This window comes from Barbatula barbatula (assembly GCF_947034865.1).
Source record: "Barbatula barbatula genome assembly, chromosome: 23".
Classification (NCBI taxonomy): domain Eukaryota; kingdom Metazoa; phylum Chordata; class Actinopteri; order Cypriniformes; family Nemacheilidae; genus Barbatula; species Barbatula barbatula.
In genome coordinates, this window is record NC_136786.1 from 15,943,710 (window position 1) to 16,396,004 (window position 452,295).

Genomic DNA, 452,295 nt, shown 5'->3' on the forward strand with positions numbered 1-452,295 from the left:
ATTGATCCATCACAAGCAAATGCATCCATTATTAACGCATTACAGCACTCGCTTTACACACATGGGCAAACTTTAATTGTGAAAGCGTGTGTGTATATGCAGGTTGCGTGTGTTAAGGTGGACTGCGTGACATAATAAATAAAGAATAATATGTTAGAATCCGTTATATTATAAATCATGAGTGGTAAAAAAACACTCAAACCATAAAACTATATACATTCAAATTCATAGTTCCATCCTGCAGTAAACCGAATCACATCTCTGTGCCTCACGTAGCGCAACAAAGAAAAAAAGCATTACACAGCAGATTAAGACCTTCAATTTTCAGAGGAATGCTCTTGGGAGGTCTTTTACAGTAAGAAAGGGATGGAGTCCAGCCTGTGGTGTTACATCACCCATCCCGGGGGATATTTTAATCAGCGTGGACATGGGCCGCACCAGGGACTGGTTGTAGATTTACCACCTGTCAATCAGTCTGTCGCCGGCTGTCCTGGAGAAGTCTGGCAGATTATAGTCAAGGTCAACACTGACAGAACATATGTACGGAGACGACACACATGAGAGGCAAAGAATTTAGAGAAATGATTGCATGCTGGGATTTTGACTTTCAATCTGTTTCTTTCTGTTTATGTCCACCTTTGCTTGCTCAGATGGACATTTCGAATTACCAGCATTAGAATTCACACAGGCCAGGATATTGTCATGGGGCCGCACAAAATCTTAAAGAGGTAGTTCACCGAAAAAATTAAATTATCTTCATTCACTCAAAATCATGTCATTCCAAATCTGTATGACCTTCATTGCGCAGAACACAAAAGAAGATAGTTTGAAGAATGTTGGTAACCAAACAACATTGGACCCCTATTGATGTCCACGTATGGACGCTAAACCCCATTGGATATTTCTCAATCGTTTTTTTATTTTAGGTGACACAAAATGTTTAACATGATCAAAACCAAACATTTTTACAATTATTCACTTTAAAAAAACAATGTTTACATCTATACAGTAGAATGTACAGTCACTCAAAGGTGAATCCTTATATTAAGGTCAAGGATAAAAATACTTTAGTCATTTACATGACAAAATAGCTAACGTCAGTTAATTTAGGTTTGTAGCAAAAGTAACTTGCAACATAGGGGCAAAATGTAAACAAACAAAAAAAAAATGACAATATAATAACTTGGCCTTGTATATTACAAAAAGGTATTACAATAGTACAACTGATTTGAAATGATGATAAATGCCGTTAACGTTACCTGTGGTGCGGAGTCATTCACAAATCTTACAAGCAGATCTTCTTTGCTGACAAACTGCTTTTAACTAATTTCAGGATAATTAATATTAATCATAATACTATTAATTAATAACTAATGATAATTAATATAATTGCGTGTGGTTTTGCTCTCGGTGTTATAACAGTGAATCGCGAACTTGTTTTGTAGCGAATGTAGCGCCACTCACGTCTATACACTTTTTACGCTACTTTATGCAGCGCTGCGCAGCCCGACCGGCGTATGATACCAAAGTACCGCGAGAGCGCCAACCACTGTATGTTATCCAGTCACTCTCGCGGTATTTTTAAAGTCACGCGCCGTCTGATTTGCGGTATTACTTTTATATGATTCTGCCATGCGTTTACATCTTGAAACGAAATTGGTATATTTTCCAAAAAATAGATTTTTATTTATTTATTGAATGCATAATAATGCATAATATGAAGAATTCATTAGCAAAAACTTTATATTTGAATTTGAGGCACATATTTTGGCTACTTGAAAAGAAATCATATTCTATCGTTATCTTTAAAAAATAAGTGTGTGTATACAGCACAAATGAACAAATCTCATTTTAGATTCTCTGGTAAGAAATCCACCAAGCATTCTAGTAAATTCTGTTGATTGGAGAGGGAGGGTGAGCTTGGCTTTCATAAGAAAAGCCCTCTGCGGAGATCTTTGCCAGTCTGCCGTGAGATTTTATTTGGGGGTTTACTCCTGAAGAGATTAGATATTCTGTGCAGATTAAGGGTGAAAATGTACAGACTTTACAAGCAAGATGCAAAAGCCATCAGCAGATGTGTTCTCTGCCGCAATCCAGCACATACAAATCCATCATATTATCTGTGCATGCATTTGTGTGTCTCTCTGTCGGCCCTCTTTAAGATTTGGAAGGTGGGCAGTGTGCACACGTGCCTACTAATTTAAAAAAGCACGTGGCAGACACACTTGACCTGTCTTTAAATGACAGATTTACAGATAAATCGGATGCATCAGTCGAAGCATACAAAACCTCTAAATCAATTTAATATTCTAATCTAGATTAAATAAAATATTTTAAATACAAATCTGTCTTTTTTCAAACATCTGAATGTTTAAAACCTCACACATAGTAAATAAACTGAGGTCAGATCTAAGGATGAACCAACTCGATCTCACGGCACTTATTGCCGGGTTGGGTGATCTCATCTCCTGATGACATCATCGTGTCATCCACAGACTTCTTCTGTCCGACTGACCTGCGTGTCTCCGCAGTTCTCAAGTGACATAGTGGAAGCACATTGGTCCTCAGGGTTATGAGGACGGCTATATACACAATTGTCCTATTATTTGCAGTTTGACTTTACTATGCATATTACCAATTTAGATCTCTGTGATTCTGAAACTGGAGTACGGCATGCTATTGACACATTTCTCTCTCTCCTGACTTTCTCAGTCCTGTCTCTCATCTGCCCATGAATCAGGCATTTTGCATTCACGCCGAAACTGCATCCTCCAAGGAAACCTCCCATTGGCCGGGCAGCCCGTGTTGCGCATGCAAGCCGAGTCTTCCTTCATTTTCCACCAGTCGTCCGTGACCTGAATGCAACAAGAGTCTTTAGGGGGAGACTCTGGAGCCCCTCTGCCTTCCATTCAACTCTGAATCTCATTCATAAGAAACAGCACCACTGACAGAGGCAGAAATGGAAAGGGTAGGGGGGGAATCGCCCCCACTTTCTGCCGCAAACACCATCAATGTGAGCGCAGGGACCGTATACAGAACAGGGTGGGAAACAGTTATGCACCTGCATACTAAACAGGAGATGAAAGAGATGAGAGATAATATAGTATCTCTTATAAGTGTGGAAGCATATGGATGTTATAGTTCAAATTGAGGATGCTCAGATACTGAGTGCAGTGAATGACAGCTTGTGTGTAAGTGTAAGTGTACTTCATGCTTTGCCATGTTCATGGATATTTTAGAAGGGCGAAGCTTCTCAGGTTTCTCTCTCTCTCTATCTCACTCTCTCGCAGCTGCAGGGTGTGTAATGGGAAGCGTATGCAGTCTGGCTTATTGTGATTGTCTAACAAGCACCATTTTATTATCATGACTATTTGAAATACACCAGTATCATGTAATTTCATAATATATATGAATATGTTTATTATTATTTTTTTAAATAGGCTACAGCGTACTATGTGAACCAAGTGTACATGTACACAAGCTTTAAAAATGACAGGTTTGGCTATTTCATTTAGGGCTACATAAGTAAAGTCAAGCATATTGTAAAATCATGCAAACATTTTTTAAATATGTTTTGTGTTCTAGCCATTAAAAAGCCCAGTGTACAAATAAACCAATAATTTACTTTGACAAGGAAGAAATTGACTGCACGACGAATGAGAAAATCATCTGCAAAAGCTAGTGGTGTCCAATGCCAAAGTACCACAGTTGAATAAAAACTGTAGCCACTCTTGCGTTTAAGCGTCTATACAAACAACAAATGCAAGATGTCCAGATGATGTTAACATTAAATACGTTATGTAAAATAAGCGTGATATGTAGGGCAACGCATTAAACACGCATGTGTGGAGAAGGATACAACACGTGTCTCTTTTTGCTTCCCGCATAGACATCCATTGTCATGGTATTCAAAACCACATTACATGCGTGTCAATGCAGTATGACTGGTGTGATAACGTCACTGTTTTGAGGATGGCTGGCCTGGGCTGCTAAAGACACAATTGCATGGATTGTCATGAGTTCTGCAGTGCTGTGGATCTATAAGTGCGAGACTTCCCGTCATTCCCAAACACAGATTTGAAAGGCCCCAGAGGTGATGCTGTACGTAGCCTACTCAAAGTTCTACATACACCGATCAACCGCAAAACAATCCGGTCTTATACTGACATCTTCTGGTTATATATTTCAATCGCATGCTTCTAAAATGCTTTGTTCATTTGTTATCAGTGGTGAATGCCAATATACACTACAGTTCTATCTCAGATTTGTAACACAATATGCTTTGTATTATTAATACAAAATTATAAATAGAAAACTTCTCATTGATCTAATGAGCCCTTACTTACATTAATCAGGTGTTTGGTGTTTTATTTGTTACTATTATTTGCATAACAATTTTACTTAAAAATGTGAAAGAAAACATATTAAAACTTTGCTCTTGTAGCAAAATGTATTATTCATTTATGGATATTTTGTTTAAACTACAGTTACTATGTAACAATTTAAATTTAACAGAAATAAATTCAATCTTTTTATTTTTTATTTGAACAGTCACCATACTATTCAATGATAAAGGCTTGTCATCACTCCCTTTAAGTGAGTCTCTTCATGCACCACAGCTAAGTACGCATAAACTTGAATGAGATTATAGAGATAAAGATTTCAAGTGGCCTCCTTTGATGTCACTTTTTGGAGAATAACAGCTCCTGGTCACTGTATAATTTGGTTAGTATTTAGGTATGATGAAGAAAGGCAGATTCAACATTCAGTTAAAGGTTTCCTAATGTGCCCCACAGAATGTTTGTTTTAAGATTCTAATCACTAATTCATGTTGTTTCATGAACAATCACCAGGTGCATATCATTTTTTTCTATTGTGTTCACTGTGAGAGACAGGCATGACTGCATAAAATGTAAGAACATAACATTTTGGAAACATTAGATGGCAGGTTAAAAGTCTTCATACCTGGACAAAAGAATCGTCTGTGATGACAATCCAGAAGGTCTGAACAAACCACTTTGTACTTGTTGTTGACTCCAGGTAATGCACGACTAGCACCAATACTACCTTAGGGGAAATACTCTCTCTCTCTCTCTCTCTCGCAAAAGTATAACCTCTGAACTTTTAAACCCAAACTTGTGTTGTTTCTTTATTTATTTAACACAAAATTACTCATAATGTGTTAAAAATCCAAAACACAAAAACTATATTACCTGAAACATTCTTTTTGATATTGAAGCAGAACAGCCATTGCATTTCATAGTCTGTTATATAGTGAAGCCCCTTCAAAAACAAGTACATTTTTTTATGTAAAAAACTTAAATGTTTACTTGTTAAAAGTTTAAAGGATAGATACAAGAATAGATACAATTTCACAAAGATAATCAATGATTAAAACAACAAGTATGTTTAAAAGCTAACTATGACCTTTCCCATAAAGAATACCTTATTGTTCTTCCTCTAAGAGCAAATATTTAGATTGTCAGTCAGAATTACTCAGAAGTTGTTTTCCGAGCAAAACAGACAATCATCACAAGGAAGTGTTAATCTGAAGTAATAAGCGCTTGTGTGATTTGTGAAAAACAGTATGTCTAACTGATAGATCTTTCAGTCTGTTGCGTTTCCAGCGGTGACAGTTTACAGTTTTACCCCTGGCTCTTTTGCCGGGGTTGTGTGTGAAACTGTAGGTAGATCCAGCAGGTGGGCATTTCTCTGCAGGTGCCATGTCATTCATGATCTTTTCATCTTTGCAGGTGAAAAACCTCTTTGTTTGACTACCATGTGGCCTTTTTTCTTTTCCTTTTCAGTTAGCTGACGGTTTTTATTCAAAGCAATATTACACAAATCAATGTCTCAGTTTGCAAGATAAAGCGATTGGGAAATACAGTACATCAAAAGGAACATGATCCAAGACGTTTGTAGTACTTTAACCTCCAACATGTGCTGTCAGGACATGACTATGAGCAAGACAAGGCAATAGAAACCATATTAGATTTGTAAATTTTTCAGCTACAGAAACACTTACATTTTGAATATAAGTGTGAGAAAAAATAGCTTGACGCTCATTTGCAAATCCATACTACAAAATATGCTTTATTGAGGAAAACAGGCACGTACATTGCATTAGGCTATTACTCAGAAGTTTGATATATAAAAAAACTATGACACAATATAAACTCTTACAACATTGTGCAGGAATTAACAGACAGAACCAATCAAACATCTTCGGCTAGCTGTCAACAGTCTATTATTCTGCCACAAGGCACAAAAACTTATTTTCTTAAAATGCACTTGAGTAATATTTAGCACTTCCCTCTGCCCAAACTGTCACCACTTCTAGAGCTAAAGAACATCCTTAACAATAGGCATTGTTTGACGTACAAGTTAAATCGTTTTTTTTGGCATGCACACATAATTTAATACCCTGCAAGGACAGGTTTGCAAATAAAAAGCACTCATTCTATGGCTTTTAGCAACTGAAAATTCTCTTATAAGATTGATCAGACACAATGATCCTTTGGAAAACCTTAAACTCACCAAAAGACACTTCTAACTACTCCAAATATTTCATTACACACAGAGAAAGTACAGTCATAACTACATACTCAAAAAAACGTAAAGAATAAAAGGCATTAGAATAAAAGTTGTTGTAGCGCCTGTGTATGCATGGCTTTGCTTTGGCCCTTCTTTCACGCTGTCATAATTCTCTGAGTATGTGAAGAAACAGTGTGTCCGAATGTGTTCTGCAGCTGACAAATTCTATTAACTAAATGCAGGCAATATTACATCACTGGTTTAGTAAACCCAGGCGTGCATGACCCACACAAACACACACAATCCTTTGCTGTAACGTCATGTTCTGTACCCTGCTCCATGCACACATACCGTAGCTGAAGTTATTGTAAGCCAGAGAAAATACTAGGATTTCTTGAGGAAGGTCCTTGACTGTGAACTGGTTGTTTGGCCTGATGATTCACCATTGCAAAACTTACTGATACAGTAAACCTGAAGACGGCTTTAACTTATATTTACATCCTGGACACAGATATTTATATATAAAGACAAGAAACCTTAAGTGCTCGTTTGGGGCTTTCCGACTTTACCAAGAATAAATAACTTTAAAAAAGCGAATCACAAAAATGATTCCCTTGCAAACATGCAATATTCAATCAATGCAGGATTATAATGAAATCGAAAGAAAAATCCATGAAGATCACTTAAAGAAATATTAAGTAAGATATTCTTTAGGTAAATTTCATAACCACAATGTATAAAAAAACGATATCACCCAAACACGTGCATGCATACGTAACACATAATTTTTTGAAACATTATAGATTAGATTCTTACTGGGCACAACACTTGGGAGCTTAACATAAAATGGTTCCTGCAAAAAGTTTAAATTCTGTAACAACATCATCCTCGATCTCTCTCACGCATCGTGCTGAATGTTCTCACACACATTGTTATATATACACAAGGGTCCAACATCACAACCAAACACTTGTCACAAAAACACACCATTTACCCACTCAATAACAACCCCAGACACCACAAAAAGTTATTAAAAACTAAATAAAAATGCAATAACGAAAAAAGAAATCACAAATGGAGGCAACTGTCAAGGACAGCAGAGGTGAACCAGATGGCAGAATCTATGAGATCAGAAAACGGCCAAATGCCATTTTCCCTCCAGACATCAGTCTGCGTTCAATACGTTTGGATCATAATTTGAGCGTATGCAAATCTGTAGGTTAATTGTGTAATACTTTTAAACCGGTCTCTTATCTTTGTCATTGTGACAATTATGTTAACTGACTTTAATATCCAAATGTGAATGCCTGAACTTGAATATAAAATGGGTTATTGTTATTTAACTGATGGGTCTTCCAACTCAAATCTTGTGAACTAAGAGAATTTGAAACACACAGGTATCTATCATTACACTACCTTATGTATAAGGCTCAGCTTGTTTATGTCCCTGTGTGTGTGTGTCTGTTTTTGTAGTGTCAGGAATGGTAGAACTTCTCATTGTAGCGGTGGACAGTGACGCAGCCGTGGTAAGAAATAGGCCGGGGCATGGCGGCAACACCTGTGATGATGCCGGTGGCCGGATCGTAACACAGGATGGTGTCAGACGCCTCTCCGTTTTCACCACGCCCACCCAGGATAAAGATTTTACCGTTACATACAGACATACCGCAACTTTCCTGAAAGACAAGAGCGAGAACAAGTCACACAAAGACAGAATGCAATTGCAGGCCTAACACATTTTAGTATAAATGTTATCAATTCTATTTAAGTTTATTCCAGATAAAATTTATTCTGATAGAAATGTGGAGACAGATAGTATGATTTAAACTTCAGTTGGTGAACTTCTTGTCAAGTACTACACTACCCATAATCATTTGGGAGCTGTTCAGTTTTCTTACATTCCAATAACGTTACGCTTAAATTAACTACTTTTGGATCCAAACCCGCTGTAAGCAGTAGGCAGCCAACCACTGTCGAGAACTTCAAATCCTTACTAAACATGGTCTTTTACCTGTTTGCTGAACGTGTGCACCACGTGCATCCAGTAATCCTCAATGGGGTCATAACAGTAGATGGATTTGGTCAGACCTCCAGAAACATAGATGAGATTGTTCAGAGATACAGCCGTGATGCACCGCTTAGCGATGGGAATGTTGGCTCTTAGTAACCAGGAATCAGATTCAGGGTCATAACACTGGACCTGGGGAAAACACACAGTAGCATTACAAAAGATTGCGATGAATTAACTACTGAAAAAAACATCTTACATGACAGGTATGAAACCTTCAGGCTAAAAAAACTATTCTAAGAGAACCAAGTTCCAGGAGCAGCAGACATACATACAGTAATACATACAGACCTGTCACCTGAGAAATGAGGGTTGCTCCCTAGTTGACTTTTAAAGGTCGTAACAATTTTAAAACCCACCCTGAGGGGCTTCAAACTCACAAAAACAACTCCGCAATTATGGTTCCTAATAAAGAGGAAATATAATAGCTTAGACAAAAATATATTTTGAGAAAAGTCTGTTCATATCCCCCCTCTCTCTCTCTCTCTCTCTCTCTCTCTTTCTCTGGTGGAGTTTGTGATAAGGGAGGGGTAGTATTATAGGGGCTCAACACATTTTGAAAACAGCACGCACTTGTGCAAAACGCACAACAACACTATCAGGACCACGACTGCAACAACAGGCCTAATGAAACTCCACAAACCACATCTCCCTATCATGTTTTATCCAATCATCATCAAGATGGGCGGACCCATCAGACATTTCTTATCAGGAGCAGGATGTTCTCCATTGTTTTCCAGAACATAATTTCCCTCAGAACAGAGACGTCCCCTTTAATATCCTAACCAAACATCACACCAAACATCCTAAACACACAAAGCCGTTTGCCTAGTAGAATTATGCCTCCAAAGACCTGCTTAAAAAATCATGGAAATAGCAGGAAATGGCTTAAAACAGGTTGCGACCTAGAGTGCAGACCGAATGCCTGTAAATGTCTTAAGGGAACCCAATGAAATACCTGCGGCTTCGTGCTTCTCTCCAAAGAGACACCTGGAGAATGTATCAGAGCAGGGCTGACAGATCCAGGTCAGATGGTCATAACATCACATCTTCAGTAGGGGGCAGCGGTCAGCCCATTTGACGTGGGCAAATTGAGAGCGTGACACAAAGGGAAAACACTTTCTGACCACAGTGTAATGTAAACAAGCTGCCATCATGTAACAATGGCTTGTGCTTTCAGAAGTCACTCATGGGATCTAAGCTATTGATGCGGTTTCTCTCATACACAATCTGCTCTCGCAGTTACCATAGAAATGGTATTGTAAACTGCCCTTTCATGTCATTTGTCAGCTAAACCTATTTGAACAGTTAGGTCTCTGGAGATTTGATATGTTGTTTTGAAGGACCTTTGCATCTATGTTAGGTTCAGCTTGGTTCGAGGAGAGTTACTGAACTTGACTTCAACTTTAATAAAAGATTTACATTTCCTTTGTTAAACTTTAAGAGATTTTACAACAGTAATAAAGTCACCATCTAAAAGTCAATATAATTCAATGTTGACTGTCAATCAAATGAAACCATACAATTATGGATCACTGCAACGTTCAAGAAATCCACAAACAATGGATGTCACACCCTCCATGTGACCTAAAAATAAACAACATGTTTACATTCTGTAACTCCACTATGGCACACAGACAGGCTAAGTGGCCGTTTTTTAAGACGCCGTCTGAACCGTCTGAGACAACGTCAATATCTACAAACCTTATCGGAGCATGTGTTGTCGTCGGGTCCTCCTCCAATCACAAACAGCTTATTGACACAGCTGGCGACGGCCGGCGAGCTGACAGCTTCCTTCATGGATGCCACTTCTGTCCAGCGGTTCGAGAAGGAGTCGTAGCATTCAACGCTGCTCAGTCGAGATTGACCATCGTATCCACCTACAGCATACACCTGCAGAGAAACATGACGTGCTTGCATAAACAAAAGGGCCGGTTTGGGTCCCATGGAAGAGTGGACATAAAACATGTCTAAACCTTTATGAATTTCTTTCTTCTGCAGAGCACATAAGAAGATATTTTGAAGAATGTTGGTAACCAAACAACATTGGACCCCATTGACTTTCATTGCATCGATACAAAAACACTGAGGCATTTCTTTAAATATCTTTTGTTTCTCACAACTTAGTCGTATGCAGTTTCTGAACAACATGATGATGATAAATGATAAATGATGACCGAATTTTTTTATTTGGGTGAACAATCCCTTTCACCCAGTGACAGCCTAATACCATGCATCATTATTATTGAATAGTGTTGCGTGATGTAAATACATTCAAACAGTTCTTAAAGGTTTTAAATGGTAATCATGACGTTTAACGTGTTGATGACACAACTGACAACTTGGTTGTGAAATGGAGCATGCAGATCTGGTTAAACAAGAACTACGGTTTAGTCTTTTGTATGCATTTTCGCAAGTTCATTTAAAAATGTTGCTGCATTGCATGATGCATTACAATGCGCCAAAAGATACATCTGTGATTACATCCGTGTTCCTGCGTAAATCGTTTAAACAAACCAGATCCAACAGACTGATGATGTATCTGCAAGAAAAATATCACATTCCGCCTCTGAATGAATTGTCGCTTTGGAACGATGGAATGGAAATTAAGGGGCATCTAGTGGTGAGGTTGCGATTTACAACCAATGGCTCACACCCCCCTCCCTTTCAAATCACTACAGTGGCTGACTCAGGGCTAAGATGTCATCACTTTTTCGCTTCTTTGTCTAAGGAGATAACATATTTACAAAACACGCTCTGTAAAAAAGTTTGTCCGTTTAGGGCTACTGTAGAAACAACATGGTGAATTCCATGTTAGGTGACCCGCGTTGTGTGTAGAATAGCTCGTTCTAAGCTAACAAAAACATATGCTTCATTATGCAAGGTGTTTATACACACCTGAAGCCATAGTTATGTATATTATATTGCATTTCTGTCAATAGATCCACCAATAAATGAAACACTGGAGCTTTAATGTTATGCTAATATATAGGATACGTATTAATATACAATGAAAATAAATGCATAGTTTAAAAAAATATATATTTAGTTTACATATTATTATTTTTTTTAATTATTATTATTAAAGTTATTACGTACTAGCAAGGCTGTCAGTAGGGACCTAAATTTATTATCATTACCAATAACCTCAAAACAGGCCATCATCAATCAGTTTGTCTATCTCGCTTTGTATCGCAAGAACATGAACTCTATGAAGTTCAACGTGTTGACAGTTGTGTGTTGTAACATCCCTCTATCTTGTTTGCGTAACTTTTAGAGACCTTTACTTCTGTTGATCCCTGTATCTCTCTCTCTCTCTCGCTCTCTCTTTCTTAACACGTGGAACCCAAAGAACCCTGAGAATCTTGTACCCTCTTTCTTCTGCCTCATGTTTCCACATCGTTCAAAAGTAAAGGCGGCAAACATCTTTCCCGTAGCGGAAAAACCGAGAAAACCAGTCGTACAAGTAGTGGTACATGCACATGATGGAGCAGCGAAACAGGAACCAATTTTTTTTACAAAATAAAGCCACGTGCATGCTGAGGAACTCTTTGTTTGGACACAAATATTATTGAGAAAAATTATTAAAGAAACAATGTGCATGCAAAAGTGAAATAATAAGTGCAGTTTAGCTTTCAAACCTTTTTTCAGTAAGTGTCAAAAAAGGAAACGTGTGGTTGAACTTCATTACATCTCTTTTGTCTGAACTTCGATCTATTTTTCTTGCGATCAAAAGAACGTTATATCAACAAATGTAAGCTGACAGGATGCTGAGGATGTGATTGAGTCCTCATTTAAATCATCATAGTTATTTTGTACCACACACACTTATATGCATGTACAATCATCATAAACACACATATACCGTACATCTTAACAGAGCTATGCCTTGATATTCTGATCTGAGCCATCCTGACACTGTGTTAATGTGAATTTTCTCTAATGCGAAGTCGACGCTGTGACTTCAGTTCATTGCATTGTGTTTATCAATTACAAGCCTACAGTTGGATATAACTTACAGCACATGCAAATTAGTTATTGCACAAGGCTCTTTTGTTGGCTCTGTTGTTAGATTCAAAACAAGACACTTCATTTATTCACCTGTTCAGTTTGTTCTAAAAATCGTCCTTGCTGAGCTGAAAACCAAATTTATCGGATCACATCAGGACAGAACAACATGCCCGAGTGATTTAGATGAGAGGTTCAAACCCCTGCCAAAATAAATCACAGGGACTGTGGCTGTTGAGAAATTATGAAACCAGATTGATATGAATTATGAAATAACAGTTGAAGCGATTAGATCTGAACACGTTCCCTGTTGACATCTGGGACCCGTTTCAGAAAGCAGGGTAAGAGCAAACTCAGAGTAAGTTAACCCCAGAAAACGGGATACTCTGGGTTTTCAGTTTCAGAACGCGAGGTATATCAAACCCGTGACCGCGGGGTAAGTCAACCCCGTTTCAGAAATCAAGGTATCTTATACTTAGAGTGAGTAACCATAGTAACCTACTCTGTGAACCTAACCTGGTCGGGAGCAGGTTTTATTCCACTAACCCGAGGTTTGTTACAATCTCCGCCCCTTTTCGAAGCGCGAGCGGTGTTGAAATTGCCTTCGCCGTTCGTTTTTTCATTCGTTTTCCTTAATCGCGCACAAGTTCGTAACACAGACATTAAATGTCCGTTTATTCAGTACCCGTAGATGAGGAAGCTGCATTCATTCAGAGAGAGTTACATTTACGTCGGGAGAGTATATGGTGAAGCCACGTTTGGATGTTTTATCATATCCGGAGGATTCTTTATTTGAGAGGCACAGTTTTTCTTTACAGTCCATTTAATATATCCACACTCTGCTTCATCCTTACATCACAAACCTCACTCGTCGTGGCTGCACTCTTACATCTGAGCAGATTCTCTGTATGGCCTTATGTGTCTTTGCTAATGGAAGCTTTCTATATAACACCGGGGATGCAGAACACGTTAGCAAGGCAACTGTATGAAGAGCAGTAAGAAAAGTGTGCATCACTCTCAAGCACTTTATATACATTTGTGTTAAGTTTCCTGTGAGAGCCATCAAAGAGGAGTTTCATAGGATTACAGGTGAATGGTGAACGTCTTTCTGAATAAGCTGATCAAATAAATGTGCTCTTGCTGACACCTCTAATAATTCAAATACCCTTTAGGATTTCCCAATGTGATTGGGTGCACATTTAAAAGGTCCCACTCACCCCGCTCTGCGCGGGCTTCGAACTGCCGTCGGTCAGAACGAGAGACGGGCGCTCTAACCACGAGCCTAACGACCGCAGTCCCTATTGTGTCTGTCGCTAGAGCATCTCTAGCTGGCCTCCATTACACACAGCTGGAGCAGGGGCAAGCATGGCCAGTTTTTTGTCTTCTATAGCCACAGTGCTCGGTTCTCATATCCTCATAACTTTCAAGGCCAGTTTATTAAATATATCAAACATTTCCCAGTCAGGCATCCTACTACCAAGAGCATTTAAACTCACCGGACTGAATGATGTTTTTATATTTCATTTCCAGCTGCTGCCACGTTCTTTTTATTGCAGAAGGATTGCACCTACATGACAAAAAATCGTAGGTATATATGTTTATACATATACGATACGATATACATAATATATATATATATATATAGTTCCTCCAATTCGACTGGCGAGAAATAAACGGAGCGTTTTTTGTCACGTGGCGTTGCCATGGTGAATCGTGTTATCTTCGCTCAATTGATGATGGCTTTTTAAAGCCGCGGTGAACACGAGTAACCTCGGGTGAAGTTACTCAGAGTGGATTTAACTGATTGAAACCAGCTGTTCTGAAACAGAAAACTCAGAGTAGCGGTTATCTGAGTAAATCAACTCAGAGTTCATATTTTAACTCAGTGTTGCTTGAACCTCCTTATTGAAACGGGTCCCTGATGACTCTGACGTCAGTTACGGAAACAAACGCAGTCAACCAGCTTCAAGGGAGAGATTGAACTATGAATGATGTCATTGTTTAATACTCCACGAAGGAACGAGCAGGAAAAGAAAACATTAGAAAAAGAGAGACGTTTTAAAGTGATTGAGATCCTATAGTTGCTAGCAACACAAGGGTCAGGGGTTTGATTCCCAGAGAATATACATATGAAATGTACAGCTTGAATGCTATGCAAGACGAATGAATGATAAAGAAAATGATAAAACACGAAGAAACTAAATACAAGGCAGAAGAAGAAAAACAGACGATCAATCATAAGGGTGGGATCAAGTCAAATAAATAGAAACCCCACCAACACCCATTTGTGAATGTAAGAAATAACTCTCACGGTCAGAGGAAACCACAGGCCTGAAACAACATAGGAGCTTGAAAGCATCTTCTTCTTGAGGCATTTCAATCACATAAATTCACAGGGTACATGTTTTTGTCATTCCCTCTCTGAGAACTCTATACCCTAGTTGCGCAATGCCTTTTAACTGGTTTGGCTTCAGAACCCACAATTACATCAGATGTCGGGTGTGTACCGACATAAATGACCTTTACATCAAACATTAAAATGTATTAATGAGTTTAAAGTTGCTTTCTAAATATCTTTGAGTAATTGGCTGCGAAGAACATGAAACCATCACTGCACAAAACACATTCATTGAAAGTATAATCATCCTTAAAGTTTTATTTTCATTTTATCTTTATTGACCTTTCAAAGTTTCATTCATGTTCTTCTGGTTTATACATGTTGTATTTGACTAGATGCAATTAAATGATTGACGAATACGAGGCAGAATATTATTCTGGATACAGACCCTTTGACCTTAATAACAAAATGTTTGTGAAGATTTACAAAAATGAGTTTTACTGTCCTTACATTACACACCATATGGTTATAGGAATTTTATCATCTCAGAACATTTTCAGCTATCAGTGACCATCTAAGCATCTGTCCAAGATTAAATGTAATATTTTGACCCATGTGTATAACAATGAATTAATGTAAAAGGACTGACCTTTCCCAACAGGACGGCCATTTTGTGTCTCCAGCGGCCTTTGTTCAACGACGCCACCCTGATCCATATGTTGAGCTGGGAGTTATACATCCACACATCTCTGCTGTTGATTCTCCCCCCTGAAATTGTACCACCAGTTGGTCAGCACCAGCCTTTTACATCCCATAATACACTCATTTTAACGCTCAGTGAACACACGCTATATCTACCATGCATAGTGAGGTCAAAAGGTCAATGACACGTGACACAATTAGGTTAATTTCCCTGGTTGCAGATCTCACACAACAACATTTTTGTTTCTAGTTCTGCAACTACTTCAGTGAATAATACATAGCACAATGAAATACCAGCTCAACCAGAAACATGTTTTCATTCTAACGAATTATGAAAAACCATAAATCATACTTGGCCTGTATCTGTGTGTTAAAACAAAAGTTAATGAATCTTCAAAAATTCTCTTCATCCAGTTCATCTAGAAAGACTAGTAATGCAGAATTTCCTATTATGTACCATTTTAGTTATCTCAATCTGCAGGTAAAGATAAACTTGACTGAATGTATGCTTATGGTGTTAACTTTTTAATCTGAAGGCTTGAAATGATATTTAATGGAAGCTCTTTCAATTCTGTTTATAAAGCATGTAAGGTGGCACCTTATGAACTTGGTTTATAAAATGCCCTGCTGATGATACAATTATAAACAAAACCTAAGCTACTTTAATCTTAAGTAAATCAAAATCATGTGTTTTATTTCATGCTCCCAATGCTGTAATATTTTCCACATTTAGGTAAAGTATAAAACAATTGTGTCTAAACTTTTGAACGCTACGGTATATTCAACATCCTTATGACCTGCTTCCTGACTTAGAAAACTTTGCCTGGTCCCAGCTCGACTTAACAAAGCAAACTTGGAAGAAGAAATCAAATGTGTGGGGAGAAGGAGTGAGAGGGAGTTAAAAAGTATTAACAAGCAGGACTCAGTTCTCATGGAAACACGTGCCGAATGTAAACAGATCACCCCGCCTCCTTCCCATCACACACTCTCTCAGATGGCTGGCAGCCGCCGTCTCTTTTAATCATGTCTTTTTGCTGAACCCGCTCGCAGTTCAAAGCAAGCTGCCCTGTTATACTTGGAGCCCTGCTGTGTCTAACAAGCCCTGCAGATTAAACCACCTGAGAGTCAAACAACAAACTGGGTCATCAACAAAAATTTACAGGGAAATTAAAGATGTGGGATACTTGTCAGACGGGGGAAAGACTCCGATATCATACATGTATTATACCTCTAAATCATCTATAATGAAAAAAATAAAAACAATAAAACCATGCTTACCTGAGACCAGAATGTCATTTCTGAGTGCGCATACGGCATACTCTGATTTGGTGAATTCTGGGAGTTTGGCTAAGGATTTCCATTCACCGGTCACAGGATCATAACATTCGGTGTAGGGCAGGTTGAAACCCCCCATTCTTTCGCATCCCCCAACTACAACGATAACCTCTGAAAATCCAGTAGACCTGCAGGGACACATGATCAGATTTTTTTATTGCAGTATTACTCAAAAGTAATATTAAAACAAAGGGATCATATTTAGTTAACCACACAATAAGCTGAGGGCACCTGTCATATTTGTGTATTTATTTATAATTTATTGCATATTTTGCAGAGGTACACAATAACATGCAAAATCGGTGAAAACTGTCAACTAGAGCCTGAAACACAACACACATTCTCCAGTCCACAGGCAAACACATTTCATCCAGAAGTGACTCCCCCTCCCATCCTTTTTTCTGTGAAATCATTCGCACAGAAGACTTCGCTCTCTGTGTAAATGATCAGGGGGTTAGAGAGTGTACGAGTCATTACGCTAAAGTTAGAGCTGAACTATGAATGCCCTCCCGCTGGGGAAAAGAAATGAACAGCGCTACGGCCAATTCCTCGGCCAGTTCATGCAAACATGAAAACATCCGATGGGTCTTTGATCTGTGTGAAATGATTCTGTGTGCACTGCATTTTGAAATTGCCAGCAGTTCCCATTTTATTTTTTGTTTTAAGTTTCTGATTTGCTTGTATCATGCATGTTTATGTTCAGAATCAGCATAGACCATTTTGCAAGATGTAAACAACATTGGTCCAGAAGCCTCTCCTGATATAGTCTGTCAATATATATATAATTACCAGGATAGTTCACCCAAAAAACATTCAACAAACAAATTCATTTCAAACAAAAATCATTTACTCACTCTTGAGTTGTTCCAAATCTGTATAAACTTCTGATGAACACAGAGAAAGATATTTGGAAGAATGCTTGTAACCAAACAGTTCTTGCCCAGCAATGACTACCATAGTAGGAAACATGACAATGGTAGTCAAAAGTGCCCCAGAACTGTTTGCTTTCCTTCATTCTTCAAAATATAGAAATGTTTTATAGCATTATAGCAATATGGCATTTTTCCTACTATGGTAGTCAATGGTGGCCAAGAACAGTTTGGTTACAAGAATTCTTTAAAATATATTTATCTGTGTTCAAAAACTCAACAACTTGAGGCAGAATTAAAATTTTTCAATAACATTTTTGTGGGAACTGTTCCTGTAAGACTTGAAAGTCACAAAAAAAAGATCAAATCTGGGTGAAAATTCGCTTTTAGATAGAATGCATATTTTGTTCAGACACAAATGTTTTAAATTTTACGTGTCTAATACATGCATGGACTTATTACTTACCAAAGACACAGAAAAACACGTATTCACGCCATAAGACCCTTTTAAATGTTATGTTGGTTGTATTTGTTTGTGTGGTGTTACAAAACTCGCTGCTCACCACATGATCACTGGGGTCCCTCAGGGATCGGTGCTTAGACCACTCCTTTTCTCCATCTACACTACATCCTTGGGACAAATCATATTGGCACACAGCCCTCTCCTATCACTGTAATGCATACTCACGAGACCCACAATGACATCTCATTTCAACCAAACAATACTACAGTAGCAGCTCGCATTACAGCCTGCCTTGAAGACATCTCAGGTTGGATAAACGAGCATCACCTCCAACTGAACCCTGCCAAGACAGAACTAGTTTTTCCGACACACTCAACGGTGCAACACAATCTCACCATCCAACCTCAGAGTCTCTGAGTCATGTTTGATGACCAGCTATCCTTTAATGATCACATTGCAAAGACAAAGCTGTCATGTCGATATGCATTATTTAACTTAAGAAAGGTTAGACCCTATCTCACGGAGCATGCGGCACAACTCCTTTCCAGGCCCTGGAATCTCAAGGTTGGACTACTGCAATGCTCACCTTGCTGGTTTTCCTGCAAAGGCTATCAAACCACTCCAGCTGGTTCAGAATGGAACAGCACGCCTTGTCTTCCAACAGCCCATAAGGCCTCTTGTCACCCTTTTCTTCTCTCTCCACTGGCTACCGGTTGAAGCCCGCATCAGATTCAAGTCATTAATGCTTGCCTACAGGACTATTACTGGATCTGCACCGGCATACTTTCATACCCTCCTACACCCCACCAAGAACCATGCATTCAGCAAGCAAGTGGTGATAAATTTGTTGTCATAGCAACAGTAAAACATTATCGATTAGTTAAGTGCTATAAATGCATAATTAGTGCTAGAGTTAGCTTTGAATTGATGATTTTGATTTATATCATGTGGTTTTTCAATGTTTCACACAAATAGCCGCTTTATTACTGGGTGTCATCAACATCAAATATGCCGCCCTAAAAAGGCAAATGCAAAATACGATTGGTTCTTTCTCACACCTTTTTTCATCTAATTACTCAGTTCTTTATATATATCGTTAATTTAAATTACAAAATGAGACGATCTCTTCATTGAAGCATATCGTTTTTTATATAATATAATTTTTCTCAAAAAAGTTATAGCTATCAATAACAAACTTGCTTCACCCATACTGTGATAATAATCAAGCAAGAGCACTCAATCTATCACATAATTCAAATGAAGAAGAACCATCCCAAATCTGCGTGGAAACAGAGGAAGTAGAACAGCAACTCTCTGCCAACTGTAAACAGACACCCATCTGAAGTTTTAAGTCCAAACACTCTCTTTTGTTACGACGAGTCATGAATGAATGCGTTCAGTTTTTTTCAAGGTTCAGCTGGTTGCGTGAGAACGTGCTACCGTTATTATCATAATGATTGTGTTACACCTCTCTTCAAGCAGACCATAATAAGGATGTTAATAAATAAGCGTTGGCAGATCTTTGATTGAATCCCATTCCGACTGGTTCCAGGCCAACATACGTTCACGTCAGAGCATAACGCAACCGTTCTGTTCCCTCTTTCCCTTCTCACCCGTATTTCTTCAGACAAAACAACAAAGCACACGCGCTGCATTAAGGCAGGGTCAACAGGAGCGTGTTTGGAAACTCAGGTGTTTATGTGTAAGAAGGTTGGAGGAAGAATGTGCACGGGCAAGCCCTGCTGAGATGTTTTTCTGCAGCAGTCACTAACTCAGAAGTCCTGAATAAACGCCTCCAGGTTGTGTCTCTCTGTGCTCGTAATGTTATTTGGATTATTCTGTAGATTTGAGAAACAGGTTTGAAACAGAAGCCAGCAAGTTACTCCAGACTCGCTTGTTTAATCACGCCTTCATTTTTCTGAAGAAAACCTCAAAGTATCTAGATAGTTTTAGCCACACTATAAAACTCATTGTGATGGTTTGACCACAAAAAATGTCATTCAGTTACACAAATTCATGACAGACTCTTCCCATGTCTCAGTGAACTTAACATTTCTCTTTAAACCGATTGGTACATTTGGTGGACGTAAAGATGGACACATAGATAAAGCAGGTGATTGCATTAGTCTACATTTCTAGGTCATAAATTTAAAAGTACACAAAGGTCACACGTTGTCATACCTGCGTGGACGAGTCCTTGGTGACATCATCTCATTCCCCAACACATGGTAACGTCTGGCTTCGTGAAGAAGCTGATAGCACTCTGGGGCATTTTGGATCAGCTGGTCACCTTCCACCGTCTGCACAAAATAATTTGGATGCAGCAGGGGCAGACGGACATGGTTGAGAAGGTCCTTTAGCATGATTCGGCGGTGGTCCAAGTCAAAGTACACCCAACGTATCACTGCCTCAAAAACCATTTCCTCCTTTCCGATCACAAGATCGTCACTGGCGATGTACTCTTCCAATTCTTCCTTATGCAAGTCCAAGAATTCCTCATGCTGAGCGACGTCGGCGAAGCTCTGCAGTGCGTATGAACGGCAACGGCTGGCGAGCTGCTTGAGGGAGTGCGCATCTGCGAAATGCTGGATGCCCAAGCAGTTACAAGGGTCAAGCTGGTCCTCCAAGAACTTGGCGCAGGCATCGCGCAAGGTTCCAATCTGGAAGAGGCTGGAGGTCTCGAAGAGAAACTGTACGTTCTCTGTGGTAATGCGGGCACGTCCGGTGTAGACGTACTGCAGGAAGGTGTCCATGGCTTCGGCACGGATGCCGTTGATCTCTACCAGCATCTCCCGGCTCTCCCGGTGGTCATTGCAGAACATGGAGCGGAAGTAGCTGCTGCAGGACGACAGCACTGCGCGGTGACATGGGAACTCACGACCTTCCACACTGATCACCACATCAGTAAATACACGCCCGTCACGGAACTCATTGAACACCTGCAAGATGCTCTCCGAGTGGCACGGGCCGGAGGAGAAATCGAACACATCGTGACTGCTAAGAATCTTGTTGTCCACCTCCAGAACCTTTCGCTTGACTGCTGGAGACTCACGGACTCCAGAGTCCTCCCGGTTCAGTCGTCTACCCAGAATAAGTACCATAGCTGTCAGGCCAGTGAGGCACGAGCCCCTACAGACAATATGAAAAGATGCAGCTGAAAATGAAAACAAAAAGATTCCTTTCATCAGGAAATTCACGAATGGGTTAAATGCATGTATCATGAGTCATAATTATGAGTCATTACTTCTCCAACCTGTGTGTTGTGATTTGTGACAAAACATGAAGATGCTGTTTTACCTTATAATAAGCTTACAGTCACAACCAGGCCTTGTAGTCCATAATGCATTTCAGGTTAAATGTAAAAAAGTGGAAGGGCATCTAATGGCATATCTTAAATGGACAAAATGTTGCCATGTTGGCCAACTTGACATATTTAGAAATGAAGTTTCCAATAAATGCAGAAAAAGTCAATTTTATTCTGACACTGTAATAACAACCTGGCAACCCTTTATTTGCCTCGTCTTCTTTTGCCTCAGGTAAGTTCACCTTTAGCATGAACATGCTTTTTTTAGTGCTGCCCTCTAGCGGTCACTTCCGTATTCAACGACAGCATCAAAACAAAGAACTTTTGAAGCGTCAACAACATCGACTTTAGAAATTGACCTGCCTCCACGTGTTTACTGACTGGGTTATATCAATTTTGTCATAAAAAAACACACGTTATGTACAATATTATCATACAATAGCGGGTTAATACCACGAGTTTACGTTAAGTACCAAAGGAACAAACAATCGTGTTTTCGTGTCGCAGCTATGTAGAGCCATATTGTGTAGCCACGCCGTCAAAGTCAGATTATCTGTGTGTGAGGAACTAATATACAAGCATAATATACATTAATATTATAGATTATTTACACAGTTCCGCATTGTTGTATAGGACTGGATTTAATATAGGCCTACATAAATATAAAAATATATACTTTTTTAAAAATAGGTAAAAGCAGGACTTTTAAATGATAACACACGCTATACTGAAATGAAACAGAACTTTAAAATGTGCTATAAAAATACAACCTGCTGTGCAAAACACAACAAACTTTTGTAATATTATCACAAGCATAATCTCACCTGTTTTGAAAAAACGTCCTTGAAAGTTTGAGAGTATATCTTAAAGAATAAGGCTAGAAAAGTCTCCACGTCTACCCTTCGGCTGTCATCTCGCTATCCCGGGACAGTGCCAAAAAGATCTGCTGGAAAAAAACGGTCCACAGGGCGCTTTATTGCCATCATCACGTCCTAAAACACGGACGGGATCAGCTTATCGCGCAGTGGATTGTGGGCATTGTAGTGGTGCAGTGGGGATGGTTCCATTGCACTAGACGTGCGGGAGACTACAACTACCAGTTTTCATAGAAACACACATGGCCAGGGTTTGTTTGTAAACGTTTCAAGTCACAGAAGGGGTGGGTATGAATCACACGAACAAAAGATTCTCTCATTTTCTTTTCTAAGGAAGAACAAAACATTGGCCAAACATTTTGTTGTGAAGCTGTCTAAACTCTTTAGATTAAGGTTTCGACTTGTGTGTTTACTGGATCAAATTGTAAAACTGGACGTTTACAGTACGTGTTGAAGATGGAAAACAGTCACGTCTTCATTGTGCAGTTATTATTCTGTGAGGATATTCTGAATATACGATTTTGAATAGTTTAGGAAGCATAACTGTTAAATTACCAATAATGGGGTCAAGGTTCAGCTTTCAACTTGTGTTAGTTGTAAAACAAAGGCCTAACAGGTTTTCTATAATCCTTCCTGTCTCAGTCCTTTCAAGCCCCAGGGCATAATTTAATCCTTGACGTCTGGCTTCTTTGGAAAAAAGGTGAAGCAAATTACTTGATGTACGTCTTTCGAATTCTTGCAGCGTAAACGTTTCAAAAAGGTCTTCTACATATTATTAAAAAGAAGAACAACCACATTTAAAAGGACCCATAAACAATGTCCCGGGTAAAACACCTGAAACATCTCCTGGGTCCTGGTAATATAGACATTGTCAAAGCGTATAATGCCACTTTATATAGTTTCAGCCTTAATAACATAAACAAACATTATGTAGCCCAAACTTAACTTCCGGTAGACCTCCACAAAGAATTAATAACTGGTGAGTAGTTTTAATTTAACTAAAGAAGAGTAATACAAAATATGAATTTAAATTAAATATAAAATACATGTTTATTTTATCCAAGGACAGACTGGAAGTTAACTTCGGGCTAGTGCGTGCATCCGATGAAAACCATCTATAATGGGACCGATGGCCACACTCATGACCATAAAGAATAAACAAAGCATTTAATCTCTTTATTCTTCGAGTCTGACTCTTTGATCCAGAATAACTATGTCCTCATATTCAGTTCAATAAGTTCAGTTCACAAGTTTTGCTAGGGGCCTGGCCTGAAGGGGTCTACAAGATTATAATAAGTACAATTGCTAAATTGATACACATAACCCCTTGTGGCAAAAATATATGCGTTAAACATGTCCACAATGGGCCTTAAGCATTCTGGCAGTAGTTTTTTAACCCTGTCACCAGTATGCCTGTCCTGTTTGTGTTATTAGACTTTTATAAGTTATATTGTGTTATCATATTTTTATAGTCTGTTTTCTCCTGCTTTCCACACCATTGCCTCCCACAAGCTGACTGCACTTTCTGCTGTCCAAAACACATTCTGGCGGTGTATGTGATTTGTAGCCATCCCAACCTAAGCTTTACCGGGCTTAGGGTGGCTCTGTTAAGCCCTGTTAGTCAATAAATAGAGGTGAAAGGGGCGGTTTTCAATTTGTTTATTTATTAAAGAGGAGTGAACAAACATGAATTGAAAGGTGCACTGGTCTTATCCTGAACTGGCCACGGGGTGGCAGCGGTGACTATTGAAACGGTGTGAGAGATCATTTGCAAGCAAAACTAGTTATCAAAATTAGATTTGCATTTACTTTTGTTTAAGCAAATATAATTTAGAGCAATTTTGTAGAGTGCTTTGTACATATATTAAAATTTCTCTCTGGATATGTTATCTCACACATTATCTATAATGACCAGTTTAACATATTTATAGTTCTTTGACGCTCCGTTTACGAATTAAAACATCCTTTAAAACATATTTTCTACATTTCATTGCGAATACTAAAGATTAGTAAAAGTAACACAGACATGTGAAAATAAACCGTTAACATCTATGTTTGATTGTTATAACATGTATTGATTTAACTATAACCTAAAGGCAGTCCATAGATCTAAAAATATGTTTTTTAATATTAAGAAGTTATTTACACTCGGCCCACTTATTGAACAAACGGGCGATAGAAATCTCGTTTGATGAGCTCCAACTACTTCTCGCGAGATCTTTCAGTTCTAGAGCGCCACTGAGCGCAGTGACGGCAGGCTGGAGTTTCGTAAAGCGACGGAGGCAAAACTGCGAGACGGGGCAACATCCACATAACCTATTCCTCATTTGCACTGATGTCTCTGCCCTTGTTACCCTTTTAATGAGGGGCAGACGTATATTCTTTTAGAAATATGCGTAGCAGCCGCGTTCCTCCTTTCTGGATGATTGTTGGCAGTATTTCCGATCAGGACTGAGTCCGCGGGGTCGCATCTCCTGAAAGTAGCGGATTTCTATCTTTCTCTCTTCATTGAAAATATCGCTCTCCTAGACAAACACGTCGCGCAAACAAGTTCATAAATGGGTGAGTACAACCGATTGGTTGAAAGACAATTGATTTTAACCCAGATATAGGATTAACATATCTATCGATGTGACAAAACATTTCTGATAACTATGATAGAATTATTAAAGGTGTTAACGCCCGTCGCGCTCGTGTTTAATGTCAGTTTCGCTAACAGTGTTAGAAAGAAAATGAAGCTGATCATTTCAAGATGTGGACACGTTTACATGTTTTTTTTTCATCCACTTTGCTGCCTCGAGCAAATGAAGAGTTAAGAGTGAATTTAATTTCCCACTGAGGTTTCCTGCTCTCCTCCAGCTGCCCGTTACACAGATGTGGCTACATTGTTTCATCAGGAAGCAGTCGGAAGTTACGTGCTTTTGCGTGTTTCTTTTTTGTTATGACGTAACAGCGCGTTCGCTTTCAGTCTGGTGTGAATGCATCACTGTTTGGATTTAAAAAATAACGTAGCAGTTTTGTTTTAGGTTTGACGTGTAATGTGAGTGTGCATGAAATGTATACAGTAAACAGAAGGACAGGCAACATATCAAATATTTGAAACACGCTTTTGTGAAATTGTATTGAATTTGTGTGATTTCAAGATGAGTATGATTGCATTAGAAGATGAGTACATTTTAATGCATTTGGCACTTTGCAGATGCTTATCCGGAAGCATTCATGATGTCCATTTTATTGTGTGTTCTCCAGGGGTTCGAACCCACGACCAGCGCCGCCGCTCTCGAATCACACGCGAATCACGCACTGTGCGTAGGGCACCAAGTGCTGAGGGGGCACCAAAAATAGCCAGATGAAAAAAAAATACTTTTAATCTAATATTATTTCATTAGGCTATAGAAAAATAATTAGGCAGACATATTTTAGCCATGTATATGCAAAAAAAACGGCCGAACAATCCCATGTCCGCGCGGCAGTGCCGGTTGATCGCGCGTGCATCTGACGCAGTTTGACAGACGGTAGCCTAGGCAACTTATTTGGAAATGGCCCCGAAAAGACAGCAGGAGTTAGGATCAGAGAAAAAAAGAAGAAGAAACTGCGAGATGATGCCCGTGCATCACTTGCAGGTAAGTCCATGTTTAATTAAATTAAATTCGGGAAATGTGCATGATGTGCTGCTACTGATCGTAATGCGCGTCAAACTTGTGTAACGGAGGCCAGCTAGTGAAGAGCTATGCAGTGTGTAAACCTCACTACCCAACTAACAAAGATGCTTTAGCCTTTTGTTAGAGCGCTCGTCTCCCATTCGGACCGACGTCGGTTCGAAGCCCGTGCCGAGCGGGGCGAGTAACTTTAATTTTGGTGCAGCTTGCAATCTGAATTGAGATTTTACTGTTAAACATTGATAGTTTTTTGTTTTTCTATTCTGTTTACTGAAGAAAAGTTTGCACCTTTAAAAGGGGGGAGGCATCATAATGGAATTATGCTTAGGGCACCAAAATGGCTAGCAGCGGCCCTGCCCACGACCTTTGTGCTGCCAGAGTATAGCAATTCTGGGCAAGCTGCAGAAGCCATATGAGCATAATTCAGACTCTGTGGCAAATTATTTTAGACTGGACGAGAATCGTTCATGATTTGCATCCTTACAAGATTTCCGTATTAGAGTAACATCTGGCTTTGCTCTGATAAAACAGATGCTTCAGTTATATGCTCTCACCCGCGATGAGCTTATCAACAAGAGGTTCGGGTTTGACTTTGACAAAACGCTTCAGTGCATGCGTCTCTCAGATCGTGTCGAAAGTCATCAAAGCCTTCAGATCAACAGTGTTACGTGTTAAAAATGTTATCAGCACGGTGAAGCATACCACCATCACATACTATACCAGTGCTTACATTCTTTAGTGAGGCAGGCCATCGGTAGTTAAACATATTGGAAGGTGTTTTGAACAAGTTTACTGATTTTACTGCTGAAACATACAACAGTAACAGATATTCACGGTTTGGAGCCAGCTGTGTGTACAAACACAGATTATATATGCAGATAAAAGGACTAAAACCATCTCAATACTTTCCAGTTATTCGCTTTGATAAACACATGTCTTTGAAGCATTTTGAACAAGCAATTTCTCAAAAGACACTCCTAGCTACACAAACAGCTGTAATATTTTGTAATTTTTTATGTGATTAAATAATGAAATCTTCTTAACAGGCTTAACTTAAATATAAATGCTTCAGATGAGAGGAGTCACATGATTCACCCGTGATTTCTGGTTCAGCGATGAGCTGCTAGACTGACTGCATTCTTTTACTTTCATGCAGCGTTTCATCAGTTTCCTATTGAATTAGCTTTTTTAGTACCGCATGAAAGGTTCTTACCACTAAGTGATGTGTTTTTTAGTTGTGGATTCTGGTAAATTACAGTCTGTTTTGTATCATGGATGTCTCATGCTCATTCATTGCATTTTAGCAGAAAACACGGAAGTAGGTAGGTTTGTCTTAATTTTGAAGAGTTCCCCATATCTTAAGATATTTGCATTTTAGTTTCCGTTTTGTAGTTTTGTGATAGTTGGAAAAAGGAAACAAAAAATCCTATAAAAATCAAAATTTTATCACTGCATGCATATCACAAGAGATTCTGCATAAAGTTAAAAGGTTTGAGTAATGGGAGCACACCTGTGTGTTTTATCCAAAGAGCTGAATAATATATTTGTGTTCTAGAAGGGATAGTTCACCTAAAACCGAAAATGATGCCATCATTTAATCACCCTCTTGTCATATTAAACATGTATGTCTTTGTATGTCAGAACACAAAAGAAGATACTTAAAAAAAATTGGTAACCAACCCGGTACCCACTGACTTGGTTTTGTGTCTACACAATAGAAGGGAATGGGTTGCCTACCACCATTGTTTGGTTACCAATATTCTGCAAAATATCTTCTTTCATACAGGTTTGAAATGACAACAGTGTAAGGAAACTATCATGAATTATCATTGGAAGTGAAATGCACAGTGAAAATATAAAATCCCACAAGACTTCTGAGGTTAAAAAGTATCACAAGGCAGAAGAAGGTTTCCTCATAAAACTTGATTCTTTAAAGAGAAAAGAGATGTGTGTTGTAGAGTAATCGCTGATTTCTTAAGAAGGAGATTGCTTCATTCAAGATGTAAAGGTTTTGACTGACTACAAGTGATAGTCACTTCATGCAGTACTGGAGAGGTTTCAATGAATAATGTGCAATGCATCTATTTTATGAATAGCGAATGGCCATGTTTCAAATAAATGTCACTTCCGAACACAAAGTTAAAAACACTTTTTTAAATAATTAATAATACGTTGGTGAAGCAGCGATTCTGATGCCTTCAGTATAGCATACAAACACACACCATCGTTTATTAAGATGTCTTAGAAACGGGATGAAGGAAGGCATCCTTGGCATTGAGCTAATTTTAAGAACCATATGTTGTATTTGTGTCAATATACAGTTTCTCAATGTCACTGAACTCTAACCCACATGGTGGTTCGGATCAAATGGTTTTGGAACTTAAGAGACATGGTGAGCCGCATGTGGTCATGCATATAAGAGGATCTTCCCTTTTTCTTCTGTGTGGAACTGCAAAGACTCAAGAAGATCATCTAATTCATGATACTGTGCGTGTATTTGTTAATCAACGGACTTTATTTGTATTTTGTGTATTTGCGGGCATTTAAAAATAATATAGGGAAGAATGATGTCATTAAATGGGGTCATTTTCAATTTTATGTTACCATCTTACGATCTTCATTACATTGAAGTACATACTGTAATCGTACAACATTATTTTGGCCAGTTTGAAGGGCTTGGATGTCCAGAAGGGTTCCCATGGTAATGATATCCAGTGATACCGTTACAGTTGGCTGTGTGTTTTATAATTATGTCCCTGGTCAGGTGCGCTGGAAAGTCATCTATTTCGCCCGTCCACATTAAATCAGCTGATTCATGCATAGGCATGTCACTGTTACTTCCTCTGTTGCCGTGACGACAGAGCTGATTTAAGCTCGGATGGAAGGACAGTGTCTCTCTCCTATCCAGGCCACAGCTCAGAATATATAGAGGAACGCATGATCTGAAATGGGGCTCTAGTGATCACAATGTTGTGAATGTAGTAGGCACTTGTTAGATTCTGCTGTATTTCGCAGTGTACTGATTAGGATGCGTGTGCGTAATTGAACAGAAGGGGTTTGCCGGAGTGTTATGCTATCATATTTGTAATATGGTTTATAACTGGATTGTTACTTTCAGGTTCATTTCACAGGTTTGTTATAGGCAGTGCTGCAAATGCCCAAGATTCACTGGTGGGGACATTGTTATATTTTTGAACCATAGATGGAACACTACGTGTGTAAAATGTGCATAGCTTTTGGAGGGTATTTCATGGATAAAAGATGGAAAACCTCTACATTTTGAGGTGGAACTCCGTCCCTCCTTCAAATTCACTCCTTGGACTCTGTCCCCCTGCGTCCCCCATTTCCAACCTTGAATATAGGTGCATGAAATGGTTTGGCTGTAAGGACATTTGCTGTGTTTTTATTTCTCTGAATGTGAAACACGCAATAGAGGAATGCAGTATGGCCCCGGGCTATTTTGAGGAAATAAATTCTACTAAAAACCTTTGCATCCATCGATTGCTTTATAAATATTTGATTTGTATACAGTACTGTTGCAAGAAGACCTTTGTGTTTATAATGGTAGAACATTGACATTAAAGTGATATTTCCCCCAAAATAAAAATTCTGTCATCATTTACTCACTACCTTTTCATTTGAAACTTGCATGACTTCTTCCAAAAAGGACAAATGAAGACATTTTAAAGAATGTTGTTAACCTGCCCATTCACTTGCATTGGGTTTGTGTGCATACAATAGAAAGGAAATGGGTGCCGGTGCTGTTCGCTTACCAATTTTCTTCAAAATATCGTATGTGTTCTGCGGAAGAAAGAAAGTAATACAGGTTTGAAATGACAAGAGGGTAATTCAATGATGACTGAATTTCCTCTCTTTTATTTCCTTAGACATTCAGTATTTATGTATACAAAAAAATTCTACTTTAAAGTTTGTCGCCTGTGCCTATTAATGAGAGGTACGAGGCAAACAGAATGTAGAATATGTGTTTCTTTTTTTTAACCCAGTATCAAAGCAGCACAAATTCAATTCAGGCTCTTTTTAGCTGCAGTACAGAATTTATTGTAACAAATAAAAACAAAGCATAAGTTTAGCACCTCAGCTTTTCTCACCGATAACAGCACAAGTATGTGTTGCATGAGACTAGGACACCAAATGCTTCACACTTCAAACATGAGCCAGAACTTTGTACCAGGTCTCTCATTGCGAATGTAATTATATTTTTAATTCATGTCAGTTTATTTAATGGTGTCTACAGTAATACAGTACATTTGATTAACCTTTTAAAGATTACACGAAAGAGAGTGAGCTAGGGATGATTTAAACGGTACCCATTAAAACAGCTTGGAGTCTAGGCCAAATTTTTTCTGTGATACCGTTTCTTGGGAATGAGCTTTTGTATACACAAAAATAAATTATTAAGTCATGTAATGCAATGTTTGGTGTTTAGGCCATGACAAAAATACATTTTGTTCAAAGAGTGTTATCGTTTTGAGGCTTTATTTGTACCTGAAATATATGTTCTAATCTTGGTTAAAAATTAAATGTATTTGTATCCAGTTGAAAAGTTTTTGTCTGTATACGCAGAGATTTGAAAATAACAAATTTTAGTGTTGCTATTGACACATTTTTCTAAAGGTAATCATACTGTCAAAATCTCATGCCGGCTCATGTCTATTGTAGTCACAAGTTTACCATAGACTACGAAACAAAGAGGGATTTTAGTTCAGGTCCATCACATCTTTTGCTCATACAAAGCTGGAACATTGATTTTGTTCTGAATCAAAGTAAGAAACAATGTTCATGTACATTCAGACCTTACATTTATTCAAATCTGGTATATAAATTAATATAACCGTGTTTTCTAGATTTATAGAGGTTTCTGGTACATGACGGTATTTGTATTACCACATTTTATACTGATTGACAGAGGAAATACTGCAGTTGATTGACTTAAAATGCCCTTTTATAATGTCATGGTAAGTGAATATTGTGAAACAATTCCACACTAGTATTATATAGGTTAGCAAGTCCCACAAAACGACTTTGTTTATAAAGAGGTGACACGCATGATGAAGTGAAGGAATCAGGATGCATGACAGTTCCAGTCAAAATACAGAACCTCTTAACTCTTAACCTCTTCACTTAATCCCCTTCCCCTATAATAACTGCAAAGTTTAGACTACTTTAACAACTAAAAAGCACACAAAGATAACTTGCATACATAATATTTAAGCAAATAAATAGAAAAAAAAAGCTCAAAATTAACTTTGTCCTTGGTAGCACCATATTTATGGATAGCACTGGTGCTCCCAATTTCAAGAGAATGTGCACCCACCCGAAAATGAATATCATCTGTCTGAATAGTTGAATATAAAATAGTTACGCATTCTGTGGGAATGGCCGGTCACAGTGCAACAGTGAAAAAAGGGAACCCATTGAAACCCATGCTACGCCGCGTTACGCAAATTGTTTAAGCTGCATACACCGGTAATGCGGTATATTAGAAATTCATATAATAAAAAAAATACACACCAACATTCGGTGTGAACCGATTCCCATTTTGGAGCAGTGAGAGATAGGCTTGAGAGGTTTGCAAGAACTTGGGAAATCGAATGACATCAAAATCAGATGGTTGGCCAGAACAATAAACACTCTCTTTTTACCATCAAATTCTATTTCAGGAGTCATTCCTGAGGAATATGTGAATGGTGTTTGTCAGTGATAACATTGTCACTTTAACAAAAGATTAAGAATGTTTAAGATGGTTGTCAAGCTGTTGTTCTGGATGGTTTCTAGGTTATCGATCAAAGAATCCAATCTGTAGTATGTGTTATATTCTGGCTGCTGATTCCTCCGTGAGTGTAGTTTAATGCAAGAAATTTTGTCATGTGCATTGTCTTCTTCTTCAAGGTCAAAATCCTAAGTCTGATTGCTTATATAAGTAATACCCCACCTCAACAAATCACATTTATGTAAACTTTTATGCAAAAGTTTAATGCTTTAGATTAGAGGCAAAGGATAACTGAAAGTAGAAAATCAACAACAAACAGGAAGCACAGGCTTGCGTTGTTGTTTTGTGTTTTTGTCTGTCTGATTCTGCAGTTCGTCTCTTTGTTAGTGTTTGTGTCTGGGCCTGTTGAGAAAAGGTCACACTGAAAAGTTAAACAAGATGAAACTGCGTGGCAGAGATTCAAGTACTCTTGGAGTGGGGGTGTATGTACTGTAGGCTATGTGGGGAGGAGGGCTTTTTGGAAGATGTTTTACCATAAACATGGCAGCTACGTTTTATGTCACATTTTTCTCTGTAATCCAGACCTCAAACAGCTGGAAGACGAAAGAGAGAGAGAGAGAGAGAGAGAGAGAGGGGGGGCACAGCCAATCGCAAACAGGAAACTGAGATGGACAGACTTAAAGTTCATCGGTTATGATGTTCTCAAGGCCTAGAATAACATTTCTAGGAGAGTATGAAAGTGCCAAAATGGTCTTCAGGCTTGTGGGAAGGTCTAAATACGTTGTCTTAAATGGATTATTCACCCAAAATTCTGTCATCATTTACTCACTTTCTTGTCATTTCAAACCTGATGACAAGATATTTTGAAGAAACGGCAACTGTACCCATTCAAAAAAGATCTTATTTTGTGTTCTGCAGAAGAAAGAAAGTCATACAGGTTTACAATGACAAGAAGGTGAGTGAATGATGACAGCATTTTCATTTTTGGGCGAACTTTTACTTTAGGATAAGTAGGTGATGAATTGACGGCAGTAGACATTGTGTATCTGTGTGTATTTTGGCTAGTATTCGTTCAGTGCACAAAAGTCTGCAGATTCCTTTTGGTTTCGATCAGCCATTTAATTTGATGAATGACTCTGAATCTCTGTATAACAATAAAGTCTGCAGCGTTTCTGTATTTATAATGTGTGTGTGGGTTTGTGCCTGTAGGTGTTGTGTGTGTAGGTGTGTTGATATGTTCCACCAGATGTTTGGACGTCTTCAGTACCTTTGTATTTGTTATGGCTGTGGGCTGACCTCATGATTCCCTCCCTGCACGACTCCGAACTTTCCAGAGACTGTGGGGTCACCTGAGGAAGCTTACTGTGTCTGTGGAATGTCATTTTATGCATAAACTGCATTATCATCATCAAAGACGTATCTGATAAACTGGCATCTATACCCCTGAGCAGCGAGCGGTACGGTAATGCATCTGTGGGGAGGTATCCACGGAAACGGTTCTGAGCTGAGGTCGGGTTGCACTGAAATGATGAAACGCTTTTCGATCTGATATGATGATTCACACGCTTCGTCGACATGGAGAGTTGCCGTATTGAAAAAGCATGTTTGCTGCGTCCAACTGTATGTGTTTTTGCGGGTGTGCAGGGCGTGGGTGTGATCTCGCCCTGCTTGTGTGGCATGGTTTGATGAATTATAGACACATCAGTGCCATGTTCTAGTTCGCATCCTCATGTTAACCCCCCTTGCCGATTATGACCTCATGCAAACTATCAGATTCAAACCCACAGTGTTTTTCCCTGAACGAAATAGCACGTGAAATGAACTGAGAATCCCTTAAATTTTCTAGTCTCTATATTTAAAACAACATCTGGTAGCTAAGCGCACCGCTTCAATTTCTTAGTTCTTTGTCATAATCTCATTACACGCCTCTGTGTCACCTAGAGGAATTCTCTCTTCTGCAGAGGGGATATCTGATGCCCGCTGATGCCTCCAAGGGCTTTTCTGCTCCAGTCTCTCTGGACTTCAAGGACGCTTTTTCTCTCATTGCTCTATTAAAGTGACGATAGAAAATAAGCGAAACAACAGCAATTCAGATGCATTTTCAATGTATTCTGCAATAAAATTGGCCCGAGCTCTTTTCATTCTGAACCACCCAACTAAACCACTTATAGCATCCTAGTATCACGCTGGTGATTAGTGGATGACCTAGAACCTCTAAGAAAATCACAGAGGAAAACCCCTCAGAAACCGCATAGCATCGCCATGGCAACCACCTTAAGCTTCCTACCGTTATAGTGACATCTTTTTCATGGGCGAGCACCATTAACATTTACATTCAGGCATTGTTACATAGCAAAGGAAGTACAACAATTTAATCTGAAGCTATGACGAAAATTTGCATTTACAGTTGTGGGAAACAATGTATTAAACGCAGCCACAATTTTGAAAAGACAGTTTAAACAAATGTAAATAAAAATGTACTCTGTAAAAACGGTTTCGCAGTTGAGTTGTTTTAGTGTGTTAAGTTGGAGTTGCCAAATGTGTAAAACTTGATTTGACATTTTTGTACTTTAAAAATGACACGAATTCAATGCGCGTGATCTTTACGACAGTAAAGAAACATAAAGCCTGTTACGCGCAGTTGTGCATCACAGAGAGATTGCGTGTCATTTTCAGTCCTTTGGTTCAAACCTGTTCTAGTTATATTGATTAGTTTCAGCCTTTTTTGTGGTGCGCTTACATGATCATCCTTTGACAGCTAGAGTGAGTGAGAGTGAGTGCGTGCAGTGAATGGAGAGACATTTCGGCTTTTCTATTTTTATATTTATTTTATATTTTTTCTGGAGTGTAAAACTTTAAAGCATAAAACTCGGGATAAATACAAATTCAGAGAGCATTCAGAAAAACCTTTCATTCAGCATTTGGACTTTATAAAGAATTTATGAAGAGTTCATAAAGAAAGGTTTGAAGACAGCATCACAACATGGCCTATCCTTTTTAAGAGTGTATCAGTTAATATTGTCACATTAGCATATGTTGAATGGAGAACGTATAGATCTGTTTGAGTTCTGTACAGTAATACTGTAACTTCACTGCATATCCTGCTTCGTGTAGGTAACCATGACGTCTAAAGTCTTGCTCTGTTTGTTTCTCTCTGTCTCTCTCTAACAGTGGAAGCCATTGTGGAGTTTGATTACCAGGCCCAGCGCGATGACGAGTTGACCATCGCTGTCGGTGACATCATCAGTAACATCAGGAAGGATGAAGGGGGTTGGTGGGAGGGGGAACTGGAAGGTCGAAAGGGCCTCTTCCCCGACAATTTCGTCAGGGTAAGTGCCGAGCTCAGCGCTTGCTCTCTTGACCTCGCGCTGCAGGAACTAGTGGACGGGCTCTGAGTATCACAGCTGGCATCCAGACCTTGGTATTCATTTAAGCATGAATTAGTTTCTATCAACACTTACTTTGGAGCATTTGTTTTTGTTGAGCTGAACTCAGCAGGCGATTACAAACGCTGACTGTCAGAGGATGGAGAACTTGTGTGTGTGTGTGTGTGTGACCGGACCGAAAGGTTATTGGTCACATTGAACTGCAGTACTGAATAGAGAGAGCGAGAGAGAGATTGTGTGTATATCTGTCACATATGTGCTGCAATGACAGCTGTACTTCAGGGCTGTATTGCACAAGGGATCCTGTGAACCTCACCAGCAGATTCTCACAAAATTAGGTGCGAGGAATCCATGGAAGCTTGTTAGCGATGTAGCGCTTTTGCTTGTTAGCACCAGTCATGTGTGATATGGGACGTTTCTAACCATTCTGAGAATTTTCTGCACTGTCTCTGTACTATTTTCCCTTCTTTTCTCTTTACTGTAAACTGACTATTTTCTTTCAGAAATACTAACATGGGCTCTATCCCATAAATGCTCGGGCGCAAAAATAGTGGCTGAAAAATGAAAGTTCTTTCGTTAACCAAACAACATTGGGCCCCATTGACTTCCACTGTATGGACACAAAACCACTGAGACATTTTTCAAAATACCTTCTTTTGTGTTCCACCAATGCAGTTATATACAGGTTTTGATAGACATGAGAGTGACGACAGATCTTTTGGCCTTTAATTGCATCTCCCAATCTTATAGGCCCACTAACTGCTAGTCCTTTTTGAGATCTCAATGGCTGCCCCCACTTGCGATCTTGGCCACTTGAGAGCGTGTGCACGCGACAGGAAGTAAGAGCGCAAGTCTGTCCAATGTCTTAAAAACGTCAAAGAGCAGTGCCCTTAACGCATACTACAACCAAACTATCTTGTATACCGCTTCCAACATGCATCACGTTCTGGATATACCATGAGACCTTTTGCTCGGGTCTTGTGCGTTTTTGCGGAAAGCTTTCCAGTGTACGTTATGTATTTTGTAAAACACCACATTAATTAAAGTTACATGTTTGCACTTGCTAAGTGTGTCCCATCGGGTTAGAAATCCTACATGTTCACTCGAGATCTTCACGCCCACTTGGGCCAAAAACAGGAAATACATCATGAAAGTGGTCAAGTGCAGAGACCGCAAGTGGGGGTATTTGGACCCAGCCAATACAACTTTTTAGTTTTTGATGATAATGTGTAATACTGCCTTTAATTTAACCAGTTTGTGTATAGATATAGGGGCTGTTTCCCAGACAGGGCTTAAGCCTAGTCCCAGACTAATTTAAACGTTAGGGGGTGGTTTCCCGGATATTCATTAGCTTAAGCCAAGACTAGGCCTTGGTTAAATTAGGATTTTTAAGTCGTTTTAAAAACATACTTTATAAAAAAACATTGCTGGTGGACATCCTGAGACATAACAATCACATTTATATATTTTAAGATATGTCAGGGCAAGTTGTTTTCGTTTAAGACACCTCTAACATTTAAGTTAGTCTCGGACTAGGCTTAAGTCACGTTTTATTGAAGGTTTATTGATTGAAAACGACTTGCAATGACTTATCTTAAAATATATGGGTGTGATTGATTTGCCTCAAGATAATTATATAATTATATAAAAAAATGAATTAAATATCCTAATTTAGACATCTTTGTCTGGCTTAAGCTAACCCCTGTCTGGGAAACTGCCCCATAATAGTGTGCAGAGTGTTAAGACTCAAGAGTGTTGTGAGGTCACTTCCTTTTTTTTGGTTCACGGTAGAGGGAAGTGTATACTTCCTCTAATGGCACTAGGGAGGGTAAATGCTTAACAGAGAGGTGCTGAGAAACTTAGAGGGTGCGAATTTAAATGTGTTTTTAACATTTTAACAGTTGAGGTGTTCCTGACATAAACATTTACCACTTTTTACAATTTATAATATTGTTTACATTAATGTAAACATAAACCAAGCATTATAGGAATTATTTATAAAGTACATTATACACAATGATGTGAAAAGTTCCTTTGGGGCTCTTTTGTTGGTATCACAGTAAAATAATAACATCAGATCGGTATCATTTAGTTTGGTGTATGTTGGTTTTACTGAAATGTTGTCTTTTTTCAAGATCTAGAATGCCATTATAATCATCTTAATCTGAATTGTCTACTCAGACAAATATAAAAAACTGGCAAACAGATGTTCTAATGAATCCAACCGCCATTAAATTTTTGTTTCTAGAAAAGTGCTTGCATACTTAGGTAGGGCCGGTTTTGTTATGATACGTTCTCTCTGTGGGTTTAGATTCTGCTGAGTTAGGGAATCAGTAGAGCATGTGAGTCATATTCAACCTGAACAGCTCACAATGGTCTCCGAGCGAAGTCGGAACGTTTTAGTCTATTTGTGATTACGCTAACATAAGTCATGATCCATGTTCGGGCTTCAACGGGTAAGAGATAAGGGCCATACGAAAGTGTAAAGCTATACGACAATTTATGCACACAGAATAGCTCTGATGATTTGTTTTTGGATACATTTTATATATGAATGTGGTTCACATCTCGTCTTAACCTCTTATAAACCTTATAACATGTGTATAGCCTACGTATAAACGTTTCATTTGGAAATGTAGGGGCGACGTGAGAAACCATGATGCCATCCACAGGTGTTTCCTACTTGAGGTCTACCACAAAATAAATCTCACTCTTATCCTAGACTTGCTTTTCTGTTGATCTGCGTTCTCCCGAGGCACTTAAATCCCTTTTCGCAAAGCTCAATCAGATCTCAGTTTGAGATCTCATGCTGTTGGAGACTATGATATAAATGATAATGAATTAACATTCGTCTGCGCTCTAGTGGGCCGGTCACTTCTTGTACGGGTGGCTTCCTCTTTGGCAGATTGGTTCAGTCATGCCTGCGTCCCAGCTTCCTGTTTTGCTGATGTGTTAATGGGTAGATAATTTCAACTCTTGTGTGATTCAAATGTGCGATGTCATTTAGAATAGACATGTATCAGTTTTTTACAAACGCGCAATCGTGTCCGGACTGGTGCCATGCTTCTATTCGTAATCTATTCTTGCTTGTTCTCTGATTCAAATCAACACAGTTGGAAAGAATTGTTTCAGTGTCAAGTTTGAATTAACCTGATTTAAACAACTTTGTTTTACATAGAACATATTACAAAATATGTATTAAAGGGATAGACAAAATGTACGTTTTTGGGATATAAAATATATTATACATACAGAAATGTGTTACGATAAAGCTGCAACCTATAACTCTATAATCCTCTGTATCGCCCTCTCTGTTTGAAACATAAAATTACAGGTTTTGATTCGGGATAAAGTTCTAAATAGTTTTTAGAGTTTTTTGTCAAGTTGTCGAACCTGCAAGGAAATGAGATCCACAGACAACTTCTCTTAATTTATTTAGGTAATTTCTGTGTTTTATTTGTAATTTCTGAGGTTTTCCTGTGCATAAACATTTCTCTATATGCGAATTTAAAATGACGTGATGGCGAGAATTTGTATTTTTGGTGAACTATTTTGTTCACCTTTCATTTCCTGTCACTCTCTTTCTTCTTCTCTTCAGTTTTGTTGTATATTGTTTTTCTCTGAGCTGTCTGTCTGAATTCTTCGCTTCAACTTAAACTTAAACTTCACTAAACAGTCTATATACATGCATGCACACGTTTTTGTGTGTGTTAGTGCCATTTTGTACCTATGGGAATGTTTGTGCCCGTGTGGAAAAAGCAACTCTGCTCTCGCTCCATTGCCCTGATATTTCACAAGGTGGCAGCTCGAAAAACAGTGTCGTAACTAATGATGCATTTCACCCTGAAATACAGAGTTCCGTTTTGTGAAGCCAGTTGCAATGTAACTGGTTTGTAGAGCGTGTAACCTCCATATTCGAGTGGGAAGGTGCACTGGATTTTTTGTTTCTTGTCATTTGGAATTCTTTGGAAATATTGACTTCCCCTTCAGTCGGTCTCTCGACGTTGTGAGAGACTGACTGGGGTTTGATCTTGAGAACCTACCTTCTCCGAGATAATTAATTAATAAAACGCCAATGGGCTTGGCGAATGGCACGCGCACGCCAGTCTCCGCCCCGTGCATACGGGTATAAAGGAAGATGGCGGCGGTCATTCACTCATCCTTTGTTCTTCGGAACCTGTGTGTTTGCTGATGCTACACGCGATACTCGACTTCGAGAAAAACCTGCTGGATTTATGACGCGGAGCAGCGGACTTCTCCTTTCGGTGGACTTCCCCTGGGCGTTTCGGCAGAAGGCTACAGACCTTAAGAGGTAAGTCCCTCCGGCTACGAGCATGTTTCGTAGCTGTATCCTTGGGTGCGACAGACTCATCCCGGAGTCTGACGGCCATGATTCCTGTGTCACTTGCTTGGGGCTCAAGCATGCTGAGGCAGGTTTTCACTGATGCAATGTCCCGTGTGTGCGGACATAGCAATCAGGGTGGGGACGCGATAGATGTCGCTCCGTCAGCTTCACGCTCGCGGACAATCTATACCTCTTCACGCTCACCTGGTTCGTCCCCTACGAGCGGCAGACGGCCGTCTCATAGTGGTAAGACTTCGCACACGGATGATGACGCTATCTGTGTCGCTGCGTCGGACAGCTGCCTGCTGGCATCGGATGCGGAAGAGAGCTCCGGAGGAGACTCGGGCTAAGATGTCGGCCATGCTTTCCCGGGCAGCCGCGTGCATCGGGTTGCAGGGTGTAACAACATCCTCGCCGGAACGCTCGCGGCTAGATGCGCGGTTTCGGGGGCGTGGTCAAAAGCCACGCCCCGCTCCGTTACCATTTTTCCCGGAGGTGCATGACGAGCTCGCCAAGTCCTGGAATGCGCTCCTTTTGGCGCGTTTCAGGCCGGAGGGCTCTGTGGCTGTGACTTCCCTGGTTGGTGGGGCGGCTAGAGTCTATGTTGACGTTCCCCGCGTGGAGCGTGCAGTCGCGGGCCACTTGTGCCCGCAGACAGCTGCCACTGGGGGGGGCTCGACCTAGACTCCCGTCCAGAGCACGTAAGCTCTTCGACACTCGTCGAAGACTTGCAGTGCTGCTGGACGAACCGCCTCCGCCCTCCACGCCATGGCGGTCCTCCGGGTTTTTCAGGTAAGTCCTGAAGGATTTGGACGACGGGAAGTTCGACCCAACTCGTATGAGAGCTACGTACTGCCACAGACCTCGCGCTACGAGCGACGAAGGCCACGGCACGTGCACTGGGTCGGTCGATGTCCACAATGGTGGTCCAAGAGAGGCTTCTGTGGCTTAGTCTTGCGCAGGTGAGCGGCGCCCAGAACGTCGGTTCTGGATGCGCCCATCTCGCAAGCAGGGCTGCTTGGTGATACCGTGGAGGACGGCAGTTCTCCGCGGTCTGGCAGACTGAGGCGATAGAACAGATCCTGCCACGCGGCAACGTGCCCGCCAACAGGTCGGCATGGTCTCGGGCACAGTCTGGTTCCCAGCAGCCCTGCCCTCCCGCGGCGGCCCTCCGGTTAAGGAACCTCCCAGAGGACGACCCACCAGAGGTGGACCCCTGCGGAAGAGGGCATCTGTTCCCCGTCAGCAGCCCGCCAAGAGGCTCTTTAAAGCGGCCCTGACGGGACGAACCAGGGGGAGATTTTACTGGGCCCGAATCCCGGCCTTTCCAATGCCGGATCGGAAAAGGACGCTGCCTGCCGCGTTCCATCGAGTCTGGGCCCTTTTCAGGGTCCGGCGCCCACATACTCTCAAAGAGACAAATCTCCCCTGGGTTTTCCTCCACAACACTCTCGTCCAGACGGTGTATGGGATGGATCGGGCCGCCGACCGCAATCTCCTCCGGACATTGCGTTGGGCCGCCTGAAGCAGGTAAACATACAGAGCCGTCAACCTCCCTGGGGGTCCCCCCTGTGCGAGGTGACCGTACTGTCAGCCACCGAACCAGCCTCCCCCGGCACGGTGAGGCAGATTGTCCCTCTGGTCCCGTTGTCACGGTTCTTGGGCGCTTGGTAGCGCACCAGCCCGTCACACTGGATAGAGAGGACGGTCCGTCTCGGTTACTCGATCCAATTCGCCAGGCGCCCCCCCCAAGTTTCGTGGCATTCTGTACACCTCGGGGCGAGGAGAGAATGCTTCCGTACTTCGGCAGGAGGTCGCCGCCCTTCTGGCGAAGGGTGCGGTCGAACCCGTCCCTATAACCGAGATGTCGTCCGAGTTTTACAGCCAGTACTTCATCGTGCCCAAAAAAGGGCGGGGGGCTGCGGCCCATTTTTGGATCTGCGGCACCTGAACAAGCACCTGCACAAGCTGCCGTTCAGAGTGCTGACGCAGAGGCGCATCCTGGGCTCGGTACGTCACCAGGATTGGTTCGTGGCAATCGACCTGAAGGACGCGTACTTTCACGTCTCTATTCTCCCCCGACACCGGCCGTTCCTACGGTTCGCGTTCGAGGGAAGGGCGAATCAGTACAGGGTCCTGCCATTCGGTCTGGCCCTGTCTCCACGGGTTTTTTCCAAGCTAGTGGAGGCTGCCTTAGCTCCTGGCAGGGAGCAAGGCGTGCGAGTGCTAAACTATCTTGACGACTGGCTTGTCTTGGCACACTCGCGAGATGTGTTGTGCACGCACAGGGACCTTGTGCTTCGGCACCTAGACCGTCTAGGCCTCCGGGTCAACCAGGAGAAGAGCAAGCTCTCCCCCGCGCAGAGCACCTCTTACCTCGGTATGGAACTAGACTCTGTCCGTATGTCAGCACGTCTCACCAACGAGCGTGCACAGTCAGTGCTGCGTTGTCTGAGGTTGATCAGTCAGAATCCCTCGACGCCGCTGAAGAATTTTCAGAGGCTCCTGGGGCACATGCCGTCCTCGACGGGGGTAATCCCTCTCGGGTTGATGCACATGCGGCCGCTTCAGCACTGGCTACAGAGTCGGGTTCCCTGGACGGCGTGGCACGCCGGCACCAGGCGGATTACGGTAACGCCTCAGTGCCTTCGCACTCTCTTACCCTGGTCAGACTTGACCTTTTCTCCGAGCGGGGGTCCCGCTCGGACAGGTTTCGAGGCGTGTCGTGGGAACGACAGACGCCTCCCTGCAAGGGTGGGGTGCGGTGTGCAAGTGGGCACGCAGTATCGGGTCGGTGGACAGGTCCCCGACTGCGTGGGCATATCAACTGCCTAGAGTTGTTGGCAGTCCTTCTGGCACTGAGGAGGCTCCAGCCCCTCGTGCAGGACAAACACGTGCTAGTCCGGTTGGACAGCACGACTGCCGTAGCGTACATCAATCGCAAGGCGGCATACGCTCACCGCAGTTATCACAACTCGCCCGACGCCTCCTCCTTGGGAGTCAGCAGGGGAATCCCTGCGGGCCACGTTTCTTCTGGGCAACCTGTACCAGACAGCCGATGCGCTCTCTCGACAGTGTACTCCCCACGGAGAGTGGCGACTCCATCCCCGTGCAGCCGGCTCATGTGGGAAGCGGTTCGGCAGGCACAGGTGGACCTGTTGCCTCCCCGGACTCCACCCATTACCCGCTATGGTATTCCCAGACCGAGGGTCCCCTCGGCACGGATGCCCTAGCACACAGCTGGCCGCGGGACAAGCGGAAGTACGCCTTCCCCCCCAGTGAGCCTCCTTGCACAGGTCCTGTGCAAGGTCAGAGAAAGGGGCATCAGGTTCTGGTGAGTGGTGCCATACTGGCCCAACCAGACCTGGCTCTCGGATCTGGTAGATCTGACGACAGCCCCCCTGGCCCATTCCCCTGACGAAGGACCTTCCGTTGCAGGGGAAGGGCACGTTGTGGCACCCCAACGCAGGCCTCTGGAACCTCCATGCCTGGCCCCTGGACGGGACGAGGGCTTGCCCGTTAGCGGTCCGGGAGACTGTCTTACAGGCTAGAGCCCCGCCTCTAGGCGGTCATACGCTTATAAGTGGCGCCAATTGTCCTGGTGTTCTCCCCGGGAGGAGAACCCGCGGAGTTGCCTGATCGGATCAGTGCTGACCCGCAGGTAAGTATCCCCGTCAGCACAACCTGGTCACCAGGTTCCTCAGGAGCGCGAGAAGGGTGTGTCCACCCTGGCCGCGCTCCGTACCCTCTTGGGACCCTAATGGGGTCCTACAGGGCCTTGGTACGGCCCTGGTGAGCCCCTAAGTATTGCCTATCTTCCTCAGTCGGATGAAAGATGCACTCTTTGTGGCGCTCACCTCCATCAGGAGGGTGGGGGACCTACAGGCATTCTCTGTGTCCCAAAGGTGCCTGGAACTCGGGATCGGTAATTCTCACGTGGTCCTGAGATCCTATCCCGATAACGAGCCCAAGCTTCCCACTACTCCCTTCCGGGACCAGGTGGTGAACCTGCAGGCGCTCCCCTCCGGAGAGGAAGACCCAACCTTTCTATGTGTTGTGTCCAGTACGCGCGCTGCGCCTCGGTCTGGACCGCACACAGAGCCTCAGAAGCTCTGAGCAGCTCTTTGTCTGTTCTGGGAGACGGCACCCGGGGGGGGCTGTCTCCAAACAGAAGTGGCGCACTGGGTACCAATCCCAGGATCGCCGTGCCCGCTGGCAGTGAGAGCCCACTCCACTCGTGGGCACTGGCACAGGGCGCCTCTCTGGCAGACATTGTAGAACTGCGGGTTGGGCTACGCCCAGTACCTTCACGAGATTTTACAATCTCCACGTGGAACCAGTTGCAGCACATCCCTTAAACGCCGCCAACGTTTAGGGTGGGCTCCTGGTTTGGGCGTACGCCTGCGAAAGCGCCTTCTCCCCTCACCAGGTGAGACTAGTGCGCTATTGTAGCCTACCTACTTTCCCCCCTCGGGCGAAGTATAGGCATTCCATCCATCACTAAGCATTGCACTTGGTAACAGACTGGGCGGAGCCGTCTGTTAGAACCAGGTCCGTTACAGGTAGAGTCATCCCTGCTCAGGCAGACCCCTGTATTAGGACTAGTGCCCCATACGTAGTGACTCCCCTTTGGGTCGTCCCGTGTGTTGAATTCCTCACTCAGGATTTCCCGATTGGTGAATCTGTGACCTCCCCGCCGGTGGTAATCCCACCTGGATTGTCCCCCTATTCGGGCTAACACCGTTCCGCATGTTGTTCTCCCCGCCGGGGAGACCATGTCATGTCTCCACATGTACCTCCCCTCCGGGTAGGATGTGGCCTCCGTAGCACACTCTTCTAAGAGGAGAGCAGTGTTTCCCCAGTGTTCGGCTCCGGACAGCTCCTCGCTACTAGAGGCGTACGCCACTGTCCGTGAGGCCGTCAGTAGAGGCTTCTCGGTATGACCAATACTATATGACTGGAAGATTACGTCTCGCGGTAGCACTCTGGGACTCGCTAGCCCAGTCAGGGTCGCTCCGCTAGAGGTCGTGATATCGGTGCAAGCGCTGTGGCGTTTAAGATTGATCCCCAGTCAGTCTCTCACAACGTCGAGAGACCGACTGAAGGGGAACGTCTCGGTTACGTCTGTAACCTCGGTTCCCTGATGGAGGGAACGAGACGTTGTGACTTCATGCCACAACGCTGCACCGAATCACTGCAGTGAACGGGAGTGCCCTCTCAGGTTCCTCAGTACAAAGGGTGAGTGAATGACCGCCGCCATCTTCCTTTATACCCGTATGCACGGGGCGGAGACTGGCGTGCGCGTGCCATTCGCCAAGCCCATTGGCGTTTTATTAATTAATTATCTCGGAGAAGGTAGGTTCTCAAGATCAAACCCCAGTCAGTCTCTCACAACGTCTCGTTCCCTCCATCAGGGAACCGAGGTTACAGACGTAACCGAGACGTTTTAATGCCCCTTCAGGTTAGATTAAACCATAAAAATATGAGGTGTATGGTACAAAATGGACTAAATAATACAATTTAAATTTTTATATTGAACAAAATTCTTTGACAAAAAGCCAAACCACAGTATATCATGGAATATCTATTTTTCTTCAAACTCAAAAATGCATAAAAATCCTTAAATTATATTTTGTCATTCTTTTGGACTATGGTTTTATTACATTTGTCTGGTAATTTTTGCCAAGCCCCCCCTTAAATTCTAGCTTTTTACTTAATTTGGTGTTATTGCGATATGTATTTTTTAATAAAATAACTGTGACCTCAGGTCATGTTTTCTTTGAGATTTGTCGATTTGTGGCACAAACACTCTTCAAGATCAACTTTATTTTATATAAGCAGAAATGCAATGCAGTGACTACAGTTCCAGTTCGAGTACAGACACTGGATCTCACATGATCTATTGTGGAGACTGCAGAAAGAAGGTTGGCTGGTTAGCGTGGCCCAGTTATCTCTTGCTGGTCTATGACGTAACTAAACCTATCTGAGACCCATTGAGGCTTGCACGTTACCTTCTGTTTTAAACATGAAATCTGTTTTACAGATTTTGATCCAATGACCGAGCAGCCTGGCGCTCAGCACGAGCAGGCGTTTGGCATTGATCAGAGAGCCGCGCTAGACGTACCAAGGTTGCAAAACACTGTTGTGTTTTATGTGAGGGTCCGTCATTCCCCGAAGCACATTACGACTTTCTCCCAGTGTAGCGCAAGAGTCAGTGTACCAGCAGAGGAATGATGGAACACTGTGGAAACCAGCAACCATTGACCATCTGGAACAAACCAGTGGGAGGGGGAGAAAAATGCACATCGCATACACTGACACAAACAACGCATTCTTGCAAATGCTTTTGTCTTGTGATAGGGCAAATATGATTCCCAGAGATGTGTGGGCGTGTTTAATAGAATAACTACATTAAAAAGTGGAGTGCACGTGGTTGACCAAATTGGGTTTTAGGTTGATCTGTTGCTTCCTGTGATAAGAGCAAAGATCACATGTCCATTTATTTACCCCGGTTTTATTAAGGATTTTGTGTTTTGATTTGATTTTAAAATAGTAATATATTTTCCAAGAACGGAGAACGCATGAAAGTACCCGGATGTGTTCTTGATATCAAGGATGCATCAAATGCAGCCTTGTGTGCGTACCGAATCCATTTGAAGTCCCAGAAGTCACTGTGGCGTGTCCATCCAAGTTTGTTCTTCCGAGGCTGCCTCACAAGACCGGTCTCCACGAGAGCACAAGGCCGTTCTTGCGTTCTTGGAATTGAGAAACGGCCTCAGTGTGTGTTTGATAGTAACTTTTCTCAAATAAAACGGTACAATCTCGAGAAGTAAACATCCGAGTCCTTTAAAATATAAATTGTTATTGTGTGGAGGAAGGGTATTGTGGTCTGGGTATTTAGCGGAAGCTGGCAAAAGGTTCAGGGGGATTCTTACTAAGATGAACCCCATGGTGCTTCGTGTTCCTTAGGATGTGTTTCCTGTGATGCCTTTTTACTGTCAGGTATGCATCTTAGACTCGTAGACTAATCTTTGAGGATTTTGTGTTTTTGTGATGTTGCTCTCTCGTTTTTTAACACCTTACACCTTTTTAACACTTTACACGTTACTGGTGACCTCTTTAAAATGCATTATTTTTTGCAATCCGTAGCTGGCCACCTTACAGTTTCATGCGTTCTCAGAGCTTTGTAAAGCCTCTGTTTCTGTTAATATGTATATTTTACATTTCAAAAGGAAGATGTCTGGCCGGGTCTTGTCTGTGCATGTGTTGTGTACAGTATAGTATATGTCTACATACACTCTTAAGCTGGGGCGCTCTGCAAAAGTTTGCAGCTACAGACTGTGGTTTGACTTTAGGGCTGTCTAAGACTGACAGGAAGTGTGTGTTTAAAACAGCGAGCATTGCAGCTGCGTGCCATAAAAAGACAAGAGAGTAAAAGCAAGGTGTTGTGATTCTCTTTTCAGAACCACATTTACCTCATATCACATATTCATCTCCAAAATGAAGTAAACAAAATATTACTAATTCTTTAAATCCTTTATATGTGGATCTGAAGATGTGTGTGTGGTGTGGGTACGATCGTCGTTGTCCTTTTTGCTCGAGATTCAGTGCTTGACGTGCTCTCTGTGATCTCCAGCTGTACTTTGGCCCATAGGGGCCGGTCTTTAATAGGTTTCCATGACAGCCACACCAGAAGGTATGCAGGAAGACCATCACACTCATGCGAAACCAAATATTAGTTTGTTTGACACTGATAGTGTTACAATGCCAGGAGTATTCGCCATTCAGAATTGAGTTGAGAGTTTTTAGATGAATGTAACTTGAATACACTTTATTTCTTATATGTAATATAGTTTACATGTTAAAGGGATACAAATTCTCATCTTTTATTCACCCTCATGTCATTTGAAACCTGTATGTGACTCTTTCTTCTGTGGAAGACAAAAGAAGATATTTTGAGAAACACGTCAGTGGTTTTGTGTCCATATAATTGAAGTCAATAGGGCCCAGCGTTCTTCAAAATATCTTATTTTGTGTTAAATCGGGTTTGGAATCGAGTAAGAGCGAATTTTCATTTTCAGGTGAAAAGTATTTATTTTTTATTTGAAAAGCATCTCAAAACTATGATGTACTGCAGTTTGTATCAAAAATGTTAAGGTCTGTATTGCAAATCTGCTTAATGCATGTTGTAGTGATATCAATTAGACTGGATAGGCCAATTATTTGTGTATTTTTCTATCTTTTTTCACAAAACCTGTGTTGCATTAATGGATCCGTAGTCTTATCGAATTTGCAGTCGTGGAGGATTATTCCCCGCCGGCACCCTCCCATAAAGAAAGCTCCGCCCACATGCCATTCCTCATGGCAGGAAGTGTTGAGAAGTCGTTTTGAGGGGGGAGGAGGTCATCAATTTTGATGTTTTTTTTTTTTGCAGAGATAAGTCACTTTTTAAAGACACTACAATATTCTTCAAAAAGATGATTTTTTTCTTTTTTGATTTCATGCCATCTTTAAACTACAATTCAGTAAACTCCCTGTAATTTCCAAACTCAACATCCCTTTGCGGTTAAGAGTTGGTCACTTCAACACTGTCGACTGACACACACTGACCTGCGTCACACAGGAAGTCTTTGTGATATGTGGAGTCTTGAAACGAACTATTGATTTCTCATTGGCCCCAGCCTGTCTGCAACCACACTGACTGAGAGACCTTAGCAAGGCTAATGCTCAATTTCCCATTTGACACTTGACAGAAATAGTCCTTAGGACTGTCTGAAAGACACCCTTCAATGTTTAAAGGAACCATGTGTATAGAGAGATGTATGGCATTGACTTTATAAATGTGAAATTAAAATACAGTGTAACTGTCACAGTATTCATAAACTTTAAAAAATATGCTTTATATATTATGAGAATATACGGATAAACACAATAATAAGATGCTTGCCGTTTGATCATTTATTGTGTATAAGAGCACAAGTGGATATAAGCTCCCGTCTTTATATAAGTATACTAGGCTACTGATTTTAATAAATCAACAACAAAAAGTCATAATCGGGATAAAATGCTTTTTATAATGGCTAAAAACATCATTTATATATAAAATTTGCAATGATTTTGGTTATTAATATGTATATGTGTATTGATTCTGACCAACAATATTAAAATGTATGAAAATACACCAAATAGCATTTTTATTTTCTTTCTTTATTTTTTAATAATTATTGGATGCATATATTTTCTTCACACAGTACCTTATATTTACAGAAGAACTGTGTAGTGTGTATGTGTTCAGTTTGGCCGCCTGTACGTGCAACCATTTTACGTCATCGAAAAAGAACATGGCGGCCTCCTTAGTTGAGTATTACATTTAGTTTTTTTTTAAAGAAGTGAAACAATTTGGTGTGTTTCTAAGGACAAATGCTAGTAGTGCAAGGCTTTTACAACTTATTAAGCCAAACATCCATCTATACTCTCTGCTCCCTTGTTTTAACAGCAAAAACGCATGAACATGGAGGTATCTGTCAATCATTTTGCATGTCTGTGTTTAGAGTGTTAATGAAGGAAGTGGTTAAAGGAGAGGTCAGGGTCTACTTTACTATGAGTCATGTGGACGTTAACAAGATGACTAGAATTGCTTACAGACGCTTTAACCTTTGACAAGCTTTGGTGCAGTTGATCATATCATCAGCAACATAGTCGGTGGCTCGGCACCAAGTAGCCATGCTGCCACATTGCACAGTAGTGCTTTGTGACTTAATCAAATTAAAACTAAAGCTACAAATTGTAAAAGATATGCCTGTCTGAATTGAAAGGTAAATACGATATAATGCTTGTGACTGACATTTGACTGTGCATCATGTAGTAAAGTAAAATACATTTTCATGCAATACTCCGATCACTTGAGCACTTATTACACCAGAGAACTGCGACTGTGGGTAAATATGTCAAGATGAACAGACTTTGTGATTTGTATTTTAAACATTTTACTTAACTCGGCAGCCAATGCAATAAAATGTGCAGTAAAGTATTAAATGTATTAAAGAGATAGTTCACCCAAAATGAAATCTGTCATCATTTACTCACTCTCTTGTCATTGTAAACCTGTACGACTTTCTTTCTTACAGAGAACACAAAAGAAGATATTTTGAAGAATGTTCGTAGCCGAACAATGACCCAATGTACCCATTGACTTGCATTGGTTTTGTATCTAAGTCAATGGGTACCACCATTGTTTGGTTTCCAACATGCCACCATACAGTTCTTTTAAGTTCTGCAGAGGAAAGTAAATCATGCAGATTTAAAATGACAAGATGCTGAGTAAATGATAAAAACATTTTGGGAGAACTATCCCTGTTGAACTCCGTTAAAGGTCCTTGATTAAATGTATTTGTGAAGTTGTGTGTGAATGTTTCTCCCCAAGCTTAAATTTCTCACTTATCTTTCCCCTGGGAAGCCAGAAAAACACACACTCACAGACTTTAATGTGCAATATTGCTGTAAAATCTCTAGAAAGCAAGAGCAACGTCTGTGAGCGCACACACATTGCCAAGACATCTGCAGAAAAGCTCATCATCTGGAAAGTATTGTGCTCTATTTTAAGTATACAAACACCAGAAAGAGCAGGTTTGTGCTCTGAAGCATAAATATCTCGAAAGCGTCTGCCAGTTTATTGGACTAACATCTGACAGATAAAGCGAGTTTTATTTGCAGATGAGCAAATGCTTTAAATTTACTTAATATTTCATTTACATTTTATCGTTTATTTTATTTGCATTTAGGTGTGTGTGCGTTCGTGTGTTACATTTTGTGTGGTCCGCTAAGAGGATGGATGTTAGAATGCATGATGATGAAATCCACATGAGCTTTCTGACTGAATAGCAATACTTTAACATGCACGCTTGATACTGTATATTTGACTCTCTCAAAGTTTAAACACACATACTGTCTGTGCAAGAGTTTGCAAAAAGAAACTCTACTACTCAAATCGTATTTTATTTCCTGGTCTGATAACGTGTAACATCCAGGAAATTGAGAAAGGGTGACAGATCTGTGTGAACCAAGAGAAAAAAAGACTTAAAATTCAACCTCTTGGTTCTTCCATTGGAAATGAAAAATGGTGCATTGCATTGTTGGATACAGGATTCCGTCCAACACGCTTTCTAGTTGTATTCTGCCCATTAGGCAAATGTATTGTATCTCTGCTTTCTATGCTATTAATTTGCATACTATGCAGTGTACTGTAAATTGCAAAAATAGTCAAATTTAATGTCTCTCTCCGTTTTGTTTTATTTCAAGGAGATTAAAAAGGACACAAAGAAGGAGGTAAAAAAAGAGTCAAGTTTGGCCGGATCCAAATCAGACCTGTCCAATGGCAGTGCCAGCCCGAAATCAGAACCCAGCCTCAGACCCGCCAAAAAAGGTAGCGTGCTCGCACCCTTCCTTCTATCTTCAATATTAATTCAGTGCTTATTCCGCAGAACAGACTCATGCACAAACACACCTAGAAACTGATTATTCACATCGTCTCACAGGAGGAGATATGCAGTTTTAGTTCCCCCGGATCAAAGATGTTATTAAATGCAGATCTGGGTAAGGTTTGCTACGAGTAGATGAATAGTGAGAATATAAGTGTAAAGATAGTATTTAAACCCTGTAGGCTGGAACTGGGCCTCATTGTCCTAACAGTGTTGTGAAGGTTTGTACTATGTAGCCCTTAAAGGGACAGTCCACCCAAAAATGAAGCTTCTGTCATCATTTACTCACCCTGGAGTTGTTCTAAATCTGTATAAATGTCTTGAAAGATTTGAAAGAATGCTTGTAACCAATATTGACTTGCCTTGTAGGAAAAATGACAATGGTAGTCAAAAGTGCCCCAGAACTGTTTGCTTTCCTACATTCTTCAAAATATCTTCTTTTTAATATCTTCTAATAACTATGGTAGTCAATGGTGGCCAAAAGCGGTTTGGTTACAAGCACCCTTCCAAATATCTTTCTCTGTGATCATCTGAACAAGGAAATGTATACAGATTTGTAGAACATGAGGGTGAGTAAATGAAGACAGACATTTCATTTTTGGGTGAACTGTCCCTTTGAGGAATCTTTTATTATAACCTACTCTGCATCATTGTAAATCCTCTGATTGTTTAAATTTGGCTTTTGGCGTGAGGTTAGACTCACATGTTCACTTAGGTCTGTTTCCCTGGCACGTCTAGAGCAGTCACAGTCACATGTTTGTTTTGTGTTTGAAATGTTGTGAGTATTTTAAAAGTCAACGTGAAGAGACATTGCATATTTGAGAACTGAAACTTATGGTTTCTACTGTCAGATTTTATGAGAGGGGTGCAGCCCTGTGTGTTTAGTGACCAGTTAGAGCTGAGCTGACAGGGATAGAGAGACACCTAGTGGTGAAAGACCACTTCTCTATTCGAAGATAATATTATAAGACGCAATGCATTTGTTTTTTGCGGTTTTGTTTGCAGGTGAAGCGATCCGAAAAAGACGCTGCAAAGCTTCCTTTAGCTACACGCCACAGAACGAAGATGAGCTGGAGCTGAAGATCGGAGATGTCGTTGAGGTTCTGGGAGAGGTGAGTGTACGTGGATGAGAGCGGACACGGATGTGAAATATCAATTGAAATCTTTGTAATTTCTTAACTGTGTCTCTTGTTGGCAAAGGTGGAGGAGGGCTGGTGGGAAGGCTTTCTCAATGGCAAAACTGGGATGTTCCCCTCTAACTTCACTAAAGAGCTGTTGGCTGAGACGGAGGATGTCACCCCACAGGACGACTCTAGAAGCACGAGGACCAGTCAGTCTGCATCAATCACATTCTCACTTCATCATATCTGAAAACATTCCCTCACATAACCAACCAGGCCGTGTCCCAGGCATTCATGGTTGAATGTCTTGTTGAATTTATTCTTGATGGATGTGTGTGTGCTTTCATTGAAGATATATCGCCTCTCATTGAAGTGAGTTTTTTACCTAAGGAATGGTGTAGCTGTTCCTGCAAACGGCCGATATTAACCTACGAGGAAAAACTAGAGATGACGGACAGACTTTTGAACAGTTTCTTGGAATCGTCCTTTGAAATGCATTTGTGTGTGCAGGTATGAAGGACAGCACCGGTTCAGAGAGCGACGGCGGGGACTCGATCAGTTTACGCTCCGATACTGGCAGCGTATCTTCGTCCTCTGAGATTCAACCCAAAAAGGTCCGGGGGTTTGGCTTCGGGGACATCTTCAAAGACCAGCCCATCAAGCTCCGCCCACGATCCATGGACATGGAGAATGAGGCAGAAAAGGTGAATTTCTTTTGAAATCTGTGTTGTAAGGCAATGCAATATCAGAAAGCGTTGTTTTATGTATGAGGCTGAACTCCAAAAAGACATTTCCATCATCAATATCAGTATCAGCAGTGTCAATATTTGTAGATTTTAAAGTGGCCCTCGAATGAAGACAGAACCTGACTCGTGGCCCCCAGGTAGTTTCAGATCGAGACCCTTGGTCTAGGGTTTAATTTATTTTGACGACTCTTTTCCTCAGTAATTACAGTCAGGTCTGGTCAAAATATATCAGGGTCCTCTCTGTTTAGTTTGCCTCTGGCCGACACAGTCTCCTGTTCATTAAAAGCTTCCGGTCTTTCTATCCCACAGAGAGCAACATATATCCTTCCTGCTTTTTTCCAGTCGTTTTGCTTTAGTGCTCACATTTCGTTTTCCTGCATTTACTTTTTTGTGTATATTCATTGTTAGGATGATGTTTCAGGTGATTTTGTGTAGACTCCATTACATACATGACATACTAAATGATGCTCATTTAAAAATAAAAATGCAAAAACATTTCAGGGGTGTTGTAATAGAATAGAAAGTGCCATTAGGTCAATAGAAGTCTGTGGTTGGTCCCTTTGAAGATACCCCCAAAAGTGTGTGTGTGTGTGTGTGTGTGTGTGTGTGTGTGTGTGTGTGTGTGTGTGTGTGTGTGTGTGTGTGTGTGTGTGTGTGTGTGTGTGTGTGTGTGTGTGTGTGTGTGTGTGTGTGTGTGTGTGTGTGTGTGTGTGTGTGTGTGTGTGTGTGTGTGTGTGTGTGTGTGTGTGTGTGTGTGTGTGTGTGTGTGTGTGTGTGTGTGTGTGTGTGTGTGTGTGTGTGTGTGTGTGTGTGTGTGTGTGTGTGTGTGTGTGTGTGTGTGTGTGTGTGTGTGTGTGTGTGTGTGTGTGTGTGTGTGTGTGTGTGTGTGTGTGTGTGTGTGTGTGTGTGTGTGTGTGGCTATTGAAACAGTGTAAAAGTGCATTTGGTGTATGTGGGTGTCTTTTGTTAAAGAGTCGTTGCCCCGAGGTGTGAGACGGTGTGCAAAAGAGGAAGTTGTTATCTAACTCTTCTCTCTTATAAAGAAATCGTGCATGATGCATGTTTTGGAATTTGGTTTTCAATGAATGTACCCTTAATTACTTTTGTCATCATGAAAATAGCCATAGAAACTTGCATGTTGTTAAATCTTAAAGATGCTTTGTGTCATTTTCTGGAGGATCTATTTATAGAGGATCTATTTATGGAAATGCATGTATGTCTTCAGAGGTGTATAAAAAACCTTACATAATGAAACATTATATTTATTACCTTAGAATGCGCTATTTCTATCTACATACGCCATGGGTCCCCTTACATGGAATTCTCCATGTTGTTTCTACAGTAACCCTAAATGGAGAAACTGCTTTACATAGCGTATTTCGTTAATACGTTAACGTTCTGCTTCAGTAAAGATGCGATAACGTGACAACATCTTAGTTCTGTGTCAGCCACTGTAGTGCTTCGAAAGGGAGGGGTGAGCGGTGGAGCGCCATTGGTTGCAATTCACAACCTCACCACTAGAGGCTGCTAAATTTGTTTTGTGTATAAGTGTATGCGGCTTCTAGTGTTTTCTACAGTAAACCTAATTCAAAGTAACTACTATTAAACCGATTGATAAATGTGTGCTTGTGTTTAGAGGGAAATGACACACACAGAGCAGAGTTTGGTCACAGAGACAGGAAGTCTTTGTCAATGAAGTATTTACATATTCCGCACTTTGTCTCATTGGCCCGTTGATAAATATGGCATTGTCTTAGTGCTAAATGACTCGGTGTTATATAATTCTAAGACGCATTACATTTTCCAAAAGAAGTTAGTAAGAAGATCAAACAATTGACATATTGTTCAAACTTAAGACAAGCATTTTTCAAAGGACCACTTTTTGGGTGTCAAACTTGTGACACTTGTGATTTTCATATTACATGTGATTCGTGGTTGCTCTGTTAGGACACCTATGCAAACTGATTCCTAAAACCCACTAAAATGACTTGAACACCAGTTTAACTCTACATACTAGAAATCTCCAAATACATTTTAGGTCCACAGTATACAGTACTATTATATATTCCAGTCATCAACCATTGCTCCAGTTACAAACATAGGACATTTTTGCCTTTGCAAAGCATTCGCCCATTGGATAATGGGAATGCTCCCTGTCGTTTACAAGCCGTGGGTTTGCACATATACAAATTTACCACACCCCGACACAGCATGCTTTCCATATCCACCCTTTCTGTCTCTCTTCCCCTCTCTCTCTCTCTCTCTCTCTCTCTCTCTCTCTCTCTCTCTCTCTCTCTCTCTCTCTGGTATCCAATCTTCAGTGCACTTTTAAAGCAGAAGTACTGTAGGACTGCTAGACACTGTATGACTCAGGGGGAGAGTGAACCGTGGTTACACCGAAAGCTAGTTGGAAGTTCCTCTTGCAGCCGGGACAGTAGTGGGTATTCATACTGGACGTTTGCTTCTGAACGATTGCTTTGTCATTTCCTTGTGGACATTTGGTCAATTCTACAGAGACAAAGGTAAATAATACCTCTTTCTTAATATTTCTGTTGAGGTTGATGACGCTAAAAATGTAAACACGACAGACGGGGTTTGTGTCGCTCTCGGCTGCAGGATGTTGATGTTTTCCTTTGGGTTTACTGCTAACGTAATGTTCTGGGTTGGAAGTCACTGTAGTATATATTCAAATGTGATGTCTATGAGAATAGACGTCCTCAGGGAATTGGCTGGCCAGATGTTGTAATGATGTTTCTATCATGTTGCCACATGGTGCTTGTAAGTCTGACTCCATCATGCCGGCTCTAAAGGAGGGGAAAACAAGGAAGGAAGAGTAGGGTTGGAGGATTTTCCTGCCTGAACAGTGCGTGTGTCTGTGTGAAGGCCACATGGGGAGCACGGGGTGTTAAAGAGCTTGTTGTATGGTGGGTTGGATTGATTTCCCGCCATGTTTGTGGAAGGACTGTGGCTCCCCGTGGTGAAGGCCGGATATACACAGTCAGAAGTACAGTATGCTATTCACACACATGAGCGGGGCTTTCACTTGAATTAACAGGGCCCAGGACAACATGTTTGTGGGTGGGGCCCAAAACAGACATAATCCCAGAACCACTCATGTGATACTAAAAATAAACAGCTGCAAATTAATGTTTGTCATTGCAGAAGGCTCTTCTGCTAGGACCTAGATCAATGTTTTTGGTTGTCTTCAATGCAGCCTTGTGTATAAAAGCATTAGCATTTCAACAGCAAAATAAACGCTATTTTTATTCTGAATTAATATCCCTCTAACGTCCCCGTGAACTGGAAGTTGCGTTAGTTTGTTTTTTTGCTTAATTTTGACGCATTTCCCAGTGAAATGGAATTTTCAATTAGAAAAATACTGGGCGTGGCTTTCGGCTTTCTCTGCGATTTGATTGGATGTATAAAAACAGCCATTGCATTTTAAAATGGAACTGGCAGCAGACTTGACTGTTGAAGGGGTGGAGTTAAGGATGCTCCGCCCTAGCCGTCATTACAGGACGGAAGTGCATTTTCAGATTTTAACTAAAGAATATGAGGGCACACGATTTTTATAAAGAGAATGACCCACATTGATAAATTATTTAATATAAATGCTGCAGTATATCATGAAAAAATAGGCATCGTCATTTTTTTTCACTGGGACTTTAAATTGTTGTTGTTTTGGAATAGTGGAATATTTGAATAAAATTGCTCTCTGCCCCACAGCCTCAAATGGTAAAGAAAGTGGCCCCGGCTGTTTCCCAGGAAACCATGAAAGCGGAGCCCGAGAACAAGACCAAATGTAAGATGATTGTATCACAACTGCAGAATATACGGCCGTGGAAAAAATGAAGACACCATTTCCAATTTCTAGATGTATTGTGGCCATTCCAGTCCAGTGTCTGTTGAATTTGAACAAAATCAAACCTCATGCGTGACAAAGTCATCCAACAGCAATGTGAAAGACTGACAGCATGACAAGACGCATGATAACTGTGATAAAAATTGTGATTGTCACGTAACAAAAATTACTTTTGAACTTGCACATTTGTACATACATGTGCAAACATAACTGTTGTATTGCTTGATAGTGAATATAAACTTGTATATTCTTTGCAGTATTTGAGGTCTAAAAATACAGAGCATCTTCTCTGTTATTTTGACCGGTTTCTCTAGTTCTCTTTTTCTGCAAGTAAATGCAAATAGAAACAATATTTGCATTTGAAGTTTGAATGGAACAAAACTGATCATTTTACACATACTAAACGACACAAAAACTCGAACTAATTTTGAAATTGTCCCTTGATTTTTCCCACGGCTGTATAAAAGCTTTGTTTATGTACTCCAATTTTATGCAAATATTATATAATTGTTTATATACGTAAAATTGACTAAAATGTTCCAATTACAGCAAAGGAGTTTTGCAAAGTAATTTTCCCATACGAAGGCCTGAACGAAGATGAGCTGTCGATCAAAGAAGGAGAAATTGTTACGATTATCAATAAGGTGTGTTCAAAATTTCTACTTTGACATTAACTGTGTGTTCACATAGAGCGCGAAGGAGGCGTCAAAAACGCGCTATTCGCGAGTAGTTGGACGCTTGAACATTTTGTGTTTACTCGCTTTAATCGCGTCATTCGCTTCATTCGTGTCATTCGCGCTATTCGCGCCATTCGCGCCTGAAATTTGCGTCATTCGCACGTGAAATTCGCGTCATTCGCGCTATTCGCGTCATTCCCGAGTGAAATTCGCTTCATGAAAATGTTTTTACAATTTACCGGATTCTCCGACCTCCTCACTCACTTTCTTCCAAGCAAGATCCTTTTTATTCCTATTTTTATGAACACGTATCATATAGCTCCGGGTGTCCGCACACTGAGATGAGCTTGTCCTCCATTTTTTATTTCTGCCTCTGCTCGCTACGTCGTCTACGTCACTACTAGAGCAGGCGCCTGATTGGTTAACGCGGCGCGAATTTTCGCCAAAGTTCAGATTTTTCAACTCGCGCAATTCGCGTCATTCGCGCCATTCACGCTATTCGCGTCATTCGCGCAATTCGCGTCATTCGCGCCGCCTCATTTGCGCTATTCGCGCCGCAAGCGCGTCTATCGCGTCTTTGCATTGACTTAACATGTAAATCACTCGCGCTTGACGCCTCATTCGCGCTCTATGTGAACACACAGTAACAGTCACACTGACATAGCATAAGTACAAATGATAATAAAAACGGGTAATAAACAAATGAATCTGAACGTTTGGTCACTTGGCTGTTGTTGTGAAAAAGGTTCCTTTAGTGTTTTGTCTGGTTTTGACTTCCATTTTAATCCTACTTCCTGTTAAATGAGAATAATTGGACATCCAGTCACCCTAGTGTAACATGGTCATCTAATTCTATTCAATGACGTTAACGGCTTGAGTTCGCATAAGATGTTTTGGTAATCGTGTGCGCAGGACTGCGCAGATGCTGGTTGGTGGCTCGGAGAGCTGAATGGCAAAAAGGGAGTTTTTCCAGACAACTTTGTGAAGTTATTCATTCCTGAGGTAGAAAAAGAGGTGAGATCTAGTTTACTTCTCATTGTGACACAAACTCCAGCTGTTGTCAGCAGGATGCTTCCTGTCTGTGTGATGGAGGGCTTCAGTCTCTGAACCATCCGGCTGTGGTGAAACGCACACATGCACCCATGCACGCACGCACACACACACACTTACACACACTGCCCTCTATGTCCTGTACCTTTGCTTCCCACCCTTTACCTGATGATTAGACAACAAAATGATGTTTAGGTGTCCTACAGGGATTGTGGTGTTAATAAGAGAAATGTGTGTGGTTGTGAGTGTATGTCTTGGTGTTGGTTTTAATTGCGTGTTCATGAAAATGTGTGTTTCATTAGTTGGACTGTGTGTTTTAACTGTGTGTATACTTGCAGAGACCTAAGAAACCTCCTCCTCCAGCAGCACCGACTACTAAACACATCACAGGTAACTTGTCTCATTTTGTATCTCAAAGAATCTCGCTTTGCTTTACTTTCTCATCTTTTTCATCTCTTCTTGTGGTCTTACAGAACTCAGATCCCATAGAATAAAACATCATTTTATTCGCGTAAACCAATTTCGCTCAGCTACCTGGGTTGAATGATAAGAACAAATCCCTAAATGCTTTGACACATCGCTATGTCAGTTTAACTGAAAGTTTGATACCGAGTCAGCGGCGCTTGACTGAACCTTCTCTGTATATGTTCCCAGACAAAAAGACAGAATTGAAAAAGGTCCCACCAGAACGACCCGAATCTCTCCCACACAGAGCCGATGAGAAAGGTAAAAAAAAACATTTCCTCTGACCTTTCATTTACCTCGGTCAAATCTAATTCAGTTATTTTGACCTTTCGCTGTAAACCTCGCTTTTCTCAAAAAGGTCTAGATTGGCTTTTTACACCTCTAGATTGAGGTGTGAAGTTTCTTGCTTCCACGAAGTAAACAGATGTTGGAATAATGTTTTCTCTCAACTTTCCTGTAAACAACCATGTATGTCAGCCCTTGACATTTTATAACCTTTAACGATGATGATGTCATCCGCAACGATGATGATGGTGATAATTTACACACAGGCGAAGAGACGAAGGTGACGGAGGTTCCGAAGCCTTCTCTTCCAGCTGTCCTCCCAAAGAAGCCCCTCCCACCGAAGAACAACAACTCGCTCAATCGACCGTCATCCCTGCCACCCAAACGCCCTGAGAGACCAGCTGTGCCCAATCTACTGTCAGTCTCACACACAAATACACTTGTACAAGCTCACAAACACCGCAGTACAGTGATTCTCAGCATGCCCTAAACAACTATATACTAAATATAAAAGATGTATAGGTTGTGTTTGATATGAGAGCGATTATACATAATATATTGTCTCATTTATAGGCATGCTTAAAATTTTAAAATGTTGTCTTAAACTGTTTTTTTAAACTGTGATCTGAAGATAGAAAATTAAAAAAATAGACCTAATAAAAATAGTAAATGATTAAAACACACAAACATATTTAATTGATGATTAATACATTTTAATTCATTGTATTTATCTAGTCAGATACATTTCAGTCAGTTAAATTTACTTTTGTAATTTGTATATAATAAAGTATTTTATTTTGTGACGGAATGTTACAACAGTGAGAAGAAAATAATAGATCAGGTAAATAATAATGTACATTTTCGGTATCAAATAATTATAACCTTTATAATTATAATTATATATGCCTTCTTTGGGATAAATAAATATGCCCTTTATGTTTTATGCCTATAAAATATAAGGATAGTCCCCCAACTGAGGATGATCATACTTCATTGCATCTTAAAAATTGAAACCCCCTAAAACGAAAGCTTAGCTAGCACACTAGAATCCTACACCCACAACAAAATACACTACTGACTAGCCATTGGACATATCCAACTAATCAACTCTTCTCTGTGTGTATTATGGATTGTACAGGTGTGAAAGTCCGAAGGCTGAAAGCAGTGTGACCGGGGCTGACCGGGTCTCCACCGACAAATCTTTAGATATCGGTGAGTCCCTTTAATACACAATAACTCTGCCATGTCTAATAATCCATAATCCATTCCTAATAAGATTACAACATGACCCAGAGCTCTCTTTCCATCTCACACATCATTAGCTTCCATTCACTGTAGTTCTGGAAATGTCCGATTACAGTCTGATGTGTTGATGTTTGTGATGTCATATGTATCTGTGTCATATGAATGTGGTCTTGTGTGTTCATGTTTATATTTGTGTTGACGTAGAAGACTTCGACTCCGTCATCTCATCCACAGAGAAGCTGAACCACCCCACAGCATCGCGTCCACGCTTGATGGACCGACGGCCACGGTCGCAGATCTTCGCGTCTGTAAGTCTTCACTCAAAACACACACGCATCATATGGGTGTTTTTAAAACAACAGTTTTATCAAAATTGTATATTGTCATATCCTGACCCTCACGTCGTTCTAAATCTGGACTTGATTCGGATCTTAAATTCATGAAGAAAGTGAAAGAAATCATAACAGTTTGTCACAACATAACCAATCAGAGTGCTAAGCCAATCACATTCGATTTGGTTTTTCACACCTATCAGACGCAATATACTGACGACATATATTTGTGACCTAACAGAATCTACATGTACCCGTCAGATGTGATTGTTGTATTTGCTATGTGTGACCATCACGTGGGCTCCTCCCGCTCTGCCTGTCTGTGGGTAGAGTCGTTTAAATCTCTTTCTTCTTCTTAGTCCTCTCTCTCAAGTCCTGACCTCCTGGACTCCCCATCTCCAGAGGAGGAGAGGAGAGACAAGGGGGAGCAGGACACATTCACTCCCAAAAGTCTTGACAACTCCAAGAAGATGCCCAAGGCAGTGCCTGTGATAACAGTAAGCCCCGCCCCTCCTTGTCACCCCACCCACCTTTCCCCTGCATGCCTATCCTTGTCCTACCACAAGGGAGCACCCTAGTCAAGAATTTCACACACTTGTTGACACACACAGTACACATGGAGACTGAGGCCCTGTGGCGTGGCCGAATGTGGATGGTACAAACTCTTTAATATTGGTGTTATTATTGTCTTTAATACCTTGTGGGGGGTTTTACAGGCATCTGAGAAAACAGCTTTGCCTCCCAAACCCACCATTCCAGCCTCATCCGGTTCCAGCGGTGCTTCTCTCCAGCAGGGCGGCGCTAGTCTACAACCCCGCTCCCCTTCCATCGACGCCCGAGGGAAAAATGAACAGGGTACCGCCACACTGGAGGAACTCCGAGCACAATTACGAGAGCTGAGAGGAACCGTGGAACTGATGAAGAGCCAACACAAGTATGAATCGGGTGGGGGGGGACTGAAAGACAGTGTGTAATGTAGACAGAAAAAAGATAGAAAGGTGTTTGAGACAAGGAAGAGATTGATATCGGCCATTTGTTTTTGATAGACGTGAAATGTGCGTAAATGCTGGTGTGTAATTCTCAAACCTGTTTTTCTCAGACAAGAAATCAAGCAGCTGGTCAGTGAGCTGGATGAGGAGAAGAGGATTCGCATATCATTGCAGGTGAGGCGGCATTTAACAGGTCACAAGTGGATCACAGTGTGTTTCACCGTGAAAGCAGCTGTATTACTTATTCGTGCGTTTTATGTGCATGCTGGGGAAAGGTAAATGCTTCTGAAAACGATTTAATTTATACTGTACTAGTGCTGATATTATTTGTCGGTCTTTAACAGTCAAATGCAGACAGAACATGAGAAAAACTGTATAAAAGATGTATTTAATGTCAATATTTTACTTACCTTGTAGTTAATAGTCAATTTTTTACAAATATTTTGTAAAATGACGCAAATAAACAATTATGTTTACTGTAGTTTTACCTTGGATGTTCAAATTCTTTTTCCGAAAATGCAATAATAAAACAATACTTTTTAAATGATTAAATACTGTATTGTCAAATTTGAGAAACACTTTTTAATACTTTTTGATGAGATTTTTGCAAAACCCAGTGACAAGCATAAAGGGTGACTATTAATAATAATAAAACTACAAAATATTAAGATGTGGCATTTAAGTAGGACAGCACTGTTTCTTTTTCGTGTTATTTTAGGTTACAATTTAATCAATATTTATGTGTTTTGTCATTTGCTTTCTTTTTTATATTGCTTTCCATATTTTAGTTTTTATTTATGTTCAATTCATAATTCTAGTGCCTCGACTTTTTTACTGTTTTAATTATCGTTTAGTTTTTTCAAATAATACTTAGACATCTTAGACTGACATTAAAAAGAAATGTTTAAATGGTTTACTATTTTTTAATTTTATTTAAATCTTGAATTTTAGTAAACGAAAATAACCATGGTTTGTTTTTATGTCATATTCATTTTCATAAATATAGCTATGGATTATATTTTTCTGTTTCAGATGGAAGTGGAGCAGATTAAGAAGTCCCTGTCTAAATAAACTCAAGCATGCTGGATGAATGAAGGACATGAAGGATCGGGCTGACATCTCTGACTGCAGCCAAAGCAGACTGTGCCAAAAAAGAACAAAAACGTATCAGAACAACTGCTTAAAAAAACAAACAACTGTTTACCCAAATTCACTTTTATTTTTGTTTTTTTGTGCTTGTTTTTAAGAAGCTTGTTTTTTGCCTGTTATGCTAAAAGTGGGCACTGTTTCACACATCCATTGCCTGAGTGTGGCCATACTGTGGGTCATGTGACTCCATGATGATGAATGCTCACACCTGGAGACAGGTGATGGTGGTAGCCATGGGGATTAGCTGGTCTTCTGCACAAGATTGCACAACACAGTTACCCCAGCACACTCTCTCTCTCTCTCTCTCTCTCTCTCTCTCTCTCTCTCTCTCTCTCTCGCTCTCTCGCTCTCTCGCTCTCTCGCTCTCTCGCTCTCTCTCTCTCTCTCTCTCTCTCTCTCTCTCTCTCTCTCTCTCTCTCTCTCTCTCTCTCTCTCTCTCTCTGGTACTGCCTTTGAACGTACTGTTAATCGGAGAAAATGTCAAACGAAGGAGAAATTGCTGCGTTTTACTTAAATACTTTTCACCTTACATTTTTTTCTTTAGCCTCTGCGGCCTTCTTTTATTGTCATTACATGCAAAGGTGAGTTTCGCACCTTGCACAGCAAACCCCACACAGAGGCCTTGTTTATTTGGAACGTTCCAAACTTTTTCGTCTTTTCTGTTTCTCTTATGTTGGTGATGACAATGAGAAAACTCACATTTTCTTTTCTTGACTCAGTCATTTCTTCGAAATCTTCTATATATACTTTTATATTTTAATGTACTAAAATGCAATTATGTGTGCAGATTTTATTAAAAAAAGATACTTGAAGAATGTTTCGGTGCTTTTGATTCAGGGGGGTTTCTTAACCACTAGGTGGCGCACCATTGCAAACTTTTCGATGTGTACGTGCTGCTATTAAGCTCATTGGCTGGATTTATTGGTAATATTTCCAAAAAATGAGAATGTTCCAAGATACACCATCACTCAGTATACAGTACACACAGAGAAATACACACTGTCGGCAACTAATGTGATGCTTCTGTCAAACACATTTAGACATGAACTGATGTCAGTTCTTAGATAACCAATTCTCTTTATGGCATCATCTGTTAATTGAGGACTAGGTGCTATCTACTGAGCCCTGCAGATGGCTCGGCCTCCAGGAGGATCAAACCTACCATGATACATTTGCAGAATGTATATCCAGATCGCTGAATGTTTTCCGCACAACCTGGGAGCAAGTTCAACTTTAAGAAGTTTTTAAAAATAATTATTTGAATGAGAAACTTGTGAAAAGTTACTGGAGTAATACCCGTATTACACCGCAGGAGTGTAATGACAAAGCAGTCTAAAGTACTCATTTCTTTTCAAATGGTGTCATTGTCACAAAATGCATCATGTCTATGACCTGTGTGATGTTAAGTTGGGTAATTTGTACTGTGAATAAATGATATTGAATAGGTTCAATGTCACACTTCGTTAGCAGGGATGTAAACAGTTACCTTTTGCTTTGTGATCTGGGCAGACCATCATCCGCATGACGTCAAAGTACCGCGAGAGCGACTACAAAGCACACGGCTCTTTGAATCGTTCTCGCGGTAGTACGATACCAAATCCGGTGATGGGTCTGCGCAGTCGAACACAATCTTTCACACACCTGTGTGAGGTCCACAATAGACAACGACAGGCATATTCCCGGATGTGCGTTGGTTGTTTTGAGGTGTTTTGCGCATGCATGATATAAGTCAACTAGGACACAAAATCAGCCACGTTTGGTGTTATTCTACAGTATCAAATGTCTCAGGGTCTAGTCACGCGACGTACAGCCATTGGGATAAAAATAACAATGGTTTTATAATTATTACAGTATACTAAAAGTGTAGTTGGCTGATATTGATTATCATTTGTATAGTTTAACTACAAATAAAGTTGCCGTGGTTAAACTGCGTGTGACAGTGGTTTAGGCTACAACAAATACTATAGTGAGTGTTCGGTTTAGTGTTTTTGTGTAGTTTTGTCGCGTCTTTCAATGAAGTGGTCCAAAGTTTAACACCTTAAATGTAGCGAACTAAGGGTCGAATCTTGTGGCGCAACTCTGTTTGCCACGCGCAGTTATATATTTAGACACTTACGCCAAATAATTTAATGGTGTCTGCACTGACGCAGAAGGTTTTCACAATTCTCCTCGTTTTTGAAACGCATCCCACAGTTAAACGGAAGGATACGCGTTTGAGGAAATGATCGGATTGTGTCGTTTTCACGGAGGGTAGATGGAATGACTTCCTCAAATAGGAAGATAATGCGGGCAGTCTTTGAGAGACAGACCGCGCAGCGCGTCTTTGGCAAGTTTGTTGACTCTCACCAGAGAACCGCTTTGTGCGTTGGGTACAATTGCTTAACTGCTGGTGCAAACGAGATAAAACTGGACCGAGACTCGATCGTGCATTGCTCTATTATAATATGCAGTGATGTGCGCTTCTTTAATGCATTGCAAGACGCTGGACGTCAGAGGCGCGCGTCTCTCTTCGGCACAGGTGCGCGCTATACTTTCGTTATTCATTATTGATTGACTTTGGAAAGAAAAGGGGGACGCGCACGAGGGACGACGATTACTCGCGCTATGGAGATCATGCCTAACCAACCTACAGCAGAGGCCGGTGGAGATCACACCGCCGCGGTATCCATGTCTGCGGGCACGGACAGAGCCGATGTGACCAGCCCAGGTCCCGTAACCAAACAGCGGTCCCTGCGGGCGGTTTATGTGTTGAATGATGGACTAAAGGCGGTAGCCGCAAACAGTCCGGAGTCCGGCGCGCTGCAGTGTCTCCAGCGCGCCTGTGACGCGGAGAGTGCCATACTAACCACTGTTACGTTTGGACGATTAGACTTTGGAGAGACATCAGTGCTTGATACTTTTTATGACGCGGGTGAGTTAACACTGAGAGACTCCTGTTGGATGCGCAAACGTTTTTGCATTTGTCCTACCCATAGTTTGATTATGTGCATTCCGTGGGAATCCAACACGTTATGTTGGCGTTAATAGCAATGCTCTCCACCATTTGAGCCTTGGGAAAGATCTTATCCACATGCTTATCTGCATTACTCATGTCTCTAAAGTGTAGATGCATGGCACTATGTTTGGTTTAGGGACAGATCATCCAGAACTCTGCATGATTATAGATTTGCATGCTGCAAGAGATCTGATCAAGCCATGGAGCTTTTTGCATATGTAAACTGTTAGAAGGGGTTTGTGAGGGGATTAGATATCAATGGGAGTTCCCATAGGATGGGTGTAACAATCTTTAGATAATTTCAAGAGCGCAGTTGGGATTTTTGCCTCAGGCACATTCCTTTCTTGGAAAATGCTTGCCAGGTCTAGTACGAAGTGTATTGTGTTAAAACCCTCGTTTTGGGGTGGGCTAATAATAAGGGTTCTGCCACGAACTGTTCTGCATTTTTGTGTGTGTATGCAGAATTTGCTTGACTGTGGTTCATTTAGATTTTTTGAGTAGAACGCACACGTTCAAAACAATTGAAGTGTCGTGTGGTAATGTATGGACAAGTTTTCGGTTAATTGTGCAACACCCACTCTTAGTTTTGCATTAGTTTCTGGTCACATCATGTCTGTTCTTGAATTTTGCAACCTTCGCTATTGCATGCTTTTCTTTGAAACCACATTTCAGCAGTAACATCTATAGAGTACTGTAAATTGTGTTTGATTGAAAGCAAATATGTAACTAACCTAAGATTTAAAAAAAGATAAAGGATCTCTAAAGGAAATAAATAGTGTTATGTCACGGAAAGTAATTATAAACAAACAAAGCTCGCGAAGCATGGTTGGTTGACAAGCCTCATGCTTTTCCATTACCTACAGCTCTGTTCTTTGGTAGATTTTATTAGAGACTGACCAATATATACGTCCAGTAGCCTATATGTTATGCCTTCTAAATGCAACACTCTGTACTGCATTGGTGGGATTCTTTTGTATATTTTACTTCAGCGTGCTCACTGTGTCCCTGACCGATTGCAGATATTGCAGTGGTGGACATGAGCGATGTGTTCAGACAGCCCTCCTTGTTTTATCACCTTGGTGTGCGTGAGAGCTTCGACATGGCCAACAATGTCATCCTCTACCACGACACAGACCCTGACACAGCACAGTCCCTAAAGGTGAGACACACAAACTCATTGTTTTTATTTTTGATAACTTTTCATGCACTGAGCCCCTTATTGGCTCATTCACTCTCTGCCTTATTCTAAGCTCCGCCCACTCACAAGCGTTAGCAGAGGTTGGGTGAGGTTAGCCGGGGGCCCATAGACTCTTACATTTTCATTTAGCATCTTTGTTTTCTGAAAAAGGGGATGCTTACTATCAAGGGTCAGCCTGCTATTCTCAGCCTGGGAAGCAGTTATCTGGGCACTAAACAGCTCGGGCATGCGATCCCAAGTCCCAGGGAGACTTTGGAAGGCATGTGTTCTAGTGAATTGAGATGATGACAATCACACGTTGTGGTATTGGGAGGGGTGTCATGAGGTGTTTGTGCAACTGTAAATGTTAATGTGCCTTGTGACAACATTAAATAGTCGATTTTCATTAACTATGTTGCACAGATGTCATTCATGTAACAAATATAATTAGTGGTTTTTGATGTAGTCGTTATGGCAATAAAAAAATGAAGTCGACATCAAGTGGATGTTGCAAATGTGTTTTTTTCAATATTCGAACGCATATCCAAATAAAATGGTTTCCGAAATAAGAAACAATGTATTGCAGGATTTGGTTTCGTCTTTTGGGAATTAAAGCAACCGTACGCACAGCTCCACCCATCACTGTGCATGTTGAAGAGCACGATGTGGTTTCCAAACAATGTTTTCGCATTCGTTGGTCACACCTGCTTAGTAAACAAATTCGTGATTAAATTTACATTTATTATTACATTACATAATTTACCACACTGGTAATAGACAATTGCGCTTATTAACTAGATGGGGGAACCGTGAGCAAAAGTTCTATAGTGTTTCGTTGATTGGATTGTTGGAAGTTGGAAGCATGGCCATTGGACAATCAATATTCAGCAGTTCCACCTCCACATCGAGACGTACGTTGTGAGCAGATGAGATGTTTGGTGGGGGAAGGACGGCAATATTTTTGATGAAAGATTATAAGGGCACATGTCATGAATACAAAAGATCAACCGATAAATACATTTTTAATAAACAAAAAATATTCTGGAAAATGTAAATGGTCAACGTTGATGGGTGACGTTATGTGGTACTGAATGTAAAATATGCTTATACTTAACTATTGCAAAAAACATAATTCCTGCTTTAGGATGATCAGTTATAATATAATACTTTTCTTTTGGCAAAATTACAAAACTGGCATCTCACATATATTTGTGGTAATACCAATTCTCATATTTTCCACCCACAACATGGTGCTGAAAATCACCTGAAAAGAGTTCAACATATAACACACTTCAACTATATTTATCAGTGGCTAATACGTCAACCTGTTGCAGTGGTGTATTCATGTATTTTTGTAAACGGCCTGAAATAGTAATTCTTTCTTTTCTTTTAATGTAGGACATGGTGGCACAGAAAAACACAGTAAGTATCAAATCAGTCTCTCTCTTTGAAGGACTTGTAACGTGATGAGGTTTCAGAACATTGCCTTCAATGCAAATAAGTTTGGTGTCTCCTGTTGGCTGAGAAGGCTTGTGTGTCAGGAGCTTTGTGTATGAGGCTATTTTTGGTTCTCTTATGACACACTGCGCGTGGTTTACATGCTACTCTATGTCAGGGCCTTAAAATAAACATTAAATAGCTGATAGACTGCTTCCTGAACTCTCCTTTATGTACATACTGTACTAATGTGTTGTGAATGGACACAATGTTCTGTTTCATCGCATCCCAACTAAAAGAAATTTTTGATAAACCCAAAAGGGTTGTCATGGCAATTTGTTGAGTCAGTGGGTATTTGTGGTTTGTGATGAAATAGCTAGTTGTTGGTCTCAGTGTTCTGGACACTTGGTCCGGTGCAGGTGTTAAATAGATCGCCTGCTGAGATGGTGTAGATCTTAACTTTGGCAGCATATTAGTAAGAAATGATTCAGTTGAAATAATTCTTAACACGGATTCATCGTCATCTTATTAAATAGTTCTATCGATCTATTTTTCTCTGAAATCTTTGGAGCTTTAAGGCAGAGAAGCTACAATGTGTCATTTTTTGGAGGATCTATTCACAGAAATGCAATATAATATACATAATGATGTCATACATGATGTCTTCAGAGGTGTTTAAAGGCCTTAAACAATGAAGCGTTATGTTTTTATTACCGTAGAATGAGCTGTTTCTATCTTCATAAAGTCCCCTTGCATGGAATTAACCTTTTGCCCTTTACGGGCAAACTGCTCTACCGAACGCATTTTGTAAAAATGTTATTTCCTTCTCCAAAGAAGCGAAAACGTGACGACATCTTACTCCTGTGTCAGTGATTCGATAGGGAGGGGTGGAGTGAGACGTTGGTTGCAGTTCACAACCTCACCGCTAGATGCTGCTAACTTTCATACACTGGACCTTTAATGCCACATGATGTTAAAACGCACACTTTTTGCTTGCTTCATACATTATGTTGGTCTTAATGTCCATGATTTACCAAATAGAAAAATACAAATAACTGGTGGTTTTGAATGTAAAAGCTATTGGATAATCAGAATATAATAGAACTATAGTATAATAAATGTAATTTAATGTAATTAATATACACTGGAAACTTAATCTTACATGAAACTCATTTCTATCATGATCCAGTCATTTATCAGTGGATAAACTCTCACCCTACTTTTTTTACATCCTGGCATATCCGGATTAATTTACAGAACTAAAATTGTTTACAAATTCTGTGCCATGTCGACATGCTACTACAGTCCATTGCCCTCGGTTACCTCTATCTTCCTGTTTTTCTACGTACAATTTAGTGTATTTCTATATCTGTCACCTTTTCCCTCATTTTCTCCTTCCCTTTTTGTTCCCTTTATACATTTGTTTCATTTTCTTTCTCTCTGCCTTTCTCTGTCTCTCGGTTGTGTTATCTGGAGTAGACGTCAAGGCCAGTTAAAATCGGCTTCCCGTGGGTCCAGTTGCCCCCTGAGTACAGAGGCTCTGGCCTTAGAAACAAAGTAGGTGCTGCAAGCATGCTGGTGCATGCTGGGAAAATCTTCTTGTGTTTTCTCAAGTGCACGTATGGGAATTATAGTGACTTCTAACATTACTCTGACTCACATCCTTCCCGACAGACATGACGGTTCATTGTCTCACTAAAGTTACTGTTGAATGGGAAATGTGAGTCTCAGTTTTTTTTACTTTTAAGTCATCATGATTTTGTCTCCTGTAGTAGATTTGAATAGATGTCATTCTTTGGGTGTAGACGGATCATAGAGTACAGGCAAAAATTGTACTTTGCATCAATGTTAAGACCAAAGAGCACAATCCTTTTTATAGAGTAGCAGTGACTTGAAGTAAGGTGCAGGTGACCTCTTACATTTGAAGTGTTGATATGGTGGACTGCTGTCGACCCTTGTCCATTTCACTGTGGGGTTCTGGGAGAGCATAGAATTAAAGGTGTTAACAAGATTTTTTTGGCTCTCAAGAGTAGCAGCAGCCAGCCGTGTACATCACATTTCCGTCAGACAATTTTATGCTGCCATTTCATATCAGAGGGCAAATGATCAAGTTTAAACTCAAATGTTTGTTGTTAAAAAGTTTGTTTCTGCTTCTGTTCCTCAGGCCTCCAGCGGAAACTATTATTTCATTCCGTATTTGATGACACCCAACAACGAGTACTTGTGCTGTGAGAACGTGGCCCAACGTAGAGCATCAGAGTACATGCAGCCCAACTGGGACAACCTTCTGGGTCCTCTCTGCGTCCCGCTGGTGGATCGCTTTGTCAACCTTCTCAAAGACATCCACGTTACCTCATGGTATGACTGTGTTTAGCTATGTACTGTCATTTTGAAGTGTTGTGAAATTCTGCAGCTTGTGTTTATCATAGTATCAGAGATACGACTTGGAGCTCAACTGGGTGTCAAATGATCATCAGGCGTTTAGGGGTCCATCTTATTTCTGTAGGGGGAAACATGACTTTGCCCGGATAAAAAAGTGAAGATCAGATTATATAATCTTGACAAACACACACACAAGTGAATGGAGGATTTATTGAGTGCTCCTTTACCTCCTGTAGTGTCGTTTCACATTGTGCCCAGATGTCATTCCTGAAAAGTCTACAACTCTTGTGGATTATAGCGCCATGTCTTGTGCGTGGAGGTCTAAAATACCTGCATAAAGCATTTGCTTTTGTCCTTTTCCAAAGATTGTACAGAAAAACAATAAAAAAGGTAGAAAGAGACTTTGATTTGAAGCCAGAACTTCCCTTAAATATATGGGAATATACCGGAAAATATAATGCAATATAGTGAATTATACATTTTCATATATTGGAACTGGTGCTTATATTTCTCAATATATGAAAATCAGCAGTTCCTGTACACATATATATAACATATCCTGTAATATATAAAAAAGCCAAGCAATCAGAGACATCTATTTTATTCCAATAAACCCTGTGGTCTTCTGTCCTCCCAGCGCTTCGTACAAAGACACGCTCTTAAACGACATCCGAAAAGCTCGAGAAAAATACCAGGGAGAAGAACTGGCCAAGGAGCTTTCTCGAATCAAACTCCGCATCGACAACACAGAGGTTTTAACTCAGGACATTGTGATGAATTTGCTTTTCTCCTATAGAGATATACAGGTACAACTGAGAATGAGAGATTGTCCCCATCCTGCTAAATTGACAATACAAATGGTCTTAGTTAATGTGTTTATGCCTTATCTTCCAGGACTACGATGCCATGGTTAAACTGGTACAGACCATTGAGATGTTGCCCACCTGTGACTTGGCCAACCAGGCCATGATCCAGTTCCACTATGCTTTTGCTCTCAATAGGTGACCACAATTCTACATTGTGTGGTATATTCTCTTATTTACATGCTTGGCAAACAAACACTCAGCTCGGTCCTATTTATAACACAGCCCTTTGATCTGAACAACAACTGGATTTGTGTGTGTGTGCAGACGGAATAGTCCCGGGGACAGAGAGCAGGCGTTACGTGTGATGTTGCAGGTCCTCCAGTCTTGCGAACATCCCGCACCTGACATGTTCTGCCTCTGCGGTCGTATCTACAAAGACATCTTCCTCGACTCTGACTGCAAGGACACAAAGAATAGAGAAAATGCCATCCAGTGGTAAGCGAGTCAGAGGTGATGCTTAATTCTCACAGTTTCAAGCCTTTATACGCCAAGACAACAGCAATAATGAGCCATTCGGAGGTTACAATTTTCACATGGCAAAAATATTTGGTTTTGGGCAGTATGCAGCCACCTAACAACACCTTAGCCACCATAAAAGTCACATAGCAACACCCTGTCAACCACTTTATCTACCATAAAAGTCACATAGCAACACCCTGTCAACCACTTTATCTACCATAAAAGTCACATAGCAACAACTTGGCAACTACTTAAACTACTATAAAAGTCACATGGCAACACCCTGGCAACCTGCATTTTTATTGAATATTTTAATTTTGTGTTGCAGGTATAGAAAAGGTTTTGAACTGCAGCCCACGCTCTATTCAGGAATTAACTTGGCAGTGCTGCTTATAGTGTCCGGGCAGCAGTTTGAGACTTCTATAGAGCTCAGGAAGATCGGTGAGGGAAAATCCATTTCCGTAACCCTAATCCCTAACCCTAACCATTGTCCATTTACTTCATTATAGGATATTTACAAAAATAATGTTTCTCTTTCTAACCCGCTCTTTTTTACAGGTGTAAGGTTAAATAGTCTGCTTGGCCGTAAAGGCAGTTTGGAGAAGATGAATAACTATTGGGATGTGGGACAGTTCTTCACCGTCGGCATGCTGGCCAATGACATTCCTAAAGCTGTACAAGCGGCAGAAAAACTTTTCAAACTCAAGCCACCAATATGGTAAACATAAAAATGTTAACTGCATGCGGAATGTCTGATGTCATATTAATGTCATATAAACAGATGTAGCTTTACGTCGTATATGTGGCTTAGCAGATCTGGTGCAGTGCCTCCTTTGCAATGCCTTAGTTACAGAACTGATTTGCACTTCCTGTTTTTTTTTATTCAGGTACCTACGATCAGTGGTCCAGAACCTTCAACTGATTCAACATTTTAAGAAACAGAACACTGAGCATTCGCCCCAGAGAGAGAGACTCAACTTCTGGATGGACATCATCGTGGAGGCCACCCAGGGAACGACCAATGGCCTCCGCTTTCCGGTAACACACAACCACATTTAGGGCCACATTTAAATTCCTACAAATGTATGTATAGTTAGATCAGTCGCAAAAACAGCTTTGCCCACACCTTTTCAGCGCTAATTTACACTGCGTTTCTTAAATACCGACAATAGTTTAAACCAAAAGAGGCGTTTGTGCTGCCACAAGCTGTCAGTTCATTTGGCACAATTTGGTCCCCATTGATATAGAACGGCGTTTAATAAATACATCACTTGTGTCGATGTGCAGGTGTTGATCTTGGAGCCCACTAAAGTGTACCAGCCCTCATATGTGTCCATTAACAGTGAAGCTGAAGAGAAGAATGTTTCTATATGGCACGTGTCTCCAGCTGAAACGGTCAGTGCACTCAATAGCTGGTTTTTACAATGTTGTGTACACAATAATTTTTAAAAGAGATTTTCTTGCTTATTGGTTTTTGCACAGAAGGGGATACACGAGTGGAACTTTACGGCATCCTCCATCAAAGGCATCAGGTGGGACTCTCTCTCTTGTTCCCACTTTCTTTTTGACTACATACTGAGATCAAAGATTGCACATTCTCTGTTTGTTCGAAACACACTGATCTTTGACTGAATGTCAATATTGCCCATCACACACTGTGAGATCTCCTTTCCCTGCAGAAAGATAAAACATTCAAACTTAGCCGTTTGTTGTTTGCTGGTCTTTGCTGGTTTATAAGGGTAGTTCACCCAAAAATGAAAGTTCTGTCATCATTTACTCACCCTCGAATTGTTCAAAACCTGTATAGGTGTCTTTGTTCTGTTGAACCCAAAAGATGATATTTTGAAGAATGCTGGAAAAACCAAACTGTGTCGTGGCACCATTGACAACCATAGTAATATTTCTTACTATAGTAGTCAATGGTGCCCCAAAACGGTTCGGTAATAAAACCATTTCCCAATTATATTTCCTTTAAGATGGAAAAAAACTTGAACCGTTTTTATTCCCAATGGGTAGTTTGCTTCTTTCTGTACAAAATCATAAACAAACCTTTCAGGTGAATGTGATTTACACATAATGTAACAAATGCTCTCCATGTCTTTTAATTCTTCATAGCATCTCCAAATTTGATGAGCGCTGCTGCTTTCTGTACGTGCATGACAACTCGGATGATTTCCAGATCTACTTTTCCACAGAGGACCAGTGCGGCAGGTTGGTGTCGCTAAAGTTGAATCAACGTTTGCTATAGTTTTCAGACTGTAGCACTTTTTTCGTAGCATGGCTGCTCTGATTTGTTGTTGGTTGACTCCCACATGGTCTCTACAGGTTCTGCTCAATGGTGAAGGAGTTAATAGCAGACGGATCAGGAAATGCCGTTGAGCTGGAGGGGGAGGGTGATGGCGACACCCTGGAGGTGAGATCTCCTCACGTTTAGTTTCTCTGTGGTATTTGTATGGCTTGTGGTACTTAAATCCTGGATTGTCCTGCAGTACGAATATGACTACAATGAGAATGGCGACAGGGTGGTTCTCGGCAGGGGTACTTATGGAGTTGTGTACGCAGGGCGAGACCTGAGCAACCAGGTGCGCATCGCCATCAAAGAAATCCCAGAAAAGGACAGCAGGTAGGAAATACATTAAGCATAATATTTTTATGTTAAATGTCGATCTTCGATATTAAATAATGTGATGCTTACAGATACTCTCAGCCTCTGCATGAGGAGATAGCCCTACACAAGTATTTGAAACACAGGAACATCGTTCAGTACCTGGGCTCAGTATCAGAGGATGGCTATATCAAGATCTTCATGGAACAAGTCCCAGGAGGTGTGTATATATGTTGTTACACATACCTGAGGGTACATTTGGTATTTTATGTGTTTTGCTGTTCATATTTGTCATAGGAAGTTTGTCAGCGTTGCTTCGTTCGAAGTGGGGTCCACTGAAAGAGGCCACCATCATCTTCTACACCAGACAGATCCTGGAAGGATTACGTTATTTGCATGAGAACCAAATCGTTCATCGGGACATCAAGGTATAAATAACCCCATAACTGTTTCAAATCTCCATTAAGTGAATTTTCATTGACCACCTGTCTGTCCACAGGGGGACAATGTGTTGGTCAACACCTACAGTGGCGTGTTGAAAATCTCTGACTTCGGAACTTCTAAGAGACTCGCTGGAGTCAACCCCTGCACAGAGACATTTACCGGTAATACATTTGTTTCCCTTTCATTGTCTTTCGTTAGCTGTAGAAAGTGGTCTGACCCTTTTCCATTTGACCCTTGATGTATGTCATACATCATACATCCTGGTGGTCTTGCCAGGTCACAGTTTTGGTTAAAGTTCAGTCACTCATTAGCCCCACCAAACAGGGTCTGAGGGAGTATCAGGCACCCCCACATCAAAACAATGTTTAGGGATAGTTCCCCCAAAATCCAAATTATCTCATCATTTATTCACACTCATGTCGTTCAAAACCTGTATTTAACTTCTGTGAAGGGTGAACTAGGTCACCTTTCCAGGGCTTAGATAACTTGTGTTACCTGACACATAACAGCACGGCTTCCACTACGGTACGCGATAATGAGTCCTGTCGCTGGTAACGTGAGAATGTCTCCCGTGAAAGAGTAATTAGATTAGCATAGCGTCTGAGACGGGAGTGTGTTTGTGTTTCATTAGTGGCTGCTGAAGCATCACAACAGGTGCAGACCTCCATTCACCAAGTCGTCCATCATTATCAGCACTTCTGTATGTTTTCTGCGTGATAGCGCTTTCTTATCTAATAAAGTTGTCTCTTGGTGAACCTCTGTTTTAGGTACGTTACAGTACATGGCCCCTGAGATCATCGATAAGGGCCCCAGAGGTTACGGGGCTCCGGCAGATATCTGGTCCCTGGGGTGCACCATCATAGAGATGGCCACAGGCAAACCTCCTTTTCATGAGCTGGGAGAGCCACAGGCCGCCATGTTTAAGGTCAGGATAGTTTTTTATATTACTATCGTAGATATGTATATGCAGATGATGCATTGAACCGCTTAGGACACGTCGACTCCTATGCCAGTATATTTTTGCTGGTGAAAGTCACAGTAAGAATTGAGGTGTTTTCCAAGACATTACTCAGCCTCTCATGGTGTATGATATTGTATTATATTATATTTAAATAATTGATACAATTATTTATAAAACAATATAATCATATATTCATTTTATTAATATTTCATATATTATTTAAAAAATATTAATCACATCCAGAATAAATGTTTGTGTTTACAGAATATATGTTTGTGAACTGTGCAAATTAAGTTTGTATTTATAAAAACATACACATACATGCATATATTTGAAAAAGATCAGATATGAAAATGAATAAACATTTGTATGTATTTATTATTCGATTTATTAAATTATAAAATAAAAAGATGTATATATTTGTATGTGTTTGTTTTACAAACATTTATTCTTATTAATGACAATTAATCGTTTGACAGCAATCTTTTTCCAATGTTCCACAAACTGTATTCTTTTTTTAAGAAAAATAAAACCCAGAAATATGAAAAAAAATTGTATTTAAACATTAATTTATTAACAAATAATTTGTTTTATCATTGCAATACAATAATCTGGATTATTTACCCTAAAAATCATCTTCATTCATGTCTTCTCTCTTTCTACCAGGTGGGTATGTTTAAGATCCACCCCGAGATCCCAGAGTCTCTTTCCTCAGAGGCAAAATCCTTCATCCTCTGCTGCTTTGAGCCGGACCCCAACAAACGTGCGATGGCCGGGGACCTGCTCAAAGATCTGTTTCTGCGTCAGAACATCAAAGGCAAAAAGAACAAGATTGCATTTAAACCTTCAGGTAACATCTGCGACACGCTTTCCACAGCTGTGATAATATTGACCGGGGTTGACCCGTCTGCTCATATCCATGGTGTGCATGGCAGTTTGGGTCCTTCGAGCGCAAACAAAGCGTTTTCTCTCCAGCAACCACGCAGAGCTGTCAAACCCCCCATAACACAACATTCCTGCATCTCGCCGCTGTGTGGATAAGTTGCAACCTGTCCAAACTGCTCTCAGCCGGTCGCTGACATAGGACTTACACAAGCAATTTTAAGAACATCAGGTGGCAGAGGAGGGGTCCGAGAAAAATCTAGCATGAGAAAAATCTCGAAAGCACAGGTTCGCTTTACCTTCATGCATGGAATCCGTCCTGCCGCGCATCCCGCAGTCCACAGACAGCTTCTCACAGTTTTGTGTTTCACAAAACACACTTTGTTTAATCACAAATCTCAGGATTTCTCTCTCGTGATTACGATTCCGATATATAACATAAAACAGGTGTCAAAAGTAGTGGTTGTCAAAGTTTCGAGGCCTAGTGTTTGTACTAGTTTCTAAAATACAGACTAAATACTAACAACTTCGTTTCCTTTTCCCTTCATGCCATCCATTCGGCCGACATTGGCTTGGATTCTGTGTAACAGTGTGGCAAGGTTTGTGTCTTAATGTTTGTGTCCTTGTGTCTCCTCAGAGAAGTGTGAGATCATAATCATTGAGATTGTGGTTGTGTCTTTTTGAAGTGCTCTAGACCATTTGTATCTTTCCTCATTCTTGTCGTTTTTCTTTTGCATTCATTTTTCAGTGGCTTCGGATTCATGTGGCGCACATGTTTTAACTTCTTGTTCGTCAGTTTACTGGTATTATTTTGATATTTGTGTATTAGCTTATGTTTTCAAAAACATATATAAACAAATAAATGTTAAGAAAAGCTGTTTAAAAAATGAATAGTCATTCAAACACTGTATGCAAGTGACATTCTATATTTATTCATATTTGTACCTTTTTCTTCATTTGTGTAGACCATGAAATGTTTTTCATTCTTCTCAGGGAAATCACAAAGGCCTTCTTCAAGCTGGGAGGTTTTCAGTTGGGTCAAACATATACGGTGTGACCACACTTGTGTTTTTTAACTTTTTTCAGACTACATCCGCAGCGTTTCACTGCCGGTGCAGCTGCAGGCAGAGGCCACGGGGAGCAGCAGCAGTGAACCAGGCTCCGTATCTCCAGACTGCGACTCCAAACAAGACGTGTTTTTCGTGAAGAAGAAACACTCCAGCTCCGAGAACCTCATCAAACCACCCAGCTCAAACTTTCTGAGGTGAGCTCAGAACTTTCCGACTGGCATGTAAACATCAAATCTGTAGCTTCAATGTTCCTCCACACAGCAGCTTTCAAACCAGTCTACATGTTAGTCGCGTCTGAACTGATGACCGTAGTTCCTGGCACGTGTGTGCGATTGTAGAACTCGAGTCTGGAATGTTAATGACGTGACCGTGTTTACGAAGCTGAGTGGCCGCGGTCGGTACGGCACTCAGCGGACCTGTAAATCAACTCTCCGGGTATGAAGCGTCGGGGCCCGTTCTAGCCGTCGCTTGACTCCTTGGAAACGCTGTTTAATTAACACAGAGGAATGAAAGGACAGGTGTGCTGTGCAGGTGTATGGATGTGTGCGTAATGAGATAATGTCTTTTACAGCAGGTCCTCACTGACTGCTAATAAAATAATCCCATGAACACTTCACTGACCACTTCTTTACCTCCGTTTTAACACACACACCTGTCACGACTGAGAGATCTGCTACATACGTAAATATCTAGATGCGATTTTGTATAAGTTGTTTGGACGTTGTTTCATTGACATGTTTCAACCTATTACACAAATTAGAAATGCTTTTTTAGCACTTCTGGCATTAAAGCTACTTGTAAAATGTACTCACCCTCATGGCATTTCATACCTGTATAAATGACTTTGTTCTGATGAACACAGAGAAAGATTTTTGGAAGAACGTTAGTCATTTTCAGTTCCAGGACATCATTGACTACCATAGTACGAAAAATGTATTCGTAGTCAAAGGGGCCCCAGAACTGCTTGTTTTCCTATATTCCTCAAAATATCTCATTGTGTGTTCAACAGAATGAAAGAATATGGCAGTGGATGATGTCCCACAACTGAAAATTGCTAAAATTCTTCTAAAAATCTCTTATAATTTAGATGGGTTTGAAACAACCCAGTAAATGAACTTATCCCTTTAAGGGGACAGTACACCCAAAAATAAAAATTCATAATCATTTATTCACCGTCACGTTATTCAAAACCTGCATATGACTATTTCTTCTGCAGAACACAAACGATTTTTTGAGAAATGTCTCATTGGTTTTGTGCCTGTAGTCAAAGGAAGTCGATGGTTACCAATGTTCCTCGAAATTTCTTCTTTTGTGATTTGTAGAAGATCAAAAATCTACAGGTTTGGTATGACGTCGTGTCGTTTAACATGTATCGCCGGTCTGTGATGTCCTTTCAGTGTTCCAGATGAAAGTCCTACAGCAGAAGATCGGAGCTCTCCGGCCTCTTCCGAGAACAGTGACTCTGGGCTCTTTCTCCTCAAGAAAGACAGTGAAAGACGGGCCATTCTTTACAAGGTCCTCAATGAGGACCAAGATAAAGTCACCTCCAACCTGATGGAGAATCATATCCAGGTGTGTGTGTCTGTGGGCTTATGCTTATGCTTGTGTCTTTGCATTTTACACAGGGGATTTATTTTTGTATTTTAGGGTCAAGAAGAGCTGAAGTTGTCAGTAGACCACATCAAACAGATCATCTGCATCCTGCGGGACTTTATACGCTGCCCAGAGCGACGTGTCATGGCGACCACCATCTCAAAACTCAAACTGGACCTGGACTTCGACAGCACCTCCATCAATCAGATCCAACTGGTTTTGTTCGGCTTTCAAGATTCTGTGAGACAACAGTTTTTTTTACTTTATTTCTAGTAACAGCATTGTATCAAAATCATTCATTCTCCCTCATGTCATTCCAAACCTGACTTTTTTTCTAGAACGAAACAATAGATTTTGAGGAACTTTGCTAACCAAACAACATTGGCCCCATTTGGTTTTTTATTGTATAAACCACTAAGACATTCTTCAAAATATGTTCTTCTCTGTTCTACAGAAGTAAGAGTCAAATATATTTGGAGGGTGATGTTTGGGTGAACTTTCCATTGTGTTGCCGCTGTTTTATGAAGCTCTCTATCTCCCCTTTGTGTTTGGTTTGTGAATGACAACATTAATATTCCTGTCTGTCATCCCTGTCACAGGTGAATAAAGTGTTGAGAAACCATCACATTAAACCTCATTGGATGTTTGCCATGGACAACATTATCAGACGGGCTGTGCAGGCAGCTGTCACAATTTTGATTCCAGGTGCGTGTGACAGAAAACCGAAACTAGATTTCCGTGTGCCAGAATTGAATTATATACAAAATAACAGGAGAGCTGAACATATCTCTTTTATCTCTGCATTAGAGCTTCAAATGCATTTTGGTCCGGCATCTGAGAGTGAAGGAGCTGAGAAGGATGCAGATGAAGTTGACGTAGAAGATGACGCCGACTTTGTTTCGGTGGCACGTACGCCGCAGGAAGACCAAGTGCTTACCTCTGGGGTCAGCACCCTCAGCTCGGTCGTATCCCATGAGGCTCAGCGGCCACAGCACCCACTGGGAATCCAACTCGGACGCCTCAAACAGGAAACCAGCAGGTGCACCTGACAGTTCAACAATTTTTGTTAATGTTTTATGCAGTTAACAATGTAACAATGTGCATGATACGTCTTCCTAAACAGACACTTTTATATGAATTTTATATCATTTGCAAAAAATACTAATTATTATTTTTGTATCATTTTAATATAGTCCATATAATCCAATTTTTGCTTTTGAATCTACGAGATGCTTTTGAATAAAACTGTCTACCAAAAATGTCAACACGCATGCTTTTTGTTTTGATGGCGTGTTATGATGCATACTGTATTTGGCGTGCGACGAAGAAAAAAGAGATCTGAATATAACCTCCTAGATTAAATTCCAATGAGACACTTTCCACCTGGGTAAATATGACATTTTCAGGAAGCAATCATCCGTTATCATAGGTTTTTACTGCTCATTTGGTATGTTTTCGTTCAGATCTTACAACTTGATTTGTGATTTTTTTGTGTCCTGTGTGCCCCACATTTCTTGTTGTTATGCAGTAGAGAGGGTAGTGATGTTTGCATGGCGTCCGTTTCAGTGTAATGTCATCCCCTGCAGGCTGCTTGAGGAACTGGTGCAGAAGGAGAGAGAGTATCAGCAGGTTCTGAGACAGACTCTACAACAGCGAGCACACGACATCGAGCTCATCAGGATCCGACAACAACCCGCTGCAGGTCAGCTGTGTTAAACATGAATGGCCTAACGTTCTAAGACAAATGATATATAGAGGGAGAAATGAAAATAGGCGATATATCTTACATAATGGAATCTGCATCTTATTCATCTCATAGTTGTTGGGAGTGTCACTTTTACAAAACACCAAATAGTCCTGCAATTAGTAATACTTCTTAGGAGAGATGACAAATCGCCAATTCCATTCATTTTTTTCACCTAACCGCTGCTGAACACAACGTGTCCTGGCACGACTTGTTTTGGCATGGAACCTAGACAATGAACTGTAAAAAAAAACTAAATTCAAAATAGCTTACAAAATGTACCCTTAACAAATAATAAAACATTATTTTAAGAGTTTCCTTCCAAAATGAGAACTCAATTTTTTTTTTTTTTTAATTGTGTATTCCAATTAAAGGGGAAGTTCACCCAAAAATCTATTTTGTGTGATTTTTTTACCCACCCACATGACATCCAACATGTTTAGAGAACTTTCAGCATTTCGGAGCACAAATAAATATATTTCGGTGACATCCGAGAGATTTCCAAGCCTCCTCGTTGTCTCAGTGTTTGCCAAGGTGCAGAAAAGTACTGAAGACATTGTTAAATTGGTCCATCCGATTTACCGATTGAACAAAATTATAAATGCAACCCCATTTTTCATAAGCTGAATTCAAAGATCTAAGACGATGTACACCAAAGGCTTATTTCTCTCAAATATTGTTCACAAATCTGTCTACATCTGTATTAGTGAGCACTTTTCCTTTGCTGAGATAATCCATCCACCTCACATGTGTGCTGATAGCATGATTATTACACAGGTGTGCCTTGTGTGCACAATGCCAGAGATGTTGCAAGTTTTGAGGGAGCGTGCAATTGGCATGCTGACTGCGGGAACGTCCACCAGCTCTGTTGCCAGTGAATTTAATGCTCCTTTCTTTACCATAAGCCATCTCCAAAGACGTTTCCAAGAATTTTGAAAAGTCGAAATGTCACACAAAGTTGACTTTTGGGTGAACTTCCATTTTAATACCAATCAAACTGCAGTAGGTTGGTTCTGATTTAAGCCATAATAACTACAAAAATACAGCTTACTAACACAATAAACATAATAAAAAACATGATTTTTGACATTTAAAAAATCTAGTCATCTCATTTTGGACCCAAACTCTTAATTTTGTCATTTAGACGAAAGGATATCTTCATGGGACCTATTCCACTTAAAATACAGCATGACTTGAGCATGTATAGTCCAATTTGTAGATATTCGATCTTCTGAGCTTGTTGCAAAGCATTCTGGGATTGCCTTCTGCATGAAAGATACATGTGATGCCTCTTTAAAATTTGGTCAAAACAAGGTACCTTTTGGTAAAGCTTTAGGCACAAAATCTATATATAAACAAATATATGAGGCACAAATCTAACAATGCTTTCTATGTTTTGGAAAGGAGCATTAATCATGTGTTTATCTTGGCATCTGTTATTTCAACATCAATGCAGCCCCCGTACCAGAGGCACCCGGTCCGTCCATATTTCAGATTGATACACAGCCCGAGCCTGACAAGAAGCTCACCGATTGGCTAAAGGAGCAGGGCGCTGACTCTGAGACCATAGACAAGGTGACTCCTAACATCTATACAGAATCCTTTCCACAACATGCATACAGACAGGTTTTTATTTTTATAACCATAAGAAGAATAGAAAATTCATGTCAAGATTTCTGTGGCTTTTGTCTCTGACAGTTTGTTTCTGAAGATTATACACTTAACGACATTCTTTGTGATATTACTAAGGAAGACCTTCGCTGCCTCAGGCTCAGGTGAGGATTTAATTGGGTAGATGTTTATCAGCGTGCGAGTTTGTGTGCCGTTCCATACACCAAAGCACCAAATACACTTTAGCAGCACTGTGAAAACACATATTTCTTCAAGAAAAAGAAATTCTTTTACATTGTGCAAAGGAAAATGGTGCAATGCACACTTTTCATGCAAAATGTTTCACAAAAAGACGTTATTGTAGGTTATAAAGCAGAGGACATGCATGTTCAGAGTGAAAGTGTTTTACACTTTCTAGCTGTCAAACATCATGTTAACAATCACACAAATCTTCACATTCCATTCACTGCATTCACACCCACATAGCCGCAGGACCGCAGCAAGTTTCACTGTGTAAGGATTCTGGTATGGTGCCTTTCCTGCAAACATGAAAGCGAAAGGCTTAATAATAAATTATAAATTATTATCATAAATAATAATAATAATAAAGGATTCAAAATGTACTAAAATAATAATACAAAAAAAGAGGAATTGAAAAAGAATAATAAAAGAGGATCTGAACATAATGCTTTACTTCTTGATCCGACATAAAGAATTATTAATGTTGTTAACAAACTGTTAATAATATATTATCCATATTTATATTTATGACATGAAACCACATTAGAGATTTAGAAATGTATCTCCATTGTTATATTTTGTTGTTGTTATTATTTGGGTATTACTGTGAAAAGCGGGAGTACTTGAGCATAACATCATATTCTGTTTTTGATATTTGCTGCAATGCATAAAATGATTTTACATACATTACACTATTGTGACCACATTTATGAACCATTACCATGTTTAAATTTGTTTACAGATGTGTAACCCTTAGGAAACTTAAAGTGATAGTTCACCCAAAAATTGAAATTCTGTCATCACTTTAAAACACAAAAGAAGATATTGTGAAGAAAGTTGGTATCCTAACAGTAGTGGCACCCACTTCACTTCTATTGTATTGACACAAAACCAATGCAATGTATGCCAATGATTTTCGGTTACCAACTTTCTTCACCTTTATCTTCTTTTTGTATTCTGCAGAAGAAAGTCATGCAGGCTTGAATTGACAAGAGGATGAATAAATGATGACCGCATTTTCATTTTTTGGATGACTTCCTGCCTTTACATAGTTTTAGTTTGAAGAACATCGATTGATGTTATAAAATTCATTGTGTGGCTTTAGTGTCAAAAAGACCAAAAACGTGTCAAATATATAATAATTTTATGTGTACGCCTGCACAACAGGGGCGGTGTGCTGTGTCGGATCTGGCGGGCCATTCAAAGACACCGTAACAAAGGACTTACAAAACTCAAGAATGAGGAGGGACATTCAGAAGGATGAAAGTTTTGTAAATCTATTATTCACAGACACCGGAGCCAGCATAAACATTTACGCGTATCCCTGTAATGAGAGACGGATTCTAAATACGTGTACTGATTTAAACCTCCTAATTCTGACGCACTTTGCCCGATTCTCTCATCTGCTGCTTTTGTGCCATTTTTAGGGTATTATTTCAGTCTCTCCAAAATTTCCATCTCATTTCCATTTAATTTTAATAGGAAAACGCACAGGGATGTCAACAACTCAATCCAGGAAAGATTATGCTTTCCGCTTCTCACACCGGAGTGCTGCGAGGTGTCAGCTGACACGGAATGATTATCTCCAAGTGATGGGCCGCTCTGAACTTGTCCAACTGGTCAGATTTTAGATGATAAAGAGAGCTTTCTGTGGTTTTAGCTTTATAATTGTTTAGGATGATTTTTCAATTGAATTATTAAATGTATGTGTACGAAGTTTTATGTGACACTTTATGGAGGTACTGTCTGGGAAAATGAACACAGACCTCTCGGACCAGAGCTACTATAAGAAGCTTGTTTGGTATGTGTGTGTTGAGAACCAAACCTAAATAGTTGGAAAATGCTAAGAATTTGCTGTTAAACAAAACAAATGCTCAACAGTCGTAACAATCGCATGCCATCCAAAATTATTTGCAAGATCAGTCTTGCAGAATGCCAATAGATGCGTTTCACTTTACGTCACAGTTTATTTTCCTCAGACGTTTCAGTTGTACTTGTAGCCATAACTATTTCAACCCAGTATCATGCCAAAGCGTGAATTTAGGATTTTCAGGCTCATCTAACCTTGATATAAGTGGCTTTAAGGGGATATTTCGACTCCAAATCACAATTTCACCATGTTTTCCTCACCCTCGAGGTTTTCTTCTGGAAGATGAATCCAGTCAGAGTTATTATACCACCTATCCTTTTGGTTCCAAGCGGTAGAATGGGAGTGAACTGGTTCTGGAGCTTCAAAAAACCAACACCCGATGCGCGTTCTCCTGGCAGATGACGCCAGTTTCGGTCACAAACGCTCCATGGATGCACTTTGTAGAGCTTCAAAAAATCAACACCCGTTCACTCTCATTCTACATGGGGAAATTTTGATTTTGTAGTGAAATATCCCTTTAAGAGCATGAATGGAAGATCAAGGGGATAATTCTTCTATTGAATAAAAGGCAAGAAAATCCTACACGCGTGACCCACTTCTGCAGATTCTCTTGATTTTCCTGTGTGATTTGTGATCTTGCATTTCATGTTCTGTATTTCAACATAATGTGTTTGTTGATCTTTTTTTCTGAGAATGGTTGCGCTCAGGGCACCAGTGTTCCGTCTAAGCTATTTAAGTTATTTATCTGTTGTATTGGTATTAAGATGACCCTGATGTTGACAATGAAAGTTTTCGTTTCTCAGATTGGCTTGTGACACTCAATTGATTTGAGAACAGGATATTCAAGCTGTGTCAGAGCTGTGATGCCAACTTGTAAAACCGTATTGCAAAACACTTTCGGGTGAATAAAGGTCATACCTCCACAAATCTCACACCTGAGCTGATCTAAATGCATTGAAAAATGGAACATGGCAAATGGTTTTCACTGCCTTCAAATATTTTAATTGTTTCAACTGTGGACCATTTCCCAAGGGCATAGACAAACTGGATTTTTAAAAGATTTTAAAGACCAAACATTTCCTGTTTACATCCTCATTTATGCAACCCTTCAGAAAGTATTTTCTTCCACTAAACGCGATACAGTGTTGGGTTTTGCTGTAATGTTGCTTGTCACAGTGATATGGAAATGCTTCTGTTAAAGGTCAAACAGCAACACATTTAGCATGATGGTAGATACTATTATATATTTAGCTAACATGTTTTGGAAAACTGAAATAATTTGATCAGTTCTTTCCAAATTCAGACTTTGACATGTTAAAGATAAAGACAAACCTAAAGACCACCTGGAAATTTGTGCATTAGACAAATGACGCAAGAGAAAACTCTTATTCAGGCATTGATGTTATTTACAATCAAAATTAGACCAGGGACCCGTTTCAATAAGGAGGTTAGAGCAACACTTGAGTTAAAATATGAACTCTGAGTTGATTTACTCAGATAATCGCTACTCTGAGTTTTCTGTTTCAGAACAGCTGGTTTCAATGAGTTCAATCCACTCTGAGTAAGTTCGAAGCCCGCGCAGAACGGGGCGAGTGGGACCTTTTAAATGTGCACCCAATCACAATGGGAAATCCTAAAGGGTATTTGAATTATTATCTAATTCCAGAGGTGGCAGCAAGACCACATTTATTTGATCAGCCTAATTCAGATAGACGTTCACCATTCACCTGCAATCCTATGAAACTCCTCTTTGATGGCTCTCAAAGGAAACTTAACACAAATGTATAAAAAGTGCGTGAGAGCGATGCACACGTTTCTTACTGCTCTGCATACAGTTGCCTTGCTAATGTGTTCTGCATCCCCCGTGTTATATAGAAAGCTTCCATTAGCAAAGAAACGTAACAGAGAATCTGCTCAGATGTAAGAGCGCGGCCACGACGAGTGAGGTTTGTGATGTAAGGATGAAGCAGAGTGTGGATATATTTAATGGACTGTAAAGAAAAACGGTATCGCTCAAATAAAGAATCCTCCGGATATGATAAAACATCCAAACGGGGCTTCACCATATATTCTCTCCCGACGTAAATTAGGCCAGGTTAGGTTCACAGAGTAGGTTACTATGGTTACTCACTCTAAGTATAAGATACCTTGATTTCTGAAACAGGCTTGACTTACCCCGCGGGTCACGGGTTTGATATACCTCGCGTTCTGAAACTGAAAATCCAGAGTATCCCGTTTTCTGGGGTTAATTTACACTGAGTTTGCACTTACCCTGCTTTCTGAAACGGGTCCCAGCAGTTGATTACAGTCATATGAGGCTCATGACATTCTTGTTTACTGGTGTATGAGGTCTTTTTAATCTTCACTTATTGCAGTAAAGGGGAATAGTGCTGAAGGCTTTTTGGGGAACTGACTGAGGATTTTAATCCTTTATATGTTTCATTATTGATCGCAAAAGTAAACATTTAAGAAAAAATACCAAATATTATCTTAATCGATGTAAATAATACATGGAGGTTGAAGCTTTAAATTTGCACTGATATTTGAATGTCACAACAACAAGCTTAGCCGATTACCTCAAAAGTCATCAGACATGTTTTCCGATTTAGTCATGTGACGTTCAACATACATTATACCCATTTGTTCTGTAATTACTTCGCAAAGGCAAACTCAAATTACGTACATGAATTTCTTAATAGACGTTTACACAGATGTGCTAAGAGTATCTGTAGGCCAAATAGCTGGCTTTGGTGTTCAAACGATTGTAAAAGTGTCAAAAAGATAATCTCTGGTATTCAGGTTATTTCCACATAGATCTTAACTTTACAAAAGTTTTTTAGTTCATTCTACCTTAAGAAACTGCCATAAAGTTTAGATTTACTTGTTCTTGTGATCGTGCAGTTTAAAATGACATGGCATGTCCTTCTGAAACCCCAAAATCACAAGCACATGTAAATTGCTGTACTTTTGAAATGATTCAATACTGTGTTGTCAAAGTTGACAAGTATACTTTATATTGGTTAGATATTTGAAAATCCCAGTGACAAACACAAAATTGTGACTTAAAACATAATGGAGTATGGAGATACAAGGTTTCAGAACGGCATCAGCAGCAATTGAAGGCTCCAGATTTTGTACAAAGCCTGATCTTATTCAGATGATTGAGGTGATATCAATTATTTTGAGATGGTCGTAGGGGTAACATCACTTGGTGTTTTGTACCCCCTGAATTGAAATACATTAAAATAATTATGAAATAAAAAATGATGATTGTGATTTTGAAGTTTGTGTCATTGATGCAAGATCAATTCACTCGAATCATATGCTTCGGAAATCACATTCTAGATTGCCTAAATCACACAAAAGTAGTAAGAAGTCAAATCATTTTATTGAAATGCATCTTAGGCTGTTATCAGAATGCGTTTTGCCTTACACTTTAAAAGACTTGTTCACACAATGTTTTAAATTTTATTTCTATTTTGGCATTGCATAGCCCTTTGTCTTCTATGTTTGGCATTGCCCTATGTCTGAAAAATGTCTAATACAGCCATGCAAATAGCAGACGCTAGTTAAGCTGTCAAGGTCAGTGTACAGGTAAAGGAAACATTCCAGTGTTATCTAGTGTGCTATTTTTAGTTTCAGTACACCAAGGGGCATCTTATTTTAGCTCACGGCTTATTTTAGACCTCTATTTGAATAAAAGTGTCAACTAAGTCTATTTTAAGCTTGGTCCCACAATTGGAAATGACGCAATTATGAGAGTTGAAACTTATGAAAGAGTACATAGTCCGTATTAATTTTGAACTTTTTCTTTAAAATGCAATAAAATATTAAGGATGACATTAGATATCCTGAAATCCTGTAGGTCACTTCATAGATCATTGCGTTGGCTGGGTTTGATCCCATCACACACTGATGTAATGCAAAACGTAAATTCGTATAAAAGCATTTGCAAAATGCATTAATGTTAATGTTAATTAATGTCAATACATTTCTTCATGTTAGTTCATGGTGTATTAACTAATGTTAACAGTGCCAATGTTTGATTAAAAAAAATTAGTAGTAAATCCTCAAATTAACTTCGGTTAATAAATGCTTTTGAATGATACTTCTATATTAGTTCATGTTTAAGCTAATGTATTAACTAACTGTTCACAAATACAGCCTTATTGTATAGTGTAAACAAGTAAAAACAGAAACTTCTACAATGAGTCAATCAAACATAAAGTGTGGAAAGTTATGATTTACAGCGGGGAAAATAAGTATTTGACACATCAACATTTTTATCAGTAAGGGGATTTCGAAGTGGGCTATTGACACAAAATTTCCACCAGATGTAGCCATCAAGCCAAATATTATACAAATTAAGTATACAAGTTAAATCATAGTAAATGAAGTGAAATTACACAGGGAATAAGTATTGAACACACTTTATTTAATACATTGTAGAAAAGCCTTTGTTTGTGTTTACATCTTCTAGACGCCTCTTGTATGGAGAGACCAGTCGTCTGCATTGGGCCAGAATCACTCCTGAGCATTCTTCCACACAAATGGTCTTTAAATCTTGAAGGTTCCTTGGGCCTATTTTATGAACTTTGATCTTCAGTTCTCTCCATAGATTTTCTATGGGATTTAGGTCAGGTGATTGACTGGGCCATTCAAGCAGCTTGATTTTCTTTCTTTGAATCCACTTCATTTTGTCCTTGGCCTTGTGTTTGGGATCATTGTCTTGCTGAAATGCCCACCCTCTTTTCATTTTCAGCTTTCTGGTAGATGGCAGCAGATTTTTATCCAGAATGTCCCGGTACATTTCTGATAGAGGGCAGGGTTTCTCTCTCAATACTGACAGATTTCAGGTGATCTCCTGGCTTTCTATGCCATTTTGCACCTCGTTATCTTCATGCGTTCGGTACTTTTTCCCTATGTCATTTTTATGACATATTATGACTCAACTTGTATAGTTAAATGTTCTGATTTCTTTGTATGAATTCAATGTTTGGCTTGATGGCTACAATGTAAATGCAAACTTACTGAAAATCTATTTCATTAAAGTACTTTAAGAGACAGTGAGTCAGATGTCCGACAGGAAGCTGAATAATTGAAATGACATCAATAGTTAATGTTTAAGCCAATTGTGTTTCTATTTATAGTCATTAAAGATAAACTGAGGTTGAATTTATAGCAATATTGTTTGCAGCTGTATTTGCTTTATGGTCCAGTCAATGAAATCTAGCAGCAAGGTTGCGAATGGCAACCTACCGCACATTCCACCCCTCCCTTTCGAAACACTACGATGGCTGACAGAACATGGTGAATTACATGCAAGGGGACCCGGGTATGTAGATAGAAACAGCTCATTCTAAGGTCATAAAACATAATGCTTCACTGAGTAAGCTCTTTATACCCCTCTGAAGACATAGCTATGTACATTATATTGCAATTCTATCAATAGTTCATTCCAAAAATGACACACTGGACCGTTAAGCTATATTTTAATGTAAAATGTGAAAATGTGTAGCTGTTGCAGTTAATTCTTATTTAATCTGGATACAGTCGTGTAATCTTGTAATATTTTTGACACACTCGTTATGATACGTATGTGTAGGATATAACATTTATGAACTGTAATAGGGCTCATTGTTTCTCATAGTAGAAAAATGATGCATTAAACTGTACCATTAGTGCAACTGCAAACTTTGATGATACACAAAAAAGGACATCTAGCTTTTTTGACTTATGTTATTTACAATAACTTTCCTCATATACATATATATATATATATATATATATATATTCAGACATTAAAAACAACTGCTGTATGTGTGCGTACTTTGACCTTAATGTCCTGACCATTGGAATGTGATGATGAAAGCAGGAAGTTTGCAACTTGTTCTCTCTCTCTCGCTCTCACACACACACACCTGTACTGCAAATTAGAGCGAGTGAAATGGTCTCAGACCTTGAGAGGTAAAGGGAGGGTAAACATAAATTCTGGGAGGTGGGGGAAACCCATTCCGAAGTGTATAAATTGACAGCTGGTGCATAACTCCACAAGGTCTTTGGATCAGTTCGGATCATCTTCTCCTTAACAGCTCTTTCCAAAGATGGTTAACATTCAAACCTGCACTTTGTGCCTGCTCTTATTTGGCCTTTTCAGCATGGAGACAGAGGCAGGTGAGTGAGCTACTGTGTTTTACAACATTTTTCTGCTGAATGCATTTATTGTATGATAGTACTGTATGTTATATGGAAAAGGGCTGAAAATATCTTCTTAGTATTAAGCATTTGCTTTGAAATCCTTTTATTGTTGTGACATAATGCATTGAACGCCTGACTATTATATGCTTACTTACAATTTTCTTAAGCACAAAATAGTAGCCTTATGCATAGATGGATCTTATTACCTGTTCAAATTTCCAGCTTAATTCAGAGGCACCCTTATTTGGCAGCTAAAGAAGCCTTACAGGAACAGAAAATTCTGTCTGTCTTACTCACTCTTGAGTTGTTCCAAGTAAAAATTTATTTTTTCTGATGAGCACAGAGAAAGATATTTGGAAGATTGTAATCAAACAGTTCTTGGCCGCCATTGACAACCATAGTAGGAAAAAATAATATTTATACATTTCTTTGTTCTGGCGAACACAAAATAAGATATTTCGAAGAATTTTGGAAAGCATACAGTTCTGGGGAACTTTTGACTAACATTGTTCTTTTTACAATGTTGGCCAGCTATAAGCTCAAAATATATTTATCTTTGTTCATCAGAACATCGAAATGTATACTGAGTAAATGATGACTGAATTTTTATTTTTGGGTGAACGGTCCTTTTGACTAAATAATACTCTTACATTTGTAACTGTAGTAATACTATAGTATTGCTAAACTATACTATAATTGTGGCTATTGTAGATATACAATTTAAAGTGTTCATGATTTAAAAGCATGAGCGTTTGACACAAATCTAACAATCCTTTTGCTCCGATGTTCTAGCGAGATGTTGCCTCAACTATCGTAAATCACCGATAGACTGTCGAAATTTGAAAGGCTACTATATCCAGGACATCACTAAAAGATGTGACATCCCTGCAATTGTGTATGTATACTTTGTTTTTCATGTATTCCACGTTTGTCCAATTATGCCTTTCATCTCCGATCGAAATTTGACAACATGAAAACGGCAATAAAGAGTGTTATAGATCAATTGTGATAGAGAATGCACATTGTGAAAAGCGCTATAAATACAATTGAATGAACTTTATGACCTTGTTTCCTGATTTATATACTGTGAAGAGATAGATTAAATTGTAGATAATGTTGTCTGTGGTAGGAAGGTTCAATGTATTTATATCATTGCAGCTTTCAGATGGTGAAAGGAAGATTAATATGTGCAGACCCTGAGGAAAGATGGACTCAAAACAGAGTCGCATGCCTGAAGTATGTGAATCATTAACATTATTAATAAATATTGTGTTTTTTAATGTAATTGACCTATCAAATGTTCTCTTTCCTTTAGAACGAAGGCAGAACAAATGAAGACTAGCAATACTTTTTAAGATGTCGCAAAACGATACTACAGAAATTGTATATTTGTTACTGCAAACCAGTTAAACATCTTTATGGTTTGTGACCCTTTTGTGGATGTTGTCAATCAATTTGGAATGTTTTGTGTTTTCTACAAGACAATATGTTTTTTACAGCTTCTCACAAATATTTTACTGAAAATATTCTCACAAATATTTTATTTTATTGAAAAACTTTAGTTTGAAAGCTGCCTTAATTTGTCACTTGAATTTACATTAGACTGGCTCTAGATGGTTTACATATAACTCATAGTTGAACCAACTTCAATTTATTTTAGTAAGTATTTTATGGTTTATAATGAATATATAAAATGTGCATATGTATTTAAAATACTCACATATAAGAGATTATTGCACATGGTTTCTTTAAATTGAAGGCATGTTCTGTATGTTCTCTTTTGTGGAACGGCCTAGTGCTGCCCTCCTCTTGTCAAAGCAAGCATAGCAGGCGTTTTTCCCTTTGGGTGAAATTAAATATTCTTTGTAATTGCTTTAATAAATAGTAAATTCAATTTTTTATAGTATTTATTTGCTGTTGTATTTCTAAATAAAGGTCCTTCATTTCACTTTTCATTGCTGTTGTGTATCTACTCAGCACGTTTTTTTTATGTTTTCAGAAATTGAACCCAAGGGATTTGTACTGAAATGTACCAAAGACTATAATTTCAGGAAACACAATCTTAAGAGGGTCTAAAGCTCATGAATAAAGCCTTTAAAGAAATGTATAAATGAAACAGACCTCGAAAGTATCCAGATATAATGCATCTACTGTATGTGATCTGAGCCTTTTTGTCAAACATCCCAACTTAGACTGACAGTGTCTTGTTTTGAGAAGTCTAAAAAGGATGAAGCAGTCTGAGCAATACCTGTCATTATGGCTATACTCTACCTGACACACATGCCTACTGTAAACAGCACATGTACAGTAGGTGCATGAGAGTCTAAGAGTCGCCCATTGGTATCTTTTGAAATACAAAATGTGCGTTAGACAATTTGGAAAGCTTCTTTAAAAAAGCTTGCTGCCTACTATATGTAAACTATATGGTAAAGCTGTCTGAATGTCAGCCGAGACGTGTGAAGAGTTTCAGTTTTACACGTATACACTCAACTGAAGATTTCTGCAGGTGTTTGGATAGCATGACAAATATCGGTGAATGGGGATTTTATTCATTCCTCTTTCTCTAGTTTCTAGTCCTTTCAGATTTCACCTTCGACCCAGAAAAGGTGTGAAAAGTATAAATTTACACAGTAAAAACACATAGCTGATGTTTGTATCAGGGACATTAGTAAAAATGCAATAGGATTACATTTACAATAGGATTTTATGGAATATGTCTATAAAACGGTGGTTTGCATAGGTTAAATACAGAAGTGAATGTGTACTCCCATTGTTCGGTTACCAACATTCTTTAAAATATCATATTTTGTGTTCTGCGGAAGAAAGAAAGTCATGCAGGTTTAAAATGCCAAGAGGCTGAGTAAAGGATGACAGATTTATCATTTTTGTGTGAACTGTCACTATAACTGTCACTGTCACTAAATCACCATATTTTAAATCTACCGTTAAGGCAACTGGATTTATGTAAGGTTTACATTCTTGGCATAGGCATTTAGACTCTTTTCTGCTAATCATATTGCTGATGATGTTTATTTTCACTGCCGTGAATATTTAAATAAAAAGGAAGAGGATGTGGATGTGGATGTAATATAAATCAGTTCAGAAATATCGATTGCAGATATATAGAGAAAAACCAACATCGATAATCCCGAATGTAATTTTTGAAATATTAGAAATACAAATACTGATTAAAGAAGGAAACGGGAAAGAACTGTAATTGACCTAGATGCCCAGTAGTCGGCGGTAGGTGGCTATATCCCGTTCAAGATGCAACGCGCCAACAACTGAAGAAGACGTGCGTGCGTGCGTGCATAAAGACACTTGTGCTGTGGCTGAACGCGTGGTGCTGCGCAGAAATATCCACCCTTTCATAATAGATGACAAATTGAAAAAAAGAAGAAACACTTTAAAAGGCCCAGTTCACCTGTAAACAGTAAGTAAATTTCTGTAAATTTCTGTTTTTCTGTACGCCAGCGAATTTAACGATATTGAATGAATGAGTAGAACGGCCTTTAGTTTGACAGTTTAATGTCAAGCACCGTGAATTTGCACAACGCTTCAGTAAATGACCCAGATATTTATTGCATAATAATTTTAGTTTTGTCGTCGTTACGAATCTGTTAATATGATTATTAAACATGCACGCTTCTAGAATAGATACATCTAACCCTCCACAGTCACCTTGGAAATGGCAATGGCTTTACGCAACATGCGGAAGTCAAATCATTCTTTCATTGAAAAACGATCCGCAACAATCATATTTAGGTCTCCTTAAAGAACATAATCGGATATTATTTCTTATTTATTTTCTTAATTAATAGTTCACTCGCCATAAAATAAATAGCATCTTTCTTTCTTCGCGCGCACGTGCACGTGTGCAGGAAGTGCACAATTTGACCTTAACGTGCTGACATTAAATAGTGTTTAAATAAATTAATAAACATTAAATAAATGTTTTGTTTATTCACGCATATGTTAAGATGTTAGAACTGTATTAGAGACCAGCAAGTTTTTTATACATCTGTCATTTTAATAATAAATGTCATGACACATGGCATAACCTGTAACTTGAGATTCCTGAGTCTCCTTGAAGTTGACCTATGGAGTTATTTTACGTTCAAATTATAATAAAACACGAGGTCTTCATAGCTGTTTGTGAGAGGGGAATACTCCAAGATATATAAATTATTACGCAGCATCATTCCTCATGAATGTCTCCTTGTGATTGTGACTCTCACGTGTCTGTCATACTCTCTTCTCTTCAGTAAGATTCTTCATGGTCTTCAGGCTATGCTTTGTGGGGTAACATTTAAATGCATCCAGATCCAATTGAGTAAATCTCTGGAACATGTCTGGGCCCAGTAAAGTAATTACCTAATTTTTTTTAAAAGCACATCTCTAATCTTATTTAAGCAGCATAACATTATGTGAAATAGCCGAGACCTGCATTCTTAACAGGAAAGATGTGAGGTTGGGATTTAAGCAAAGCAACTACATCTTATGCGAATGGGTTGGGCTTATTTTCCACGAAATGAGTTTATTCATAGATGTCCTGACTCATTTAATAACTCTGCCTCTGGTGTGTTCTGTGCAAGTCAAAACTGATAAACCTTTTTCTCTGTTACCGTAAATCCAGACACTGTTTGGCGTTCATGCTAAACCGGTTTTAAAAAGGTGCCAACTGTGGTTATAGAAAAACATGATACAGACACAGCCAGTTCCATTTAGTTTTTTTTTTGAGTTTCATAACTGACATACTGGTATAGTTTTGTCTTATACTATTTTATGTACAAGTGCTTTTGTGGTAAACGGCAAGCGTGTAGCTTAAACCCTTCTGTTGTTGTCACAAGATTGTGACTGATTGAATGTATTTCTGACTGTTTGTGGACTCGTGATCTATGTGAAATCTCAATCGATTTCTGTTTTGCGTTGATCAGCCTTGAACTAGCCGTGGAGCCGCTGCAGAGGGTGGCTCTGCATTTGGGATGGATTTCAACGAATCAAAAGACCGACTCTTTGTCAACAGATCAAAACACCCTTGGACTTTGAATTTGGGGGGCCGTGTTTATCAGAAAACTATAAAAAGGACTCTTTGTCTGTGCAGAATCTTATAAAAACCTTTAATTAAGACCATCTCTTCCATTTCAGGTTCAATGGCTGGAACAATAGATCAAGCAAAGATGAAGTTTTCGAAAATTGTAAGTTTTGTTTGTGACATGTTTCCTAAATGTGTGTGTAAGCCGGATGGATTTTGTACCTGATGAATGTAATGTTTCCTTTTTGACAGGTTAACAGTCGCTCGTACACCAGGTTCAATCAGACCCCCGATGGAGAAAGCAGCCATGTGGAGGTGAAGATGTCTGCGGACACTGAGGAAGAGGAAATGGACGGTGCTGAGCAGGATCATATAGAGCATGAGATGTACACGAGGTCCCCCAGACGTCCGCCGTCCTGGAACAACTGGAAGATTTGTGGTTCAGTCACTGTTGTGCTGCTCCTTGTCTGTATCGGTGTGTTATATTTCATGATATATTTTTGTCAATGTGATGTACAGTTTAGTTACATTTGAATGATTGACCAATCAGAATCAAGTATTCCGAAAAGATAAAGGTTTGTTTAAGATGTTCTCAGTTTCTAATAGCCTCGGTTGAAACAGCACTTATAGTTTTCCTCTTGCTCTGTATCAGGTTTCCTCATTGGCTACTCTGTCCACCATCAGCCTGAGACGCCTCCCTGCCTGTTATCAAGCACTCAGCAACCAAGACAAGATGATCAACCACCGATTTTTTATAATCCTGAACAAAGTATGGACTGGAGTGATATTGTTAAACTTCTGAATGAGAAGCTGACAAAAACAGGCATTCAGGAGAGAATCAGGTATCTGTTCATATTGAATATGATGGTTTGTTGCTGTTATGCTTGTTTTACATAGGGACAAATAAAATACTTTTATTTTTAAATGTACTCATTTAATTGTTTCTTATATTCAATGTTCTTTTTCCTTTAAGTGAGTATTCTGACGTCAGTAAGGCAGGATCATCTAAAGATAACTTTTTGGCTGACAAAATCCATGAATTATTTGCAAATCTGCAAATGAAAAGTTGGGTTGATGAACACTTTGTGAAGCTACAGTATCCTAGCAGGTCAGTGCTTCTCTTAAGATACTGCACACAATATGATGCATGCCTCAACTGAGAAGGGGGATTGATCTGCCAAAAAAAAGCATGATTTGTGCGCACCAGCTTTCATTTAATGACATAAAGATGACATATTTGCATTGCACTGCTTACGTGTTTGTAATTCAGACATTTTTCAACTGAAACAGCTCCAATCCAAACAAAGTGAAGTTTCTTTCAGAAGAGATTGGAAGTCCAAAGGGGTTTTTGGCCTACAGTGCAACGGGAATTAAACAGGTGAGCCTATAAGTTTTAAGTCGATATAAAATTAAACATAAAAGCTGGAATAGCATTTAACAGCATGCCTTTCTCTCACAGGGCAGAGTCGTGTATGCGAACTATGGGGAACCACAGGACCTGGAGTTCTTAGAGGAGAAGAAAGTAAATCTAAATCTATCTGTTGTTTTGATGCGGGCTGGGAAAATCAGTATGGCACAGAAGGTAAACGATACTCAAATAATTTATCATGTTTTTAATTTAAATCAAGCTCTCTCTCTCTAACTTATTATGTTTTGGTAGTGTTGACCAAAATGTGTTCTTTTTGTCGCTATAGGTTGCCAATGTTGCAAAGAAAGGTGCTGTAGCAGCTCTGATCTATCCCGACCCAGCCGACTATGACGACATGCCTCAAAATGCTGAACTCTATGGTCACGTAAGTTATGCCCTCCATGCTTTTGAGTGTCTTCACAACGTGGTTTTATTGAGAGTTTCTTTACTGCTTTGTTTTGATGATTTTGTTTTATTATTGCAGGTCCACTTGGGATCAGGAGATCCTTATACTCCTGGATTCCCGTCCTTTAATCACACCCAGTTTCCTCCTGCAAAGTCTTCTGGTCTTCCTGAAATTCTGGCCCAGACGATCACTGCTGAGATGGCACTCAAAATCTTTAAGTATGTTATAAATTAAGATTGAATGTAATCCTGTGTCATTTGTTTTTAGAACGCGTTCTCCTGTCCCAGTTTAATACGGTAAAGTTTATCATCAGTCATGGGAATAATGGCGTTCTAAATGAATGGGGTAACTAACAGCGTTAGTTTTTTCAGTAACCCAGTTACAGCGCCGTTACTGTTACAGACAATAAAATGCAGCGTTACTATAATTGAGCTTACTGAAGCAGTTTTTATCAGAGTACGTGCTCATCCAAAGGAGAAAAATGACCTGCAAGTTTTTGTCTACTAATAATGATTGGGTTGGGAGATAACCGCATTACTGATGATGATTGGCTTTGGTTGGCAAAAGATGAAAATGTATTTAACCTGAGGCAGATTCGGGCAGGTTTTTTTGCTCAAAAACACAGTTGCACAGAGTTCACCCATGCCTAGGAGTCAGAGAGCGATGGCATATTCAAATGTTGCTTTCGCAAGTTGAATATTTAAGCACTACTTTTCCCAGGTAATGGTGAAACACAAGGAATGTCAATGTAACATGCAACTTTTGCACAGGAAGGAAGAGTCTCCACATCGGTGGCAAGTAATTGTAATCTAATGAAGCACCTCACATCGTCAAATGCTGCCACAAAATTACTAGCGGAGGCCTTGTCCAGAGTTTTAGTTTTAAAACAGTCTTTGACCACACTAGCGTTTTCATGAGATGATAATATTTACAATACAAATATTATTTAATAGGTGTCTCATGTTGTCCCACAGCAACATTAAAATCGTGTAGATTAGTGTACATTGTTCAATACAAATAATTTAAGTTTCCATTTAATTTATTAAACATTTTGGCCCATCCGAGTTATTTGACATGTGTTACTTGACATAACTATGACATTGCTCCATTTGTTATGGCTAAACGGTAGTGTTTTTTTCAACCAGTATCAAAAAAAGTTTGAAATGTTACTTTTGGAGTTGCGATTTGTGATGCCGTTGTGCAGAAATGACATGCTTTGGGGTGGATTTTCTTTGACAATTTTTAACTGTTATTCTCAAATTTCTTGCAGGAGAATGGGAGGAAACGGGATCCCAAAAAGCTTTCAGGGTGGCTTGTCCAATTACAAATTAGGAAATGAAACTGACCCTCTGCTCACCGTAGAAGTCAACAATGAACTTATCGATACCAAGATCCATAACGTGTTTGGAGTCATCAAAGGCTTCATAGATGCCGGTGAGTTCCATTCTTACATTGTGCTCCGCATAAATGCACATCATTATAAACATTCATGGATGATCTCACAAATTCGTTATGAATCCCGCAGATCGTTACGTCGTAATTGGAGCACAAAGAGATTCCATGAGCTCTGGTTTTGCCAAGTCTGCAGTTGGCACTGCTCTTTTGTTAGAGCTTGCGAGAGCTTTCTCAGAGATGGTGAAAGGTACACTCATCTCCCTGTATTTGTTAGTTGTGGTGGTGTGTGTTGTGTACCAACTTTCCGACCTCTTCGCTGTAGGTGGTTTCAGACCCAGGAGGAGCATTGTGTTTGCCAGCTGGAGCGCGGGTGATTTCGGTAACGTTGGTCTTACCGAATGGCTTGAGGTTTGTATGGGGATTGTGATGCATAATGCTTTGGTGGGAGTGGATTATGTTGTTTGGAATGCGGTTGCGACTGTACCGTGATGCATGTTTTGTGTTATTCAGGGCTACGCAACATCACTGGACAAAAAGGCCTTTTCCTACATCAGCCTGGATGGAATTGTTACTGGTGAGTTGACTGGTCACATCCACACTCCAGTGAATTACACATTTGTCCCACTTTATTACTGTATGACTCTGTAATTACTGTAATTTTTGCTGTTTTAATTTGTATGTAGATACAGAATACTGTGGAATCTTCAATGCACTTGTTTTGTCACTGCAGGTGAGGGATCTTTTAAAGCTTCTGCCAGTCCATTGTTGCAGGGTCTTCTGGAGATGACCCTGAAGAAGGTAAAGCAACAGTCACTTTATTTGTTACATTTTGAAATCGTAACAGGATCTGGTGGCTATGCATTAGAAACAAAAAACGAATTTTGTCTCTGAATTAAAATAATTTAATGAAATGGTGCACAGTTTGTTCCACAGTTTTTCAAAAATTCATCTCTCTTTTCTCTTCGAAAGGTAAAAAATCCAGTTGGTTCACAAACGAGTGCTCCGAGCCTATTCAGCAGTTATGGTGGCACTCTTGCATCCATGTGAGGGAATCTGTAAAGATTTTTCTTGATATGTTGTTGGTAAAGTGCTTGCTTAACTCTTATCTGTTGCCATTCTCAGTCTGAAGCCCATGGAGATGGATGATGGGGCGTATCCTTTCCTGACTTTCTCTGGAATCCCTTCGGTGTCGTTTAGTTTTACATCACAAGGTGTAAGTGTTTGTTGTAGTGTCATTGCTGAACATTTAAGGGTCCATTGTATTATATTTAGTTGCATCTTAATGAAACATTGGACGTTTAAAGCAAATTATTGCATTGACACTTTTATCCAAAGCGACTTGCAAAGAGTTCGGGGAGCAATAAGCGATATATTATCACTAATAATAAATCTACGTCATTGTTTTCTTACTTGGATTATTTTTAAATTTGATGCCTACTTTAAAAGATTGTATATAAAAGTGTGCTTGCTTTCTGATTTATGACTTCCATCCAACAGGATAGGTCTGTTGATTACAAGTATTTTGGAACGGCGCTGGATGTTAAAAGTAATATCACTAATAGCAAAGTGGTAGAGTTGTCATTGGGCGCCGGCCAGGTGGCTGGACAGATGGCGCTTCGCCTCATTCACGACCACATTCTCAAACTGGACGTTACCATGTATAACGAAGAGATCGAAAAACACATCAGTGCCATCGTCACTTACACTAACAAACTCAAAAGTGTGAAGGTGACGCCATCCCTTTCAAATGCATGTTGTATCAAAAATAACTGAAAAGGTTATTTTAGAGATGCAAACTTTAACAGTGTTCTTTTTAAATATTACAGGTCAGTAAAAGTGAGTTTGTGTCAACAAAGTGGCTGCTTGAAGCAAAGGGCTCTTTTATACGGGCCTCGGACGCCTTAAAAAATGATATTTTGAACAGTGATTTGGAAGACTTGGAGATGTCACGTATCATCAACAATCGTATAATGAAGGTGAAGTCATTTTTTTGTTTTCTTTGTCCACACAAAGCATTCATAAATCACGGCAACCTTACTTAATTTACATTAATATGCTATGTCATTAGGCTTGATTCATCAGCATTGCATTCTTAAAACACATCTCTTTTTTCATGTTGCATGAAAACGTTGTCACTGTGACAGTATTGTTTTGTGCCAAACAATGATTTGATGTTTCTTGATTTATATCTGCTTTTGACGTTGATAGATAAAGGTCAACATCTAACATTCTTGTGCCTTTACTTCCTCTTTAAAGGTGGAGCATAATTTACTCTCTCCTTATGTCTCTCTGAGAGATGTCCCATTCCGTCATATTTTCTTTGGTAGCGGGTGGCAAACAGCCTCTGACCTGGAAAACAACTTGAAAGACGTGATTGCAGGCAAGGCAACCCTGGACGTTGACCAGCTTTTAAACAGATTTGCACTGCTCACCTGGACCATTCAGGGCTGTGCCAATGACCTGGCTGGAGATATCTGGTCCTTAGATAATGCTATCTAACTATTTATATCCACAAATTGAGTGATCTGGCAGCTGAAAAATTTCGGCGTTTGACTTAGAAATTCACAAAAGAAGTTTGATATGGTCAAGTCCATATTAAGAGTTTTTTCGCAATATTATTTATAATTGATAGATTTCAAATATTGACATTTATATGATATAATCGATAAAAGAATCCAAGCACAATGCCATAATCAGACGCCATTCCCAAAACCTTTTTTAGGGTTCATTTCAGGTTTACGCTATCATCCCCTGTTATATCTAAGATAATGCTTTTCTGATTGACTCCTAATTACATTTAAGTGCATATGGAGATTTTTTTGGTATTTGGCTGCTATGTGAAAACTGAGTCGCACTAATGTAAAACCTGAACTTTCGCAGGGAATGTCTCTGCTTTTGTACCCATTTAGCAGTGACTGAGTTCAGTATTTATTTATTTATTTATCAGTGACAGTGTTCACTATAAAAGTGTTTTTTTTAATTATCGGAAGCAGTGCCTTTCATAATTATGACGGTTATACTGTCAGTTCTTTAAAAGCAGCATCTGCTACAGAAATACATGTTACCAACAGCTGTCACCAGAAATGTCTGTTGTTACAGGTGGAAATACTCATTTTAATATTTTAATACTCTTTTCTAAAAAAAGTTAGGGTATTAAATGAACAAAAATGAAACCAAAGCCATTTATGACAACTTTGTTATTTCAGTTATCCTGTTTTTTGGTTTGAAACCAATATGAATAGGCAAACAATTTCCATTTTGACCAACTCAATGCTGGTTCGAGCATTTCTGTGACATTTATATTTCTATTCTAAAACCATTATCGGGAGCAGTGTCTTCCATAATGTTGTGTTTGAAGGTAGTTTTTGCCTACCAGTGTGTATATATCGAGGGCAGTGACCCTCATATTTCACTGTAGCGTGGATCGAATTATCGGGGACAGTGTTTCCCATAGTTTGTATATATTTGTTCTTTATATTATTGTGTGGTGTTTTTTCTGCTTTGCTATTAGAAACTATACCTGATCTGTGGTCGTAGGTTGTGGTTTTCATCTTATTGTGCTTCTGCCCTTCATTTTCGGTGGTCTGGGCACTTTCATGTCTTTGAGGGTTGTTTGAGTTTGTACTTTTTTACATTTCAAGACAGGTGTTTGAAAAAGGATGTGGGGATAGTGAGAATGTTATTAAAGTTACGAGGGTTTTCATGAATGAAGGCACTTCTGTTTATGTGGGCATATCAGTCACTTTCAATCTCTATCTTTTCTTGTGGCACTTACCAGGTGCTTGTTTGTTCTTTCATTGCATGGTAATATGTGCATAAAACATAACTAAACATTGCATCGGTTTAAAACAAAGCAAACCATCTTTGTGCTTTAGCTGATAGAAATGTCAAGTTACTTGCCAGCTACATGCTTCAATCTTAGTTTTTTCCCAGTCATGCATTTGATGAGCTAAAGTTGATCATGGAGTTTGTCATGATGTATCGGCTGTAGGGTTTGTGATCTTAGAATAGCCTTTGCACACAAAGCTCAATCAACTGTAATAAACCTGCTTTACTCTGATCATATGGTGTATTTGTTTTTTGTGTATGACTTGCACCTTTTTAAAAACACAAAGAACTGCAAATGGTTCGATACCATTCTCCAATTATCTGTGTGTACCTGTTTTGCTCTATTTGTAAGGACTCATTTTTTAACAGCATTCCCCAATGCAGTAAAACATAGGCTTTACCAGCACAGCCATTATAAATGGACAAAGCGAAGTGACAATTACCTATATTGTGCCAATAAGTACAATAAGTCACTTAATTGTTCATAAATAAATGTTTTCAAAAAGCCTGTGGTATTGTGTAGAAGGCTACTTGGATTACTGTACAGTACGACATGTACAGCTTTTGGCTACTGTTTTACAGAATGGTCTTACTTTACAAATATAGTGAAGCTTAAACATCAAATCCGTTATGGGACATTTGTCCTCCTATTAAAATATATTATTTACATTTTTTTGAATAAGCTTAAGAACATAAACACCATGTTTTGAACCGCACTGTTAGTGAGACCCCGCCCCCTCTGTGTGCTGGTGAACGTGCGCTGTCCCTTTAAGAAACGGATCAATCCAGAATGCTGAACAAGCTGAAGGATTACAGCCGCTAAGAAGCTACTTGTCTTTCATTAAAATTACAAGTGATGTCCGAGTAAATGACCTGTCTGCCTGTACAAATCCTTTGCTTAAAACCGCATATGCGAGATATGGGACCGAGGTGATCGGGAAGCACCGCAGGTAACCGCATCCTATTGCTGCATCATTACAACGCACTCGCTCAGTGGTCCTGATCCACATTTTAATGTGCTTGATTGTAACTGCAATATAAAATCACCTTACGTTTGCAATGAATGTCTCAACGTCTCATTTGTATAGTGGTCGTTGGCTTAAATGTAAAACGCGCTGACTAGATAAACGATGTGACGTTACGCGTTTGCTGTGTTAGCGACTGTTTCGTACACGATTGGTTTCCTAGTTATCGACTCGTATTTATGTTCCATGTGTGTTTAATTTTAAAATAATGATTTAAAGCAACATTTCACGAGAGGCCTTGAACGACAGTGATTTTCCTGGTGAAAAATCACGATGGTTTCCATTACAGGTACCGTTATGAAGCTCTGTGACATTAAAACCATTAAATTCCTTTAGGTGGTGTGTTTTGGGCCTTAAACCATTAGCATTTAATGGTGTCGGTTCTCATCCATCAGGTAACATCCCACCAATGTATACCAACCCGTTACCAATAGAGATTAACAAGACCATCATAGTTTAGTGTTTAATACAATATGATCTTGTCTTTTAGCAATGTTTTTGTTACATTTATAAACAAAACTACAAAATCTTCAAATTCAGGGTTTTCTATCTATTTTTAAATGTAAAAGAAGCCTTTCTATCACCCTTCTACACAAAACAATAGACCTGGGAACTGTCTTGCTTTTGGAAACTGATGTGTGCACTGTAATGGCCTCAAAAAACACCTTTTGTTTTCATAGTTAACAAGCAATAGTTTTTATTTGTAAGATCATTGCAAAACCCAGTGACAAGCATAAAGAGAGACTAATAATGATGATTTATGGCTAAAAATAAAAACACGAAATATGGAGATACGAGGTTTCAAAAGGACAGCAGCAAAATGTTTGACACGACAGACATAGGTTATGGATGCTCGCTCACCCTCCGTGACATGAGTCATGTAGGCCTCCATATGTATTTTTTGCAGTTAAATGTTTATTACACTGAGGGAACCCTTGAATTCATGTGCCTATCAAACACAGGATGCAGGAGGATCATCCCTGACACCTGTCTGAATTCAGAAGACATTGTCTGAAGACCCCAGGACTGACCAATAGCTTGGTAAGACCACTTCTGGATATGATTTCATCTGTAGCTAAAAACAGGTTTGTATCTAGAATTTTGAAAAGCATAAATAATGTCCAAATGTTTGTATATGGGGCATGTGGGTGGGTTTGAGATGGCAAAGCCATCTGTTGACTCCTCTTAGTCATGCTCTAGTTACTAAGGGTAGTTGCGTCACTGACATGGTGATGATGTTCCGTCATCAACCTCAGTTTATGATGGTTTGTGTGTTTAGAGACAGAGTGTGAATATATGTTTGAGTCTGTGGGCAAACTACTTTCATTCATGGTGTTTGGAAACTCACACGAGCGCACTTTCTCTCTCATTTATTCTGCCTCTTACTCGCATGGTAGACCGCATTATCATCCGTAATGAATGGGTCAGCATGTCTTTCTCCATGCATGTATATTAATCGCTTCTGATTGGTCAATTTTGTCATTCTATATTTAAATATATTTGTATAATGAGGTCATTGCTGTTTTCCTAGATGCTTCATTTCTTTCATTGCAGTACTAGTTGAGTATGCCGGACTTGTAATTCGTACTGAGATTTCAGCTTCAGACGGTAGTATTTCCAGGTAGATGCTGACAGAGAGCAAGTGTTTTGAGGTCTGCCTCACTCGTACTGCAGCTCTCAGTGACTCAGCAAGAGAAAACACAACGCAGCTTTCGTGACGAGAGACTAAAAGCGGATCAAAAAGACTCAAGACGGGCTATTGACAAGCCTTTTTATTCATCAGACCCAGACAGGAGACTTAAGATGATGAACACGGAGGGCGGATGTTGACATTTTGTTTGGAAAACCGGACGATGCTGCAGTTAGCTGGATTCATGGCACAATCAGTTAGCACACAAAAAACGTGAATCCAGAAGGGTGGGAATAATCTTTGACATTCATTCTCAGAAGGTTTTGCAACAGAAGACTCACACAAGACTGTTGTACGGCCACAGAATCAAATTACACGTTTTATTCTCTCTGTAACTTTAGCTTGCGAAAGAGAGTTTCGAGCTGCTGATGGGAGTGAGAATCAGACCGAAATATCTTGCATATCAGAGGAGAAGCTCGACAGTTTACTGTGAAAACGGGACGCACCCTGAGGGAGTGCGATTTGCTCACACACACTCACTAAAATCTTTGCTTTACACACAGAAATGGCGACTGCCTCAGATTACCAGAGGCACTATAATGTGAAAGACGAGGTAAAATACAACATTTACTGATATTTTGGAATTCTGTTTGCATGAATAATGCTTTGCTGTAATTTGTGTGTGTGTGTGTGTGTGTGTGCAGGTAGACTGTGTGGAGATGCAGTCAGACGAGGGGACAGAATGGCTCACGGAGCTGCTGACCGATGTGCAGCTCCAGCAGTACTTCCTGCGTATCCGTGACGACCTCAATGTCACACGCCTCTCGCACTTTGACTATGTCAAAAACGAGGACCTTGAAAAAATTGGCATGGGCCGCCCAGGTGAATGAAAATGATATAAATGATAATTATGAACAACAAAACTGCTCTTGGAAAGAGTTTTAATGTGCTTTAGTGCAAGCAAGTAGAAAGTTATCTCGCTGTGCATTTCAGCTTTGGGTTCCTATTATTGTTGCTGTGTGTTTGTGGTTCTGTAGGACAGAGGCGTCTCTGGGATGCAGTGAAAAGAAGAAGGGCCATGTGTAAGCGCAAGTCGTGGATGAGCAAGGTATGGTGTGGATTTGAACCAGTGAACTGTTCCTTTAAAAGCTCTTTCGTCAGAATTGTAACTATTCTTAGCTTTGTATACTGTGCTAGGCTTTAATGGACTAGTTTGATGCGCTTATGTATTTTGTTGCCTATGTTGTTATAATTGCTTCCAATGTTTCCTCATCTGTAAGTAGCTTTGGATAAATGACTAAATGTAAATGTACCTTAAAATCTTTGAGAACATCTGCTACAGTGTATCACAATCACCTTAAAGATACTTTGGGAAATAGGTCTGGCATTCACACACCTTGCAGACAGAGGCAGGTAGAATCACCCTCAGCCGTAGTCTCTGTGCTTGGGCCAGCAGGTATTCACCGGGAAGCGACCCGATTCTGATGCAACATCACTCCGAAGTTTATCCCCCTCCCCGGCACAGCCAGAAGGCCAGCCGGCAGATCTCACCTGCCTTATCAGTGACAGAGACCTCACTCTCAATGAGAAACTAGGAGATGGATCCTTTGGAGTGGTGAAACGTGGAGAATGGCAAGCGCCCTCAGGAAGAGTCGTAAGAAACTCCAAATAATTATTTTCCCGGAGCTCATATTGAAAAACATTGCATTGGCAGCGCAAAGGTTGTCGTTTGAACACCCATGCCAAAAAACATTTATATTCAGTATGCACTGTATAAAATGTAAATGTGCACTTCGTCTGTGTTGAAGCTGAATGTGGCCGTGAAGTGCCTGAAGACTGATCTGCTGGAGCAGGGTGATGGTCTAGATGACTTCATTAGGGAAGTGAATGCCATGCACTCCCTTGATCACCATAATCTCATTCGCCTGTATGGCGTCGTCCTTACGCACCCCATGAAGATGGTGAGGACGGAGAATCATCCGCAACACTAATAACGTGATTATTTAGTAACAAATATCTAAAAAATCTTTTCATTTTTGTTTCAGGTGACAGAACTTGCCCCTTTGGGTTCTTTATTGGACCGCCTGAGGAAGCGACAGGGTCATATATTGATATCAGTGCTGTGCCGTTACACCGTTCAGATCGCCTGTGGCATGGCGTACCTAGAGTCCCGGCGGTTTATCCACAGAGACCTGGCAGCACGCAACATCCTTTTAGCCTCCAATGACCTCATCAAGATCGGTGACTTTGGTCTCATGAGAGCCCTGCCTAAAAACGATGATCATTACGTCATGCAGGAACACCACAAAGTCCCTTTTGCCTGGTTAGAACTCAATTTACTTTCACGTTTCTATTTATTGTCTCCAGTCTTTTTTTTGTCAATTTACTTTCACGTTTCTATTTATTTTCTCCATGTCTTTTTGACATCCCCTTTTTCCCAGGTGTGCTCCAGAGAGCTTGAAGACACGTACCTTCTCCCATGCCAGTGACACTTGGATGTTTGGAGTAACATTGTGGGAAATGTTCACTCACGGTCAAGAGCCATGGATTGGGCTCAATGGTAGCCAGGTATACACACATGCAGCACCTGACCCTAAACAATATATGTGGCTGTACAAGTTAGCTATAGATATGTTGTGTGTGTGTCCTCCTGTATAGATTCTTCACAAGATCGATAGGGAGGGAGAGAGGCTTATCAAACCAGAAGACTGTCCGCAGGACATTTATAATGTCATGCTACAATGCTGGTCACCCAAACCAGAGGACAGACCGACATTTGTGTCCCTCAGGGACTTTCTGGTCGAGGTGAGATGTCAGATGATAACTTGAACTGGTTTTATATTATGTTGTTCTCATATTAAAGTTGCAACTTGTTTGTAGACAATGCCCACAGACATGAGGGCACTCCAGGACTTTGACGAGCCCGACAAACTTAAAATCCATGCCAATGACATCATCACCATCATCGAGGGCAGGTCTGCATGTCACCTTTGCCTTTTCTTTCATTTAGATTTGGGTTACCCAGCTGTCAGAGACATGAATGCACATTAAAGGTCTGCCTTTCTGCAAAATGTGAAAGTACATTCTTAGACAAAGTACATAATAATTATACTTACAGGTTAGATGAAAACACTCAGTCCTTCAAATACCTCTAGTGTACATCATGATAGCATGTCACATCATCTAGGTGAATCTAGTTTGTGTAGCTTCTAAACAAGGCATGTTAACAACAGCACATCAGTTATTTCAAAACATAATCGCTGGTAATCATAATAATTGGACTCTTTGTATATTTACATCTGTTTTATATAATAATTTTCTCTTTGGTGCAGGGCGGAGAACTACTGGTGGAGGGGTCAGAACAGACAGACTTTGAAAGTGGGACAGTTCCCCAGAAATGTGGTGACCTCTGTGGCTGGCCTGTCTGCTCAGGACATCAGCCGACCTCTGAAACACAGTTTCATCCACACAGGACACGGAGACACAGACCCGCACCGCAGCTGGGGCGCCCCGGACAAGATCGACGAGTAAGACACTAGCAGTTCTTTCTCATTGACCTCTCAGCTTTACCTGCTTTCACCACTAGATGGCAGCAATGTGTTATTTCAAAGGGATAGTTCACCCAAAAAGGAAAACTCTGCTATTATTTACTCACCCTGAGATTGTTTCAAACCTGTATACATTTCTTTGTTCTGCTAAACATAAAGGAAGATATTTGGAAGAATGCCGGTAACCAAACAGATCTCATTCCCCATTTACTGCCATAGTAAGAAAAATAAAGACTATGGGAGTCAATAGGGGATGAGATTTGTTTGATGAGTGACATTCTTACTAATATCTTTCATTGTGCAGAACAAAGAAATGTATATAGGTTTGGAACAATCCGAGGGTGAGTAAATTGAGACATTTTCGGGTGAACAATCATGTGAAAAACTGATAAACTTTGGAATTGACTGGAGTTTATGTGGAGGTTTGCTTATTTGCTTACCACATTCTTTGTGCTTTTTGTTCAGCCTGTACCTTGGCAATCCCATGGATCCTCCGGATGTTCTTGGGTTTGATTCGACTTCAGCCAAGCCTACCAAACTGCCAAACCGGTCAAAAAGTAAACAACCACTTGATCTTACTGAGCTGGTGCTCAACTGTTCTGTTATCCACAACATTCTGCTCTTCTTTAAATTCATCACATATTCTGTTTTACGCTTTCCATCTGTCTTCTATTTCTTATCTTTGGTTTTTATCTGTGTCAGAACTACCTCCTCCTAGGCCTCCTAAGCCAGCAGTTCTTCTTAAGAGTAAGATCCATTTCTTTTCCTCTTTGAGAATCTCTGGTAGAATTTGTCTTTCTTGCCCCTTTTCCCTTGATTGTAGAGGTTTTATTGATGTTCCCAGAACCGTTTTACGATTCTGTGCTTGATGATGACGACGACGATGACCTGATAGTGACGGGTGTGAAGAAGCTTTCTCTTAAAACCCCCACATACCTGGGTTTGCGTCTCCGTCCTTGGGAAAGCACCAGCCCCAGGGACCACCTCAGCGAAGTCTCCCTTATTGACTTTGGAGACGACAGCTTCAGCTCCACCTCGCCCTCCCCCATTACAGAGACACCCAATCCCAGCACGCCACAACCAATCCTGTCCTCCGCTGCTTCCATCCTGGACATGGCACCACTGCAGAGCCCCAACCGTTCCCTGCCTAACCCCTTGGACCCCACACCGGTGGTGGATTGGGACGTGCGTCCCCTTCCTCCTCTCCCGGCGTACGACGAGGTGGCTGTGGAGTGTGAGGAGCAGGAAGACTTTGAGGTGCGGTTCATAAATGCATCTGCGACGCAGGGAGACGCCGCAGGTAAGGAGATGCGATCAGAAGACGACGTTAAAACCGACCATAAGCACAGCATAGAGGACAACCTCTTTCTACCATCCAAACGGATTGAGGAGAGCCACTCATTTTCACAATCGGCAGACATCTTTAAGGAGCTCCAGAAGGAGGTGATGGTGAAGCTTCGGGTCCCTCCCACGGGACGTTCCCTTCCGTCTTCACCACTTCTCATGCCTTCAACTCTCACACCCCACCGCCAGATCATCCTGCCCTCCTCGTATGAGGACAAGCCTCAGCTCCCCCCTAGAATCCCCATCCCACCCATACGGCCCTCTAGGCGGGCAGGAATATACGGCAGCAGGCTTTCTGTCTCACTTGGTGACCACGACGATGTGAGCCGTTGTCCACCTCAGATACCCCCAAGGGATCACGCCGTATCCCAGCCCAACTCACGGGCTCCAAGTCCTATGGCACAACAGGTCGACTCACCTCAACAAAGATCTAGCCTTTGCTGCGTCGGGTCGCTAGGTTCTTGCCTATCCCCATCGTCATACTCATCAGCGCCCTCCAGCTCCTCTACAACCTCATCCACGTCGACATCCACCACCACCAGTTCCAAATATGGCTCAACTGACATAAGACAGACTCAGGCAAAGAGCCCCATCCTGCCTTCAGTTTATGGCAGTGTGAAGGCCACCACTACTCATTATTATCTTCTACCAGAGAAACCAGCATATATGGAGAGGTTTGGTCGGTTCGTGAAGGACCCAGAGGGAAATGATGAAAAAAGAACTGCAAATATGGCCACCGTGAGGCCCATGGTTCAACATCAAGTCAGTAATTCCCTGCCTTCACCTAACAGCGGAAGCTCACAAAGTCTGGCATGGCCGAGTAGTACATCCGCACAATCCGGTGTCTACAGCCGTGTCCCACTACAACAGGTGAGAAAATGCCATTTATAAAACCAATGAATAATGTTGTGTCGTGGTGATTTATGGGCAGGGTTCTGTGTTTGTAGGTTCAGGAGGCGGTACATGGCGTTACTGTAGAGGAGTGTCAAACGGCCCTTCAGACTCACAGTTGGAACGTTCAGGAGTCTGTGAAATACTTGAAGGTACAGGAGTCTGTTTGTTTTATTTCGGAGGAGAAGGGTACGTGTGGTTTAGTGATGGATCCTTGTAGCAGTTGTATATGATTTTGTTTTTTGATGTAGGTGGAGCAGCTGTTCCGACTCGGTCTGAAGCCTCGAGCTGAATGTGTGGAAGTTCTGGAGCGATGTGGCTGGAATCTGGAGCAGGCCAGCATCCAAATGCTGGATTCCTATAGTCCATCTAGACAAAGGTACAGTAGTTTACTTGCATATACCTGTACATGATTCTAGTTTATATGGTAAGACTTTACTATAAGGTTGTATTTGTTAACATTGGTAACACTTCCGTATAGGGGGCAATTCTCACTACTAACTAGTTGTTAGTAGCATGTTTATTATTGGCATATTGGCTGTTTATTAGTACTTATAAAGCACATATTCTCAATGACCATATTCTACATCCCCAATCCTACCCAATACCTAAACCTAACAACTACCTTACTAACTATTAATAATCAACAAATGTAGAGTTTATTGGGGGAAAAGTCGTAGTTAATGGTTTGTTAATAGCGAGAATTGCCCCCCTATACTGAAGTGTGAGCGTTTACGCAATAAGCGTAAGTAAATTAGTGAACACAAACTAACAGTAAGCAATACTCCTACAGCATTTATGAATCTTTGTTGTTGATTTCAGCCTTCACTAATACATTTTTAAAATTAAACATTGTCATTTTTAAAATGTTAACAAATACAAGCTTTTCGTAAAGTGTTACTGTTTATACGGTATCGGGGCTTATCAAGTGCATTTCATGCTTAAATCTCTTTATTGTGTGTGTCAGGTTCTAACAGTAAGAGGATGGAGCCAATGATAATCAAGCTTCACAGATGCCACATCAGTCAGTAGTGCTTATAAAAAATGCACAGTTCACTTGCTTGACATAAAATATTGTGGAAAAACAAAAAGGGACAGCGTACAAGGTTTGTTGTACCCAACGCCTGCTTAGTACGTTTTCAAATTCATTGCTTGACTGCATATGTCGTGATTTTCCAAGACTTCTTTCTTCAGTCTGAGGTGTGCCTGCAGTTTATTCAGTGTATTAAGTGTAAAGACGTTGCGCTAGCACAAAAAACGTTGGATGTATGGACCTGTATTAGTCCTGTTTAACACAAATCGGCAGTGTGGCACTGCTTAGCCGAAGCGTATACAGTATAGGTATAGTCAGAGCCTTTTGGTTTTATTGTGTGCTGAAATCAGTAGAAAATAAGGAGCGTTTGTATAAAACTCTCATTTGAAGTGTAATGTAAATGCTTATTTAATTTATGCCGTTTTTCAAAATGAATGCTTCATGTGCATACATAGAAATAATTGTATTTTGTATATTGCACTACAGTTCTCTGATGCAGCGTGAAAGTTTAACGTGCTGCTACAGTGACGTATGAAACAGGCCTAACACTCCAGTCCTCCAGTTAACTCTGGTTCATGTAGTTGCATGCTGAACACAGATCTCCTTGATGCTTATGAGCTTTCGCTAGATTTTCAGTATTTTCAGTGGTCCATTTTTCATGTGCCATGACTACAATATTTATTGTATTTATTAATTTAATTTCTTCGCCAGAAGTCTTCAGTCTCTTGTGTTTAATCACCAAACCACCAAAGACATGTTATGTTCTTTCATTTGTTTACACAGTCACTGCTTCAGCTGCCGCTTTGAATGAAGAACAAGCTTTTTAGTTTCGGATAAGTGAACGCAGGTTTCAAAACTTGATTGAAATTTAACTTTCCGCAAAGAGTGGATCGCATGTATTATTATAAAGAAAAGCATTTGTTATACACATGGAATGGTAGCCTATAACAGCCTTAATGTGCTTTGGTCTTCTATTAGAAAGTAGTTAATTTAACTGTGTTGATCATTTACAGTTACGCGTCACACACTTTGAATCAATCACACACAGAGGCTTCGGCTATGCATCTGTGTGCTTTGTAATGTTCATCATCTCTGTTTCCAGATGCTTATAACTGGCGTTTATTGCACTTGTTTTGTGTACATGTCTATGCAATTGTTGGTGCGATACAGTTTTTAAAATATAGCCTGTGTCAGTGCTCACCTCATCATGTAGAGTTCACTCCACTCTTTCTGAAGTGGTAGGCAGAATGATGGGCTTATTGTGAAAGCTTTATACATGTGTATTGTATACTTATTTATCTGTATTTTTGTAATAAATTAAATCGTTAAAACTTGTCATAGGGATTGCATTCTTTTTGGTAAACTGAATAAGTTTGGTGCTTAAATGGACATACACCTTACTGATCACATCCATATACTGGAACTCTTTTACCACTGACGTACGTTAAAAATATAATGAAATCATTTCTGCCCCGAATTCACTATAAGATGTCAGTATGATGATGTGGAATTATATAACTTATACATGTGTTCAAGACTCTCTAATTTATCATTAGTCTGTTGACTAAATAGATGATATTTAAGAGATCTGTATTATTTAGACCCTTTACAAATTTGAGGTCTCTCTGATCTCACCAACAGAATTGCTTTAAATGTTATTTTAGTTTAGAAAATTGTTTTATTGTAGCCCCTAAATTTGACTGGATCCCAACTTGTTAATGTATATTTATCTTGACTAGGAACATTAGTCCCAGATTTAAATGAATGATTGAGCTGTCTCAACTGAAAATGAATTGCCCTTACATATCATAGAATATGTGCCATTGTTTTGGCTAAAGATACACACAGGTAATGTTTCTTTCTAAAGCATTTTTAGAAAAGTGGCTGTAATATCCTATCCAACTAAGGTTTAGTCCTGGTTTAAGATAAGCCTGGGCTTGTCTGTGAAACCAGGCCCATGTGTTACACACATCTACAAGAAATACACATCTGTGCAATTTCAGACTAACAAAATAACAAGTTATACTTGCCCAAGCAAAATTATTCTCAAAATTGTTCTTTTTTAAAAGATATAAAAATACATTATCAGTTTAGTCACCCAAAATTGTAATTCTGTCATCATTTACTCTCGTCATTTCAAACCTGTATGACTTTCCTGTATGATTTTTCAAACGAAGATATTTTGAAGAATGTTGATAACCGAACAGTGGTGACACCCATTTACTTCTATTGTTCTGTTCTGCGGAAGGTAGAAAGTCATACAGGTTTGAAATGACAAGGAGGTGAGTAAATGATGACAGAATTTTCGTCTAACACTTTAAGCTCAGTGGTCGTGCATGTGATAGCGTCGGTGGATTTCCTCCCTGTCCCCTGTTAAATCAATTCAGAGTCAATACTGAGATCCTGAAAGTGTGCTTCATTTAGATTTTCAGAAATACCCAAGAAAAACAAGACGTTTGTCTTAAGTTACTAGGTTTACCGTGCCTGTGGAAAAAAAGTGTGAAAATAAATATATATATATATATATATATGAGGCTTCATTTATAAAAACGTGCCTACGCACAGATTTGATGGTAAAGATGTGGAAAAGTGCTGAGCAGACGTAGGCTGCGCACTTTTGCTTGTCTGAGATCTGATACCGTTTGCTGTGTGCAAGATCACGATCATTTGCGATTTATAGACTTCACATCTGATCATTAAAATTTATTTGATTATTTTGACATACTTGATGTCATGCGCGTGATTTGATGATGCATGATTACATTTACCAATATGAGGACAACAAAAAGCATAAGTGCAATAAAACTGGTCTCATATAGCCTACCACAGTATACAGAGCTTTGTATTTCAGTAAGTTGCTTTGGATAAAAGCGTCTGCCAAATGTATAAATGTAAATGTAAAATGTAGAAAAAAAATTGTTTCCAGTTATGTTTATCTAAATTAACTATGACAAACGGACGTCTGATCAGCTCTGGTATCAAAGATCAAAGTTTATTTCTTAGCGAAAAAGCCCCACCACATTCATATGTGTAATATTAGGATCAGACGCCACAAGTCAAATCTGTTTACTTCAGCCACATGCAGTTCAAGCTTCTGCCGACCACTATCACAGAAACATCTCAGACGGCTGAGATTTTCTGTCCGATCGATAGCACTTGTGTTGTAAACAAAGCTGTGCTTCTCGTGGCCCATGAGTTGCTCTGGCATCTCAAAGCAGCTGGCACTAAGACTTTATATACAGGCGTTTTCATCATCTGCTGGATCTCAGGAGGAAGATGACACAGTTGGATGGCCTTAAATATCTGCAAAGGGTGTGTTGTTTGATATTTCCAAGGGAAAGGAAAGTGCTGTCTGCGATGCTTGTTGTCAATAGAGGACGAGAGGTATTCCCTATCCTTTTGTCTCCTCTTGGCTGGAGACTTTAAAGGTCTGTGACGAATTCCCGAAACTGGCAATATCGATCCCATCACATTTGGATGATGTCTCACTCTCCTCCGGGTTCATTTGAAAGTGTTAAACCCAAGTGACACACTTTGTGTGTATTAGTGACCCGATGCTACAGAATAATCCTGGAAGAAATATAATATTTTCGACATCCGCGATGACGTCAATTGCCAGAAGAAATCATTTAACGTATTTACATCTGTATGTTAATAAAGAAACATTAACAGTTACAGTTGAGGTTGCATGTGACGTGCACATTTTTCTATACGAGTAATGAACTCATCAACAAATTTTCCAAAAATGTATTTTGTACATATTTTCCTTTGTTGTTAAAGGTCTGAAGGGCAGACAGAGAAAGAAGGTTGACATTTTCCTTCAATGCTTCTTGTTGCGTGGGCTGTTTGCGGGGACAGAACGTTGTGTACAGGTGGCTCGTCTTAGATAAGACCAAGGCTGTAGTTCAAACAACTCTCCATCTATCAATTCAAAAACTTTCATTTCACAGCGACTGATAACTGTGGGTCACCAAATATACTTCCCACCATCATAACACCAATGTGCGCTAGTTCCCAGTCTTGATAAAAAGCAGACGGAAAATTATTTACACCTTGATGACTAACAGAGTAAAACACTCCCATTAAAGTTCAGCGTTATCTATTATATATAACAAACATTAGGTGAGCTTCTGAAATATGTGACGTATACACAGTCTCTCTATTTCTCCTCTATGCTCCGTGCCTTTTCATTTTTCCCTTCTCATTAAGCAGACGTCTTTGGGCTGAGTTTGTTTTCGCCGTGCACTCTGAGGTGTGAAATTTTAAGAAACTTTCTTTTACACCTCTGCTCATACTGTGCCATTGCTTACAGCCATGCACTTTTTCTGAATTCTTGTTATAATAATTATGCTCTCTCTGTAGGTGTGATTCAAAAGTGTGAAAAGGTTTTTTGTGCTGCCCTAAACCAAGAACACAGAAAGATCCATGCAAGTGTGCTCCATGGTTTCTTAAGCCACATCTCTCATTGGGCCCTTACACGCAGCAGCTAAATTTTAATGTCGCTCCTCTTTTGTGTGCTAAATAACATTCTGTTTGTACATGTTAATTTTGATATACAGAAGTGTTGGCCTATATCAATTTTATCAAAATAAATGCATAAACAAATAAATGTAGATATAAATACTTAAATTTAACAAATAAAGCCTGATGTATTGTTTTAGTAAATAATTTCATTATGACCTTTTCGTGGTCAAAATGTAACCTAGGTGGGTAAAGAACACCCCTTCAGTCTCATTCTCTGTTTTAAAGTCAGTCAGGTACGGACCGGAAGCGTACACGCACGCAGCTCACTTGTTGACGTCATTTTATAAAAATTACACGATTCATTATTATGTTATTATTAGCTTATAGTATTTTAGTCAATTAAAACAACACAAAACGTTAACTGTTATCATGCTAACCTTTACACCTGACATCCAGGATTTTGTTGTGGTGATAAAGCGTAGGATTATCGTATTTCAATAGTTGTACAGTTTTACATAAGCATTCTCTGATGGAGAACAGCAGCAGTGGTGGTACATGATTTTTATTTCAGTTCTTTTATTGTGAGAGTTATAATATAAATATGTATAGATTTTATATATAAAAAAGGATGAATACACACAGGGATGTAAGGCAGTGCAGAGACAAAGTGTCTGTATAAGTTTTCAGCGTTTGCATACGCGACTTTGTGTATGTGTTTGTTGTTCTCTGTGGGGATTGTCTGTCTTACTGCTCTTTAATGGAGACAGATGCCTGTAATGGTCTGTGTGAATGGACACAGATGCATCACTAACTAAAGTCGCACATCAGCGACCAAGTTTGTGATGGAAAAGCACAGAGGGTCTCTTTTAAACATGAAAAATGACTGCTGAGTGCCTCCCTTTCCTATCTTCTTTTCACACTTTCACTTTCTGACCTCCAGTTTCTCTATTACCACTGAGGACAGTCTTAATACAGTATGTCCACCTTGTTCCCTCACTCCCCAAATACCTCATTATTAGGCATTAGTGTTCTTGAAGGGATGACTGAGCCGGCATGTGGGGCGTGTACTGTATGATCAGCGTAGGGGGCATTTAGCCTTTATACAGTACATTGGCTAGGACAGTTAAAGTGCTTTGTCATTGATTCTCCAACAAGGCCGAAAGGCCCATCAAAGTATCATAATAAACATCAAAGTTACGTCCTAACAGTTAATAGTGTTGAAACGTCTTTTCTACAATATTTTATGAATTTTTGGAAGCCATGCACTCCTCACTGTTACACTGTATCAGTGTCTTATTTAGTGTGTGTCGGATATCTGCTTCTGTAAATCTCTTTGATTCTCCTAATTGGAAAGTTTTTCTGACACAATCTCAGATGGTGGCTGCCAGCATCTCAAAGGTTTCGAGTAAAACAGGACTTGCATATTTTGTGGCTGATACTTTGGTGATACTGTGTCACTTCACCTTGACTGCCTCTTCATCCCTACTCATAATGGTGATTTATGTATGTACTTTTTCTCTTCTACTACAGTAATTGACAACGTGATGAATGGCTTTGGAGAAGGCAAGGTGTTCCAGCAGAACTGTACTTTACTCTTTTTGCCTGGAGTAAACTCAAGCAGACTCAAGTGTCCTTTAAATAGTGAGCTTTGCATTCATTTGAAGATACCTGGGTGAAATGGACAGGCCCTTAGTTGACACCAAGTCAAATTGCTCAAGTCAGTAATGAAAGGCATGCGGTTTTATTATGAATGAAGCTGGTTCTTTTGTTCTTTTGAAGAGTGCAGTCCATAAACGGATTATTTGAAATAATTTTATCATATGGAAAATATATTCTTAAAGTTAAAGTATATGGAAACGGTTTGAGACAATGAGTCATGTGTATTTTCAAATGCTTGAACAATGTACAGTATTGCAAATCCATGGGCTTGTTGTTCATATTAATGTGCATGTGCCGAAGATAAGCATGAATTACGGTATGAATTGTGTTCGACAGATTTGAAATGCAACGCCATATAGAATTGAGCTGCATAGCTAGAAGCATTTGCATTCATTTCAAGTAAAGTACTTTGGTCATCTTGCTGAAAAACTGATGGACTATTTATTTCAACTATCGAGTCGTGGTTTGCACAGTAGACTGTCTCCCAAAGAAATGACAAATTAAGAGGTCTGCATCCAGTTTTTCATAGGGAAAAACCGACGCTCTTGATAGTAGTTTCGGCTTGACTATTGAACCACATATGTGAAGGATAGCTCAGTGCCCATCACATTTGAGCATTATTGAATTTTCTCCAAGGCTACTGTCACATTATTGGAATTTTTTTAGTATATCATGTAATGCCTGGAGAGAAAGAAAAATGTTCCATCCATCACTTTGGATAAAAGCATCCGCTAAATGATAAGTATTAGAAAGAGATATTTCAGTGTCTGATCCTTTCAAGAAACCTTCAGGGCAGATTTTTCTTTGCGTCACATAAAATACACTTTATCGTAAGGTTTGCTTCAAAAAACCAGTGAGGGCATAGACGTCCATCTCATACCAGGCTTGTGTTATTTTCTATCCCCTTCGTTGTGTGAATTTGACTGCACAGTTATTCTTTGAAAGTTGTCATGACAGCATGGTAATGGTATAGTTTTTTCTCTTCTGTCCGGACATCTTGCTTATAGTGATTGTCGTGTGTGGCGCCTTTTGCACAGGAAGTCTTTTAACCTAGGCATATACAGTAGGAGAGATTATTTTTGCCTGGCTGTGCCATTATTTGTCATCCTAACATTTGTCACCATACATTTGTGTATAAAGAATAGAAAGCATACCCTTAGGACAAATTACCCTATTTTACATGCATATGCACCAGATTTGCATATCTATTTATAGTTTTCCATTTCCATTTATTAATCAAAAGTGTGTATTATAATGCTTTTCGTGCTTTAATGTTGTGATGTCATTATGACTGTGTTTTGGTGAGTATGTGTCTCTGGAGGGCTACTAAATTATTTTTGAAATCATAGTGCCGAGTAGACAAGGTAAATATACTGATTTGTTGACTTTTACAGAAACAGTTATTTCATTATTGTTTAGTCACCCTCATATCACACCCAACTCTATGTTTTTTATTACATAAAATTACATAAAAAACAGCTGAACATTTCATTTTTGTGTGTTCTACAGCAAACACGTATTCACAGAAATTCAACCAAACAGAACACACAACACACCCCTGTTTCACGAAGAAAGGCAGGATGTACTGTACACTATAACAGGAGTTATTGTAAAGTGATGCTGTCAATCGTGGTTCTGTGATTGGTTTCCTTTCCTATGGCTTTGGAATGGAGTAGCACCACCAACTTTGATTCTGTAGCTCAGAGGACCATGATTAATGATGGGAAATACATTCTCATGACCTCTCAGGCTCTTCTTTTTCATTGTTCCCTCAATCAAATCTCGTCCGGTCTGGGCCCATTTCCCAGGAGGACACCAGGGAAACATGGAGCTGACAACTCCTCTCATTCCACTCCATGCTGTTTGTAAGGTTTGGGGCTGAAATCTATTCCCTGTGTGGAGGTGATAAGTAATCACTATAACTGTGAAAAGAACACAAGTGGTGACTCTTCATAATGCACACATAGAGTAGGGATGCCATGATTCAAATGAATGATTCATCTTTCCTGAAGCATCAACAGGAGTTATATTAAGTTAAATAATTAAGTTATTCTTCCATGTGAACAGGAACCATGTCTTGCAATTGTAATAGCTGGCAGTGATATCACAAGTTTGGAATGTTTGGGTGGTGAACAATCAAGGTGGGAGGAACTATTTTTAAGAGAGAGAGTGTTACGAATTGCTTGAAGGATTTTCGACATCCCATGTTTTCCTCCCATGATTTTTTGCAGTGCACCTCAGACAAGCTGTCAGTGTTCAGAATATTATGCGGATATAATGAGACACTACCCCAAGTCAAGACACAAGTTCCCCCTCAGATAGACAGTCTGTGTCTGTATGAACATGTCATGTAACGTGGCTGTGACTGTCTGAATTTATCAGATTATTTGATATTGATTGTAAACACTTCATTAAATATGTGAACTCTTGTGTGTACAGAACACGATCGAGTACTCTGAAGTAAAAACTGTATTTAACTGAGTGTCCAAATCCGAAGTACCTTGATATTCTTTATTTTTATTAACCTGATTTGGCTTTTCCATAACATAAAAAACAATTTAGTTTTGCAACCTAAATTGCATACTGTAATAGTTTATCTATATCTAGTCCCATATACACTTATAATCTCTGTTTTAAGATTGTCTGGCAAAGCAAGCAGAAGCAACACCAAGGTCAGGGGTTCGAGTCAGCAGACAACCCAGGAGACGTACAGGATGCCCGTATGTCACATGCGGATTTGTTTGCGTGTGTGGTGGAAGGGAAGTAGCTAAGACTATATATACCAAATCCATTTTTGATCCTGAGGCCACGTCCCTTCACTCATGTCCACCCACGATCTAATCAGACTTCATTATTACGACCTTTGGCATCACACTTCAGTCTCATAAAATTCAATATAATGCAGACTCCCTGTTGATATAACACTTGAGGTTAGACAGAAGAGTCCCTCTGTGATTTTTGCTAAATCAAAGAACGTGAGAAGGAAACATCAGGTGGTACATCAGAATGTTTCTCTGTTTTTATTTGGCCTGAATTAAAACGTTGCTATGGGCTGTCGTGTAATCACGGTTAGGAACATGGTGGTCAAAGTACAATACTGGTTGAATAGTTTTTTCTCTTTATACACATTTTTATAAATAATGTTTTCCTTTTCTTTGCGTCTCACAACAGTGCTAGTGGATCGTGCCTTGCTTTGCGTGAAAACGCAGCCGTTTTGAGGTCTTGTTTTTTTGAGTGCATTTACAACCTTTTTAGTTTTCTTCATAACTCTGTCACTACCACTGTGAGAGAAGTGGACGATACCATGTAAGGCAGAGTTGATGTCAATTTGTGGTGACAGTCACACATACATTGCACTGAAAGAAGGGAAATGTGATTTGTTGCAAATACTCTTGGGATGAGAAGATTTACTTAAGAAAGAGGACCTATGGTCTTCTTAAGATAGATTTGCCAGGTTAACACCTTTCTAAGAGTGATCCTTACATAATAGTAGATGTGGGTTATGTGGCATGAGAATCAAACCCATGACCTTGGCATTTCTAGTCAGTAGTCAGTTGAGATATATACTAATACATTTGAATGTTCATTTTGTTCTCATGCCTGATTATTTGCTTTTATTCCGGCAAGGATTTCTAGAAACGTTACATAGATGTGTGATGCTGAATATAGAAGCTGTGAAGGTTATAGGATGCTTGTGATATGTTTGGTTTGTTTTGTTTGTGTGGCTGATGAATGAGAGGAAGTTAATCAAGAAAAAACACTTCACTCATATCCACCCATATATGAACTGATCAGACATCATAATTTCGACCTTGAGCGGCACACTTGGATGATATCCAGTTTAATGCAAACTGCTAGCATACTGGATTTCTTGTCTATCTAGAATAAGCTAACTATCACACGTTTAATATGATACACAATATTTGCGTTTTCTATGCAGAACTTACCGATCTCATCACTATCTCGATAATGCCATTACATTTATTCTCAACTGCACAACATCTGGATAAACGTATAGCCACAGGTGAGATTTAAGAGCTGCAGACGGAAAAATGATCAACAACTTAATTTTCCCTCATCTGCTTTTTACCTCTGCGTGTCAGTCATCGGTCTGCTTATAGGTAGTGGAATCTTCGTTCAAATCAGATTTGGATCTGTATCTGAGGTACTGCTGTACATATCAAGTTAAGTTTAAAATAGTAAGTTCAGGGATGTTGAAACTGACCTAGTTTCAGTTTTCTTGGTTCGTTTTTTGTTCACACCAGTGACCTTGTCTAGCTAAACCCAGATGTGCCGCTGTGAAGGGTGACATCATTAAAATGAAAAGAAAGGGAAAATGCCTGAAAAAGTATTCAATTTATTTTGTTGAGTGACCTTGACATAAGTGTATATTGATATTGAATAATTATACAGATAATACAATGACATTTCCAGTTAATATAATACAAATGTCAAAAGATACTTCACCAGTTCGGACACACTTAGATGGATTTACTTTTCTCAGTTGTATGCTTGTGTGATTCTGATCAGTTGACAAATATAATATACAATGTGTATTATAACATTGCTCTTTTTATACTCGTGATCAGCTGTCTGAAATTCTGTCTGACACAAATGATCCCTCCATTAGAAAATTCTTAAAAGGAAAAGCGGGAGAAAAAGCGAGAGCAGCACCCCCTCTGTGCAGGGCCATTTATCTCCTAATCACATTATTTTAACTTCCACCAGAGGAGCTAGAGATTTAAAGTTATATGACGCAAGAACCCCATCCTTGCTCAGTCTTATTTGGGATTTGATATTTGGGCTTCAATGGGCCTGAAGAGGCATCAACGTACAGAAGAAGAATGTTCCTTTTTGTGTGACACAGTCCACGTACAGTATATGTTCCTCCTGCCATTACAGGAAAATCCATCATGAATTTGGACCTTATTCAATCCAGGACAAAATGAAATCCCACATCAATAGAATTGATTGCAGAGCAATTCTCTGATGGCCCTTGTGGAAAAAAGATGGACAAATAGAAAGAGAAAATTGCATTCCCTGACCCCTCACCCCTCAAAGACTCCCTGTGCAAGAGATAAGTAGATTTACAGGCAACAAAAAGCAGATGAACAATCTGAAGTCACTTTGTAACGAACTCCCGAATGTGTGTATTACTAAAGGCTACAAGTGAAATGTGCCATTTTTAAAGAGTAAAAACATGAGCGTGTTCAATCTTTGCATATAATAAGATTGACCACAAAATCGATTCCTAATCCTTATTGAGTAAATACTCGCATACTAGTGTGTTTGGGGTCGTTGTCTTGTTGAAACACCCATTTCAAGGGCATTTCCTCTTCTGCATAAGGCAACATGACATCTTTTAACCGATTCATGATCCCCGGAATCCGATAAACATCAGACTTTCTTTGATAACTCTGGAGCTGATCATTGGTGGAGTCTTTGCTATTTTGGCTATTCTTCGATCCATTCTAATGGTAGTTTTCCATTTTCTTCCACGTCTTTCTGGTTTTGGTTGCCATTTTAAAGCATTTGATATCATTATAGCTAAGCAGCCTATGTTTTTCTGCACTTCTTATATGTTTTTTCCTCTCTAATCAATTTTTAAATCAAAGTACGCTGTTCTTCTGAACAATGTCTGCACTGTAAAAACAAACAAGTTAATTCAACTTGAAATAATTTGTAACCTGGCTGCCTTAAAATATTGAGTTCAGTATGCTAAAAAACTTTAGTTGTTGACACATATTAAGAGTTCTTTGAATTAAGAATCAATAGTTGGGGTTAAAATGGTTAAGTGTTATCAACTTCATATTTTTTTGACCAACAATTGTGGCAATTGGACCAACAAGAAAAGAAAGTTGCGGAAACCTAAATTGGAGTAAAAAGAACATAGAATTTGTAAGACCAACAAATGTTTAGTTGTTAAAACTAAGTATCTGGTTGCATACACTTATAATTATTAGTTGTGCAAACTAGATAAAAGAAACAGCTTGTTGAATTAACTTATCTTTTTAAGGCAGCCAGGTTACTTTTTCCAAAATTTGTTTATCTTACTTGGAATGTTAAGTTAATTCAACAGGTTGAACAGTACTGCATAAAAATGACTTCCGGACATGGAATTACAAGCAGAATGTTATTTTATTTCATTTAAATTTCCTTTATAAGGTATATTTTAACATTGACATTTCATATTAGCATGCTACTTATGCAAACTAGTGCATACGTAAAGAAATATAAAAGCTTACTGCCTTTAATTGCTGCTAAATTTGAACAAATACATTAAACAAAAACATGTCTCTCGTTACAGAAGTTAAGTGTTCGAACAATGAAGACAGTATAAATATTACTATAAAGCAGCTATCTAACTAACCAACCAAAGCTAGAAAGTGCAAGAAAAACACTAACTGACATTACACTTCTTGAAGCAGCCTGTTGCGCAGTCCATGAACCTTTGCAGAACAACTGCCACTGCCAATGCCCATGAAAACTTTTTGTATCACCTCAAATGTATACTTAAGTGTCTTGGGATAGTCTATGTCTAGACAGTAAAGAAGACCCATGAGTGTAGCAAAGGCATTTGCAACATCTTCCAGGTCATGTTGGATGATCTGCTCCTCCAGAACCACGGCAACATTCACCATTTCCTTTGCCAGCAACGCTTGGCTGCCTCCCTCAGTAATAATGAGAATGCCAACATCAACTCCTTTTGTTGCATCTTTTTCTGAAATGGCATCCTAAGAACAAATGAACAGAAATATTTGTATTTAAAGACGTATAATACCAAATTGAATCTGCTACCCTATTGGAAGAGAAGGGACAAATGCAAAACTGAGGATTTCCTGTACATTTTAAATTAATCCACAATTTGAAATTCATTGCAAACTGCCCAATCTAAGTAAAAAAAAAGAGGTCTCGGTTTCCCACCGCAGAGTTTTGCTGTGAGCAGCAGGTAAAAATCATTTTCAACTAACTTTTCAGCCCGCACTTGCCAACTGTATTAACCAGTTTTACAAAATGAGCAAATCTCAATCATATCCTGCGTTCTCTTGTGGTTTACGGAGCTATAAATGATTCGCCGATATCTTATATTCGCTAGTGACTGAATTGTTTTACCTGTTCAAATGAGTCATTCGTATCACATATGCGTTTATACTGGCGAACACGTTGTGAACAGTATAACGCTAATTAAATGAAACAACTGCACATTATAAAACGTTACAACGATGTACAGCACGTTTTACAATTTCAAGAAAATGAACGTACTTTGATGAAAAAGAATTAACCTAAACTGCCGTGAAACACAGCTACTTATAGCTCTTGTTCTGCGACTCTTCAGCGCCTCAGTGGTGCTAATAAAGAAACAGCGCCTGGATTGTGGCGTAATGCCGCAACTACAGTTACAAATGACAGTCTGTTGATCGTCCCGATATAATTTTCGCAAGAGTGTGAGACGGAGGCGGCTTCTTATTTTTTATGCAGGAAAACCGTCGATGACATATTTCAATAACAGGATGCCACGTCCGTAAAATGGCAGTGAGCACACACAAAGAAGCAAAACGATGAAGGCACTTCACGGAACTCTGCTCGTTAACTTACTTGGCGAGGACAAGCGTATTTGTCAAACCCTGGAACATGTTCAGCGTCCTGTATACCTTAACAGTGACTTTTACAAATACTATCTGGATATACATTTTTCCTCAAGAACTCATATAGAAGTCAGCCACGGCGCATGGTCACCTGTGTTCTGTGTTGTGAGGCAGGCTCCGCGGGTTTTTTGCAGGGGCCGCTGACTGATTAGAGGCCCTATGGATTTGGCCCTATGTCCTCATAATAATCACAAACAAATTGGCGAAAATGAAATACAAAGTTTAGTTCTCTTCACTGTAACTAAAATATAATAATATATATATATATATATATAATAAACTGGATGTGGTCACAACTGAATAGCCTACAACAATAGGTGAACGAATTAACTAGTAAAATAATAGCTTATTCGTAATACTAAGAACATACATGTGCAGGTTTCTGTAAACACCTTAACGTGGACTTTCACAAATAACAAGATATAAATTTGCACTTACCACAAAAAATGGAAGCTTCTCGTCAGTTATAGCGCATGGTCGCCTCGCCTCTGATCCGTGTAATTTTTGATAGGGTTTCCTGACGCAATTATGCAGGGGTGAAGGGTGAGTGACGCGCGCTGCTGACAGGCTCGGTGGGCGGGGTTTCCATGCCACTCAGACAACTGAGAAATCTTTGTTGAATGAACTAGTCTGATTAAACGGATTAGTTGGACACAGGTAAACTTAATATCCTAAGTACACTCAACATTTTAGTTGCATATACTTAGGAAAAAAAGTTGAATCAACTAAATCCTCAAATCCTTTTTTACAGTGTGGATTGTTTTCAGAGAGAAATGCACAGTACAACATTTGCTGCCGTCCATAAATAAGGGCCACTTGTGTGACACCAGTTTTGTTCACAGAATGATTTACCTCTCAATTTGAATTTACAATTTACAATGTTTTTATTTTGAACACGCCCTTTTCAATTAATGATTAGAATTAGCAGCATGTGTGTCGTGACTGTTGGGTGTTTTCTATTACTCTTCTACAACATTTGCCATATAGAAATATAATTTCTCCCAAAAACACAGTGACTGATCTGGGAAGTGATGTTGGACTGCTATTATTTTGAACATAATTATTTAAAAAATAATTTTACTCCAGAAAATATTGAACCTTTATTAATGATAGCTATTAAAAACACTACAGCTAAATACAACAACATTGTACGGGTGTCTAAAAGTAAACTTTTCCCCTTGGTGTACGAAATTTGAAAATTGAATTTTGGGGAGTTATACCAATTACAAATCCAAATTTAATTTACCCAGAGCAGTTTCAGAGATTAATTAAGAGTAGAATCCCTTTTGACTCCTATAATTATGATACAAGTTATTTGGTTACTTCAATAAGGAATAGTAATATAATATTACACAAAGGAAAAACAGCAGGTGGCTAGTTTGCAAAGTCGTAGGGTTGCGTTTATTGTTATTTGGAGAATTTTTTTAATGATGATAAATAACTTTCATTACTTGAGACTATTGAAATAATGTGAAAACATCTTTGGCTAGAAGAACATTAAATACAGTTCATTAATAGATCATATATCATTAGTATAGGAACAACAGCTAACCATGGGACAGAAATTGTGTTTCTGTGTGGAGATTAAAGGAACACAAACAATCGGACTGCTTATCCAGACAGCTGGAAATGATCTTATTAACATTTATAAATCAGAATTTGTTTAAAAATGAGGTATATCTCTTGAATACATGACTAAAAAGCAAAAAACTATTTGTTTATTTTTTCCTTCTGACCTTACATTATCTGTTCATTGGTTAGCTGTTTTGTTTTAATCACATACACAACATGCTCATGTATTTTCCTTTCGTGTAAAAGACTCTAACCTATTTTTTAAACTTTAACATAGGTGGCATGTATGCTAATACTAGTAAAATATGAAAAATTCACTGTGAGGGTGAGGGGTGCGAACTATTGGTATATGGAGATATTCTCTCCTGGTTAGACGTCAGCTAGGCGGAGGGTAATAAAACTCCCATTCTTCCTGAGGAGGGGCATAATTGGCTTGACCACATCTTGTAATGACTACCTATAAGGTTTATTGGCTAAAATCGTATTTCTGCACGCAGCATTTGGTAAACTTGCAGCGCTGTCCCAAACTCGGATTACAACACCTGCAAAGCACAGACTTTCGTTTTCAAATCACAAAAAGTTATTCAGTTCTTTGTATAAGCCATCTTTAATGGTGCAATGATTGAATCCAACGTGAGTCGGAGTTGCGCGTGGTGCGCTTTGGGAAGGGACGGCACCAGCGAGCGCTTGGACAAGAATCATTCAGAGCACAGTCTCAGCCCGACGGGACACTTGGTGGTCGCCGTGTGTCTCGGATTCATCGGAACTTTCGGGTTTCTCAACAACGCCCTCGTCCTCGTTGTTTTTTGTCGCTACAAAGTGCTCCGCTCACCCATAAACTGTCTTTTGGTGAGCATTTCTGTGAGTGATCTGCTGGTGTGCGTCCTGGGCACTCCGTTCAGCTTCGCAGCGAGCACGCAGGGACGATGGCTCATCGGGCAAGCGGGGTGCGTGTGGTATGGCTTCGCCAATTCATTCCTGGGTGAGTCTGTGCGTAAACGATTTCGGATGCACCTGTCGTAGTTTCAGGCCGATCGGGGATGTATCGCGGTAATGTTTTGGGATGGAAAGCTCCTTTAATCTATAAAATATTCAAAATATGGTGTATTCCTCTAGTAACTTCTATGTTGTATCGTCAGTTTTAAGTGGATATTGTGATGACAAACGCAAAGATGTCCTGCACTGGATGGTTCTGCTGACATATTCACGTCTGAGTGTTCTTGTATGGTGTTGGTTACAGAGATCTCATTAACTAAATAGTACTATTGCGTTGCTTCTGGACATGCACACTTGTAAACTACAGTGTGTGTACATTGCATGGTACAAACAAATCATAAAACATCCCATTTCCGTGGTTAATGCAAAAGCATATTACCGTGTGTCCATGAAATTAATTAATTTGGTGTCCACCACCATAAAAAAATTCAGAAAAGTTATCGAATTTGAACCCCAGAGAGAAAATGGTAGATATCGAGTCTCCGAAGACTTCTTAACCTTGAAGGAATGAATAAACAGACGAGGCAAAGGGTGTTTGGTTCACTGGATGTGCAAGCTGTCCTGTACTTGACCTGCGCATAGCAGATTGTGTAATGGAGCGGAATGCATGTGTTGCATGCGAAACGGTGTTTTGTTTCCAGTGAGTAGAATAGCTGTTGTACTTTAGTCAATTAACAGGTCCAACTTCTCTAATGCCTGCAGCTTTTAAAGGAACAGTTCAGCCAAAATCCGTGTTATGTTCAAACCCCTATAGGACTTTTGCTTTTCTTCAGAACTCTGAAGAAAGAGAGAAAGTCTCGTTTGAAAGATGAAAATTAGCAGATTATTGCAGAATTCTTTTTTTAAATGTGATTTTGTTATTGTAACAAAAAACTCTAAAAGGTTTTTGTTTATCTTTTATAAAAAAACATCAATAAATTAGGGATCAGCCCCAAAATTTCAGAAGTCGATGTGCAAAGGTTCACCATCAAGTGTGGTCTTGACACCAAATATTGACGCGTCTGAGTTTTGTAACTGCTCTACCACTAACATCCACTAGGGGGCCCATCGGCTTCCATTGGTTTTGGTCACCAAATCTGAAATTTGATCAGATATTATTTTTTCATTTTTTTTACTTTTCCGATTGACAGACACAATGAAAATATAAAGCACAGGAACATGTAAACAAAACAAGAAATTTGTATGAAACTATATTTTCGATGCACACATGAATGAATTACTCTTCCTACATAAATTATTCTATAAAACACTGATCATATGTTTTTTTAAGAGTCTAAGACATTTCCAATGATATTATGTTTGTCATGATAAGATAAGAATTCACATGCAAAGTATTGAACTTAATGTAAGCGTTCTGCAGGCCGTACTTGATACACACTCTTGTCATTTATGAATCAATTACACTTCCTGCATACTTTATTTTATAAAACAATGATGAAATATTTATTCTAGAGTCTCAGACCTTTCTAACGATATAAGGTTTGTCACAATAAGATAAAAATTCACATGCCAAATCTTAAAGACCAGGTAACAAGTTTTGTTAGGTGAATGCAGTGCAATTGCAGTACATTATACAGTGTGATTCACATTGACACGTTGGAAAGATTATGCATATGTCTTATGCATTAGCACTGTTGAAATGCAAAGTAATCTTTAAAAGCATACGTTTATTGATTAATCTCGATTGCCAAACCCTTTGTCATGAACCTTTGCTGAACAAAGATGAATTACATCAATGGTTCAATAAAACAACGGCTTAGTTTCAAACTTCCAAACTAAGTGTACTTTTATTGAAAAGGAACTGTAATTATATCTACATGTACATTTAAGCATTTGGCAGACGCTTTTATCCAAAGCGACTTACATTGCATTATCCTTTACATTTGTTGCTAAGTACGTACATCTTGAATGTTTCCTTAGATGACCCCTGCCTATGCGACCCCATATCAAAGATTGAAATCATATTAAAGTTTATGGTTAATAATTAAATCCAACTTCGATGCTTGTTATCTCTATATTCTTTAGCCTGATTTTCACAAGCCGGCTCACTGTATGTACTGTATACATGTGTAGATTCGCTTAATAGGACTAGGTGTTATTACCCCACTATTTTAGCACAGTTGAAATGCCCAATAGGACATTTCCCACGACGTATGCATGACAGAGAGGTAGCAGTCAAGAATATGAATAGAGGAGAGGAGGTCTGATGTTTCACTGGGTTCTTCGGATAGTCATCTTCTGGGGGGATAAATGATTAAAGAATACTGTTCTTACCTTTCCTTTCTATTATCAGAGAGACATCTCATGAGTTGTGTGTCCGATTCCACTTTCATCACATCCATTATCCTGGGTGAAAGATTCCTTTTGGTGAGGTATTGCTGATAATGCCATTTGTATGGTTCCCATCAACCACCTCAGCCGGAGGTGATTGTGTGGACAGGACTCAGGAGAAATTGTTGGCTAATAAAGTTGTTAAAACTGAGGAATAGTTTCATATTGACGCTATGTGTGAACAAATCCATAAGATTAATGGTTCGAGCATGTACAAGGTTAGACTTCTGAAAAGTTTGAAATGGGCTGACGCAATTGCTTTATATAATAGTTGTGAGGCCGGGTGTGACGTGGGCAAATCCTGATTATCTACACTGTGGACAGGAATGTCACCAAATCAGACAGAGGTCGATATGAAATAGCTTCTTTCTATCTGGGGGTAAAAATGAGTTGAAAACAGTTTTGCAAGATACTCTCACAAAAATAAGTAGTCACCTTCGGGACAGGCACGGAGCAGCTGCTTAAAGGTCATTGACGGCAAATGACATTACATAGATTTACTGTCATTTTGCCTGCAGGTGTGTCATTGATAGAAATATGGACAAGCCGCAGAAAGACATTGAATTTGAACAGCAGATGCTGGCAGATTTGCCAAAAGTGTAATCTGACAATTAGACTGCAATTTAAAAAGTGTAACATGGCTTAAGGGTTTTTACTCATCACCAAGATTGTAACGTTTTCTTTCATCTGTTCTGTTTGCAGGTGTTGTATCTCTAATTTCTCTGGCAGTGCTTTCTTACGAGCGCTACTGTACTATGATGGGGGCCACACAGGCTGATTCTACCAATTACAGAAAGGTCGCCATGGGAATTGCTTTCTCTTGGATATATTCCATGGTGTGGACCATTCCTCCGCTGTTTGGATGGAGTGGCTACGGTCCAGAGGGTCCCGGCACCACCTGCAGCGTCAACTGGACCGCCAAGACAGCGAATAATGTGTCTTACATTGTCTGTCTGTTTATCTTCTGCCTTATTCTTCCTTTCGCCGTAATTGTGTACAGCTACGGCCGACTCCTTCAGGCTATCACGCAGGTAGGTGTCAGGACCTTTTACGGTTGGCCAACACTTCGCCTCATATGATTAGTTATTGATTTCATATGGTACAGTTTTACTTGCCGTACAGTCCCGGTAAAACTGATACCTTTTACTGCAAACTAGCTTGAAACGTGAAGAACTGAGACATAAAACTTATAATGAGTATAGCATACCATGTACAGTACAATCTTTGTACATCTTTCTTGGAGTATCATAATATGGCAGACAGAGAAACTTTTGTTTATTTCTTTTGTTTTATTGACTAGTGGCACAGATTAAAAACTGTTTGTGTCATTTTCCTAGCAGCAGTTCCTGTCTGTGTTCCTTCATCATATCCACTTAACCAAAGGAAGCAAGATTAATTATTTTACGTCCGCTCACCAGATGTCCTGTGTTGCCCGACTATCAACATCGGTAGTCAGCAACAATAGAAGATTATTCTTGATGCTTTGCATGAGACGTCTTAAATGCAAATTAAAGTAAGCAATTTTATGCGGGGTACAGAGCAAACCGTGTCAGAATTTTCATGGCGATGGGAAGAAAACAAGATTTCAATTGAGTTTTGATGTCCCCTGAGTGGCCCAATTTCCTAGAATAAACAAGACACAGTCTGAAAGCTCCCATAATTCTCTATCCTCCTCACCCCCAAGTGGGTTAGCGAACAGAGGCCTGACACAACAAAATGCTTTGATTTGCAACTGAATTACTTTGAAAAGCCAGCGTGAATGAAAACATCTCCTCGCAAACTCCCATCTTTTCAACTTCTTTGAGACGTTTCAGCACTTTTAATAGACTGTGCTGTTCAAGAGAGCTCATGAATTAAAGGGTCCGTGTTTATCTGAATTACACCTTTATGTGGAAACAAATTCAACTCTCTGAAAATGGGCCAGTGATGCATTTCAAAAGGTGAGGGAACAAACTGCTGTTTCTTACTTGGCGCTAACCCGAATCGCCCCGCCCTTTCATAGCATTAGCGTGAGCGGTTTATTCATTAATTTTCTGAAATGCTGTTTCCCGGTGTGCGTTTGAAAGCCTGAATCTCATTTTTGTCCGAAGGTCGTCGGTAGATTTGCAAACAATGCGTATGGTGGGTGTCGCGTGGTTGTGATCGACGGCATAAGCTTATTTCAGAGATAAGATTCTGCAGTGTGAGTAGATTGAATGGGTGTTTGTGTGTGGTTGTACTGTAGACCTCATGTACTGTACATGTACCTCTTCATGGCCTTCCCAGCGTATTAAATGGACTAAAGGATTAAAATAAAATGTTTTTTTGAGAATGTAAACATCCATAGGAGAGTGAGGCCGACTGGATTTAAGCTTTGAAAGACCTCTATGTGATTTTGTGATTATTAGGGCTGGGCAATTTTTTTAATTTTTTTATTATTGTTTTTTTAAATGCTTTTTTAAATAATTTTTAAATAGATATCGCCAATACTGCCCTGCGGGGTACAGGTTTAAGGTCTCCTTTTCCTGGGCACAGGGCTCGTCTCTCTCGCAGTGTGACTCCATGCAGTGAGCAGCAGGGAGAAGCAGCACATTCAGTTCACCATACGGCAGCCGATTCGCCAATAAAAGAATACAAAATGTCGTTTCCAAACATCTGTCACTGTTATGTCGACTGATATATAAACATGAGCACAGTCTGTCTGTAAATTAGCGCATAATTACATAGATAGAGGATACGCGCTGTGCTGTAGTAAATGTCATCCTACAGAAACAGAAAATATGTAAATAAGAACGTCTTTTTGGGCAACAAGCTGTATTTAAATACAGAATGTTCTGAGAGTATAAGCGAAACGAGTATGGTATTGCAACTCAAAAACTAGGCATGACAATAACATCACAAATATATAAATTAGCGTGTGACATCACTAAACGCCACACTTCCACGAATTCGTAGTAGAAACACTGCACGCTTGTGATTTTGCATTTTGCATGACCTTTTATTAATTTACCATTGCAATCTGATGTTTACTTTTCTTTTTCTAGAAATATCTATATGGTTCTGCTGATTACCTTGTTTCTGGAGCTCCTTTTGATAGAAAGCAGGAATACAGGAGGTTTGTGAGTTTGTGCAGATTAAATTTTCAGATTCTATATGACCTGACCCTTAAAACAAATTACATTGGTGTAGAAGGTTGACTCTGTCATATGAAATAATAGTGTTTATCATTCATATAATGGTATGATGAGATCAAATAACTAGAAAACTGTCATGAGTGTATGAGATTGATTTGAACTCGATGGTTTTGAGCCACGAGTGTACAGATGAATGCTGATAAGCTTTCAGGCTTTTAGAACAATTGACACCCTGTATTTTCTCTATACAATTCAACACTGTGATTGTTTGATACTCTAAAGTCTACGGGCAATGGATGTCAGATATGATATTCAACCTTTGCTTTGCAAAATCCCAGAAGGAAAAAATACCGTGTGATGTTATAGGAACCGACTCTTGGTTTAGTTTTTAAGCGATCAGTAAAACGCTCATGCTCAGCTTTCTTTGCAAAGGTGCGAGTACACTGTGCAAACCATGAAGACAATCTTAATGTCACCTACAGCGGGTAAAATAAATATTGAACACGTCACCATTTTTCTCAGTTAATATATTTCTCAAGGTGCTGTTGACATAAAATTTTCACCAGATCTTGTTAACATCCCAAATGGAATGAGACAGGGAAAAAGTATTGAACACGCTTACTAAAATGTATTTAAAAAAAACAATTCCGTAATGACAGCTTCACGACGCCTCCTGTATGGAGAAATTAATCGCATGCATTGCTCAGGTGTGATTTTGGCCCATTCTTCAACACAAACATGCCTCTAGTTCTATAGTTATATATCTTTAGTGTATTGGCTTTCCATGCCTTTTTCCATCTTCCGTTCTTCATGTGTTCAATGCTTTTTCCCTGTCTCATTCCATTTTATTATACATAACCTAATTTGTTAACTTATTTGTAATTTCTTCTTTGTATGTATTGATTATTTGGATTGTTACTGACATCTGGTGAAAATTACATTTCAACAGCACCTTGAGAAATATATTAACTGTTAAAAATGGTGACGTGTTCAATATTTATTTTACCCGCTGTATATTGAGCTGCCTGCTTTGTCACTGCATCTCCCCAGGGCTGTCGCACGTTATATAAGTTTTAAACGGAGACGTGACAAACATCCGTATTCACAGCACACAGAGCTAAAGTTACCATTCCATCTCCTGTCGCTTCGCTCAGCCATTTACAAACCCATCCAAAATGTCACTCGGTGGGGGGTTGACTGCCTTCCCAAAGTACAGCCTTATTTCCTTGGACACGGGTTGTCTCTTTCTGTAAACTCACACTGTGGGTGGAACAAAGCACCCTGTGGCAACAGAGTTCCTTTTTCAAAGCTGTCCGTCTGTGCACAAGAAAGCAAAAGCTTTGTCTAACTTGGAGGCGTTTTGCTAGCTCTGAAAAGTTTGGACAATGAGTTATATGTGCACAAGATTTGATTTAGTGTGTTTGGGAATATTTTAAGACCTTGACACAAATGTATTTTAAGAAAAACGAATCTCTCCTGTGTAAATCAGGGGTTTTATTCTCATAATAGACATTTTGTTGTTGTTTTAAAGGCATAGTTCAACCAAAAAATTAAAATTCTGCCATCATTTACTCCTTTTAAACCTGTAAGACTTTCTTTTTTCTGCAGAACACAAATACGATATTTTGAAGAATGTCGGTAACCAAACAACGGCGGTACCAATCGACTTCTATTTTACGGTTAAAAAACTCAATAAACTCAATAGGTGCCACCATTGTTCTGCTACCAACATTCTTCAAAATATCTTCTTTTTTGTTTTGCAGAAGAAAGAAGATCATACAGGTTAGAGATGACGAGAGGGTGCATAAATGACATTTTTGGGTGAACTTTACATTTAAATCGATTCTTTCTGTCTTTATATTTGGGTTAGGCAACCATTAAAATTCCACTGACCTATGATCTCTATGCATTAAAGCTAATATCTTCTAATTGGTTGTGATTGTGTTACGTCACTCAGTTTGTCGCCTGGAATTCGTCACATCATGCCTCTTCCAGCGCTGATTTTCATTTGCGTTTTTTGCAATCTCTCAAGCTGTCTCTGCTGAATTGCGTGAGTGGCTTTATGGGTAATCTATCATGCTACGGTAGCTCCGCTCTATATTTAGTTTGATTTGTTTTGAAGATGAGACTGACTATTTACAACTTCATCACTTTGCGTTTAACAATGCAATCCATTTTAATTTGGACATTGCCAGTGAATTGAAGCCAGTTTGGGGAATTAATTTTCCAGGCTAAGTGAGCAGATGTTGTAAAAGCGACTCTAAATGAGCATACTGTCATATTGCAAGCACCCATTTATTGTCATACAAATTGCCGGTTCAAATACTGCGGATGATTGAACGGCACTGTCAGCATTTTTCATTTTAAGAAGCTTTGAGGACCTCTGATTGTGTTTGCGCATTGCTTGTACCATCTTACTTCCAGCCATTACATCCCAGTTATGTTTCAAACTGCAGCGAAAGCCTGCACAATGTCAGATAATTTAACAAAACTGTGTTGTCAGATGTCCCTTAATGCATCCCTGAAAGGATGTAGTGTGTCTTGAACAGGATATTACAAGGCACCAAAGATATATCATTGTTATTGCGTGAATGTTGCAGCAGTTACTCTTATATTAAATCAATTCAAAAGCCTTTAACTGTGTGTGATTTGCTAATAAATGATTCTTTATAGTCTGTTCTTCATAATCTGTTCAACTCTTTTAGGCATGCATTATCAAATTTGTAAAGCGTGCAAACAAATGTTCAGTCAATAGATGTTAATGAATTTGATTATTGTTATTTTTAGATACAGTAGATAAGTACAAACTACTGATATTATGTCTTTAAAGGGATAGTTCACCCTAAAATTAAAATTCTTTCATCATTTACTCATCCTTATGTCATTCTAAACCGATGACTTTTCTACTTCTGGAGAACACATATGAACTTTTAATCTAAGTCACTGAGTGCAGCTGTGACACGTCAGAGGGGACCTGGCCCTCCCCGCTGAATTGATTTATCATTGGAGTTTGGGTTCCTCGCCACAGGGCCGTGTAGGCTTGCTTACCGGGAGACTGCTTATTTACTAGAATGATCTTGCTTGTTCTATAAACACCATGCACTGTGCTGTGTTTTTCTGTTTTTCTTATTTTCTCCTGTAATGCTGCTTTGGAACAACGCATATTGTGAAAAGCGCTATATAAACAAAATAAGAAGATATTTTGAAGAACGTTTGTAACCAAACAACATTGGCCCCGTCGGCATCCATTGTATGTGACATCCTCAGGTTGAATTAATGATGCTGGAATTTTTATTTTTGTTTATGTTTCCAATCTTTCTATTGGAAGTCCAGGATCTGTATATAAATGCATATACTGCATTTTTGTTTATACGGATCAAGGGCATACGATGAAGCAGCTGTCAAAGTATCTCAACAGTCGCTTATTCCAGTGGGTCGCACAGAACCAGAACACTTTACCCCTCTCCATCAACAAGCGAGACTACTGGCTACTACACACAGGCTGTGTTAATACAATTGTATATGTGATGTTTCTTTCGGCTCAAGTAGCGTAACCAGTCGTGATGAATAAAAGTACGCTTGTGTGATTAATGGCACTCCTCAGGACTGATCATCCAAATGAGTGGAAAAACATCCATGAACATTTTAAAGGACCTTGATCTTAATTACAAAGTGTTTGATGTACGTACTGACAATTAAATCAGCCTGTTCTATATTGAGCTTTTACACTTTACAAATCAGCTAATTTTATCACTTATATTTGGGTAGTTATACCGTAAATGTGTCCTATTGCGTGACAGCAAAAAGTAGAAATTAACGAACAGTGAGGACAAATCTCTCTGATGCCATTTTATATTATAAATATAAATATTATCCGTATAAATTATATCTATATCATGTCACACCATGAGACACATGTACAGTATATTTGTCATCTACCCATTTTTTATAATGGATTCAGCTATCTATATTCCCTATAAAACTACCCAACTGATTGTGATTAATCCTATGGATATCAGAATGGGCCTCGCAACAGCAATATATAATAAGTGGACAATGAATTTCATTAAAAAGAAATGTCAAATAATTTCACTGTATATAATTGAACACAGTAAATGAGATATGTGGTGGAAAGAGCATTTGAATGACTAAAAACCGAGAATAGAAGACAAAATGCGATTAACTCACAATGCTGGACCATTTGCTTAAAGACGTTGATTTATGTCGTACGGGCAGCTGTAGCCGCTGAAGGGACACGGGCAGAGCGAGAATGATAAAGAAAGAGAGTAATAGAGAAACACACTCTCCTGGGAGCTATTTGAGAATCTGTACTCACAACTGTTCGGCCCACCTGTCAGACACAAGATTTAATGATCTAGTCCACTGTATTTGTTTAGTGCGGCTGAAGACGGATCAGATTATGCCCTGAATCAATCAGGAAGAGATCGCAAGGGCTTGTTAGAGGAAAATGGGTCCAGAAGAATGTGTTATACTTTCTTTGCTTTTCTTACCCGTAAAGGTTTCCTTTTCTGTCTTTTCTCCATTCCTCTGAAGAGTCAAGATAGAATCATTGGAACGATAAAAAATAGGCATATACTGCCGGTGCATGGTTATATTAAAGATACATAATTGCATGAAAATAGAGTTTCTTTCTCTTCTGGAGCTTTGTGTTTAATTCACTCGCCATTGCCGGTATGCGAAGCATTTAGTTAATTTTGGAGTATGCCCATAGGCCTTGACACCTTGTCAGCATGTTATTCACAGTCTGTGTCCGCTTTGTGTTCTTCTTTGACATTTAACTCTCTTTAATTTAGGTTTTAAGAGAGACCTGTTTATTAAGTATTGATACCATATTTATCAATATACAGTATATATATATATATATATATATATATATATATCAACTTTTTTGTATTTAACACTATGCCTTGCAAAGTTAAAAGGGTGTCTGAAAAGTTTTTGAACCAGAGTATGTGAGCTTTCTTCATTTTGCTGTTCTTCATTTTTTCCTTCATTTTCCCAGTAAATCATCAGCAGTTGTGGCATTTTGTGTACTATAAATAAACAAATAAAGGTAAATAAACATTTAATCACACGTTAACATGATGTTCACATGCACCGATATGTCGGCCAATAATCGGCTCTAATAAAGTTCCATAGAAGGGAAGGAAGGAGGCGGGAACCGGCGGACATTCAAATAATAAAACTTTAATTAAATAAACAATAAACACGGAAGTAATCGGCAGCCACCTCACGGTAGACTGCCGGCCATAAAACATACACATAAACTAAACATATGTCCGGGCCCGGTCCTCTCTCGTCAACAGTCCTGCCGGTCGTCCTTTTAAGCTCCCAATCTCCTCCGTGATAGATGCGGGACCGGTGCGCGCACAGCTGATTGCTGTCTGATCGTCCCGCCTTCCTCACCACATCGGCTATCGCTGATAGTTTTAAAACAGCAGATGATCAGGGCCAATATACAATTATACAGTTTGATGCTCAATATTAAAAGTCATTATATGAATTAATAACATTCAGAATGTTAAGAAATATCGTCAGAATCCAAATCGGTACGGTATCTGATATTACTCTGAATAATCGGATAAACCGTGGAGAAACTTTGTATCGATGCATCTCTATTTCACATTACACATTTCCAGTGAAAGAGTGGTTTGTGTTCGCATATGTACAGTACAGAGATTCCCTAAAGGCTTCCCTGACCCGCTCTATGACCAAACACTCTCTGACAGCCGCTGTTTCGCCATTCACTTTAGCATCTCCTTCATAGCGATCCATCCCGCTGGGCTTGCCGTCTTTTGACTGGAGGGCGCACAGATTCACCCTGAGGGGTAGTCTCATTACCACGACATTTCCACACATCAGGAGATTGTATGTGTGTAACAAACACCTTGATTTACATGTACTCGTCCTCTGTAATGATGCAACTTTTGTTGACTGTTGCAGTGTGGCCATTTTCTGCATTTTTGGGTCTCCAAGCATGTAAAGATGTCTGGTGTAGATTTACAGCTTTAATCTTTTCACATTAGCTCTGGTTTTGGGAGGAAATGCAAAAATATATTTAATGTATGTTAATAAGGTTTCCAGTCCTGATTGAGCATTTGGTTTCACACAGAATGTGTTTGCAGAATTATTTGCGCATGATTACTGTAATGTTACCAAAGCTTATTTTTCTGCCCTACTTTCACTCATTTTCCCTATTTCACAGTTTATTTGTCTAATCCATTTAGCAACCCTGCACTTTTTAATCACCGCTGTTAATTACAATTCCATCGCGAGCGTATCCGTAATTGCCGAAATTCATCTGAGGATTACGCAAAACAGACGAACACCTACACGAGCCCACTAAACATTTGACAATCTCACCGTCTCCTATTGTGATTCATGGCTGAAGCTATCTTCAGTCTACTCAGCGTGGCATCCTGAGTTTAATATGACCATGGAGTTTCCACCTGTCAATCAAAATTCATTTGGTTGCACTTGTGGGATTCTGTCCACCCACCTATGTGCTGAATCTAAAATAGCTGTCATCGCTTAAATTGATAGGTGTAGCCACAGATGCACCCCTGGCTATGGCCTCAGGGCAGAGGAACAGCCCAGAATTGGGGTTCAGCGTCACAGGCGGGTTTATATAAAGGTGTTTTGAAGCAATGCAGTTGATTGTTAACTCCAAACTTACTTTATTATTTAGTCCAAAATAGTTTGTTTTTCAAGAACTTTGCTATGACACATGAGCTACCAAAAATGAGCTACACGATTTGTCACACAAAACCCATATTAAAATATAAATGATTTAAATAAGTACATTAATTTTTCAATTCACTCGCCATTGCCAGTATGCAAAGCATTTACTTAATTTTGGAGTCTGCCCATAGGCCTTGACACCTTGTCAGCATATGTTATTCACAGTCTGTGTCCGAATGGGGCCTTTTGTGCCAAGTCATTTTTGAATGTGATCAGAAAACACAAAAACTGTGCCGCAGTAACTGTGTTAGCAGCTTGTCATTCAGCTGACATTCTGATAAATTTGAATTAGTCAAATAACAGGACTTTTCAAGGTGAACTGTGGAAATGAAGGTGTGTAGGCGATACTGGAAAACTAAGCTGCATGTGAAATCCACAAAAATGTGATTCTAGACACCAGGCTTCAGGAAACACCGTCCAAAAGTGTTTTCATTATGATTAGAAGTATAATGTTTAATGCAAATTTGTCAATCAGATCATTGAATTATGCAAGAGTGAAGGATTTTGACCTGAAACAGCGATAAAAGCAAAAAGGCACTCAAATGACTGTAATCCATAGATTCAAGTGACTTTTATAAAACATTAGCGACAGTTGTTCTATTTAAATACATCTTTCCAGGTGACATTTTAGCATGTGTTTTTCAGTCAATATTATAAAAATCCTATAAAGTCTGTGAATGTGCTTGTGTTTATGGGTTTTTCCCATAAATGTGTATTGCACTTCAAAGTAATGTGGCTAGTACCAGTGTCACAGTCTTTTTAAAGTTCCTATATGTCTTTCCTCAAGAGCTTTACTTTCCCTTAGAGAGAAGAAGACAGAGAGTAATTTAAGCTGACCCGCGAGTTGTTAGACGGTGTGACAGGAATAAAATATTTTATCTTTAGGTTCATGTGAGCTGTTCAGCCCTTTACCTCACAGCATAGCTGGCCTTTGTTCATGCGCTTGTCTTTCCCCCTAAGGATTGAAACCACTGCTGAGCAATCTTGAGTGTGGATGATTCTGTAAGAATGAATTGTTCTCGCTGATGCACCATTCATTTGCATGCACCGATGATTTAATTCACTAAAGCAATTATGTAAATAAGGTAACGGCACAAATGCACCCATAAAAATATGTATTGAATGCAACGTTCACGCTGTAATTTTTCATATTTATTTCAGCGCTAGGTTGTGACGGATTCAGCAGATAATCATTTTAAAACTGTAGGATGTGTATCTCTGAGGTCACATATTTCTTATAGGCAACAATAATAACCTTTCTGATACATGTGTGTGTGTAATTTTTTAAAGTGTTGCATGGTTTTTATATCATTTTACTATAGCGCTGCTGTCCTGAAACCTCGTATCTCCATATTTTCTGATCTTTTGCCATAAATCATTATTAAAAAGTTCTAAAAAGTGCTTGTCAACTTTGAGGTTTTACAGATTAAACTCTGTGTTGTCAGTGTTTTTTCCATTTCCTGAAAAACTGCAAATTGAACATAGAAGGTTACAGAAGGACAGCAACAACATGCAATATTGTACAACATACAATATTCTGTGAAAACAGACGGATTGTTTGTAGGGATATGCCTTCTCAAAAAACATTTGGAAACTAATGTTCATATAATTCTCTGTCATTAGATGAAGCACTGCTTCTATTCCAATGCATTCTTAAACCGGATTGTTGGTGGCTTGCAAAAAAGATAACTTGTAGAAATGTTTCACTAAAAGTGCCACGAGTCTCGCTTTGTCCGAGTTCACATGACAATGATTGTTTTTAGGAGCGCTTTAGGGCACTGTTACAGCAAACATAAAGCTCGCCAAAACAACTACAGTAACATCTTGTATCAAAAAAGCACTTAGCAGTAGTCTGACAAAGTGCTACAACACTGAGAAAATGGACCATCAAGCTCAGTAGGTGACTCTAAAATGTGTAATGGACCCTTCACGCGTCAATTGTAGCTTTTTTTAAGGGATGGTTTTACACAAGAGTAATCAATTCATGGCTGTATCCATTTCTGTCAATGGTCATAGACGTAGCTTTTACTGTAAAAAGACAGATGACAGGCATTATCACATAAGGTTTACAAAGCATGAAATGGCTGTTTGTCTAATGCAGCGTTTCTCAAACTTTTACTCCATTCCCCACTTTGGAGGTAAGGAAGGGGTGCGAGCCCCACCTGTCCCCAATAGCCAAAAACAAAATGGTACATGCTTTGGATAAAAAAAGCGTCTGCTAAAAAAAATGACTAAATGTAGGTCCACTGTCTATCTTGGTTTTCGCTGCGGGTGCCAAATCTCTAGTTTTCTTTTCTTTGTGATCTGATGTTGTTTTAAGTAATATGAGTGTATGGTCAATAATAAAGTAAATAATAGGGATGACAAAATGTCCACCCATCTGTCGCGCCCCACTTGTCATGTCTCTATTCCCCACCAGTGGGGCCCGCCCCACACTTTGAGAAACACTGGTCTAATGTAATGTCATGCCCCTTACATCTTTCTTGTGTTCTTTACTCCCCTCTTTACATGCTTGTCCTGATCGCAACGTCGAAGGTGAGCCGGATCACTACGGTAGTGAGTCGTAAGCGGGAGCAGCGAGTGCTTTTCATGGTGGTAACCATGGTGGTGTGTTACCTGCTGTGCTGGCTGCCCTATGGGATTATGGCCCTGATGGCCACATTTGGACGGCCTGGTCTGATCACACCTGCAGCCAGCATCATTCCTTCTCTCTTAGCCAAGACCAGCACCGTCATAAACCCCATCATCTATATCTTCATGAACAAACAGGTGGGTGTGTAAAGAGCCAATCTGTCAATGTGCGCAGATGTCTTTTGATGATTTGGTCATGAGTGACGTTAAAAATATGAATATTACATGAGTTTGATGAATGCATTAGCTTTCCTGAATCGAATTTATAGTAGTGTGGACATCAACATTTCAATAGATGATAGCACATAAGAAACTGTTATTTCCGAGTGGATGCACATTTTTCACTTTACATGAATGTAGTGGTTTTACGATGAATGGTTGAGTTCTGATAACCACCTGAGATACAAAGTTTTAAAATATGAATTAAATAAAAATATAATTAAATATTTGTAAGTTAAGTACAGTGCTGTGAATATGACTATGAAATGATATAGATCTCACAGCATAGACAAATTCAAAAATTAATTAATTTCATTAATGTCACACATTTGACATTTTTGTAAATGAAAAACATAAAATTATTACTTTTCAGTCAAAGGATTACACAAAATGTAAAATTTGTCAAAAAATGACCTTTGGTCATTAAGACTTTAGCCATTAAAATTACTTATATAAAATGTGTCATTAATACAAAAGAAATTTGATATTTTGCTATGCAATGCAATTCATTTATCTTAAATATGGCTAAAAAGAAACAGCTCCGCCAAAAATGACATTTTGTCACCGTTTACTCAGCCTCCAGTTCTAATTCTGTGTACATTCATTTGTTCTGATAAACACAGAGACATATATTTGGAAGAATGCTTGTAACCAAACAATTCTTGGCAACCGTTGAATATACCATATAAGGACATTTTAAATGGTAGTCAAAAGTGACCTAAAACTTTAAAATATCTTCTTTTGTGTTTAACAGAACAAAGTTTGATTGTCAGTCATTTGTTGAATTGCTTGTTATTCCGCATGACTTCTTAAATATTATTTTTTACACATTTTATAAACATGTTAAGAGTTTAAAAAAGATGAATACTCACTTTCTCTACATGTTTATTAGTAATTCATTGGTACTTCCTTATAATTAGTCATAGTTCACAAGTAGTTCTCATTGAATGTGCCACGTGCCTAGATTTTAAAAAATGAACTTGAGCGCGCAAATCACGCAAAATGTGAATCGCCTCTTAAGTGTTCATAAATATTTCATGCCAGTATGTTTTACTTATCTCTTTTGTCTGTTGGTGTGTTTTTATCATTTTATAATTCAGCCCGGTTTCTTTTACACTGTATACTATAGTTATTTAAGTGTCAGGGTAATCTCACATTTTATACACTTCACATTCCTTAGAGTTCACTCATTGGCAAAAGCAAAGTATCTACATTTTTCTACAGTATCGACACAGATCACACAAAGAAATTAATTTTTCCTCTGGCATTGACAAGTTAGTCCAAATTAGCTTTGAATGTGAAATAAAGGACATGTGTTACGATTAAATGTAGCCGAGGACTTGGGAAAAATGGGAAGCGAAGTTGAAATAAGGAGGAGCTGAACGGCATAGTGCCGCATAGTAGAAGTCTCTCAGGGCCATGCAGTTTCACCCTTTTTGTTTTGGCTATAATTAGTTTCTTGTGCTCCACCATTCATGCTGCTTAATGGCTGGCCGACATAATCAAAAGTTTTCTCCCAAGATGAAATAGTGACGCATGCAATTATGCTCAAATTTAGTAAGAAAGCACAAACCATTGGAGTGAACGTAAACACACGTTTGATTTATAGTAGGACAACTTTTTTTTAAAGATTTATTTTGGGGCGTTTTTGCCTTTATTTGAACAGCTATTATGTAGAGAGGACAAGAAGTGAAGTGGGCGAGAGAGAGGGAGTGGGATCGGGAAAGGACCTCAAGCCGGGACTCAAACTCGGGTCGCCCGGAGCGCAACAGCGCTGTATGTCGGAGCACTTAACCACAAGGCTATCGGCTCCGACTAGGACTACTTATGTCTGAAAGCACATCTCTTCCGTCCACACCTGACCGATCAGTTCTGACTTCTATCTCTTTTCTAAGCTTAAATTTATTTTACAACTTAGCTCTGTATAGTGTGGTAGGCTATAATGAGACAAGGTTTTTGATTGCACTTATGCTTTTTGTTGTCCTTATGCTGTTCCAATTGCTTCCATTGTTTACCTCATCTGTAAGTCGCATTGGATAAAAGCGTCTGCTAAATGTAATGTAAATGTACTTATAATCCAAAAAAGTAGTAGCAGTAGTAGTAGTAAAAATGTTGCTAGAACTTTTACTTAATTTTCCACTTTTACTTATATGATCTAACCGATACCAGCTGCACAATTTGATTATAATTTCTAAACTTTTGTACATGTGAACAGTCCTAGTTATGTGTTTGTAATATCTGCACACTTTTGTGCGGGTTTAAGCTTCTGCTCCAAACAACATTTTGTGATAACACCAGAGACGAGCACTTGGAGAAACGCTTTCTCGTCGGATGTGACACCGGTTACCTGTATGTCATTTTCAGTCTTCAATTCCTCCCAGCCCGTAACCATGGAAACTGTGAGTTGAGGCGAGTTGAAGACTTAAAGTGCTGTACAGATTCAAGTATCTACTGGAATGTGCAGATATGACCGGCAGATGGAAAGATTTCATTTTCATTCACTTTTGCAGAGAAGTTCCTGAAACTGTGAGTATTTATCATTTCTCTCATACCACCTGGGTTTGAAAGCTGTCATGTGGTTATTACTTTTACTGATTCCTACTTCTCTTTCCTGGGGCTTTAAAAATATTCTGGCACTGTCGCTTTTCCCACTATTATGTGCACAGTGTGTGTTTAAAGGCTTGAAAAGCTCCCTTAATCATTAATTGGTTTATTGAAATGTGACTTTATGTAGACGCAGCACAACCCAGCAGCAGTGACAATGAACTTGAGAATAACAGGGCAGTGCATCCGAGTTATGGAATCAGTTATTCAGGACCACCTGCGAACAGGCGTAGCGTAATGATCAAGAAGTTATTTTCATCTCTCCCAAGTCCTTCAGCACAGTTAGAGAGCTTATTATCTCTGTTCCCGGCCATCTTCTGCTCACCATCAATCTTCTCAGATCCTGGCTTTTCCCACCTGCCATTAACTTTCTCAGCACCTGAATTATTGGGCATTACCTTCCAGGTACCTAAAAGATTTCCTAAACCCCAGTATAGTTTAAGTAAACCTTAGGGGGATTGGGAAGATTTTTGTCCTTCCACTTAAATTTGTTCTCTCCCAAGTTCTCTGAAGTTCTCAGCACGCTCATTTCGTACAGTCAATGTACTGTTGAGGCGTACAGTCTTCTGTGATTGTCCTTTCTTAACCGATTTCTACAGTACATTGCAAAAAATCTTTACAGTATAGATTTATTTAGGATTATTTAATGAAGATAAATGTACCTGAGAAGTTCAATTGTGTAAGATAAAATACGAAGTTTTGTTACACAACCCCGTAGATTTCCGTGTTATAACATGCGCGTGTTTGCGTGTGTGCGCGCGTGTGTGTATACAGTTTTAACAATGTATATTTATAATATAATTATAACTTGAAAAAGAAAGTACAGAGATTGGTCAAGAAAAGTCATGTAATATAGTCCTTATTATTTTAATCAGGTGACCATGAAAGAATTGTGATGACACTTGTGCTACATCTGGAATAGCCAGTCATATCGTCCCACATTAACAATCATGTCCAGATGATCAGCGTCTTCCTGTGCCACCTTTGTCAGCTCCGCAGGGTTCGCCGGACCACCGGCTGCTATCTGTAATGAGCCTGTGGATCTGAATCCATTTATAGACTCATTCCTTACACCTCAGAAAGCATCTCAGTTTTCTCCTGCCCAAAAAAGCACCAATTCACCTCAGAGAGCAGCAGGGTCATTTTCACGTTCATGACATTATCACTAACAGTTGGTCATCCCTTCAGTGTTACATTAAGATGTATGTCACAACCGGCTATGGATTCAGGGATGACTGTCATGCATGATTGCGTCCTATAAACTCTAACAGAACATTGAATGGCCATTAACAGGCTGACTGGAGCCAATTGTCTTGAGAAAAGTGTGTTACAGTCTAGCATTAACCGTGACCTTCCAGCCTCTATCTAAACCATACTACACTCTTTTATCTCTCTCTCTCTTTTCTCTGTTCCACATCATTTTAAGGTTGTCACTTGGATTGTTAATTGAATATTGAATGTCCATTAAACATGCAGGTTGTGCTGTAATGTATACAAAGTAACCGTGAACTGAAAAAATGTGGTGGTTCTTCTGTGCTGTGCATCTTCTGAGAAAATGTAGTAGACTATAAGTATACATTAAAATGGGACGTATACTAAGTACACTACGTTTTCTCAAGAGGTGAAATCTCACACTTTGTTCTGTGGATACTACTCTGAACTTTGTACTGATGTATCATAAAAAAGATTTGTAAATGAATATGGATTTCTTTAATGCAAGTGTTTTTATAACACATAACATTATTGGCACATAATTTGGCATATTAACGTTAGAAGTAATTTTTTCCTTTTAACAATTTTTGATATTGCTGAAAATTTTATCTCTGCATTCATTTACCTTTCTTCAAGGTTTTGGCTAAATCTGGCAACATTTTATGGTGAGTGCAGCTTTGTAAGGATGTGGTCAATCTTTTTAACATTCTCTCCAAAAATGTGATTTATTCTTTGAGGATTTTGTAGACAGTTATTAATTACAATATATTTTAATCTATAGACGGTTTATGTGGCCCAAGATTAACTTCTGGTAGCCCTCCACAAAGAACAACTGTTGAGTATTTTTAATTTAATTCCGTCCAATTGATATGCAAACAAATTCATTGTTATATTATAACCAAACACAGACCGGAAATAATCTTCGGGCCAGATATTTGCGTCCGATAATAAAAATGCAGTTCTAAAACACAAACCAAGCTGTGAATAATAATAAAGTCTTTGATTCCTTTTATCTCCCGAGTATCCCCTGCCCCTTTAAGTCTTTTCTTTTCTTGGCTTAAAGCAAATCAGTCCGCTTTGTCTCCATCTGTGAATGCTAGTGGTCAGTGCCTGTTACTCATTTCCTTTGATTGTGTGATCTATATGCAGAGAAGAATATAATCAGTTTCACAGCAAGGAATTAAAATCTGTTAACAGTCATCTCCATCCCTCTGTGATTATCTCTGTCTACTCTTCTGCTGAGAGCTCCTGCATCACTTAATGAATTTTGTGCACTGAGAGTTTTCAATTTGCGAACATGCCTGTCCACATTAGGGGTGCTTCTCAATATGCCTCCTCGTTTCCTGTCTCCTCCGCCACCATCCAATGCACTGGGACGAGGCAAGGATCGAGGAGAGAGGAGGCTTTCTGAGGTGTCATGAGCGAGGATACAAAGGTGTTTCCTTTGCGCAAGTGTTTTGTCAACTTAACCTGACACGCCTATACTGTAAATTCTCCTCCCCTGCATTGTCACCTCCGTTCTCGTGGGGAATGGAAAAGAGGATGCACAAATAAGAATTGAGAAGCACCCTAGGACTCACAGAGCATCAGCTGTTATTCCTGGTATGGTGATTCCTCCATTTTCCATTACTTTCTATGCAGTTATAAATCCATTATAATAGTAAAGAAATGAGAAAGGAAAAGACCAATATTGAAGACTTTTATGTACTTGAAAGTCCTGTCCTTATTTCCTTAACATCATGTCAATTCAAGAGAAGATTTTAGTGTAATGGCTTTTTTATTACACAGAGCTATTGAAAATGCATGATATAAATGGACTTATCTATTATAAAGACTAGATCTTTTTCTTCCTGTGAGTACTTTATTTCAACAATGAGTTTTTCCAATTTTCTCCGTCTCAGTCTGTATGTTTGTATGTCAGTTTTGCAGATGTGTCCATGCACTTCTCATGTGCACTACCCCAGAGAGAGGTTCCAGCTTCAAAAATTCCTCCAAAGTCACCAGAACTCATAGGACGGCGCGACGTGCCAACGGGAAGAACGTGACCTTCGCTGTAGCATCCACCGTCCACCCTACTATCTGTGCTGCACACAGCAGCGGGCACAAAAGTTCCACAGAGGATGGCCAACCCTTTCCCGCTACAGGCCAAGAGAACACCAGACCGGTCGTGTCTCTCGTGGCATATTACAATGGCTAAAGTCGTACAGCCAAGCAAACATCACCAAACCCCTACTAATACATTGAAAAATGCAAGAAGAAATAAACGGTGTTACATTGAATACATACCGAGGTGAACAACAGATGACGTGCAGTAAAATAATGGGAGGTGGGCATGAGATCTGAAAAACTAAAACTGTATATTGAATGTGAACTGAAAGTGGTCACTATTCAAACCCAGGCTCATGGATCAATTTTATATTGTTGTTGGTTAAGTGTCCAGAATGTTATTTGTGTGGGTCTCTCCCGCTGTGAAATGAAGCATGAGCCTATTTAAATGCCGAAAGCACATGAAGCCTTTATGAAGAGTTCTTTTTTAATGTACATTCAATTGTAGCCATGCAATAGCCTACATAAATACACTTTTTTAATATTTATAAGCTCTGAAATTATATTTTACGGTGACGATATCTATTTTAAAGTAAAATTGCTTGACGTTCAATTGAAAAATCTAGAATATTACATTGTAATTACCAATAAGATTTCCAGGTTTAAATCACAAATTGTTCTTTTGTGATATGCAAGTTATTTGGTTTTTGGTAAAAAAAAGCTTTCATGAACTATAGCACAATGATGTCTGTTGGAAGACAAAACCTGTGAATTAATTCCACGTGTATTTTAGGTCAAAGTGCTTATATATAAAGTGTTTTATGTCTGTTGGTTGAACTGTCGTTATATTTGTTTGTCATTAAAATAACAGAATTCTTAGCTATGAGCAGTTGTTGATTCCTGCATACTTGAATAATGTGGGATTGGTGCTGGGGGTCAACTGATCCCTTTTTACTGATGCAGCTGCAACCACAATCAAAAAGAGAAAAAAAGAGGAAATGAATCACCAGAGACATACTGGAATTTTTATGTGTTATTAGATATAAGAAAGAACATTTTGATAAAGCTTCACTTTATGAATAAAACACTTTTTGTGGTTTTTAAAGTTCATAACATCACTTTTTATTTGTTCATTTTAGTGAAAGGATTTTTTGTGACCCATTTTTATGATTGTAATATAGTTATGTTTTCTGGTAAACTATAGTTTATAGTTTAAACTATTTTTAAACTATAGTTTACTATAGATTACAGCTGACAACTTTCTGTGAATTCTGTAAATGAAACGAGAATGTTGTGGGTTGGCAATGTTGGAGATATCAATTCAGAATATGGAAATGCAAGTTTCAGAGCCTGAGAATGGAAATAGGCCTACATAAAAATGCAAATGTTAGATGCAATTTTTAGACTTAAGAAAAAATTATAAGCTCAGTCCAGCAGCAAGATTAATGTTTTGTAATGTTTTCCAGCTTGTTACATTGTAAATAAGACTGAATTCGATTTCTGATGACTTGTCCTTTTTACCTTATTTTATTATTTTCCCCTAAATTCATATAATATATGATCGTTCAATTGTTATTATGTTATGTTCTGTATTGTGATTGCCCATTTCAAAGGACTGGACCGCGTGACAGATTTTTTTTAGTATGTGTACACATGTATTTGCAAACTATTATCAGTAAATTGTTTTGCCAAAACAGATTTTTTTTCATGTTATAGATGTTGTATAGATGTTGATGCTATAAAATATAGCATCTGGATGTAAAATCGTGTTTTTATAAAAAATATCTGTTTCTGTCCATAAATGCTTTTGTGAGTGTTTGTTTAACCTGGCACTTTTAGGATCCAAAGGTTAAAACTGAAAGATTTGCTCAAATTGTGCTCTAATGTAAAACTTGCCTTAGCACAAAAGTAAAAAGCGTGTGCCATTTCATTTTACAAATGCTTTTTTAAAAGAATTAACAAACTTATTATTTCAGAGTCATTAAGCCAAACAGACTTATCAAAACACAGTGCTGTCCATACACTAAATGAATATTCAGAATAAGGTCTGATTTTAGCATTGAAACAGTTCACGTAAGCAATTAAGTCCAGCTGATCAACATTTTTCAATTAGGTGTCTATAAAAGAGATGTGTTGTTGGTTTTGTGCTAGCACTGATAAAAGTGTTATAAAATGGTTGCTTGCGGTGGGCTGCGTGGGGTTTAATTTACTGGTGGTCCCTTAACTGTGCAAATGTAAAAAAAAAAATTCCCCAGACTAAGATTGAATAGCTTGGTGAGCAGACGAATTATTCTTCCACAAATGTTTGAAATGTCGTTTTGAGGATTTTCAGCTAAACACATTGAAAGCTAAAAGTAACATACAGCGTTTTCCTATAATGCATGTACACAGACGTGTAAAGTGTTGTTCTCAACACGTCCAGACAGCCAAAAGTGTCTGCGGTTGAATAGGCACCTGATGCACCATCGAAACTGTTTTATTAATGTGTCCAGGCTACTTTGGTATAAATAGGCCATCGAAAAACTTTGAGTTGTCAAAATCTGCTCGGATGTTTGTTCTTTCTACAAAATGAGTTATGTTTCCTGTTCTTTCAAACCAACATACTGAGAGTAAAGATCCTGCATCATCAATCTCTGTGACAGATGTCGGCTTTCTCTGGTTTTGGTCGTTGCAGTGTGATGTACAGGGATCTCATCTGAGACTTGAAATAGAAAAAGCAGCGCTGTAGTGTGATAAATCCTTTTCTCTGGTGTCATGAATTGTACAGGCAGAGGATCCAAGCGCAGATAGATGGTGGTAAACAAAAGACTTTAATAAACACAGACAAAGCAAGAAACCCACATGGGGGTAAAACCACAATAAACAGGGAATAAACAGAAGGCAGGAAACAATAAACTGACTGGACTCGACTAACAACACTAGACGTAAACTAAGGCTGACTCGACAAATGCATATTTACAAGAGGCTAGAAAGTTACACAACATCATATCGAGCGGTATAATCCAAAACAAACAAGACAGCAAATACGAGGAGACTGACAAAATCAGGCAAGGGACAGGTGTAGGGCAAGAGGGCGGGGACAAAGATGAGACTGGACAAAGTGCATGGCACGCCAAAACATACAATGCCATGGCTCTCTCCACACTAAGCTGTGGGTGCTGTCACGATCCTGACACTCAGGAACATGAATTAATAGTTGGGGTGATGGAGACAGGAAATGCAGGAAAACAGAAAGAAAGACAGATGTCATATGCTTTGCTGAAATTGGTTGTAAAAAGATGTTCTTGATGATGCATCAGAAGCAGGAGAAAAATGGCATTACTATCTAGAAAAAACTATCACACTCTTAGGTGTCAGCTGTTTTATTTCAGTGTTGATTCTGATTGGCCAGTTGCGACATTTGCAGGTTCGTTATTCCCAGATAACAACCTCTCAAAACTAATAACACACGGTAACCCGGATGCAGCAAATCATTCTTACAGTTTTTTTGATAAATTAACTATAAATATTTATATATTATATTATTAATATATAATTTTTACAAAAGACTAAACCAAATTTCATATTTGTGACATTTGAACTTAATTTCTTACTGTAAAATCGTACTAAACGGCTTTTCCTCGCGGAAGGTCTGTATTGTGTAAAAATGTAATATTTCAAATTCACATTTCATGTCCAGTTTTTTCTCATGTGGCAAGTAGCTATGTGATAAGCGGGATAAGAAGCAGCCGGTTATCATCGCAGAAAGAAACCCCGACAGTGTGATCAGGACGCGGAGCGACAGGATGATCAGGGCTTATTTCTGCGATAACAACTGCGATATTTCTTGCTTCTTGTTATCCTGCTTATTGCACGGCTACTTGACATATTATATTCCTGTACATTATCCCTTACTTAATATTAATACATAATAATTGCAGAAAGGAACATTAAATGCACTCAGCACATAGACTATCTTGACCAAACATCAGTCCATATTCTATTTGCATACACCTGAAAGTAACTTGTACATAACATTCTTGTAAATAATTTGATTCAGAGATAGGCTAAACAGTTTAAAACCAAAGGATATCAATTTATTTGTTGCTATTTTCTTACATGAACAGCTAAGCTACGGTAACACCGTCCAAGATGCTGAAGATGAATTTCAATGCAAAACACAATTACAATATTATTCAAATGACCAAAAATGTCTGCACATTATGCATTCATGACACACGCTGGTGTCACCGCCAGCGTGGTTGGCTCGAGGAGTTTACACAAAATTTGTATTATTGCCTATATAATTTTTTTGGGTTGTTGATCGAATGTCAGTCAGAGACAGCAGATGTCAGAGGCCTGCATAGCATTGTCTACTTGGGATGTCACACTTCACACTGTGTGATTGAGACCTTGACAATTTCCTATTTTTAACTTCACAATTGCATCCTCCTGGACCCCATTGCATTCACCTGATTTCACATTTATCTCTGGGTGTAAAATCATGTTTACAAATAAAACTGCAACATTTATCTACTAAATGGAATGAAACTGTATTATCACCTCGTAGGCCATCATAATAAATCTCATACAGAAAAGTATTAATAGTCAGCTGTCCACATGTATCCTTCTGCAGAGTAAAGGACTTGCCCTAAAGCTTGACTATCATCATTTCACTGTCCTTATGTTGACAGAGCATTACAGTCACAGTGACGTCCGTGATGAATTTGCTTGTTTATCAGAAAGGAAAAGCCTGTCAATTATTCATGTTTTAAATAAATAAAAGGAACTCTATTATAAAGGGGCGCCATGTACTGTCACATTCCGGCAATGCTCTGATCGCAACAAATATGGTCTTAGTTTTTTCATGCAATAAACATTTTACTATCTTAAACCAAATGTTGCAAGTGCCTTTGTGACAATCTCTCTCTCTCTCTCTCTCTCTCTCTCTCTCTCTGTCTCTGTTTCTATTACTGCCGGCTCATAGAGAGAACCATCTGCTTATGTGCTTCTCCACGAAAGGAGCCAGATACTATAGTGACAGATTAGATGCCAGTGAATGGCTCCAGTTAGACAAATGGAGGAAGCAGTGTGGGCATGCTCGGCCATCCGCTGTGGCACACTGGTATCGTACCACCCCACAGCTTAGTTAGCACGTCACTTATCTTAACCATGCCACAGCTTACATATGGCATACAAAGTTACACGTGCGACACAAAAATAGCCTTGAAATGGCTTGAGGATTTCCCATCAAAACAAAAAGATGGGACTTATCAAAGAGCCTGTCTCGTTTTTTTCAGTATCCTATAGCATTTCATTTACTGCACAGCTTTAAACCATTATTTAATTATAGCATTTTCGTTCTACATGGCATTACATTGAACAAGAATCTCCATTCATGCACAATTTGATGTCATCATTATTTTTGATAAACAAATACATATTTAAAAGATGCATGTTATTTAAAAAAAGACGGAGATCCGACTTTCCACTAGGGTTTGAAAATTCATGCCTGTCTCTCCTGAAGCCCTTTGGTGACCTTTTACAGACCATTTGCAAAGTCATCCTTTTGAGTGCAATGCTCTTGTAAAAGTTTTCTGTCATCGTATGCTATTCTGTGCATTAGAGCACAACCTCTTCAGAGGTTCCCAGTGAACATTTAAGACTGGGCTGAAATGGTTCCATTATATCAGACCTCGGGTTCCTCTGTTGTAAAGGTCTGAATCATTTAGAGTCAAACTGGGTCACCGCACCGTTTTTCTGCACCAGCTGCTTTTGATGGTGTGTAAATGTCATGGCTGTGAATGTGGGTTAGGCAGGCCACAGGATATGAAAAAGTTCAATTACATTAATCACATAAACCGCGATTAAAATACAACTGTGAATTTGAAAAATTATTAAAAGATCATTGTGATGCTAATTTGTTTCTTAGAGGGATTTTTCTGGTTAATCTTATTTGTAATGTTAGCTGAAATGTTAAGCGGGAAAGATCAATCAAAGAAGGCTTTATTATTATTTATATTATTTGAATGCAATGCCACAGTAATTTGAATATGATCGTTTTCTATTTAGTTTTATACTTTTGTGACAGGTAGGATTTTTACAAAAAAATATTTTGACAAAATTACCTAGGCAGAATCTACTTGGTTTAGATAAAGATAGACATTTTTCATCAACATCATTTTAAATTTTTTTTTAGCTGTAATTGTGTTTTAAAATATTTATGTATTCCAATTCCAGCCTTAGGTGCATCGTTGTTATTTTTTTCAAGCAGTGTAAATGATAGAATATGTAAAATAACAGACCCTTGCATTTCTTGGCAAATGTCAAAAACGATTTGGTTCTTTAATGTTAAAGCAATGTAGATTAATAAAAGACAACTGTATGCCATATCTGTCATCCCCACAGTAATGCTTCTGTATACTTCAGTCTTAAATATGAATATTCAGTCTCATGTGAAGAACACAACGGCAGTTTTTTTGTCTCCCAGGTTACTCCAGTTGTCATGAATCATGTCGAAGTGTACTTTCAATAGACTGAAGGAATTGAAACAACCGTGAAAAACGCATCTCTTCCGTCCGCAGATTGATTTAACCTAATTATTTTCCCTTTCTTTCTTCTTATTCCAAAAAAACATAAATATATACTAACTTCACTATTCTTAGCTTTGTATACTGTGCTAGGCTTTAATGGACTAGTTTTGATGCACTTTTGTATTTTGTTGCCTATGTTGTTATAATTGCTTCCAATATTTCCTCATCTGTAAGTCGCTTTGGATAAAAGCGTCTGCTAAATGACTAAATGTAAATGTAAACCTAATGTTAACAACATACAGTATATACACTGTTAACAATTTGCTTGTATTTTTACAGTAAGTTACTGGCAGCACGGTTGCCAGTAAGATACTGTATTTTGATTTACAGTGCTGTACTGTAATACATTTACATTTAGGCATTTGGCAGATGCTTTATCCTATACATTTTACATAGGTGTCTGCAATCCCCTGGAATCGAACCCACAACCTTGCGTTGTTAACGCAGTGCTCTTACCACTGAGATACAGGAAAGCTTTTGTAATACATTTTACATTACAAGAAATATTACTGTATAGATACAAAACAGTACTTTACTGTATTTTTACCATATTTTATAGTTTTGTTTATTTTACTGTAATTTACTGTAATACCTATGTACAGTAGTCAACATTTGAAGTGAATCAAAAAGGTTCATCAAAGTTCATCAATACTTCTAAATCAAAAACTGTCAACTGTACAAATAAATTAGATAACAAATGTCAGATTAGCCTTCATGTCGACCTACAAATTGATGTTATCACCAACAGATCTATAGAGTGAATACGAAATCTATATATTAAAAGCGCAGCTCAAAGTGATGCAATTATTTAAACTATTAGAACTAATTCACTTCTGTTAAGAGTGCTAAGCAAGATGCCATCTGACATACAGACAGGATAAGAAACTGAAGTGGGGAAGATGAAGATGTGCGTCAGACCTTGTGCGGCGGTCTGATAATTTAAAATCTGTGAATGCGAACTACCAGGCCTATGATTTATTCACGGGTGGCAAACAGGGAGCAGCAAATAGCAATGACTGTTGAGCACGCGTCTCAAGGGCGCTGTTGTCCGTTGCACATTCAAAGACGGCCGTTTCGCTCGCTGGATCTCTTTCTGTATACGTGATCTTGTTGTTTGCTCCTCATTAATTCACACCAGGCTCTCCTGCCTTCACACTCTACGTTCACATGTCCACAAATGGCAGTCTGGCCCTCAGGGACCCCGGCAGAAACACAGTGGCGTTTGAAGAGTTCTTTTGGCCCACTTTGGGTCCTCAAAGGTGAGGAAAATTAAATCGATTTCGGAATTCAAAAGAGAGAAAAGTGGCCTCTCCAAGGTCCTCTGTCATGTCTCCTATACAGGCAGACTCAATCTATATGAATAACTGTCTGTCAAACAGGGTTTGTTGTCAAGATCTATGCCAGGATACAGTAGATGTCATACTTGCTGCATTGAGTAAACATTGTTTGTTTTGGTAGGTTTCTGAAAACACTGTGAATATGACAACCCCCTGTTTCTTTTTCTCACGACAAAAGGATCTTATTTATTCAAGATTCTTTTTACAGTCATGGTTATTCCTTTGATAGCTGGTCTTTGTGCATGGGAAATCTCCTGACAGAACACTATTATATAAAAATGCTTTAATAGAAATATCAAATGCTTAAATCTGATCATAATGCATACACATTTGTAGAAATAATACGCTTGTATAATAGCTTAATATAGCTTTCCTGTACCTTAGTAATAAGACCGTGGTGCTTAAAATGCCAAGGTTGTGGAATCGATGCCAGGGGATTGCACATACTTTTAATTAAATGTGTAGGATAATGCTAGGTAAGCGTCTCACAAATGCACAAATGTAAATTAAATTAAATGTAAATGCAGTTTTAAGCAATACGACCTAAAGAACAAAAAGGTAGCATAATATTCTCAATAATGTTTCCAAAACATTATACTGTCAAAATGACCAACATTACCAAAATGTTGTGTTTATTATTTATGTTACTTATAGTTTGTTGGAATCTAGTGTGTGGAATGTAGTGTGCGCATGCGCAGTGAACGTACCGTAAAGGAAGCGTTTCCAACGGCGTTGCGCATATACGCGTATGACGGATGATGTTACGTCATCGACGATACCATATCGGACAGGGCGAGACTGGCCTGTGAGTACAAGTAAACAGGTGAGCTGCGTGTTTTTTTATTAAAGCAAAACAACATTTCAACATTTTACATTTCATAAATAGTTTCAATAGTTTTACATCTACGTGGAGTACGTTTGATAGCGTCATACTGTCACTCGACTTTATATATCCACAATATTATGTCACAGAATCATGACAGAAAACAGAAAATAAGCTCATAAGCCTCATTCTCTACTTCAATAACCTTTGCATCATGTAAATGAGAAACCAAAGAAGACCGATGTCGCAAAAAGTTGATTTGCTTCAAAAGAACTGCAGTTTCTGAGTTTCACAATAATTGTTTCGCGTTTACAATTTTCTCTCTGTATGTGTGTGTGTGTGTGTGTGTGTGTGTGTGTGTCTGTGTGTCTGTGTGTCTGTGTGTCTGTGTGTCTGTGTGTCTGTGTGTCTGTGTGTCTGTGTGTCTGTGTGTCTGTGTGTCTGTGTGTCTGTGTGTCTGTGTGTCTGTGTGTGTATTTGTTTGTGCACAGAGGCAAACAGCTCAACTGGGACTAGTTCCATTGCTCCATCAAACATTGTCACCCATAGCATGAGTCTTCCTATACTAAACTCAGCACAATTTCTGCAGATGTCAGGCCCCTTGAGACATTTTCACTGTTAATAGATCCAACTTAATCAATAAAGTAAGAGAGAACATCCAGAAGAGTGACACAAAGAAGCAAAACGTGATGTTAAGAGTAAATTGGAGATGCCGAGTTAAAGCTGCTGTCCTTAACTTTGGCCTCTTTGTTGCCATCTCAGTTTGAAACATAAAGTGTCACTTACATGCAGTGTTATTTTCTTTAAGTGGTTTGTGCTTTGGCACTGCTGCTCTGCGAGGACGAATCCGAGCTCTGTGCTAAATGACTGCCTGCTCACACTGCATCAGAGCACATCTGTGTGAGCTTGTCTATACCAGATACTACACGAAACGTTTAAAAACATCACTGCATCAACATTGTAGCGTTTGACATTGCATCGCGCAAAAACTGGAAATAACATGGAAAATACCTCTACCTTACATCCTCGGGTAATATATCCGAAACATCTACAATATCTGCTGCCTTTGTTCTGACTACATGAAACTATAGTGGCGTTTTACCTGTTAATGCAATCCTTTCAGATGTTGGAGCCAACTCTCAATCCCTGTTGATATTAGTGTCATGATCCTGCCTCTCCTTGTCTTGGTTTTCGAGTCTTGTGGCAGGATCATGTCAGTCCCATGTGTTTTGTGTGGAGAAAGAGCATTGTTTTGGTTTGAGAAGCCATGCTCTCTCTCCGGTGTCACGTCCTTTAGCCCCGCCCCCTTGTTTCCCTGTTAGCAGTCCATTAGTGTTAGTCTTGTCTCCAGCCCTGATCCATCTTTCCCTTAGTGTTTCAGTCCCCTCACCTGCCTCGTGCAATCCTCCTGTTAGCTTTCCCTTAGTGTTTTATCCATGTCACCTGTGGCCACTCTCCCTGTGTCATCTGTCCTTGTTAGTGTTTCCCTTTATCAAGCCCAGTTTCCCTCTGTCCCTGGTCGGTTCATTGTCTTTTTGTCATTATCGTACCTCCTCATGTCACCTTGTTGGACTATTCCTCTCTATGGATTATCGTGTTTGTTCCTGTTCTAAGTTTGTGGATTTCGTTGATTTATTATTCAAAGGACTTTGTTTGTTTTGTTCCCCTTGTGGAAAGTTTTAGTTTACACTTTTTGTCTTGTTTTAGATCGTGTTTTCCTCATCGAGGGTCTTTTGTTTAAATAAAGTTTTTGTTATTTGACTCTGCTGCCTGCGTTTGGGTTCTGTCCACACACCGTGACAATTAGCTTTTGCTTTATAAGCTAAAAGCTAATATTGATATTAGCTTTTGCTTTAGAAGAGTTAGCACGAAGCTATCACTTTAGCTCTCCGGAGCGCCAGGTTACTTTGATTACATCTGGGGAATCATCTGTTAATAATAAAAGTGTCAGAACTAAACAATTTAGGATGTTTACATGACATTCCCATAATTGATCGCTTTATAAGAATGAACACCACTCTGTTACGCCACTGCAGCTCCATCCATAACCACGTGATAAACTATAGCCAGTTCGTCTCCTTTGTGTTTACGGACGTGATGTAATGACACAAAGAGGTACTCTCCCAAATTCAAATTTCCTGCATGGGGCGACCCAAAAGCGCAAATTATAAATCATTATTATAAGCTTACCGTTATGAATATTGGTATATATGTTTGTGATATCCGGACTAGTATAAGGTTTCCTTTTAAAGCCTTTTCTCCTCTTCTGTCCTCCATACTGGGCCATAGCTAAAAGATTTACACCCCCGACTTTTTGAACTTTATTTTGGCTTATGTGCAGGCAATTCAAAAGTAGTCAAGCAAACCTTTCATCTCTGGCTTCTGAGTCACAGCGAAATTCCTCTGCAGGATAAAGCAGCTACGATGACCTTTGGTTTGTGTAGAGCGCATGTAGTGGATCATCTGGGAAAGCAGCCCTCAGGTTGATCTTTAAAAACTTTTTCAGGGCGAGACATCAGCAGCTGCGTCCTAGTGTCCCAAACATCTGGGGTCTGTTTAGGAGTGTGCCAAGATCGAGAAGGATTATTAATTAGAGTCATTAAGCAATTAATCAGAGAAAAATCAGCTTTTCAGAGGTACAAATGAGGCGATGAGGCTATTTCTGGATGTTGAAACCTGTCATGCTCCGTGTTAATTAATGATTGCTTTCAGGGCATCTCTCTGTGTTGGTGGTCTGCTGAGACCATGTCAGTGGAAAGATAAAGACGAAACGAGAGGTGGTGGAGGTGGAATTGAAATTCAGGTCATTTTCATAGAATATATACGCTCATGCAAAAGTTATTACATACGTTGTGTGCAATACGATTTCTACAGATAATATTGTCTGAATGTGTGTGTGTGTGTGTGTGTGTGTGTGTGGTCCTCATTTTATTCATATACTTGGCCTACTTAAAACATGCGAATACAAACTAACATTTCAGAGAACGTTATATGCAGGAATTTCATATCGGCCTCTGAATCAGCTGCTGTTTCTTATTCAATGATCTCATTATTAAGCTATTATTATTTATAGAAAAAAAAAGTTCTCCAATACGCGTTTGCATTTTTCAATAATTCAATTCAACAGAATACCTGCTTGGAAATTTGACCAAGCCCTGAGGTTCTAAACTTATCTCAGGTTTGCACCACTTTGGCTCGACAAAAGGGGGAAAATTAACCAGTTGGCAACAGTGTGAGTGTCATCAAAATTTAGACGATATCGATACGACCGCAACCAGACTGCATCTGTAGCTGAATTCTCATCTTCCCAACACTAAATGTTTATGCGAAGAGTCTGCAGAGTGAAACGTGGGCCGGGCAGCTTGTCAGTCAGCCCCTCACAATAAACAGCATTTCCTCTTAACCCATGTATCAACTTGTGTAATTCATCACAGTAACTATAATTTAAAAATACATTTCGTTCATATTTCATTTTTGAAGAAAAAAGCTTCTTTTTGCAAAGGTGTTTTGCATGAAAAGTTTCTTTTTTGCTATTTCCTGCATGGCACTTGGTGTGATATTTTGTAATGTACTGTTAGACATTAGAGTGGAAAGTATTGATAAAGAAAAGATTTATTCTGCAAACGGTTCTAGCTCAAGTTTTCACTAGCTTCTTGCGATAACAACTTAAGTTCTCATGAGGGACTCGGCTGTGGGAAACGGACCCTGCATAAGTGAAATGGTCCACTTTCCTAAAACAGCCCCAGGCCAGTGAGAGAGAGCACGAGAAAATGAGAGAACTAGAGAAGGGAAAGGACAGATTGCACACGAAATAGACAAACTAACATCACATTATTCAGGCTATATCTGCTGACAAAATGACATAATCAGGTCTCCTTAACGTTCAATACAAAATTGTGAAAAACATCTTTGCACCAATTGTCAAAATGTGCAGCTTTGCAAACTTCATATCTGCATTAAATGTAACATCTCATTTGTGCATCAGTTAAGTTTATTAATTGAAGCAAGTGACACTGTCGTTTCTGTCTCGTCTCCACTCAGACGCTCAATGATGGCTGCAATGACTGTCCTGCACACGATTCTCTAAACGGCCACAAGATGGCGGCGCTTTTTGGTGAATTCGATATTAGAAAACCGATACCCAATGACGGGAAAATGCTTAAATATCGGGAAAATTATCGCGGAAGCGATGGATCGGCCAATCTTGATTTTTTTTAAACGAGTTCATTCCCAATAGTGTCAAAAACACATGCAAAATTTTTCATCTGAAGGCTATTCCTGGAAAATCAAGAAGTAACACCGAAATACTTTTACTCGTTTCTGTACCAACTAAATGATGCTATTTATTTTGGAAATTGTCGAGCACGATTCAAACTCTCAATCTCTCAGCTACAACGTCTCAAAAAGGGGCTGAGACCCCCTACTGTAAGTCTATATGTCAAACTTGTGCCTGTTCTTATCTAGGTGGAATGAAGTGCTATGGGCAGCATCAGTCATGTTCTCTGACCTCCATTAAGAGTTTCGACCTATTTAGATCTGTGAAATCTTAATTTGTTTCAAACCGAGAACTAACTCTCCGGCATAGTTTTATTTCTAAGTGTCAAGATGTTGTCAGACCTCTGTACAGAAAGAAATGCTGCTGCTTTTGCTAGCATGGGCTTTTTTGGAATGGAAATTAATTCGATTTTTTGATAATTCATACATTTGCGTAAAGTCGTTTGTATTGTGTGCTTTGCAGTATGTGTGCACGCTGCACAATGGTTTAGGATGGGAGTCCTCTTTCCACAATAGAGCCACGAATCGGATTAAAGGAAGGAGATGAGGGGCTCATAAAAAAGCAGTGAGGTCTGCTGGGAAGCATGCCTCCTTCTGTTCATAAGCACAACCCGTGGAGTAAGAATGAATTACCTGTCCCGCATGATTCATCTCACATGCCCTTTAATTAGCTCTCATCTCATTTTACTTCCCAAAGGCCCGATATGTCACAGACCCCGTCCCTTGACTATCACCTATTTAATGGTGTAAATGGTATTGTTCCTAAAACTGATGAGACCCTAATTACATCACCAGACCTTAGAGTTGTGCACCTGCTGCTTCAGCCCCGGGCTTTGATATAATAATCAATATGTTATTTGTTTTCAGGTGCTTTCTCTAGATGTTCCAACGTTATGACTTTGTGGTCAGGCCACTGGTGGACTAGTGGATGTTCTTAGTCATGCCTTTTGAGAAATCGGTTTACTAAAAATCAATATTTGGTCTTTATTTTTGCACCCTTGTGTCCTAATAAACAGATCTCATCCCCCATTTATTGCCATAGTGGGAAAAATAAATACTATAGGAGTCAATGGGGCCCACCAATAGAAAAGGTTTTTATATGATTGCTGTAAAACATAAAGCTATAGCACTAAATTATTATGTTATTTTATATAATTTATATATAATTTATTTGTGTATTTATGTATTAATTGTCCACAAAACAACCACACCCGAAGTGTTGAAACCAGATGACTGTATATATGGAAATGACAGAATGTGGTTGTAACCAAACTTATCTTTTAAACACCCTGATTTGTTTATCTCATTGCAGTCTGAGGCTCTTGATTTAGTGTCCAGCGTTAATTGACAGCTGGGAGTAAGCAGTTTATTCTGGGCATATTTATATTTCAGCAGTGACACTTCATCTCCAGCAGCGTCTGCCACGTACACAGTCAGACATGACAGACGGCGCCCGAAGGAAGAACGCTCGCTTTGACCAATGCAGCTGTGTGCCTCTCTGCCCGGACACCATGTATCCAGAATAAATCAGAGAGTACCTTAACGCTGGACACTAAATCAAGAGCCTCAGACTGCAATGAGATAAACAAATCAGGGTGTCTAAAGGATAAGTTTGGTTACAACCACATTCTGTCATTTCCATATATACAGTCATCTGGTTTCAACACTTCGAGTGTGGTTCTGTGAAACACAAATGTTAAAGATTTTTTAGTATAATGGCATAAATGTAGAATAAAACCACAATTAATACATAAATAAACAAATATATTATAAATTAGTTCTATAAAATAATATAATAATTTGGTGCTATAGCTTTACGTTTTTACAGCAAAACAACTAATTGAAAATGTACCACTTTTTTATAAGTCCAAACAATAATCTTTCAATAATAGCTTTTCTGTTGAGCTTACTGTACATCTTTACAACTGAATGTAGCTGTTTGTAATCGGTTTTAAGCACTTTGGTAAGCAGAAAATGTGCTCGACTCCACTATCCTAAATAAAATCTACTGTCCCCTGGCGGTTCAGATAGATCACAGCGTCCGCTGCGAGAAGCTTGACAGCATCGTTTCATCCGTTTATCACAATCAGCCGCTGCCCTTGCTGCAGGCCTGAACATGAAGATGGAGATCATCCATTTCAAGGCGTTTCAGCCTCTCATCATATATTTTTTAAAGCAAAGCTCTACTGAGAGGTTCACCGGTGCAAAAGTCTGCAGCTCCAGGGAAGATCTGTCAGGACCCACAACACAAGCAATTCGGCCTGATAAATAGCCAGATGTGCAATTTTCCCTTCGCTAAGGTTTTTATCGCAGGGCTTAGTGAATCTAAGAACCTCCCAGAGAGGTTTTTCCGCTCTCTGACCAAATGAACACTTCTCAAGACTCAAGATATTTTTCTTTTGGAAGAGATCAGTTAAATCGAGATGAATCAGCATCACAGATAATATTCTCAAAGGAGAATGTCCAATAATAAAGCTTGCAATAACGTGTTATTTTGCACTTTGAGGCCCTGGTCTCTGAGGGTCTCAATAGCACTTGCCTCTGCCACGACCCTGTCTGTTATCCGTTGCCAAAAGATTCATTGAAAGATGAAAGTTTACTTTTTATCAGAGTCAAAATTGATTTACTTTGAGGGACCGGTTGTTCCACACAAGGTAATAAGAACAGCGTATTTAAGCACTTTCATCCCGTGGTGTTTTGCTCTCACACACAGGAGATGATTGAAGTGGCGAAACTCCAGAGATACGGTTGAAACTATGCAGCCTGAAGCAAGCTCTTGAGCTTTAAGGCAGCGATGTTTGGCAGACGTTTATCTCAGGCAGAGAGCATATATGCACGGATACATTACAAGACCTTGGAGAGGGTCAGCAGGCTTCCTGATAATAATAAAGTTAAGGAAAGGTGTACTCTCAGGTGTTCAAAGGAGCGTGGATGTAGAATGATGACTGAGTGTGGACAAAGGTCAAGAGGGTGTGACGGCATCAAGAAAAAAGTGTGCAGCGCCTGAAGAGAAGATGCAGGGACTTTATTCGTCTGTCAGAGAGGAAGTATGTCTCCCGAGACGCTGCTTCTCTCTCTCTCAAACGCACAGACCTCGGGCATCTCAGCTGCCTCTGAAGATTACAGCTGCTCGCTACTAATGCAACTTCGCATGAATCTGAATGATCAGAGGCTGGATCGCCGTCAGGCATTTCATACCTTCACAATGAAATCTCTGTGTGTTCAGGTAGATCTTTGTGGATTTGCTGATTTGAAACCAAACATATGAACATTTAAAAACCATAAACAACAATACAAAGAATTTTAATCAACAAAACAAAGACATTCTTCATTCACATTGTTACAGATTGCTACAGTATGTCCCAGGATTTTTTTAAATAAAGCATCATTTGCACTAGCATTTTTTAAATAAAGTCACTTTCACCCCAGGTGATAAAAGTGCACTATAAGTACACTTAAATGTACTTAATGTGCTTAGTAAAAGAAAGTTTGCACATCACAAATAAGTTCATTAACTTCAACTTGTTTTTGAAAAGATAAATCAACTAAATTTAAGTTATATCAATTGCGACTTTCCACTCCCTTTTAAGGGAGCAAATTATTTTTACAGTGTATTTTCAGACACTCATTTTCAAATTAACATACAAAAATAGTTTTAGTACTGATAAACTTGCCATTTTTTGTTTAACACTTGTTCCACGTTTAAATAATAATATTAACCAATGAAAATGTATTTAAAAAGCAAATGAATTTGATGATTTGTTTATTGCTATTTCTTATTAGGTTTAGTGTTCTGATTTGTATAAAATTTTTTTTTATATTTTTTTGTGTAACAGAATGTATTTGTATCTAATACATATAGCATTAAATTCCTTAAGTTAAGGACTTTCTTACAGTTAATTAAAAATGATGATCTAATCAAGTGATACACATGGCAAAATCTCCTCTAACCTGACTGCATCAGATAAATGACAGTGCATGTGTGGAAGCTAATAAGATAAACACCCAAATAGTTCAAGGCTGACAGCAAAATAAGAGCCATCCATCAAGTGAAGGCAGTTCGGATGACCTGCAGTGGCTTTAGAGGAGTCTGGTTTCCTCTGCAAAAATCCCAGTGTTACACATGCAAGAAGACTTCCACACACACTACTGTCTACTTGAAGACTGACGTGACGCTTAAAATGTGTAAATTTCATAGTATAGGAGATTGCCGAACTTAATTCTGATCTAACTTTTTGATCATTTGTTTCCATTTACAGTACTATCAGTCAGCCAGCATTAAAATGAATTTTGTGAATATTCAACAACCATAAGTGTCACAATAGTTTTTGCCCTTATTTTTAGTTTTGCTTTAAAGGAGGTACATGTAAAAATTGAAAATGCCCATATCTAGAGAAATGCAACTTTTCGTCGGTCGTTCTTAAAAACGGATTATTTGATTTTAAAAAACTACGCAGAGCAGCCCTTCTCTTTACTATGCATGATCATTAAAAAATGAAATCTTTACTTCTTCACAATGACAATGGCAGCTAAACGTGCCCGTGGCCTCTACTTTTCCCAGCAATCAAATCCTAGTAGTAACTTTACTATCATAAAACATCAACACGTGAATTTAGAGAAATAATCTGCCATGCTGCCAATAAATCTGCATTAACAGCCAGCGAAGTAGCGAAGCTCACAGAGATCAAAGATCTCTATTTAGAGAGATTGTGGTTAAGCTAATCATTATAGGCACGGGCAGTGAATTTTCAGAACAGGTTGTGTGATCAAACATGGGTTTCTTTAGGAAGCTTCCCTAAACTTCATTATTTCCTACATTCCCGGTCTGTGATTATAAGGGGATTTCGGGGTCAGTCACTCGCGTTCTCCGTTTGAGCTGACCGAGGGGCTTTGCTGTCTTCAATGAGGGAGAAATGGACTTTGAAAGGTATAAGAACTTTTCCACAAACTACAGTTTGACGACATTCTGCTTCCCAAGTATTTCAATTCAAATTACTGTTTAAAGCGTTTATTTCTGAGGCACAGGAAAATCGTTTTACCGCTCGTTTTGCTTGGCGAATGCAGCTGGTATAATCGTACCAAACGCCTCACTGTATGATTTCTCCTGTATAATCCAATTCCAGACGTATCCATTCGGAGCAGCAGACAAGCATCCATGAAATAAGTCTAACTGAGCGTATTGGAAAGCGATGCAGTGAAACGATAAGCCTACTTTGTTTGCAGTTTACCATTCAAGTTGTTCACAGGGCCGTTTACCTTCAGAAATCACTGAGCTGACATTCAGTTTACGGCTTGTTATAAATTCCTCATTTGTGTCCATAGAAACTGATGCGCAGTTGTTTACTTTTCACCAAAGATTGGTGTGATTGTGGGAGCTTGCCGTGATGTATGTGTTAATTGTGTTGGACGTAGACTTGTTGACTACAAGCAATATCCTCTTTAACACCAAACTAAATGCTTTTGTAATACTTTGTTACCTTACTTTAGTTCATGTTTTCATGCTTCAGTATTGCTTAAACCACAAAACCGTTCTTTGGTCTGTTACCACATTGATACTTAACAGGTCGGCTGCTCTCTTCTGCACGGACAGCAATGAGAAAACTAGTTATAATTATAAAACAAAAAGAGGAATATAACAATACACCCATACAATGCTGGGTTCACAGAAGTTTGAGCTCAACCAGACAATATTAAATCAAAGAATAAATCCTTTATAGATGAATGTCTGACCCAGAAAAAGCAATTATTCATTACATTGAACCTGAAAAAGCAATTATTCATTACATTGAAATTAATGAGAATATATCTTGCACACAAGCGACCCCATATCTGCTCAAACATGTGCAAGACCGAAAGATCAGTGTTGCACATCAAAGGTGAAACAAAAGGGGCCAATTATTCATAGTCGTGACATTTCAGCAAACCATTATTCCAAAATATGTTGGCATTTTATAATCAGTACACGCAATAAAATCAGTCCGGTAAACTGTCAGGTGGGGAGCGGTTTAAAATGTATGCTGACATTTCACAGCAGAACAGAGATGGGATCCTGGAACCACGTAAAGTTTTGGGAAAACCGTGGATTGATTTCCAAGTAATACGTCTTGCTGATGTTGAGATTGCGCTTAAAGTAAAAAAATGAAGCAGCATTATTGTAATGATTTTGGGCAGGTCTGCCTTAATATTGATCTTTCCAGTTACATTTACTGTATATGTAGTCATGGACTGGTCTTTTTCTAAAGGACTGTTTCAATAATAATGTATTTTGGCAATATTGTAAAATAAATCTAAACATTTTGTTTAATGGACTGCTAATTTTAACATGTTGTTTATAGGCCTTTTTACGCTTCCGGGTTTCAGAATGCTGAACCGGATATGCCCCCTAGCATCCGTGGCAAAAGGCCCATGCTTTCTCATTTTTGTCCTTTTTGTCTCATGCTTTTTTAGATTATTTACTAGCAGTGTTTTGTAAACGCCTCATATTATATCAGCCACAAGGCGGCGCCCTACGCTTATATTTGAGAGGTTCTTCCTCTCACACCAGCAACTCAATTCTCTATATTGGTACAGACCAAACCCCCTATATACATTTAAATTGTGGTTGGGATCTTGATTTTTTCCTCTCAGATAAAAAGATGACCTGGTATGCCTGAAGAAGTGGGTTTGATCTCTTGCTTGATATGTTTCACTTCCCACTTTGCTTAGTGTTTTACAACAGTTCACGTATAAGCTACTATAATCACTTCTACTGTATTTATGCATTAAATTGAACAACATCAATGATCTTAAGTATGAATATATATTGCCCAGACAATCCTCAAATGTCTTGCATGTGATATGTGCTGCCATTAGGTTGTTTAATGCCAACAGCTGTTTGCATGTCCAGTTAGATATTTTTAGTAGTGGTAAGCACAGAGTAATAGCTTTCACAAGCTCACAAAAAGGCAACAGGACAAGACCTCAAGCCCCACACAAAGGATTGTCAAACAACTAAATAAACAGGTAAGCCGCCCTGGGGTAAAAGCTTAATATTTAATTTACAAAATAATTAAATCATAAATTAAATAATCTTTTTATCTAAACACTTTTAAGAAGAGTATTCCTTGTATATGTTATCTCAGTCAGGTGTTGTAAACAAGATGTGTTTAAATCCCTTTAATTGAAGTTTATAATCTTATAAAGTCATTATAATTTTATTCATTGTAACAGATTGATGACATGGCTCCTGTGGTGAAAACTACATGGATAGCTGTGCTTTGTCTGGGGATGGCATTCAAGCTGGGTGTCTCTCTGGAAGAGGGCACGGTGCCGTCTGAGCAGGACAGCAGAGAACCCTGCGCCCGCTGGATGAGGGGTGTTGCTGGCACACCTGGGTTCGATGGCATCCCTGGGCGAGACGGACGTGATGGTCGTGAGGGGGAGAATGGAGATATTGGAGATCCAGGTGACTCGTTTGAGAACTCTAATAGCCACAGTATCTTATCGCCACAATATTTAGACACTGAAACGGCATAAAATAAATGCATGTAATTGCATTAAAGGAAAAAAATTGCATTTGTTTGAACGTGTTTCAAAATGAATGCAGTTGGATGATACTGCAAGCATTTCAGAATTGCAGAATCTATTCTCTTATCTGTGTGAAGGCTCGGAGGGGCCTAAAGGAGAGCCTGGTGAGCCAGGGGACGAGGGGTCTGCAGGGAAAAGAGGATTTCCTGGAAACCCGGGTCTGAAAGGAGAGAATGGAGAGAATTACTTTCCTTACCATTCAGCTTTTAGCATGGGACTCACAGGTAAAGTCAGCAACGCCAGTGGAGCACCCATCCGCTTCACCAAGACCTACTACAATGAGCAATATCACTATGATGAGATCTCTGGAAAGTTTCGCTGCACCGTCCCTGGGATCTACTACTTCACTTATCATCTCACCATCCACGGGAAAGAGACCAAAGTAGCCATGTTTCAAAACGGCAGGACTGTGGCTTTTACGCTTGACCAGTTTCACAGCGGAAATCTGGATCAGGCCTCAGGAGGGGTCATTTTAAATCTCGCAGGTGGAGATGAGGTTTGGCTTCAGCTGTATGGTGAAGATGCATCTGATGCAGGAATTTACGCTGATAACAACTATGATTCAACCTTCACTGGCTTCTTATTGACTCCTAAAATTCGAAGCAACCCCTTTGACAACCGCAGGCGCTAAAATCCACCTTTTTCAGTCTGGGGCTAGTTGTCACAAACTATATTTAAGTGACTTTGAAGTTTTAAGTAAACAATCTGGATTTAGAAATGCATATTTTTGTGTTGCAATGGTTTTGTTGTGTATTCTATAGCCATAAGGAAATAATAAAGAGATCACTTAAAATTGTACCTGTATATTTCTTTGTTAGTTGTAACAATACAAACAATACTGGCATACAAACAGTATGACAACCATTTATTGAAGGTAGATTTTGACCAAGAACAGGGATTGTTTTTTTTTCTTAAAAGGCAGGTCAGTTCTTGTTGAATTACCCAGTGAAAGGTAAGGAAACTCACTGAAGTCTGTTTTCAACATGTTTGTGTCTTATATACTGTCATCACTATGTGGTTTAAATTAGAAAATAAATTATTAAATTATTATATAAATTATTGAAGTTTTTGGTTCATTCAGCAGTCTATGTCCTCCAACTAAACATCTAGCCAACTGGCTTTCTCCCAGTAAAGCAGTTGGGCTCACTTCATTCACTGAGATATTTTTAATCAATGTTCAAGGTCGATCTATGATCACATTAACACAGCGTCAGTTCTGTTTCTGTGTGATCACTATTTATTCCAAGTGTTATGAAAGAAACAAAAGCATCTAAATCCCAAGACTCCAAACTTCCAGCACTCCAAAATCTCTGGATTCATGCACATTACTAACATATATACAGTTAATAGTGTTTATTTCTTTGAAAGTTACAAAAAATGTACCCACTGAGAGAACAGCAGTAGGACGATATGTCTTGTTACATTTTATTGTGTTATGGGCGACTTGAAAGGAAAATAAAGATTTTAAAATAATAATGACTGCAATGTGTTATTGGATAGCATTAAATGGGAAACATTAGTTAAAAACATTTGTTTATTTAATGTTTACAGTTATAGTAAATGTGGAAATAAGAACAGCTCTTAGGGTCTTTAAAGCTTTTATTGGAAACATTCCAAGCTAAAATCTTACAAATCATAAGCAAACAAAATACAAAGCAACACTTTTAGTGATTTAAATGAAAGAAACAAGCAGGGGTCCAGTTTTTTAAATATTCCTTTGAAGCGGGAATGCTGGGTAAGTCTGCGTTAAAGCTAAAACGGGTGATCGTGACTTTGGTATGTTCAAATACACAATTCACCTCTTTTTTCCTGCCTTTTTTCACATATACAAAGTACTCAAGTACTCTATAAGTCAGAACTAAATACATCCAACAATAACGCACTCGGGTTACATGGACCATTTGAAAAAAACGAAATTATTTCCCTATACAAGTGCTTTCTAAGTGTAGAGCTTAAAATACTGCAGCTCTCGAAAACATGACACGTGAGCAACTAATATAAAATTCTGCATCTACGTTCTGGCGGTTGGTGTATGCACTTTTTATCTCCAGCCCACATTATGTCCCGTTCTACATTTCTTTTTGGTGTACATTGTCATGAGCCTCTTATTTCTTTCTGTAGTCTCCCGTGTAACCACGGTGGTCATCCTGGCCAGGATATCGCCCACCGTATCCTCTCAAGACATCCTGAAATCTAGGTGCTCCGGCCTCCTGTGGGCCATTTCCAGCATACGGATCCTCTTGTCCACTCATGTAGGGGTCGTACTGCTGCTCATAGCCTGCGGTCTCCGGGTAGGGGTCTTCACGATACTGGGGGACTTCATGGTGACCCTGCTCATTGCTGTGCTCCTGGGTTGGATGGGTGTCCACAGGTGAAGGGCTGGCAGCCTCGGCCGCCTCAGGCTCATAGCGACGCAAACGGCAGTTTCTATCGTATTCCGGGTCGCAGTCGGGATCAGGCTCGACCACTCCGCTTCTGGTTCCATCAGCGTTCAGATAGGGCTCGTAGGCTTCGGAAGGGTGGGGCGCCCGTCTTGGCACATCACTGCGTGGTTCATTCTGTGAACCCAGCGGGTAACACTCTTCGTCATACCCGATGAAGCAATCATAGCCCTCTTTGGTCTGCCCACGAGGCCCAAGATGATGTTGAGGTTCCTCCGGTTGGTGCCTTGGAGGCTGGAAATCGGTGGGCATGCGTCTGCGCAAGTCTGCCCCTGCAGATGCGTCGCGGTACAAGGAGTAGGGGTCGTGACGAGAGCTGGGAGGTACGCGCATGGCGCCGGCTTCAGAGGCAGGCTCGTCCTTTGGCGAATTGTAGGATGAGCTGCCAAACCTTGTGGCTGTCAGAGGGTTGCAGTTGTCATCGTAGAGTGGGTTGCAGGGTCTCTCCAAAGCCGATGGAGATGAAGGAGCCTCCAGGTTCTGGGAGGATGCAAGGGCGTATGCATAAGCGCAGTACGGGTCCACGCGAGGATCACAGTGAGAATAGGGCTTGTACAGACCAGATGGTGCCTTCTGGGACAGGTGGGGGACACAACGAGGATCGGTCTTAGGGTCACAGCCGAGATGGGCGTAGGATGGAGCCAGGGCAGCTGCAGGCTTGTAACCGTAGGCTGCACGAAGGTGGTATTGCAGACACTCGACGTCCTCCGCATCACAGATGCGCAACAGCTCGGACTTCTGCTCAGCTGTCAGGAAGGACTGCACCAATGGAGAATAATAGTAGTGACCAGAGCGTGGGTCTTTCATCACAGGGGTGTGGAGGTAAGCTGGGGCTTTAACTGGAGCAGGTGCAGCAGCTTTGACAGGGGCTGGAGCTGGGGCCAGGTAGGGGTAATAGTTGTATCCCTTAGTGTGCAAGCAGTACGGGTCTCTGTAAGGGTCACAGGACTTGATTGGCGCAGGTGCTGGTGCCTCAACTTTGGGTTTGGGTCTTGCGTAAGAGGCCACGCAGTTTGGGTCGTCAGTCTCGGAACAAGATTTGTAGATGTCGGCGAGGTGCTGCAGGTACATCTTGTTGGAACGACGTGACTCGGCTCTGTTCTTATTCTGCAGGTATGCCAGATAGACGCGATCGAGCTCTGCAACCTGAAAGACACGAGAATGATCTTGAGTGTGTACTTGGATTGTGATTCTCGTTTAGGACATGAATGCTCTACTTACTCCCTCCTGGTTTCCATTGTCAGTGAAGTACTTGTACCAGTTCCAGAAGTCAGAGTGCTGCTTGTACCAGCTGATGTTTCTTCGATTGCGGATTAGTTTTGGTGATCCAGCCTCAACGCTTGCTTTGTCATTGCTTCCATCTGTCATAAACAGCATGGGTCACTGAGAAAGCCTAACTTTCATTCACAACACTACATCAAAACTATAACACAATGCATTTGATATGATGCAAAACATGTATATATTGATGTTGCTGTTGTACTTGTTTGTGCTTCTGGTTTGAAACTCAATATGAGATTCTGATGAGGAGCCAAACCTACCATCTCCTTTTAAACGCTGGATCACAGGCCCGGCCAGCAGGAACTCTGTTTAAAAGGGTTTAAAGAGAGAGAGAGATATGAGGGGGTCCTGGTCTCAACCAGATGTTGCATTTGTGAATGAGTAGAAGAAAATGCTTACAAACAGTAATGAGCCCAAATGAGCTGAGGAAAGCAGGATACAGTTTTACAAGTTTGGGGTGGGGGAGAAGGTGATATAATACAGGTTATTGTGGGAAATTAATCTTCAAACGGTGCACATCAGCACTTTGATGCCTGACAGCAGGAGGCTGCTGTAACCAGGCCTATACAAGCAAAACTATAAAATCTACAAAGGGAAGGAGACTTTTCCTGCAGGTGAACCTAATTATACAAGAGAAATGGCGCTTTTTTGATGTATGCTGCTTTGGATCATCTACGTGGATTCTGAACATTTTGTAGTTTAACATTGTATCTAATATCTGATCGTAAGACCTCAGTGTGAGTAAGGCAAGTTATAGTATGATGATGATCTTTCAGAGGGTTTATTTTTATGAGCTTGTTAAAGTGCTGGCACATCTGAACACCTCTGTGTTTGAGTTTTGCTGACAGACTTTAATTATTTTACCAGCTAAAGAGCAAAAGTGATAATGTGCAACCAGATACCTCCTTTTTTGCTACAGGACATGTACAGTATGATGATAATACAATGCCACTGATCAGTGATGCCTGTGGGGTTCTAACAAATTTGGCCTTTTTTAATAGAACTGCTGTCAGTTTAGATGCATACGGAAAAAACTGAATGAAAAAAGGTTGCACATACAGTCTTATCATCATGAATATATAACTTTAAATGACTTATTCTTACCAGGTAATAACATTGTTGCTAGCAGCATTCCAGTGAATACATGGAAGAGGGGAGATCTTCTTAAACAAGCCATTCTTAACTTTGGCGATTCCTTTGAAAAAGTAGAAATATTTCGTATGTAAAAATGTGTTTTTGTTTTGATAAGACAATGCTTATCTGAACGTTTATATGTGGGGAAAAGACTTGTCCAATAGTGATTTATTTCTAGTTAGAATATCACAAAAACAACTTTATGTTATAAAATATTAAAATAAAACGGAAAATGTTTTAACCCTTATACCAGGTTTGACTTTTACCTGTACATTTTCAATGACTAAATAAGATTATTAGTTATCATAACTTTACAGGTGTAAGCATTATGATCTATTCCATAATTTAATTGTTCTGTCCAACAGTATTTTTCCTGTATTGTTGGTGCAACTTTGGTAATGATGTCCTTAAAAGAACAAAATAGCTCCGAGGTTAGAGCATGGCGGCGGCACTATAAACGTCAATGTCATGGGTTCCATCCCAGGGATTTCACAAACTCAGAAACGAATTTTGTATGGTGCAATGTAAGTCGCTTTGGATAAAAGCTTCTGCCAAATGCGTAATATAAATTATTCAATAATTCAAAAAAATGTTATGCAAAAAATGTTTAATTTTATGCAAGTTTGTGAATTAACACTATTAAACGTAAAAGTATCTGAAAAATGTCTGAAGCACATGAGCATATTGTTAAGTCACTTTGCAAATATAATTAAAGTATCTATAGCAAATGTTGAACATATACTGGTAGAAGCAGAAATGTAATCTGTCTTACCTGTGTTAGATATTACCTCTGATGAGGTGATAGGACCCTGTAGTTCAGCCCTACAGCTGACTGTCTGGAAGAGGATGGTGAGCCAAACCCCTTGTGTACTTCTCAACACACCTCTGTACAAAGACTGTGCCACTGAGAACCTGGTCACAATTTAAACCCAACCTTGATAATTAAAAACAAAAACGGTGCATCCCATGGGGCCGAGTGCATGCTGCTTCCAGTGCTGCCATTGGCCTATGCTGGCCCGGCTAGTCAACCAATAAGATGTAATTATAGACTTAAAGACAGAAGCACAGAAGAGAATATAAAAGGGTTTTTTTTTGAGAAGAGAAAGAAATATGCTGAAGGACAAAAAACACACACATGGATGGAAATTTCCATTTTACCTGTTGCTTTAGTTTAGCTTCGGATTTACTTTCACATGATGGAAAATGCTTGAAAATATCAAGAATATAAAGTTACTACAAAGTGTGCTAAAAATAGATTTCTGTTTTTTTGGGATTCATATAAGTTTTAGTTTTAGTTCAATTTGCCCAATAAAGTTCAAGTACATGTACTGTAAATGGCTCTCATTGGGGGGACAACTCAGAAATTGTCCCTGTGATGAGGAGGGACCACTAAACACATCTTTACTTAGTCAAGGATATGGGGAAAGGCAAAACCAAAAACATAATGTCGCAAGCGTCATGAATTTAAGCAGATTTTTAACAGAATCACTGAGGTCAAACAAATGTAACCTCTTTGGACGGAACGTTGCATCAGAAAAGTACTGAAGCATTGAACCGGGTAATGCATTGAAAAGGGTAAAGGGCCCATGGGATATTTTTATCATAGACACATCTGCCGAGCACCAGATCATTGCATCATTCTGCTATTAAGTGCACAAAATGCATTGTTATAGTTTATACCAAAAAATTTGTTTTCTTAACTGAATAACCTGATTATGTTAGTTTAAGTATATTTGTGAGGAAAAAATGTGCTTTTCTGTCACAGAGGTGCTTTACACATCTGTGTCTTTATGGTAACAGTGAATCGCACATGTAATTATGCACCTTTACAGGTGTGCAGGAATGTGCAAAAACCTACAATCACGGCTAGAAACAGATTTCAGCCTAGGGAAATAATCCTTTACAATAATTTCAACTTTTGACTTGGAATGTCTGGGATTTTTTAAATGTGAAAACATCTGGCGAAGTGAAGACTTCTTATTTCAAAAAACGTTTATTGATGAGCAAAACTAACAAAACTGAAGAGGTGGCAACATAGCGTAACAAAAAAAACGAATTCAGTATACAGCAACAAAACATTTTATACAGCATTTATTCCTATTGGTCATCTTCATCACTGAATATCATCGTCATCAAACAGATCCTCGAAATCTGTGGTGAGAAGAATACATACAGTCAGTCTCAAGTCTTCAACGAAAACCTGTTGAAGTGAGTCAAAAGTCACAAAAGTGCAGTGCACAAATAAAAATGTGTAAGAGATGATATCCCATCGGTGTACTTTAAGCACCCATCTGGGTCTCTGGGTTATTTTCTGTAAATCTTTAAAAAGTGCCCCTGATTAAAAAGGCCTGAGTGACACGTGTTCAGCTACTTCAACTACTACAGATGTATACAGAGGCTCTAAAAGGGGAAAACATGCTGAGCTGGTGCCAAAGGAGCCCAATAAAAGTGCTTTACATGGGCTCAGCTTTATTCTTTAACTGCCTGTTTTTAGGTCATCCTGCTGCAAGCACCTTTACTATAACTGTATGGGGAGGCGGAAAAGCTAAAGGAAATTGTAGACTTTGCCAGCAATATCCGGTTACCCAGCAAACAAACAAAAACAGCAACTCACAGAGGAATGAAGAAAATGAAAAACACGTTTGCACTGCATTCAGACGGAGTAAATAGTTAATGCCAACTAACATTTTTGATAAACACAGAAAATTGGGATACGCTTAAACATCCCGTGCGCAGATATTAAAAGCAAAATAACAAGTAGAAAAACACCAGCTTGTTTAAGTGTTTAGATATCAGGTAAAAGTATTTATTTGATTATTATGTGAACTCACCATTGAAAAAGTCTGAGTGCACTGCCTTCTCATTGGCGGCCAGGTCCATAAGCAGTCCAGTGCTGCCCCCTGCCTGTTAACATACATCACTGCAACGTTAGCAAAATACCACGTCAAGCCCAACAGCTTACATTTATCATAAACCTATATTTATCATAAACGATTCGTTAGATAAATAAATAAATTAGCAGTAATATGTGCATTTGTAGCAATATCCCTCACGCGCTAGATATTCACCACGGTTTTACCCCAGTAACGTCAAGCACAACCACAGATTTACCACAGTCTCAATAAATTAGCCACAGTTAACCCATGTAGTAAAATAATACAAATGGTCATCAATCTATTCCTGCCATATATAAAACCAGTGTTCATTTTCATGAGGGTAACTTAGAAGAGAAACTATCAGCTATAACCTTGCCAAGCAATGCATGGTTTATGCACAGTGAATAAAATAAGATTAACTTTTCCTCTGTGGTAGAGGTAACAGATCGTTAAAGGTTTTAACTTGAAGATAGACGCTATAAAATGTCTTATGACAGATTCTTCAGAACAAGTGGAAACACAAACCTCATCCAGGTCCACGTACGGACCGGCTCCCTCAGGGAACATTTCATCAACTGCTGGCTTCATAACTGTACTTTAACGTTGATTAAAAAAAAGCTAAAATGTAAGAAGTTATTTTTTGTTCAGCTGGGCAGCTCGGTCTCGAACTTATCAAAACAACCCCTTTTCTCGTCTCTCACCTTCCGGTTGTGTTACACGAAAATGTGTCCGGGTAAAAACAGGCGCCACCGGCTCGATTGGAGAACTGGACCTCACATTTTTATTGTCGCACAGCTTTTTACTATTAATAATACAGTATTGTCATTTTTATTACTTAAGACATCATTGGATTTTCTTTTGCTTGCTTATTTACACGTCCGACATGTATCACAATGAATCATTGTAAAATCTGACGTGAACAACTGTAATTTCAACAACCTATAATAAAATGAAAGCTATTTACTAAAAGCTTTTTAATAGTAGCCTACTTGTACATTTTAAGGCTTTAGCAAAAGTTACAATGCATCATTCTATGGCTCTAAATGGTGTTTAGTAACATAACCACATGCAGTGTTGCATAATTTCTCTTGACAAATACTAAATCTCTTGTACATATCACATCAACTCAATGTTCATGCTGCTCTGCCACTTCATAGCCCAGAGTGTCTCCGAGATGCTGATGGGCGAAGAATGTTTTGGCCATTTCATTGATGTGGTTGTAGGCCCCGATGCTGCGGAAGTACTCCACATAGTTCCAGAAATCTGAGGTGGAATATGGCCAGTAGGGCACAGCTGGGGGTTCTTCGTAGGGTTCTACGTGAGAAAGAGAAAGAGAGAGCTAAAGTATTCCTTTACCACATTCCTGAATTCCTGGTGTAACTGCGTGTCTAAATCGCTTCTGTGTGACATCAGCGTATACAATACTGCAGTTGTATGCAGGCAGCACTGCACTAACTTAAAGGTATTGTTCATCCAACATAATAATGTATGGGAAAATTAAAAATGCAATGAAAGTGGAGGCTGATGGGGTCAATATTAATTTTAACCTTCCGTTATTGGTGTTTCCACAGAAATATAGTCTTATACGGGTTTGCAGCAAGTTGTATGAATTACTTTTTTTAGTGATTTGGCAAACCTTTTGATAAATATGCTGTTTTAAGGAAAAGATTTGAACGCCATCCTTAGTATGTAAACAGGCTAAAGTTGTGAAAAAAATGAGTAAATAATCCAGTTACCTCCTTCAGGAATGAATCTGGCATCTGTAAGAGTGGAAGGCAGAGGAAGAGTGAATGATATTTGAATTCCTGCTCACAATGAGCCGATTCACACATAGAGGGGTAAAAACCCCAGAGGGTTAAAGAAATTTGAGAGATTTTCCTCTCCAAATATTATTCTTAACTATGAATGCACTGTTTCTGATACAACATTTAAACCGCTCAACTTTGTACTTAATATTTATAATTACAACATTATTTTAATTTATTGCAATGTATGACTGTAAACAACCTACTTTATGGTATACAATTATATTTACTGTAGTCTAGAAAAATTCTGTCTATGCATTCTAGCATTTCAACGCAGTAGTCAGAAATAATATTATTAGTAACATAAGATGTGTAAAAAATATACTTTTCATATACATACCACTGAAATGATTGGCAAGAAAACATAGAAAGAAAACGACAAAAAGGGCACAGCACTTCATCTTTCCCTGAAAAGAAATAGAGAAATTAGAAATCTGTCATTTGAAAACATTTTATTTGTTTTAAATTTACGTATAGGTTGAGACAAAAAATTTAATAAGCTTGAGAATTCGTCTTTTTATAATACAGTCATATGCCGTTATGACTCTGTTAGGACACTCATCACATATTTAAAAGATTGTTTTGGAAATAAACAATATTACCTCCTTTGCAGCACTGATGAGGTCAGTCCGTTTCTAAGAGCCAAATAAGATTTACTGAAGTAGAATGCAGGTTCTTCAGTCGCTGGACTGGGATAACTATGTCCCCTCCCAAATTAAATTTACATCCTCAAAACCCATGCACCTCAAGACTCTCCATGAGTCCATGATGTTATGTATTTAAAATTATGTTGGCTTTGGCATACATTCAAAACCTGCTTAGAACATTCCAAGAGTCCATTCAATAATATTATTGTTTATGTAACATGTTAATGATTTGTATTAGTATAATATTTAAAACCATGAACACCAGCTTAATACAATGATTATTAAATATATAGACAAAAACTTTATAAGACACATGCTTTTATTGATTTTGCATCTAATTTAAATGATGTTTATTATATTATATCATATATTATTGGTCAGATACATTTATGTGGCATTAAGTTGCATATAACAACAGCGTTCTCCAGTCCACTTAATCTACTCCAGAAATGTTAAGTCTCAAAACCATTGCAAACAATGATGTGGAAACATACAAATACAAATAAACCAAAACATTCAGTCTTCGTTGTTCAAACAGGAACATCACACCCTTGCTGATCTGTAGGTAACATTTTGCTCACATCGATGTTTGCCCGTGAGAAAATCTCTTTGGCGTGGTAGACGGTTTCTGCAGGCAGAGTGCGTGTGCGTGAGAGAATCCAGGCAAAGTCGACGTGAAACAGCCTGAGAACATCAGTGCAAGAATACACAAGAGCCACACTGTTGTAGTCGGTGGATAGGACCCAGTATGGGGCGTAGGGTGTGACTGCATCACAAACAGACACAAAAGAAAGTCATCATATATGTTATAGAGATTTTTAAATGATCAAGTGCTTGAAATATTAACAACACATACTGTCCAAGTAACTTTTGTATGTCATTAATAGACTCACAGTAGGAAAAGCTGACTCCAAGTTTTGCCGGTTCCATCGTGTCCTGGACAACTGCTGTACCTTCTGCAGTCCTAACTTTACCTTTACTGTGAGGTGACAAATGTAAACACTGTGGTTACTATAACACATTTGCGGATGAATGACAGACAAAACGTTTGTATGCGTGGTGGGTTTAATTTGACAGTGAATTATAAATACTCACTATGTCTGAACATTGAGAACCTGGATGGTTTTGTCAGGTCTGAGTATGTAGTTTGCCTCAATACACTTGCCTTTCTCAAAGGATGCTGGGAGTTTTTCGATCTCATACCACTTTCCAAGGTACTGAAGGTGGAAAAGGTTTTTGTTTAGAGTTTTAAAGCTTGCAGTGTGTTAAACAGTGTACAGTATTAGGGCTTTAAGTACACAATGAAAATATAAACATTATTTCTACCTGATTTAAATCAAAATTGGGTTGGACCATTGGTGTTGGGCAGGGTCCCCAGCGAAACGTCTGAGCGGAGACAAAGGGAACCAGTAGCGGTACAAGTAATACAATCATGACCTTCATCTTCCCAGGAGCTGCTGTCTCTGTGCAGGGAGGAGAAAATCATTCTTCATGTTACAGTCTTGATTTGGTGTCTTCAATCTGTTCTCTCTCTTTCCTTGTTTCTGTTGATTAGTCATTCAGTTCACCTGTGTTCAGTTTAGTCTCTCATTAGTCTTGTTATTTATACCCACTGTTCAGTTCCTTGCACTGGTTTTATACTTATGTTACGTGTACGTGTACAATTGCCTTTTTAATGGATTTATTAAAGAACGCTATTGGATTACCGGAATGTGATGCCAATACAAATGCACAATTCATTAGTCATGTTAAATCAGTATTCAATGCTGTGGGAAGGAAGCCATGGTTTTAATTACTCAGAATCTTACAATTTTACTGGGATTTACTACGTTTTTGTGAAACAATTTACAGATCTACTAAATTTTATTTGACATAAAATAATTTAGTTACTCAGATTTACTTGATTCTTTTACTTCCATTTATTTATTTTTTGTGCAAATTATTTCACCAGAAAAATTTAGTAATTTAATTGAAATACAGCAAATTACAACGCCAGACCGTTAACAGGAGAAACCTGCAGTGTACACATGTAGCATGTTATAAAGTGTTATGAAATTTTGCTATAAATACTTAAATTGTAATAAATACTATAATGGAATCAGGAATTTAAACTGGAGTCAATTAAAGATAGAGTAAAATATAGATATAGGAATTCAATAAAATGACTACTTTAAAAGTACTTACAACTTAATGGTATGTTAAGTACACTGTATAATGTAATAATTACAATTAATGTTCCTAATAAAAGTTATTATGAAGAGACAAAAAATACAAAATTTGGGCCATTATATTATTTTCTGCTAAATAAAGCTTTTCAAACATATTTTACAAGGAATTAAGGCGATACATTTTATATCAAACGGCATAAGAATCAATTATGCACTTTACAGTATGCAACAGATCATTCAATAATAGACCATTTTTACCCATAAATGAAATCATAAAACAGAATCAGAATAATTTCACCTAACCGTAACAATACCACAGACATATCTCTAAACAAAGATATAAAAAGAATATAAGGTGAGCTCCTACCTGTCCTTCAACCTGTTCGTAGAGTTGAAAGTGTTAAGGGTGCCGTGCACTGATTCTACAACTGTGTGTTTTTAAAAGGAGGAGTCTTACAAAACAGACTGAGATTGCATTGTCATTGGTTTTGTCTAACAAGAAGCAGCTGATTTGATAATGTCATGGGACCAGTACGGACAGACACAGGGTGAGGTGCATTGTGTCCTTTGTCATCATTCTGGTTCTTGGGTTCTGTTTCGGAAGTAAAAGTAAAAAGTAAAAAAAACTGTTTTAATATTTAAATATTAAAACTAATTTAATATTTAGGTAACAGGTGGATAAATAGATCTTAAAATTACCCTGAAAACATGCTTCACATTTCCTCTGTTAAAAATATATTTTCTTTTTTATTTGAGGTCTATTTGTATTATAATCTTATTAAATATAATATATTATATAAATACACACACACACACACACACATATATATATATATATACAATTATATTAATTCAATTATTTTACCTTCTCTGATTGGTGTACATGCAGTACACACTGGACAATTTTATTGTTTTTATGTCTGGGACAATCTCAATGAAAACAGTGAAAAGGTTTTAGCATACTATGTATGTAATACAGTCATATGATTTTATTCTGTAGATTCCCAGTCTCCTTGCTCATTCATTAAACTGGCCAACAGACTTTCCATGAGCTTTTCCACTAAATTAATTCATTGTAAAGTCATCCGCTGCTCATCAAGAACATATGACAGTGACAAAGATTGTCAAAAAGATTGTGTTGACCATTGCATGAACTTGTATCACTACTCCAAATATATCCCAGTTTGTTCACAGCCATTTTGTTAAGTTATCCTGTTCTTGCTGATGTCAATATCCCTGAATACCAAAATGATAATAAAATATAAACCAGATTTATTAAGTAATCATTTATTTAATAATGATAATAAAATGCATTATTTTGTATTATATAACTATATGCCTGATGTATCTCTCTGGCTCCATCTAACGGATACAATTGTAATCTGTCGATTTGGACGAGCCTTTACGTCATCCACCGAGTCCCCTCGAAGACCCCCACTTGCGGTCTTTGCACTTGACCACTTGACTTCTTTCACGACGTATTTCCGGTTTCTGGCCAAGGTTTCCTCTCCCCGGTGGGACGCACTTAGCAAGTGCAAACATAATCAATGTAGTGTTTTTAATTATGTGAAAAAAATCTGTTTTACAAAATACATAACTCCAGTAAAATGTGAAACACTTAGCGAAATTATATTTAATATCTAATTATATAGTCAAGTCAGATTTATTTGTATAGCGCTTCATTTGTATTGTATCAAAGCAGATGTAGCCAAAAACAAAGAAAAACACATGTCAGCCAAACATAAAATAAAATGAAGATATAACCTTACAAAGTAATGTAACTTACTGGAAGCTTTCCGCAAGATCTCGCGAGACCCGAGTAAAAAGTCTCACAGTGGCTGTCTCCGAAATCGCATACTTAATACGTAGGTACTTAATTTCAGTAAGTACGTACTTATCGGGGCTAAATGGGTACGTACTAGGATTGTTCGACTTGATGAGGGCGCCGCAAGATCCGACATGCGGATGACATCAAAGTTCCGCGAGAGCGATTCGAAAGCAAACCTTTTATCCCTTTTCTCGCGGTACTTTGATGTCATCCGCCTGTCAGCTCTTTCGGCGCCGCATCAAGTTGAACAAGCATACTGTTTTTCATGAACTGCGTAGTATGTAGTATGGATGCAATCCGGCCGTAGTATGCCATATTGACGTGATCATGTGACGTAATTCTTCTTCTGTTTCTTTTCAATGGCGGGTGGCAATTTACGTTTGAGGTGCATATCCGCCACCTACTGTACTGGAATGTGGGCCAGATATTAGCCAACTGACAGGTTGCATTAACACCGTAACATGGGTTTTGTACAAGTAAACAACACATTAAACAAAGCTTTCAATTTTCTTCAAATACAGCACATTCAGAGCTTTTTATTTTCATGTATTTTCATTTTCACCTTGTAAAATATGCTTATGATAAAAGTAAACAATTAAAAGCAATTCAGCATCTTTGTGTTTTTGAGATGTGATTTCTCAGTTTAATTTCGGCAATAACAGGCGCATCCACACTTTCCATTGTGAAGAATGATTATGCCAATGGAATGTTTTATTTGTAACAGAAAAACATTGACCACTGCTGACAATTATTATTTTGTCTGTATTCTGCCTATTGGATTATGTCCCTCGCGTAGATACATGGCTATAATATGCATTCTATAGTAGGCTAGTATTAAAAAGAAACCGAGGAAATCTCTTCTGTGGTGTTTTTTATGTGCTAAGCATGTTTTAACATGTTATCCGGCCACACTCTCATGTAACTTCCACTTCCTCATCTATTCTTTTCTTTCCTTGTCCATCTTTCCTTCATTTTTCGTTTGGATAAATAAGTTATTTGATTTTGGTAATTAATTGGTTTAGGACTTATTTGTGTTGTGTAATTATTTGCTTATAAAATGTGATCAGAATGTTAATTTGCGCCAAAGTGTATAAATTAAACCTGATTAAAATGATATTGTGAATAATAATCATGTACTTTGTTATGTCTGCGAGTTAAGAAAAATGTAAGCAAAAATTAATCTTGTAAATGGAACATATAAAACACAAACATAAACAAAGTGCTGAAAAAAAAGCTCAATAAGAATGCTTCGTATTTAAATTCAATTGATTAAATCTATGCACATAAAGCAGTAGGATGCATTTTACCTGACAGGAAGATGTGCGCAATTAAATACGATTGAAACACTTTTATTGAATGTCTCCGATTCAGACACTATATGGAAAATCACGAGACATAATTGTTAGTCCTTTCTGCTTATGTTAGCGCTACCTTGTTCTTAATATCTGGAAGTGGAGCATCTGGTACAGCCACTTCAATTCGTACCTATGACGTGAGAAACAATTCAAGCAGGATAAAACTGTATCATCAAACCTAAAATCTCACAATGGCCACTATAAGACCAACAGTTTTACAAACAACCCCGTGTCCCTTAAAATAAACAAAATATACCTTTTAATGTATTCATAAAAATATACCTATACAAATTTTGACTTTAGCGAATTTCTATTTTGGGGCTAAAAATATTTTTATAAACATTGTTTTGAAAGAAAAATGATGAAACAGAAAACTAAAGAAACTTCTCCACTTCTCCTTCCTCCGATTCCTCTGTATCTACGTCTACTACCGAGACTTCAGTTTAAAAAGAATAATCCTCCCCAGCATCATCCTCAACCACAACCGTTTCCACTGGTTCCAACATCACCTGATAAATTCCCTGTCATGTGTAACAGAGGGCATAACACAGGTACTAATACACTGTAGGAAACACGGCAATATCATTAGTAGGGCTTATATATTAACAACAATTGGTATAACAGTAGGCCTACTGGTTATCCAGCTTGCCTACCCACCCAAGAGCGTCAACTTTCTCAGGCTCCAGGATGGATTATCTCAGGTGTGTCACGATATCTGTAATGTTGTCCAAGTAATCTGGAATTGAAAAACAACAGGATACTCCTAACATTTTACACACTCCGCCTTTATCCGCTGTCGGGATATCCAGTGCTATTTTGGATAACTGCTTCTCTCATTTTCTTTAGCTGAATAGAGACTCAATTTAGTCCTTGTGGTGTATCATTCTCTGAAGACAAAACTTGCCATGCTAGACCATTTATTTTGTTCAAGGCAGTGGTAGTCCATGCCTGTAAAGTAAGGACCCCACCGTTTCTCATGCAGGAAGTTGTCTATGGACTACTAGCCTAACCATTATAGAAATCAGGTGGGGGTCCAATCTCCCATTTTCATCTATTCGATGGCATTGACCCATCTCTACTCTCTTTCTTTGTTAAGAAAGTTCCTGTAGACTGAAGGGAAGGTAAACGAGGAAACGAGAGGGGCTGGACCGAAGACGAGACCATTGAAAATGCATGTTTTGTCATGGCCAACAATAATATGTTTCTCTCCACACAAAACACGAGGCTCTGTCATGATCCTGCCACTGGACCAAGAAAGACATGACATCTGGGGCAGAATCATGACATTGCTGTTTTAAGGAAAAATTGAGAATGCCATGCAAACAGGCTAAAATTGTGAAGAAAAGAGTCAATAGTCCAGTTACCCCCTCAGGTATAAATCTGTAAGATTAGAAGGCAGAGGAAGAGTGAATGAAATTTGTATTCCTGCTCACAAAGAGCCTGACACATAGAGGGGTAAAAACAGAGGATTCAAGAAATGTGAGAGATTTTCCTCTCCAAATATGAAACTATGAATAAATGCACTGTTCCTGATCGATACCATATTTAACAATGCCTGGGTTCATATTTAAACCGCTTAACTTTGTATTTAATATTTATAGTGTTATATTTTTTTTACAAAACACTAACATTCTTTTTATTTATTGCATTGTTTGACTGTAAACTACTTTGTGGTATACAATTATATTTACGGTATTGTATTCGCATCATCAATGCAATAGTCAGAAATAATATTATTAGTGACATAAGATGTGTTAAACCATATACTGTTCACATATACCACTGAAATAATTGGCAAGAATTCATAGAAAGAAAATGAAAAAAGGGCACAGCACTTCATCACTGAAAAGAAATAGAGAAATTACGAAAAAATTAATTCTAATTTTAATTTCGTTATTAGTTTAGATTTAGATATTATAGGTTGAGACAAAAAATATACGTTTGAGAATGAGAGTCTTTCTGTATACTGTCATATTCATGGTGTTATTACTCTACAGTAAGGGCACTCATCACTTGGAAATAAACAATATTTGCAGCACTGATATTTGAGGTCTGAAGTAGAATGCAGGTTCAGCAGTCGCTAGACTGGAATATATTGGGATTATGATGTTTTATGTATTATAAATTCATGTTTACTGTTGTTTTACTGTTAAATATAATGAGATGAGTATGTCCATGCTGTGCTGGGTTCTTTGTCTTGAAAACTATTTGGCAGAAGTGTGTAACATGAGCTCTGAGGAATGCAGAAGCAGGGTCTCAGATAACAAGTGTGTGAGTGTATGTGTGTGTGCGTCAATCGCATCTCTCGGCAGGACCGGCTATTTTCAAAATGTTTTGCAGGAGCCAATGGTTGGGGGAGAATGGAGTCAGATTTACATGTCCCGAGGTGATTGGTTCCGGAGGATTCAACGCCCGCCCGATGAAGGGGAGGAGCCCGAAGATAGAATCGACGTCACATACTTTATAAATACTTGTAACCCAGAAGTGTGGGGGCTGTTGGTTTTGTCTCATATGTATGTTGAGAGAACAGCCCCAGCTGGAAGAAGCTTTTACATCTGATAATAAATTATACTTAAACTTATTGGGAAAACGATCTCTTTGACTTTTCTTCAAATTTTGAACACGCAGGACTCGAGTTTCAAAAGTCCGATAGTTGGTGACCCCGACGACGTGATTTGAAGGACAAAGAGAAGTTTTGGCGCCACATTTCGGCGGACCCCGTGGGGGAGGAAAAAAAGATATCGAGACGATTCAGATTTAACACAAAAGGCCGGCTAAAATACAAAGGTAAGCAGAAAACCTGTTATTTCGAATTCTGCTATTGGATATACTAAATTTCTGTGTTAAATTTGATGAACATCTCGATGAATAGACGAGTAAAATTGAAATAAGGAAAATCAGATTTAAAAGATTCTTTTAAAACAGTTAAAGTCTGTTTAATAAGGGTTAGAGTCCCTGGAATTAAAACAGATTAAACTCTGTTTACGGGTTGGAGTCCCTTGGCGAGAAAGCCATAAATTAATAACAGATTAAAGTCTGTTTAATTGGGAAAGAAATCCCGTGATCGGCGAATCACAAATTCTGTTAGGTTAAAGTCCTTCGGAGAAAGAAATCCGTAAATTATTTACTTTGTATGAATGGTATTGGGGATGAAAGTATTTAGACGTGGTGTTTAGTTGAATGCATAAGTGAACGGAAAATTCAGCACGTGGTGTGTGTAGGCCTTGTGTATGTGTATAATCTAAGTTGGTGTAAGGAGACGATCGTAAAGGAACTAGTAGGAAAGTTATATTGAATACATATATATATAAGTAAATAAATAAATAGAATGGCAGAGTTTCAAAAGGAGTGTGATGAATACGAATGTCCGACCGTATTAGCGCAATGGCAGAGTATCGCTGAGATGATGATAGCACAGGCTGAACCAAGAGAGAAAAAAGGGAGACAAAGAGAAGCTCAGGAATGTTGGTTAGAATTGTGTGATAATTATGCATGGACGAAAGAGGCAGAGACATTCAAAGTGCCCCTGGCCCCGAAAATAAGAAATATGGAGAAAAAGGCTCATTGTAGGTTAGTCAGACATAAAGGTGATGAAAAAACGATTAAATGGTATAATGCAAGTAGATATAAAAGTAAAGGGTGTGACTTAGAAAAACATTTAAGAAAATGGGGTCGTCTTGCCCTCGTGGCGACAGCTATATCACCTATTGGACATAGGAAAGAAGGGAAAGCTACAGACGATGATGTTAGACTGAAAGTGAAGGATGGAAACAGAGAGACCCAGTCACTAGCACCGCCCCCTGAACAGTACCGCCCATTGTATCCGCCTCTTGCCCCGCCTCTTGCCCCGCCTATTGCTCAGCCCCCCCCCTACATCTCACCAAATACGACTCACAGCAAACAACAGGTCGTGCTTGAGGTACGAGAGGGAGTTTTAGACTGTAATTTAAAAGAATTAGAAGAACTTCGACAGGAAGTACAACATCTGGGCAAGGTAGTGACAGAACAGGTACATGCGGCACGAGCTCAGGTGAATGAGACAATGCGCCACATGGCAGAAAATATGGAACTTCCAGAGGGAAGTGATGGTAGTGAGAACGGAGTAGGAAGTGAAGATGAAAGGGGAAGTTGTAGAGCAGCTGGCCCTATAGAAACAACAGGTCAGGCCCAGGGCACGATGCATACAGTATGTATTAAGGGAACGATGGTGATGGATCAGGAGCCAATAGCAAAACGTACTAGGGGAAGGGAAAAAGAGCAGCAGCTGTCTAATTTTTCAATTGATCATTGCCCCCCTAACGTACCAGAGCAGAGAGAGCAGGCAATGAGTCATCATACTAATCAATTATATCCAGGCGTACAAGCCCCATTGTTAGCAAAGAGCACTGGGGTGCAGTACCAGCCCTGGTCACACAGTGACATGACTGCTATTTCCAGTAAACTTCCTCCAATTACATCAGGGGGCTCTAAGTGGTTAAGTAAATTAACGGCCTTGAGTCATGGGACCGTTTTGGCTTTGGGTGACATAAGGTGTCTGTTGGGTCAGATTTTGACAGCCTCTCAGATGGGGAGTTTTGAACTCGAAGCCCAAACATTACAATATCCAAATGATCTTGATTTTTCAAAAGTAATCACAATGGTGGGCAGGGCACTCGGTCGATTGTACCCATTGCCACCCACCGTATACCAAAACATAAAGTTTCGCATAAAACCAGGTGAGACAGGTGCAGCATATTATTTCAGGTGCGCTGCTGAGTGGGAACAGATGGTGGAAGAAAATAGTTTAACCAACCCAATTACACGAGACATATTCAGAGCAGCGGTTATGGCAGGTGCCCCTAGTGGTGTTAAGCAAATAATGGAAAATAACCCTGACATTCCAATTGCTAGTAACGAAATATGGGAAAGGCATTTAGTCCACCACACAGATAGGGCTGTAGAGAAAACAGGAAAAGAGGAAGAACAATTAGAAAAGATAAAAATAGAGTTGCTAAAACTACAGTTAGAACAAGCAAAAAATGAGGGAGGGACAAAAAAGAGTAAGCAAATGCCACAACAACCCTATCAGCCACCCCCTTACCAATATAACGGCCCACCCTATGGTACAGACGCCCATGCAGCAGGTGGGAGGGGAAATAGACAAAGGAGCAATTGGAGGGGTAGTAATAGAGGGAGGGGGTCTTATGGAGGGAGGCAGCAGGGCGAGGGAAATTGTTACGTGTGTGGTGAGGCAGGCCACTGGATGAGAGAGTGTCCAAAGCTTTCAGGTCAGTTTAACGGACCACCTGCGGAGGGATGGGGTCCTCGAAGAGGTGGTGCCGGTGGTCGCGGCAGGGAACCACAAGCCCCATACAACCCGGGGCAATACCCTCCACCACCCTCCAACCTACAGGTGCCGATGTTCCCGCCATCGGGCCCGGAGGATGGCGCGAGCAGTTATTGAAGGGGCCCCCAGAGAACCGAAATGAGGGCTAGGGCCGAACCTCTCATTTCGTTAATGGTAAACAACAAACCATTAAAAGCTCTGGTGGACACCGGAGCCACCTATTCGACTGTCACAGGCGGCATAAAACAATCTGATCTGAGTGACAAAATTGTGACAGTCACCGGGTTCTCTGGGGGAAGTGAAAGCTTAAAAATGACACAACCATTTAAAGTAGAAGTGGCAAATCAATGCTTATCACACTCGTTCCTTTTCTCCAGCAATGCTCCCATTCCTCTGTTGGGTAGAGACTTATTAATAAAATTAGGGGCTAGCATTCTGTGCTCAGCAGAAGGGGTAATAGTTACATTTCCAGATGGTACAACCATTAACTGTTCCCTATCAGGTAATACAACAGACAGCCAGTGGATGCTGACCTCGTGTGGTGAGGAGGAGGCAGCTGATCTTTACTGGGTAAAATTAGATGATGACACACAGTGGGGCACAGCAATGGAACTGTATAATAAATACCGTTCATGGATTTCAAATTTAGATATCTATTTACCCCCCATAGACCCATTGCATTGTACATTGTTTTATGACAGAAATGACATAACCATTTATGAAGACATGTTTCAGGAAGTGGAGGGAGACAGATGGGTGTTGGAGGGAGCTGGAATTTTTGTGAGTAAAGAAGGAGTGATGGCTCCAGTGAAGCTGACAGAAGAGCAGTTGAAGTGGTATGAGATGGCAGACACAGCAGCACCTCACATATCGTTAGCCTTACACCCAAGCCATGAAGCCAGGGAGCTAGGTAAGATTACAAAAACACTGTTGGCCACCCAGGATTGGGAGCCCACGGAAAAATCAGATGTTAAATATTCACCTAAACACAAAGCCTATTGGATAGAAGGTGCCACACGAGACACTGGAGCTCTAGAGCATGTGCAGGTTTCTAGATTCCATGGCAGGGAGCTGTCAGATAGTGTGGGAGCACCAGACATCATAAAAAATTTACCTGAGGATCTTTGGTCTCAGGGCCCAACAGATGTAGGTTTTTGTAACATGTCTCCAGTTTACTTTCAGTTAAGCACACCTGACCCAATCTGGATTCCACAATACCGCAACAAACCTGAGGCGGACGAGGGTGTGGCCGCAACAGTAAAAGGTCTCCTAGAGAGGGGTGTTATTACACCATACAAATCTAGGTGGAACACACCTATTTTTCCGGTGCCAAAACCAGGCACGAATAAGTACAGGTTGGTACATGATTTGAGAGCAATCAATGCTGTTGTGGCTACACCATCGTTAACAGTGCCTAATCCGTATACTGCACTCTCTGTGATAACACCTGAGCACAATTGGTTTACATGTATTGATCTGGCTAACGCATTTTTCTGTATCCCTTTAGCAGAGGAATGCAAGGCGTGTGTGGCTTTTACATACAAAGGTTGTCAATATTCTTACAACAGATTACCCCAGGGGTTTGTTTTATCACCAGGAATTTTTAACCATGCATTAAAACAACAATTACAGGACTGTAGTTTGCCTGGAGACTGTGTGTTGATCATGTATGTTGATGACCTCCTTTTGGCAGCCAAAACAGAGCAAGGATGCCTGGAGGGGAGCGAAGCTGTGTTAAGACAATTACACAAAAGTGGCTTCAAGGTAAGCAAGGAAAAGCTGCAATTTTGCAGACCTTGTGTTACATTTCTAGGTCGCATGATCACCCCAGAGGGCTCCACGCTAACTGTAGCCCATAGACGAGGAATTTTGAGTCATCCAAAACCAACCACGGTTAAAGAGATGTTGTCATTTCTAGGCCTAACAGGGTATAGTAGACACTATATTCCAATGTATGTTTCATTAACAGCCCCTTTGAGAGATCTTGTAAAACAACAGGGTATGAAGAATTTGAGAGCAGACATTGAGTGGACACAGGAAGCTGAACGGACGTTCATTAACCTGAAACAACAGATGGCACATGCAGCTAATCTCAGTAGTGCCGATTACAGATCACCATTTCACTTAGACGTCTCTGAGACAGGGTCAAGTGCACATGGGGTACTTTATCAAAAAGACCAGGGGGGCAGAAAAGTGTTGATGTATGTTAGCATGTTGTTGGACAGTGTAGAACAAAGACAGCCACCATGCAGCAGGTTTGTCGCAGGCCTGGCAAAGATAGTGAAGAAAACGTCTCACATTGTTATGGGCCACCACCTAATTGTTTTAACCACGCATTCAATCGCATCTTTTGTTAATTCTGAATCATTCACATTTTCCCCTTTACGACAGCGACGCATTGCAGCAATTTTGCTCGCCGACCATATCATATACACGCATGAGGGCATTAACATGGCAGATTTGGTGGAGGAGGGAGAACCACACGACTGTGCACCGATCACAGAGAGGGCATCAGTGGTCAGACCAGGTTTGTTTGCAAAACCATTGACTGGCCCTGAGCCAGTCATGATTTTGTTCACTGACGGGTGCTGTTTCAGGGCGGAGGACGGAAGTTTGAAAGCGGCTTATGCAGTGGTAGAGCAGGTAGGACATGAGATGATTACGAGGGATGCAGCAAGGTTAGAGGGGAAGCAGTCAGCACAGAGGGCAGAAATGATAGCAGTGATCAAAGCCTTGCGACATACTGGTGGACACCGTGTAAACATATATACTGACTCTGCTTATGTTGTTACAGCTGTACACGTAGAAATGCCGTTGTGGAAACGTTGTGGCTTTATCACTTCGTCAGGTCGACCAATAACACATGCATGTGAAGCCAGAGACCTTTTAGAGGCTCTGATGATCCCCTCAGAGGTGGCAGTGATTAAATGCGCTGGTCACTCTAAGGTGGATAGCTCTTTGAGCAGAGGCAATGACGCAGCAGACTTGGCGGCAAAAGCTGCTGCTGGTTATGTGTCCTCGCAGATGATGTGCACATCAGAAAGAACATCTAACGATTTATTGCCGAGATTCACAAGGGAATACCTTTGTAAAGAGCATCAGCGCTGTACCCCTGAAGAAGTCTCTGTGTGGGCACAACATGGAGCTGTTCGTGCCTCTGACGGACTGTGGCAAGCTCCGGATGGACGTCCGGCGCTCCCAGCGAGTCTGTGTCATTCCATCATGGTAGAGGTTCATGGAGTGAGCCATGTCGGGGACAAACAGATGATGAGAGCGCTTGAATATTGGTGGCATCCTTTTTTAAAAGCTATGGTCTCAGCACATGTGAGCACGTGTGAAGTTTGTCAGGGATATAACGTTAAACCCACGATTAAACCAACAAGGGGTTCGTTTCCTTTGACCGGTGGTCCGGGGGACGAAATCGTGATTGATTTCACAGATATGATCACGAGGATACAGGGTAAGCGTTATCTTCTGGTAATTGTAGACTATTTCACTGGATGGCCTGAAGCTTATCCTGTAGGCAGAGAAGACAGTACGGCGGTGATAAAATGTTTAATTAACCATTATATTCCGCGCTATGGTTTCGCCCGGCGTTTACGATCAGATAATGGCAGTCATTTCAAGAATGAACATTTGCGAGTCGTTGAAAAGGCCCTAGGCCTCAAACATGCATTTGGTGCAGTCTGGCATCCTGCCAGCCAAGGTAAGGTTGAACGAATGAATCTCACCCTAAAACTCAAATTGGCTAAAATCTGTGCACAGACAAAACTAAATTGGTTGTCAGCTTTGCCATTGGCCTTAATGTCAGTAAGATCATCTGTTAACCGAATCACAGGATTCACCCCTTTTGAATTGTTTACAGGTCGGCAGTTTCCAGGGCCACGGAATGCACTGTCGGATGCCATTGTGACACCATTATCTCACGCTGTCTATTTTGATAAACTGACTGCTCTCATTAAGACTTTTTCATGCCAGGTCAATCCATCTCCAGCAGCAGACCCCCCTCCAACGACGGTACAGTGGGTGAGGCTGAGGACGTTCAGGAGAAAGTGGAATGAGCCGAGGTGGTCGAAACCCTATAGGGTGACAGCGAGGACATCACATTGTGTTCGATTGCAGGGCAAGGGTGACACTTGGTTTCATTTAACCTCATGTGTAGCTTGTGACCCCCCCTCAAGGGATCTTGCAGAGACACGGGTGGACCTGCGTAGACAGGTCCAAGAGAGGGAAGGAGAACCAGAGGCTGAAGAAGCCACAGGTGAAATCACAACACCACCAGTACAATAACAATTGCAAATCGTTCACAAGACAGGTGTCCCGGGTGAATGAGCTGCGACCAAAGAGAAGGACAGTAGAATCATTTTCCAGTGCAATAAATTTTGAGTGAATACTCAAGGGGAAATACGTATTACCATATATTCTTTATAACCATATTATATATTGTTCTTATTGTGATTTTCATATTTATTATTTTCATACCTATTGTTTTCCATATTTTTTAATATTTACTATTTTTTATACCTTTATATTACTATTGTGATTTTTATATTGTCATTCCTTACCATTTTATTTTGTGTGATTTTAACCATATATATTTTTCCTTAATTGCATATTCCCATTAAGTATATTGTGTGTTTAACCATTTTAATTTCCAAGAGTGTGTTTATTATTCCTTTAAAGTCCAAGAGAGGGCAACAAGATGAAGCTGTGGGAAAACTGTAAGCTGTCGGGGATCCTATTAATAATTTCAGGAGTTATAGTAGGAATAATTTTTAGCCTAACTAAGGGTCAGGAAAGCAACAACACCATATCAAAATCGAGACACAAAAAAGCCATAGCCGATACGAGGTTACCGTGTGAACAACTCGTAATTAATTATGTTTGGGGTAAGACTACATCATTTACTTTCGACCTATGCGCTGTCATAAATTGTGGGGGAAAAAATAGCTCATGGAGGGGGTACAATATATATATATGTATGGATGGGAATATGGATAGTGTTTGTAAGGTGTCCCAGTCTAGGCAAACCTATAGGGGTGAATGGTGTCCATCATGGAATAAGGTAATCGCATATACAGGTGCTTGGACTCCGGAACAACCTAGCCTTTGGACCCGTACCTCGGCAAAATTTGATTTAAAAATGCAGAGAGATTACAGTGCAAGTCAAAATCCACTCACCCTTTCAATATCCACCAGAACGGGATCAGCCAATTATACAGGGGAGTTTTTCCTTATAATGGGGGTGCACAGCCCAGGAACAGATAAAAAAGCAGTAATAAAATTTGTTATAGACAGTTCACCTGAGGAGGAAAGAAATGAGACAATAGCTGAGCCATTATCGGTAGGACAAAAGAATGTAGTGGTGGAAATAGATTACACCATGTTAAAACCAGAAGATATGATAGAGAGAGCTACAGGATATGGGGAAAATAATTTGTGGCTGGAATGGATAATTACCACAGCCAGAGAACAGAGGTTAGATGATTGTGTTGGATGTGCTAATGCAAGACCTCATTTATACATTGAACCAGCCCCGTTGTACCAAAATGATACGTGGGGCTATGAGTGTATGCTGGCATTGACACGGATGGCCAGTCCAAAAAATTGTACCACATTGGCAGCAATATTCCCACCAATAACTAACCTTTCACGGGCAGGTCCATTTACACCAAAGAAAGCAAATTATACCTGTTTTGATATTAAACGTCTATCACCAACCAGCAACCTGGGGGAGATAAATAAGGAGTGGTGTGATCACATCATAGTGGATAATGGGACTGAAATAGGTACGTGGGCTAGAGCAGGTTTATATTATTATTGTGGAGATCGAAGATTGTTTACTAGGATACCTGAGAAGGCAAAGGGAGTGTGTGCTTTGGTAAGACTGGGAGCCCCAATAACTCTGATAGGTGACAGAGCAGTCAGAACGGAAACTATAAATTCAGCAACATTGACAAGAAAACGTAGGAGACACATCATAAAACGGAGAGCAATAGGTTCAAGTGTAGATTTATCATTAAATAGCCCGACATACATTGATGCGATAGGCATTCCACGAGGTGTGCCGGATGAGTATAAACTAGCAAACCAAGTGGCAGCAGGTTTTGAGAATATACCCATAATAGCTGCCCTTTTTCCAGTCACCCCAAACAAGAATGTAGATAGGATTAATTATGTGCATTATAATGTGATGAGGTTAGCGAATATGACAAGGGATGCCGTAGATGGTTTAGCGGAGCAGCTAGCACCAACTTCACTGATGGCTATACAGAACCGTATGGCTCTGGACATGCTGTTGGCAGAGAAGGGAGGAGTATGTGTAATGTTTGGTGATCTTTGTTGTACGTACATTCCCAATAATACTGCCCCAGATGGATCAGTGACGAGGGCATTGGAAGGTTTGAAAACTTTGTCTATAGAGATGAAGGAACATTCAGGAGTAAATAATCCTATTGGAGATTGGCTAGACAAAACATTGGGAAGATGGCAAGCAATAGTAATGTCTGTTGTGATGTCCATAGGGGTATTCATAGCAATTTTGATTACGTGTGGTTGTTGTTGCATTCCTTGCCTTAGATCACTGTGTAATCGTTTAATAGTTTCAGCTATTGAGAGACCGGAAAGCCCAAAACCATTTAATATGCCGTTGTTATCCAGCTATACTGACGACCCAGAGGACCAAGAATTTTGACCTCTGTCGAGGTCAAGAGAGGGATTATTGGGATTATGATGTTTTATGTATTATAAATTCATGTTTACTGTTGTTTTACTGTTAAATATAATGAGATGAGTATGTCCATGCTGTGCTGGGTTCTTTGTCTTGAAAACTATTTGGCAGAAGTGTGTAACATGAGCTCTGAGGAATGCAGAAGCAGGGTCTCAGATAACAAGTGTGTGAGTGTATGTGTGTGTGCGTCAATCGCATCTCTCGGCAGGACCGGCTATTTTCAAAATGTTTTGCAGGAGCCAATGGTTGGGGGAGAATGGAGTCAGATTTACATGTCCCGAGGTGATTGGTTCCGGAGGATTCAACGCCCGCCCGATGAAGGGGAGGAGCCCGAAGATAGAATCGACGTCACATACTTTATAAATACTTGTAACCCAGAAGTGTGGGGGCTGTTGGTTTTGTCTCATATGTATGTTGAGAGAACAGCCCCAGCTGGAAGAAGCTTTTACATCTGATAATAAATTATACTTAAACTTATTGGGAAAACGATCTCTTTGACTTTTCTTCAAATTTTGAACACGCAGGACTCGAGTTTCAAAAGTCCGATAATAACCATGTCCCCTCAAAAATTAAATTTACATCCTCAAAACCCATGCACCTCAAGACTCTAAGACCTCAAGTCCCTTACATAATGTTATTATTTATATGTTTAATATAACCTGTTAATGATTTGTATTAGTATAATATTAAAGCCATGAACACCAGCTTAATAAAATGATTATTAAATATACACAGACAAAGTCTTTATAAGACACATGTTTTTATTGATTTTGCATAAAACATTTAAATGATGTTTATTATATCATATATTCTGGGTTAGATACATTGATGTGGCATTAAGTTGCATATAACAACAGTTTCAGCTCATAAATGTGCTCCAGAAATTATATGTTATTCAGTCTTCGTTGTTCAAACAGGAACATCACACCCTTGCTGATCTGTAGGAAACATTTTGCTCACATCAATGTTTGCCTGTGAGAAAATCTCTTTGGCCTGTGAGAGTGTTTTTGCAGGCAGAGTGCGTGTGCGTGAGAGAATCCAGGCAAAGTCGACGTGAAACAGCCTGAGAACATCAGTGCAAGAATACACAAGAGCCACACTGTTGTAGTCGGTGGATAGGACCCAGTATGGGGCGTAGGGTGTGACTGCATCACAAACAGACACAAAAGAAAGTCATAATATATGTTAGAGATTTTTAAATGATCAAGTGCATGAAATATTGACGACAAATACTGTCCAAGTAACTTTTGAATGTCATTAATAGACTCACAGTAGGAAAACCTGACTCCAAGTTTTGCCGGTTCCCTTATGTCCTTGACAACTGCTGTACCTTCTGCAGTCCCAACTTTACCTTCACTGTGAGATGAAAAATGAACACTGTGGTTACTATAACACATTTGTGAATTTATTACTTTTGTATGCGTGGTAGGTTTAATTTGACAGTGAATTATAAATACTCACTATGTCTGAACATTGAGAACTTGGATGGTTTTGTCAGGTTTGATCTTGTAGTTTGCCTCAATACACTTGCCTTTCTCAAAGGATGCTGGGAGTTTTTCGATCTCATACCACTTTCCAAGGTACTGAAGGTGGAAAAGGTTTTTGTTTAGAGTTTTAAAGCTTGCAGTGTGTTAAACAGTGTACAGTATTAGGGCTTTAAGTACACAATGAAAATATAAACATTATTTCTACCTGATTTAAATCAAAATTGGGTTGGACCATTGGTGTTGGGCAGGGTCCCCAGCGAAACGTCTGAGCGGAGACAAAGGGAACCAGTAGCGGTACAAGTAATACAATCATGACCTTCATCTTCCCAGGAGCTGCTGTCTCTGTGCAGGGAGGAGAAAATCATCATTCATTAGTCATGAGCATTATTTTGTTTTAATTCCCTTAATTGTCATGGTTTTTCAATTTATATAACACACAGTCATGTCACAAAGTATTCAATGCTGTGGGACTAAAACTGTTTTTGTTAACGCAGTCTTTTGTTTTGTATGGCATGTTTTTCTCCTCAGTAAGTAGTCAGACCTGTTGGTTAAGTTCTTAACAGGAGAAATCTGCAGTGTAAACGTGCAGCATGTTATGACACAGTGTTACGAAATTTAGCTGGTTATGAAAGTTGTGTACCTGCGTGTTTATTAAATAATATACTTTGTACGACAATAAAAGCGTGATCAATACTAGTGGTGTCAGGAATTTATAGTAAATATACAGTAAAATATAGATATAACAATGACTACTTTTAACTAACATACAACTCGACGGTCTGTTAAGTAGTACACTGTATAATGCAATAGTTACAATTAATGTTCCTAATGAAAGTTATTATGAGGAGACTAAGTAAAAATACAATTTCGGAGGGACACGATCGAAACAATAAGAAATATGGGATATTATGTTATTTTTTATATAGTTTACAATGAATTAGGGTGATACATTTTATATCAAGTTGCATTAGACTAAACCCTTGTTATGTACTTTACAGTAGGCAACAGATCATACAGTAATATACATAATTTGTACACATAAATGAAATCATAAAACAAAATTTCACCTAACAGTAACAAAACCACAGACATATCTCATTATTTATAAAAAAACGTAAGGTGAGCTCCTACCTGTCCTTCAACCTGTTCGTAGAGTTGAAAGTGTTAAGGGTGCCGTGCATTGATTCTACAACTGTGTGTTTTTAAAGGGAGGAGTCTTACAAAACAGACTGAGATTGCATTGTCATTGTGGTTTTGTCTAGCAAGAAGCAGCTGATTTTATAATGTCATGGGACCAGTACTGACAGACACAGGGTGAGGTGCATTGTGTCCTTTGTCATTATTCTGGTTCGGCTTCTGTTTCGGAAATGCTCTGGGCTGTTTAAAAAGTATAAAAACACAGATTTAACATTAAGGCAACAGGTGGATGAACAACAAATGTAATTCCCTTTTTTATTTGAGGTCTAATTGTATTACAATTGTAATAAATAGAATAAATTAGTTAGATATATTTTAATGCCATTATTTTACCTTCTCTGTGTAGTACACAGTGTTGCAGTAAACTCTGGCCGATTTTATAGTATTATGTTTATGTCTGAAACTCAACATCAATCTCATTGTATGTACAGTATGTAATACAGTCATATGATTTTATTCTGTAGATTCCCCGTCTCTTTTCCTTGGTCATTCTTTAAACTGGCTAACAGACTCCGCTGATTATCAAGAACATATGACAGTGACACAGATTGTCAAAAAGATTATTGGTTTTTTAAAGTGACCATTTATCACTAAACAAATTTATTCTGAGCCGTTTTGGTAAGTTACCCTGTTCTTGGTGATGTCAAATGTATGAACACCTGAATTCCAAAAATTATAATAAAATATAAATTAGGTTTATTAAGTAATATTTTATTTATTAAAAAAATAAAAATTGTAATTCAATATTTTGAGTTGTAAAACTATGTCTGGTGTTTCTCTCTGGCTCCACCTAATGGATTCAATTAGAATGTGTCGGTTTGGATGAGCCACCGGAAAGAATTCAAACCGGATATTACGTCATCCCCCGAGTCCCCTTCAAGACCACGAAAATGGACGTCAAAGCAAAGAGATTTTAATCTACTGTCGAATAAACGTGAGACCTGAATTTTTATTAAAAATCAAATGCATCTTTATAACCATTTGGAATTCAATTGAAGTAATTATGGCACCGTTCATTTTACTGTATCGGTAATTTATAAACCTAACCTTTGAATTGCAGTTCGCGCTGTACCGGATCGAGCATTTTCGAAATAAGAGCCCTTTGTTTTGCATGTCAAAATTACAAACATTAGTTCTGTGCGTCCACCCGAAACTCGTGAATTGTGTTATTTTAGTTGCATATTTACAAATGAAAATAGTTAATGCGTTATATTATTTTCAATAGTGTTTTAACTGCGTTTTTAGGCCGGCAAGCTCGTTATTGCTACTAACTTTTGAGCAATGGGCGGGAACTTTTATTTTTCATACTTGCTGCAATCAATTCTAAACTCTAGCTAATTTTACATAGATATGTGAGCTGTGGTGTATATACATGCTTATTTTTTACATTTTAAGTGCATGTCTTTTTCTACTTAAACAGGTTTTGGTGTGTGGTATATAAACCAATCTAAATTTAAGGGGTACGTTATTTTTCATATTTATTTCTGTCAAAACGATGTCATTTCAATATTAACCTTGGCTTTATTATAGTAAAACTGTAGTACATGTGGTTTTCATTACTAAAGTGTTACCACAAATATTTTTAATCTTATTATAATCTTATAATTAGATTTCAAATATAATAGTTAATCTGTGGTTACTGTTGTAAAATAATGCTTAATTTCAATAATGGATTGCCAAATCGATCATATAATTGTTACGCTGTTGCAAATATTGTAATATGTTCTCGACATTACAGGTTGCTCATACATCATGCCACATATCACACATAGTGAGTTCCTTCTGGAGCAGCTGAAAAGGCAGCGAGAGAGAAGCTTTCTGTGTGACTGCACAATAGTAATAGGACAATCTCAATACCAGGCACATCATAATGTCCTGGCGGCCTTCAGCGAGTATTTCTCAACCCAGTGCATCGACAGAGAAGATCCCACCATAACTCTGGACCCAGACTTGGTGAACGTTACAGTGTTTGAAAAACTGTTGACTTACATATACACAGGGGACTTGAATATGGACAGGTGAGTTCATTGTCCTCTTACTTGAAAAACCACGAAGACCTGTTAAAAATGTAAAAAGACACAGTATAGTGATACATCTAGATCATATTTCTGATGCAAGTCACTCCAACAACATTTTCTGACTCTTTCTAATGCTTGTTTCTCTCTAGAGAGGAAATTGAGAGTGTTCAAAAAGCTGCTACCTACCTTGGAATGCCTGAGGTTGTGGCTCGCTGTTCTCTAACCCCAGATGAGTTGAAAAGTGGTGGATCACCCATAAGGCAAACCGAGTATATAGATCCACGTTCACCTCTGAGCCCAGATGATTATGAACCTCTAGAGCCGATCTCAGAAGTGGAGGAGCGGGAGAAGGAGTGGTTAAAGAAAGGGATGTCAAATGAAGATGACTCCGCCTCTTCCGATGAAGCCCAGTCTTCTAGTGAACAGACCCCCCAGCGGGTTGGCTATAGAGATAGAAAACCCAAAACCAGGCTTTATGAGGATGATGTTGGAAAGGACAGTATCAGTGCTCAGAGGGGCAGAGGAAGAGGAAGGGGTAGACCAAGAGGTCGACCAAGAGTAAGGCCCTTAACTTCGGATTCACTTGACCATTCATCAGCACAGCAAACCACTAGTCCAGTGGGGGGAGGGATAGAGAGAGGAACTGGAAGACCGAGAGGTCGCCCGCGGATAAGGCCATTGCCCGTTGACAGAGCTGATTCTCCAAATGCTGAAGATGGTTCTGCAGATACACAAGATGTGGAGGGGGAGAGCCCTGTCCGCAAAAGAGGTCGTCCACGAATCAAGCCCCTGCCTGATTCTGAAATGCCCGAGACCACCGCTGACGCAGAGGGAGGCCGAGATGAAGAATATCGAGACAATCAAGAAACTGAAGCTCTCGAAGAAGATGAAAGTAAAGCTGGTGATGAAGACGGCAGTAAGGCTGACGCAAAAGAGAATGCAGAGGAAGTTGTGGTAATCAAAAGAGGGAGGGGTAGACCACGGACTAAGCCGCTACCCACAGAGTACCAAACAGCCAATGAAGAGTCAGAAACTATCAATTTTGAAGAAGGTTCAGAAGCCTCACAAACGAAGGAAAAGGAAGGTACCGGGCGGAAAAGAGGAAGACCTCGGTCCAAGCCCCCAACAGATGCAGAGGAAGGTGGAGAAGAAGCAGATGAAGGTTCTGATAAACTTGCTGATACCGAGGAAGGTTCTTCTCAAGCTACAGAAGATTCTGCAGAGTCGAGTCCTTCCAAGAAGGTTCGCAGCAGCACGAGGAAGAGAAGCTTGAGCCAAAAGCTTAAGGAAAGCCAAGCCAGTAATGAGGAGGAGGAGGAGGAGGAGGAGGACGAGGAGGGAGACGATGACGACATTGCCAATGACAATGAAGACTGGGCAGGAGAAGAGGAAGTGAAGCCCTCGCAGGATAAACTCAAACCCATTTGTAACGTCTGTGGAAACTTATTTTCAGAAATGAGCAGCCTGCGCAGACACATGCGTATACACAAGGGCCTCAAACCATACCAGTGCCAGCTCTGCACCCGCTCCTTTAGACAGGGCAACCAACTGAAGACCCATATGCGCATACACACAGGTGTGACAGTAAATATGTTAACTTTGTGGCAGTTTGTTTGTTTTGAGATTTTGTAAAATGATTGAGGTTCTTTACTGCTTTCAGGTGAGAAGCCCTTCGCCTGCACGTCCTGTGACTCGCGTTTTGCGCAGAAGTGTCAGCTGGTCTATCACTGCCGCATGCATCACGGAGAAGAGAAGCCGCACAAATGTGATTTCTGCGGTGCAGCTTTTGCCACATCTAGCAATCTGAAAATACACATAAGGTGCGTATTTGTACATTTTATTAGCATAATTAATACTTGTACTAATAGTTTACTTTGTGTGTATGTTAACGTTAAATAAAATTAAATATGAAGTCAAATGAATATAATGCATTAAGATTCTGTATATCTCCTCTGCTCTCAGGAAGCACAGCGGTGAGAAGCCTTACGAATGTGCAGAATGTGGAAAGCGCTTTACACAAGCCAGCACTTTGATGTACCACAAGCGACGCCACACGGGCGAGAAACCGTACATCTGTGACACCTGCGGGATGTCCTTTGCTGTATCCAGCTCGCTCATCGCTCACACCAGGAAACACACCGGTGGGTCTGATGGGGCTTCTTTTGCTTACTTTCATCTTGCCTAAAACAATTGTCCATACATGAATATAAGAGAGTGGGAGATTAATGTAGATTTGTGTTCTTTAGTAATATTAGATTATGTAAAGGACGAATAGAATGTTACCAGATAAAATGGACATTACAGTTTAATGCAGGAGGTTAATGGACTATGTATTGTTGTTTCCTTTTATCGGTAGGTGTGACTCCTTATATCTGCTTGGATTGTGGAAAACCTTGCATCACATCTGCTGAACTTAGAAAGCATATGGACATCCACAATGGTGATTTAAAACAAAGTATATATTTTGAAATGGAAACCTTGCAAGAACATCGCAAAACTGTATAATTGTTTGTTCTTTTTATGTATAGGTTCTCGAAGAGTAAATTGTAACCTGTGTGGAAACGTGTTTTCAGATGTTTATAGCTTGAAGAAACACAGTGTTTTAAAACACAATGGTATGTTATTGTAATGGGTTTATACATTTTCTATTTAAAAAATAGCACTAAATTTCATTAAAATTATTTATCAAAATCTATCTTAAACCTTTACAGTTCTTCCTGACCAAGAGCAAACTACAAAAATCGAGCCGTGTGCTCTCAACATCCCCATCGACCACCAAGGCCTGATTGCACGGGTGCGCTCCGCCCTCATCGATTCGCAAGATCATGAAATCCAGATGGAAACACCATTGCCCCTTTTGCCCCAGGAAGCTTCACTCATCATCCAGCAGTCTGCAGAGCCTCAGATGATCATACAGCACGCAGACGGATCAGAACCCTCCATGATCTTCCAGCACAGCGAATCAGGGGAAGCACCAGTCCTCATCCAGCACGGAGAATCGGGCGAGCAAGTGAGCTATGTCGTGGAACAGTATGAAATCCCTGCCTCTGCAGAGATGGAACACACACAAATCGTCATCGTTCAGACCATTGACTAAAGTTCCAGATTTGTCCTCCCTTTTAAATGCGATCTCCATATAGTGAAGACTCAAATGGGTATCTGGGGAATGCAGGAAAGCAACATCTTATTGTCAAAAACGTCCCATTAGACAACTTTTTTGTAAGCATTTGAATGATAGAAAAATCGAAGCAGGTATCAGCTGTTGTAACAACTCCCCATTTCTTTCAAAGGAGAATCCGTATCATCAATGGCGTCAAGTATTTTTTGAAATGAAGGGAAGGCCACACTTAGCTGTGAAATTGAAGTGCTTAGAATATTGTTCAACTTTTGTTCAGTTGTTTAAAAATACTTTTATATTTAACGGAGAGAACATTACTATACTGTACATTATCATTGATTTGGTTATTCTTATATGTTGATGCATTTGTCTTTTAGAATCTGTAAATATCTAAAATGTTATATGACCTAGTGTCAAATATTTCAAATGCATTGTGAAAGAATTAGGATCATCTAACTGGGTAACTTTTATAATAAATCATCTCTCATCTGGATCTTGGTTGTTGTCGTATTTATGATACTTCCAAATACAAAAAACTGTGGCAGGAGCATACTTCAATATATAATCTATGTTAGGGTTGAAGTTGATATAAGGAGAGAATTGCAACTCATTTGTCTTGTAAATCTTTGTACTTGTTGTGGGTTGATGGCAAGATTACAGTAGAAACATATGTTAATTTAAAGATTTATCAACAATAAGAGTACAGTTACCAACACACTGAATCATTTTGAAAGCAAAAATATTATTACACATACACATTGAAGAAAATAGACTGCTTTTATTTAACGCAATGTTTTATTAGTCAGTTTCATCAACCACTGAAATGCCTGCATTTAAAAAAATATTTCATGAAACATTTACAAGTTGAGTGGTATAACAGGCCAGTACTTGGGCTGCTTCCTGTCACAATTGCGGTCAAAGGTGAGCCGCATAGCGGTCTCCATCCCTTGAATCTTTGCTGTATCTTTGCCATAAAGTTTCTTCATTTCCACAGCCCTTGACTCTCCTGGACGTTCAGATGGGGGCAGTACGCTTTTCCAGGAAACCCGGTGTAAGTCTTCGTCTGCCAGTACATAAGATTCATGCTTCTCTGCGTCTATCTCCTGTTGAATCTTGAGCTTTTGCCTGTGCTGCTCAGTTTGGGCGAAGTATTGCCGCAGTTCTTCCGAGATGTCCACATTGCTGACGTTACACTCAATCAGACCCTCATCCGAACTCTCATCTTTCTCGTCGGTCTCACTTTCATCTTCTGTGGCTTCGTCTCTCTCCAACCTAACCCTAACCTCAGCTGCATGCCAATCTGAGTATCGTTGCACGCCAGAGGAGTACACGGGAAACAGCGAAGGGATGTAGCAAGCCTCCATTGCTTTTATGTATGTCCGCTTGTGCCTTTTATGCCAGTTCATGGCCTGCTTGTAATGCTGCCAGTAGCGAGCATAAACTGGATTGGCATACCACGCATCCATATCACCCTGACTGGCCATTGCGATAGATGTTACAACGTTTGTCGAATTTACCGCAGTTATTTTTGTTCTTTTAAAGGCGGCTGGAGTAAAACTTAATAGGCGCGTTACCGCCCCCTTCTGCTCCGGAGTGTGGAGTTTAAATTATATCCATCACCCTTGATAATTAGCATAAATTAAGATGAAAAATAAAGGGACATTATCTAAAGATAAAAAGTGGGGCTCATATATTCAATTATAAATGTATAAAAAAATACCATAGCTTTATTAATAAATGCATGGGCGCAAAACAAAGAAAACGTTTCTTCATCTGTATCTCAAAAACAGCTCAAGTTGCATCATTTTCAAATTTAACAAAGAGTTATTTACTGTATAGTTAAAGTTTGAAGGTAATTTCCTTTATTAAAAAATAATATTTTAACGTGACGGGCGTTTAAACCAAAGCGGCGGTGCGTCACGCGCGTCAGATTTAACAAGCTGGTGCTGGCATAGTAACAGCAAACGTAGTTCCTGTTGCCATAGAAACTCAAAGCGTAAAACATGGAGGACTTAAAAAGTAGATATTTGTCCGTTTGTGCAGAAGTTCAGCGAGCCCCCAAAGCTTGTGTTTTGAAAGTACTGGCAGATAGCACGAACAGGTTGGTTAACATACAAGTACAATAACCAATTGCCTCGCTTTTATGTCAATATATTTTTGCTTTATTTTGTTCAGCGATGTTGTTACGTTCGTATTAACATTAGCGGGAAACGATCGCCATGGAGAAAGACTGGCAGATGACGATGTGTTTGTCTTGTCACAAACGCTGGCTGGAAATTCGGCAATAAAGGGTAAATATTAACTCGCGTTTAAAATACATTTTATTCTTTGGGTTGTAACTTTCCCCCAAAAAAACTGCCCTTGAAAACAAACAATAATTGCAGGTTTGGACCTTAGATACAATTGCATTACAGATAAAGGAGCTGTTTATCTGGCAGACCTAATTCAGGTAGGCCTACTTCAAGTCAGTATACTTTACTATAAATATCAACATGCGTGCTTATTTATAAGAGTGTATGTGCACGTACCATCCTGGCATACAAGCAATAAAGCAATATGACCATTTTACAGCAGAGCGAGTCCCTTCAGTTTCTTGATCTTATGTGCAATAACATTGAAGCAGAGGGTGCAGGAATGCTAGCAAAAAGTCTCCATGTAGGTCTGCTTATAATCTATATTTTATCAAAGTGCATTATAATACACATCACAATGAATGCTCCAACAAACCACTCAAGTCCAGTGTGTTAATTTTACAGAAAAATAAAAGCTTGCGGAAGCTTAGAATGACTGGAAATAAGATCGGAAACAAAGGCGCCATGCAACTGGCTGCCATGTTGCAGATCAATGCTACTCTAGAGGAAGTGGATGTGTCAGATTGTGACCTGGTACACAAATAAAATGATATACATCGATGTATATTTAAATACACGTTTAAACTTGAATTAATCAAATGATTATGTTATGATTATTTAACAGACGACACAAAGTGTAATAGCATTTGCCATCGTCTTGAACAACAACCGAAGAATTTGTGCGATTAATGTTAGCCGACCTCTTCTTTTCAGTCTTCAGGTATACTGAAATGGTGTTTTTTTGTACCTGCTTTATGATTACTGTATTTATTTCAAATTCACATAAAATGTTGACTACTGTATTTGGGTAAATTGGTTAAAAACAATCTTGCACTAAACAACAGGAGGAAACAACGGTACATATGGCACATATGCTGGTGGTCAACAAAACATTAAGGGAGCTGCACATGGGAAAACATGGCATGACTGATACTGGTGTGGAAAGACTGTGTGAAGCATTGAAGATGAACTCTTCTCTACGCTACTTGGATCTTCGTTGGTATTCATACACACATACACACAAATATTTTGTCGCTGTGTTTTTTACCTTTAAAGGTCCAGTGTATGAAATTTAGCAGCATCTAGCATCTGTCATTTACTTACCTTACCTTTTTTTACAGTAACCGAATTACACGAGATGGCGCCAGATGCCTATCAGAGGTTTTACAACAAAATAGCAATTTGGAGATTCTAGATCTCTCCTTCAATTGCATTGAGGATGATGGTGCTGTGTATCTAAGTGAAGCTATCAAGATTCCACACAGCAAACTCAGAGCGTTAGTGACCTATTTTAATACTCCTTATTTCTCAATTTTTTTTTAAAACCATTCCACACCATAACCATCTCCATCATTCTAGTCATCCAACAGATTTCTTCTTTTTTTCCCTTCTAGATTGTCCATTACCGGTAATAACGCTGGAACTGCAGGTCTTATGTCCCTCTACAAGGCCATCAGAGTCAATTCCAGTCTCACAAATGTTTACATTTGGGGGAACAAACTTGAGGAGCCAGTCTGTGTGGTGAGACTCCATGTCTGATGTTATCAAATAGTGTTTCCAAACAGCTGCAAAAAGTTCTTGTTGTTCACAGGCTTTCTCCCAGCTGATGAGCAGCGGGCGACTGTTGGAAGGGCACACAGATGTTTCCCCCTTTGAGGTTGACGGTCATGTTTGCTTGGCAGAAGCATCTCATGGTTTGCGGAGACATTACTATTGGACATCCCCATATGGGGAGAATTATTTCAGTAATGCTGCACTGGCACTGATTTCGTAACATTCGTTGGTATCTTAGATCCAGCCAGACTTGCAACTGTGATGTATTTTCAATAATACTTTTTTAGGATTTAGGACTTTTTTAGGAGGCAAAATGCAGTACTCTTGGTTACATTTTGTTTTATTATTTCAGTTCTTAATTACAGCTTACATCTTTGTGTCTAGTATTTGGAAATGTCACAGACGGCCATGATGAATTGTGAATAACACATCAGTTATGTAAATGGTTTGCTCTGACACTTAGTCTTTGTTACGTTCGGTGTCACATGCTAATTTTCCCACAGTTTTGTCATGACAATAAAGTAATAAACATTTTGTTGACTTCAGTCTAACCAAATCTTTTGGCAGTTTTCCTTTTTGTGTAACATTTTCTTAACTCTGTGTTACTGGGTTGGACTTAAACATATAAATACTTTAAATAAACGATAAAACTATTTTATATATTACTGATTTGTGCAATAATTTTCCTTTTCAAACACATAGCATAATATATGAAAATCATATTAATGAAAATGTAACGCTTAAAAAAAAGTTAAAACCAAATCTGGTTCTGACTGTCACCCGTCAATCAACGATTCATTCAGAAACATCCTGATTCGCAACTTCAGTAATAGAAAAGACATGAACTTCAAAGCGGCCTCAACGCCTCTTTTTAACCTGCTGCCTTCTGTGTGGGCATGGCCAGACTGTCACATTCCAGAATGACGCTCTTCTTGCTAAGATTTTTTTCCAGCTTTTCTCTTTCAGCTGAATTTACAGCCCAGTGCTGCAGAGACAGACGGGTGAGGCAGGGCCATTGTGAAAGGGCCTCCAGCAGTGAGGGTAGCCAGGGGGACACAGAAAGAGATGCGATGGGACGAAGGCTGACATCTAGTTCCTCCAGACCCTTCAGACCACTTGCCTTTCCAAACAACGATGTCCAACCTCCATCTCCAACGCTGCCATTATAGGACAGATCCAAGAGCTTCAGCTGGGACAGAACACCACGTTGGCAGGCAGATTCTAGGGGATTACAAGACATTGATAGACAGATCTAAAATAATGAATTGAGGAGACGACTTTGATTAATTTACATTTACGCATTTGCCAGACCAAAGCAACTTACAAGTAATACCTTATCAACTACAATCTCACAGTTATTCAACAATGATCTCACTGTTATTGAGACTACACCCAACTAAAACTCACCTATGTGTAACACATCCTCTGTGGTTAAATTACAGCTACTCAGTCTGAGTTCTTGTAGTTTGCACTCAGACTCCTGCAACGGCTCCAAAAATTCCCTCAGGTTTTCCCCCACAATCTTGTTCCAAGATAAATTCAGACTTTCAAGCTGTTTTAGCGTCACCATTGCAGCAGCTACGAAAAACACCAACAAGTTCTTGAGAATCCTTTCATTTTGTTACATTTTTCAATTCAATGTTTTCTGAATTTGTTCTGGTTTCATACCGAGAGCGTGGCACGCTGATGTGCTCAAAGCACAGTTATTCAGCGGGAGTTTGGATATTTGATGGAGAGGGAGGGCATGAATGAGATCTTGCAGAGTACCTCCAACACTTTTATTGGAGGAGATATCCAGCTCTCTGAGCTCTTGTAGAGATGGAGCTACCTGGACTGAAGGAAAGAATTGAAATAATGCAAACAACTTTTATATTCACATTTCAAACAACACTAACCGTTTTTCTTACCTAAAGCCAACAGATCTTCCTTTGTTAAGCAGCACAAATGCAAGTCCAGACTTCTTAGTTTCTTGAGAAATGTAAGATTAGTGGCCAGTGAGGTGAGACCTCCACTCGCTTCCTTGTTGCAGGACAGGTCTAAGTGCTCCAGCTCACTGATGAATCTGAGAGCTTGACCTTTTAACATTGAACACAAAAAAACTACATTTATTATGAATTTTATCCTGTACACCAAATCATTAAAAACAACAACCCTTAAAGGTTTAAGCAATTAAAAGATAATTATAATGTTTATTTGTGCTGCTAATAGTTAATTTGCCGGTTAAGTCTATCTATACTCTCTTATTAAATATCTCTCATACCCAGAATACTAAAGCTTTCTTTATTTAGTCCACACATGCTCAGTTTCAGTGTCTTCAGCCGTGGAATAGAGCTCAGAGAAGAGGTAAAGATCTCCATTCCCTTGACCAAGAGCTTATTATTGGACAGATCTAAGTCCTTCAAACTGGACAACATGGGAAGAGCCGTACCTGGAGAAAAATATAAATATATCAATGCTTCCAATTGACAAAATGCTGTTTAATGAAGCAATTCTAGCTTATAGAATTCATTATAGGTATTTCTGTATGATATACTCTTGAAATGTGTTATACGAATCTTTAATAAAACGTATTTAAGTCACCAAGAATCATAGCATGCAGAACTCGAAGGTTCCACACTGATTCCATCACTGCTATGAGACATTGCTTCTTACTTAGAGCTGTAATGTCTGACTCTGTGAGTTGACAGTCCACCAGCCGGAGTTCTTTCAGTGTGTTGTCAGAACGGAGGTGCTCTGCGAAGTCCCTGAAATTTCCTGCGCCTACGCCAACATTCCAGGACAAATCGAGCACCTCTACTAGAGGAATGCAGTCAAAAGACTCACCTGCAACATCAGACACAATCGGTTTTACTATGAATATTTACATGAATGTGATGAATTTACTAATTATTAATGAAGTAATATATTTCAAAATGCCATTTTCATTGCACATTTTCCCTAAGGATACATTTTTATATTGAAAAGCAGGAGATACGTGAAGATTAAATATATTAATCTGGCCATGATTTGATATCCATGGTACACTGACATAGTACTGAAGGATTTTGTGTTAGGGGCGCTGCTACAGTAGTTCATAAGTTTAATTTAATGCATTTTTTACCAAGAGCAGCGAGGTCTTGCGCTGTCAACCTGCAGCTACACAACTTTAGTACCACCAGATTCTCCACATGCTGCAGATGGGTCGTAAGTGCCTTCAAGGAGCCTCCTACCAGATCATTCCATGAGAGATCCATCACCTCCAGCTGAGGCAGGAATGGAAGTAAGGAGGCTGAGGTACCATCAAAACAATAATTAAATATCCAGAACCATTTACAGTCTCACATAGACATTTCAGTACTGTGAAAAAGAAATACGTCACACCCACCCAGTTCGACCATATCTGTGGCTGTCAGATCACAGTGGCTCAGGTTAAGATTTTGACTGTGTGGGGTTTTCCCCAACTTCTGAACAAACTGCTTCACCCGACCCCATCCCACAACAGAACTGGTCTCGCAATCAACATTGTTGATGTCTAAAGGGAAAAAAAGCGCCTGTCAACCTACAGTATATTTGTGTTACGCTGCACCTTGTAAATGTGCGTTTGACCTGATTCCCACCTTTCTTAGGTTCAGTGTTCTCTTTTCCTTCACTGGCCTCTGATTCTTTTAATTCAGGTATCCCTCCGTCTCTCTTTTCGCTGCTCTCGGATGGGCGAAAGAGGCGGCCCACGGATGGTTTCTTTCTCTCCGTGAATGAAGTTTTTCTTCTGAGCTGGTTCATAATCAGATCCAGAGGAGATCTTTTCGAACCGCCTTTAGCAGACTCTGCATTAAAAAGTAATATGACTACAAATGAAACACCATAAGAATTTTTTACATTTAACTTATAATGAGGCTTTGATTTTGCAATTCTCATTATTCTCAATGATTCCTTTATTTTAACTATTGTTTATTTGCAAGTCGGATACATTCAGAACACCCATGGGAAAATAACCCACCATTTTATTATATTAGAAGTGTAATTTTGGGTGGATTTACCACAGTTTTACTACAAATAGCATGTTTAAACAAACTTTGGTCATTTAATGAGACCATAGCAAATGTGTAGTTGGTTTTGCCACAAATACCATATTTATACGATGGTTACTGATTCACATTAATTCACAAAGTATTGTATAATGATTTTCCATAAGAGAATTGGTTGGGAAATATTATTAACTGACATAAAACTAAGTTGACAATGCAAAACAAACTGTATTTATAAAAAATATTTTATCTTAGCGGTTTTCTTTTAAATTGGGCTGAAATGTGACCCGGAAATATTCCTGACACACACTTTCTCTCTAGACAACATACCTGTTGAATCCATTGCGACTTGATTTCGGTGGTCTCGTGGTGACCTGAAGGTAAATAAGTACATTATACATGGGAAGAGAAATGCGTGTGCTGTTGTGTTTGCACTAGAGAATCTGTCCTTTATTTCATTTTTTTTACAATCGAGTAATGTTATTTCATACTCTTCGCTTGAACAGGATCTATTTAAAAATCACCAGTTTTTATATTATTTGTTTGACTATTGTCGTTCCTACCTTAATGTGTTTCTTGCAACATTAAAGTCTACACATGCCCGATGATTTCTAGTAGATGCAGTCTCCCATATGAGCTGTTATTGATCTCATCCCGGATCCCGGAAGTGTAGGCGGGTTGAACTTTGGCAAACATGCGTTTACATAAACAATGTTAACTGTTAGCTGTCACATGAGTCCAGAAACATGCCTCGATTATGAAACAATCTCAGTTATTCATTAAAAACGTATGAAGTTTTCTATAACAATCCTTTGAGTGGACTTTGGCCGAGATGGTTAACACGTCCTTTACTTCACGTGAATTGAACATTGTAGCCATGGAAACCGCGAGTTGCCACCAAAACGCCTTAGGTTAGTTGCTGCTAAACTTTGCTAACCACCGTACAAAGGTTTATGGTCACTTTTTCAATCTTTATTTATATTTATTATCATATTACTGTAAACATTTCAAAACAAAATGTAACTGGGGAAATCGTGTTTTAAATAAAAACGTATTAAACGAAAACTAGATTTGAGCACATTTATTGTAATCCCCTTTTGCCTAGAATTTATAAAACACCCGAAGCTCGATTTCATTTGTTCCTTTTTCTTCATTTGGTCAAATCATCTTTATTGTTATCTTATCAAATAAAACAATATACTGGTATGGTTAAATTTTATGTGATGTCATATGATATTTTAGTGGAAACTAAATCCTATTAATAGAAACTAGTACGCATAGTACAATACAAGCAAATTGAATCAAACCAACATATATCATAATTTTTTATTATTTTCTCCAATAATAAATAAGTATTTGATTTCCCATAAGCTAATGTAACAAAAAACGACATACAAAACATAGTGGGTGATACAAAGGGTCTTGATCATGAGTAGGAAGGACAAAAGTAATACAAAACACACAAAGAATGGCACTGGCAAATATAATCATTTTGTTTGTGTCTGTGATAACATGTGAAACTTGTTTGGCTTAAAGATTAGGGAATAATACTCAGAATATTTGTATTTAATATATTATATGTATATATATTTGTATGAATATTTCTGCAATCTCACATGCATCTTTAAGTCCTCTGGAACAAGAAAGAGGAAGAAAAGCATAAAAGAAAAGACATAGCAGCAGAACAGAGGTATTTGTCAGTCATACACCTGATTTCTCCATCCACTCCTATACATAAAACCACAACCTGTATTGTTTTATATATTTGTATGTATTTGTATGAGTCCCTTTGAGGTAGCAACTATTAAATTAAGCTTATTTAGGTTTTCTATATGAAAGCAATTACAGAGAGACACATTGATTGTCAATTACGGCAAAGTATACCATTACCTATATCATCATTTCCTTCCTCACGCGCAGAATACCACATCTCAGATCGAAGTACAAATAGACCTAGTTTGTCTAGACGTTTGATAGAATGTAAAGTACAAGGAAAATATTATGTCCTGTACTTAAACTGTATAATGTGGCAATAAGTGTTAAACTTGCACAATCGCGTCATACAATTGAAAGATGTCTGTTACTTTGTTTCTGTCCTTTAAATGAAAAAGAAGATAATTTTGTTGCTCATTAAAGGAGGTAAAACATTCACTGGAAATGGCTTTGAAAAAATGTTCTGCTATATACAGTATCTGAACTGTTAAAGTCATACCACAGTGTAAACAGTTAAATGTATTCATATTTTTTAAAGTACACATGCATATATATTTTACCTTCATACCAAGCATAGCTCACATAAAAATACAAACTTATAAGACAAAAAAAGAATGTTAAATATGTATTATCTGACATGAATTTTCACATAATTCTTTTTCAAAAAACAATAAATACCTTTAAAACAATATATCACGTGATGTATTTTTCAACATTTCCAATATTGGAAAAAATCTCTTCTTTTCCTATCAGTAGTGCTAGCACTGATAAACTTAACTGGATGGCGTTGATTGTATGCCTGCAGTGTTAGATGCTTGCATAATGTCTATAAACACCAAAAATAAATGTTCACGTGTCCCAAAATCATCAGTTCAACCTGATAGGTACTCTTTTTTTTGCCAATTTACTGAATAAACCCAATTTAGGATGGGCCGAAATAGTTTCACAGAAGTGGAATTAAAACATCCAGTTCCTAAACAAATCTTGATCACAGATTTGAGGAATTCCAGTACATTCTGATTTCGTTAAAAGTCAGCTCACGCAATGGTCAAGCTAAGGCGTCGGCAACATATGTGTGTCGTTAGAGGCTAAAGACATGGGACTGTCTATTGAAGCAGGCGGTACAGACTCCTTCATTTGTTGTTTGAGTTCAGAGATGGTATGCTCTAGCCTTTCTCTGGCCTCCCTCTCCCTACGTAGCTCCTCCTGCAACTCTTCGCGGTCCTCTTCGGCACGGTCCAACCTTCGGCGGAGCTCTGATAACTTCACAAGCACAAAAGATCACAGATCAGCTACAGGGATGCATTTCAAACACTTGTTCATCATATGTTAAGATTATAATATACATTAAAAGATCATTAATGAAATTGAATTAAGTACATCAAGCACCTGATAAGGCTCGACTTTGGTGCGTGTAACTGGTACCTGTTTGGCATAGATGGTTTCCTGGTGCGGTTCATTATCCGCATCTTTGCATTTGCAGCCTTGCTGTCTCAGCTGATCAAGTCTGGACTTCAGCTTTCTCTGTTCCTGCTGGACCTCGCCCAGCCTCTGAGCGTGCTCGCTCTGCACAGCCTCCAGTTCCCAGTGCAGGTCATGGCGGTCACTGACTTCACCCCGACGCAAAATCTGTAGCTCCTGTTCTCATGTAACAGAGGGAGAATGTGATGTCAAAAGCTAAAAACAGATACTATATTGTACAGTGGGTTTTGTATTTTAGATGTTGGTATCTGGAATCTAGGCAGGGTAATAACCTTTTCAAGTTGTTTTTGTTTGTGTAGAGTTGCCTGAAGTTTCTCATGCTGAGCGCTGTACATCTGAACAAGTTCCAATACCATGCCGTCCTTACTGTGTTCGGCATTTACACCAGCAGACCGCTTACAAACTGGCATATCCAGTTTTTGCCATTCGTCCGGACTGCCGTCATCTGTTTGACCAGGTGTGTGACTTGTTATTTGCTGTCCTGTATTACGCAAATGAAGACAAAGTATTTATTTTATCCTGAAAGATAGATTGATTATCAGTATGAGTGTTCCCTGGGACTGAACCCATAATCGTGGAGTGCAAGCGCTGATCTTTAGCAGTTGAGTTAAAATGAGACACTGTTATTGGATGGGAACTAACAAACCTGAAAAGGAGGACGTCTTTCGGTCAGCGTTGCTTCCATCCTGACTTGCATCATCCTGAGAGTCTTCATGTTTGGATGGGCCTGCCAATGCGTCTTCTCCTGGGGTCCACATTTCCATTCCAGACACACACCCAGCTGCCATTTTTTCAGGCACATACTGGTACCAGCTAGAGATGAGAACCAAAAAAGTGGTTACTTGCTTGTGTTTTATATTGCTGAAATTGCATTACAAAATGATTCTTATGTTTACTTAAATATTTACAGTTATATCATGTTAACGTGTGTCACCCTATTATTAGGGTGTATATTTTGCTTTAAGACAAAGAGCATAGTTCACTCAAAAACATTTTTTTATTTACTTACCCTCAAGTTGTTCCAAACCTGTTTAAATTTTGTTTAAACAAAGAAAGATATTTGAAAGAATGTTTGTAACTATTGACTTCCATAATAGGGAAAAACTACTATGTTAGTCAATGGTGACCCAGAACTAGTTTCCCACATTCTCCAAAATATCTTATTTTTTGTTCAACAAATAATCGTATACAGTTTTGTAACATTATGAGGGTAAATCATAACAGAATTTTCATTTTGGGGTGGAATAAAACCTTTAATAAACTCAAAAGTTAAATGCACCTGGACGAATTACTGTATTGATAAAAATGTAATTGTCCTAAATAAAATATTTAAAATATTTAAAATAAATTCTCCTTTTTGCAGTAAAATATAGCCTGGGCGCGTTCTCAACGAATGAACAGAAGTTACCTTTGCCACATCAAATCAGCGTGACTGGGGTCTTCCTTAAGACTGGCAAGCAAACGTGAATCAAACACAAAAGTAGGTGAAGATACTCCCTGAAACAGAGTTAAAAAGAACTTGTTAACCTGGTTTCACAGAGAGAAAGTGATTGATTGCCACATTATGTGTAAAAATACATTCAGCTCTATTCCTCAAAACTTCTCACTTGGAGAACATAGATTTAATTGCTTCACTTAATAGTCTGTGTGTCTTTTATGTGTGTTGCGTAAAAAAGCTGAATCATTATGTTTCTGTCATGCTTAAAGAGTAATGCTTAAAAATATAATCGAATGAGACTTTTATATTCTGTGAATGCGTTGGAAACTGATTCTGGACACGTTTAATGGGGCCGGATGTCTGTGCTATGATGTTTCACTCCCTACTGCAAACAGGAATGCGCATCTGAACACATCACACTGGAGGAAAGGTGGATGGTTTTTCCATCAACAAACTTCTATGTGCTTTAATGTAAATCAGATCTGACCCACCAAACACCTTGCAAATTCAGCTTGTAAAAAAAAGAGCACCCACACGGTGTTGATAAAGAAAATTCCTTTCCGTTCATAGCTTAACAATTCACACATACTCAAAAGTCCCTCCGCTGTGGTTACGAAGCACGTTCCTCAAACTGTTCTGCGTTTGAAGATCTTTACTTGATACATGTGAAGTGCTTTTATGGAAACAGAAACTTCCTACGCGTACATTTATTACTATATACTCGTAGTGAAAAAGGTTATCAGCTTGAAACAAAACAGGCAATGCAGGTTTATTTAAAAAACACACAACCATAGGTTTACATGTGAGGTCATGTGCGAGAACTCCAGACGAGTGGGGGAGGAATTGGCTGTCTGGGGGCCGTCACGTGGAGCTCACGGCACGAGGACTCTAATCTACACAGCTATTTATGACATGACACACACACACAGACTCCTAATACACTAAAACAACGACGTGATTCATTTGTGACCTCGTGAGATACTGTGATCGCACCAGATCTGCCTTTATGTCTGATCAATTCATTTTCCTGACCTTGCCTTAACCTCGCCATTATAGGGTGTTAGTTTGCCTTTGGTAGCATATTATGCACTCGTGCATTTGTGACTTTAAATATGAAAACTATGCATCTCTGGGTGACACCTTTATGAGATATCAACACATTAGTAATAATAGTTTATGAGTTAAGTTAATTAATTAAAAATGTATTTGTTTATTTTACACATTAATATCTTAAATTGTACTATAGATGAATTGATAATAATATACACTTTGGTTTAGTATAAAGAATATATTGATTTTAAATAAGCCATTGACATGTTTTGCTATTCCATATTTATTATTCAGTCCTTTAGATAGATGTATTATATTTGATATTGCAAATTTAACGCTTCCCCCAAACATCAAGCTCAGCCTGTATCTGCAGCGAGAACAGCAGTTGCTGGGGATGTTGTGAGTCTCTGGCTAAGCATTATATAATGAGATGGGGAATTTACTGAATGCTTTGAAAATTCATTGGCTGGGAAGGAGGCTGGGGCCGGGGGTCTGCGTTCTGATTGGCTTGGACCGAGGTCCTATTGGGTGAATGCTGGGCCTGCATGGGGGGAGCAGTTCTCTGCAGGCACATGTAATAGAATGTCTCTTTCGCTCATTCTTTCCTCGTCTTTCTTTTTTTTTCTTGCCTCTCATCTCTCTGTTTCTTTCCTCTGTTGCCGTGGTTCCCGCTGTTTGTGCAGATTCTGTCAGAAGGAGTTTGAGAATCTAGTGACCTGGTTTAAACTGCATTCAGCCATTTCCTTTGGAGGGAAACATCTGGTGCGACATGAGAGCTGGATTCAGCTGACCCAACATTACATTCGCTTTTTACTTTATACTCGAACAAATTACAGAAATTTGAGTACGGAGACGGAGTGTTTCTCAAAGCAATGTCTCTCTGATGCATGACGACTCAACATCATAGTCCTCATTTAAAATGTAGTAATGCAGTTTGCTTTTTCTATATAAAACATTTCTCACACTTTCACGAGATTCACCCATATATCTATTTCCCTTTGTTTACTGTTTTGCTTTAGTTGGTTTAGTTTACTTGGTATCAAAATACTACTTTCTTCATCGATACTGTCAATACTGTTTTGTAATCGATTAAAACCAAACAGATTCTTACCACATGTGACTCCTTTTTCTCCTGCTGGAACTTTGACTTCATATCCTCCAGAGATGGCCGCAGCTTCTCCTCATCCGCCGTTCCCAGGTGTCTCTGTGCGAGCTGCAGATAGCAGGCCCACTTGGCTGAGTCGAAGCCCCAGTGACACGTACGTTTGTCGGGCTGTCGATGGGAGTGCATGACAAACCGCTCCGGGCAGAATAGTTTCCGGCACAGGGAGCAGCGGATGCAGGGCGCGTCCTGACTGAAATAAAGCTGGGGTACAAACAGACCTTGACATTTCCCCAGACATTGGTGTTCCACCCAAAATGCTCCAGCTTCCTCACTCTCTTCCTCCTCTTCAGAACCGTGACCTTTGTGTGGATCCCTAGAGGGTTCTTCACCTGGATGGAGCAACGTGTTACAGAGGCGCTGGGCATCGGTAAGTGTGATGAGCCCGCAGGAGGGAGTCCCTGGCGGTAGGACACCCAGCACTTTGAGGACATGGAGTTGTGTTGCGTCACAGCGAGAACAGTACAAATAAAGCTGATCGCACACTTGATTGATCTGTTGTAGGGAAAAGTCCCGCAGAACGGTGTTTAGCAGTTGGGGCAGACAAAGACGCAGTTCACCTCCCACAGAGAAGCAGGAGATAGTCTCGCCCTCCAGACAGCAGAGGCCAAGGTCTGTGGAGCTGTCAGGGGGGACCAGAAGAGGGCCTCCAGCCATACCTCCTTGGGCCAAAGGAGGCGACATTTTATACTGTCCACAATGACCAGAGAACGCAGCCGGACCACCAAGGGAACACTGGCTACTGAGAGAGAACTGCGCTAGAGTGTGCTTCAAACCAGGACTCAGATCTGGAGTGGCCTCCATCCCATTTGTTGCCTTGGAAACCTGACACCCACCAGCACCACCAGAGTTGAGAGAGGTTTCTGGGATTTTTTTGCAGGAGAGATTGAGAGCAGCCATCACGCGTTTCTTGATGGGCGTGACGTCTGTGCCATTACCTCGCATCAACCTCTTTACTGGGACTTTAGGGAGTGTGTGGTCCTTGGGAGGCCCGGGACGGTTATTCTCAGTAGTTGCCATGATGTTGTGGATATCGATATTGTCTTCAGTGACAGAAATATACACAGAGGAAGTATCAGGAATGCAGGGCGTTTATATGTGGATCATGGTGAAGGACTGCCTTCATACACTTCCAAAATGAGTCTGAAAAAATCCAAAGAAAAAGAATGATTAAAAAAGACTAAATAGCTACGTTGCTGTGGGCTTTGACTACCCTCTCGTTTTTAAATGAACCATTTTTAATTCAAATTAATCCTAACTTATTATTTATCCAATATAAACTACATCGATGACTACTCTACTGTCATTATACTTTAAATAAGATGTCATTGTGGAATTTAAAATATTAACGAGATAACCGTAAAATTAACATATTTTGTATTAAATATGCATCATATTTTCAGCATTAGCCTACAACAAAGTTGTTGACTTGTATTACTCGAAGTCATTATTATATAATATATAGGGCCAAATAATAATTTTAAAGCATTTTACTCATAAAGTGACTGTATACTTTTTATGGGATTGCTATTAAGTATTTATATTTTATGTCCTAAACAGACTTACAAAGTATTATATTTCGACTGCAAGATCCAAGATTTGAAACCAGACAAAAACAATGCTCTCATAAGACATTACAAATATTTTTATATTATTTTAATAAAATTTTAATATTAATATTTTGTCTTTCCAGGAAGAATGCTGTTATTAGCCTCGTTGGTTTTGTGTTTAGTCAGGGATAGCGCAATCTTTTCAAAATTAATCATATCTGTAATGTGTTGTGGCTGTATGTGATAGACTTTCCACCCCCCCTCCTACGGCTCTGATTACTCACAGCCATAAGCCCCGCCCCTCCCCACCTCCCATAGTTTTTACTCACAGTCGGAGCTCCGCCCCTCCCCCATCTGCCGTGGTAATGACATTCACTTCTGCCCCAGACCTCTGCGGGACTACCCCCCATATGTTCCCACACCTATGACACTTTTAACATTTCACAACAAACTGTGAGGGCAACCCCTCGAGAAGATTTAAATGGTAGAAGATAATCCTTATTTTACTTCAGTGGTGGTAATATGACAAATACAAGGAATCCGCGTTCTGCCCAGTGAAACGGTGAATGCAATACATTACGCAAATAAACATCTATTATTTTATCTAACGGCGCATGAACAAAATCAATTACAACTGTAAAGGACTCTAAAAATATAAGGTTATACGGCTTGTGTATCGGAGAGCAATATTTGAACATATGTCACGTTAAAAATACAACCGAAACAGTCATCATATACGATTATACACACACTAGAGAAATCATCCAGTGCGATGGTGAGATATGTGTAACAATAATAGTAAACAAATGTTAAAGTAATTGAATTATTATTTCAAAGATAAAAAACGAACAAATTGAAAGTACGTGCTTCCGAAAACGAAAAAACAATCTAAAGCTGAGCTTACCTTTAAATGTAAAGTGTTAACTCCTCGATTCTTACACAAGAAGAGAAGAAGGGACGCTTTATATTTGTATTTTATATCACGGGTTTCCGTCAAAGTTCACAGCCGCACAAACGCCCGTCGCCCTGAACTGATAACAGCGGTGCGGACTTCATGCTGATAGACTCGCGACGTCAATCCACAACCCAACAGCCTACGTCACCCGACGGGCTGCTACAGTCACGGCTAGACGGCGTGATGAAGGTCTGTCTGCCATACGTGGGCGGTACCCGAATTCCGATGAGTCCTGCCCTTGAGTAGACGATAATTTGCCTTTATTGGTATGGCCTTCTGAGCGACGTTTAATTTATCCAATCGTAGATTACCTTGTAAGTACCGCCCACCAACCACAGCCATAGCAACCATAGCAGTCTAGCGCTCTAGTAATATGCATAAAGCTACAGGCGAACATTTATATATTATATAAATAACACAGATGTTCTTTAAATTAAACGGTCAGACAAGGAAAGCCAACAAGTGTTTTTGGTCTTTGTTTATGTAAATCATACTTTGCAGTAGTAGGGACAACTGTGTCATATATCTCGTAGTTATCCACTATAAATATTCAAGGCGTTTGATCAACTTTAGATACTGTTTAGATATTATATTATTGTATATTTGTATAGATTTTCAGAAACTCATTATGTTGGTCTTAACTTAACTTTCGATTAGGTTAGGATCAACACCATATGAAAATAATACCATACAGCTCTCTGTATAAATAAACGTCACCTTCATATATTCGAGCATATGTATTTCTTTAGTGTTTGTGTGTGGAATTTGTGTTTAGTGCAATGATACCTTCGGACAGCCATTTGCAGTGTCTGTCCTGGTGTATTAGCATAATGCAAATTATCCAATTTGACTTTCATTGGATTCAAGGTTTGCATTTCTATAGTTTAGCTGCTAACATATTGAAGGTTCACACCTTGGCCGGTGCATGGACTCAAGAGGAAACCCCCTTTTAATGGTTAGATCTCTGTATTTTGTATTTCGCTTATTTATGGAAAATATGACCATCATTAAAATTTATGCATGATTCTTAGCTAAAAGCATATCTTTATGAGAGAAACCTTTTAGGGTAACCATTACCGGATGTGAGTTTTTAGGAAAGCTATTTTGTGTTAAGTGTCTGGGACTAATTGAACGGAATTAAATGTAAATGTGAAGTAGCTTGAGTTTTTAATAACATCTCCCTAAAACAAAAGGCTCTTTCAAGAGAGTGTTTATAACATGATGAGAGAGAACCTGTTTTTTGATTGAAAAGGTTTCTGAAAAGCAATAGGTCAAGTGGCAGAACTTGAGCCTAAACAAGCATAATTGTCTGAGTAGAGAATACGATATTTTTATTAGAATAGTATAACAGAATATTATGTTATTTATAGATATTCATTGGAATATATATTCATTTTTACTATTATTCTCAAATCATAAATTTGAAATTATGTACAATTTCAATGCAGTGTGCTGCAGCCACAAATAAATAAATGTGTTTTTAAAAACAGCTGAACAGTTCTGACATGTCCTTAGAGTATAGTGGCAATCTGTATTGTGCTACAACAGATGATGCAATTGATATCTGAAGGGATTGAAAGAGACGGGTTAATTTAAATCACAATGGGAAAGAGAGGAGAGTCATAATGCCCAAATTATTAATTTATTTGCCCTTACTTCATGGTCTCTCATTACGTAGTCACTTTCCCTTGCCAGGCAACAGGACCCTGGTTCATATTTTTGGAACCTTCAAAGCAGACATCTCCCAGAATATACACAGAGGACAAAACAAAGAGAGAAAAATCCTTGTTGCTAAGAAACAGGAAAAACATGACACCAGAAGGACAGCATATATGAAATAATAGACCAAATTAAATCGAAATTACTACACCGTGCATTGCAATAACAACACAATAGGTTTATGACAATAACCGAAAACAAAAAAGTTTTCAAAACATTTTGGAAGTTTGTGGGTGATGAATATACTTTGATTTCCATTTTCCATTTACAATAAACAGTTCTTTTAGTAGGCCATGGTGAATTATTTACATAAAAAATGTGGAATTTGTATCCTTTTGCATTTTAATCTAATGAAATAGACCCAACCATTTTTATTTACTTTGTCAATTTAAATGTATGATTTATGAACTCAACTTAGATTAGCAGCACTTTACTTTGCATGTAGTAATTAAACTTTTATTGTTGTACCTGAAAGGAAGAAATTACATTAGTGCTATCACCGCGTTTATTACATAAGGACATTTTTATTCACTGATTATCATTCTAGTCTTACCTGTTTGTGTCTCCTGATTTGCATCTCTTGTTGTTGTTTTGCTCTGACCTCCTCCAGGGTCAAGCATCCACCTTGAAATCGAGCAGGCATAGTTTAACTATGTTTTTTTCTTGAAGGCATTTCGTTTCTGGAGTCACAACAAAGTTTTAGTGTTGTTTTAAGAGGCAAAGATTAGCAGATGGGTTCTGGTTTTATTTGTCAATTACTATTTTCAGGGAGTCAAAAGTAAGTTTTCAATGGTTGTTATTTAATTATTATTTCTGGCCCAACCACTTATCTATAGCTTTAGCTCCTTCTAGCGGCCATAAGATGAAGTTCTTATTATATTTTCAGTATAAAAAATAAATAATGGTTATCTGATCAGTACTCGAAAGTACCCACAGTACTAGGAGATATGGAAATGTAAGTCATGGCTCGTCTTAAGCGCAGATCCTCCGGGGCTGCCATATTGGCATATTTACAGTGATAGAGACTTTCAACCTGTCACCATGTCTCTTTGCAAATGTCCTTATTCCTTGGAGAAATCCGAATGTGTTGAATGCACAATCTGTCAGTCAGCAGGAGATAACAGTTTGCTTTATGTTAGTTATACAAAGAAAAAACGCAAAGAAAGGCTGTGCGTGATTTCAACATTAGGCTCGATAATAATAGTAATAACAATAGAATCTGCACTAATATCTATGCTATATAATATTTACTTGTCAACAAAATCTTAGGCTACTCTAATCTATAACGTCTCTGAAGTGTAAATGCTGTTTGGCTACTACAATATTTCATACAGTTTATCCATTGTTAATATTATATCATAATTGGAAGCTACTACAATATAGTATAATATACAACGTTGTTCAACAGTTTACCACGGTAAATTATATTGTAATAGTTTTATGTGTGATGATAACAACAACATTTTATATATAATCATTGGTAGGCTAATAATATGCACAGTTATATACTACTAAAATAACTGCGTTTTAATGTTGGTTAAATGTTGTTTTCATGCAGCAGTGAAATTGATTTGTTTTAACAGAAAAGGGAAGAAAAGGTTTTGACCTTTTAATGTTTTGAGATAATCAATGACTGTGGATCAAGAGGGCAAACACTCAAATGTCACATTTTGTGACAGCAATCAATTATTTTACAGAAATTAACCAATTTACCCAAATAGCACGGCGGTCTCCCCATACTATATCAAAATGTTCAAGTAATAAAGGCTCCCTTTTAGGTTGCGTGTATGCATGTCTGTTGTTAAATGTGCATGTGCATGTGCATTTTCTTCACAGATTTTGCACTGACAGAAGCGAACGGCAGACATTTACGGTCCTCCTACACTGTAAGCGGTGCTGTAACGTTCACCGCCCTGATGCATTTCTATCGGTCTCTACTTTTACCTTTGACGCACTACGACATGACGGGATTGTAGCAGTCGCCGAAAACGGTCAGCGTGTGATGGGAGAACTACCCCGTTGACTTCGGACAGGTAGGATTATCTTTTAATAAAGCTTTAAATAACGAATCTGTGTACGATGGAAGGTCTAAACCCGGCTCGGTTGGAATGGAGCGGCGCCGAAGGGTGCACGACCGTACGCAGTGCATCATCCTTTTCCCTTTTGACTTTCATTTTGTGTATTTCGTTGTTTCGGCGATCTGTTACCATGCGCGTTGCGCGGTTTACCCTTTCGCTCGATTGAAGGGATCTGTTATAATGTATCAACACGAGCCGTGTTTTAGGGAAGTGCATGTCTTCGGGGACGGACGGGGAGCTCTTGCTGTCACTGCGCGAACACACGCCCATTTTCAATTTATGAACCGATCAAAATAATGACTCGGGGAATAAACATTAGACGTGAACGCGCGCACCATGCAAGACGCCGTCGTATTTAAAGCGTGAGCGATTGGTTTCAGCGGGCTTTCGGGATGTAGATATTTGTTATTTGAGGATTTCATCCACTCCGTTAAAGGCCGTCGACATGTTGACAAATACACCCGTCTTGCTGGGAATAACCGCGGCGTATTTCCAGAAACGCACGTCTCTTGAGCCTCGTCAGCGGCTCGCGCATAAACATTGAAAAACACGCGTGGCATTCTGGCACCTGTGCGCGTGGCGCTTCCTGGTATGTGTCTATTAATGTCGTTTAGATTTCACGCGCAATGTAAAAGACAACGGAAGTCAATTGTTAATATCTGTCACAATGCTTTATTAATTTACTTTGTGTATTTGTATTCTTGTGTGTTGTATGAAACAAAGGGGCACGCGTTATTTATCTTCACGGCGCAGGAATGGCGCAAGCGTAACACATGTATTCTATTTGGGCTGCATTTCTTTATCAGAGAGGATTTTAAAGTGTATAACTTGATCTGCAGGCCGATGTGAATTGGTATATTATATTAATATAAAAAGTATGGATTTATGGTTCTAATCAGATGTTCATATTCCAAATATTCCGTTTTAGCGTTTAGTTTTTGAGTTAAGCGGCTGTCAAATTAATCTGAATGTTTTCCAATTTCTAGAATACATTGCATAGGCCTATTTGTTAGCACTTTACTATAAGGGGGTATTTGTTAACAATTAGTTAATGCATTACCATGAACTAACAATGAACAATACTTCTTAAACATGTATTCATTTTAGTTCATGTCTATTTTAGCATTTACAAATCTATTTTTTAAATCAAACATTGATAATGCACCATGAACTATAACATGAACAATTGTATTCACATTAACAAGGATTCATAAATGCTGGAAACCCATTGTTCGTGTTAGTTAAATTATAAAGTGTTACCGAAAATGTTGTATCTACTTTTTACTCTATACTCGAGTTGACTTTCCAAATTATATTTAATCCAGCATATTGTCATTTCCTGCTAAAACATCACGATGTGTATTTAAAGAAATACTTATTTTCTCAAAGGACAGACAATACAACTGAAATATTTTAATATTTCAATAATGTTTTAATAATATTGATATATATATTTACATTTATGTATAATGCTATAATTTATATTTATATTTTTTACTTTGCTGTGAATATTAATGCATATGCATGTACCTATATGTTAAAACAGTTATGATTGATGAATCATTTTCGCTTTCTTCTAATTGATTGGTGGCATTTTTAGACCTTGTTTCAGTCTTTAGTGTTCAATGCTTACATGTCATTCTCCTGCAGACCTCTTGACTTGGACACAGGAAACTAGCTTTACAAATGGCTTGATCATTATGCATTGGGCATGAGACTTTTGACAAAAATGACTTACGGTTGCTTTCAAGAGACACTTGTTCTTGGTCTTTCCTGAAAAGCAGAATATAGACCTTGTAAGCAAATGAATGAAGGCTGTTGGAAATTTGCATGTAGGTTGACCTTAGACATACTAGCAGCTTGTGTCCGTCCCAGTCAGTTGTCAAATGAAGGATATATTTAAGTATATGAAGAGTCATTTTCACAAAGCAAATCTTTGCAAAACTAAGGACTTGCACATACATTATATTTATCACATTTCTTTTAGCTTCTTATGTCCAGATTCTGTGGAACAATGGACAAGGAGTCCCATACAAAAGCAGAACCTCCAAAGAGTGCAGTCAACACCCCAACCACCCCAGCGCTGAACACTTCCCATCAGGCCAATGGTGCCCCCAAAACCCCCCCTGCTCTCACAACCGTAACAACCTTCCACAATCAACCCTCCCCCACCGACAGAAAAGTGGTTCAGGTGAGTGAACTTTAAAATATGATCTCTATATCGTACTTTCCTTTTGACTACCATTAGTTACACCTGTCAGTTTCATATCTTCCTTCAATATATTTTACCGTAATTTCAAGCTGTCCATATGTAGACACTTCCACTGTCTCCATAAATCATCTCCATCATTTATTCTAGGTCAATCTGTCTGGGGACCGACTGGCTCCGTCTTTCTCACCGAGTGAGAGAGTCAACCAAGCTTCATCTTCGCAGCAGACACCAAAAGCGGTATGTGTGTGCCAACATAGCAGCTCAATACTTCTTCTGTACCTGAAAAAGCAATAATGATTGTTGTGTTTTTATTGTTATGAGGGGTATTTTGTCATTTCAATCCTCCAGTGATCTTATTGTTTTCCATGTTTTCCTGACCGCCTTTTCTCGCAGGTTTCTCTGTCCAACACTCCCGGATCAACACTTCTAGTCAGAGGAAGTCAAAGCACGGCTACAGCCGTCCGAAAGATCTCCCCTCAAGCTCTGCTCCTGGGGAAGAGCCCGGCGTCGAGCCAGGCCCAGATGCTGCTGAGGGCCCAGATGGTAAGACGACCCTCTGGCTCGAGTCATATCCTGTTATGCACAGGGCCGAAACCACCGTAGGCATTTCTCTTCCACAATATTCAGATTAGTGGTTTATATAGGATTAGGATTTTGTAGCCTTCTCTTACTTTTGAACGTTGGTTACTCTTTTCTCCAGCATTTAGAAACATGATGTTGTTAGACTGTTTCTCACACATGACATGAAGCCCTTTGATACATAATGGTTTTACCCACAATGTTCAGAGAGAAACTGTTTTGCACTCATCTCTTCATGGAAACTTTCATGGTTTCTCAGCTTCGAGTGAATTTGCAACTTAATGTCTGTCTTGTGACCCACTGCACTGTTTATTTGCAATGGGCTACTTGTTAATAGTGTAACTACCAATCTCAACAGTTTTGAAATGTGAAGGTGGCGTTTCATTTTAGTCGTAGAACTTGCCCTTTAGTTACATTTTTTCCCAAGTCATGGTCTAGTATGACCAGCAGGCATGTTGAATGGTTACTGTCTAGAGGCCTGCACTCGTGCATGCTTGCATTCTTCTGATGAGGACAGATTTTGCAATACCACATCAAAAGATCATTGGTTGTGAAGTTCACCATCACACCTACACAGAAAAGCACAACAGGCAGGAAATAACAGCCTTCTGTTTTGCACCAGCAGGACTTTATCTTTATTACCTTCTCTCTTTTCATTTCTCTTTATCGCTACGCTTGCCACCCGGCAGTTGATATTAACATCTGCTGTGCGACCTGATGTACCTGCCCTCTCCTCTTCCTCCTTCTCATCTTCCTCCTCAACCCCTTCCTCTTCCTCACCTCGATTTTCCTCCACGCAGGTGAGCTTGAGGATGTCTGGTCATGTGACTTGCGTCTTGCATCTTCACCCCAAGAGTTAACATTTTGTGATCATTGATTGTTTTGTCTTCTACTGAATGTTTTTTTTATTTCATTTTCTTCATTTCTCTAGCTCCAGAGTTTGACTCTCCGTCCACCTCCACCCGGCACCCTCACCATCCCACCAAACCTTCCACTCAAGCCAACAACTTCAAGTCAGCCCCCTCCGCTTTCATGCCGTTTACCAACTTTCCATCTGAGACCCAGCCAGCCAGCTAACATTCCAGGGAAGGAGGGACCTTCTAAGACAGAAAGCTCAACATCTCAGACGGCTCAAACAAAAGCAACTCCTGTGCGCCATCTTACCGTTCCACCTCCCTGTAAGTACAGACATACTGTACACATGTGTCTCTCACATCCATACTGCATCGTTGTTTACTAAAAAATAATAATGCGGTTAATTGTCTTTTGGACAACCTTGGATAATAACTGTATTCTTATTTAAGATAAACTGGTTTTCCACTAGACATAGCAAACATTTAGCTTAGTAAAAAACAAGGATTAAAAAGCGGGAGCCAAAAATGCTCTTATTTATAATTCTTTTAACATTGTACATTACCTCCTAGTAACAGGTTCTTTTTAGAAGCACTTATCTTTAACAGTAAGAGTCTAAACGCATATATCACCTCAAAGGTAAAAAATCAAAAATTAAATCTTTATATAAAATGTTTCTTTTACAAAATACAGGTTGTGTGGATGTCATGATTTAATCATATACATTTATCTTTGTCAGATACATTCCAGGGAGGTTATGTTTACGAGAATTATTTTAGTTTTCCATGTTAAAGTTGAGTAAAATCAAGCAAATTGGTCATCTTTGTCTTTATCTTCATGTTTCCAGCTCTATATGCACCCTCACAGGCCCACGCCTTAGCGAAACAGAAGCTAAACAGCAGCAGTCTCAAAAGGCCCCACAGTCAGATCAGCATCCCCCAACACCCTTTCAATCAAAGACACATCCCTCCAAACTCTCCCCCCACCGCACCAAAGAAGCCTCTTCCAGAGTTAAGGCGCTGCCCATCCACCCAACATTCCCAAAGTGTGTCTGGCTCTTCCATACCCATCACTGTTCCCTCCCCCGCAAGATCCCACCTCACACCCCCTACCCTGACTCTGCCCTTGAGGCCTTCTTCCACCGCTGGATCCCTACTGGCTACAAAACAGCTGTTGAGGATTGCATTGTCCTCCGCGTCTGCCAAGTGTACCAATGGCCAATCCAAGGCAGCCACTGTGTCTCCACCCCATGATCTCGTCCAATCAAAACCGCCCCCTTCACCTGTGCTTGCTAAACCAGAGTGCCCCACCCAGCCGCTGCGGACTCCAAACCCCTGCCCGCAGCTGGTGCAGCTGTCGCCATCTAGACAAACAACAGCGGCCACACCTCTGATCGCCACCCCTCCGCTAGCATCTCCACAGAGGGCATCGCCGCCTTCGCCAGTCCTGCCTCTTGTGTCCACCAGCAGCATTCTCGCACCCCCACGTTCCCCCCTGACCGCACAGGGTCCCACACAAGCAGCCGAAACGTCAAAAGAGCAGAAAGACGGGAAGGCAGAGCAGAACGAAGGCGAAGGACCAGAGCAGACTCCTCAAGATCTGAAATGTCCAGCAGTGCAAAAGAAAAGTGCAGGACAAATTCGAATCGCCCATATTGGCACAACAGATCAACAGTCCAGAGACGATTCCGAGAAGTCATCGGTGAGATGTTAAACACACTGAGATCCACAACATTGCTAAAAAGGCTTAAACGCTTGTGTTTTTAAGAACTTTACTATTATTAGGTGTCAGTTACTTTGTTAGTTATGTGTTTTTGAACAACGGATATTAAGAGAACAGGGTGTCCGGTGTAATACTGATAATAGATATTTAATGATTTATCAAATTATTTAAACACCTATAAATATTTACACAATATTTATTCTAAATTGAGAATTGTAAACAGGAAATGTTAAGGCTATTTCTTCTTAGCCGAATTATAGACGTTAATATAGACATTATCAAGCGGTACTTAAAGCGTAACTTTCGATAGACCTCTGCAAAGAATCAATAACTGTTAAGCAGTTTTAATTTAATTTAATTCAATTAATATACCAAAAATATTCATATAAGTTAATATTGATATATAATTTAAATATAAAATGATTAGTTGTATAGCTAGCCACTTTCCAGACCGATAACCAAACACAGACCGGAAGTTATCTTCGGGCCAGGCATGTTCGTCCGATGAAACCATCTGTATCAGTCTGTAAATTTATGTGTTTGTACTTGTAATAATGTTTTAGTGAGTGTTGATGCTAACTATCTCAGTATTTCTGGTCTTTAATAAGATGACAGTCTGCACAGAGGATTCAAGGACCGATGGGCAGATAAAGATGTCACAGAAGAGTGAAACACGTTCACCTTCAACGCCGTCATGGCAGGCTGAGAGAGACGAACAGTGCGAGGAAACATCCACCCAATCAGACAATCACTCAGGTACTGTAGTGTCACCTGTAGATCATAAATGAGATCTTAATATCTCCGTAATTTCTCTTATTGTATACAGCGAGATAAAAACCTATATTTTCTTTTTGAGATGAATCGTGTGACTGTGTGTTATCTTGCATGTGTCTTCCCTTAAGGCCAAATTATCAGAGCTATTCATTATATTTGTAAAGCTCTGAACTTGTGCTGCATATTTACATTTGTGTCATTTGCACTTGTTTTAAATATAGTACATGAAAACTATCTGATGACTCTCCTGAGCTATAGTAGAATTGTCCTCTGGTCACAAAGATAAGCACTGCTCAATGCCTCAAGACTGAATTAGTAATATCACAACTTTCTTCATCTTTCCAGCAATCTCGAGTCTTTCTTCTGACATGTCACCCATCCAGACGTCCATCTCTCAGCCTTTAGATATGTCTCCCGTGGACCGTTGCTTTCCCCAAAAATTTCACCCCGTGTCAGAGAAGCAACCAGTTCAGCCTTCCACATTCAGCCAAACGAAGCCCACGGACGTTCAGCAGATGTCAGGAACAGTCAAACCTTTGGTCCTGACACACCTGGTGGAAGGTTTTATTATACAGGAAGGACTTGAACCATTCCCGGTAAACAAATCAGCCACACAGACCAGTGCTTGCAGGACAGATTTTCATTACATGAGATCCATCACTTCGACTGTTTGGGTTGAGTTTGTTTCTTTCAAATTCCACAGGTGAGTAGGTCATCTCTGATGGTTGGTCCCAATCGGGAGTCTGGGCTAAATGGGGTGAAAGAACCAGAACATATCCCGTCCAGTTCAGAGCCTCCTGACGACTCCACAGACTCGGATGATGAGGACATGGTCACAAATAGTAAGTAGACCCATTACAGAAAAGTAACATTTAATGTATTTCCTTTTTAGAATTGCATACATTTATTGGTTTATTGTTGTAAAATAATGATTAATTTCTTCCAAATTTTTACTGAAGCAGCCCGCAAACTTGTTTTGCAATGCCAGTTTTGCAAGAGGAAAGGCACAGCTCAGACATTCCAGCGATCCAAACGCTTCTGCTCCAAATCGTGTGCCAAGAGGTACCACATTTCTTCTTGTCCCTGGCATTAAAACACACCTAACCCAAAACTGCAGATAGACAGGTGTCATTATTTATTGCAGCATCAACTTGGTCCTAAACTATGTGTACGTCTATACATTTTTCAACATTAATGACAACTTGGTGATGTGGCAAATAATCGTTCTTACGTTAACAAATGAACATGCATAAACAGTAAATATACATCGATAAATGTTTAAACATTAAGTCATGCTAGTCACTTGCATTGTCATAAAAGACTTGCATATATTTTTGTGTACACGCGTACATAAAGTGTAACAGGATGTGGTTATGGTTTTTGATAAACACCCTTGACACACATCGAACATGATGCATCTTTACAAGCAGCACATGATTTTGGTCAGTGCGTCAGTTTGCCTTTAAAGACACCCTTTGTTTACGTTTCTCCATCTCTCCGCAGGTTCAGTTACACCAAACGTTTCCGCGCGCTCAGACGCTGTGTGAGCGAGGGTGGCCATCGATCTGTACTCAATGGCACTGAGGACAACACAGAAGAAAATTTCCATCAGGTTAGTTTTTTTATAACAGTACTTAATCAGAGTTAAATTGACTGAAAACACCTTTGAAAACTATCACAGTATCCTTTCCTCTTATGTATCTGTTAGATTATTTGTTCATTTATATAAACCCCTTATATAATATATGTTTTATCTTGTTACTATTGCCACAATATTTTCGACATAATGAGGTGTATTTTGGTTTGTAAAAATTAAGGTAAAAATAAATGTTCAGAAATGACAAATGCAGCTCTTTTCCGCGGTGAGAAACCGCAACACTGACTAACAGTCTACATGTATTAATCACTCTTCAGCCAAGACATGCAACGACAGAGCAGTGGAGAATCCTTCAACAGCCTCCACGTGAAGGCGAAGATGGGACCGCCGCTCCCATGAAGACGAGGCTTCGCAGGCACACAGAACAGGAACGTGAGCGAGGGATAAGAGCCAGGCCATCGGTGAAGGAGACGAGAAGTGCCCCCACCTCACCTATAGACCTTGTGTCACCCGTTGAGGTCTCTCCCTACCCAAAACCATCTCAGTGGTCTGTGGATCAAGTGTCAAGCTTTATATCCAACTTGCCAGGTAATAAAAATGTGGTTGCATCTCCAGGTATAATCCAATCACATGTACTCTGGTTTTTACTCTGCTTGCTTCTAATTGGTCAGCAGAAAACACCCTGTTGTCAAATACACTAAACTTTATGGTCGATCAATTTAAAGTTTCCTAAAAAGTTTATCACATTTTATCAGTATTTCAAAAGAAACACCCCCAGGTTGATAAAAGCCCCCTCCCTTTATAGTTATATCACATAGAAAAGTGGATTATTTAATTCTTTGTAGGCCTATCATTATATTTTGAATAAAAACTTGTTTTAAAGCTGTATACCCCACTTTAATTGTTTTAGGGTGTCATGACATTGCTGAAGCATTCAGAGCCCAAGAGATAGACGGCCAGGCCTTGCTTCTGTTGACCGAAGATCATCTGATGAGCGCCATGAACGTGAAACTCGGCCCCGCGCTCAAAATATGTGCCCGCATAAACTCCCTGAAGGAAGGCGGAAGATAAAATGAAACAGACACAAAAAGATAGGTATATCTTTGTGGACCATAAGAGCACTTGCCAATAGAATAGAGCCATTTTGTGCACTTTAATCTTCAGAGATTTACGCGATAATTTCAATGTTATCAGAAAGCTTACATGTATTTGCTTGAACTAAACTAGCAAAATCTTACAGTTCTTGTAAACTTAGCCTCTGTCTGAAAGCATGGTAGCAATATAATGGTCTCAGTCTGTGAGCAATTTATAGGCGGTTTATTTAATCGGATAGGAGGAAACTGTTAGTCTCCTCTTTTTGTATGGGTAATTTCGACCAGGGTTACTGATTTTATATTTCTCACTGAAAGCAGAGGAGATCGCTGCCTCGGTCAGCGCAGAGAGGTTCGACAAATACGGAAGTGCTGTTATTGTGTGCATGTCCCATTGTATATATTTTCTATTGTATTCCATATGTATACATGTATAACAATACAGTGTTCTGTGTGTATAAATTAAAAAAAATGTTTTGTGAAGGATTTGTAATATTTAATATATTTGTCTTCTAAGGCTCTAAAAAGTACAAACGCGAATCGTTTCAAGTTTATAAGCATTTTTAAACGACATTTAAGATACTGACAGAAAATGAAATTTTGTGAAATCTCCACAGTGGTACTGTCAATCTGAAAAACTGTCAACAGAAGACAAAAAGAAGGTACCCGAAGTCAATCGTTTTCAATCAAGGCAGTGAAAAGGTGCCTTTTTTCTGAGACCTAATAAAACTACTGTAGGCATTTTGCTGAGGCAAAAAATGTACTAGATAGTGTCATCATTAAAGTGTTGTTTCTCATTGTTACATTACTTTTCTTGTGCCACTTTTGATTATTTAATTAAACCAGCTACATTTTGTTACAGAACCCTGTATCAGTCATTTATTCGACCTTTTTTCTAATTCCTGTGCTTTGTAAATAACAGTGATGCTTATTCAACATACTCAATTATATTAATTCTTTCTGTATGATTTGGCTGTCAATATATAAGTGCCTTTATATAAAGCTTTTTGATTTGTTTTTGATGTCAATTGAAAGCCTGATTGCAAATTGTGAGATTGTTTTGCATCATGACCACGAAAACTCTGTTGGAGAGCATAGTTACTTATTAACCCACTAGAGGGCGTCCACACCCCAAAAAACTTTTTTAATAGTTATATTAGTCGCACAAAATAAGTTAAAACAAGCAAAAAATACGCAATTCACTTTCGTTATGTACATAGAAAAAAATATAACATTGTAAGATAAAACATCACTGATTACATAATTAATCCAAAATATTATTTAGGAGGCAAGGCCGTTGTGACGTTTGTGTCAAGGCTTTCCTCTGATTGGCTGAAAGTTCTGCAGGGGTGCGAGGTTAGGATAAAAACTCACTTGACCCAAATGGAGTGTTTTACACTTGCAGTCTGTACTCAGACTGTATACCTTAATCTCTCAAGCAAATTACATTAACAATAAACAAAGTGCTTCTCAACCAAATAGCCAGGTTTTGGGCATATATATTTAACATACATATTTCTTGCATCCGTGTTTAGCAGAATGTCAAATAGCTGTCGTCTCCTCTGTGGTTTTTTAATGAGTTGCATCGGTTGGACGGGTATTATAATCGCGACGTCAACAAACAACTGGGTGGTGACCTGTAAATACGGCATGCACACCTGCAGGAAGATGGACGAGCTCGAGACGAAGGGCCTGTGGACGGAGTGCATCATCTCTACTGCTCTGTACCACTGCATCTCACTCAACCAGATCCTCGAAATACCTGGTGAGAAAAGATATTTTTTAACTCATGTAAATACACTATGCATAAATTATCACTTGTTTAAATGTCTTGATTTATTTACCTTTTGTTTTCAGTCGTATTGAATCAGTCAAATTTTCTATTTCGTTTTCAAGAAAAACGGGTTATTATCACAAGAAATTGTATTTGTATGAACATAACATATAATATTTATTATTAAAACGAGCGGTTTCCCAGACAGTGTTTTCGACTGCGCATCGCTGTGCAGAACGTGTGGATGAGACCTGCGCTTTTGAATAGTTCTCGCGGTACTTTGACGTCACGCCGCCTCCGGTCTGCGCAGCGCCGCAGTCGAATCTGCTTTCAGTGTAATGATGTCTTATGTGGACATGTGTTTGTGCATGCACTTGTTTTTCAAGCTTACATCCAGACGTCTCGTGCTCTGATGGTCTCTGCCTCTCTGCTCGGTCTCCCGTCTCTGGCGCTCGCGCTGCTGGCGATGCCTTGCGTCAAACTGAGCCAAGAAACTGAAGACACTAAAGGGAAACGGGCAGTCCTGGGTGGCATTCTTATACTGTTCATTTGTGAGTAAAAGGTCGTATTGAACACGTTGTGTTATATTGTAAAGCACACTTGAGGGGGAAAGTGACATTTCCTTTCAAAAGGTCATTTATTAATGAAGTTAAACCGATCAACACATTGTAACTTTAACTCAAGTGACCCTAAACTTTTCAATGGTAGTGTATTATTTACGCACTTCAATTTAGCAAAATCCTGCTTGTAGTCATGCTTTCAACATGCATTTCAGCAGGGCTTAGAATGGCCTTGACTGAAGTCAAAAGCATACAGAGGTTTCCTATATCCTGTTTCAGTGGATAGAGCTCACTGACAGCTGTTGGACCGTACATTTTTTTATTCAGTTTCCCCCCTTAAATTCTTTTCAATTGATGTAAATATTATAGATAAAGTTCGCAATGTTTAACGTTAGTTATGTTGCCACATGTACATGCACAATTTTCATCTTTTTAAGAATACTGTGACCATCCTTCCTCTTTCTTTAGCTCTGTGTGGGATGGTGTCAACCGTTTGGTTCCCCATTGGAGTCCTTCACGAGGATGGTCTGATGTCATTCGGGTTCTCGCTGTATGCTGGATGGGTCGGCTCAGCCCTCTGTTTTTTTGGTGGGTCTGTAATGACCTGTTGTTCGAGGAGCGACAGCCCGGGCCAGAGTTCTGGAAACAGCTATTACTACTCAAAACACGGTGGAGGTATTAACTCTGCCCCTCCTATAAACAGTCATGCCAAGAGCGCACATGTTTGAGAGTGGAGTCAGATAAACACACAGTGGATAAGACCTCGGCGCCTTATCTCAAGATGGGATTTGGACACACACATTCAAGCTCAGCTCACACACACACATACCTATAAAATATTTGTGTTTTCCAGTGCCATGGTTTGACTGCAACCATGTGAAGATTTGGAGGGAACAGAGAATTTGATGGAAACCTTTTTCCCTGAACTTCACATACACCGAAGCATGAAAGCCTTTGTTTGAACAAACTTTGAAACGAATCCAGATGGAAACAGTTCCTTCTTGTCAAAGCATATTTTTTTTATATATCAGTATAGTAGTATATCTATTTACACAGTATTCAGTTTTGCTCCTGTATTTCTTTTTCTCAGTGACAAGAAATCTAGTATGTTAGCACATTCTTTACTTTCAGAAAAAGTTGCGTTATCAGCTCATGCTTTCCTCCAGTAAAGACAAATTACAAAATCAGACACCTAATAATGTCAGACAGACAGACAGACAGGAAATCAGTCTGACCAGATGTCATGTGCACTGTTTTCCTGGAGGACTCCTCACAGCATTTGTAATCAGAGAAAACATATTTGTAACAGGAAACAATTTTTTTCAGAAAGTCTCATTTTAGTGATGTGGTCAGTGATTGATTCATATTACTAATGAAAGTCATTGTACCCTCCCTGTGCTTTCTTTGGGACCATGTGAACAACATTCCTTTTAATGTCCACTTTGTTTTAAAATGTCATGTTATTCTATGCAAGGTTATTTTAGTATATTAAAATCAAAACTTTGAAAAAGTTTCTGCTCAATGAAGTTAAATTAAATATTGACCTTTTGAAATTTGAAAATTTTGCCACAAAAAAATGACTACAAAAATAAAGTGAACCTAAATTATAATAATAAACAAAAACATATACATTATACAATGACAAAAGCATATACCAACATTTCTAAAACTTTAAGTAAAATAAATATAAAAACAACAAATCTAAAATTAAAAGCGAATTAAAAGTTTTTATAAAACTAAAATCAAAACTATAACCCTGATTCCAGCCATGTTCTTGTGTTATACTGGTTTATGTATTTTCAGAATGAAAACACGAGACCACAAAATACTCTTTTTAAAATGTGAAAAAGTATTAGACACACTTTGTGTTTGTAAAATATATGACTTTTAATGTTTCATATTAGTATATTCTTTTTCAGACAAATGTAACTCTAGGTCTCTCAGTGTATTTACATGTATTGTGAATCAGAAGGATCTTTTTCACATAGCTGTAAGGAAAAAATGTAAATATCATGCAAACTTAAACAAGAGGAAAACCACAAGATGTAACACATTTCCACAAACCAACATAGAAAGAATTTGATATCAATGCCCCAAAATATTTTGAGAACTATTAAGCTTTCACAGGGAGCCAATCATAATATTTCCCCCAGAATTCAAGAGAGAGCTAGAGATGTTAGATCGGTTACAGCTGTGAAGATGTGAAGTCCACTCAATGCATCTTTCGAGAAGGTTTCAATTCATGATCACTGAGTTTTTTTTATAAAGTCAAATACGTTTTTTAAAGGGTTTAAGTTCTAAAACTCGCAACATGAACAGTGAAGTAATGTAATGAAACAGTATAAGTAAATACATGAAAACGAAGCCATTGTAAACCAAAACCGAGACATTGGCTCACATCAGACTATTACGGTTTAAGTATTCTAATGAATATATAAGTATATATTTATTATTCATATTAGCAATATAATAGGGTTATGTAATGGCACTGTTAGAAAAAGCCAAACTGGTGGAAAGAGTAAAAACATTCCCCCTATAGATACAGTATGTCACATATCTATCACAAGGGGCATAGAGGTATGTGTTTGATGGGTAACTGTTTAGAAATAATTATTTTTCTAATGTTCACAAAGAAAACAAAACACTTAAATATGTAATTAATACCAACCCAGATATCAAAGATAATTGATTCATTGTTAAATCAATTATCTTTGCAATCTAAGTAGGAAGCATAACTGTGAATTTCGAATAGGACATGTTCCTGAAATCAACATATTTCAAAGAAAAATAAGTTAAAAAGAATGATATTCAATTCCCAACTCTAAACATGTCCTAAAATCACAGTCACGGTCACCCAAATCCTTTAAGTTAGTCTACAATGCAGAGATAGAACGTTAATAATAACAATAATAATACATTTCTTTTATATAGTGCCTTAAAAAGTAGCATCTCAAAGCACGTTGCATAAATAATGAAAAATAGAACATAAGGTAAAAGAAATTCAAAATATAATAGAATTCAAACAAAATAACAAGAAGATCGAAACAAACAGAAACTTATAATATAAATATAATAATACAAATATAAATAGAGACAACATATATTGCGTTTCTTATCTCGGAGGACAGGGAATTCCATAATTTTGGGGCCAGTAAGGAAAAAGCCCTGTTGCCCATAGTACTTTTAACAGTTAAAAGACTGACTGTAGTAGAACAGAGGTTTCGGACTGGGGTGTAGGGCACTAAGAGATCTGATATTGAGGAGCTAAATCATTTAAGGCCTTATAAGTCATCAAGAGAATTTTGAAATCAATTAGAAACTTGAAAGGAAGCCAGTGCAAGGTTTCTAATATAGGTGTAATATGAACTCTTGCACTGGTAGATACGAGCAGCAGAATTCTGTACCAATTGTAGTTTACCGAGGGTGGATTTTGAGACTCCAGCCTACAGTGCATTGCCATAGTCAAAAAGTGTTGATTCACTTTTCAGCAACAGAAAATGTCAACATGGGGCGTAATCTGGCAATATTTCTGAGATGAAAAAGGATACTTTAACTGTGTTACGAACATGAAGATCAAATCAAAAAAAAAATTGATAAGAAATTACCCCCAAATGTAATTTAGTTTGAAACTGTATAACTGAGCCATCTGCATACATTGAGGGCCAAAGGCTCACCTTTACGTGAACCAATGAGCATCCCTTTAGTCTTATCACTATTAAGACAGAGAAAATGACCAGACATCCATTTTTCTCAGAGAAAGAGTGTGAAAGAAAAGAAACCGTTGCTTTAACATCAGATTTTGAATGTATATATATCTGGGTGTCGTCTGCATAAAAATGACAATTAAGACCAAGAGACCTCAGAAGTTGGCCAAGAGGGAAAATGTACATCCTAAAAAGTAAAAGGCCCCAAATTGAACCCTGGGGACCACCAGATTGCACCACACCAACCTCAGATCTGCAACTACCCAACACAATAAATTGCTTGCTGTGAAAGATAAGACCAGAGAAACCAAAGACGGGTGTGCAAAATACAGTGATCAACAGTGTCGAAAGACTGAGATCAAGTGAGATCGAGAAGAATCAAAATCGATAGACAACCAGAATCAGAAGCAATTAACACATAATTTGTGACGTTAACCAACGCTGTTTGAATACTGTGCATTTTACAGAAGCCAGATTGAAGGGGCTCAAATGTTTGTCAGATACTGTCAGATGAGATAGCAACTGAGAAGCAACAATTTGTCCTAACATTTTAGCAAGAAAGGGGAGATTGGAAGTTTTTTAGTTCTCAAAATCACCGCTGTTAGTTTTTGGTACAGGCCATACAGGAGGAATATTAAGTGCTGCTGGCACAACACTAGTTCACAGGGAGTCATTATAATACTCAAAACAACAGGACATGATGTTTCAAAACATGACTGAAACAGACTGGCAGGTACACCATCAACTATGAATGTGGTAGCTTTAGTCTGTTATGCTCACTCGGGTGAATATTCTTCATTGACCAGTTCCTCAAAGCCTCTGTTGGTCCTGCCTTTGCTTCTGGAATTGTTGGATGAGGATCTTTGTTCATGATACTGATATTGGTTTTGTTGCTGACTGCCCCTCTCCTCAGCTGCCCAGCCCTGGTACTGTCCTTCCTGTTGATCCTCCTGAGGGTGGAAGTCATCGTCCACATTAAAGCTGTCATCTACCTCTGTGTCATACCTCTGGTAAGAGCTGGCATGGGCTGCTTCTTCTTTAGCGCTTAGTTCCAGTGAGCTGTTCCACATGCCGTAACTAAAGTAGATCAGCACACCTGTGGGGGTAAAAACAGACAAATGTAAAATCAAGCTTGCATAGCTGTGGATTTATGTTTACATAGAGTTTGTTTTCAGCCTTACAAATATTATACCTAACCATTGTGGTGTTGTATTTTTGGAGTGTATTTTTACCTAGGCAGCACCACACTACAAAGCGCACCCAGGTGATGCTGGATAGCTTAAGCATGAGGTAGATGTTCACCAGCATTGCCACTGCTGGCACGAAAGGCACACAGGGTGCCATGTAAGGCAGCTTTTCAGGGTTCTCCGGCTGCCGAAGAATTATAATAACCAGGGTTACCATCAGGACAATTATAGTCATTATAAAAGGCATTATTGCCCAGCGAGCCCCTCCTGAGACCCGTTCGAAGCCGTAGATGACAAGGATCCACAGAAAGAAAGTTAAGACAAAGAAGAGGATAACGCAGGAAGTGACGGTACGTCCTGTCGCAGGTGTCGGCCTATCACCCGAGTTCGGCAAGCCAAGACGCACCCGTAGAGTGTAATAGTGAGAGCCCAGGACACGTTTCAAGACCCCCACCAGGGCACTATCAGAACCTTCCGCCTCCGTTTCGTTCTCTCCTACTCCATAGCCAGAGTTCTCTGACTGGTATCCAACTGAATCTGACTTTCCAATCAGCGTTTCGTCATCGCCTTTTGATGGGAGGTTCTTGGCCCCACACGCGTTGTCGCTTAAGTCCTCACCACCAGCATTAATATTCATGTCTTTCTCACTGGCTACCATCATCTCCTCCTTCCTTCTCCGTTCCTCCTCTTCCTCCTCAGTAAGGAAACTGGTGAAGCCATCCCTATCGGGCTGATACCGCAGAAGCAACACGCACACTGAAACCAGCGTGTAGGCCAGCAGTGTGCCGATTGACATCATCTCAATCAGGTCCCTCAGACTCACCAGAAGAGCCAACAGAGCAGCCAGAGACCCGGATATGACACAGGCTACCATGGGGGTCTCTGTGTGGGGACTCACAAAGGACAGGAACCTGGCGTGCATACAGATACTTTAGTAGACGTGCAAACATATCAATTTAAGCATAACATGAACACAAGTACCTGAAGAGCAGACCATCTCCTGCCATGGCATAGATGACTCTTGGCATAGGAAACAGAGATCCTAGAAGGCTGACAGTGAGGCCTGCAACAGCTCCAACTGCTACGATATACTTCCCCGCTAGGAAGCCATGAACCGCAAACATCTCCATAAGTGGAGCATCTCCATCAATCAGGTTGTATGGCACCATCAATGTCAAAATAACACTTACCTAAAACATAAAATATTTATGCAGTCTGATGCAATAATCTATAATTATGTAATATCTTTTAGAAATCAGATGCCAAGGTAGCATGGTGTGACTTATTTATTTCCAGTGTAAAGCCATTAACAACCAAGATAAAGTGTAGTCTGAAGAATTGTATTTAATGTGGCTCAAAATGTTTAAGAAGGAAATTAAGAGGGCTTTTATGCTATTTGAAGAAAGGAAAAGCAAAGGTCTAAAGATTCAGTCTCTAGAGGAAATAAATAAATCACTGTTCAGGTGAGAAATGCTTGAAATACTTTATTAAAGCATGCCACTGTGCGGTGTAGACCGGGATGATTTAATAGTTGATTTCCTTTGTCATGTTCTGTATTTATTTTAAGATATTTTTATTTTCAGAATGAAAAAACGAATTCACTGTGTAAAGGTTTGGAAGAAATCTTTTTCTTAAAGTATTGATTATTATAGACAGAAGTCAGAGTTTAGAGAGCAGAACACAAGTACTTACGGAGACATATGCTGTGAGACAGGTGATAAGAGAGACTGTTATTGCGTAAGGAATGGAAGTGTTTGGGCTCTTGGCTTCTTCGCCTGTGGTTGCAATAATGTCAAAGCCAATGAAGGCATAGAAACAGGTTGCAGCTCCTTGCATGACCTACAAAACACAGTTATATCCCATATAGATGATGCTTGGCCGTATGTACAGTCTATAAACATGGACATACAGTATGTGTATATTTCCATTATTTGTGCTAGACGTTACATAATATATGACCACAAACAAGGGAACATGGTTATAAATGTATAGAATATAATAGAAAGGCTTAAAGAAAGTTGATTACAAAAACATGTCATATTACATACATAAAATATATTTTGTAGTATTTAAAAATGTGTGATGCACATGTGTACAAATTATGTATTGTGTTTCATACTGTATGCAGTGAACCTTCTTACCCCTGACCAACCATATGGCAGAAACATGCCATCTTCCCAGTTGGCTCCACTGAGGAAAAAAAGGCCGGTGAGGACCATGAAGATCCACACGATCAGGTTAACCACATTGAGCACATTGTTAAAGCTCACAGAGTTTTTCACCCCTAAACCCACAATCACTGTCACCAACATGGCGATGAGCAAAGCCAGCAGGTCTGGATAAGATTCCTCTCCCTTACCTGAAGAATTATCGTGTAAGTGTATGATCAGTAACAACACTGATCCATCCACACTTAATATTTTACACACTTTACATTCTTCTATTAGGTTGATACCCACCCAGACCATTCAGCGTTCCAAGATGGTTGATCATGTAGCGGCTGATGGTGTGATTGGCTAAAGAGTCAAACATGCTGCTGAGCGCACTGGCACCTGCTGCTGTACCAATCAGATACTCCAAAATGAGATTCCAACCAATGAAAAAGGCCACAAATTCTCCCACCGTGACATAGCTGTAGGTGTAGGCGGAGCCTGTTGTTTTGGGTACCCTGACACCAAACTCAGCATAACAGACCCCTGTGTAAGAATCACCGAGATTAGCTGTTTGATAAAGTACAACGTTCATAATATCAGTTCATTTGTTTCTGTTATTTTTTCAGCCTGGTTATTGAACCAACAGGTCAGGATCTTGGATTTGATGGTTCTGGTTTCGGCCTGCTCTCAATTTAACCTCCAGTTGGCATTTTATAAATTAGATTTAGACAACTGGTGACAGCTGGCTGAATAAGCACATAAGTCAATAACTTACTGCTGTGGTTTCCTACATGTTAGACTGTAAAAATAATATAATTTCACATAGACAGTGTTACCTAACAAACACAAGGCCACGTCTCATTGCTGTCCTTCTGAAACCTTCTTCAATGTCCAAATGAGCTGTTTTTCAATAAATGCTAAATAACCTACTGTACTGTTTCAATGATTACATACTGTGTGTTCAAAGTTGAGAAGCACGTTTTAATACTTTTTATGAAATATTTGCAAAACCCGGTGACAAACATGAATGAGTGACTAATAATAATAATTTATCACGAAATATGGAGATACGAGACTTGAGAAGGACAGCAGCAAAATATAAAAAATAGGATTGTAGACTGAAGTTAGATCACAAACACTGAATGATTTTAAAAAGTACATTCATTTTAAAAGGCTATAAACATCCACCTGACAGAATTGATGCCACAGCTGCAATAATGAAGGACAAGATCACGCCAGGTCCTGCCATTTCCTTAGCAACAAGCCCAGCAACCACATACATGCCGGTGCCCACGCAGCTGCCAACCCCAAGCGACACCAGATCCACCGTAGTGAGCACCCGGGCAAGTTTAGTGCCATGCAGGTCATCAGATCCCTCCTGCATGGAATCCACAGGTTTGGTGCGCAAGATTCGTGAATGGAGTCCATACCAGGACGACCCCCATTCGATCCTCCTGGGGTCCAGTTTAGCAAAAACAGCATTCATATTTCACAACAGGAAGACAGGATAAAAGAAGGGCGAGGTTTGTCCTGTCCAATGTGAGGGTCTCTGTATTCCAGGTGTTTCCTGTAAATGTATCTTGTATGTCTGTCTCTTGCTTTAATTCACTTTCTCTCCCCCCTAGAGTGTCTCAGAGTGGATCCATCACATGAGCAATCAACACAGCACTCGATTTGGAACTGAAAACGGCCCCTACAAAAAAGAAAGAGATATGTATACTGCATTACCGAGATAAAACTCAGTAAGTGTGCCAATATTGACACTGACAAAACTAGTTCAAGGTTGATTATCATTCAAAATTTTCGGACAAATATCTGGCAAAAAATTTCTAAACCTAAAATGTCTAAAATATCAACTTAATCATGCCCAAACAACCACATTGTGTTATACAATAACTGAACGATAGGAAGTAACCACTCATTCGTTTAGGTGAAATGTTGCTATTGTGCAGGATTCACTACAATTGCAGATTAGCATATGGAGCATCAGCAATTCAGAGGACATTGATATCCTTAAAGTTAGATCATTGTGAAAATAATGTTGGATTTTAACCTGAAAGGCGTATGTGTTAAGTTATGTTATATACATTTATATACAGAAAATAATGTCTAACAGTATGAAAACATGTTTTGCTACACTGTCAGTTTCACTACCGGTTTCCAACCAACCATGCACCTCACTACCTCCCCCTGTTGTTTTTCCCTGCTCAGATACGTCTGCACATCTTACTATCTTGTTGTTTTTTCAATCAAATGCAATTATGCCTCTTACTCAGATAAGATGCATTTGCCACTGCAGACACAAAATCTGTCGGATGTGCCTGTTGGCAATTGCCTGATAATAAAGATATTACGCAAGCATATGTCTGCAGCCACTGCTTTAATCAAATCTGACAACATCTTTTGTCAAAACACTCCACTAAAGGATTTGTGACTACTGGTGATTTATAAGATGAGATCAACTACAAAGAGAAGTTATAGCCATATCATCTTTGGAGATAGGTAAAGACAAAGGATGAGAGCCATAATGCCTTCTAATACAATTAGTCATTTAGCAGACGCTTTTATCCAAAGCGACTTACAAAGAAGTCAGGGAGCAATAAGGTAATGTCATACAAGGTTGACATTGTATGTTTTCTGTTACCTTGGAAAACAGCCAAGTAGGTCAATTACATAAAACTATAAAGGTTAGCACACACATTAAAACAAATGCAAACTAATTAGTGAATGGTTAAAACCAAAACGTTACATCCATTGTACACATACCAATATTGTACATCAATATACAAAATATGTTCACAGTCAGAGAAAATGATTAAGATAAAAGGATAAAGATCAGAAAAAAACTATTAAGGTTCTGACAGGGATATAGAAAGAAGGCTTAAAAGGGATGAGGAGACCGTATATAAAATCAGTTTGAACACACAAACCATATAATGACAGGAGAAAACAGCATAGGCCTTGGGTGTAAATGTTATAAAACTAGGTCTAAACAAACTGTCGATCAGCAATGACTAACGGCACACAAAAACTGTAGTTCCTGAACGCCAATAAATGCAAGAAACAAGCCCAGTTGCAGTTTAGCATGCATGCAAGTACTGATACTGATGATCACTAATTGTATGCTGAAATCATGTACAAAACCAAAGTTTAAAGGCAGATTATTCGCTTCGAGACTAGCGAAGAATTGCGAAAAATAAACTGTTTAAATATTTTCAATACAGTCAAGTGAAAATTCTTCTGGAAGGACTTTCAGCACCCTGGTCAGTTCCACCGTCTTGCAACACTCGTGTTTATAAATAATATTTTTCCTCATTTTGTACAGTTTATTAGTAAAAATTCTCGAAATATATGCCTGAAGCACGAAAAAATAAATCCCTAAATGATGCTAAAATATGCAGAAGTTACATGTAATCCACGGCACTCGCAAAATAAAACCACCATGTAAATGTTGCAACCTGTACAACATTTCCAATGATGAAATATTAATGATGGTCTTCTGAAGTTTGTCAAGGAAGAGCCGAAAGTTTAAGGTACACTTGATGCTGAGCTATAAAATAAAATAAAATGCGTTTCTACTACAGACATAAGCGAACTTAAATCCTGGTCAATTGGTAAAACAAAAAAGCTTTGCAGTTGTCTTCCACCCTTAAAAGGAAACAGAGGTATCCAGTATCAAATTGAAAACAGCTTGTCTGGCCAAAAACTCACCGATGGGGACATTAAACCGTACACGCCATCATGTCCAGCGGTAAGGCAGGAATCCGGGTAAAGCTCGTGGAGACAGTAGGGGACACAACGCGGAGGGATGTGAATTATTTAGGTGGTTCTCCGTGTGATCAGAGCAGAGTTCATTATTAAAAGATCAGTCCACCATTGAACAGCTGCCTGCGTCAGAGCTTCCCTAACAAGTTCTAGATTGTTATACACTTTTAGGTCAATGTGGTCTACATCCCCTGGTGATATTGATGATATTGCATCAATCAAATAAGGACCATTAGGTTCGGATGTTTGTAAGTTAGGATGTAGGTACTCATACCTAAAAACACCTTCAAATGCGTATGCAAAATACAGTATTTTCACATGTTAGACTAGTAAGACTAATTAAAAACATTTATACATTATGATCATAAAAAAGGTTACACTGACACAATCGAGAATCAGGTTGCCTAATGCAGCAGATAAACAAAGCCATAATTTGATTTATTTTATACAGTTCTCCATCAGTCTATGGCATTTAATTTATTTTTTATTAGCCTGCCATGCAGCTTCAGTTGCAGAGAGCTAGTGTATCTCAGGTTTCACAGGAAACAAAAGTATAGCCATGGTGACTGAATGATAGGATGCATCAGTAGTGTTTGTAGTGGTGTGGCAAACGCTTCTGCAAACATAACCAGTTTCAACAACAAAAGGTCAACAATACAAATCAATTTCCCATCTGCAGTGCAACCACATCATGTCAAGATTTGCATTTGCCTTTTGTTGTTTGGTCTGACCGTAGCTAGTACTACTACTGTAGCATCGTGCTGAAATTGATCAGCATAATAACCTTAATTTAAACACTTGTATGGCAATTTTATGGCTATGACTACTTTGATGCTTTTATAATCTTAAACGATTATTTCACATACGGAGTCCTTGACCACCATAATTTAGTGCCCAATGCACTGCCTACAAAGTTGTGCTTTTAAATGTAAGTTACACAGTTTAGGGTTGAGTACGTGCATGGCACAGATAGTTCAGAAAGATCCAAATCATCACATAAATGAGTCACAGTTGCTACAGTTACAGCTCAACTACATCATTCCCTTGAGCCATAACAAATGCACCATGGGTTGCAATAATCACATCAATGCAACGTCAAAGTGCACGTGCAGAGCATATTTTAAATGATAAGAACACAAGAACACACGTTTTCATGTCTGACAACATCTTCATGTCAGTTTATCTAGTAAATATGTTTAAAAATGCTTAGAAATATATATATAAGAAATAATGAAGCTTAAAAAAAACTTCAAGTGATAGTTCACCCCAAAATAAAATTCTGTCATCATTTACAACCTCTTGTCATTTCAAACCTTTATGACGTTCTTCATTAGAACGATAAGATATTTTGAAGAATGTTGTTAACCAGCCTTGCATTGGTTTTGTGTTAATAATAGAAGTGAATGAGAGCCAGTCCAGTTTCCTCAAAATATCTTATTTTGTGTTCTACAGATGAAGAACGCATGAAGGTTTGAAATTACAATAGGGTGAGTAAATGATGACAGAATTGTCATTTTTTGATAAACTATCACTTTCAGATGTGTTAAACAGGATGAAGGTGGTAACATAAAGGCCGGTAGAGAAATGTCTCTTCCAATATTATTTTCTTCCCTTGATTTGTTTTATCAGAAAATACAGTAACAGACCATCTTATGCTATTAAACCTGTTTTGAGTTTATGTGCAAGTAGTGGCATGATAAGCAAACTTAGACATGGGGAGGACTTGAAAGCAAAATTTCTTAAACAAATTGGTGTAGTAGATTAAAAGTTCAAATTTTCACTGGCTGTGGTAATGTGTGTCTTTATTTCTTCCCAAGAAAGCGCTCTTGCATCAGGTCCAACATTTGCTATAGAGAAAAACATTTCTTTGGAAAAATCTGTATCTTTGCCTGTTTGACCAGGTCAGCGGAAAAATATTTTGGCACTGAAAAACAGAAAAAGAATTTTGTCTGTCCAGCTGCAAATGGTTTTGTTAGAGTTTATTTCACTTTAAAAGGAATCCAAAACTCTTTGTTTTATAGTTAAAAGAAGCCGATGTGTTTCTTGTCGAAATAAAGTAAATGAGCAGTAAACTAAAGATTAAAACAGTATTTGACCACAGTTGCTTTGTATAATACTACGAAACAAACCACTTGGGTGTCCGCTGACATCTTGTGGACAAAGCGAGCATTACATTTAGTAACGAACCGGATACGTGGCTTGAAACGCCAGGAAGTGACGTTGTCGGCAGTCTCGAGCTTCGTAGTAGGATTAACTTTGCTTTAATAACAAACCTATTTTTATAGTATTTCTACAAGAGATATAACTGTATTTTAAAACAATTATGTTTTCTTCCAATATGAAAGCACAAAGGAATTTGCTCTGCTTATAAGCTTTTCAACCTATTTAATTTGTATTTTTTTATTATTTGTGTAACTCCCTCTCCTGTTTTTAGTTTTTGTTTTGTTTTATTATTATTATTTATTTTTTTGTCTTGTCTTGTCTGTTTAGAGCAATGGTACAATAAAGTGGTTAAAAAATTAAATAAAAATAAGGATTAACTTTGCTTTTAACATTGAATGGTTGGTTATCTACGATGGACAAATAAAAATAATAATAACAAAAATCGATTCATTTTGGTTGTGACATAGCTTAGAAATTGTGAAATTTATAAATTACCTTTTGAAATAAATGAACAATTACAAAACATTTCTGTAATGGTATTTATAGCTTTGTTAAGCAATGACTGTTTCAAAAGTGTTTCATCTGTTTTATTACTGTTTATATGTTTAACTGAGTTAGTACTAAACATTGCAATGTTTTATAAGGGGGCTGTGCACAGCATGTGTTAGAATTGCTTTATATCAACATTCTTTAATTGCTTTTCGTTTATACATTGATGAAGTAAGATGATGGTTGAATAAGCAATTTCACAGCTAAATCAAAGTCTAAATTTGTACATTGAACTCTAGTATGTCCCTCTTCTTCAAAGGTCATTGTCTAGATGAAGAGGTGCAATGCATTGGACTTCTTGTCTTCCGGTATATTTATGACTTTTCATATCTTGTATGGTGCATTCGCTCTTTAAACCTGCACATCTTTGTTTTTTAAGGCTTGTGCACTGAAAGGAATAGATGAATGATTTGTTTCTTCCTAAAGAGCTGGTGCGGTGCATGCTTCTTTTAGACGGTGAGTGTGTCCCTCTTTGTGCACCAATGGAGCTGTGGACGCGTTTCAAAATGACCTCCTCACATCTGTGATTCTTAGGGTGCACATCCCTCTTGAGTAGGTTGGGTGATAAATAGGATTTTGCTTGACAGCAATGACGTTCCAAAAGCTGATGTGTGGAGTCCTGTCTGTGCAAAGAGCTTGAGTTAGAAACAAACCTTTCATTCTTTTTCCTGTTGTTCTGGGGGCTGTGATGAGCGTACAGTGGACTTTGCAGGGCAACGGCATGTAACGGGCTCGGGTAGCGGTAAACTTCCATGCCCTGGTGACCTGTAAGATCAGTACGGTAAGTGGGTTGCAAGAATACTTTAGGCTGAAGTATGCCTGAAACCAAAAACCACTGTGAGTCAGGATACAGATCTGCCTCAGACAGAAAACCATCTTCAGGAATCACCTCATCTGAGAAATGGGATTGAAGATCAACCTGACTTCGCATGTTGTTCTGGAATAAAATGGGTAGATTCCTTGGAGTTGTTTCGCTCATTAAATCTTCCAGTTCACATAAGGAGTACTTGGACCTTAAGGAGGCCAGGGAGGCGGTTAGAGAGCTGACAGTATCATCACCCGGGTTAAAAACATCCCCAAAGTCACTGTCACAGAACCCTGAGCTAGCCCTCGATTGATGTTGTATATGCGTGTGAAGTTCCTGGTGATGCTGGCTTCTTTCCTTAAAGCACTGAAAGTAAAGCAGATCTTCAGAAGAATGACTAGAAAATGACCAAAGCCCTCTCTCTTCCCTTGTGTCATGGACAGCCTCCTCAGAAAAACTACGCCTGAGTCTCAAAGTGTCTTTATGAAACCAGAATGGATACTGTTGATCCTGGATATTTGTTGTGTGAGATGTTTTTTCTTCAGTTTTTCCCAAGGCTGTTTCTACCATTACTCTGTGCCTGACCCTCAGGACTTCCAGCTCCAGGAGCCCTGCCAAAGTAGCACGGAAACGCTCTCTAATTCGTTTTCTCCCTGTGCTGGTCCATAACTTCGGTTCAGTTTCTTCTTTTTGCTTAAACATCCTGGAAACAAGCTGTGTTGTGGTCTGCTTCTGATAGTGGACGACTTTATAGTGACATTACCCCAATCAATGCAAATGTATTTAACTCCTGATGCTCTACCAGTGTATCAACTGATAAGATTTTCACTAACCTTTGACCCTAGTTTGAAGAAGATGATGAAAGATAAAATTATCTGTATGAGATAAGGGCTTAAAAGGTAACACTATGTTAAAAGATAAATATCACTCAGTGAGTTTGGACTTTATATTACATCAGTGACATAGTGAAGTTTAAAGCAATTCAGTTGTGAACATTCAAATAAGATCATATTTGATGTGTTTAAAACACGATAAATAGATATAAGTAACTTCAATGAACCGAAGAGAGCGCATGTAACTCCGCTCTTCATCAGGTTACACTGGCTCCCTGTTGCCGCCCGCATAAAGTTCAAAGCTATGCTCCTGGCCTACAAGACCAACACTGGGTCTGCACCATCGTATCTCCACTTGCTAATGCAGATCTATGTTCCTGCCAGATCACTGCGGTCTGCAAAGGAACAACGACTAGTGGTACCATCCCAAAAAGGAAAAAAGTCACTCTCCCGTACCTTCTCTGGATCTGTTCCACATTGGTGGAATGATCTACCAGCTGCTACAAGATCAGCAGACTCGGTTGCCATCTTTAAAAAACAGCTAAAATGCATCTCTTCCATCAACACTTCGCTGATTGATTTATCCTAATTCTCTTCCCTTTCCTTCTTTTAAAAAAAAACACTTAATAACCTCACTATTCTTAGCTTTGTATACTGTGCTAGGCTTTAATGGACTAGTTTGATGCACTTATGTATTTTGTTGCCTATGTTGTTATAATTGCTTACAATGTTTCCTCATCTGTAAGTCGCTTTGGATAAAAGCGTCTGCTAAATGACAATGTAAATGGCTACTTTAGCCAAAAAATAAAATTCTGTCATCATCTACTCACCTTTGAGTTGTTCCAAGTCTTTATAGAAGACTATTTTAAGGCACTTTTGATTCCCATTGTTTTTATGGTCGTCAATGGGGTACAATCTGTCTGGATATAAGCATTCTTCATAGCATCTTTCTCGGTGTTCATCAGAACAAAGACATTTATACACATTTGGAACATCTCAAAAAATTTCCTTTTTAGGTGAAGTATCCCTTAAAATAATCAAGTGTGTACTGGAAAAGGAAAATTACAGCCATTTTGGTTTGAACATTAATGCATTATAAAATACTATATTTTCTATATATTTTCTTCCAAACACATGGTTAAAATAGTTTGTTAGGCAGAATGTTTCTGTTCTCTTATAATCCATGGAATTAAGAGATTTTTATCTCAGATTTCTAAGAATGTAACACGTGATACATGTTGTTGATACATTGGGCAATGTAACAAACTTCTTTAAAATAATACTAAATGGACTACATTCATAAACGTAGATACTTTTCATTAACTTTTATAAAGCATTTTGCATGAGCTAGATTGCAGAAACAGACAAGCATTGCTTTCTTGGTACAGTACTTGTGTTATCGCAACCCTGATCTAGTCCTCACTATCATCCTGTTTAACTCTCACATTATAGATTTACATTGTTGATAAACATTTTTATAGCATGTCTAATTTATTTACTTAAACATTTGAGAACAAACCTATATAAACCCAAATCATGCACACTAAGAGAGACTTTCACTGTGTATATTTTGTATTAACAAGTACATATCAAAACACTTGCTCCTGCATTTCACGTTGACAGTTTATGCCGGATCTCAATACACACAAACATTTCCAGACAGAAGCTTTACTCATCAGCATCAGACTCTTCATCTTGAGTGATCTGGAAGTAGCGCAGCTGGTAGCTCTCCTTATCTGACGCCACCACCCTCAGCCAGTCTCTGAGGTTGTTCTTCTTCAAGTACTTCTTTGTGAGGTACTTAATATACCTGAAAAATAAAGGAGTGTTAATTCTATCATCTTAACTCCAGTTCTCTATTATTACTGTTTTGGTTGATGAAACGGATCTCACCTTTTAGAGAACCGTTTTTCTGATGTGACATTGATCTTGTTCTTTTGACGATTGATCTGCACTACGTTTCCCAGATTGCCTGTTTTGCCATCGACCTTCACCTTCTCTTTCAGAAAGGTTTCCTGTTAGTGATAAAACAACATGACCACACTAGGGAAGAGAGCCCTAGGTATTACACTAGGGAAGGGAACCCTAGCTGTGACACAACATTAGAGATGCAACAACCTGGGGCCTGTTTCAGAAAGGAGGTTTAGTGAAAACTGAGAATATTAACCCTCACTCTTTTTAAGCACAATTGTTTTACATAATTTATTCATAAATACAGTCATGCATGGCACACATTTATTCATTTGGCAGACGCTTTTATCCAAAGCGACTTACAAGTAGTTTTTTTACAGTGGCACATTACCGCAGAGCAATCAGGGGTAAGGTGTCTTGCTCAAGGGCACTTCAGTCATGACCTGCTGGCACTGAGATTTGAACCAGCAACCTTCTGATCACACAGAGACAATCTCAGTGACTAAAATGTCATTTTTGCTTTAATAGAGGGTCCAGTGCATTAAGAGGCTTCTCTGTGCTCCGTACCAATTTTGTTAACTATATATATACAAATATATCTCATCCATTATAGCTCCATTGTTCATGGCTGTTGTAGTCATGGTGCAAGCGCTTTACTCAAGGTGAGCCTACCCAGAGTTGATAGAACAAACTGATAAGCTGTTCTGAAACCAAAAACTCAAAGTTTCATATCTCGGAGTTAAAATGTGAACTCTTGAGTTGATTTACACCGTGTTGGTTGAACTCTCCTTAATGAGACGGGAATACATGTCATAACAAACCGTTCAATACAATACAGCAAACACAATGTGTAGTGTTTAAACTTACAAAATTGGCAGAGTCAAGAATCCCATCCTCCGCAGGGTTAGTACAGTCCACGGTATACCTCCAGCTAACACCCCTCTTGCTTTTTCTCACGATAGTTTGCTTTTTCTAAAAAACAATGTCAGATTTATTAAGCTACTATGTCAAACATTAATTTGAAAGAAGTTATGTTTAATGCCGTTTTCGTAACAGTTAATATACTTCATTACATTGACAAATCGATCAAATAGCGACTGGTTCTATCGTGCTAAACCGAGTCTTGTCCACGTGTCTACCGTTGGTAAGTCAAAATAGTGCATTAACGCAACATCCCCCCCAAAATGACACCGTGTGCTGAATATTACACTTCTTATGTTACTCATCGGTGGTTTGTAGTCATAATATAGCACATATTTTGAATTTAATAGTCCCAGGGTTGATACGTACCGGTGCCATCTTGGTGAGGTTCCTTTGAAAGAGGACGTGACGTAGGTCCACGCGGGGCTAGTTATTATTATCCTCTCTCCTGATTGGCTGCCAGTCGAGGGGGACTCGGGTCCAGCTGCAGGCCCCCCGGCCACTCATTTTAGGACACACGTTCCAGACCACCGGTTTCAGGCCGGAAGTTAACTCTTCTTTTTAAGAGTCTTAATTTATGAGTGTTTATTATTTCTGTTGCAACTATACACTGTATACTATAAATGCAAAATTTAACCGTTTGGGTGTTTTGTTGAAATGTTTGTTCATATAAGAACGTCAAATAATACTTGTATACGTTATTCTGAAAAATAATGTATATTTGACGTTTAAAAAGTGTTTGTTACAAACTGAACATATGTCGAGGGCAGGGACTGGGTCCTGTAGGCCTAAGTAAGTAGGACTCATCCTGACATGCTCGTGCAGCAGACATATCAATATTTTGCACACTTGTTTTGCTAGTTAATGGGCAGTTTACCAGCACAGGAACTCCAGACATACACAATTTCAATACTTTATCAATGTCTAATATGACTGAATGGAAACTGAAATTAAGTTGTAATTATAAAGATACATCTACTAAATATAATGATACTAAATACAATTTAGAAATCAGTAATGCAGTTAATTATAAATATTCAACATGATGAATTTATCAAAAGATGTAGTTCAACGTAAAACATACTGCGGATTATACTACAGTATATTAACTATAGCCGATAAGATGATTTATGTCTGAACGGAGTGCAATGGGTCATGTTAAGACTGAACTGCACATTACAGTGAGTGTTGCCTGGCGCACAGACATAAATGGGAAATGAGTATTAGGCTCCACCCATGCAGAAGACCAGCAGCCCTACCTAACAACTCTATCCTAATATGCGCTCGGTTTCTGAAATAACTGCGTTTTACATTTTTAAATAAAAATTCATGATTTTAACAGAAATATAAACGTTGTTTCTTGTTATATATTCTTATAACCTTACAATATTATAACCTGATAATATATATATTATTCAACAATCTGGACAAATGAGCTTTAAAGGATTACGTTTTTTAAGTGATCATTTTTCTTGCCCTTGTTCTAAAAACCAGCAGGCAATTTCACTTATATTGTACTTCAAAATGTCCGTTTCTGTTTTTGAGTTTGTTGTGTAATGTGAAAATCAAGAAAAGCTACACATTCAAGTCACTGGCCCCAAATTACGACAGGCAGGTTAGACTAGGTTGTCCCAAAATCCAACGCAGGTCCGTTTTTTTTTTCGCTCTTTAAAGGTGTGACAAAAGACTGAGTTTAACAGATTCAAGGAATTGTCAGATACTATAAAAAGCTGCAATCCAGAGTTTTAATTTAAATACTGATCACGTGTTTCATAAAAACAAAAAGAAAGGTCATCTCGTACGTTTTTATTTTGCTCTCTCCAGTCAGATGACAAAGGCCTCGAGTGAAAAGAGGAAGATTAGAACTCACATCCAAGATATAGTCCTTAAAGAGCCCAAGCTAATTCTGTGGCAGCACTGATAAGAGCCTACCTGGAGACAAATAACAGGCTTCAACACTTTATTTAAGGTCGTCAATGACAGCCTAAATCAAGCTGGCTGCTATTGTGTTACAGAGGTATTCGCACATGGCCATCACATCCTTTCCACTTCTGAACAATGAGACTGGTGTTTGGGAATTTCACTGGTTTATTCTACGTCAGTTCGGCCTTTCCTCCCGTCACAACACCTTGCATAAATTCTGCACGGTAATTATGATTAAGAAATTAAATATAAAAAGGAAAATGGATCCCAGTTCTTAAACATTCAGGAATGTATGCTGTAAAAACTTGAGGGGGATAAATAACACAGCATGGGGCGTTTGAGGGGATAAATACACAGACTGTACCCTCGGACCCGAGAGAATGCCAACTGACCTGACAAGTCCTGCACAGTTTTGGAAGAAAAAAGGAGTACAATCACAAAAAAATATTTGAGGTTGCTTGTGAAGGCCATAGCTTTGGTGACAAATAAAACCAAAAAACCAAATACAAGAGATCTGTTAAGGTGTAGCATGTTGCAGCCTGAGCAGCCCAGTCTTTCTTCCTATTTGGTCATGGGTTTGACAGCCACTGCAGATTCTTCGCCCATAGCTGAAAGCACGGTAACCTGAAAGACGATCAAGAAGTACTTTTTTAAAATCAAATATTCAGCTACTAGAGAAACTGCTGACAAATAAACCGAGAGACTATGTGTGCATTAGCCCAGTAAGATGCACTTACCAACATCTCTTCCCCAGCTGCAAATTTGCTTTCAATTTCTTTGCCCAGGTCACTGTCTGGCACACGCAGGTCCTCACGCACATCACCATTGTCCAACATTAGGGAGAGGAAACCCTCAGTGATGTCGACCACCTATGTGCAAAAAGATATAGAAGATTGGTTTTTATGTAGCAATTACTTAAAATACCAGATCATTAAGATCACTGTAGACTCTGCAAAAACAAACACTGCTTTATACTACAGCATTAATAGAAAAACAAAAAAGAAATGGGAAGATCAAGAGGAAAATGTCATAAAGGGTCAGCTCTCAAAAACACTGTATCAACAGACTATAAAGATGTACGAGTACATACATGCACAAGTCAAATAACATCAATAGTTGCAAAGCTTAAGCTAGTTTTACATAATGTGGGCAGCTTTCACACACTGTCATTTAAGTTGAAATAGGGCAAGGACATATATTTTAATCTTGAATAAACTGCCACAAGTCAATAACGGAAGCATCAGCAGTTTGTCCTCAACGCATAGGACTGGCATCACAAAATAACAGATACCCAAAGAGACTCCAAGGCCCTCTTGGAACATGCAAAACAACGAAAACCTCACCTGGTAATCGTTTCTTTTAATGTTAGGCACGTCCATGTTGTGGGTAGAGGGGCAGATATCTTCATACTTCTTATTTGAGAAAATGTCGATTCCAACCATGTGAACCTGTAAAGAGACACTTTGATTTGCCTTTGGGAATCCAGTGAATTCAAGGTAAGTCACCAAAAGGATGAAAGGGATCTCCACTATTACCTTTGCATGCCCATGCTTGCCAGTCTTAGAAGTGGACATTTCAACAATTTTGCAGGGGCGACCCTTCAGCACCACAAATCCGTTCTTGCGCAGGGCGCTGCACTGCATGGGGTAGGTGGCAGAAGCCCCTGCATCACCGCTGGTGAAATCAAGATCTGGATCTGCCATGATGGGGTTCTAATCAAGGGGCACTGGAAAAACAGAGCAAGACTTTACATTAGCTTGCTTGTGCACATCAGGGTTACACAAAAGACACACGAGTGATCCCAAGTTTCCACTCTCTGCCAACGAACAAGTTAAACGCAAGGTTTCTTGGGTAAGATAAACTACAACTAGACAAAACAGCATTACACGTTTACTAAATGAACACACTAGAAAAGCGTCATCTACAACATCCTATTTTTCGTCATATTGGCTGAAAACATGCCGCATCATGCCACTCCTCGGTTTGGGGGATACAACCCAAATTAAAGGATTCGACGTGATAAAAGCGTGTTAAAAAGCTTAATGTCCGTCAATTGACACCGCAGTCGTTACTTTTCAAGAAAAGGGAACACAATGACCATGCCGAAACAGGCCAGATGGACCTGTTTGGGTTAGCGCAAGCGAAACCACCAATGCACCTAAAACGTCAAAAGTAATCGTTTAGAAAAAGAGCGACCGGTTAACGGCACATAACGGTTCTTAAATAAGACTCGCCGCGAGCGCGTCGTGTTTAGTCAACGTGGTTCTTCCCACAATGACTACGCTAGCATGCTAACGCTCCATTCTTCAGTATAACAAAAACATGTTAAACCGACACGAAGTGACACACAAATCCCGACACCAACCAGAACAAACGACCAAAAACAAACGAAATAACCCGACGGGGGGAAGCGGGGCGTGTGCGGGTAAGCCAAAGTGTCTCACGTGCCTCCTTTTTTTAGTTAACGTTATATGACAAGTCACGTCGCGCGCACAGGCCTCGCGCGTGCGCGCCACTGTTTGCTCGCGGCCTGCGACATCATCACACCCTGCGAGCCGCGCGCCTTATATAGACGTTCCGGCACATCGCCGTTCACAAATACGCGAACAACTCCGAAACCGACCTCGCACACGTTAAAGCGGGAAAGTTATATGTTATTTTCAACATGTTCAAACACGCTTCGTGCAGCACTTACTTCCAAGAAAAAAAAGGAACGTAAACGCGCAGGCGCGGACAATTTTTACGCGGCACCCGTAGAGTGGGCGGTACTCCCGTTCTGCTGCGGACAAGTGACGACGACTTGTGGCAAAACTTTTGGTGGCGTGTTTGTACACATTGACATTTTCCTGCTGGAAACAACAGTATTAAACCATGACAGAAATTGCGTAATCATTATAAAGGGGAAGGTTAGATTAGATTAAACTTTATTGTCATTACACATATACAAGTACAGTTTGACGAAATGTAGTTTAGGTCTAACCGGAAGTGCAATTAGCAAGTGCAGGATATACAGTGAATAAATACAGAATACAATATTAGGAAAATATCATACAGTGGGCATTGACTATGAGAATATTTTACAGTAGGTATGTACTATGAACAATATATACAGATGGCTAGATACTATTAACAATGTACAGGTGGCTATGAACAGATAATATAGACTGAACTAAATTATTAACATTATTATGTTAATGTCATAAGTGTGGATCCGTAATGTCATCTGGGTGAATACAGCCCAATGCAGTAAGACGCAAAACACTATAAGTTACATAAGGACATTTTATAAATAGCATGAAACCATCAAAATAAATTTTCTATAGCAGGGTTGGAAAATATGACAGCACGCATGTTCCGGTTTGTTGTGTCAATTTATTTAAAAAAAAAACAGATGAAAATCATGGTTTTGGGAGACAGGTGAACAAGCTGGACTAGAAATAGGTTTCTATTTGTCTTCATTCAGAATCTCTTTAATCTATTTGAATGGGAATAAACTAAAGCTATATTATACAGCCGAAGTAAAAAAGGGTCCAACATGAAGTCCGACAACTTAAAAATATGCTTATTATTGCTAATAGCCCAGTTTAGATTGATCACCAACCAGCTATTTGATATGCAATATTCCTCTAGGATTCACTAACAAGAGCAATGTAAAACAACCAAAATAATTTTACAAACAACTATTTTAAAATGTCTTGCAATAGTAAGGGAGATTTATTTAACCACGAAATGGGCATAACTATGTTGCTTGAATAAAACTAACTATGAAGTAACAAAACCGTTTAAAGTGTTCTTTAAATCAGTAAGTAAGTAAAATGTAAAGCATCCTTGACATGATAATATAGATTACAAAATTCTTTAAGACAAACTCATTCAGAATACAACTTAGCAGATTCGAAATTATTTCCTTGAAATGTTCTTAATACAATGAGATACTAGCACTTTACCATACAATAAATAAAACGGATCAAAATATCAAGCAAAACTGAGTTTTAAAAAGTTCCATATCCACAAAAGATTTAGTTCAGATGATTTCGCTCTTTTGTGGGTTGGATGAGGGCATTTTGGTGTTGGTGTGATTTACATCATGTACTGTAAAATGAAATCGATGAACTAATAAAAACACTATGGATTAGGTACGGATTTAATGAGATCAGAAGTCCAGGCTACATTTATTGTTATCAGTACCAATTCTCCTAGCCTTAAATAATAGCACAACCTAACATTTAAAATGAACTTCATGGTAGCATATTATGAAATATGAAAATCAAAAATGTATGTCCAATTACAGCTCACCATTCCTAATTGTAATGCTAGCAGGCCGTTTTCGTTTCTTGATTGATGTTTTTTTACAGGCCTAAAGAATAAAACGCACACACACACACATTGCAGCAACCATGAAAATAACCAATACCCAGAATACGCAGTTGTGCTATAAATCTTAAAAGTTTAATACACAAAATACTAAAAGAAAGAGAAATAAAACAACAGATTCAGGCTAAAGCATGTACTTACTGTATCAATTTCCAGTTAATGTAAAAATAAGGTCACACATCAAAAACCTTTCTACACAAAGCAACCACATTTGAGGTGGTGCATGATAGATAAACAGATCAACCAACATCACAGTTTACATCTGTGTTGATAAAGTTGATGGGAAGACCCCATAACTACAGGGGAGACATCAATCCGGCACACACATCCATACTCAGTTCACAGTTTGTATAACAAAAAAGGTTTCCAGTTGTGTCAAGTGACATTGTGAATTCTACACACTATTGCCATTCCATACAGCAGTGGAAATGTATAAAACTATACAAATGAAAGTATATTATTAAGGAACTTGTTTCTTGTATTTTATAGAATGCTATGTCATTTAGAAGGATCTCTATTAATATTAAGTTTAGGCTTGAATTGGCTGTTAATTGCACAAGACTTTTTTTACAGAAGTTTTTTTAAAATAATTTTTCTGATGTTCTACACTCAAATCACCTCTGAATCTACACATGACAACATTGCCATTTTACATTAATAAGTACATATTCAAAGCCAATTATTGAGCTAGTTAAAAATACCTTTTGAAAAAATTCACTGGTCTATTTGTTGAATTGCAAAAGACTTAAAACACCCTCAGAGAAGTAATATTCGTCCCTTCAATCTTAAATATTGCCTAATATCGTGTCCCTCACATAGAGGTTTTCTTTACGTCATGGTCAGAAAACTGAACCCTAACAGGTGAACAGAATCAAGGTAGCCCAAAGGGAAGCTCTCTCAAAACACTACAGTTCAGTTCACAGATTCATGTGATTCACACAAAATGAGGTGCACATTTGTGACACATTGGAAGGATCTTACAGTGCCACATAAAACATCACACATTTCTGTCACACCCTCACAGTTTCAAATGCATTCATTTCAGAAGCATGTTCCTCTCTCTCACGGCAGGAAGTGGATATTTACAGACAGTTGGTGAACGCTCTCTATAAATAGTTGGAGATTAAAGATCCATCATGAGGAATAGTGAGGGCTTACTCAATTCCCACGGCCGTTATTGCACATTGCTGAGAGTTGTGTGAAAATAAATGTAAATACAAAACATTCTTATCTAAATGAGACGCGTTTCCTTTTTTCCTTAACTATTAAAAACTGCTGGTATGTTGATGACAACGCAACTAGTTTTTTGTAATGTTCGTGGAAAATCAATTCGATCATTCATCCAATCATACACGCATCTACAAACTCACACTAACAGCTATTGTGAGACTCAATGAAATTGTAATGTACTTTTTGATGTTTCAATACCAAGCTCTGTAGTATTTATAGATCTGCCCTATGTGATTTTTTTACAAAGAGTCTTCCCTGCACATCAGATTCACTCTTTAAATGTCTCGCGTCATGTGGACATTCACGCATCAGTGCATGTTTCCGTTGTAATACAACCGCTGATATCAAATGCTCAAGATATGTTTGAGAGACAATGAAAAAAGTCTGATCTACAGCACCATCTCCCTGAGCGCTAGGAACAGTGCACGGACACAAACTTCAACCGCAATCTTAAATACTACAGAACTTTAGCTCACAACTAGGAATGCACATTATGACTGTTTAGGATCATGCATATTTCCATTACAAACAGGCATCAATTTCCATCGAATAGCAGTATTTTCCCTTCTTTACATAAACACGCACACAAATCAAAATGGACCTAAAAAATTTAATCGAGCAGCATTGCAATTTCGTATTTAAGGCATTTTGTGTACAGCCCAAAAGTGTGTCTGCTCCAATATGATGTCATGAATCAAGTCTCAAATATCAGTTAAATTCACACATTAGGATGACGTCGACGTGTCACAAACATCTGTGTGCATTCCGAGTTGAAACATGAAAAATATTTGTTTTAAAAACAAAAGAATGAAATATGCCCACAAAAGTCTGGGGTGAAGATATTGGATCGCACAAATCGCATCCCGCGAGGGAGGTTTTATCTGACGTTGAATTATTGTGTCAAACGTGTCTTAACAGTACAAATCACTTGCTTAAATATTCACTCTATTCTGAGGGTCCTGCGATTTCAGTCTTTTACTAATAGCCTCTAGATACATATTTGTAATGACAAAAACATCAGAACCCCACATACATCAACGAAAGAGCCGTAAAAAAACGCAACCGGCTGTTCTTTTTTGGAACCTCTTTGTTGTTTATGGCAGCGTCCAGATTTTGGCTGTGGAGTTGAGTTTGATCGTCTTTGACCCTTCTGAGAAAGACCCAGGAAAGTTTTGTTCTGCTCGCAGTCTGCTAGATTGTCCAGCACACCTGGATTCTCTGCCTGTCTTTCCATTTTTCCACACTTTTCAATAAAGTAGAAAAGGTCCACAGATACAATGGAGGGGAGGGCGTGGACATATTACCAATTCATCATGGAGTTTCTGTTCAAGGTCATGAAGAAAACTTGGCTGCTGCCTCCTGATCTGACCGAGGCAAAAAACACCTGCGAGAAAGAAAAGAATCCAGATGGAGGAAGGTTATTATTTAAGGCCTCTTTGTCACACCGGAGACCAGACTGTTACAACCTCTTGCTTTGTTTGAGTGACTATATAGGATTTTCATTTAAACAAAGAACATTCTCAACTTACACAAGCTGACAAAGTTAACTTGAAGGAGACCAGAACCTTATTTTTACAGACACAGATTTTCACAATTCGACTTTTGATGTGCCAACAGTAAAACAAAAATACATAAAGAAAATACATTTAATAAATGTATGAATGTGCATTACATATTTTCAAGTTTTAAAAGTTTCATTAAATCATATTTTGGGTGTTATAAACCCTGACCTCAGCTATAATATGGAAACTACAAATAGATGTTTAAAATGGAAAAGAACATAGTTACACATATGAATATCTTGGCTTAAATATATAATTTTTTGCATATAAACCTGTGTTACAACTGTCCCTGGTCTCCTATGTCAACAAAATACTGCGAGAGGTAACATACTTTATCGTTTCTCTCCGAAAGGAACTTCAGTCGCTGAGCTCGCTTGTGCATGAAAACTCCGTCGAGGTGTCCCGTTTCCACGGAGCGGATCTCAATGGCTTTCTCTCCCCAGCCCATGATCTGGTTGGAGTGGATGTAAGCTGCAGGAGGGACAGGCGAATATACAAAAACAAAAACGTGACAGGAGAGCGTTGACACGCACTGGAATACAAACACTGCATTGTTATAACACCCCGTTCCTCAACGACTTCTGACGTCCAACAGCAACTTAAAACAGCCCAGGCTTAAAAAGACCTGCCAAAGCCACTCCACATCATCAGGAGGCCATTATTGCAGCAGTTTCTGAGCATCCAGAGATTTAGGATTATTGTCTATTGTTTTGAATTTGAAGGATAAGGGATAGTCATGAACAATGAACGACTATGAACGACTATGAACTCTCTTAGAACTTCCTGCATCTGGAACGATAAGTCGTCCTGCATTGAGATGATACAGTGATCCGGTTGTTTTGACTTTCTGTGCTACTGATGACAAATGTTTCAGCATAGAATAAAAATCAGGGGCTGTGAATTATTCTGATTTGCTATTAATGCAGAATCACTGAAGAGTTGACAATAATTTTGATGAAACATTCATTCATTCATTCATTTCAACCCATCAGTATCGGCAAACAAACAAAGACACAACTAAATCGTAAACACATTCTTTGCAGATGATAAATGACAACAAACAAACACATTCAGTAAAGTCAAAAACTAATTTTAGAGACATATGGCCGGATTTCAAATGATTATGAAAAGTTTTTCATTTGAGCTCATCGACTTCCTGATGCAAGTCAACATGAAACATTTGCATCCTATATTACTTACATAATGTCAGATTTTCTTAAAAACCGAAATAAATCAGATAAAAATATATTCAATCTTAATGTAATCATTTGCTGCTGTCCTTCTAAAAATAGCCATATTCCATATTCCGTGATTTAATAATTACATAATAATTATTAGTCACCCATTAGGTTTGTCACTGGGTTTTGCAAATAATAACCAATAAAAAGTATTAAAAGTGCTTTTTAAATTTGACAAGACAGCATTTTAAAAATTAAAAAATAAACTGTGTTTTTCCACTTCCTGAAAAGCGAAATTTGGAAATTCAAGGTTTTGGAAGGACAGCGAGGATATTTAATATGATAAAACCAGAAACCACATTAGGAAAGTAAATAGAATCAGTTATTTCATGTTGAAAACATTCACTTAAACACTCTAAAAATCGCAGTATCTTTTTAATAAATGCAGATATAATTGAAATTTTCTTTTACTTTTTAAAAAGGTTATTCCCAGGCCCAGGCAGAATCAATTGCTTTATTTGAACATATTACGTGATTTAGGGAAAATAATCTGTAGAATGGATTTATATCGGTAAAATGTGTTACCTGGAGCTCATGGTATTTATTGTTACCAGAAAACATTATGAAATTGACGAAACAAAGTATAACCCCACACACAAGGACATTACTAAATGTCAAGTGCATTACTGAAGGACGTGTTTTCTGCGGGTACAGATTCAGTGTGGGCCTGGTTATTACCAAAGATATTCAGGGTTTATCAAATAAACTCAATCTGAACAAAAACATAATACAGAAGAAGTGACTGTGAGACATACAAGACAAACAATTTAATTGCCAGGCTTTAGACATATAGGGTGGCAAGGGGTGTGGCTAATCTCAGTCTTGTGCTGAATATTTTGGTTAAGGAACAGAAAATACAGAACGTTGGCATGCAGGTAAAGAGGAATAGGTTGTGTGTATATTTTCAGAAAATAACTGATTGACAAAGAGGCTTCGCTAAGCGTTTTCGGGAGTGATTGGGGAAGCGCACTTGAACGGGCCAGCATCAGAGCTCTACAAGAAGAAGAGGAGCTTTTGTGTGAAATAAACAACCAAACCTACCAACAGAGGTGGGCATCTCTCCCCACTGGAGCACCACGTCTTTAGTGATTCTGCCGTATGTGTTCACATAGACCCCCTCATCTTCATAGCACAGAAGCATCTCCATGCCGTCGGTCTTGGGAAGCACCACAATGGCGTGAGGGGTAACACTGCTCTGAATCTGGGGAGGGAGGGGTGGGCGTAGATGAGCCTTGGGGTGAAAAAACGACCTGCAGTGCAAAACATTCCCCACTAGGTGACGCTTTACAACCCCCCCGCTCCACTATACGTGGCCAGAGTTTGGGGTGGAAACTGCTGCAACAATCAAGACTCCTGCCCTCCACTCGACCACACCGTCACCTGGGCAACCTGACCCCAAAACCGCCCGCTATCAGACTACTGGCTTGGGGCAGTTTGGTTCAACATTTTGGTTGGCGTACACGTTTGGTTTGTCAAAGGTCGTAGATCAGGGGAGGTTTTCCGTTTACAGCGGAGATATTTTCTAGCACACTTCATAATGTAACAATAACAACATTATTTACAGTGAGACCTTGAGTTTATTTCCATTCACCTCCTCTAATCTCAGGCATACTCACACATGTTGCTTTGGATTCAGGGTCCAATTTTTTGGTGTTAAATGAGACTTTATATAGTTGTTTAGGATAATTGTTAATCTATGAGCAAGCAGATGCATCAGACCTTTTTGATAATTAACTGTAAATGACTACAACTAAACTAAATATTTTAATCTAGTTAATGTTTGTTATAATATAAAAAAATCTTTTTTTTCATTGTTAATTTATGTTTAAGACTAAGCCTAATGATGAATAATTATAATAATTGTAAAGCTTAAACATTAAGAATACTAATAAAACTGATATTTTATATTTCCAGTAAAATATACACAGTAATAAACCAAATTATTAATTGCTGTAGTATTGTTCATCATTTAAAGCAATGAAATATATATGGCAACAAATTAAATCTTATTGTTTCAAAACACCTTAAATAAAATTGACGTGACCGTAAAAGACCCATCAATTCTGTGCCCAACATTCATTAATCATCACTCATTCTTACAAAGTTATTTAAACCATTATAAGCCAGCTGCTGAATAAAATTGTATTGGTATTTTGCTCTCAGCAAGTGTTCATTTTGGACCCGTCTGTAATTAAAGACACAGCTGTGATACGAACATCAACTCTACACACCGTGTCCCAGAGGAGGAATGGTCTTATTGGAATCAGGGTAAGGAGGGGAGAGCTGCCTCCGCTCTGCCCATTTTCACTTACGTGGGACGGAATGTAGATATCGTACGGGTTTCCAGAATCGACGTCTATCACGTGAAAACCAACGCTGGAGCCGTAGATGACCTTTAACCTCTGGCCCTCCTCCACAGTGAGGTCAACCAGCAGGGGCTTGTGCTGAAGATCTGTAAAAGACTTTGGAAAGACAGAGCAATGAGTAAAATGAGCAATTAGAGGATTCTTAATGTAATATCAACCAAGAAATATGCTTTATGCAAGAGTAATTCTGTGAACACGGCAGAAGTACAAAAATAGCTCCTTAATTTGCACATTTTGTACCAGCATGCTGATTTGAGTTCTATGGCCTACTTTCTTTTAAGGAAATGCAGTTTAACAATAAGTTTACACAGCTGTTCTTCCTAAAGAGCTGTCAAAGGGGTCTCTTTGGACCTGACCTATCGCTTACCTTGAAAGCCATGAATTTGTGGTAGGGTTTAGGAGCCCAGGCGTAGATTTCCACTGAATTCTTCAAAGCAATCACCAAGAACTTAATCCTTTCATATTTTACTGATGGAATACAAATACAATTGTAAATTATATTAACCTATAACTGAACTCATGTAATATAGTTTAAATAATATTTAAATAACAATAGCAATGGGTATCAAACGTTGGCTTATGTTTGGTTATTAAAAATATTTATTGATTTATTTCATATTTATTGATTTACTGAAATATAGAAAGTTAAATTCATATTTATTGTAAGTACGGTGTGCAAATTATTTTATTTTATACGTTTTGTGTGTATTACACAAGCATCAAAACCAATACTGGTTAGTATTGGTTCCCAAAAATGTTATTAAACTGCCTAAATTACTCAAGTATTAAAATAAGTAATTGTCTAAATTGTCTGAGGAAACATACCGACTTTATAGTGGACACACCCCTCGAGGTCACCAACCGTAATCCAGCCTTGTTTTTTCTCTACCTCGGGGTCATTGTGAAGTATCCTGTTTCTGAGCCATGACAGGTAATAGACCCTCAGTTTATTCTTCTTCCCTGTGAAAGATAAATGATAAAGTGATCACAAATCATATCTGTACACGGCACACAATCCTCTAAACCAGGGGTGTCAAACTCATTTTAGGGTAAGGGCCGGATGGAGAGAAAAGTGACAATGTGCGGGCCGAATCACCTTTTTTAAACCATATTGCACCAAATTACAAATGAATTAGCAAAAAAACTAGAAAGACATACTGTTCTGTAAAAGGTGCATTTAATAAATCCTCAGAACGGTTCAATAACACTCTTATTCCTCTTTGAAAAAACTATTTTGTTTAGGTAAAGGCAATCAAAACCCTTTCCTTTGAATATGAATATTTTTTGTCAGATACTTTTTAAACTAGTAATGACAAAAATGCAACAGACTCTATTTGTGTACAGACGGTCACATTAAATATGAACCATACAAGCTATACAATATAATTCACTAATAGGAAAAACTGCCTTAACATATTTAACAATTAGTACAGTAGTACAACTTCACTTTGGATATGAACATTAAATATATACTAGAAATTTCCTTTAACAACAAAAGATCTAGATCGCATCTGCATTATGATTTTAATTCCTGACATCTCTTTTCTTCAACCACATCAATCTCATAATGTCATTTAGCTGTCTGTTTGTGAGTCGAGAGCGCAGGTTGTTAATGTTCATTACCGATTCTTGATGAATTCTCCCTCTGAAAACGACTTTGATCCCGCTGGGATTTCGCTGGCAATCAAATAGCGTTACAGCTTCAATCAATCCCTGTTGTTTTTGTGATCATTGAAGTTAAATTATTGACTTTTCGAAGTTGTCCAGTGTATTTCTCATATTTCTCTGCGTGTGTGCCGTTTAATATTCTACTCGTTTTGCACAGCCACGGCTTGTGAGCAGATTAAACATACCGGCCTACCGTTGAACTCACAGAAGAAATACGTCTTCTTCCGTCAGTTTTCTTTATTTGGACATTTTAAAATCACTAGTCCTTGCCGCACAACTTAGCCGACTTTGTTTTCGAAATGTAGGCGGCCGCTTCAGAATGCGCATGCTTGTTAGGGGTTCCGGCAGAAGCCCAATTAAATGATCAATGATAAAATAAAAAATTTAATAAAACAAAACATAATATGGCAGCGAAAAACTGATTGTATTAATAAACTTTAAATTAATTATAATAATAATAAACTTTTATTTCATATTTGTATTATTTTTCAAATCTTCCCGCGGGCCGTATGTTTGACACCCCTGCTCTAAACGGTGGTTTATGGTACCTGATATGGTGACCAGGACATTGAGACCCTCCAGCACTTCCATCTGCTGAAAGCGTCGACGGTTGATGAGATTGTAAACTTTTCCCTGACCACTGCGATCTAGTAACATGAGTCCATTCTCCGTTCCTACCAACAGATTTACTCCTATAGGAAACAAACACAGGCATATATGTGAATCTATCTAGATAAAAATACAAAAAGTGAGGTGAAAAAAGCATTTATGCTACTCTCTGATTAATATAAAGTCAGTTAAAGATCTTAAAATCAGCCTAAAGAATTTGGACTTACCCCACAATGCCGCACACAGGATTTCAGAGTTGAAACGCTTCTTGTACTTGCGGATTTCAGGGGTGTCGCTGTGAGGCCGGATATTGGTGGGATTGACATTAACGACCGAAATTTTCCGTGCCTCGTTCAATCGAGCTTGTTCCTGTTCCTGCTCGTGCCTCAGGAGTTCATCCGCAAAATGAGCTGAGTGAAATCAAACAAACATATATCAATTATTATTCTCATTAACCTCTAAATTCATTGTATAATTAATTACACATTTAAATAATATATATATATATATATATATATATATATATATATATATATATATATATATATATATATATATATATATATATATATATATATATATATATATATATATATATATATATATATATATATATATATATATATATATATATATATATATATATATATATATATATATATATATATTAATCTTACCCGAGGCATCCTCATCATCCTCTGTGGGGGAGGTCTGATACACTCGTGGGTCCACAAAAGGAGTGAAGGAGGCTTTGGATCCGCTCCCAATCCCAAACTGCCATTATTAATAATCAACATGTAAGACACATAAGCATCCGCATACCGTGCAAACAAGCAATTCAAACCCTGACTATTTTCGAAATAGCATACTATTCCTATCTCTGAAGTATGCCAGCATACTATATACAAAGAACAGTGCACGGAATACTGCATCCCACAATGCAATGTGTCTGACCTTACTATTTCCATATAGTGAAGGGACTTTGAGAATTACTTAAAAAATGTGCTTAATTATAAACTCATTATTATATCAGACTTGCAATATTGAACTAAAAAGTAATGGTTTTGATATCCAAGGTAATAAAAAAAACAGTACACCATTTGCTGAATCAAACATGCCACCTAAAGACATCGTATGCTAGAATTGTAGCAAGCAGTATGCCAGTCCTCCATTCTGAACAAAGCCATTATAAGCAACAAACACAACAAGACATTTTTCCAATATTTACATAATAATAAGAACATGCACGCTGTCTGTATTTAGAACACTGTCCAACATGTGTTCGCAGAGAAAGCAATGCAGCAAGAGAGGAACATTTAGAAAGGCAAAATGTTACAAAGCGGGAAAACATCTTCGATAATGTTTACTGTAAATTATCAAATAAGTGAGCTTGATAAACAAAATAAAGAAAGAATGAGAATAAAATGGAAACCAAACTTAAAATCAAGAAGAATGTAAGTTTAATTGCGATTGGGCTGTCTTTAAAACTACAGCCATGTGTTTAAATTGAATGGGAATAGGTTAGATGTTTCAGGTTAGAATTTTGGGGTGCAGGGTGGCTCTAACAGGCTTATCCGTCACCTACTTCAGCCACCGAGTCCAGGTCCTGCCCACTAGAGTGCCGCCCAGAGCCCTCACCGGGCATGCCCGTGGGGGAGTGGCTTTGCTGTACTAGATCAGGCAGATTGAAGTTACCAGGGAAACCATTGCTCTCGGCATGACCGAGCTTTCTTTCCCCAAACGTCTGCAGAGAGGAACAGAAAAAAGAATAGGGCTACGCTAGTGCAAGGCCCTCGAACCCAAACCCGCATGTATGCCACCTTGCAGAAACCTTTGGCTAACGCACAGCAGGTGCCCCTGCCAGCGAGCTCAAATTTTGGGGAGATCTCAGAAGCAAAAGAAGGTGATAAAAATATCAAAATATAACCAATAAAAATAAAGCTAACTAACATGAATCAATAAACTGAAAGTGAAACAAAATCGTGATACCCTAGAGGAATGGGTTTTCTCTAACAGAGAGGATGAATTTGTCTTTGTGCACAGGTATATGTACCTCTCGCATCATCATCGAGGTGTCTTGAGAATTTTTGCCGAATGAATCATTGGGATGAGAATCTTCCTGGTTGCCCAATGAGTCATTGCCACTCTGGCCAGCAGAAGGCCTGTTGAGAAAACATCTTAAATTACTCGATGAAAGCCATCTTCCTGTTGCTGGGAAAAGATATTAAATCAACTTTAGTTAACGTCACACCCTGGCAAACCCAGCCTGATTGTACAGGAATATGTATTTATTTCAGAAGGTTGTTAATTCGTCTAAAATTGTAAAATACAAATCATTAACAGGCGTACAATTATTAGATAAAGAGGAAATAAGAAATCTTGGCATTCTAGCTTGCAAACATGAACATATCCATAGACTCATGGCATAAATGTGACCCATGACCAAAAAAAGACTCATAAGGGTCAATTTTTATCTTTGTTAGGATACGATCGAGATACTATTTGAAATCTGGAATCTGAGGATGCAAAAAATCTCAATATTGAGAAAAGCGCCCTTAAAGTTGTCCATCGGTGCTAAGAAGAAACAGGTTTGTTTCAATGCTCTCTATTATCTCACGAGAATACTCACATGATACGTGGAATATCGCTAACTGGCACAGTCCCATCATGAGCCCCGCCCTCTCCATCCTCTTCCTCGCTGCTCTCTGATTCCTCACTGGACGACGAGTAATCCGTCACCTTCCTTGGCGGGCGGTTGGTGTCTTCATTCGTTCGCAGCTCTCGGAGTTCTTTGGCCAGAGCAGTGAGGTCCTTTAGGACACGGCAGGGCGAGAAAAGCGAGAAAGATACACAAAACAAATAAGCGGCTTCATTCGTTCCATGAACCCTCATCAAACTGTGAACAATTCACCTAAAATAAAGACTATTTCACATTTCTTTAGACTGAGGAGCATATGCTACTGTGATTATCTGTTAGACATGTAATGAATTAATCTAGGTCACGTAAATGGCACAAACAGGTAAACATTAAATTTATATATATAAAACGTATTAAATATAATTAAAACAAAAGCATAGCATTTTATAAGGCTTGAAAAATCCACTCCAAAAGTAAAAAAACATCTGCCTAAACCAACACGTGCACGGGAGAACAGAAGCAGAACTAGGGGCCGTTCCTGAGGCATGTGGCCTGCATGCAGGAGGTTAGTAGGAATCGGGTGTTCCCGCTCTGTATCCATCTTACCAGCTCCTCCTGTCGGCAGACCACCAGGCAGCCAGATAGAAAGAAAATGCCATTGAGAAACCAATAAGTCAACAGCTGTGCACCAAGTTACAGAACTACTGGATGAGCGAGATGCTAGTTTTGAATATGACAAGAATACACTCAAGGCAGATTCCCTGGGCCAGATGGAATCCGCGTCCGTGGGTTTCCGCGGAATATACCGTGTATTTGATTGAGAACGCGTCAAGTACTCTGCTGTTTAGGGTTGCAATCTGACGATTTTATGGCGTGATCGATTCCAAAGACACCCACAGTCTACTTCTCAAGCGAATCTTATAGATCGTGATCATTTCTAAAGTAGGCTACAGAACAAGCGAATTTTACCTCGCACAAAGCAAAAGTAAAAACCACCAATTAAGCAGCCTGTCTATATAAATGTCCACAAGATATGGTTGTTGTGTTCGTATTGCATCACGTGTTTTTGTTGATAAAAGCAAGCTTAGCCTACACATTATTCTTGGGTTTAAGAATCCTGCGTAAAGACGCACAACTCACACACAACAATGCAATGAGCGAACAAGTTTGTTAAAGCGCTTATGTTTTTTTTCCACATTAATTCCTTTCTTCTTCATCTCATGTGCTGAAACAGTATCACTGAAAGATCCATGAAAGTAGTCAAAAACACAACTGAGATCATCACAGTTTAAAGCTGTGAACAGCTCATATATGATCATCATTATAAAAATATGTCATTCTGCATGAAAAATGTATATTATAAATAAACAAGTAGGTCTATATTCAATAATGGTGTTTATAGAACACGTTCATAACGTTTTTATTTAGGTTTAATTGCAATTTTGACAGCTGATTTGTAAATGCTTTTATTTTGTAAAGTTTAAAGGCCCATTCTCTCAAATCTTTTAAAACCTTTTTCAACTTATAACACATTTCAAACAATATAAAAACTATTCCGCAGAATTCCGCAGATTAAGAAAAGAAATCCGCGCAGAATTAATAAACAAAGTCCGCAGATTCCGTCTGGCCCTGGCCATTACCCATTTTGGATGGTTATATTTTAATAACTAGCCATTAGAGAATCCATACTTTTGGACCACTAATCTAAATGCTTAAAGCAAAAATAAACGTGAACTAGGAGTGTACTGCATATTAAAGATTTATACTCATTTAAATCCTTGTTGTCTTTTACATTTGATGAAAGTCTATACATAGTCGCAGAAAGAATTGAGACACCATTCCGCATTTCTATATGTATTTTTGCCATTCCAGTCCATCTAACCTCAGGAGTGACAAAGTCAACCAACAGCTATCTGAAAGATTGACAGCACGCATGAAAAGAAGCATAAAACTGATAAAAATCAAGGTTATCACAAAAATCTATTTGCAACTTTTACTACATAGATGTAGAAATATTACTGTTGTATTAGTTAAAAGTGAATATGAACTTGTGTTCTTTGCAGAATTTGAGATCTTATTTAAAAATTAAAAATTTGGGAGAAATATTGTTAGTAGTTCAAAGAATTAAAATGTGTAATTTTACCTTAACACATACCTAGATTACCTTCAACTAGTAGATTCAGAGAAACTACAAAGATTTTGAAATGGTCCCTTCATTTTTTACTGCGGCTGTAAGGTAAGTTAATATAATATAAAATATAATACTGACTGTTTAAAAGTTAATGTAGCTATGCAATAACGGCGCCTCAACGCCAAAAACTTTCACACTAACTTTACCAAAAACATACGTGTTTACATTTAGTCTGTAAGCGTGTAATAATAAACATTTACTGTAAGGCTGCTTTGCAACAATTCAAAATAAAGAAAGGCGCTATAAATAAATTGGAAATTAATTTACAAGCACCAAAATCTCCTTTTCCTGGCCTAAGCCGGTCGTTGCCAAGGCAACCGTGAAAACTCAGAAATGGCGTGAAGGATTTCTGACACTGTGAAAGACTGTGACAAATTGGTGTGATGGAGAACTATGCGGGTGATGATGGTGACTGACACGACGTCTGGAGCTCTGACGGAGAGCGACAGACAGAAAGATCAAAAGAGAGTTCATGAATGAGACACGGTGTGAAATATTTATGAGCGAGATTGAAGATGTGAGAAGTGTTTGACAGAAATAGATGAGACGGACAGTAAATGAGCGAGAAAAAAGGCTGAGATGGGATGAAGCGGGCAGATGTCACTAACCTCCTCTACGGCTTTCTTATAACTCTGGAGAAAGAGAATCGAGAACACAGAACGGCGAGCGGAGGAATAGTTGGGCGGATTAGACAAAATGTTCAATGAGAAAATGGTTAGCAACACAAAGCGTCACACAATCCAGCATTATGTATGTTGTATTTTGAAAGTATGTTCCCAGTTTGGGTGCCTTGTGTCTCTATCAGACGGGTTAGACGTTTTAGATGTTTGAATTCAGAAACCATTCCTACGAGAGCATTGATAACTGTAGACCAACAATCCCAATGCATTATGGGAAATGGGTCATCGCTCACCGCTGGTCGGCTGGGTCTGGTCACCTCCCTGTTCTCCTCTTGGGTTTTAGTCTTGGATTCCTGAGACACAGCTAGAGATCCTTCAGACTTTCCGGACCCTGAGGACACAACCAAACGCCAAGACTTAGCAATCACAACCGTAGAGAACACTTCAGGTGAAGGTTTATAGTCTCTGGGGGTCTCTCACCTCCCACCCGGTTCCTCTCGCTGGAGCCGCCCTGTGAGCTGGGCGTACTGGAGCTGGAAGAACTCCCGCTGCTGGTTCTCTGGAGGGCCGACTCCATGGGAATCCGCAGGTCTGGGTTACTACAGTACCACGAGGAAAGAAGCAAGATGTGGAGATGTTCTTTTCAGTAACAGAAGACTATTGTTGACTTGAGCGTTAAATAACAAGCAATCGTATTTGTCCTCAATTCTGTCATGTTTCTAAAAAGGCCCTGATTAGAATCTTACAGACAATCATTTTTTCAGTTGCTTTTGCTAATATACTTAAAATAACAGTTCAATTTCAAATTGAAAATGACAAACATCCATGTTTTTGTCAATGTACATGAAAACAAAAAATTGCATTTATTAATATTATACTTTATAACTATCATCTATTATTATCATAATACATATATTCATCACTTATGTGTATTTATGTACCTGGCTCGTATCAGATGTGCTCCGGTTCTTGGCCCCAGTCCACCCGGCCCATTACCTGGGGAATTTTTCCTCACCAGCGCAGGTGAAATGGAGGTGGTCCGTTGTGGGACCTGAATCATGTTAACATGCAGAATGCGAACCAAATGTTAAAACACTTCTTTGAGCACATTTACAGCTCTTTAAAACTTTTTACGTTCAACTTTACAAATTATATTCCACCTTTGGAGGGACATCGTCTTCCTGTCTCAGCCAGGAGCTCCTGTCAAACTTGTCATCTCGGGTTGGAATGCGAGGCGGTGGAGCTGGGGTTTCCGACGTGGGGTCAGAGTTCTGACGGGGCATCGGGGGTCGGTGAGGAGACAGACCCTCCTGGAAGGCTGAGACGCCCTGAGATGACTGATCATGGAGCGACTGAGATCCCGTCATTGAGGAGCCATGAGATTTCACCGAAACCAGGTGGGCCATCTGTAAGGAAGATCTGAGGTCAGTATCAAATTTAGTTCTTACGACACTTCTGAGATCAAGAGGTAAGGAAATACCTGAGGTTCTACAGAGCGGTGCATGGGTGGCGTTCGGGCCTGCTGTATACCTCCACTGCTGAAGGACTCTGAGCGCGGGGGCAGAGAGGGGTCGGAAATCCGGTTTGCCACTTTGTGCTGAAGAGCCGGAGAACTCTGGCGGTTCATCTTGGAACGCTCTTCAACCTGACAGACACAGAGTGTGTTAGTGTCCGCACGACTCTTCACAAGCAGTCTGTTTTCTCAATGCTCGAGTCAGAATGGAAACAGAACTGCGGAATGATTTGACTGATATGTAATATTGTCATGTCTACAGTAAGGGCTGCATACCGGTACTAAAATAAATAATAAAATACTAACAAAAATGTACATGAAACTTTGAATCATTTGTAACTTACGATTTGGTTTTCAGTTCAGATGATATACATTAAACTATTCTTTGTTTTTTTTCCAGCTGAATTGTCGATCATATTTTAAATTAGGTTTTATTTTGACATTTTTTGTCCTCGTGTTAATATGCTTTATTTGTTTATTTATTACTATTTTTATTATACAAGATGAATACATTTTTATTTCAGTTTTAGTAAACCTTAATAATCTTGTTTCTTACAATCTTATTCAACTTCAAAACAACCATGTAACCAACTGAAAATGAGTTTCAATCTTTGTCCAGATCTGCAGGTTCTCAAATTAAGGAGATGATCTCTTTATTAGACATTTAAGGTCTAAGATTAATTGGAACAATTCATATTGTCTTCAGTTCTGCGAGTCCATTACAAATGACTTGAGCAAAGATAAAACATTTTGACACAATTTGACAGAGGTTCAAAGACTTTTGTTGAAAAAGATGTTGAGAAAAAAATCATGTTCGGGTATCAACTAGACATCCATTTCTGAATTCCTACAACGAAGAAGCTTAAAATCATGCATCATTTGCAAGCATTTTCAAATATGAAAAGACTTCATTACACCCATTCCTGAAGTTCAAAGACATACACAGTTGTTAGTAAGAAAAACCATGTTCCGCTGACATAAAAACGTTACTTTCCTCTCAGAGTTTGGTGAGAGGTTTGGATCTGAAATGGCATCGCCCCAACCGGTACCTACATTATAACATTCACCCTCATTGACACACTTTCTCATTACACCGATGCCTAAAGCTTCCTTTCGGGCTTGACACATCCAAACCTCTCACCTACCCGCAAACCCATGCTCCTGTCATCAGCTTTCTGTTAGAAGAAAGGAAGGGTGAGATCAAAGAAGATAACGGACTAAACTAGAAAATAAGAGCTAGAAGGCAGAAAGTATAGAAACAGTCGGGCGGTAATCCTTCTTAATCCCACAAACAATCTAGAAGACGGAACATGTGAGAACTCTCACGGAGAACGGGAGGAGAAACAAGGCATTCCAAAAGTCATCGTCCAAACCCCCAGAACAAATCATGGAGAAAAAGAGCTTTTTCCCCATTAATTTAATTCAGTAGAGAACATGACCAGATTGGCATCTAGGTCATAACTGAAAGGAGATTTGAGGCCAGAAAGTTTTCATGCTAACGTAAGCAGACCTTTGAGACAACAACATCTCTCTCTATTTCCAGCCCTTTGTTGGGACGGCCGAGATTGCGGCCTCTGGACTCTTCGTGTAGCTGCTGGGCCAAGCGGACTAACTCGGACGCCTCCGGCTCACAGGACACACGGATTCTAGGAACGTGAGCCCCGCTGACTAGCCTGAGCTGAGCCCCAGCCATCTCTATCTCTCTGGATTGGGAAGAAGAGGCTGCTGGGAAAGAGGGAGGCCTGGAGGGCTGATAAGTGGGTTTCTGCTCAAGTTGGAGGTTCTCCTGGACACGTTTTTCTCCGGGATGGTTAAATGAATGATGCTTCTTGGGAGGGATTCGAGGGGAGTTACTCTCAGCTCCCTTCATGACCTGTGTTCAGATAAGCATAATAAAAGCGTTCAGATTATGACCAGCAAATACGAGGATGTCAGGGGACGAGTTTGCTTCAGGGACTGACATCCGAAAAGCAACTGGTGAACAGGAAGTTCCTGGAAACGTCAGTCAGTGGTAATAAAACACAGACACACAACGTTGAATAATATCTGGTAGAGCTGTTTTAGTCAACTGTAAAAATTAAGAAAACCACAAGGATATTTTACAAATATTGTGATTTATATTGAATAATTGTTATTGAGACTTTGGTGATATTCCTGATTATTTATTTAACACATTTTCAGATAAATTAACAAATTCCCTCAAACTTTCCTCAGAATGTCTTGAATAAATTGTGAAAGTAACAAACTGGAAGCATTAGAGTCCATGCTCAACTTGATCGATCTTAAAGGGATTCTCCACCCCAAAAAAACCCCAGAATGTCATGAATTACTCTGATTTTGCAATGCATGCATCTGTCGCTCGCATATACACACAGGCGTGCAAAGTGGTGCATTTTGGATAAACCTTACATTTAAGTAAGTGAAAAAATGTCCGTTCCGTTCAATGAGCGGCAGAAGCGGCACATTCTAAACAACAGCTTAAAGTTACTTGTAAGTGAGAGTGAGAACCTGAAATGAAAATGACAGAATTTTCATTTTTGGGTTGAGTATCCCTTTTAGATAGATATTATCACACATCCAAATCAATGATTTTGATGTGCAGTTGACTAACAAAACTCTTCCAAATACAGGATAAAGCCTCAAACGTAATGCTGAATAAAACAACAGCCATTTTGAGATCCCTCTCTACCTCTTTTGCCCAGGCTGGTTTGTCGCTGGGGTTGACAGAGTCTTTGTAGTGGTAAAGTTGTTTCTTGTCGGCAGGCCGTGGCTCTTGCTGCTGTTGTTGTTGCAATGAGACGAGATAAGCCCGCTCCTGCTGCAACTGTCTCTGCAACCGCTCGGCCTGCCTCTGCTCCTCCAACTGCTTCCGCTTGTATTCCTATACACAACACGGATCGAGACAAATGGAGAGACAGAAAATAAAAAATTAGTTTGAGGTAGACAAAGCAAACATTGATGCTTCCAAAAATGAGGAAGTCTTTCTATCAGAAAAGTCTATAAGAAATCTAGTTTCAAACCAAACAGATGTGAGTTAATGCAAACTGATGTTCTGATATCTGTGAATCCCAGATATCAATTTCTACAGTGGTGAACAATAACAATCAGAGCCACCGCAAAAATGCCCTAATTCAGCTAAAGATGGCACGAAGAGATGCTGAGGATGAAAAGAGTGTATGGATGGGAAACTTTGAAAGTCAAGAGGCGTTCAGACCGCCAGCGACTGTGTCGCTGTTTTGCGCTAGTCTCTTGCTACGGGGTCTTTAAAAGGTGTCCCCTTGTTGCTCTAGTAACATTGATAAACAAACCCTGCAGTAACTAATAAGAGATGGATGACGTGACCTCTGCCGCTTTACTGCTATTGGTAGTTGCTCCCAAAAGTTGCTCATCATTTGCATAAAGTGACGCGAATCTCAATTTTGTTGTGCCGCAAGACAAGCACACCTCCTGTCGCCAACAGTCACTGTCGCTTGTGTCGTCGGAAGTCACCGGCTTTCCATTGAAATGAATGACATCGCTGGCGGTCTGAACAGGGCGTCAGATGGGTGAAAGGGGACATGTTAGTTTACCAGGAGGAGAGCCTGTTCTTGAAGGAGCTGCTGTTGTAGGATCTCTAGCTGCCTCTGTTCTTCCTCTAACTGCCGACGGATATACTCCTAACCCCACAGCACAGCGCATCAAGAGGAAAACAAGATATAGAGTGTGTGTGAGAGAGAGAGAGAGAGAGAAAGAGAGAGAGAGAAAGAGAGAGAGAAACATAGTAAGAGGAAAGAAAGAGGACAAGGCCTTTAAACAGTTTAAAGGGAGACTTGCAAGCAAATCGAAAGGTAGGAAACCCTTTACAACTGATTATAACTTACTGCAAATTACTTTCCAGTTTATACCCCATGTGCATATCCAATTTACAGTACATTTGCAAGATATGAGTCTACATGTAATATGAATATAGGAAAAATCAAGGAAAAAGACCCAATAAAAGACATACCGTTTAGACCGTTTCATCAGACGCACACGCCTGGACCGAAGTTAACTTGCCCTCTGTGTTTGTGAATAATAATTTATTTTCAATTAAATTAATATTAATATTGAATTAGATTCATACTTTATAGTATATTAGTTGTATTAAATTAAATTAAAACTACTCCACAGTTATTGATTCTTCGTGGAGATCTACCGGAAGTTAAGTTTGGGCCACATTACGTTTGTTTATCTTGTTGCAGTCGAAACGTTCAATAGAGAATGTGAAGCTGACGTCACGCGCTATGTTGCAGTGGCGTCGCCATCTTGGGAGGATAATACTCCACTGCTAATATTGTTTTGATATTTAACGTTACTTGTTTTGTCTGATATATGGAGAAATCGAAAGTGAGCCGTTCAGGAAAAGCCCATGGTTCTTTCAGAGTTATTATTTCAGTTTTTAACACAGCAAGACCGACCTACCAAAGTTATATTTCCCAATCAAACAAAAAACTAAAAATGTACTACAACATATACTACAATGTATATAATTGTTTTAGATGATAAGAGATGAGAACTCCTGGCCAGCCTTGTGAACTTGTGCATTTGAACTACACTATTTCAGACGTTACCAACAATAAGCCCGACGAGTCTACGCGTCCCAATCGCGCACACTGTTCACCAGTGTATCATACTTCCTGCTGACAACTTAGCCCCACTTTTGAAACCACTGCGTATTCTTTAATAAAATTAGCATATTTGTTATCATTAAAGAGTAAATATTCCTTGATTTTTAAGGTCTTATTTTGGTTTATGTAGTGTCCAACAACAAGTTTACGTACATACAAGGTGTAAAAACATTATTTCAATAATTACATGATTAATTCGTTATAATAGGCAGTTATTTTCTTACCTTACTTCTTGACTATCTCTCAAATGATTCATTCGGCGAATCATGCGTCTAATCCCCTCCTTTCCGCCAGCCTACTCTGATCTGATTGGTCAGATGGTCTAGTCTACTATGATTGGTCTACGGCGAACGAGACTCACGAGCTACAGTGTGGGGGAGAAGAGAGAAGTTTTCGCGGGCAGTCCTAGCAAAACGTAGGCGTGAACTATATGAAGTGACGAAAAATCCACGTCAGTTAGCGAATCGGACTAGGGCACGCCTCGTTTGCGTGATTCAGAGTCGACTCTCTTTTTTTCCCAAGCCAATAACTTTATTCAGTCACCTTCAGCTTTAAAACTTGACAGACTGCCTACATTCAAACACGGGAACTTTACACACGGCATGAAATGTAACTTACATGATCTCGTAATATTTACTCTATTTACTATGTACATAACTGTAAGGGAATTGTTGGCATAATAAATAGTCTCTAACTAGCCAACTTCACAAACGTTAGTTTGTGTGGTGAATCAATTAATAAGGGAGAGATAACATATACTACAATGTATCTCATTGTTTTAGATAAAGAGATTCAGCCTTGTGAAAGTCAGGCTAGAGACACTGCCATAAATACAACGGGTGCTTGATAAAACTGCACAAATGTTCTTTGTTTATTATTATAGTTATATATTATAGTTATATTATATTAACAAAGTTAATAATAGGCGCAACTTGCACTCCATAAGTGTGACCCAGTGTGTGAAAACTAGGCTAAAAATCTAGTTATAAGTGATAAGTTTGATTATAACCATTTATTTCAATATGAGTTACTGTCTTTGACATGGCCTTAGTTAATCAGAATCAAACTAAAATAATATCTAAAGATTATACTTTCACAGGATATTCTTTACATGTTGGTTGCCCTGCCGAAAACAGAACCCTGCCCAAAATGCAACAGATACAGATGAGAATCAATAGAACAGCCTTTGATAAAAACATTTTAATAGAAAAATGTGTGATTAATAATTCAATTTTAACGGAAAACACCAAAATGTATGTAATACAAGAAACCCACTTTTAGAAGTGTGGGTTCATGTAGAAATAGTATATCACAAATAAATGGCTTTACAGCTGGGTTTTCACATGGATCGCAAAATTGCCATCTGATAAAACCTGTGCTTTAGGGATTGTATACATATACCATCTAAGGCTATATGTAACTCTTATATGGCTTAGTTAGACGGTGATTAACACATCCAGCAAGTCCTTCCAGCTGTCATTGGCTATTGAAATCTTGCTCCCAATAAATCTTTCAAAATGCCCATGATTATAAATAGAAGCTAGCTCATGGGGTGTCGATCTGGGACGGGCGAGATAGGCTAGGGGGAAAATCTGAGTATACTCGCTACAAAAAAAACTACATAACACCACTGCACAGGCGCATCTGTGAGAGTGGGCGTGTGCTTTAAATATGCATACTCTCCTGCCGAACGTTTCCCTGCCTGGATGAAATGAGTCACAAACCTTCTTAAATAAGAAATCGAGGCATGTAAGAGTCTGATATGCATATCTGAGTGGACATATAGTCAAAGACTGTCTGAAGTGCACATCACATTACACATATGATTAACAGAAAGCTTAAACCATGGTTTTATGAGGCCCACCTGACATATACCACCCATCTTCACTACCAGTTTTATTTAAATACCAACGATACGGATGATATTATCTGCATGTAGATCCGATGTGTGTCGACATATACCTGCTCTCTCTCAGCGTGCCTTCTCTCCTCATCTCTCCTCAGTTGCTCCATCTCTTCATAGCGCCTCCTCTGCTCTCTCTCCTGCTGTTTTCGGAGCTCTCTCTCCCGTCGTTGTTGCTGTGAGAACACAAGTTAAAGTTCTGTCAATCTCTCTAGCGTGCAGTTCTACTTCCCCATACGGTGCCTCTGTAACTGGTATTGTTTTTTTTTTAGCATGCACCCATGCTAAATGGCCCTTCAGACAATACAGAAGACACAGCCTGGGAGAGGAACATCAGGGGGTTGATGTAGTGAATGAGAGGTTGACGCCCAACCGGCAGCCCGATTCATCCCAGCGGGTCCTCTACTGAGAAAACCCAACATCACAAAACACAGAACTATTTCTGCCAACTCTTGTGTTTGAAGAATTCCCATCAGTCGGTCGGAAGACACTGGGTAACCTTCCTGTGGAATGATCATAGCCCAGTTGCTCGCAGGGACATTTAAAGACTGCACTCATTACTTGGGCCATTACACACAAAGAGTACAGGAAGCGTATAACTGAAATTACATATCAAACCATTCTTTTGCACACGAAAGCACACTATGTTAAAGTGTACGATAGTGGTTCTCCACTGGTAAGTTTAAGATCACAAAATGGATCAAATAGTTGCACACTTTCTCTCTCACCTCCTCCAGTCTCCTCCTTTGCTCCTTTTGCTCCTCGATGCGTTTCTGCCTTTCCGCCAGTAGTTGGCGCTTGTGCTCCTCATTCTGTTGCTGTTCTAGCTGTTGTCTCCTCAGCGCATCCGAGCGCTCCTTATTGGCCAGCTGCAGTCGCAGGAAGTCCCGCCTCAGGGTCGATTCACCAGGGATGTTTATGATGGAGCTGCGAGCAAGACGGGTTTAATCGGTTATATTTGTCTTCACAACTACATGTCTGTGTAGGTGCATGTGTATATTGGAGAGAGATCATCCATGTACCTTGGCTCTCCTACATCCCGCTCTTCCTCCTCCTCTTCGCTTCCACTGTACTCGTACTCTGTCTCATCTAGAATTTTTTTTTTAACCACATACCAAAATACAAACTTGCATGAAAACGGATTTGCGTTATAATTTTTAACAGACATAATATAAGCAGAGTTGGTCACATCTTGATGAATTTATAAGGGGAGAGGCAGATTTGTGTGACTGATCAATCAGAATCAAGTCTTCCAGAATGCTGTGCTCTTTACATTTTATATTGTTCAGATAAAGCAAATAAAATAGAAATCTACCCAAACTATTTGTCACTGTGTGCTAAACAAATCTCGACGTAGATCAGTGCGTTTAAGTGTTATTCTCAATCTGCTGAACCACACACAATTACGCTTAAGAACACTGATTTGAGATTAGATCTCATACGAATGATCCTAAAACAGAGAAAACACACCTTTCTCTCCCCTCTTCTTCTTGGTTCGGTCGATGTGGTCTTTGAGCTGAATTCGGACCTGTCTCTCATTGGGGAGGTCTTTGATGAAGGGATGTTTGATGAGTTGCTCTGTACTGGGTCTCTGGTTGTGATTCTTCAACAAACAGCTCTCAATAAATGACTGAAACTTTTTGGACCTGAGGAATGATCAGGTTCAGGTTACTCTATTTGCACCGCCAACCAGTTTACAGAGTCATACAACAAAAAGCTCGACTAATCTTGTCACAAACACAGTTTTGAAGAGATCATTCATACTTATTTCACTGTGACGTTTCAATTAGCTGATGTAGTTCTCTAACGCACATGTGACATACACTGGTATTTTCTGTGTATGGCCTTTAACAAATGTTTACTTTTAAAACCCCTTGTTTTAGAGCAATAGATGATTGACAGGTGATTAGGCTGTCAGCGGGTGAGAAATCTAAACTACAAATCAAAGTTGATGCTTACACCAGGTGTAAACTCAATAGCCTTAAAACAGAAAAGCTTTTCCTTTGCGTTTTTGAAAAGTTTCACGTACACATGACAGCGTTATCAAAACGATCTACATCTACGTGGATCCGGGAAAACGACTATAAACAATGAATTATGCATGCCAGGCCAGTGGATGGCGCTGTTGCGCTACAAAGAAACTAAGTGCTTGCGCACATCTGCATACATCGTTCAATCTAAAAGCGCTTTGAATACACTTTGTCTGCATGTATGTGTGTTTATAGTAGTGTGCATATAAATACTATGTCTCCGCTGGTTGTTGTGGTGCAGTAAATCTACTTTCACTGGAGAAACGATAAAAAGTATGTCACGCGGCACAACCATGCAGCATGGAGACCGCCATTATTGTTTGGGGAATAATCGCTCATGCCTACAGACTGAACACGTAATACGCATGCGTATAACGTCATCGTTTTTGGAAAAAGCCACCTTCAGAGGTTACACGGAAAAGATAAAGCTGTCGTTTTCAAAAACTTGCACTTTGAGACACGTTTTTTTGCGTTAAGTTTGCGTTTTCAGTCTGAAAAAACCCAGTTGTGGTGTAAATGAAGAGCCAAAACGCATACAAAGTTTTCAGTTGAAAACATTCTCGTGTAAACGACCTCTTAGTCGTAGATGCTTTGTCCATTCACCCAACTTTGAAACAGTTAGTTTTCCTTCTAGAGCCACAGTAGACAAACCATAAATCTAAATCAGGCTGTAAAATATCACATGCCGGTGCTATTTCACAGCTTTGTAAGTCATGCTGCCTGTGTTCTGAAACGCCACAATAAGCAGGGTTAATCATCTGCCTGTGTCATAGCATTTCAACATCCTAAACATATTCTACAGTCACTCACAAAATAACCACACATGAACAGTCTTACCACAGGAAGTCCTTTACAGTCAAATTCAAATTGTACACACTTATTTATTGGAAATCAATTTAGTCCCAGTCTTAACGCCAGTCTAAATGCATCAAACTCTGCCTGATGACAAACTAATCTGCACTGGAAATTCAGTGACTGTTTTGCTATCATCACTTTGTACTTATAAGAGATATCAGTGAATATAATATGATGAAAGATGATTGACTTGCCACTTCTTGGACTTGAGTCGGGGCGCTGGGTTTCTGGGTATGAGGAAGAGGGCACGCATGGGATGCATGTCGCACAGCGCTGAGGGGAGACATGGGCGTTAGCTACAAGTATTCAGCATATTAATGGCATTGAATGACATTGTGGTGTACTTACGAGGGGCTCCTTCTGCCATTTCAATGGCTGTAATCCCCAAAGACCACAAGTCACTCTGTAACAAAATGAACAGCAGTTTTTCACACCAAAAGCAAAAAAACAGACCTTATTATGATGTGTGGCATAAAGGAATATTCCAGTTGAAAAAAAACACATTAAGGTCAATTGACAGCATTTGTGGGATAATGTTCATTACCATTAACGGATATCAATTCATCCCTTAATAGGAAGAAAGAGGGTGAAATGAAAAGATGGTGAGATAATGAGCTTTGACATGTATATCGTTTACATCCTGTGCCTATATCTTTTAATCTCTGTGTATTTTAACATTTATTGACTGGAACTATAAGTAACTTACTGTAAACCTAATTTTACAAGGGACAAATTAAAATCAAATAACTTTTTGTGGCACACCACATTACGCCACAAATGTGTTTCACAGAATATTCCTTTAAGCCAAATGAGAAGCTGACAGAAAAGATGTCACAGTACAGTAACTGTGTAATTGAGCGACGCTTCAAATACCTTAAAGTCATAAGTGGCATCGGGGTTCTCATCACAGGCTATAACCTCTGGAGCCATCCAATATGGCGTGCCAATAAACGTGTTCCTTCTGCCGACAGTGCGGTCCAACTGTGCACTCACACCGAAATCAACTGTTGCAAACACACACACAAACAACAGGACAACTTGGCTTTAATGCGTCTGCGTGCTGTAATGAGCAGAGAGGTCTTTGATGAAGTGCATTCTGCCATCTGCCTCCGTGACACTCTCCCCTCATCACCGCAGGCAGTGTTGTCATAGCAACCAGCCTGAACCGTCTCCCGAACTCCAACAAGTCAACGACAAGCCCTAATAACTCAGAGCAGGGCCGCAGGTTCTCTGAAAGGAGCCACTTAAAAACTCAGGCATCAGTGTTGAAGTTCCATAAAGCTTGTTTCAAAAATACAACCCTTGCGATACCCAAATATTCTGTTTCCATTCAAGTATTTTTATTTTGTATTTTTTTACTACCGCTTTCTAGTGTCTATTACTTGCAGTTGTATCCTTCGTATAACTGTGACAAATAAATGTGACAAATCTTTCGAGGACAGAACGTTCGATTATTTCCACAGCCGGGTAAAGTTTAGGGCTGTTTGGATATCACAACGTGGCATTTTGTCACTACTATACAATACAAAAACAGTATTTTGAGAAAAGCTGAGACACTGTCAAACTAGACGGAAAATAAAGGTATCGGGTATCTACTTTTAGTTTATTATTCCTCTCTTGTTAACAAGGCCAGCAAATCAAATATTATATATCATCAAGATACATTTGCTGAAGGGATAAAATGAAAGAAAATCTGAATATTTCACCCAGCCCTACTTAGCTGGTGGCCAACATATGGCTGATGAAGGAAATCTATCTGGATAAACTAGTTAAGAAGCCTGGTGGGAATACCGGAACCCTATGCGAGTCTAAACTCATTCAAAGTGAGCCTGTTATGACAACCTTCACACTGCCTTTTAACTGTGATATCAGTCGCTGGGTGTGAACTTACCTAATTTGACCTCCGCGTTTTCTGTGAGCAAAACGTTCTGACCTTTGATGTCACGGTGGATGACCTTATGCTGATGCAAATGGGTCAGACCCTACGAGAAACGGATCATTCAAAGGTTATTCTCAGCTAGAGACATCAAGTACGGTTATGCCAAAGTCTTTTCATCACATGGGCCTGTACACATATACTCACCCTGAGGATTTCTCTGCAGATGTATGCGGTCCACTCTTCCTTCAGAGAGTTCCCTTTTGTGTTCTTGATCAAATCGGTCACTGAACCAGCGCCACAAAACTCCATCACCAGCTATAGACACAAATAGGAAACATTCATTCACGTGACTTATGAAACACAGTTTATTTTAACATAACTAACTGGAGCTATAAAAAGAGAACCTGCTGTCAAAATGTCTGCAAATCATCAACAGCAAAGTTCCCTTTGTTTCTATAGTTCTGTGTGTTGGACGCTGTGATTTTTTTATTGGATTGGCTTGGGATGGTAGAAGGAATCGTGTAGAAATAGAAATTGTGCAGAAATAGGAAGCACAAAAGCTGTTGCTTTTTACCAGAATTTTACCAGAAAAGTTTATTCTGCAGTAATACCTCAATTTACCGGGTTTCACATGAGAAAGCGACTATTAAGACGGAAAACAGTTTCCATGCTTTGGTGGATCTATTTGTGGTCGCATAGCTGTTGCATAAAGGCACTGAAACCCATAAATGCTCCATTTGACCACTTTGACTAAAGAAGACAAAGTGCAGAAGTTCATTATTTCACATTAAACAGCATTAGAGAAAACTCTATCTTACTAACAACAGAAAAAAACATCGATTAACAAAAAATACAAACCTTTCTGTTGGATTTTTAACTGGGACCAGTATTGGAAATCATCATTACAAGCGGAAAACACATTTTTGATAGTACAATTGTTTTTTTAACTATTAAATGCACTGCTTTAAATGTTCTCCTCGCTTTTAAATGTCCCCAAAAATATATTGTCATCATTTACTCGCCCTCAGGTTGTTTCAAACCTGTAACAATTTCTTTGTTCTGTTAGAAAGATATTTGGAAGAATGTTAGCAAATTTCAGTTCTGGGACATCGTCCATCACCATAGGTTCTGTTGAACACAAAATGAGATAGTTTGAAGTACTAAGGAAAGCAAACCGTTCTGGGGCACCTTTGACTTACATTACATTTTTCCGACTATGGTGGTCAATAATGTCTCTGAGGTGAATATTCATAACTTTCTTCCAAATATCTTTGGATATTGTATATTTATACAGGTATGAAATTACATGAGGTTGAGTACATTTTCATTTTTGGGTGAACTATCCCTTTAAATGTTCTAAAATGTCCTTTAAGGGCACTGAAACGTATAATTGTCCTTTATAACCACCTCAATAGTGTTTTCTGTAGCCTTTCATTCACTCTCAGGACACTCGTATAAAATGACTCAATTCTCATCAGGACCCCCACGAGCTAAATCAACCTCACCATGCATTTATGAGCAGAACATGATTTGCGATTGGATTGATGCCCTCACAGGGGCCTAAATATATCTGGCCTGTTGGTAACATTGTTTCTTCTCTTTTGAGAAATTATTTTCATATAGATGCTCAATGGAGTCTAAAGGTTGTTAAACTGACCACAGGTTCAAGTGTTGAAGACGCAGGCGTCTCTCACCAACTTGCTGGGCAGAAACAGGAAATGAAACGACAATATCGTGCACATTTTCTTTGCATACTTTTTGCAGAGTGGCATTTGATAATCGTTTCAGTTCACAGTGGAAAAGCATGAGTGACAGAAAAACAGCATATTGCAAAGCTGTCTTTGTAAAAAGTCACACATCATCTAAAAACACATGTGCTCCTCCCTTTAGAGAGGGTGAAGACTGACCCATAGCTGGTCATCCATGCCGGGCGGATTCTTCTTGACGAAGGCACCGTAGTAGGTGGCGATATTGCGATGATGAGAGTATTTTTTCAGCATGTTAATCTCAGCTTTGATCTCCTCCTCTTCATCCTGTCAAACACAAAAGAAAACACTCAGGACGGGGACGGAAAATATTGCGTATCCTGGTCCAAGTGTGTATATGCGGGTGCTGTTCAGGAAACAGTGTTGTGTGTGCAACGTGTGGCCCTATGACATACTAATGACAACATTTACAGATTCACTTAAACACCTCATCTAAAGATGTAAAAAATTTTATGTAAAAAATATCAGCTAGTTTGCATAATTCAATGGGTAAAAGAAATAAAAGTGAATTATACTCAAAATTAGCTTTTCCTGAAACGATTTAATTTTCTCTACGAGTAGTTTGTTTCTGTGAATCTGCCATACCAAACACTACACTTGACAGCTAAATATTTTAAATATTGATGAATTGTGTCCCCTAATTGTGGTCACTAAACACATTTTGTGTTTGCGGGACCAAAGTGTAAGTTTATGATTTCCGACAAATTCAGTCATAACCAAACAAAGCGCTAAATGGACACAAACTGCACAATTTCCTGCCAAACGACCCACGCGTGTGTTTGACTGATATCGCACAGACGGAAGGGAAAGTGACACCAAAGTGTGTGGGAGTGAAACAGGAAATTGAGATGAGCTGATTGCTCTCTTACCCCCGTGACATCCATGACCTTGATAGCAGCGAGCTGGCCCGTCTTAACGTGGCGTCCCTGCAAAGAGAAAAAACATCGCTCAATTGTATCATGCAAATATCATTATTGAACATGTGGTGGTGACATCTATGCGTAAAGAATGGATGGACGTAAGCCTCACCAGATGACAACTCTGTTTTCGCATTGGAACGAACTCAAAAAACTTTACGCAAGTACAATAGGACTGTTCCACTGTTACAGAGGAACTGAAGAACTATGACAGGAATGTGGCAATGAAAATTTGTCCCAGGTCTTTTCCTTAATGGTTTGGCAAGATATTTTGAACTATGTTGGTAACTGCAGTACTCAATTGGTTAAGTGTATGGACACAAAACCAATGCAAGTCAATGGGTCACAGTTGTTTGGTTACCTACATTATTCAAAATATCGTCTTTTGTGTTCTGGAGAAGTAAGTAAGTCATACAGGTTTGAAATCATAAGAGGGTGAGTAAATGATGACAGAATTGTCATTTTGGCGTGAACTATTGCTTTAAAGAACATTTGTCATGAATACACAGTCTCAGTCCACAATTCTACACTAAAAAGCTCACTTTTGCTGCTATCAATATTAAATATTTTATACAACGACAGCTACAAGTTTTCCTGCTGCATTTCACATCAAACCTCAGGAGAGCTAGAAGTGCTCTGGACTTTGTGCCTTCTTGAGATGACATCAGCCAGTCAGCATAGTCAGGATGACATCATTAACTTCACTCTAAATTTTATAATCTCATATTTACAGCTCAGGAGACTAAATGAAAAGCTCGGAATTAAATGTCAAGATGCAAAGATGCAAGAACTCCCATACTTAAAATTGAAGTACATTGAGATGTATAGGCTAATAGACAGCATGCATAATAGCATCTATTTACCCATTAAGCTCCTCACTACCCCTGAGCTCCAATCCTTAAAAAACTGATCCAAAACTGTAAAGAAACAAATGAGGGAAGCAGATATCAAGGACACAGATCATCTGCGTGCACACACAGCAGCGGCATTTCTGGACAATAACAGGAGACATCAAAGCATATCCAAGCGGCAGGAAGTGCATTCATCGGAAAGACAGAATCACCCCTGTGTGTTATTCACAATTAATTATGCACAGTTCATCTCCTCACTCGGCACACTCCCACAACTCCCATTTGGAGGAGGGGAGATGTTACAGCAAGAGAAGGAGAGAAAGAGAGAAAAAAGGATGAGAAAAACATGATGATAGAGATTCATACAAGTCCCAACAGTCATCATTAACAACTTTTCCATCGTCGGAAAACCCTGACAAACCACAAAGCTATTTAAAAAAAAATCACGGAGACTAAAGGTGTGGTGGTTTAGTGAGTAATGCATGTGCAGTGGTGTAAAGTATTGCAGTAAATGTAATTCGTTACTGTAACTTAAGTACCTTTTTGGCTATTTTCTAGTTGTACGGAGTACTAAAGAATATAGTAACTTTTACTCAATTCTACAAAATTATTAATGATAATCTTAAATGTAATTATTTTGCCTTGTAGTGCAAGCATTGTCGTGCTTGTGCAGAGGCTGCATCTTTTGCCAGAGGGGAACTGGAATCCCCTGGTTAGGCCTGGTTTCCCTCTGAGGTTTTTTTTCCTCCTCCGATGGAGTTTTGGGTTCCTCGCCACCGTTCGTATACTGTTTTGCCCCGGTTTCCTGGCCGGGGGGGCTGCAAGAATTTTATAGCTTTATTTTATTAAAACTGCATATAGGAATTTATAGTCTGTCTGATATTTGACCTGTTTTTTTGACTTGCATAACGTTATATGTTTTGCTTATAGTCAATGTTTTCTTGTACAGCTGCTTTGTAACAATGAAAATTGTAAAAAGCGCTATATTAATAAAGCTGACTTGACATTTTTGCATAAGTATGTACTCTTTACTCAACTACATTTGTAATGAATAATGCAATTACACATTAGATTTTGCATGGCACCTAACTTTTTCTGCAGCAGTTTATTTCTGCTACAGATGAAGCAATATTGCCATTTACAGGGCATTGAAGGTACTATATCTTGTGCATTTTTGCCCTAACTAACTGAAACTTGTCAAAATGGCTGTGGGTGCATTATCAGGTAGTTGACATCGCTGGTGTTTTAAATGGGAAGAGGACATGACTGCAGCCAGCGATAAGGCCAAAACCAGCATGTTTTTTACTTAACGTTATTTTGTTTATCCTTTTTACAGAAGAGACCTTTTTGAAGGATATTGAATTCCTTATGAGCATTTAGCTTAACGGAGACTTGGGTGTTTGTAATAGACGTAGGCTGCGGTGTCGACCTTGATTTGTTGCAATTTTGAAGTGTTCGGTTTGATGCGATTGCTCTCCTGACGAATCAACCGTTTCTTGTTTTTCACTGACACGTCTCTTAAGTGTTGAAGACTAGTGCTGCTTTGAGCCTACATTCAGTATAAGTAAAATACTCAAGTACTGTTAAAATCAGATACTCTAAGACTTTAACACAAATTTGTGAGGTGTAATGGAGTAATTTTCACTGCAAGGTATCTGTATTTTTACTCAAGTATGGTTTTCTGGTACTTTTTACACCTCTGTCATGTGCAGTTTTCATACTGGGTGTTTTAGGGATAGTTCACCCAAAAATGAAAAAGCTGACCTCATTTACTTACCCTCATATCATTCCAAACATGTATGAATTTCTTTCTTCTGCAATACACAAAATAAGATATTTTAAAGAATGTTGGTAAGCAAACAACAGCGGTATCGCCATTGTTTGGTTACAGACATTCCTCTAAATGTCTTCTGTTTTGTGCTGCAGAAGAACAAAAGTAATGCGGGTTTGGAATGACAATTGTTATATTTGGGTGAACTATCCCTTTAACTTCAACGCCACAACCGCACAACCCCCTTATTGCCCGATCATATTTAAAACAAATAAAGGCGCTGATGCAAAGACCAAAAGGCACAGAGCTAATGGACTGGAAAGACACACCGATGGGACAAAAAACATTGACAAAAACAATGTAGTACGATTAAAATACGCAATCCAATCATGGCGATATTACACTTTACTAACAGTAATGAATTATGCTGACGTGTTTACGAATCAGATGTGGAAATGGAAACTGTGTGCAAGTGTGATGGATTCACGGCCTGAAGCTTCGTGTCTCTAGTAATGAGAAGATTCACCAAGCTGAGCGCTAACTGAAAATCCATCTGGTTTCTTGACAGAGATTAACAGAAAAGTTCTCGACCGGTGACGTATAAGATAAGAGACTGTCCTCACGCGTCCCAAAAAAAGCTCAACAAAAGTATAAGAAACATACAGAATGTGCTGTAGTATAGATAACTAAAGCTATGCTCAGAATAGAATACATAAATGTCATATACTGTGCATTATCAACCAAAACCACACACACACACACTAATTAAATTATTTAAAGGAACAGTTCACCCAAATATGTAATTCTGTCATCATTTACACACCGTCAAGTTGTTCCAAATCGGTTTTAATTTCCTTGTTCTGATGAGCACAGAGAAAGATATTTGTAAGAATGCTTGTGACCAAAAAGTTCTTGGCCACCATTGACTACCATAGTAGGAAAAATACTTTATAAAATTCTTTGTTCTGTTGTCCACAAAAGATGATATTTTGAAGAATGTAGCAAAGTAAACAGTTCTGGGGCACTTTTGACCACCATTGTTTTCTACTATGGTAGGTAGCCAAGGTGGCCAAGAACCATTTGGTTAAGCATTCTTCCAAATATCTTTTTCTGTGTTCATCAGAACAAAGAAATGTAAATAGTTTTGGAACAATTCGAGGGACAGTAAATACTGATGAACTGTCCCTTTAAAGTGTGCAAAAACCTTTCAGAGACATTGACAACATTCCTACTGCAAAAAATCTGAAGATGCTGTTCATGGCACATTTCCCCAAATGTCGGGTATCCCACGGGTATAAGAAAATCTGCATACCCTACACGGTACAGAACAAACTGCACGGCCTTACAACAAAAATAGCCCAACTGGTACAGTTCTGTGCTATTTAAGCCTAAAACTGAATGCCATTACTCCATTCAAACAATTACCATGAAAGCCATGATCACATATGCTATTCTTTTAAAAACCTTATAATTCGTACACATTTATTTGTAGCTTATGTATGAACTGGTTGACATGCTCATAAGCACAATATTGGCGCTTTTTTCACTGCATAGTACTGTCAGTTTTGGTACGACTCTGCTCCGTACTGCTCACTTTACTTAGGTTCAGTCTTTGCTTACAGCAAAGAGCAGACAACGATCATTTGGTTTGCTCGACAGCGTACGAGGGTAAGCTAATGTAGCATTTTGCATTGCGTTAAGGGTTTCAATCTCTATATTACTGTCAAAGCATCTAACAAAATGCCAATATTACCTATTAAAATGCGTATTCATGTGTTGCAAATCCGATGACGAGGGTAATGATTCTCTCTGCCCAATCAGTGATCTGTGTGTAAACACGTCACATATTGGTATCGGTACAGTACGCTTGGAAACTCAACCGAGGTGGTACTAAAAAGAGTATAAGGTACTAGGTGCTGTACCCAGTTGTAAACCCCCCAAAAGTGATCTGCACTGCACCGTACTGTGCAGTGGAAAAGCGCCATATGCAGCCCTTTCGGTCTCTAATCTAGACTGGCAGCTGAACTCCATATTATGAATTTGTTTCTGTATGTCTGAAATTACTGTAAATGGCTATCTTATCACATGCGGTACTGCTGTATTGTTACTGTAGCTGCAGATTGATGTCAGAAAAACATTGCTGTGTTGTTTCATCATCATAGCAGTTGCTAGCCAAACTCAACGTTCTAGACGGTTTTGGTCGGAAGGAAGGCTGTATATATGCACAATATATACAGTATGTGTCGGAGCAGAGCATCTATGATTGTGCGAGACTGGTGTATGCTTGTAACGTTTAACGGGCAAACACGGGGTGCCAATGCGAAAAACGCTCAACGCATCACTTCCTCCCCGTAGCTTAGCAACAGTCGTGGAAGGCGGAGGAGATTCATGATTTTCACACTCTGGTTCAGACAGCTCCTCTTGTTCCTGAGACATGTGACCTAGCGTGACCCTCTCGGCTCAGCCTTTGAGGGCCAGAAGCTCCTTACTCATCTTCCATTGAGAGAACGGTCTTCAATATATCACATGCCCTCAAGTCACTTATGGAATGCAGGAAGTCTGCGTTTTATTTAGAGGCTCATTGTGAAGACTTAATTTAACTGTAAGCTCAGCGTTTTATTGATGATGCATGAGTGACATTGTTAAACTGCATAGGGGTTGCTATGGGCTTCTGGTTGGTTGCTAAGTGAAGCAAAATGTCTATGATAATGATTATTGAAGATTGCTTTAAAAGGCACAAAATAAGCCACATTATTGTAGGTATCATTTATGACAAAATAGTGCAGGGTGATTTAAGTTCAATAGTTAATTGGATAGCTCGCCCAAAAATTCTATCATCATTTATTCACGATTATGTCCTTTATATGACTCTTTGTTCTGTGAAAAACAAAAAAAGGCATTTTGAGAAATGTGGTTTCGTGTCCATACAATGAAAGTCAATGGGTGACAACGTTGTTTGTTTATCAACATTCTTCAGAATATCTTCTTTTGTGTTCTTTAGACGAAAGGTCAAGGTGATGATTTTTTGGTTGAACTGTGCCTTAGAGGTTAGGGATTCATTGAAATCTCCAACCATTCATAAGAAAACGTCGACAACTAAAAACCTTTTTAAGAGCTGTGAAAATGAATCAAAATCACAAGCTTTGATAAAAGTTCCTTCGTAGCAGATTTCTCTCAAAAGAAGCATCATGTGAGTGGGAGATGAGTGGTCCCAATGTAGCACATCCTGACCCAGAATCTATTTCCTCCCAACACGGGCCACATTTTTAATGGTTTTCTGAATCTCCCAAGATGGCATACCACCGGAGAAAGATCTACGTCTGCCAGGAGGAAGAGAGAAACGCAGAACCCTACTTTTCCTGGTCAACCTGCGTTTAGCTGAATATAGCAGTCAAGACTTATCAAACGCATGCCAGCAAGCAAGGCCTTAACCTCTGACCCCCGGACTAATAAAAACAGCTTGCAGCATCGGGGCGAACCAGGAGGCCCATAAGATCAAAGACCCCCCTGTCAAAAAGAATAAGGCCCATCAACAATCTCTTCTTTTCCCAACAGTGAGCTTGACCCAGACAGACGGCATCAGATATTGAAGCAGGCTGTTACACAGCTCCAGGGTCAAAAATATGCTTTGAATATTCACTTTGATGAGCAGAATTGGAATGAAGTGACACTTATTTTTGGTTTAATATGGAAGATGCTATTAAAATACATATTGCAGCTGTCCTTCTTTCTGATCTCCATATTTAATTAGATTTTTTTGTCATAAATCCATATTATTAGTCACCCTTTATGTTTGTCACTGGGTCTTGCAAATATCAAATCAATTAAAAAAAATAATGAAGTAGGTCTACTTTAAAAAAAAGATTTTTTATAAGTCATTTTTTCAGAAGGAAAGCAACGATATACAGATAGATAATGAACACAAATGTATTCATTCTATTTGATTTTACATTACCAAGAGAACGAACAGTAAAGCGAAACCGCAGAATATTCTCATAATTAGGCAATTCAGATTTAAAAAGTCTCAACTCGATAGAAAATCTCATATCACATAAGTCATGAAAACCCTCATGGGAGTCGACTGCCACTCTTTCAGTCTAACCTTTCTTTTGTTGCATGTATAAAAACCATGATTCAGAATATCCTTGCCTCGGTATTTCCTTTCACACGAAGCATTTAGCCAATCGTGGCTTTTGTGACCTGAATGCAGCTTCACCAAAGCCACCAGAATGACGTCTCCAAAATACCTAATTTGGTATAGAAACCACACAGCATTCACCTATACTGTAATGAACGAAAATCTGCTGTTCTAAATAATCTCAGAATTAAAAAAGATGTCAGGTGCAAGCGCTTGTGAGATTTGCTTTTGAAAAACTCCCACACAGAAATAAGCAAGCATGTTTTATATTCTTTCTTTTATATATATTTGGGTCGATTAGCCCACACAAATCCAGAGCAAAGACATGACAGGCTGTTAATGCTCGAGTCCTCAGAAACAGAAATTTCCCTTTTAAAATGTGAAGTGGATAATTTTAGGTCTTTGTTATTTAATACAGTACTTCCTCCTATTGTATTTCAGCAAACCATAAACAATTAATATGTTGATTTTCCCATAAAGTACTCAAAAAAAAAAAATCACTTCTCAAACATGACACTGGTTCTTTTACTTCCAGAAAACTTCATACATCTACTCACATACATTTCATCAATTGTTTCTTACCCCACTGGTAAATTGTTGCTTAGTTGGAGTACTGAAACTATGTTTTAGTGACGTTAACAAATCCTTAATCATCTCATCCAAGTCTCATTGTCTTGCGTAAATTACCCAAACAAATTGCTTAAGATGATCATAATAGTTTTTTTCAGTACAAGCTAGATTTGACCGCTGGATCCTTTCAGAAATAAAAACCACCTATGAATCAGCTCCTACTGGTCTTCTCAGTACACTGACTAACTCAATGTCACCCTTAAAAGGAGTCATATGACACGGCTAAAACAAATATTATCGTTTGTTTTAGATGTAATGGAATATGTATACACGATTTAAGGTTAAAAAATGCTGTATTTTCCACATATGGTGCATGTTTGTATCTCCTCTTTGCCCCGCCTCTCCGAAACGCGCAGATTTTTACAAAGCTCATCGATCGGAAAAGCTAGTGGTGCGATGATTGTCCATTTAACCAGTGTGCAGTGATCGGTCTAATACTGCAAGCGTGACGGAAACATAACGCCTCTTAACATATTTGGAACATCAGGTTCTAAAGCGATTGTACCGACAGGTACGACCACCTTACCTGCGTTTAACAATACAAGCACATCCTCTTTCATGTTCTTTTATAACCCACTGCAACAATCGCTCTTTTTCAGTTTTTCTGTGGTTGAAAGATTTGCAACATGACAGGTGTTCATGGTTAGATGACTGGTTAGGCGTCATGACCTACATTGTTCAAGATTCAGATCAGAGTCTCTAATTGATAATGTTTTAATGAAAAAACAACCCAAGAAACAAATCAATATACTTCTATTATGACATGATCAATCTGACCAAAACGAGTGGAGTGAAATCTGTCAGTCTTCAAACCGAGAAAAGCTGCAATGAACCACAACAGAACCTGCAGCACCACAGCGAAAGAAATAATATTTAATTTAATTATTTCTTTGCAGTCCGGTTTAGACACAATGACAAAAGTGCTGGTTCATTTAATGAATTGGTCACGCTCTCAATGCGTGAAAATTCCCTTACTGAATGAACATTTGACTCACTTATTGAACCACAAGTTACACATGACTAGAAATAAAGCAGGAACTGAAACTCAAATTAGAATTACTGGTTTCCTTATAAATGTTATTTAAAGGGTCACCCCGACAATGTCTCACCATTAATGTCTCACCCTCAAGTAGTTTATCATCTATATGACCTTCATTTTTCCCAAAAACGCAAATTAAGGTATTTTTGGAAGCCAAACATCCGGTGTCTCCATCGCTCGATGCATGTGCATTCTGACCACACAGGCTATACGTTCGAGAGATGCTGACACCGGCTGCACTGTTGTTTGGCTCTCGAAACTAACACTCAAATCAGGACGTTTCTTAATATAGTTGTTAGTTTTGTTTGTTTGCGCACAATATATTAATTTATACTGAGCCACCGGAGTTGCATGGACAATTCTACGATGTCTTTACGAACTTCCAGCGCTTTGAAGATAGGTTGCATTGCAATCGAAGGAGGAGTCAGAAAGCTTGCACAACTACCTTAATTTGCGTTTTTGGGAAAAATGGAGGTCATACATATGTTAAAGTACTTGAGGGAGAGAAATAAATGGAAGACTTTTCATTTTTCGTCAGTGTTACCCTTTAAAAGTAATTGAACAAATGAATACATTAATGCCTTACCAAATGTCTACAAATGTATGCAAATAGTGTGGGTTTTTATGTTTTGTATCCTTTTGGTAGGGCTGGAAAAAAAGATTGAGACATGATTCATTATGAACATTTCAAGCTGTATAAACAAACACAATCACTAAACCCGATTTCATTGTGAACACCTAAGACTCACAAATCAACACAGGCATTGGAGTTCCAATGAATGCACAGCTCTACAATACGCCTCACACGCTTGCATTTTTAATGGAAGGGGGAAGGATCGTCACAGAAACGGCAAGAGGTGCAGGAAAAAACACATGCGTCTTGACACGCCTGAACATACCACACAGATAACGCAAGAGCTCTGCTGGGGCATTGACAGGTAGGTGCCGATCTCAGAGCGAACTGAGAGGAAACATCTCACCAGGAGAACGCTCCTGAGCAAACAGTTAAGGACAATGAAATTCACACCGAAACTGGTTGTACCTGCCTGATCACACAAATGTGAGCCTCTCGAAAACACTAACCAGTGGATACATTTGAAAAAACTGTTGAATCATGACATTTTTGGTCACATGCGTGTGAGCCATTCAAGCTATAAGAATAATTTGAATGGATACAATGGTTAACAATAGATGGATTAATCAGAGACCATTAAAGCATTACGCACCTTATACACTTGACCATAAGTTCCATTTCCAACAAGTTCCACCAGCTCAAATATTCCAGCCGGGTCCTAAAAGAGGGGAAAACAGACAAGAGATGATATTAAGCTTTCATGTCATTAAACGTCAAAGAGATTATATACCGCTGAGGTCAACATAAACACAGAGAATTATACAGTAGTTAGGTATTAGTATTATTAAATAATCGTCTCATCGGGATTGTTTGACCTTATCATGATGGTTTCAGATCATCGCAATTATTGCACATCTCTATAGAGACTAGGGGGAGCTGTAGTGCCTGAATATTGCATATATTAGTGTATATATTGTAACTAAAGCATGGTGATAATTGGGAAAAAAATTGGAAAAAAACCCACCACAACACAATCACTTTAAACTATAAAATAACCTGCAGTGCAATTTAATATTATTTAAGATAATCTCAGTATGAAAACCAGTCAACCAAAATTTCATTAACATGTTATCGTAGTCTTGCAAGAGAGTAAAAAACAGAGTAGAAGAAATTCTATGACTGATAGCATTTTAATGGTGGCTTCAATTCACTCCTGATCAATTGACTTAATGCAAAAGTATTTGGAGGTTGTATTATTGACAGGTAGAAGCCTAAACCTTAGATATATGATGACCCAATTTTTTCTGATGTATTTCAAAGAAATAAAACAGTCTTTAATTCAGAACAAAATGGTCGTTTCAAAGCTGAATTAAAAATGTATGATAATTAAATGTCAAAGCTCTAAAACAGACAATTAATCGTCAGCCACATTTCATAATCATGAAAGCCCTAACCGTAGTTATAAAGTCTAACAGAAATCTTGCAAATTATATAACGGTTAACAGCTGCCATCTTCAATCAAAAAGTGCAGATAAAGGTCCTATTGCAAAGTAACACTTTTATGGTACCACAACAAAGTTATCGATTTCCTCAATAGATGTCACTTATCGATGTCGGACGGAAAAAGCTTTACAACTTTTCAGGACACAAAGAAAACCAATTTTATAAATAATAAAGCTTTGTGTTGTCAAAGTTGACAAACTGTCTGTAATACTTTTATAGGTTAAAGATGTCCAAAACCCACAAACAAACATGACGGGTGACCATCATCAGATATATGAAAAAAAAAAGATACAAGGTTTCCACCCAACAGCGATGATATGTTCATGCGATATTGCTCTTATATTTGTTTGAAAATTGTACATAAAAGCCAAAGATATCAAATTAAATCAAACTGTAAGCCAAACTATTGGGAATCAAAGACAACAACACTGAAACATGTCCCTGTTTTCATCAAGCAAATCTCTCTGTAATGTTTTGTTATTGTTGAACAAATAGTCTGTTTATGCAATTGTGCTATTATGCAAAACGTTCTGTCTTTTTTAAAACGGCTGTACTCATAATGTTAGCAAGGAAACAAATACTGACTGTACATACCATGCCCTACTTAACTGTATTTTAAAGTATATGAGAAAGCACACTTCAATATGAGGAGTCAAATCAGTCATAACTGTCAAATCATATATTTATTAAAACACCAGTTATCAAAGCTGTCAGAGTTAAATTTGTCCAGATCAAGAACGATGCTCATGAAAATAAGCACAAGCAATAAATAACAAATAGTGCTTTTATAAAAGCGACTTACAAAGAGTTGAAGGTGGTGATGGTGGAACATGAGGTAGGATTCGATTTAGAAACATTTGTTTAACTTACTAAATTTGATACTGGCAATGTCTAGGAAGTCTGATGATATTATAAATGTACAAAACCACCTCCAACGTTTTTGGATATGGCATGATGAAATCGGCATGTTTTAAGACCACTCGCAAGGATGGTACAAAGAAGCTAAATGCAGAATGACACAGTGGGAGCTGGTCAGAATCAGCTCTGTTTAAAACCGAGTGAGATTTACACCGAGCTGGTGTTGGAGAATTAGGTCAAACAGACCAAAGCACTCCGTATTCAAACAGAGACCTTCCACAGCACATCACCGCCCCGAGTCGCTTCTTGTTCTGAGTGGAAACACCATCCATCTCTCCGCTCCGATACCCCACTGAATACCAATTTGACTAATGAGTTTCACAAAATTACACACCTGCTCCGTCACATACCTGCAGGGACATCTTCCTTCTGTGCTTTTTAAAAATAAACGCATCTTACGCAACTTTTGTTTGTGTGTGAGCCCGAACCTGCATGAACCTGAAAAGTCTTCACACACTTAGGAATATATAATTGATGCAAAAAAAAGATGGGGACCGGAGTCATGTCAGTGCTCGATATCTATTTTGGGAATACAGAGATGGGAAATTTAAACAGACTTTTGCCAACTAAACACTAGGGCAGCCCGATGACGACAAAAATCTGAATTGCAATTATTTTGGCCAATTTTGAGATCCCGATTATTTAACAAGATTTCTCATTAACCTTTAAAACAACAGAAAATAAAAAAACTTTGCTTTTAAACTCTGAAATTAACTGAAAAATAAATGTAAAGAAATAGCACTGCTGAACCACTGTAAAGGAAAGGGGACACTGTGGATTTCTACTACAAGAAAAGAGAGGATCCTTGCAAAATGGAAGGCGGCACAATAATGGGTTACCTCAATTATTTTGTTTTTGTAATTGATGAAGGCCAAAATTGACAATTACAATTCATGTTCGATTAATTGCACAGCCCTACTAAACACATCAAGGGCATTGATAAAAGATGGTGACCAAAAAAACATTCCGCTTACCGAGCGAAATGCAATAAATGAAGCACGTTTTCCCTGGGATACCTGGAAAGGTTTTCAGCTGTTGATACCCCATTACCTCTGTTCCTGTTAACTATAACAGGAAAATAACATTGATCAAGAGTATTTCTAAACAAGCAAGTTTATGTCTCTCTTGGAAACAACACCTCAGGCTTCACTCCGAGCACCTTCATATGACAACACTGCTACACCCCCTCAATTACTGTCATTTGATGAGTTATTTTACTGTTTTCTCGACCTCATGTCATCCCAACGCTTACATAACAGAACACAAAAAGTGTCTAGTCAAACAAATTACATTTAGTTTTTTTTAATCACTTTTCAAGCCTATCAGATACAAAATCTGCACCCGTTCACATTCACTATATGGAAAAGAATGTTGTGAATATTCAACCTCTACTTCTTAAAAAATGTAATTCATTCAAACACCCATTGTAGCGCTAAATTTAAATATTACAAAAAAAACTTTACATGGCATTAGTTCTTGCGTGTCTTGTGACTAGTCGTCATACAATATTTCATGAACCAACTAAATTTGCAGCAGCTTTCGTGTGAACGAGCTTGTGTTCATTCCGCTAAATAAGCTCAAAATATTGTTTTCTCACACACTTATTTCTTTTACAGTTGGATGTATATGCTTTTATATATTTTATATATGGACATCAGTTAATTACAGAGACTTTTTAATTTAAGAAAGTAAGGCATATATATCTGAGATGGCATGAGGGTGAGAAAATTATGACAGAATTGTATGTTTAAGTTAAAGGGCTCTAGACTGCGACCAAATGGTTGCATTTTGTGACTTTTTCCTGCCGGTGCGACTAGTTTTTCTTAATGGTTGCACCGATGCGACTGCTCAACACATCATTTAGCGCATCAAATGTAATGCGCAGATACATTTTATTGTGCAAGCAACGCATCCAGTCACTCAATTTCAGCTCCCCTACTTCAGCCATTCCTTTATCTATCAGTGCCCCGGCCCCACAAAACCATAATGCGCGGTCGCATTCAATTCTATATTGATGAAGCGGAAGGAAGTGCTCACACTTGCAAGTAAAACAAATATGTTTCACCTGCAGAATGCAAGAATTTCCACGTACAAAACTGTAACATTAACCAAATATGTTACCTGAATTGTATGCAGTGTTGCAACAGTGCGTTTAAGCACAATACTATTCTATAAAGCTCTCCAACAATACTGCAAAGCGTACAAAATGTTCGACATGACGTTAAATACTTTTATTTGTGAGTCGCTATTGATAAAAGCCAAACAAATATATAAATGCAGGCAGCTTTCATAAAGAAAATTCACGAAATACCTTCAGTTCTCGCATGATGTTTGAGACTAAACGGAGGTCTCTTTCACATCTTCTAAACACGAACAAATAATCGCAAAATTACTTAAATTCCCCTACTATTGAGTATCCTTGTAAAAGAAGTCAGTGTCATGAACATAAACAGTTGTTATCACAGTATTTAGATTAGTATATCTGTATAGTCCCTCTTAAAGGGCTGCAGCCACATTAAGATCTCTGTTTATAATGTTCCCACAACGGACCCAAAAACACTTATATGAAACGGTTTCGGGTGTTCGAAATCCTCTGGATCTCTTGAAAGAAACAATAAGAAAAGAATCCCACCTGCAGAGTGCCTTATGGGGGGGGGGGGTGGGGTCAACGGTGTTTCATGCATTCTGACTTTCTTTACGATGTTAAACGTCCTGGCCTCCCATGCTTGACATGATCAGCTTGTCAAAAAACAAGCAAGACGTATTACGTATCATTTCTGTGCTCGATACACTCCAAAGGTTTTTTTTGAATAGTAAATTCTGTTACGTAACAACTTTTCTTAGTCCCTTATTGGGCAATTCTTCCGGCAGGCGCATCAACCAGCAAGAGCAGGAGAAGGAGCACCCCCATCAATGGGCTGCTTCAGCTGTGTTTGTTTGATCACTGGATTTTGGTGAGGAATGTTATATAAACGGTGTATGAAACGTTGGATCTGCAGACGTTTGAAACTGATAGATGAAGCGGCCCCACTGCTAAAAGATGTCGGTCATATGTCTCATGTTTGGTTTGCAATTGGCGCGTACATGCACAAGTTAAACAACAAGAACTTACAGTGAATCACAAGCTATGCAGGGCTAATGCAATGATGTATTGTGTGCTTGTTCTGTAGTTCCGCCCCCCACACACCTCCAGGGCTTGCATGTTTTTTCAGAAATAATCGTACTAACTGTATCCGTATTTTATAAATGTGATCAAACTAAAGACTCTTCGAAGATACGAATTATGCAGTACTGCTCTATAGACGCTCAAAATGAATATGAGAAACTGCAAGTGTAACATCCGCTTTAAGCAGACTAAACGTTAACTATTTTAGCTTTAAATGTGCGATTCACATATATGTGCCATGCAACTTTTAAATTGTTCTTTCTTTATAACTAGTGCATTGTGAGCAAAATGAATCTGAGCTCTCCAATACAAAAACTGTATGTAAACAAGCAACCATATGGTAGCAAAGAGTCATGTGTCCTGGCTGTTTGTATAAGCACTCAAACCTGTCTTCAAAAGGTATTTTAGAAGAACAGTGGAGAGCAAGCACGTTTAGACATGCCGTGCCGAGTGACAGCACTCAACAAAATGTCTGATAAACAATATACATGTGAGAGGAAGCTGAACCCGTTGACCGGGTCAATACAGTAAGGCAAAAAACTAGTAATTACATTTCTTGTTAATAAAAGCATTCAGTGATCGGGGCAGAAAAGCTCCTAAATAGATCAAACGGCATCAAATAGTCTCAAAGTAGCCCATGTATTATATTTCAATTTGACCGAATGTTCATTTTGGGGTGAAATTCTTCCTTAGAGTGATGGTTCACCCGAAAATGAAGATACTGTTCATTCAATTCTATTATACGGACATAGAACCAACACCAAAGTCAGTTGGTACTGCCGTTGTTCGGTTACCAATATTCTTAATTTCAGGTTTAAAATGACAAGAGGGTGAGTACTGATGACAGAATTTTCATTTTTGGGTGAACTATGCCTTTAAGGCACCACAAACAAATGGCAAGGAGTGGATAGCAACAGACTGAACACACCCAAAAAAAATTTAGTATTATCTTTCTTTTCCAATAAAATGAGTCGAGGAGAAAACGTGGCAAAGACTTTTTCTAATATAATAAATACTACCATGTCCATGAGGACCTTCAGTGACAGAGAAATCAAAGACACCTCAGTCAGTAGTGCAATATTATAGTTATTTGTTACGTTAAACAGGTCTTAAGATACCATTTCCAGTCCTTGATGTATAATATTACACCAAAGCAGACGTCCAGTGATCATTGGAAGCCTCGAAACTGCCTGTTGTGCCCTCACGTTTACTTAAAGATGAGGTTACGACGAACGTTTGTTCTTCGCTGATAACGGCAGTGAAAATCAAGATAATCTTCAGAGGTAAGGGAGGGTACCAGCTTTTCATCTACAATTTCATGAAGTAACATGACCCCGAACCCTTGAAGCAACTGACCAGAATCATAAGACACCAGAAAGATGAAAACCCTGACTGGCATCAACAGCTGGGACTCACCATACCCCCCTTGACATGACTTTAGGAATCTTTTCCCTATTCATTATTTAGTTAAAAACATGAGACGAGTTATATTTGCATGTTCTCCAATTCTGGCAAAGCAGATCAAGCAGACAAAGATTTCTGTTAGTAATATGCAAATGAAAACACAGAAGGGTTCCAAAATGCATCGCTGTAGGAACAACCACCTATGGCAGGAGAGACCCAACCCAACAACACAATTCAAGACATTTGTAATGTAGTTTAATGACAAAACACAAGTTTGTAATTTCTTGAATTTGTTTATTTTACGTTTTAATTCATTCAGGAGAACCCGCAAGCGTCAATGCAGATCATGCCGAAAACATGATGTAAGATCCAAAAGCCCATCAGCTGAGACATGCACAGTATATTATGTGGCACATTGTTCATATCCGTCACTGCAAATATGCTTCCTCTATGAGGCAAGATCACGCACACTGTACGGGGTGACCTAATTTTTAGGCACAAAAGATCCAGGGAGAGCGCAGATCTCGTGAGCAGACACGAGGAAATTAGCTTTGCCCATGGGTAGGGGCGAGCAAAAAAGCATTCGAGACACCTCACACGGAGAGACATGGGAAAGCTTGCGAGAGCCAGTGTACCGTTTCTGATTCTTAAGACTTTCTCAAATGCCAAACGCCCACTCAGTGATGTAAACACAGACATGGTCGTTCAGGCACGCTGAGTGGTTACCACCGCGAGGTCACAATCCTACGTGACTGACAAAGTCTGAACGGAAATTTGGTTATACATGACGTGACTCTGTGATGGTGTGACATGACAGTTGCCCACGTTGCTTCAAGTTCAGACGTCTGATGCGGAAATACTTTTTCAATATCGATAAACAGGAACTACATCAAAAGCCAGGTGAGCGGTTCCTCAACTCATGGGAGAATCACACTACACATGTAACAGAAAAACCTCTCGGCTTCCTCCAATCAACTGATTTTCTTACAAGTCATGTCCAGACGTGACCGAAGCAGAGCAGGTAAGATCATGTTGCATAACTAACATGCCTACAACCGGGTCTGTCATCTCTCTCAAAGGTTCGGATACAAATCCACAGTAGGAGCAACACTGTCAGGCACTACTGCACCAATATTAGACAGAGTTGCCAGAACATACTGTGTCCTCCCATCTATGTCAAAAACTGTGCCGTAATAAAAGAAACAGAACACAGAGGTTACAAATGCAACACAACATTTATTGGTAATACAGATATTATGTATTTTTGTTACTATGCATTTAGACAAATATATGGGGTTGCATATCCACTTCAACATTCTGTTATGCATTTGCAAACACCTTATAATAATAAAAACGTGCATTGCAGACAGCTTCGTTTCTTATAGTCACCGACATTATAAGACGATATCAAGCTGTTTTAGATCAGTACCAAAGCACTACACTTATAAGCAATTGACTTGTTAACGTTAGTAAATACATGAACTAACAATAAGCAAACTATTAACACATTTATTAATCTTGTAAATGTTAATAAAAAACAATTGTTCTTTCGTGTTCATTGTGCATTAACTAATGTTAACCAATACAACGTTTGATTTGAATTACGCATTAGTAAATGTTGACGTTAGCATGTACCAAGATTATTAAATGCCGTAGAAGCATTGTTCATTGGCAACTCGTGTAGTTAACTAATGTTTATGCTTGCAAAGAGTTATAATTATTGAACATCTTCAGCAATGGTGTAAACATCTTGAGACCATCTTATAATGGCAGTACGAACCAGAAATGAAGCTGTATGCAACGCACATGCTGTTATTTATACTCCTGGCATAAGATTATAGCAGTGGACACGTTTAATGGCATCCCCGTATGTCAGTGTAAAATATCCAGATCTGGTGTAACGTCATAGACTGTAACCGACGAACCACCGTCAGGATGACGCAAAATTCCCCAATAAACGGAAATAAACCACAATTTGACAGAATGCATTCACTAGTAGCTACCTCATTAACTAGAAAAACATCACAAAAACCTACGGTGGCCTAGCTAGCGTTGTGTGCCGATACAGATTTATGAGCTAATGCTTATCGAACAGGCATTATTGTTGTAACTGGGCTGTTTAACTACACATTCATGCCGCATTGCTACCATCAGAAAACCGAAACGAACGGTGTAACCATTGCCATTTTAGCGTTATTATTTCATCAAATGGTCGAGGACCAGCGCACAATAAGCATCACAAAATCCACCATCAAAGTAATTAGATGTTTGTGACGATAAACCCAGTTTGCGCGCTTCGTTTCGGTGCAATTAACGTCAGGTGCATCCACGAGCTCTCGTGTATTTGCCACCATTGATGCTGAACATATTTCACCCAATATAAGTCAAAGCGTTGCATTTCATCGCATCCGTCCACTCACCCGCAAAGCAGACAGGTCGATCTCATCCAGACCCCTCGCGGGAGAGTCACTCGCCATGATTATCGTCTCGTGCACCGAAATCTCAACAATATAATGTCCGAATTAGCATGTATACAGAAGCCGAATGGGTCCGTTTGTGAAGCAAACAGGTCTGGATTCGCTTCAGTCGGACCAGATAAAGCTCCCGGATGATGTTTGCGCGAAGCCTCGGGCGGTCGGGTATGATCCACGGTTCCGGATGTCTAACGCCGGTCTGTGAGGTGATTTAAGCGCGGGACGCGGGTGTAGGAGACATCTCGCGCTGGTACCGACGGTTTGCTGCTGCACGAGTCCGAAGCGCCAGCGCGCGAGTGGACGCGTGAATCAGGGCTCGGTAGGGAAGGCGTGTCAATCAGCGGGGTTTCTAGGGAGTGGTCAGAGTGGGGGCGGGGCTAAACGGCATTCTATACAATACGGTTGAGTTATTACACAATTGCGCAATCACGACATTTTACATTAATACTGCGGTGGTGATTTTCTTTGTATGCAGAATGTTTTTTTTTATTCTTTAATATTAATAAATAAAACATGTTTTGTTATATTTATTTTGATTTACTATTGCTCGTAGCAATTTGATTTATTAAAAGATAAGAGACCCAGAGGAATATGCTGTCCGTTCAGAAGATGAAAAACGCTTAGCTATGGTGGCCTCGCTCAATATGAGCAAACCCATAGCAACACCCTGACAACCAGCAGAAGCACTAACACCACTTATATTTTCACTTACAAAGTCCTTATTCTTGTCACGTTCAATTATACATTTGCAGTGATTCATATTATGATATGATCATATTATTTCTGCGAAAATCATTGCTTATTTTGTGTGCGTCTTTGTAAGCATGCTTACTTGTTTAACACCAGCCAGAAACAGGAAGCCACATTTCAGACAGTGAGACACAAACAACACACTTCCTCTCACCTTCCGTTTATGTAAGCAGAACATTTATAAAACACAACCTTCCTCTCTGCATTCCCCTCGGCAGAAGCAGTCATAATGACATGCTATTGAATGTTATGAACACACCTTCATTTTACAGTAGGTTTTTGTAATGATTGAACCATCGTTTCCTAGAGAGAGTCCATCTTTGTAGGAATCAACTGTGTAAGTGTCTGAGGAAGTCGTGCTGAGACAAGCTAAAATGGATTTAATCTGAGAAATCACATTTAAACTGAGATTTGGAAATACAGAATGTGATGAGCACATTTCCCATCACAATAAATGACACAATACTGATGTGAATTGGTGTTCCATCTAGTGGTGGATGTTTAGAATTATTCCATCATAACAAGTGGAATATTAAAGAAATAATTCACCAAACCTGCATGACTTTCTTATTTTCTGACATTCAGAAGAACGTTGGTAACCAAACATCATTGGCTGCACTATAAGACATTTTTCTATATATTTTATTTAGCTCTGTTCAGTTTTACTACCAGAAAAGGCATTTATTTCAACATGTTTTTTACTTACAATGTAGGAGTCCTTACATACACTTAACAAGAATATACACGCCTTAACATCATGCTCTTTTCCTATAACATGTATCCTGTCATTCTCTTCTTGTAAAAGCGAAATGTTTCCCTATCAAGCATACAGCCAAGGGTTCCTTACGCAATAGCTTTCATCTTATCAGCACAGACTTTGGTATGTGTGTGTTGCATTACTCTCATACCTATCTGCTCTTGACAACAAAACAGTCTTTCAGTGAAGAAAGTCTTCTTTTAAAGTCACTTTCGCCCCCCGCTCCCTCTTAAAAATAATAGTCCTTTTTCAAGCATTAAGCTCCAATGTTATCTGTTGCAGCAATATTAGCACTGGCTTCATTTGGGTTAGAATAGAGAACTGCTGACAATGCAGTGGTTTCAGCAATAGCTTTCTTCATGATAAGATCTTTTGTATTCGTGTGGCCTGGCCTGATCACATTTCACGCCTTGAGAATTGATTTGAGTAAAGAAAAGAGAGTTTGCCTTCTTTTCGTGTGCAATGAGTTGGCTAAAAATGTCACCAAATCATTCTTATTGGTGTACATGTCAGAATAATACTATTATAGTGGCGTGAATGTTGTTTACCGTCCCTTATTCACTTGCATTGGTTTTGTGTCATACTATAGAACTTAATGGGGGCCAGTGCTGTTCGCTTACCGACTTTCTTCAAAATATCTTCTTTTGTGGACTGCGGAAGAAAGACAGTCTTAAAGATTTGAAAGGACGAAAGGGTAATGATGGCAGAAGTTTCATTTTGGATGAACTATCATTTTAAACACTGAACAGCAGCATCATTCATTGTATGTTCTCAGCCATTTTTAAAGAAAAAAGCAGTTTCTGTGATGTCTTTCCAAACATTATAAATCAAAGTAAGTTGAAATAAATATCCCTCTCTGTCAGTTCTTCATAATCTGATATGAATGTTTGCCTGCCACACCTATTGCGAACTTTAATATGAGCCCAATGAAAAAGCAAACAGTGCTTTTATAAGACTCACCTATGTACAGTATAAAACACTAGGTAACCTTCGTGCTGGGCTAAATCAATATATTTAAACACATGATCACAATACTTTTTTCATCATAACAAGGGAACGTCCACACACGCACACACATGTGAGAGTTTTAGTATGTACAATGTTCAGACATGCCTTTGTAATCCCGTTCTTTATCCTGTTCTTCTGTTTTCAGGACAAAAGTAAAGCTCTGTGCATGGGCTTGTCCTCCAAAGTAAAAGAGGCAAACTGTAGGCCAGGTGTGATATTGTACCTAATATCAGAACTCATTTGAGAGGGAAATAATCATGCTGGAAATATTTTCATAGGGGAACATGCAACGCACACACAGCAGGTTTAACTGTTTAACTTCTCCCATGAGCCGCCCACAGATACGTTCACTAATACTCTATTGAGAAGTGGGTCAAAAGTCTGCAGACTGTCTCAGGGACAATTGCTCAGCTGTAGTTTATACAGACTGCGGTCTTCAGGGAACACGACAGCTGTACATCCCCCACAGAAACACACACTCACACAGACCACAGACACAGTAAGACAGTGTTCACACAAGTGTTGTAGTTCTCAAGACCACTTTTTGATAGTCTTGTCTCTGTCTCGGCTGTCTTTGGTCCCGGTCTCAGACTTAGTGGTCTCTGGGTTTTATTTCAAGACCGGTCAAGACCACAACTGTGGGAATTACACTAAATAGCTGGTGCATTGTGTGATTTATGTGTTAACATCATTCATGTGATTGGATGTAAAACTTCTGGCTTTAAAAGGATTCACCACTTCTTAATTTGATTCTTCTGTTACTGTTGTTGCTCTTCATGCAAAGAGAAGAATGGGGGATTGTCTTAAAAGAAATGTGTCAACAAAATGAATACACACAAAGACACACAATCTCAGAGATGTGATTGCAGAAAAGGTACTTGTATGAGATGTATTTTTTTATTTTACAACATTTGAAGTGATATTGATTTTGTATATTTATATAATATATAGTTAATAAGTGACTTAGGTTTTAGACACAATTAAACACTTTTTCATACAGGTTTAAAATGTCAAGAGTGTGTTTTTGGGAATTTTAGTTTTGGGGTGAACTAATCTTTAAAAAGTTTAGATAAAAGTTCTAATTTAGTTTTTTCAAGTCATAAAAATTATGGAGTAACACAAATATAACAAAGGGGATTTTAATAAAAAAAATCAAATCAAAAAAGCATAATATTTTGCATAGAATTGACAGAAATGTACTCTTTTTTTAGATCTCTCCCTGGGAAGATTTTCCCCATCTATTCTGATCTATTGTTTAATATTTGGTTTAAAGTCCGTTTTTGAATAAATGATTGTTTTGTATTAAAATAAGATGTAGGCTACATGTTTTATCCACATAACTAACATTCAGACGAGTGCCTTTAGATCAAGAGACATGAGAAACATTTAATTCAAGTGATCAAAAACTTCTAAATGGTAGTGTATAGGAGTCACAGAACTCGATGGACAATGACTCCACCTACAGACCACAGTAGTGTAAAAATCATTATTTAATCACCAGCATTTACATTAATGCTCATATGTCATACACATTCCAACGCTAGTCATTTATCTGTTTGATAAGACATATAGTGTGCAAAAAATGCAATTCATGAAGAAGTTTAAACGGAAAACAAAATATCAGCTGATACCATAATAGTGCAGATAAGCAGTAAATAGTGCAGAATTTAGATTGATTGGCTAAAAAAACCCTACTTGCTATTAATTACATTATCTATATTAAATTTGCCTGTAATTGACTACTGCTTACTGGAAGCAGTACTGGAATGTATGATTGATTCATTACTTCAATAATGTTTAGTGAACTCCATAATAGTTTAACATCTTACTACAGTATACTGTACAATATGGACAATATGGGCAATAAAGTAATGTGTATTATCTGAATACTGATCTGTGTATTCTTACGTACTGTATTTTATCATACTAGATAAAAGGTTTGGTGGAGTTTCTACCCAGCATTATGACATGGAACACCGCAAATAAATAAGGCCACCAAAACATTGTGAATTTGTACCAGAGGACATCACAAATCCATAAATGATGTTGCAATATAATACAGGGCTTAGAAACACAAGGAAAGTTGTGGGCTTTGTACTGCATATTCAAAAAGTTGATATTTGGCACTTGGATGCAGAGAATAAATCATATTCAATGCATTTTACAGGGCACCAAATGTTCAATAATAGACAATGAGCATAATTACATTAAAGCATCTTTTGTCTGCAGCATCCAACTGAGGGCCCTATGACATCTTGTAGAATTTACAACAGTATTAGTTGCATAGTGTTAGAATCATAGGAGACACATATACATATCTCAATGTATATAAAAACATTAAGATAATCAAGCTTCAAACAGGGATGAAACAAGCCCATTTTGCTGTTGTCCTCGATCCCAGTAAACAACCAATGGCTAAAACTCCTTCAGACGTGTTTTCTTTCTAAGTGCATAATAATCCAGTTATTCTGGTGAGATCCCTTAGCATCTGCTTGCAACTCCAGCTGGATTTGTAGTTTTAATTTTAGTAGATTCGTAGAAGCAGGTCACATTCAAATGTCTTATGTCCACACATCCATGGGCACCATAGCTTCTCTTGATCCCATAGGTGGCAGAAGGTTCTGCTCGCTGAGGAACTGGAGAGGAAACTGGACAAGGAATCCCCGGATCTTCTTCAGCTCCTCTTGGGCACGGGCAGGGTCCTCTTTCTCCAAACCAGGCTTTGAGAGGAACCCTTCTAGCTCCGGAATTGACCTCACGTCACTGGACGGCAAGCAGCGGAACACCTGGAGGAAAAGAAAATGTATTAGTCAAGTTGTATGAGTTTACATTTACCAGACGCTTTTATCCAAAGCGACTTACAAAGAATTCAGGGCGCAAGAAGCAATACGAGCGAGATAATAAGCGAGATGCGATTGTTGTGCGTGTTTTTGTCCTTTCTTTTGTCAAGTTGTATGACATTTAAAATAGCAGAAAGTGCATAAATGTTTAAGTGATGCAGAAATATCAAGTCATATAATATATCCTTCAATACTTTTTTAATTGATAATAAAGTAAGAAGGAACAAAAATGATGTCAAAATCCAAAGATGACATAAAGTAAAAAAAAACATGTGGCCTGACCTTTTCGTAGATGCTTGCATTCCGTCCAGCAGTGGTCATCCACACCTCCTTGTAAAAGTGGTCACTTATAGGGTCGGTCACATTAATGCTGGTGTCCATGTTTGCACCCAGAATCATCCTGTGGATTTGAAGAGAAAAAGTAAAAAACTTTGCACACATCTTTACAATCGACATTCAACAATAAACAGGTATGATCGTGTCTGACCTGAAACACTCCAGGCGCAAACTCAGTCCAAAACGTCCGGCCATATATTCCTCGCCGTCCATGATGGACTTCACAGTCTCAACGTCCTCATAGATTACAGCCACCTCACTGTCTCTCTTACCAAGCATGCTCCGATCATTGATGTTGGCAGAACCTGACAGAGGGAACAGGAGACATTGAAATTTATTCACTCTGTTAAATATCCTAAAAGTGGTGCAAAAGCATGCAAATTTATTTAAAAAAGAACGATTTTATGCTATATAGTTCAATACACTGTATAAAGCGAGGATAACATGAACATGACGGCATTGATATGCGGCGCAATACAAAGGGCTATACTCGATAAAATGGAGATTTTTTCTGGATTCAAACACTGTTGAAATGATTTAGAATAATCGACGTATACAAGTTTTACAAATATAGCACTATGCTAGTGTTTTTTTGTTATTTTTAATAAAAAAAAAACTGACATTGTGCCTTTAAATCACACTGTCTTTAAATCACAAAAATGTTCTGTAACTGCACTACCGCATTTTAACGTTAGGGGGAGCCGTTTTATCTGTTTCTAAACGTGCTTCCTTTACAATTACAAGAGCATCAGTTTCATGACGTTCACATCATTGGTACATTAGCACAGGAGAACCCTATGATACCACGCGGTGATTATTTGTGTTCCCTGTCTGAGAATGTCTATTTGACTCACCGATGATGACGGTGTTGTCGTCAGCGATGAGCATCTTACTGTGCACGTATATCAGTTCAGTCATCAGCCTTCCCTCCAGCTCAGTGTGTGTTCTCAGACCCCCAAATGAGATGTAATTGATCCACTTATCTCCCACTGAAGAGAAACACATAGACATAAAGGGATCAGTCGAATACAATATAAACCTGCTGGAAACATCCCACTATAACCATACTTTTAAAATGCCTTTACGTACACTTGGGTAAAAACACATCCACATTACCAGGCATTTTCCCCCAAATAACATGTTTTATAAATGCCACTGCGTTCAAAAACACAGATAAACAAATGTAAACCCACAACTAAGAACAGCTCCTCCGATATGTACATATCTGTATCTGCCAGAGACACAGCGAGAACACTCGGATCCAGCAGAGATGCAACAGAACACCACAGACATGCTGGATAATTCAAACACTCCAGCTCTCATACAGCAGTGTTAATGGGCGCAGGCTCTTTACCCCGTTACGCCACAACTTCACTTTGACAGCGAGTAGATGGTGTGATAAAGCACCCATTCTATGTGCTGACCTATCTTTCAAAAGGGACCACAGTTAAAAGCATGTTTGTTTATTGCAATGACATAGACAACCCCTAGAGGACACTGTTGCACGTTCTTAAAACAGCAATAGATGTTGTGGGTGGATTATACAGTTGCTGCCCAGAAAAGCACCTGTTGGAGCAAACCTGTTTTATGACACACGACTCACTTGTGCTCTAGTTGTTTGTATGTGGTCATTATGGGTAACAGGGCAGTGCAACAGGAAATTCTTGCTCTCCTGCTTGTGTGCTTGGAAATTTCCTTAAAGCCTCAAACCCATCGGGAAATGCAGTCAATGTCTTGATTTTATTAGTGGCCTTTTTAAGAACTTTAGTGTCTGGAATGACTCTGCCCGAGGAAACCCGAGGAAGAACATCAGAGAGTCACCGACACTCCCTTCAGAGATAAAACATTTATGATGGTTATACACAAGCACTGTACTTACTTTCCTTCTTCAGCTGTGAGATAATAGAGCAGTCTCCTCTGATCATGGTCCTGTGAAAACAGAAGAAGATTAAGCCAAAAAGAACAAAGTCCAAATTAACACTCCCTTTGTCTACTGCCAGCAGAACTTTTATGTTTCAATGCAAATTAAATTATTCTAGTATTCTAGTAATATCTTGTATTGTGTCTTAAATACATGATATATATTAATATATCGCAAAGAGATTACTGTAAATGCACTGTAAAGCCCTCAGAGGTGGCGAGTAGTGAATGATTTGCTTATATATCTTCACTACATTATGTAAGGGATAATGTACAGACAGCTGGTTGTTATCGCAAGAATAAACCTAGATAATGTGATCAGGGGAGGACCATCTTATTACACGCCCACTTGCCTCATAAGAAATGATTAAACATCGATTTGACATATTTCGTTAGACATATTATACACATAATCATGTCTTCTTATATAAAGACCTTACATAATGAAGTGTTATATTTTTATTACCTTTGAATGAGTTATTTCTATCTACATACACGGTATGTATGAAATTCACCATGTTGTTTCTACAGTAGCCCTAAATGGAAAAACTGCTCAACAGAGATTGTTTTGTAAATACGTTATCTCCTTCGGCGAAGAAACGAAAAAACGCGCTGACATCTTAGTTCTGTGCAGCCACCAGAGTGCTTATAGCGATAGTTCGTACAAAAAAGAAATCTGTTATCATTTACTCACGCTCATGTCATTTCATACCTGTATAAAAGCTGTATAAATGAAAGATATTTGGAAGAATGTTAGTCATTTTCAGTTCCTAGACATCTCAGACTACCATAGTAGGAAGAATTAAATGGTAGTCAAAGGTGCCCCTTTATTTTGGGAGTGAGCCATTGGTTGCAATTCGCAAACCCACCACTAGATGCCGACTTATTTGTATTTATGAAATGTAGTGGAGTCAAAAGAACGATATTACACTTTATAAGTGTAAAATAGTGAAGCAAAACAGTAAAATTCTAAACAATGTAGTAAAAATACACTACTTAACAGTAGTTTTAAACCTGTTACTTCACTAGTATTCGTGGCTTAAAACATACTGCGGTTTCAATGGGGAACAAGCAATGCTTCCTGATCTATATCCTACAAAACTATAAAAACATTGAAACTTCCAGGCCTTAAAACTTCCTCCCCAGTCAAAACAAAGAGAATTCATTGAAACTAACATGTTAAACAGCTTATTTTCCAGTTTTATGAACTATATTGTACTGGTCTACGTGTGTAAAAACTGTCAAGATTTTCATGTGCAAAGAGGATGTTTAAAACACTACAAAAATGTTTACTGATCAAGAACTTTAGAAAGTTACTTTGTTACAAAATGAAGACATTAAAAAGATAAAAGTAAAACATTAAGTGTTACCTGTAATTAAAGTGCATGACTGCTTGTATGGCACTGCCACCGCCAGTGTTAATATTCCCCTCAAAACCAGGAAGAAGAGGCGTCACCACATAAACACGATACTTCTTACCCTCTCTGTGAACCCCGCAGAAAAAACAAGACAGGAAAAAATAAAACAGGAACAGTGAGAACAAAGGTAGCTTTATATTACATTTATGCAAAACTTCCAAAAGGACTTCCAGTGAATCCGATTCGATTTGCAGGGAACAACGGAGATACTGAAATAAATGTATAACTTGAGTGTATCCTAAGTCACTTTGGATAAAGTGTCTAGGAAATCAAAAAGTTAGAGACACCTTGATATTGACTCACGGTCTATCTTATCAAAGCTGGCTATTCTTTCACCATTAAAGAATACCTTTTTGTCTTAAGCAAATCTGAAAAATCATGTGCAGACACAGAGTATTGATTTACATGTCATTCAACAACTAATGTGCTTGTGTGTGTCAAAGGTGTGTTAATGTCAAACGCCAAGTTTCCTGTGAGGAATGCTGTCAGGGTGTGTGTGCTTTCTGTAAAACAGAGAAGGAATCAAGTTATCGAATGCTTACCGACAAGCTTTAATGATCCTTTGGGCGATGGCGTCTCCGATTTTATTGTGAACGGTTTTGTTGTCTGCACAGCTTATGAAGAACTGGTTCTATACGACATAATTCAATTTTAACTCGAACGAAGGTTGTTATTGAACTCTAAAGAAAATGTTTTGTAATACTACACATTCTGTAGAAGAATTTAAAAATGTATTATTATTATGATAATTTGTAAAAGTTCTGCTCATGAAGAGAAAACAAACACGACCACATGCAGTGCCACACACCTCTATGTAGATATAGTGTTTGCTGTTTTCAATGACCCTGACGTAAGCTGTGTGAATCGACTCTTCGTGATATTTTATGCCCGCTGACCAGTCCGAGGCGGAACGCAATACCTGAGCAGAGAGAGGCGAAATAGGGTTATAAAAGCTGTCTGCCAGAGCTCTGATGGGAATACTGACATTAAGGTAAAAGCCGTACCTGAACGTTAGCCTGTGAACATCCAGGAACCTGATACTTGATCTCTTTTGCAGTCATGTGAGATTTAGGAAGAAGATACGGGTACGAGAGCGACCTGTATTTGGACTTCATGATCTGAATATACACAAAATAGTCGAATGAAAAGAAGGTGTCATACTATATCATTTGCGATCAGTTGGATAATAAACATTAAAAATAATGAAAAATCTACTACTTATATTTAAAAAGTCTAGTATTTGAAGTGAACACCAATACATGGTAATGTAGATAACAAGAATGCCTATGAACACTATGTTTCTACCCACAGAAACATATAATGGGATGGAACGAGGATATATAGTGTTAGGATGTAAGTGATATGATTTTGTTGGCTCTCTCACCTTGGTGAAATTCCAGCGCTGTATGAAGTGCCGCGCAACATCTCTGGCTGCTTTCCCATGAACTACAGAGGCAATGTCATGCCAGGGCATTCTGGGAGTTATGTGCCGGTCAATAAAATCTGCAAAAAGAAATTGAAAAGAAGTACCGTATACAAATTATATAAATAATTAAATGATAGTTTACATTTCAAAAACACAGAAATGTTCATATTTTAATCAATTTACGATACAGATGAATGACCTATTAATAGGGCTGTTTAATGATTAATCATGTGCAGAATAAAAGTTGTGTTTGCATTTGTGCACTGTGCCAATTTATTTTGTACACATACATTTATATACAGTATTTAGGAAATATTTGCATGTATATATTGATATTCATATAACTGAAATTATAAACATATACGTGTATGTGCTTATACAGAAAATACACAATTAATATGCACACTGCACAGACATAAACACAAGCTTTTATTCCGGGCGCAATTAATCGTAATTCTTTATCGTATTAAACCGAAATGCAACTACCCACCGTCGAAAGGTTTGTCCAGCTGGATCCAGTCCTTATGTACAAAGTTGCAATAGTCCTTGCCATGCCAGAAGCGTGTGTTTCCCATCAGCCCGAAGACGTCTGCCTGCAGATCCTGGGCTGCTGATGCATCCCAGAACATTGATAAGACACTCAGCAATGAGGTATGAAACACAACCACACAAGCGCATTCACAAAACCATGCAGCACACAGCCACACGGCTAAAGGCAACACTCCTTTAGTTTAACTGACAGAAACAAAACACGCTCACACTGTCATTCACTATAAGCTAACACATGAAACCTGTAAATACACAACTGAATTTGCAAGCATCGGATATTTTGATTCTTACTCATTTGGGAAGAATCTGGAAACCACAGCAAACCACAGTGCTCTTGTGTTTAGAAAGGTTGTCCCGTGATAACTAAATTTGAAATCCAAATTCAGGGCAACCTTTCACACGTGAAACATCACACCCAAGCCGGATTCTTACTCACCGCTGGGACACAAGCTGGAGGGCATGGAAACCCTCAGCTCAATCCATTTAAGAGGGATCAAATTTTGGTGGCTGCAAATACTGTTAGAATAGCCTATGGAAAAGGGGCATTCTTGTAATCTTGGACAATTTTAGGAGCTAAACTGCCAAATAATTTTTGTTGAGAGGTGATCTATTGGAAACAGTCAATACGACAAAGGTTTTATGAGCACTTGAGATCTACATTTCCTCGAGAGTAAATAGAGAGTCTTACAAACGATTGTTTTTCAAATGCCATCATGGTTTTCCTCACTTATGGTAAATTACCAGTTATCATTTACATAAGATGGTCAGTCATTTCAAGGCGCTGCCAGTGGACACTGCAAAATAAATGATGTGTGATAACAGCTTAGAGTGGGAGTTTGGGTCGGTCCGCGAGCGTTTAGATGGGGGCGTACTCACTTTCTTCTGTGCTCTCGGCGCTGCTCACGCTGTCTGCTGGTGACAGCCCGCGTTTCTGCAGGTGCCTGCGGATGCTGAAACGGGTCTTCTTGATCTTTCCTTGTCCTTTCAGTTTGGGTTGGTCTGTGGTATCCGTGGGTACACTTTTACCGTTACTGTGCGCCGCACTGTCCCCGTTTGGTGGATCGGCCATAGTAGAAGAAACTTCAGACATGTTCTGTGTGACGCATGAAAAGCCCTAAATGCATGAATTAAAGGTCCTACGAGCCCTCTCGTAACATATCTTTGGAGATCTATAGACTACAACACCTTTTGATAGACCCCTTATTATACGTTAAAGGGACAGTTCATCCAAAAAATTACATTTGTCATCATTTTATCAACCTTATGATGTTCAGAAACTGTATAGGACTGTTCTGCGTAAAAACAAAGAAGATATTTCAGAAATGTCTCAGTGGTTTTATGTCCATACAATGGACGTCAATAGGGGTCATTGATTGTTTGATTACAATCGTAATTTTTAAAATATCTTATTTTTGTGCTGCAGGAGAAAGTCATACTGGTTTAGATGATATGAGGGTAAGTAAATGATAAAGAAATGTAAGAACTATCCCTTTAAGAATAAAGAGCAAATTAGCCGTCTGACTACAAATAGAAACATATTTCTAACCTCTGCCGAAACAGGGGTCCTTGCGACACTTCCGATGTCAGTCAGCCTATGTTCCTGATCATCCCAGCGCCCGTATGCCAAGTCAATGCCTCCCACGAAAGCCACCGATTGGTCAACCACAATGATCTTCTCATGATGTGCCCACAGGTACACAGAGGACGACACATGGTCAGGATGTCTCATTACCTAAAAACAAAAAAGACAATCAGCCAATCCTTTCCTTCATTTTCGTTTTGTTACTTGACTATCGTTTCTCTCACCTTGATGTTAGGATGAAGCTGTTGTAGTGTCCGTTTGCTATATTCACTGTTTATACCAAGCGCCAGCTCCACCTCCTTATACAGCATCACAAAGATCCGCACACCTTTTTGCTGCGAGATGAAACATATCATATTAATATATATATAACCTAGAAAAACACCCCAAAGAGTTTTATTGCTGGGGCTGTAAAGTGACATAGGGTTGGATAGACTCACTGCTTGCCGTTTCAGGACAGAATCGAGACGCCAGCGGTTGCCCTCGACAACAGGCCTCTTGAGGAAGATCTCTGGACTCAGCCTGCAGTGACACAAAGCGGCGACCTCATCAGCAAGGGAAGCATTTGTAAGAATCAAATATGTCTCACATCACACAGTCGCCGACATAAATTCAAACGTATTTCGATGAAGGATTCCGATATTAGGATGTCTGGCACAGTGACTGAGTGATGTTGTAACAGAGCACCGGGCATCTGTCCGATGAAGGTAACAGATCTCTTTGGCCGTTGCTCTTAGCTGGGGGTGTCCTTTGGGAAGGTGCGTACAACGTGTACCAAAGTGTTTCTTTTTTGTTATTCTAGCACCTTCATTTTGACTAAAATGAAGTCGGTCTGTCATTGTCACGAATATCTTTGTGAGTTTATTTCGCAATGATGACTATCTGACTTTTCATAACCCTTAAAGGGTTAGTTCACCCGCAATTGGTTAAAAATCAATCGTGGATCTTTCTTCTCCAATATGATAATTCACCTTTAAGATTTCTTTTCAGAAAGACACAAAAAGAGATATTTTGAGAAATGTCTCAGTGGTTTTGTGTCCATACAATGTTTGTTAATGGGGTGGGGGCGACGTTGTTTGGTTACCAACATCCTTCAAAACATCTTCTTTTGTGTTCTGCAGAAGAAAAAGGATGAAAGGCTGAGAAAATGATAAGAATATTCCTTCTCGTGCGAACTATCCCTTGTCTAAAGATTTCCTAAAGATCTATAACAAAATTATATATTTTACATTATTTTTCTTCTAAATGATTTACCGAAGAGGTCATGTATAATATATAATGTATATTGTGAATGCTGTTGTAGTTCATCTTATATATGTAAATGAATCAATAGCACCCAGCGTAAAGTTAATGATGGATTTGCAGGATTGGCTTATCTCAACATACCACCAGTCCGTGATAAAGATCTCCTCCTCCGCCTCCTCCAGTGCGTTTGCCACATCTTCCATGAACTGCTTTCCATTCACATACCTGAAACACATCCAATCACAGATCAGTGGGCGGGCCTGATCAGACATCAGAATTCTGGCATTGCTCTTGTACAACCCACCCGGCCATATTACTCAATCTTAATTACATCATTTTCTTTATTCATTGAACAAGAGGACCAATGGGGCTTAATGCAGCAACAATGAACAACAAATCATCAGGCCGGTTCAGCAAATGAAGGCATTGCTGCAGATACTATCAAGCTCCTCTATGGGGTCAGAAGAGGATGAGGTCTACAGTTACACTCTCACTCTCATTCTCTCAGGTTACTCCTGTGAAACAGACTTCACCTGAAGACACAAGAGCTTGCAAATGTCTATCTGTGCTGCAAACAAGAGTTGCCAGTTGGGTTTTTGGCTTTTTATCACATTTTAATCCATGTCACATTTTGGGGTCGGTACAGTACGCTTGGTATCTCAACCGAGGTGGTACTAAAAAAAGTATCAGGTACTAGGTACTGTACCCAGTGGTAAACTCCCCAAAAGTGAGCCGTACTGTGCAGTACTATGCAGTGGAAAACCGCCAATATTCTTCTCAACAAGCAAGATAAGAGTTGGTTCATGTCTGACATCCCTAATAACAGGCATGAAATTCAAGTGAGGAAAAATCCGGCTGAATCCAACTCAACCCTTTAAACCTCTGTGTGGTGCGATATTTACCATTTGGCTGGGACGTTCTTTTGCATTTTAGCAAAGGATCCAAAGCGATGTTCCTTAAGAAAATTACTACCATTCTTCTTCACAAATTCATCGAAAGCCTGACCCCACCAGAGGGCGTGCCGGTAACTGGTGAACTTCAGCATCAGAGCCCTGCGAGAATCACACAGCTTTGTGACTTTCATGTTACGTTTATCAACCACATATCGTGTCACGAATATCACGCAAGCTTGTGGTGTTCACACACCTAGACAGGCTGTCTATCTGGATGCCATGCTTTGTCTCTGTGTCTTTAGTGTCCATTTTGATGTCAAACGCCTTGTCCACAAGCAGGACAAATGAGATGGCACCCGAGTCTGGTTTCATAAGCACGAGAAAAGAGTCCTTCACCACCAGCCACCTGTCAAGGTCATCAAGCAGGTGTTTGGATAAAAATCACTATGCTTTGTTCAGAGGAGATGCAGCAGATCAATACTCTATATTGTGATTTGAATGTGTTTTTCCACAAAGTCCGACCTGTAAAAGTGACACTAACCTTTTGGACCAGCGGTAGCACATTTTGCTATGGCCACAGCAGTTCAGTCCAGGAATACGGTGACCTCCTGACCTTTTGAGCACCATGCCCTCCCTAAGAAAGAATTCAACTAATGTCAAGGATCAGTAATGCAAAACACAAGAATAACATTACATATCATTTATCCGTTCTCAAATTCTAAAACGTTGAGCCAATAAGCAAGAAACACTTACAAGCCTTTTGGTCCCAAGTCATGGATGAATGACAACTGACTCACGTCAATGAACTCCATCTGTGACACAACAGTTTGTAAGCATTGAAATATCATCTATGGTCCAAACTAAACACTTTGTTTAAATAATTAGGATGAGGAATTCTTGGATATTTTAACACGTTTTAGAATGATAAACTCGACAAATGGTCAATATCGTCTGACATTATTGCCAAAACTGAGTTTTCTGTCTGACAACTAATTTTCATTATGTGATGTTTATTTTTTTACTTTTGATATGTTTTATGTTGTTATATGAAGGAAATCTAATGGAATGCAAAAACATAAAACTGCTTAGAATGCATATAGAACATTTTAATTCCAATGTGGCGAAATTGTAACAAAATGCAACTATGGGAATTATGTTGCAACTAAAAAACATTTTTAAATGGCCACCCCTTGCCGAAAATGTGGAAAATATAAAACTGACATTTAATTAACTTCCTTTTATAAGGTCTCAAATTAAGATGCCTTTTTAACAGCATTAAAAGAAGTTTATATCTATTGAGATCTATCTGGGCTCCTATCGGCTGCCTATTCTCCATTATTTCTCCATTTCAAATACATTTGTATTTCCGTGCATACATACCGTTGCGTGGTAATTTCTGTACATTGGCATTTTAAGCAGCTTATTCAAGTAATCTTCAAGTTGTCTCTGTTAAAAGAAAAACATCCGTCAGACACCATATAATATTGTGGACAGCTGAAACATGTCATTAAATAAAAAATAAAATAAAAAAAATAATAAAACTGACTTTTCTACTAGACACTTGCTCTTCCCTGGCCAGTTCCTCTCCTCCTCCCCGCGGCAGACTTGGCATGCTCCGTTCCAGGTTTCTGTTTACCGTCTGCCTCCGTTCTGCGTGACTATGGGCCAGACGAACCCAAAATGGTTAAACTAGATCAAAATTCAACATTCATGGTATATCTGCAACAGTATGCCACTCTCACCTGCGCATGGGAATTGGGATTCTCATGAAGGCCTTGTAAGTGCGAAGTTCACGGTGAAGCTCCATAAAATGTTTCTCCTTCCTCTTGATCAACCAAGTGAAGTTTCCGTGCCTCATTTCTATATTAAATACTGCAGGAACCACCTGGACACATCAGAAGATCAGCCTCAGATTTAAACGCTTCAACAACCTGCTTCCCAAAACATGACTAATGATGGGTGATAAGACCAAAAGCAATTTATGCATGTGCCAAGTATTTTTGTTTATAGTGTCCAAATCTCCAGGGCAACATGTAAATTGCCTTGCCAACCTCTAAATCTCCCGGGCAACAGATATACCTCCTCGGCCCACATGCTACCACATGAAAGAGAATGGGAGTGGAAGATCTTACCTTAGAAGCGCTTCTCTTGGAGGTGACGTTGAAGCGATCCTGGGCAGAAGTGAAGCGGCGTTCCACCTCCTGTATTTTGGCGGTTATGGGAAAAGTGGTAAGGAACACGCGTGCCCCAGGTTCCTTAAAGCCTTTTGTTTTATACACGGCTGAGAAGCGGATGCAGTTTTCTGTGGACACATTCACAACTGTGTTTAACTCAAAGTCTATGCAGCTTAAATACTGTAGGTTACGAAACCTATTTTGCTTTTTTTAAATGGGACAGTTCAGCCAGAAATACAAATCATTTATTCACTTTCATGTTGTTCAAAATCTTTGACTCTTTTTTTGATGGGGACACAAAAAAAGATATTTTGAGATACGTTTTAGTGCTTTTGTGTCCATATTAACTGGAAGTTACAATGCAACAGAGATTTTCCGAGACCCTTTTCCCTTCCCGAAATGGATTCCGATACCTGGTCTCAGGGTATCGCCCGATACGGAGTACTGATCCGATACCTGGGTGTGTATCTTGCATACAGCTGTTTATACAACTAGCCCTGCATGAATGATGAATTATTATTTTATGGTGTGCTTCAAGACTTATCCCTTAATAAAACCTGAACAAATACATACAGTATTTTATTATCTGGCAGACATTTTAATTTTTCTCAAGGCTGGTTGGTCCACTCTGAAATACTGCCAAACAGCGGACACACTGCTAGCATGTTTTCCTATCTTCATCTTTGCTCTAAAAAGTGTTTGCTTGTGACGACACATCACAACTTCAGAAATACAGAAATATATGGCAACCCAACATGGCAACCTCGCTTTAACTCAGATCATTTTGTGCAGGTTAGATATGACAACGTCTTTATTTTTTTACCTGCACCAGTGGGGTCCTGGCCGTCAAACTCCTCCTCTCCATCGCCAATGTCGAGTTCTCGTGTGTCCAAGTTCTCCATGATATCAGTCATATCATTGGCCACCAGATGTAGGGTGCTGACTGAAGGGTCTTGCTGTTGCAGCATGGCTAACAATCGGCCCACCGACCAGGGCACTCCTTTAAATCATACATAGCAAAATACTTCATTCAACCTTATTGTGCTGTAGAATTCTTTATATTATATTGAATGTTTGTTTCCGTATGTTCATGAGTGAAAGTAGGCAATCTGCAAAGTATTTTAAGAGACAGAAAACAGGATTTGTTTTCTCTGTTTCTTATAAGATCCAATATTCCTTCCAGTATGCGTATGTGTGGTTGTGTTATGAGGAAAGAGGAATGAGAACCACAGAAACCAATTCAACACTGAAACTGGAGTCTCTGCTGACCAATATAACTTAAGGTTCGAAACGGGGAGAAAAGATAGCAGTTTCCATTCTGTTTCTCATTCTTCTTAACCTCCGGCTACAGCAAAGATAAATACATGCCAAACCAAACCAAACCCAGATACACAGACCATTTACAACAATGCATTGAGAATTGATGAAACTATACAATTTCCGTCTTTTCTCCATAATATATCTCACCAGATTAGCGGCACAACAATAGTTCACCTGAAAATAAAATTCTTTCATCATTGCTCACACTCTTGTCATTTCAAACCTGTGTGACTTCTTCTGCAAAACACAAAATAACTTATTTTGAAGAACGCTGGTCACCAAACAACATTGATCCTCACTGACTTCCACTGAACGCAAGAAGACACTTCTGAAAATATCTTTTTTTGTGTGTCCCACAGAAGAAAGACTCACGTACAGGTTTTGCACGACATGAGGATGAATAAATGATGACAGATTCGATTTTTTGGGGTGAACCGTCCCTTTAAAAAGCACTTTGCAGTCTACTCCATTCTTCTCACTTTACTTAAGTCTGAAACAGAATGACACTTTAACACGGTGTAATATACACATTGCATACTTTTTTTTAAATGTTCTCTAACATCACAAATGGAAGCATACTGATACAGAACAGGTCAGATGAACGGGGGCGGGCGTCCGGGTGAGCGTTTAGCACATTTATGATTAAATCGAGACACTCAATGCTTGGACTGGAGCCTTGTTGAAGCGCAGCTCTTGTTTCCATGGAGGTGACCCGAGTCCATCAAAGGCACTTACAATCATCACATCTTGAGAGAAAAATTCAGCCACTATGTTGGATGAGCTGATAGCTGACCTAAAGGGGTGATGGATTTTCATAACAACCGCTTAAGGAAAGCCCAAAATAGACCAGTTCTCACTTCCTTAAAGCCGATCTAGTGATGCAACATTATAAGGAACATAATATTGCAGAGTCAAAATGGTCTGGGGAGTCTAGGGTATCAAGTAGATATGTCGGATACAAAAAAAATGGACATATCTAGTAACAGTCTGTCCCTCTGTCTGCAAGTATTAAACTTTAGCATGTAACTCATCCCTGCATGTGTGCCGCACGCGTGAATGACACCTCATATTATTCAGCTTTTTCTGGAGAGGTGTGCTATTACTTTGGAATACGATCAGACTTGGAAGGAAGAAAATCGCTGGATTATGTTTTTGGAACGCAATCTTGGCAACATTTTCAGTCATTCCACATTCAGGCAGATTCAAGGGTTGTACTGTATTATTTGTAAATAACTGCCCTATGATTTTAACCATATGGCTATTCAGGAATAATGACATAATTCATGTTTTGAAGCAGGACAGTTTTTTCCCTTAAAATCCTTGTAACGGTCACAGATACACTAGTGGATCTATCCAAATATTCTTCTCTGTTTTATGTAAATCACACTGTACTTACGCCACATTCAAATAACCTTCTTTACACACCGGTCAAAAACACAGCGATGGACGTCTCATAGAAACAAATCCTGTTTACATTCATACCATAATTTGGACAAATTATCAAGTTATCCCACTCAAGTACACAAACGCCTGCACAAACACATATACACACAATTTACGGTTTCACAGTCCACGGTAAGCAGTTCAGTTATCCTGCACCGTCTGTAAAACACAAACAGTCACACTTCACACCACACTCCGCAAATTTAGCAGAGAACCGTTGTGAAGCAGATGGAACAATAACATGCACATCAGCTAAAAAGATTTAGGTGTAGATGTTCAATATATTGATAATAAAACATTCTCTGACAGAGTTTAACTGGAAGTATCACATCCATAATGCTGAAATTGCCAATCAACATTGACATTGACAAACCACAGCGACCACATCATCACGTTGCTATGACAACACACACAAGTTTTAAATGCATGTAAAGATTTTTGGGCAAGACACTTTAAAAAAAGTTTAAACTTTGCATTTTAATTATCGCTTCAACATTTCGTAGCATATATTGTAACTTTATAAACTAATCTCAACGTGAAAACCAGCCTCTCACCTTTTTATTAACAGAGAAGTCAACTGTATTAAACAGACTAGAAACTTTTCTATGACTTATAGATAGCTTTTTAATGGTGACTCCTGATCAAACTCTTTTTTTGCACGTACTTGGCAGCTATATTATTGTCATGTAAAAGCTTAGACCTTAAATATACTTTATGATGACCACCATTTTTAAGAGAAAGTAAAAAAAAGTCTTATATTCAGAACAATACGGTCATTTAAAAGCTGAACCAAAAACAGACAATTAATCGTCATAATCGCAATGATTTATTCGACAATTAATCGTCAGCCGAATTTCATTATCGTGACATCCTTGTGTGATCAACATGGACAACATGTAATCCCACTTCCCTCTTTCAGATCCTTAAACAGTAAAAGCACTATTTGTACAGCTATGCTAGTCAAACCAGTATTGATATTCATTCCTTCCTTGCGTTTGCTTCTAAACATACGCAAACATAGATATCTTACGCTGACAAAAACATCAGCAGTCATGCATAAAGGTTCAGCGCTAAATAAGAGCTTCGGCGGAGTACAATCCGTGCACACAAAGAAAGATTTCAGAGAAAGTGGTTATTGAATGCATATATAATGCAGTGTTTCCAGGTTGGTGGGAAGTACTGGACATGATCGAATGTTCTCCTTATGTTGTTCCAATTGCATCCATTGTTTACCTCATTTGTAAGTCACTTTGGATAAAAGCGTCTGCTAAATGGCTAAATGTAAATGAGACAAGTAGCCAGACACGAGTCAGGTACAGTAGGTGGATGGCACTTACTGTAGGAAAACGTGCCGTGCTTTATACACTATATTGGACGTGCAATTCCAATTTTTAATGGGTTTAGATTAGATACGATTCAACTTTATTGTCATTACACATATACAAGTACAGTGTCACGAAATGTAGTTTAGGTCTAACCAGAAGTGCAATTAGCAAGTGCAGGATATACAGTGAATAAATACAGAATACAATATTAGGAAAATATTATACAGTGTTAATGGACTATGAAAATATTTTACAGTAGGTATGTTCTATGAAAATATTTTACAGTAGGTATGTACTATGAACAACATATACAGATGGCTATATACTATGACTATTAATGTAAAGGTGGATATGAACAGATAATAATTTAGACTAAACAATAGTGCAAGTGACTTAAGTGTGCATAAATTATTGACATTAGCTATTAAAGTTGCAGTGCAATAGGTGCGTTAATGCAGTTTTTGAAGTTATGGGGACAAACACACAAACACAGTACAGTGTTGGCTGACAGTGATGTCCAAATTGAAATCTTCGCTTGTTTTAAATTCAATCGTGAATTTCAAAAGTTTAACATGACATTATTGTTTTAAAAAATACTGCTTGATTCTACTCATTTCACCTATAATCTCCAAATTAATGAAGAAACAACGTAAAGACAGACTATTCTTATATTTCTTTAATATATATATATATATATATATAATTATTAAACATTTTCCATGAGTGTTGTGTACCATGCTTGAACTAAACCAAGCTTTGAGAAGAATTTAAGCAGGCTTGGCAAAAAAGAATTCACGGCACAAAGCCCAGGACAATATTTCTACAAGACAGGATCAACTAAATATTTATAACTGATTAAAATGTATATTTATTATGTCTAATTTAATTGTTTACGTAAGAATTAATTGTATTTGGAATAAAATATGGGATTCTGATGCACTGTGGTTTGGCCTTTTAAGCCAAAAACCTTTGCCCAATAAATATCTTGCAAGTTTAATGTTCAGTCCATTTTGTACCATTCACATCACATCATGATAGATTAATACAACCTGAAGGAGCATTAAAACAAATATCCCCCCCCAGTATGTTTAGTCTCTTCTGTAAATGCTTATTTTATAACACACTTATCAATGAGAACAAACCTCATTCAGATGAGTGAACAACGAACAGATCAGTAACCAAATATTGCCCTCATTCACATTCCAGTCTGATTATTGCCGCTGTTATGAAATACATCGTGCGCCTATACACATGCCGCAGTGACTCACACTCACCCACATACATGTACACTGATATCAGTATCACACCTCCAATGCACATCATACTAAAGACTGAACGATGTGTATACAGTACAGTACATTACAGTACATTTATTTGAAGTAAAGCTGAATATTTTTTTGGTATTTGCATAATGCCTCAAACCGTTTCCCAGAGCATCAGTTGTGGTCAAATTGTCACTAGCAGTCACAAGCCATAACAATACGTGACTTACGAATGACATCTCGGAAATGCATTTACATGATATAAACTTCAACAAACTTAAAACAACTAGAATATGAATATTTGACTGGTTTAAAAAACATGTACACTAACCTGCCCGCAGGGAGGCAGAGAGAGCCCCATCATTGAGTTCTCCTCTAGATGTTCTTTATCTTTATTATTTAAAAAGATGAGTCAAATTATCAAGAACCGTGTAAAGCACACACACTGACCACTCACAGGCAAAAAGCAATGTGCGCTGGAGTATTTGACCAAGTGGGGGGAGCAATAGGGGCTGAAACTGAGGAGTCACATGACAAAGGGAGGAGGAGTCTTCATAATCTTAAAGAGTAAAGCACCAACATCCATCTCTTGTCCTATGTCTTTTTCTAGAGTTTCTTTCTTTTTTGGACTTCCTTCTGGGAGATGTGCGTCTGTGTGTGGACAGAATGTGACTTTTTTGTATAGAGCTTTTTATAATGCAGCTTTATAAGAATATAGTCATGCACTTGTCAGACGAAAGCCCTGAGCCACATTGTATATACAAGTATAACGATTCCTTGCCTTTTCCTCCCTTTTGCATCTCATCTCATCCCATCTTAAACTTTTAATATTATGCAAACATCTGGATTCAAGCTCCCAACTGTTGCATTCAAGACAAAGCCGGGTTTGAAATTACCACAGTGTGCTTTTCTTCACGTCTTCAGGAGAAAGCTGTTATTAAACGCTCATCTCCTGGCAGGACTGTTTGGCACATGACATGACAGTCCATACACACCCACCAGCCACAAACACACACACACACACACACACACACACAGTATATTGCATAAACCCGTATTGTACATGCAAGACTTGTGGTTCTTGTGTTGATGGTGGAAACAAGATAATGCAGAAAGTAACAGAAGTTACGGCATAGATGGTTAAATGTGATAAGAAACACAACCACACTGTTTTTAAACAAAAGGAATTAGTTTGAATTCGAGCTTTTTAAAGACTCCTATAACATTGACTATAAGGTGATCCTCAAACATGCATACCACTCTCAGTTAATAAAATATTATAACATGATTTAATAACATGTGATATTTAATGTAATCATCAATGACACGTACACACAGCATGCAGTGTATTGTAAATATGCATTTATTAGCGCACAGACAGATCAATGTATAATACTAATTTATCATTTGTAATCTAAAATAAGTCCAAGGTTTGTTAATTCTCATATACAACATCATAGAGAGTCATAACTATGTTGATCTGTTTATTTCACCTATATAGACTGTGGAGCCTACTGGTAATATTTTAGTAATAACACAATGTCTATTGGGTTTACATAAAGATTCCAGAGCAGGCCATTGGTGGTACGCTACTTTATTTCATTTGAATTGAACATCAGCGTCCATCGTTAAACGCTAGGCCTAATGATCCAAGAGAAGATCGATACGGCGCTGCAGAGCACATTTGTTAACCTAAGCTGAACCAAACTATACTGCTTACTTTATTCATAGAGTAAATCATTCAAATGAGTTTTTTCCTGTATTGTTTGGTTGGTTAATAAACTGCATTACTGGTTCATTGTTGAGATAAACACAAGACCGGCTGTTGAGTTGGATAAAACGATTTTATTTGTTTCTAAGTCATTAGAAGAAACACCTTATTTTATATAATTTTGTAAATATGCAGGCAAACTTGTGTTAATAAAGAGCGCAAATTTGCTGCGCAGGCGCCCTCTTGTGGTAGACGCGTGAAGCGTTTTAATCCATACGCCTGCAAGCAAGTGGATTTAATGTGGTTCAACTCCCTGTGATTTGATCTCAGACAGCTTGTGATTTAATTTAAGGCAGGTTCTTTCAATTGTAGTCGTGCTGACACAACAAACTCTTTTTAAATAACAAACAAATCACTTTATTTTCTAAAGAAATGTATAAACGTATAACCTGTGTCAAATAAAATGGAGCAATTACTTAAAAGATTTGACACCAAAGTGAGCTGAAGTGCTTAAGTGGCAATGCACAGACGGACTCTGAATTTACAGTCACAGGATTTTTAGTAAGCCTCGAGTCATGCCACTTAAAGTGACTCACGAATGAATCTCACTGTGTGTTTTTCAGAGCACAACTACAAATCTTAAACTACAGCGATGTTCGCATTTTGAAACACCACATCTCCGGTGCAATGCCTATTTCTGTACGTCATTTCGAAATAATGACAATCTGACAAACATGTGACGGAACAATCCCAGATTCAAGAACTAGCTCACACCCTCAAATAACGCCAATGAGCTCACACTCCATTCATTCAACTTCCTGTCCCTTGTGATAAAAATTACACACAAAAAAACGTTTCCCTTTTTAGGGGAATTCATGTTACTTAAAACAGTTCTGCTTTCAAATGAATTTTCACAATGTGCAGTATTCCAAAGCAGCTTCACAGGGAAAAATGAGAAACCGAGGTTAAACACAGTACAGTATATACAAAGTTAAATTAATCTAGTAAATAATATCTAATGTCAGCAGTCTCCCGGTGGTTTATTTAGCATATTTTGCATTAAGTGAATGCTTGGCTGAAAAGATGTGTATTTAATCTAGATTTAAATTGGGCGAGTGTGTCTGATCCTGGAATAATATCAGGAAGGCTATTCCAGAGTTTAGGTGCTACGTATGAGAAATCTCGACCCCCTTTGGTGGATTTAGTTATTCTAGGTGTTATCAAAAGTCTTGAGTTTTGAGATCTTAGAGAGCGTGATGGCTTGTAGTGTGATAGAAGCTCTGTTAGGTAGGTAGGGGCTAAACCCTTTAAGGCTTTATAGGTGATTAAGAGAACTTTAATGTCAATACGATACTGAATTCACCTTAAAAGAAAAGGTTCTCACATATACCACCATGTCATGGTTTTATATACTAAATAAGTCTAATCGTGACACCAGTCCAGCAACACAGATACTTCATGTACATATATAAGGTGTGTCCTGCTGTCTCGCATTAAAACATTAACCCAGCTGTCACATATCTCAAGATTTGAATCTAAGTCCTCGGTGTAGTCTCATACTATCTGTATTGGTGTCAGATATGGAAGTTAACAGTGGGCTAATTTGTTTATTGCCTCATTATTGTACAAAGGACAAACGCTGTACAACTTATAATACTCGCACTTACACCTCTGCCCACTAAATCAACCAAACACTCCCAATCTGTTTGCCATGAAGCAGATCTTTAAGACCGATCATCACTCATGACCAACAGACTATTCTTTATTGTATTCTATACATAGACCTGCTATAATATGGACAGATAATAATACGATAACGCGTGCTTATATAAAAGTCTGCATCTTAAACAAGATTCATTTTGGTGCTTTCGCTCTACAAAAAGCCCAGTTGTAAGATCAAATGTATGCTTATATTGCTATATGGATTAATTAACCATGACAACCAAAACCACAGTAAACACACATGCAAGTGAGATGTCTACAAAGACAGTAAGAATCGGTTTGTGTCTTTAAAGTTGCAATGCAGGTACTGCAGGTTGTCTGGGTGTTGGCAACTGCGTTATTGAAATGTGTCACATATAAGTTCCTGCTGTAGGTGACATAAACGTTCTGACATCACACAATTGTATCCGTCGAATCCCATAAGGTCTCTTTAATGGAGTCAAGAGCCGTGATGCAAACCAATGACTATCGTAAGATGCGATCGCGTCCTTGTGTTGCTATGCATTATAAACTCTTGACGTCTACAGAAGTCAGTGGTTTAAACGCTTAGAATAAGTACTTGTTACGCCTGTTACAACTTGTTCGGTGTTAGTTTATCCCACGGGACGGAGTATAAACGTACCTGATGAAGAATCGGAGGTTGATATCTGCGTATTCGCTGAATCGGTTGTTGAGAAACAAAGTCAACGACGAACGTTGAGCAAATGCCTCGCGCTTCCTCTTCTGGTACCACTCGAGTCTCTCGGACCCGCCCAATTAAATGATGCGTGTGTGTAAACACTCACCGAGAAGTCACTGTGTTGTTGTTTTAACACAGGTCCATGTGCATATGTGAAGATCGTCTTGACACGGTTTGACAATATATTCCGGAAGTAGGACCCGCAACATTGTATTTAAATAAATATAAAGAAGGATACAATGTTGATACATTTCAATCAAGAGCAGCAGGTAGATACATTAGAAAACAAATGACAAGGGTTGAGCATAACAAGACAAGGAGGACAATGTTTAATGAAGTCACATGTTCACACCAGTCATGCTCAATTGACCCGTGAGACATCTCCTACTAAACCATTTAAAACTTTTGACTGTTTTGGTTGTTTAAATTTGGCCTCTTAAAGAACCATTCATTAAGATGCAAAAACACAGGCTTATTTTGACAACACTAGATAGTTAACACAATAGTTAACAAGTGCAGCAACATTAAAGCATTTGTATATGTCAGTCTGTTATAGTTTGCTATGTGTCTCCAACCTTTCAACCAGATTTGTTGTATTTCATGAACCATAACGTTTTTATCTACATTTAGCATTATCCTTATTGATCAGCACATAAACATTTGTGATCTAATTGATAATTAAATAACAACCATCAAATATTAATTTCAAGCATTTCACTAAGATTTTGGTATTAAGCAGTCGATATTGAAGATATTGCTATATTTTCACAGAATATTCTGTAGGATGATTTTATGAAGGACTGTTCGTTGGTTTTCACATGCAGGGTCACATTTTGTAATGAACAAGGTTCGAATTGGGACATTCTAAGTAGTTCTGGCATTTCAGTAAATAACTTTGTTTTCTGTAGTTTGATGTTACATTACATATTGCATGTTGTCAGTTGTTTTTTATTTACAATTTATTAATTATCAGACTTCTATTAAGAGGGCACTCCCATAACATACAATACAAACATAGCCTAATGTGGATATCAAAATATAAAATAAATGGCCTTATAAAATATTATATTTTTATACAATAAATACAGTATATCCAACTGGGCTAAATCAATTAAATATTGATTTATTTAAAAAAAACTATATTGTCCGGACCTCTTTGGAAGAAAGTATAAAGACCGGACCTCTTGCCACTTGAATCGAATACCCCTGACCTATACTCTTGGATGGGTGTAGCCTACTAAGGAGTTGTCGTGTAACTTAATGAGTTTAATTTGTCTGGTTGTTCGTGTACATGTATATTTCTCTATGTAGATGTACCCTTTTGTGTTTGAGAGTTTTGCACTTTGGGAACAAAATCGTACATTTCTTTAAGAAAATCTGCTGTGGTGAGGTTGTAGTTATTATAGCTATTATATAAACTGAAACATACTGTGTGGTACTGTAGGCCTGTCACCATTTGGAAAGCTAAGAAAACGTGTTGTATTCCTCTAGGCTCCCATGTCAGTGGGAGATAATAGTCCTGTTTATATTCATAATGCCCCAATTACACAGGTACCCTGATATAAATATTTGCGAGTCCACATTGATAATTCTCTTACATGGCAGGTCCATGTTGACAGCCTGTGCCCTAGGTTACAACAAAGACTGTACTTTTGCGACGGCTAAGACTTTATGGTGTTAGTGACAGAATCATGAAGCTGTTCTATCAGGCTGTCTTGGAGACTGATCAGATATGGTATCCATCTTTGGTATGGAAATCTAACAGTGCAGCTGAATGCTCGGCTTGCACATCCCATACAAACAGCCATGAAGATCATAGATAAGAAAGTCCCTGATTACTTACAAAAGTTGAATGAGGAATCCGTGTTTAGGGAGGCAAATACGATTAAAAATGATATTACACACATCCTGAACTGGGAGTTTGATTTCCTACCATTGGGTAGGAATGCATGTATTCCTGCTGCAATCCGGCTTTTGAATCATATAAGGTATATTCTGAGTATTATGTGTATTGGACAGGATACCCCCCCCCCTTGGGTTGTTCATTGGATAAAATTATGCTTTTAGTCTCTTCTTTTCATACATTTTTTTATGTTATATATTATGTGTCTTATGGGTGATCTTGAGTTTTTGTATGGTGCTGTATGGTGAAGCCCGAGACAAATTTCCCTCTGGGACATTAAACCTTACTTTACCTTACTCTTTTTTTATATTTAGACAATTTAGGCTACGTTTTTAAATATATCTTATTTTTAAAGCTTTAAGTCTGCATATTTTAAAAGATCCCAGTCTGTTACATTGCTTGTGTGGCATAGCTGACTGAATAGAAAGAAAACATTAAGACAATCATAACCACAAATTTTATTCACAATATTTGTGTCCAGCAAAAAAATTCTGTTTGTATTATTTAGCTTTTTTATGTAATGACGCCAATAGATCATAAATAAATTAACTAAGAAAAACAGATACTTTCAGGTTCACTTCGAAAATTGTGTGTTTCATATGAGTTGGATTGTGTTTACATTCCATAGGAGATGAGGGAGGCTGCAGACCGGAAGCAGGCGGTTTTACTTATTTTTCCAGTAGGGAGACGCTGTAAATTATGAACCAACAGAAGAGACCTAATAACAGAAAACTTCATCGTCGTTAGTCACAGTAAAACTTCCTACAAAATGGAGGAATCCATCATCTGTGCCCTTGCTGCTTTGGAAAATCTTACCATGCTGGAGGCTGAGAAGACATTTCTACGAAGGCCTATCATTGACATAAGGAAGGTAAGGATGCTATAAACGAGAAACAGTCAAGCATGACAATTTGCCATTATTATATATAGATTATACATCATCATTGTAGGCCTACTGTATATCTCATCCAACTGTGTGTATTATACATTTTTTCAATTCACAAACACTAAATTGAAGTTGCAATTGCAGATCAACTTTTACCATAGTTAATTTTCACTGGTCCAGATGCACTTCCAGATTAGTTTATTTATTTACTTTTAATTTTGTTACATACAAAATTAAATTTTAGTTTAACAGTTTGATTCGGTTACAAATATTGTCGTTCATCTCCCCCTATTGGACAATTAAGGAACAACAGGACGTAAAACGGCCTGCTCCAGGTCTGCACTCCCCATATAGTTCCACAGGGGCAGAGGCCAGTAAGAGTGACCATGCTGTCGTAGTGTGGTGAAATTTAGAGGAGAAACAAAGAAACTGGGACTAAAACACGCAATTATTTGATGAAATTACAAGCAGCTGGACTCGATGATCTTCTGACTTACATCAGGTGTTCCTGGACACTAAAATTAATTGCACGGAATTGCGTTTCCTAATATTGTAAGCACTAAGCAGTCATTTTGCTTAATGTTTTGCCCCTCACGGGGGTGCGCTCGTGGTGTTCACGTGGTAGAGTGACGACACACCCATACCCTTTAGGATCGCTGTGACGTCACAGGGATCCAGTATTAGAAAAAACGAAACAAATTGGAGTGCTGGAGGAGTGTATTAAGTGCAGAAATACTGTCCAACTCGTTTTTAAATAGTTTACCTCGTGAAGCCAGCACGTTTAACAGTGTAATGAAGTCAGAATGCATGACATAGCATGATAGCTCAATTGAATAAAATGAACACATAACAAAATTCACCAAATCGTTTATTTAATACAATTATTACAAAGTAAAATAATAATACAAATGGATATGAAAAGTACATATTTATATTATATATTTGCCCGTAGGCTATGTAATACACGAATGCGCCACTTTTCTGTTGAAATATTTATAAACACTATGAAATGTTACAAATGTACAACGTACGTAGGCCAATGATAAAAAGAACCTGCTAAAAGTAAAAATGCGTACCATTATGAGTACTAATGCGTACTAATGAGTACCATTAGGCCATGTTGGGCGCATGCGCGGTGCGAAATGTGTACTGGATTGCTCATGACGTCATTACACTGATCTATCGCGACGCTGTTGGTATGGCCAAACGTCCTATTAAATCAATAGGGAGTTATCACATATTAATGATAAAACACTACCAGTTCCCGTTTTTATATCTTAAGTCACAGTCGGGAAATTTCCCGTCTTCATAGATATAGAGGGAGTATATTCATTTTCATTACAGTAGCCAACAGATCAGCAGACTAAGGACACCTCTACATCTCCAAATGTGCTTATTCTGAAATCTCAATTCAGATAAATGCAGGCTGTATATGTTCTTTAAGTCATGAAGCTTTATTTCTAAACATTTATTCACATGTCATTACGACAGTCTGCAATACACTCACCATCTAAACATTGATTTCTATACGTCGCTATTCTGCCCAAAATAAACACAAACATTGGAAAGAAACAGCAGAAGTAACAATCAATTTAAGCACAAACGTGAATCAAAAACGTTTCGCGCGCCTAACAAAATGATAAACTGGTTATTTTAGATCGTCATTTTGACTGCAAGTCAATGGCGCTCTCTGTCAGTTGGGCATACCAAGATGGCGGCGCGATCGCTTCCGGTGGCTTCACCTCCTGCAGTTAGTTTAGCGTTCTAGGCGTAATCCAGTCATTTATATAGATCAGTGGTATCCCCGAATCCCCACTAGCAGCTCAGAACGCATCGTTGACAGGTACTGGCGTGCGCTTCTCAAACAGAGCATTTTACCCTTGCAACGGTGTGCATAAAAAGCACCATTAGGAAGGAAGTCATGAGGTGCCAATGAATCAAAACCTCTGAATTTTTCATAATGACTAATTGGACGAACGTGTCCAGTTGCCAATTCAGCATCACTTTATGCGATGAAGACATCACGGACAGTAACGCAACCGGCGTGGACATTGAGTACCCGGTTCATCTATTCCCAGTCCCTATACTGACCGGCATCACAGTGACGTGTGCTTTCCTATTTCTCGTTGGAATTGCCGGGAACCTGTTGACCATCCTGGTGGTCACCAAATACAAAGACATGCGAACTACCACCAACCTCTACCTCTGCAGCATGGCACTTTCAGATCTGCTTATTTTCTTGTGCATGCCACTGGACCTTTACCGGGTCTGGCGGTACCGACCCTGGAACTTTGGAAACGAGCTGTGCAAACTCTTTCAGTTTGTGAGCGAAAGCTGCACTTACTCCACCATCCTCAACATCACCGCCCTGAGCGTGGAGAGATACTTTGCTATTTGTTTTCCATTCAGGGCGAAAGTCATAGTCACCCGGGGTCGCGTAAAAGGGGTGATTTTATTTCTCTGGACCGTTGCGCTCTGCAGCGCCGGACCCATATTCATTCTGGTCGGGGTCGAGCACGAGAACGGTACCAATCCCTGGGAGACCAATGAGTGTAAAGCCACCGAATACGCCATTCGGTCCGGATTGCTTACAATGATGGTTTGGGTTTCCAGCGTGTTCTTTTTCCTCCCGGTCCTGTGTTTGACGGTGTTATACAGCCTCATAGGCAGAAGACTGTGGAGAAGGAAGGAGAACCCGGTTGGACCCGTTTGTAGTCGGGACAAGAACAACAAACAAACAGTCAAAATGCTGGGTGAGCTTAAAGTCTTAAAAATGCATTTAATTGCTTTTTCAAATATTTTGAAGGACGGATCAGATCGATTCAATTTGAGAGTAAACAAATAAACAAAAGAGGTAAATGACCAAAAAGATGAGGTTTGATCGGGTTCGAAATGGTTTTGAAATAAATATGTTTAATATATTTAGATTTAATGTAGTATACAAGTTTAATATAATAATAGCAATGCTATAATGTATTTATGAAATATATATATGAATTATTTTAATATTACTACTAATAGTAATTATACTAATTTAGGTATGGTGACAATTGAGTGTGTATTTGACCATTTAGGACATACAGTTTCTCCATTCAGAACATTAAGGAACTCATTTTATTAGTCTAAATTTATGATTGTATTATACAATCATAAATTTAGACTAATAATATATATATATATATATATATATATATATATATACCACTCATTGGTATATATAGGCTATATAATACAATCATAAATTTAGACTAATAAAATATATATATATATATATATATATATATATATATATATACCACTCATTGGTATATATAATACAATCATAAATTTAGACTAATAAAATATATATATATATATATATATATACCACTCATTGGTATATATAATACAATCATAAATTTAGACTAATAAAATATATATATATATATATATACCACTCATTGGTATATAGGCCTATATATATATATATATATAATACAATCATAAATTTAGACTAATAAAATGAGTTCCTTAATGTTTTGAATGGAGAAACTGTATGTCCTAAATAGTCAAATACACACTCAATTTGTATACATATATATATAATGTATTTATATGATTGTAATATTAGCTACAACTCACAACTAGTATTCATTCAAAATACATTTTGTCTTTATGAACCTCGCAGAAGTTTTTTAAATGTATCCAAATTTTAAGATTTGCTTATTGCTTCTTATTCATAGTTTTATGAAATTGCATAATGGACAATTTATAATCTCTCTCTCTCTCTCTCTCTCTCTCTCTCTCTCTCTCTCAGCTGTGGTTGTTCTCGCGTTCGTTCTCTGCTGGCTGCCCTTCCACGTGGGTCGTTATCTATTCTCAAAGTCATCCGAGGAAAATTCCCCTTTCATCTCTCAAATCAGCGAATATTGCAACCTGGTGTCGTTCGTGCTGTTTTACCTCAGCGCTGCGATCAACCCCATCCTTTACAACATCATGTCCAAAAAGTACAGGAGCGCGGCATGCAAACTGTTCGGTATGAGGCGCGCTCCCGGACGCTCGGTGCAGAACATCGTGAACGCGGAGAGTTTTTCAGTGTGGAACGAAACGAGCTGGAGCACGTGACACATGATCTGTCAATCATCTCGTACCTTTTTGGAGTATATAAACTGTCTATATAGCCTACTGACTCTAAACAAGACCGATTTTTTTGTCTATCTTTTTTGGGTCAGGCTGAGATGCGCATTTGATGTTCACACATCTAGATACTTAATTGATCCGAGTGAACCTGTATATATAACAACAATTCCAGCTTGTCCCATTAACTCACACTATTGCATTACAATTTTCTCCGTTAAAGTACAAAATACCCCAAATAAAATATAGTATTCTAAGAGAACGTCAGCAAACACAGAACCAGCAGTGTCATAATTCCCTTTACCTTGGTATCCATGCTAAATGTACATATGCACACTACCCCCAAATGCCTTAAACTGCCTATAGTACTGGACGACAGCACACTGTAGAGGTAAGCACTTCAACATTGTACCCTATGAGGGAGAAAATACAATGATGCTGAATTATTCATGTTATTTAAAGCCTGCATTCATTCCTATTATATTCGACAAATGTGTAAATGTCACGAAAAAGTGCACTTAATACAAGTTTGTGAACGCTACTGCCATAGTATAGTCCCATAGTTTAAGCATTCAACATATACTGCTTGTGGTCAATGATATTCGAATTCACATGTAAAGCTGTTCATTTGATTTGCTTGTAAAACACTGAACATCTATGGATGGATGCATTTAGTGACCATCGCATAAATTAACGTTTTTGTAATGAAAATATGTATGTAAGGTATTTGACATATTGTGTCTTTTGGCTTGCAATAAAGCACATTGTTTTCTTTAAATATGTATAATGCATTTATGATTTTATTGTGACACCGCATTTTAAATTAAAATGGTCTTTTGGTTTACAGACTACTAGCAAAACCCAGCTTGCACTTCAATTGTTTCTTTAAATACAGGCATAGAAATATATATGATATATATGAATAAATAAAATGTATATGTATATATTCATATGCAAAATGTGAACACAACAAGAAATTCGATTTGGAAATTTAAAAAAATTTATTGCGTATAAATATATTACATGTATGCTACAGATACATAATCATCTTAAATACAAAGGGTAGTATTTTCAATATCTATACATTTAAAATGATAAGGTAGTTTTTTTAAATATAATGTCTGCGATTATAATTTACATCAATAAATGAGACATAGTTATATTTAAAAAATGGTAACATGGAATGATTTTTTATATGCAAGCACAGAAAACTATATTTAGGCCACTTATGACCTGATGTCCTAGGATCATCTTAAAAACAAGAACAACAAAAAAGCTTAAAATTTCTTCTTTTTTCCGCATTTATAAAACATGGATTCAGGGTCTTGAGTTTAGGTTAAATGGTCTGAAAAAGTAACAAGTATTCTTCAAGTGATTCCACGTCAAGTTTTCTAGCGTCAAGTCACTTCGACTAAATGTAAAAATAAATGGAATGTTTGCCTAAAAAGTCCAACAATGCATATACAATATGTGAGGACTAAAGACGAGAATAAAAAACCTGGTTTAAACTTGGTGAGACACGACAAGGTTACACATCAGATTTTCTGAATACACTATTGGAGCAAACGAAGCTACAAACAAAATATATATCTAAAATAAGACAGGTTAATGGTGTTAAAAATGCTGTTCTATATTTGAGAAAAAACCAAACAAACAAACAAACATTTGTAATAATCCCCAGAATAAAAAGACATGCTACATGAGGAAAAATATTGAATATGACAGTTGATTCTTGTAATAAATAAATGTAGATTGCACTGTGATTTGCATTACAAAGTACAGGAATATAGCATAAATAAATCTAACAAAACTGTTATATCTTATTGGCTCTCAAACTTTGGTTAAGGGCTGAGCTACTGTAGTAAACATGATCGTGTACTCTATGATGTGATCAAAGGTTAATGGAATCATGTGAGCAGCAGATTTGAAATGATTCGTCACAAAAGTTTGGAATAGTGTATTTAAAGGTACAGGCTAACATTACCTGTAATCTGGCCCTCCCAAGTCCCTGAGGTACAAACATTTCAGACTTCACAACATTGTACATTGCTCATTGCAAAGACTCTCATCTGACTCTCTTTGGACTGACAGTTTCTGGTGATTTTTGATGAAGAAGGCCCAAAAAAGATGAATAAAGTAGAATAAAGGGACTTCTAAAGCAAAGGCGTTAGATGTACTTTGAAAGCCGTGTGTACTTTGTTATTGAGATACTGAATAATGCGAGGGACAGAGACAGACTTCAAAACTGATGGTACAACTCACTCATCTTCACTGCAATCTGCACTCCGTTCTGCACAATATGACCTAAAGGCCACTTTTTACAGTTAAAAATACGATTGATACTTAGGAAATAGTTTACAGCATCTTATAACACGAAACAGTACATTTTATCATAACCGACTGGTTAAAGCTGTAACCTACCATATATAAAAACTGTAAAAAAAAGAAGATGAAAAACAATAAGCAAAATCATGTGATTGTTCTTAAAAGTCAGGGGTATAAAAAGGCGTTGCCTGGTCATAGACCAATAATTACTGCGAAAGAGTACTTGCAATAACAGTTTTAAAAACTGTAGCGATCAGACGGAAACATTGAAAACTCAATGTTCCAGACGTCTAAATCAGAAGCTGAAGCAGGAAGGCGATTAACACCGAGAGAAAGACCACGCCGAAAACAATGAGCCCGGAAAACTGTTCGTCTGTGAGGGTTCTGCTTACGGGCGCTTTGGCGACATCGGCCTCCACAGCCAGCGTGGTGTCGGTTCGGCGCAGGGTCAAGTGGGCGGAAGGGCTGAAGGCCCCGCACAGCTCCTGGAGGGTGTCTGCGCAGCGCCTGCACGCATACACCCGCAGCCGGTAGTCTGTGTTCCACTGCAGGCCAAACAACTGGAAGGACGTCTCTTCTCCCTTATAAACCTAAAGGAAAGCCATACATTAATACATTAAGAAACAACACCTGTTACAGGCTCAACTGACAAACTCTCAGATATTCTGTCTGTGGATATATATAAAACACCTCTATGTTCTATATTGTTCATTTTATATACGTTTTAACTCCTATTTGTACGGCATACACGACTTTCCTCAGACCGCACATACGTCTTTAAAACATTTATTTTATTATTTAAGATCATTTCTATCTGTTCTCATTCTAAAAACTGCCTTATTACATTTGATATGGTGTTACAATGTTACTATAGAAAAATACTATGGTAGTACCATAAATATTACACACTTTAAAAATGGTACGGGAATATAATTGCAACAAGTAGTAAAGTAATGGTTTTGAATGGCAAAAGCTTTCTATAGTTAGAAGTCCACAGTTGAAAAATCAACTTTTGGGTTGAAGAAAAAGTCAAATGTCCATGAGCGCTTGTTCACATTTGCAGGTATGTTTACATGTACAGGACAATCTGTATGTTATTCTTAGTCCATGTAGAACAAGCACTTCACAAAACACAAGATGTACTAAATAGAAAGCTTCATAATGCAGTACTGAGAAGTTAAGCAATAATGTCAATGTGCTTTACAATAGAAAGTGCTCCAAAAATCCCCCAAATCAAATTACCCTGCCTTTCATTCATTCACGAACAAAATCAACAATAGGCTATATTTACACAGAATTCGCTTAATGGCACGCGAGAATATCCAGCGTTGTGGGAAAACAAAGTTACAGCGCAAACCGACATTCACAAATAAAAAAATAAGGTTTATAAGCTTTTTTTTCATGCTGCTTTCAGAAGGACCACAGTTTATGTCTCCATGGCAACAAGCCTCTTTTAAACCTCTCCGCTACCGGTAGCTCATAAATTTACTGAGGTCTTGATATTATTGCCATGAAAAAACAATTATGCATCTAAAGTCGTCTTCTCTGTAAAAGCTTTTTGTTATATATATAGGCTTAATTAAAGTCAAAAAGGACAAAAAGAAATTAAAGCAGGGCAAAGTTAATAAAAAAATCATTAAAATGTGGTAGACGGCTAATTGCAATCAATATTTCACACACATCTCTCATCCAACGCAGGTCCAGAAGAACGTCCCGTTTCAGTTTTTTAACATGACATGTTTTACTGAATCAAGATGCAACACGAATATCTTCAAGATTTAATTATATACCGTACATCTTGTAAAGTGCTCTAAAATAACATAAACGTTATCGTCTGTTGTTTATAAAACAAGACGTTTTGTTCTGCTTCGATAAAATGAAATGGTTCATAAATGTTTTCTGATGGATGGATGTGGCTTTTAGACATTTGCCATGTTGCCACATGCAAGGCGCTGAGGACAGACAGACACGTGTTTTCCTGTTCTAATAAATCCAAACATTATTTCAAATTCAGGAAACTTTCATTTGGTTTAGCCCCCACGAGAGCGGCGTACCAGAAACAATTTGAAAACAATAATCAACTTCACGTCTGAATAGAGACTAATCGCGATGATCACGTGTTCTCTTCTCTGTGTCCCTTTTTGAAGAACGCTGTGAGCTCTGAAAGCACACAACTTCATTCACATGTTAACTGTGATGACTCAAGGCAGATATAACAGAATCAAGACCGAATGACGCGAATAGCTCCAACCCTTTTCCGTTTACAATGAATTTAATCATCGACGGTATCTCTGCAGTCATTGTGCCCGTATTTTAATCTAATGGAAAATGAAAGTCCTTCTAGCATGAAATAGAAAATCAGTGTAAAAATGACAAGTGGCTTTACAAAATATTCTCACTTTACTACTTTTAATAATTTGATCCAATGATTCAATCATTTCTTTTACTCTTGTTAACATTTTTTTCTTTTTATAAAGAATTTTAATTCCTTCACCTATCATCGGCAACAGTCACCGCAGAAAGAAATTCAAGCTGTTCCTTTGGGTTTCAAATACATGTTGTTGGCAAAGTTGACCTATGATTTCGCATTTAGGTCTGTACAGAATGAAACCGGTTCATAGAGGACATTAAAAGTTCTTACCTGTTTGTTTTCTGATTCTCTGCCACCCAGCACCTGTAGCACATAGCTGATTCTGTCACCTCTCATTGGTTGAATGCTCTCCCATGTGACCTCGCAGGCATTTCCTTCTAACTGCATGACTCTTGGCGCTGAGAGAACAAACCAAACCCCATCACGAAAAATTGACATTAGCCGCCTTGAACTCAATTTGCCTTTTTCATACAGACCGGGTACCTTTCAGTGTTGGCGGCAGAGATTTGGTGGTGCTGAAGTGGTACGTTTCGGAAAACGATCCTTCGCCTGCCTTGCTCACGGCCTGGATCCGGAAACTGTACCGGCTCGATTCGCTCAGTCTCTGCAGCTTAAAAGTGTGACTCGGACCTCTGTAAACCACGACGAACCTAACAAAGACAAAGCTTCTTGTTTAAGGGCGTTATAAACAGAACATCAGTACTGTGTAGATTGAGACGCTTGTAGGAATGACTCCTAATTCTCATCGCAATTATTCATCAAGTCTAACGTTCATTTATTTATTCTTGATGCATAGAATACATTTTTATCTATTTCAGTAATAAAACACATTTTCTGCCTGTCCATATGTTTTCCAGTGATGTCACTTCCTCTAACAAGAAACTGTCATGCTTCTGTCAGAAATGTGTAAATCCAACAGTAGAGAAATGTTAATCTGTTATTGCAATATTGCAGTGAATTTCTCATTAACTTTTATATATGATGAAAATCTATATAATTTCTATTTTTACATATGCCGTGTGGGATCTAGTTTGAGATTAGTACATTGAGTTAAAGATGGCTTTAAAAGATGGTTTTGAGTGCAAGAGAAAAAATACCCGTGATGACTAACCATCAGATGATGGAACACTAACAATTACATCTCTTTAATAAAACGCATCAAGGCAGAAACCAGAGCAAGTTTTATCATCAAACCTTGATTAATCTTTATTCCTAATTCCAGACTCCACTGCATAGATGGCTTACATTTTCCCGAAGTGGAACGGTGGCTGAAAGCTCCGAACAGGCCTTCATTTGCTTCTAAATAAGCCATCGGTGGGTCGGTGCCGAGCGCCTCTCAGAAAACATTAAGCTAGGTGGTCTTGATAACCCTGACTCTCTTAATCTAATTCCGAACAGCGCTTTGAGATCGAGTCTTCTCATTAGTCAACTCCACCTTAATGGACCCACGAACACAAAATGTGCTTTTCAGATCATCCACTTACATCAGAGAGAAGAACCAGCCTTACGGGTCCGTGGGGAACAAATTACAGCGGGATATCGAGCATACACATACACAGAAAGATGCTTTGCAATGGCATAAAATGTATATTTCAGAGGAAAACATTTACATAATTGAATTGAAACGGTTATCAAATGGATGGATTATTTTTAACACGGTTACGGTTTTCAAGTTTACTGCAGTAAAATACGTTTCTGGCCATAACAAAATGCATCCGAATACTGAAAGTGTTGCATGATGTGACGAAACAGGATGCAAAAGGAAATGACATTATTGCATCGACTTTGATTTAACTGGTGACATAATATACATTTAGGCATTAGGCAGACGCTTTTATCCAAAGCATTGCATGACCCTATACATTTTACGTAGGTATCTGCAATCCCCTGGGATCGAACCCACAACCTTGCGTTGTTAACGCAATACTCTTACCACTTAGCTACAGTTTTACACAATAAAAGTCCCTTCAATGCTAACCTCTGATTCTTGTCCTCCATCTGCAGGACGTATGTCGTGTCATCTGTGAGAGGACTTTTGCTACCGAAACCCCAGCGTAACTTCAGACTCTGAGGTCCCACTGCTGCACACTCCAGCCGGGGGGGAGATGGAGGCAGGGGTCTGGTCCTCACAGTAAGAGGGTGACTGAAGGGCCCGGTACCCATTTCATTTTCCGCTCGAATCTGCAAGCTAAAGAAAACAGTTCGTCAATTCTACAAAACAATAGCAGGACTGAATTAAAGCCAGGGTGCGGAAACGATAACAGTAGCTGTTCTAGATAAGATGGAAATTCCTGCAGCTGTGCCCACCGCAGCCCTCATCTGTTCAATTCTCTCTCCCGTATGTTCTTCATCTGCCAATCCTAGTTAAACCCTGCGACCTTTTGAGTTGTATTGTGACCTTTTTAAAGGAGTTCCTGTATCTAGAGAAAAACAATCGTCTCCGGCTAAGGGGTCAGTCTTGCATTCGAATGAGGATTTCTGTGTAGTTCTGATAGTCAGAAGTCCAATTATTTCAAGTGCACATGAACAGAAAATCATTTTGAAATTGGTTTAGAAGTGCTTCGAAAGAGGGGAAACCAATTAGGACAGTCTGTGTTATCAGTGAAGAGACGGACATTAAGATTCTTCAAAAACTGCCATAATGTGAAATTGTTTGGTTGTCCAAATGAAAACTAAACTTTTAATGTGAATTACTTTCTTAAAAAATATTTAGCCGAATGTTGCAAAAAATTTACTTTATACCGCACATCCTTCGATACAACTCAACTAATGGAAAATATTGGTGGCAGGCATCTAAATATTGTTATGAACACTCAATTACACAGCCAATGGAATTTCTATAAAAGCTTATTTACCAGACCCAGACAGCTTTTTTGTTCGAATTCTATCAAAGCAGGACATGCATAACAAAATGATGTGCACAAATCCTTTTCAGAGAACTTGATTCTTAAGAAATATTGGATGAACTCAGGCACTTAAATGTGACCATGTGAACACAATGGACGAACACGAGACTCCAAAATGATTCTGTATGTAATTTCCAAGTCAATGCATTAGATTAAATACTTTTACAGAGAGGAGCTATATGTACTATTGGTCTTTTATGACATATCTCTTATTGCTCCCTAAACTCACCCGTCTGCTAAATGACTAAATGTAATGTAAATGTAAAATGTTTGTGCAATCTAACATTGTTTTGAATTATAAATGGACGAATGTGGAACATGTTCTTAGTTATTGTGGTTATTCTACTTGGACACCTGTCAGTTAAAAAGAACCGACTTAAGGTGATAACATTTATGAATCGCTCTGTAAAGCGGTTTATGTGTTTAGGGCTACTGTAGAAAAAACATGGAGTGTTCCTTGCAAGAGAACCCACGGTGTATGTAGATAGAAACGGCTCATTCCAAGTCGATAAAAACATAACGCTTCATTATGTAAGGTCTTTATACACCTCTGAAGATATACTTATGTATATTATATTGCATTTCTGTCAATAGATCCTCCAGAAAAACAACACACTAGACCTTTCACATATCGACCAGTTGGTTAAAAGTAATTAGAAAAATGGCAAATAAATCAATATAGAAAAGAGTTACAGTACTTTTTCAGACAACAATATTATTGAAAAAAACTTTAATGCTACATGCTTAATAAGCACTATGGTATATAAATATGACAACTATTCATTATAATTCTACATATCAAAATACCATCACTGTACCAGGAAAAAGAAAGTGAGCATAATAATTGTAACAAATGTACACCTACATCCTAATAACACCCAAGTAAAGCAGATACAGCATTTACCCAGAATGCTGAAATTGTCTGAACACAGCTTGAGTTTGGAGTCCATTTGTAGAACTAATGATACTGACACTCCGCAGCCTGCCCGTCGCACTCCTCGCATATTACAGGGACCGAAATAATGGGAAAATAAGGTCCCCGGTCATTGCTAATGCACAAACACTGACCTCCACCGCAGTGCCGGAGATGGAGCGGAGAGAAGGAAGACGACAAATGTGTTACACTAGACTTGTTTTCCATTCATATGAATGCAGGACACTAGAAACGCAAGCTGGATAAAGTTTGAAGTTTAACATCACATCATGCGTGCATCACCTGTATTCGCTGTCCGGAGGCAGATCTCTGATAACGTAACACGTTGCGTTTCTGACGGTGATGATGTTGTCTTCAATGGAGATGTTGTAGGAAATGATGTCGGCACCATTACAGCACGGCTCATCCCAGGTGAGTGCCAGACAGGTGGACGGGAAGAAGGACTCGCTGTCGGCTGTGGATGGAGGGTGGTCCAGAAGCACAACTCCAGATACTGCATCAGGTACCGCTGCAGGGGTTCGACAGGTCACAAGCTCGGTGTAGGGGCCCGCCCCTGCATGATTCACTGCCTGACAATCAGATTAGAAGTAGAGTCAATATAAATATGTAGAATAAGATAACAAGTGTGAGGGTCACTGTGCCGCAAAAGTGACTCAAATTCCCTTGAATGTTTGTTTCGCTGTATGTCAATCTTGAATTGTTTCATTCAGAACTAAGACACTGGACTGGAATGACCACAATACATGCCGACCAAAGGCAAGTCTCAAAAATTCTTATTTATTTATTGATTTATTTCTTGTCCTGTTGGTTGTATTTTGTTATAATGTTTGTGTAGTGTTAAAAACGTCTTTCGAAATGGTCTACAAGGGGTAGATAGTTCACTGTACTGAATATCAGAATGGCTGTGCTTAGTTATGCTGCAGGTGCCAGGATATTCATATTGTACGGTCATGCTGCATGCATATGAATAAAAGCATACGTTCAAAATACTTCACGCTTTTTTAACTGACAAAACAAACTAAAGAAAATGTTTCATGAGTTAAAATGTTTTAGCTTTTAATGATGCAAATGATGGAAATAGGTTGTATTTATTCAAATATGAATAGAACATGATTTAGTTATTATTATCTAGCTGATCCTCTTTTGCAATATTTTATAGACGTTCTCCAGGGCCTTGACTCCACACAATCTAAGCATGTTGTGTTGTTTTTTAGCAAAGCTTTTGTTTTTATCTTCTCAAAGCTGAGCTGCGTTGTACACTTCAAGCACAACTACGCAGCACGCAACGAGATACCGTAAACAACATCTCATAATATAATACAAAAAAACGAAGACGTCAATACTTGCGAAGTCTTCACTTAGAAAGTGTCATGTGATAAAATCATGAAGTACCTGCAGTCTGCAGCAGTATTCTGTCGATGCGTCCAGGTTGGAGATGTGGAAGTCCGTTTCCGTTCCACTGTAGAGCAGCTCAAGAGATTCTGAATCACGTCCCCAGTCCATCCGGTACTCAGAAATGTCTATCCCAGAACTCTCTTTGCTCTAGGAAATGGAAATTAAAGCAGGTGTTACACTCCAGACACTAAACAAACACGTGTTCACCAGCCATACATGACTAATTATGTGGTAGACACGGTTTCATTAGGGAAAGCACGTGAAGCCAGCACTTGCAACACCGAATGACTCGCATCCTCTTAACCAAACAGAATGTGAATACAAATACCTTTTATTTTTTGACACACAACAAGGATTACAAATCAATTCCATTATCAATGTGAAAAGAAACTAGGACTCCCTTAGCTCTGAAAAAGGGTTTTCGCAAAGACCAGAAAAAACAATTTTCCTCCAAAAAATCCTATAATTGCTAGAGAAATGGGTTTCGCCGGCTCAAAATGGGCTTTTAGTGGAGCAATCTTCATCTTTCTGGGTGAATGATGAAGATAATTCAATGGTACTCTCAATGCATGTTGGATAAAGTTTACCTGCCTGCCTTTAGTCTATTCTTGTAATACAAAACATTTTTATGTGCGCACAACGGATTACTCGCTCCTTGTGAAAGAGCATCATTTGGACAATTTTATAAAATGACAGTATTATTCACAATTTATCTACCCGCCTGTGGTAGGAATTCCAACCCAACTCACCTCCCAGGTCACGACAGCACAGGAATGTGATATCACGTTGATTTTAGGGGGGCTGCATTGGCCTGGGGGGCCAGCTGCAGTGCTTATTTCCACGGATTCAGAGTAGGGTCCAAACTGGAAGAGATAGAGATATTGGCTTTGAGTTTCAGGGTTTGAGTAATGGATGCACTGGGTTTTGTCATAAGGAATCTGTTATTTCTGTGGCAGGTAAAGCCGTATACGGTGTTTGGCAGCCATCCATCTCCTGTGACGGCTGCATCAGATTTTTAATAGTTTTAATCAGTTTACTGCCCCTGAGGAGCTGTCGAGGGTTTGTTGTATAACGTAAGGTTAGTGCGACATACTATGTCAATGGGAGAGCTGTATTTTTATCTCAATGAGTCAGAATGGAGCTCATTTCTTTCTGACTGAATGTTTATTCAAACAAATTAGAAAAAAATAATCAGAGCCGAAAGATATATATGTCGAAAGGACGAAGCAAAATATTGTTTGTTGTTCAATTCAATTGTTAAAATTAAAAGTTAAGTAATTACTACTACAAAAGAGCCATACAGTATACATTTGTCAATAGTACATAATAAATTGTTATTTCAAATAAATGTAAAATATAAAACATTGGCATTTAAATTTACACATTTGGCAGACGCTTTTATGCAAAGCGACTTACATTGCATTTTACTACACATTTATTTTTTATTATGTGCAATCTCTGGGATCGAACCCATGACCTTGGCATTGCTATCGAACTCGAAATACTGAGCCACAGAAAAGCTCTTGAAAGAAACGCAGCACTTTGAGATAAACTGGTTGCATTAGAAATACTAAACGTATTGAAACGAGCTTGTAAATTTTGACTAGTTAAATGTTTGTAAAACCCACAGACAAACATTTTCTCCTATTTCCCTCTTAAGAAATTATGGGATGAGAGAGAGAGAAACAGTAGCCGAGCCGGGACTAAAACTCAGGTCACCCGAAGTGCTTCTGCACAACATGTCGGCGCACAGTCCACTGGACCACTGGTGCCCGAAGCCCACAGACAAACAAGAAAATCACGGCGGTATGAGGTTTCAGTCCAATATCTTCGCTTTCATTAAAACTAGATTATGCATGTAGTTTGACCTACCCCGGCATTATTGGCAGCACGAACTTGGAACATGTAGGTGGTGCCAGGAAGCAAGTTACCCACAGTGCACTCTGTTTCAGATCCATGGTACACCTCCACAGGCTCTGAGCCCTCCTCCATTGCACACATCTTCAAGCTAAACTCAACACTTTCACCACAAACAGAACCATCTGGAGGAAAGAAGGGCGTGTTGAATGAGAAAAGAGGGGAGAGCATTCATTTTTTAAATCCAAGCCAATACACGAAGCATTACATCACACACTGGTGTGTGATATTACATCATTTTGCTGACTTTTCGTGTACGTCTGGCGCCAACCTCTCAAACCTTAAAGGGTCTCAACTCTACATACAACCCTATGCTTTACTTGCTGCGGAAAGGAAGCGGATCAATTGCAGTGATGGAGAACATGCAGTGAAGATCACGTCTGCTGCGAGTCAGTGTGGACGGCTGAAATCAGCACTGCTATTTCAGTTATTTATAGACGGTATTCTGTCCCACCTTCGCTCAAAAACAGTGAGTCAGTACTATAATTGTTGACAAACAACTGCCTACTTCTACTCTATAACAGACTAATAATGGTGATGTAACATGTAAATGCAACAAATTCATGGTCTAGGTGCGCGTAACATTTGTTCCTGTACTTTGGGGAAAGTTCTTTATATTGAACATCCTTCTCTGCTCTTTTCAGAGAACATACTATAACATGAATCGCTTATGCACAAGAGATACGAGAGGAGAAAGACACTGTATAAAAAACAAACTTACCCCATTGCAAATGAAGCTCCTTGTGTTTAACGTTTCCCACAATTCTTGGGGGCTGACATTGGCCAGGGGGCGGGTTCAGAGTGCACAAGGTCAAGTTATCAGCGCACTGCAGAATCAACACAATAAATGATCAATACATATGCCAGTCCTTCTGAGAGTTCATAGACGGTTTCAGAGGCAACAACAAACAAACGTTATGCGGTCCAGACTTCCAATAGACCTCAATCAATAATCAATAACCGTTGACTAGTTGTAATTTCATTTAATACAATTAATATACAATTTGATATGAATGTAAATTAATATGAATATATATTACGTATAAAATAAATTGTCCGATGAAAACCAAACCATCCGATGAAACCATCTAAAATAGGAATCAGTTATTTCCCACAATTCTTGGGTCATACCTCACTTTGGCCACCCGCAGTGACGCAGCTGAGTCTTAGCGAGTAAGGTGTCGACGGTATTAGATCTTCACACAAATGTTTCCTCTCTGCTCCTCTATAGACAGTCGACCACCGCCTTTCTGCAACACACAAACACTCAAAATAATCACAAATATATTTGTTTGGGAAACCTGTCAGATTACTTTTTACTAATATTAACAATGTACATTTATATGATATAAATGCATTTATTTAACCATTCAATTGATATCAAATATTTTTTCGTACCAATAACATTTATTTATATATATATATTTTTTTTTTTTGCAAAAACTACAATGTTAAATTAGTGAAATGTTGCGTTTGACCAAAAAAATGGGAATGATAAAAAATATTTTGAGGTTCTAATATTATTAAAATTGTCATTAAATTAGCCGTTATATGACACGTTATATGAAAACCCTAATACCTTCAGAATCCCCTTCTGACATCTCCAAGACGTATGTCAAATCCCCAGATCCACCGTCGTCTTGTGGAGGTTCTGATTAAATATTTAAGTTAGTCAAGATTATACGCAACTAACAAATGGGCATTAACCGCAATGATGTCCTGTCGAACATGTATAATGGGGATGTTTCCTACCCCATGTTACACAGAAGCTGTGATGCGTGACCGTGTTTACGGCAGGATTCAGTGGGCATCCGGGTCTGTCCGGGGTCGTCTTGCACACGAGCAAAGAGCTCGGTGAACTCATCCACTCGCCGCTACATGTGATGAGCTGTGGGGGGCAACAGACATGAGCAAAATTCAGATCACGCAAATGGGAGGTCTTACAATGGCTAGGTTTAAAATGGCATACAATACTGCAATACGGATTCTGCGGGATAAGCAAAAACGCAATAACACAATGACTAACAAAATACTAGTTCTTCAAAAATAATAAACAAGGTATTTTCTCAGTTATATATATATTCACACAAATTTGAATACAAATGGAAAATTACTGCATTTCTATGATGACTAAACTAAACATACGCGATGAGCCGTTTCACTATTTAAAAAAACGTGCAGGCATTTTACAGTATATGCTGCACCACTTCCGGTAAACTAGTATGCCACCTGTTAAAGGTCACAATAACCTCAGACGACATTAATGACGTATTAAGATTCAGAAGACGGTTTAATTTAGCGATAGACAATCTGAGGATGCGTCTTAAGAAGTGACGTTTTAATCCTCTCCGAAATGAAATGGTCTTTCTCTCCTGATAATGCTAATCCAATGTTCTCCGTCTTCACAGTTTAAACTAAAAGGCTTTAACACGCATCACCGTGGGAAATCGATTCACTTCTTCCAACAGCTGCAGGATTGGCGAAACATCTCCCGGTTAAAAAAAGAGCTGACAGAGATTCGATTAACACTAATGGTGTCATTAACAAGGAAGAAAGTGATGTAGTGAGCTGGCTGGGGAATAGGATTTTGTCTAGATGATTATTCAAGCACCAACGTGCTTTCTGGTTTTGTGCACATGCATATTGTTGTGTTTTTACAGGAAGTGATGCTTGAATGTAAAACAAACTGTGTAAATCTGTGCTGGTGAACTCATCACTTACCCTGAATCTGTATTGTGAGTTTCTTCTTAGTGATTCCACCTTACGGGTCAACTCCAAACCGCTGTACACCGCGTAAAACTCCAGTCCCTGACAAACCACATGAGCATTTAGTAAAGAACTGGAGTATAGTCGCCAGTTATATCCTGTTTTACTACGAAAGCTTTCAAAATACTTTTTTTTCCCTACTATGGTACTCAATGGCGGCCAAGAAATGTTTGGTTACAAGCACTCCTCCAAATATCTTTCTTTGTGTTCATCAGAACAAAGACATTTACACAGATTAGGAACAACTCGAGGGTGAGGAAATTAAGACGGAATTGTTTTTTTTCAATTTGGGTGAACTGTGCCTTTAAGATGCATTGCAGATGCAAACAAAAGATGCAAATTGAGGAAAATGTATGCCTTGCATTATTTTTATTTCAATAGACATTGTGATAATATTCCGATTGTGAATTATGTTGGCCATGATAACCAAGTAGTAAAATCTGACATTGTGACAGCCGTAGACCGTCCTACCACACACGATTGAATCTAAAAGCAACTAGCATTTTGGACCAATTATGTCTTCACACAGCAGTTAGTCAAGAACACATTTCCTCTGAAAACACTTCAATTGTGGGAATATAAAAACCTTGGTGTCATCTTGCATCTCCAAGGTGTACGTGACCACCTCCTCAGGGCTGCAGCTGTTTGGTCGGGTCCACTCCACCGTAACCCACGACGGACCAGCCAGTACCAGCAGCGGAGGTAGGGACGTCTGTAGGAGACTTCCTGTGGTGTAGAAAACCACTTCTGTGCTGAATCCACTGCGGAAACGATTAAATGATAATTTCTTATAAAGATTATACGGGAAGTGCGTGAGAGGCATTTTTACAATTATAAATAGTTTGGACTCTGTCCCTCTGTGGATCAGTTCTAGAGGCTCACAGTGAGCGGTGCAGGGTCGAATTTTCTCATTTACCGCGTCATTAAACACAGGGACTCTTCAGGGCCAAAACTATATGATGTACGATGTCAGCAAGACGCTGAGGGTTATATTTGTGAGTATTGTTTTACGATTTTCTGCAAATGATTGATTCAAATTTTCACATATTCAATAGAAGCACCTAGAAGTATTGTGGTGGAACCGCAGTCAAATTATACATTATATTGTTTACAAGAGTGCTGAATGATAAATCACATTAAAGCGATAGTTCACCCAACATTTAAAATTCTGTCATCATGTACCCTTGGGTTGTTCCAAACCTGTATAAATGTCTGTGTTCTGCTTAACACAAAAGAAGATATTTGGAAAAATGTCAGTAACCAAACAGCTCTCACCCCAATTGACTCCCAAACTATTTATTTTGCCTACTATGGTAGTAAATGGGGGGTGAGACCTGTTCGGTTACTGCTATTCTTCCAAAGATCTTTGTTTTCATCAGAACAAATCATTTTATACAGGTTTGGAACAACCTGAGGGTGAGTAAATAATCATATATAAATCATTTTCGGCGAACTGTCACTTTACAGCACACGGTACTCAAAGTACCTCAAAGAGCATCATGGGAGTATCCACGCTGCCTTATTGTACATATTTATAACTGTCTATTGTTACACGCTGAGCAAAGGATCAAGGTACATTTTGTACCGGCACATAACTCAAAGATTCTAAAACATGTCCAAATATGATTGTAATCTACACAAGCAATATGCAACCAAATGCACAAACCTGCTGCCTATGTCATTTAGCGCTGCCACTCGAAACGTATAACCAACGGCAGGGCACAACCTCACGACTTTACAGTGTCGCTGGTGTCCAACGTAATACTCACGGAAAACGCTGTTCTTCTTCCCCTGCAACATAAAACGATGCTGTCAGGAATTGACAAATGGAAAAACAAGAAAAGCAAAGCATCGAAAGCATAAAACACAGAGGGAATGGACACACGCAATGATGTGTGCACGCTAGTCAGGGCAGAAAGACTTTTAACATGAAACGGACAAACAGTTTAACTGTTGTTGGCTGCTGTGTTAATTGTCACTACAACAGCAGGAGCCAGAATTTAATTGAAGTTAAAAGCAAAGTATTCTGAATGGCTTCTGTGGAGAGAAACCGTTGCCAACCTCTGGTGGTGTGTCTGGTTTTAAATGAATTCGTATTCAGAAAACACGAATTCATGTCGTAGTCAAAAAAGGCTAATGTTAACAAAAGTACACAAACTCGAATATTCAACCGTCCTCATAACTTTTCATAAAAATATTAAAACCATTCAGTATGTCTTCATTTATTCACCCCACGTCATTTAAAATCTGTATCTGACTCTGTCTTCTGTAAACCACAATAGACGATATTCTGAGAAATGTCTCGGAGGTTTTGTGTCCGTACAATGAAAGCAAATGGGTGCCGGTGTTGTTTGGCTGCCAACATTCTTTAAAATGTATTTTGTGTTCATACGGGTTTGGAATGACATGAAGGCCGGTAAATAAAATCCTTCTTTTTGGGTGAAATATACCTTTATATTGGAATGGCTTCAGAAGGCTCTATATTGAAATACTGTATGCACCACTTTTGATGGGTTGATGCACTGTCCCTCTTTTATTTTTACGGTTCTAAAATATTAATGATTTTTTGTGGAACACAAAATAAAATCATAAAGTTTTGGAACAACATGAGGGTAACTATGAAACAAAATACTTTGTAATTTTGTAAAAAATACTACATTTTTGGATGAGGCAGTCTTTTATCAAACTAAGCTGCAGCCACCAGAGAACCAACATTTCATGTACTGAGAAAGACAAACAACATCAAAGCCAATGCACATATTGTCCCAATCCAGCACATAAAAGAACACGGAAGAGATGAATACGGCATCTGACTGCTTGTTTGTGAGGTGCCACGAAGGACAAATCCTCAGCAAAGATGATGAAACGCACAAGCTTCATTCAAAAACATGGTCGGGTGAATCATGGCTTACAGTCAGCGATCAAACATGTTGAATAAACATAGTAAACACACTGGTCTTTAGTCTATAAGTGAAAGTAACAACAGTAAAGTAAGGCAATGATGAATGTTAATGTGTTTGCCTGCAGCATAATAGCAATATAGAAAGCAACAGAAAAACTACAGAGGACCAAAGAGAAAGAAATAAGGGTCATTCGTGAGAGGGAGGTGAAAGTAATTTAGTGCAAAATTCATGGGTTAATGGGCAGACGTAAAGGTCACACACGTGATAAAATAAGAAGGCGAACAGGTTTCACATACCTCATCCCATTCTAGAATATAATTTGTGATTTTCGAGCCATTGTCTGCAGGCGGCTGAAATGAAAAATGTAAACATTAAAACACAAATGGTATTTGGAAATAACATTGTTACATAGTACAGCAAGACTCTTAGAGTCATAGAGGAAAAGGTTTCCTTTTGGGGTGACTTATCCCTTTCTTTCTTCTGACAAAACACATTATTTGAAGAATGTTGGTAACCAAAAACGTTGGTCCCCATTGACTTCAATTATGTGAACACAAACCCAATGCAAGTCAATTGGGACCAATGGTTTTCCCTGACCACATCTTTCAAAATATCTACTTTTGTGTTCTGCAGAAGAAAGATATACGGTTTTGAAATGTCAAGAGCGTAAGTAAATGATGATAGAATTGTCATTTGTGATGAACTATCCCTTTTTATGCAACATTATGCAAGCAAGTGATTTTATTACATTTAAGGCATATTTCTTGTTATTTTAATACTAAATGTATTTGTTGAGAATTCCAAGTCTACCAGCTGGAAATGTCAGACATTATTCTAAATGCAGGCTATTTATGGTCATCGAGGAACTAAATTGAACGTGCTTTTGTTTTTTCAGTGGGGAAAAACATGCTAAATAGATATAAAAATAAACATGTGCATAGGTAGGTTTAGTGATGTGCTGAGCATAGGACGTTGTCGTGTACTTTGGTTCTATAAACAATTCTGGTAATATTTAGGTTGGCACTTCATGTCTGATACAGTAAATATTTACTGTAATGTTGGACGCCGGCAGCACAGACAGCTTTGATATCTACCGGACGTACCTTCCACTGCAATGCGAGGGAGCTTTTAGTGCGATGGGACAGTCTGGGGGGTAGAGGCACATCTGGAGGTCCACTATGGGTAGTGAAGGCCTTCACATCCGAACAGGGGCATTTCACAGAGTTACTCACAGCACATACTCTGTAATACACACACAACGAATAATGAGTATTTTCCATCCAAGTCAGTAAATGAATTACTTACTGAAACTATCTTCGAAAATCAGTTATGACACATACAGTATCAGAAAAGCCTTCCATTGTACGTCTCTTTATACTATATGTCCATTTTTAAAGGCGCCTATCTTTTACCTGACATGATAGTCTGTGGCTGGTCTGAGGTCAGTAAGGGTGTGCTGGAGCTCCTCGCCACTGAAATGTAAGATAAAGACAGTAAGAATGTGTGGGGGTGAAGGGGTCAGGCATTCTATCAGATCTGCTTCAGCTTTTACTATACTATTTATAACAGCATATTTGGCTCTAGTCATGTAGAGCAGTGGTTCTCAAACTAGGGGCAAGATGGATCTAGGGGGATTCAAACAAGATTTTGTGGCATTATATGAAATATAGACATATATCATCATTTTTATGTAATCAAATATAAAAAATAAGCCCACCAACCAAAAGTATTAATGTTCCAGCATTGTATAACATAATTTTTTAAGATTTAAGATTATACGTTTTTATAAGGGGGCAATGCACTATACACCAGGGGGATCCGTACAATAGAAGTGTGAGAACCACTTATATAGAGTCATATAGATGTAGTACGAATTTTCTAAAATTGTTCACTCAAGATTATTCATCTAATCTACACATCATGTACACAGGGGTCCTTACCTGTAAACGACCTTGTATTTTCCATCCCTGCCCTTATCTGTGAGCTGCAGTTCATAGTTAAAGGTGGGAGGGGCCCCGTCTCCATGCCAGCCCCGCCCAGAAGAGCCTGGCAGGAAAACCGAAGTCCAAGACACAAGTGCAGAGCGAGACTGAACCTTAGACACCTGTGGGGACAAAACAAAGAACTATTTACTTAAAAAAAATATTTTTTTGGCATGTGAAAATCAAGCGAATTCTTATTGGTGTAATGCATCCGTACGGTTTTGTATTTGTCTCTTTTAATACATAGCAGTTCATCTCTTAATACAATCCTTAAAAAACATGAGAAATTTAGGCAACAAAAAAAACCTACTTGACAAATAAATACTTTAAATGTGAACAAATTATAAACGTTTTCATAATAATAATAATTTTGAAATAAGAATCCATCAATGTAATGTCACAATGCACACGTCCATATTTCTATATATAATTTTTAATGCATAACATGACTAAAACGTGTAGATTTTGCTACATTTACCACATAGAAAAATACAAGAAATAAGTCATGTTTGGTGGCGTGGAGGTTACATTTCTGCTTTGTTTTGCATAATAAAAAATCTACCAAAAACGACGAGTCTGAAACAAAGTTGAAAACACATGAAATCAGACTATGAATCATTTCTGATGTCTGGTACATCAATAAACAGAAGCTGCTGTAAATAACTGCTAAATTCGAGCATGCTGCAGGCTCTTCTTCAATAAACGAAGCATCGGCTGACGTTTACCGTAACAGAGAGACTGACTCCTTATTCAAGTGAAAAAAAAAACATCAGACTCTAAATAGGATTCAGCCTTGGGGAACCGGACAACTCATCTGCTATGTTTCATCGTACTGAGAAGGGCTGTCTCTGTTTGATTATTTTAGCAGAGAAAGAGAAAGCTGGTGTCTTCTCAAAGGCTGGGTGCACGCAGAAAACTTCAAAAAGGAATGATCATGGGAAAATGCTTTATGAGATTGCTGTTGTTGTTAGTGTCTCTGAACAAATCAGGGAAACTAGAAATATATGGTTAAAATAGTACTGTACATTTATAAGCAACTGACTATTAGATTTGGAGATTTGCCATTTTAACCCTTGGAAGTACTAGGAATCGAACTAATGACCCTGGAGTGGCACATTTAAAAAAGTGTTAATGTCATTGCATTATGTAACAAAACATCAACCCAGGTGGCATCTGCAAAGAACCTTGCTTATTAGAGAATACTTATATAACAGCCTTTGCTTTATCCTCACTTTCATAAACAAGGATTATAATATCAGGTAGCGCTGAGATGAAAAACATATGCTTTGACCCATCAATGAATCATTGAACCATTTAGAACAAATGTTAATACCTGCTGCCCCCTAGTGAAAATAAATGGAACCGTTTAATCTTGTATCTTTATATGTTCAAAAAACAAAAGAGTTCACTGTAAATAAAGCATTTAGCTGCTGTCCATCTGAAACCTTGTATCTCCATATTTTTGCATAAATCACTATTATTAGTCGTCCTTTATGTTTGTCACTGGGCTTTGCAAATAACTAACAAATAAAAAGTACTTAAACTGCTTGTCAACTTTGACAACATAGTTTGTAAGCCTTTAAAAAGCACATTGTTTTTATTTTTCATTTACTGAAAAACTGAGAATTTGGACATTTGAGGTTTCAGAAAGACATCGACGATATATTGACTACATTTGCTAATCCTCTCGTGTTGTAATTCGTTTCAAATCTCCTTAAATTCAAATTTTCGGTTTATATTCCGAAAACATAAATGCAACATGCATCAAATATTTTTAATGCATTGTAATGCATTCAACACTTTTGGCCATAAGGTTAAAGGTTTGTTAAGAGAAATAGTCCTGTTTTATTGCAAACACCTGCTATAAAACATTCATAGCGATAACCCTCCAGGGAAAAAAGTCCACCAAACGGGCAAAACCACGAAATTACATTTATTTTAAACTGTGACCTGTCTCCAGAGGAAAAGATTTGCGAGGCAAAGATGTTTTCAGTCACCCACCTGGGGCTTTTCCGTTCCTGATGGCACAGCCTGAACTCGCCTCGCGTCCACATCGTGATCTACAAAGAGAAAGTGATATCAATACATTTTAAACACATCTGTTTACTGTCTGTCCAAGTGAGTCATGAATCAGTGTGTGTGTGTGTCTGCAACATCTCTACGCTGGTTTGGAAGGGTCTGAAATGGGAAAGACACAAATTCAATTTCAGCAAACAGCGGCAGGAGAGAAGATAAAGATCTGAGGACTTGAAGACATCCTGATGGATAGAGTGGTTGCAGCGAGCCAGCGGCGAGTAGGAAAGTGGCCGTCAAGGAGAAAGGTTCATAGGTCTGGTTCTTACGGGGCTCGAGGGGCCCATGCAATGAGTCATCTTTGTGATGAAGTCATGGCAACATGACCCCACACTGACCTCTATGGTTTTCTCTAATGAAGATGGTGGAGGGGATAAAGGATGTTTTCAGCGCATTCTTTTCTTTAATTCAGGCCGGAAAAAACGTGTGGAAAATCCTAGCTTCCACTCCATGTATGGATTGAAAATCAAACATGATGGGTCAACGTGGTCTTGACTGAATTACTCACAAGATTCTAAGTAGCAATGTGTCATGATGGTGCTGGAGACAGTATTAGGGACTGAATAACTAGCAGGTATAAAGTTTTAGTAAGAGCTACTTTTTCTCGAGAGATAGTGCTGCTTTTTTGTGATATGGTTTCAAAGGCAACAACATTAACAAACGTTATGTGGCCCAAACTTGACTTCTGATCGACCGCCGCAAAGAATCAATAACTGTTGAGTAGTTTTAATTTAATTTAATGCAATTAATATACTATTAATATAAATTCATATCAATATAAACTAAAGGTCAAATAAATTGTTATATTACTTGCCACTGGTCAGACCGATAACCAAACACAGACCGGAAGTTTACTGCGGGCCAGGCCTGTGTGTCTGATGAAACCGTATAGCATTATGCACGCAAGTTTATAGTAGAACACTATGAATTAGATTTTACATTTAGTTAAATGCTGCGGTTATTTCCCACGTTTAACTCACAACTTTGACATCATATGAATTATAATGCAGTCCGGAATGGTATGCAAACCTGAACGTTAGCATCAGTTTCCAATGATAGCAAAAAAGATTTGTTATACTTTTATACATTTGAAAGCATAACACAGAAATAAAAATAAAAATCACCAGACATCTCTTTTAAACAAACAATTCCTTTTTTGTGAGTTGTGCCCATCTTGCATTCGTTTTCTTTTCAGATTTTTATCCAACGTTTGTAGTCTCATGCAGGAACTTGTGATAATCTTTGTCACTATATTTTTACCACTTTGTTTGCTACAAATACCCCAAAATATAGTTGTTTGTAGTGTAGCTCCCTAACTTCCAAGATGGTTTGATAATAAGTTGAATACTTCAAAATAGAGTACGGCTTCAATGTATCTTACAAAGAAAGGAGATGATATGACGTTGTGTTTGTCTCTCAAACAGACTTTGACCATCTTTCAATAACGTGGGCTCTTCTCGGTCCACAGTTTAATTTATTGTGCTTTTTTCCTTAACACGGACCAGCCTTGTGCTGTGGCTTCAGACAGGAAGTGATCTGCGTCTCATTAGGGGCTGTGGTTTTGCCACAGACTACAGACACACACGCATACACTCTCCCTCTTTTCCACATAGACGAGGCATGGGAATTGATGGTCCAAAGAACAAAGACCAGGCTAAGATAAGACATTAAAGAAAAAAGAGGAAAACTGCTCAAAAGAATGAGCGCTTTTCAAAGTAATGATGAAAGAAAAGGAAATGCTGATATGGAGAACGTGGAATCTACCAGCATCTGACGCAAATAAGAAGATATTTTAACTGCTAATAAGAGAGATGTTGAGTTTGTATATGCTCATTTTAGAAAACTATAAGTACAGGTATGTATAAAGAAAACTGTTCACAGCATACATACTGCCCCCAGCCAAAACAATGAGAGAAGTATGGTAGTTCACTATTCCACAGGCCCTTCATTCATGATTCAAGTAAATATCGCAATTTCAACCCGAGCAACTCACAAAATCGATTTGTAAACAATTTACACTGAAGTTTGTTCTGCTTGAGTTTCATAAATGTTTCATTCAAGAGAATCACTTCATTTGACCGCTAGTGGGCGCTCTTTCAAACCCCTTCTCGCATATGCTGTTATCCAAGGATTGCGTCACACACTGAAGAGTAAATGCTGACACGGATACAAGAGTTCAAAAACAAAAACTGATGAACTCTCTGTGGAAATGAGGGGTTTATATTCAACAGATGTGGACAGGATTGTCTCCTGATCTTGAAGACTACTCATCTTGAAGACCCGAGTCGGCAACTTTGCTTTTATTTGAGTCACACCGACACTATAAATAGTCATCGTGTTAGTTTTTCGGTGCCGTAAGCGAGCGTAAATAACACCAGAGACTGATGATTCACCCAAAAATGATTTCATTTTAAATGGCTTTTTCTTTTGCAGAACCCAAAAGAAGATATTTTGAAAAATGTTGGTAGCCAAACAACGACAGCCCGACATTGACTGCCATTGTTGAGACAATTCTTTAAATATCTTCTTTTGTGTTACTCAGAATTGTCATGTGCATGTTTAACTTTTTAATTAAATGAGGGTGAATAAACAATGACAGCATTGTTATTTTAATTAAAGATTTCTACAGAACTACGCTGACTGCACTGGTGCTTGGTGACGATGGATTTGGGCTTCTGGGGGCTCAACATCTGCACTAATTAAAGGGAAACTTTCTAAACCACCACTGAATGCAAAACAAAGAACTGAGGATGATGGGACGCAAGCCTGTGGTTTAGAAAGGAGGTCTGGTGTGGTGTAGTTGTTCAGATATCTACATTTGAACCCCACAAAATGATCCACGACCTTAAGTATGGCCATCATACATCTGTCCCCAATATCTCACCTTGTGGCTCCACATCTATTTGTTTGGGGCTTCCTCGGGCTCTCCGATCCACCCGTTTGCTTCCAGGGCTTCCTCCACCTCCTCCTCCAGGGCTGGTGTGGTTCTTGCCGTAGCCGTTTGCGGTGGTGGTGCAGGGGGTGGTGGTCTTGTAGCTGCTGGATAGCGGACTGGTCAGCTGATTCAGTCCCGCACGCTCCACTGGCTGTTTCAGCTTCTTGGGTGGAGGTTTACAGTACTCCTCATGACCCATGAAAGTGGAAACGTTGTACAAAGGGATGATCTCTGCGATAAGATGTAGATGTTTTTACGGTAAGAAAATCATGAAGTAGATACAACAGAGGAGCTGCTTCGCCTTCACTTCCAGTGTCATTACAGCAACAAGTGAATTTATTGGTTAATCAGATTTCCTGAAAGCAGTCTGGGCATGGGCAATAGGGTTGCCAGGTCTGCATTAAAAAAAAACTCTGACGGATTCAATTCTTGGTATATTTTATGTACAAATATTTGCAGAATAGTATAAAAGTGAACCACACAGTTTTTAACTCATTCGCATTACCAATAGTAAACATGCATTATTTTGTGCGTAAAATTAACAACATTTAGTCTCACAGTGGTAATGTGTGTGACCTCTGTTCTCTTTATATGACATCATGTTTCCTTTGAATAGAACAAATATTAGTAAACGGTAATTTGAATTTAAATTGTATGCTTGTGTATATTATAAAAAATGTATACATGCAAAATACAAATATCACTTTTTTTTGTGCAAACTTGGCAACCTATTCCACCACACGTTGCCTGTACGTTTCTACTTCATCACATTTCACGTTATAGCTCCGCCCACAGTGATCCAGAATCACTGCCCACAAACTGTGTATTAAACATCAAATATGCTCCGATTTGCAGTTAATTTGTCACTTCAAGCTGATTTTGCCATTGATTATTCTGAGCTCACCTTCAGGGTAGATGGGTGGCAGTCGATGCTGATAGAACTGATGGGGAGGCACATCCCCGGGACTGACAGGGGGGTAATAGGACGTGTGTGAGGCTGGTATAAAATGAGGGTGCGTAAGGTATGCAGGGTGTATGTGGTGGCTCGGGGACAGAGCCGGCGAGTAACTGTGTGGGTAGCATTCTGAGTGAGGAGTGACCACGACCCTCCGCACACCTGTGTTGTCCTCTAGAACCTGAACACAACAAAACAAAATGCTCACAAACAACAAATTTCAAAGTACGTCAGTCCAAACAATTTCCTTGACGTCACGAACTAGATCCCTGCCCTACAAGTTATACAGCTTATCTCAGGAGCATGCCAACAACTATTAAGCAGACCATAGACAACAAATACCATTTTAAACAATAGCCTGGAATGCAAAGTAAACAAGGCCTTGTAATGGAACTGGCATCAAATAGATTTAGCTGAATGAAGGATGGCACGACCACAGACCCGCCGGTATATTGTACCGTGGTTCACATGGGAGAAATCATGAAACTGACCCCGGGTTAATGCAGGGTTAGAGGGTGAGGTCAGTGACACCTGACTGAAAAAACCCTCAGCTGGGGCCTGAGACCTGTTTGGGTTTGAAGGGCTCTCTGGGGAAACTGTTCCAGGTTCACACACGGAGCTACCAAAACACTTATTTTTTTTGCAAAATCTTCCTGGGAAGTTGCTACTTGCATGTATGGCATGAGGTGCATTTAAAATGTTGCTTTAGTTTGTTTAGGAGTCAAATATATATTTTAGTTTCGCTTTTAATTGTTAGTTTGTATTGCAGTTGTTAAAAAAAATAACTGTGTTTGTTAGTGAGGGATCATTTACCCAAAAATGAATTAATTTCCTTATTATACACCCTCATATCATTTTAAACATTACTTTTTTCTGCAGAACACAAAAGACATTTTGAAGAATGCTGGTAACTAAACAACACTGGTCACTATTGACTTCCATTGTTCGGACACAAACCGCCGAGACATTTCTCAAAATATATTCTTTTGTGTTCCACGGAAGAAAGAGTCACATACAGGTTTTAAACTACATTAGGGTGAATTAATGATGACAGAATTCACCTGTTTGGCTGAACTTTCCCTTTTACTACGCGAAATGTTAATTTGCTTTATATTAAAATAATAATAAGTCAAGGTTTAATGAAACCCAATTTAATTACTGTGGGATCCTGTATGACAGGTCCTGCCCTTCTCATTTAGGTGGTATGTGCCAATTATTCATATTTACAGGAATGACCTTTGCGGCATTATAACCCCATTCATTCACTACGCCCACAACTCGAAAGGCCTTTTCCGCCCTCTCCCCAAGAGTTTTTTACCTTTCGGCTAAAATGTCACAGCTTGCGACCTTTCTCTCGCCTGACACTGTATCAAACAAATCACGGTAAAACTTCAGATTCGGTGTATATACGTCTGTTTGTTTTGTAGCCTCATACTGGAAACGCACTTTGGGAGTTTCTGAGAAAGGGATATATTATTTGCCCATGGGGGTGAAATCACATCCTCATTGTATACGAAAGGCTTCGCCACCCAAACTCCCTTCCCAAATAAATTCCAGCTGGTTACCTGGGAGACGTAGCCAGGAGGAACGTGGATTGGTGGGATGGAACCGTTTGGTGACATCATGGGAACTTCAGCAGGCCCTGAGGAAGAAAAAAGAAAAGAAAGCTGTCAATCAAAGAGGGAGAAAAATAATGAAATGCAACATAGTAGCACAACGCTGACTCCGCCCACTCGCTCCGTCACGTAATGCACAGTTAAGAGTCGAGAATTCCAGGGGCTACAGGAAAACCAGTAGAAAAACAGGCTCTTTTATGCTATGAGGAACAAACCGGTAATAAAATACGCTTAAGTTTAGAAGACCAAACTGTAACTGCAAAATAAACTTTTGCTCAATTCAATATTTCACATTTTTGTATCCCTAAAATCTTCGCTCTTAGTATTCAAACTGACAGTAACAAAAGTTTAAAACTACACTTTACACACAGTGAAGTCAAACCCCATCAATCCCAAACTATTCAACATAATTTCCTGCACCTCTGACGCAGTTACACATTTCTGCAGTAAATTCTCATCCTTGTCTTCAATTCATTCCGTCTTCAAACTCCTATCCAGCTGAACTTATTCCACAGGGCTGTATGTGACATCGGGTTAAACAAACAAATTAAGACATTGTTTATGGCCTCACCGCGGTCCACGCTTTCTAGATTTCACGAAACTGAGCCATCAGGTCCAACTGGTGCACCATAGGAAGAGACGGCCACCGTTGCATTTACAATGCACACAAACCCTCTCTGTTACGGCTCTCCTGGGATGCCAATGAATGAATCCTTTCTACCCCACATCCACCCCCCACCTACGGTTTGTTGTCTGAATATAAAGCCCTGAGATGCCAGAGCAAAATCTCAACGCTGTTTCTGTGCTCTTAGGTACCCCAATCCACATCCCCACCACCAGCTGTTTTAGACATTCCCGTCTCCTCCAGACCCCGCAGGAACCGTGGCGTGACAGCCTCCGGCATAGTAAATCACAACATCACCATGATGATTTTTACAGTTTCTCTTCACTCCAGCATGCTGTGGGCCTATTACTCAATATTGGATATAGAGAACCAGAGCAGTTTTTAAAAAGTGCTGGAACTGAAGTTCATGAAATAACAGATCTTGACTGTCCGCATCCTTCCGCTGAAGTGTACAAAAATAGTTCATGTTTCCTGCAGTGAATCAGCGACGCGCCCGGTGTAGTTTGATTCGAATGAATGACTCTTACGAGGCAGTTATTTTTAGTGAATCAAAAACAGTTATGAATCAGTCGTAGCGGCTACTGATTTGCATTACGATTTTTTTTACAATTTAAAAATAAATCAAGATTAATGAATCAAATTAATCATAAAATATAAATACAAAATATTAAATGTCAAAACAGCGACACAGTTTTGATTTTAACATGCTTAATTTTTTGAGACATAAAATAAACAGTTTTTTTGCAGATTTACAAATCTCATCTGTTGAAATGTAAATCTCACCATTTGTCAACAAGCTGCAGAAGGTAAACGTTATAAGAAAAGTATTTATCATTTCCTAATATTCTCTTAAACACAAACCAAATCATTAAAGAATCATTAAGAAACTAGAATTGCTCATAGGAATCACAGCACACATCTTGACTCCTTATGATTCCCATAATACCAGGCTTGGTATCTATCCGGTCAGCGGAGCTGCGCGGTCGCAGGGTTTGAATAAGACCCCATTTGTGCTTGTGTTGAAGGGGCTTCACAGGAGTTTCTTCAGGGGGGGCGGGAGAGGAAGGGGTGTGTGTGTACACAGCGATGTGTGTGGGTCGTTTCACCGGGACGTGAGTGTATACGCACGCTGGCTTAAACTAACCTTTCACAGGGCAACGTGTACGGAGCACAACAAATCCATTCAGATTGTTGTGTGTGTGTTTGGAAAGGGTCTCGCGCAGGTATGTAGCCCGAGCTCCCCCGACTCTACAGCCACCCCCTCTCTCACACCGACCTCCCTTTGAAAGCCGTGTGTGGGGGGGTCTGTCTGAGTGACGGGACTGGATCTTTATATGAAGAGACCCCTTTCATCCTTGACCCAGAGAGAGACCAATCCAAAACACAAAAAACTGATACTGCATCCTGTCTTTTTACTAAATATTAAATATGTACTATTATGTTACTGTTTATATAGATAACGTATAGATTCATTATTTTTTTTTATTCAACATATGTGTGAAATCTATCTGTGCTTTGCAATATAAAGTGTCCTTTACCATGCCAAAAACATTTTTGAATCTTGAAAACAGCAGAGAAAAAACTTGGGCTGGGTGATTTATTCAATACTCACTATTCAAGATAAACATTGTTCAAAATAAAATAACATGATATTTAAAAATGGTAAATCCATTTGAAGTTACTAAAACGTTGAATCTTTTAATAAAAGAAACAACACACTTAAAACATAAAATCGAAATATTTATCGAATATGATCAAATAGCTTAAAAATAAGTAAAAATATATGCAAATATAAAACAGCTGCCTTAGATTGTTTTACCCTTTTATTGGAGAAAAACAAAATGGTATGAAATCATTAACATTACGTTTGCTTGTCATGTTTGTCAGGGATATAAAAAATGCATATTTTTTTTCTTTATAAAACGTAAGTGTTGCATGCCTGGGCAAATCTTAAACAAGGCTAAGGAGTTGTGGATGATTGTCAGGGCGTTGCTATGCAGTTACTAAGGTGATCCAAGTGGTTTCCTGTGCATTGCTATAGAGTTGCCAGGGTGTTCTCAGTGTCTGGTTGCAAAAAATAGTTTCGTTTTAATCCGAGAAGTCTCTTGCTTTTTAGATTTTTCTCCTAAAAGACTTCAGTCACACAGTCATCTCCTCTATATTTTCTAAAATGTCCTCAACAATGTCACAAAATATGCACCAAATTCCCCAAAGTCTGCTATTAAAAGGTCACAGACTGGTTGCATAAATTGTTTCAAAACCAAACGATCGAAGCTGCACTTTCATCAACTATTTTCGTGTCTCATTTGTGACTCCATTGATGTTTGAATGACAAGAGGGAAAGTAAACGATGACAGAATTTTCATTTTTGGGTGCACCAGCACTTAAGATACTTGCTCTCTTTATTTCATGTTAGATGCAAGATGAAAAAAGGATGGAAGATGTGAAGCAAGAAGGCTCCTGGATTCCCAGGCATCTGTTTAAGCAGAGTGCCTCTTCAGCAGAACAAACCAGTCTTTGTGCTCCAAAGACGAGCTCTCTCCCCCACCGCAAGGCCTGCTGGGTACTTCATACTGTCCCCTCAATCCTGCTGGGGCCACTGATACCCCACCAATATGTGTACGTTTGGGTATGCTTACATATGAGCCCTTTTTCTTTAGATAAACTGACGAGAAACTGCTGCCATACGCGCGCTAGCAACGCCAAGATCATGGGTTCGATCCCAGGGGATTGCACATAGTCAGAAACAAATGTAAAGTACAACGCAATGCAAGTCACTTTGGATAAAAGCCTTTGCCAAAAGCATAAGTCTAAACGATTGATGGGAAAGAAGTTGTGACTGACAGGGTATATATCCATGTGTGTATATAGACACTCGATCACGAAAAGCAGAAGTGCGTTTTTCCACAAACTATCAGTTTCTAAGATCCCTCAATTTGGAAGACTAAGTTTGGCCAGACATGGAGACGACAACGAATGTTTCTTGAAGAAATGGGTTGCATTTGAAAGTTATTATTGGGCAGAAGGTTTCTGCAAGGTGTGTAAATATGATCTGTTTTAGTAAACAAGTAAGGGTGGATAAGATGTCTTGAGGCACAGTCATATCTCCATTGGATCTTTTGAGCTATGAAAGAGCATATAAACCAAGGCAATTGTTAAAGGACACTCTAATGCGATCCATCAATCTGAATTTCTTCAGGTTTTTGCTCCGTCTAAAACCCAACGAGGGCCACAATTCCTGCTGACACTGTACATAGAAAATCTCAATTTCTCAAGACAAGGCATGAAAGTGTGTGTGTGTTCATCCGTCTGCGATTGCACGGCCCATTGTTTCTGCTATAAACACTATCGGTCTCTCTCCATCCAACGAGGAAAACTTGCAACCCGGAGAGCCAGTGTTTATCAAACAGACCCGCCGATCAAGACGACGTATTTGTGTTTCAAAAGACTCTGGAATCTTCTCCATCCCAATTCGAGCGATATTATATAGTCCAGCTAAACCCTGACAAAGTAGACAAATCTTAAGCCATAATCATAAGAAATATGATGCAAAGGTCATTGTGTTGTAACTCACCCCTGATGAACTCTAAACCAAGTTATATAACAGACAGTGGAGCCTGTCGCATTTAAACAGACTCGATTCATAGCAAGAGATGTGTACCACTCCCAAATATTTACTATGAAATGTTTATATTTGCATTAATGCAGAGTCTTTCTTGGCCGACTGCCTCCGAGACGCACTCCTTTCGGACGGTCGGACAAATACATTCCCTGTTGAAGGTCCAAATACAACAAAGCCCCATGTAGAAATTCCAGGTAAAGAATGCTGAGCTGGCATCGATTGGACGGTTCGCTCTTCCTGACACAATAAACATTGGAACATTTTGGCACGTGTTTTTATGCAATACCCCTTACAAAGATAGAGGAATGTGCACAAAAAGACTGCCAACATGAGCCATATAATATTCTGAAATCACAATAAGAAGCGTTTGTGGGTTTAACTGTCAAAATCACTTGGCTGCAAATGAAATGCATTCTCTCGCTCTCCTTTCCAACTTTGCTTTTAAACACAGACACACACACACACACACACTTGTTCATTGTGTAACATCAATGGTGAAAATTAAAAGTGTATTAAGTCACAGGGCTCCGGGCTTCTTGATGTATGTTGATTGGCCATCTATCAACATCCGTTTTCTCATTGGCCATTGAAACAGAGGCTGTTAACATGAGACTGGTTATGAGGGTTTCAAAAACGCAAAGGAACAACTTTTTCATTGTGTTTATTCGACACGCTCTCGCACTAGTCTTTTTTGTAAATCCGTGGTCACACTTGACTTTTTATTCCATTGACTTCCATTGATTCGCATGTGGATGCGTCAGATCGGAAACGCAAGCCCGTACGAAAATATTTCGCTGGGTAGAAAAGTTTAAGTTTGTTGAACTCTGACATGCAAATTTGCATGTGAGACCAATTGAAGATCAAAACGTTGCGGCGTTTTAGAAATGCATTTTTGCATGCTCATAGTCAAGTCTGACAGCGACATAAGACATTTGCCTGTGAAATGTAAACAGACAATACACATCCACTAAGCCCAAAACAAATTGGATAACAAAACCATCAGCATTCTAAGATATTATTTGTGTAACTGTGAAAAGCTTTGAGTCAAGTCTAGAATTCGGCTTCTTTTAAAATAAATAAATAAATAATAATGTACCGATGTAGAAAGCCAATAAATAAAATGAAATTTGCCTATAAATAATTTAAGGATAGTTCACCCCAAACTGAAAATTCTGTCATCAAATATTCTCCCATACGTCGTTCAAAACCTGTTTATGACTCTCTTGTCTGTGAAATTGATATTTTGAGAAATTTCTCGGTGGTTTTCTGTCCATACAATGGAAGTTAATGGTGGCCAGTGTTGATTGGTAACCAACGTTCTTTAAAATATCTTCTTTTGTGTTCTGCAGAAGAAAGAAAAAATTAAAAAAGATTTGATCATTTACTCAAGTTTACAAGTGAACTATCCCTTTAAGCAGAAAATTATGAGGTTATGAGCTCCTTGCTGAGACTTTCAAAGTGTCTTTGATTTAAGTGAACAGTGTAGTCAAAGTCCACCTTTCCAAACACAACCGAAATGACCCCAAAACTCAAATATTCCAAACAGTCTGGTCTGGAGATCCACCCGGTCTTGGGAACCGTAAGCCCTGTGGATATGTAGCGCTTGACTGTGAATTCCCAGCATGCTTGGGGTGGGAGGGTGTTGGCTTTCAGGATGTGCCATAAAAATTGTCTGCGGACTCATTCAGCTCCTGTGTGGAAAGCGTTGTGCAAACAGCCCCGGAGGAAAACGAGACGACTTCACAGCTACCCTCCAGTCATCCCCCCTTCTACCGTCAGCAGCCCATTGGCGGATGAGCCCGAGAAACGACCTGAATTACTCTGTGTCAGTGATAAAAGCCCATTCAGAGAATTGGATCAGGGAGTTGCTATCGTACCAGGCCATCTCTGGTGATTCAAGGCATTGTTTCCATTTCCATGCTCCTCATCCGGAATTAACAGGGTGAGAACTTTACCCTCTCCCCACCCAACGTCTGTGCCAAAAACGAAACTAGCAGAAGCTCATGTGAATCACGCAATGAAAAAGACGGGACTCTGATTTGCAGTTGTCTGCATCAATGGTTTCGCTAACTGGTGCAGTTTGAATTCATATCATTAACCAGCAGGGGCCAAATTGGCGACGCTAACTAGCAAAATCTTGACTCTTTGGTTTCATCTATCAGAAATAAGAATCATCACAAATGGGAATTCTTTAGTAAACAAAGACTACACAAAATCAAAAACGTCTCTCTTTCAAGTCAACAGAGTCTTAAAGAAATCTTTTTTACTCACTGGGAATAAAAGAAAAGGGTTGAAAAAAGCAAAAGGTATTAGCGCTGTAAGCCAAAGAGCAGAGTTTGATGTCGTTTGATTTCATCACACGTAGAGATCGCAAGTAGCCTGCAATTTTATGTTTTAAACCGAGGTGGCGTTATACACACATTTTTGCAGATTTACACAAAAGTCAATTTCTTAACAACATGCAGGATAAAATGTTGAATTAAGTCAAATGTTAAAATTGATACAAAAAATATTGTAATGTAATAAATGTTGACAAACAATGAGGAATATATAGATTTTTAGCATTTGTTAAAGGGATACTTCACCCAAAAATAAAAACGTACTCAACTATGGTAGTCAATGGGGGCAACATCTGTCTTGTTATAAGCATTCTTCCAAATTTATTTCTCTGTTTTCATCAGAACAAATAAATGTATACAGATTTGGAACAACTCATGGCCGAGGAAACTTTTTTTGAGTGAACTGTCCCTTTAAACGTCAATACATTTGAATAATTATTGTTAATAATTAGCTTATGCATTAACCAATGAACAAATACAACTTTATAAACTGAAATGCTAAACAGATGAGATGAATAGAAAAAATGGGAATAGAAAGAGGAGCGAGAGCAGCAGACTTCCACCAAGGACCTGCTCTGACATGCTCTATGCTACGGAAGGAGTTTCCATTGCTCTGACATGATCTACTGTTCATCAGAGAGACAGAGAAAGAGAGAGACACAGAAAGAGGTATGGATAGTCACGTTCATAAAGGGGGCCATTGTCTGTAAAAAATTCTTTAAGAAGCCCAAAATGTGCTTGAATTACTGTGGATGAAGCCTGAACCCAGTGTAAGCATTTAAAAACATCCAAAGAATTAAACTTAAAGATAAACACACACATTTACATCAGCCGTACAAATTAATAGTTCGCCCAAACACATGTAACAATTGTTCAAACATTTTTGGACTGCATTGAAAAAATAACCACATACGGGTTCGGAACGACTGTGTGAACTGTTCTTTTAGTTTAGGGCATTGTTTTTATAAAAAATGTAAAGCAGCATGTGACGTTGCCTCGCGCAGGTTAGCGCAACCCAGCGGGGTTATTGAGTTCACGCTGGTGAAGTGCACACTCATCCTGTTCTCTGTGCAAACTGTGCCAGCCTGTTGGCAAGGCCGGAGGTGTCAATCTGCCTGGTTTGTTTTTATACGTGCCCTTGTTATCCTGGAACTTGAGACAGCGATTAGCAAACCGCTGCCCCTATGAAGGCAAGAAAGCCTGTTGCAGGACACAGCGCTAGCTGAAAATAGTAGGTCAGCAAAAGAAGAGAAAGCACAGGAGAAATGAGAGCAGGAGGAGAGAAGGGAAAAAACAAACTTGTGGAATGTTCCAGTGTGTAATGTGCTGGAGCATGTGGCGTCTGAAAACCGTGGAACTGGGATATGAGAGCTTACCCAAAAAACAAGCAATAGAAATTGGTTTCAACAAAATTGTTCATGTCATTCCAAACCTGTTCAAGTTTCTTCAGCAGAAGACAAAAGATATTTTGAAGAATGTTGGTAACCAAACAACACTGACCAACACACCATTGACTTCCATTGTGGTTTTGTGCCTGTACAGAGACATTTCTCAATATATATATTTTTGTGTTCCACAGAAGAAAGTGTCATATACAGGTTTTGAATGACACGAGGGTGTATAAATGACAGAAATTTTATTTTTGGGTGAACTGTCCCTTTAAAACAGACTCTCTTGCTCTTAGTTTCCTGAGCACATAACTTTAGTGCAACAATATGCAATGAGACAAACTGAGCCCAGATTTGCCAATGCACCAAAGTCTACGGTGAACTCAAATATTTCTCATCAAGTCTTTCGGGGATTTGGTGAAAGTCATTACAGAAGCAAAACAAGTTCCTACATTTCAATAAAATATTCCAAAGACATTTTCTACTTTCTTCCAATAAACTACGCACAAGTCCAGGAACGTGCATTAGTAAACAGTCATATTTGAATTCGTGTTGACTTTAAGTCTCCTGAGCTACGAAAGAGCAACATTTGAGCATAAAAATTTCCCTTGGAGAACCTTAAAAGTCCTTTCAAAACTCTGAAAGCACCAACAGATTTGGAAAAGATTCACAAACGGGCCACAAAAAGACGTGCCCGAGACGACACTCTCTCTCTCTCTTCTTGCCTTTCCATGATGCACACAAAAATCCACTGTTCCTCAGCGCAGTGAGTCAGACGAATGGAATTACAGCTCTGCTGTGATCATCTGTGTGGCAGAGGGGGTTTCCTTCATCAGGAAAGAGCGCAGACCAGATGAGGACGACGGAGACAAAAACAGCTAAATACCATAAAAAACAAACCCGTAAATAAAAACACAGTGACAACAGAGAGAACTAGAGATAGCACAATAACCTGAACACTTGACTTCCAAAGTTTGAAATAAGCATCGCTTTTGCATAAAACTAACTACCATCTGTTCCTGCAACTCCTGCTCTGGGCTGTTTGGAGTTGAATGTCTGTTCAAGCTACTGGCGGAGACCTCCGAATCTTTCTGCATGTTTGCATATTGCTGCTGTCCTTCTGAACCCTTCTATCTCCATCATCATTATTATTAGTCGCCCTTTATTTTTGTCACTGGGTTTTGCATATATCTAAACAATAAAAAGTATTAAAAAGGCTTGTAAACTTTGACAATACCCTATTTAATCATTTAAAAAGTACAATGTTTTCTTGAAAAACAGCGAGTGTATAGACCATTTTGCAAGCAGTAAACAGTTAACCAAAATAGGAATTGCTTTTGGACCAGTGTTAGAACAAAATACAACAAGGAGAACATTTTCAACGGAGTAAAATTTGTTAAATAAACATCTTGAATTCATTTGAAAAATACCTTATAAATCTGAAAAAGTAAAACCAGGAGTACTTCTGGACCAGTGTTAACATCTCCCCATCGGGTCTATAGATCCAATACGATCACTCACAATTCCTGACTCTTTTACGATGTGGCTAGTTTGTACAAATTGGTACGATCACATTTATATGTTTTGGTCAAACTGCTAAGGCGATTTAGGGGCTTTCAGTATTTAAACAATTGTGTGTTTTTGTACGATTCACCTTATACGAATTTATACAAAATAGCCTCGTAAAATAGTTCATGACACGTAAAATTCGTATAAGGTGAAGCCTACAAAATAAGTGCCATGGAAGTGCCTCTGTGTTCTTGGAGTTATAATTTATATTTTATTATTTTCAACATATTGAGAAAAATTTTAAAAATGGCTTACTATGATAACCCAAAAATACAAATTCTGTCTTCTTGTACTTGATCCTAATCTTATACCTTTCTTTATTTTGTGAACAAATATATTTGAAAGAATGCTTATAACCAAAAAGTTCTTGGCACCATTGACTACCATAGTAGGACAATTTGCTTTTTACATTTCTTTGCTCTGTCAAAAGAAGATATTTTAAAGAATGTAGGACACTACTGACTACCATTGTAATTTTTTCTGTCTCTTTAAACTTGGCTGTGAACTGTAGCCATGACTTTAAAGCAATTCTGCTCCTCTACAACAAAGTAAATCCAGGCGTGGAGCCTTTAATGCAAGTGTTTTCTTTTAACGTAGGTAAGCAATGTGACATTTATCAAGACCAGCATGTTCTCCTGCCAGATCAAAAGCTGAGAGCGGCTCGTACCCTTTCTACGACTCGAGTTGCGTGATGCTAAAAGCGTGTGGGGCCGTAACATATTTTGTCTCCCCAGAGAGCTTGGGCAACTGCCGTCTGCTCAGGGTTAACCTGACTAGAGCGCAGATCCAGGTGTGATCTGTTAACGCTGCCTGATCTCCACATGTACACATTCTTTTGGCCTCCCCTAACTGTCTGCCCAAGGTTCTCTCGCTCTCATTTTATCAGAAGGGAGACACTTTTTTTCCAGTTTTTTGGGACTGTGGCTGTTAATATTAGACATCTGCCTTTAGGAGTAAAGTTTCGAAAGGGGTGAGGGATTGGGGGGCCAAAAAGAGGCTACAGGCCTCCGAGCCACATCAACAGGAAACATATTTACTTAAAAAAAGGAAAAGGGGAGACATAATAAAACGAGTTCAGAACGCAATTTGTAGATGTATCAACACGGCTACAAACAATGAAGATCAGATGAACTACTTAATTACTAGAGAAAGAAAATAAATAAAGTGGAGAGGAGTGGAAAGGGGTCATTACTTTGGAATGTGTGCATGAGCACGGTTGGGCTGACGTGCCGCATTTAACAGGCGTCCTGATGGGAGCGAGTCAACTTTGCATCTGTGAGAATGCTAATCTAACACAAAATGTCTAACACATATGGCGCTTTCCACTGCATGGTACCATCAGGTTTAGTTCGAATCGTCTCGGTACAGCTAATTTACTTCGGCTCAGTTTGCTTTTCCACAGCAGTTTAGAACCGCTTCAAAGTGGGTAGGGCTTATAAGCTTACGTCATGGTTTTGCCGCCTCTTCTGCCGCAGCATCATTGTGAACGTGACGTAAACACGTGCACAACACAGGAGTAATGGAGCATCACGATGGCGGAAGGCAGTACCAGAGAGTTTGGGAAATCTTGTAGCAAAGAGCAGACAACGATCATTTGGTTTGCTCGACGGCACACAAGGGTAAGCTAATGTAGCATTTAGCATTGTGTTACGGGTCTCAATCTTTTACGTCACGAAGCTTATAACGAAATGCCAAAATTACGTATTAAAATGCGTATTCATTTGTTGCATGACGATGGTCGATTCTCTCCGCCCAATCAGTGATCTGTGTGTTAACACGTCACATTATGGTATCGGTACAGTAAGCTTGGACCCGTACAGTGCAGTACTATGCAATGGAAAAGCGACATTAGTGACTTTCCTAGCAGCAAAAAAGCGTGTCACAGGGGCTGACACATACTCAACACACCAGATATCCATCACCTGGCAGGAGGTCATATATCATACAGAAATGGAGGTAGTGTTCATAAACATAAACAATGGCTCCTTCAACTTCCTTGTTTTGAAGGAGGCACCAGCATCAAACGTGGGATAAAATCTTAAAAAATATCACTTCAGCTAAACAGATGCAAAACAAACTAGACACGGAATATGAAAATTTCAACAATTTTCTCATGTTAGTCAGCAAAGCTATCTACACTGGGAGTCCATAATGCAGCACACCACAACATTAGTCGATCCAGTGTGTACATTTTTGGGAGGATCTATTGTCAGAAATGCAATATATACATAAATAACTATGTCTTCAGATGTGTATAAAGACATTACACAATAAAGCGTTATGTTTTTATTACCTTAGAATGAGCTATTTCTATCTACATTAACCGCAGGTCCCCTTGCATGGAATTCTCCATGTTGTAAATACGTTACCGTAAATATGATATTCCCCTTACTCTCAGCAAAGAAGCACAAATGTGTAGACATCTTGGAGTGAGCCATTGGTTGCAATTCGCAACCTAACCACAACATGCTGCTAAAATGTCCACATTGCTCCTTTAAAAATTTAAATAGTTCAATAAATTAAACTAAAGTAATGTCAAATTCAAATAAAAGAACAGACCAGCATGAGCATCTATCTCAATTTACCTATTTAATTTACTCTCAAGTTCTAAAGCTACGGCAGTATGTAGGGTCTCTACACAAAATTGTTTTCATAAACGATAAGAATGTTCGCCAAATGCGCCAACTGTGTGCTGCCCAGCACTGGGAAAGCATTTATCATCAAATTGTTAGGTAAAATGCAAAGTCAACATCAAAAAATAACAAGAGACTTGGCTTATCCAGCACAACACGGCCACCTGGCAAAGATCTTACATAGAGTAAACAAAGTTCTTATCCCCAACATGCCAAAAAATTACTCTAGCCTTCAACTGCATCATCTCCGCACCTGGGAGGGTTGAACCTTTTTACAAGATCCCTCTTTCTCTATGAGTCTGCAACGACCAGCTCTGTCTCCACCATACACCAAACATCTCCCAGTTTCTGATTCTGCTATCCTCATTGGACAAATTGAATTATAACTCTCTGAGGGTCTGATTCAGTTGTGGTCTGACTACTGTGACTCCGCTCTTATATTCGTCTTACTGAGCTGGCTTTTTTTAAGTTAAAAAGACATTATGAGGTCAGATTTATTTAAGGGAGAGAATTGGTGACCGAATGCCTTTATGCTTGAACACAAAACCACAAACCTCTCCCTAAAACGAGACCATTCAGACAGTCAGAAATAATAATTAATATCAAGAACATATGCAAAACTGAGCCCGTCTCGTCCTTTGAATCGCAAAGAAAGCAATTTTGGTGGAGACAAGATGCAAACCTCGCAAATGAAACCCATTCAAATAACGTCAATAAATGCGTTTGAATTACATTATACATTGCAACTTAAAACATTCAAGTTCAACATTTGAAATAACTATCAGACCGACCTTGGATGCACTGCAAAGCCCCGTCTTCCATACGGATGGTGAACGTCTCACCTGGATTCACCTGGACCAGGATCACCTGTGACAAGATCAAAGGTCAATCAATCTCCTCACAAAATAAACAGCCTCACGCAGACCCGTATGATTCGATCAATAAGATTTTCTCACCTGCTGCGACGCGTCGCCACTGATCATGTGGTGCATCATGGGAACCTCGCCGCTCAGTGGTGGCGGGAGGTCCAGCATTTGGTCCGTCATCATCATGGTGACGAACATTCATGAAGCCTGAGAGAGAGCAAAGGACGCCGGCTCTGTAAAAAGAATATTAAAGTATAAATGATACAGCTTTGTGAAAGCCCACTGCCACTTAAAGGAGCATTTCACCAAAACTCAAATCAGTCGTGGATTGTTAATGATAAAAACTACAGCAGACCCATCAATTGCAGATCCTTCCAAACCGTACATGCACGGCTTGTAAAACACATGTCTTATTGTAGGGCTACTGGGCTGGCTTATGGGAAGGAGTGAAATCATGATGTCACCAATGTTTATATGATGATGTAATCTGTATAAGGATGATGTCACGTGTATATAAATGCAGTTATGGGGCGACAGTCTCTCCACCACAGCTGGACGTGTGCGCTGAGAGGAAAAGAAGAACAAATAGAAGACGGAGCTTTTGTTAACCCCAGTCTTGTTGCGACAAAAAAACAGCTATAAAACGCCATCATGTCTGTGGGATTTAAAACAAAAAGGGCAAACGTACCAGTGTCAGTCCCGCTGGGACGACCATCACATTACTAAGAGACAGAACGAACTGTTCGCGCGATCACTTCATTAAAATGTCAACAAAGCCAGGAAATGAATTAAAAATTTAATCAAATTGAGACTGTTTGTTCCGTTTAACATTTTATCTGAACTCTTCACGGGCATCTAGAGAGAGAGCCCTGGTAAACAAAAGGATTCTCAAAGGCTGCATCCGGATTTACATCTAATAAAAACTGAAAGTATATATTATGTAGGTGAATGGAAAGTGCATACTTTGAGTATGTAGTCAACAGCAAACCAGTTTGGCCGCACAAAGTTGCGTCTTAATACAACAGACATTTTTGTGGTATATTTACGTTGGCTGAAAGCTTTACAAATTCCTTAAAAATATATTAAAATCAATGACATGTGCTGCACTCCTACCCTGAATGAATCAAAAACGAATATCTTAGTATTTATGTCCTGTTTCTGCTACGAATGTATTTAAGATGTTCAGTCGTTTTGTGAAAAAAAAGCCTAAAGCAAGCAAAAGATCTTCTAATGGATTAGAAGACTTGTTTGTTCAACCATATGCCTACTTATTTTTGCAGTGCATGAGCCCAAACAAACGCTTTTAAAAAATCTACAATACCATCTAGATATCTTCAACATACCATAATGTACCATGCAAAGAGATGCATAAACACTACTTTCAAGTACAGTATGCACCACAGTAAAACATGTATACATGAACAGAAGTCGTAAATTTTATGCCTACCTCCAGTGACATTTATATGTAAACAGACATACTGATAAGTTTGATGTGAAGGTTTAGCATTTCTTTTTTCTAAATCATTTACAGCGTAAAGTACAGAACTGATTCACATGATGCCTCCTAAAAACCCAACCAAAGTTCAGGTGCCGGGGAAGGTATATATATGTGGGAAGGTTATAACGTAATTAAATCAGCTGACTTGTGTCATTTTACATCACGAAAGCAAGAATCTTTTCAAAATAATCTAAATCTTTAAAAACAAACATCACAGGGCAACAGCACACATTCATTCAATAAAAATAAGCAACCGTTTACACTTTGGAATATGTTCGACATATTCATGCGTCATGCTTTTTTTTCCAGCAGAGCATTATACTTCAAATATTACCTGATGTAGAAAAACATGGTTTCATTTTTGTAATGATATTCTCTGAATTTAGGATATGAGGAGTCATAAGACGAAGCATCTGCTCCCTGTGAGAGATGGACATGGGAAAAGGGGGTTTTATTGGGTCATAAATGCCTTCACTTCCACCTCTAAATACAAACGTAAATATACACGCCACCCACAGCCTTTGGTAAAGGTTTATTGACAAATCATTCAAAACAGAAAGTGATTTGTTATGTGTATTAAAGTAAATTGGGACTTTCATGGTGACTAGGAATGCACATCTGAATTTTATTGTGAAAACTTTTTTACTTTATACGTCATCTTGAAGGAACCGTTTACTCACAAAAATATTATTATTGTTTGGTTACTTAACGTTCCTCAAAATATCTTTTGTGTTCTGCAGGAGAAATAGACATACTGATGACATAAGGATGAGGAAAGGATCACAGAGTTTCTATTTTTGGATGAACTATATCTTTAAGAATGCAGTGCTTACTGTGCAAGGATCCAAAAATTAATCTCACATCGAGAGCGACTAAAGCATCCCGTCGTCTTTCTCATTGTAAGCATGCTTGTCTTCGTTTCCTCAGAGATCTATGCCACGACCTGTAATTACAGCCCAACTAAAATCAAGGCTAAACACACAAAGACCCCCGGGGACCAAAAGCCTTCCCCTCTCCTCACCCCTCAAGCCAACATCTCCTCAATCTCTTCTTTACACTCTCCTCATTCCACTCATTCCTGAGGATCGCGGGAGTCTGAACTTTTGTGGGGTCGAAGGGGGACGACTGGGGGCTTAATCCCCTGAGAAAAAAAGTCAAGATTCATGTCACAATGTACAACTGCACAAAGAGGCCGGGCACACTACCATTAGGGGTCATGTGGTTAAAAACACATCACCCGGAGTCTCATATGTGAAATGAACTCGAGGCTTTCCATGATGCTGTTTGTTACCTGGTAAGCAAATGTTACCTGGTTAACAACTTCTCTCTTCATTAGGAAGTTAGGTTCAACTTAAAGGTTTACAGAGGACATTGGTTACAGATCAGTTTTGTTAAAGATGTCACTAAATGTAGATTCTGAACATCGGAAAATTGCTTTTTGGTTACAGGACAAACGTAAAAGATTTCTCAATAGAGATTCAATGGAGTTCAAATGGAGACCTTGGCTTGAGTTAAAGGAACAGTTCACCCACAAATGAAAACTGGTGGCCAAGAACTGTTAGGTTATAAGCATTCTTCCAAATATCTTTCTCTGTGTTCATCAGAACAAAGAAATGTATACAGATTGGTACAATTCGAGGGCGAGTAAATGACGACAGAATTTGTATTTTTGGGTGAACTGTTCCTTTAACTGTTTCTTGGATTTCTCTCCAAAGAAAAGAAAATGACCACAGACCTAAATATTCATTATTTTGCTTCAACATGAGCACAGATTTACTTACTTTTTGCATCTTTCTCTTGTTTTCCAGTATGAATAGCTAAACATCTTAAAAACAGAGACGCGAGATGAGTTTGTCAAATCATGCGTCCAAACATAAAATTACAAATAAGCTGATGATACGCAAATCACAAGACGCAACTCTCAACTTCCTTAACAACTATAAATACATATACATCTTGATAACAGCATTCATGATAGCAACCAAGCAGTAACAACAGCTAACTTGCACGCACGAACGCACACCAAAAGACAGATTTATTTTTTAAGAAATCTGTTCTTGCATCTGGCGAGTTTACAGGCCCACATGTGGACCCAGGCCTATAATCTAACTAATGGTACATAATAACACAGAGGAAACCAAGAAAGACATCACTTTTTCCCCCTCCATCCTTTATTCGGTCGTTTCATCCATTCACCAAGCACCGATCATCTGAACACACACATGCTCAAACACACACACACATTCTCAAAGAATGAGAACAAGTCACATTGTTTCCCCCCGCAAAGTGACTCCATCTCACCTCGTTCAGCGTTTCCATCGGAGTTGACTCAATGTTTGCTGCCAGATGACATCAGCCAATTTAAAAATATCCCAATTTCACTCAACACCTCGCACAAAACGAGCAAAGCCGGGCTTGATAAGCACCCAGACGCAGCTCAGAGAGGAGGTTCAGGACATGCTGTCTGGATGCTTAGACTGGAATAATGAACTAATTGAATCCACGCGTCTGGTCTAGATGATCGCTCTAGTTGGCGGGAATATACATAACTATGTCTTCAGATGTGTTAAGACCTTTCATAATGAAGCGTTATGTTTTTATTACCTTAGAATTAGTTATTTCTCTACATACACCGGGCGTCCCATCATTGTTTTGTGCCATCATTGAGAACTCTTCTCAAAACTTTACCGGGGACAAAATTAAAGGGATAGTTCATCCAAATGAAAAATCTGTCATCATTTACTCACGCTCATATAATTTCATACCTGAATAAATTTCTTCTGTTCCGATGAAGAAAGAATGTTAGTAATTTTCAGTTCTGTGTTCATTGGAAAAAGTAAATTTGAGGTTTGAAACAACCTGAGGGTGAGTAAATGATGACAGAATTATCCGTTTTGGTTGAACAATCCCTTTAAGATTATATGGGTCTTTTCCTCAGAAAGCAAATCAAACATTTTCCTTGTCCCAAGTAAAATTACATCTGTCATAGAAAAACAAGCGATATTAAAAAGATTGCATTTGCATTGTTTCTTTCCTATTGACACACGCAGTGCTTTTTGGTCTACGTGACAGCATGAGGACCTCATCGCCTATTTCCTAGAACATAAAGGTTTTTCTCAACACCGACACCACAGAACACGACCTGGTTCCTCCCTGAAGGCACAATACTGCAGCTACACACACCCAGCTGAACTTAAAAAGCTGAAACTTCATCCACTCTCACCATACAGATCCAAACACAAGCGCGGGGACAAAAAAAAAGAGGCACAGAAGACACAGAAGAGATTCCCAGGGTCTGAATTCAGCATTGCGTAATACTAATATGAAACGTGATCCAGCCTCTGAGCGATGGAGAGGGACTGAGGAGGAGCAGAGAGGAGTCTCAAAATGGGTCAAAGCAAGCTGTGTGAATCATATTCTCCAGTTGCACGGAGGAGTTGCGCAGGGTCACAGTGGAGAAAATCGCGTGGTCACACCCTCAACGTCTTAATTCAAAGTGTCCAGGGACACAATGAAAGTTTTATAGAGGAAGTGCAGATTGAAAAGGAGTGGAGGCGCGGCAGCTGACTTCAACAATGTAGTTAAGCATCGCTATAGTGCTTGTACTTAAGGTCAGGGATTTGAATCAAACCAGTCTAAATTAGGTTGCCTGTGAAGACGAGTGTTACCTAGGGATGTGCTATTACTTTAAGCAATGTGAATTTGTGCATGGAAGAAGAAAAATCATATCTTTAAAGGTCCAGTATGTGAGATTTAGCGACATCTAGCGCTGAGGTTGCGAATTTTCAACAAACGCCTCTCTTTTTCGAAGCACAACAGTGGCTGACACAGGACAAAGATGTTGTCATGTTTTCGCATCTTTGCCAAAGTAGATAACTGTTTACAAAATGCGCTCTGTAGAACAGTTTGTCCGTTTAGGGCTACTGCGGAAACAACATGGTGACTTCCATGAAAGGGGACCCGCGGTGCGTGTATATAGAAATAGCTCATTCTAATGTAATAAAAACATAATGCTTCATTATTTAAGGTCTTGATACACCTCTGATGACCTAGTTATGTATATTATATTGCATTTCTGTTAATAGAGCCTCTAGATAATAACACATCGGACCTTTAACCGTATTGTAATCTATGATTTAGCGTTTATTAGCCAATTGTAGATTTAAACATCTTTGCCAACCAGAGCATAATCAAGTACAGACAAAAACATTCCCTTTCTCTACTTCTACCAATGGTCAAGAGGTCAAATTCCTTATCTCCATTCGTGCCTTAGATACACACCAGCGTTCAAAGTCACCTCGGATATTGAGGCCAAGGAAGTTCCGCTTAATAGGTCACCCAATTCACGAAGTGCTCATCTGAGCATTGCCCTCTCTCTTACGATTGGAGAAACCTGCTTTGAAGATCAGCAGATAAGACATCGACCACCATCCACTCATAAATCCTGCCTCCAGCAACAGATGGCTAGTTAGAATAGAAATGTTTGGTCTCAGCAACCAGAAATAAGTTGTGCAACTGAAAGCAAAATATTTATTAAAGCAAGGGGTGGAGGATGCTGAGAATGTCTGTGAATGATGAATGGGGCCCAAGGGTATGACGGTGACCGAGGTTCCCAGTAATTCCCAGTTTGTGAATCACCCTTTAACCAATAAAACCATCCTTTTCTGCCCTACAAGCCTTTCCTAAATTATCCCCAAATGTACCATGAGTTTATCTCCAAAACCTACGAGAAAGCCGAGCCTTAAGGTTAGCTGGCGATAGCAATAATTCAATATTAACAACAAAGGTGTCCTGACAGATCCTTACAATCCCTCTCAGGAAACGATGGAGATAAATGGAGCCAAGCATCTGACTTCTCTATGCCATTAGCACAAATGCCTAAGCATTCTTTGACCTAAGTTTGCAGATAACATCAGGTTTCTTCAAAGGAGACCCATTGGAGTGGCTGCAGGGAAGTGGACAGGAGGGAATACTGGAGAAGACTAAACCAGGTGTACACAAGAGTACAGGATACACAAAACGCACGGATTTCTTCAAATACAAACGGCCTAATATAGGCAATGACAAATACAGAAGCTTTGTCTTTACGCACAAAAAAGCTCGACTAAAGAGGGCATGTTGTCATGAATATTTTCTTATCGTCAGGATGGGCAATGGAGCCAAGGAATGGAATGGGAAAAGCTCCACAAGCACCGCATTCTTTTAACATTTGAGTTTGGGGCCAAAGGGCTGCAGGGCTGGGAGGGGCCTGTGTACTTTAACGGGGGTGCAAGATGCTCCCCCACTAAAATCAATGCTCGCGCAGTGGTCACAATTTGCCCACAGAGATTTCCATTTCTTTCACGACGGAATTCAGGGCGTCACTACTTGCATACTTTAGTGCTTATCGATATGCAAACTCCTGTTTAAGTTTTACTTTTGGATCCAACACTTCGCCGAGGACCAGCTGATATCTACAGTTGATATGAAACTTTCTGAACTCAATGCACAGAAATACACTTTGCCTCAACACAGATGAGGTCTGAAGCCAGAGTCCGGGTCTTTGACGTGTAAATGCAGATTTCTGCACCTCAAGATTCGCTCTGGAATGTCACATGACGTCACATATTTGGGATCGGGTTTCCTACGGCTTTAAGATCCGGTCCACGAAATCCTCCAAAAACCACAAGCACGATTTCTCTAAAATACCCCAAAAGTCCATTTTATTGTCAGCTGTGAAATAATTTTTTTCATATCAAAACTACAACACCTGAAGTGACCTTTGCGGGTTGTGCAAAACCGAAAGATACAGAAACAATGTTACCAAAACACAAGTGCAAAGAGATACAATAAATGGCGAAAGTATCAAACAAAAAGCAAGTAAGCCGTCTACAAAGCACGTGAGAGACACATATTTACTTTCGCGAACGCTCCCAGTAGGACGCGTATGCAGTTTTGTTGTTGATCGCGGGAGCGCGCTTCGGACTTCTGCGTTTTGCGCAGTGGCTATTTTTAATTTTCCATTTAATCCATCGCGTCATTCCCATTGTTGTGATGTTACAACTCAGACGTTACGAAATTTAGCTAATGCTTTGTCTCAAAGGCATACTGCGTATGTGCTGTTGGAATTGACGTGTCACTTGGCATAAATCAAACAACCTTTGTTAGCCTCGCTGCTGTGTTATAAAACAGTTGAATGCGCAACGGCACATTACTGTTAAAAGACCAGATTAAAGGAAACAGCCCTCTGTGTTGACAAAACTGTCTCGTAATGAATGTGGAATTCCAGAATTTTCCGGGAAAGATGTCAGAAAGAAGACCATCCTCTCATAACTGTCCGATTATGCGTAAAAGTACCTATTCGAGATGCGTCTGAGGATAAGCAAGTCACTTCAACGTTGCTTTCTAGAATGGCATCATTTCATAGCCTTAAATACATGTTTAAAAGTTAGCTCACGAAAAAGTTGTAAAGGCGATAAGAGAACAAAGTTTCGTTTCGTTTCCCATTCACACTCAAAACTTCCCTTTACCATCAGAGTCAGCCGGTGTCGGCGCTTTCTGCAACTTAAAGCATTTTAACAAACATCTTTGTTTTAAGCTTTTCGGAAACTACATTACCCCTTTCACACCCTGAAAACCCGCAACTACTTACCTCGGATTCAATGAATCTTGCTTATCAATTCGTTAGTCCCTAAATGCCCGAAATAGAAAGCATGTCATTCCCTTACTGCGAAGTCCACAGTGGACCAGACCATTGTGGAATTCCGCCATGTCAATTATGTGGAAGAGCACATGGGTGGGTGTAAAAGTTTACCGTATTACACCAAGTACAGCCTCAAACCATCTGTCTCCATAACACAGCCGTCTGAAGATGAAGATGAGGGAATAATGTACATTTTGAGTGTTATTTACCTTCAGATCAAATCAAACAGTTGCACTAAATGAAAATGATTTCCTACACGTCTCTTCAAAAGCCTGGTTCATTTTTATTGTTGGGTTGATTCATTCATGAATAATGTAACCAAAATATATAGGATTACAAGTATTTTTTTTTAAATTGTGCATGTGCGTTCTTCAATTATTATTGTGTGTTAGGCCTAATTAAATATATATAAAACAATAAGAAACCTCAGTTATGTGGGACCTGAAAGTCTAACTCTAAACTAATATATTCTATAACTACTATAATGACATAAACATACATGATCATGTAAAGTATGGAAGTATGTTAGTTGAAGAAATAACAAGAGATGTTATGGTTTATCATCAAAATCACATGCTTTTCCACAAACTTATTAACTTCCCGTTTTGGGTTCCACATCCTCACACAAAGTGCACACTGGATTTGGTGATAAACCACTTTTACCTTTAATGATTTTAGCTTGGAGGTGCAATAATCTAATCAAATCCTCAATCCCATTACATCACATTCTATTGACTCATCCTGTGTCATAACTGTGATTTAAAATGCTGATTCATGTCATGTTTCTTGTAATGTATTGTGGAAATGGCAATATTCCACTTTCCAAAATACAGAGTTTTGAGAGACATTGCTTTCATGTCGAATAAGAAATCAGGTATGGGCCAACTTACAAAATAAACAATAAAACTAGCATTCATAGTTTGACCAATAATGCATGTAAAATTTGTAATAATAAATCAGCAGCGCCGCTTAGTGGTCAAACATAATATAGTCGTGAAATAAACTATTTTAGCTTTATAAAGTATTATTGCACTAAAACAAGGTATTTTACCAAGAACTTAACATATTAAGCTTGCAATATTTGACAACTACGTCAGCATTATCAAAATGACAAGTTTATAGGTGAAGTATCTCAAAATAATAACCGAAGATGTCTCCTTGGTTATATTAGATAATATTATTGATGGGGGTGTTATAAATGAAATAAACATATCAAACCTTTTTAAACCTTTGCAGTGTTTTTACAGTTGGCCTGACAAACTCATGTCCCATGTTATGTGACGACTTGCAAACTGTTACATGTGAGCCTTACGGAACATTTCAAAATAAAAGTCGATATATCTTCAACATTTCATGAAATCCTTTACATTGTTTAACCTTGTTCATGTTGCTCGGAACAAAACATAATTTATGCTGTTCTCTTTTCTCTAATCGCGATTACTATATTTAGCTGTAAATATAACTTTTTAATCCTTTTGTTTTGTTGGTTCTTAAGGCAAAATGTGAAATGCTTTAAATCTGATGCTTTAAGTATCGTTTGATAAAAGCGTTTGCTACATTCATATGAACGAATAATAATAATAATATGAAAGAATAAAAATGAACAACACATTTCATTAATGTGAAAATAATAATCATCTTTGCACAAATAAAAATACACAGAATACACAAAATAGAACATATTACGATTTCAGATCGTTCATTGAAAATTAGCTTGTTTTTTGTCATATTCGACTGAAATGCTTACCATTTGTTTTCACTCGATTTGTTATATGTGGCTGAACTTTAACTAACACAAATACAAAGAGGAAAATCCCTTCTCATAAAATAAACACGACGGGCGCGTGCAAGCGTCTATACGTATTAAGCGTCTTATAGGACTTTTAATGTAAAATTTGGTGTGGTTTCAAAACCACTGCTTTGTAGGGTCAGATGGGGTTTTACTATTTCATACATTTTGTAACTATGTCAACGGAGAAACGGGATCAGCGTTCTTCTCTTTAAATTAAACTTAATCATGCGATTAATTTTGATCGGGTCGCTTTCAGTGTCAATAGCAGCCGCTTATTACATTTACCTTCCTCTGCCCAGCACCATATCAGAACCATGGAAACTTATGTTTATGGATGCAATACTACGTGGTATAATGCAGTTGGTAAGAATTTGTTATTGTTTACATGTTATACACATACATTGTCATTTCAACAGTGTATTTATTGGCATTAAAGGGGCGGTTCGTTTTTAAAACCTTTTTTGTAAATACTTTTTATTTTACAATGTTTTTTTAATATGTTTAAATAACAGATTGTCGGACAGAGTACAGAATGAGAAAATAGTATACAGTAATAAAATATAGTGGTTCTCAAATTTTTTGTGTAGAGTGCTCTCTTCCCCCCCCCCCCAAATAAAGATTTATAGAATCTTAAATTTAAACATTTAATTTAACCAAAAACCTATTCTGTATATGATGAAACGTAAATTATTTTGGTTGTTGGTTTTGTTTTTCTAATGTTTGATTGCACAAAATGTATGATCAATTACTATATTTCATATAATGCCACAAAACACGTGGCCCCAGTTTGAGAGCCACTGCAGTAATATCCCATCACAGACGCACACAGATTATGGCTGGAATTCACTTCAAGACATTTTGATATATTAGGATAGAACCGATGCTTTCTAACTGTTCCCTTTTATTCTGGTAGAGTTTTTTAGCTCACAATCTCGGACTGAGTGGCCCCTTTGATCTCATGAGATATGCTGCATCATGGGATGTGATATGGGGGCCAAAATCAACCCTAAAGATCCGGGTCACAGACACTTCATTCTCTGGAGTCCAGGCACAAGTATTTCAGCCCACTTTAACAAGCCTGCAGCAGCATTTAAAAAGAGGAGTAGTTTATTTCCATGGAGGTGGATGGACGCTTGGCAGTGGAAGTAGGTGATACATTTTTTGTTTATTTGTTAAATTGTCTTTTGAGTGTGTTAGATGTATTAGACAAACAAGATGTTTTCTTCTTAAAGAGTCTTTGGATTCTACACAGTTCAGTGAAGTGTTCACTGTGAACGGTCTGTAAGCACCCTCCGGTGTTTGAACATGGGAACACTTTTTCACAATTGTGACTCTGTTTCAAATCACACTGGAGATTAACACATTGGGTACAGATTATGTGTAGATTATTCAGATTATGAATGTCAGATTTGTACACTGCAAAACAAAAATGAGCCTGTTTGTACTTGTTTTAGAATCACAAATGTGAAAATGTTGATCTTTTTTTATGAAAGTGAAAATAACTTCTATTGGTAAAATTTGTGCTCGCTCTCTCTTTTCTAACACCTGTGTGTTTAATCTATTTGTTTTTTTTATAGAGATGCAAACATATTTTCTTCAGTGCAGAACTATGGCTGAAGAGCTGGATGCCGTAGTTATATCTATTGAGTAAGTAACATTGTTTTGCATAATTTCTTATATTTATATATATTATATATATATCTTTTTTATAATTAGTACATTTTTCTCTTCAGGTACCGTCTGGCCCCCGAGGCACGTTTCCCAGATCAGTACAATGATGCTCTTGAGGCCTCCAAACGTATCCTGACAACGGAGGTGCTGGATCTGTACTCTATAGACCCAGAAAGAGTTGCCGTGTCAGGTGACAGCGCTGGGGCCAACCTAGCCGCTGCTGTTGCGCAAAGGGTATTCAGAATTCCCTGTAATGTCTTTACAGCCCAAAATCTAAGCTTATACACATATTTTCATCATCGACGGCAAGCAAAGCCAAAAGATTAACAAGGAGTGTGGAAAATGTTTAAGTGCTAACTACGTTTAAACCATTAACATTCATGTTTAAATGTAAACATAACATCTACATACATTAAAATATATGTATCTTAATAATAAAACCAAGCAACAACATATTAAATCATATATAAATATTGTAACCCCAGTGTAGAGATGCTCACTAAATGGCTTAAATACACCTTTATTTATGTTTTTGCAGATGGCATTGGACATCGGCTTTCCTATTAAGTTCAAAGTTCAGGCTCTTCTCTACCCCGTTCTCCAGGCTCTGGACTTTAACACGCCCTCCTACCAGCAGAATGGCAACATTCCTATTCTCCACCGTCCACTCATGGCTCGCTTTTGGCTGGAGTACCTCAACGGAGATCCTACACTTGTTCCTTCTTTACTGGCAAACAACCACACCGCTCTGAATCAGGGCCAGGAGATAGCAGCAGCCAAAGCTAAGATCAACTGGACCCAGCTTCTTCCGGTGGCATTTCAGAAGAACTTTAAGCCTGTGGTTCCGCTTCAGGGTGACCCAAAGCTGGTGAAGATGCTGCCAGGTCTGCTGGATGTCAGAGCTTCTCCTTTATTAGCTGAGCTGGACGTGTTGAAGGCTGTGCCTCCTGCTTACATCTTGACCTGTGAACACGATGTTCTGAGAGACGAGGGACTGATGTACGGCAGGCGACTGGAGGAGGCTGGAGTCGCCATCACCATCGATCACTATGAAGATGGTTTCCATGGATGCACAAGCTTTGCTTTCGGACCCTTCCGATTCTCTGTGGGATTGCGGAGTTTTGGGAACTACATCCAATGGCTAGTTAAAAACCTCTAGCGGTTCTTTTCGGCACATATAATGTGACACAGATTCAATAGATTTCTATTTTTATGTTACATTTATTTTGATTTTAAACCGTTTAGACCGAAGCATTTCATGCAACGCTTTAATGCAAAAAACTGATGTGAAAAACTGAATAAGAAAAAAGCACAATGATTCTCAACGCCACTGAAATAATACATATGTACCTCTGAATTAAAATAGTTAACAATATACTACTGTTTTAGTATAAGTGGGATACTACTAATTTGTATTATATGGGTAATGCCATAAAATGCAGGGTGATCCAGATTATGCAAAAGATGCTTATCTGTGCTGACAGAATTTTATCCAGATAAGGTGGACGGGGCTTTACCAATTTAAAAGAGTATTTTATTGAACCATTGGACATGTCTATGAGTGCAAAATTCATAATCATTTAATGAAATTATATTTTATATGTCCATACTTGGTAAACAATACCTTTTGACAACGTATATAAGTACACTGATATGACGTCCTAGTGACAAACACCAAGTTTAAACGTCTTTAAACTAAAAGAGCTTTTAGAACGATAAATCATTACGTTTTATGGTATCGTTTTCTAATGTCTTAAACTGTCTGTAAGCAGATGAGAAAACAAGATGCTTCTTGTGTCATTCAATCAGGATTTGCATCGATAACCCATATGTTCATATTTCCATTGATTTTAATCAGGCTTATGATATATTCTATCCCCTAACCATACCTATACCCCTAAACCTAATAATCACACTAACCTTGTGGCATTTTTTAATTTTCAATAAATATCATTCTGTGTGATTTATAAACTGTTTTCGCTCACAGGGACCTGAAATACGTCCCCGCAAGTCAAAGTCTACTGGTATTTCTATAATGTCCCCACTCAGTGATGGATACCAGTGCAACCACACACACTGACCGCCCTAGTTTTCTCCAGCTGCATCTAGGCGTGACGTCTGCACAGATGTGCATTACAATGGCTCAAAGAGGACCAGTGGTTTTATATCAAAATGTGAAATATATGTTTAATACATGCCTTTATTTAAGCGAAAAATCATTGTTTAAAGATTATTGGAAGTATTGCTGATTTATTTGTCTCCTAAATGATTGTGTTTGGCTGATTTTCACTCTAATCTACACAACTTTCTGCGCCTGTTCTTTAACCACTCTCCTTATAAGTCTGTTTGTAAAAACTTTCTTAGCACTTTTATGATAAATTGTGAATTGTGAAGTTGTAAATGGCTTTGAATAAAGCATATGTTAAATGACTGAATGTAAGTGTACATTTAATAAAATTCATACAATTCAATACAAGAATGTCTCTGAAACAATATATGTTAAGATCAGTTTTTGGTTTACCATACAAATGTGCACGTTTTATCCTCAAACACATGTTTTCTGTCTGCATGCTGCACATTCTCACATGTGTCTTAGATTTGTACTTAACAAACGAAAAAAATGGTTATGTGGTGTTTTATTATACAGGGAAGTGTATGATGATATATGATTATAAAAGGCAACAAATATTTTTGAAAGAATATCAGTCAAATCAGGAGTTGCACAGAAGAAGAAAAATAAAGCTGAAATATTTGTTTGTAATTTATTAAAATAAAGTGTGTGATAATTAAACCTGTTACAATCGTTTTAGTAAGAGATGCACAATGTTTATGTTTTGTTATCGTGACGTACATTAAACGTGACGCTATGTAAACAAGTCATTCGACCCGATAAGTACATTTCAAAATAAAAGCCCACTGCTAGACTACAGTTACGGCTGCGCTGAGATGGACAGAATGATCGTTAAATCTTCCCCTAAATACGCGCCTGTTACATCAAAACATTGAAATGAAAGTGTACTTATGACGGCTATGTAGATGCACGTACAGGCCACCCGTATCTAAATATACAGACAACAAACACAATAAAACAACTTGACGCATCTAATAAAAATTCCGTATACGACCAAAAATTAATTAAAAAGACCATTGACGTCTCACAAGAGGACCTTTAATATATAATTTGCTGAAGCGACATTAATTATCTGCTCCATGTGTAGGCAACCGAAGCGCAGGTGTCACACGCCCATTTTGTTAAAGCTCACATTTCTTTTATCGGTTTACCCTTTTGAGCATTAAAAATGCGACCGATTGTGTTCGGGACGACTTTACTGTCCATAGCAGTCGCTTATTACGTTTATATCCCTCTGCCCAACAATGTATCGGAGCCATGGACGCTCCTGTTTACGGATGCAGTAATACGTAGCATAATGGACGTGGTAAGAGTTATTATTGGTTTGCATTGGTATTCATATGAACATTAACTATTGTTTTTCTATTGTAAAATAATTTCTTATAAAGTCTTCCTTGGAGTAGTTGCAAGCACACTTCTGCTGAATAAAAATAAATAATAATGCAGTAGACAACATCACAGAAATTCTAATGCATTTGATAAGGCAGTGCATTGGTTTTAATAGAATCTTTAAAGGTCTCTGTGGGTCTCTACTGGTAATGTTTTACTACCTCTGTTGGTGGATCTTATCTGTAAGCAGTAAATCCTACCCGGAAGGAGGCCTAAAACACACTACATGGGTTTAATGGTAAACAGCTGATGGTTTTGTAAAGGAAACTATTAGGATTTCTATTGGATTTTCCAGCACAGCATGGACACGTGTGTGTTCAAGGTTAAAAAACTGAACTTCATAAAGGTTTTCATTTACAGGCAATGTGGACACGTTCTATTTTCCCACAGGGATTTGCAGACGTACAGATATATTTTTCTTTGATCCCTCTAACTTAGAGTTTTATAGCTCACGATCTCGGACTGAGTCATCCCTTCGCTTTTGTCAAATACTTCATGTCGTGGAATGAGATAGAGAGTGCGCAGTCCAGCCCTGGCGTCCGTGTCACAGACACTTCCTTCGCTGGAGTCCAGGCGCGAGTGTTTGAGTCCACTTTAGCAGGCCACTTAAAAAGGGGTGTGGTTTATTTTCATGGAGGTGGATGGACACTGGGTAGTGCAAGTAGGTGATGCATGTAAATACAACCTTTATAATGTACAGAATGTCAGAAGACCTGTAGTGTAATCTGTTACATCTCTCATTCTGCTTCAAGAGATGCAGTCGTACGACTTGCAGTGTAGACAGATGGCTGAAGAATTGGATGCAGTCGTTTTATCTGTCGAGTAAGAAATGCTCAACAATATCCTGGATGTGGTCTATTATATAATTTTATAGCCACATCTTCACTGGTCATAATATAGTTAATAACCCATTTTTACTCATATTGTTTATTTTATCTGCATGTTCAGGTACCGTCTGGCCCCAGAGGCACGTTTCCCAGATCAGTACAATGATGCTCTTGAGGCCTCCAAACGTATCCTGACAGCGGAGGTGCTGGATCTGTACTCTATAGACCCAGAAAGAGTTGCCGTGTCAGGTGACAGCGCTGGGGGGAACCTAGCCGCTGCTGTCACCCAACAGGTATTGAGTTTAAGTCAGAAATCCCTGCAGTTGTCTACATTGCCAAATGAATGCTAATACACAAATTAGTTCATTATTGAGGTTAACAGAGCTATAGAATGAAAGAAGAAATATTTTTTCTTTTATATGTACATTGAAATTGCCCTAAAGTGAGGTTACCTTGTCTGGCTTTGTTTTTTTAATGTTAGTAATGTTGCATTAAAGATTTTAAAAGTGATGGATGGATGGATAGATATACTGTATGTATAAATATATATAAATAATATATATATCAAATATATATCAAATAATGACATAAATGGTCCGTTTCCTTATAGATGGCCTTAAATGCCAGTGCACCCATTAAGTTCAAAGTTCAGGCCCTCCTCTACCCCGTTCTACAGTCCCTGGACTTCAACACGCCCTCCCACCAGCAAAATCGCAATATGCCCATCCTGAACGCTCCCCTCATGGCCCGCCTTTTGCTGGAGTACTTTAATGGGTCTCAGGCACTTGTTTCTTCTTTGCTGGCTAACAGACACTTAGCTCTGAATCAGAGCCAGGAGATGGCAGCAGCCAAAGCTAAGATCAACTGGATCCAGCTTCTTCCGGCGGCCGTTCAGAAGAACTTTAAGTCTGTGGTTCCGCTTCAGGGTGACCCAAAGATGGTCGAGATTCTAAAGTTTATGCTGGATGTGAGAGCTTCTCCTTTACTAGCTGAACATGAGGTGTTGAAAGCTGTGCCACCCACCTTTATCATGACCTTTGAGCTTGACATGCTGAGAGACGATGGACTGATGTACGGCAGGCGACTGGAGGAGGCTGGAGTCGCCGTCACCATCGATCACTATGAAGATGGTTTTCACGGATGCACAAGTTTTGCGTTCTCGCCCACTCCGTTCGCAGTTGCATTGCGAAGTTTTGGAAACTACATCCGATGGTTGAAGGAGAACCTATAGGTTTATTGACATATACTATATAGGGACTAAACATGTCTCATATTAAATTAGCATTTTAAACATCGCCAAATTGTTTTTGTATGAAACTAAATAGGCCTGATGCTGCAGATAAGGTTTTTGCAACATTTGCTGTTGCAGTAAGAATGAATAATGGGATAATACCAGTTGGTTTGAGACCTGCTGCTTAGTTAGACGCACAAGTAAATGCAGGTAATTTGTGATAAAAGTTTATTTAATACCTTAGTTAAGTTAGAATTTTTACATATTACCTTAATGTGATATCTAGATGATTTATGCAATGCTAAACTGATCTATTCAATTTCATAAAAGGGTATTTTCGACCTCGAAACTAGTTTATTATACATTTTTAATGGATTTAAAGAGTGTCATAAATTTGCTTGAATTACATATTTGTTTTATTAATGTGGCATAGTAAAAAATTCTCAGTCCGTTCTGTTTTCCAACGAAAACAATATCTCGCACTTCCATAAATACTCTTCATGCGAGCCATAAAATCCTCTCTCTAAAGCACATCAACATGTTTACTTACAGCTCGTATGTGTTAAAATACAACACTTTTGGGGGAAATTTTCCCAACTTAAGCAGAACTTAACTGGCAGTTTCTTCGCTGTTGGCAGTCAGCAGTTTTGACAAAAGGGAATTTCCTAAAAACGAAGCAGTATGGTCCTTAAATGAAACATGAGCTGCAAGGGAGCTGGGGAGGGAAGCTATCCATCACGGTTTGCGCATGGGAAACGCCGGGGGTGCAGATAAGCGCAGTGGAATGCTTTTTCTACTCACCTGTGGGAACTTGCGTTGTTAGTGGCTTTGGCATTTTCCACTAATTGAGATTGTGGGGACCATAATCGATTTCTGCGTTTAACAAACTATTCCGTTATTCTCAGGGCAAAGAAAAGTATTTAGAGTTTTACTAATAAATGAAAAAGAAATAATAATAAACAAACTAATCAATAATCATGTATTTTAGCAAAACATTTAGACCCTTCTTCTTGACAGCTGTTATTGTGTTGCAAGCGTTCTGCATGCCAGTTACCCAAAGAGATACGGCTCATCTTTCAAATATGTTGAGTATGAGAAACACTGATTTTGGGGGTTTTTTTGGGGGGGAGGGTTAGATTACGATCATCTTTTTTTAAAATTCCTTATATAAAATCTCACATTTGTTTTGAAATTGTGTGAAAGGTTTGTCTTGATTTGTGGTATTCCTTGGCTACACAATAAAATACTTGACAGAAATAAATATACTGTTGCAAAGTCTCTTGTTTCTCTGATTCTTCCCCTGAGAAAAAGACCCAAGCAATTTCACACGTGTCTTTTCTCGAGTTTCAGAAGAGGTCTCGATGATGTCACAACCCATGCACAGATTTGTAAAGAAAAACGTGTTTTTATACAAGAAGAGGTTCAATATGAATGCAAACATTTCTACTCAAACTTATTGTGGACTAATGAATTGTATTGCTGTATACACTGTAAAACAAGTTTTTAAGAACAATCCAATTGGCTTAACATGTCGTTTAAACTTGTTGATGTAACTTTAAAAACAATGAGCTAAAATAGCTTGAAGTGTTCAGTCAAAAATTTTAATTCTGTCATAATTTCCAACCTGTATGATTTTCTTTCTTCTACAAAACGCAACCGAACAACAGAGGTGCTCATTCACTTCTATTGTATGGACACAAAATCAAGTTAAACATAATTTGGTGCCAGTTAACAACTTCTTTCGAAGAGTCAAAGTGATGAAAGTTGAAATGAGTAAATAACTCCTATGAATCTATTTTGTATTTCAGGGAAGAAACATTTAGGTGAAACATCCAAATCGAAACTTAAATGAGACATAATGAGAATATTCACATTTTCTCCTGATGTGACCCATTCTCCGAAATCACTTAATACAAAACAGGACTAAACTAAACAAACAAAACATGTGTTTTCATTTTTTTAAACGCACATAAAGATTGATTGTTTATTCCGGATTTGTTAGATTCCTTTGGATGTTTTATGTAAGTGCCGACTTTTAGTCTTTTTAAGTTTGGTTCGTTTCACATACAACTGTGAAAGAAGGGTGGATTTCTAATTCGTATGGAGTTAAGACAGTTCGCCTGCAGGCCGGACTGAATGTATCGTGCTGACTGGAATAACCCGTTGTCTTTCATGCTGTGACATAGGAACACCTCTTCGAAACAGCAGAGATGTTTTTATCTCAACCTACTCATTAAGTGCGACTGATCGTGTCACATAATCAAACTTGATCTCAAACAGCTCGATGGCAAAGTGCAAGGTACTTCCTGTTCCCGGCAGCCACACAACCTGATACACTTTTTAAACTTTGCGCAAGTTGCCTTCAGGAAGAGATTTTCATGCCAGAGTCTCGATTCCTTCACAGGTTACTGTGGCACGCTGTAAGGCGAGGAGTCAATGATTAATCACAGAAAGCTCTCAGGTCATTTCAACAGAAAACAATACGGCCGATGTGAATGCAGCAGTTCACATACCTAGTGCAAGAAGGAATGTTATCTTTTAACATTGTTGGTAGCTTCCTGAATTTAAGGGCTGTTGCTTGCACGAAGCCTTTTTGTTGCTCTGTGTTTTTGTATGGTCATTGTGAAGTATACCTGCAAGAGTTTGAGATACAAAGCAGCTAGACACTGACTCACACATGCATTAAAAGCCTGTGTTCACTTCTGTCAGTCATTTCATTATAACAAAGACAGTTACTGTTCTCTCGATAGGTTTCTGAAAGCTGAAGTTTTATGATGCTTGCTTTTGCACAAACATAAGTGAAAGGACTTACACACACCTAACCTTACCTTGTAGATAATAGGGCACGATATACTGTATTTTTAAGGCCATTTTACTTGTATATTATGTCGTATAGGATTAACAGAAATGTTTATCAAATTATTAGATAATGTCCTGGCAGAGAAGTAACAAAACTGGCATTACTTATTCTGCACTTGTAGTACAAACATGAAATGCACCCCAAATTGTTACGTTGTGACCTCATTTGAATCCCATAAGACACAATAACTTTTTATATTCATATCTCAATTATCTCTCACAGATATCAATGACATTAAATAGAGAACCAATGGAAACTCAGGTGTGTCAAGTCTGCAATCCAAAGTCAATATTACTGAAGTTTTCAATATAAACCTAAACATTTCTCATAAAATGTACCCAAATCCCGATTATTTTGATTTCTCTTCACTTATTTTATATTACCCTTAATGTATTTTAACAATTGTCTTGTTTGTTTCTAGTTTTTTACTCCTCATTTTTGTGGAGAAACATCTGAGACTAAGTTGATATTTGAATGAAAGTACTGAGCACACTATCAGATCTTCTGAGCAACGGAAGAGCAACATCTGAGCAATAAAATATTCCTGCAGCAAGTATCTAACCACCCTGGAAACTTTCACACAGCAAGTGCTAAAAATCAACCAGAATACCTGGCAAACACTCATAACAACCCTCAAACAACCTAAAAAGCAGTTTTCATCAACACCTTATGTCTGTACTATGACACATCGTTCAGATTCACAAGCCCATGCAGAGATATTTTGAAGCACGGCAACCATTTTTCTGACGACGTGTCTGATTTGGTGTTCGGAGTTTAGATCATCTATCACACCCCACCCACGAATGACCATTTGGCTTTTGCAGCTTCTCAAACTTAACAGAGAAAGACTGCCAAAATCTAAAAGCACCCGACACTCCTGTATCCCATAACATCTACATCTCCATAAATCAGAGGAGTCTTCTCCTCCTCTGAGGACTTTCTCAGAGATCTCTGACCTGAAAAACATGTCTGTTTGAAAGTTTAAATAGGAATAACACGCGTTGATTTAAGCACTGATGGGTATGAAGTGACGCGAGAGCAGGCATCCAGTCAGGCATCCCTCCCACATGCTCATCCCAGAGGGAAATTTGGGAATCTCCCTTTCCCTTACATAGAAGTGATGTCACAATACGCCCTTTTATCCTGACCTAAACGTCTCATTGCACTTTAATTGTATGGCTTAAGCATGACAGAATATGATGTTAGCCCCCCACTTTATAGCTCTCCCAAACTATTTTACTCCCCCAACTCTTTTTCATTTCCTCCCCCGCTGCTTTCCATTTTTGAACATTTGACACTGACAAGATTGCTTTTTTCGACGATAAAGTGGGGCCCCCAAATTTAAGGCCCATTTTCTGAGCCAAATTCCGTATTCCCCAAACTCAACGGAGCATTGAATCAAGACCCTGTAACTCTTTATGAAACCCCCCATGTTCTTTGCAACGGATATGAGCGCACAATTATCAGCGATCCGGCCAGGTTTTTGCAGCCCCTGCGGCTTGGTTTTAAAAATCCCTGAGGATGAAAAAGCAACTCAGAGATCTTATGGTTAGCTCTCGGTTTAGCTGCGCTCAGCCCTATCAGCCTTGGCGCTCACGCCACATAGTCATACAATGATATCAGATTATTTAACAGAAGTGAATGATTTGAAACAGCCGTCGTGTTTTTCGTCAAGTAGAATTACATTCAGAATTAGATTTAAAGCAGTGGTTGCCTCAACAAAAACAAGCTGCAAGTATACAGGGTTTGTGAGTGGTTGCTAGGGTGTTGCAAGTTGGTTACTAAGGTGTTCTGGATATGTGCCGTCTTAAATATAAAGGCGCTTCAATAGGTTTTTCACAGCGATGTCGCAGAAGAACCATTTTGGTCCCCCAAAGAACCATTCAGTCAATGTTTTTAAAATAACCATTTTGTTCTTACATTTTTATAGTGTAAAGAACTTTTTATTTGCTAGAAAGAACATTTTGTGCAACAGAAAGGCTCTTTGGATATTTAGCCAAAATGGCATTTATTCTTAAGAGTGTGCTTAAGTTACAATAGCCCACCCAAAGTCTATCCTTTTGGCTTTTCTTACTTATAATTGTATCTGGTATGTAATAATACAAGTCAGATCGCTTACTGTGTGTCCAGGGGTTTCTAAAACATTCAGTTCCAAGATAAAGGGAGTCGATGGCGCAGGTCATCGGTCTATCACAGCTCCACACCACAGTCATGTTTCATGGGAAAAAGTCACTCCCTTCACCGACCAACCCACACACACTAAAACCCAAACACTCACGCTAGAGACACCCATCATTCTGCTGATGTGGTCGGGTCAACCTAAGCAATGATTTTGTCACTCAATGGCTTTTGCTTCTCTTGGCGTCAGCATAAAAAATCCCAGCCAAATCTACCCTGCGCATTCTCTTCTGCTGGAAAATCCCAAGTTTCCGGCCCGTCCTCTGGTCGCCTGCCGCTCTTTTTTTCCTCCTTTGTGTTCGCCCTCCTCCCTTCCACCTTGTTTGTGCCAGATATGTTCATATTTGAGTTGCTCGTTGCATTGTTTAAATTGCCTATGAGTCAGGGTTGGACAGACGTGTCAACACCGTGGCCTTCGGAGACCGCAGACGAACACAGCTGGCTGACAGAGATAGAGCAAAGGAGAGAACACAGTATGAGACAGTAACCAATGTATCTATTGTTCTATGCCATAACATGCTATTGTGTTGTATATTGTACATCATTTACAGTCCTGTACGACTTTCTTTCTTCTGCAGCACACAAAAGAAGATAGTTTGAAGAATGTAAGAAACCAAACAACATTGACCCCACTGACCTCCATAGTATGAACACAAAAAAAAATTTCCGTCCTAAGAAGAAAGAGTCATATACAGGTTTTGAATGGCACGAGGGTGAATATATGACAGAATAGAGATTTTTGGGTGAACTGCCCTTTTTACAATGCTCAGATAGATCTGCAAAGTTTGGTTCCAAAAGGATATAACTCCCCACAATAAAAAACAATTCGGAACCAAACTCTTCACATACATATCAATTTCTTAAAAGAAAAAGAAAAAATGACAGTCTTAACTTTAGGCTATAGTTCTGTTCTCTTACCGTATGACCACGTTTGTCTCATTTCTGTCTGCTTTTATATCTCCTCAAGGATGTTAAAATAAACATCTGTGGCAAACTTCAATACTTAAAAGAAACATTACTGATAACTCCGACAAGTCTCCTGAACTATAAAACAAATTTGAAAAAAACACCTCATGCTCTGTTTTATGCTGACCACAACCTTTTCAAAGGAAGACCAGTCAACATCCTCGAGGACGACCGAAGCCAGTTTGGTCACCTCCGTTCCTCTGCTGTTGATTATAACCACTGATCTAATCTCAGCGTGACATATCTGGCACAAACAAGCCTATGAAAATAGCACATTTTGTTGCTCGCTGTGGTGCCTTTGGAGCGGGACGGTACTTGGGTTCTGCTGAACCATTCATAACTTTAGAAACATCTGTAAATACTAATGTGAAGAAACGTGTAACCCCTCTTTACCTCCACGTGGCACATATAGGTTAAGTAATAAGATATGCTTGTTATTTTATAGTTTTGTGTCTTGAAGCGTAATGATCATAAATGGGGACATTGTAAAACAGCCCTGCTTTTAATCACACGTTCGTATTTTGCTGTAAACCTGCCAATTGGTTTGGGCTTGAAGAAGACATGTGTTACCGGGCACGTTGAGTGATGTGAACAAACCATTTCATCATGTAAAATGATTTAAAGCATTATAAGGAGTTACACAAGCTTGGACAACAGGAAGAAACTCGGTCCGGCCGTTTTGGACCTTGAAATTTCGTTTTTAAAGGGGCCTACCAAAACATGTCAACCGAGTTTGATGGTAGTAACAGAATCGCTCTTTAAATCAGAAGGAAATACACGCAATACCCCCCCAGACTTTCTAAATAGGACCAGATTGCAACCGCATGTTAAAAATCAGTGCTGGAGCTTTCCAGAAAGCCTGCAACATTACAATGCACGAATCCTAAAAGGAGAATAGGCCTAAAGAAGGAAAACTAAAAAGAGAAACGATTTGGCAGAAGGTTCTGGGAAGTAATGCATCTATAGGCGATTCAGGTAACTTTCACAAGTGGTTACATAAAGGTGCTCAAGAAAATCAAAAACGAAAGAGGATCTGCATTTTCAGGAAAGTACAATGTTCACGGTTTCTCTGATATGCTGGTCTATGCTGCCCCGCCTCCATGTTTTTTTCATATGTACAGAGAAGAAGGAATTCAGCTTTTGTCTCGAGCTGCTGCAACACACGCAATGGTCAGCATGACAGGCTCACACAGCATGCAGTACATCGGACTTCTGCTGCTGGCTGCAATTCTCCTGCAAACTATAGCCGTGGCTGTGACTTTCATTTACTTTAGCAACGTCCTGTCGACGGTAAGGATACGTTTCGCTTTTTGTTGCACGTCAACGCAGAAATGTTGCAACGTTTTTCTGATCGCTTGTTGCCGCACAGGGATGCAAAGGGGTTCTTCTTTCAGAATAGATGAATGAAGTTTGCAGGGTTCACGGTTGGAGGAAACAAGGGTTGTTTGCTGAAGTTTTTGCGTTTGCATTTTGTTTGGTGGAAAGATGCCAACAGGTCGCTCAGTGGAGCCCGAAGAACATGTTAAGCAACAGCAGGCGGGCCATTCAATGCGGTTAATACAACAAAAAAAAAACATAAACTGAAAAAAACGGAATAAAAATAATAAAAATGCACAAAATCTTCATTTTGATTTCACGTTGTGATTTTTGCATTGGTGATTTGATAATAGAGACGTTTTGGGTTGTTCATGTTTGCAAATATAATAATTATTACGTAAAGGAAATAACGTGAGTCTTCATTTTGGCATTTTCTTGTGCACGTTACTTAAGATTCGTTAAAATGGTAATTTAGTAGAAAATATATTGTTTTACTTTTTGCAACGATGAAAGATATTTATAATAGGACGACGTATGTCTTAATGTCCGCACAGTAAACGAATGAATTATTATTATGATGATCTCGTGCATGCATTTTGTGTATGAAAAAACATTTGATAGTTATATTCATATGCTCTCCTTTTTACATTTTATGTTTGCCAAACGATTACATGGAGGCTATTTAAACTGGGGCATACGTTATATGAAAAGCTGCGCTTTGGTTTTAAATAGATCGTGAAGCAAACGTTGCGTTTGAAATAGTTAAAACCACACGCTTTGATAACATCTAAATCACTTTGAATGTTATTTACAGATGAAAGAAACTTTCTCCAAGAGCAGTGTTTCGTGTCTGATGCGTGCCAACCTCAGGACTATAAAAGGTGAAGAATTAAAGACGGCGGAGGAGAAAGACGACCCCTGCTGGCAGGTCACGCAACAGCTCCACTTTCTCATTGAAAAGGTATCGGCTTCAGAGGGGCCATGAAGTCTTATAACCGGAGACAATGAGCTCATTTATGCCCGAGATCGTTTTTCGTTTTTTAATTAATAGAGGAATTTTCTTCATTTTTCTAAGCTTAAGATGCAAAAGCCAATTCATAGAAATCATGCCGAGGAATGACTCTTTGCTGAAATGAAACTCAGTTCCGATGGTGTTCTAATAAATGTTTTTCTTATGTTTAACAGTCCATGTCCAGTCGTTATCAGAAAGAAATTTCATCAGCCGTCAAAGGTATTTCGGAAGATAAAGAGCCAAAACACATTAAGATGATTTGTGCTCAAATTCAAGCTAGTAAATGTATTTATGGGATTTTTAACAGACGAAGTCTCCAGAGTTCTTCCCTCACTGGTGATCCAAGACCAGGACGATTCCCCTCGGCCCAAGATTGCGGCGCACGTGACAGGCAGTTATATACCAGAACCAGAAAAGTCAGGAGGTGAGTCCGGTTTCAGGAAAGACATAATGAAACCAAGCTTATCTCTGTTGATCTGGGATTTGTCGGCATTTACATCATGCGGTTTTTGTTTCTAAATCATAATCTTACTATGATAAATGAATCTCTCCAGTCCACATTCACCTGTTCCATAGAGAGTAAAGTAAAAATAAACAGCACTGAGCTAGTGGACGGATTGGATGAAGTCCAAATCAGATAAAATTCTTCATAAGTACACAGAAATCTTGAAGTGCACTGAACAATGACTGAAAAATGTGCTTTGTTGACACGCTGGCTTCCTTGAAAAGAAGCTCATAAAACACTTCACAGCTTTTATGTAGGGCAGAGGACATATTTATGATGTCTCTCCAGTCGCTGTTTCATCATCTTCTCCGCGGTCATTTGGCTAAAACAAAAACTGGTTTATAATTTGAGCCGCGTCTTTGAAACAAGCTGCCCCTTCTGCCAAATGCTGAAACAATACGGCTTTTCTGTCAAACCCAACCCATAATCCTTGTATTTGGCTTGACAATGCAGGTCTGCCGAACAGGAAGGTCTACGGCCAGAAGATCCAATCGTGGGAGTCTGAAAAGGGTTTGGCTTTTCTCCAGAACGTAGAGTTAAGTGACGGGGAACTGGTGGTGCCGCAGGGGGGCCTGTATTACATCTACTCGCAAACGTACTTCAGACACACGCTCATAGAGGAAGAGGACGGTGACAAGGAGGAAGAGGACGGCACGTCAGGCGAGCCCGTCCGGGGAAAACCGATGTTGCAGTACGTTTATAAAAAAGTGAGCTCGTACCCGGTGCCCATACTGCTCATGAAGAACGCCCGGACGACGTGCTGGTCACGCGACACGGAATACGGGCTGTACTCGATCTACCAAGCGGGCCTTTTTCAGCTCGGAGGGGGGGATAGAGTGTTCGTGACGGTCAGCAACGTGAGCACCATCGATATGGACGAGAAGTCAAGCTTTTTCGGCGCGTTCTTGGTGAGCTAGACATACCAGTGACACAACGTGGTGAAACGCACTCCAGATGAGAGACAAGACTCGGCTTGCTCTGCATTTTTACCTGAGCGGTCTTTGAAAGGCAACAAAACGCCTCAGAACATTTGGACGTGTTTGCCGAGATGCACCGTCTCCTGCCAAAACAGTTGATTGTGATTGATGAGATCTGGGAAGGCGGCAAACATGTGGCGCTTTTTTGTGCTCGGCTAGCGTTTTCAATCATGAATCGTTTTTTTAGCGTTGGAATGCTCTGCGAATGGAGCTCAAACTCATCAAGTCTGCCTGGTGGGGCGGAGAAAGTGCGGGCTTGCCGGGATGTTTGGTCTGGTGTGTCTGTCCGGGCAGGAAAAGGAAAATGTGATTCAAAGCAAGTTTGCCTTAGGATGAGCTGCAGGCTTTTCTTGTTGGCTTTCATCCTTCTGTTCTGTGACTTCATGTAGCAGGTTGTGTAGGTGTGAAAACTAATATAAACTGCTTATTTTTAACACTCGAGACTTCTGTTTCTCCCTGTTTTAGCTTTAAGAAAATCATGCATTGATTGTACTTGTGTAGTATTGTGTTAATATCTGCACTATTATTGGCGCGTTCGAGTTTGTTGTCATTTTATGTACATTAAATGTGAAAATCACTGTGAGGTTGTACAGTATTTCGTTTTGTACAGATCTTTGTATATACATTAACACCGGTGTTGAACATTAAAATGATAAATGTACATAACAATGCAAAACTGAGACATTTTCACAATATACGTTGTCTGAAGTGCACATGGTTAGACAAATTTAAAGCGATGAATTCACCCAAAACCAAACTTCTTTCATCGTGTAGTCACACTTAAGTCACTTCCCACCTGTATGACTTTCTTATGCAGAACACAAAAAATATATTTCATTAAAATGCTGGGAACTAAACAACACTGGACTCCATTGACTACCATTGTACGGACACAAAACCACAGAGACATTTCTCAAAATATCTTCTTTTGTGTTCAGTTAAAGAAAATATTGTTTTGGGTGAACTGTCCCTTTAAGCACACCTTTGTATAATTGCTAGAGGAGTTGAACAACATCTTATTCGACTGCAGCGGTTGCACTTGTTTTGCAACATTGTAAAATATCTGACTACATGCTAACTATAACTGCTGATGTATTTGAAGATTGTGCAATGCATATCGAAGAATATGATTATATTTCAAATGCTTGTGTTATCCACAGGAATCATCTATTTTCTGTGCCTGTTTTTAGTTTATAAAACCCATTTAGTCCAAAATATGTTTCCTGTTATTGCATCATAAAACCTTTTTTCTAAACTCTTGCTTGATTTGAGGTATCTCTCATGCAGTCATACATGCTTTTCTGTATTTCGCCCTCTTGTGGTGTATATTCATAAATACAATGACTTGGCAGAAACCCAATGCATTACAGCAGTGGCTCTCAAACTTTCTTTGTGTAGGGTGCATCGCTTTGACTTAGAATTGTAATTAAACCAAAAACATATTCACGAATACAATGCTGGAATATAAATTCTTATCTTTCTAATGTTGATTGCATAGAATCTATGATAAATTTATATATTTTATAAAATGACACAAAATCTGTGGCCTCCCTGGATCCACCTTGGGGCCCCCGCGGTTTGAGAACCACTGCATCACAGCACTCCATAGTCTTGTTAGATTACATATCAGACTGTATGATTCTACTTAAAGGTAAATTGCTCTTCAGTAAACAAGTAATTCATAATCTTAACATTGATATAAAAATATCACTTTGTTTTAGATTTTAAAGATACTGCAGACACCAGTTAAAGTGATAGTTCACCCATAAATTAAACTTGTACCATCATTTTGTCATTACAAACCTTTATGACTTTCTTCTGCAGAACACAAAAGAAGATATTTTGAAGAAGAATGTGTTGGTAGCTGAACAATGGCAGCACACATTCACTCTATTGTATGGACGCAACCAATGCAAGTAAATGGGTAATGCGGATATTGTTTTTAAAATATCTTCTTTTGTGTTCTGCAGAAGGCATTCAGGTTTGAAATGACAAGAGGGTGAGTAAATCATTTTCAGAATTTCCATTTTGGGTAACCTATCCCTTTAAGGACATTTAAACAATATTTATAGATGCTCTTATATTTGATACTGCCCGTGTTGCATTTTACTTTACTGGGAAATTCATTAAAAGCACTTAAAAAGTACAATCTTCCTGTTATAGATACACCATCACACATTGTTTTTCTTGCCTACCAATTCAGTACCAACGCAGTATTACGTTATGCACTCACATATGGGCAGCATATGTTTCATAGCAAAGCTTTGTTCTCACTGTAATACACCCTTGTAATTGTTTGCAGCGCTCTGTTTAACAGCACAAAGCCTATGAGTAACTGTTTGATGTTTTTGTGATATACAGTCACATCAATCATAGCATTTCCCATTCAAACCATCCCTTGAAACGTGACCCGCCGAATCTCAACCAGATGTGACTTGCAAACAAGTCATTTGTGAAATGAAAGACACGAGTCATGATAGGATTTTTCTTTTTTTGTGGAAATATGTTACATTTATATTACATGTTTTTAAATGCCCCAAGGAAAAAAAATAACAATTCGAGACAGCAAAAACTAGCACGATCAGGACGACAACATAATTTAAGACAGAAACCGTACATACTGCATTTGTGTGACTTGCATCTGTAGAAATTGTATACAGCCGATGCCCTGGGAGGACCATAATCTATGTTAAGTGATACCCAATAAATACTGCAAATGTTGTTAATGTAACTTACAAAATATATCATAAAATGTACTATTAAATCGAAGTCTGTGTACAAAAAACGTTTATAAATACAACCAGTCTCAACTGATGCTGTAGGGTACCATGTCATTCACCAGGTCTCGTCCCCAAACCCACAATCTGAAAATCTTCCACACATGCACATAGTGTGACCCGCAACAATGAGGTCAGGAATATCTTGCCAAACATCGTGCCATATAGATCACTTGTACTACTCCGTAAAAAAAAAGTTACCGAATCAAACACTTTAACCTCTTCTAACAGTGTGCAAAAGAACCGAAAAAATAGTACAAATGATTTATAGGCACAAGTTTCAGCAATAGTTAGTTTAATTGTTTGATTAACTGTTTGAACTGAAACAGAATCACAATAGCTGCCTTATCACAAACTCCGGTGGCACCAGCCCTTCGGTTTGGAACACAGGGTGATGGTTAAAAACTAACTTCCGGTGCTCAGTCATATCTCATGTCCAATGGTTCATCAAATCCTTTATCTTCGTGAGGTCCCGTAGCCAAAAAAGAGGCCACGGGAGAGCCGGCCGCCGTGGAGACGTTGAGCATGCCGCCGGCCCCGCTGCTCGTAGCGTTCCGCACAGCGATGCTGGTGACGTTGATGCCCAGAGTGAGTCTCGTCTGCTCGAGGGCTTTCTCTGGAACAGCGAAGGCCTCCAGCTTCTTCTCACCGTTGGCCATGTAAGAGTTTTGACAGCCCCTGCATATGCAGTCCAGACAAGCTTTGCGGTTCGAGTAACAGGGGCATCGTTGGCCGCGGCATGTAAGAACACTTGGGTTTTGGGTCGCCCTGCCACACTTGCAACCCTTTTTCTCCTGCGCCTTTTTATAAACCACTTTCGTGGGGCTCCCGGGAATGAGGGCGTTACTCACGATACGTTCTTTCGTCTTCTCCTTCGATTTAGGAGCTCCCTGTTTCGACTTAGTGCATGATTTTTTGGGCCCGTGATGGTCGAGGGTCTTTTTGACATTTTTGGGGGGCACCAGTAACGTCTTGGCCACTTTGGGAAGGCTGCCACCGTTGGGCACCGCCACCTTGTGAGGCAGAGTTTGAATGGGAGATTTGGGTTCACACTTGACAGGGGTGGAGGCGCCCAGCGCGGGACCCCGGATGAAGGTAGAAATAGGTAAGGGTTGAATTTTTTCGCTGTCGCTTTCCGACCGCGAGCGCTTGCGGTTGGTCCGTGGCCCTTTTGGCGTCACGGCAGAGCAGGATATTCCTAAATGCTGAGAGGTTGGGTGCTGGGGTACGATACTATCATGCGAATCGCGCGGGAGCGAGGACAGCTGCCGAGTGGAGCTGTCGATGGTATCGAAGGGTCCATTTCCGTTTCCAGAAGGCTCGAGAGTCGACGGTAACAGAACAGAACATTCATCCTGGGTTACGTTATCTGGTTCCAGCGTCCTGAGTACCTCCTCAACGCTCAAGAGGAGAGTTCCACCATCATGCTTAATATCCTCTCCAAATTCACAAATGTCCATGGTGCTGGGGCAAAGCTCCTCATCGGCGGCCGCCGCCTCACACACGGGGATCTCGTTCGTAAAACTCTCCTCTTTCACAACCTGAGTGTCCGGCGCGTCTGGAACATTCGTCCCTAGTGAAGGTAAACTTGCTGTCAATTCCTCTTCATTGGTCAAACCGTTACAGTCCTGAAGACCGTTGACCCCTTGAGGACTGAGGCCTTGTTCCTCTGTTGAAGGGGACTGGCCCTCATCGGGGAGCATTTCGGATGTCGACGGTGTAGGGGACTGGTCTGGTAAAAACAGAGAGAGAGACTCGTCCCCGTTGCCCAATGAGAGGCCCTCGTTCAAGAGAGCCACTATGTCTGAGGACCCTCCCACGGCACCTGAAATGTGCTGGGCGAGAGGAGAGCGCGCGATGTACTCGCAGAGCTTTCTGTAGCAGTCCACCAGGATACATAGCTGCTTGTTTTCTTCGAACTGCTCGTAGTCTTTGCACCAGCTGCACGACGGCTTCATGATCATCTTTTTGCCTTTACATGATTTACAGACGTAGTGCTGGCATGAGGAGTTGGTTGGGGCAATTGGATCTTGGAGCAAATTACCTGAATTAAAGAAAAAAACGAGATGTTAAAAGCATGCTTGTTCATTTGATGACATGCAAAGAACGCATTATTGTGCATAAATGAATTCTTGCTAAATGGTGCTATTCATCAACAGTATATGAAATGTTTTTTGGAACATTCAGAGCAAATGCATACTGTATAATGCAACGAGCAGCAATGCATTAAAAACAAAAGGAAAAATACGTTTGGTCATCAAAGATTATGCAATACAAAAGCCACACGAACGCGCTGACGTCTAAGAGTCACGTGACGTGGTTCATGTAACACGGCCGCGCACGGTCCCAAAAAAATGCAGCTTTTTGCGTGTAAACATTTAAACATATTTTACAATAGTAAAAGAATCCATTCATTATTAATGAAACGTTAAATTCGTTTTTTGCAAATAAACGAAATAAAAAAAACGTTGCTACCATTGTAATTTAAACTCGAACGCGTGAACTGTCGCAAGCATACATGCTTTTATATCAAATAAACATTACATTCATAACTCTCTCAATATAAACAGCATGCATTTACTGACGTGTTTATAAATGCCTCCGCTTCTGTTGTCGGGGATGTGTAGACTCAATGGGGGTGTGTCACGGTCGGCGGGGAGATCACGAGAGAGGCTGTGCGTGTGCAGCGATCATGCAAACGTGCAGTGCGATCATGCAAGCGTGCAGTGCGATGAAACATACATGTAATAACACAAAACCGACTCACCACAAACAAGGCAGGCGAGAGACTGTCTGAAAAAAGGCAGGAGCTTATACATTTCCGTCAAAGCTTCGGGGTCCCGGGGATCGCACTGCAGCACCGACCGACAAGCTGACACGTAGAGAGCGGTCGCATTCACCGGGTTCATCTCAGCAGCGTCGTGCTAGACAGGTCCAGTTCGGGGAGGAAAAAAAGAAAAGGCTTCAGTCCCGCCAACAGCCCACGTATCATCAATGCCGACGGACCCGGTCTTGCGATATTCCGTCGACGGTGAAATGCAATGCAAGGAATGCCTTACACCAGATATCGGTGCAGAAGCACGCGCGATTCGTCTCCGCACATCGCATTCGTTAAAACCACTCCATCTTATCGTTTGCTCCTCTTCCACGGCACGAAATTCGGCCGAATCGTCATCATCCTCGTCCGCGTCGAGCCGAATCAAACGCAACGACGCATTTGCAAAACACGATCAGTGATGCTCCATAAAACAAAAATCCCGTGATACGGCTTCGGGTTAAAATACAACAACAACACGCTGGTGGCGCTCTTCGCCCCACCGGGCCTCCGATTAATTTACCACCAAATTCAAACACAGAGCCCAGATTAACGTCACGCTCTCGGCCTCATTCCGTCTTCACAGTGCTACTCCAGAGGTTCGCTTATCGACTCGGCGCATATACGTGTTCGGCACCGCGAGTGGACCTGAACGCAAGCGCTCTTGTTATTGTCCGCCGCGCTGCCGCTGCAAAAAGAACAACAGGCCGCTTTTCTGCTCCAAATCTTCAAATGCACGCAAACGGCTGGAGTCGGTGCGCCGGTAGTTCACCATGCGTGCTAGCGGACTCTTTTGCGGCTCGCGTGTAACGAAAAAGCCGCGAGTTTGACGTCCGTTTGATGTGAATTACACCGGCCGACAGCGCGAGCTGCGCCTCCAGGATGTCAGGAACAAAAACAGGCCGCTTCTCTTCTTTTAGGATTTATCCTGCCGTTTTCCTTTCGTTCCGAGACGCAGAACGCGTTACGTCTGGCGAATAAACAAATTCAGTATCCGCGTCATGAACGCACGAGTCATTAGTTTGAAGAAGAATATACTTCCATATTAATTCGCGATATTGAAATGTGTGTGTATTTGAAAAGGCTTTTCCCCTCCCTTCCTCTCCGCATTAGAACAAGGAGGGGGCGCTGCGGTCCACATCTCGCGAGAACAAGTCATCCAGCGCTGAGGGAGCGGGCGCTGCAGCGCAAGTATCGCGATAATGCATTGTTGGGAGGCTATCGTCTTGAACTCGCGAGAAGAGATAACAAACCCGTGATTGGTTTCCTTGGTTAACCGATAACAGTGTTACGGTCTTATCTCAGTGCGGTAAACGGAGTATTAAATACATATATAAAATAAAAGCGCGCTCTGTACAAAAACATTAACATTTGTTACCATGGCTTCTTCTGACGTCACATGTAAACAAGCTCGCGTCGTATCAAATGAACGTCTGGAGAAGTGCAGGTGAGAAATAATTACCATGACGACGAGAGTTTATAAATGTTATCTGCCGCAAATAATTAGGCTATATAGCTTTATTTACACATACAGGGGACATTCCCTGGCTTTCTGTTTATATAGTAATATTTGCAATCAACGCACACATTTTGAACAATTGCATTTGACATTTTAACTAGCGCCATCTAATGCTCAGTTGTTGATAATCATCTTGTTTTCTTAACGCATCTTTCCACAGCAAATCTTTGCTCTTTCGAACTGAGAGCCATTTACTGCATGTTGCATTTAAATAGTTACTGCTACAAAGAAAACCTTTGACTGCAAGTCTATAACCTCTTAAAACCAATTTTAGTTGACACAAACCCAACAACTGTGTTCCTTCTCCAAGACTTCAACTCAATCCACAGCACTTTGATAAAATAACCTGCTCGTCAGTATTTTTAAATACTTTTATTTAAACATTTCTTTAGAAAAAGCAAAGTCTGAACAGTAAAAAGATTAAAATAATGATAATCCCACTGTTTAATCAGAGAATCGTATGTAAAAGCACCGTTCTAAACAATGGGTCTGATATTTGTCTTCAGTACCACACAGGCTCTATAAAAAAAACGGTGGATTTTCAGATGGACATTAAAGCCCAATATTGATCAACAACCTACACAGCAATGAAGTATTGTGTGAAAGCCGAGTTCCCACAAACACACAATCACGGAGCAGACTATAGACAGAGGTAAACATGTCTTTAAATGACAACAAACACGTTATTTAACAAAACACAAGACCAGTGTAACTGAAGAAAGAAATACTCTTGTATACGTCTCAAATAATAGATTCCTGTATAAACATCAGTATATAGGTATTACAGAGTTTATCTGAACAAATGTGGGCTTTATCAATCTGATAAATCAATTCGTGTTTTTTTTCCAAAAGCAAATTTAAACCATTACAAATCTTAACTAGTTGGGTACATAAAGGCCAACTAATCACCTGGACAATTTAAGAAACAGACTTTGTATCTTTCCCTCTTCCTGAAGAGTTAACCACAACAAACCCAGAACACTGACAGAACCGACATCTGTCTGAAATCGTTTTTGAACAGCTTTGAATAATCATAGAATGACATGAAACCAGAAGGAACCAATACTGCCAAGATGTATAACACCATTTAAAACCAGCAGATTCTAGATTTTGAACTGAGGAAATGCACACGATGGAAAAATGGCCTGACCATATTAACGAAACCAAGACAGGAAGCTCACAAGCTTCGGCACAGTTGTGTGAAACGGCAAAGAAAACAAAATAAATGTTTAAGATGTGTTTCTTGTTGGCTGCTGGTTGTGAGGCTTCAATCTTTCAAAACATCTGCATTCCAAATCCCTGTTAGAGGAAAAAAACAGGATAACATATTAGTACTTAATGCTTCAGCACTACTCAAAACCAATGAATAAATAAATGACAGCTTTGGTTACCATACAAAAGCTACACTGTTAAACCTTTATAAAATTTACACCAAATTCGGCGAGTTTATTATTTCAATGTCTTACAGAATCGTCTTCCATTATGGCTGTAGAGTCAAAAAAGTCTGGTCTGAGTTCTGCTCTTTCTCTCCGGTTTCTTGATGGTGGCTGAAAAGTAGAAATGACATACATTAAGCAAACCAACAGATGTTACATTATGAAATATAGTTTTGCTACCGGAAACATTACAAACAGTAACGAAAACTTGAGCAGCGATGATCACATCTGTAAATTCTCACCAGATCTATCACCATGGTGTCCTCGAAGTCTTCGTTCATGTCCTCCAGCTGGCCGCGTGATGACATCATCACATCTTCAAAGATGGGCTCGGCATCATCTTCCATGAGCCCTCGCCTGCATGACAAAAAAACTCCAGTTCAAAGGTCATGCAATCGTTTGAACGGTCTACTTTATTTATGTTGCTGTCAAGCACGTAATAACTACAAGACATCCTCAAATCCCAGGACTGTGAGTACGTACACCTGCTGTCTCACTCCACCGCTGCGTGACTTCATGTAGTTCATCCCACCCCTCTCCTTTCTGTTCACCTCGTCCATCTTCTGCTGCTGATCCAACCAAGACATCTGCATCTGAGGACTGGAAGTGAAGGAATGAAATGACGTACAGCAGTCTGCAGGTGTTTAAATTACAAGAAAGGTTTTGAGAAGATGTTCCTCCCAAATTGAAAAGAAAGCATACTTGTGCATGTAGTCTGGTTCTGAGCCTGGTTCCGATGAGTCCTGGTCTGGGATGTGTTCTGCTGCCTGGCTGGGGTTTTCTCTGAGGACAGTGGATGTTAGCTGTGGGGTGTGGAGGCCCCCTGGTGTCTGGAGGCTGTCGTTGCGCATCACCCACGAGCCTTCCACACTCTCCTCTGTCACATGACATAAACAGAAATCCAAAACTAATCAGATGAATCTCATATGACTTCAATTCTATTTTAAATGCAGCCCGATGTATTAACTGAGTTTTTATAGTCTTTCTGTAGTTTTAACAGACTAAAAGCAATTCTTTATACCGTCTGCCCGTCTTTTTTGTTGTGCTGGTCGGCCTCTTTTGCTTCGGACTGTGCTTGCTTTGCTGGTTGTGCTTCCGGTTGTTACTGACAGTCGGTCATCATCTCCACCCGTCAACAGTGAGTTTCTGTAAGCGATGAGTGGTAGCCACACATCCTCTCTTCTCTCCATCATATACTCTGTCATAAACTTCTCCAGGTAGGAATGTCTTTAGCAGAAGAGAGACGATCAAACACATTTTAAAAGACAGACTTATTAAAACCCTGACTGAATGTATGTTTCCTTTGATCTTTAACACCTTAAAGGGGTACTTGACCTAAAAATGAAAGTTGTGTCATCATTTACTCACCCTTAGATTGTTCCAAACCTGTATCAAATTCTTTGTTTTGCTGATCACACAGAAGACTTTTGGAAGAATGTCTGAATCTCACCCACCATTTAATGCCATAGTAAAGAAAATAAATAGAATGGGAGCCTAATGGGGGTGAGATTTGACAAACTTCCAGATATCTTCCTGTGTGTTCAGCAGAACAAAGATATTTATACAGGTTTGGAACAATCTGAGGGCAAGTAAATAACAGAATTTTCTGTTTTGGGTGAAGTATCCCTTTAAAGGAATTGTTTGACTTTCAACATACATTTTCATGATAATTGACTCACCCCGTTGTCATCAAAGATGTTTATGTATTATCTTCTTTAGGTGAAAAGAAATTAAGGTTTTTAATGAAAACATTTCAGGATTATTCTCCATATAATGGACTTCAATGGACTCCAAACGGTCGAAGGTCAAAATTACAGTTTCAGTGCAGCTTCAAAGGGCTTTAAATGATACCAGACAATGAATACGGGTCTTATCTAGCGAAATGATCAACCATTTTCTAGAAAAGTAAATAAAAATGTATATGCTTTATAAACACAAATGCTCGCTTTGCTCTGTGAACCGCGTGCACAACGTTGCGTATTACAGAATTATGTTGAAAAGGTCACGCTTGACATAGGCCGAATCCAGGATATGACCATTTTAAACAAAAAACTAACACAAAGACAATATGTGTCACTGAACATTCAGCAACTCTTGAACGGTCCTCTTTCTCCACTGACTCTGTACTGCCTACGTCTAAGCGTGACCTTTTCAATGTAATTACGTCTTACAGTAGTGATCGCGCTTCACAAAACAGAGCAAGGCGAGCATTTCTGTTTATAAAGCATATACATTTGAACTTTTTTTAGAAAATGGCCAATCGTTTCACTAGATAAGTCTGGTATCATTTAAAGCTGCACTGAAACTGTGACCTTCAACCGTTTGGAGTCATCCTGGAATGTTTTCTTTAAAAACCTTAATTTCTTTTCGACTAAAGAAAAAAATACATAAACATCTTGGATGACAACAGGAGAGAGTAAATTATCATGAAAATGTATGTTGAAAGTGAACAATTCATTTAAGGTCTTTGTTTAGATTCTTGAAGTGTTTTCTGTACTTACACAGTCTTCTTGTCCTGACGTAGAAGTTTGGAGGAGAACTCGCAGAGAACCTCCAGGAAGGCCAGATTGGGCGGTGGGTTTTCCGGTCCTTTTGGATTTGGGACCTTGAAGGCAAACTCAATACCATCCCTGAGGTAAAGAAACACCCACTCGTGAGAATTATTTAAAACAAGCTGCAAGAACATCAGTAATGATTCATAATTCATCTGCAGGGTTTGTTACTTGTGCAGTGTGGCCACGGCCTCTCTGGTTTTGATCTGGTCCAGTCCAAATGTGAGTGCAAACCGTCGGGCCAGTTCCTTAATGCCGCTGACGTGGGAGGACGTTCGGTCCAGGTTGGGTCCTTGGTCCTGGACGAGTTCATTGAAGAGCTGCAGGTAAAGAGAGAAACGAATCAGAAAGTTGAATCTGAATCTAAATCTATGACCAAATGTAAAAATGCACCACTCCTTCAATTTATACTCCATACCTGCTGCAAGCTGAGGACAAGGGTCTTTGCACACTGAATCTTGTCCATCTGTCTAGCCTTACTCAATGTTTCTTTGATGATGTCTCCATAGTCATTATAATACTAAAAAAGAATCAGAATTCTCATGAATCAATGTTAACCAGCACTGAATATGTGTAGCTCAAATGAATTAGTTATTTACCTTCATGTATTGTTTGAAGATGTCTGCAGCTGCTGCCATGTCCACGATGTCAAAGATAACTAGTTTGCAGAAGGCCGCCAAAAGATTTCTCCTCTTGTGAAGAGCCTCGATCTTATTGGCTTCGTCCTCCTCATCGCCCTCTGATTAAAAAACAGTGTAAAATTAACAGTGTTTTAAACTAAACAGAGCCTGAATAGTAAATATGTAAATTCAAAGGCGATAACTGTAATCCAACAGATAAACATGACACTACATTTTCTATTGCTGATTAACGGAAAAATGCTAATTTCTGAGAAGAGACACACACCCATGCTCTGATTTTCATCATCCTGGTCAATAAACACATGATCCAGGACAAAGTTGAGCAGTTCGTTCTGCAGAGTGATGTCTGGATTGAAGACCAGTGGCTGCAGAGCTTCTCGACTGCCCGAGACCAACTGATGACTGAAGATCATCAGCAGGTCACACAGCAACATGAATGCCTGCAGAGATAAAACATAAAAACACCTGCGGTTAAAACCTGTAATGCACATTTACATATGTTACCTTTACATATGAAGATCATTAAAGTAGTAGTTCAATCCAAAATGAACATTCTTTCAACATTTACTCACATTCTTGTCATTTCAAGCTAGTGTGACTTTATTTCTTCTGCAGAACACAAAAGAAGATATTTTGAAGTATGTAGGTAACCGAAAACTGTTGGTCCCCATTGACTTGCATTGGTTTTGTGTCCATAAAATATAAGTGAATGGAGACCGACGGTTTTTGGTTACTGACATTCTGCAAATCATCTTCCTTTGTGTTTTGCAAAAGAAAGAAAGTCATACAGGATTTAAATGACAAGAAGGTGTGTAAATGATGACAGCATTTTAGTTTGAGGGTGAACTACTCCTTTAAAGAACCACAACAAAGTTGATAAAGTTATTGTTTGTCAAAGCCCCCTGGATGAAGGCCCCAACTGGATCAATGGTTTCGGGTGTTTACTAACACATCACTTAATCAGCAAAGCAAACTTGCAGAAGTTTCCAGCTCACCTGCTCTTTAACAGGAGTGTTTACATTAGACAGACACTGCTGACACACCGCTAGGAAAGATTTCACCACCCTCCTCAATGCCACAAGATCATCCTGCTCAGGAAACAGACACAGGGGTTTATGCCACATATTTACAAAAGTGTAATTCCCACAACAGGTGGGAATTCTCTGCATAAAGTGCATATGACTGCACCTTGGATGGCGACCCCTCAGTGATTTTCACCAGCTGCCACAGGATGGAGTAATGAGAGCACTGCAGAGCCTGAACGGCAATCTGAACACAAACCAGGAACATGCACATATTTAATTATTTATTTTTATATAATTTGTTTTATATAATTGTGTTTGGATAAGTTAGGTTACGCTGTATGTGTATTTAAGTTTGTGCATTTACAAATGTTACATTATATACAAATAATGTCAATTAAAACATAATAGGAAAACTCATGGTTGAACATCTCTACCTGCTCGGGCATGGAGCCTTGCTCAATCCCCATCTTCAACAATCGATAGCAGTTTTTAAAAAGGTCCCACTTTGTAAGGTCATGTGCACTACAAAGCATACAAAACAAACCTGAAGCTCAATCACGCATACATGATGACAACAAACACAAGGTGTTGCATTTCCAACACAGACAGAAATGATCTTACTTGTGGAAAGCAGTGAGCTTCCTTAAAGTCGAGAGAACGTTGTAAATGTCATCGTCATCTGCTTCATCCCCCTAAGAAAAAAACCCCACTGAATTAATAACTAACTTTAAAAATACGCACTTATGTGCAAAGTGAAGAACTCCAGTCACCTCCTGCAGCAGGTCTTCAACCGAATGCGAGAATCTGTCAGTGAGTTCGTCTATGAGCTGACTTCGAGCGATGTCCACGCGGTTCATGATGGTGTATTCCTCGCTGCACAGGATGCTGTAGGTCTTGCTGCATGCCTCCAACACCTCGGCCTCTGTGTGCTTCTCCACCACCACCCGCATCTGCTTCAGCAGTGCGTCTAGATGCTGAAAACGAAGAGAGCAATAATTTAAATATCTGTTAACAGTGTTATATTTGCCACAGTAATGTATTTTTTATCATTCGAAATTTCATATGTGCATGAAATATTTGGATGCACAGACCCTGTTGGGCTTTGATAACAACTGACCTTTTCCATTCGTCCTGAACTGTACACCTCAAGGTCAAAGAACTGTGGGATCTGAAGGAGGTTTGCAACCTTTTCAGCATCGGTTTGGTACTGAAAGCCAAAGCAAGACAAATATGAAGCCTTTCTTTCACATAGCTCCATTTCTCTGATGACCAAAGCGGGTACTTTACCTTTGACAGCAGCATGGGCAGGGCAACAATTAGTTGCTCGGTTAGTTTGTTCTTATCGTCTATCTGAGTCTTCTTCTCTTTGGCAGTGAGGACCTAAAGGAAGCACAGAGAAACAGCAGAAAGTTATCAAACTTGTAAAACGTCAAAAGCAATGAACAATCTTACGAAGGCAATGCTTACTCTCTTTCCCGTTCCTCTGCCCACAGGTGGATGAGCTTCAGCGGCCTGTCTGATAGTGCAGACCATGAGCTCTATCAGGGCGCTCTCATGTCGATCTCCCATTGCTGCAAGAAAATCCACAATCAGACAACATCAACGAATAACACAGGAAAGATCTACAGGCATCGTGATAGATCGCCGAAAATAGAAGCAAGGGTGTGAGGAGGATGTACCCTCTTCTCCCTGCACAGGGTCTTCCAAGAGGAGCTCTACCATGCAGTCCCAATCTTTGAGCAGATCTTGTGAGCTGTCCCACAGACTGTCCACTAGGTACGCTGCATGTTCATGAAGCTGCCACACACAAATACAAAATAATATGAATCGAAATTACAAGTCAAATGAAACTGAATATAAACTATAAGATTGCAATAATGTTTTGAAGGAAGTCAAACAATGCATGGTAAGAGCTGCTTTTAAAACCATAAAAAGTGATGTTAGCCTAGATCGTAGTTTCTCACCTCGCTCTCCAGGAAGAACAGCACCAGCATTCTGATGAGGTTACCATTGGGGCTGTTTCTGCCTCGTCTCTTTGCCAAAGCCTCCTCAGCCTGAGGGTCGTGCCTGCTGAACAGCCTGTAGAAGGAAACATCATATTCATGAAAACGTTTAGGGATTTTAATTGTGTCATTATCGTGTTATAACGGTACAGACGCAGGCAGCAACTTACTTTCTGTGGAGGAACTCTCCGGCTGCCACGGCAACAGGACGATGGGCCGAATAGACTAGATGGTAGACGTTCTCGCAGTCTTCGTTCGATAGAGCATCCTCACTATCACTAAAAAAAGAAACACAGACAGATGATAGGCAGCTAAAACAAGTAGTAAGACATCCATGTGATGTGGATTAAAGGATGAGAAATGCTCACTGCAGAATCAAAGTGACGAGCCGTATGGCCTCTACTGCCACATCGTATTCTTTATCCAGCGTCATGGACACAATACGATCCTGAGGGACAGGAAGTGACATTTTTGTTATTATCCCCACATTACTTATGCATATTCAGAACATAATAATAAAGTAATATGAAGTTGTGAAGTAAGGATATTAAGGTGGTGTATATATCCGTTACCTTAAATCGATTGGTGAAGAGCTCAAGTTTGGGGAAAAGCTCTCTGTTGGTATAAAGGGTCTGAAGGGCCTTTAAACATTTGAGTCGAACTTCGCCTTGCTAATAATAAAAACAATAGCATCTTTTAAAACAATGACATGCATCAGAAATATCAAAAATATTTATCAGAGAGGAAAACCAGTAACATCAATTATAGAGGAAAATGTAAATTCTCACTCTGTCATGTAGCGTCCAGCCAACATACTTCAAGTAACTATCGTTGAGAAAGGCATCGCTGTATAATTTCATCCAAACTCCGATCTCCTCAATGCAAATAGCCCTGATCTCTGCTATAGCATCTCTGAAGGCAAGCAGGAAAAGCATGAAGCATGAAACCTTGACATTATATCAGAAAAGTACTGTTTTTAACCTGCGGTTTATATTCATTTTACCAACCTGTATCGGTGAACAAAAATACCCTTGAAGATCGAGTTCATCATGTTCTCAATCTCATCTTGGTTTTCTTGAAGCTGGATGATCAATAAAAATGACAACATTTAAAATGTAATTTACAGTAGACAGATGAACACTAGTGTTGGGAAAATGAGACCTCACCTCTTTTCTCTTCACAAGAAGCAGTTCTAGCTTTTCATTGGCTCGTTTCCCTGCAACCTTGTTCCGCTCGGTCTCATACTGCCTTTGTGTGTTATCCTGGTTGATGCTCAAGTTCAAAGCCACATTCACCAACGCCGTCATCAGTTTCATGGCTGCAGAACAAAATACCACCCATCAATTAAACTCATAAACAAAGATTGTTCAGTCGGAACAAACGTGTTGTGTCGCTAAAAAGTTGTTTTGAGGTGACTGACCTGCCAATGTACTCGTGTGTCTGAAGGCTCGGACCTGTGAGTCTGAGAGCCCAGTGAGCAAAGAGATGACCGTGTCCATCATATATTCGTCATAGATGATGCTGTACTGACACTGACGAATCAGAACGATGATGAACTCGCAGAAATTATATCGAAACTTCTTCCACTGTGGTCCTGCCATTGTAAGGGGGTAATCGCCACTGTCCTGGATTTGAAGATCAGAAAGTTAAGAGACATGCGGGCGGATTCCGTAATGCGAATTCAAATATGTATCCAAAACTCCAACAAACCTCATCGAATTCCTCTGTCATCTTTCTGATAATTTCTGCATTCTGCATGTTCCTAAACATCTCGATTCTTACAGTGCCTGTAATGCACATAAACACACTGTATAACATTAAAAACATCAAAGTATTTTGTTAAAGGTTCGTGTCATCGCAATGAATCCTAATTCAACTTCTTAACCAAAACACATATAAAAGTGTGCTGAGACAAATGAAATAAACATTACCTTTACAACCAGAGCAATGAATGAAGAAGTTAATCAGATCTAAAAGCGCCAAATCTCTGTCTTGTTTGTAAGATTCAATCCAGTCATCAATAACACACTGGTCGAAAGAAAAAAAAACAAATTCAGCAAACAAATATATTACTAAACTGAGCTGTAAACATTGAGCGGTGTTGTGTTTTACCTGCATGGCACTTTTGCCCTGTTTGACCACCTCAAAGAGCGTGCCTGTTTCTGCCCCCTCTCCATTCTGATGGGCCACTCCATTCTGTCTCCGTCCACCTTTATCAACAGGGGACTTTCGAGCCTTCTTACTGGCCCCCTTTGCAGAGAACAGCATTGCATTAAGAAAAGTACCACACATATAATCTGTAAACAACCGCTTGCTTGGATCAGCAGGGGTGACCTCACCCCTTGTTTTCCAGGCCTGCCTCTCTTTTTCTTGCCTTTTCCTTCTCCAGGATCGTCCAATTCACCGACGCTCATGCCTAGACTTACTGTGTCGGCCTGCCCATCATTTGACGAGTCCCTGCAAAATGCAAACATTTTATATGAAGTACAATAAAAAACATTTAGTGTATATTAACAAAATGTTAGTGCACTTACTGTAACACGGTAAAGTCTGAATTGATCATGATGGGTTTCTTGTCAAAATGAGGACTTCCACAAACGTGTCACTCAGAATTTGTGAATATGTTTGAGACAGCAGGTGCGGATAATAAATGTTTAGTTCAGGCCCTGAATGCTTCAGACAACATAACCTGGGAAAAAACAAAACAAAAGATGATCCTCAAACTTTAATAAAGAAACAGCAACACAATCGGAATCCTTTAGTCATTTTTATATCACTATATTTTTCATAGTAATAGTAAAAATCACAAAAATAAACTCTAATAAATAGGATAAAATTGCAATATTAAGTTTATATTTGTATTTTAAACCGATCATGTTTCAGTAATATGATTAACCTTGAACAGCCACTAGGGGCAACACAAACCATGATTTTCAATAAAACCAAACTCTAGGCACAAAATCACCAAATATTCAACAGTACTAAATGAAATTATTTAAAATGTTTGTTTTTGTTTAACCGCAAACAGAAATTGGTCTTAATCCCTTGTCTTTGATGCAAAAATAATCAAACCCATTTGTAAACAGTAAAACCGCCATTAGGGGGCATCCCAAGCATGGCTTTTCCCTGTTGCTGTGGAAACAGCAGAAAGTAATGCAAGAACGACAAACAAATGTACGGCAACAGAAACAGGATATGCCAAGATCTAAATAAAACCAGTCCACTTTAACACCTTTATATAACACCATATAACTATTCCTCTTCCAGAATGATACAGACAGTCCGGCTGAAAGCATCTTCACACATGATTTAACCCTAACCAACACAAGATGGCTCCCAACCCCCAGAGTTTCCTGACTGTAGATGTTCTTGTGGATGTTTCAAACCGCTCACGACTCAAGCACACATCGTGATGAAATGCATCAGGAATGCACACGAGAAATCCTCACGTTTCAATATATATATATATATATATGGACAGAGAGGGGACTGCTTTAGGCTGGTATAATGAGTGGATACATATATGAGAAAAAAAGAAAACACATGTCATATGCATCACACGCCCATCCCCCATACAAATGTGGATATCTGGAATTAAACTCTGAGTAAAGTGAAGATTTGTTCTAAAGCAAAACCCAAACTCAACAGCTGACCATTATAGAATCCCACCAGAGATGGGCAGCATAGTGCTGACGATGAATTTACCCACGGAAGACCCCAAATGCTTTGGAATAAGAAACAAAGTGTTTAAAGACATTATTAAAGTAGTAAGTGCTCGGTTTGCTCCGTGTTTAGATTCAATGGGTTACTCAATCTCAGCTGTACTCGTGCGTCTCTGTGATAAATAAGTGATGTTGGACTATATCATGTACTGAGGTCACATGAGAGGGAAGAAAATGCAATTTACACCTCGGCAGAGAAGCTGGGAATAGCCAAGAGAAATTAGTTCATTTGGGAATACTACAATTTGAATAGAATGCCATGTCAATATACAATCGGGGGAAAGACATAAATGCACCTTTAATAGCTCACAATATTAAAATCATTTATTTAAAATGACATCTCCTTTTGAGGAATCAAAACGTACATTTACCCAAAATTGTGGTACTTGTATTGGCAACACAACAAAAAATTGGAAAACAAAAAGAAATCACAATTATTTATAGCATTATCATTTATCACTTTGTTTAAAGAAACAATATTTACAGAATACATTTGTGGGAAGTCAACATAATGAACGACTTGCAGCGGCCTCCTAAAACTTTTTAGTTGAAAATAACAATTATTGAAAATAAATCAGACTTTACTATTTTAAAAAAACCCTCCTTACTTTAAACCCAAATCACCGTAAACGTATAACAATCTCGAAATTCAGATACGATTTCACTTCACGTCAAACCACATAACGTAAAGTAACTCACAATTTTTAAGTTCAAACAGAGATGGCGATAGAGAGGGCAAGTCGCAGCAACATTACATCGCGAATGTGAGAGGACAAAACAGTTAAAAGTCAAAACATCATATTTCACGTAAAAAAAATATATAATACATTTTAATAACTATTCAACGCACACACCAAAGTTATCGCAGAGAGTTCGAGAGAAAGAGTTTGTGCAGTTACACAGAACAAATCCAAGAAATTCAATTGATCAGTGAATGTGCTAATAGGCCTGGAGCATCTTATCCAGCTGGTGGAGCATGCAGCACAGATTCATTAGAGTCTGGGGACACTATTAAATGCTTTACACTGTATATTGTGACAGTAAAATGAGGCTATTCCTGGCATCAGCCGGTTGAGATGCTTTTAAATCAAAACCAATTATAGCCGTTTTCTGCATGGTGTAAACCGGTTGTTTTTGCCGTTGTAGAGTCAAAGAAATTTGTTACCAATCAATCCAGACACTTTGTTGAGCCAGTAATGGGCTTAAACGTGAGAGAAGAGCACTTAAGTCCACAGCCTTTACATTATGTAGAGTCGCTATACGTAGATACATACAGCATTAGACATTTCCCATCTGGTTAAAGTCCCTCCAAAGAAAACAAGGATTTACATTCATGCATTTTGTAGACTCTTATATATAGAGAGCAACTTACAGGGCATTTAGGTAATTTTTTGTATGTATGTACCCTGGGATTAAACCCATGACCGCTGAGTTAACACTATGCTCAGCTACCTAAACACAATACAGTCAAATCACCACTTGCTTGGACAAGAAACTAACCAATGGCAGGCAAAAAGATGACATTACAGATTTAATCTTCCCTCTCCAACACTGATGAGAAACATAGATGGCATACCACCCAAAATCAACTTTTTGTGGTTTTAGTGAAACTGTTAGGACTGTTCTCCAAATTGAGCACATTTATTTGAACACTCATACTATGTGAAACATGTTATATATATACGTAATTTCCAATTTATGCCTGTCGGTCAAATGGTACAGTGTGGTGCTGGCACCAGCAAAGTCGTAAATTCAATTCCGAGTACATGGCATGCTGATATTTATAACCAGAATGCAACAGGTTAAAAGCATCTGCAATAATAAATGTAAACAATTCTGAAATCCTACATCGTTTCGTACATCTATTACATTTAATAGCAGCCATATCTAATCTTAGCCTATATAGCATTAAGAGTGATGATTCGTCATCCAAGGTAAATGAAAATGGATTAAAGAGCCATCTTACATCTCATCTATCCGTTTTTCTCATAACCACTCACTTAAGACAGACAGCAATACCGTTCACAAGCCAACATAATGATCTGTGAAACTCTCAAAATAGCTTAACAATTGCCCTGAGAGACTGTGGAAAAACAGCACAGTTTCACACCCTCGCTTTGTCTCGCAGACATTCGTTCCCATCAGGTTTGAAAGAAATCTTAATGTTGAAGAGACCGCAGCATGTCTTAGGATATCGACGCAATTAAGATTTTTTTAAGCGAGTTGGCTGCAGCGAGGCGCATTCTAAATAGTGTAATTACAGGTGGCTTGCCGATGTCTTTAGCGAGACAACACAAAGATCTAGTAAATACATTTGACATTGTTTACATAAGAGTTCCAGTATCTGTACCGGCAGAGGTGTCAGAACTGAAAGCTTCCTTTTCATTATTAACGCATTATTGTGATCATTTCGAAAACCAGTAATGAAGATATAGTACTGATAGTTGCGTCGAACATTTTACCACATCACGAATATGTTCATAATTAGAAAGTCTATAGTGAATGCATAGATCAGATATAGTAATCATTAATTCTGTATCGAAATGTAATGACGATTACAATGGGCATTCAAATTGCTACTAGTCATAAAAATATCTTTATGCAAGATTTCACAATAGTGCCACGTTTTACTGCCACAAGGATTACACGGTAAACTAGTTCATAACCTATATAGAAGGCCATATAATAAGCACCGAAGTCATTATCAAAACAAAGATTTCTTAAAGCACGGAGAAACGTTACAGCCAACATACTTCCTTCGGGAAAAAGTTTTGAAAACGTCTATAATTAAAACGCCGATCTTTTGATTCACCCCACAGGTGATGCGATTCTTATCTCTTGAAGCAACATCCATTGATCTCAGCAACACAGCCAATAAAATCCCAGGATAAGAGCATATGACCGACAGTGAGGGTGTTTCCATGGCAACAGCCTTCTGGATTACATGTCACGCATCCAAATTGCTCACCAAAAACACTCGCGCTCAGGGGAGGGCATAACACTAGAACTGAAAGGTGAAGTCATTGTACTTTTAAGCATTCGTGTCAAATATTTGTTAATATATTTTTGTTTACAAAGTTGCCTCTATAAAACTATAAAGCTGCTATCAATTATGAAACGATTAATTTCTGGGGAAAACAAGGTAATTGTTTATTTTACTCATTTTGACTTCCGTTTGTATGATTGAAAGTCCGCTTCTTCAGCAAACAGTATAACAAATGTAGACAAATACACACACACACATATTACATGATGCAATAAGGGTAGGTGACCAAATCTTAAAGGAATAACTGGATCTGAATAATGTACCAAAGAGATTTTTTCTTCACTTCACCAGAGGAACAAAACCAAGGACACTAACTGCAGCTGCCCTTAAAGTAATAGTTCACCCAAAAAGGAAAATCCTGTCATCATTTACTCACCTCTTGTCATTTCCAACCTGTATGACTTTCTGTCTTACGCAGAACACAATAGAAGATATTTTGTGGAATGTTGTAACTTTTATCAAGAAAAGGCAACCGGACAGCGTCAGCACCCATGCACGTCTACGGTCACAAAACAAATGCAAACCAACAAGAGGGTGAGTAAATGACAACACTTAACTCATTTTTGGGTGGACTGTCATTTTAATACTGGATTTCTACCTTAAAGTCAATTTCACACCGGAAGGTGTAATGAAACACAAAGGCATGTCAATGAATCAGCGTATATGCAATAAACTCAAGTCCTCGATGTTCAAAAAAGACCAGATTTGTATCCAACTGTGATACGTGCTTTTTATGCGTCTTGAATATCTATTAAAAGCTCCAGGGCTGAATGGAAAACCGTAGCCTATTGTGAAATCAACCCTTTTACATTTCGCTGACAAAGTCACCTTTGACTAGGCCAAGATGTAAATTACAACCACAGCCTTTGTTTGAAGTGTATGAAAAAAAACACCAGGTCCCTGACAACAGTGCAAACAAGAAAACTAACAAAGAAAACAAATGCAGTTCTGGAGAAAATCCAATGTTTTTACATGATGCTAGGCCTCAAATTCATTGGACTTCAGCCATTATGGATCAAACATTGTTGCTAAACTACATTCCTTTATAAAAAAAAACTAACCCTAACTGTTTGACAACCCCGGAGAACTGCATATCATAAATTGGTATTACTTCATGGCGTGATCATTAAAACACCGAACACAACAATCTCACGTAAACAAGCCTGTTTTTTAGGCCAACTGCGTTCATTTGTTTTATTGTACTGATTTTCACAGGTCAACACAGACCAAAACAATGACATCTTTTGTCATTTCAGAGGGACGCACAAACCAAATAAAGTATTTTATAACCGCTCGTTTTCATTACTCATAGGGACACCATGCAAGATAACGAATGTAACGCCATCTGTACTATATAAATATGTACGTATCTTTCAGTCACATCAATTTGAGGTTAAGAATGACCAATTATCGCAATAATAACGACAGCAATGGGGTCAGTGCTGAATCAACACTTCAGAAACTGCTTGTTCGGTGCCAAGATAACAATTTACAGACGTCCACTAACATCTCAAGTCTTTGATATGTCTCCACAATGTAATTATATAACAAGAATATAGTGGAACATTCATAGTAAACTACCAACACGAGTGGTGACGTCTGAATTGAGAAACTGACCATCTATGATAGAAGAAAAGTGAAATTATTTCTACATTTTGTAGTTGGGACATTTCGTTCAGACTAGTTTCCAAGGGGCATGTGAGGTTCAACACGTGTAACAAAAACAAAACAGAAATTTAGCAAGAAACGATTCATTGCAAGGTTGTTCTCGTTAGTCCATGAACTAGCATGAACTGTCGTTGAGTAGGCTAGTCTAGCGTAAACTCCTCCTCTGCTTCGTACCCGCTAAATATGGACGTCGGGGCTTTGAAAAGATAGTAAAAGGAAGTCTAACAATTACTTTGAATTGTTAACGAAAACTATTCTGGTCAGATCTGCCAAGATGATTTACAATTCCAGTTATCCAAATGTTGTACGTTTTGGACGAAATAATGAACTTTAGCGATACGAAGACTCAAAGTAAACAGCATATTATTCGTGACAACTCTCGCAAGTTTAGAAAACCGCACACAGCTAACAGTGCGCGAATAAACAAGACGTAGCAGCGATCTGCGCGAGCGCATCAGCTAGAGAACAACAGCAGTTTAGAATCTCGCGCGCCTGACTGTCTGTGTGTATGTATGTCTGCGTGCGTGCACGGCGGCAGGAAGACAAAGTCGCACTTTTCCTCGCAGTAATACGCCAAATCACGGACACCGCGGCTTATTAAGATAATATAACCATAGGTAAGACAGTACACAAGGACGGGGGGGACGCGCACACAACTGTCCTTAGAGAATGATCCCATCCCCCCACACACATACATACATACATACAAACACGCACACACTCCCTCTACGCGTCCTCCATCTTTAATGCAAGCTCGATTTACGCAGTGAGCGCGCGCCCTACGGAAAGATTCAGACATTGTTGCAAAACTCGCACAAACTCACCTCTCCCGTCAAAATAGGGCTGTCCGGGACACGCGTCGGTAATAATTGGCGCGATTCATTGAGCAAATAGTTTATGTTTTTATATTGTAAATTAGACCAGAAGCACAACCGCGCCTTTCCTCAGAGAAGCAATCCTAAACTGCCATCTGGCGGCTTTTACGGCAACGAAATGGCGCAATGGTAGACTGATCTGACATCGCCTCCTGGTGGACAGAAGGCGTGTTGACACAAAGCAAAAGAAAAGCGCGATTGACGGAATTAAGTTCGTTTCGCAGCGCGTCCGTAGTTTCCTGTTAAATGTTAAGAACGTGAAAGTGATGTCATTAATTTAGACCTCTAGCTAGTTTTTTGTTCTTCACCTATATCCACGTTTTGGAGGGGTTGGGTTGCCAACCTGGCAACAACCTTCTTACGTAAGTATAATTGTGATAAATGCATTAAACGTATCGGGAAAAGTCGTACGATCTTAAAATGGCTATATATATATATATATACAAGTGCGCAATAGAAGCGTTTGGAGTTAAACAGCGACCAGAAACGCTTTTTGGCCATTATTAGTATCCGTACGCCGTCTCCACCAACCACAAAACCGCGCAGATGAAGCGGAAGCAAAGACTCTCTCACGACTGATCAGACCATCCACTCAAATACAAACAAGTCACGTGCTGTCGAGTGGAGCCTCCCATTGGTTACATTCGTTATCTGTGAGGACAATTGGTCAAAGAGTGTATTTTCGCATAAACATCAACAATTAAATGTCAACACACACACATCCCCTTTGAGGTACGTTTACATTTAAATACATCACATACGCATGCAAACACTTCGTAAAATGTAACATAAATAGTTTTAGATTCGAACAATATGTTGCGTTTGGCGCTCCCTACAGACAGGCGCCATTGAACTGCGGGTGGAAGCCACAGCCGTTAAGTTACGGAAAGGGCCGCGCAAGAGAGTGGGCGGGCTAGTCCATAAAGCGGCTCTAGGCGGGAGTTCGTGGTGCGGTTTGGCCGAGAGAGTGAAGCTGAACTCCGGACACAAATATACGGGGAGGGGAAGAGGCGTGTGGCTTCGGTCCAGTGCGGCGCCGTTCGTCGTATCTCAGTTTAACTAGCACATACAATTGGAATTACTCTCATTTCGCGTACCGCGATTCAACCCGTTTCGAAGAATAACACACGTTCACTCTCGTCCTGTTATCATTCGCGACAACAAACGTTAGCCAGTTGCTCAAACAGACCTTTAAAATTCAACATCGCGCCGGATATCGAGAAGCTGGTGGCGATTGGACGCTGTTGGACGTTTTGTTGCGGTTTCAAAGTTTCCTGCGCGGATTTGTGCGTTTGTTTTTCTAAGTTTCGTGCGTTGAAGTCAGACGTTTGGGCCCACAACAGTCTCCCGTGTGCGGAGAGCAGATACAGGTGAGTAAACTCATGTGAACGAGTATGGCGTTTAATTTCGTCCCGGTTTACTTCTCCGTGTAGTTTTAGAGCGTCGTTTTACCCACGAATGAACATTTGACGCGTTTCTTTGACATTCGAAGTTAGCAAGTCGAGCTAACGGAGTTCCTGCTAGCTGCCCATTATTTACCAGCCTTTAGCCTGTAGGCTAACACGCAGTCTGTCTGTTTCACGCACTGTCAGACTAATATTGACGTTACCTTCTGCTACTCGGGGGTTGACATTGTAGATGTAAATATTTGTTGTAGTTATGTCAGTTTGCGATACGAGTTAACTTTTTAAAGGCTGGCTTGAGTTTGAGGGCTAGCTGCTGTCTGTTGTATTGGGGGGGTTGATTTGGCCTTTCGTGTCTTTTGACACATATAGATATACTTTGTCTGACATCTCCTATTCACCTTTTTACATTTCATTTTATGTAGCTTGCATATGATTTGTGTGTGGCGTTTTGTACCATGCCGTGTGTTTTTGTTGTTTTAGAATGATCTTTCATGTTTTTGTGCTCTCCCAATGTAAACATCCCCCATGTGTTGAGATTTAAAAGGGCTGTCTGAGTCAGCCTTTAACATTATGGAGAAGCTGTTATAATAAAGATTTTTTTGTAGTTATTAGGTTACCATATCAAGCAGGTGAGCAGATTGAATAATATTTTACATGCATGCATTAATTCAGATTGGCGCAGTACATATTTTTGTTAAAACCATGGGTATATATTCCTGGCAACTGTTTACTACACATGCTTGGAAGCCTACTGATTTTTTTACGTTAAAGAGTGTAATGCTCCTTACACTTTTTTTATTTAAAAAAACCCAGAGGCATCATGAATGCAATCTTGGCAACTAAAACGTCTGCTCTAAAAAAAGAAACCGGTCTGGAATGTGTGGTATTTTACATGAACTGTGTTCAGTATACCTGTTTTTGCAGTATTCTAAGTGTTTGTAAGGTTTGATGATGTCGGCACATTCAATGATGCCCTCCGTAGTCAATATTGACCAGTCAGCTTAACTGTACAGTTCAAATTTAAAGTCGGTGTGAAATAAAAAACGATTATTCTAATTATTTTACACATTGGTTATGTATTATAAACTATATATATATTGGTGCATTGCATTATTTTTTTTAAATTCATGTGCTCTTGTAATCAAAAACGTCAAGCTCCGCCCCCTCTCAAAACGACCTCTCTTCACTTCTGGTCAGGAGGACTGGTGCGAGGGCGGGGCTGCAATGACTGACACACCTTGTCTACACCGGACGTGTCGCATTGCATCGCACCCTCCGCATCAAGTGTGGCCAAGGTGTAAAATTATAATGGTTTCTTATGAGTTCTATTGTCTTTTGACGCATCGTGCCACGTCCGGTGTAGACACAGTGACAGATCCCGCCCTACTTTTTTTTTCTTCCTCATTTCAGAAGTTGTTTGTTTCGGATATAAAGACGATCGATACTTCTGTTTCATACCGACTTTAAAACGTTGTCGATGTAGAAATGTTTTGTTTCACGCTTGTTTTAACTTCACTCAAAAATGTTTATTCACTTATGATCTATTAACTTATGTTCAAAACATGTGTACAATTTGTGTCATTTTTGTGTTCGTATCAGAGGTGTCTGTGAGTTTGTCTCCATACAATGGAATGTAGTTTGGTTACCAACATTTTTCAAAATATCTTATTTGGCGTTGCGCAGTAATACATGTTTAGAATGACATTAGTGTGACATTAACATACCTTTTAGTGTATGTTGCAGGTTATAGGGTAAGGCAATTCGAGTGTTTTGGATGTGACATTTTTAGTCAAAATTTGAAATAAATTATCAGTAAAATTTAATCAACTGTTTATATTCTACTCAACCCCTCATTATTCCATATTCCAGAATCGGAAAACTATCAGTCTATTTTAGAAACGATATTTTTTTTTGCATTATGATGAAATATGGGTGCAGCAAAAATTGTGAATTGCTTGTTACTATAATATACTATAATAAGTAATAATAATATTACTATAAAGATAATATATAAACTTTACTCTTGATCTTTGATGTATTTTTGGTTTAGGATGTGGTTTGTTTTACTAGTGTTAACTGTCTCCGTTCATGTTTCCTTAAATATATTACATGCAATGTGTTGTATCAGTGTTTGTGGCAGACCGCCCAACTGTTTACACTGTCTTCTAAATGGAGTTGTACAATTCTTCTATTTCGTTCTCATCGCCTGCAGTTCCCCGGCGGTCTGAAGAGCTCTGCGTACGGAGCTAGAACCTGGACAGCTCATGACTTCAGACCAGGAAGGAAAAACTATCGTGGAGCCACAGGTGCAACAGTCACAGGAAGCGAAGGAGAAAGAGATTCCACTACTGGTAAAGTATACGTCAGATATTGCTAGTTTATCTGTCTAAATGTGTTGCATACCAGGGGACTGATATGGGACTTACTAACAAAACAGCTGAGACACACCTCCCAGCTTTGGGCGTTGTGAAAAGGCAATTGTATGAACCACCCTTGTGTTTTGGACCTGTGCCAAGCAGCAGATCCCGTTCATACAATGCAAGTACAGCATCCATTAAAGCACCAATCTTTGGAGAGATCTCACATTTGAGTGACAGGCCCATGTGAGTCACTCGTATAAATTTAAATGTGCTATTTCGGGTCTGGGGAGGGGGCTAAGCAGGCAAATCGTGCGCCTCTGTCTCTCTTTCCCTCTCCGAGGAGCTTGTGAGAGGAGCTACAAGTTGTGAAGAAGTTTCTCCCGTCACAAAATTAAAAGTATGGGGTGTTGTTTCAGCAAGGAGTTGAACCCTAACCTGGTCAGCGAGAGAACGAGTCTTTTACAAGCTGATATTCCTAACGGTTCTGCGGTAAAAGACAGCGGAGAGCGTGCGTGGTCTGTTGCTGATCTGGCCGAAGAGAAGCCTTCTCAAAATGGGAAACTAAACACTGCTTTAGATGCCAGCTGTGACGAGTCCAGCACAAACTTGTCTGCGAGTCTCCATGCCATTAAAGAGGGTGGTAGCAGCATACAAGATGGGACAACATTTTGGGAGACCCCTGACGGCGCCCCACCTGTCCACGAGCCTACGGTACAACAAGGAAATGCAGGGAAAGATATATACGATGGGCAAATTAAGAAAACGGAAACATTGAACTCTGTGAAACAAAAAATAGCTGAAACTGCCGTAATGAGAGCCAAATGGTTTTGCGAAGGTCACCCGTCTCATTTTGAAGAATTAACTGACAGCAAGAGCGAGAACACTGCACTAAAGGAAAATCAGTCATGCGTTTTAAAGGATCAGCACTTGGGTGTTTCTGTTAATGCAAAAGAGGAGCAAATAAACATGTCGTGGGAAGTGCACGGCGAACAATCAAAACATGTGTCCACTCCAAACCATATCAGCTCAATGCTCAATAAATGCTCTGGGAGCCCAGTAAAGCCGTATGAGTCAGCTGAGGGAAATTCTGAGCCGGTCATTACCAAACGCAGCTTTAAAAAAGAGCAGAGTTTCTACAGAATCTGCTTGATTGATTTGGAGGATCTGGGGAGTGAGTGTGGGCACCAATCTGTGACAGAGGCTGACGCAGTCAGGTACGCAAGCTCACCAGCTGTCTCCGAAAAGGCTTCGCTTGATAATTCATTACCCCCGGAGGACCACGGAATATCAGATTCGGGCTGTTTATGTGAAATCACAGCAACACAACAAACGGCGAAAGAACCCTTGCAGAAGAACGTATCCGAGTGTTCTACCAGTCTACCAGTACATGTGCCACTTACAAATGAGGAAAACGCCCTCCCAGATTCTCTTAAAATATTTCCCGGACAGGAAAATATAAAGCTTTCATCTGAAAACGTTTCCTGTCCTTGTAAAGATACAGAGAACACGTGTTCAATTGAAAACATGTGTATAGAGCACGGCCTTGAGGAAGAAAGTCAAGTTGCCTGTGTTTTCTGTACTGTAGAGGACGCCATTGATCAACCCTCTCAAAATCCGCTTGAACAAAATGGACAGGGGTCTATACTGAATTCAAGTCCAGATACCACGTGGTCGAAGGGGGACTTTGGTTACCTACTTCAAAACCAGCAAGACCCTTGTAGTAGCTCAGGTTACAGTGGCACAGATGTGGAGCATACGTCTCAACTGAATGTGCACAACAGAGTTTGGGATGGATTTGGAGAGTTTTTGGAGTTGAGACAACCGCTGCAAGACTTAAGTGGCCCTCCGGATGATATTGTACAGCACGAATTTGAGCTGGAATCTGAGAAAGAACACAGTTTAAGTAAAAGTGTTGACTGCGGAGAATCCATGTGCGTAAATGTTGAGAAGACACAGATTGATGGTGTGTTAGATAATGTTGATGATTCTCGTTCTTCACTTAGCGACTTTAATGCAGGTATCGTAGAATCTGATCACAGTGCTTCCAAGAATTCCCAGCTTGAGCAAGTCAACAACAAATCACTGGATATATCTGCTTCAGAGATCTTAGATGAGACCGAATCCTCTCAAAACGTTGAACCTTTAAAACAAATCTTAAAATCTCATCTGTTTACCGATCATTTAGAATCACCTCGTTGCTTTAAGACCGAAGTTGAACCGAAACAAATGTCAACACCGGAGGAGGACATGTTAAATCTGTGCCAGTATAGTTTATCGCAAATTGAAGGAACTGTATCTGATATCTTAAAGGTTGTTGAGGCATGTAAAGATTCCAATAATCCATCTCACATAGACATAGAAGAAGGTCCCCGTCTTGTTTTTAATGTTGAAGATGAGAAGATGGGATCGAATTTAAGCACAGACGTCTACACTTGCGACGTCTTTCCCAGTGCCCAGACTGAGGTTGTGTCAGAATCTTGTGACTTTCCAAACGTGGAACATAATGTAGGACCAAATGCAAATTTCGCAAGTGATGAACTGTGTGCAAGAGACATAAGGGCGGATGCTCTTGTGGACACCTTGAACTTTGAAGTCACTACTAAATGCGATGAAAACCATACAGAAGTTGATCATCAAAATACAGGTTTTTCTTCTATTGTTGAAGTTTTCACAAACACACTGCCTGCGGCTGATCTCTCTCAAAGCAATGCCACCCAAGTTGAAAAAGCATGCAATAATATCTGTAATAATGAAAATCCGGTTGCATTGAGTCATTTAATACAGGTGGGAACTGAATCCCCTGCAGCACATGAACAAATCATGGACAGTGAAATAGGAGAGACGTGTTTACAACATGTTGCTGGCGATTGCCTCAGTGAGGATGAACGGAAGAGACTGAATGAGGTTTGTTTATGTGCCGATGATGGCGAAACCAATGTCGAAATATCAGAGCCACAGGGAATTATCCCGGCTTTGGAGCTGGCTAGTCGCCTAAATGATGTCGTTTCCTACAGTGACTCTATAAAATCTGTTTGTTTTGCTGATGGACCATGTCAATCTGAAGCGTTAAATGCCTTTGATTGCTCATTGAAAATTGAAAGTGCTTGCCAGGACGCTGCTTCAGAACAGCCTGCCAATGACACGCAAAGATCTTCAGTTACATGCAGTCGAGAGCACGGAGACCTTCGTGACACGTGCGTGATCTCCTCTGAAACGGGAGGAGCTGGTGTTGACTGCGGCATTCCTTTCGGGAGTACCGCAGAACTGTCACTTGAAACTGGAGAGACGCAGTCATGTGCCATACAAGGCCACGAAGGCAGTTATGCGTACATCGAGAGCTGTCCACCAACTGTGCCACACGGTGGCCAACTTCTAACCTGGGACTCTTCTGTTTGCAGAGCATTTGATGTCAATCCGTGTGTTTTGAAAGACTTTGATGCGATTCGCGAAGCAGATTTTTCTGTTACAATTCCATTACCGGTAGAACCTGACCAGGTTGATGTTTATGCCACAACACCATCTTATGAGATACATCTTCATAATAGCGTTCAATACACTGGTCCTGCGCAGGCTGAAAAGACTGGGTTTGAATTGGTTTGTGTTGATGAATTGGAGGGCGAGCAGGGAATGCTGAGTATGGTGACTGACCTTCTTGGGAAGTCAGAGTTGAGCGATGATGCAGATTATCTTCCGGTGTGGGCGGAAGATCCACATGCCCTGTTTCCTGATAACCAGTCATGTGCTTTGGTGTCAGCATGGGGCCGTGATGTTTGTGACACGAACATTACCCTCCAACACAATTGTGAATCTGACCCCGTTGAATCAGAGGATTTTCAGACTTCACTGGCATTCATAGCACCCTACCCATATAACCTGTTAGTGAACGATGGATCTTGTGTCTGGGACTGGCAGAATGCTTACAATGAACTTGTGAGTAGACTCACTGATTTGTTTGGTCTTGTGCGTTGAGGTCACTGTATATATATGAATGAGAAGCACCTGTAAAGTGTCCACGGTTGAAATTGCATTATAGATGAGGCTAATGCAAAACCACACGTCTAACAGTGTTTCTGCTCTTGCAGGAATCTTCCAAGATCTCTGACCTCAATCCCAATGCAAAGGCATGGGCCAATTACATGCCTAAACCGCAGGCCTCTGCTCCAACCTGCACGGATTCTGAGCGGTCATGGGTGAATGCGGACGATGACCCATCAGACAGCATCTCAGGAGGTAAACCACCATTAAACTGCATGTAATATTGTTCACAAAGATATTAGGGCTGTTAAATGATAAATCGGACCCAGAATACAAATTTGTGTTTACATAATATGTATATTTACTGTGCATATTTAATTTGTGTATATGTTAATAGGTAATTATTTACTAAAATATAAAACGTTTCTGTTCATTGTATTTAAATAGAATGTCGATCTAAAAATTCTTGGAAAATCTTAACTAAAGAAAATGTTTTAATGTTGGCTAAAAAATACACTGAAATAACTTTAAAACACTAATGTTATAATAAGCAAAAACGAAAATAAAAATGATTTAGTCTCATGTAGCAACATAAAAAAATAAATTATAAAATGACAAAAGCATATACCAGAATTGCCAAAACTTAACAGAATTGTATGTATAAACAACAAATAAAATATTTTCATATTGAAGATATTAATAAAACTATTTAAAATTATAATTTGTTGCTGTCAAATCATTCATAGCAATTAATTGCATCTAACATTTTTGTGTTTTCAAATATATGCCTGTGTACTGTTTATATAAATTTAGTATTTATTATGTTTGTTGATTAATTCTGAATGCCATTAATCATTTATTCAATAAACGCCATGTCGTTCCAAGCCTGCATCACTTTCTAGCGTGGATCTTGTTTGACATTATCATTTAATAAATTGTAGCGTTATATACAGTGAATGAATTGTAAGGCCGTGAAGCTTCAAAAATAATTTAAAATAACCATACGGCTTCATATGACTCCTGTGCTATTTTAAGTCTTCTAATGCAATATGATAGCTTGATGTGAGGCACAGACTGAAATTGAAACCATTAGGCAACTAATAAACATTGTTTATTAGTTGTTTTGATCTATTTCTTTGTTGTTCACGCTAGGTTATAATAACAGTGAAGACAAAGGGAACTGGAATGAGGAACAGCAGGTATCTACCTCTGTAGAGCTGCCATTTGCAGCACAGCCAGAATCCGTGTACATGGGAAGCTCAGCCAGTGAGAAGGGCATTGTGTCAAACCAGAACACCAGAATGAAAGGTAATCCTGTTTTCAGTCTCTTTTTCAGACTGGTGTCAGTTTGCCATGTTTATGAGCACTGTTTACTCCTACTGCATATTTAAGCAAAACATGTATTAACTCAAAGTATACACTATAGTCATCAGGCTCACTGAATCTCATACATCAATATTTGAACAAATTCTGAAAAATTAATAGCTGAATGGCCAGGCTGGGATCGCGGTTTTCCGATAGTTTTAAAGCTCGCCATGAGTGTATATTAGCATTTTTTGATTTAGGCTAAAATTGACGATTACGATACATTTTTCGATGAATTGCACAGCCCTAGCGATGGGACCCTTAAACTGTATATGACCTTCCATATGTGGGGGTGTGTAATGTCAGGCTTAACAAGCGGATTACAGTAGTGTACATTTCTTTTCTCACTATAATGCGATTTTAGCTATCGCGCTCAAATGATTCTGTTTATTTGTTTGTGCAGGAGTGGATGACTCCGACTCCTCCAGACAGCTCGAGGACCTTCGAGAACAGCTGAAGGCAACACTGGAGTACTGCCTCTCTAGGTGATTACTAGCAATGTCACAGCTGATCACATTGTGCTAGCGTTTTGATTTGCAGATGATCCTGACAGAAGCATCGGCCCTGAACTCAAGGTTTCTTTGTCCTTTGCCTTGTTGTGAAAACCTTGGATTTGACCTTTGGAATGTAATGAAGCCTTATCTAAAATTATAAATGTCGCTTTCAGACTTCCAAGTGTCAATATATCATTATGTGTTATATATATCAAGTGTTAACCAAATGTATTATCACTCTTGTACATGTTCCTAAAAGGCTCTGCTCTCTTCCAGGGAGAATCTAGCAAACGACATGTACCTCATCTCACAAATGGACAGCGACCAATATGTGCCAATTGTGACTTTAGCGAACCTCGATCAAATCAAGAAACTCACCGCTGACGTGGATCTCATTGCAGACATCTTAAAAAGTGAGTCACACTGTTCCAGCAGTCGTATCTCTGGCTCGTAGTGTGGAGTTTTTGGCATTCATACTAATTATGTGTTGTTGACTGTAGCGTTGCCTCTGGTCCAAGTGGACAAATGTGGAGAGAAAGTACGGCCCAATCAGAACCGCTGTATCGTCATTCTCAGAGAAGTTCCTGAGGCCACTCCTCTGGAGGTATGCAACATGCCATCATCTCTGTTTTTAACATTATTTTTATGCATTTGGCTGATGCTTTTTGTTCAGTACCACTTTTACATTCTATAAGTAATGTTTGGTTTCTGCGTAGCGTTGCTAGTGTCACGCATTACAAGCTTTTTATGGCTCTGTTTTCAAAAGATGTGTTTGTTTGGCTTTCGTTTTTTTTTATAGGAAGTTGAAGCGCTGTTTAAGGGTGAAAAGTTACCCAAATTCATCAACTGTGAGTTTGCCTACAACGACAACTGGTTTATCACCTTTGAATCCGAGGCAGATGCACAGCTGGTAAATGTCGCATTCATTTCTCTTGACTCGATCCTTTCAGATTCTAGCCTCAGGATTTTTAATAAGTCTTACTTGCGGTTCCTAAGCTTCATACATTGTTTGTTTTCAGGCATATCAGTATCTTAGAGAAGAGGTAAAAACATTTCAAGGAAAGCCGATTAAGGTAGCATGACATTTTTGATACTACATTTTATTTCATATGCAAGTGTTGCGGGTATGAATATTAACACACATACACATTCGCATGAATTCTAGGCTAGAATAAAGGCCAAGGCCATTGCCGTCAACACCTTTGTGCCAAAGAATGGGTATCGGCCAGTGGACGTGTCCTCGAATGTCCAGCAGCGCTACACCCCCTACTACATCCCACCCGTGTATGGAGCACAGCAGCAGTTTCCTCTTTACCGGCTTGTGACCCCTCAGGGCTGGTCAGCTACCCAGAGTTACCTGGACCCTACACTGGTAAGTGCCTTGTTCACACGGGACATGCAATGTTTGGCAAATATCGTTGTTTTCTCAACTGATGTACGGTCTGTCAAATAGTATGTCTTTATTAAAAAGATATATTGCCTTATTTTCTTCCTCCAGGTTACTCAATTTCCCAGCCCTGCATTTATTAATGGCTTTGCTGGTTCTCCGGCTTTTAAATCAGCCACTTCTCCACTAACTGTCAGACAATTCGCACCTCGAAACAGGTACTTTATTTTTTTAATCTCTTACAGTGAAAACATCTGTTAAATATATTTATATAGCACTTTCAAGTGTGCAGGCAGGCTCTGCTATATAATAAATAGTTCACTGCTGTCGGCGTCATCTGTTTACATTAGCTCAACACTTTTTGCTCTGACTCTGGCTGTTCATCTGAAGCCATATTTACATCTGTTATTAATATTTGTCCAATTGGATTCAATGGGCAGATGAGACGAATCTAAATACAGATGTAAACAAGTAACATTTTTTGATCTGACAACTTGTATTCAAAGGTAGTTGGAAAGGCATTTGATATTATATTTGTAGCATTCACACTAATGTGCTTGAATGCATCCCGAATGACAAACAAGAACTATAAATCAACTAGAACCGCCTTTGGCAGTGTTGTTGCTTTTAAAGGAAATAACCGTTCAGAACATTTTTAATCTGCATTATGTCAACATCCAGCAACATTAAATCAAAGCTGTATGTGTTTCATCCGCACAGGAACCACAACAAAACACACATTCGACTCACGGCAGACCGTGGAACTACTCTGCTGGACAGCCCCGCCACTTTCTCGACCTTCCCTTCGGAGAGAGTCCCCAACGGGACACGTCCTCCACAGCCACATCACTTTGGCAGCCGACCTCGGTTACAGAGCGGTCCGGGCTATCCTAGGCGGGATCAGGTGGGAAGTGGCCGGATGGAAGTGAACGGGGCGGATTATTCTGTAAATGCAGGACGGGGAAGGTAAAAAACACCAGCTTTACATAGACTCAGTCCAGATCCTGATTCTCTTTATTGCACAAACTTGATGGCATTTGTTTCTTTTAAAGAAGAGGCGGCTATGGTTACAGGAAAAGACGAGAGGACAACAAGTTCCCAGTATGTATTTGCAATATTCCAACCGACTGCTTAAACAAGTGTGTGAAGATAGCTCCATCACAGGAGCGGCGGAGTTAGTGATGGATGTGCGTTTATCGTACTTTGCAGCTCATCTTTGCATGTTTGTTTTTGGCAGAGAGCAGCCACGCAGTCGCCCCCTCCTGTTCAGGAGCGCGCTCCCTCCCCCAGCTTTGAGCTGGGACTGTCCAGCTTTCCTCCTCTGCCTGGAGCTGCGGGAAATCTGAAGCCTGAAGTTAAAACTGAAAACAGCCTCGACAACCGACTGTCTGACATTGTCACCGGAGCAGTGAAAGACAAGGTTTCTATCAGTTTGTTTTAATGCTGCAGGATCAAAACAATTGGTTTTAATGTGTATTAGTACTTTATATTAAAGAATTACTCAGAACTTCAAATAAACTTTATTAATATTAAACTGAGTAATAATGTGCTTGCTTGGGTTACAATTTGGGTTAGTTACAATTGTTACAAGGTTACAATTGGGGATGGTTCTTAATTTAAACATTTATTGGAAATAGATTAGAACAGATTAATTTTGGAGTCATGAAATGTCATGTTCAGCAGACCTTGCCATCAGCCAATCACGACGAGTCCTTGGGTTTCTTATGTATTTTTTGTGTGCGAGTTCCTGGTTTGAACCGTCCAGCTGTTCGCGTTTGTTCGCGCTGTCCTTGTACTGAAAGTTTCACAAAGGCTTCTTTGTCTCTCGACAGCCTCTAAATAAGGATGTGATCACCAGCCGTGTGATCTCAGGGACCTCCAAAGAATGCGTGCAGGCCGCTCCCGCTGTTCAAATCCCAGTGGACCAGCAACCCTCACCCTCTCCAGCCCCTAAAAAGTGGGTTCCTCTGGTGATGTATTATACAACGCTATAGAAGTATAATACATGGCTCCTTTGTAATATAAGCTATTTGCGTTTTCACAGCCTGACACCTGTAGAACAACCTAAAGAGACGCAGACACCTGCAGAGAAATGCTCCGTTATACCTGCTGCTAAAACCACACCACTGAGCAATCCAGTGACGGTGAGTTTTCGAGAAAGTTTGATTAGCATTTTGCAACGCAAGATTCGAGATGGTTTAAATTGATTAATCCAATTGATGCTTATGATTGACCAGGAGCCCCGAAAGCCGAGCTATGCAGAGATCTGTCAAAGGATAAGAGAGGCACCCACACAGCAGCCTCCTGCAGAGCCTCGACCTCCCAACTCCACCGCAGATGACATCAAAACCCCAGACACCGCAGAACGCAGATCCAAAGAATCCGCGAGCGTCAGAGAGACACCGAAATGCCATCAGGGTGCCGGAGATCGAGGGACCGCGAGCACAACTTCCTTCCACCAATCCTGAGGATCCGGTTCTGCTTCCGGGATCGAATGGGAACAAACTGTTGGTCAGGGCTTCTCAAGTCCTCGCTAACTCACCATCTCTACGAGTACACGCATAGACAGCTTGTCACTGGAATCAGGGCCTATAGACAAAAGCACTTGTGCGTTAAGGGTTTGTCCTTTTTCGTTTCGTTTTGTTTGCAAGATCTTTGTTTGTTTTCCAAGGAACTGAACCAGCACCAGTTGGAGAATAACTATTTAAATACGTTATGTCAGAGCTCAGTGCTTTTCTTTTTTTTTGTTGTTTAAACTTCAAGTAGAGCTGTTGGAAGGAAATACTGATTTTTGAATAGTGCTGATCCTAAAACACTTTTCTTTCCCTTTTAAAAAAAAAGTGATATGTATATAATTTTGCTAACAAGTGTCTTGGTACTGGCATCACCGGGAGCAGTCTGTACTTGCGTGCCCAGCGGTCCCAGCCATTACAAATGCATGAGTGAGACTTTCGTGTAAATCCGTTTTGTGTTTTTATGTTCGAATGTTCCAGCACTGGAGTGACGTTTTCGAGCTCTGAATTATTTTTTTACATGCTATTCCTCTATCAATTGTAATGATGTGATATTGTAGCAGGTGTTTGTAAACCTGTTTCTGTGTGCATGCTTTTTATGTTTTTGATTTGTTTCCTCTGTTTTCTTTTCTTTTAAACCTTTTAATGGCACACATTATAATTTCACTACTTGCCATTGTTTGAGAAGAATCCGCTCTGATGCCCCGGCATTCAATTCTGGAAGATCTCACACAGCAAAGTCCTCAGGTTGTGAGGGTGAAACGTGTTCATGTGCCTAGTCTGCTGTGATCTAAACCATCGATGGCTATATTGTTTGTTTGTTATCCTGGTGTGGTGCTACGGTTCGTCACATGGATAATTCGGTGCAGTGAGTAAATTGAGGAAAATAATCCCATACTGCACCAAGGTCTGTCCTATGACCTTCACCGATTCGCTTTCAAATCACCACATATATAAAGCGTGGGATCGTGTACATTTTATATAGTGACGCATACATAAAGAGCAAAAGATCTGAGCCTTCAGCACACGTAGACCAGCGTTGTTTCGTGGTTTTTTCCCTTTATGCATACTTGTTTCAGTGTACATCTCGCACTCAACGTGCCCCATTTTCATGCATATTCTGTTCATCGGTCGTTCAGTTAATTGGTTCGCATTAACTTTTGAGATTGTCTTGGGCTGAACAAGACGGACAGTTATTTTGATGTCTTCCTGCAGCGTGGAGCACGTGCAGAACGCTTCGAGATGTTTGTCACAGTCTGTTGTTTATATTCTCTCGTATCTTTCCTGTGACTCATTTTTGTTTTCCTCTGTTAAACAAAAAAAATCGCTTTTGTTGTTTCTCTGAATGCAACTAATCACTTGTCCATCAATAAATGAAGCATACTGTGGTTCAAATAGTGAAGGTTTCATTATGTAAACCTTTGAAAAAATGAAACAAACCAGAAACATCACACAAGTTAACAGTGTTTGAAAACTTGAATTTTATTTAAACTTGAAAAATATTTCTGCCTTAACTTTTTAGATGATAGTTTGGAGTTTTTTTTCTTTGAATTCCAAAAGTGTAGAAACGGGATGATGTAGTGGAGGCATCACAGTGCCTGGATCACTGCGTTTGTGTAGCACAATACTTTTGGGGTTGAGATGGGATTATCGTTTTGTTTCGTTCACCTGTGTAAATGCTTGTAGTCTAAACTGTAGTACATGTATACACTCGTATGTGTGTGCTTTTTCTGTACAGATGTAAATAATTGGAAAAATGTTAAAAAGGTACCCTAAAATTGGTTATGAGAAAATGTATGGAAAAAAAATAAATGTTAATTAAAAATCGGATTTGAGGTCTGGCTGTGTTTTTATTTATTTTATTAATTGACCCCAAAGTAGCTTTGACATCCTCTGAAGGGTGTCACGATTGTGTTTTTAAAAAATGTCTTGAAAATAGTCCGAAAGAAAACGTTCAATATTCAGTTATTTTCATGTATGTTGTGAGTTTTTGAAGTTTCTGCAGAAACCGAAAGTATTACTCTTTATAATATACAATTCAAAAAGTAATATTTTAATTATAAATCACTCTTTGCTAATATTTAATTTATTGTGCGTTAAAACGTATGGGGTGTCAATAACTTGCACTTAATAGGAGGGATAAGTCAAACATTTCAATGTTTAACGTCCTGTAGTTACAAGTATGACCGCGAGATGGCGCATCCTAAGCATCAATTCTCCTTTGAGCTCATGCTTGTTTAGGACATAATAACCGATGATCTGTATCTCCATATGATTAAAACGATTTCCAGGCTTTTTATGTCGTAGCTTTAGATTGAATGCAGTTGTTCACAAACATACTAAACTATCCCTTAGCTGGGAATAGTCCCTACGTTATATACACCAATAAGAAAGGTTATTTTATATACAGCAGGGGTCAAAGGATAAGACCACTAGTTAAATTGCTCGTATTTTGCATTTTAATTACTGAAAAGGTGAATAAAAGATGTTTTCTGTACGACAGCATACACATACGATTAAGCTCTGATAAACCTGATGATGTGCCAGCATGACTTGACACTGTTCCAATGCATCATTTTGTACAGAGGTGAAAATCTGACCCCTATATATGCATAGATTTAGTTAATGAGTTCGAAAAAGTGCTTTAAATGTCCTTTTATTTAAAATGTCAAAATCCTAGAACTTTATATCCAATTTAAAATGATAAAAACAATACGTCCTTAAATTAAGGAAGAGATGAGAACAATCAAAGTTGTGGAATGTTATTTTATGACCCGGCTGGCTATATAAGGTATTATGTATTATAATAATTATACATAATCCCTTATATACATACATACTTGTAAATACATACTTTACCAAAGTAAAGATATTCTACCTTATTATTAGATTTGGTACTGTATATAAGTATATATTAAGCACATCTTCCTAAATTCCACGTCCAAGTTTGAATTAAAAACCCACCCTAAATTGAAAAGTGAAATTACATTACAAACCGTGGAGTATATATGTATGTATATATATATATATATTTATATACAGTGTTGGGTAAGTTACTCTAAAAAAGTAATTAATTACTAGTTACTAATTACATATTCAATAGTGTAATTAGATTACTGTACAAATTACGCTCTCCAAAAAGTATTTAGTCACTGATTACTAATTACTTTCTATATCCTACATCCACTTTGATTAGTTAAGTGAATCAAGGGTAGAAATGAAACGAATCTTAATTCATCCAAATAAATAATATGCAACTACATAAAGTTCTCTCATTAACTGACTAAAGTATTACAAATGTGAAAAAGATACATTAATGCGTACGTTTTAAAGTTAGACATTGAAATTTGATTTCAATTC

The 452,295-nt window shown here is 39.1% G+C and overlaps 32 protein-coding genes and 1 long non-coding RNA gene across 62 annotated transcripts; 16 read left to right on the plus strand and 17 right to left on the minus strand.

The window, feature by feature from the left end:
- Positions 1–6,068: 6,068 nt before the first annotated feature.
- klhl24b (kelch-like family member 24b) lies at positions 6,069–22,666 on the minus strand. The gene is made up of 7 exons (XM_079487935.1): positions 22,446–22,666; positions 20,499–21,471; positions 16,929–17,113; positions 15,598–15,716; positions 10,307–10,495; positions 8,546–8,734; positions 6,069–8,210 (listed from the first exon to the last, which is right to left on the minus strand). The coding sequence occupies exons 2-7, from the start codon at positions 21,416–21,418 to the stop codon at positions 8,010–8,012; spliced, it is 1,803 nt and encodes a 600-aa protein (XP_079344061.1). The 5' UTR covers positions 21,419–21,471; positions 22,446–22,666; the 3' UTR covers positions 6,069–8,009.
- Positions 22,667–24,725: 2,059 nt separating this feature from the next.
- On the plus strand, positions 24,726–63,834 carry sh3kbp1 (SH3-domain kinase binding protein 1). Of its 2 annotated transcripts, none has more exons than XM_079447516.1 (18): positions 24,726–25,058; positions 35,058–35,215; positions 50,916–51,039; positions 52,100–52,206; positions 52,295–52,424; positions 52,726–52,919; positions 56,688–56,763; positions 57,373–57,467; positions 58,413–58,514; positions 58,889–58,940; positions 59,205–59,276; positions 59,567–59,717; positions 60,439–60,512; positions 60,750–60,853; positions 61,237–61,374; positions 61,594–61,811; positions 61,977–62,040; positions 62,899–63,834. In XM_079447516.1, exons 1-18 carry the CDS (start codon positions 25,055–25,057, stop codon positions 62,935–62,937), a joined length of 1,902 nt encoding a protein of 633 aa, XP_079303642.1. In that variant the 5' UTR covers positions 24,726–25,054; the 3' UTR covers positions 62,938–63,834. The 2 variants fall into 2 exon arrangements, with proteins under 2 accessions (XP_079303642.1, XP_079303643.1); XM_079447517.1 differs by having other exon boundaries at positions 60,753–60,853; positions 62,899–63,832.
- A 1,291-nt stretch (positions 63,835–65,125) lies between these two features.
- On the plus strand, positions 65,126–86,283 carry map3k15 (mitogen-activated protein kinase kinase kinase 15). 2 transcript variants are annotated; one of them, XM_079487768.1, is made up of 29 exons: positions 65,126–65,926; positions 67,030–67,169; positions 68,586–68,609; positions 70,789–70,982; positions 71,644–71,812; positions 71,901–72,007; positions 72,137–72,307; positions 72,660–72,772; positions 72,890–73,049; positions 73,219–73,369; positions 73,619–73,726; positions 73,814–73,863; positions 74,447–74,542; positions 74,657–74,744; positions 74,821–74,954; positions 75,029–75,156; positions 75,234–75,364; positions 75,436–75,541; positions 76,148–76,305; positions 77,008–77,191; positions 78,310–78,487; positions 79,691–79,865; positions 79,941–80,126; positions 80,486–80,591; positions 80,694–80,925; positions 81,473–81,588; positions 83,087–83,205; positions 83,329–83,405; positions 84,649–86,283. In XM_079487768.1, the coding sequence occupies exons 1-29, from the start codon at positions 65,620–65,622 to the stop codon at positions 84,743–84,745; spliced, it is 4,005 nt and encodes a 1,334-aa protein (XP_079343894.1). In that variant the 5' UTR covers positions 65,126–65,619; the 3' UTR covers positions 84,746–86,283. The 2 variants fall into 2 exon arrangements, with proteins under 2 accessions (XP_079343894.1, XP_079343895.1); XM_079487769.1 differs by having other exon boundaries at positions 65,277–65,926; positions 73,817–73,863.
- A 4,977-nt stretch (positions 86,284–91,260) lies between these two features.
- LOC306911993 lies at positions 91,261–93,503 on the plus strand. The gene is made up of 4 exons (XR_013788293.1): positions 91,261–91,525; positions 92,342–92,444; positions 92,708–92,785; positions 92,865–93,503. It is a non-coding gene; the product is annotated as an uncharacterized lncRNA (long non-coding RNA).
- A 1,329-nt stretch (positions 93,504–94,832) lies between these two features.
- Positions 94,833–103,856, plus strand: tfr1b (transferrin receptor 1b). Of its 2 annotated transcripts, XM_079447598.1 has the most exons (19): positions 94,833–94,982; positions 96,698–96,747; positions 96,837–97,059; positions 97,237–97,426; positions 97,558–97,692; positions 97,875–97,962; positions 98,044–98,166; positions 98,279–98,377; positions 98,477–98,616; positions 99,669–99,832; positions 99,924–100,040; positions 100,116–100,201; positions 100,304–100,367; positions 100,524–100,591; positions 100,763–100,836; positions 100,916–101,006; positions 101,291–101,521; positions 101,620–101,769; positions 102,050–103,856. In XM_079447598.1, exons 2-19 carry the CDS (start codon positions 96,703–96,705, stop codon positions 102,290–102,292), a joined length of 2,331 nt encoding a protein of 776 aa, XP_079303724.1. In that variant the 5' UTR covers positions 94,833–94,982; positions 96,698–96,702; the 3' UTR covers positions 102,293–103,856. The 2 variants fall into 2 exon arrangements, with proteins under 2 accessions (XP_079303724.1, XP_079303725.1); XM_079447599.1 differs by lacking the exon at positions 94,833–94,982 and having other exon boundaries at positions 96,270–96,747.
- Positions 103,857–104,376: 520 nt separating this feature from the next.
- tnk2a (tyrosine kinase, non-receptor, 2a) lies at positions 104,377–114,429 on the plus strand. The gene is made up of 18 exons (XM_079447302.1): positions 104,377–104,571; positions 105,609–105,687; positions 106,840–106,889; positions 106,981–107,158; positions 107,314–107,384; positions 107,712–107,930; positions 108,085–108,237; positions 108,322–108,599; positions 108,718–108,844; positions 108,935–109,081; positions 109,157–109,251; positions 109,609–109,803; positions 110,290–110,381; positions 110,527–110,571; positions 110,669–112,038; positions 112,116–112,211; positions 112,311–112,438; positions 113,027–114,429. The coding sequence occupies exons 3-18, from the start codon at positions 106,842–106,844 to the stop codon at positions 113,031–113,033; spliced, it is 3,249 nt and encodes a 1,082-aa protein (XP_079303428.1). The 5' UTR covers positions 104,377–104,571; positions 105,609–105,687; positions 106,840–106,841; the 3' UTR covers positions 113,034–114,429.
- Positions 114,430–128,857: 14,428 nt separating this feature from the next.
- Positions 128,858–152,145, plus strand: tmtopsb (teleost multiple tissue opsin b). Its single transcript, XM_079447639.1, has 4 exons — positions 128,858–129,415; positions 132,463–132,791; positions 144,171–144,404; positions 150,223–152,145. The coding sequence occupies exons 1-4, from the start codon at positions 129,052–129,054 to the stop codon at positions 150,496–150,498; spliced, it is 1,203 nt and encodes a 400-aa protein (XP_079303765.1). The 5' UTR covers positions 128,858–129,051; the 3' UTR covers positions 150,499–152,145.
- A 15,924-nt stretch (positions 152,146–168,069) lies between these two features.
- Positions 168,070–171,716, plus strand: adipoqa (adiponectin, C1Q and collagen domain containing, a). Of its 2 annotated transcripts, XM_079487839.1 has the most exons (3): positions 168,070–170,356; positions 170,564–170,798; positions 170,998–171,716. In XM_079487839.1, exons 2-3 carry the CDS (start codon positions 170,573–170,575, stop codon positions 171,549–171,551), a joined length of 780 nt encoding a protein of 259 aa, XP_079343965.1. In that variant the 5' UTR covers positions 168,070–170,356; positions 170,564–170,572; the 3' UTR covers positions 171,552–171,716. The 2 variants fall into 2 exon arrangements, with proteins under 2 accessions (XP_079343965.1, XP_079343966.1); XM_079487840.1 differs by lacking the exon at positions 168,070–170,356 and having other exon boundaries at positions 170,445–170,798.
- A 726-nt stretch (positions 171,717–172,442) lies between these two features.
- and1 (actinodin1) lies at positions 172,443–176,673 on the minus strand. The gene is made up of 5 exons (XM_079487592.1): positions 176,549–176,673; positions 175,747–175,837; positions 174,903–174,947; positions 174,583–174,722; positions 172,443–174,507 (listed from the first exon to the last, which is right to left on the minus strand). Exons 2-5 carry the CDS (start codon positions 175,817–175,819, stop codon positions 173,026–173,028), a joined length of 1,740 nt encoding a protein of 579 aa, XP_079343718.1. The 5' UTR covers positions 175,820–175,837; positions 176,549–176,673; the 3' UTR covers positions 172,443–173,025.
- Positions 176,674–177,045: 372 nt separating this feature from the next.
- On the minus strand, positions 177,046–179,408 carry cops9 (COP9 signalosome subunit 9). Its single transcript, XM_079487593.1, has 3 exons — positions 179,178–179,408; positions 178,608–178,680; positions 177,046–177,927 (listed from the first exon to the last, which is right to left on the minus strand). Exons 1-3 carry the CDS (start codon positions 179,238–179,240, stop codon positions 177,890–177,892), a joined length of 174 nt encoding a protein of 57 aa, XP_079343719.1. The 5' UTR covers positions 179,241–179,408; the 3' UTR covers positions 177,046–177,889.
- Positions 179,409–179,778: 370 nt separating this feature from the next.
- On the minus strand, positions 179,779–180,858 carry otos (otospiralin; the record flags this gene model as incomplete). Its single annotated transcript, XM_079487594.1, has 3 exons — positions 179,779–179,966; positions 180,389–180,412; positions 180,798–180,858. The coding sequence occupies 3 exons, from the start codon at positions 180,856–180,858 to the stop codon at positions 179,779–179,781; spliced, it is 273 nt and encodes a 90-aa protein (XP_079343720.1).
- Positions 180,859–181,345: 487 nt separating this feature from the next.
- Positions 181,346–183,864, minus strand: LOC306911990 (apolipoprotein D-like). Its single transcript, XM_079487736.1, has 5 exons — positions 183,640–183,864; positions 182,431–182,567; positions 182,200–182,321; positions 181,998–182,083; positions 181,346–181,870 (listed from the first exon to the last, which is right to left on the minus strand). Exons 2-5 carry the CDS (start codon positions 182,545–182,547, stop codon positions 181,635–181,637), a joined length of 561 nt encoding a protein of 186 aa, XP_079343862.1. The 5' UTR covers positions 182,548–182,567; positions 183,640–183,864; the 3' UTR covers positions 181,346–181,634.
- Positions 183,865–199,257: 15,393 nt separating this feature from the next.
- On the minus strand, positions 199,258–201,213 carry LOC306911966 (apolipoprotein D-like). The gene is made up of 5 exons (XM_079487700.1): positions 201,130–201,213; positions 200,204–200,340; positions 199,973–200,094; positions 199,782–199,867; positions 199,258–199,656 (listed from the first exon to the last, which is right to left on the minus strand). The coding sequence occupies exons 2-5, from the start codon at positions 200,318–200,320 to the stop codon at positions 199,421–199,423; spliced, it is 561 nt and encodes a 186-aa protein (XP_079343826.1). The 5' UTR covers positions 200,321–200,340; positions 201,130–201,213; the 3' UTR covers positions 199,258–199,420.
- Positions 201,214–202,016: 803 nt separating this feature from the next.
- mynn (myoneurin) lies at positions 202,017–206,824 on the plus strand. Of its 3 annotated transcripts, none has more exons than XM_079447321.1 (9): positions 202,017–202,129; positions 202,616–202,655; positions 202,934–203,213; positions 203,363–204,789; positions 204,874–205,033; positions 205,176–205,354; positions 205,570–205,653; positions 205,742–205,828; positions 205,925–206,824. In XM_079447321.1, the coding sequence occupies exons 3-9, from the start codon at positions 202,948–202,950 to the stop codon at positions 206,308–206,310; spliced, it is 2,589 nt and encodes an 862-aa protein (XP_079303447.1). In that variant the 5' UTR covers positions 202,017–202,129; positions 202,616–202,655; positions 202,934–202,947; the 3' UTR covers positions 206,311–206,824. The 3 variants fall into 3 exon arrangements, with proteins under 3 accessions (XP_079303447.1, XP_079303449.1, XP_079303448.1); XM_079447322.1 differs by having other exon boundaries at positions 202,111–202,192; XM_079447323.1 differs by lacking the exon at positions 202,616–202,655 and having other exon boundaries at positions 202,069–202,129.
- Positions 206,825–207,121: 297 nt separating this feature from the next.
- Positions 207,122–207,864, minus strand: gemin8 (gem (nuclear organelle) associated protein 8). Its single transcript, XM_079488179.1, has one exon. The coding sequence runs from the start codon at positions 207,813–207,815 to the stop codon at positions 207,189–207,191; it is 627 nt and encodes a 208-aa protein (XP_079344305.1). The 5' UTR covers positions 207,816–207,864; the 3' UTR covers positions 207,122–207,188.
- A 390-nt stretch (positions 207,865–208,254) lies between these two features.
- lrrc34 (leucine rich repeat containing 34) lies at positions 208,255–210,789 on the plus strand. Of its 2 annotated transcripts, XM_079488177.1 has the most exons (10): positions 208,255–208,432; positions 208,507–208,622; positions 208,716–208,780; positions 208,903–208,986; positions 209,088–209,216; positions 209,308–209,403; positions 209,528–209,682; positions 209,804–209,959; positions 210,077–210,203; positions 210,274–210,789. In XM_079488177.1, the coding sequence occupies exons 1-10, from the start codon at positions 208,335–208,337 to the stop codon at positions 210,454–210,456; spliced, it is 1,209 nt and encodes a 402-aa protein (XP_079344303.1). In that variant the 5' UTR covers positions 208,255–208,334; the 3' UTR covers positions 210,457–210,789. The 2 variants fall into 2 exon arrangements, with proteins under 2 accessions (XP_079344303.1, XP_079344304.1); XM_079488178.1 differs by lacking the exons at positions 208,903–208,986; positions 209,088–209,216 and having other exon boundaries at positions 208,291–208,432.
- lrrc31 (leucine rich repeat containing 31) lies at positions 209,954–215,143 on the minus strand. Its single transcript, XM_079488176.1, has 11 exons — positions 214,804–215,143; positions 214,571–214,614; positions 213,833–214,039; positions 213,601–213,747; positions 213,337–213,504; positions 212,889–213,059; positions 212,497–212,664; positions 212,144–212,311; positions 211,905–212,069; positions 211,644–211,814; positions 209,954–211,457 (listed from the first exon to the last, which is right to left on the minus strand). Exons 2-11 carry the CDS (start codon positions 214,581–214,583, stop codon positions 211,108–211,110), a joined length of 1,728 nt encoding a protein of 575 aa, XP_079344302.1. The 5' UTR covers positions 214,584–214,614; positions 214,804–215,143; the 3' UTR covers positions 209,954–211,107.
- Positions 215,144–216,453: 1,310 nt separating this feature from the next.
- skilb (SKI-like proto-oncogene b) lies at positions 216,454–223,753 on the minus strand. The gene is made up of 7 exons (XM_079488175.1): positions 223,540–223,753; positions 221,035–222,228; positions 218,844–218,932; positions 218,082–218,248; positions 217,708–217,916; positions 217,379–217,591; positions 216,454–217,216 (listed from the first exon to the last, which is right to left on the minus strand). The coding sequence occupies exons 2-7, from the start codon at positions 222,103–222,105 to the stop codon at positions 217,007–217,009; spliced, it is 1,959 nt and encodes a 652-aa protein (XP_079344301.1). The 5' UTR covers positions 222,106–222,228; positions 223,540–223,753; the 3' UTR covers positions 216,454–217,006.
- Positions 223,754–227,141: 3,388 nt separating this feature from the next.
- LOC306912227 (polyhomeotic homolog 3) lies at positions 227,142–237,238 on the plus strand. 7 transcript variants are annotated; one of them, XM_079488182.1, is made up of 14 exons: positions 227,238–227,342; positions 229,375–229,578; positions 229,747–229,836; positions 229,993–230,142; positions 230,868–230,978; positions 231,110–231,356; positions 231,878–232,731; positions 233,361–233,508; positions 233,872–234,122; positions 234,230–234,368; positions 234,486–234,588; positions 235,030–235,138; positions 235,441–235,711; positions 236,034–237,238. In XM_079488182.1, the coding sequence occupies exons 2-14, from the start codon at positions 229,381–229,383 to the stop codon at positions 236,192–236,194; spliced, it is 2,832 nt and encodes a 943-aa protein (XP_079344308.1). In that variant the 5' UTR covers positions 227,238–227,342; positions 229,375–229,380; the 3' UTR covers positions 236,195–237,238. The 7 variants fall into 7 exon arrangements, with proteins under 7 accessions (XP_079344312.1, XP_079344308.1, XP_079344310.1 ...); XM_079488184.1 differs by having other exon boundaries at positions 234,489–234,588; positions 236,034–237,232; XM_079488185.1 differs by lacking the exon at positions 227,238–227,342 and adding an exon at positions 227,705–227,976 and having other exon boundaries at positions 234,489–234,588; positions 236,034–237,232.
- Positions 237,239–237,605: 367 nt separating this feature from the next.
- Positions 237,606–240,053, plus strand: cldn11b (claudin 11b). The gene is made up of 3 exons (XM_079488189.1): positions 237,606–237,979; positions 238,375–238,539; positions 239,017–240,053. Exons 1-3 carry the CDS (start codon positions 237,754–237,756, stop codon positions 239,274–239,276), a joined length of 651 nt encoding a protein of 216 aa, XP_079344315.1. The 5' UTR covers positions 237,606–237,753; the 3' UTR covers positions 239,277–240,053.
- Positions 240,054–243,028: 2,975 nt separating this feature from the next.
- slc7a14b (solute carrier family 7 member 14b) lies at positions 243,029–247,078 on the minus strand (the record flags this gene model as incomplete). Its single annotated transcript, XM_079447702.1, has 7 exons — positions 243,029–243,348; positions 243,485–244,350; positions 244,421–244,629; positions 245,132–245,278; positions 245,581–245,798; positions 245,899–246,135; positions 246,781–247,078. The coding sequence occupies 7 exons, from the start codon at positions 247,076–247,078 to the stop codon at positions 243,029–243,031; spliced, it is 2,295 nt and encodes a 764-aa protein (XP_079303828.1).
- Positions 247,079–255,261: 8,183 nt separating this feature from the next.
- Positions 255,262–256,945, minus strand: rpl22l1 (ribosomal protein L22-like 1). 2 transcript variants are annotated; one of them, XM_079447696.1, is made up of 4 exons: positions 256,909–256,945; positions 256,486–256,590; positions 255,601–255,722; positions 255,262–255,517 (listed from the first exon to the last, which is right to left on the minus strand). In XM_079447696.1, exons 1-4 carry the CDS (start codon positions 256,915–256,917, stop codon positions 255,376–255,378), a joined length of 378 nt encoding a protein of 125 aa, XP_079303822.1. In that variant the 5' UTR covers positions 256,918–256,945; the 3' UTR covers positions 255,262–255,375. The 2 variants fall into 2 exon arrangements, with proteins under 2 accessions (XP_079303822.1, XP_079303823.1); XM_079447697.1 differs by having other exon boundaries at positions 255,601–255,701; positions 256,909–256,935.
- A 985-nt stretch (positions 256,946–257,930) lies between these two features.
- On the minus strand, positions 257,931–261,269 carry eif5a (eukaryotic translation initiation factor 5A). Of its 6 annotated transcripts, none has more exons than XM_079488038.1 (5): positions 260,911–261,193; positions 259,998–260,188; positions 259,806–259,910; positions 259,200–259,331; positions 257,931–259,086 (listed from the first exon to the last, which is right to left on the minus strand). In XM_079488038.1, the coding sequence occupies exons 2-5, from the start codon at positions 260,163–260,165 to the stop codon at positions 259,024–259,026; spliced, it is 468 nt and encodes a 155-aa protein (XP_079344164.1). In that variant the 5' UTR covers positions 260,166–260,188; positions 260,911–261,193; the 3' UTR covers positions 257,931–259,023. The 6 variants fall into 6 exon arrangements, with proteins under 6 accessions (XP_079344164.1, XP_079344168.1, XP_079344167.1 ...); XM_079488042.1 differs by having other exon boundaries at positions 258,096–259,086; positions 261,158–261,269; XM_079488041.1 differs by having other exon boundaries at positions 258,260–259,086; positions 260,828–260,976.
- A 549-nt stretch (positions 261,270–261,818) lies between these two features.
- Positions 261,819–311,877, minus strand: tnikb (TRAF2 and NCK interacting kinase b). Of its 5 annotated transcripts, none has more exons than XM_079487751.1 (32): positions 311,768–311,877; positions 302,123–302,188; positions 292,420–292,476; positions 291,692–291,817; positions 289,989–290,099; positions 289,797–289,887; positions 288,779–288,909; positions 288,254–288,308; positions 288,100–288,178; positions 286,491–286,666; positions 286,043–286,109; positions 285,749–285,947; positions 285,080–285,196; positions 281,161–281,352; positions 279,982–280,344; positions 278,439–278,603; positions 278,119–278,364; positions 277,900–278,009; positions 277,439–277,557; positions 277,252–277,349; positions 274,139–274,320; positions 273,563–273,671; positions 273,095–273,253; positions 272,187–272,283; positions 271,737–271,919; positions 271,449–271,592; positions 270,058–270,192; positions 269,600–269,700; positions 269,179–269,328; positions 267,908–268,067; positions 265,960–266,099; positions 261,819–265,450 (listed from the first exon to the last, which is right to left on the minus strand). In XM_079487751.1, exons 1-32 carry the CDS (start codon positions 311,861–311,863, stop codon positions 265,367–265,369), a joined length of 4,308 nt encoding a protein of 1,435 aa, XP_079343877.1. In that variant the 5' UTR covers positions 311,864–311,877; the 3' UTR covers positions 261,819–265,366. The 5 variants fall into 5 exon arrangements, with proteins under 5 accessions (XP_079343877.1, XP_079343878.1, XP_079343880.1 ...); XM_079487752.1 differs by lacking the exon at positions 311,768–311,877 and adding an exon at positions 310,882–311,274; XM_079487754.1 differs by lacking the exon at positions 279,982–280,344.
- A 2,614-nt stretch (positions 311,878–314,491) lies between these two features.
- pld1b (phospholipase D1b) lies at positions 314,492–337,360 on the minus strand. 4 transcript variants are annotated; one of them, XM_079487758.1, is made up of 26 exons: positions 337,239–337,360; positions 328,657–328,833; positions 327,792–327,961; positions 327,402–327,544; positions 327,206–327,317; positions 327,040–327,105; positions 326,413–326,471; positions 326,201–326,293; positions 325,913–326,065; positions 325,669–325,818; positions 324,908–324,991; positions 323,962–324,043; positions 323,746–323,856; positions 323,486–323,671; positions 322,816–323,032; positions 321,881–321,997; positions 321,349–321,467; positions 320,969–321,082; positions 320,773–320,883; positions 320,507–320,595; positions 319,917–320,030; positions 318,506–318,555; positions 317,481–317,615; positions 316,778–316,931; positions 316,573–316,690; positions 314,492–316,236 (listed from the first exon to the last, which is right to left on the minus strand). In XM_079487758.1, the coding sequence occupies exons 2-26, from the start codon at positions 328,799–328,801 to the stop codon at positions 316,012–316,014; spliced, it is 3,117 nt and encodes a 1,038-aa protein (XP_079343884.1). In that variant the 5' UTR covers positions 328,802–328,833; positions 337,239–337,360; the 3' UTR covers positions 314,492–316,011. The 4 variants fall into 4 exon arrangements, with proteins under 4 accessions (XP_079343884.1, XP_079343882.1, XP_079343885.1 ...); XM_079487756.1 differs by having other exon boundaries at positions 321,881–322,000; XM_079487759.1 differs by lacking the exon at positions 337,239–337,360 and adding an exon at positions 333,515–333,654.
- Positions 337,361–342,044: 4,684 nt separating this feature from the next.
- ghsrb (growth hormone secretagogue receptor b) lies at positions 342,045–344,466 on the plus strand (the record flags this gene model as incomplete). The annotated part of the gene is made up of 2 exons (XM_079447813.1): positions 342,045–342,837; positions 343,881–344,466. The coding sequence occupies 2 exons, from the start codon at positions 342,045–342,047 to the stop codon at positions 344,186–344,188; spliced, it is 1,101 nt and encodes a 366-aa protein (XP_079303939.1). The 3' UTR covers positions 344,189–344,466.
- Positions 344,467–345,179: 713 nt separating this feature from the next.
- Positions 345,180–392,584, minus strand: fndc3bb (fibronectin type III domain containing 3Bb). The gene is made up of 26 exons (XM_079447786.1): positions 392,450–392,584; positions 384,411–384,553; positions 384,246–384,321; positions 371,228–371,304; positions 369,612–369,843; positions 368,657–368,938; positions 365,701–365,759; positions 363,658–363,821; positions 363,130–363,189; positions 362,821–362,959; positions 362,014–362,067; positions 360,481–360,605; positions 359,401–359,575; positions 358,770–358,856; positions 357,801–357,936; positions 357,628–357,699; positions 357,180–357,298; positions 356,770–356,875; positions 356,004–356,173; positions 354,881–354,994; positions 354,129–354,278; positions 353,019–353,305; positions 350,875–351,084; positions 349,380–349,546; positions 349,167–349,294; positions 345,180–347,115 (listed from the first exon to the last, which is right to left on the minus strand). The coding sequence occupies exons 2-26, from the start codon at positions 384,516–384,518 to the stop codon at positions 346,816–346,818; spliced, it is 3,597 nt and encodes a 1,198-aa protein (XP_079303912.1). The 5' UTR covers positions 384,519–384,553; positions 392,450–392,584; the 3' UTR covers positions 345,180–346,815.
- A 1,749-nt stretch (positions 392,585–394,333) lies between these two features.
- On the plus strand, positions 394,334–398,437 carry nceh1b.2 (neutral cholesterol ester hydrolase 1b, tandem duplicate 2). Its single transcript, XM_079447324.1, has 5 exons — positions 394,334–394,655; positions 395,206–395,437; positions 395,870–395,939; positions 396,026–396,197; positions 396,502–398,437. The coding sequence occupies exons 1-5, from the start codon at positions 394,518–394,520 to the stop codon at positions 397,120–397,122; spliced, it is 1,233 nt and encodes a 410-aa protein (XP_079303450.1). The 5' UTR covers positions 394,334–394,517; the 3' UTR covers positions 397,123–398,437.
- Positions 398,438–399,126: 689 nt separating this feature from the next.
- LOC306888800 (neutral cholesterol ester hydrolase 1-like) lies at positions 399,127–402,819 on the plus strand. Of its 2 annotated transcripts, none has more exons than XM_079447260.1 (5): positions 399,127–399,400; positions 399,922–400,144; positions 400,236–400,305; positions 400,432–400,603; positions 400,921–402,819. In XM_079447260.1, exons 1-5 carry the CDS (start codon positions 399,263–399,265, stop codon positions 401,539–401,541), a joined length of 1,224 nt encoding a protein of 407 aa, XP_079303386.1. In that variant the 5' UTR covers positions 399,127–399,262; the 3' UTR covers positions 401,542–402,819. The 2 variants fall into 2 exon arrangements, with proteins under 2 accessions (XP_079303386.1, XP_079303387.1); XM_079447261.1 differs by having other exon boundaries at positions 399,165–399,400; positions 399,932–400,144.
- Positions 402,820–408,573: 5,754 nt separating this feature from the next.
- Positions 408,574–412,804, plus strand: tnfsf10 (TNF superfamily member 10). The gene is made up of 5 exons (XM_079488350.1): positions 408,574–408,835; positions 409,677–409,823; positions 410,048–410,093; positions 410,182–410,298; positions 410,833–412,804. Exons 1-5 carry the CDS (start codon positions 408,620–408,622, stop codon positions 411,294–411,296), a joined length of 990 nt encoding a protein of 329 aa, XP_079344476.1. The 5' UTR covers positions 408,574–408,619; the 3' UTR covers positions 411,297–412,804.
- Positions 412,805–413,635: 831 nt separating this feature from the next.
- msl2b (MSL complex subunit 2b) lies at positions 413,636–418,119 on the minus strand. 2 transcript variants are annotated; one of them, XM_079488170.1, is made up of 2 exons: positions 416,901–418,119; positions 413,636–416,177 (listed from the first exon to the last, which is right to left on the minus strand). In XM_079488170.1, the coding sequence occupies exons 1-2, from the start codon at positions 417,040–417,042 to the stop codon at positions 414,553–414,555; spliced, it is 1,767 nt and encodes a 588-aa protein (XP_079344296.1). In that variant the 5' UTR covers positions 417,043–418,119; the 3' UTR covers positions 413,636–414,552. The 2 variants fall into 2 exon arrangements, with proteins under 2 accessions (XP_079344296.1, XP_079344297.1); XM_079488171.1 differs by having other exon boundaries at positions 413,835–416,177; positions 416,719–418,064.
- Positions 418,120–418,454: 335 nt separating this feature from the next.
- On the minus strand, positions 418,455–435,547 carry stag1b (STAG1 cohesin complex component b). Its single transcript, XM_079488172.1, has 34 exons — positions 435,385–435,547; positions 428,659–428,813; positions 428,464–428,581; positions 428,237–428,374; positions 428,056–428,152; positions 427,835–427,911; positions 427,545–427,749; positions 427,291–427,442; positions 427,132–427,205; positions 426,913–427,036; positions 426,697–426,795; positions 426,493–426,572; positions 426,295–426,402; positions 426,086–426,200; positions 425,801–425,918; positions 425,589–425,692; positions 425,409–425,501; positions 425,239–425,328; positions 424,892–425,095; positions 424,743–424,813; positions 424,556–424,643; positions 424,285–424,365; positions 424,092–424,184; positions 423,362–423,536; positions 423,055–423,194; positions 422,874–422,975; positions 422,627–422,775; positions 422,405–422,533; positions 420,925–421,130; positions 420,606–420,780; positions 420,387–420,503; positions 420,146–420,260; positions 419,934–420,014; positions 418,455–419,766 (listed from the first exon to the last, which is right to left on the minus strand). Exons 2-34 carry the CDS (start codon positions 428,685–428,687, stop codon positions 419,743–419,745), a joined length of 3,771 nt encoding a protein of 1,256 aa, XP_079344298.1. The 5' UTR covers positions 428,688–428,813; positions 435,385–435,547; the 3' UTR covers positions 418,455–419,742.
- Positions 435,548–436,277: 730 nt separating this feature from the next.
- Positions 436,278–450,784, plus strand: larp4b (La ribonucleoprotein 4B). Of its 2 annotated transcripts, none has more exons than XM_079487939.1 (17): positions 436,278–436,805; positions 439,054–439,192; positions 443,284–443,431; positions 444,329–444,484; positions 444,945–445,026; positions 445,312–445,448; positions 445,536–445,639; positions 445,835–445,945; positions 446,055–446,108; positions 446,201–446,407; positions 446,534–446,640; positions 447,143–447,388; positions 447,475–447,523; positions 447,660–447,842; positions 448,255–448,379; positions 448,467–448,566; positions 448,660–450,784. In XM_079487939.1, the coding sequence occupies exons 2-17, from the start codon at positions 439,106–439,108 to the stop codon at positions 448,888–448,890; spliced, it is 2,127 nt and encodes a 708-aa protein (XP_079344065.1). In that variant the 5' UTR covers positions 436,278–436,805; positions 439,054–439,105; the 3' UTR covers positions 448,891–450,784. The 2 variants fall into 2 exon arrangements, with proteins under 2 accessions (XP_079344065.1, XP_079344066.1); XM_079487940.1 differs by having other exon boundaries at positions 436,336–436,805; positions 447,478–447,523.
- The last annotated feature ends 1,511 nt before the right edge of the window (positions 450,785–452,295 follow it).

Excerpts from the sequence above, each read along its gene's own strand:
- sh3kbp1 (XM_079447516.1), top strand. Across the intron at positions 59,277-59,566 it reads ACACAGAGCCGATGAGAAAG|GCGAAGAGACGAAGGTGACG; the intron begins GTAAAAAAAAAC and ends ATTTACACACAG. Across the intron at positions 60,513-60,749 it reads CGACAAATCTTTAGATATCG|AAGACTTCGACTCCGTCATC; the intron begins GTGAGTCCCTTT and ends GTGTTGACGTAG.
- klhl24b (XM_079487935.1), bottom strand. The coding sequence starts at position 21,418 with ATGGTACTTATTCTGGGTAGACGACTGAACCGGGAGGACTCTGGAGTC. Across the intron at positions 8,735-10,306 it reads ACAACACATGCTCCGATAAG|GTCCAGTGTTATGACCCTGA; the intron begins GTTTGTAGATAT and ends TGTTTTCCCCAG. Across the intron at positions 8,211-8,545 it reads TGCACACGTTCAGCAAACAG|GAAAGTTGCGGTATGTCTGT; the intron begins GTAAAAGACCAT and ends CTTGTCTTTCAG.
- tnikb (XM_079487751.1), bottom strand. The coding sequence starts at position 311,863 with ATGTTCTGCTTACATAAACGGAAGGTGAGAGGAAGTGTGTTGTTTGTG. Across the intron at positions 288,910-289,796 it reads AAACGCGGAGGTCAAATTAG|TTGATTTCGGTGTGAGTGCA; the intron begins GTAAGTTCACAC and ends TGTTTGCAACAG. Across the intron at positions 266,100-267,907 it reads AGAGATGCCCACCTCTGTTG|CTTACATCCACTCCAACCAG; the intron begins GTAGGTTTGGTT and ends TCCCTCCTGCAG.
- LOC306912227 (XM_079488182.1), top strand. The coding sequence starts at position 229,381 with ATGTCCAGATTCTGTGGAACAATGGACAAGGAGTCCCATACAAAAGCA. Across the intron at positions 234,369-234,485 it reads TGAGGACATGGTCACAAATA|CAGCCCGCAAACTTGTTTTG; the intron begins GTAAGTAGACCC and ends TTTTTACTGAAG. Across the intron at positions 235,139-235,440 it reads CAGAAGAAAATTTCCATCAG|CCAAGACATGCAACGACAGA; the intron begins GTTAGTTTTTTT and ends ATCACTCTTCAG.
- stag1b (XM_079488172.1), bottom strand. The coding sequence starts at position 428,687 with ATGATCAATTCAGACTTTACCGTGTTACA. Across the intron at positions 426,201-426,294 it reads GGAGAGTTCCTCCACAGAAA|GCTGTTCAGCAGGCACGACC; the intron begins GTAAGTTGCTGC and ends TTCCTTCTACAG. Across the intron at positions 424,814-424,891 it reads TTGAAGACCTGCTGCAGGAG|GGGGATGAAGCAGATGACGA; the intron begins GTGACTGGAGTT and ends TTTTTTTCTTAG.
- lrrc31 (XM_079488176.1), bottom strand. Across the intron at positions 213,505-213,600 it reads CACAGATATGGTCGAACTGG|CCTCCTTACTTCCATTCCTG; the intron begins GTGGGTGTGACG and ends ATGGTACCTCAG. Across the intron at positions 213,060-213,336 it reads GCAAGACCTCGCTGCTCTTG|GTGAGTCTTTTGACTGCATT; the intron begins GTAAAAAATGCA and ends CTGATGTTGCAG.
- nceh1b.2 (XM_079447324.1), top strand. The coding sequence starts at position 394,518 with ATGCGATTAATTTTGATCGGGTCGCTTTCAGTGTCAATAGCAGCCGCT. Across the intron at positions 394,656-395,205 it reads TACGTGGTATAATGCAGTTG|AGTTTTTTAGCTCACAATCT; the intron begins GTAAGAATTTGT and ends TTATTCTGGTAG. Across the intron at positions 395,438-395,869 it reads ATGGACGCTTGGCAGTGGAA|AGATGCAAACATATTTTCTT; the intron begins GTAGGTGATACA and ends TTTTTTTTATAG.
- and1 (XM_079487592.1), bottom strand. The coding sequence starts at position 175,819 with ATGGCTTGTTTAAGAAGATCTCCCCTCTTCCATGTATTCACTGGAATG. Across the intron at positions 174,948-175,746 it reads AGCAACAATGTTATTACCTG|AGTTCCTGCTGGCCGGGCCT; the intron begins GTAAGAATAAGT and ends CCTTTTAAACAG. Across the intron at positions 174,723-174,902 it reads CCAGCGTTTAAAAGGAGATG|ATGGAAGCAATGACAAAGCA; the intron begins GTAGGTTTGGCT and ends TGTTTATGACAG.
- tmtopsb (XM_079447639.1), top strand. The coding sequence starts at position 129,052 with ATGATTGAATCCAACGTGAGTCGGAGTTGCGCGTGGTGCGCTTTGGGA. Across the intron at positions 129,416-132,462 it reads CTTCGCCAATTCATTCCTGG|GTGTTGTATCTCTAATTTCT; the intron begins GTGAGTCTGTGC and ends TTCTGTTTGCAG. Across the intron at positions 132,792-144,170 it reads TCCTTCAGGCTATCACGCAG|GTGAGCCGGATCACTACGGT; the intron begins GTAGGTGTCAGG and ends GCAACGTCGAAG.
- cops9 (XM_079487593.1), bottom strand. The coding sequence starts at position 179,240 with ATGAAGCCAGCAGTTGATGAAATGTTCCCTGAGGGAGCCGGTCCGTAC. Across the intron at positions 178,681-179,177 it reads CGTACGTGGACCTGGATGAG|GCAGGGGGCAGCACTGGACT; the intron begins GTTTGTGTTTCC and ends GTATGTTAACAG. Across the intron at positions 177,928-178,607 it reads GCACTCAGACTTTTTCAATG|ATTTCGAGGATCTGTTTGAT; the intron begins GTGAGTTCACAT and ends TTCTCACCACAG.
- tnfsf10 (XM_079488350.1), top strand. The coding sequence starts at position 408,620 with ATGCTGGTCTATGCTGCCCCGCCTCCATGTTTTTTTCATATGTACAGA. Across the intron at positions 408,836-409,676 it reads TTAGCAACGTCCTGTCGACG|ATGAAAGAAACTTTCTCCAA; the intron begins GTAAGGATACGT and ends TGTTATTTACAG. Across the intron at positions 410,094-410,181 it reads AATTTCATCAGCCGTCAAAG|ACGAAGTCTCCAGAGTTCTT; the intron begins GTATTTCGGAAG and ends GATTTTTAACAG.
- pld1b (XM_079487756.1), bottom strand. The coding sequence starts at position 328,801 with ATGCTGCAACAGCAAGACCCTTCAGTCAGCACCCTACATCTGGTGGCC. Across the intron at positions 322,001-322,815 it reads CGCCGAGAGCACAGAAGAAA|CAGCCCAGGATCTGCAGGCA; the intron begins GTGAGTACGCCC and ends GGGATGCATCAG. Across the intron at positions 317,616-318,505 it reads CTCACAGCTGAAGAAGGAAA|TGGGAGATAAGTGGATCAAT; the intron begins GTAAGTACAGTG and ends GTTTCTCTTCAG.
- cldn11b (XM_079488189.1), top strand. The coding sequence starts at position 237,754 with ATGTCAAATAGCTGTCGTCTCCTCTGTGGTTTTTTAATGAGTTGCATC. Across the intron at positions 237,980-238,374 it reads CCAGATCCTCGAAATACCTG|CTTACATCCAGACGTCTCGT; the intron begins GTGAGAAAAGAT and ends TTGTTTTTCAAG. Across the intron at positions 238,540-239,016 it reads CATTCTTATACTGTTCATTT|CTCTGTGTGGGATGGTGTCA; the intron begins GTGAGTAAAAGG and ends CTCTTTCTTTAG.
- LOC306888800 (XM_079447260.1), top strand. The coding sequence starts at position 399,263 with ATGCGACCGATTGTGTTCGGGACGACTTTACTGTCCATAGCAGTCGCT. Across the intron at positions 400,306-400,431 it reads GCAGTCGTTTTATCTGTCGA|GTACCGTCTGGCCCCAGAGG; the intron begins GTAAGAAATGCT and ends CTGCATGTTCAG. Across the intron at positions 400,604-400,920 it reads CCGCTGCTGTCACCCAACAG|ATGGCCTTAAATGCCAGTGC; the intron begins GTATTGAGTTTA and ends GTTTCCTTATAG.
- eif5a (XM_079488038.1), bottom strand. The coding sequence starts at position 260,165 with ATGGCAGATCCAGATCTTGATTTCACCAGCGGTGATGCAGGGGCTTCT. Across the intron at positions 259,911-259,997 it reads GCAAGCATGGGCATGCAAAG|GTTCACATGGTTGGAATCGA; the intron begins GTAATAGTGGAG and ends GTCTCTTTACAG. Across the intron at positions 259,332-259,805 it reads TTAAAAGAAACGATTACCAG|GTGGTCGACATCACTGAGGG; the intron begins GTGAGGTTTTCG and ends TTTTGCACATAG.
- mynn (XM_079447321.1), top strand. The coding sequence starts at position 202,948 with ATGCCACATATCACACATAGTGAGTTCCTTCTGGAGCAGCTGAAAAGG. Across the intron at positions 204,790-204,873 it reads CCATATGCGCATACACACAG|GTGAGAAGCCCTTCGCCTGC; the intron begins GTGTGACAGTAA and ends TACTGCTTTCAG. Across the intron at positions 205,654-205,741 it reads GCATATGGACATCCACAATG|GTTCTCGAAGAGTAAATTGT; the intron begins GTGATTTAAAAC and ends TTTTATGTATAG.
- adipoqa (XM_079487839.1), top strand. The coding sequence starts at position 170,573 with ATGGCTCCTGTGGTGAAAACTACATGGATAGCTGTGCTTTGTCTGGGG. Across the intron at positions 170,799-170,997 it reads TGGAGATATTGGAGATCCAG|GCTCGGAGGGGCCTAAAGGA; the intron begins GTGACTCGTTTG and ends ATCTGTGTGAAG.
- gemin8 (XM_079488179.1), bottom strand. The coding sequence starts at position 207,815 with ATGGCCAGTCAGGGTGATATGGATGCGTGGTATGCCAATCCAGTTTAT.
- tfr1b (XM_079447598.1), top strand. The coding sequence starts at position 96,703 with ATGGCTGGAACAATAGATCAAGCAAAGATGAAGTTTTCGAAAATT. Across the intron at positions 100,837-100,915 it reads GGTGGCACTCTTGCATCCAT|TCTGAAGCCCATGGAGATGG; the intron begins GTGAGGGAATCT and ends TGCCATTCTCAG. Across the intron at positions 101,770-102,049 it reads TCAACAATCGTATAATGAAG|GTGGAGCATAATTTACTCTC; the intron begins GTGAAGTCATTT and ends TCCTCTTTAAAG.
- msl2b (XM_079488170.1), bottom strand. The coding sequence starts at position 417,042 with ATGAACCCGGTGAATGCGACCGCTCTCTACGTGTCAGCTTGTCGGTCG. Across the intron at positions 416,178-416,900 it reads TCTCGCCTGCCTTGTTTGTG|GTAATTTGCTCCAAGATCCA; the intron begins GTGAGTCGGTTT and ends TCTTTAATTCAG.
- skilb (XM_079488175.1), bottom strand. The coding sequence starts at position 222,105 with ATGGCAACTACTGAGAATAACCGTCCCGGGCCTCCCAAGGACCACACA. Across the intron at positions 217,917-218,081 it reads AAAGACGTCCTCCTTTTCAG|GACAGCAAATAACAAGTCAC; the intron begins GTTTGTTAGTTC and ends TGCGTAATACAG. Across the intron at positions 217,592-217,707 it reads AACAAAAACAACTTGAAAAG|GAGCTACAGATTTTGCGTCG; the intron begins GTTATTACCCTG and ends ACATGAGAACAG.
- rpl22l1 (XM_079447696.1), bottom strand. Across the intron at positions 255,723-256,485 it reads TTCTTGACTCTGCCAATTTT|GAAACCTTTCTGAAAGAGAA; the intron begins GTAAGTTTAAAC and ends TATCACTAACAG. Across the intron at positions 255,518-255,600 it reads GAAAAACGGTTCTCTAAAAG|GTATATTAAGTACCTCACAA; the intron begins GTGAGATCCGTT and ends TTTATTTTTCAG.
- fndc3bb (XM_079447786.1), bottom strand. The coding sequence starts at position 384,518 with ATGTTCGTCACCATGATGATGACGGACCAAATGCTGGACCTCCCGCCA. Across the intron at positions 363,822-365,700 it reads CAGGAACGGAAAAGCCCCAG|GTGTCTAAGGTTCAGTCTCG; the intron begins GTGGGTGACTGA and ends TTGTCCCCACAG. Across the intron at positions 357,937-358,769 it reads ACTCACAATACAGATTCAGG|CTCATCACATGTAGCGGCGA; the intron begins GTAAGTGATGAG and ends TGCCCCCCACAG.
- tnk2a (XM_079447302.1), top strand. The coding sequence starts at position 106,842 with ATGGCGACTGCCTCAGATTACCAGAGGCACTATAATGTGAAAGACGAG. Across the intron at positions 107,931-108,084 it reads AAGCGCCCTCAGGAAGAGTC|CTGAATGTGGCCGTGAAGTG; the intron begins GTAAGAAACTCC and ends TCTGTGTTGAAG. Across the intron at positions 109,082-109,156 it reads TCAGGGACTTTCTGGTCGAG|ACAATGCCCACAGACATGAG; the intron begins GTGAGATGTCAG and ends ACTTGTTTGTAG.
- map3k15 (XM_079487768.1), top strand. The coding sequence starts at position 65,620 with ATGGAGATCATGCCTAACCAACCTACAGCAGAGGCCGGTGGAGATCAC. Across the intron at positions 72,008-72,136 it reads TATGCTTTTGCTCTCAATAG|ACGGAATAGTCCCGGGGACA; the intron begins GTGACCACAATT and ends GTGTGTGTGCAG. Across the intron at positions 72,308-72,659 it reads AGAGAAAATGCCATCCAGTG|GTATAGAAAAGGTTTTGAAC; the intron begins GTAAGCGAGTCA and ends TTTGTGTTGCAG.
- LOC306911990 (XM_079487736.1), bottom strand. The coding sequence starts at position 182,547 with ATGAAGGTCATGATTGTATTACTTGTACCGCTACTGGTTCCCTTTGTC. Across the intron at positions 182,084-182,199 it reads GTTCTCAATGTTCAGACATA|TAAAGGTAAAGTTAGGACTG; the intron begins GTGAGTATTTAT and ends GTCACCTCACAG. Across the intron at positions 181,871-181,997 it reads TGGAGTCAGCTTTTCCTACT|TCACACCCTACGCCCCATAC; the intron begins GTGAGTCTATTA and ends TTTGTGATGCAG.
- LOC306911966 (XM_079487700.1), bottom strand. The coding sequence starts at position 200,320 with ATGAAGGTCATGATTGTATTACTTGTACCGCTACTGGTTCCCTTTGTC. Across the intron at positions 199,868-199,972 it reads GTTCTCAATGTTCAGACATA|TGAAGGTAAAGTTGGGACTG; the intron begins GTGAGTATTTAT and ends TTCATCTCACAG. Across the intron at positions 199,657-199,781 it reads TGGAGTCAGGTTTTCCTACT|TCACACCCTACGCCCCATAC; the intron begins GTGAGTCTATTA and ends TTTGTGATGCAG.
- lrrc34 (XM_079488177.1), top strand. The coding sequence starts at position 208,335 with ATGGAGGACTTAAAAAGTAGATATTTGTCCGTTTGTGCAGAAGTTCAG. Across the intron at positions 209,683-209,803 it reads CGCTACTTGGATCTTCGTTG|TAACCGAATTACACGAGATG; the intron begins GTATTCATACAC and ends CTTTTTTTACAG. Across the intron at positions 210,204-210,273 it reads TTGAGGAGCCAGTCTGTGTG|GCTTTCTCCCAGCTGATGAG; the intron begins GTGAGACTCCAT and ends TGTTGTTCACAG.
- larp4b (XM_079487939.1), top strand. The coding sequence starts at position 439,106 with ATGACTTCAGACCAGGAAGGAAAAACTATCGTGGAGCCACAGGTGCAA. Across the intron at positions 448,380-448,466 it reads CCCTCTCCAGCCCCTAAAAA|CCTGACACCTGTAGAACAAC; the intron begins GTGGGTTCCTCT and ends GCGTTTTCACAG. Across the intron at positions 448,567-448,659 it reads CACTGAGCAATCCAGTGACG|GAGCCCCGAAAGCCGAGCTA; the intron begins GTGAGTTTTCGA and ends ATGATTGACCAG.